The 576,716-nt window shown below is 42.1% G+C and overlaps 13 protein-coding genes and 2 long non-coding RNA genes across 15 annotated transcripts; 10 read left to right on the forward strand and 5 right to left on the reverse strand.

Moving 5' to 3' along the window:
- Positions 1-8,789: 8,789 nt before the first annotated feature.
- Positions 8,790-14,643, reverse strand: dnajc16 (DnaJ (Hsp40) homolog, subfamily C, member 16; the record flags this gene model as incomplete). The annotated part of the gene is made up of 15 exons (XM_079225858.1): positions 14,529-14,643; positions 14,061-14,242; positions 13,911-13,977; positions 13,447-13,771; positions 13,166-13,350; positions 12,911-13,015; positions 12,647-12,805; positions 11,657-11,787; positions 11,318-11,501; positions 10,236-10,415; positions 10,064-10,140; positions 9,887-9,967; positions 9,595-9,696; positions 9,327-9,497; positions 8,790-9,237 (listed from the first exon to the last, which is right to left on the reverse strand). Exons 2-15 carry the CDS (start codon positions 14,231-14,233, stop codon positions 8,790-8,792), a joined length of 2,388 nt encoding a protein of 795 aa, XP_079081984.1. The 5' UTR covers positions 14,234-14,242; positions 14,529-14,643.
- Positions 14,644-15,133: 490 nt separating this feature from the next.
- On the forward strand, positions 15,134-18,972 carry casp9 (caspase 9, apoptosis-related cysteine peptidase; the record flags this gene model as incomplete). Its single annotated transcript, XM_079225651.1, has 10 exons — positions 15,134-15,265; positions 15,660-15,882; positions 16,028-16,111; positions 16,196-16,257; positions 16,383-16,559; positions 16,664-16,753; positions 16,851-16,998; positions 17,098-17,286; positions 17,396-17,505; positions 17,593-18,972. 10 exons carry the CDS (start codon positions 15,134-15,136, stop codon positions 17,695-17,697), a joined length of 1,320 nt encoding a protein of 439 aa, XP_079081777.1. The 3' UTR covers positions 17,698-18,972.
- Positions 18,973-35,007: 16,035 nt separating this feature from the next.
- On the forward strand, positions 35,008-38,072 carry LOC306743780 (L-rhamnose-binding lectin SML-like). The gene is made up of 9 exons (XM_079226339.1): positions 35,008-35,075; positions 36,041-36,073; positions 36,178-36,240; positions 36,322-36,457; positions 36,911-37,020; positions 37,116-37,160; positions 37,290-37,422; positions 37,734-37,837; positions 37,983-38,072. Exons 1-9 carry the CDS (start codon positions 35,045-35,047, stop codon positions 38,000-38,002), a joined length of 675 nt encoding a protein of 224 aa, XP_079082465.1. The 5' UTR covers positions 35,008-35,044; the 3' UTR covers positions 38,003-38,072.
- Positions 38,073-41,325: 3,253 nt separating this feature from the next.
- Positions 41,326-50,153, forward strand: LOC306743355 (rhamnose-binding lectin-like). Its single transcript, XM_079225859.1, has 18 exons — positions 41,326-41,464; positions 41,637-41,696; positions 41,846-41,981; positions 44,649-44,758; positions 45,050-45,094; positions 45,271-45,403; positions 45,573-45,676; positions 45,961-45,988; positions 46,163-46,216; positions 46,732-46,784; positions 47,110-47,142; positions 47,246-47,299; positions 47,381-47,516; positions 47,964-48,073; positions 48,169-48,213; positions 48,337-48,469; positions 49,807-49,910; positions 50,063-50,153. Exons 1-18 carry the CDS (start codon positions 41,404-41,406, stop codon positions 50,080-50,082), a joined length of 1,419 nt encoding a protein of 472 aa, XP_079081985.1. The 5' UTR covers positions 41,326-41,403; the 3' UTR covers positions 50,083-50,153.
- An 18,732-nt stretch (positions 50,154-68,885) lies between these two features.
- On the forward strand, positions 68,886-85,160 carry LOC306743356 (L-rhamnose-binding lectin SML-like; the record flags this gene model as incomplete). Its single annotated transcript, XM_079225860.1, has 8 exons — positions 68,886-68,912; positions 69,017-69,079; positions 69,161-69,296; positions 69,685-69,794; positions 69,890-69,934; positions 70,049-70,181; positions 70,385-70,557; positions 85,138-85,160. The coding sequence occupies exons 1-8, from the start codon at positions 68,903-68,905 to the stop codon at positions 85,158-85,160; spliced, it is 693 nt and encodes a 230-aa protein (XP_079081986.1). The 5' UTR covers positions 68,886-68,902.
- Positions 85,161-95,242: 10,082 nt separating this feature from the next.
- On the forward strand, positions 95,243-97,573 carry LOC306743782. Its single transcript, XR_013771090.1, has 4 exons — positions 95,243-95,310; positions 95,466-95,557; positions 96,539-96,730; positions 96,861-97,573. It is a non-coding gene; the product is annotated as an uncharacterized lncRNA (long non-coding RNA).
- Positions 97,574-106,892: 9,319 nt separating this feature from the next.
- Positions 106,893-109,287, forward strand: LOC306743781. Its single transcript, XR_013771089.1, has 4 exons — positions 106,893-107,024; positions 107,180-107,271; positions 108,253-108,444; positions 108,575-109,287. It is a non-coding gene; the product is annotated as an uncharacterized lncRNA (long non-coding RNA).
- A 4,690-nt stretch (positions 109,288-113,977) lies between these two features.
- On the forward strand, positions 113,978-118,026 carry LOC306743779 (L-rhamnose-binding lectin SML-like). The gene is made up of 9 exons (XM_079226338.1): positions 113,978-114,082; positions 115,807-115,839; positions 115,944-116,006; positions 116,088-116,223; positions 116,675-116,784; positions 116,880-116,924; positions 117,040-117,172; positions 117,490-117,593; positions 117,733-118,026. Exons 1-9 carry the CDS (start codon positions 114,052-114,054, stop codon positions 117,759-117,761), a joined length of 684 nt encoding a protein of 227 aa, XP_079082464.1. The 5' UTR covers positions 113,978-114,051; the 3' UTR covers positions 117,762-118,026.
- Positions 118,027-118,365: 339 nt separating this feature from the next.
- Positions 118,366-127,623, reverse strand: lrrc47 (leucine rich repeat containing 47; the record flags this gene model as incomplete). The annotated part of the gene is made up of 7 exons (XM_079226337.1): positions 118,366-119,065; positions 121,090-121,179; positions 123,687-123,789; positions 125,681-125,796; positions 125,991-126,107; positions 126,221-126,676; positions 127,054-127,623. The coding sequence occupies 7 exons, from the start codon at positions 127,621-127,623 to the stop codon at positions 118,844-118,846; spliced, it is 1,674 nt and encodes a 557-aa protein (XP_079082463.1). The 3' UTR covers positions 118,366-118,843.
- A 1,890-nt stretch (positions 127,624-129,513) lies between these two features.
- Positions 129,514-158,543, forward strand: cep104 (centrosomal protein 104; the record flags this gene model as incomplete). Its single annotated transcript, XM_079225861.1, has 21 exons — positions 129,514-129,626; positions 130,181-130,354; positions 130,732-130,870; positions 131,561-131,617; positions 133,855-133,931; positions 134,378-134,546; positions 136,642-136,797; positions 136,959-137,171; positions 137,757-137,972; positions 140,003-140,170; positions 141,035-141,208; positions 144,621-144,797; positions 148,167-148,367; positions 149,233-149,328; positions 149,618-149,699; positions 150,262-150,334; positions 150,465-150,573; positions 150,664-150,802; positions 153,694-153,761; positions 156,743-156,830; positions 158,338-158,543. 21 exons carry the CDS (start codon positions 129,514-129,516, stop codon positions 158,463-158,465), a joined length of 2,817 nt encoding a protein of 938 aa, XP_079081987.1. The 3' UTR covers positions 158,466-158,543.
- A 2,316-nt stretch (positions 158,544-160,859) lies between these two features.
- On the reverse strand, positions 160,860-162,177 carry b3gnt7l (UDP-GlcNAc:betaGal beta-1,3-N-acetylglucosaminyltransferase 7, like; the record flags this gene model as incomplete). Its single annotated transcript, XM_079226385.1, has 1 exon — positions 160,860-162,177. One exon carries the CDS (start codon positions 162,175-162,177, stop codon positions 160,942-160,944), a length of 1,236 nt encoding a protein of 411 aa, XP_079082511.1. The 3' UTR covers positions 160,860-160,941.
- A 3,981-nt stretch (positions 162,178-166,158) lies between these two features.
- Positions 166,159-168,309, forward strand: cUnh1orf174 (chromosome Un C1orf174 homolog; the record flags this gene model as incomplete). Its single annotated transcript, XM_079225862.1, has 2 exons — positions 166,159-166,506; positions 167,356-168,309. The coding sequence occupies 2 exons, from the start codon at positions 166,159-166,161 to the stop codon at positions 167,494-167,496; spliced, it is 489 nt and encodes a 162-aa protein (XP_079081988.1). The 3' UTR covers positions 167,497-168,309.
- Positions 168,310-168,460: 151 nt separating this feature from the next.
- On the reverse strand, positions 168,461-172,086 carry dffb (DNA fragmentation factor, beta polypeptide (caspase-activated DNase); the record flags this gene model as incomplete). Its single annotated transcript, XM_079225863.1, has 8 exons — positions 168,461-169,095; positions 169,309-169,409; positions 169,502-169,675; positions 169,770-169,849; positions 170,039-170,224; positions 170,398-170,524; positions 171,424-171,529; positions 172,013-172,086. 8 exons carry the CDS (start codon positions 172,084-172,086, stop codon positions 168,858-168,860), a joined length of 1,086 nt encoding a protein of 361 aa, XP_079081989.1. The 3' UTR covers positions 168,461-168,857.
- Positions 172,087-172,830: 744 nt separating this feature from the next.
- nphp4 (nephronophthisis 4) lies at positions 172,831-320,644 on the forward strand (the record flags this gene model as incomplete). The annotated part of the gene is made up of 29 exons (XM_079226846.1): positions 172,831-173,007; positions 173,678-173,821; positions 194,566-194,735; positions 195,346-195,410; positions 203,930-204,079; positions 206,014-206,150; positions 219,839-220,023; positions 224,994-225,129; positions 243,062-243,280; positions 243,815-243,944; positions 247,960-248,012; positions 258,429-258,566; positions 271,269-271,417; positions 273,796-273,987; positions 277,203-277,390; positions 285,177-285,337; positions 286,221-286,404; positions 294,743-294,877; positions 297,181-297,317; positions 298,662-298,885; positions 308,005-308,194; positions 308,832-308,915; positions 312,123-312,279; positions 312,903-312,979; positions 313,240-313,325; positions 314,683-314,854; positions 316,528-316,707; positions 318,410-318,553; positions 320,358-320,644. The coding sequence occupies 29 exons, from the start codon at positions 172,831-172,833 to the stop codon at positions 320,496-320,498; spliced, it is 4,305 nt and encodes a 1,434-aa protein (XP_079082972.1). The 3' UTR covers positions 320,499-320,644.
- A 201,637-nt stretch (positions 320,645-522,281) lies between these two features.
- Positions 522,282-566,910, reverse strand: ajap1 (adherens junctions associated protein 1; the record flags this gene model as incomplete). Its single annotated transcript, XM_079225723.1, has 5 exons — positions 522,282-522,354; positions 524,052-524,294; positions 524,432-524,519; positions 538,277-539,028; positions 566,882-566,910. The coding sequence occupies 5 exons, from the start codon at positions 566,908-566,910 to the stop codon at positions 522,282-522,284; spliced, it is 1,185 nt and encodes a 394-aa protein (XP_079081849.1).
- Positions 566,911-576,716: the final 9,806 nt, after the last annotated feature.

Genomic DNA, 576,716 nt, shown 5'->3' on the forward strand with positions numbered 1-576,716 from the left:
TGTGCCTCTCCTCTGCAAGGAGGACTGGCTTGAATTTAAACACTACATTTTCTGCACATATTTGACTCCACCTAGTGCAAACTGCATGAGGGTTCAGTGCATCTTGAGTTAAGATCAGATGTCTTAATATGCAGAATGATCTGTGTTTACATCAATCTTTGACTGTCGCTCTACTTTACACACATTTTGACTGACTATATGCGTTGCATACCAATAAGGGTGTACCTCAGTACCTCAGTGTCAGGAGTACAGTAGGACTTAGAAATTAGTTTTGCTTTTGTGTGACCAGACCTCAGTTATATTTTGGTATCAGCCAACCTCCAGTGTTGCGTCGAACATAGGTTGTTTTTTTAGACATGATACAATAGACGATTGCAGCACATGGTGATGCTGTAGATAAAACTGCCACTGTTGTTTGGACGCTGGGTTCATTTCATATTAGAGAATGCAAAAAAATACAGAACAACGTTTAATGCTTTTAGCTGATTTGAACACATACAATAATTTGTTTGTATTGCTTTTAAACTCATGCTTTTTTCTATAATAAGATCTGATGGACAGCTGGAAATACACCTCCCAGCTCCTTCTGGTATCTCACATGGATGTACTTTCGCCAGCATAAGACTCAAAACTCTCTCCGACTCCGATGTCATTGGTCAGTTCTGCCTCTGCCTCTCCGGCCTTTCCACCTGCCTGCCAGGTGTTTATATTTGCTCCGCCCCCTCAGGTTATAAGTACCAGACATAGCAACCAATGACAGACAGTTTTATAGGTCGCACATCATCACCAGCCAACAGCTGATGAGCTCTTACAGGTTGCATGGCACAAACCACAAGTCTCATCGCTACCTGTGTGTCTCTCAGCCTGTTGCCTGAAAAACAGCCTTTTTAACGCGTTTCCATACCATTCATATGATTATTACATCCTGGGAATATGTAAATGAATTCTTAGCTGTTCATAATGTTAGCTAAACTATTACCTAGAGACTGCCTGTATATTTGCTTTATAAAACCTGCTCTTGTCTTTTTTAATAACACCTGTTTTCTTGAATAAAAGGAGAATGTAATGAATGACGAAGTAAATGAAGGAAATGTTTCCCCCCTTCTATTGCAAATTGGAAAAGAAAGAAAAGGTTTGTACTATCTGTCTCCTTTTATTTCTTTGAGAACAGCTGAATGTCAACAGCTGATCTGAACCAGGTCGCTGTGGAAGTATGTAGCTCTCTCTCTCTGTATAGACCACACGTACGCATTTCTTCTGAACATAGGTGCATTTTGAAGCTGACGAAAAAAGAAAAAAAAAGCAGCAAATGTTTAACGAGTGACATGAGGAAATTTGATCAAAGTGGATTTTGTAAATGGTTGAGGATTTGAAGGTTTTTTTTCTCTCTGACCGATGTAGCTTGTAAAACAAGATATTATAACTGCCTCCTATTTGTCATATAATTCTCAAATAAATGTTTGTTGGAATTTAGCATGGTTGGTTTTCTCGTCATTTTTGTACATATTGAGCTCGGGTCAAATGTCCCCTTTTTGTCCCCCTGTCCTCTACTGTCTTTGACAACAGATTAGTGACTATTAGGCAAGTGACTATAAGTATAGGCAACTAAAACGGTTTGGTTCATGTTGCGGCCATCGCTAAAAGAAGCCAACGGTGACGATGACTGCTGTTCATAGACGGGATAGCAACAGTCCTCAGTATCACAGACGGGAGTAAATGTTTGTAAGATGCCTCGGCTGTGAAAGTGCTTATTATCTCTATGAATACAGAAAACCTAACCCATTAAGTGGAGTGGACAGATGTTGTTTTGTTGCGACAGCATTTGGAAAACACAATATTAGAGATAGAATTATACCAAGTAATTAAGCAGCGCTCCTTTCCCCCCCATAAGCAGCCAGAACTGCAGACTAAACAAACTCTGTTGTCACATTTTTTTGAGAAGCTATATAATAATTGTTTCCCTTTGTTTGTCTTCCCCTTATGGCTCTTCAAGTTGAAATGAAGCTTGTATGTTTTTGCAAATCTGTGAAGGTAGGAGGGAGACAATGAGGAGAACATTGAATGGGATCGGAAGGAGGGAAAAGCCAGGGAAGATGAAAACGAGCTGAGAAACAAGAAACAGGAGATGAGTACAATTGCTCGAAGGAAGAAATAGAGACAAATCGAAAGTAGAACTAGCACGGTGTGTAAACACCTCGGGATGAATCTGTTGTTTGTGCAACAAATACCAAAGGAAAGGGAGGGAAGATGGTCGCTCAACCTGCTGCCGGCGGGACGGGAGACTGAACAGGAAAATTAGTGGAAAAGAAGAGAAGAAGGAGCGCTTCCCTGCAGGAAACCAACAAGAGCACGGCCCTGCAAGCAGCTGGCGACTAACGTCACATTAAAAAGTTCCTGATTAACTGTGATAGAATGGAACGTAATAGACGGGCGATGCCTCAGCAGCTGCAGCAACAGGAGAAGCTGCAGGTGTGTCTGTGGCCGCAGGTGGGCGGAGCTTATATGGTGTAGAGTTGTGCAACCCCGGAAATAATACTTCAAACGCAATCAAATTAGGGACTACATAAAGGGTGTGGTAATAAAATCAGCATTATTGTACCTCAGCATAGTGTTGTGTGTGTTTGTGACTGAAGCTTCTGTTTGTAATATTCTTTGCATGTCCTCGATGTCTGCTTTGGGGATGTGTTATTCTGCTGTTGATCCTACAAGGTGTTTGGCGCTGTGTTGTCCATCGCTCGATTTATTAATTTTTTTCCCCATCATTTTAGTTTCATGAGATTTGTCTCTTTTCTGTTTAATTCTTGTCAAGATCTAGTGGTAGTTGTAAATGTATAATTAATAAGCAGCTGTACGCACAGACTGCAGAGTGACCATCTGCTGGTTTGGACAGAGTTGGTTTTATTGCTGGTGTTGTTCCATTAAATATGTTTTTCCATATAAATTACAAATATAAAAAATCATAATGTTTTAACCTCTACTTTTTTACTTTTGCTTAAAGGGCCAGTGTTTGCATTGGCTGAAATTGAGTATAATAATACGTATGTTTTCTTTATCATCATCTGAAAATATAAATAGTTGTGTTGAGCCATTTATATCTAAATATGAAACGGGTCCTCTTAACTGAGTCCCGTGTTTCTACTGTAGCCCAGAACAGACCAACCAAATGCTGGCTTCAGACGGGGCCATTTGGGTGTTGGCGTCAGGCTCCATAGTTCTCCGACACACTCGGCCCCGGGAGATGTTTCGGTTGGTTTCAATCTGCAGCCTCACTGCTAGAAGCCACCAAATCCTTGTACATTGTTCAAACGAACACTTTTACTTGTGTAGAACGTCTTAAAAGTAACAGTGATGTTTACTTGAGTATGGTATATAGTACTCTTTCTACCTCTGCCTTACATTGCAGTCTCACCCTCTGTGGTACTGATGAGTACCTAGGGCCCTGCTCTACCAGGAGAGCTCCCACAATGCACCTGTGTAGCAAGGTTATTTTTTGGGGATTTATTTTCTAAAGCCCATTTCTAAACTACACTGAAAGTTGTTTTCAAGTAAAATCTAGCAAGACTCGGTGGTAAAGCAGGTACAGCACAACTACTGCTATGGAATAAATACACAAAGTAATTAATCAATCAATGCAGAGCATAGAAATTATAAAAAAAAAGATCTTAAGTAATCAATCAGTGGGCAAAATGTGTTTTGAAACATGAAAGTTTATTAGGTGTCTACCATACAGATAATGTTTCACGTATTGATATAGTTATTTAATATATCTAACACAGAATCAGGGTTTTAGGGAATGCATTTAAAAAAGAAAGCATCCTCATTAGAACACTGTTGAACAGTTATATGTAATCTAGCGTTAACGTTTTGATTTGACCTCCAAATCACTAAATGAAGGCTTGCTGATGTTGATTCTTTGTGAATGTGTGAATGTGAATCTGGGGGCTTCAGATGGGACACTTTAGAAGGACGCACACTTCTATCTTAGGAAGGTTCCTAATCAGAATCAGCTTTATTGGAAGTGACCCAGAAGTATGTGTCGTTTTCTGTAGATGCTAAATAAAGGCGCTTCAATGCTTCCTTTCTTATATCCTTTGCATTGAGTACACTGGACCGACTTTTATGAAAGGAAAGAAGATAATGCCGTCCCACAATTCCTTGTGGCAGCGCAGTTTAAAGTGATGTTTATCCGGCAATTAATAACAGCTCTAGTGTAAAAAACAACAACATATGTAACCTAAGTGCAGTCAGATTCTCTGAGAACTGCGGTGTCTTTTCCTATGTCCTTATGTCCTATGTATTTGTACCTTGTGACTCTTCCTATTTGACTGCAGCTCTTGGTTTCTCATCAAATCTTTTTTTAAAGCTGTTCCTGTGCTCCCTCACAGTGCACTTGTGGTCATCTTTTGTCTTGTGTTTCTCCTGCTCCAGTCGCATGCTTTCTTTGCCACGTTTTTCTTCTCTCTGTTCGATTTACTCCTGCTTCGTCCTCAAAATTCTGAGAGAGCAAACGGGCTAGAGAAGGACACCAGTGGCTCTGATGGACAGACAGGAAGTGACCTCACCATAGCAATCTTTGAAAACAAAGGAACCACTTCCTGTTTTGACTGAACTGACACATCAGAGCTGGGTGGGTGTGAGTTATTTGTTGACCAAAATATGCTTCTTTTGATTTGTTATTTTTGACTTTCTTAGACCTGGACCTACATACGTAAATGAGAATTATATTAATTAATATATTAATTACTACAAACTATCCAATCAATTGATTTCAAATCAATGGGATCGATTCAGCTGGAGGAATGTGTGTTTTTAGTACTTACACATGAAGGTTGTTAGCTGATGAAAAATGATAAACCACAATGCAAACGTCTACTGATTAGGCTGAAACTACTCAATCAGGGCGCATGAATATTTCAGAGGGTAGATTTACGTGGTCCTCGATTTACGCCTTCAGTTAATTCCATGGATTTTCTCCAGCAGACGATTTGACTGAGCTCAAATCGCACTGCAGCAGTCAAACTAAGGTGTGGATTTAACTCCAGGGAGGTTTGACTCCCTGTTAATTCAACCAGCTCAAGAATGTGGGATTACAGGAGGTGGAGATACGAGAGAACGTTGTGCAATCTACATCTAACTTCGTCTCAACTTTGACTTGTTTTTATCCTCCTAGACTTCTGCCTCGTGTGTGTATAACCTAAACCTGGCTAAAATAGGCGACTCTAGCTCAGGGGGATGAGTGGTCGTCCCGTAACTGCAAGGTACCCGGCTCAATCCCCAGTCCCCCCATAGCTCACATGTCGAAGCGTCCCTGAGCAAGACGCTGCTTCCTGGGCGCCTCAAAGGGCAGCCCACTGCCCCTCAACCAGGGATGGGACAAATGCAGAGAACAATTTCCCCAAGGGGGTTAATAAAGTGCGTGTTTCTTTTCTTTCATTAGATGAAGCTTGAGGAGGTATTACGTCAAAGTAGGATTCTTTTGTATCTGCCCATCTATCTCTGAGAATGGGCTGGCGGTGCATGAGATGAGGGGAGCCGGACAAAAGACTAAGTACAAAGAATCCTTCACAGGAGAAAGCATGGCCCCTTTTTTCCTCTTTAATTTAAAAAAGATTTGAGTTGCTGTAATGAATACTTCCCAAATATAATATCTGTTTTACTCTTATTGTCAACAAATCCCATGAAGAACAAAACCAAGATGAATTGATCCCAACAAGGGTTGTCTCTCTGTACCATAGACCTCCATAGTTGTCCTGACACTATAAAAACCCATCACTGAGGCATCATGATGAGGTCACGTCACATGATCTTTCATTACGGACTCAGAATATATTTCACGTACACCGTCCTGCTGCTGTAAATGCTCACTAAGGCACTAAATGTGTGTGACTCCACGGTGGAAAATAGTCCCAAACAAATGCACCATTTACTTACTACTTGCAACAAAAAAAAAGTGACCTGCTGTTTTTAGAGATGGGCAACAGGATGGAGGGATTTATTCTCATCACTGTCCAACTGGAAGTTCTGGGATATACGAATATGTCTGACAAGAAATACAAAAAATGTGTGTGTGTGTGTGTGTGTGTGTGTGTGTGTGTGTGTGTGTGTGTGTGTGTGTGTGTGCGCGCGTGCACGTGTGTGTGCGACTCATGGTTTGGCTCTATCAGTTTACATCACACAGCCAAAAATGCACCCACACGTACAAACACAGGATACAGTCAGTGAGGCTCCAGTGATTAAAAGTGAACACACGAAGAGGAACTCGAGCTCTTCACTCGAGGCTGAATGCACAAAACACACACGGATGCACGCGGCGTCTCTCTCACACAGGCGGTGAAATGTTTGCCAATAAATCTGATGAGGGCCAAAGCTGCTCCGAGAGGAAGGGAGGGCCTTCCCTTTCACAACATACTCACTGAGCATGGTCAAGTCACTATTACCTCAAAAACAAAGACATCAACGACAGACGGTTAAAAAGTGCATTTTGCATCCTTTCCTGACCTTTCCTCTCGGCCCCTGCTCCTTATTCCTCTATCAGATAAGAGAATACACTGGGGAGAGGCCTGAAGGGCTGTATCGACAGCACAGGTTCAATCCGGACGGGTGAGTGAGTGCAATGAAGCAGAAGGGAGGGGCCAGTTCGAAGTCTGCCCCTGAGATAAGTATATGTTTCCATCCACCTGGTATGGTCAAAGTTAGTGTATCAACAAAAGCAAAATGAAAATAAGTAAACTTGAAAAATCATGGCTGAAAATATGGCTGAAACATCAGGTGTGTGTTTGGCAATAAGCCAACCGTATTGGAACATCTTCAATACCAGGGTTCATAAACCATACAACGACTGAATAGACACAAACAAAGGGAGACTTCAACATATGTATTTCTGGTGGTGCGGGGCCCTCTGGTGGCGGAATTACTATATTGCATTATAGAAGATAATAAAACACAATACAACACGTTCACATTAAAACTCTAATAGAAAACTCCATCAATTAACATGCAAAGTATTGACGACATGCGTTAAAGTGATGCAAATTAAATACAATATATAATTGAATTAACACAAACTAGCTGATTCCACTAATAACATCCTATTTCTGTTTTTTCTTCTTTTACTTGTTTTCTTACCTTGCATTGTAGTTCATAGATTCAGTGCAGCTTGTTGGGGATACTAGACACTATAAATGTTTATATTTTAATTGGATAATGGACTTTTTTGAATAAGAGACCTATTCAGGTAAAAGTAGGATCTGGAATTTCAAGGGAGTCTTAATTATAATAAATTACATTATTCAAAATGTATTATTAGATATGAAAAAATGTAAATGTAGATCCAAGGTTAGATTATGAGCATGTTGTTTATTAATCTGCATCGTAAACTGTATATAGAGGATTAGATGATTTAGATGGTTCATCACACTCGTTCAGTGTGTGCTGATGTTCCATTGTGAGACTTCACACACACAAGAAACGTGAGCCAGCAGCTCAGAGCAGTCATGCCTCCTCCACTCCTCACGCTATCTGGAGCTACTTGTGACGTGGCTGCTGTTCACTGTTGGTGTAAACGGTATTATTTTATTCTAAATAACAGATCATTGGGCTTTGAAGCGTTGGGTAAAGCCTTACCGGGACAGTTCAATAGAGTCGTCCTCAATGTTATTAGAAACAAATGTCTGATACAGAGATGGTGACATTAAAATTTAGAAATATGCTATTTTTAAATATATGCAACTCTGTGATATAAACCTTGTTAAATGTAATTAGTGGAAGTGTCTCCATCCAGTGGCACCACAGGTACTTTGCACAAGTTATTTCAGGTCAAATGCCATCAACTGGTAAGAAAGGCCAATTCTGCAAACATAACTTAACAAACATAAAGCATTTTATTACAACCAACAGGAGGATAAATGCACCACTGAAGACCAACTGAAACATCTGACATAAACAGACACCTTTTTTTGTTTAAACACTATCCTGTAAAAGAAAATCTTAATGAAAACATAACTACAGCATTTTGATGAATCCATGTAAACATTCACCTTATCTTTTAAGTTACATACTCTTTTAAAATACAGGTCCTATAAATGACATGAATATGTACAATATTTACATCACATTGCACCAACGATTATATGAAGGGTGTTTTTTTTACACTTTGTGTTGCTTAAAAGGAATTAATAACCCAAGCAAGCACGCAGTAACTTTAACTTCACTTTCATGTCCACGTAATTCACGATCACATCATGGTGGTGCGTCAGTCGATCGTGGCCAATTGGGAAGCATTCAGAAAATGAAATGGACGAGCCCGATTGGAATGTTTGCTACATAAAGCTACCGGCTAACTGAGGTGGTTAAATAGGCCGAGGCCGAGGCATCACGGCCTCATCTGTAACTGAAAAGAAGAAGAAATTGGGCTGGGATGCATAAAAAGGCAAAACAGTAGAGACATGCATCTCTAGTCACAGTATTGATATATGGAGACGGAGGTATTAGCCCGCCTCCTTTAGTGTGTGTGTGTGTGTGTGTGTGTATGTATATGACTGATGGTCATGAAGGCAGGAGAGTTCAGGTGGCCACAGTGATTTTGTTTTTCTGTTCACAATGCCGTAGCAGCAGCTGCCTGAAGAGAGTATGACCACCAACAGTTGAAAATAGCATGCGATGAGTGTCAGAGGGAATAAAGGACCTGTCCCACAGTAGTTGCACTAATTTGTAATATTGTCCCAACTTTAAAAGACATCTGCAGCTATCCAACATCTCAAGTGGAAAACTTGGGCAGAACCCGCCTCCATCTATTTACTGGGGGTGATTTTGTCCAGTCCTGGCCACGTGGGGATATAGTAGCGAGGCAGGGTGCCCTCCATGAGCCTCTCCATCCACAACCCCAGGCGGTCCAGTTTGTGGTGGATCTGCAGGGTGGACAAGCTGCGGGATCGTTTGGATCTGCGCGGCGGGTGGTCGTCACGAGAGCCGGACCTGGACCTCCCCCCGGCGCTGCCCCCTTCGTCCTCGGAGGACTTGCCATCGGGGTCTTCCCCAGTGTAGACGGGCCGAAACAGACAGAGGTACTTCTTGTGGCCGTTGAGGGCCAGCACGTAGCCGGTGTAGTCCATCTTGTGGCTCCCCCCGTCGCCCTCGTCCGCGTCAATCTGCATGGCGTCCTGGGCGTATTCCAGCAGCGTGTTCATCCACTCGCCGTGCTTGTCAATATTCAGGAAGGAGAAATGCAGTGTCATGCTCCTAGGAGAAAAATAATGAAAGTGAGGAAGCGGCAATAAGCAGTTACATACGCAACAAAAACGTCTTTAAAAAGCAAATGTTGAGCGTACCCTGTGAAGGAGTAGACCTCTTTGGCGAATTTGCTGAGGAGGATGTTCTTGGAGGCGTCAGTGAGCACCAGCACTATGTTCATGTGTCCCGGCCGCAGCTTCACCAGGTTGCTTATGTAAGTGATATCCGTCAGCTCCGTCACCTCCACAAAGCTCTTTTTGGGAGGCCGACTACAGTCGACGGCAAAAAAAACAAAAGAGCTTAAAAACATGACGATAAATCCTGCACTCGATAAAAGCATTAATATACAGAATATGGAAATAATACTTGTCTTCTTGCCTCGAAGCACCACCGGTCCCTGGCGACCCATTTTCTGCTTTTGTTCCATCCTTTGCCTTCGGTTTAGTCTGCTTGTCTTCACTTGAGTCACTAAAAACACACAGCATAAAGGTTTTTCCCTAAAAAGGGTAATGCGTAGGCGTAGAAGAGTAAAAAAAAGAATAGCATTGGGACTTGTCTTTAGCTGTCTTTACATGGTGTCTCGCACTAATCCCAGGAAAAGGCTGAAGCTGCTATGTAACACTTTTGGTGGTTTGGATGTTTGGGCAAAGCAACTGACCTGAAGGCCTGGATGACCACAGTCCCAAACAAGATGAACAAGGCAGAGAAGATGAGGGACAGAAGAGGCATCATCTCACGCCTGCAAATCATCAACAGACGCACAATCTTTACCCTCAGATCATGACATATACACGTGGAATGCCTCAAATTAATCCAGAAGTGCATTTCTACCTACCAGTTGTTGTGCAGAATATCATCAATGACTTCAGAGAGGTAATCGTACGATGCATAGATCCATCGGATTACGAACATCTATTGAACGAGATTATTATATTGAGCAACGGGACTGAAGGTTGGTATTCAACACAGATGAGACTTATTATTTGTTTTACTCAAAGAGAACGTACAGAGGCAAACTCGTTGTTGAGCTCGGGCAGCACGGCGTCATGGACGAGGATGGACGGGTCCTTCTGCAGTCGCTCCAGCTCCTCCAGAAGACGCCGCTTGTCTTCCTCGCTGCCGTTCCAGGCGGTCACCGGCTTGAACAAGGCCTTCCCCGCAGCATTACGCCTCTCCAGGATCACCACCTGATTTAAAAAAAGAAGAAAAACCCTCGGTGCATTCAAATTAATCTTGACTAATACACTTTCTTAATGGGGGCATGAGCTATTTTAAGACCAGCGTGGTAGCTGCCGATCCCGGCTGACATCCACGTCTTTAAAAGGCCGTAGCAGGGAAAAATGTAAAAGCTAGAGCAGAAATACAAGTAAGGGACGGGGAAATAACGCTCCAAAGTTAGGCCACTGTTGGTAAGGGGGAAAACTGGCAAGGCCATTTTAAAAAGGGGTTCCTTGACCTCTCACCTTGAGATATCTGAATGAAAATGGGTTCCGAGGGGACCATGCAGTTTAAAGCAAAAACCTAGCTGTTGCTGATATTTTTGCCTGTTCTTAAAAACAGTATTCTACATTTTTGGGGTATGCCAGGAAAAGCTGAAACTCTTGTGGACACAATGAGCTCAATTGTAATTCATGTGTGATGATGCTAGTGCCCCAAAGTGGCCATTTCACACAGTTGAAACTGAAATCACTTAAGAAAATAACCTGTTGTAACCTCTAGAATATTGAAACGCATTGTGAAATGTTACAAGCACTAACAAGAGATAGAAGGCATTCAGATGATGTATGGCCTCCCTAGGATTACTGACAATAACGGGGTTTCTAGAACAGAAATACTTGCGAATCAAAGAAAAAAATGCAATTCTTAGAGAAATCTCCAAACGGCATAAATTTATCTACGGTGCCTCTCGATGCCTTAGTGCTTTCAGTCAAATGTCTATTCCAAAGACGTCTTTCGAAAATGTAATTAAAATTGGATTGTTTCATTAATGTTAATGTGTGTTAACAAGTAACGACTGAATATTAAAACAAATATGCTGTAGTTTCATACATCCCTCATATGCTGCAGCGTTGGACATGTGTGAGTGTACCTGTGCTGAAGACTCTTCAATGTCTTTGTTCTGCGTGAAGATGTCACAAAGAGGTTGCTGTAGCCGTTGGTACACATACGCAAATCTCACAACTTCCTTGTTATTGGTCGATGCAAACGAGAGAAACGCATGATTCCCAAAAGTGAAGGTCTCTTCGTCATCTGTGATCAGCAGGACACAGTATCTAAAAAGTGGGGGGGAGACAGCAGTAACTTAGAAAATGCAAACTACAAACCTTAAAATGAATTTTAAAACTGAAAAAATAGTTAGGTTTGTATTTAATGGTCTCTTGACTTATCAGGTGTGAACAGCTGTTAAAAAGGTGTCCGGTGCTCTTACTTTCTGCGTCTGTGGAACTGCTTGATGGGACAGAGCTCATCAAAGAGCTTCTGGTTGACCAGCCGTGGCACGAGGAGGAATCTGTTGTTCGACATGAACTCATCAATAATTTGCTTTTTCATTCCTTTAGCCTGCAGAGAAAAAAGAAAACGCAATCGCATCAAAGAAAGAGCAAGGCAACGTTTTTTCAGTGAACACAACTGCAGGTAGATCATTGTGTGCGATAGGTTGTCACGATACCAAAATTATGACTTTGATACGATACCTGCCATAAGTATCACGATACTCGATACCAGAATACGATACTGGTATATTTATCTATAATAGTAATAAATAAAACGTCTGTATGGTTCCCTTTTTTACCAGCTTGTTCCTGCCCAGCTTTTTGAACTCTTAACAAATGGCATTAATATTAGTATTACCCTACAGCAAGATATTAATGAAAACTACATGGTGCCATCATAGCATTGATTATACAGGGCTATGTAGGTCTATTGTCCGTATCTGACCAGATGACTATATAGTTATTTCCATAAGCATGAGACATTGTAGAGTTACATAATTTTACAGATGTGTGTTTGAGATGAAAAAAAACTAAAGCTATGTGGGATGGATACATTAAAGATAGACACATAATTAAAGGGTAATTTCTCCCCTTTATTGAAAAACAACAATGAAAAACATGCCACCACATAACTTTTACCAAAACAATGCAATTACACTACGGGAACAATGAGACAGCCAGTCTCTATGCTGTCTGGCAGAATTGTGAATATTCACACTTGTTGCAACTATTGCATTTGTTTATGCACTTATTACAACCATTTACTATTTAGTGAGTTTGATATTTTCACTTCATATTTTAAATTAATTCATGTAAGTGTATGCATTATTTTTCCTTAACTAAAAATAATTAGTTCAAGATCCACCCTCATGTCGCCAGTTTGCATCAGTTGTGTTTCATTTGCTGCTGCTGCTGCTGCGATTTACCTGAATGATGTCAGCGGGCTTGTCGATGCTCTCCTTGAAGACCAACATGGTCGGAGCATAAGTGTTAATGTTGAATTGTTTCTGCAGATCAGCCGTCTCTGAAAGGCCCTGGTCCACATAGCCGAACTGCAAGTGCTCCTTATAAGCGAACGCCGTCAGCTACGGAGATGAGAAGACAAATGGTTGACATGTGTTAGTTGTGTAACGGCTGTCAGCGGCACCTGAGGTACGTTTCCACATGGAAACTGCAAGGCAAGAGCCTACTTTGAAAAGCAGAGGAACCACGGGCACTTGGTCGAACAGAAGCACGTGTGGTTTGTTGAGCTCATGCCAGCTGCTCAGGAACCGCACGGCGTTCTTGTCGGTGATCTGAAAGCATAGCAAAATGCACAAAAGTGTTTTTTGGAACTGTATACGTCTCGAATATCCATTACAAATCTGCTCACCTCCACTTTACACAGAACTCATGTATTTTAGTCGCCCTCCCTTACTTAATGCTGTCCATCACAAGACACTCACCCATTCCACAAGTCTCTGAGGAAGGAGGTCCTCCACAAACTGCCTCAGGTGCTCCTTCGCAACAGCGTAGTGGAAGAACGTGACTTTGCCGTTGATGACTCCAAGTATTGACGGCGTGCGATGGGCCCCGAGGTGGTTGGCTAGCCGTCTCTCATGGCCAACGTCCACCACGCCTATCCCGACACCTGCAAATACAAAAGACATCACGCACATTAACCTTTTCAGGCTCGGTACGCGCAATTTTGTGGACGGCAAGGACCATTTATTGGTTAATTCCAAACCTAGAGTCTCCATCTCCTGCACCACCTCTTTCCAGACGGGCTCGATGTGGATGCAGCTGAAACACCAGTCGGAGGTGATCTTTATCAGGTACGGCCTCTTGTAGCTGTCGGGCACCACGTCGTTGACGTACTGGTTGAAGTTCAGCGTGTACTTGTTGTCGGCAAAGTCCCTGTGGTTTTTGCTGTTGAAGGGGAAGTTGTAGAAGGACTCGTCGAAGTAGAAGCTGTCGTGGGGGTGACCGTAGCGGGCGCCGCCGTACGGCTGGGTGTCGTCAGTCTGCCCGTAGCGGTCGTAATTGTGCCGCTTGTCCTCACTGGACAGGATCTAGATTTGGGACAGAACACATATCCGTATGGCAGACATATTTCTCTCATTAGCGGCTTACTTACCCGTACCACATAACACTAAAGCACAACATATTGACGAATTGCAGTGGTTAAAAATAAATTCAAAACACACAAACCTCATAAGATTTGGTAATCTTGATGAACATGTCCTCGGCACCTGGATTTTTGTTTTTGTCCGGATGCCTTTTGAGAAGAAGATTCCTCATTAGTTAAGGATGTAAAGAGGTTCACCATCACACAGGTCAGTGTCACGTGGACATGTTTACCATTCTTTGGCGAGGCGCTTGTAGACTTTCTTGATCTCCGCCTGGCTGGCGGTCCTGGTCACTCCCAAGATCTTGTACGGGTCCATCTCAGGCCCGGCGTGTGCTGCTCCCGTGAGCAGCACCGAGAGGACAACCACCACAGCCAGCGGCACAGACATCCTGGACGCTGCCATCACGGAAACCTTTGAACGCACCACGAGAAGCATCGCCATCACGTTAGAAGATGCTCGGACCTTTAATCTCGACACCGTGATTAAACTCGGCCGACACCGCCTGACGTCACCACGGTAACGTCAACGATGAGAAACGGTTACATTACAGCACGCTAAGCACAGAAGCTAGGTAACATATGTCGGCAAAGTACCACAGCGAACAGACATTGCATCCTGCTGACATGCACGTCGTTTTAAACCGTAGTTACGTTGCTGAGCTGAGGAGCTGTTAACCTCAACGCAGCAGCTTGTTCACCTCGAGCAGATGCAGTCCCCCCCGGCACTACGCCTCACATCGGGCGAAGGTGTACATGTTCTTCAGCCTGTTGGTCCGCGCTGACGTGAAGAGACACACGGGGTGTGTTCGGCAGCATCCCGCAGCTCCTCCGGCGAGAAGTCTCAACCCGCCGCTGCGGAGCAGGAGCAGAGGGGGAGGCGCCCAGTGGCGAAAGTCCTTTTGGGAGATTGAGTATTTAGTGGCTTCGTAATGCTTCGTTTGTGTGTGTGTTTGGTTTATTTCTCCTTGCGCCCGCGGTTTCGTAGTCTACGTGTATTGTGGTACGCTGGCCGCCTAGCAGCGGCGCGCCGTAAAGAAAACCAAACGCACCCTGTTTTTTTTCTCTGTCGTACTTTCTCAGTGGGCCAATCACAGACAACGGTGATGTAAACAAGGAAATGGCGACTGCAACCCGACCACAGATACGATAAATGAGACATAACTTCTTATATTTGTACAGGAACAAGGTACCATTTCCCTTTCGCAAACGAGTGGGGAGCGTTTTAAGATAACAACTGTCTACGCAGTGTAGTCACGTTACTCACTTGTCTCCCTCCACCGAGGTCGTTATTATTGAACTGAGAATGGAGGACATCCACAAGAAGATTCTTCAGCGCAACAGGACCAATCTGGTGAGAGACTTGGACCCATCGGACCTCTTTGATGGCCTCCTGGAAAAGGGAGTCTTTACCCAAGACATGATCGACGAGATAAAGGTGAGCCAGCTGTGTAGATCAGGGCATGGAGAGGCAGGTCGATTCTTTGTGCATGTTGAATGCAATGGTAAATGTGGAACAAACTACCTGACACCACTAGGATAGTGGCTAGGATTATTTAAACAAAATGTATGTGAGGCAATATAAATATGTACTTGATGAAGATATCATTTATTTCATGTAATACAGGGCATCAATTGTCGTACTCTGTTGTTTTTAATGTTTTAATGTGTGTGGGTTTAAGTGTTTTGCTTGTTCGAAAGTTTGTTTGTTTCTGTTTATCTATTTGCTTGTATGGCAGGTTTTTTTTATGCTTGAGAGCCCAGTTTCAGCTTCACGAGATCCGAATGCAAAAATCAAAATCAAAGTCCCACTTCTCTCTGTCTCTCGTCAGAGCGCTGGGACCAGACGTGACCAGGCCAGAAAACTCGTGCAGGACTTGGAGACCCGCGGGAGTCGGGCCTTTCCATTATTTCTGGTGTGCCTTGAGGGGACGGGCCAGCACAGTTTGTCAGAGCTTCTTCAGTTCGGGGCTCCAGCAGTTCGGCTGCAGCCTGCAACCCAGAGTCATGTCGTCCTCCCTGTCGCCCTGCCTGTCGTCCTGCCTCTTCCACTTTGTAAGTGTGTGATGATGCGGCGGTATATTTAAACAGTATTCACGTCATAGCTGTCTGCGTGGGCAAAGGATCACATTGATTTGTAACTTTCTGGTCTTGTAACGTTAACGCTCGGCTCATAATGTGCTCTCTGTTTCTTTTACAGCCCTTTCCACTGATGTAGATCAGCAGAGAAAAGACGACGTCCCCGTCCATCCAATACAGATACCCGGTCCTACTCCCAGTCCGTGTAAGCTTTTGTGATTCATTAACATGCTGGTAAGAGTCTGGTAAATTGTTTGATGCCTAACTCTTTGTGATGCTCACGTCACAGCCTCTGAAAGGGAGCACGTAAGAACAAGGCCTCCAGGCAGAATTCGACGGGATAGTATTCAGGTAAGCGCTATTTATTTGTCATGCACTGTTCAGACCGACCGAAAGACGAGCGTCGTTGTAGAAGCCATCTTTACTAAATCTCAGATTACATATTTACATCACGCTTCCTTTTTTGTGTGCGTCAGAGCTATAAAATGGATGCCAGCCCCTGTGGACATTGCCTCATCATAAACAACGTAGAGTTTGAACCCGAGAGCGAGCTGAGCAATCGCAAAGGGTCCAACATAGACTGTGACAAGCTGGAAAAAAGATTCAAGGCCCTAAACTTTATTGTGGAAGTTAAGAAAAACCTGAAACAAAGAGTAAGAGGGATTTTTCTTTCTTTCTCTCTGCTTTCCCCGTTTGAAACCACATGTAGAAGTTAGAGGTCACAGTTGTAAAACTAACAGTTTTCTCTGCATTTCAGCAAATCAAACATGTTCTGTCAGCTTTATGTAAGAAAGACCACTCGCAACACGACTGCTGTGTGGTCATCATGCTGTCCCACGGGACGGAGGTAAGCCACGTCACGCATGCATCCCCTTTCTGTCCTCCGACCTGCTCGGGTTCAGATCCTGATTACTTGTCACGTACGCTCATGTTGGTGTTTTTAGGTGAGTCACAACCGCTTCCCAGGTGCCGTGTACGGCGTGGACGGGCAGCATATCCCAGTTCAGCACATCACAAACTACCTCAATGGCCAGCATTGTCCGTCATTACAGGGCAAACCGAAGCTCTTCTTCATCCAGGCTTGCGGAGGAGGTAACTCACATTGTACTGACAAACGTTAGCAGACCCAAAATCCGTAATGCACACGTTCCAGCGGTCTCATAAGGGGATGCGTTTGCTTTTGTGCCTGAGGTGAGCGAGACATGGGGTTCGAGGTGTCCCCCGACGAGGCCGAACCGTCCATCGGCGGAGCGGATGACCAGACGGACGCCATTCCGACGTCGTCCAGCAGCGACTCTCTGAGCATGTCCGACGAAATGGACGCAAGAGCCACGCTGCCCACCCCGAGCGACATTCTGGTGTCCTACTCTACTTTTCCGGGTGTGTTTGCAGCTCAGTGTGTGTGCGTGTGTGTGTTGCATTCACAGTCAAAGACGATGCACTTGACTTGCTCTGCGTGTCGTCCTAATGCCCCGTGTGACAAACGCAGGTTACGTTTCCTGGAGAGACACCGAGTCAGGCTCGTGGTACGTGGAGACACTGGACCGTATTCTTGAAGAAAACGCTGCTACCGATGACTTGCTCACAATGTTGACGATGGTGAGCTTCTCTTCTCATACTCCATTGAATCCCCGTCATCATGTAGAGCTTTTGAATGACCTGATTAACGATTGTGCTTGTGTCCAGGTTAACAACGAAGTCTCCCAGAACTCTGCGAAAGGGCTCTACAAGCAAATGCCAGGTTCCTTTAACTTCCTCCGAAAACTTCTACAGTTTCAAGCCCCAGCATAGCGGCAGAGTTCTGCTTTGCACCTCTCAGTTTCACTTTCAGGGAACGCTCGTCTGTTTCAATACCATAAGGCATCCATCGCTGTGATTTCTCTGTATTTTTCCTCAGCAGTTGTATGAATTTGCTAAATTGTGGCTGTAATTTTTAAAGACACAATAATGTCTTAGTGTACATTTCTATTGTTTGTCATGTCTTGCTGTTTTTTTAATGGTTGAGCTATTTGTGTATAGGTGTCACTTCAGGGGGGTATTTACATACTGTGAGACTGTGGTTCAGGTTAGTTTTTTTAAATGGTGTCTTATCGTCACAGCAGCGGTCAAATTTCAATCAATGTTCAAATCCTTCTCTGCAAATGATATGAAATACTTTTCTGACTTTTTTTCATGTCTCGTTAATATACATATTACATTTTTTTGGTTTTAATGGTGGTGGGGGTGAGCAAAGACTGCTCATTGGCGAGATATGAGCTACATATGAGAGTTAAATGTCTCCTTCCATTTCTTCCAGCATAGTTAAATATGTATCAGATCCACCCCCGGCGACTCATTTCTACAGCTACTTAGTCCAGGTCCAGCTGTGCTGCAGTCCCTTTATTGTCCATTTGAGTGAGTTTACCTCCGCTGCCACCAGGGGTCTCTAATAAATTAGAAATGGTCCGCTCCCCTTTCAGCCTGAATTTTGTTGGCCAAAAATTGAACAAAGCTGTGACCATATTCTCTCAGAACACCAAATTAATTTCCCCCTGATTTATTTACACTGTGTAAACAATACAAATAACTTTCTTAAATGTTTACATAAATACAGCAAAATCTCATATTTAATATTGCACTGTTGGTTCGTTGATGATAGCTTGTACCATGATCACTACTTTAATCCTAAAGTAGCTGCTGCTGTTCAATGTGGACGAAGAAGGTAAATTGGAGCTTCTGACATGTACACTGAGTGACTTAAATAGTCTATAATGTAGAGACAAAATAGCTCGCACATCTTTTTTATTTTTGTTGAAAGCAAAAAAACATTCCAAGGAAAAACATTATAGCGAATCTGTAAAAATGGAACAGAAATTCTGATAGCAAAAATGCAGAGTTGGAATTAAACTCCAACTTGCAACCTGTCTGATTATTGTTATGATACTATTTCATAAAACTTGTATGTTAATGAAGTTGGAGATTAAATGTGTTTAGCCACCGCCGGCTGCACACATCTTTATTTTTCTTCCCTGGAGCCTGATTCAACAGATTTTCATTTTTCATTCATCCAGTTACATCTCCAATATTACTGCTGTTCTCATGTTTCAGATTATGATTAAAAGAATAAACAAGTTGCTCATGATCCATGCTATTTACTGCTAAAAATGATCCCCTATAGACGTATTATGGAATGTAAACCACACCGAATCACACAAGATCTGCCCTTCGCTTGAGGCAGCACTCTGTATTAAAAAATGAAAACCTAAAGATGTCATTGACAGCAGCAGTTCCACGCTCGGACCAACGAGACAGCCCTCATCTTTGATCAAGTACATGATAGGTATCCTTTGCATTTACCTTGCACACTTAGACACAAAGGACATCCAGGCGTGCATGAGTTTTAAAGAATGTCTTTACTTCTCTGAAAGCACAGAAATACAACACACCCGCATGCTGCAGCTGTTCAGGTCTACTGAATGAAGAACATTCTCTTCTCTTCTACATAACATACGACATGGCAATGCAGGTGTACATTTAATCCTGGACGCTTGGTTTCTGAGGAGATTCAGATCCTCTCAATCTCTAACCCCTCAATGAGGAAAACGCTATGATATTGTCCAACTAAAAGTATTGCGTCATTACACTTTTATAAAATTGACAAATGTTACAGTTCATGGTTGATGCCACGATAAGGGGTTGCTGATTATCTGCCAAACTGGAGTGATCAATTCAGTCACAGGTCACAGGTTATCAAAACCAAACGAAAGTCTTAAAAAGATGTATTGCATTACATTTCATTTAGCTGACGCTATTGTATGACTGCGCCCCACTGCAGTTTTAATGTTATATTTGACATGCCATCATTGATGCTGCAGTACAATTTGTGATTTATTGTCGGGCTAAATGTGGCGTATATTTTTTTATAACAAAAAAAACATGTTTGTGTTCCTGATATATTGTTTCTAAATATTTCCTTTAGCAATTAGTGTGAATTAGTGATGTGTTGGTCGCGAACGAAACGGCTCTCTTTGACTTGAACTCTTTGACTTGGCTCCTGATTGGGAGCCGCTTTTTTTTTCCTCTCTCTCTCTCTCTCTCTCTCTCTCTCTCTCTCTCTCTCTCTCTCTCTCTCTCTCTCTCTCTCTCTCTCTCTCTCTCTCTCTCTCTCAAGCCGCATTTAATTGGTCAACATGTGTGCGTCGTCTCTGTGCATGCACTGAGCAGAGGGGGGAGGGGCGGGAGTTACACACACAGCACAGCACACGAACAGGAGGGAGGGACCCACGCCTCACTCATGTGATGCACGGTGTGCATTGTAGCGACTTCAGTCCCCTCATGCCGTGTTCACACCAAAACAGTTGCGAAATATTCACGCGTCCAGATTACATGTTAAGTCAATGCACAGCTGCGTTAAAGCGAATTTTTCGCCGAGCGTCGCGATAGAAGCGAAACGGCGTCGCAACGCCGCTTTTTCGCTGTTTCGCTGGCGTTCAAATATTTCAACTCCAGCGAATAATTCGCATGACGCGGAGTTGCGAAAGCCAATCAGCGTTGAGAAGCTCCGCTCGTCACCGCCGTCCGGTCGTCTATGTTGCATCAGCAAAATGGAGGACCAACTTATAGTTGCCGTCTGCGGTCACCCGGTGCTTTACAACACAAACTCATACGAGTTTCGTAATAGAATTAAAAAGGACACCGCATGGAGAGCCGTCAGCAAAGCCGTGGGGCTACCTGGTAAGTTTTTATTGTATTTATATGCTTTTATTCTAGCTATTTGTTGTACTTTACGGAAATGAAGAAGGAGATTTTCGCGGCGAAAAGGGACTGAAGCCCCGCCCCCTTTCCCCAGCGATGGTTGCGAAAAACACCAGCGGCGCGATAGAAGCGAAAAAGCGTTGCGAATTTTCGCAACTGTTTTGGTGTGAACACGGCATCAGAGAGAAGCTTCTCCAAAACAGGGCAGATAATTGCGGAGAGAAGAAACAGGATCAGCCCCTCAAAGCTGAGGCACTTGGTCTTTCTCAATGTAAACCTTCAATGAAGGACAAAACTCTGGATGCTGATTTTTTTCTTTTTGTTTTACACATTTTTATTTATATTTTGTTGTGTGATTCTGTAAGTTTCTGTATGTTGTTTCACTTTAAATGTGTTAAGTAGAAAAAAAAGTGCATCCAGCTCGAATGTTTCATTCCTCGAGCCGCTCAGCTAATGCGGACTGCCTGTCACGGGCTGTGGCAGGGGCAGTCCAGCTTGGTCTGGATTACAGCCGCATGGCAGCGGACCAGACCGCAGACTCAGACGTGCACACCTTGAGGACCTCGACTACGGGTTTGAAAATATAGGATGTGGTTTTTGGTGAAGCCGGCACCACGCTCATGTGTGACGTCTCCACAGGCAGTCCTCGGCCGATCTTTCCCACGGGGTGGAGACGACGCGTCTTTGATGCCATCCATGGTCTCTCCCACCCTGGTTCAAAAGCGTCACAGAGGCTGGTGACGGCAAAGTTTGTTTGGCACGGCCTCAAAAAAGACGCAAGACACTGGGCTACCACTTGTCTTGAGTGCCAACGGGCCAAAGTACACCGCCACACTAAAGCCCCGTTTCGACACCCCTTCGGACATATCCTCTGATTGGGGCGCGCAGTTCACGTCTGAGCTGTGGAACGCGGTGGCCCAGAGCCTCGGAACAAAACTCCACCGCACGACTGCATACCACCCGCAGGCTAACGTGCCGGCCTCAATCTTCGTGCCGGCCTCAAGGACAGCAACTGGGTCGACAAGCTCCCGTGGGTGATGCTTAGCATCAGGACTGCACCGAAGGAGGACCTGCAGTCCTCATCCGCGGAGCTTGTTTATGGCCAGCCACTGCGGGTTCCAGGGGATTTTGTCCCTACCTCCACCGTTCCCTGGTCTGCGACTCTCCAGCGGGCCGCACTGCTGGACAATGCGAGATTTTTTGCTCCTGTCGCTACTTCCCGTCACGGCCTCCCTCAGTCGCACATCCCTGCTGGGCTTCACATGGCTGAATACGTCTTTATTCGCCACGACGCTCACAGGGGGGCGCTACGCCCGCCCTACGAGGGCCCATTCCGTGTTTTGGAGACGGGAGACAAACATTTTGTGGTGGACATGGGTGGTAAACCGGAGCGACTCTCCATTGATTGCCTCAAACTAGCTCATTTGGACATTGATAGGCCCATTGAATTGGCTCAGGCCCCACGACGCGGGCGTCCTCCAGCTCTGCAACCACCCCTTGTTTCTCTCCCTCCCGGGACTTCCACACTCCGGGCCCCACACCCGTGTCCTCGACCCCCTGTAAAACACAGTCGTTCCGGCCGGTTTATACGGCCGCCTCTCCGATGATTGTTTACTTATAGGGTGAATTCTGGGGGGACGCGTGTAGTGACTGTGACTTCATAATTCACCCTTGTTCTTAGTGTGGTTCTATACACTGTTGTTTCATGCAGTTATTCAAGTAATGTGTTATACATGTAGCTATTACTGTTCCGGGATCGTGGACCCTTTAAGAGTTCGACTGTGGTTGATGCCCCAATGCTTGTTAGGTTAGAGGGCAGCGCCATCTTTTGTTTTTCGACATGTAAAATAAACGAGACACGACTTGTGTTCTCAACTGAAGGAATTGCCTTTTACTTTTAAATGCAAGTTCCTCAGAACTGTGTTTTTAGAGTTGTTCAGGCTTGCCTGAGTGGCTTGGTTACATTGCCATTGGAAAAAAAATTAAAATTGTGTATTATTACTTTTACGGTAAAAAAAAATGTAAAAGGGACTATTGGCCTATTGTCCATGGATTTTCTCCAGCAGACGATTTGACTGAGCTCAAATCGCACTGCAGCAGTCAAACTAAGGTGTGTATTTAACTCCAGGGAGGTTTGACTCCCTGTTAATTCAACCAGCTCATGTGGGATTACAGGAGGTGGAGATACGAGAGAACGTTGTGCAATCTATATCTAACTTCATCTCAACTTTGACTTGTGTTGAGGATATCCATCTTATTAAAGCATTCATTTTGTACAACATTGTTAGAAGCATCTATTGTACCCAATCAAGCTAGGAGGTCGGGTTATTTGAGGTCCATTCATACAATAAGCCAGCGGTTCCCAAACCTTTTAGGCCACGCACCCCCTTCTACATCCCGACCGAGTTCACGTACCCCCAATCCCCCACACCTTAAAAAAAAAACGCAACAGAGCTTATTTATAGCCGCATAAAATCGGACCAATGCGAGAATTGTTTGCTCGCGCGTGGCGTTTGTTACGAGATTTAGTCCGCTGTATAAATGTCAGTTACACAAGGCGTCACTTTTAAAGAGCAATAAGGATGGCGAGGACACACGCACAGGCTCAGAGGCAGATTGCATTTCACATTTATTTACTTAAACACAGTAATGCCGTGTTCACACCGGACGCGACGCGAATTTGCGGCGCCGCGTCCACCGCGGAAGTTTACTCGCACGAGTAGAAAGAGGGTGTTCACACCAAACGCGAATTCGCGGCGTGACCAAAGGGGCGTGGCTTAGCTCTGTTGCTTGCCTCTGTGAGAGACAAGCGACGAAGCTTTCATTTCCGCTATCGACCATGGAAAAAATAACCACTAGTTCTGCTTTATACTTGTTGTGGAAGTCCCAAAAATGTCGGAACATGAAACGCCCCCGTGTTCGGGTTCATAACATCATCCGTAGCCGCACACAGCTGGAAATAACCACCAGTTCTGCTTTATACTTTTTGTGTAAACTCCACATATGTCGGAACATCAAACTCCATGGTGTCTGGGTTCATAATATTATCCGTAGTCCCACAACAGCGTCTCAATAAAGCCGCTGTCAGCGCTGGTTCAGGCGGAGCAGCAGCAGTTTCATTCAGAAACGGGGAGACGGCGGTGGTGACGGGCGGAGCTTCTCAACGCTGATTCTCAACGCTGATTGGCTGCTGCAACTTTGCGTCACGCGATTTCTCCGCCAGAGTTGGGAGAATTCAACTCACGTGAATTCGCGTCGCGTCCTTCGCTTTGTTCGCCCCAGGTCAAACGTTCTGTTCGCGCCGCCTCCAACGCGTCTATCTCGCCGCAAATTCGCGCCGCAGCGCGTCTGTGGGTTGACTTTACATGTAAACTGGTCGCGCCGCAAATTTGCGTTGCGTCCGGTGTGAACACGGCATAAGCCACGTAAAGAACAAAGAGTGGCACATGCAGAGTCTATATGAGGATTTTCACATGCAGCGCAGGTGGCTCAGCCTGCAGCAAGAGAGATAGAGAGGGAGGGGGAGAAAGTGAGAGACTCACGTGAATGAGACTGCAATTGTTTTTGGCTGTTTTGTAACTCTTCCAATTTTGATCTAAAAAATGTAAGGGGCTTCTGACTTGCACTGGCATGCTTGGTGTTCAGGTGACAGCGCAAATAAGAGGCTTCAGACAGCTGTTAGCCAGAACCTGTCATGCCCAGACCTCCTGGGTAGTTCTGTCTGTTTCTGTTGTGTGTCTGTCAGTCTCCTTGTCTCTCGTTCCAGACTCCTCCCTCCTCGTGTGCCGCCCTCCTGTGGGATTGCAAGCCCCGCCCTCATTGTTTCCACCTGTGTCTCATTCCCCTGTGTATTTAGTCTGTGTCAACTCCCTGTCCTGTGCCGGTTTGTCTTTTGATGTCCGAGTAAACCTTGTTATTTTGAAAGCAACGACCTCGTCCTGTGTCTGCTTGTGGGTTCTGCCCTCCGTGGTTCCTGGTTCCTAACAGAACCTCACTGCACAACACGCACTGTGGCTTTGGGCAATCTGCATTGCCAATCCAAGTGAAGCCCAAGACCCAGATAATTGTCATCATATTTCCTCTTTTTTTTCCCAGTCTGATGCTCACTCTCGTTTCCTCTTTTTTCACCTTGACTCGGCGATGGGCCTCTGTGCTCCCGGTTTGTCTGATATCCCTTCCTCCTTCTCGGTCTCCTCCGTCTCCTCTTTCTTCGACTCCCGGTCGATTTCTTCTCCCGGTCTCTCCCCAACGCACCTCTCCGTTTCTCTCGCCTCCGGTTCCTCACTCTCTCTCTCTGTCCCTCTCCTCTTTTATTACTCATAGCTTCAGATGTCCCACCTGATAGCTTCCCCGATTTCAGCCAGTTTAACATTTTCATGGATGTTGCTGAATGAATGAAATGACGTTAGGCGCACAAGGTAGGCTAGCTAGTGTGTAGTAAAAGACAGTCTGGCGGCCGGACCGGAAGTGCATTTATTTATTAAATTGTACGTTTTTAATTTTAAATCTTACAAAGGGAATTTTTAAAATTAAAAAAATCCTAATTTTTTTTAAATTGTTTAATATTAATTATTACACCATTAGACCACCATTACATTTTTCCTCTCGCGCACCCCCTAGAGGCAGCTCGGGTGCGCGCATCACACTTTGGGAATCCCTGCAATAAGCCATGAGGCCAGGTTATTTGAGGTGAGAACAACAAGTTAGCTCAAAGAGTGAGAAAACTACAATTGTAGAAGTAGGCGCCAAGAAGTCTACAACTCAAGGTTAGTTACCCAAATCAGTAGAACTAGAAATGAGGGAACGCCAGGTGCAGAAGCTTCGCTCGACAGTTTTAGATAAGATACAGTTTGTTAGATTAGGAACTTGGCCTCGCGAGGCAGTTCAGACAAGATACAGTTAGCGCACACACAATAATGCTTCACCGACATCGTTACATTTTACGCACACACATTCACGCTTGGCTGACAACATGCACACACACACTGATATTTGTGGCCTTGGAGGATTCGTGAGCCAAGAGGGGCATATCCAACCCTGTGCTCCACCAAGGAGATCTCAAAGTCTGAACCAGGAGACTCTCCCATCTTAGCCCTGTCCAATCACAAATGCTCTTAAAGACTATATAACGCTTTGAACTCTCCTAAAGAGTCAGTCTGTCGAGGAATGGAGCGAGCTGCCCTTCCTACAGACCCGTGATCACGTATTATCTGCTTGTGTGATACTCTGTTGAATAAACCTGATTGAAGTTCAACTTTAACCTCCTAAGGTCCAGTGGTCTTTTCCTGCACGTTTGGTCGTTGGACAACGACACTTGTTTTTATCCTTCTAGACTTCTGCCTCATGCGTTTAACCTAAACCTGGCTAAAATAGGTCGGTATTAGATGAAGCTTGAGGAGTTATTATTTTAAAGTAGGATTCTTTTGTGTCTGCCCATCAAGCTCTGAAAATGGGCTGGCAGTGCATGAGATGAGGGAAGCCAGACAAAAGACTAAAAGTAAGTAAAGTTGATTTATAATGCACTTATCCCAGACAACGGTCACACAGTGCTGTACAGGAATCGAGAAAAACATAAATTAAACCAAATTGACCATGTCACGAACCTGGCCGCACGGCCATGACAAAAGAAGGGGGACACAGACACAAAGAGCGGTTTAACAGAACGAAGGTTTATTTAACTTGCCAAACTTAGAGTGAACGGAGAGGGAGAGAGAGAACACTCAACCTGAGGGCCTTTTAGCTCATTGCCCCTAACGAGCGCAGGTGTCCCCACTCTCCTGATGACCCTGTCTGCCACGCCCACCTGCACACCTTCAGGACAACGGCCAATGGCAGACAGGGTCGTCAGATTCAGATTCTTTAGTTTGTTTCTAAATGACATCACCGAATCAGCAAACCGTAGAGGTGCAGGCAGAGCATTCCAAAGCTACTGCCTCAAAAACTCGGTCACCACGTGTTTTAGGTGAGTGTGTGGGACGAACAGAAGGTACACAGAAAAGTACACAGAATCCTCCACAGGAGAAAGCATGGCCCCTTTTTTTCCCCTTTAATTTAAAAAAGGCTTGAGTTGCTGTAATGAATACTTCCCAAATATAATATGTCTTACTCTTACTGTCAACTGACAGACCAAAACCAAGATGAATTGATCCCAACAAGGGTTGTCTCTCTGTACCATAGACCTCCATAGTTTTCGTGAAACAATTTAAAAACCCATCACTGAGGCATCATGATGAGGTCACGTCACATGATCTTTCATTATGGACATATTTCACATACACTCTGCTGTCCTGCTGCTGTAAATGCTCACTAAGGCACCAAATGTGTGTGACTCCACGGTGGAAAATAGTAGTCCCAAACAAATGCACAATTTACTTGCTACTTGCTAAAAATAAAAATAAAACTAGTGACCAGCTGTTGTTGGAGATGGGCAACAGGATGGAGGGATTAATTCCCATCTCCAACTGGAAGTTATGGGATCTACTAATATGTCTGACGAAGAATTAAACCAATGTGTGTGTGCGACTCATGGTCATCAGTTTACATCACAGCCAAAAATACACCCACACGTACAAACACAGGTGGTCACAAGTGGTATCACTGTGAAATGGCCACTTTGAGGCACCAACGTCATCACACATGAATTATAATTGAACTCATTGTGTCCACAAGAGTTTCAGCTTTTCCTGGCATACCCAAAAAATGTCAATACTGTTTTTAAGAAACAGCAACTGCTAGGTTTTTGTTATAAACTGCATAGGCCACTCGGAACCTATTTTCATTCAGATATCTCACGGTGAAAGGTCAAGGAACCCCTTTTAAAAATGGCTTTGCCAGTTTTCCCCCTTACCAACAGTGGCCTAACATTGGAGCGTTATTTCCCCGTCCCTTACTTGTATTTCTGCTCCAGCTTTCTGCCTGAGCTCAACAACGAGTTTGCCTCTGTACTTTTTCTCTTTGAGTAAAACAAATAAAATAGTCTCGTCTGTGTTGAATACCAACCTGCAGTCCCATTGCTCAATGTAATAATCTCACTCAATAGATGTTCGTAATCCGATTGTTATGGGGTGTTGTGTGGGGGACCCAAATGCACGCTCACGCAGCAGTTCAAAATCCAAGTGAGGACTTTATTTTTCCAAATATGCAAAAAAACTAAGAATAGAACAAACAAACTACGACCAGTAATGTCCAGCGGAACCAGGGACTATCCGCTCCTTCGTCGGCGGGCAACTCAACCGAGCTTGTGTTCCTACTCTGGAGAAGAAACCAGACTGGTGACCAGAACGACTTGACAACACGCCAGGGAATGCCTTGGTCCTTAAATCAGCTGCCAGTGATCACTGCAATCGACCACAGCTGGGCCAAAGGAGGGGGGCGTGGCAGTAGAAGGAAACCTGCAGAGGAGACTGTTGGCTGACAAAAACAAAACATCAGCACATGGCCCACAACAACAAAACAGACAGGAGGGAAACAAACAGGGGAGCACACACTGGGAGCAGACATGGATCCGAACACCCAACACCAAACTGAGCAAGCTGTTGCGCCGGAGAGGGGGCGGGGCTTATCTCCGTGCATGCAAACAGTTTTCATTTACGCCATTCACCATGGAAATAACCACTAGTTCTGTTTTATACTTGTTGTGGAAATCCCCAAAACGCCGGAACATCAAACGCCCTCGTGTCTGGGTTCATAATATTATCCGTAGGCGCACACAGCTCGGTGAATTTCACCGAATCCACCAGGAAGTAGGTCTGAAAAGCGGCCGCTTCTAGCGCTACTAGAGCACCAGCAGCCAGTTTTATTCATGCTTTTTGTATGTCTTTGACCGGCGCAGTCTCGCAAGTGTTGTCCTGTGTGTTGAGCAACAGCTGTGCGAGCAGCGGCGCTACGAGCGGTAGGAAGTCAAGACGTACGGCGCATTTCTAATTTTAATAAAAAAATCGATACTTGGCTTCCGTGTATCGATACAATATCGCCACGCAAAGTATCGCGATACTATGCTGAAACAAAATCACTGTGGCCACCTGAACTCTCCTGCCTTCATGACCATCAGTCATACACACACACACTAAAAGAGGTGGGCTAATACCTCCATCTTCATATATCAATACTGTGACTAGAGATGCATGTCTCTAATGTTTTGCCTTTTCATGCATCCCAGCCCAATTTCTTCTTCTTTCCAGTTACAGATGAGGCCGTGATCCCGAAAGTCTGGCCTACTTAACAATCTCAGTTTGGGAACCAGGAACCACGGAGGGCAGGACCCACAAGCAGACACAGGAGCGGTAGATGCTTTTACAAAACAAAGTTTACTAGGCAAACATCAAGAGACAAACCGGCACAGGACAGGGAGTTGACACAGACTAAATACACAGGGGAATGAGACACAGGTGGAAACAATGAGGGCGGGGCTTGCAATCACACAGGAGGGCGGCACACAAGGAGGGAGGAGTCTGGAACGAGAGACAAGGAGACTGACAGACACACAACAGAAACAGACAGAACTACCCAGGAGATCTGGGCATGACATTGTTTCTCACATGGACAAGTTATTCATAACTCTAACATGCTACATATGTGCACACCCCATATCAGCACAGATTAATTTAAATTAATTTCAAAGACATATTCTGCCATGTTCTACAAACCATAATCAATATTTAATTTAGCATTGCTTTGCAATAGATGTAATACAACTACAGCCACGCTGGTGGTGAAGGTATCATATTCAATACAACGTATTATTGAATACAGAGCACCTGATAAAAAAAACACTGCTATTCTTGGCCAACGCAAGGCAACAAAAATAAAATGAAGTAGTGATGAAGTTTGGCCTGAAGGTGGAGGTACATAAATGTTACAAAATCCAAAGGTTAACCTTTAAAAGGTGCCAAATTTTAAAATGTGATTCAATTGTGTGAAAAAAGAAAGGTATATTTCAGAATAAACTAGGATGCTCAATACTTCCTCCTGCAATACGGAGCATGGTTTTTACCAATTTCTCCAACAAATAAACAATAGTTACTTGTTAAACGGAAAATTTTCAATTTTCAGAACGATGCCATGTAACCAGTAAATGACACACAAAATCAAACTGAAAAAGCTACAAGCATAATACCGGTTCCACCTTATCTCCAGTCACTTGTTATACGGAATTATCAGCACAATGTGGTGCAACCCACAACATCAGACTTACAAGACTATCCTGTCCAGCACAACCTGTGCGAGGTCAAAGTTCAACTTCTCTCTGATTCACTTGAAATGGCCTGGTGCAATCAAGAAATGACACAAGATTGAGTTTACATCACTCCCAAGTTTACCAGGAGATGCTTGTCCAGCACCCTAAAGTTGCGGCCTTTCCAAGTGTCTGTTACACCACAACATGTTTTCTCACCGGGTGGAATTATTTTTCCCAACTCAGGATTGGAGCGGCAATCTCAAAAAACCCATCCAAGGACAGCCTCTCACCTTTTGGGAGGAATCAACTATCTAGTAGTGTCCTTCTGTCATTCAACGGAGTCCAGACTACACGTCCAATCCAAAAAACAAGAGCAACCATAGGTTTCTCTTTAGCACTGTGGCCAGGCTGGCTGAGAGTCATAGCTCGGTGGATCCGTGTATTCCTATAGACCTCAGTAGTAATGACTTCATGAACTTCTTCAAAGGTAAGATTCTGGCTATTAGAGACAGGATCGGTGATCTCCTGCCCTCGACTACTACCGGTCCATCCTCAGGTGGGATGGCCATGGAGGAGGCTGTGGGCCTTGTTGTGTGTATGGATGGCTTTTATACCATCAACCTCGACCAACTGTCTTCAATGGTTTCTACTTCTAAATCGTCTAGCTGTCTCCTGGACCCCGTTCCGACTAAGCTGTTTAAGGAAGTTTTACCTTTAGTTAGTGCCTCTCTACTAGATATTATCAATGGGTCTTTACTAACGGGTCATGTACCACAGTCTTTTAAAGTAGCTGTAATTAAACCTCTTCTTAAGAAGCCCACTCTGGATCCAGAGGTGTTGGCTAACTACAGACCTATCTCTAACCTTCCCCTCCTCTCTAAGATACTGGAGAAGATAGTCACAAACCAGTTGTGTGACTTTTTACATAACAATAGTTTATTTGAGAAGTTTCAGTCAGGATTTAGAAAGCATCATAGCACAGAGACATCACTAGTGACAATTACTAATGACCTTCTAGTTGCATCAGATAGGGGACTTGTCACTGTACTTGTCTTATTAGACCTAAGTGCAGCGTTTGACACCATTGACCATGACATCTTATTACAGAGACTAGACCAGTTGATTGGTATTAAAGGTACAGCACTAAGCTGGTTTAAGTCGTATTTATCAGATCGATCTCAGTTTGTATTTGTAAACGATGAGGCCTCGGTTACCACTGCTGTTCGCCATGGAGTTCCACAAGGTTCTGTGCTTGGACCAATTTTATTCACCTTATATATGCTTCCTTTAGGCAATATTATCAGAAAACACTCCATAAACTTTAACTGTTATGCCGATGATACTCAACTATATCTGTCGATCAAGCCAGATGAAACCCACCAGGTCGCCAAACTTCAAGCATGTCTTAAAGACATCAAAACCTGGATGACCTGCAACTTCCTGCTGCTGAACTCGGACGAGACTGAAGTTATTTTACTCGGACCAGAACACCTCAGAAATCAAGTATCTGATGATATGGTTTCTCTGGATGGCATCGCTCTGGCATCTACCACCACCGCAAGGAATCTCGGAGTTATTTTTGACCAGGACCTGTCCTTTGGCTCTCATGTGAAACAGATCTCAAGGACCGCCTTTTTTCACCTACGGAACATGGAACCGGCCTGGAGTCGGTCCTGCCAGCTGCCATGGCCCTGCTTTCTCCTCCCACTACCCCTGGGATGCCCCTCCTCTCTACCTCCTTCTGCTTAATGGATTGTGGCTATCTGGATCATGGACCATGCATACTACTCATTATATGAATAATTTCTGTCACATTCATTAAATGTGCTGTAACTCCGTTACGGATCCTCCTCTGTTGCTCTCCCTCAGGTTTCTTCCCCTTTTTTCCCTGTGAAAGGGTTTTTACTATCTTTAATGGGGGAGTTTTTCCTGATCCGATGTGAGGTCCCGGGATAGGGATGTCATGTGTACAGATTGTAAAACCCTCCGAGGCAAACTTGTATTTGTGATGTTGGGCTATATAAAATAAACTGAATTGAATTGAAAAATCCTCCTCGCCAATTGTAATGGAAATGTATTAACCTTATCAATCTCCTTTAGAGAACACAAATGCGATGTGAAACACTTAAATGTCTTTAAGCATTTATTAAACAGAAACTTGGAATAATTCAATTGAATGGACAGAGCTCGTCACCACAGACGGTTCGGAGGTCTGACCAGGAAAAATAGTTCAACATGGGTTTTATACATCAACAATTATTATTGAATTGAATATTGAATCGCAGCGTCCTCCTTCCCAACAGACAAGCCTTGCTGCCTGTCTGGAAGGTGTTGTTTGGCTGCGGCCCTGAGAGTCAAGAATGAGAGAGAAAAGGAGAAAACAAAAGGAAAGGAATCCAAAACAATAACCTGATCCACCGGTTATTGCTTCATACGGATGGCGCTGATTCGACTGGGTCAAGATGAACTGAACTCTGCTTTCAGAGTTCAGCTACACATTTAAGAATAAAGCACTACATTTCCACCAGTCTTCAGGGGATAAAATACAGCACATGGGTGGGACTATTGGTGCTCTACCACCAATTTAACCTGAGATTGTCTACGAAGTCAGACATGCATATAAATTATATTATATTTATGTGGATTTAAAGTGACCATTGCTGTAGAAATGTACTAGTCTTACAAAGTCAACAGAAATCACCAACTAAATTAATAAAAATGATATGAATACCAGTGAATCTGTGTTCAGTGCACATTATTTGGGTCATTTGCTGTTAAAAATTAAGGGTAGTCATTATTAAAGGGATATTTAAACTGAAATCAATGTTCAACAAAACAAAAGTGCTTCACTTCCCCTCTATTAATATATATGTATATATATATTACATTTGTTTGTAGTTTATTTGAATATTTAGACTTAACATACTTCATAAAATGGATTATGCCGGTTAGGGTCTGGAACTAAATATTCTACAAACAAGGTATTATTCACAATTACACCATGCATTACATATGTATTATTCTAGCAATCTTTGACAGGTTGGAGGGTTTCAGACACTTGCAAAACTCATTCTTGAGACTTGCACTGTTGAATTGGGTTTATATCGTACTCTACAGTAAATGTGATGCATTTAAACATCACAATCTACTGTCTCACTTATACCAAACAAAGCTAAAACTGAATATTTTAAACATCATCAAGGCTGAAACTCTTGCAGGGCTGTTGAAGATGGAGATGGACTTTGCATCAGAACTCTTCCTCCTTTGTAACCCCTCCCCCTCCCACCCCTACACACACACATTATCACCAAAACATAGTTTCAGAGTGATACTCTTTGTGCAGCCAACCATGTCAGGCCTTTGGCTCTACCTAGGTTCTTTTCTAAAAAAATAAAAAAAAACACTGCATACCAACTTGTCACATGATTTATAGCAGACATGAGGGCGCCAACAGAACAATGTTGACTGGAACTGGGCGGCCACATTTTCTTCCGTCGTCTCCAGTTATCAGGACAAAAACAATGTGATTTCTGCACTGCTGAGGTTGTATTTCCTACTCCCACCTCGGACTCACGTTTTCCAAAACAAGTCCTGCATGTGACTCCTTCTCTGCACTCGCACTTATTTATTCGTTTAAATAATACTTGCCAGCCTGCTTTGGATCTTTCAGTCCTCCTGAAGCCCATGTCTATCTCTATATAAATGATGATATTCACTTTAAGTCAATGGAAACAGGATACACGTACATGGAGAAAATACCAGGTCGCAGTCTTCTAGATTTAAACACTGCTTTCGATTCAACACAGTCTTGTAGATCATAATTTTTTATTAGGAATGGGTTTGGATATTGTATGGTCATTTTGATCTCATCACCCCTTCTTTATATCCATTGCTATTATGGAGCTCTTCTAACCTGTGGAGTTCCTCAAGGGTCAAACCTGGGACCTGTTTTATTCTCCCAGTACATCCTCCCAGTGTCAATTATTGTTAATGTATCGATGTCCAGCTATATGCATTTGGGATATTTTCAAGACAAAACAGCTGTATTATCAAAGTGAACAACTCAATGTTTGAAGACCCTTGTGTCGGCACGTACAAGTACCTGGAGGTGGCTTACATATGTGAATGTAAGTAGCTCGAAGGCCAGTTAGCACTGTTTTCACACTGTCGATGCTAGTCTGTGGTCTTAATGTGCATAGGAAAACATGAGAGGTTCATCACCATAACTGCTTAAATAATTATCTTTTTAGTGATAAAAATCAGGCTCTATTAATCCAAGAGTATTACTTTTTTAGTGTGACTACTTTGGTTCTTCCTTTAAGAAACAATAAGCTGTGCTGATGAAGTGTACAATGCAGTATTTTGCCATCCTGCAGAAATGCAACATTAACTTACATTTTTATCTGAATCTTCCATCTGTTTTGTTTTTGTTTTTACAGATCTATCTACCATTCCAATGGATTCTGCATAAACATGCTGTAATTACAATAAGATCACAGTAAACATGTATTAAATAAAATATGTTCAATCAGCAGCATGTGGCTTGTCGTGAGTTTGGGATTCGGTTTTATTGTTTTGCTATTGTGCGAATTATTATTGAACAAAAATCTACAGAAATGTGGACGAGCAAAGCTCCACTACAGTGACTCTTAGTGAGCGATGTTTTCTGGGTCTTCCAGGAAGTCCAAAAAGAAAATAACAATAGTGGCTGTGGAGTTGTGTTCCAGTCTGCAGAAATATGGGAGGAAAAATGAATACATCTTTGAAGAAGAGCTCTTCTTCAAGGAAGCACATGTCACAAATGTGAGAGCGATGACGGATTCTCAGAAATGTGAACGAGCGCACTTGTCAGGCTGGCGATGACATCATATTACAACATAACCTTGTAAATACCCTTCTTAAGAGTTTTGCAATGTTGTGCATCATTTAACTTTCGTTGTTGTTGTTGTTGTTGTTTGTTTGTGGTCCTGAGCTTCTCCTCGTGGTGTTTTCTGTAATGTGAGTCGGCACATTGAGAACGAGTTTGCTCATCATCTCGAGGCGCATTCAGTCAGTCATTGTCATCTTTCATCAGTCTTACACATTTTCTGTCATGCGGATGCCAGTTGGCAAGATCAAGCTATTGTTTTGAGGTGAAGACACCCTTTGACATGGCAGTATAAATACAGGTGTGTCTGTTCCAGCAACCATCAGTGTCACGCTTGACCTCAGCCTGGATCTTCTAAAATCATGTTCAGCTTCAGACTCAGCACCACACTGTGTGAGTACACAATTGACTGGCAACTAGAACAATTATGATGTGATTTTCCATGTATAAGTAGGAATTATGACTTCAGCTGTCTTGCTGAAGAAGCTAATAGCTTTTAATACTTCACTGGAGTTTCAGGGTGCTGGATGGTAGCAGCTGGAGGAAAGTCGACCCACCACATAATCAGTATTGCTACTCCATGAGATATGCACTTTTTTTTTAGCCTCTAAAACATGGACTGGATCAAGTACTTCAGATTGAACAATTCATGGTCATGCATCACATAAAACAAAATAAGGGGGTTGAGAGAACCCTGACTATTCTTTTGTGGTTTTGCCTTCAAAGTATAGCTATATTTAGCATTCAGAGCATAAATCTAGCAGCAAACAACTGATGTGAATATATAGTGGAGGACTGTCAGCCTGAGGAGAGAGGGGAGGCCCTGCCCTCATTAATTCAGATTTGGGGTCCCTTTGCTAATTATATTGTACAAAAATGACTCTGTTGCAACTTAGTATTGTAAGATGATTTATTTCCTATTTGTATGTACGATCAAATGGTCATAATCCTGCCCGAAAACACCAACATTAGCTCATAAGAAAACTGTATTCCACATTTATACATGTGATATTTTAACACAGTTTGTTCTGCTTTACAGCAGGTTTATACATTTGTTTTACCGGCAATCAACCTCCACATTAACAGCAGGATTAAAGATGGATTATAGATGGCCATTAGAGATGGCACTATTATGGCAAGGCCCAGATGGATGTTTACTCCGTTTCAGTCTAATGGCCTACTGAGGACAGAATGGAGTCATCGCTAATATTATTAACACCCTGCTTTGACATGTCAAAATGTCTACTGTGAATTTTATATACTTTGATTAAGATTTAGTTTGTATTATTTTAAGCGAGACTTTGTAACTTCACCTTATGTTTGGCGGACACAGTTTGACAGCGATGTTTCTTTTCCAGTGCTGGCAGCAACATGTTCGCTCATGACAGCAGGTAAATATCTGAGTGGCATTAATGATGATTATTGAAAGCATTTTCCATGTACAGGATGTGGCTTGAATGCACTTCAACTAATGCTTTTTCATCCTTTATTTGAGTTGTTTCCACAGAGAGGGTCATCACATGTGATGGCGGCCGCAATGTCCAGCGCCTGAGCTGCGGTAAGGCAAAACTCTCCCACATAAACAAATATAAAGGAGTGATTTGTCCTGCTTCTAGATTTCTCATGTGGTGTGTTACAGATAGCGGAGTGATCGATGTGCAGGCAGCACTGTATGGACGTGCAGACAAGGAGACCTGCTCTGAGGGAAGACCTCAGGGTCAACTTGCCAATACAGAGTGCTCTCTGAAGGGAACATTGGACATCCTCAAGACAAGGTACACATTACCTGCACAGGAAAAGAAAATCAATATAATGTTATTGCACGTATTCTATATGTGGATACTGCTGGAAATGAGTTTCACGTCAATGCAGCTTTAAAGACAAAATAAAATGTAATAACTTAATGGTTGAAATTTGAGGCAATCAAGTTAATTTATATATTTGATTATTGTTACTCTCATACTGAGGCTTTGTGATTGATTATTGTGTCAGATTTCTCTTTGACTTTAATATGTCAACAAAATGAAACAATAGACTGGGCATCAACATTTTTGAAACCTGGCTTTATACAATATTCTGGTTTCTGTTTTGGAACCATATCTGACGAGACAATGCTTCATTTGCACATTTAAACCGGAAGTTTCAGAAAACTCAATGTGAGTTATCAGCTGGGGATGTTTCATTGTGGTATCTGCTTGTTTCCTAACTCCTTAATGTGTTTCCTGAAGGTGTAATGGCAAGACGGAGTGTGAACTGAACCTGAAGGTTGTTCGTACCTCTGATCCCTGCCGTGGCATCTCCAAATACCTGGAAACCAACTACACCTGTTTCCCAGCAAGTCAGTCACATGTCTGCATGAAACTAACTGAGAAAAAAAAGCTGCACGTTTTATGCTGTGATGTCTAATGTGATTCACTCTTGTTACTTTGACAGTTCACCTTGTTGCATGTGAGGGCTCTTTGGCACACCTTCAGTGCGGTAATATATATATATATATATTTTCTATTTCTTTTTGCATTCATGGTGGATTAAGCATAATTATATTTTCAATGCATCCGACCTCTCCGTCTTCTCCACCTTGCCAATTGTTCCTCCTCTTTTTGACAGATGAAGGACAGGTCATTTTTGTGTACGGGGCCGACTATGGACGCCGTGACCAGACCACCTGCAATTTCCAACGAACCGCCTCTCAGATTAAAAATGACGCCTGCACAAGGCCCACTGGCAAAGTTGCTAACAGGTACGGCTGCAGACCCTTGATAAATATAAGTAACAAATACGGATCTCAAGAAACAATTTCCTACTTGGCACAGATAAATACATTTGAGTGAATTATAATTCTTGCAAGCCGAAATAAAGTAAAATTGAGCCACACAATGTAAAAAAAACATGGGCACTTGGTGTGTGTGTTTGAAAGTATGCGGCATGCAGACCGTTGAAGCATTGTAGTCGCTCAGTTCCCAGTACGTGTTTTAGCCTCATGCATGCACCAACGCAGATTAGATTTCATATGCTCCATGGTGAATTCAAGTCATTCATGTCACTTCACAGCTGCAATGGGAAAAACAGCTGTACTATCAGAGTGAGCAACTCAGTGTTTGGAGACCCCTGTGTCGGCACTTACAAGTACCTGGAGGTGGCTTACATATGTGAATGTAAGTATCTTAAAGGTCTATTAGGCGGATTACTCCGATAAACAGCCAAATATGTGATGTACAATATGGGGTAGGGAAAATGTCATCCTAGTTGCTGAAATAAATTGTCTGAATTAAATATTTTATGTTTGTTTGTTTTTCATAGATCCTGGGGTCATTCCATAGCAGCTTACAGAGCATTAACTTGTGTTCACATGCTGACATTTATATACCAATAAACATGCACTGAATTAAATACATTTTTCAGTTTCTCAATTTGTAACAACCGCAGAATCTGGTTCCACATACATATTTATACCATTATACCAACTAATAGATTTTGGATCTTTCCTTCGTACGTCTCTTCAAGATGCTGCCAACTCCAAAAATCACTCTCAACCTCAAAGCTTCTGGGACAAACCCTCTGCTGCACAGGAAGCGATGCAGTTTGTGTTCCCACTGTGTTTGCTGTCCTCCCTGTCCCGCCTCTCACCACCACGGTCACCCGAAGGGGCGCGTTGGAAAACACGTCTGCGCTCGCGAGCTAGCGCTGTGAAAGTGGTGGGAGAGGCAGGGGTTCCCTCGCCGTCAAACCTGTTTTCCATCGTGCTTCCAAAACCATCTTAAACCCCGGCTTCCGAGGCAAAAACATGGTCAAATCACAAAAATAGTACAATAAACAGAGAGAAAAGAAGCAGCCGAACGCGCTAATATGCTATTTATTTTTGTGAGTTAATAATGTGACCGTGAGCGTCAGTGGAGCTCTTGCTCCTCATCTGTGACATACACACACAGCCGACATACACACACAGGTGCGAACGCACGCGTGCACACACACGAACGTGCACGCGACCGTAATTACACGTGCGCACACGCTACCGGAATTCACACACACGCGCACATGCGCCAAAATTGCGCCAGATGTGCGACCAGATTACATGCAAAGTCAATGCACAGACGCGCCACCCAGCGAAAAAGCGTGGAGGAAGTGCTCTCGCTGCTTCTGTCCGTCTTTTCGCCGTCATTTTTCTCCTCCATGATGTTTAGAGAACTTGCCTCGCGTCGGGAAATTACCGACGTAATTATCTCTCACTGGAAATTATCACGATTTTGTGATCAAATCCTTTTCATTCCTCATCTTAGTTTCCGGTTTTATGCACTCGCTCCCTGCTAACTAGTCTGCTCTCAGAGCGTTATCTGCTCTGCTCTCCTGATAGTGAGCCATATCAACGTTTGACTGTACAGCAGGAACAGGGACTACAAATACATTATTCACCGCTGACATTCTCATCAAATGTCATTCCGCCCAAAATATCAAAGTTTACACAAAACATGTTTGGTAACTGTCAAGCTTGAAATGACAACTAACGGCCGCGCAATTTAAATCTACCTGTTATTTTAAGTGCGCACTGATATGGATCGCTCTAAATGTAAACAGGCTGTACAGTACTTTATGGCTGAATAAAGTACACCCCGTGACTCACTCTCAACCAATCAGAATGCTTGATTTACCCGTATTATAATAACAATTATACAATAGATGTATTATTCTAGCAATCTTTGGTTGGAGGGTTTCAGACACTTGCAAAACTCATTCTTGAGACATGCACTGTTGAATTGGCTTATATTGAGGAGTGTTTCTCGTACTCTACAGCAGTGATTCTCAAACTACAGGTGGAGCGCAGAGGGGAGTTTTTTTTCTTCTTTCTTTTTCTTTAAATAATCCTTTATTAATCCCAGAGTGGGGTGTGTGTGTGTGTATGTTTGATTGTGTGTGTGTGTGTGTGTGTGTGTGTGTGTGTGTGTGTGTGTGTGTGTGTGTGTGTGTGTGATTGTGTGCGGGCGTGCGTGGGTGATTGTGTGCGTGTGTGTGTGTGTGTGTGTGTGTGTGTGTGTGTGTGTGTGTGTGTGTGTGTGCATGTGTGATTATGTGTGTGTGCGTGCGTGCGTGCCTGTGTGCGTGCGTGTGTTAATGTTAATTTGTGTAGTTCATTAGTGTGTGCATGTTAATTTCAGCCACAATAGGTAATTTGCTTGCCAAATATTGCCAAAGCACGGATGGAGAAGTCACAAAAAATTCTTTCAATCACGGCCATGTTTTCTTCCCATCCTGGAAAATATTTTTCAATCGTCTCCAGTTATCAGGACAAAAACATTGTGATTTCTGCACTGCTGCAGTTGTATTTCCTACTCCCACCTCAGACTCACGTTTTCCAAAACAAGTCCTGCATGTGACTCCTTCTCGCACTTGTTTATCTACTACGTGCACTCTCTTCCATTTTAAAGAACATGTCATTCGATTAAATAATACTTGCCAGCCTGCTTTGGATCTTTCAGTCCCCCTGAAGCACATATCTATCTCTGTATCAATGATGATATTCACTTAAAGTCAATGGAAACAGGATACAAACACATGGAGAAAATACCAGGTCGCAGAAAGCAGTATAATTAAACACTGCTTTCGATTCAACACAGTCTTGTAGATCATTAGGAATGGGTTTGGATATTGTATGGTTATTTTTATCTCATCACCCCTTCTTTATATCCGTTGCTATTATGGAGGTCCTCAAATCCGACTTTTGAAATGTTTTATTAGCACACTGTTACCTCTTTGAGAAACATCTTAAGTTAGTGATTCAGTCTGGCTTACATTGACAAAGTACACCACTTCTTATATTTTCAACAGCTCCAACACAAACTATCCACTGTTCAGTCTTCTTCACCTCAACATTTGTAACGTGCTGCATTCTTGGTTCTCTTGCAGTTTCAGGCCTCCAGCACAATTAGTTTGAAGTGCTTTGTATCCCTGATTTTGAACTGTGCAATGTTTCCATCAACATACAGTACTTACTCTGCAAAAAAGGATGCCTATGAACACAAAAGCCACACATCAATTACATTTTCTTCCAAAACATAAACATTAAGTATATGTAGGCCATTTTGATCAGAATCTGAATCAGCTTTATTACACATTGGTCTCATTGTACATATATACATATTATATACAATGAACTGGATTCATATAAAAAAAAAACATTGAAGACAACAGAGTAGTCAGAGTAGTGCAAGTAGTGCATGAGGGAAGGACTTGAGATCTGGTACAAAAAGAGGCCAGATAGAAAACTTATAGGACACATTTAGCTTTGGCAGTATAACCAGCATATTCATAATAATATAAATAACACAAGTATTAAATGTACATTGTATTAATGTTACTACTACTATGCTATTTATTATTTGGAGAGAGTTTAAAACATTAGAAATAGGCAATTCTTTCAGACAGCTGCTCCTCTCATCTTCCTCAGCTTCGCCTGGGTCACTGAAGTGCTCTGAGACCGGATGGCTGTCGCCCCCCATGTTATTCTCATTTTTGCAGACTGCAGCCAGTTGAATAGGAGCCACTGGCTTGTTTTGCACGATAGACGTTGACCGCCCTCGATCCAACATGAATAAATACTGCGTTTCATGACTCACTGGTCATTTACCACTGACTTCTGCAGAACCATGCTCCGCCTCAGCACCACGCTCGGTGAGTATACTGGGGACAATAATGATTGAAATATAGCTTTCTATTTCTGAAATTTGAAATGCAGTTTTGTAAAATTTCCATTTCAGTGCTGGCAGCGATCTGTCTGCTTCTAAGCACAGGTAATATGTATGTCTGTGTGTGTGTGAGAGAGAGAGTCTGATTAAGGCCTTACCTGCTGTTTTTGATATGATGCGTGTGTGCCTGCATGTGTGTGTGTGTGTAAGGATGCTTGAATACAGTTGTATGTGTCTATTGTTTGTGTTAAACTACTACTTTCATATCTGTTTTTAGGTGTTGCTACAGAGACAGTTGTCACCTGTAATGTCGACACTGTCCATCGCCTGAGCTGTGGTATGCCTCTATTTCCTGACACTTTCTGTCCACAACGGTGCCTTTTTATTCCCAGCACAATTAAGGATTAGGTGATCCTTGCAAGCAGACAAAACCAGTGATGACTTTATTTCTAATTTCATAATTTCTCCCTCTTTGGTGTGTACCAGATACCGGTGTGATCAGCGTGCAGGCAGCACTGTATGGACGTGCAGACAGTGAGACCTGCGGTGAAGGGAGACCTCAGAGTCAGCTTGCCAATACAGAGTGCTCTCAGGAGGGCACAGCGGACGTCCTCAAGAGAAGGTACACATTACCTGCACAGCAATGGAAAATAAATATAATGTTGTTATTGCACATATTCTAAATGTAGCTACTAAGATATTCAGAAAAATAATCAAAAACAGTGCACCAGACAACAAAAACAATAGAACAAACATTTGTATTATAATCAATATTACAAGCAGCTGCAGTGCCATTGTTGCTTCCATAGTCAGTGTTTGACCTAAACAGGTTCCAGATCTCATTGTGTGATAATATTGAGTGTGTTGTTCCGCTTCCTTATGTCGACGGTGATTCAGTCGTCCCAGAATGAGGAAAGGAATTAGTCCCCTACATTGGCACAACAATAGGGTTGGGTACCGAGAACAATAGGGTTGGGTTCCAATTGGATAAGTGAGCGTTGCATCACAACCACGTATGAAGAAATACATTAAAGAAAATATATTTATAAAAAGATCGCAACGACCTGGATTCGATCCCTGTCGAGCAAAATGCAAATCTACTGAAAGATGGTGGCTCAACCTACAGAGCCACCTATTATTAAAAAAACTCAAGTCATTTCAGGTATGACTCATTCATGTCACATCTCCTCTGTATCCAGGGAACCTCTTGGTCTAGGTGAGCTGAAACAACTGGTTACCTCGGGCGGATATTAAACCACTGTCGTGGAACTCCACAAACATGTTGTTGCCTCTTCTGCAGTCAGCACTACTTGACTACAAGCAGGCTTACGACGGCAGAGAGTTAGCAGCTAATCAGCAAGCCGCACAACACTGTGATATCTTTTCCTAACCAAGTTTTTAAATGTAATTTTAAAAGCTGTCAATGTACTCCCTTGATGGGGAACTTTATTACGAGTGCCAAAAGAAGCAAGATGAGCAGCAGCATCATCTTGCAAAAGTATAGCTGACTCCAGAATCGGCAACAATATTTTTGTGGAGTTCCACGACAGTGTTTTAATATCCGCCTGAAACAAGTTGTTTCAGATCACCAGACTGACTTAAGTTTGCTTAATGATTGGTGGCGCATCGCGTATCGCCACCACATAACAACATGTAATCATTTTTGCTCTACAGAGATCGAATCCAGGTCGTTGCGATCTTTACATTTATCTTTCTTCAATGTGTTTCTTCATACGCAGTTGTGATGTAGTGCTCACTTAAACAACCGTAATCGCCGCAAAGGATATGCCATGTGGCGTGAAGATCTCCAGCAATATATGTTCTTCATTGTTTTGTGGGTAGAACATTACTAGTATTCCACTCTTCCTGTGTCTCAGTGTTCACTATGTTTTTAGTGTCTTTTCACAATACGATCGTCACAAAAGTAGAATTGTTTTTGTCAAAATGCGTCAGTGGTGTCTGGCCGTAGCCTCGCGAAAAAGCATCGCTAAATATGTTGAGATGTGGATTAATCCGCCCGAGGTAACCAGTTGTTTCAGCTCACCTAGACCAAGAGGTTCCCTGGACACAGAAGAGATGTGACATAAATGAGTAATACCTGAAATGACTTGAGTTTTTTTAATAATAGGTGGCCCTGTAGGTTGAGCCACCTTCTTTCAGTAGATTTGCATTTTGCTCGACAGGGATCGAATCCAGGTCGTTGCTTTTTTTTTCATAAATATATTTTCTTTAATGTATTTCTTCATACGTGGTCGTGATGCAGCGCTCACTTATACAATCACGATCGCTGCAATAGAGATGAAATGTGGCTTGAAGATCTTCTTCATACGTGGTCGTGATGCAGCGCTCACTTATACAATCACGATCGCTGCAATAGAGATGAAATGTGGCTTGAAGATCTCCAGCAATATGTTTGTGAATGTGTGACGAATCTGGTGACCAGACAGAAAACCGCTGCATCTGGGAAGTGAAGACAACGCACGCACGCGTAGGGAAACCAGTAGGTTTGAAAACCAGTTGGGGTGTAACACCTGTTCCTACCGGACCGAAAAGCAACGCAGATTTCGGTACTTTCTTCCGGTGCCTGAGCCGATTTAAATCCTTTTTTTTTTACACTACTCTGTAATGTTGCACGGTGTATAGATACTAAAAAGGTAACGCAGTACCCGTACGTTAAAAACGATAGGATTTTGATGTATCGATACTATTAAAATAGTGCGGATCAGAGCACACTCCTCCACTCTCTGTTGTCCGCCTGCATGCAGAGCGAGGCTCAAGGGGGCGGGGCTTCCAGTGCGCGCACACAGAGATCGCTGCAGACACGAGCACGAGCTTTTGAACGTCCATCCTCGGCTTGCTGGAACAAATCTCTCAAGTTGATATTAATGATGACGTGTAGTCCAGTAAAGCAGCAGTTTGTAGAATCCAACAGTGTCTGAGTTCTGTTGCACACGGTCCCAATCAGGCCACCTGATGCTTGTGTCTGTTCTTTTTTTTTTAAATATATATTGTTTATAGTTTGAAGTTAAAAGGTTTGAAGCTGTAGTTTGAAGACAAGTGTGTTGTATGTATTTATGTATTTATATGTAAAGTATACTTTAAAAGACAGTTAATATATTGTTCAATTTTAAGAAAAGGTTCAGGCACCGTTTAGGCACCGGAATCGTTTTAAAAGTATCGGTTTAGCACCGGTATCGGAAAAAACCCAAACAATACCCATCCCTACACAACAATAGTGTTTGCTTTTGATTCTGCTTGAATCACGCTCTTTCTGTCCTTGCTGTTGCAGGTGTGATGGGAAAATGGTTTGTGAAGTAAGCGTGAATGTCTTCGGAGCACCTGACCCCTGCGTCGGCACCTTCAAATATCTACAGACCAACTATACCTGCCTCCCCGCAAGTCAGTCACATGTCTGCATGACATTAATGCCATAACTGTGCATAAGTACTGTCCGAAAAATGTGAGAAATTGAGATTTACAATGATTTTTTTCCTTTACTTGCCTTGGGGATTCAGGAAGGAGGCATTATGTTTCCATGAAGTTCAGTCAGTCAGCAGCAGGCTACACTTAAGTTCTGTTTTTATGTGTACGATCTGATTCTAAGAAGATCACTAGAAGATAAAATGTGACTTTTGACACAACATGGGTGTTAATAACACACGTTTAATGTGATCCATGTTATTTTGACAGTTCACCATGTGACATGTGAGCACTCTTTGGCCTACCTGGACTGTGGTAAGATGACATCTTCTCTTCTTTGAAACTATGGTGCATTAAAATAAAGAAAAAAAAACACAAGCTTTATTGTATTTGCATGTCACTTCATAACTTAATGCCACTTTGTCCTGTGACCTTTCAAAGCTATATTTTCGTTCCCCTTTGCTTGCAACTCTTCCTCCTCTTCTTGCCAGATGAAGGGCAGGTCATATCAGTCTATGGTGCCACTTATGGACGCTACGACCAGACCACGTGCACCTATAGACGGCCTGCCTCTCAGATCCAAAACATCGACTGCTCACAGCCTGCCAGCGGCGTTTCTGACAGGTGCAGTTGCCCACTCTTTGTCAATTTGTGCTTCAGGTTGAAGGCTGCTGGAATTTAATGTTATGTCTGCAGTGATTGCTGCACGTTTGTGATGCCACCCACTGTCACGTAGTGTATGCTGCAGTGCACATTCTAGCCTGTATTCTCTCATGTCACTCTGCCTTCACAGCTGCAATGGGAAAAACAGATGTGTTGTCAAAGTGGACAACTCGATGTTTGAAGACCCTTGTGTCGGCACGTACAAGTACCTGGAGGTGGCTTACATATGTGAATGTAAGTAGCTCGAAGGCCAGTTAGCACTGTTTTCACACTGACGATGCTAGTCTGTGGTCTTAATGTGCATAGGAAAACATGAGAGGTTCATCACCAACTGCTTGAATAATTATCTTTTCAGTGATAAAAATCAGGTTCTATTAATCCAAAAGTATTACATTTTTAGTTCCTTTAAGAAACAATAAGCTGTGCTGATGAAGTGTAAAATGCAGTATTTTGCCATCCTGCAGAAATGCAACATTTTGCACAACCAGTCACTTCGATTTTTTCTTTTTTTTTCACAGATCCATCTACCATTCCAATGGAGTCTGCGTAAACATAAACATGCTGTAACAACAATAAGATCACAATAAACATGTATTAAATAAAATATGTTCAATCAGCAGCATGTGGCTTGTCGTTGGTTTGGGATTCGGTTTTATTGTTTTGCTATTGTGCGAATTATTATTGTGACTCTCAGTGAGCGATGTTTTCCGGGTCTTCCAGGAAGTCCAAAGACAAAAAGAAAACAACAATAGTGGCTGTGGAGTGCTCCAGGAAGTAATTACAAAACTAAGTTGTGTCCCAGTCTGCAGAGACATCCTACATCCTTGAAGACTAAGAGCTCTTCTTCAAGGAAGCACATGTCACAAATGTGAGAGAGATGACGGATTCTCAGAAATGTGAACGAGCGCATTTGTCAGGCTGGAAAGATCATCTCTGAACAGGGCGATGACATCATATTACAACATAACCTTGTAAAGACCCTTTTTATGAGTTTTGCAATGCTGTGCATCATTTAACTTTCTTTGTTGTTGTTTTGTTTGTTTGTTGTCCTGAGCTTCTCCTCGTGGTGTTTTCTGTCATGTGAGTCGGCACATTGAGAACTAGTTTACTCACCATCTCGAGGCGCATTCAGTAAGTCATTGTTATCTTTCATCAGTCTTACACATTTTCTGTCATGCGGATGCCAGTTGGCAAGATCAAGCTATTGTTTTGAGGTGAAGACACCCTTTGACATGGCAGTATAAATACAGGTGTGTCTGTTCCAGCAACCATCAGTGTCACGCTTGACCTCAGCCTGGATCTTCTAAAATCATGTTCAGCTTCAGACTCAGCACCACATTGCGTGAGTACACAATTGACTGGCAACTAGAACAATTATGATGTGATTTGTCATGGATAAGTAGGAATTATGATTTCAGCTTTTTTGCTGAAGAAGATAATAGCTGTTAATACTTGACCCAGATGGATGTTTACTCAGTCTCAGTGTCATGGCCTACTGGGGACAGAATGGAGTCATCGCTAATGTTAGTAACACCTGGTCAAAATGTCTGCTGTGAAATTTTGTTTAATACTTTGATTAAGATTTAGTTTTTATTATTTTAAGCGAGACTTTGTAACTTTATCTCATGTTTGGCGGACACAGTTTGACAGCGATGTTTCTTTTCTAGTGCTGGCAGCAACATGTTCGCTCATGACAGCAGGTAAATATCAGAGTGGCATTAATGATGATTCTTGCACACATTTTCCACTAACAGGATGTGGCTTGAACGCACTTCAACTAATGCTTTTTCATCCTTTATTGAGTTGTTTCCACAGAGAGGGTCATCACATGCCGCAATGTCCAGCGCCTGAGCTGCGGTAAGGCAAAACTCTCCCACATAAACAAATATAAAGGAGTGATTTGTCCTGCTTCTAGATTTCTCATGTGGTGTGTTACAGATAGCGGAGTGATCGGTGTGCAGGCAACACTGTATGGACGTGCAGACAAGGAGACCTGCTCTAGGGGGATACGTCGGAGTCAACTTGCCAATACAGAGTGCTCTCTGAAGGGAACATTGGACATCCTCAAGACAAGGTACACATTACCTGCACAGGAATAGAAAATACATATAAATGGAAATGAGTCTCAGAATCAGGATTCAATGTCAATACAACTGTAGTGCAATGTAATAATTTAGTGGTTGAAATTTGTGGAAATGAAGTTCATGTATATATTTGATTATTGTCACAATTTGTTGTGTGCACTCTCATACTGAGGCTTTGTAATTGATTAGTGTGTCAGATTTATCTTTGACTTTAATATGTCATGAAACAATAGACTGGGCATCAACAATTTTGAAACCTGGCTTTATATAATATTCTGGTTTCTGTTTTGGAACCATATCGGACGAGACAATGCTTCATTTGCATATTTAAACCGGAAGTTTCAGAAAACTCAATGTGAGTTATCAGCTGGGGATGCTTCATTATGGTATCTGCTTGTTTAAATGTTTACCCTATCCCCTTAATGTGTTTCCTGAAGGTGTAATGGCAAGACGGAGTGTGAACTGAACCTGAAGGTTGTTCGTACCTCTGATCCCTGCCGTGGCATCTCCAAATACCTGGAAACCAACTACACCTGTTTACCAGCAAGTCAGTCACATGTCTGCATGAAACTAACTGAGAAAAAAAAGCTCCACGTTTTATGCTGTGATGTCTAATATGATTCACTCATGTTACTTTGACAGTTCACCTTGTTGCATGTCAGGACTCGTTGGCACTCCTCCACTGCGGTAATACATATTTTTTCTATATTTTTTTTTGCTTTCATGGTGGATTAAGCATAATTATATTTTCAATGCATCCGACCTCTCCGTCTTCTCCACCTAGCCAATTGTTCCTCCTCTTTTTGACAGATGAAGGACAGGTCATTTTTGTGTACGGGGCCGACTTTGGACGCCGTGACCAGACCACCTGCAATTTTCAACGACCCGCCTCTCAGATTAAAAATGACGCCTGCACAAGGCCCACTGGCAAAGTTGCTGACAGGTACGGCTGCAGACTCGTTGCTAAATATAAGTAACACGGATCTCAAGAAACAATTTCCTACTTGGCACAGATAAATACATTCGAGTGAATTGTAATTATTGCAAGCAGAATGAAAGTAAAATTGAGCCACACAATGTAAAAAAAAACATGCGTGTTTGAAAGTATGCGGCATCAATGTTCCCTCTAATTTTTTTCAGCACTGAGCAAAACATTTTTTTTGCTGAGCGCACATTTCAGCACTGTGAGCAATTCGCAACCACGCGATCTGCCGAAAACGACCACAAGCCTGCGTTAGCCATAGGGGATTCAAAGAGATGACAGCAAATGCATCAATATGTATACAAGGTTGATATTTATTCAATATCCTTTATAATGGCTGGGCTTTGGGAACATTTTAATGATGGTGTTTTACCAGTCAGTTTAGTTGAACTTAAAGGATCTTTGTTGAACTTCAATAATGGGAGGTTATGAATGGTTCACTGGTTATGATTGATGATGATTTATATAAAAGTATCAAAGGTGTTTAGTCATTTCTCAGCAGGTACAACATTTAAGTGGAACTTCATTGAAAGAAAAATGCTAATGCAGTGCTTAACAATAATTATATACCTATTAAATTGACATGGTGTCATTTTTCCTAAAGGTAGCCTATATAAACAATTTAATAACTTCATATTTAAATATGTCTGAAAGTTTCATCCTACCTGTGTCAGTTTAGACTATTTCATCTAGCCACTCATGTTTGAACGTTAGGCGGACCTTTTTCTGGGGCGCCTGCTCTGCCTTTCTTTTTGCCATGGTAGCCTATAGCTGCTGGAGCAGGGCCCGCCAAGAGGAGCCTAAACAGCGCCGGCCCGAGCTCATGTGGCGATCTGGGCGAGCTTCACTCCTGGCGCGGGGGACAGCGGGGGTGGGGGGTGCTAACGGAGGCAGAGCGCTAGCAGAGGTACAGAGAGCGCATTTCGAGAAACGGGACGCTGATTGGCCAAGAAGACTCGACACGGCACATCAAAGATCTTATTATTGTGAAGATGGCTCACTCCTATCTCAGAAACACTGGCGCAAAAAAGATTTTTAACCCCTGAAAAAAAAATCGTTTGTGCGGTCTGAAAAATGTGCGCGGTATGAAAAATCTATTGCACAGCCACTTCGACTGGCCTGCGCGGCCGTGCACGCGTGCAGCTTAGAGGGAACACTGTGCGGCATGCAGACCGTTGAAGCATTGTAGTCGCTCAGTTCCCAGTACGTGTTATAGCCTCATGCATGCACCAACCCAGATTAGATTTCATATGCTCCATGGTGAATTCAAGCCTGTTTTCACTCATGTCACTTCACAGCTGCAATGGGAAAAACAGCTGTACTATCAGAGTGAGCAACTCAGTGTTTGGAAACCCCTGTGTTGGCACTTACAAGTACCTGGAGGTGGCTTACATATGTGAATGTAAGTATCTTAAAGGTCCATTAGGCTGATTACTCTGATAAACAGCCACATGTGTGCTGTACAATATGAGGTAGGGAAAATGTCATCCTACTTATGATCAGTTGCTGAAATGAATTGTCGGAATTAAATATTTTATGTTTGTTTGTTCGCAGATCCTGGGGTCATTCCATAGCAGCTTCCAGAGCATTAACCTGTGTTCACATGCTGACATTTATATACAAATAAACTTGCACTGAATTAAATATATTTCTCAGTTTGTCCAGTTAATTGCCTGTAGAGAAATTAAAAAACAAACAACCGCAGAATCTGTGACAGTGACACAATCATGGCTGTGGCTAAGTGGTGAGCATGCCCGTCTTTCAATCAGAGGGTTGGTGATTCGTGCCCCGGCTCTGCTAGTCCTTGTCGTTGTGTCCTTGAGTAAGACACTTAACCCCTAATTGCTCCCTGTTGCTGTGTCTGCGGTGTAAAAGCATCATGTAATGTAAAATCAGTGATACAGTTATGTTTAGCAAGCTGTTGTAGATCATACTTATTGCAGTATACGAGCAATAAACTATGCCAGGTTGTGCCGTTCAGAAACCACACTATGCAAAAGAAAACAGTTTGAAACCGTGTCTTCTGAACTACCACTAAGCCACGGAGGGAAGAGGCTGACTGAAAGTACAAAGCATATAACATTCACAATAATACAATGTGAACCTGACTAAATTAGGTATGTAATACAGTACCATTGCAATATAGTAATATTTCTACAATATATTCTAACACCGGCTGCCTTTTCTTCTTACATAATTTACCAAAATCACATATGTGATGAGCTACGTGCAATAACGTTGATGTGACAAAAGAAAACACAGTTAATGATGATTATTAGTGATATATTTTCTAATGTAAGTGCTAAATTAATAGTAGTCTATTTAACGTTTAGTTTCTTCTAAAGCTCAGCGCTAGTGCAGGAGACTCTAACAAGATCAGACGTCGGACATGATCAGCGGTTTGACTACTGATGGAAACCGTGTGTCCAGTGTTTTATGTCGACAGTCAACGATCGATATCTTCGTCATGAAGATGGATAACTTTTCCTGATAATGCTGTCAAAATCCTAAATGAATGCTGCAGCAAGCCGCTCCATCGTAGTGTTTCAAAAGACACACTAACTCCTGTGTAGTTATTCAATGTGGGTCCTTAGTAACACAATGAGAGTTAACCTGGATGAATGCTGCTGCACAGGGTAGAATATCGTTATGATGATAGAGATGAACTTCGTAGTCTTTAATATAAAACATTAGCGATGTGAAACAGCACACCATGTTGTTTCACAAATTAATCTGTGCGGATCAGTTTCCACAGCTGACCGTCATCTCTACGCGGTGTTTGAGTATATTTCTCTGACAGGTGTATGAATGCATAGACAGGCATCAACTTGACATCAGATTAATAAATAATAATAATAATAATAAAAAAGGCCACGCTCAACAGATACACAAAATTTTATATACATTGTGTTCATTTATGTTACACCCGTCCCATATAGCTATATGAATCTGCTAGGTGTAGTAGTACTATGGGCGGGGTCCTGGGTACAGTTTTAAAAGTGATGGCGCTATGATATAATATAATGGTTCCGACAACTGTTGTTCTTTTATTAAAAAAACGGAATTAACTGGCGGTGCCTCCAATAGAATAAAAGGTCTGTGCCGCTTCTTTAGTCCTTTTATCTTGTTCTGTAATTGTATTTGACCCTTTCTTAAACAGTTCTTTAACTTTGATACCCCCAAGATACATGAACTGCCTTGAAACACAGTTTGGTATTTATTAGGCGTATGCAACAAACTAAATGGCATGCAGATCCCTTATTAAAGACAATATCAATAGATACTATGCAATATCAACAAACTAAAATATTTATGAATCCCTATTTGGAACTTCAAGTCTTTTGCACATTTTCATTGGTTACCTCTACTTATAGAGGTAACTAATGAAAAGCTCTAATATGACTGAATAGCATCTTTAACATGTGAACAGCATTGCTCTCTGCAACTGGGTGCTGACCTTCCTCTCAGGCAGACCCCAATCAGTAAGAGCTGGCAACCGCACATCTGACACAAGAACTGTGAGCACAGGGACCCCCCAGGGCTGTGTCCTGAGTCCCCTGCTGTACACCCTCTTCACGTGTGTGGATGATACGACAGTCATTGGAATGATCACTGGTGACGGCGTACAGAAGAGAGGTGGAGGAATTTGTGGCCTGGTGTCGGGATAATAATCTCTCCTTGAACACAGACAAGAGATTATCGACCCAAGGAGGAAGAGAGGGCAGCACACACCACTTCACATAGGTGGGACAGAGGTGGAAAGGGTGAAAACCTGTAAATTCCAAGGAATTTAAACCTCACCTGGTCTCATAACACACTGCATCAAAAACATCAAAAAGGCCCAGCAGCGACTGTATTTCTTAAGAAGGCTGAGGAAATTTGGCATGCCACCCAAAATTCTCAGCAACTTCTACAGATGTACGGTGGAGAGCGTCCTTACCAGCTCAATCACAGTGTGGTATGGAAACTGCACTGTGCAGGACAGGAAGGCGCTCCAGCGTGTGACAAAAACTGTACAGTTCATCTCAGGAGCAGCCTTCCCTTCTCTTCAAGACATTTACTCCACCAGGGTAACTCTTCTCGCTCCTGCCATTAGGCCATTACAGGAGTCTGAAGTCCAGAACCACGAGACTGACAAACAGTTTCTACCCGCAGGCCATCAGGCTGGTCCACACACACACACACACACACACACACACACACACACACACACACACACACACACACACACACACACACACACACACACACACACACACACACACACACAGCTGCTGTGACTTCATGTCACGGACATACTTTGGATATTGTAGCAATACATAGTGCACTTTATACATATTTTATACATGTTTATTGTAATTCGGTGTGTTAGGAAGACCTAGCAAAATAAGCTTTTCATTTGTTATCTGTGCACACAAAATAACAGATACAGAAATACAGAATCACATATAATTGGATATATATTGTGTTTATAAATATGTATTTTATATATATATATATATTTATATACTTATATATTTATATAGATACACATAATTGCAAACAATTGGGTCAAAAGTACCGCTGTAGTTTAAAGTAAAAGTTAAATTCCTTAGATCCTCAAAGCTGAATTATATCTCATGTTTAACCGCTACGGAGAAATCGGAGCCAGCGGATCATTTCAAAAAGTCCTGCCGAGACCAGGCTGCTGTCGGCGAGCAGCAGAGCGCTGACGTACCGGTGCTGACGGGAGTCACCGGTCCCACCAGCAGGACCTCAACCCTGTCGTCGTATCTTTTTAAGTAGGTTTTTGACAAACCGACCATAGATTTGATGCTTAAACAACTAACTTCTCGCCTGAAAACATCCTAAAATTACATTTTGTGACTCAATAAAAGTAGTATTCAGAGAACGTCAACTTTCAGTTGTGTTTTCTCATCCGCCATTGTTCCCCGTGTGCTGGTGTGAAATGCATTCCAGCCAATCCGAAGACGAGGATTGCAACCAATTAGATGTAGAGAACGATGGTGACTGGATCCGCCCACTTACTGTCAAAAAGAAAATATACTCGAGTGCGAGGCGAGCAGGTTAAAGCTTCGAGGTCCGTGTACGTTTTGTTCGTTTGTTTTTTCGTTCATTCGAATATACGGAATTACGGAAATACCATGGTTTCTTCGTTTTCTGTTTCAAACCAAAAACGGGAAAACGGAACACCACTTCCGTTTTTTCGTTTCTGGCGTCTGAATCCAAAAACGAGAAAACGAGAAAACCAAACTCGGAATACGAGCCGATTCTTTTCATGTCAAAATAAAAGCCTGTATAAAATATTCTTATTTACTGTCTTCTATGATGCAAACACGTAGAAGGGTAATGTTAGAAGAACATTAATGTTAGAAGAACATTAATTAATCAATATAAATAAATAAACCTGGATATGTTAGCAACAGTAGTGACTACAGGCAGTTTAATATGCATGTATATATTATGTACACAGCATGAATCAACTTTTCAATTAATCGATGCATTGTTTAATGCAACACAGTTCGTTATATAGTTTAATCAAAGTCATTTGCGTGTGTAGAGTTGTTGATGTTAGAATCATATTTATATTTCCACCTCATTGTGCCGTTTCTTGAGGTTCACCTTTCTACCAACAAGTGGCAGTATACATGTATACATGAAGTTACATTTGCTTGTGTCTTTGTTAATTAACTAGGTTATTGATACGGATGTATTTAATGACGTTTATTTCCTCTGATATTTAATGTTCATGGTTACTTTGCAGCATAGTTGTATACAACATGTATTTACTTGTTATATTTGTGTCATTTTAGAACCAAACATTCCTACATGGAACAGCATGTTTTGCTCAAGGCAATGAATGACAATTAAAAAATAAAGAGACGGTTGGTTTATTCTTATTACACACCCATATAATTACATAATACCTCGCTGATTGATTTGTCACACTTAAATCCTGCATTGAATGGTACAGAAGGGGTCAAAGGGCCAAGATGAGAAGATATATTTTTACATTATCAGTTCAAGAAAACTTTCCTTAGCTAATCAAACAAACGCACATTTGAGCTTTTATGTAACACACAGTTACAAGTTAAAATAACTTTACCATGTAAACAACTTACCATTTCAAGTAAAGAGGACGTACATTCCAAATTTGTTTCAACTTGCATATAAACGTTTTTTTGACTGATAATTGAAAGTGTGCTTGCTTTATAAAAAAGAAAATGACCAATAATTCTTACTTCTGTTCAAAAGATATAAGATTTATTTGAAGAAAATATACAGACTGAAACATTCGCTACAAGTACATCTCAACACACCCAAATATAAAATATATATCGAAAAAACATGACCTTTTCACTGAAGGACAAGAGACTCAAATGATTTAAACTGAAATCTGTGCACAGTTTCCCTAAACATTGTTCACACATACAAGTGGAGGCAATCTGACAGACAGGATGTGTGGTTGTACTCTGACAAATTAGAGATGGATACAAAGGTTCATACATTTTCAATATGAACAAGAACATTGTAAACGCTCCAAAAAATAGAGACGCATGACTGAATTGGATACTTAAGGTGAATAATAGGAAAAGGTGAATAATAGAATTAGAGACAGACGAGATGAGGTTGTGTGGCTGTGCAGAGGCAAAATGTGGGATACTGAGAACTTCATAAAACCATATAATAAAGCTTTCATTTTATAACATTTCTTAAAAACAGCCTCACAAAAGGTTTTACATGTTAGAAGAGTTTGTCTACGGTTTTCCCTTTTACATTTCTCAACCAAGGTTGACTTTGAGATGTGTTTGAGATTTACTGGCTACATCTATTATTATATTATTATAATCTTGGGCGACTGTGGATCAGCGGTAACAGGGACGTCCTTCAATCAGAGGATCGGCGGTTTGATCCCCAGCTGAGTGGTCGGAAGACTAGAAGAGAGAAACACAAGTACAGTACATTTACCATTTATCTGAGCCCATGGATTCTTGCTGAGCACCGGTCCGGTTTAATGTTCATGAAGGAACTCAAAGGTGTCGTTTATATTACGGGTTACTCCAGGTCAAGGCAGTAGATTGTGCCATCAACATGAAGCCTGTGGGCACGTCTCTGAGCCTTCAGAACGCCTTTGTGTCCCATCAACAGTCCAACCTGCATTCATCCAGGGTTTTTCCATGAACCTGAAGACATAGAAAGACATTCACATCTTAACTGACATCTCCAAAATAGTACTAGTTTAATGTTTAGAGAGTCCTCGTTCAAAATCCCAAAAACAAAAAAAGGTTAAGGAGACTCTGTTGGAGCCAAAATGGGGTTTATTGTTTGAGAGAATCACTGGGTGGTAGTGGGGACATGTAGTTCCTTTATTTGGACACAGGGTGGCACATTCAGTAAAAAGAGCATATAGGTGAGTGCCAGGTGATGGGAACAGGTGTGTGTGGATGGGAAGCGAAATAGTTTTCGACCATGGTCGAGACAGCTTCTCGTGCCTTTTCAACCAAGATCAAGTGTTGTATCCTGTCTTGTGGAAGCTTGTGGTGTGACTAATGTATGATGATGATGACTTTATGCCATGGTGTCACGGATTAAATGTATGGAAAAGAGACAGTGCTGGAATGGACAATGGAATTGTTTGTGGCAGAACACGCGTCAGAACTTGTTCTCCCATTCACCCCCCTAGTGGCTCGAATATTTAAATGGGTTAAGGTTTGAGCCTCTACAGACTCCATTGAAAAGGTATTTTGCAATTATACAAAATCTCTATGAAAATGTGTGGGTTGGGTAATAAAGCTAATGAACACAAAACGTGTTACATTGTCGTGTGGGGTCCACATTAACATTGCTCTGATAAAAAGAACTGGACATTGTTCTCATTTGTTTATTATTTTGATTGATTGTGAATTGTTTTGTTTGTTCGCCTGGCATCTGTCTGTTTATCTGCAAGGGAGGTTTGAATGATTTGAGAGGTTAATGTTGGTTACGAGGATTAAAGTTCAGGCAGGCACTTGGGTCAGCTCAGGGGTCCTTTGTTAAGAAAGCGAGGGAAAAAGCTACGCTCACGCCATTCATAGAATAGTCTGCCGTATGTAGTGTGGAGCTGATCAAAGTGTTTTGTTGTTAGAGTGATAATCGAAGATGATATGTGTATGTATGAGAAAATGTTTGATTTATTAGTCGACTAAAATAGTCTGCAGTATTCAGTGTGTGACTGATCAGTGTGCTTCTGTACTTTCAGTGCTGTCAGTAAAGCAATTCTTAAAATCCATGCACGCCTGGATCTCCTGTGTCTAAGTGGGCAACAGTCGCATTACAATTGTATTGCACCTCTATTCAAGGTGTTACGGTACGGGGGCCAGCTCAATTCCACAATATTCAAACAGCTATAAAAACATTACTGTACAGTTCTTGAGAAAATTTTATTCAAAGTCTGCTCAAATTTCATAATGATATTCACAATTTCACAATATCACAATATTCAAACAGCTATAAAAATAGTTCCATAGACTTGTAAATAAAAAATTCCCTGCTGTACTGTTCAAGGGGACCTCTGCTATGTCCATGTGCATGGCCTCCAAATATTACTGTACAGTTTTGGAGAAAAGTGAATTCAAAGTCTGCTTGAATTTCATAATGATATTCACAATTTCACAATATCACAATATTCAAACAGCTATAAAAATAGTTCCATAGACTTGTATAAAACAATTCCACTACAGTCTTGTTCAGGGTGACATCTGTTATGCCCATGTCCATGGCCTCCAAATATTACTGTACAGTTTTGGAGAAAAGTGAATTCAAAGTCTGCTTGAATTTCATAATGATATTCATAATTTCACAATATTCAAACAGTTTTAAAAACAGTTCCATAGACTTGTATAAAACAATTCCACTGTCGTACTGTTCAAGGAGACTTCTGCTATGTCCATGTCTATGGCCTCCAAATATTACTGTACAGTTTTGGAGAAAAGTGAATTCAAAGTCTGCTTGAATTTCATAATGATATTCATAATTTCACAATATTCAAACAGCTATAAAAACAGATCCTTAGGTTTGTATATAGAAATGCCACTACAGTCTTGTTCAGGGTGACCTCTGTTATGCCCATGTGCATGGCCTCCAAATATTACTGTACAGTTCTGGAGAAAAGTGAATTCAAAGTCTGCCTAAATTTCATAATGATATTCACAATTTCATAATATCACAATATTCAAACAGCTATCAAAACAGTTCCATAGACTTGTATATAAAGATTCCACTGCAGTCTTGTTCAATGGGACCTCTGCTATGTCCATGTGCATGGCTTCCAAATATTACTGTACAGTTTTGGAGAAAAAAGTGAATTCAAAGTCTGCTTAAATTTCATAATGATATTCATAATTTCACAATATCACAATATTCAAACAGCTATAAAAAATAGTTCCATAGACTTGTAGATATATATTCCACTGCCGTACTGTTCAAGGGGACCTCTGCTATGTCCATGTGCATGGCCTCCAAATATTACTGTACAGTTTTGGAGAAAAGTGAATTCAAAGTCTGCTTGAATTTTATAATGATATTCACAATATTCAAACAGCTATAAAAACATATCCTTAGGTTTGCATATTGAAATTCCACTGCAGTACTGTTCAGGGTGACCTCTGCTATGCCGATTAAGACGTCATATAATATTACGTAGACATTATCGAATTGATTGTCGAAATTGAGAATCGACACATTAAGCTTAATGGAAGCGTTTGTCTTTTTAGTCATTTTGTACAAAGACACATTAATATTAATAGCTATATTTATCTGCAGGCAGTCAGCATGAAACCACCTGTTGCATGCATCACACTGAACCTGAAAAAAAAAAAAATGAAACAATTTAATTTGAGAAAGAGAGACTTTCATTAAAACATAAATTCACCCTAAACGCAAATCGCATCTATTTGCAATTTTTCATTTTCTAAACAAATGTTTAATTTTATTGTCATGTTCATCGCTTGTTAAATGTTTTTTTTATTTTTTTAATACACACATTCCTCGAATTTTTTAACAAAATAAACCATTTTGTTTGCATTTCCAAGATTAAAACAAGGGGTGTCCCAATGCCGAAGGGGTGAACTGCGATTATTTATATGACCCTGGATGGTGACTTTTGTTACATAACGTTCCAATTCTCTCTCTACCCCCTCATTTCCTGTCCACTGTCAATTAAATCTTCAAATTGCCAAAACTAAAACTTAGGTCCACAAATCAAATGAATTAAAACAACACATTACCCATGCAGTGAATGTAGGCCCCGGAGCGGGTGGCTTTTTTGCCGAACACATGGCACACTTTGTTTCGATGTCAAAAACTAATGAAAAGAATTATAGAAATGTTAGATCTTTTGTAGTACAATATAAATTAATATGAAGAAAAGCTGTCACACACCTGATGCGCGGAGTAATTTAAGTGCCATGTTTTGTTGTTCCTCAACAATGTTGTCCAATTGTGTCCCAAAGGCCATGCACATGGACAAAGCAGAGGTCCCTCTGAACAAGACTGCAGTGGAATTTCAATATACACATATAAGGATCTGTTTCTATAGCTGTTTGAATATTGTGAAATTTCGAATATCATTATGGAATTTAAGCAGACTTTGAATTCACTTTTATCCAAAACTGTACAGTAATATTTGGAGACCATGCACATGGGCATAACAGAGGTCACCCTGAACAAGATTGTAGTTGAATTTTTATATACAAATCTAAGGATCTGTTTTTATAGCTGTTTGAATATTGGGGAATTATGAATATCATTATGAAATTTAAGCAGACTTTGAATTCAATTTTCTCAAAAACTGTACAGTAATATTTGGAGGCCATACACATGGACATAGCAGAGGTCACCCTGAACAAGACTGCAGTGGAATTTTTATATACAAGTCTAAGGAACTGTTTTTATAGCTGTTTGAATATTGTGGAATTGAGCTGCCCCCCGTACCGTCACACCTTGAATAGAGGTGCATTTAGAATTGCAACTGAGGCTCACTCGGCGGATGTGGGCTCACTTGACCGCAGTAAATCCGTGTCATCATGTCTGTGCCCGTTCTGCTGTGTGGGTGCAAACACACACACACACACACACACACACACACACACACACACACACACACACACACACACACACACACACACACACACAATGAACCAATAGCTTATAGCTTATACAATAGGTCAACCATTTGTTTTAGAAGAAGTTCATGGGTAAAACTATTAAAGGACATTGTTAAGCTAGCTAAACATTAAAGCCACAAAGTTAGCCTTTCCAGACCATTGAAAAGCACGACCTTGTTACATAACTGTGTTACATTACTAACGTTACACATGCTAGTAATTAAGAAAAATACTTAGTCATAGTTTAAACTCACCTTCATGCGCCCAAGCAAGGCAAAAAGAGTCCTCAGCGTGCTCTGGTCAGTTGGCTCTTCTTGTTGCAGGTGGACAGTAACAGTGAATTGCTCCGCCTCGATTCACTGGAGGTTGTCAGGTTAATAGAATCCCTCCGCCGGTGGAAATAGTCCTTTCTTGTTTAACACAAAATGCTTACATTTTCATTGGAATTTAAGTTTATGACTTATCTGCAGTGTTTAACCAGTAGATTAGAAAAAAATTATGGTTTAAAAAAAGACAGTTTACCTTAAACACAAACATGACAGCATTTGCTTTTTTAAACCCTCACTCCCGCCATTTTCTGTCTCTTTTTTTTTTTTTTACTTATAACTTAAAGAGCCAAGTTCAATTAACACTAACAAATCTAAAAAAAAGTAATTACGTAAGGTTAACTTTTAACTTGAACAGTTAAGTTCAAATATAAAACTTGTCAGAGCTCTTTGTGTAAAAGAGAAGAAGGAAGTGGACATAACTAAACAGGGCTGTGATGTTTTACAGTTCAGCAACTGATCACTTTTTTTTATATTATTTGAAAAGAACAGCTTATTTCAAAAATAAAAATCCAGTTTTAACCTCAACATTTTCACCTGTACCTGTGGCTGAAAAGTGAGGGAGTCATCAATCAGAAAACCCAGATATTTATAAGAGTCAACAACCTCTATTTCACTTCCTTTTCACCACATTTTGGCCCACATTATTTGTATAAATAGTAAATAAAAGTGGACTTAATACAGATCCTTGTGGCACACCTTTACAGACGGTAGCAATATCAGAGGATAGACCCTCATATCTGATGCACTGAGACCTATTCTCAAGGTAGCTCGTGAACCAAGCAACTGCTTGCTCTGAGAGCCCCGAGTTGAGGCGCCTCAGCCTTAAAACATCATGCTCAACTGTGTAAAATGCTTTGGACAGATCAATGAACAGTGACGCACAGTGTTGCTTCTTGTCAAGAGCAACACAAATGTAATTTACTCATGTTACTTTGACAGTTCACCTTGTTACATGTCAGGACTCTTTGTCACACCTTCAGTGCGGTAATACATATTTTCTCTATTTATTTTTGTGTTCATGGTGGATTAAGCATAACTACATTTTCAATGAATCCACCTTGCAAATTGTTCCTCCTCTTTTTGACAGATGAAGAACAGGTTGTATGCAAATAAATAATTAATGGTTGCCAGAACAGACCCACCTGCATTTATAATTTGCAGGTGTGTTTATATATGGATCTTGTGCAACTAGCGTCCAGGTGATTGAAAAAGTAAACATGCAATTCAATTAAAGAAGATAATGACTTACTGACAAGCCCAACAAGTACCCTTGTTCAGATTTGTGAGTAATCTCCACACAACTTAATTTTGTAATTACTTCCTGAAAAAGTCCACAGCCCATGTTATTAGGGCCCGAGCAATGACGTCGTAAATACATTTGAGTGAATTATAATTCTTGCAAGCAGAAAGAAAGTAAAATTGGGCCACACAATGTAAAAAAAAACATAGGCTTGGTGTGTGTGTTTGAAAGTATGCAGGCCGTTGTAGTCGCTCAGTTCCCAGTCCGTGTTATAGCCTCATGCATGCACCAAGATTAGATTAGATTTCATATGCTCCATGGTGAATTCAAGCCTGTTTTCACTCATGTCACTCTGCCTCCACAGCTGCAATGTGAAAAACAGCTGTACTATCAGAGTGAGCAACTCAGTGTTTGGAAACCCCTGTGTTGGCACTTACAAGTACCTGGAGGTGGCTTACATATGTGAATGTAAGTATCTTAAAAGGTCCATTAGGCGGGTTACTCTGATAAACAGCCAAATATGTGATGTACAATATCAGGTAGGGGAAATGTCATCCTACTTATGATCAGTTGCTGAAATAAATTGTCAGAATTAAATATTTTATGTTTGTTTGTTCGCAGATCCTGAGGTCATTCCACAGCAGCTTCCAGAGCATTAACCTGTGTTCACATGCTGACATTTATATACAAATAAACTTGCACTCAATTGAATACATTTGTCAGTTTGTCAAGTTAATTGCCTGTAGAGAAATTAAAAAACAAACAACCGCAGAATCTGTGACAGTGACACAGTTATGTTTAGCAAGCTGTTGTAGATCATACTTATTGCAGTATAAGAGCAATAAACTATGCCAGGTTGTGCCGTTCAGAAACCACACTATGCAAAAGAAAACAGTTTGAAACCGTGTCTTCTGAACTACCACTAAGCCACGGAGGGAAGAGGCTGACTGAAAGTACAAAGCATATAACATTCACAATAATACAATGTGAACCTGACTAAATTAGGTATGTAATACAGTACCATTGCAATATAGTAATATTTCTACAATATATTCTAACAAGTGTGTCAAGTGTTTTATGTCGACAGTCAACAATCGATATCTTCGTCATGAAGATGGATAACTTTTCCTGATAATGCTGTCAAAATCCTAAATGAATGCTGCAGCAAGCCGCTCCATCGTAGTGTTTCAAAAGACACACTAACTCCTGTGTAGTTATTCAATGTGGGTCCTTAGTAACACAATGAGAGTTAACCTGGATGAAAAAAAAAGTCTGAACCTGAAAAAAAGATTTGAACCCGAATATATATATATATATATATATATATATATATATATATATATATATATATATATATATATATATATATATATATACATATACATACACACACACACACACCTAAAGGATTATTAGGAACACCATACTAATACTGTGTTTGACCCCCTTTTGCCTTCAGAACTGCCTTAATTCTACGTGGCATGATGCTCTATTGGGTTGAGATCTGGTGACTGTGGGGGCCATTTTAGTACAGTGAACTCATCATCAAGTTTAAGAAACCAATTAGAAATGATTTGATCTTTGTGACATGGTGCATTATCCTGCTGGAAGTAGCCATCAGAGGATGGGTACATGGTGGCCATAAAGGGATGGACATGGTCATGGCTCATTCTGTTTACGCCAAATTCTGACTCTACCATCTGAATGTCTCAACAGAAATCGAGACTCATCAGACCAGGCAACATTTTTCCGTCTTCAACTGTCCAATTTTGGTGAGCTCTTGCAAATTGTAGCCTCTTTTTCCTATTTGTAGTGGAGATGAGTGGTACCCGGTGGGGTCTTCTGCTGTTGTAGCCCATCCGCCTCAAGGTTGTGCGTGTTGTGGCTTCACAAATGCTTTGCTGCATACCTCGGTTGTAACGAGTGGTTATCAGAATCAGAATCAGAATCAGAAAAACTTTATTTATCCCCGAGGGGTAATTAAGAAGGCAAAGAGCGGCATATAAGAGATTAAGAAACAAATAAAGAAATTAAGAAACAAACAATAATGGATGAAGACAAGGATAGGAAAGAATTATACACACACGCAAAGATGAGGAGGTTCTATGATAAATAAAAGGTGCAGGTGAATGATAAGGTGCAAGTAAATATAAGTGAAAAAAATAAAAATAAAAATACAGTTATGTATTTAAATAATAAATAGTAAAGAATAAACAAATAAATATATACATATGTTATAGAATTGTGTTATTTATACTAATACGGTGGCAGACCAGCTGCTAGATGCTAAGTGAGGGAGTAAGTGTGATTATGTTAACCCTGTAGTATTTAGGAGAAGAACAGCTTTGGGGATGAATGTGGACTTCCTTCTCTGGGTTTTACACGCTGGACAGCGTAACCTACGTCCTGATGGGAGTCGCTCTAAGGATGAGTGCAGCACATGTGATGAATCACGGAGAATACGGCGGGCCAAGCCACATGTCTGCTGCTCATACACAAAACTAAGATGACGTGTAGGAAGTCCGATGACCTTGGAACACACTTTAACAATGTTATGCAGGCGGTTCCTGTCCTGTAGTGTGATGGAGTGATACCAGCAGCAGATGGAGAAAGAAAGAATACTTTCAATAAATGAATAGTAAAATGTCAGTAAGATGTTCTTACTGACAGAAAAAGAGTTGAGTTTTCTGAGAAGGTACATCCTTTGATGACACTTCCTCACGATCCCTTCAGTGTTGGAGCAGAACTTCAGCTGGTTGTCGAAGATGGAACCCAGATATTTGTAATCCACAACAGCTTCGACGGGGGAACCATGGATCATAGTGGTGACAGCAGTAGCCTGTTCTCTGCGGCTGTTGGAAAAGGTCACCACCATGTCCTTGGTTTTGCTGATGTTCAGCTCCAGGTGTGAAGCATCACACCACTCTACAAACTGCTGCAGAGCAGGACCATGCTGCAGGGAGGAACCAGAGAGAAGGGACAGGAGGACCATGTCATCAGCGAACTTTACCATATGACAATTGGGATGGATGGACCTGCACTCATCAGTATACAAAATGAAGAGGAGTGGGGAAAGCACACAACCCTGTGGGGAGCCGGTGGAGGTGATGAGGAGATCTGAGAGGGTGTTGTTGATCCGGACCTGCTGAGTTCTGTTGGTTAAAAAGTCCAGGATCCAGAGTATCAGCTGACTGCTGAAGTTGAAGTTGTGTTGGAGTCTGTGTGCTAGGATGTGGGGTTGCATGGTGTTAAAGGCGGATGAGAAGTCAGCAAACAAGAGTCTAGCAGATGTGTTGGGTCGCTCTAGGTGTTTATGGATGGTGTCGATGATGAAGGCTTTGGCGTCATCGACACCTCTGTGACTTTGATAAGCAAATTGGAGCGGGTCGAGCTGTGTGTCGGTTAGTGACAGAATGTGATTTTTGACCAGCCTCTCCATGGCTTTCATTGGCTGGGGGGAAAGGGCCACTGGACGGAGGTCGTTGAGGATAGTGGGGGGGCTCCTCTTGGGAATGGGGGAAATGATGGAGTGTTTCCATAGCTTGGGAACAATTCCAGTGGTGATGGACGTTTGGAATAGGCACTGAAACACACTCCCTAACTGCTCAGCACAGTGTTTAAGGACACGCCCACTGATGCTGTCAACACCAGGTGCGCTGCTGGCCTTTGATCTTTTCAGGGCCCTTACAACGTCTGTGGTGAGGAAGGAAATGGGAAAATCATCAGAATTGAGGTTGGACCTAATGTCTGCTAACTGAGTGGAGTTATCACATTCGAATTTCAGTCAAAGTTGCTCTTCTATCAGCTTGAATCAGTCGGCCCATTCTCCTCTGACCTCTAGCTTCAACAAGGCATTTTCACCCACAGGACTGCCGCATACTGGATGTTTTTCCCTTTTCACACCATTCTTTGTAAACCCTAGGTGAGTGTAAATATATATTATATAAATAGCACACCTGTCTGACTCCCAAATCAGATTGCAATTTTCACCAAGTCGGATGGGTGTGGACATTTTGAAATATGTAGGTTTCGCCCAAGCACCTCTTTTCCCCACGCAAAGCCCTTCCATAACAATAATAATAATAATAATAATAGTAATAAACATTTGAATAACAATAGGTCCTCCGCTCTGACAACATCATTGCTCGGGCCCTAATAACATGGGCTGTGGACTTTTCCAGGAAGTAATTACAAAATTAAGTTGTGTGGAGATTACTCACAAATCTGAACAAGGGCACTTGTTGGGCTTGTCAGTAAGTCATTATCCTCTTTTATTGAATTGCATGTTCACTTTTTCAATCACCTGGACGCTAGTTGCGCAAGATCTATATATAAACACACCTGCAAATTATAAATGGAGTTGGGTCCGGTTCTGGCAACCATTCATTATTTATTTGCATATTCAGCTTTTCTGTCAACTGGGTAGGCGCCGTTGCGCAAGGTCAATTATTCTTTTGGAGTGAAGACACCTCTTGGACATGAAAGTATAAATACAGGTGTGTCTGTTCCGGCAATCATCCGTCTGGAGTCCACTTGTACTCTGAAGCATGGTCGGCTTCAGACTCAGCGCCACACTGTGTAAGTACACTGTCAACTAGAACAATAATTATGTGATTTTTCATGTATAAGTTTACTGGAGCTAAACTCCTTGGTATAGTTTACTTGGAGTTAAACTCCTTGGTATAGTTTACTTTGAGCTAAACTCCTTGGCAATGTTCCCTCTAATTTTGCACTGTGAGCAATTCGCAACCACGCAACCTGCCGAAAATGACCACAGGGGATTCAAAGAGATGACAGCAAATGCATCAATGTGTATACACGGTTGATATTTATTCAATGTCCTTTATAATGGCTGGACTTTGGGAACATTTTAATGATGGTGTTTTTAGTTAGTTAGTCAGTTTAGTTGAACTTAAAGGATCTTTGTTGAACTTCAATAAGGGGAGGTTATGACTGGTTCACTGGTTATGATTGATAATGATATATATAAATAAAAGTATCAAAGGTGTTTAGTCATTTCTCAGCAGGTACAACATTTAAGTGGAACTTCATTGAAAGAAAAATGCTAATGCAGTGCTTAACAATAATTATAGGCCTATTAAATTGACATGGTGTCATTTTTCCTAAAGGTAGCCTATATAAACAATTCAATAACTGGAGTGGTTTGTAACAAACTAGGCTACAAAACATGTAATTGAGGGAGATAGGCCTATCTGGCTATGTGGCTCATCTTGTCTGCAGGCCTATGGAAGACACATGTCTCTGAAGAACAGCATCTGAAAAACAAAACCAAGAGAGAAACAAACTCTCCTTTCGCTTTTGCCTCCGAGCAGGATTTGCAGATCTCGCCACTCCTTTCTTCATATTTTAAATATGTCTGAAAGTTTCATCCTACTTGTGTCAGTTTGGACTATTTCATCTAGACACTCATGTTTGAACGTTAGGCAGAGGTGTCAAAAGTATTCACATACATTACTCAAGTAGAAGTATAGATACTAGGGTTTAAAAATACTTCTGTAAAAGTTGAAGTATCAACTCAAGCTTTTTACTTAAGTAAAAGTACTGGTTTAAAAACTACTTAAAAGTATAAAAGTAATGTAAGGGGAATGTTTTTTTCCATTAAGGACAAACTCTTAAGCCGTGTCTCAGGGGCCTATAGTGCACTACCCCACCTCCCCCCAAAACAATCATTTTTATAAAGGTCATAATGACTAGAATATTTTAAAATGTTATGTTGAAAAATGTGGGATGCACTAGGCTACCCGTTTCAGCTGCATATATGCCCATTTAAAATTATCACAATTTATTACAATGCAAATACATTAAAGTATCATATGTGTACTACTGAGCATTAACATGCGTTTCATGGAGCGGAAGACATGATAACTAGCTGCCTATAAGTATTGTAATAGTGCAAAATAGGCGGCGGCGGCGACTCCGACACAAACACTTAAAGCTGTGGTTCTCAAACTTTTTCTGTAAATAACATAATTGTGTGACTCATCTGTGCTTTTATAAATAACAGAATAAAGAAATTTCGCGCCGCGTCCACCGCGGAAGTTTACTCGCGTGAGTGAAACGAGGGTGTTCACACCAAACGCGAAAAATCGCGGCGCGAAGGGGGCGTGGCTTAGCTCTGTTGCTTGCCTCTGAGAGAGACAAGCGACGAAGCTTTCATTTCCGCTATCGACCATGGAATAAATAACCACTAGTTCTGCTTTATACTTGTTGTGGAAGTCCCAAACATGTCGGAACATGAAACGCCCCCGTGTTCGGGTTCATAACATCATCCGTAGCCGCACACAGCTCGGTGAATTTCACCGACTCCTCCAGGAACTGCGTCTCGCGTATCTCCGTAAAACGATGCCGATTATGCCATCCACCATGGAAATAACCACCAGTTCTGCTTTATACTTTTTGTGTAAACTCCACATATGTCGGAACATCAAACTCCATGGTGTCTGGGTTCATAATATTATCCGTAGTCCCACAACAGCGTCTCAAGGAAGCCGCTACCAGCGCTGGTTCAGGCGGAGCAGCAGCAGTTTCATTCAGAAACGGGGAGACGGCGGTGGTGACGGGCGGAGCTTCTCAACGCTGATTGGCTGCCGCAACTTTGCGTCACGCGATTTCTCCGCCAGAGTTGGGAGAATTCAACTCACGCGAATTCGCACCGCGTCCTTCGCTTTGTTCGCCTCAGGTCAAACGTTCTGTTCTGCGCCGCCTCAAACGCGTCTATCTCGCCGCGGCGCGAATAATTTGGCAATTCGTGTCGCAGCGCGTCTGTGGATTGACTTTACATGGAATCTGGTCGCGCCGCAAATTCGCGCCGCGTCCCGTGTGAACACAGCATAAAGCCTAGTTTATGGTTCTCCGTCCGACGCCGTCGTTGAGCATTCGAAGTTCTGCGTCGAGGGAACGCGTTGCCTGCAATTACCGCCATGCCGCCAGGGGGGGTGTGCCTGTGTGGCTGTGTGGTTTCAGGGGTTGTAGCCGAATTCCGGTCACAGTAAACAATGGCGACCAAGTTGGAGCGGCTGCATTAAAGTTGGAGCTCATCAATATTGAAGAGAAAATGCTGTGAACACACCTGTGAACACACCGTTACAGTAGTCAAGTCTACTAAAGATAAATGCATGGACAAGTTTCTCCAAATCCTGTTGAGACATAAGTCCTCTAACCCTTGATATATTCTTCAGGTGGTAGTAGGCTGATTTCGTAATTGTCTTGATATGGCTGTTCAGGTTGAGGTCTGAATCCATAACTACACCTAGATTTCTGGCTTGGTTTGAGGTTTTTAACATTAGTGATTGAAGCTGAGCGCTGACTTTAGCAGTTCTTTTTAATTTTTTTACCTGCATTCAACATCCACATTAACATGTTACAGCAGGAATAGCCCAGGTTTAGAGATGGCACTAATAATGGCAAGGCCTTCCTACAGATGTTTACTCAGTCTCAGTGTCATAGCCCATTAGGGACAGAATGGAGTCATTGCGAATGTTAGTAACACCTGTGCTTTTCCTACTTTGACATGTCAAAATGTCTGGTGTGAAAAAAAAAAGTATACTTTGAGAATGTTTTTTTTTTTAATGTTAAACAAGACACAACTTCAATTTATGTTTGGCGGACACAGTTTGACAGCGATGTTTCTTTTCCAGTGCTGGCAGCAACATGTTCGCTCATGACAGCAGGTAAATATCTGAGTGGCATTAATGATGATTCTTGCACACATTTTCCACTAACAGGATGTGGCTTGAATGCACTTCAACTAATGCTTTTTCATCCTTTATTTGAGTTGTTTCCACAGAGAGGGTCATCACATGTGATGGCGGCCGCAATGTCCAGCGCCTGAGCTGCGGTAAGGCAAAACTCTCCCACATAAACAAATATAATAGAGTGATTTGTCCTGCTTCTAGATTTCTCATGTGGTGTGTTACAGATAGCGGAGTGATCGGCGTGCAGGCAGCACTGTATGGACGTGCAGACAAGGAGACCTGCTCTGAGGGAAAACCTCAGGGTCAACTTGCCAATACAGAGTGCTCTCTGAAGGGAACATTGGACGTCCTCAAGACAAGGTACACATTACCTGCACAGAAATAGAAAATAAATATAATGTTGTTATTGCACGTATTCTAAATGTGGATACTGCTGGAAATGAGTCTCAGAATCAGGTTAAGGATTTAATGTCATGCAGCTTTAAAAAAAAAAAGTAGTAGTTTAGTTGTTGAAAATTGAGGCAATCAAGTTAATTTATATATTTGACTATTGATAAAATTTTGAAACCTTGCTTCATACAATATTCTGGTTTCTGTTTTGGAACCATATCTGATGAGACAATGCTTCATTTGCACATTTAAATCTGAAGTTTCAGAAAACGCAATGTGAGTTATCAGCTGGGGATGTTTCATTATGGTATCTGCTTGTTTAAATGTTTACACTATCCCCTTGATGTGTTTCCTGAAGGTGTAATGGCAAGACGGAGTGTGAACTGAACCTGAATGTTGTTAGTACCTCTGATCCCTGCCGTGGCATCTCCAAATACCTGGACACCACCTACACCTGTTTCCCAGCAAGTCAGTCACATGTCTGCATGAAACTAACTGAGAAAAAAAAGCCGCACATTTTATGGTGTGATGTCTAATGTGATTCACTCTTGTTACTTTGACAGTTCACCTTGTTGCATGTGAGGACTCTTTGGCACACCTCCAGTGCGGTAATAAATATTTTTTCTATTTCTTTCATGGTGGATTAAGCATAATTACATTTTCAATGCAGCCGACCTCTCCGTCTTTTCCACCTAGCCAATTGTTCCTCCTCTTTTTGACAGATGAAGGACAGGTCATTTTTGTGTACGGGGCCGACTATGGACGGCGTGACCAGACCACCTGCATTTTTCAACGACCCGCCTCTCAGATTAAACATGTCGCCTGCTCAAAGCTCACTGGCAAAGTTGCTGACAGGTACGGCTGCAGAACCGTTACTAAATACAAGGAATAAATCCAGATCTCAAGAAACTATTTCTTATTTGGCACAGATAAGTAAATCCAGTGAATTAAAATTCTTGCAGGCCGAAAGAAAGTAAAATTGAGGCACGCAGTTTAGATTTCATATGCTCCATGGTGAATTCAAGCCTGTTTTCACTCATGTCACTCTGCCTCCACAGTTGCAATGGGAAAAACAGCTGTACCATTAGCGTGAGCAACATGATGTTTGGAGACCCCTGTGTTGGCACTTACAAGTACCTGGAGGTGGCTTACAGATGTGAATGTAAGCATCGTAAAGGCAAACCTGGCGACGGCAAACCTGGCGACGGCAAACCTGGCAAACCTGGAGACGGCAAACCTGGAGACGGCAAACCTGGCAAACCTGGAGACGGCAAACCTGGAGACGGCAAACCCGGCGATGGCAAACCTGGAGACGGCAAACCTGGAGACGGCAAACCTGGCAAACCTGGAGACGGCAAACCTGGCAAACCTGGAGACGGCAAACCTGGCAAACCTGGCAAACCTGGAGACGGCAAACCTGGAGACGGCAAACCCGGCGATGGCAAACCTGGAGACGGCAAACCTGGAGACGGCAAACCCGGAGACGGCAAACCCGGAGACGGCAAACCTGGCAAACCTGGAGACGGCAAACCTGGAGACGGCAAACCTGGAGACGGCAAACCTGGAGACGGCAAACCTGGCAAACCCGGAGACGGTAAACCTGGAGACGGCAAACCTGGCAAACCTGGAGACGGCAAACCTGGCAAACCTGGAGACGGCAAACCTGGAGACGGCAAACCTGGTGACGGCAAACCCGGTGACGGCAAACCCGGAGACGGCAAACCCGGAGATGGCAAACCCGGAGACGGCAAACCCGGCAAACCTGGTGACGGCAAACCCGGAGACGGCAAACCTGGCAACGGCAAACCTGGAGACGGCAAACCTGGCAAACCTGGCAACGGCAAACCTGGAGACGGCAAACCTGGCAAACCTGGCGACGGCAAACCTGGAGACGGCAAACCTGGCAAACCTGGAGACGGCAAACCTGGAGACGGCAAACCTGGAGACGGCAAACCTGGAGACGGCAAACCCGGAGACGGCAAACCTGGAGACGGCAAACCTGGCAAACCTGGAGACGGCAAACCTGGCAAACCTGGAGACGGCAAACCTGGAGACGGCAAACCCGGCGATGGCAAACCTGGAGACGGCAAACCTGGCAAACCTGGAGACGGCAAACCCGGAGACGGCAAACCCGGAGACGGCAAACCTGGCAAACCTGGTGACGGCAAACCTGGAGACGGCAAACCCGGAGACGGCAAACCCGGAGACGGCAAACCTGGAGACGGCAAACCTGGCAAACCTGGAGACGGCAAACCTGGCAAACCTGGAGACGGCAAACCTGGCAAACCTGGAGACGGCAAACCTGGAGACGGCAAACCCGGCGATGGCAAACCTGGAGACGGCAAACCTGGCAAACCTGGAGACGGCAAACCTGGAGACGGCAAACCTGGAGACGGCAAACCTGGCAAACCTGGTGACGGCAAACCTGGAGACGGCAAACCCGGAGACGGCAAACCCGGAGACGGCAAACCTGGAGACGGCAAACCTGGCAAACCTGGAGACGGCAAACCTGGCAAACCTGGAGACGGCAAACCTGGAGACGGCAAACCCGGCGATGGCAAACCTGGAGACGGCAAACCTGGCAAACCTGGAGACGGCAAACCCGGAGACGGCAAACCCGGAGACGGCAAACCTGGCAAACCTGGAGACGGCAAACCTGGAGACGGCAAACCTGGAGACGGCAAACCTGGCAAACCGGGAGACGGCAAACCTGGCAAACCCGGGGACGGCAAACCCGGAGACGGCAAACCCGGAGACGGCAAACCTGGCAAACCTGGCGACGGCAAACCTGGAGACGGCAAACCTGGAGACGGCAAACCTGGAGACGGCAAACCTGGCAAACCTGGAGACGGCAAACCTGGCAAACCTGGAGACGGCAAACCTGGAGACGGCAAACCCGGCGATGGCAAACCTGGAGACGGCAAACCTGGCAAACCTGGAGACGGCAAACCTGGAGATGGCAAACCTGGTGACGGCAAACCCGGAGACGGCAAACCTGGAGACGGCAAACCCGGCAAACCCGGTGACGGCAAACCCGGAGACGGCAAACCCGGAGACGGCAAACCCGGCAAACCTGGCGACGGCAAACCCGGAGACGGCAAACCTGGCAAACCTGGCGACGGCAAACCCGGAGACGGCAAACCCGGAGACGGCAAACCTGGAGACGGCAAACCTGGCAAACCTGGAGACGGCAAACCTGGAGACGGCAAACCCGGCGATGGCAAACCTGGAGACGGCAAACCTGGCAAACCTGGAGACGGCAAACCCGGAGACGGCAAACCCGGAGACGGCAAACCTGGCAAACCTGGAGACGGCAAACCTGGAGACGGCAAACCTGGAGACGGCAAACCTGGCAAACCCGGAGACGGCAAACCTGGCAAACCCGGGGACGGCAAACCCGGAGACGGCAAACCCGGAGACGGCAAACCTGGCAAACCTGGCGACGGCAAACCTGGAGACGGCAAACCTGGAGACGGCAAACCTGGAGACGGCAAACCTGGCAAACCTGGAGACGGCAAACCTGGCAAACCTGGAGACGGCAAACCTGGAGACGGCAAACCCGGCGATGGCAAACCTGGAGACGGCAAACCTGGCAAACCTGGAGACGGCAAACCTGGAGATGGCAAACCTGGTGACGGCAAACCCGGAGACGGCAAACCCGGAGACGGCAAACCCGGAGACGGCAAACCCGGCAAACCCGGTGACGGCAAACCCGGAGACGGCAAACCCGGAGACGGCAAACCCGGCAAACCTGGCGACGGCAAACCCGGAGACGGCAAACCTGACAAACCTGGCGACGGCAAACCTGGCGACGGCAAACCTGGAGACGGCAAACCTGGAGACGGCAAACCTGGCAAACCTGGAGACGGCAAACCCGGAGACGGCAAACCCGGAGACGGCAAACCTGGCAAACCTGGAGACGGCAAACCTGGAGACGGCAAACCTGGCAAACCCGGAGACGGCAAACCTGGCAAACCCGGGGACGGCAAACCCGGAGACGGCAAACCCGGAGACGGCAAACCTGGCAAACCTGGCGACGGCAAACCTGGAGACGGCAAACCTGGAGACGGCAAACCTGGAGACGGCAAACCTGGAGACGGCAAACCTGGCAAACCTGGAGACGGCAAACCTGGCAAACCTGGAGACGGCAAACCTGGAGATGGCAAACCTGGAGACGGCAAACCCGGAGACGGCAAACCCGGAGACGGCAAACCCGGAGACGGCAAACCCGGTGACGGCAAACCCGGAGACGGCAAACCCGGAGACGGCAAACCCGGCAAACCCGGTGACGGCAAACCCGGAGACGGCAAACCCGGAGACGGCAAACCCGGCAAACCTGGCGACGGCAAACCCGGAGACGGCAAACCTGACAAACCTGGCGACGGCAAACCTGGCGACGGCAAACCTGGCGACGGCAAACCTGGCGACGGCAAACCTGGAGACGGCAAACCTGGAGACGGCAAACCTGGCAAACCTGGTGACGGCAAACCTGGAGACGGCAAACCTGGAGACGGCAAACCCGGAGACGGCAAACCCGGAGACGGCAAACCTGGCAAACCTGGAGACGGCAAACCTGGAGACGGCAAACCTGGCAAACCCGGAGACGGCAAACCCGGAGACGGCAAACCCGGAGACGGCAAACCTGGCAAACCTGGAGACGGCAAACCTGGAGACGGCAAACCTGGAGACGGCAAACCTGGCAAACCTGGTGACGGCAAACCTGGAGACGGCAAACCCGGAGACGGCAAACCCGGAGACGGCAAACCTGGCAAACCTGGTGACGGCAAACCCGGAGACGGCAAACCTGGCAAACCTGGCGACGGCAAACCTGGAGACGGCAAACCTGGCAAGCCTGGCGACGGCAAACCTGGAGACGGCAAACCTGGCAAACCTGGCGACGGCAAACCTGGAGACGGCAAACCTGGCAAACCTGGAGACGGCAAACCTGGAGACGGCAAACCTGGAGACGGCAAACCTGGCAAACCTGGTGACGGCAAACCTGGAGACGGCAAACCCGGAGACGGCAAACCCGGAGACGGCAAACCTGGAGACGGCAAACCTGGCAAACCTGGAGACGGCAAACCTGGCAAACCTGGAGACGGCAAACCTGGAGACGGCAAACCTGGAGACGGCAAACCTGGAGACGGCAAACCCGGCGATGGCAAACCTGGAGACGGCAAACCTGGCAAACCTGGAGACGGCAAACCCGGAGACGGCAAACCCGGAGACGGCAAACCTGGCAAACCTGGAGACGGCAAACCTGGAGACGGCAAACCTGGAGACGGCAAACCTGGAGACGGCAAACCTGGCAAACCCGGAGACGGCAAACCCGGAGACGGCAAACCTGGCAAACCTGGCGACGGCAAACCTGGAGACGGCAAACCTGGCAAGCCTGGCGACGGCAAACCTGGAGACGGCAAACCTGGCAAACCTGGCGACGGCAAACCTGGAGACGGCAAACCTGGCAAACCTGGAGACGGCAAACCTGGAGACGGCAAACCTGGAGACGGCAAACCTGGCAAACCTGGTGACGGCAAACCTGGAGACGGCAAACCCGGAGACGGCAAACCCGGAGACGGCAAACCTGGAGACGGCAAACCTGGCAAACCTGGAGACGGCAAACCTGGCAAACCTGGAGACGGCAAACCTGGAGACGGCAAACCCGGCGATGGCAAACCTGGAGACGGCAAACCTGGCAAACCTGGAGACGGCAAACCCGGAGACGGCAAACCCGGAGACGGCAAACCTGGCAAACCTGGAGACGGCAAACCTGGAGACGGCAAACCTGGAGACGGCAAACCTGACAAACCCGGAGACGGCAAACCTGGCAAACCTGGCGACGGCAAACCTGGCGACGGCAAACCTGGCGACGGCAAACCTGGAGACGGCAAACCTGGAGACGGCAAACCTGGTGACGGCAAACCTGGAGACGGCAAACCTGGAGACGGCAAACCGGGAGATGGCAAACCCGGAGACGGCAAACCTGGCAAACCTGGAGACGGCAAACCTGGCAAACCCGGAGACGGCAAACCTGGAGACGGCAAACCTGGCAAACCCGGAGACGGCAAACCCGGAGACGGCAAACCCGGAGACGGCAAACCCGGAGACGGCAAACCTGGCGACGGCAAACCCGGCGATGGCAAACCTGGAGACGGCAAACCTGGCAAACCCGGAGACGGCAAACCCGGAGACGGCAAACCCGGAGACGGCAAACCCGGAGACGGCAAACCTGGCAAACCCGGAGACGGCAAACCCGGAGACGGCAAACCCGGAGACGGCAAACCCGGAGACGGCAAACCTGGCAAACCTGGAGACGGCAAACCCGGAGACGGCAAACCCGGAGACGGCAAACCCGGAGACGGCAAACCTGGCAAACCTGGCGACGGCAAACCTGGCAAACCTGGAGACGGCAAACCTGGAGACGGCAAACCTGGAGACGGCAAACCCGGCGATGGCAAACCCGGCGATGGCAAACCTGGAGACGGCAAACCTGGCAAACCTGGAGACGGCAAACCTGGAGACGGCAAACCTGGAGACGGCAAACCCGGAGACGGCAAACCCGGCAAACCTGGTGACGGCAAACCCGGAGACGGCAAACCCGGAGACGGCAAACCCGGAGACGGCAAACCCGGCAAACCTGGTGACGGCAAACCCGGAGACGGCAAACCCGGAGACAGCAAACCTGGAGACGGCAAACCTGGAGACGGCAAACCTGGCAAACCCGGAGACGGCAAACCTGGAGACGGCAAACCTGGCAAACCCGGAGACGGCAAACCTGGAGACGGCAAACCTGGCAAACCCGGAGACGGCAAACCCGGAGACGGCAAACCCGGAGACGGCAAACCTGGCAAACCTGGAGACGGCAAACCTGGCAAACCTGGCAAACCTGGCGACGGCAAACCTGGAGACGGCAAACCTGGAGACGGTAAACCTGGAGACGGCAAACCTGGAGACGGCAAACCTGGAGACGGCAAACCTGGCAAACCTGGAGACGGCAAACCTGGCAAACCCGGAGACGGCAAACCCGGAGACGGCAAACCCGGAGACGGCAAACCCGGCGACGGCAAACCCGGCAAACCTGGCGACGGCAAACCCGGCAAACCTGGCGACGGCAAACCCGGAGACGGCAAACCTGGCAAACCTGGCGACGGCAAACCCGGAGACGGCAAACCTGGCAAACCTGGCGACGGCAAACCCGGAGACGGCAAACCTGGCAAACCCGGAGACGGCAAACCCGGAGACGGCAAACCCGGAGACGGCAAACCCGGAGACGGCAAACCTGGCAAACCCGGAGACGGCAAACCCGGAGACGGCAAACCTGGCAAACCTGGCGACGGCAAACCTGGCAAACCTGGAGACGGCAAACCCGGAGACGGCAAACCCGGAGACGGCAAACCCGGAGACGGCAAACCCGGAGACGGCAAACCCGGCAAACCTGGTGACGGCAAACCCGGAGACGGCAAACCCGGAGACGGCAAACCCGGAGACGGCAAACCCGGCAAACCTGGTGATGGCAAACCCGGAGACGGCAAACCCGGAGACGGCAAACCCGGAGACGGCAAACCTGGAGACGGCAAACCTGGCAAACCTGGCAAACCTGGAGACGGCAAACCTGGAGACGGCAAACCCGGCGATGGCAAACCTGGAGACGGCAAACCTGGCAAACCCGGAGACGGCAAACCCGGAGACGGCAAACCCGGAGACGGCAAACCTGGCAAACCTGGAGACGGCAAACCTGGAGACGGCAAACCTGGAGACGGCAAACCTGGCAAACCCGGCAAACCCGGAGACGGCAAACCTGGCAAACCCGGAGACGGCAAACCTGGAGACGGCAAACCTGGAGACGGCAAACCTGGAGACGGTAAACCTGGAGACGGCAAACCTGGAGACGGCAAACCTGGAGACGGCAAACCTGGCAAACCTGGAGACGGCAAACCTGGCAAACCCGGAGACGGCAAACCCGGAGACGGCAAACCCGGAGACGGCAAACCCGGAGACGGCAAACCCGGCGACGGCAAACCCGGCAAACCTGGCGACGGCAAACCCGGAGACGGCAAACCTGGCAAACCTGGCGACGGCAAACCTGGAGACGGCAAACCTGGCAAACCTGGCGACGGCAAACCTGGAGACGGCAAACCTGGCAAACCTGGAGACGGCAAACCTGGAGACGGCAAACCTGGAGACGGCAAACCTGGAGACGGCAAACCTGGAGACGGCAAACCTGGCAAACCTGGTGACGGCAAACCTGGAGACGGCAAACCTGGAGACGGCAAACCTGGCAAACCTGGCAAACCTGGCGACGGCAAACCTGGCGACGGCAAACCTGGCGACGGCAAACCTGGCGACGGCAAACCTGGCGACGGCAAACCTGCAGACGGCAAACATGGAGACGGAAAACCATGCAAACCTGGCGACGGCAAACCTGGCGACGGCAAACCTGGCGACGGCAAACCTGGCGACGGCAAACCTGGCAAACCTGGAGGCGGCAAACCTGGAGGCGGCAAACCTTAACATGCTGAAACATATACCAATAAACATGCACAGAATTAAATACATTTGTCAGTTTGTCAATTTGTTCTTTGCCTATTGAGAAATTAGAAAACAAACCCTAGAATCTGGGCTAAAACGCTTCTAAACTATAGTTTGGTTGTTTTAACACATACAACCTTTTGTGAGGCTGTCAGAATTATGTTTAAGAAATGTTATAAAAATGAAAGCTTTATTATATGGTTTTATGAAGTTCTCAGTATCCCACATTTTGCCTCTGCACAGCAACACTTACCTCATCGCATCTGTCTCTAATTCTATTCACCTTTTTTTTTAAGTATCCAATTCAGTCATTCCAATGTCACTAAACTGCAATCTCTACTACATTTCAGGGACACCCAGCTATTTCAAATATCTGGGCCAATATCTAATTAATCTGTACTTGCTAAACATTCTTGAAACTCTTGTGAGCAAACAACTTAAGGAGTTCTTGTACAGCATTCTGACACCGCAGCCTCTGGATGGGTTGTACCATGCGAGGAAGTTCACCCCTCCCAAATAGAGTTGGTTCGGTCCGTAGCCCGTCTTTTCCAAAAGGTTTTCTCAGATAGGCTACCGATAGCTGGGCCGGCCCGACCGCAATGATACGCGTCAGGAAGGATGGACGGGAGGAAAAGGGCAGGAGGGGCTGAAAAAGCCAGGTTGAAAAAAAGAAAGGCAACTGGTAAAGAGAGACAAAGGCCTAATCATTAGCAACGTAACTATTCAGGTAACGTTTTAGCTTTGATTAATATCGTTGTAGCGTTGTCAACCTATTCCTAAGCAAAATATTCGGGCATCTAGTCAGGATGCCTCCTGGACGCCTCCCATTAGAGGTTTTCCAGGCACGTCCAACTGGTAGGAGACCCCGGGGAAGACCGAGGACACGCTGGAGGGATTATATCTCCCGGCTGGCCTTGGAACGCCTCGGGATCCCCCAGAATGAGCTGGAAAGTGTTGCAGGTGAGAGGGAAGCCTGGGTCGGCCTGCTGAACCTGCTGCCACCGCGACCCCGGATAAGCGGCTGATAATGGATGGATGGATGGATGATATATAATATTGATATTGATATTGAAGTATGCAGTAACTTTTACTGTACATTCTATTGTTCACTATGCCTCTATTTATAGTTCGGTTCGAGTTCAAGATCAGACCACCACAGCAGCTACAAACGAGACTTTTGTCAGACAACAAACAAACAAACGATAGCAAAATCCAGGCAACTCACGGATGACGACTCATATTGATCCATAAATCCATAACATGCCAACAACTTACGCCGTTGTTACGTCGTAAAGGTCCAATAAAAAAAAAATCCAAAAGCAGGAGGCGTTGACAAAAAACTGCAATCAAGTCGGACAGTTGTCAGCTGCCTTCAAAGTATACACAGGAAGTCACAGAAAAAATGACGTACATTAAACACCACAGGTCCCCGGCCCGCGACGCCCCGCATTTTGGGTTATCTCAGAAGTAAACATCAGAACAAACAGATTCAGTCATCGACACAGATCGATTTCTACCGGCGGAATGCGTCTTATTTATTTATTTATTATTTACGTCGGTATGTTTTGAAATTCTGATTGTGACATCATTATGAAATAACCCACAATATAAATATAGTTTCTCTTCATTACGTGTTGTAAAAAGTGTTTCCTCTCTCCAGCTCTCTCTATACCTGCAAACTTGTCACCTTTTGGCGAAATTCGTAGTTTTGAAATGAAAATATGTCATCCACGTGAATCGTGTAGATCCGAAGAGTTTTTGTTTTTGGGAGGGGGGTCAACTGGCTGGCGTTTCTGAGATACGAGTGGGACACGGAAAAAAACTGAGGTCGTGATCATCTTAGCAAAAGAAGATCTTTAACGTGTCGAGTCTTGGCCAATCAGCGTTAAGGTGTCTACAGCGGCTTCATTTCCCTCCCACCAGTTTTTTAATGGTCTGGAAAGGCTAACTTTGTGGCTTTAATGTTTAGCTAGCTTAACAATGTCCCTTAATAGTTTTGCCCATGAACCTCTTCTAAGACAAATGGTTGACCTATTTTATCTGTCCTGCAGTTGATAACACGTAATTAATGTAGAAATATAAGCTGTGTGTGTGTGTGTGTGTGTGTGTGTGTGTGTGTGTGTGTGTGTGTGTGTGTGTGTGTGTGTGTGTGTGTGTGTGCATAGCTGCTAACTTTTCAAAAAACTTTGGAGTGAGATTTTGTCGGGGGTGACCAAAATTTAGCCGCGCACGCAGCCACACACGTTGGTGGCTCAAATATCAGGAAATTTGAATTAATTTGGCGTTGTACCCATGTTGTACCCTGCATTTTGGTGGTTTGTGGGGCCTAAAGTCGTTGATAGGGGCGGCCTACTGGAGATGGACAACATTGGTTACATTCTGTGAAGCAAAGACATAGCTGATGGTCCACCCCCAGGACATTTTGTTGGGTTCCCTGTCTGCTCGTGGGTCTCCACCCCCGGTTTCCGCCCAATGCCACGCCCCTCTCATTCATCCCAGCTGTGGTGCATTGCCTTGATCACCGGCAGGTGATTTAGGGACCACTGCGTACCTGGCTCATTTGTCGGGTTGTTCCAGTTCCAGTCTGGTTTGCTTCTTCAGGTGAGAGTGGATCACAAGAGCGGTTGAGTTGCCCTCCCGACTCTGGAGCGGAATCAGTCTGGCGTGCTTCAAGAGCATTGACCAAAAGAGCGGTTGAGTTGCCCTCCTGACTCTGGAGCGTAATCCGTCCGGCGTGCTTCAAGAGCAGCCTTCACAAGAGCGGTTGAGTTGCCCTCCCGACTCTGGAGCAGGGGAGGTGGATCTCCTGTGTTCGCTGGACATTACCGTTGGTATTAGTCTGTCTATTCGTTGTGTTTTGTTTTATCGCAATAAAGTCCGCCCTTGGAACTTGAACTGCTGCGTCTGTGCATTTGGGTCCTCAACACCACACCCCTTCTAACACATTTTGGTTTAAGTAGATGTTATTTCATGCATTCTAGCGGATTTTTGGGTGGTATGCTAAAGATGTAGCCTGGTACCAGCCGAACTTAGCCCCACCCACAACATTTGAGGTCTGGAAGTTCGGTCTGGCACTGCTCCCTTGGGGAGAAATGATCAAAAATTGTTCGGACTAATCAAATTGTCAGGGCGGTCTTTATACGATGATGGACAGATGACAGTAACGTAATCAACCACGTCACCAAAGAGCGCTTGGGAACCACACGTCATGAACATACCTTAGTCCAGGGGTGGGCAATTCATTTTCCCAAAGGGCCACATGAGAAATTTGGACCGTTGTGGAGGGCCGAACCAATAGTCTGAATTTAATTCAATTAACTCAATATGAATGTTGTTACTTTATTAAAAAATTGTAAATTATATTGTTTTGAGCTACTACTGGTAAGAATACATGTTACAATAAGGCTATGAAAATAAGTTAATAAAAATGTAAACCGTACATTAAATATGTATGTTAACATCAAAAGCACTTATTGCTTTTGTTTAAAGTTAATAAATTGCTGGTCTTTAACATACATATTTAAAGTACGGTTTACATATATTTCAAAACATGTCCCTGTTTTCCTCTCAGATTACAGTCACAGTTTTCAACAGTTTTAAACAGCCCCCCTCCCAAAGCAGGCTTCTGCATACCAGTGTTATTGGATGGGAACTTGATTATTATAAGACAGTGCCATGCTGGTTTGTCCAACATGCTAAAGAGCTGCAAAGAGAACGAAAAAACAAACGAACAAAACGTACACGGACCTTTCCGTAATTCCGTATATTCGAATAAACGAAAAAACAAACGAAAAAACGGTCCGTGTACGTTTGTTTTTTCGTTTCAAACCAAAAACGGGAAAACGGAAAACCACTTCCGTTTTTCATTTCTGCCGTCTGAATCCAAAAACGAGAAAACGAGAAAACCAAACTCGGAATACGAGCCGGTTTTTTTCATGTCAAAATAAAAGCATGTACAAAATGTTCTTATTTACAGTCTTCTATGATGCAAACACGTAGAAAGGTAACGTTAGAAGAACATTAATGTTAGAAGAACATTAATTAATCAATATAAATAAATCAACCTGGATATATATTACGTACACAGCACAAATAAACTTTTCAATTAATCGTTGCATTGTTTAATGCAACACAGTTTGTTATATAGTTTAATCAAAATAATGTGTGTGTGTAGAGTTGTTGCTGTAAGCATCATATCTATATTTCCACCTCATTGTGCCGTTTCTTGAGTGAACACAGAGCAGAGCCTCTGAGGAGACCAGAGTGCAGGTTCGCCTTTCTACCAGTAGATGGCAGTATAAGTGTATTTCATGTATTTACTTTTTATATTTGTGTCATTTTAGAACCAAACATTCCTACATGGAAGAGTGAGCATGTGTTGATCACGATGCAATAAATAATGACAGCTGAAAAATAAAGAGACAGTTGGTTTATTCTTATTAAACGGACCCAGTCGCCGGCCAAAAGAAATAACATGCAAACAGGATGCAAGACTAAGATGACTGTAACACCTCGAATATTACACCATCGAAAGAAAGAAAAACGGCGGGGAGCTTGTCTGTGGGTGGGGGTGGAAGTGAGCAGATCATTGAGAAACATGATGAAAATTCAAATACATCATGTTTTAAGCCTTTATAACATATAATAATGATAAATTCTTGCCAGATTTTGAAAGTTATTTCTCCTGAAAAAGGAGCAAAACAATTTTGCCAAAAGGACATTTTTTTTCCATATTTATTGATAAATAAGACAAAAAGGACCAGGCGGACTGTCATCATTACAGATCTAAAAGGGTTGCAGCCTTCAGTGGACCTCTCTTGCACCAGCTGTGCTTCACATTTGACCTTCATTACTACATCATCACTGTTACTGTCATCATCATCAACATGTAACCTGTCATATTCATTGTATGTGTACACACTTAAAGCTGATTCTGATTCTATAAATAACAATATATTAATTGAGGTAGTTTGCTGTTCCTGTAAAACTGAGCAACAGGGCCATTGGGTTCCCCAGGTTACATGTCGGTCACTAACACATTTACATCATCAGGTCATGACCTTGTGTAGCTCAGAGCAGTAGCTCTTGACCTTGTGTAGCTCAGAGCAGTAGCTCTTGACCTTGTGTAGATCAGAGCAGTAGCTCTTGACCTTGTGTAGCTCAGAGCAGCAGGTCATGACCTTGTTTAGCTCAAAGCAGCAGTTCACATGTACTTATATCTGATCCAATGACATCTGCACACTTCTAGATTAGCAAAGGACACTTTTTGGTAATTTCTAATTCTGTATATCAAGCACAAGTTAAATACTCCCCTAAAAGCGTGAGAAACCTTCAGAATTAGTGGTGGCATTGTGATTACATTCCTGTATTTTACTTGTATAGCTGTATCTCAATTCTTCTGATTCTTCTGTCTGCAGTTAATCTGCTCACATGATTTACATCATCAAAGTTTTGACTTACAAGAGCTGTTCCAAATCACAGCACTCATCTGTCCACAAATGATTGTCATCAGGAAAGTGTCCATGGTCGGAGCGAGGACTGACTCCATTCTCAGTTTGAGTAGATTTCCTTTTCTATAAACTGTCACACGTCATAAAAACTATTGTTGAGGTATTCGCCTTAGAAGGCAGATTTAAAGGTCTTTTGAGGTATATTAACTTTTTACATTTTGTCTTTTCTTTTACTTATTTTGACTTTATCGATTTCTATAAACCTTTGTTTTTCTTATTGCATAAAATAAATAAAACTGGTCTGTGTTTTGTACATTCTGACCAAGGTCCAGTCTTGCTCATCTCAGAGTACCTTTATAGTCTCGTAAAGGTGAGATAGAGAGATCTTCCCCTGGAGAGGCTGACAGTTCTATTGTGTACTCTGGCTTTATGTGACCTTTGACCTTTTGTGATGATAGGTCAAATTAATCAAATTTACAACAAAAGAGGAAACTAATATTGTATTTCAAGATGATGTCTCTCTGTCACTAGAGATACATTAATTTGTTTTTTTCTGTTTACAGATGTCATCAATAATGTCCAGTACGTGATGTGGAAATGTAAGTTTTGCGCATTCTCCTCTAATGGTCCTGAAGAATAATCCAGCGTTATAAACAGCATCATGGACATCATCGGTGGTGTTTAGGCCTTGTCTGTACTCAAGTTAGTATCATACCTTTGGTATTGCATTCATCTCTCTTGTCTTTTTTTGTAGGATACAAACCAGAACCAAAGAACAGCTGTCCTGCTTGGTCTTCATGCTACTATCTTTCAGAGGATACCTCTGACATAATCCGGATGTGTGATGTAAAACACTGTATTTACACATTTACTACACTCAATTGTTGTAATGCGATTGTTGTGCACTTAGACACATGAGATCCAGGTGTGTATGGATTTTAAGAATTGCTTTACTGACAGCACTGAAAGTACAGAAACACACTCTGATCAGCCACACACTGAATACTGCAGACTATTTTAGTCCACTACTGAATCAAACATTTTCTTATACATACACATATCAGCTTACATTATCACTCTAACAACTTAATTCACACTAGCGACATTCTACACATTCACACAACTGTCATTCTCACAGGCTACAGGTGGTACTACGGTGTTTCCCGGTCACTAGCTAGCTAAGCTAAGTGATTCATTATATCCCGACACGTTCAATTCACACATTCAACTTCCAAACTGACATACATTCATATTTGCCTTCCTAACAGTTATGCCCATGTGTCGCTACTTTTATACCATTTCATCACTTTCACCCACCTGAAAGTACAGAAACACACTCTGATCAGCCCCACACTGCATACTGCAGACTATTCTAGTCCACTACTGACTTTTTCCCTCGCTTTCTTACCAAAGGACCCCTGAGCTGATCCATGTGCCTGCCTGAACTTTAATCCTCGTAACCTCTCAAATCATTCAAACCTCCTTTGGAGATAAACAAACAGATGCTAGGCGAACAAACAAAACATTTAATAATCAATAAAAATAATAAACAAATGAGAACATGGGGGACGGGTCCATGTCCAGTTCTTATTATCAGAGTAATGTTAATGTGGGCCCCACACGACAATGTAACACGTTTTGTGATTATTAGCTTTATTACCCATAGCCACGCTCATTTTTATAGAGATTTTGTATAATTGCAAAATACCTTTTCAGTGGAGTCTCCTTAACCTTTTTTGTTTTAGGGATTTTGAACAAGGACTCTCTAAACATTAAACTAGTACTATTTTGGAGATGTCAGTTAAGATGTGAATGTCTTTCTGTGTCTTCAGGTTCATGGAGAAACCCTGGATGAATGCAGGTTGGACTGTTGATGGGACACGAAGGCGTTCTGCATGATTCACTTCCTTTGGAAGTCTTAGATGTGCCGAGGCAGCAGAGAAGATCTTCCAGCGTGAGCTCAGAGACGTGCTCACAGGCTTCATGTTGATGGCACAATCTACTGCGTTGACCTGGAGTAACCCGTAATCAACGACACCTTCAGTTCCTTCATGAACATTAAACTGGACCGGTGTTTAGCAAGAATCCACGTCCTTGTTCTACCGCTGATCCATAGTCACCAAAGACTATAATAATATAATAATAGATATAGCCAGTAAATCTCAAACACATCTCAAAGTCAACCTTGGTTGAGAAATGTAAAAGGGAAAACCGTAGACAAACTCTTCTAAACTGTAGATTGGCTGTTTTAACATGTACAACCTTTTGTGAGGCTATTGGAATTATGTTTAAGAAATGTTATAAAATGAAAGCTTTATTATATGGTTTTATGAAGTTCTCAGTATCCCACATTTTGCCTCTGCACAGCCACACAACCTCATCTCGTCTGTCTCTAATTCTATTATTCACCTTTTCCTATTATTCACCTTAAGTATCCAATTCAGTCATGCGTCTCTATTTTTTGGAGCGTTTACAATGTTCTTGTTCATATTGAAAGTGTATGAACCTTTGTATTCATCTCTAATTTGTCAGTACAACCACACCTCCTGTCTGTCAGATTGCCTCCACTTGTATGTGGCAACAATGTTTAGGGAAACCGTGCACAGATTTCAGTTTAAATCATTTGAGTCTCTTGTCCTTCAGTGAAAAGGTCATGTTTGTTCTATATATATTTTCCATTTGGGTGTGTTGAGATGTACTTCTAGCGAATGTTTCAGTCTGTGTATATTTTCTTCAAATAAATGTTATATCTTTTGAACAGAAGTAAGAATTATTGGTAATTTCTTTTTTATAAAGCAAGCACACTTTCAATTATCAGTCAAAAAAACGTTTATATGCAAGTTGAAACACATTTGTAATGTAAGTCCTCTTAACTTAGGCATGTATAGGCTATAGACATGGTAAAGTTATTTTAACTTGTAACTGTGTGTTACATAAAAGCTCAAATGTGCGTTTGTTTGACTAGCTAAGGAAAGTTTTCTTGAACTGATAATGTAAAAATATATCTTCTCATCTTGGCCCTTTGACCCCTTCTGTACCATTCAATGCAGGATTTAAGTGTGACAAATCAATCAACGAGGTAGGTCAATTATATGGGTGTTTATTAAAAATAAACCAACTGTCTCTTTATTTTTTAATTATCATAATTTATTGCCTCGTGATCAACACATGCTGTTCGATGTAGGAATGTTTGGTTCTAAAATGCCACAAATATAACAAGTAAATACATGATGTATACAACTATGCTACAAAGTAACATTAAATATCAGAGGAAATAAACGTCATTAAATACATCTGTATCAATAACCTAGTTAATTAACAAAGACACAAGTAAATGTAACTTAATGTACACATGTATACTGCCATCTGCTAGTAGAAAGGTGAACCTGCTCTGTGTTCACTCAAGAAACGGCACAATGAGGTGGAAATATAGATATGATGCTTACAGCAACAACTCTACACACACAAATGAGTTTGATTTAACTATATAACGAACTGTGTTGCATTAAACAATGCAACGATTAATTGAACAGTTGATTCATGCTGTGTACATAATATATACATGGATATTAAACTACCTGTAGTCACTACTGTTGCTAACATATCCAGGTGTATGTATTTATATTGATTAATTAATGTTCTTCTAACGCTACCTTTCTACGTGTTTGCATCATAGAAGACTGTAAATAAGAATATTTTGTACATGTTTTTATTTTGACATGAAAAGAACCGGCTCGTATTCCGAGTTTGGTTTTCTCGTATTTTTGTTTTTGGATTCAGACGGCAGAAACGAAAAACGGAAGTGGTTTTCCGTTTTTCGTCCTTCTACCTACCGACACCTCACTACATATAAGGAGAGGACAATGGAGATTTTATCCAACTTGTATTTTAATTAAAAAAACGAAATGAGTTTCCTCCGTAGGGTGGCCGGGCTACTGTTTATATTTAAGGGTTTAAGATCTACGTGTAGAAAAAAAGTGTATCCTCCAGTTAATTATGATCTATATAGTTATGCGGTTATAATCACTGTCAAACAGAGAGAGGTGTGTACATTATACATATTATTGCATATAGGTGTAATATTATGAAGTCAAATGTAGTAGTAGCAAAACAATATTCAGTATAGTACAGCAGTATTGCATATTGTAAGTATTACGTCTACAAAATACTATATATATATATATATATATATATATATATATACACACACACACACACACACACACACACACACACACACACACAATATTCTAACTTAAAACTCATCAAAACTCTGCTCTGGATAAATTAAAGGATCTTCACAGGAGCATCCTCCTTGGTGACATCTCTTGGAAGATTTGTATTACTTCACTGTTTACTTCACAAACGTTGGAAAGATGAGCTGGCCAGTATTCTTCTCCACAATGGCAAGGATTTCTTGCCGGTTTTTGGAGGAAAGCTGGAGTGGAACACCTTTACCTCTGTCTTCAGCTGGTCCTCATTTTCCTCATAGAAGTCACAGAACATGGACAGCTTTCTATGCCTCTGGGTTTGGGGTGCTTATCCAGTTGGCACACACTGTTAGAGAGTGGAAGGACTGTATGATTGTGCCAGTTGGAGTTCCAGTGATGCTCCCATGGAAACTCCTGTTGAGCTCTGTAATCAAGGTATTCATAAATGTTTATAATACGGGTAGATCAAATCAAGCATTCTGATTGGTTGAGAGTGAGTCACGAGGTGTAGTTTATTCAGCCATGAAGTACTGTACAGCCTGTTTACATTTAGAGCGTTCCATATCAGTGCGCACTTAAAAACAACAGGTAGATTTAAATTGCGCGACCGTTAGTTGTCATTTCAAGCTTGACAGTTACCAAACATGTTCGTGTAAACTTTGATATTATAACGTCCGCAGTAACGACCCGCAGACGTTGGTTTCCTTAACTTGCAGGTGTATTGCTTGAGTGTTCACAGTATTGCAACGGGGCTCTTCGCTAACAGTAACGTTAGCTCAAACGGAACAGCTAACAAGCTCACTTAGCATCCCCCACACTAGCATACTAGTTAGGCCCTCCGCTGACAACTCCCTAGAACAGTACATTATTGCACGACACAGTACTGCCTCTCGTACCTTATTGCTTAAGTAGTACACATCCTTCCTGTAGTATGACTCCACAGAGTCAATCTCATAACTCACTTGCGATGCAGTTGTGCTGTGCTGTGATAACACACTGGCACTTTCCGTGTCCTCTCCTGACCTGGCACAACAGTAGGTAAAGGAATGTTGAGAGCCTCTGCCTTCTCTGACGCACCTTGAGATATATCGGCAAACTTCTCCTCAGACTTCAATGTTGGACCATTCCACAGCCTACAAGCTAATTCATGGTGTAATTCACATAATAAGGCTTTCTTCTTGCAGAGCGTTTGGTGCAAGAGCAGTGACTTCAAATGCTGGGGTGGAGATTTCAATGCAGATGATGAATGCGAAGGTAATCACATTTTTGTAAATTGTTTCTAGCTGTGAATTCTCGTGACATTTTAAACATGAATTCAATATACTTTCCAAATTGTCTAAACGGCATTTATACAACAACACAAATAAGATGCCTGCCTTAATATTTCTAAAGAGGTGCAATACTACTCTGTGGCATGATGGGAAGGCACCGAAAATACAATTAAGAAAACTTGGGGAGCGATCGAGGAGTCATTTTTTTATCAGACTCTTTACTTTTGATCATATTTATGCAGAAAATAAATAATAAATATGATCATTATTATTATTATTTTTTAAAGGCAAGGAGTTGCAGATTCTTTAGAGATCAAGGACAATAGGGTCTGGTATTCATATCAAGGTCATATGAGCTGTAGAACACAGAGTCGGGTTGAATGAGCTGTGCTGTAAAAATGCAGTAAAATGCAGTATTTGTGCCATCCTGCAGAAACGCAACATTTCGCACAATCACTTAGATATTATATTTATCTGAATCTTTCATCTTTTTTTTTTTTACAGATCCATCTACCATTCCAAAAGAGTCTGCATAAACATGCTGTAACCACAATAAGATCACAATAAACATGTATTAAATAAAATATGTTCAATCAGCAGCATGTGGCTTGTCGTGGGTTTGGGATTGAGTTTTATTGTTTTGCTATTGTGCGAATGATTATTAACCAAAATCTACAGAAATGTGGACGAGCAAAGCTCCACTGCAGTGACTCTTAGTGAGCGATGTTTTCGGGGTCATCAACGAAGTCCAGAGACAAAAAGAAAATAACAATAGAGGGTGTGGACTGTTCCAAGAAGTCATTACAAAATTAAGTTGTGTGCCAGTCTGCAGAGAGAACTAAATGTCTTAAAGACAAAGAGCTCTCCTTCAAGAAAGAATTTTACAAATGTGGAAGAGACGACTAGAGATTTCTCAGAAATGTGAACGAGGCTTGTCAAACCCAACAATTGCCTTTAATGATTTAATTGCATGTTCACTTTTCAGATATACGCTGGTTGCGCAAGATCAAGCTATTGTTTTGAGGCAAAGACACTCATTGACCTGGCATTATAAATACAGGTGTATCTGTTCTTGCAATCATTAATTATGTATTATGTTACATCAAGTGTATAGACGCCAGTTGCGCAAGATCAAGCTATTGTTTTGAGGGGAAGACACCTCTTGGACATGGCAGTATAAATACTGGGCCCTGTTTCTCGTACCTGGCTAAACAAAGTCAAGCAAATGTCCTAATTTCCAGTATAAATTAGCGAGATGATTGACATCAGGCTATCTGGGTTTCTTCACGGCTGATCCGCGCTGAAACGTCTCGTTAATTCTAGCCAGACGTCAGTCATCTGGATAAATGCGCGCGCCCGCTCCTCTTCAGAAGGGATAATAATGGAGCACTGACACCACGATGTTTTAACAGTACAATGGCAAATAAACTCAGAGGAACCTCTTTTTATTTCTCTAATGAGAAGCAGGAGATGATCATGAAGGCATATGAGGAAGTCAGTACCGTAATCATTCACAGCAAACGCGTTGCAAATATTCCAACGTTTTTGCAACATTGTTGCCGTGAACGCAGCTTTAACACCTGCCCCGCTGCGAGACATAAGCGTCGCAAATATATCAGACAAGTTAAATGCGTCAGTGTTGAGAAAATGTATCGGCTAATTTGAAGTGCTTCATCACCCAAATCAATCAGATTATATTTACGAATAAATATATACTTATGAGGATATATGTACTGTATGCGCGTATGAATCATGTACTATATGTATATACATGTATGTGTAGATTACCATATAACTAGGAGTTTGAATATGTGTATGGGCGGATCAGTATGTATGTATTATTCATAATCAGAAATTCAATCAATTGAAGCAGTGAAAATAAATTATGTGTGATTCTCTGTATTCTCATCACGATCACCTTAATCATGTTCTACAATAATGATATGCATGGTGTACTAATAGCACTGTCATATAATTATGAGTGCTTTCAACACATCCATAAGTTTCTTAAGAGCTAAATAAACTTAAGAACAGCGGCATGCAGCGGCTGATAGTCTGTGTCTGAGACGGCGATCAGCTGCGCCTGTGGTGATCAATGTCTGCGGCTCCAGAAGCTGTCGTAAACAAAGTATTTCTTGCCGGCAAAATCTATATCGCCGCGTACAGGAAGTCATGATGATGTAAAGGATGGATCCTGGCGATCTGAAAGAACTCTCTCCCTATAAAACTAATATAACTAATATCGCTCCTTCATCAATGAGGAAGGGAGCTGCCTTTTTTTGTCCGTGGGAGTGTCCATCTTATCCAGTGAAGTTCAGTAAGCCTGCCCGGGAGCAGGTTTAAATTTTTGGATGTGTTGCTATGGTGATTTATCTAAGCTTGCTTCGAGAAACCGAGAAAGCCTGACCTACGTCATCTTATCCTGACAATTAGCCCGCTAACTCAGTAAGCCAGGTACGAGAAACAGGGCCCGGGTGTGTCTGTTCCGGCAATCATCACAGTTCACCTCAGCCTGGATCTTCTACAATCATGCTCAGCTTCAGACTCAGCACCACACTGCGTGAGTACACAATTGACTGGCAACTAGAACAATTATTATGTGATTATTCATGTATAGGTAGAAATTAAGACATCCGCTGTGTGGCCGAAGATGCTAATAGCTTTTAATGCTTGAGTGGAGTTTTAGGGTGCTGGATGGTAGCAGCTGGAGGAAGGTCGGCCCACCACATAATCAGTATTGCTACTCCATGAGAAATGCACTTTTTTTTGTCAGGCAACATTCTGCCGTCCCGCGGGCGTCTTTTACTGTACAGTATATTGTTCACTGTGCCTCTATTTATAGTTCGGTACGAGTTCAAGATCAGACCACCACAGCAGCTACAAACGAGACTTTTGTCAGACAACAACAAACAAACAAACGATAGCAAAATCCAGGCAACTCACGGATGACGACTCATATTGATCCATAAATCCATAACATGCCAACAACAACGGCGTTGTTACGTCGTAAAGGTCCAATAAAAAAAAATCCAAAAGCAGGAGGCGTTGACAAAAAACTGCAATCAAGTCGGACAGTTGTCAGCTGCCTTCAAAGCATACACAGGAAGTCACAGAAAAAATGACGTACATTAAACACCACAGGTCCCCGGCCCGCGACGCCCCGCATTTTGGGTTATCTCAGAAGTAAACATCAGAACAAACAGATTCAGTCATCGACACAGATTGATTTATACCGGCGGAATGCGTCTTATTTATTTATTTATTTATTATTTACGTCGGTATGTGTGTGTGTGTGTGTGTGTGTGTGTGTGTGTGTGTGTGTGTGTGTGTGTGTGTGTGTGTGTGTGTGTGTGTGTGTGTGTGTGTGTGCAGAGCTGCTAACTTTTCAAAAACCTTGGAGTGAGATTTTGTCGTGGGTGACCAAAATTTAGCCGCGCACGCAGCCACACACATTGGTGGCTCAAATATCAGGAAATTTGAATTAATTTGGCGTTGTACCCATGTTGTACCCTGCATTTTGGTGGTTTGTGGGGCCTAAAATCGTTGATAGGGGCGGCCTACTGGAGATGGACAACATTGGTTACATTCTGTGAAGCAAAGACATAGCTGATGGTCCACCCCCAGGACATTTTGGTTTAAGTAGATGTTATTTCATGCATTCTAGCGGATTTTTGGATGGTATGCTAAAGATGTAGCCTGGTACCAGCCGAACTTAGCCCCACCCACAACATTTGAGGTCTGGAAGTTCGGTCTGGCACTGCTCCGTTGGGGAGAAATGATCCAAAATCAAAAATTGTTCGGACTAATCAAATTGTCAGGGCGGTCTTTATACGATGATGGACAGATGACAGTAACGTAATCAACCACGTCACCAAAGAGCGCTTGGGAACCACACGTCATTAACATACCTTAGTCCAGGGGTGGGCAATTCATTTTCCCAAAGGGCCACATGAGAAATTTGGACCGTTGTGGAGGGCCGAACCAATAGTCTGAATTTAATTCAATTAACTCAATATGAATGTTGTTACTTTATTAAAAAAATGTAAATTATATTGTTTTGAGCTGCTACTGGTACAAAATATTCTTATTTACTGTCTTCTATGATGCAAACACGTAGAAAGGTAACGTTAGAAGAACATTAATTAATCAATATAAATAAATAAACCTGGATATGTTAGCAACAGTAGTGACTACAGGCAGTTTAATATGCATGTATATATTACGTACACAGCACGAATCAACTTTTCAATTAATCGTTGCATTGTTTAATGCAACACAGTTCGTTATATAGTTAAATCAAACTTATTTGTGTGTGTAGAGTTGTTGCTGTAAGCATCATATCTATATTTCCACCTCATTGTGCCGTTTCTTGAGTGAACACAGAGCAGAGCCTCTGAGGAGACCAGAGTGCAGGTTCGCCTTTCTACCAGTAGATGGCAGTATACGTTTATTTCATGTATTTACTTTTTATATTTGTGTCATTTTAGAACCAAACATTCCTACATGGAAGAGTGAGCATGTGTTGATCACGATGCAATAAATAATGACAGCTGAAAAATAAAGAGACAGTTGGTTTATTCTTATTAAACGGACCCAGTCGCCGGCCAAAAGAAATAACATGCAAACAGGATGCAAGACTAAGATGACCGTAACACCTCGAATATTACACCATCGAAAGAAAGAAAAACGGCGGGGAGCTTGTCTGTGGGTGGAGGTGGAAGTGAGCAGATCATTGAGAAACATGATGAAAATTCAATTACATTGTGTTTTAAGCCTTTATAACATATAATAATGATAAATTCTTGCCAGATTTTGAAAGTTATTTCTCCTGAAAAAGGAGCAAAACAATTTTGCCAAAAGGACATTTTTTTTCCATATTTATTGATAAATAAGACAAAAAGGACCAGGCGGACTGTCATCATTACAGATCTAAAAGGGTTGCAGCCTTCAGTGGACCTCTCTTGCACCAGCTGTGCTTCACATTTGACCTTCATTACTACATCATCACTGTTACTGTCATCATCATCAACATGTAACCTGTCATATTCATTGTATGTGTACACACTTAAAGCTGATTCTGATTCTATAAATAACAATATATTAATTGAGGTAGTTTGCTGTTCCTGTAAAACTGAGCAACAGGGCCATTGGGTTCCCCAGGTTACATGTCGGTCACTAACACATTTACATCATCAGGTCATGACCTTGTGTAGCTCAGAGCAGTAGCTCTTGACCTTGTGTAGCTCAGAGCAGTAGCTCATGACCTTGTGTAGCTCAGAGCAGTAGCTCATGACCTTGTGTAGCTCAGAGCAGTAGCTCATGACCTTGTGTAGCTCAGAGCAGTAGCTCATGACCTTGTGTAGCTCAGAGCAGTAGCTCATGACCTTGTGTAGCTCAGAGCAGTAGCTCATGACCTTGTGTAGCTCAGAGCAGTAGCTCATGGCCTTGTGTAGCTCAGAGCAGTAGCTCATGACCTTGTGTAGCTCAGAGCAGTAGCTCATGACCTTGTGTAGCTCAGAGCAGTAGCTCTTGACCTTGTGTAGATCAGAGCAGTAGCTCTTGACCTTGTGTAGCTCAGAGCAGTAGCTCTTGACCTTGTGTAGATCAGAGCAGTAGCTCTTGACCTTGTGTAGCTCAGAGCAGCAGGTCATGACCTTGTTTAGCTCAAAGCAGCAGTTCACATGTACTTATATCTGATCCAATGACATCTGCACACTTCTAGATTAGCAAAGGACACTTTTTGGTAATTTCTAATTCTGTATATCAAGCACAAGTTAAATACTCCCCTAAAAGCGTGAGGAACCTTCAGAATTAGTGGTGGCATTGTGATTACATTCCTGTATTTTACTTGTATAGCTGTATCTCAATTCTTCTGATTCTTCTGTCTGCAGTTAATCTGCTCACATGATTTACATCATCAAAGTTTTGACTTACAAGAGCTGTTCCAAATCACAGCACTCATCTGTCCACAAATGATTGTCATCAGGAAAGTGTCCATGGTCGGAGCGAGGACTGACTCCATTCTCAGTTTGAGTAGATTTCCTTTTCTATAAACTGTCACACGTCATAAAAACTATTGTTGAGGTATTTGCCTTAGAAGGCAGATTTAAAGGTCTTTTGAGGTATATTAACTTTTTACATTTTGTCTTTTCTTTTACTTATTTTGACTTTATCGATTTCTATAAACCTTTGTTTTTCTTATTGCATAAAATAAATAAAACTGGTCTGTGTTTTGTACATTCTGACCAAGGTCCAGTCTTGCTCATCTCAGAGTACCTTTATAGTCTCGTAAAGGTGAGATAGAGAGATCTTCCCCTGGAGAGGCTGACAGTTCTATTGTGTACTCTGGCTTTATGTGACCTTTGACCTTTTGTGATGATAGGTCAAATTAATCAAATTTACAACAAAAGAGGAAACTAATATTGTATTTCAAGATGATGTCTCTCTGTCACTAGAGATAAATTAATTTGTTTTTTTCTGTTTACAGATGTCATCAATAATGTCCAGTACGTGATGTGGAAATGTAAGTTTTGCGCATTCTCCTCTAATGGTCCTGAAGAATAATCCAGCGTTATAAACAGCATCATGGACATCATCGGTGGTGTTTAGGCCTTGTCTGTACTCAAGTTAGCATCATACCTTTGGTATTGCATTCATCTCTCTTGTCTTTTTTTGTAGGATACAAACCAGAACCAAAGAACAGCTGTCCTGCTTGGTCTTCATGCTACTATCTTTCAGAAGATACCTCTGACATAATCCGGATGTGTGATGTAAAACACTGTATTTACACATTTACTACACTCAATTGTTGTAATGCGATTGTTGTGCACTTAGACACAGGAGATCCAGGTGTGTATGGATTTTAAGAATTGCTTTACTGACAGCACTGAAAGTACAGAAACACACTCTGATCAGCCACACACTGAATACTGCAGACTATTTTAGTCCACTACTGAATCAAACATTTTCTTATACATACACATATCAGCTTACATTATCACTCTAACAACTTAATTCATACTAGCGACATTCTACACATTCACACAACTGTCATTCTCACAGGCTACAGGTGGTACTACGGTGTTTCCCGGTCACTAGCTAGCTAAGCTAAGAGATTCATTATATCCCGACACGTCATGACATTCAACTTCCAAACTGACATACATTCATATTTGCCTTCCTAACAGTTATGCCCATGTGTCGCTACTTTTATACCATTTCATCACTTTCACCCACCTGAAAGTACAGAAACACACTCTGATCAGCCCCACACTGCATACTGCAGACTATTCTAGTCCACTACTGACTTTTTCCCTCGCTTTCTTACCAAAGGACCCCTGAGCTGATCCATGTGCCTGCCTGAACTTTAATCCTCGTAACCTCTCAAATCATTCAAACCTCCTTTGGAGATAAACAAACAGATGCTAGGCGAACAAACAAAACATTTAATAATCAATAAAAATAATAAACAAATGAGAACATGGGGGACGGGTCCATGTCCAGTTCTTATTATCAGAGTAATGTTAATGTGGGCCCCACACGACAATGTAACACGTTTTGTGATTATTAGCTTTATTACCCATAGCCACGCTCATTTTTATAGAGATTTTGTATAATTGCAAAATACCTTTTCAGTGGAGTCTCCTTAACCTTTTTTGTTTTAGGGATTTTGAACGAGGACTCTCTAAACATTAAACTAGTACTATTTTGGAGATGTCAGTTAAGATGTGAATGTCTTTCTGTGTCTTCAGGTTCATGGAGAAACCCTGGATGAATGCAGGTTGGACTGTTGATGGGACACGAAGGCGTTCTGCATGATTCACTTCCTTTGGAAGTCTTAGATGTGCCGAGGCAGCAGAGAAGATCTTCCAGCGTGAGCTCAGAGACGTGCTCACAGGCTTCATGTTGATGGCACAATCTACTGCGTTGACCTGGAGTAACCCGTAATCAACGACACCTTCAGTTCCTTCATGAACATTAAACTGGACCGGTGTTTAGCAAGAATCCATGTGCTCAGAAGCAAACTGCTCAGATAAATGGTAAATGTGCTGTACTTGTGTTTCTCTCTTCTAGTCTTCCGACCACTCAGCTGGGGATTGAACCGCCGATCCTCTGATTGAAGGACGTCCCTGTTCTACCGCTGATCCACAGTCACCAAAGACTATAATAATATAATAATAGATATAGCCAGTAAATCTCAAACACATCTCAATGTCAACCTTGGTTGAGAAATGTAAAAGGGAAAACCGTAGACAAACTCTTCTAAACTGTAGATTGGTTGTTTTAACATGTACAACCTTTTGTGAGGCTATTGGAATTATGTTTAAGAAATGTTAAAAAAATGAAAGCTTTATTATATGGTTTTATGAAGTTCTCAGTATCCCACATTTTGCCTCTGCACAGCCACACAACCTCATCTCGTCTGTCTCTAATTCTATTATTCACCTTTTCCTATTATTCACCTTAAGTATCCAATTCAGTCATGCGTCTCTATTTTTTGGAGCGTTTACAATGTTCTTGTTCATATTGAAAATGTATGAATCTTTGTATTCATCTCTAATTTGTCAGAGTACAACCACACCTCCTGTCTGTCAGATTGCCTCCACTTGTATGTGGCAACAATGTTTAGGGAAACCGTGCACAGATTTCAGTTTAAATCATTTGAGTCTCTTGTCCTTCAGTGAAAAGGTCATGTTTGTTCTATATATATTTTCCATTTGGGTGTGTTGAGATGTACTTGTAGCGAATGTTTCAGTCTGTGTATATTTTCTTCAAATAAATGTTATATCTTTTGAACAGAAGTAAGAATTATTGGTAATTTCTTTTTTATAAAGCAAGCACACTTTCAATTATCAGTCAAAATAACATTTATATGCAAGTTGAAACACATTTGTAATGTAAGTCCTCTTAACTTGAAATGGTAAGTTGTTTACATGGTAAAGTTATTTTAACTTGTAACTGTGTGTTACATAAAAGCTCAAATGTGCGTTTGTTTGATTAGCTAAGGACAGTTTTCTTGAACTGATGATGTAAAAATATATCTTCTCATTTTGGCCCTTTGACCCCTTCTGTACCATTCAATGCAGGATTTAAGTGTGATAAATCAATCAACGAGGTAGGTCAGTTATATGGGTGTTTATTCAAAATAAACCAACTGTCTCTTTATTTTTTAATTATCATAATTTATTGCCTCGTGATCAACACATGCTGTTCGATGTAGGAATGTTTGGTTCTAAAATGCCACAAATATAACAAGTAAATACATGATGTATACAACTATGCTACAAAGTAACATTAAATATCAGAGGAAATAAACGTCATTAAATACATCTGTATCAATAACCTAGTTAATTAACAAAGACACAAGTAAATGTAACTTAATGTACACATGTATACTGCCATCTGCTAGTAGAAAGGTGAACCTGCTCTGTGTTCACTCAAGAAACGGCACAATGAGGTGGAAATATAGATATGATGCTTACAGCAACAACTCTACACACACAAATGAGTTTGATTTAACTATATAACGAACTGTGTTGCATTAAACAATGCAACGATTAATTGAACAGTTGATTCATGCTGTGTACATAATATATACATGGATATTAAACTGCCTGTAGTCACTACTGTTGCTAACATATTCAGGTTTATGTATTTATATTGATTAATTAATGTTCTTCTAACGTTACCTTTCTACGTGTTTGCATCAAAGAAGACTGTAAATAAGAATATTTTGTACATGTTTTTATTTTGACATGAAAAGAACCGGCTCGTATTCCGAGTTTGGTTTTCTCGTATTTTCGTTTTTGGATTCAGACGGCAGAAACGAAAAACGGAAGTGGTTTTCCGTTTTTCGTCCTTCTACCTACCGACACCTCACTACATATAAGGAGAGGACAATGGAGATTTTATCCAACTTGTATTTTAATTAAAAAAACGAAATGAGTTTCCTCCGTAGGGTGGCCGGGCTACTGTTTATATTTAAGGGTTTAAGATCTACGTGGAGAAAAAAAGTGTATCCTCCAGTTAATTATGATCTATATAGTTATGCGGTTATAATCACTGTCAAACAGAGAGAGGTGTGCATGTTCAGGTTTACCTGGTGGAAACATTATTCCAGTGATTATCTTAGACCAACAGTGACGTCTCCTCAAAGTAAAGTGGTATAACAGTATGACATAATATGGTCAAATAAAAATAAAATAAAAAGGCTGGTACATTATACATATTATTGCATATAGGTGTAATATTATGAAGTCAAATGTAGTAGTAGCAAAACAATATTCAGTATAGTACAGCAGTATTGCATATTGTAAGTATTACGTCTACAAAATACTATATATATATATATATATATATATACACACACACACACACACACACACACACACACACACACACACACACACACACACACACACACACACACACAATATTCTAACTTAAAACTCATCAAAACTCTGCTCTGGATAAATTAAAGGATCTTCACAGGAGCATCCTCCTTGGTGACATCTCTTGGAAGATTTGTATTACTTCACTGTTTACTTCACAAACGTTGGAAAGATGAGCTGGCCAGTATTCTTCTCCACAATGGCAAGGATTTCTTGCCGGTTTTTGGAGGAAAGCTGGAGTGGAACACCTTTACCTCTGTCTTCAGCTGGTCCTCATTTTCCTCATAGAAGTCACAGAACATGGACAGCTTTCTATGCCTCTGGGTTTGGGGTGCTTATCCAGTTGGCACACACTGTTAGAGAGTGGAAGGACTGTATGATTGTGCCAGTTGGAGTTCCAGTGATGCTCCCATGGAAACTCCTGTTGAGCTCTGTAATCAAGGTATTCATAAATGTTTATAATACGGGTAGATCAAATCAAGCATTCTGATTGGTTGAGAGTGAGTCACGAGGTGTAGTTTATTCAGCCATAAAGTACTGTACAGCCTGTTTACATTTAGAGCGTTCCATATCAGTGCGCACTTAAAAACAACAGGTAGATTTAAATTGCGCGACCGTTAGTTGTCATTTCAAGCTTGACAGTTACCAAACATGTTCGTGTAAACTTTGATATTATAACGTCCGTAGTAACGACCCGCAGACGTTGGTTTCCTTAACTTGCAGGTGTATTGCTTGAGTGTTCACAGTATTGCAACGGGGCTCTTCGCTAACAGTAACGTTAGCTCAAACGGAACAGCTAACAAGCTCACTTAGCATCCCCCACACTAGCATACTAGTTAGGCCCTCCGCTGACAACTCCCTAGAACAGTACATTATTGCACGACACAGTACTGCCTCTCGTACCTTATTGCTTAAGTAGTACACATCCTTCCTGTAGTATGACTCCACAGAGTCAATCTCATAACTCACTTGCGATGCAGTTGTGCTGTGCTGTGATAACACACTGGCACTTTCCGTGTCCTCTCCTGACCTGGCACAACAGTAGGTAAAGGAATGTTGAGAGCCTCTGCCTTCTCTGACGCACCTTGAGATATATCGGCAAACTTCTCCTCAGACTTCAATGTTGGACCATTCCACAGCCTACAAGCTAATTCATGGTGTAATTCACATAATAAGGCTTTCTTCTTGCAGAGCGTTTGGTGCAAGAGCAGTGACTTCAAATGCTGGGGTGGAGATTTCAATGCAGATGATGAATGCGAAGGTAATCACATTTTTGTAAATTGTTTCTAGCTGTGAATTCTCGTGACATTTTAAACATGAATTCAATATACTTTCCAAATTGTCTAAACGGCATTTATACAACAAAACAAATAAGATGCCTGCCTTAATATTTCTAAAGAGGTGCAATATTACTCTGTGGCATGATGGGAAGGCACCGAAAATACAATTAAGAAAACTTGGGGAGCGATCGAGGAGTCATTTTTTTATCAGACTCTTGACTTTTGATCATATTTATGCAGAAAATAAATAATAAATATGATCATTATTATTATTATTTTTTAAAGGCAAGGAGTTGCAGAATTCTTTAGAGATCAAGGACAATAGGGTCTGGTATTCATATCAAGGTCATATGAGCTGTAGAACACCGAGTCGGGTTGAATGAGCTGTGCTGTAAAAATGCAGTAAAATGAGTAAAATGCAGTATTTGTGCCATCCTGCAGAAACGCAACATTTCGCACAATCACTTAGATATTATATTTATCTGAATCTTTCATCTTTTTTTTTTTTTACAGATCCATCTACCATTCCAAAAGAGTCTGCATAAACATGCTGTAACCACAATAAGATCACAATAAACATGTATTAAATAAAATATGTTCAATCAGCAGCATGTGGCTTGTCGTGGGTTTGGGATTCAGTTTTATTGTTTTGCTATTGTGCGAATGATTATTAACCAAAATCTACAGAAATGTGGACGAGCAAAGCTCCACTGCAGTGACTCTCAGTGAGCGATGTTTTCGGGGTCATCAACGAAGTCCAGAGACAAAAAGAAAATAACAATAGAGGGTGTGGACTGTTCCAAGAAGTCATTACAAAATTAAGTTGTGTGCCAGTCTGCAGAGAGAACTAAATGTCTTAAAGACAAAGAGCTCTCCTTCAAGAAAGAATTTTACAAATGTGGAAGAGACGACTAGAGATTTCTCAGAAATGTGAACGAGGCTTGTCAAACCCAACAATTGCCTTTAATGATTTAATTGCATGTTCACTTTTCAGATATACGCTGGTTGCGCAAGATCAAGCTATTGTTTTGAGGCAAAGACACTCATTGACCTGGCATTATAAATACAGGTGTATCTGTTCTTGCAATCATTAATTATGTATTATGTTCCATCAAGTGTATAGACGCCAGTTGCGCAAGATCAAGCTATTGTTTTGAGGGGAAGACACCTCTTGGACATGGCAGTATAAATACTGGGCCCTGTTTCTCGTACCTGGCTAAACAAAGTCAAGCAAATGTCCTAATTTCCAGTATAAATTAGCGAGATGACTGACATCAGGCTATCTGGGTTTCTTCACGGCTGATCCGCGCTGAAACGTCTCGTTAATTCTAGCCAGACGTCAGTCATCTGGATAAATGCGCGCGCCCGCTCCTCTTCAGAAGGGATAATAATGGAGCACTGACACCACGATGTTTTAACAGTACGATGGCAAATAAACTCAGAGGAACCTCTTTTTATTTCTCTACTGAGAAGCAGGAGATGATCATGAAGGCATATGAGGAAGTCAGTACCGTAGTCATTCACAGCAAACGCGTTGCGAATATTCCAACGTTTTTGCAACGTTGTTGCCGTGAACGCAGCTTTAACACCTGCCCCGCTGCGAGACATAAGCGTCGCAAATATATCAGACAAGTTAAATGCGTCAGTGTTGGAAAAATGTATCGGCTAATTTGAAGTGCTTCATCACCCAAATCAATCAGATTATATTTACGAATAAATATATACTTATGAGGATATATGTACTGTATGCGCGTATGAATCATGTGCTCTATGTATATACATGTATGTGTAGATTACCATATAACTAGGAGTTTGAATATGTGTATGGGCGGATCAGTATGTATGTATTATTCATAATCAGAAATTCAATCAATTGAAGCAGTGAAAATAAATTATGTGTGATTCTCTGTATTCTCATCACGATCACCTTAATCATGTTCTACAATAATGATATGCATGGTGTACTAATAGCACTGTCATATAATTATGAGTGCTTTCAACACATCCATAAGTTTCTGAAGCGCTAAATAAACTTAAGAACAGCGGCATGCAGCGGCTGATAGTCTGTGTCTGAGACGGCGATCAGCTGCGCCTGGTGATCAATGTCCGCGGCTCGAGAAGCTCTCGTAAATAAATTATTTCTTGCCGGCAAAATCTATATCGCCGCGTACAGGAAGTCATGATTAGGTAAAGGATGGATCCTGGCGATCTGAAAGAACTCTCTCCCTATAAAACTAATATAACTAATATCGCTCCTTCATCAATGAGGAAGAAGCTGCCTTTTTTGTCCGTGGGAGTGTCCAGCTTATCCAGTGAAGTTCAGTAAGCCTACCCGGGAGCAGGTTTACATTTTTGGATGTGTTGCTATGGTGATTAATCTAAGCTTGCTTCGAGAAACCGAGAAAGCCTGACCTACGTCATCTTATCCTGACAATTAGCCCGCTAACTCAGTAAGCCAGGTACGAGAAACAGGGCCCGGGTGTGTCTGTTCCGGCAATCATCACAGTTCACCTCAGCCTGGATCTTCTACAATCATGCTCAGCTTCAGACTCAGCACCACACTGCGTGAGTACACAATTGACTGGCAACTAGAACAATTATTATGTGATTTTTCATGTATAGGTAGAAATTAAGACATCCGCTGTGTGGCCGAAGATGCTAATAGCTTTTAATACTTGAGTGGAGTTTTAGGGTGCTGGATGGTAGCAGCTGGAGGAAGGTCGGCCCACCACATAATCAGTATTGCTACTCCATGAGAAATGCACTTTTTTTTGTCAGGCAACATTCTGCCGTCCCGCGGGCGTCTTTTACTGTACAGTATATTGTTCACTGTGCCTCTATTTATAGTTCGGTACGAGTTCAAGATCAGACCACCACAGCAGCTACAAACGAGACTTTTGTCAGACAACAACAAACAAACAAACGATAGCAAAATCCAGGCAACTCACGGATGACGACTCATATTGATCCATAAATCCATAACATGCCAACAACAACGGCGTTGTTACGTCGTAAAGGTCCAATAAAAAAAAATCCAAAAGCAGGAGGCGTTGACAAAAAACTGCAATCAAGTCGGACAGTTGTCAGCTGCCTTCAAAGTATACACAGGAAGTCACAGAAAAAATGACGTACATTAAACACCACAGGTCCCCGGCCCGCGACGCCCCGCATTTTGGGTTATCTCAGAAGTAAACATCAGAACAAACAGATTCAGTCATCGACACAGATTGATTTATACCGGCGGAATGCGTCTTATTTATTTATTTATTTATTATTTACGTCGGTATGTGTGTGTGTGTGTGTGTGTGTGTGTGTGTGTGTGTGTGTGTGTGTGTGTGTGTGTGTGTGTGTGTGTGTGTGTGTGTGTGTGTGTGTGTGTGTGCAGAGCTGCTAACTTTTCAAAAACCTTGGAGTGAGATTTTGTTGTGGGTGACCAAAATTTAGCCGCGCACGCAGCCACACACATTGGTGGCTCAAATATCAGGAAATTTGAATTAATTTGGCGTTGTACCCATGTTGTACCCTGCATTTTGGTGGTTTGTGGGGCCTAAAATCGTTGATAGGGGCGGCCTACTGGAGATGGACAACATTGGTTACATTCTGTGAAGCAAAGACATAGCTGATGGTCCACCCCCAGGACATTTTGGTTTAAGTAGATGTTATTTCATGCATTCTAGCGGATTTTTGGATGGTATGCTAAAGATGTAGCCTGGTACCAGCCGAACTTAGCCCCACCCACAACATTTGAGGTCTGGAAGTTCGGTCTGGCACTGCTCCGTTGGGGAGAAATGATCCAAAATCAAAAATTGTTCGGACTAATCAAATTGTCAGGGCGGTCTTTATACGATGATGGACAGATGACAGTAACGTAATCAACCACGTCACCAAAGAGCGCTTGGGAACCACACGTCATTAACATATCTTAGTCCAGGGGTGGGCAATTCATTTTCCCAAAGGGCCACATGAGAAATTTGGACCGTTGTGGAGGGCCGAACCAATAGTCTGAATTTAATTCAATTAACTCAATATGAATGTTGTTACTTTATTAAAAAAATGTAAATTATATTGTTTTGAGCTGCTACTGGTACAAAATATTCTTATTTACTGTCTTCTATGATGCAAACACGTAGAAAGGTAACGTTAGAAGAACATTAATTAATCAATATAAATAAATAAACCTGGATATGTTAGCAACAGTAGTGACTACAGGCAGTTTAATATGCATGTATATATTACGTACACAGCACGAATCAACTTTTCAATTAATCGTTGCATTGTTTAATGCAACACAGTTCGTTATATAGTTAAATCAAACTTATTTGTGTGTGTAGAGTTGTTGCTGTAAGCATCATATCTATATTTCCACCTCATTGTGCCGTTTCTTGAGTGAACACAGAGCAGAGCCTCTGAGGAGACCAGAGTGCAGGTTCGCCTTTCTACCAGTAGATGGCAGTATACGTTTATTTCATGTATTTACTTTTTATATTTGTGTCATTTTAGAACCAAACATTCCTACATGGAAGAGTGAGCATGTGTTGATCACGATGCAATAAATAATGACAGCTGAAAAATAAAGAGACAGTTGGTTTATTCTTATTAAACGGACCCAGTCGCCGGCCAAAAGAAATAACATGCAAACAGGATGCAAGACTAAGATGACCGTAACACCTCGAATATTACACCATCGAAAGAAAGAAAAACGGCGGGGAGCTTGTCTGTGGGTGGGGGTGGAAGTGAGCAGATCATTGAGAAACATGATGAAAATTCAATTACATTGTGTTTTAAGCCTTTATAACATATAATAATGATAAATTCTTGCCAGATTTTGAAAGTTATTTCTCCTGAAAAAGGAGCAAAACAATTTTGCCAAAAGGACATTTTTTTTCCATATTTATTGATAAATAAGACAAAAAGGACCAGGCGGACTGTCATCATTACAGATCTAAAAGGGTTGCAGCCTTCAGTGGACCTCTCTTGCACCAGCTGTGCTTCACATTTGACCTTCATTACTACATCATCACTGTTACTGTCATCATCATCAACATGTAACCTGTCATATTCATTGTATGTGTACACACTTAAAGCTGATTCTGATTCTATAAATAACAATATATTAATTGAGGTAGTTTGCTGTTCCTGTAAAACTGAGCAACAGGGCCATTGGGTTCCCCAGGTTACATGTCGGTCACTAACACATTTACATCATCAGGTCATGACCTTGTGTAGCTCAGAGCAGTAGCTCATGGCCTTGTGTAGCTCAGAGCAGTAGCTCATGGCCTTGTGTAGCTCAGAGCAGTAGCTCATGGCCTTGTGTAGCTCAGAGCAGTAGCTCATGACCTTGTGTAGCTCAGAGCAGTAGCTCATGACCTTGTGTAGCTCAGAGCAGTAGCTCATGACCTTGTGTAGCTCAGAGCAGTAGCTCATGACCTTGTGTAGCTCAGAGCAGTAGCTCATGACCTTGTGTAGCTCAGAGCAGTAGCTCATGGCCTTGTGTAGCTCAGAGCAGTAGCTCATGACCTTGTGTAGCTCAGAGCAGTAGCTCATGACCTTGTGTAGCTCAGAGCAGTAGCTCATGACCTTGTGTAGCTCAGAGCAGTAGCTCTTGACCTTGTGTAGATCAGAGCAGTAGCTCTTGACCTTGTGTAGATCAGAGCAGTAGCTCTTGACCTTGTGTAGCTCAGAGCAGCAGGTCATGACCTTGTTTAGCTCAAAGCAGCAGTTCACATGTACTTATATCTGATCCAATGACATCTGCACACTTCTAGATTAGCAAAGGACACTTTTTGGTAATTTCTAATTCTGTATATCAAGCACAAGTTAAATACTCCCCTAAAAGCGTGAGGAACCTTCAGAATTAGTGGTGGCATTGTGATTACATTCCTGTATTTTACTTGTATAGCTGTATCTCAATTCTTCTGATTCTTCTGTCTGCAGTTAATCTGCTCACATGATTTACATCATCAAAGTTTTGACTTACAAGAGCTGTTCCAAATCACAGCACTCATCTGTCCACAAATGATTGTCATCAGGAAAGTGTCCATGGTCGGAGCGAGGACTGACTCCATTCTCAGTTTGAGTAGATTTCCTTTTCTATAAACTGTCACACGTCATAAAAACTATTGTTGAGGTATTTGCCTTAGAAGGCAGATTTAAAGGTCTTTTGAGGTATATTAACTTTTTACATTTTGTCTTTTCTTTTACTTATTTTGACTTTATCGATTTCTATAAACCTTTGTTTTTCTTATTGCATAAAATAAATAAAACTGGTCTGTGTTTTGTACATTCTGACCAAGGTCCAGTCTTGCTCATCTCAGAGTACCTTTATAGTCTCGTAAAGGTGAGATAGAGAGATCTTCCCCTGGAGAGGCTGACAGTTCTATTGTGTACTCTGGCTTTATGTGACCTTTGACCTTTTGTGATGATAGGTCAAATTAATCAAATTTACAACAAAAGAGGAAACTAATATTGTATTTCAAGATGATGTCTCTCTGTCACTAGAGATAAATTAATTTGTTTTTTTCTGTTTACAGATGTCATCAATAATGTCCAGTACGTGATGTGGAAATGTAAGTTTTGCGCATTCTCCTCTAATGGTCCTGAAGAATAATCCAGCGTTATAAACAGCATCATGGACATCATCGGTGGTGTTTAGGCCTTGTCTGTACTCAAGTTAGCATCATACCTTTGGTATTGCATTCATCTCTCTTGTCTTTTTTTGTAGGATACAAACCAGAACCAAAGAACAGCTGTCCTGCTTGGTCTTCATGCTACTATCTTTCAGAGGATACCTCTGACATAATCCGGATGTGTGATGTAAAACACTGTATTTACACATTTACTACACTCAATTGTTGTAATGCGATTGTTGTGCACTTAGACACAGGAGATCCAGGTGTGTATGGATTTTAAGAATTGCTTTACTGACAGCACTGAAAGTACAGAAACACACTCTGATCAGCCACACACTGAATACTGCAGACTATTTTAGTCCACTACTGAATCAAACATTTTCTTATACATACACATATCAGCTTACATTATCACTCTAACAACTTAATTCATACTAGCGACATTCTACACATTCACACAACTGTCATTCTCACAGGCTACAGGTGGTACTACGGTGTTTCCCGGTCACTAGCTAGCTAAGCTAAGTGATTCATTATATCCCGACACGTCATGACATTCAACTTCCAAACTGACATACATTCATATTTGCCTTCCTAACAGTTATGCCCATGTGTCGCTACTTTTATACCATTTCATCACTTTCACCCACCTGAAAGTACAGAAACACACTCTGATCAGCCCCACACTGCATACTGCAGACTATTCTAGTCCACTACTGACTTTTTCCCTCGCTTTCTTACCAAAGGACCCCTGAGCTGATCCATGTGCCTGCCTGAACTTTAATCCTCGTAACCTCTCAAATCATTCAAACCTCCTTTGGAGATAAACAAACAGATGCTAGGCGAACAAACAAAACATTTAATAATCAATAAAAATAATAAACAAATGAGAACATGGGGGACGGGTCCATGTCCAGTTCTTATTATCAGAGTAATGTTAATGTGGGCCCCACACGACAATGTAACACGTTTTGTGATTATTAGCTTTATTACCCATAGCCACGCTCATTTTTATAGAGATTTTGTATAATTGCAAAATACCTTTTCAGTGGAGTCTCCTTAACCTTTTTTGTTTTAGGGATTTTGAACGAGGACTCTCTAAACATTAAACTAGTACTATTTTGGAGATGTCAGTTAAGATGTGAATGTCTTTCTGTGTCTTCAGGTTCATGGAGAAACCCTGGATGATTGCAGGTTGGACTGTTGATGGGACACGAAGGCATTCTGCATGATTCACTTCCTTTGGAAGTCTTAGATGTGCCGAGGCAGCAGAGAAGATCTTCCAGCGTGAGCTCAGAGACGTGCTCACAGGCTTCATGTTGATGGCACAATCTACTGCGTTGACCTGGAGTAACCCGTAATCAACGACACCTTCAGTTCCTTCATGAACATTAAACTGGACCGGTGTTTAGCAAGAATCCATGTGCTCAGAAGCAAACTGCTCAGATAAATGGTAAATGTGCTGTACTTGTGTTTCTCTATTCTAGTCTTCCGACCACTCAGCTGGGGATTGAACCGCCGATCCTCTGATTGAAGGACGTCCCTGTTCTACCGCTGATCCACAGTCACCAAAGACTATAATAATATAATAATAGATATAGCCAGTAAATCTCAAACACATCTCAATGTCAACCTTGGTTGAGAAATGTAAAAGGGAAAACCGTAGACAAACTCTTCTAAACTGTAGATTGGTTGTTTTAACATGTACAACCTTTTGTGAGGCTATTGGAATTATGTTTAAGAAATGTTAAAAAAATGAAAGCTTTATTATATGGTTTTATGAAGTTCTCAGTATCCCACATTTTGCCTCTGCACAGCCACACAACCTCATCTCGTCTGTCTCTAATTCTATTATTCACCTTTTCCTATTATTCACCTTAAGTATCCAATTCAGTCATGCGTCTCTATTTTTTGGAGCGTTTACAATGTTCTTGTTCATATTGAAAATGTATGAATCTTTGTATTCATCTCTAATTTGTCAGAGTACAACCACACCTCCTGTCTGTCAGATTGCCTCCACTTGTATGTGGCAACAATGTTTAGGGAAACCGTGCACAGATTTCAGTTTAAATCATTTGAGTCTCTTGTCCTTCAGTGAAAAGGTCATGTTTGTTCTATATATATTTTCCATTTGGGTGTGTTGAGATGTACTTGTAGCGAATGTTTCAGTCTGTGTATATTTTCTTCAAATAAATGTTATATCTTTTGAACAGAAGTAAGAATTATTGGTAATTTCTTTTTTATAAAGCAAGCACACTTTCAATTATCAGTCAAAATAACATTTATATGCAAGTTGAAACACATTTGTAATGTAAGTCCTCTTAACTTGAAATGGTAAGTTGTTTACATGGTAAAGTTATTTTAACTTGTAACTGTGTGTTACATAAAAGCTCAAATGTGCGTTTGTTTGATTAGCTAAGGACAGTTTTCTTGAACTGATGATGTAAAAATATATCTTCTCATTTTGGCCCTTTGACCCCTTCTGTACCATTCAATGCAGGATTTAAGTGTGATAAATCAATCAACGAGGTAGGTCAGTTATATGGGTGTTTATTCAAAATAAACCAACTGTCTCTTTATTTTTTAATTATCATAATTTATTGCCTCGTGATCAACACATGCTGTTCGATGTAGGAATGTTTGGTTCTAAAATGCCACAAATATAACAAGTAAATACATGATGTATACAACTATGCTACAAAGTAACATTAAATATCAGAGGAAATAAACGTCATTAAATACATCTGTATCAATAACCTAGTTAATTAACAAAGACACAAGTAAATGTAACTTAATGTACACATGTATACTGCCATCTGCTAGTAGAAAGGTGAACCTGCACTCTGGTCTCCTCAGAGGCTCTGCTCTGTGTTCACTCAAGAAACGGCACAATGAGGTGGAAATATAGATATGATGCTTACAGCAACAACTCTACACACACAAATGAGTTTGATTTAACTATATAACGAACTGTGTTGCATTAAACAATGCAACGATTAATTGAACAGTTGATTCATGCTGTGTACATAATATATACATGGATATTAAACTGCCTGTAGTCACTACTGTTGCTAACATATTCAGGTTTATGTATTTATATTGATTAATTAATGTTCTTCTAACGTTACCTTTCTACGTGTTTGCATCAAAGAAGACTGTAAATAAGAATATTTTGTACATGTTTTTATTTTGACATGAAAAGAACCGGCTCGTATTCCGAGTTTGGTTTTCTCGTATTTTCGTTTTTGGATTCAGACGGCAGAAACGAAAAACGGAAGTGGTTTTCCGTTTTTCGTCCTTCTACCTACCGACACCTCACTACATATAAGGAGAGGACAATGGAGATTTTATCCAACTTGTATTTTAATTAAAAAAACGAAATGAGTTTCCTCCGTAGGGTGGCCGGGCTACTGTTTATATTTAAGGGTTTAAGATCTACGTGGAGAAAAAAAGTGTATCCTCCAGTTAATTATGATCTATATAGTTATGCGGTTATAATCACTGTCAAACAGAGAGAGGTGTGCATGTTCAGGTTTACCTGGTGGAAACATTATTCCAGTGATTATCTTAGACCAACAGTGACGTCTCCTCAAAGTAAAGTGGTATAACAGTATGACATAATATGGTCAAATAAAAATAAAATAAAAAGGCTGGTACATTATACATATTATTGCATATAGGTGTAATATTATGAAGTCAAATGTAGTAGTAGCAAAACAATATTCAGTATAGTACAGCAGTATTGCATATTGTAAGTATTACGTCTACAAAATACTATATATATATATATATATATATACACACACACACACACACACACACACACACACACACACACACACACACACACACACACACACACACACACACACACACACAATATTCTAACTTAAAACTCATCAAAACTCTGCTCTGGATAAATTAAAGGATCTTCACAGGAGCATCCTCCTTGGTGACATCTCTTGGAAGATTTGTATTACTTCACTGTTTACTTCACAAACGTTGGAAAGATGAGCTGGCCAGTATTCTTCTCCACAATGGCAAGGATTTCTTGCCGGTTTTTGGAGGAAAGCTGGAGTGGAACACCTTTACCTCTGTCTTCAGCTGGTCCTCATTTTCCTCATAGAAGTCACAGAACATGGACAGCTTTCTATGCCTCTGGGTTTGGGGTGCTTATCCAGTTGGCACACACTGTTAGAGAGTGGAAGGACTGTATGATTGTGCCAGTTGGAGTTCCAGTGATGCTCCCATGGAAACTCCTGTTGAGCTCTGTAATCAAGGTATTCATAAATGTTTATAATACGGGTAGATCAAATCAAGCATTCTGATTGGTTGAGAGTGAGTCACGAGGTGTAGTTTATTCAGCCATAAAGTACTGTACAGCCTGTTTACATTTAGAGCGTTCCATATCAGTGCGCACTTAAAAACAACAGGTAGATTTAAATTGCGCGACCGTTAGTTGTCATTTCAAGCTTGACAGTTACCAAACATGTTCGTGTAAACTTTGATATTATAACGTCCGTAGTAACGACCCGCAGACGTTGGTTTCCTTAACTTGCAGGTGTATTGCTTGAGTGTTCACAGTATTGCAACGGGGCTCTTCGCTAACAGTAACGTTAGCTCAAACGGAACAGCTAACAAGCTCACTTAGCATCCCCCACACTAGCATACTAGTTAGGCCCTCCGCTGACAACTCCCTAGAACAGTACATTATTGCACGACACAGTACTGCCTCTCGTACCTTATTGCTTAAGTAGTACACATCCTTCCTGTAGTATGACTCCACAGAGTCAATCTCATAACTCACTTGCGATGCAGTTGTGCTGTGCTGTGATAACACACTGGCACTTTCCGTGTCCTCTCCTGACCTGGCACAACAGTAGGTAAAGGAATGTTGAGAGCCTCTGCCTTCTCTGACGCACCTTGAGATATATCGGCAAACTTCTCCTCAGACTTCAATGTTGGACCATTCCACAGCCTACAAGCTAATTCATGGTGTAATTCACATAATAAGGCTTTCTTCTTGCAGAGCGTTTGGTGCAAGAGCAGTGACTTCAAATGCTGGGGTGGAGATTTCAATGCAGATGATGAATGCGAAGGTAATCACATTTTTGTAAATTGTTTCTAGCTGTGAATTCTCGTGACATTTTAAACATGAATTCAATATACTTTCCAAATTGTCTAAACGGCATTTATACAACAACACAAATAAGATGCCTGCCTTAATATTTCTAAAGAGGTGCAATATTACTCTGTGGCATGATGGGAAGGCACCGAAAATACAATTAAGAAAACTTGGGGAGCGATCGAGGAGTCATTTTTTTATCAGACTCTTGACTTTTGATCATACTTATGCAGAAAATAAATAATAAATATGATCATTATTATTATTTTTTTAAAGGCAAGGAGTTGCAGATTCTTTAGAGATCAAGGACAATAGGGTCTAGTATTCATATCAAGGTCATATGAGCTGTAGAACACAGAGTTGGGTTGAATGAGCTGTGCTGATGAAGAGTAAAATGCAGTATTTTTGCCATGCTGCAGAAACGCAACATTTCGCACAATCACTTAGATATTATATTTATCTGAATCTTTCATCTTTTTTTTTTTTTTACAGATCCATCTACCATTCCAAAGGAGTCTGCGTAAACATGCTGTAACCACAATAAGATCACAATAAACATGTATTAAATAAAATATGTTCAATCAGCAGCATGTGGCTTGTCGTGGGTTTGGGATTCAGTTTTATTGTTTTGCTATTGTGCGAATGATTATTAACCAAAATCTACAGAAATGTGGACGAGCAAAGCTCCACTGCAGTGACTCTTAGTGAGCGATGTTTTCGGGGTCATCAACGAAGTCCAGAGACAAAAAGAAAATAGCAATAGAGGGTGTGGACTGTTCCAAGAAGTCATTACAAAATTAAGTTGTGTGCCAGTCTGCAGAGAGAACTAAATGTCTTAAAGACAAAGAGCTCTCCTTCAAGAAAGAATTTTACAAATGTGGAAAGACAACTTGAGATTTCTCAGAAATGCGAACGAGGCTTATCAAACTCAGCAATTGCCTCTAACTGGCCATTGTTTGGGCAACAAGCAGACACACATTCCTCCGTGCTTTTAAGCTCGGCCGCTGGGCAACAATGATTTAATTGCATGTTCACTTTTCAGATATACGCTAGTTGCTGATAATATAAATCCTTATATTCTGCAGATATTCTCCATTACTCTTCATGCCTATTAAAGTTCAGGTCAGCGAGGTCAGTATAACACAGCTATGCAGCTGGAGTTGGTTGTGTCTATGAAAGGTCCAGTTCTCAAGGGAAGTCAGTCACACGCCTGCGCACTTCAACACTCACAACTGTTTATCAGTATGTTGACATTAGTAAAGCAGACGGGTCGTTGCACGGTCCAGTCTTGTGAGAAAAGATGAGAACACGGGATTCTCCTCCTCTTGATAGGATAGAGCCAATCAGATGTTAGGACGAGGCGAGACGAACCTGTGACGATAACCTGTGTATGAAAGGCCCCACTTCCGTTTGGGGGGCAGTTGTTCTTGACCCAACCTGCGTGTTGGCTGTACCACTCACTGCTTTTGCAATTGCAGCGCTGACTACTTTGCTTGTGATCATTTAGTAAATAAATATAGAGAACAAGAGAAGTTGTTGAACTGAGTTCTTCTGGAGGCTACACCAGGCATCCAATAATTAGCACGCATTAACATTGCGCAAGATCAAGCTATTGTTTTGAGGCGAAGACACCCCTTGACCTGGTATTATAAATACAGGTGTGTCTGTTCTTGCAACCATTAATTATGTATTATGTTCCATCAACTAGATAGACGCCAGTTGCGCAAGATCAAGCTATTGTTTTGAGGTGAAGACACCTCTTAGACACGGCAGTATAAATACAGGTGTGTCTGTTCCGGCAATCATCACAGTTCACCTCAGCCTGGATCTTCTACAATCATGCTCAGCTTCGGACTCAGCACCACACTGCGTGAGTACACAATTGACTGGCAACTCGAACAATTATTATGTGATTTTTTATGTATAGGTAGAAATTAAGACATCCGCTGTGTTGCCGAAGATGCTAATAGCTTTTAATACTTGAGTGGAGTTTTAGGGTGCTGGATGGTAGCAGCTGGAGGAAGGTCGGCCCACCACATAATCAGTATTGCTACTCCATGAGAAATGCACTTTTTTTTGTTAGGCAACGTTCTGCCGTCCCGCGGGCGTCTTTTACTGTACAATCTATTGTTCACTGTGCCTCTATTTATAGTTCGGTACGAGTTCCATATGTTTCTGGAAACCTACAATTCTTGTGATTCCAGCTATGCAACCCACCACAGCAGCTACAAACGAGACTTTTGTCAGACAACAACAAACAAACAAACGATAGCAAAAAAAGGTCCAATAAAAAGAAAATCCCATAAAACATTTAGTCCAAAACACGTGATTACTCCATAAATATCCACCAACTGGCGTTGCATCAATTCATATCAGCTGGAAGATATGAAAGAAAACATTTTTTGTTTTTAGAAGAAAAGCAAGTTTGCATGAGAGCACAGCTACAAACTCAGTATCAAAATAGGCTCGTTGGTTAATATTATTAATTTCCTGTGATATTGTTATCTGCTTTTTACTTAGACTAGATAAGGCTTCAGGCTATTGTTCCATTGTGGTTTCCAGTCCATAAGTCCCATTTATAGTCATCTACAGGCATCTATTTGCAAAGAAATGTTCAGGCAGGAATAAAAACCTTATACTTTAGTGTGTTCAAACTCAAAAACTCAGTGTCTGCAGAACTTAAAGTGATTCTGACTATTGAGGGAAAAAAAACAGATTGTTACCTTTCAAAAGAGACCAAGACCATGCATTTACTCCAAATAGTTCAAGTACAGCTTCCAATTTATTTTGGGTATACCTGGATAGGCGCTTTTTGTCAAATTTTACAGGAACGCTAAGAGGTTAAAAAGGGCCTGGGAAGAACACATGTCAGTTTATTTGCCATAATATTTTTAAACCAGGACAATGTGATGCTGTATTTAGTCTTTGTGTCATAGAAGGGCATATTTACAATCATCACAGTAATTTTTTTTGTCTCCTACTGGTAAATATATTTTGCATGTCCTTTTCAGTTTGGCAAGTTACCCTTCCATCATTTTTTGTGGTTGCATTTCTGAAGTCCATGCCTCTAAACCTTCTAATTTCACAGTTTGTAAGATCAGCCTTTCTCCTCCGTTCTTATTAGTAGAGGAGGGGATGTACTGGATCAAGTAATTCAGCTTCTACAGTTTATGGTCATGCATCACATGAAAAAAGAGAGAGAACCCTGCTCTTTTTGTGTGGTTTTGTCTTCAAAGTATAGCTATATTTAGCATTCAGAGCATACATCTAGCAGCAAACAACAGATGTGAGGAAATAGTGGAGTACTGTCAGCCTGAGGAGAGAGTGGAGGCACTGGGCTCTTTTATTCAGATTTGGGGTCCCTTTGCTAATTACATTGTAAAGGAAATTGACTCTGCTGCAAAATAGCACTCTAGATATAGATTTATCTCTTATTTGTATGTTAGTAACACCTGTGCTTTTCCTGCTTTGACATGTCAAAATGTCTGGTGTGGAGTATACTTTGAGAAAGATTTTCAATTTCTTATGTTAAACAAGACATAACTTCATCTCATGTTTGGCGGACACAGTTTGACAGCGATGTTTCTTTTCCAGTGCTGGCAGCAACATGTTCGCTCATGACAGCAGGTAAATATCTGAGTGGCATTAATGATGATTATTGAAAGCATTTTCCATGTACAGGATGTGGCTTGAATGCACTTCAACTAATGCTTTTTCATCCTTTATTTGAGTTGTTTCCACAGAGAGGGTCATCACATGTGAGGGGGGTAACAGAGTCCAGCGCCTGAGCTGCGGTAAGGCAAAACTCTCCAACATAAACAAATATAATGGAGTGATTTGTCCTGCTTCTAGATTTCTCATGTGGTGTGTTACAGATAGCGGAGTGATCGGCGTGCAGGCAGCACTGTATGGACGTGCAGACAAGGAGACCTGCTCTGAGGGAAAACCTCAGGGTCAACTTGCCAATACAGAGTGCTCTCTGAAGGGAACATTGGACGTCCTCAAGACAAGGTACACATTACCTGCACAGGAAAAGAAAATCAATATAATGTTATTGCACGTATTCTATATGTGGATACTGCTGGAAATGAGTCTCAGAATGCAGCTTGAAAAAGAAAGAAAACATTAAGTAATTTAGTAGTTGAAATTTGGGGAAATGAAGTTAATTTATATATTTGATTATTGTCACTCTCATACTGAGGCTTTGTGATTGATTATTGTGTCAGATTTCTCTTTGACTTTAATATGGCAACAAAATGAAACAATAGACTGGGCATCAACATTTTTTAAACCTGGCTTTATATAATATTCTGGTTTCTGTTTTGGAACCATATCTGACGAGACAATGCTTCATTTGCACATTTAAACCGGAAGTTTCAGAAAACTCAATGTGAGTTATCAGCTGGGGATGTTTCATTATGGTATCTGCTTGTTTCCTAACTCCTTAATGTGTTTCCTGAAGGTGTAATGGCAAGACGGAGTGTGAACTGAACCTGAAAGTTGTTCGTACCTCTGATCCCTGCCGTGGCATCTTCAAATACCTGGAAACCAACTACACCTGTTTCCAAGCAAGTCAGTGACATGTCTGCATGAAACTAACTGAGAAAAAAAAGCTGCACGTTTTATGCTGTGATGTCTAATGTGATTCACTCTTGTTACTTTGACAGTTCACCTTGTTGCATGTGAGGGCTCTTTGGCACACCTCCAGTGCGGTAATAAATATTTTTTTCTATTTCTTTCATGGTGGATTAAGCATAATTACATTTGCAATGCATCCGACCTCTCCGTCTTCTCCACCTTGCCAATTGTTCCTCCTCTTTTTGACAGATGAAGGACAGGTCATTTTTGTGTACGGGGCCGACTATGGACGCCGTGACCAGACCACCTGCATTTTCCAACGACCCGCCTCTCAGATTAAAAATGACACCTGCTCAAAGCCCACTAGCAAAGTTGCTGACAGGTACGGCTGCAGACCCTTGATAAATATAAGTAATAAATACGGATATCAATAAGCAATTTCCTATTTGGCACAAATAAATAGGTCCGAGTGAATTGTAATTCTTGCAAGCCGAAATAAAGTAAAATTGAGCCACACAATGTAAAGAAAACATGGGCACTTGGTGTGTGTGTTTCAAAGTATGCGGCATGCAGGCCGTTGAAGCATTGTAGTCGCTCAGTTCCCAGTACGTGTTTTAGCCTCATGCATGCACCAAAGCAGATTAGATTTCATATGCTCCATGGTGAATTCAAGCCGTTTTTACTCATGTCACTCCACAGCTGCAATGGGAAAAACAGCTGTACTATCAGCGCGAGCAACTCAGTGTTTGGAGACCCCTGTGTCGGCACTTACAAGTACCTGGAGGTGGCTTACAGATGTGAATGTAAGTATCGTAAAGGCCCATTAGGGTGATTACTCTGATAAACAGCCAAATATGTGATGTACAATATGGGGTAGGGAAAATGTCATCCTACTTATGTTGCTGAAATAAAATTAATATTTTTGGGATTTTTCTTTTGCAGGTCCTAAGAGTGCGAGCTGTGCACCTTAAGATCAGCTTTTATAAATTTAGCACTTCCTTTGGATCTGTCGCAACCTGGAGCAGACATCTTGGAAAGGTTGTTATGGGAACACAAAATCACATGACCCACCAAGCTGCTTGGTAGGCGTCACTTAGGGACTTAAAAATCAAGGATAATGCTGTATAAGGAACTTTCCAGAACATTTAAAGGGCGTGTGACACCTTTGTCACCGTGGGTCATTATGGGTTAACATGCTGAAATTTATATGCCAATAAACATGCACGGAATTAAATACATTTGTCAGTTTGTCAATTGCCTATAGAGAAATAAAAATACCACAGAATCTGGTTCCACATACATAATTATACCATTATGGCAGTCAGACCCACACAGGTATGTTAATGAGGCCACCTAATAGATCTTGGATCTTTCCTTCGTATGTCTCTTCAAGATGCTGCCAACTTCCTTCATACTTCTCTTTAAGATGCTGCCAACTCCAAAAATTACTCTCAACCTCAAAGCTTCTGGGACAAACCCTCTGCTGCACAGGAAGCGACGCAGTTTGTGTTCCCACTGTTTTTGGTCGTTAGCATGAGCAGTTGTGGCATATGAAATAAAATGAATAAAAACAGGAGTACATTTTATTAAGTCTAAGTCAGACATTACTTGCAGTTGCTTAAAGGGGAAGTTACAATGTCGTAAATTGATCGTAACACAAATCTTCCAGTTACTACAAACCAGTCCAAGTTAAGGTGATGTGCGATGAACAAAATCACTTTAAGTACAGAAAACTTGTCTTCAGTTTGTAAATAATACACAATAAGGATATTTGATAAGACATTTTTGACATATTGATCGTGTTTTCAGGAAGCAGCAAAAAGATTTACCAACAACAAAGCTTTCCAAACACATTCGCCAACAAGCAACGCTTCAATCGCAAAAACAAACAAAAAATCCTTTTGGGATCATATTTTCCTGTGATCCCTGTATTTAAAAGACTTTCATTTAGTTGCATGTTGTCAAACCTTAGCCCAAATGTCCCACGATGTTAATCTTTTAAAATGACTTCATCTGAATGAGTGTAAATATCAGAGGTCACCTACAACAATGTCTACCAAATGACGGTCAAGTTGCCGATGTCACTGCAGAGGTCGGTCTTTGACGGGTAGACAACTTTCAGGTTCCCGTCCTGGTCCACCGTGCGGATCTGCTGCACGATCAGCTCGCTGGAGGACTCGCTGTTGGCGGCCGGGTCCTGTGGGCCCTCCCCTTCCCCATCTGACCCCGCCTCCTCCAGGTGCTCTGCCGTGAACTTGTTCAACTCTGCCATTTTCTGTGGTGAAACGTGGAAATGCAGTTTAATGCCCAGATATGTGATTTGAAATTCAAATCATTAACATACCTCTTTGTAGGGCTGGGCGGTATGGCCAAAAATTCATATCACGGTATTTTGTAAGATTCTGGCGGTTTCACGGTATATCACAGTCTTTCTCCACCCCCGAGTAAACACATTCATTGATGCTGAAAAGGACCGTCTACCAACTGAAAAGCTGATGCGAGTGGTGAGCAGCTGTTTTTACGTTGGTACATAGAATGTGTTAGGAAGATAAACCTGGAGGGACTTAGGACCCAGGGGAATGTAGGTGAAAAAAAAACAGGAAGAGACAGACCGGAAGGGTCCGTCTCTTCCTGCGACGGAGTTTCTTCTTGGGGTGCATCCCAAGTCTCTAAATTGCATCCCCGTTTCCCTCATCCTTTCCTTGCGTCTTAGTCCCTCCCACCCGGGATAATGTATGGAGAGACGCAAGGACACCATGCAAGGGGAGAAGACGCGAGGAAATATGTTTTAACATGAGACGTTCTTTCCTCTGAAGCGTCACTTGAAGCAACGTCGGTTTCTGATGACTGCAGCCGCTTGACAGCTGATCAGCCGTCAGGCGCTGTAACAGCTGACGGATTTTGTGTCCGCAAACATGATCGGAACAGAATCGTTTTCTGCTCCGGACAGATTTAGCGAACATTCTATTAAAAATCCACTTAAAATATTGATTAAAAATGATCGGAAATGTTTGCAGTTGATTTAATAGTGTTAAACTACTACTACTAAAGACAGTTCGCATCACTGTCAGAGTGGAGATGTTTTCTGTCGTCTGTTAAACAAACTGCATTGAGTATTTATACAGTGTGCGGTATTTATACTTTGTTCTGTGTCCTGCTCAGTGTTGGGGTAGTTACTCAGAAAAAGTAACTAGTTACAAGTTACTAGTTACTTCTGAAAATTGTAACTAGATTACTTTACTAGTTACTGCATTTGAAAAGTAACTTCACTACTAGTTACTTTACTTTCCTTTTTTTAAGCAAATGTCCAAATTAACCGCAAAGATACCTGGACAAACATCATGGCCCTTTCATCACTTTATGATGAAAGGGCTGACTCCTAAGAACAAAACCAGCTTGTTATAGGAATCATTGTAGTGGTTTAAGAAAAAACAGAAAAATTAATGGCACTTTTCCCCATAAAATAGAAACAGAAAATGCAATTAAATAAACAGAAAATCCACTTCATCATTGCCTAAATAAACAGAAAGTGCACTATATCCTATGAAGTTCATCATTTTTCTCTATACTTCAAAATAGCGATTGTATCGCATGAGTAAAAGTCTCTGCAATCTTTCATCCGACAGCCTGTTCCTCCTTGGGGTCAGAACAATACTGCCCAGGCTGAAAAGCCTTTCCACAGTGTTGTAACTTGTTTTATTACATGATTTACTCTTATTGTCAAGAGCATGTAAACAGGAAGTGCTTTTACTTTGAAGGCAGACAGTACAATGATACGTGCTTGTTGACGCTAACTAATGTTGAATGTTACGTGTGGAAAATATATACATGTCTGGTGCAAGAGCGCGTTCTCAATGCTTTAACAGTTGTAATACTGCAGTGCACCAGTAGAGTGATTCCGTTCATACCAGACGTGTCTGGTATGACACTTTCATGGCGGTCCATGTGGAACCTCATGATCAACTTTAGAATGAATCCAGATGTTTGTAGAGACCTAAAAGTGAAGTTTCATCTACAGAGTCCATCAGGCCGAAATTCCCACATGTCCACAGGAAACATATACGACTGAAACTAACTTAGCACAGAACTTTCTTCTACATAAGGTTACCTTAAAACTATTGATTAATACATGAATAGTGAATGAATGAATTATGAATAATTGGACTGAGACTCTTAGAATTTAGAGAAAGATAATGATGTTGTAACCAATGGAAGCAATGACCAAAATCACGAAAATAATAAGTCGGAATGAACTTCTTATTTGTTAAGAGAATAAGAAAGAGAGAAAGTGAAACTTACTACAATCAGAGCGTCCATAACATCTTTACAGGTTTGCAGGCTGGCTGCACTCGTCACCTCCAAGAACAACTCTTTGGTCGTCTTCTTGATCTGTAAAGTACAATCAGCTGATCATGTAACTATTTTGGTTACGGCATAAGACAACAGAAACAAACTGTGGGCTTCACTCGTCATCATCTCCACCAGCGGATCGTGTGATCAGTCGCAACTGTGCGCGTTTGCGTCCGTGAGTGAAAAGTGAGTGTGTGCCTCCGTGTCTGTCCACGGCTAATCTCACATTCTGCTGCATCAAACTGCATAAGACTTTGGGTGGCCAGGTATGGCTGCATGCTCAAGGACCTGTTGGGGTTGTGGTGACTCACACTTTCTCAAAACACCTATTATTGCCCATTCTATACCGCTATTGACTGCGGGATAACAGCGGTGTGTTCGGCTGGCAACTAACAAAACCAATCAGTACACACACTGCTGTACCTCGCTGCACCTCTGTGCTAAGCAGGCAGACAGCTTGGAGAGTTTTGGTTTTGGTTTTTGGAGTTCAGTTTTCTCTTCCAACATAATCATATCCACAAGTATGAAATCTTCTCTTATGCGAGGACAGCATTAGGATAACTAGAAAGAAGAGATATAGAAGGGCATTTTTTTACTTGCATCATGAGATAATAATTGGTAACCAGATATAAGTAGTAACGAGCCTCACTGATCCTACCCCAAAGAAGACATGAAGCAGCTCATGCATCATCCACAAGGTGCTAGTAGCATTATGCATCAGTGGTTCCCTGCTGTGCGTAAAGTACATGAACCAGAAGATTCACAGGAATGATATTTTCTGTTTAGGGGGAAAATGTGGAAGGAAAATGTTTTGATATCTTATACTTAAGGTAAAACTGTGAAGTCATATACTGCACATATATCCATCGGCCCCGGACATGACCGGGTTATTAGACACAGTGTATAGTCAGTATGAGAAGATAAGTTTAATGTGGGGTTTCACCAGTTGAGAAGACGCAGGACGTAGAGTCGCGGGGACCTGGCGCTATTCCAGTGCGAGCCAGTAAAAAAGGGAGCTGTAGCCGCTAGCAACCGAAGACCAAAGGGCTAACTAGAAAGAGATGAGATATTATGACAAGTAGCGGGTAGATATGTGACCGGAGAAGGACCAGGTGGGAGATAGTCTGCTAAGCAGCTAAATACTTTAAGAAATCCGACGTGAACTGGTATATGTGATGAAGGTCTTCTTCTACTTCGGTGTTCAACGGCAGCTTGCATCCTTTTTGTTGGGAGCTTTCATTACTGCCATCTTCTGGTTCCCAACTACTAAACTTTCCCCATCAGTCCTGTTGCTCGCAGAACGCTTGTCAAGCACCTTCTTCCCAGCTTACTAGATTCCCACTAAGTTTGTTTCTTTACTGCGTTTACTACTTTTCTTTACTACCGCCATCTTGGATCCGTAAGCCTCCCTTCCTCTCTCGTGCAAACGGTTTCCCTGTCTGTAGCCTGTTCCCTACCGATCCACCATTATGTCCCACACATCACGCACAGCAACAACACAACGAGCGGAGACCTGCCCACCCTACTGCACTCACCTAGTCAGCTCATTCTGTACACCTGTTAGTCACACCCATCTCGTCAGCTCTATCACTCTCACCTGTCCAATCACCGGTCCGAGTATTTAAGTTCCAGCTTCACTCACTCAGTGCCAGATTGTTCTCCGCATTAATGCCAGACCCTTCCGCTATTATTCTCCGACTGCTCCCCCATTGCCGACCTTGCCCGTTTAGACCCGGAACACCACCATAGCCTTCAGTCCCCGATCACTAGGGATGGGCGGATGAAGCATTGAGGCTTTCTGCCTATTTGTACCGAAAATGATTCAACGCTTTGGGGCTTCACTTTGAAGAAAAACAGCGACATCTGGTGGCCGACTGGAGTCAAAGCAGCCCTTTAACAGTGTGACCAAAGTACTAGAACACCTCAATGTTTCAATCTCACATCTCTGCAGTATAAGTCAATGAAAGCTGCGTGTTCATTCACGGATTTGAAGTTATATACAACCATTATTGATGTTGCTTCTGTCGTTTTTTACATTGCAATAAAACTAAATGCAGGTCAATAATATGAAACGACATGTTCATGATGGGATTCAAACCTCTCCACACAGAACGGAAAAGACTATTCTGCATGTACGCAACCCACTATACTGTGGAGACATTTATAATTGAGTAGATTTTTTTTTATATTTTTAGGGAGGGGATATGAAGCCGCTGTAGACATCTTAATGCTGATTGGCCAAGACTCAACACATCAAAGATCTTCTATTTGCGAAGAGCAAACTTTTTCTTTTCTTTCCGTGTCTCACTCTGATCTCAGAAACGCTGGGCGAGTTGACCCCCTCCCAAAAACATACACTCTTCGGATCTACACGATTCACGTAGATAACATATTTTCATTTCAAAACGGCGAATTTCGCCGAAAGGTGACAAGTTTGCAGGTATGCATCTGGGTCCTTACACCAGGGTTCAGTTTTCTCTGCCGACATCATATGCACAAGTATTAAGATGAATTAGGATGACCAGACAGAAAAGAGATATACACACCTTGGTTTTCTCACTGTTGGTAATAGGTGGGAATGAGATCACGTGCCCCTCTGCATCCACTAGGCAGGGATACATGGCTTTTCCCTGCAGAAGCTGCAGGTATCTATAAAAAACATTATAAAAAGAGGCTAAGTAAATGTAATAGATGCATAGCTGACAATATTATTTCTATGATAAACTTAAGATTGAGATAGATTAAACTGTCACACACACACAGCAAAGATGTTTTGATTTACATTCCATTTGGTGCGTGTGACACTGAGCTTGTCAAGTAGTTGATCCGTCTTCCTGTGTGTCGATTCATTGCTCAGTCAACACGGAGGTTGGAACAAATCAGGGCCCTGTTTCTCGTACCTGGTTTACCGAGTTAGCGGGCTAATTTTCAGGATAAAATGACGTAGGTCTGGCTTTTCGGTTTCTCGAAGCAAGCTTAGATAAATCACCATAGCAACACAGACAAAAATGTAAACCTGCTCCCGGGCAGGCTTACTGAACTTCACTGGATAAACTGGCCACTCCCACCGGACAAAAAAGGCAGCTCCCTTCCTCATTGATGAAGGAGCGATATTAGTTTTATAGGGAGAGTTCTTCCAGATCGCCAAGATCCGTTCTCACATCCTCATGACTTCCTGTACGCGGCGATATAGATTCTGCTGACAAGAAATACTTTATTTACGAGAGCTTCTCGAGCCGCGGACATTGATCACCACAGGCGCAGCCGATCGCCCGTCTCACAGACACAGACTCTCACCTGCTGCATACCGCGCTGTTCTTAAGTTTATTTAGCTCTTAAGAAACTTATGGATGTGTTGAAAGCACTCATAATTATATGACAGTGTTGTTAGTACACCATACATATCATTATTGTAGAACATGATTAAGTTGATCGTGATGAAAATACAGAGAATCACAATTTATTTTCACTGCTTCAATTGATTGGATTTCTGATTATGAATAATACATACATACTGATCCGCCCATACACATATTCAAACTCCTAGTTGTATGGTAATCTACACATACACATACACATATATATATATATATATATATATATATATATATATATATATATATATATATATATATATATATATATATATATATATATATATATATATACATACATACATACATACATACATATAGTACATGATTCATACGTGCATACAGTACATATATCCTCATAAGTATATATTTATTCGTAAATATAATCTGATCGATTTGGGTGATGAAGCACTTCAAATTAGCCGATACATTTTCTCAACACTGACGCATTTAACTTCTCTGATATATTTGCGACGCTTGTGTCTCCCACCGGGGGCGCTGTTAAGCTGCGTTCACGGCAACAATGTTGCAAAAACGTTGGAATATTTGCAACGCGTTTGCTGTGAATGACTACGGTATTGACTTCCTCATATGCCTTGATGATCATCTCCTGCTTCTCAGTAGAGAAATAAAAAGAGGTTCCTCTGAGTTTATTTGCCATTGTACTGTTAGAACATCGTGGTGTCAGTGCTCCATTATTATCCCTTCTGAAGAGGAGCGGGTGCATTTATCTAGAGGACTGACGTCTGGCTAGAATTAACGAGACGTTTCAGCGCGGATCAGCCGTGAAGAAACCCAGATAGCCTGATGTCAATCATCTCGCTAATTTAAGATGGAGATTAGGACATTTGCTTGACTTTGTTTAGCCAGGTACGAGAAACAGGGCCCAGACTAAAGCTGTGGTCCAACATGCTTCTACTGCCCTCATGTGTTCGAACATAACTGCAAACCAAGTCAACACATAGGTATTGTAGACCACTTTAACGTTGAGTGTTTTATCATGTTCTTTTATTTAGAACATCTGTTTGCTTCTTCAACACAGAACGTTTTAACCAAAGCCTCTCTCCCTCGACCCCAGGCTGCAATGAACCAATGCGGGTCGATCGGCAAACACTTCCCCCTAAAGAGATCATGTTGGACAGAAGAGTTTACAGGTTTGTACTGACTTGTGGAGGCCAGTGACGTTCTGCCTCTTCTTCTGCTTCCTCAGCTCATCCGCCTCCAGCTGAAGTTGTTTAATCAGCTCGACGGCCGTCATCTCCTTGCGACCCAGCGACACAACCTGTCAAACATTGTGGTTTTCAAATGGGACTCTTTTTTTTTTGCTTTACAATGGAAAATGACAAGAACTCACAAGATTCTGAATCCCAATAGAAATTTGAATATTTCATCCTTTATTCCTGTGATGGAAATGTTTGCAGTCTGACTGGCACGAGATTGGGATTCAAATGAGGCAACCAATCGGCGTTCACGTACCTTCAGCTGGGTCGGCGGTTTGACATCGTAAGTCAGTGGTGCTTTGATAAGCTGCACATCGTGACTCGCAATGGTCGCGATGGTCCTTTTACCACACAAGTCATCATGAAGCTTTGTCTAGAAAAAAACAGGTGATTATTAGTTTTTTCGATGACTACATTGCACACTTATCAGTCACGTCCCACTAAAGTGGTGCGATGTATGCCCCCTTGCGAGGGGTCTGACCTTACCTGGGCCATCAGGAATCGTTTGAGCGCATTCCCAGGCTTCAGGTTCATGCCGCGGACCACGCAGCACACCAAGTACGGTCGAACATCTTTCACATCGGCGCCCACCGTAACGGAGAGTGCAGTGGGACTGTCCGAAATATGGAGGACCCTCGCCACCATCTTGTTCAGTTCCTCCTCCTCCTCGTCTTGGTCATCCGCCACCTTCTTCTTCCTCTGCTGCCTTTTCCCCTTGTCTGCTTTGCGACCCCCTTCCCCATCAGCTCCTTCCTCTCCCTGTTTTCCTTTCCCTTTTCCCCTGAGGTATTCCAGGATGGACTTGGTCTGGCAGCCGTTCACCATCTTCTCCAGCCGCTTGTCGTTCAGCTTGTTGCCTTTGAAGTTGATCTCCTTTAGTTTGGAGCAGTCGCTCAGATCGGAGGGGATCTCCTTCAGCTTGTTGTTGGAGAGGTCCAGCATCTGAGGGGGACAACACAATGTGCATATGTTGAGTTTGGCACTCTGGGAAAAAAAAGAGCATCAGACATCCTTAAGGTTTTAAGTGTTATGTAAAGAAGAAGAAAAAGAAAACACTGCATTTAAAGCTGGCACATATGCACACTTGCCAGCCTCTCTTGTGTGGAGCTCACTCGCCAAACTCGGTTAAAAAAATGTGACATTTTCATGCTGCATTGCACATTAGCAAACGTGGAAACTCGCTAGCTATAATGTCAGACACACACAAAACACACGGATGGCTTATTCAAATTTCGGTGTACATTTGATCCTCACAGCGCCCTCAGAGAAACCCGCCACTCAAAGACGGACTTTTGTTTGGCATCGAGTCCCAAACCCACCTTCAGGGCAGCTAGCTTGTGGACGTCTCCGCTCAGCTGCTCGATGCAGTTGTCGGAGGCTTCCAGCGTGCTGAGGCGATCCAGCCTCTCGGAGTAGAAGTCGGTGGGGAAACCGGTGAGCCGGTTCTTGGACACGTTGATGACGGACAGCTTGGTGCACTGGCTCAGCCCCTCCGGCAGAACTTCCAGGCTGTTGCAGCTCACGTTGAGGGTGTTTAGCTCCTTCAACTGAGTGACCCCCTCCGGCAGAGCACTCAGGTTGTTGGCCGAGAGGTCCAGGACCTTCAAGGACTTGAGCTTCCCGACGACATTCGGGACGGAGGCGAGCCTGTTCCTGCACAGGATGAGGCTCTGGAGGGTCGTCAGACGCTGGATGCCCTCGTGGATCTCTGTTAGACTCGGGCACTGGCTCACTTCCAAATAATTCAGCAGGGTGAGGGAATAGATGGCCGAGGCGAGCCCCCCGTTAGCGGAGATCCTTTCGTCGAAAGTCGGACCCTGAAACACCAGCTCACGCCTCTTCTCCGTGGCGGCTTTCTCTATTTCTGGCCAATTTTCCAAGTCATCCATGCTGACTGCCGCACACCACTTCTCAAGATAGCCGAGACGAGGAAATACGCGTACATCCGTTTTTATATTTCAAAATAAATCAGCACGTTTTTTTTTAATGTATGGGAATGGGGGTGGTTCTCTGAAAACTTAAATGAATACAGCATTTTGGGCGTGTGCATTTATTTTTAATCATTGACATCTTTGTGTGTGTGTAATATGTATGTCACGAGTTTTGTATTTGCGTGCCCCTACATATTTATTGCACAAGATTTTATTTTGAAGACAACATGTTTGACTTCCTGTAGTAGCCAGGCAGTAACGGAAACGATGCTCTCGCTTCCGCCCGGGGACCGAGAAGAAGTTATGAATACGCGTTTCAATAAGTATATTGATTGTTGATCGATGCAACAGCTGATTTAAAATGTAGGTCGACACATAATACAACCAAAGGGGAAGGTCCCGGTACAGTTGACTCAACAGCTGATGTCTAAAACAACTTGCACGCATATAAAACTACATTACCCACAATCCATTGCGAATGACGACGGTCCTGCTACTACGCATGTCCGCGCTGGTTGTTGTCAGCGGTGGTTATGGAGATGCGATGGGTCTACGAGCTGTCAATAGTACTGTGATGTTCGCGGTAAGATATATCTTAAATACTCGCAAGAAAACTTCTGTTTACTCTAAAACGTATACTGACAAAATGTAGGAGACAGCAAATGACAGTTGTCAGGACAATTAGCTGGCCAAAAATACATGTGAAATACAGCTAACGTCACTGAAGACTGCTACTCTAACTGATTGAGTCGTTAACTGTTAGCTAGCATAATGCCCCCTCCAACAGGTTCAAGTCGGTATAAGGGCTTCTCTGTCCTGCTCCTAACTAAACTCCTACCCAAAGGGTAGTGGCGCCACGTCCAGGGTAGTTTATTTAACTCGAACAGATGGGAGACAAACGCCAAACTGAATGCACTAAATTGGCCGTGTAATATTTCCCGGTCTTACAATAAACCCTTCAACACATATTTAAGCCTCTAGCATTCGCCATACTTACTGCGACGCGCACACATAATCAACACGTGCGTGATGAATTAAATACGATGTAACATTGTTACCCAACCAAAGTGTGTTAGTACTATGTTATTTATTTATTGTAAATGTATTAGGACTGAAATAAATACATGTATTCTTTATATTCTGTTAAATAAAAACCAGTGTATCATGTTCGTGTAATTGCTGACGTGATCACGTGGTCAAAGTCTAGCGACTAAACAGCTTTGGCTGTGCATTACATTTTGCCTCTTTCTATAAGCGATTTAGATGGACAGACTGCTGCGTCCTTTAGGATATTCTTTAAACCTTGTTGGGTAAATTTTGCCGGTAATGGTACTCGTACAATTCCTAAGTTTAATAACTAACTGATGCTTAAAATATACTATTTTCCTTAATTAACCTTGAGAAAATATACGCATATGTTTCTCCCCCCAAAACATTTCCATTCAGAAAAAGAAGCATAAAAACACTGCGTGTCTATAACTGGCAGAATTAGTTATCTGATCATATAATTAAGAAACTGGACTGACCATCTGACCAGATATTAAATGCCATTTTTATGTCTTTAACAGTACAGCACTTAGTAATATATGGACACATTTCAGACAGTAGAGAAAAAGAGGTGTGATACCCAAACATAAAGAAGATGTAGTTTACAATTAGTTTGTAACTCATCGTCAACAGAGCAGCTAAAACATTACAATTCCAGGCATGTCAAATTAATAAATAGGTTGTGCAATCACCCTCAATATCATCTTTACCTTCATCATTGTCGCTAATTAAATTAGTTTGCTCTTTTCAAATATGAAATATAAGATGAACTTCTAATTTTTTCTCTCAGTGTCCAGAGGGATGCCCCGGAAGATAGGATTCATGGTAGTCAACGCTACAAGTCATGAGGACAACTTCACTGCTAAGGAGCTCATGGTCCATGCACCCACAGTCAATGGCTGGAGATCTGGCAGGTACATACTCAAAAACCTGATGTTTTGGCATAAGGAGAAAAGCTGAAGGTGTGGTCCGATTTGAAATATTTGGGAATCATGCTAGATTTGAGTAAAAAAACATGTAAAAGAGGTGGCCGGTAGTATCAATTGGCTAACCTTGTGCATATGAGACCAAACCTAGGGTTTGAGAAAATCAAACATTTGGCTTTTGATAAATGATCATCAGTAATAGGGATATAATGACAAATTGAGTAAAGTCTGGTACGGTCAAGAAATTAAATTACTTTATTATAATGCAGCCTCTAAAACCAGGAAAAATTACTTGTACGATATTACGATTTCCAAAATCTAAACTGATATAGAGTTCCATTTACATTGAGGTGGACACTTAACTACTGATTAATGTGCACTGTAAATATATAAATACATAGATGTAAATATATAAATACATATATGTTACCACAGTACTTTACTTTCAATAACACGTCACATTTATTCAAGCAGCAGTTTTTCATTAATTTGGTCAACTTTTGTAAAGAAACTCAACATTGTATGAATAAAATATTCCACAGGCTGTGCTCCTACCCTCAGCACATCACCCTCCAGCTGGTGGAGAGAAGTAGGGTGAGGAAATTGCAGCTGTTAGCCCACCAGTACCTGATCCCAGCCAAGGTGGAGTTCCACATTGGAGACTCCCTCCCTGAAACCAGCACCTCAGGGTTCCCTGGGCAGCTTCGCAGACTCGGGTGAGACTGCAGACTCAACCACTTTTTGTGTATTTTTTTTACTAGAATTGCACATAAGGTCGATACAAGAGGATTTGGATGATACGGCATACACAAACAGGTTGTTTTTACATGCTTAGGGGATTAAATGATTCATGCTTTGTCTTGGTATTGGGTCCCAAAACACATGCATGTTAGCCATATGGAATATGCCAGCCAAGGCAGTGGCTCACAATTGGAATTGTTCCCCTACTAAATATCTAGTATGAATTACCCCGCAGGGATAAACAACATATCTGTACTTTAAATCATCACGGAATGAAAACGTAGAGTCCGAGTCTTGTATAAATCTCAGCAGAGGAGTTGAACTGAAAAGCAACATTCAATCTCCTCTGCAGGTACGTGTCTTTGTCGGATAATGAAAAGACAGGCTTCAAAGCTCGGGAGCTGAAGTCTGTCCATCTAGACTCCATCGGAACGTATCTGAGAATAACCTTCCATCGGAACCATGTCAACCATTACAATCACCACAATCAGGTAGTCTGTTGGATGGTAACGATGCACCGACACCATCATTTCACTGCCTAGAACCTTTGTCTGATACAGTAGACTGATCCAAACTGTGAGTGTTGTTCTTCTTTGTTTCTGAGTTGTAAAAAAGACTTTTGGTTGTTTTTTGCCTTCCAGAACTAATTAGGTTTCATTAAAGAGTAATACACTTAAAAGTGTTTAAAATAAACTCATCAATAATAGCAGCTCTAGGCTCAACCTTTTCTTTCAAATATGGCTTTCATTTAGATAATTTCTAGTCATTTATCGGCCATTTTCTGGACTTTCCTTCAAGTCATTTTGTCTGGAAAAATCAAATTGCGTGTCTTACTTTGACAAGTTATGTGTTGAATAACTGCTTTATGACACATGTTTGAAAAGTCATTTCCCAATATCATCTTGCCAATTATACCCTCAATTTCGTAAGCTTCATTTGCATTTTCAAGAGTGCATGCATGCAAACGATTAGTTGAATAATCATTTAGTTGTTTGACAGCATTTTAAAAAAAATATTTATCATGAGACATGGGCTTACTGGACATGATCAACTTATTATGTTAAATTAGTTCTTCTATTAACATCCGACTCACCCATTTATCGCATCCATTGACTTTTGATTTTCTCTCGCAGTTCGGTTTAACTATCTCACCGACATCTGTTTTCTGTTTATGATTTCAGGTTGCTTTGGTTGCCATTAATGTTCTGGGAGATTCTTTGGACGATGTTAACACAATTGTAAGTTCTCTTCAACCGCCACCCATCACTGTACTTACATCTGCACAGCACTAGGTGGTGCTGTCGTGCTGTTTTCTTTTTTAGACATTGCTGTGTTGTCATCAGTCACTTAGAATAGGGTTGATTGACGTTTCCTCATCCATCCACTGACATTGCAGGCACGATGACAGTTTGAACTTTTGGCATGTTAATAATTTTTCCTCGCATATAGTATAGGATTATTTTTTTCCTCGTTCTACCTCTGTGTTCTCTATTTTTTCCTGTTATGATGCTATTTTCTCTGTGCAACGTTGTACATGTTTAAATATGTTTGCTATAATACAAAGTAGCAAAACAAATGAAGATGGACCAATAACATAACTACACAATATGCAAATCCACTGAAATAACCCTGAATAATATGATAGTTTCTGATTGCACCTACCTGTGAGTTTTGAAGCAGTATTGATGGTGTGTTACATCATGTGTTACATCAGAAGGATACACTGGATTGTATGGGTGTCTCATGTAGTATGTATTTGTACTGACTGATCCAAAGACACTGTAGAGGTGTGTCTACGTGCACACTTGTTTACCTGAATGGCTTGTGTGTGTAGCTGCATGTATATGTGTCAGGAATGTAGTAATGAGACACAAAGGGAGGGCAGTATGTAATGACACAGGAGGCCTTTAGTTAGCCAGTGTAATCAGATAGTCCCGCAGACAGACAGGTCCTGGAGCAGAGAGAGCACCTTAAAACACACACACCCACAGGCACAGAGACATGGAAAGACAGGGACACACATTTGCAGAGATTCCAGTGAACAGGCTGTGCATTGTTGCTCCGCTAATCCGACTCTGAGCACCTCCACCATTTTGCCCCCGCAGGGTCGGCTAGATCTTGTTCTCATATATCTGTTCATGTGAGTGGAAGTTGTGTTTGTGCCGTCGAGGGACGTGGATGAAAAGAGGAATCTTGTTTAAGTTTGTACTGCTTTAAAAGTGTCGGTTCATCCAAATTATGAAGAACCACAACACCTTCTCACTTACCTCTAGGGGGTATTTAGCCATACAGATCTGTCTTTGCACTCCGATGTAATGAAGGTGAATGGGATTGTGTTCATAGTGCTCACATGTGATGGCTGATGGTAAATAGAAGCCTTTTCGCTGTCACAGAGATGCTGAAGCTGATCCTTTATAGCCTCCACTAACTCTCCATCATACTGTCCCTCCTTTAAATTATGCTGATGAAGTGTAATCTGATTTTCATTTTGATCTTTTTCCTCTTGGTTTGTTGGTTTTCTTTGTGTTTACATATTGCCGCCTTAAACAGCAGTGTGGACAGGCATTTGACACAGCAGACATTTTGACTTGCCGTAGCAGGAAAAGCACCGGTGTCACTATTAGCACTACCGATGGCTCTGTTGTATATGCGAGCGTTATGGTAAGCTGTGACAGCGTGATGGTGAGCCAGCATGCACAATACCAGGACCCGGAAGCAGCTAAAAGGATTTCTGCCGTGTGTTAATTATTTACACTCGTGCTTTTCATATTCCAACATGTCAAGATGTGCTTGAGCAAAAAAGGCCTAGACCTGACCGTCGTAATGGTGTAATTCTTTTTTTTTTTTAAATACTCTTTATTTTTTAGAGAATTATGATCCTCTACAGCAGTTACTTCTCATTAAAGAAAGACAAAGAGATATATCAAACAACTTTGTCATTGCTACTGTATATCCCTCCCACCCCACCGCATAATCCAACCATCCAACATCTAAAAGAATTATAATAACAGTAGTATTTTTTTTTTATGCTGTGCAAACTGCAGACTAAATTTCATACACTTCTATTATATCGGAGTGAAGGCAAAACATTTTTTTTAAAATAGGTAAACTAGATAAGAAAAAGACCATCTATCACAGTTTTCTTTTTATAAATGTCCTCCTAATAGTGTTCCATTGTATGAAATGGTGACACACTTTGCTGCTCTTTGTCCTCTATGAATATATGTTATGATTGGACGCATACGGTTCAGGTGATGCAGTGGAATACACGTCAAGGAGTTTTTGTTGAAGTCATTCTGGCTCGTCCAGTGTTTAGGTTAGTTATAGGTTAGAGTGCAGGGTTTAAGTTGAGGGTCACCTTAATTAAAGCTAATGGGATTAGAAGACAATTATCAGGTCTTCCTGAGCACAGTAATACAAGAGTATGAATGTATAAATGCACGTGTGTCATTTTTCCCCATCTGTTTACCCCCAGCCAAGCAGAGAGCAGCTGATCGAACACTACCTCAACAGTACCCAGCTGGAAGCCGCCTTGGACACGACCTTCATGGGGTGAGGCTAGGCCATTGAACTCTGTTTCTTTGTCTTGTGACAATAACATTGTTCAACAAAGCCATTTAGTCTGGAAGCTAACCAATAAGGCATTCAAGGTCACACGCATTTGAAGAAAATGCAGGTGGCGGCCCGCACAAAGAGGAAAACACATTTCGAAATATTTCTCCTCTTTTTTATTCTAATACATCAACCCCCAAGGGACGTTTCACCTCAGGGTCTCACTCCTTGGGGGTCGATCCATGTGTTTCCTCTTTGATCAGGATTTGCACAATACTGAGCCCATTTCACTGATCTACTCTGGCATCACCTCAAGTGAATTTAGACACTAAATCAGCTGTTCTGTTCTGGAGATTTAACATGTTTCACAAGTGTAACAAGCTCAGACCAGACGTGCGTAAAGAAATGTTTCAGTTTGTGGTTTTTGTGTCCTGTTTTGCACCCAGTAAATGTGAGTCCACCTCCCCCTTGGACGACCTGGCCTTCGACATGTACCAGGACCCTGAAGTTGCCCACATCATCCGACTCCTGGACCAAAAGAAGCGAGACATGGTCCAGCAGGAGAAATACGAGCAGGCTAAGAATCTGAAACAGGCCATCGCAGACCTGCAGAAGGTACCGTGGCTGCCGGGAGGGGCAGACTGGAGGGGGGGGGGCGGCTACAACACATTGACAACCCATAGTTGCTCACATTATGCACAACTATTAACCAGGATGTGCTCTCTCTATTAATGAATTACTCTCAGTCTGAAAAAGTCTTAAATGGCCTGCAATGATTTAAAAGGGTTTAGATACAGTTATAAGATTAATATTAAGCTAACCTTAACTAATCGCCTACTGGCTCATGCTCTATACTGACCGCTTAGATGGGAGAATGGTTATTTTTGCATTTTAAGGTTGGAACTCAGTATTTAGACGGACAGACAGTTGCACTGTGTTAATGGGGTTTGGAGAATCCGCCTTTGTTTCAGTACAAACAAGTAGTGCGTGAGCACACAGACACGCATGAGCACACGTGCTAAATATACCTGGTTACTGGAAGTATTTCTTTCCAGCAAAAGGCAGAAGATTTTAAAAAAGAACTCCCATTCCTACTCCCAGTATGTATTCTGGACCGGTGGGGGATGAATAATAATAAAATATGATCAAATACCTTTTGCATTTTTAAATGCAGAACTTTTACTTTTAGTGGAATATTTTTACATTTTGACTACTTTTCTTCACTAAAGAATCTGAATTCTTCTTCCACCACTGTTCTGGACTCCTTTAAGCCGTGATATCTTAATTGTTTTTTGACCGTTCTCTGCAAACTATGACCAAATCTATCGTGGTATGTAAATACATTCAGGTGCAGGAATTATCCTCTAGCCACTGCTACTGAAGTAATATAAGTAATTTCTCTCTTGTAAATCTCAACTTTGTGAGGCCTGTGATACTTTCACATTGTGTTATTTCACCACCGTTGGTAACAGTAGTTGTTAAACATTGTTCAGATTCTTGTTACTGACCTCCTTTGTATACAGTGTTACCATGCTGACCATGCATTCTTAATAAGCTCAACAGCTGCAGTGATGGTCCTCTGGTCTCTCCAATTCCCAACCACAAGCCTTTCTGTAACCAGATAACACAGACAGACACACACACACACACACACACACAGACACACACACACCTTGTTAGCGTGGCATATTAACATTGCCGACAACACAGTTGTCAAGATAGTCATGTGGAAAATCCCTTGTCATCGCACCTTCAGGTGTCAGAGGATGGGGGCGTTCCATGATGTCTACAAGCACATTACAGTTGTCATGTTTATTGCACCACTTGGTTTAGTCCAAAAGAGTAAAGAATCACAAAGTGTTGATGTTCAGGCTGTGTTAGCAACTTATACAGTTTCATGTCATTTCCTGACTTCCTGGAAGTTGTGGTCAAATTTTCCAGCCCATAAATATTAGTGATTCACCATGTGGCACACTTACTGTTACGTGCCACTGGCGCTGTACTATTATTATTATTATTATTATTATTATTATGAACCAGCTTCGGTTGGGTTTAAAGGATGATTCTGGATGATTGCAATCTGGGTCTTATTTGTGTAGTTTGGGCCAATGTTTCTATTGGTTATCATAACGCTGTGCTCGCCAAAGTAATTGCTTAAATTGCTCTGGGAACACAGAACATGAGAAAAATGTAGTCTAAGGCATAAAAAACACGAGCCTTTATACGATCAGACCGGTTGTGTACACGCTGACGATTAAGCAAAAGTATCTACAGTAAGTCCCTTTACTCAGAGATGAAACTGAGAGTGAGTGCACCTGCAATTGTTGTAAATAGTTGCATTAAAAAAACGCCAAGAACAACACCAGAGCAGACAGAATTGTATTTAAGGTCAGCACCAAAGCAATGTGCATCAACGGTGTCTTTCCAAGTGTGAAAATATTGATTTGTGTTTCTAAGTGTAGTCGATATATCAGCGGGAGCTCTAAGAAAAGTAAAGGGAATGGAAAACGATCCCTAAAACTGTCAGCAGTGCTACGTAAACATAGCAAAACATCCAATAGACTTTTGGTCAATCTCGGCACACACTGACATAAATCCAAGCCCCGGTGAGACCATGAATACCATACAATAGCCCTGCTGCCATGTTTACCTGTGTAAACGTACAGTTAAGGGTCCGTCGGTCATAGCAGGACTGTTTTTACCTCTGCAGGTGGGTGAGCGTTTGGCTCGATATGATGTGGAGAAGCGATGTGCGATCGAAAAGGAAGACTATGACCTAGCCAAGAAGAAGAAGGAGCTGATGGAAGAGTACAGGAGGAGCGTCTACCAGCAGCTCGAGGTCCACAACCTGCTGGACATGGCAATGGTCAGTCTCCAACCTCGGATGGCAGCGCTTCACCTGTTCACACTGTTTGCGTGATGGAAAAGATCACTTTTTTTAATGTGTTTATTGTTGTTTATTGTGTTGGTGTTCATGAGTTATTCTGCCTCAACTGAATCCTGTTCTATCCCTCCGCCACGTACCAGATCACACGGGCCGCAGATTCTGCCTCAGCCCAGGATCATCCCGCCCTTCTGCCTTCTCCGGGTCGCCGTTCAGTCCCCACTAAGGCCCTTGTGTCCACAGACGCATTCACGGACCCTCCTCAGAACCAACAGTCAGACACAGAAACTGTTGTGGCCAAACCGAGCAGCCAACCCGACACACCGTGCACCCCTGCTGCTGTACCCAAGATAGACGTAAGGGAAACTTTAACAAATTATGCAGCACATCACAACATCTTCACTCAGACACTTAAGGACCGTAACAACTTGTCTATATTATAATATTTGTTGAAGACAATATGGATTGTAGTCTGGACGGCTGTACCAGTAGCTTGTTCTGCCTGGGTTCCTTTATTGTTGTAAAAATAACCTAGCCTACTGGAGCGCCTTGGGAACATGTAAGCCGCTGTAGCACACAGGGAGATTATGACCAGCGGGGGCTTTTATGCTTTACTCACCACCTACCAAGACTGGCCCTACTTCAGGTTTGGGTTTCACTATTTAATTAAAAGCGTGCAACAGTTGGCTGACTTCGGCGGCTGCCAACCTGGCTCAAGGCAGGGCTTTGAGCCTTGTACGAGGCAGTAGGGTGCCAGTTGGCCTCGGGGGACAGGAGACAGTGCTGACTGGGTTTGTATAGGTGGGGGTTAAACGTTCATTGTCACCATGATGTTGAGTGATTGACCTATTCGGTATTCAAACGCAAGTCAGAGTGAGTTAAAGTGTGGAAGGTGTATAATGTAAATATATTTCGATACCAATGTTGTCTTGTGCCGGTAGGTTACCTGTGTGCCTTATGATGAGAGGCCGCTACCAGCCTTCCAGAGGAAAGAGCGGCCCGCGGAGGCCACTCTGAGCCCTGAAGAGCAGCACTCCCCCCAGCCTGATGCTCAAAGGACTCCACACAGCCCTGAGATAAGCGGAGAGCCAGAGCCCCTGACGGAGAAGGCCCAGAGAGACGCTGGCCTTCCACTAGAGGTCTATGGAGAAAGCCTGGTAAGAAAATAAGGTGGAACCACTTGGCTTGCTGAGCTGAACAAGTGTTTTTATTTCTACTTCTACATACATTAAATTCAATTAAATTCAGTTTATTTTGTATAGCCCAAAATCACAAATGACTAATTTGCCTCGGAGGACACATACGACATCCCACTCCCACGACCTCACATCGGATCAGGAAAACCCCCCCCAAAAACAGAAAAAAGGAAGAAACCTTCTGGAGAGCAACAGAGGAGGATCCCTCTCCCCGGATGGACAGAAGCAATATATGTCATGTGACCAGAATCAACAATGTAACAGAGTTAAATGAGGTGACCGTGTCTGTCCCACGGACTGAAAGTGGAAGCTGGTTCCACAGAAGAGGAGCGTGATAACTGAAGGCTCTGGCTCCCATCCTGCTTTTTAAGACTCTAGGAACCACAAGTAGCGCCGCATTCAGTGAGCGCAGCTCTCCTGTGGGGTAATATGGTACTACAAGCTCCTTAAGATATGATGGTGCATCACCAATTAAGGCTTCGTAGGTGAGGAGAAGGATTTTAAATGTGATTCTTGATTTTACAGGAAGCCAGTGCAGAGCAGCTCATACAAGATAATATGATCTCTTTTCTTAGTTTTTGTTAGTACAAGATCTGCAGCTTTCTGGATCAAATGGAGAGATTCAAGAGACTTTTAGAGCAGCCTGATAATAAGGAGTTACAGTAATGTAGTCCAGAAGTAACAAATGCGTGAATCAATTTTTCTGCATCACTTTGGGACAAGATGTGCCGGATTTTTTAAAATGTTACGTAGGTGAAAAAAGGCAGTCCTTGAGATTTGTTTTACGTGGGAGTTAAAGTCCTAGTCAAAGATAACTCTGAGATTCTTTACGGTGGTGCTAGATGCCAGAGCAATGCCATCAAGATAAACTATATCATTAGATAATGGATTTCTGAGGTGTTCTGGGCCAAGTAAAATAACTTCAGTCTTGTTCAGCCGAGTTCAACATCAGGACGTTCCAGGTCATCCAGGTTTTTTATGTCTTTAAGACATGCTTGAAATTTAGTGACCTGGTGGATTTCATCTGGCTTGAACGATAGATATAATTGAGTATCATCGGCATAACAACTGAAGTTTATGTAGTGTTTTCTGATAATATTGCCTAAAGGAAGCATATATAAGGTGAATAAAATTGGTCCAAGCTCAGAACCTTGTGGAACTCCGTGACTAACGTTGGTGGTCATCGAGGCTTCGTCGTTGACAAATACAAAATGAGATCGATTTGATAAATAGGACTTAAACCAGTTTAGTCCGGTACCTTTAATGCCAATCGACTGGTCTAGTCTCTGTAATAAGATGTCATGGTCAATGGTGTCAAACGCTGCACTAAGGTCTAACAAGACAAGTACAGTGACAAGTCCCCTATCTGATGCAACTAGAAGGTCATTAGTAATTGTCACTAGTGCTGTCTCTGTGCTATGATGCTTTCTAAATCCTGACTGAAACTCCTCAAATAAACTATTGTTGTGTGAAAGACACACAACTGATTTGCGACTACTTTCTCAAGGATCTTAGAGAGGAGGGGAAGGTTAGAGATAGTTAGCCAACAGATAATTAACAAGATGTTGCAGTGCAGAAATACCAAAGATATGTTTGAAGGTACTTAGAAAAAGTTTTTTTACCAGAGAGATGAAGAATTATAATTATATATTTATCCGTACCAAAGAAACTAGATTAAAAAAAAGATTAACTCTTTTTTTGTTCTCTTTTTGGGGTTTCCATCAACCCCTGAGAAAATCCAGCTCTGTAGCTCATTCCACATTCTTGATCCATTGATAATCTAAGAAATTTTGATTGGCACAGCTTTAAGGGATCCTGTTCAAAAATGTAAATTTACATATTTTGGCAGATATACAAGTTTGTAATACATGATATCTATACAGTTCACAGCGTAAATTGCATCTCTATCCACATGTGCTTTAATACCCATATTACGGATATTCATAATTTCCCACCTCTTGGCTAATCTATTGCCCCCTCTTCTTTTCCAGGTGGCCGGGGTGTATTCCAAAACCTGGTCCTACAGAGAGGATGCTCTCCTGGCTGCGCACAAGAAGCTTTTGGAGCTGTCACCCTCCACCCCAAAGGAGGAGCTGAGAATCATGACAAGAGCGGCAGTCTTCCTGGTCAAGAAGGCCCTCCTGGATAAAGTGTCATCTGTGAGTCACGTCCTCAAAAGACAGTTGTCCAGGTGTGGATGCTGTTAATTAAACAATAACCTTTGGCAGCAAAAGCGGCCCTATTAAGGCGTTATGGATATGTTTACTTTATCACTGTCAAAGTCGTCAATAAATCACGTTCTCTGGATTCATTTTACAAACAGAGCTAACGTTCATGTAGTCAAATCATATGCACACTCTTAACAAAGTTGACCCTGTCCCATATGCAACCCTCGTTCTCTCTCTGCCAGAGCTGGCTTCCTTAAACAAACAGTTTTGACAAGGATGGCCTTGTAACCCCTCTCTGGAAGTCGTCTACTGTGGTAGGGTAATGAACGAAGTAGTGCCGCAATAATTCTCGTAATTTATTTCCCTGGCCATGTTGAAACACAGAATGCTCCATTAGGAAGTCAACCGGTTGATTTGCTGTTCCACAAATGTGCTCCACTTATCAAAAACACCCTTCTCTGCCAACTCTGTGGTCTAATCTGCATGTCATGTCATTTCATCCTGGGTACTGAATGCAGCCCATGGTGCTTTTGTTCTTGTCATTATCTTGCCTATCTATCTGCATTTGGGGCCATCCCCTGTTGCATTTTTGCCCAACGGTGACAGTTCTATGTCTAAATCTGCCTTGTAAACACAACATTTTCCAAATATTGATAATTCAATTGGCCTGTTAAAACAGGCTAGTTGGAAACTTTGCTTCACTGATTGTCGCTCTCCATCTGCGCACTTTAACCAACTCAAAAGTAAACATTAACCAAGTCTAGCCTCTTTGCTAATTGACATCACCCTGGTGCTAGCTTTTCTTGGCAAGTCCACTAAGTTTGGAGCTAAAACGTCCACTGTCTTTCTCCTCAGGTTTTCCACGCCGCCTTGAAGTTGCTGCGGCTACTGCTGAGCCAGCTGATCCCCGGTCTGGGGCTGGGAAGGGCCGAGGTGACCCACTGCGTAGATCAGACGTGGCCCAACCTGCTGGCCAGGACTGGAGACTCAGTGAGCCGCCTCCGGGGCACGGCCACTGGCTTCATTCAGGTATTGTAACACACTGGACTGACTGGTTTATGTGGTGCCAGTGGAACCAGTTGACTACCATTAGCCCTTTGCCTTCTGTCAGCCTGCCCCACTGCCTCCGTAGCAGCTTTGCTTTGACCGAAGAGATGATGACTTTGAGATCTGCATTCACTCCCTGCAGGGAATAGCTGTGTGAAAACATTTGGCGGATAATGTTGGGAAATCAGCATCCTCTTACATAGTGTCAAATTCACTGATTAGGCTGCTGATGTCGTCGGTGCTAATCTTATCTGTCTACGGTTATTATTCGTCAAATTAGAAGCTGTGCTGATTTCTTGAGATTCTTTTTCCACATGTACCAACGTAGTCATGAAATTAAACCAAATAAGGACCATAAACACATGAATACAGACAATAAATACAGACAGTATATTTATAATATTAAAGGCAAGTCGGAGGAGTGAGAATATAGTGCATGTGTACTTCTCTAAGAGTTCCATGTAAGATTTCATCTAAATTATAACATGACAACTACATTTTGGTGAGAGACAGATGAACAATGAATCCGTATTGTTCTACTGATCCATATGACTGAAGCCAGTTGACGAACAAGCTATGAGAAAGGACAGGGAAGTTAAACTGTATTTTTTTAAACGTAAAAAGGAGAGACGATCGAATGAAGTCTGAAATTCTCCTTTTCCATAAAACCTCAAATGACTATACTATATTGAGGATTCCAGGAGCTGTGAGTACACATGAAAGAGATATTGCTCCTTTTATAAAGATCATCATGTAGACCTCGGTCCCACCATTACCACATACAGGCAGATGGTTGAGCAAGATACTGTACTCATCGAAGTGGAGGGACACAGAATAAAATTCACCTCTTGGTCAAACATAGGAAGAACCATAGTCTGAAAATCTAGATGTCGGTATGTCGATTTTTGTCTGCTTTCTAGTATTGTTATGGGTGAAAATAAGAAAAATATATAAAACTACTAATGTAAGCATGTATTTCAATGAACTTGGTGTTATACGTTTGCAAAAATCTCATTGACGCCATACTATAAAATTGATGCTATGACTAATATTGACAGAGGATCTATATATACACTGATTACACATGCAGGAGAAAACAATTAATTTGACATGCATTCATGCAAATATCTGAATCCAAGACTGAATCCAACTTTCCGGCAAAGGCACACTTTGTTAAAGGTTGACCGTGTGTACTTGGTACTCTTGTATTGTTATTATAATATTACTACTCAGTTTATTGAACAGGAGGCTTCCTGTACGGCCATGTTGGCCACCTGTTGTTTTATTACAGTCCTCATTGAATTTAACACACATTATAATTACACTATAAGATCAAGCGTAATTATTTATTTATGTATTTATTTTATGTGCACATAAACACAGATAATAGTTTAGGTTAGATAGTGTGTTTTGCTCCATTCAGATGAAATCAGTCTGATGGACTGTAGCATTGGATCTGCATTCAAAACAAAAAGGTGCCTTATTGACACGCTCCGGAGTCGGCTAACAGAGGGAACAGATCCAACATGTGTGAAATCCAATCTCACTTCCCTCCAAGGGAAAACTAGCAAACATTGCCTTCTTGGTCTATGTCTGTGTTTTTGGATTGAGGCAACACTTTTAATCGGCCTATACTACTTTATCTCTCAGAAACCAGGCGATTCCTCCAAGAAATATGCACTACCCATAAAAAAAAAGAAGGTTCAGAGAGCTCGTAAATTATAAACAGTCAAAGAGAGACTCTGTGTCTCCACAGGAACATTGAGCTCATTTGATAAGGCCGTGTTTAAGAAAAAGAAGCAAAAAGAAGCAAAAAGAAGCAAAAAAAAGCAAACGCTACGTATTTAATGAGGCCCCTGTTTGAGCAACCATTTACAAGATGTGTCAGGATCTGGGTGGCTTCAGTTTACACCTTTAATAAACTATTTCCCGGAGGAAACCCTGAAAAAGCTTCTTTTTTTTAAAGCTTTTTTTAAAAACTGTAAGCAAATCCCTCTCGTCTAGGTGATGGGATTGGCTGATTTAACTTCTGGTGAATTCGGTGTCACCTGTTGGCACTGGAGTTAAACAGCTGGTGTGTCTTAGTAAAGCTTTCAAAGTTCAGTTGGGCTTTGTTTGAACAGCAGGACTAAGGAAGACGATCGACAATGGTGCGGCACCGTGAAACTCAACCCGTCTGCTGTCAGGTATCGCGTCCAGTGCATCATTTCCTGTGAGGTGCACAGGCATGCAATTTCACCAGTAAACCCAATCATGGAATGCAAATAAACTGAATAGTTGTCCCCCAAAAATTGTATAAATAGCATCAAATGTGGGGTTTTTTATATATATATATGATGAATGAGGTTGTGTGTGTTTATGCAACCCGCTGATGCAGCAAGTAGCTGAACCGGGGTCGTTGCTGTTTAGGTGGTGGGCCCGTTTTCTTTTTTGGTGCTGAAGGACAGTTAAATGCAAATGAATTTACTAATCCTAATCAAATCGAGTGTGCCTATAGTTTTTTAATTTTTTTTTATGTATTTATTTTAAAGGAGCTTGTCACGTCTTAAGGTAGCTTTCCAAACACGCCCTGAGCTCAAACATTGACCTCAGGGTTGGATCCACTGCCTGCATGCTGCAGTGTGCTGCACTGTAGCTTGATAACAGGAGGAGTTAGGAGGTGTGTGAGGCGTTACCATGCTCTGTCCGAGCCCTTAAACAAGCCCCATGTTGTAGTTCATCTGACTGCCTCCTGGCTCCTTGTAGCGTTTCACTGAAACAGATCCACTGGTGGGGCGAGGAAGGGGGAGGGATGGCTAACTCACACCTCGTAAGTGAAGTTAATGTCTAACTCTGTGTGCACATTCGCCAGCTGGAATCGGTTGCTGTGTAATTCATGCGTTGGTGTGTCAGATGAGTAATAAAGGGATGGAGGTCTTTATGAGCTACAGTAGCTTTTCTTTTCAATGAGTTCAACTCAGGCCGCAACTGTGCAGATCATTACCATGACTCCCAGCCCTCTGAAATCGTCGGCCTCCCATTCTGGATCTGTTCAGAGCTCCGTCAGAGCAATTACTGAAAGCCCCTTTTGTACGATGAGGACAAATTAGATGTGTTTTGTGTGTGCGTGTGTCCAAAATGGCCGACACACATGATGAGGTTCAAATGGCAAACAACTGAGAGAAGTCTTTCCAAGAGCCATCCTCCATCTTACTTTAAATGTATACTTGTATTCTCTGTCACGCCTTGTCCCTCGAACAGATGCTCGTGTTGAATGTGTCACGAACCGGGCCGCACGGTCATGACAAAAGAAGGGGGATAAAGGGGCGGTGTCCTGTAAGTGCACATTGACATTGCTTGGCTTTTACACTGTACGTTCCAAAGTCATTGTCCCTTTCTAATGTCTTTCTTTTAGGAAATTGCTGTTTTGAAGGATGTACGCGCTCTGCAGATAATCCCTGGTGAGCTGGTGAAGCCCTTCAAATCCAACTTCCCCTGTCGTCTGGCTCAGAGTCGGACTGAGCTGCTCCAGAAGCTGCTCGCTGAACTGGGTACAGAAACCTCTGGCTTCACCTTGGACAATGTCATGACGGTAAGAGACCTAAATCGTGCTCAACGCAGCGATATTTTGCATCTGTTTTTTTTGTTTTAATCTCTCTCGGATACGGTGTATGTATGTTAAGTTGATGATCTTGTTGTCTTGGGGAAATCAACCTTTTGTTTAATAACCAAATTTAGACAGTCGGACCCCAAATGTCTCGGAATGGAAGTTGAGAACAACTTTGGTTGTCTTGAGATAATGTGAGTATTATTTCATCATGTAGAGGGAAAACACGTCAACCACAGCAGCCTCCAGCTTCCATACTCTTTAAACGTTTGGGACACTGCAACATTTTGAAGGTATTTTATACCCTTAAAATCTCAACAAAAAAATACAACTACCGGTACACCTTTTTTGTTTGGCAAAGTGTCAATTTTGTCTCTTCCCAATCTGAAAATAGCAATCACTACATATCCTATACAACACTATAGCACAAGTAGAGTCTCTAGATACATACAGTATAATGCCTGTATTATTCCACGTAAAAGTAGGCATCCGTCAGGCGGACTTTCCGTTACATTTGGCTTCGATATTACAGTGTGACTAACTGAAAGGGGATCGGTCCCTCCCTGCCTTTCTGTGTTCATTCAGACAGGATGTCAGTGAGCTCCAGTCAGCTGAGACAATGTTGTCACCATTGGCATCCACAGTACATCCCCTGCACTCCTCTGGTTTCCAGCGGTGACCTCATATCTACATGCAAACTGTCCAACTGTTGACCAGGCCGAGCAGGACAACAAGCCGGCCCCGTCCACCCCTCCCTAGTTTATGACCAGTCCTCCACCCATCCCCCCTTCACTCGGCCCTCCTCTTGACTCTGCACATCTTTTTTATCAGCGAGCGCAAATTGTTAGGTTTGTCCACTGAGTTTCTCCAAGCCTCCGAAGCCAAAGCCACACAGATGGCATTGGGTGGCTTGTGTTTGTATGTCCGTGCTTGCTTGCTCAGCGCCTGTCGTCTTTGTATTGGCTGCCTCCCGTGTTTGCCTGGGAAACATTTCCAGTCTGGATTGAGACGTGACAGGAGGGCTGTGCTTTATTCCAAAGTCTGCCTGTTCTCCCAATTTCCACATTAAACAGTTTGATGTTGACATGCAGGAGACACCAGGTTCATTGCAGCTGGTGATGGAGGAGGAGGGCTTATAATCAAATCTCGCTGTCAAAATAGGATCAAAAATAAATCTATACAGATTTCATGCTGTCGGTATGTGTGTATACACATGCAAATTCTTTTGATTTAGCGGTGGAAGCCACCAAACACAAACAAACAAGTTGCACTACAGGAACAGGTGTTGTTGTTTAATTCATTTAATACGGCGGTCCCCAACCATCCGGACGTGGACCAGCACCTGCCCACAAAGAATTTGCCACTGTGAAATGGCAAAATAAATAAATGAGTAAAAAACCTTAATAATACAAATTATACATGTGCGGTCTTCTCTCCCCTGCCACACCCACAACACCCACGCACGTGATGTGAGGTCATCAGTGTCATCATCGAGCCACTAGGGCTGTAGCGAAAGAACACCCAAAAGAATACGGATTGAAGGAGAATATTTCCTTTGATAAAAACATGTGAATAATGTAAATGATTACGTCTTTTGACTGACTAATACAATTATATAGACAAGGACCCGCAACAGCGCTCGCAGTGTGTTTGAGAGAGAAAGAGGGTGCGGCGAGAGAGAAACTGGAAGCTGCAATCTTATGCAATGTTTCCGTAAGGCCTTCTTCTGCGAGAAAATAAATAAATTCTGGTAGTGATTTTCAACTAACGGCACTCGGAGCATCTACACAAAAAAGGTGGGCCGCTCAAGAAAAACACACTATGGACAGTTTACGTTTTTGATAATAATAATTTGTATGTCATGAATGACGCTTTGTAGTGTAGAACTATTTGGTACAGACCTACGAACTACACCACCCTAATCGTGGAGTGGAAAGGCCATGAATGTATAAAGAGAATGGCAGTGGGAGTGAGGGACAGTAAACCTGTCAGCAAGAATTTAGTTAATATTAAACTGGTACGCGGTGCAAAAAAAAAGGTTTGGGACCCTGGATTAATTAAACTCAAGGATGACTGAATCATGAAATTCAAAGTAAATCCCCTGCTGTTATCTGCCTCTTTAAGTCTCCTCACCCTCTTGACAGCTCTACAGTGTTTGCCCAGCTATATTTTTAAAAAGAAATCCTTTTCCCCCTGCTGTTACCTGGGTGATCTGCTCCGAAGCGGCAGCCAGAGGGGAAAAAATTGGGGTGATTGAATTTCTTGTCATTAAAATGAGAAGTGGGAACAGAGAGCACGGCGAATAATGGCAAACTGTCGCAGAGCTGGCTGAACGAGGGGCGGCCCGGCCGTTATACAGTTTAGTTTTAACGGCCTCCTCTGGCGGGAGTGCCATTGTGTTGCCACTCTCTGCACACAGGCTATGTGGGATAATGGGCTCCTTTTACGTCATGACATGCACTTCCCTGAAAGGACTTCCTCAACTATGTGGATGTTTTTGCACATAAATGTAGACCGCAAATATTGCTTCGGAATACTTTTATTTGTTAAATAGCAAGCGCTGAATATTCTCCATGGCCTGCCCTGTTTCCCCAGAAGACTGGCTGTGAGATGAGGCAAGTCAAGTTCCATTGAAGGCACCTCTCAAACACATTTAACACGGCCTTACACAAGAGTAAGAAACTGCAGCAGAACAACATCTGAAAACACAATTAGGATGAAGAAAGTCCGATGAAGTAATAGACACAAATTAATCAGTTTCAGTGCAGTTATAGTCCCAACAAGTCGCTCGAAGTGTAACAAAAGAAGAAGAAAACTCAGACTCAGGTCACACAGGAAAACCGACAAAGGGTTTCTGTGAACTTTGGTTATCTGATGACTGCGAGGTCAGTCATTAGATTTCATGATCTCTCATTTTGTCACACTTCTTCGCAGTGTCTGAAACTCTCTGAAACTCTCTGAAACTGGGCACATGGGTGAAAAGTAGATTGGAAACCTGGTCACGTCATGGTTTCTCATGACCCCCGATGAGAGAGACCCAGTTCCCACCATGCCTGGCGTTCAGGTCACTGCAGAAAGCCGACTGCAACGCAGCAACTTCAGTGCATGTACTGATGAGCTCAAGTCTGTGATCACCAGTTTCACAAGCTAGCCCACAGTTCGTTTTCTAGGTGTAAAGAAGAGGGGTTTTTTCTTTTTTCTTTTATCATTCAAGATGATACATGTTTCTTATTTCCAATAAAGGTGTCTGTGTTCAATAAGGCAAACCAAAGCCTCATGAGATATATGTTAGAACAGTAAAAACCCAGGCAATCCGAATTCCCGCCCCAATGTTCACATGTTTTCCTCTGTCAGTTCTGCACAGCAGCTTTGAAACACAATGCACCGGCGGTTCGAGAGTTGGCAGTGCGCGTCATCCTATCCATGTACCAGCAGCACCGGGCGGCTGTCCTCCGCTACCTGCCACCCGACGATGCTGCTGCACGAAAGAACTTCCTCTTCAAAACCCTCTTCGATGGCTTTGCCAAGATTGATGGAAAGCTGGTAGACACTCAGGCAAGAAGTGTTTTTTCTTTTTTTTCTTCACTGCAAATTAATCTCTCATTAGCACGTCATTCTTTAAGTAAAGAAGGTATACAATACAACATACAACCAAATAACTGAAATATCCTATCTCTATTGTGAAAATGTAACATTTCAGATATTTTATATTACATTACATTTCATTTAGCTGACGCTTTTATCCAAAGCGAGTTACATTTATTCTTGCATACACCGTAAACACAGCAACAGGGAGTCTATATTGCAGCAATGGGTGTCTATATTGACAGTGTTCAAATTTTTTCGCATCTAATTGCCGGGCCGACGACGCATTCACTTGTTCAAACAGATTGTAGTCAGCGAGCAGCAGCTGGTACGTGGACAGTGAAACTGTCAGACATGGCAGATGGGAGCACTCCCTTGAGCGTTTTAGAGGGGACTGCGTGACGTCATGTCTTTTTCTTTTTTTCTAAGCTGACGGTAACAAAGTTTCATGTTGCACTAGCAATATGAAACTTTGCACTAGCAACAAACCGGACTTTTCCATCCTCAAAGAATGTGATCCAGGATCGCTGTGAGCTGAAACCACGAACGCAGCCGGTAAACAAGTCAGCTTGTGTTACCGTAAAAGTCTGTGACTCACACAGTGACCACGTTTAAATTTTCACTGGCGTTATTAACGACCTAGCCTTCCCACTACGTCATGGCTCCAAGAGTCTGGACAGCTTTAAGCCGTTTAAAAGATGAAAATAGTGACATGAGCATCATGGTGTGGTGAGAAAAAAAGATCTGTGATACTGAAATGATATTAAGAGGAGAAAGAGAGCAACACAGAGGAAAATGCAACTGAAAAACTGACAGTGAGTCACTTTTCTCCCAGATCTTGGATAAGGGAGGTGGTCAGCAGGATGGGCAAAAAGAGAAGGAGGAGATCCACTCTCTTCAGAAGCAGCTGGCCGCCTTGAAAGAGATCACAGTAGGTGGAGTTGTCATTACACTGCGATTACATCACTTCTTGTAATGGCTACTAATTTAGTATTTTTGACTCCCTTGTAGAATTTTGGTTCTCTGGGTGGTCAGAAACTGAGTTATTCACATGAACAGATACCAACACTGGTACAATTATATCTATCAAGAGTCTTATGAAGAGGAGGTCCGCTATGTGTATGTCTAGTCACTGGAGAGCTTTCCTTCTCGTACAGCAGCTCTCTTTAGAACTGTTCTCTCTGACACCTATTCGTATTTCTCCATGTCTGCTTGTGAAGGAAAGAGGGAACGAAAGCACCAAAGAACAAATGCCCAAGAGCGAAGCTCCCAAACCTGAGTCCCAAAAAGCTGGCAAAACAAGTATGTACACATGTTTGATGAGGAAGTCTGAACACCATTATATATACTGTACTCCAACAGCTCTGATTTGGATTGCTTTAAAGCACAATGGGATATCGCTTGGGATATCGCTTCAGGCACAAACAAAACCTCACAAACAAAACAAAAAGAATCAATGACCATTTCCAAAGGGGAAAAGGAGCCTTAGATCGTCTACTTTTGTTGTTAGTTGCCCAGCAACAGTGCTCTCGGGAGTTTAACCACTTGAACCCCAAGTACGGTGCTCGTCTTAGCGTGTCAATAACAGAAACAAAAGTTCCATTTGAAGACAATGTAACAATAAGGCATTACACCGACGCTGCCAGTCAATTCTACCACGTAACTACAGATATGGAGTGCAAGGACAACCCAATGGGTAACTAAGTAACATCAAACATAGTGACAAAATATAAGAAGGTTTTGCTGCTCACAGTAAAATTATTTTTATTTCATTTGACTGAACTATTTCTGATATGAGGCGAGTTTGGTGTTGGTTGATATTGCAGTCATGACAAGTAACAGATGCTCTTTTCTGTATTTCCAGCTGTCGCAAAATTGCAGCAGAACAGAGTAACGGACGGTAGTGACGTCCAACAATCTGTCAACTATATGGACAAGTAAGAACCTCAATGGAGACCGTTTTGCTGGAATAATAGGAAGATGCAAAAAAACAATGTATACAGCACATTAGCCTAGTCCTGATATCACAGATTCCATGTTTTCTTATTCTTGTTCCCACCATTCCAGCCTGTGTATATTCTGCGGTAAAAAGGATGAGTCATTCACAGAGGACGGATTGGACCTCCACTACTGGAAACACTGTCCTATGCTGAGACGCTGCGACGAATGTAGACAGGTAGACTGATTTTCAAAGCAGGCATGTGTGTGGTCCTCCTACAGCTCGGTAAAAAAAGCCGAAGCATACAGCTCTGCGTTGTGTTCACAGGTAGTCGAGATAGCCAGCCTCACGGAGCACCTGCTCGGCGAATGTGAAAGCAGGTCCAAGTTCAGCCAGTGCCCACGCTGCTCAGAGGCCGTGGCCACCGAAGAGCTGACCCGCCATGTCCAGGGCCCCGCCTGCATCCGTGAGTTCTCGGTCTCACTCGTTCATGCCATTGGAGCATTTCAGGAAAAATCCTTATGTAGTAAAATCATGCAGTTTGTTTATTTATATTTTTTTTATTATTATTTTAGTTTTTTTGTTGTCTTTATTGGATGGTGACAGTTTAGCCACAGACGGATCAAATCAATAAGCGATAAGAGTGTGACATGCAACAGAGCTCCGAAGCCAGAATGATGGACATTGCACATTGTAAAAGACTATCAGGACACATAGAATGGGTTGTTTCCTATGTGGAAAAAAAATGGACTGGAAAAACTGTCATTTTGTTTTTGTCAATGACCAATTACAGAACCAAAACTTATTTAATGGAACTCAAAATAACCAAATTACTAAATTCCACAAATAATATTACAAATAATATACTGTTGCACCTTGTGGCGCAAAGGGAGGGAGTCTCTTGCATAATTAGTTGCAACTTTGTAAAGTTGTTTATTAACAGCAATATTTGAAGTTAGCTTTCATCAATCCACAGGACATTGTTTGTGTCCGATTATACAGCGCGCCATCAAATTTAAACCTGGCAACTGGTTTAAAAGAAAGGAGATCAGCTCCTTTCAGAAATGCTCTTCCTCTATGAGGATGTGCTGCCAATTTAATCTGTGTTTTCCCTAATAGTTGCTCGTAAATGACTGGGTTCATCAGAAACTTGGTGTCTTCCCTGGAGATGCTCTGTGAAGCCTGTACTGCAGCCAGCTGCACATCTTGCTTGTTTTTGGGAGGAGGGGGGGACCACATGCTCGGTTCGACTGAGGTCGGGTCATTGGCTAGGCCATTTCAAAAAAGATTCCACTGTTTGGCCGAAAATCTATTTGATAGCTTTGTGTGCATGTTAAACCGTTAGGAGCTGGGTCTTGCTGTTTTGTCCTTAAATTGAGGGGATTACATGCCACACATCCCACACGTAAGATGAGGAAACCTAGTGAAGTAATTACTCGTCCTGTCCCGACCACAACAGCCTGTCAAGCTAGCTTGCTCGCTAACTGAAAGTGAGCTAACCGGGCAAAAAGTTAACGCAGTTTATTCAAGAGTCCCAGGACTGACTGCAAATCACCCGCCCACCCATATCTCTAGTATCCATCCAGTGCCGTCTGGCTGCACCTTCTCTTTGGTCTACCAGCACAACAGATGCTGCATATCTGACATGAAACATTTGACTCAGGCAGAGTCATCGCCAACTTCACCGTTACACGCTTAAGCTCCTTTGTTTTGCGAGACACATGCATAATTCCACAAGTATACACACAAACAACCTTTTTTTTTTTGCGGATGATACGACGGCCATTGGAATGATCACTGGTGGGGCTGAGACGGCGCACAGAAGAGAGGTGAAGGAACTTGTGGCCTGGTGTCGGGATAATAATCTCTCCTTGAACGCAGACAAGACCAAGGAGATGATTATCGACCCAAGGAGGAAGAGGGTGCAGCACACACCACTTTGCATAGGTGGGACAGAGGTGGAAAGGGTGAAAACCTGTAAATTCAGCGAGGACCTCACCTGGTCTCACAACGCACTGCAGAACATCAAAAAGGCCCAGCAGCGACTGTATTTCTTAAGAAGGCTGAGGAAATTTGGCATGCCATCCAAAATTCTCAGGAACTTCTACAGATGTACGGTGGAGAGCGTCCTTACCAGCTCAATCACAGTGTGGTATGGAAGCTGCACTGCCCGGAACGGGAACGCACTCCAGCGTGTGATAAAAACTGCACAGTACATCTCAGGAGCAGCCTTCCCCTCTCTTCAAGACATTTACTCCACCAGAGTAACCAGAAGAGCAGCCCACATCATCAGGGACACAACACACCCCCAGCACAGACTCTTCTCGCTCCTGGTGTCTTCAGACGCTACAGGAGTCTGAAGTCCAGAACCACGAGACTGACGAACAGTTTCTACCCACAAGCCATCAGGCTGGTGAACATTGGACATTGTAGCAATGCATAGTGCACTTTATACACTGAGCAATACTATTATCATATTTTTGTGCTATACTGTTATAGCTTTTATATTTTGTGCCTTATTTTTATTTATGTTTTACCTTAAGTTTATTCTAATTCTGTGTGTTAGGAGGACCCAGCAAAATAAGCCTTTCATTGTATAGAATAACTGTCTGTTATCTGTGCATGACAGTAAAAACATCTTGAATCTTGAAAAAAGAAAAAAATTCAATTAGATCAACCATAACATTTGATCCAAAATGACACAGAAACATTGATTCACCAATCTCAGGTGGGTAAAGATGTTTTTTTTCTTTCTGTTTTTTACCTTGGTTCTGAACAGCCTGGATTTCCTCAGCTGACCTTTGTCCTGCAGCTGAGATGTCCGTCTCTTTTAATATATTTGGCTCTGTTTATCAGATAGTCCCCCCACCCCCCTACACACACTATGCTACACGGAGCCTTTAAGAAATCCAAAGTCAGTACTTTTCCACAGTGTTGGTCTCAAACAGCCCTGTTGCCAGTATTTACTATCTGAAAGCTGAGGTCAGCTTTTCTGAGAGGTACTTCTGGTTGTTGTTTTGTTCCAGTTTGAAGTTTACTGTAACTGTGGCATTCAAACTGGAGACTGGCACAACGTCTCCATTACCAGCCATATGTCTCCATAGATAATTGATGCCAGTGAGCCTTTTGTATTACCATAACCTAAAGCCTTTCTTACCCCTGGGGTAGGTCATTTGAGAAAGCAGAAATTTGAATTGTGAATTAGGATAGATTTGTTTTCAGCCTAATGTTCCCATTCCTTGAAGGTGTAATGTGAGTAAAACTGTTCGCCTTAAGTGATGTCATTTTCTCTGGCATGTTCTTGGGACCTTTTTCTGTAATTGTATTTAGCTTAAAGGTGTTGTGTTTCTATTTCAGCCCCCATCTCGGGTAAAGGCTCCAACCACTGTCCTTTGTGTCACAACAACTTCATGCCTGGAGAGAAGGTGAGATTCTGCTTTTTTGTTTTTCCTTTTTTTCTTAATTGAACCAGATTCATCCTCTTGAGATCAAAGATCTCTCTCACGTGGGAGACCTGGCCAAGAATGCGAACACCACGCACAATACAGGTTACTGTGAGGAACTTTGAACTGCTTATGAAACAGTCTCAGAAACTCCTTCAGCTCAGACTCAGTGGGGCCTCGGGCAGCGACCAGACCGACGTGAACACAACCGAGAGCCGGCTTCAGGAGGAAGAGAGCTCATTGCCCGGCAGAAGCGTCTCCTCCAGCCAGGAGCTTCGCTTCGTTTCTCTTTTGCTTGACCCGCCTCAGGCAGGCAAGCCAGATTGAGAAAGGCAGACTGTCAGACGTAAAATGAGAGGTTTTCTAAAGGGACTCTGGCTCTTACACACTACCACCTTCGTCCACAGGCGCCAAAATCAACAAAATTGAAAGTTCCTTGGACTAACTTTAACATAAAAGCACGTAGATTTGAGTAATAATACAATTATGAAAACATTTGCATTCAGACATCTTAATCCTCAATAGATTTCATCATAGTTTTAAACTCAAGGTTACTGCTTTGAAGTTTACGATCAGTCTGTAGATTAGTCCATGCAGGTGGAGGGCAAACGGTAGACTTCCCCATCGGTTCACACCAAAATAAAAAACACTACTTGTTTCAAAAGTAAATTAGGAATTCATGAGGTGTGTGTATATATAGCATGTGGCATAAGCAAAAACAAGATCTGAAGGGTGTCCCTTCAGTGAACTTTAGCAAAAGTAACAAGCTTATTGTTTCCTTGCAAAATTGTAACAAAAACAACAACAGCCTTGGCCTTTTGTACACGGCTGCCTCCTAGGTTCTAATACGTGTAACTCTTGGGTTGATTAAGATTTTCACAGAATTTGGGCCTGAATGTTATTCTGTGGCTTTTCCATTTTCCATCTTTTACATCAACATAGGAACTCCAAAAGCATCTAATATGAGGCTTGAGGAGCAAACAGGTGTTGAGGTCAAACACTGCTATTGTTGGCCTTTTAAAGGCTTCAAAGCGGGTGGAGCCTTTGCTCATAATGGCCCGTTTCATTTGTGATGAAATAGATACCATCTCATTCTTCACATTCCTATTAGTTTGAGGAGGAAGTAAAGACAAAAATGTCCTGGTTTAGCTGTGAAAATATATTTTTTATATATATTTTTAATAGATGTGCTTTCCCTCAATATTTTCTTTGTGGTCAGGAGGGTTTAAGATAATGACATTATTTTGATACTAATTATAAACACTGGACAAAAGATGACTATTGTGCTGTTGTAAAATTGGACAAGTTCAGGTTTCCTTTGATTCCCACAGTGCTGACAGGCGGCTCCCTGCTGTGTATTATGTCGGCAGAGTTTGATCAATAACAGGAAAGGAATGCAGTTAAAGGTTTCCTAGAAATCTTATTTTAATATAAATCAACAAAAAGAATGTATTAGCGGGGGAAACGTAATCAAAACGGTTAACGATAGTAGCATACACTGAACACCTTGAGGAACCTCGATGGAGAATAGTTTGCTCTTATCTCTCACAAGGAAACCGTGCTCATATTTCTGCGCTCCTGGAGCTTCCCGCCCATCACTTTGTCCTTTGTGTCCGTCCACAGGCTTTTGGCGAGAGGAGTTTAAAATGGATACACGGTGTACAAGATTCTGCGCCCCACTAAAAGATGAAACAACAGTGTAGCCTTTCATTTGTCTTCCGTTACATTTCTGTCAGCGTGACGTCTAATGAATCATGCAACTCGTCTCTCAAAGACCCACGAGAGCTCCAGGAAACAGTCCGACCGTCACCTGTCCTGACCCGGCCTGTCCCAGCAGCAGCAAACTCTAAAACAAAGAATCCAAACTGAGACTCAGACTTAAGTTGGGGGGTGGGGGGGTCCTGTTGGAGGAGATAGTTCCCATCAGTGGGATTATAATCACAGCCAATCACTGATTGGAAGATAGACATCTCACTTAAATTATGCTGCTTGTGTGGTGACCACGGATAGGAAGAAGGTTCTCTTCGAGACGCTGTAGTTGGATTAGTTTTCATTGTTTCATAGTTTTCATTGTTGTTTGGATTGTTGCTTCAGAGGTTGATGGAAGTTGTTTATTACTTCATCATGATGTATGTTGTTGCACCGGCAGAGATGAAAAGTATCGCTCCTGGCTTCTGATCTGGCCAATCAAGCAAAGCCGTCTATAATGCCGCTGACTGACGTGGCCAAATGTATTTCATGTCGAAGGGTCATGTTGGCTCGTAGCAGCAGAAGCACAGGTGTGACTGGGAACATTCTGATCGCTCTGTTCTGGTTCACGTGTGTTCGCTAAGCCGTGCCGGAGAGGCGGCCTGCACAGAACCGGGAACGTGGAGCTGGAATGCAGCCTTCATGAGTGATATTAATTAGTTAATTAATTAATTACACCTGTGCCGTTGCTGCTGTGACTAATGTTTGCTGTGGAACGTGCCTGTCAACCTTTGTTTCTGTGCTCAGCAGGAATGTGAGTCTCTTTGTCAACATCTTGGCTTGTTCTGGGATAAAGAAACAAAAAAACAACATCAGTTACACTACATATTTACAGTTTCCAGGAGTTGTACTGTTTAGACTGTTTGTATTCCCTGCAAACAACTTGCTGTCCAAGTAGGATAAGAGATATTGAGATCAAGCCCAAATGTACAGTGGCACTTTATTATGCAACCGTAGCTGTACCTCATTTGTTTCATTCAAAATCGCCCACCTTTCACACACCCCTTAAAAATGAAAGAAGAAAAATATAACATGCAGAAAGTCACATTCCCGCTGCACAGAGCTGTGAGCGTTGACTCCATGAAAGACTGCAGTGTTAGTGGGGGGGCAGCCGTTCGGGCCCTGACTGGGCCTACAGTCACCCGTGGCTGTCCCGATCGAGAACGTATCTGGGAGAGGAACGTACTCACTGAGCTACTTTGTCCCCGTTCCAGGCCTGGAAGGCTCACCTCATGGGCAGGGAGGGCTGTAAACAAAACTCACGCAGGACTGCGGTGTCCCAGAGAACCCAGCCAGCACAAGGTAAAGCATTCATGCACTCTCCGCTTGCACCCGCCTCCCTAACGCTCAGAGTGAAGGCCATACAAAGTGCCCATGCTTGTTGGTAAAACATTCATGTTGTAACCTTTCCCACTATGGTTTCCTGCCTCATAAGGCACATAAAAAAAGGTGCTAAATTAGATCTGGAGCATAGTGTAGTGGGTGTTAATGTATCCATTTTGAGGTATATTTCACAATCACAGGAGTATAAAGTATATTGTTAATAACTAAAACATTTGTTTCTAGAATAAGAAGGTTTTTCCGCCCAATGTCCGTTATTTTGTCGACCTTTAACGACCATCTTAATGTCAGAGTGAGAGACCACTGCTGATGTATGTATGTATGTATGTATGTATGTGTATATATATATATATATATATATATATATATATATATATATATATATATATATATATATATATATATAGATATATATATATATATATATCTATATATATATATATATATATCTATATATATATATATATATATATATATATATATGTAGTTACTACGTTTTTCATTATACCACACCCCCACATTTGATGCTATTTATAAATTTTTTGGGGGACAACTATTCAGTTTATTTGCATTCCATGATTGGGTTTACTGGTGAAATTGCATGCCTGTGCACCTCACAGGAAATGATGCACTGGACGTGATACCTGACAGCAGACGGGTTGAGTTTCACGGTGCCGCACCATTGTCGATCGTCTTCCTTAGTCCTGCTGTTCAAACAAAGCCCAACTGAACTTTGAAAGCTTTACTAAGACACATCAGCCGTTTAACTCCAGTGCCAACAGGTGACACCGAATTCACCAGAAGTTAAATCAGCCAATCCCATCACCTAGACGAGAGGGATTTGCTTACAGTTTTTAAAAAAAGCTTTAAAAAAAATAAGCTTTTTCAGGGTTTCCTCCGGGAAATAGTTTATTAAAGGTGTAAACTGAAGCCACCCAGATCCTGACACATCTTGTAAATGGTTGCTCAAACAGGGGCCTCATTAAATACGTAGCGTTTGCTTTTTTTTGCTTCTTTTTTTTAAACACGGCCTCTGCCCTTTTTTCCCCTCCTAAATGAATCATGTTTTATTCCACAAAAGCGTATTCATTTTGTATGCTGTTAGTGATTGTGTTCACTCTGTTAATTCCTCTGCACAGGGCTTTCCCCATCAGTCATTTTGACACTTTTCTTATTCCCCTAGTTGGCTGACGGAACATAATTACTAGCTAACTGTATATTGAAAGTAAGCGTTGTGACGTGACCGCCGTGTAGACCAGTGTGTGATCAAAGAGAGATGCCACCATGAGCTGCTGATGGCCCGTTTGTACTCACATCACAGGTGATGCAGGCTGCTTTGTTTAGTGGTAAATAGTACACAAGAACAGAGGGGAGGGTTAACGGTAAAGTTCATACAAAGGTTTACTGTGTGTGTGTGTGTGTGTGTGTGTGTGTGTGTGTGTGTGTGTGTGTGTGTGCGTGTGCGCAGGCAGGGCTGTTGGTGGAGCCAAGCTGAAGCAGGCCAGGTCGGTCGGGGCCAGAGCCATGGGGGGCAGAGGCAGCCGGATCCCGGCACTGGCGCCCCGGGCCAGAGGACATACTCCGGGGAAGCACTGAAACTGGGTCGCTGCGCCAAGAGGGAGACGCATAACCGCAACAAGCCGTCCCTGCAGTCACAAACGTGCACCTGTCGTAACGCCCGACTCCCACATTTCCTGGTCCCATGTTTCTGCGTATCAGCACTTTTAGAAAAGACATCTAAAAGGTTTCACGTCATTTTTAAGAGTGAATTTTAAGTGAATAGCCCTCATCTCACGAGCACAAACATTACAGCGTGATACTGTACATTTATTATATATATATATATAACGTTTCTCACAGAACATCTACACAGAGAAGCCACAGCTGGATGTTAGATCTCTTTCCTCTTTTGTCTCTACTTGAGCCTCTGGCGTCACACACCTGCCGGGCACGTAGACATGTGCACACCGTGAGCCGTTTGCTGATATCCCCTTACAGGAAGTCTCTGTTTTTGAGGCTCTTATATTTCCAATTGCTCATTGCCATTTGGAGCCACCCTTGTAGGGAATGGTAGCTTAAAAGAGTCGATCATTGATTTGGTCTAATACTTCCATTAAAGTGTGTCGGATTCATTGAAATCTATTAGCACAAACTCATTTCCACAAGCGACCTGATGCACTATCTGTACATTTTATTGCAACATTTAAAAAAATGTACTTCAGCGTTGTAATTTAATAAAAGATTTAGATCCCAGACTCTTCAGTTAAAGCCAGGATAGAACCAGAGTAATAGCATTAAATATGTAATCAGTCACACAGGTGGAGCAGCTGATACTCAGAAACACTCCTCTCTTTGTAGAAGCAGCAGCGAGAGGAGAGGAGGATGAGGTTTTGGTTACAAGAAGGAAACTTTCCTCTTCAGCATCCTAAAGCTTTTTGACAACATTGAGTGCACCTTTTACTCTCGGCGTCACACATTGCCCTCCGTTTACATTTCTCTTTTCTTCTTTTCTGCTTGTGAATAACTTTTATCGAAGGAGGGAAGTTGCACTTTGCCAAATGGATGATGCTGAATTTCCAGAACAGTATGATCATTATTTATTTTCCTGCTTATTGCCTACTGACAATCTTGATAGCACAGTTTTATATATATATATAGTAATTCTGTTAAGTTACCCCCTCTAGTCCATTCCTGGACTAGAGGGGGTAACTTAACAGAATTACTCCAATGAACAAAAACACACACAGGAGATGAGTGTGTTGTAGACAGTAGACTTTCTGTAGCACCTGTTTTACTTCAATTTGATTTCTGCTGAATTTGACGTCTCTTTAAACTGATTTGAACAATTCTAACAACAATTTGCTATATTTATATGTAATGCTATGTTTGTACTACTTCTATTGTACTGCACAGTGGTATGACGATGTTGATTGTGATGTATCTGTGATTCATCCACAGCCAAAAAGAAGGTTTTTTAAAACATTATTTCGCAAGTTGTATTATTAGTAGGATACAACTTCAATGCAGTTGATTCATAAGAGAATATATTTGGTTTCAACGATCAATCCATCACACAGGCTTTAATATGCTTCTGTATTGAGTGGATGTTTTCCCCTGTTTTTGAAGTGCATACTTGTCAGTATTTTCTGAATAATTATGACATCAAATGGCTATTTTTGTCTGTATTTGTTTAAATAAAGCTACATAAAGCTGGATTTTGCAGACGTGGTTTCACTTGACAGAAGGTTTTATGATACTTTGACATCTTTTTCAAATCTCTCTCCAGCAGCTCACACGTCCATATGAATCCCAACACTTTGCAACATTAATTCCACATTCACAAAGTTGACAGAGAGCTCCACTTTTATTTACATGATGATACAAACATCTGCAGTACTACAGCCCTTTAGCATCTTTGGTTGTTTTTTTTGGCCTGCCCCCTGCAAAATCATACATTAATTGACACTTGTAATATATTAACTTAAAACAATCAAATCTTTTTTTTACAATTTAAGCACCCTACAAAAAAAGAATAATATCACTCAGCTATTAATGCAGTTGTTCATTCCATGATGTGTGCTGTGAGTCCAAACAGTTCTCTTTTGACAGTCCCACTGAAGTCCACCGCTTCAGAGGAACACCTGGATGTAACGAGTCCAGTCTCATTCATGCCTGCACAAACACGCACAACACCTTTTACAGGCACGTCTCGACATCAACATGGGACCTCAGACTGAGAGGACAGAGTGATGAAAAGTACAAACCTGAAATGGCACCGAGAATCAGAAATGGGATGCGTGCGCACACTGTGGAGGAGTTGCGCGGTAGTGGTTTCACATCATGGAAAAACAATATTTGAAGTAGTGAAGATGAAAACCCAACCTGTTCAGAGGAGTGTGCAGCCTTATGAATTGGACACAGAAACACATCTATATTTTGTATCATTGTTGTTGCTTCCCTTAGATACAGAACTCGGTATATTGTCTCCTGTGCGTTGTGCATCAGCTGTGGTGATAAACTTCAGTTTAGAGGTCAGTTCACACCGCCAGTGTATCCTCCACGTTACCAGTCCTCACATGGACGTCCTCTGGGCGCAGACCAGCGCGTCGCTGTGCACCACGCGCCACATCCCGAGCAGCTCCTGCGCGCTCAGTTTGTGCACCACAATGAGGTTCTTGTAAAAGCAGGGCTCGCTGTTCATGGGGCTCACCTTGCGACGGGTGATGCCGAAGGTCCTGAAGCCCGGGTGTATCTCCGGGGCCAGGCGGAGCTTCTGCAGACACATCCCCAAAAACACATCGTCGATGGGGTACAACTCCAGGTCCTCCGAGACCACGAAGAGCCTCCGGGCCAGCTGGGAGGACATCAGGAACCCGCCGCCTCCGGCGTACGGGGGATATGGCTTATCATACAGCTCTTTGGGGATGTAGTACTTGCTCTGCCGGTTCCGGATCGGGATCGCCTTGGAGATGGTGTCCCCCACGAACAAGTCGGCGTCCTTGCGCTCCTCCACCTTGAAGCCGATGAGCTGCAGCAGGTTGTGCGTGTTCACGAACACGTCGTCGTCTCCCTTGAATATGAACTGCACGCCGGAGCAGTAGATGTCGAACCACTTGAGGAAGTTGACCTCCTTCAGTGTCAGGTTGAAGAAGGTGTCCATGAAGTCCCACTGCAGGATGTCCCCGTAGACCATGTCCTCGTACTCGATCAGCTTCTGGAGGTTCTTGGTGTCCTTGCCGGTCGTCGGGCTCCCCAACAGAAACAGCGTCTTGATCCTCTTCCCATCCACCGTGTGCTCTCGGCCCCAGGTTTGGCGCACCGCCTCCCGCCGGTCGTGCTGCTCGATAACGGACTTGACCACCATGAGGAGGTGCACCCCTCCGTCCGCGCATTTCTCCGGGTGGTTGAGGAGCATGGGGAAGTAACGGCAGTGTCTGTGCAGGACGAACTGGTGGAACCTCGGGTCCAAGCGCCGGAACCAGTCCTTGGTCCTCACTGACGCGTCCTCGCTGCAGTTGAGCACCTGCGCGTCCCAGGAAACCGGAGTCCCGTTGGAGGCCCGCTGCGCACCCGGTCCGAAACCAACCACTGGCGGGTCCGAACTCCCCAAACTGTTTTTCGCGGATCCCTTCTTGAGGGGGAAACACTTGGAGCCGCACCAGCTGGCCTCCCTCGCATGCTTGGCTCCCACCCCGTCCCTCTCTGCCAGTTTCAGCTTGTGGATCATGAGAAACGAGGCGAAGACGAGAGACAGACTCAGCAGGGGCTTCAGCAGACCGACCCGCTTTCTCCGAGGGAAGTGATCCATGGCTCTCAGCGCGGCGCCCACAGACCCTCAGATGCGGGACCTTCTGCCTTCATGTCAACGCGTTTCGTCCGAGTGGAGTCCATCAGCGCACGGCCCTGCTCATTTGGACACCAGAGGTCGCGTCCTCGGGCACGCGAGCGCGCTGACGCAGAAGTGGCCCCGGGGCCCCTGTTGCCCATGACGGTGCGCGGTGGAGTCAACAAGCATCGCCTTTCAGTGCGGGGAAGGGACGCGGGAAACACAACATGTCCTCGGGCTTCTGCTCTGCCTTCTGTCTCGGAATGATTGGAGACCTGCTGCAAGTCAGCCTCCCCCAAGTACCTCCTCCCCCAAGTGACCGGCACCGATCTGGGACCAGCAGGTTTCCCGTTTCTCACACACAACAGGTGTCCACCGCGTCACAACGGTGCCGCGACCATCACAAGATCATTGTTCTATCGATCTGGCCACTGTTTTCGAATAATAGGACGAGCTGATGAGACATTGTGATGGTCAAAAGTAAAATACACCATGGGTTGCTTACTTAGTAAATGGAAACAATTATGCGATTTCAGCATTTCAACCATATGTCCATTTTCTGTCCCTAAATGAAGTCTGATTTCTCCAGCATTGATCACAGCATCCATAAAGTAGCCATGCGATGATGTTTGGATCATTGTTTGTTAAGCTTTAAGCCATATCATCTTTCTGGACTGTCTATCTCATAATTATGACTTTCTATCTTATAATTATGACTTTCTATCTCATAATTTCTATCTCATAATTCTAACTTGTTATCTCATAATTAGGACGATCTCATAATTTCGATTTTATATCTCATAATCTTGCCTTTTTATCTCATAATCTTGACTTTCTATCTTATAATTATGACTTTCTATCTCATAATTAGAACTAAGTCTCATAATTTTTACTTTCTATCTTTACCATGGGAATTTTGTATTATTACAGCTACATTTTCATCTTATTTTTGTCTTTTACTGGCTGAAATGGGCTTCCATAGTTTGAACACCCTCTCTGAATATATGGATGCTCTGTATTTTTTATATAGTTATCATTGGATACTTTTGATACATTTGGTTTGTTTAACTGGCAAACAGTGGCACAACCGTGTTTGAAGCCACTTCTCAGATACATAAAGAATATTCTGTTCCTCGACAGCACAAGCTGTTGCATCTAAATACGTCTCACTGTGAGGAGGTGGAATTATAAAGAGCCTAGCGCCCTCTTGTGGACTATTCATGGAATAACGTTTTGTTAACGCCCTCTGCTCCCATTTTGTCACCTCACACGACCCAGTTAAAGCAGACCCTCGGATCAGGTTTGAACTAAAACTGCACACTTTTACACAAACGACGCTTGAAAACAAAACTGTAAACCCTTCGTCATTGCATGCAGGTAATTGTGTAAAGTGGAAAAAGTAACCCAGATCACCTGCACCGAGCTGAGAAGTAAGAACATTATACACTGTTCTATGTAAAACAAAAATAGTTTAAATATAGCATGCGATAATTAAAGAAACCCTAATGTTCCTGTTACTTAATAAAGTGTTGTATGAAAGAAGAATCCCATAGAGCTCTAGAAGGTGCTCATTATTCTGATAAGGAAACATGGGAAAGATGGCAGTCAGCCAACAAACTAGGCCTTTTTTTCTTCTTCTTGACGTAAATTCTTCTTATTGTCTGTAAATTGATGGAAGGGCCACTAAGGGTCCAATGCTGTGTCTGGAGGATGACATAAGGAACGCTCGAGTAAACAATGAGACAGTGACAGCAGTGTATTTTAATTTGTTTTAATGATGGGCTGATGATCAATCATACACATAATGAGCGAGGGAAAGTTTTCATAACTGGATTATGGACTTCCTGAGCAGATGATCCATCCAGGTCGAAATAGGGTCAGAACTTTCAAGCAAATGTAAAAGGCTCTGTGGGGAAAAAGGAGTATAAAAATATGGATCATATAGTTGAGAATAATAATTGTGATCATTGTTGAGTAGAAACTGCAGAGCATGTGCTTGTTGATCGCAGGAAACATGTGGACTACAAAAGACACGATGGAAGAAATGAACAGAATTGGGTCAACAGGAGTTAAGAAGAGCACACTGGACGTGCGGTGGACAAATCGGACGCTGTAAGACTCATGTACCGCCAGTAGGTGGCAGTGGTGCAACATTAAGGACGCGAGCTGCAGTTAAAGCCCAAAGAAGAAGTACACTGTTTTTTTTTCTTCTTCTGAAGACGCCATATATCATCACATGCCGTAGTTTGTAGCTGAGCCAATCCTTTTGGTTTGAAGCGTAATACCAAAGTACAGAGTCGAAATTGTATTATCGGAGTCGCCGAAAGGCAAAGTGTGCGCGAGGAAGGCGTTGAGGTAAGTTAGTTACGTAACGGCAGGTTGATTTAAGGCTTCAGTGGTGTTTGTGGTTACATTGACAGACGAGGAGGAGAAACTGAGCCAATCACGAGAGATAACTGACGTGTCTGATCATTTATCTCGACTTGTTGGCTCACTTAGAAGCTAATGAGGCCAGCGAGACGGCCGTGGGGCGCGTTCACGTAGCCGCTGCCTGTCGGCTAACTAACGCCGTGACGGCTTATTGACAAACAGTGCGCGTGCACCCAAAATCTCAATTGTGTGACTGGTCCAATTGTATTTGTTTCACGGTTAAGGTAGGTTACTCGTAACTGCTTTTCATTAACTTCACATCCGCCAGTGCTTCGTCTCGCCTGATGGTCGGCTAGCTGATTTAAAAGCGATTAAACCCCGGAGTTTACCGGAGGTCTTGACTCACGGGGTCACGGATGACGACAACATTTAGGGGGAGGGGCTTGTACAGCGGCGGACACAGGGGCGTGGTCAAGGGTGCGAAGTGCTCAGGTGACTGTACAGAGCCGGGCTGGGGTCCAGAAGTGTGTGCACACTTTAAATGGTCCTGTGTCTTTTAGCATTAGGTGAGCTGAATGACTCTTTCATTTAGCACTTAACACGTGTAAAGTTAGCTTTTCGAGATGGACATGAAGAGTGGAGGCCACGATACGTCGCAAATGCAGTCTTGTCTGCTAAAAAGACCACACAGGTTAAAATCAGAACAGGATCAAATCCAAGCGCTTTAAAGTTCCTACCCAGCCATGAATGTTTCGCATTTGAAACACATTCTCAGAAATTCATGAATCAGTGATTAATCTTAAACCAGCATGTCTATCCCACAAACCTTTAAATTAAAGCAGATTAATGTGTCTGACGTTGTGTTTCCAAGGCCCCTTCCTTTAGCATAAGGGTGACTAAAGGGTGACTAAAGCTGTGACAGTGATGATCCGGGGCGGCCATTTTAAATGCACACACAGAGACATAACTCAGCATTATTTGTTGCTTGTATGCACCTTTTTTTTGCAGTAAAATACTTAAAGCTGGCTCGCCTTTATTAAAAAAGAGCCCAATGAATGGATGCTAACTCACTCTTTTACAGGGCAGTGTTTTGGAAAGTTGTTGGCTTGTGATTATCGCTGAAGCTAGGGAAGCTTGTTGCATTCAGTCGAATAGTCTCCCATAAAAGCATCCCTTTTTCCCCCCCATGAACTGGTCGCTATGATTGAGTATTACCACACGGGATGAAACAAACCACATTATGCTGCTTTGCAGATGCCTGGTCAACTTGACGGCTTGAAGCCCAGAAAGAGGAAGAGCAGCTCCACAAAGGTTTGTGTTGACCTGTAAAACGAGAGAGAACGGCCTGTATGAAGAGCAAAGATCTTAAGTCAAATAATGTCTTCAAACAACTTCACCATGTTTGATTTCCCAACTGCATCTGAGAACTGTACTTGACACACACACTGGGCTCGCTATACAGTGCGTCTTTGCGTCCTTAGCCGATGGACGTTGTATAAGAGCGAAGGAAATTGATCACGGTATTACCTTTTAACGCCGTCCTAACCCTGACCTTTCACCCTCTCGCAGGCTTCTACGACAAGAAGGGGATGTATGAAAAGTCCCAAGAAAGAGATGCAGCCAGCAGCGGAGAGCAGCTCAGTCGTCGGTGGCTGCGGTAAAGCGGACGTTCCTCCGGAGAGACTCTCTCGCATCAGCTGCGAATGCCACCAGCTTGCGGGCCGGAGGAGGTGCTCTGCGTCGCCGCAGCTCGAAGGGCGGGAGGGCAAAGAGAACGAGCTGAGGGAACGGCTGGACGGCTGCGGAGGGAACGGCGGCCGCGACAAACGGGAGTCTGAGGACATGGATTGCGGAGAAACCAGCAAAGACATCTTCCTGGACGACGACAGCAATCAGATTCTTCCCGTGGAGCAGTTCTTTGGAAACTTGGACACTATACAGGTGAGGCTTCTTTCTCGGACGATCTCTGACTCGGGTCGGATGATGTTAAGGAGTTGGTAAGATGCTAAAGATGGATAAGGGGTGACTGGGGCTAAGTGGTTAGCGTCTTTCAATCAGAGGGTTGGTGGTTCGTGCCCCGGCTCTGCCAGTCCCCGTCATTGTGTCCTTGAGTAAGACACAGTCTGCGGTGTATAGAGCGAAAATGTAAGTCGCTTTGGATATAAGCGTCAGCTAAATGAAATGCAATGGATAAAGCAGCACTGCCTTGGGGGGTAACTTATGTTCCGTCACGTGACTGTTAAGAACTATGTTCTACCTGCGATATTTTTCAGGCTAACTCTTAACTGTTGCACATTTCAGGATTATTGTGTAAATAAACTGCAAAACATTGGCCAAAACATTGTGAGTGCATATTGTGACTCACCCATGTAATAACCAGTTATGTCCCGTGGGAAGGGCAAGACAATTGTATCATACAATGAATCACTATTCAAAATGTCTTGCGTCTTTACTAGCTTTAGAGGATGTAGATTGGTGTAAGTAAGATTGAGTTGTAGAAGTAAAGTCAAAGTATACATGTATATTTGTTGCATATGTGATATTTAAATATATGAATATACATCACAAACAAATATGCAAATAGTTTTCAACTGAGAGAGCCAGATGAAGAAGTGAAGTCCCTCGGCATCTTTGAGCTGGATGGGAAAATACATGAATATGACATGTATACATTTTCATCATTAAGCTGACGTATGTTGCAGCACAGGAGTTATAGTTGATTGTTGTTTGGGTGAAGATTTGTCCCCCTGTTGGAATGAATTACAAAAAATCCACCTGTCTATCCCACAGGACTTCCCTCAGAGGTCGTCGGGGACGTCTGCCCGTGTTCAGAGGGAGCACAGGAGACGACATTACTACGCACCAGAGGACAGTGACGAAGAGGAGGCGGGCCTCAGCAGAATGAAGAGCGGCGACAGAGGCGACGCTTAGCGAAGAGCAGCTGCACCGATGACTGCTGTGGGCTCAAAAGTCTCGTCCTGTGGAGGCACATGAAACGCTCAGCACTTACGACAGAGCAGCCAAATTAAACCACCGCCTTTTTTAAATCATAACGCTTTCGCGCCCAAAGCGTGTGTGTGAGAGAGACGATGCTTGTGATTCGTCGGGGGATGAAGTCGCCCGCTACGCTGAGAGTAATGGAGGCATGAACTGTTTGCTGGGGCCGAGTCCGCGGCCGGCCTGCCATCTTTTACAAGTTGCTGACGTCGTCGTATGAGTGTGTTTGCTTTGAACCTGCGTCCAGCACCCGCCACGTGCTGAGGAGACTCGTCACGGAGCTCGTTCACGAGTTCCACCGTTTTTTTTTACTTTGTTCATGGCCTAAAAGCAAGTTCTCTGTGGTGGACTCGGAAATGTATAGTTGTTGACTTGACGAGGAGCCTCCAAACGCACAAAAATGCCAAATTGTTTTCAATCCGTACCACTTTGCTCGATACCCAAGTATATCTTCTTATTTCATTTGCTACTCTTTTAAACACGGCTGCAGCACTGGGATTAATATAGCCACCACCTGTAGGGACACGGACAATAGTGCCTGTTTATTTATTGCTGAATATATTCTTAACGGGGGTTTTGGCAGCACTTTATTTAGATAAATCAGGCTACATAACGTATGGCTTCATACTTTGAGTTCAAGTTTGCCATTTGAGATGTGCCAAACAGTACTGGATATAAATGACAAAATGTATATAAAGCTACAAATTCTAAGCTGTATGTGGTGAGGAAGCAGTGTCAGAGAGCAAGTCCATATGGAGAGCTTTTTAATCTCAAATTCAGTGTTTGAGATGAATGTTCATTGGTCACAAAGAGTCTAATATTCATCCTCAACACAGCTTTGCCCAATTCATTTTTTGGCACACACACACAGATAAATTCCTGATTGATTCACATTTGCAAACATGATTCTATACAACAAACAAGAAAGAGGAAAAAAAAACATGGACTAAAAAGGTCTTCAGCATGTAAGTAAAGTGATGATTACTTAAACCCGACTTCAACTAAATGTTATCTGACGTTGAGGTAATTGCACTAGTGCGGTTCACTCCTATGCAACTTTTCTGACTGAGTGAACTCCGCGTTTTACATCACCGTGCCAACAAAGACGAAAATAAATGTTTTTCATGATTTCCTGGTTTGTTTACGTGTACTTGCGTTTATCCAACAAAGCACCGCCTGTCTGTATTGAAGCTCTGCAGGCTTCACTGGTTCACAAAGCAGAGTTGAAAAATAAATAAAATCAAGCGAGGTAAAAAAGGCGAGGTCACCTTGCTGATCTGCTCTAATGAAAGTATTCACACCAAGCGCCTCTTCTTGCCTTTGACCTTGGGTTGTGCTTTGCCCGTGTTAAAGATCTCGGCGGTGTCGCACAGCAGGTGGTGCGCTCCTTTCTTGTGGCACACGATGTGGACCAGCTTCAGGTTCTCCCTGGTGAACAGCAGGCGGTAGAAGTAGACCAGGTTCACGTCGGCGCTCTTGTGACTCTGCAGAGCCTCCAGCAGGGCGGGGATGATCGTCCTCTTCTTCTCAATCCTGGACACGCGAAGAAGAAATAGACATCAGCAGGTGTCTTGTTTTTTTTTTCATGTCACTGTTAGCTGTTGTGTCAGACAACTCAATGCCAAATTAAATATATTAACTAATATTTTCTTTTGTATGCCAACAATACTAAGCCTATAGCTTGCCTTGTTCTTTTGACAATGAAATGTTATTTTTTTTAATGTTTAAATCTACTTAGAGCCTGACCTGTGGTCCAGATTCCACGTGCTGAAAACGATCCTGCTCTCTCGGCTGCCGTAGGGGTTGATGGAGTGGAGGGACGGGCACACTTCCTGCTCAAAGGATCCCTGAGGAGGAAACGGAAGAATGGGTGGTGTAAACAACGCACTCAAAATCAGGTCCAGTTCGTTTAAAACTGGGTGGTTGACTCCTGTAATACCTGGCAGGTGAACCACCCGGCTCGAGTACAGAGGCGATCTGCTTCTTTCTCCGTCCTGTCGAAGTAGCGGCCGTTGTGCCTCGCCGTCTTCAGCATTTCCCCCAGGCGTTTGGAGGTTTTCAGAACCTCCGCCCTGACTTTTGCCTTCTCTACGGTCTTGGCGGCAGCATCCACCTGACAACGGAGATGCGGACCCAGACGTTTAGATGTGTAGGCCAGCCGTCTTCAGCTTCATGAACGGAATGAAGGAGCTTTTTTTTTTTTTTACCTCCTTTATGTAGCCTCGTATCCTGCTCTCGCAGTTGTACTTCATGTAGGCAGACTTTGTCTTGAATCGTGCATCGACGCCTGAAATCAAACCCTCACTTAACGGCAAACGCAGACGAAATTGGAGATCTGATGTCCGAAACCGAATGTCTCAATGGAAAAGAAATGCCTGGTTAAACAAACTTTGTGTTTCTAAGCGCCTCTCTGCAGTACGGCAAATACAAAACAAAGAAAGTAAAGTGTGTCCTGGGTCTCCATTGGACTCTGTACCTTCGAACCAGCCTTCGTCCTCCTCTCTGCTCTCCAGCTCGGACGTGTCCTCCAGGTTGAGCAGCAGGTCTGTCAGGATTTTCCGCCTTTTTTGAGACCGCTCGTCGGCGAGGAGCCCTTTTGCCGCTTCAACAAGGCCGCTGGCGTGCCGGTCTGTGCTCAGCAGCTGGCCGATGTCGCACACAACTGGAGTTGGAACCACACAGGAAGTTGATAGGGGGTCAGACATCCTGCTACTTCTAAACGTACAGTTTCTCTGGTCAAGAGGACACATGCCTGTACACTTGAAGCATTTGTCTTGATTTAATATTCTTTTTTTCCTTTTCTTCTACAATGGTGTCCGTGGATGATTCTCCTACCTCCACTCCATGTCTGACCTCTGCAGAGAAGAACAAGTTCAGTGTTGTCCGGGAGAGTTTGGAAGAACTCCTCTGTAACTTCTGTCCCATCCGCATACAAACAGAGGTGCGCACCAGAAGATGGCAACTGGAAATGACAAATGTACACGAACGTTCAATGGTAATATTTCAAGATGTGTTCTCTGCGTTTCTCCCAAAAAGTATTATTTTATTGGGGGACTTTATTCTAACTGATGTGAGTGGGACAAAGCCTCGCAAAATTCTGAGCCAAAAAACCTCTCGCACTATGACCACTGCAAATACTGTGATAGGGACAAAAACAAATTGGAGATGGCTTTGGCTGGTCGACTCCATTCTTGAGACAGATTGTTTTTTTACAGAATGTGCAGACAATCTGAAGAAAGGAGTTATGATAAAAAAATTTAAAAAAATACGATGATCTGGAATTTCTTTTTTTTAATGAAATGTTCACTTGCTTCACAGCTATCTGTGACCTGAATATATGTATCTCTTGTGCAGGAGGGCAGGCGGTGTCTCCTTTGAATGAACATCAGCTATTTCGGATACTATCTGTGTAACATGTCATTTGAAGGGAAAATGTTTTAAATGTTCTTTGCTGTAAATAAAAAAAAATACATAAATGTTATATTTTTCACTTGTTTTTTGCACGCTGGTCTAATGTCTACCCGCCTCTCCGCGCTTCTGTGATGCAAAATGTCCCCCGTGCGTATAAATAAAGCTGCATCTTCTCCGACATGCAGATAACTTTTATTTCCGTTTTTCTTTTCAAAACAAAAACCCCCCCATCGCTGTAGAGAAAGCGGAACTGGCGCGCTAGGGGCAAGCTGTTAAAAACAAACCAGAAGAAAAACAAACGCGCCCACCTGTAGGAGCTTGCAGCCTTTTTTAAGCAACTCGTTCAAGTCTTTCGCCGCGACTCCATACTTCCTGTTTTCCCTGCAACTCCTAATTTTCACGGGTTTATTTTTCCCGAAGAGTCCAAACATGTCTTCAGTTTGTACCCACCGCGTACTTCTTCGTCTTGTTGAGGCTGACTGAGCGCAGAGGCGGCGCGTTGCTGCCCTCTAGTGGCCATGTCCCCCCACTGTCATAGGACGCGATACTTCTAGTGCTGGAGGAAGTGTTGATTTCAGAAGTGTTTCTTGCAGGTACGTTAAACATACAAGGAATTTGACTCAGTGAAAAGTGCATAACAATAAACATAGAATAAAACAATACACATATAATAAAATTAATAAACAGTGCAATAATAGATTCATATGGTATATCACTTTAAACAAAGTATATATTTTAAAAATAAGTGGCAAGTGTATTTTAATAAGAGAAGAAAATGTGTGTAAGGCGGGTTTGAGATTTGTGAGAGTCTGAGTCAGTCAGTGGAGGTCCCGGGTTTTGTTGATGAACCCGATTGCAGCTATGAAGAAACTATTCTTGTGAAGTGAGGTCTTGGTCCTGATGGACCGCAGCTTCCTGCCAGAGGGAAGGGACTCGAACAGTTTGTATCCAGGGTGAGAGGGGTCAGCAACAGTCTTCCTTGATCGCTTCACCTGGAGGCAAACAAGTCATGGAGGGACAGCAGAATGCAGCCAATCACCCTCTCAGCAGAGCGGATGATGCGCTGACGCTGATGAGGAAGGGCTCAATGATGGCAGTGTAGAAGTCCCCCATCAGCTGATAAACAACATGACTGAAAACAATTAGTTTAGTTTTTACAAGGCAGGTTGAACTTCTTCAGCTGCTTTAGGAAGAACATCCTCTGCTGAGCCTTCTTGGTGATGGAGCTGATGTTTGGCTCTAGGAGAGCTTGTCCTGACGTAGGGTCATGAGTCCAGATGCATAGTGGATGAAGTGCATATATATATATATATATATATATATATATATATATATATATATATATATATATATATATATATATAATTTCAAGTTTACTCTAAAAGTCCTACATTAAAAAGTAAAAATTACATAATTATCAAAAAAGGTATACAATCTTATTAAAACATTATTAAAACTGTAGACCGGTATGGCAAAATTAACATTGCCATAGCAACTGATGCAGCGCGATGGGACATACCAAATGAAAGGTTGAGAGGGTTAAATGCGAACCGTGTGAAATACTGTTTCGATGTTCAGCTTCGGGGTGAAAATTATTCGATGCATAAGTAACTTCGTCATATGTTACACATATAATATTTGAGTTTTTTTTAATTATGAAAACACTGATGAAATCACAGATTTACTCATCTAAACCCTGCGCGCTCTGAGTAGTATAATCCGATTTCAATATGGCGGCCGCGGGTTTGAAAATCTCAACGGGTGGAAGAAATTCGCATTAACGCCTCTGTTTTACACCGTATTTCTAAATGTTTCGCTATGACGTCATACTTTTTTTAACACTAAATTAACAGGGATATGGTGAAAACGGAAGACGTGCTGAACATGGCGGACGGCTGGAAAGAAGTGTTTGAAAGAAGCCGTGTGGTTCCTCCGCCCAGCCAGACAGTGCGCCTGGCTCTGGACAACCACATCACCCAGTCCCACGGCTTCCAGCTCACCCTCAGCCGACTCACCGCAGCTCACCTCCCGCAGGTGACTGCTCACAGCTGCCGCCAAAATGCATGATACAGACGTAGACACAGTTCCGCTCGCGGCAGAAGAAAGATGGTGGTTGAATGTACCGAAATTTGTTGTAGTTTTTAAGTTAGTCATATTTATCTACGCTATGATACAGACCCCTGTACTTCATGTACGTCACACTGCGTCTGAAGCAAAGAGCAAAACTCCGGCGAAAAAGTGTTAAAATGAAAGGTGACCCTTCGTTTTAACACCCGGCCAAGTACATTGCCCTCTGACAAATAACCATGGCAGAATGTTATGGATACGCTGTTTAATTCGGTTGAGAGATATTCCACCAAACTCCACTTAAGTAAGTCTTGATGTTAAGTGTCTCATGGAAATAAGAAACACTTTATCAGATGACTCAGATTTTTTGTGGAGTACACGTTTTACACACACACACACACACACACACACACACACACACACACACACACACACACACACACACAGTATATAGCCGTGTACTATGGGGTGTGCCACTCCAGTGTGTAAAGCTGTTAAGCAGCATGGATGTCTTTTTTTCTGAAGAGTTGAGCAAAGTCAAATTGGATTAGAATTTAAGGTTTAATTTTTCGTACATGCAACATATTTTAGGGCGACGGTGACCTGCGACTCTAATTTGGGTGTTTCCCCTTTTTAGTCCCAGGAGATGTCAGGGGGGGAACAAGATGTGACCCACCAGATGCGAGTGACCCTGTTTGATAGAAACCACCAGCACTTCTTCGGGAAAACATGGAGGAGTCCACCCCAGAGGATGAAGAACAACAAGATCCCCCTCAACGAGGTATCTTTATTACCACATAGAAATAAGGCCAGATGACACCCAGCTGAGATGCACTGTGCGTTAGTTAGGTGTGTGGGCTCTATTTCAAACGCCCCTCATTGTGTTGTTTTTTTAGATTAGCAGAGGATTGATGGTTATATAGTAAAATCAATGCCCAGTCAAGCGTATTTATTTAGCGCAGACATTACTTAATTAAAGCCATCTCATAGGCTCCACCACTCAAGGCTTTCAATTAGCACTGATGATTGGACTGCGTTCTTGAGAATGTTGTCTGTCTAAAATCGGCGAGTTACAAAGTGTGCCCCCCCACACAAAAAAAGAGATTCCAGTTGCATTCAACAAGTTCCATCTTATAATTGTCTTTTGTCTCACCATGCAAGTTGACGAAGAGCATTTTTTATGTGAAGCATTGACTTACGAGAGTTATTACAGAGGGTTTAATGACAGAAGAAAATGATGGATACAATACAGACGCAATGAAAAGCAGATCAATTTGTGATCAGGCAGTCCTCTGTTATGATATATCATTTGTTTCTGCAGTATCATTATGTAACATGACATACTACATTTTCTGCAAGATTTGTATTGAAAACCGTGTATAGATCAAATAAACGTTTTTTTTCAGCGAAGCCAGATAATTATATACCTAAAAGAAAATAATAATAAAATAAAAAAATGTAATTCATCACATTGATGCAAAAAATCATACATTAATTCAATATGGCAACGAAGCACTGCTCATTAATTAGAAATTATGGGGAAGTCGCCAGACTTCACCTTAACAACTGTACTCAAACGAGAGTACAGTCTCTGCACGGTCATGTGCGCCGGAGTAATAGATAAGAATTGATCAGAGATCATTCACTTTAAACGGTGTACAAGTGTGTGGCGCTACAGTTTGTAGTCTTTTTAAGTGGGATAATGTTCGACAAATAGGATGGATGAATGAATATGTACTTTATTAATCCCCAAGGGGAAATTTGTTGTCGGAGTAGCAGCAACTTACTTACAAACACAAAATGCAGAGTATTAATTTAGGAAATGAAATGAAACTTAAACAATAGAGCAGTGAAAAAATGCAAAGTATGTATGTGTAGTGTATATGAAGTGTGTGTGTGTGAAGTGTAAATAAACATAAACAATAGGAAAGTGCAAAAATGCAAAGTATGTATGTGTAAGTAAGTGTGTGAAGTGTAGATAAGCATACATGTGTACAGTGTTTAATCAATCAATCTACAGAGGATCTGGCAAGAGGTGACTTGTTGTAAAGTCTTATTGCCGTGGGCAGGAATGTTTTCCTTTTTCTGTCCTTGTGACAGCAGAGCTGGGTGACTCTTTTGGAGAAAGTGCTCCGCTGTGCCTGCAGTAAGTGATGAAACACAAGCAAAAAAATGTAAACTTCTTTTTCAAACATAGTGCAAGAGTGTTTTTATTGGTCGACCGACTTTAGTGTTCAATAAGGGTGGACTCTGAGCTGCCAATCTGGTTGGAGATCTCCCCGAAACAGGGAAACAGGAAACGCACAACTGTATCAACCTCTAATCTGCTACAATTGGCTAAAACAGATGAAAACACTTGTGTGACTGGACCTCGTTTACCTGCACAAGCTTTGTGGTACTGAGGAAGTCTGTGTGCTCGGAGCGGCCGTGCTCGGCTTTGGATATCCGTGCATTTTCGGAGTGACCCGGTAAAACCACGAAAGCGTCTTGTTCACTCCTTTTCCATTGTGAAATCCTGGCAGACTCGCATTTGCGAAGGCTTTTGGTGTGTTTTTCTCTGTTTCAACTCAGCCCTCTCAGTTCTCACACTGCCTCTGACCAGATGTGAAAAAAGAAGAAGATTTGATTGATTTGTAATCGGCACGTATACTGGGTGCAATAATTCAACACAGAGCCGTTTGCCACCGCCGTGTTTCTGCCTCCTCCGAGGTGTTCAAGATGCAACTAATTAGTTTTCTGCTCAATAAACACAAGTGAACAATAACAGACACTCTCGTCCTCTCGCTGTCGCTGCCATTACAGGTTTTAACTCTCCCGATCGACATGTTTCGGCAGCGCCGCTAAGAACCGCCGCCAGATTGTGAGCAGCAGATGCATAAAAACCCTGTGAGAAGCCCAGTGAATCCAAAATGGACCATTTGGCTCGGCTGCAGCAATCAATCACCGAAAACGTCGCAACTGAGTCGTGTGGAGGCTCTCCACCGTGTACCGGTCACTCTGCAGCCCACCGAGGCATCCGAGCAGCAGCGATGATGCAGTTTGTTTGTTTTGCACATGATGCCTTTTGGCCTGTAAAACTGTGTCGACAGGACATCAGGTACATTTGGTGCAATTCCATGTACTTACTGTCGTATTTTTTTCCGCTGCGGTTGAGACACTTGAGACTCACCGCTGTATTGTTTTGTAATTTTAAATGGGATGTACTTTCCTCTGCGAGCCGGTGTGAACAAAGTTGGTCCGCAGATTCCGTCAGACGTGGGGGGTTCGGAGTCTCACTTTGTTGCACTTCATCTCCGTCCTTTTTTCCCCCCCAATCATTGTTCTCCGAGTCGTTTCCCCCCTCTGTAATCATCATTAGACAAAGGGGAACAAAAGAAGACCTTTTTGATGTCAAAGTGTGTGATGTACTCTTTGAAAGATGTGCTTTGATGATGAAATTTCCAATTGCTTCTTGAAAACGCTAAAGAGAACGTCGCCAAAATGTATGAAAGATAAAAAATATGCCACGGATCAGATTATCTTCTTGGTCTCCAGTATCGAGTTGAAAGGATCTCTTTTGTTTAACCAGGCGCCCTCTGGTCTGTCAGGTCCACGCTGCGTTTGGAGGCCTGTTTCCTGCACAGGGGGGTCCGAGTTAAAGTTTCCAGATTTCTTAGTAACCCTTTAGGAGACCCCACCAAATAATGTGTCCATACCAAGATTTAAGGCAAAGATGCACGACGCAACACCGTTGGTAAAGAACGCAGTGGTGTTTTAAGAACTCTGATGCATTGTAGTTGTAGTAAGAAGATTGTTTTAGCTAATGTAAGATGTGTTTGATTGATTCTATGCCATTCATTTAAATCCAGTAATGGAATAGTTTTTAATTTTTTTTTCCCTGTGCATTCAATGGCAGCTTTTAAAAAAAAAGTGTCATAAACAACTTTTTGCCATTTTACTCCTTTCAAAAGAATACTCCTCTTTTGCATATTTCTTTGTATCTAAAATGAATTATACACGGTATCTGCTGTCCCCAGCTGCTGCGAAATGCATGCAAAGCTTCTGCTTCAGTTCATGAGATCCCCCGCAGCAACTGAAGGCAGCAGGACACATATGTTGATGAAATCACACACAGCCCCTGAGAAGTGCCGCGCTCGAGAGCAGCGAGGAGCCGTTACGCACGGCCGCTCAACCGCTGCTCGCCTTCGCCGGAATCGCCCGAAAGCGACACCCGGCTGCCGCCGCGGTGTAACCACGTAGTTGTAGTGAGGCTTTATGGTCTGTAGGTAAAAGGGAATCAAAGCCAGGAAGATTGCAACCAAAGTTGCAGTCAATGGGCCCTTGTTCACAGCAGCCGTTTCTGACATGTAATTGCGGGGAGAGCACAGGTGTGATTGATAAAACTCATAAAGGTCTCCATTCTGTTCGGTGTCGCAGCCATTACAGGGAGCCAGCATGCACAATACCAGGTGCCCCCAGCCCGCCTAACCTAACTGGAACAGGACCGTCATCTATTTTTTCCAATCACACCTGTGTTTACCCTGCAATTATGTGTAAAAAATGGCTGCTGTGAACAGGGCCTGTTAAAGGATGTGTTGCTGCAAATGAAAGCAGGGAGTCTACACAAGACATCCAATGTCGGTTAACCACGAGAAATGGAGAGAAACGTTACTTTGTCATAATTAATTTGCAACTGTCAACCGCAATCACTGATTGTGATGACTTATTATATTAAATATGCACATCGTGCAGAGAGCAATCATTTCGTTAGTGGAAGGGGAGAAAGAATAAGGAAACAAGAAGACATTTTTGGGGATCTTTGGTTTGATCTTTCGGGGGAAAAAACTTCCAGCAGCAAAGATTCGTCTCCTCAGTATATCTTACCCCATTCTGTATGGTAACCAAAATCCAGAAAACCAGCCTCAAAAGCATCACAGCTGACAGGTATATTTTACATCTAGCTTGAGACACCCGATGAGGCACCCCGGCAATCTCGCTCGAACCCCCGATCCTCCAGTCAAAAGAGGCAGTCGGCGCCAGCCAGAAGAGTTTATTGTGAAAGGGATCAACAGAAATGACTCCTCTGTGGTTTCTTCCCGTGAAAGTGCGTCTCCCAGCGTCGTGTTTACCACCCCTTTTAAGTCGTGATGTTATTTTGGAGCAGATATCTGTGGAACAGCTGGGTGCCTTGTGTTCTCTCTCTCAATCAAACATCTTAAAGCCTGTGAACATCCTGGTTGGAGGCCAGTCACCCACTGCTTTATGATCGCGGCAGAGCGCCACTGAGCTCCTCCGGAGCCTCCGATGTTGGCGGTGCCTGATCTGCTCACGGTGCGAGCTGTTGTGCGGGTTGTTTTTGAGAAACTCTTTTTCAATTGAAATAATACCGCGGTATTATTTCCATCGAAATAAATGCAAAGTGTTGCAGAAGTCTTTTTCTTCTTTTCTTCTTCTTTACAGAGACACCAATGAGTCACAGCTATGGCACATTCTGACTTCCAGTTCTATCACCATCTGTTTTCTCTCCTTCCGTCTGCTTGATGTCATTTTGATCGAACAATCTCTCACAGTGTATGGCCTCACTTTGATCCGCCATTATAGTCATAGCCTGGATAACCCCCCCCCCTCTACTTGGAATCCCAATAAGTGTCCAAATCCCATTATCCATCCTGGGTAATAATATAAACCACATCATATCCCATCAGGATGATAAAGTGGGGTTGGCTTTCTCCGTGTCATGCCGCAAGAGCTGCACCAGCTTTTTTTTTATTGGATTTGGCCCGATGCACTCGCATTTATGCTGGTGTTTATGAGTGGCAAATTGCTGTTTGATATCTAAATAATGTCAGAGAGGGGATCCTCTCTTCAGTTATGGGAGCACGGTGAATACCGCATGACCCCCCCCCTTACCCCCCAAGTCAGCCATGATGGATTGCTTTTAATATCGGGTGAAAAGCAAATATGCGCTGTGATTGAAGAGAAAAAGAGGCAGCTCCTGCTAGATCTGTTTTCTTGCTTCGTCCCCGCATATTCTTTATTCCCCCAGCAGAGGCGAGACGAGTCTCGACGATGACGACATCTGTTGCTTTTTGTGCCGCTCCACGTGTTGTTTTTCAAGTTGTCAAGTCTGACTTATGAAGCTTTTATTTCAAAAGTGGAGAGGGAGCACATTTTGGGACGGTTTGATTTTTAATACAATTTTATAAAGGCTTTCATGGCTTTTTCAATCCTTTGAGAGCTGCTTTTATTAGTGGCTTTCAACTTGTACAGCCCTAATAGATGTTGACCGTCTAGGTGTATTTGCTTGGATATACAAAGGGAAATTTAGGTTATTGCACATTTCCTTTGATTGGATTCTAATAATGTGGACGAACAATGCCATGTCATGGGCTTTTGTGTATATGGTTTAAAAAAATAAATATATATTTTAAGCAAAGTCAATTTACAATCTGTAGACTAATGTATTAAAAAAAAATCCTGGTACCAAAGTCCAGTATGTCTTAAATCCCCTCAGATGCTGGTTTTCTCACATCATGACTCAGATCGTTTGATAACTGTGTTTTTCCACAAGCTTGCTCTTCCTCGCTGTAGTGAAAGCTGTGGCCAGCAGAGGGCAATGTTGTGCTACAGACGGGTAGCACAGACGGAGGAGTTAATAGGCTGGAGGGAGGCAGAGAGAAATGTGCATCTTTCTGCATTGTCTCTCACTGTGATCACTCCATTTGAACTCCCTGCCTTCACGGGGAGCCAGTGGTTTCTTCTCATATGTGCAACATTATCAGGCCGACAGCAGAGCTTTGGAGAAAAGGCCACGTTTTGTTCCTGTCCGTGCAACCTCTGTTTTTCTAGGTCTCCAAATGCTGTTTGGCGTGACATAGGCAGCACTGCACAGAATAAACTGGGAGTAACACACACACACGCACACAAATACATCTTTTTTTATTTCTCTACCCTTTATCCTCTTGTCCCTTCTCCTAACCATAACCTCATGTCTACCTGACCTTTTATGCTTACCTTTTAACCCCAACCCTAACCGAAAGAGCCCTAAAGCGGAGCAGACTATTGTGTCTCGGTCCCCGTTGTGCGATTAAAAAAAAACAACAACAAAAAAGCCCACCCCTCACCACCATGTGCACCTGCATGCGCACGCGCGGCCTTATTACATGACTTCAAAGCACTGACGAGCAGAAGAAGACAGCGCTCCACCGATGGGAAAACATTTGAACATCAGTCACGCAATTCCTCCGCTTTTGTTTCTTGAATAGTTGTTCTCCAATGAGCATGCTGGTTTTCAAAGTGAGCAATCCCACGCGGTTCAAACTTCAGCTCGGAGTAATGAATGCACCCGGCAGTAGTCGCACTCATCCTGTAGAGCACAAGTTTCTCCTGAAAGCGTACAACAATGTTCCCAAGTTTAAGCTGTCATGGCTGTGACAAAGCTACAGCTAAAGCCTCCATCCCTCCCGTTTTTTCTTCTTGCTTCTCTAAAAGGAGACACACGGCACACGCAAAGCTCCAGAAAGGCTGGCTCAGCTGAAGAACTACTTCTCCTCTGACTCTGGTATATTTGTTGCTGTTTGCTATATTCACGTCGTTTGATTCATATCTATATCGTCGCTCATGTTAACTCTTGTAACACAAGAACAGGATAAACTATTGGGAAATGAATTATGTTCCTCCCTGTTGAGAACTTTTTCGATGCTTTCAGGCTGATTACAAGCAAACGTCAGCCCATCGATCCAACCTTTAAGGCTTGAAAATGATGATGCTCCTCTGTTTGCCCCCCTGGATCAGTCATTCCAAAGACTTGGTCGCAGGAGGCTTCATAGGCCTCCAAATACATTTGCTGAATTTCTCCAATAGTCATTATTTAACATGTGTATCTGCAGTACACCTTTAAGCCACACAAGGGGGCCTGAATGTTCTGATTATTGTAGTCTACTTGTAACATTGAATCTAATACGAAAGCCTCGTGTCCACTCTTTTTGTTTAACTGAAAATAATGTGAGACGGTTGACTCTGCTTCAATGTATTTGGTCTCGTTTATAAAGTATTAAACATGGTTCATGTTTTTAATAACCCATGCTAAACGATAACTCTTCAAATGGTTGGCTGGTTTACCTATTTAAGATAACGTAAGGTGATGCGGAAATGGCAGTAAAAATGTGTTTTGTTCTCGCGATTTATAGATGAGGCCTATTATGAATTTTGGTCACAATGGTTTGTCATTCTTTTAGCTATTATGATGTTCCTGCAGGCAATAATGTCAGGGTTTCTACAATTTTTACATTTAGGCATAGGTATTGTTAGAATTTGTTTGATCCTGGTATCTATACCTTTTCCATTGACGCATGCTACACACATGCGTCAGAATTCTGTAAATAAAAGAGAGACGCTATCTGAAAGCAATTAACAGTTGGCCTTTGTGAAGTAACCATTCTATGCATGCCAAGCATTTTCTGTGTTTTCATTCACTTTGTTAAAGTTAGCCGGCTCCTCAGTCCCCGTCCCCGCTGCCAGCAGAAGTAATTAACTCTTTAACAATGGGAACGTAACCGTAATCCCATTAAACAATGAATAGCGGCCGTGTGAAATCATGTTAGGCAAATGGACAATATTTCCATTCCCACTTCTCGGGCCTGATTTGGACCTATTTTCAGCACCATGATTGACAGCTCTCTCCGGCTGCACCTGTCGTTTCACTTTTATCATCCCGGTCGCTGTATTGAGATCGGTGACATCCCGCCGTTTCCACCGTCAGCCCAACGTCAACCGGAGCAGAGGAGCCATTAGTCAGGTCAACCGGAAAGAAACGTGTGGATGTGCAGAGCCTTTTAGCGGTAGTGTTCGGTCGCGACCTTCTTGTTTCCAAACTCACGGTGCACTTAATATTAGTTTCAACAGAAAGAATGATGTCTTATGGGAGTTGATGCAAAAGAGACAGTGAATGGAGATGTAACCATGCGCAGTATACGGCGTGTTTGCATGTTCTGCCGTGTTCTGTGTGGGTGGTGTTTTCTCTAATGGTGCAATTATTACCTTATATTTCAAATGCATGGCTTATGGGTTTCTCCAACCTGATTGCCTGAACTGGGGAGGTTTGAAGAGAAGACTGGTTAAGTCTGTTCTGTGCAGAGGCTCAAGAGACTATCAAGTTGGCGACACGGTATCAACGCCACCACGCCACGCAGATGCATTATTGACAACAATCTGCTCCGCCTCTCTGTATGTGTTTGATTTTTTGACATTTATGCATCACAGCTGGTTTCGTAATGTTGGCTGTTTTGAAAGCGCAGCGCTGTAATTATGACGCCTGTTTGCGAACCGTCGAATTTGCTTTTGTAAACTTTCATGTGCGTTAAAACAGTAGGTGATATTTATGTTAATCAGGACGTACATTTATACCCAGCCTGCTCTGTCGCACAATTGTGTGTGATCTTCATACACCACTGCATGTGCTGTGGTATTGTGTTGTTTTTCATACTCAACTGTGTCGTCATATGATCAGCTGTCTGTTCTGTTTGTGTGTTCGTGAGTACACGTTGACAGGAAAATTGTAAACATACCCACAAATGTGGCAAATATATATGAAGAAATATGAAGAACAAATAGGCAGGCTGAGAAAACTCAATTTTGTTATTTTGCAATGAGCAACTCTGGTTTGGTCAAATTAAATCCGTAATTAATTCTCAATGAATCCCTTATTGGCGGCTCTCACTCCTTCTCTAGAGACAGACCATTAAATTAGAAAAAACAAAACACAATGACAAAAATGTCCCCAAAACCTGCTGGTCCTGGTGGTCTTTTCCCAGTTTATCTTCGGGATGCTGAGGAAGGTCTCAAGCACGCTTCTGTTCACGCGTAGTAACGCACACACACCGCCCGCTCTGTCCGGGGTTGTCGTCGGCGACAGCAACCAACCAAAACATGCTGACGGTGATTACAGCCGAATGATTCTTCTGTTGGGAAGGCTCCACCAGTCGGTGATGTGGCTAATTACTCTGTGCCATAGAGCTCCATTGTTGTATTTTTAAAAAAAGAAACATCATCAATGACAGATGCTGTTGCGTCGGGTAATGCGTTCCTTCATTCCCACGCACGCGGCGGGCGCTGTATTTTATTCTCAGAAATGAAAGTCAGAGACGGACCAACACAATGTTGATTTTCACCAGATTTGCTGACCATGAGGAAAATATTACCAATACTCTTTTAACATCTTGATCCTGTGTGCTCACTAGTACAAAATGGCCCAAAGGAGTCCACCTTTGAACTGCTTTGAGCCCAGATAAACATCCAGCAGTAAAACATGAACCTACATTGAGTCTTGTTGTTTTCTGCCTTCCATTCTCGTTTTTTCTTTTCTTTTACAAGACATGGCACTTCCCACATGTAGTGAGCCCATGAAACCCGCCACATGATTGATGGACAAAGGAGCTGCTACAGCAGCACAGACGGGCCTTCAGCCTTCCTCGGGGCTTAATTCCGTTTCCCAACTGGCGCGCCACACTAAGAGATATACGCTTCAATTATACATGGGGACGGTGGGATCGCAGACTCTGCTGCCTTGCCCGAGAACTGATCAATATTTCAGCAACTAGGGAGACCAAACATCTAGCGGAGCAGCTGCTGCTTAACAGCTTTACACACTGGAGTGGCACACCCCATAGTACACGGCTATATACTGTGTGTGTGTGTGTGTGTGTGTGTGTGTGTGTGTGTGTGTGTGTGTGTGTGTGTGTGTGTGTGTGTGTGTGTGTGTGTGTGTACGAGGGAATTCAAGGGCCACAAGAGCTACTGCGGATGTGACAGGAGGGAGAGATGAGAGCCTGGAGGTGTGTGTGTGTGTGTGTGTGTGTGTGTGTGGTGCATATTGACTTGATTCTTGACTCCCTAGCTCTTTTCTCATTCCGCCACTCTCTCCCTTTTCTCTCCAAACATGCAAACACACACACCTACACTCAAATATGCACGCATATGCACGCACACACAGCAAGTAAGTAAGCAAGCAAGCTTGTCCCTGTAATTCTGCATTCTGTGTGTGGGGTAGAGAGAGAAAGAAAGTGAGTCTGTCCTCCGTGTGCTTTGTTGTTCCCGGCTTTGACATTGCCAAATATTAACTTTTGTTGAAATGTACCTTTTCAGAATACCTTTTGAGTCTGGCAGCGTTCCTCCAATCCTTTCATTATTGTATATTTCCCACGTTCCTCCCTTTTTTATTGTGATGCCTCTCCAGCATCAACAGTGAGTGCCCGCGGTTTGTCTGTGAGGCATTTCAGACAGGATTTACCAAATGTCAGGAGACCAAAACCTGGGTGACAAACTAAGACTTTACCCTGCGAGCGCAGAGATCTGTCGTCGGTAAAGCTGGGGATGTTGTAGAGTGCAGATTCTTTGGATGCTGTTGGAGTCGGGGAGGAGGCAGCGAACACCAAAGGCGCGCAAGCTAAAAGTGAGGAACCGGGGGGAAAAGGTTATGGGAGTTGTGTCGATTAGGAGGTTCTCATCGTTTGCCGGCATGTATTAATGGGAACTGGAGTCAGAGTTGATGCTGACGATAGGTGTGGGCTGCCATTGAAGCAAGCTAACCATAGGGAAAATGACTGCACGCCGATACTGTTATATCATCTTGCTGATTTCTCCTCTGTCTCAGGACCAGCCTTGTCTATGATTCAGGGCGTGTAACCTGCCAGGACACATGTAACTCACAGTCAACCTTCCCCCTGCCTTCAGGACCGTCGTCAGTACTTAACGTCATCTGTTATCCCCGAGTCAGTTTGGAGCCATTATCCATCACGGTCTTCCCTCGTATTGTATCTCGAGAGAAAGAGTCGTCTCCTTCTTTCAGGCGTTAACGGTGTGTTTTTAGACTAATGGCATTTGGATTAAAAAACACAATCAGATTTGTGAACATTCACCTCTCTTTCTGTGGGGTCTGAGGAGGATGGGGTCCCTTCAGACGACTACATCCCAGATTTTCATGCCATTTATTTGGGATAGTCTTCAGTGGATGTCAACTGAAGACCCCAACGTTTCTTTTAGCACTATCGAGCAGTCAAGATTCCTCCATGACCAACACTTTGATCCATATTGCAAAAAAAAAAAAAACTAGGCAAGATTATCTATTTCATCTTCTTGACTATATATCTAAAAAACAGATTGCCGTGAAATTAACATTTTTGCACCTAAGGCTACGAACCTTTTAGAAAATGTCAACTTTGCCCACACAAGTTCTTTCCCCTCTCATCTCTGGTCCCCACTCACACAACTCAACTGGTAGAAATGCTCTGAGAGTTTAAGTTTAAGAAATTTTACTGCCACACAATTAAAGCTGCCTATTGTCCAACAACCCAAACAACATTTCCCTCCTTGACCTTGACTTGTTGCTGCTTGGCTTGACATTGAGAGGACCCCCATCATAAGCTCCACAACCTCAGGAGGGCTTGTGATTTAGAGGGATTTTTCTGAGAGCAAATGGAAGCAAGGCGAGGCTGAGAAGGTAAATGAAACACCCGGGAGTGTGTGGTACGGACGTGTAATTGCTGCCGCTGCTGTCAGTGTAGCGAGATGGTCAGCCATGATACTTGTCATAGATTGAGTGCTGCCAGACAGCGGACACGGAGCCAGTGCAGCGACCATGGTATGCACATCTGGAGTCGGGATGCACTTTGATGCCTGTTCATGATGAAAACTAACTGAATACCCGCTGTGGAAACACATTTTTAATGAACTCGGACGATACACGTATCATCTATTTTATACAAAAGGCCCAAAATTGTGTATTTCATCTTTTTGGCTATATATATATATATATATATATATATATATATATATATATATATATATATATATATGTATATGTATATATATATATATATATATATATGTATATATATATCTAAAAGACAGATTACTGTTAAATTAACATTTTTGCACCTCAGACAATGAACCTTTTCCATTTCGAACACGCAATGACCCAAACACTACTCTTATGCCATCCTCAAACCAAAATGTCAACTTTGTACACACAAGTTCTTTCCACACTCATCTCTGGTCACCACCGGTAGAAACAGTATTGCCAAACATGTAAATGTTTTTTTTGTGTTGGATTCTTCTGCCTTATATATACGTTCATCATAATGTTTTTAATTATCTGCCTTTTTATTATACAAGACTACAAATCTGACATTGGATGCGAGCTCTCGCTACTTGACAGTTGTCACATCTTGGCGCTATAGACACATTTCGATTGGCACCAGAAAAGTATTGAGGTTAAGTTGTGTACATGCCGGCCAGGCATCCTCCTCTACTATGAACAGTTGGGCAGATGTTTTAAATGTTCCGTCGCCTCAGTTGGAGATTTTAAAAAAATGAGAATGACTGGTCGATGAAAGTCTTTGCCGGATAGAAATCGCATCACTGTCGCCCTCGTTCCCTGAAGGGCTTCTACGTAATTGGGCTGTTTCTCCAGTAATTGCTGCCGTCCTCTCATCTTTGGCCGATAAATCAGCTTTTCCCAGTCCTCCACCTGTTCTGTTTCTTTTTTTCTTCTTCCTCTTTCTGTTTTGTCCCTATGACATTAACTTTTCTATCAAACCACCTCATGGGAGACATTCAATGCAGCCCAAGCCTATCTTTTTCCTCGCACCAGTCACTCAGGTGATAGAATGGAACACCTTTTTGTGCCTTCAACTTCTCAATCGGCTCCATTACTCTGCTTGTTCTTTTTCACCTGTCATGCTTCAGGTTTTCAGTCGCTGCCTCATCCACTTCTACATCTCTGACACTGCAGAATGGCACTCCTTATACAGTATATAAAGGTCCAGGAGTGTATTATGGTAATGGTAAGATGTAGGTATAATTTTTTACAAGGATTCAAATTCACCCACTCAGCAAGGGATACAACTGCTGCTTAGTCTGCACTGTTCTTTAATATGGTATTTTTCTCTGCACAGTAAGATAATTCCATTGGACATATTGGTGAATGAGACCATCTATGCCTTAGATACAGTGGTTCCTAGTAACTGAGACCCAACCGGGTTACATGATCACTAGGGCTGCAACAACGAATCGATAAAATCGCTAAAAATCGATTATCAAAAGTGTTGGCAACGAATTTCATTATCGATTCGTTGTGTCACGCGATTATTACGCCATTGAATAAATCGCGTAGAAAGAAAAAAAGAGAGAGGAGCAGAGCTTTTGGCCTGCCAGCGTTTGTGAGATTAGAGTGAGACACGAGAAAAGCTGAGGTCATGATCTTCAATAAAACATCTTTGATGTGACGTGTCGAGTCTTGGCCAATCAGCATTAAGATGTCTACAGCGTCTTCATTTCCCTTCAATTTGTTTTTAATGGAAGCTAATCAGCTTGCTATCACGTTAGCTAACGTGTTTGGGTTGTGTATTGTCGTTAAAGTTACTTTATGTTCCGTTACAGTTCAGTCTTGCTTGTAAAAAAACGTAACGTGATGAAACATGCCGTCACCCCCCGGTCTGGTTCAGTTCACGCTGTCACTCGTTAACGTTAAACCGGCACACCGGCGGGCACGTTGTTGGGCTTAGCCAACAACGTGATGTCGTGGTCATAAGAGACCCAGATGTTGATCAGATGATGTGAATTAAATAGTTTAAGGAAGAGGACGCTCTATTGCAGCGCAGCTTGATGCAAGGCTGAGATGAGGTGGAGCTGGGCCTGAAGGTCAGAACAGATGTGAGAGGAGCAGTACAGCTTCCCTCTGACCCAGTATTTCATACATATTGATAAAGCAGGGTATGTAAAAAGCTCCAAGAAGATCAATTACAGTAAAAAGGGCTCATATGCCTATACATTTGGCAGATGTAAAGCATACATGTGCATGTTTTTTGTGTTAGTCCATTTTTATTTAATTTTTTTAATTAACAGCTCAGGGATGTTCAAGGAGCAACCTGTATGTGCACTTTCTGAAGATGTTTTGCACTGTCAGTTCTGTTTTTGAATAAAGGGTTGGAAATGAATGCTTTTTAGTTTTTTATCAGATTCATTGATTAATCGAAAAAATAATCAATCGATTATTAAAATAATCGTTAGTTGCAGCCCTAATGATCAGACTAATTGCCATTCATGAATTCGTTAGACTTTGTGTTTCAGTGAAATGTTGCTTTAAGAGTCGTTATTCTGACTAAACTTTTAGCTAAATCAATCCCGTCCACCATTCCATCACCACATTTGCGTCAGTTTTACTGGGTCTGGCACAGGGATGTGACGTCTCCATTCTTTATCCCACCTACAAAGCAATGATGACCGCAGCAGAATGATCTCAATCTCTGGAGAAAAAAAGATTCATAATTAGGCGAGAAAAGGTGGCAGTGATTCAGAGGTCTGAATTTGGCAGGGTCCAAATTATATTCTAATTGGGACTTGTTTTTGGAATTCTACTTTACATTGATTAATGGGATGCGTGTTGCTTTTCTGTTTTTCTTCATTTGCGGCGCATCACGCCACTGCCAAGGTTCCTTTTTTCTCTCTGTTTGGCACTAATTATCCTCCATTCTGACCGTTCTGTTTTCTTTTTTGTCATCTTTTTGTGTGTCTATTTTAGACTACAGACCATTTTAAACAGCGAGTGAAGCTATTTAGAAGTGGCTTTTGGTTATCTTTCCTACAGGTCAGTTTCACATCATGTCCTAAAATATTCGACCTGGAACGAAACCTCTTCCTGAAAATCTATTTGAGTCTACATGTGCATACTCAGTCCGATCTGTCCCAGCTGCAGTCCGCTGACATTATTGGTCATGAGGACGCCTGGAGCGTCCATCCCTGTCATTTTCTCTGCCTCTCGATCATCCACACCGCCATCTCTCATCTCTCCTATGGCTGGTGACAGTCACAGGATTTCACACGGGAGGATTTGTGATGCTGATACCCGCTGGTTCTGTGCCTGTCAAATGACTTACTGTAACTCTCTCTCTCTCTCTCTCTCTCTCTCTCTCTCTCTCTCTCTCTCTCTCTCTCTCTTTCCCCTCTCCACCTCAGGCGTTGGTTATGCTGCCAAAACTAGCATCAAAGTCAGCCAAGAATCTTCCTGAGTGCATTTGCTTCATAGTTTAGCTTCATAGGACTTCATGAGCTGAGCTTTTGCTTTTAGATACAGGAAGAGCTCACAGTTACATGTACACTTGTGGAATGCAGTAAACGCTGCGTAGTGTGCTTTTTCACTGCTGTATGACGTCAGCCTTTATTCACCTTCGACACGTGTGCATCCCAAGAGTCACATGCATTCACACAGGTACACGCATAACATGTGAATAGTTAATACAGGCATGCAGACATGTGGAGCTGGCCTGTTATCTAAGTCCCAGGTAGCCGACACTATAGTGCTCCCAACTTCCCAGCTAGCGTGTTGGCGAAATAGAAATGCCCCGTTTGCTTTTCTTTTGGGAGGTCACCAGGGGTCAAACAACAGAGCCCTGTCAATTACACCCCAGTTGCTCTGGAGCCTCTATGCAAAACCAATTCTCATTTGCAGCCTCTTCGTCTTGTGCGATGCCATGTGATTCCCCCCCACTCCCCCTCCTTCAGTGCTTGCCCAGTTCCCACAAGTCAGGCATTTGAATGACCACCTTGAGGGGGCAAGAAGAATTAGCCTCTGATTTTACAGTCGATAGCACTATGAGAGGTTTATAATTGCCACTAAATGGACTCTGTGCCGCTATTACACAGGTTTTGTTCATATTTTCCAAAAGCAAATCACTGATTACTGGCTAATGATTTAATATGGTTTTTATAATCACTTTAAGAAGACAATAAGTCAGCTTCAGTACTACTAATATACTAATATACTAATATATATATATATATATATATATATATATATATATATATATATATATATATATATATATATATATATTTATTTATGTTATGCAAATAATTAGACAGTGCAAACTATCTTGTCTATTAAATGTCCCCCTTCACACAACTCAAGGTGATGACTCTGCAGTGGTCGGGTGTATTAGGGATGGACGGGAGGCAGTGGTGAGTGACTTTGTGGAGTGGGCTGGTGAGAATCACCTGCTTCTGAACGTGGCCAAGACCAGAGAGATGGTGGTGGACTTCAGGAGGAAGACGACGGCTCCGAGTCCTCTGAGTGTTCTGGGAGAGGACGTGGACACAGTGGAGGAGTACAGGTACCTGGGTGTTTCCATCGACAGCCGACTGAACTGGAAGGCCAACATCAACGCTGTGTACAAGAAGGGGATGAGTCGACTCTTTTTCCTGAGGAAGCTTCGATCCTTCAATGTGTGCAGCAAGATGCTGGAGATGTTCTCCAGTCGGTTGTGGCCAGCGCCCTGTACTTCTCCATTGTCTGCTGGGGGAGCAGCATTGGAGCCGGTGACACCAACAGACTAAACAAGCAAGTTAAGAAGGCCGGCTCCATCATCGGCTGTAAACTGGAGTATCTGGAGCAGGTGGTGGAGAGGAGGACGCTGAAGAAACTATTGTCCATATTGGACAACCTGGACCACCCTCTCTACCACCTGCTGCAGGGCCAGAGGAGCACTTTCTCCAAGAGATTTATCACGCTCCGCTGTAACAAGGACCGCTACAGGAGAACATTCCTGCCGACGGCATTAAGGCTTTATAATGAGTCACCTCATGCTAGATCCTCTGTGGATTAATTCATCACTGTACACGTGTATGCTTATTATACTTCACATACATACTTTGCACTATCTATTGTTTATCTAATTTGATTAATTAATGAATACACTCTGCGGCTGTAAATATAAATATATTTCATTCCAGTTAGTTTATTTTTTTATCGTGTATATTTAAATAAATATATATATTACTTTATTTTTATTTTATTTTGGATATATCTGTCATCCCTGTTGCTTCTTCATATACTTTATCTTTTATCTTGTGTGTTTGTATCTTCAAGTTGTAAGGCGCTACTGATGACAACAAATTTCCCCTTGGGGATTAATAAAGTAAACATTTATCTATCTATCTAGGTGTATCTATGACTGAGGTTAATCCTCAAATTTTACCAGGACAGAGGTCTTCCTTGCTACTATAGCAAGTAAAACTAGTTCACCAGGAGACGGATCTGAAATCACCATCCCAATCGTCTCCCTTTCTCCCTTCCGCTCTCTGGTTTTTATACCATAGGTTTGCATTTCACAACAGCTCTCACACATTTCATTTGCCTCTTCCCTGTCACAGTTTGGTTCTGTCACCTAGAAAGAGGCCTCAGCAAACCTGCCCCCAGGAGCTGCAGACATGCTGGTTGACAGGGAGTTCAAGCGACATGCCTCTGTGCTGATGATGTTTTAATGTCACCACATTGCTGTTAGCCCCTCTTCACTCAAGTTGTGGGGAGGGGGTTGATATTTACCCCTGCGAGAATCGATTACTGCATTGTTGACAGTCGCTGCGCACTATAACCTCTCATTAGGTCCGACATATGCTCCGCCTGGCAATGCTGCCGATGCAAGCTGTTTTCTCAATGACATCTCGCAGTGCTCCCGTGGCGTCGGCAAGGAGCAAGATCTCATGAGATTGCCTTAAACGTAAAGTTCTGGGGAAAAGTATAGTCATTTCTGTTGGCCTTGAAAGAGAGATTTTTTTTTAAAACTTTGCTCTGGCAAACTGAAGTAAGTGTCATCGTTGAATATTTGAATGTGAGAATGAATCTGTTTGTACTAACGGGAAATAAAAAAGGCATATGTCAACAAGTTGTGTCAACAACTCAAACCCTCTGTTGGCACACACCTTTTTTCTCCTTCCAGTAACGGTGGTTACAAGTAGTACAAGTTACGGTCAAGATGTAGCACCATCATGCTCTGAAGCAGGATCTAAACAACACGGGGCATCGGAAAAATCTGTGAGTTTGCATTAGAAAAAGGCCTAAAGCATGCCGTACTAAAGACTACAAATCAGCTCGCGTATCTGGCATTTAGGTAAAAGTGTTTAATCAAAACACTTGAAACAATTGTATCCTTCGTTCAGCTCGTCTGTCGACAAAATATTCATAAACCAGTCATCATGGTTTTCTTAAGGAATTTACTACATCTTTTGAAATTCAAAATGATTGCAAATCGAGTACGATATTTATTCCGTGGGGAGAGGGTGTTTATTTATTTATTTATTTTCCTGAGTTTGGAACAGAATCAATTTGGAGGTATATCAAAGCAGTGAGGCAGATGAAAAAGAAATTCTACCTTTGAATTGGAAATCCGTCATGAACAATGTCCACGTTCGGATTGCTCCGAGACTGGGGACTACGTCTTTGACCACAATGCAAATTCCACATTATTGCAAGGAGGAGGAAACTTGGGGGAACATGATAGAAAATGTCTAGTTGATACAGCTTGGGGAAAGGTTCAAGAGAAGTTCAGTCACAGATGAGGCTTTGATTTGGGAGTTAAGGTTGGAGGGAAATAAATAAATAAACTGAGTGAAAGTAAAGTTTTTCAGTCTATGAATACTGAAAACTATCTTGGGATAGGGGATATTTTTACTTTCTCCTCTCAGCCAGCGTTTGCTGGAATATCTATCTGCATCCAAAGATGAGTAAACCACAGAATGAATGCTCCAGGACCAGAAATTGTGCATCGCCATTAACGAGAAATTAGTCCGTTGTGAGCTCTGAAGAGATATTGTGTTCGGATTTCATAAAACTGACTTTTCTCTCAACGTTCTGATTGCAAAGTTTTTCCTCACAGATTCAGAGCCTCTGTGTTGAGTTACCAGACATTGTTACTTATCCCATTCTGTCTCATGGCATGTGTTGATAAATCCTTCACCAACATTTGTTTATGTTGAATCGCATCCAGTAGAAGTCTTTCATCTCAGCAGACAAACCAGTTTTACAAGCTATTTTGTGAATCTCAAAATCCTTGGCAAAGTCCAGTGAATGCATGAAAACAAGAAAACAGACATTTAACTCAATCAAACCATGGCTAGACGAGTATCTTTGCCTCCCACGTTCTTCATTGTAGTCTGCAGTGTTTGTATTTGGCCTCGTAATTTAAACCTACCATGCACAGAGATGCCAGACTGATGTGGCTGAAATAGGAATGCCTCAGAGGTTTTGAATTTGAATCGACTGCTCTGTGGCGGCTGATAGCTGAGGTTGAAGATGAACAGGCTCTGCCACAGTGGGCCGGGAGAAATTGGCTCTGTATTTCAAGGTAGCTCATGTCTACTTATGCCATTCTATTTTCTTTCTGTTGACACCGTCGTGTTATTCTTTATGGCTTTGAAAAATAACGGGCTTTTATTGTGCTCGGGGACCAATGGATCACATATAATTTGTGGGTCCCTTTATCATATTCAGGCCTTTGTGCATGTACATCAGTGGGGCTCGGCTGTATGTAGGCTATTATTTCCAATTTGAATGGCAGATCAGAGCCTGTAAACAATTGCTCCTACCTGGCACGGACTACAAACAGGCTCCCAAAAGACCCGACTGTCTTCATCTGAAATTGTGTAAAAATAGCAAGGTCAAACCCCAGTCACACACTCAATTCTATAGAGCTCACGAGGTACTTGCCCGCCTCTTGAATGTGATTTGCTCCTCTTTCTAAGTAAGAGATGTAACCCGACAAGGTGACGATGATGGAGACAGACAGTCGTTTTGGGAATTATTCCGAATGAACTGCCATTTTCTTTCACTTATTTTTTCACTATAGTGAAAACACGTATCCATTTTACTTTCAGCTGTGGTAGCGGTTGCTATGAGCAGTTCACTTTTTTCACAGTGATTGAAGAAACATGCCTATAATAGTTGTTACTTCATATGACATAGACATAAGGAGCCATCATTAGTTAATACAGGATACCAGTCTTCTGGAATACATGTAATGAAATAGGTTTGTGCCACTGTGGAATCATTTTCTTATTCTTCTTTTGTTCCTTCAAGTTATTCCAATGGCGCATTCATTTTTGTTGTTGAAAAATCAGACAAACCGAGTGAAAATGATTGCAGTCAAGGTGTCAAGGTCCCAATGCTACATGTAAGTGATCTTCATGTATGATGACTATCCATAAACTGCAGTAACTTCAATGTCAGCAAGAGTTGATGCTTAACGCCAAGCTGGGTGCCATGGGACTGTGCCACTTCCCTGTGATTTTCAACATGCTCTTCATATAGTAGTGTATAATATATTTTACAAAAAGCTTTGGAATAAGGCAAAACAAAAATGTCCACTTTCTTTTAGGATTGCTTCACACCTGTTAAGTGCGTTTCGTTTGGGCTGGTGTGACAACTTTTAATTAAACTTTTAACACAACAAGTATACTTCAACAGTGTGTTAACAGAGTTAAATATCAATGCTTTATGGTATACTGATATCGTTTGAAGATGCACTGTGTAACTTGCCAACTCTGCTTAAAAGCTGCTTTGACACGAAGGTGCCATGTTTTTTTTCTACATAATTCAATGTACTGTGGTTTAGATCACAGGCATTGGAATGATATACGATCCAAGCTGCATTCTGAACAAATCAAATATGTGGGCTTGATAACATGAATCCTCTCCTGTGTGTTTAATGATTCTTTTAGGTCCTGTATTTCCATACGTCTCTGCGGTTGCCCAGCGCAGTGGTGGTCCTGGAGCTGGTGTCGTTATCACCCAGGCCAGATGGCTCCCAGCAGGCCCTGGGGCGAGGCTTCACTGTCCTGGAACTTTTTACCAACAGGCCAGAGGCTCAGGCTGCTTACGGGGTCCGAAGGTGATTATCCCATTCTTAATTACACCAGCCAGGTATTAATTGGGTTTATCAATTTCTACCAGCCTGCGCAGGTAGAAAATCCACGGCCCGCCACTGATATATATATATATATATATATATATATATATATATATATATATATATATATATATATATATATACATACATACATACATACATACATACATACATACATACATACATACATACATACATATAAATCAAGACCTTTTATTTGTTCCGTTTTGCCGCAGTAGCAGAAACGATAACAACACAGTGCAAGATACAAAAAGAAAAACACACATTCCTAACCACACACTAAAATCATATAAATACCAGAGTACAAAGGTGAACACATTGAGTAGAAAAAGATACAATATTAGAAAAGGCATGGTTGAAGATGTGCCGTTCCTACCTGTACTTTCTAGAGTTGAGCAGGGAAATGTCAGAGGGTATGAAAGATCATTTAAATCCGTTAGTTTTTTGATGGATGGCTGACATTATAATTAAATGTAGCTCGCACAGCCTTCGTCAGATGCTTTTGTTTCATTGGCAACTATAGCAGCTGCATTCATGCATTCATTCAGGTTGCTTTCAATGTATCTCCTAGGCTGAATCTACACCATGGATCACCAAGAAGTCTCCTCCATCCTCTCCTGAAGGACACAGTTGACTGTAAGAAGTTTTTTTTTATTATATACTATATATTGTAAGTATGTATTAGGCTGATTCACTTAAAGTATTTCTCGTCTGAGTAATGCAACACGAAAAGATGAGAGGGCCGCAATTAACTGGATGATTTTTCAGGCCAAGCCATATTTCCTCTGTTCTTTGCCATGTTATAGCAAACTGAGCTGTTCATACCAATGATTCACTAACCCTTCATATAGTGTGGAGGTGTTATGTCGGTTTAACCTTTGGAGGAGACTAATCCATAATGGGGGAGTGGCCGTGCTGTGTCACTTCATTTTGGCAGATAATTAATCTGTACATGTATCATCCACTCATGATGTAAAATTACAAAGTAACAGAGTGGTGGCTCATGCTTTGATAAGATAGAGTAAATAAAGTAGACTGACGAGCACCAACATTTAATTTGCTGGCACCACTCTCCTAAAACCTCACTGACTTGGAATAACTCCCAGTACAAAACCTTCGTACAAACCGTATGAGGAAAAATAAATACTCAAAAAGAGATAGCAGCGCCAGTAGGTGCTGAGAGAAAACAATGAAATGAAAATGGGGCTGAACACACCAGTGTGAAATGACACAAAGTGTCAAGTATCTGAGGTCTCTGCCAGGTGCCATCCCAGAGCGATGGGGTCGACGGCGTGTAAGGACAGTCTAACGGAGATGTCAAACAGAGAGAAAAGACAGACAGCAACACATTTGAAGCAGCTTGCCCCTCGCGTTTGGCTTAAAATGAAAGTAGTCCCAGGCAGCCGGGTTCAATGTGTTATTGACCATCATATTTTCTCCTCAGGCCAGTTTAGCTTATTGTTGCAGTGTACCTTTTCAGCTATATATTTCTTTAAGCTCCTTTTTATGCAAGCTGTGCCTCAAGCTCCCAGAGTGATTTCACACTCTGCACGATGTTGCACAGTTACATGCACAGGTAATGAAGAAAGCTATTACTTCTCATTGAATTCATTAATTAAACTGTGGATCTCCCTGCTGGAGGTTGACAAGTTTGGTTATTCATCCGACTGCGGGTGTGATTTACAACAACTGATTGGATTATCTTTGAATATTAGACTCTTATCAGTTCAACATTCGGGAATAAATCGTAAATTATTGAGTTTTTCTACTGAAGCTCGGGGTTGGTCTAGATACGTCCTTTCTTGGCCTTAAAACCAAGGCTATGAATTACAAAACACCGTAGTGCCTCACAGTATGAATAACACTGTGCCCAGTGAGAGCCAGAGTTCCTCTCTTGGCTATCACGTCGCATGAATATTAGAAAACCTTCTCTCAAACCGACTCTTATACTCACTTAATTATTAACCACATGCCTGTTGTTTAGTGGAACGTTGCTTTTCTTTTTGTTCCAAGGGCCATATTGCTGCCACTCTTGCTGCTCTTTTTTAGGCCGAACCCTTTTTTGTTTCTTTATATCACTTTCCCTCACATCCACTGTGGCAGCAACACGCAGCCCTTGCATCTACTTCTTGACGTGAAGCATCTTGAGTCTGAGTTTGTGGAGAAAAACACTGTTCTGTGCTGGTGTGAAATAAGCACATTTTCCTCATGGTGGTCCTTCATGTCTCCTTGTGTGAACGGATTATAATGAGAAAACATGCCCCGGGGGCTGACGTTGTTTTTATCCTTCAATGATTACAAATTCCACATTATTCAGTTTACCCGACTTTGTTTGTGGTAAATAGCGTGGCTCCGGAGAAGAAGAATATTTCCATTACTTCTTGATGTGCAGCAAATAAAGTTGGGGTTTAAAGTTGAAATGAATAAAAGTGAATGAATTTAGACTATAAATGGCTGTATCTCCACATGTCTACCATATTAAAGCCATAGCGAGCGTCACCCATCATCATCATTGCAGAGTGTGCTTCCTTACAGTCCTAAAACAAGCGGATGGCTGAAGGCAAAGTACAAAAGGGCTGCGTGGCCGGGCCTCCTCTCATGTCAGCAACGCTGCACTGAGCTCAGTTGGCTTTCAGTTCATTTCGATTATCAAATAGACAGAAACTAAATCACAATATGTCAGGGATGAGGGTTATCATTAATTGTCCATCACAGATGCAACAAAACGTTTCCCTGTGCATTCATTCGGCATGCCGCTCTCACACAGGTTATCTCTACTCTCCCTCTTATCTTCTTTGGCGCCTGTCCTGCCAATCGACTCATATTACGTAAGACAAATGATGGCAACCGATCACAAACGATAAATTGCACCTTGTGAATGCACAGAAAGTAGCCCGGTGTGGGAATCTGGTTTCAGGTACTCGAGAGAACACAAAATGCGAATCCAGGAAGTTTTCTTTTTTTTTGTCAGGCTGCCCTGTGTGTTGGGACTCTCTTGTTGAATGTCACACCGTGGGCCATTGAAGCATTTTGTTGATTTTTGGTATCATTGAGGAAAACTTTTTTGAAAGAAGCTGACATTGACCAGCAGGCTATTGATTAGCATGAGCCAGTGTTTGTCCCTTGTGGTCTTTGGGGCTTTAAAAGCGCTTCCAATTACGTCTTTATACTGTGTTCAAACTGTCCGAACTTTCCTGGTTTGGTAGTCTACGAGGATCAAACGAACCTCAGCCCTATCATTTACACGATGGAGCTTTTTGTCCGCTCCAAGGCCAGTAATTGTACTCCGTCCTCTGGAGTGCACAGGGAGGTCGACTTTCTGTCCGCTGTTCACAGTGGAAATGTCGTCTTTGTCTTCACACTCCACGGAGAATTGTTGAATGGAAAATGTCTTCTCTGGGTTCTTCTCACGATGGGAATAAAGACAGATGAATGAAAAGAGTGTACCTGGTGGAAAATCTGTTTCTAAGAAATCTATCAGGAATGGTACGGGCTAGTCCCGGTTCGATTCCCAGATGGCCAAACCATTCCCTGCATTCCATTCCCCTACTCTCATTCCACACATAACATAGCATATTTACACATAGCTACACTGCATATTGGGGTTGCAAAGATTTTGAAAACATTGACCTGCGTGAATCGTTTCATATGAGCACAGCAACACGGATATTGGGTGGATAGAAACGTATTTCACTTTTCAGGGCTCTCTGTAGTGCAAGGTGAACTTTAAATAAGGCTTTTACTAGTCTTCAGCTGGACAAGGACAGCGATAATAGTTTATCTCTGAAATCTAATGTCAACCCAGGACACTTTACACATTCACACCAGACTACCGGCTTTTATAGTCAGTGAAAAACAAGGGCAACGTTTTTCCATCCAGAGAAAAACCAATTAGTACACACGGTTGTTTGCTCAAACATTTTGGCACACACACACACACACACACACACACACACACACACACACACACACACACACAACTGAAAGGGAACTAGTTAATTGGAAAGCGAATAGAAAAGAGGCAATTCGATTTCCAAGCAAGCTTCGTTACCTAAAACAGTTGGACAGAATTCTGAACAGCACTAACGAATGGCTGCAACACAACAAATAGAATGGTACCATAATTCATTTGTATCAATGACACCTGTGTTTACCCAGCTATGACATGTGGAAATGGCTGCTGGGAAAAAAAAAACCCATCGGTTTTGAATTGTAATACTAAGAATGTGAATTGTAGCGCAAGATGAGATTCTCACCTCTCGAGGTGAAGAGGGAAAGTATTGAGAGACAGACAAACACATTTGTTGACAGTAAGAAATATAAATAATAATGGAGGCCCACAGGTATGTAACACAAATGTTAGTCATAGAAATGTATAGCGGCAGCAAAAAAGACTAATTGTATAGAAATGTTATTTTAATGGATGCAGTTATTGAGATCTTCTATATTTCTGTCATAACAGTCCACAGTTCAGCAATGACAATAACAGCCGGCCATCATTGTTGAGAAGTGCCACTCACTGCCAGGGCATGTCGTTGTGTATGTTTGTGGTGTGTTTAGAGGGATGCAATTGGCAGAGTGTGAGCATAATCAGGGAGGGTATATACTGTATACTGCAGGCTGCCAAACACTACATGTTTCTATGTTCTACTGCCTAGCAGGGCTCTATGCCACTGGCTGAGCAACACACACACGCACACACATGCAAACACACTCTCCCCCCTCTGGGGTTTACCAATGAATGAGAGATGAATACAGAAGAAGGGGAGGAAGGAGAGTAGAAAGGGTTTGCCTAGTAGAAGACTAACTTGGTGGAAACATGGGAATGAAAGGTGATGGGATGGGTAGATTCTCATAACTCTTAATTATAGCGATGTCACCAGATTACACAATGAAATAGACGGATTCAATTTGAGAAACTACAGCCACTGGGCGGGTTTATGAGATACAAAGCAGTGCAGCTAAAAGCAAGAAACGGCTCACGGCTCTGAAAAGGAGGTATTTTTTGATAAACATGCTTCTCCCTTTTCAACAGAAAATGAAATCAAGTTATAGGTTAAACGCAGGTCTGACCTGTACATTTTAAATTGGACCGCAGAGTATAAGATCAATAGAGGGAACCCAAATGCTGGAGTATAAATGGGAGACAAGTTGGTCTGAATTGGAACAGAAAAAGGAGCACAAGGGAAGAGAGAAATACAGTGGTAGAAGTCAAATCGCCCCTATTTTTCAGAGCTGGAGTCAGGTCAAGAGGCAGGAAATGGGAAAAGAAGAGAAGATAGAGGAAAGGAAGTTGCCTCGGGGCTTTTGAAAGTCTTAGTCCTCTAAGAGGCAGGGAGGCAAAAAAACGAGGAGGAAACAAGCACGAAGGAAGGCTGCGAGCTCGTTGGACTGATCTAAGCTTCTCCTCTCGACCGACTGGGAGGAAAGGGGAAGGAGCAGAGAGAAGGGAAAAAATATAATACGAACGATGGAGGGCTGCTCTGGGGTCCTCTCGGTGTGATGAGAGGACAAACAGATGGTACATTGTGTTCACATTAGCATATCTTAATTTGAATTAACACCAGGATGAATCAATTTATTGTGTGTGTGGGGGGGGTGGGGGGCTCAGCCCTTCCTCGAAGGTCTTTATTGATCTCTGAAGCCATACCAGTCCATATATGGGCCTCTGGTGTGATACAGGAGAAAAAAACAGCACAAGTCAATATAAGTCAATTGTTCATGTTCATGACACTATTCCACTATAAATATTACCATAAACCTTATATAAATATGACTCTAAGGGACTCGAGAGGGACTTGGGAGAGCACCCAGATTTTTGAAAATATCAATTTTCATATCGATAGCATGAAGCTGCACAGGATTAGCACACAGTTTTGGAAAGCTTAGAACCTACTGAATCTACTAATAGCCAAATACACTGTCAAGCAAAGCCTCCCAACTTGCTGACCAATGTGCAATTTATTTCCAGTAAAACAAATGAAAATTGACAATATTCAACACGACCTTTCTTGAGCTCTATAGATGAGTCTTCCCCTCTTGCACATGGCTGCAGCGGAGCGGAGCGTATTCAATGACCAGATCAAAAGCTACGGGATTTACAATAGCTTGAAAGATCTGCACTAAATTAATTATTAAAAATACTTAACTTCACTTAATCAAAGCCAAACTTTGCAGAGATACTCTTAACACATAGTGCTATAGTATTCCTTAAAAATCGATCATATCTATAATTAAAATGAGAAAATACGTCCTGGAATATTTTCGTTTTTGGGAAATATCTTAATTTTTTCCCTTTCCTGTTTACTACCATCAACCAATGTACCAGTAACACATATATGAACGTATTATCTAGTCTCAGAAGGGTTTTCTGTATATTATACCTGTTTACATTATTCAAATATACCTTGTGGTTGAGGAGATAATCAGTATTTAGTATGGGATGCAAACCTTTTGCAATTTTCGCCACAAAATGGCTGGGCTAGAAAAGGTTTTAAGCAACAAAACCCCATGTAGTGATGCTGTGGTGACGCTGTGGTGATGCTGCCAAACACAGGAACAGATGCAAGTCACCACTTCAAATCTCTTCACTCGTACCCGACTCTCCAAAATCACCCCATTTGTTTTCATCTTTATTACTTTCCTCTTTCCCACTCAACCACCTCCCAAAACCACTGCTTCTTTTTTTGTCTGATGCCACGCCATTTTCCCCCCTCCACTTCCTTGGTTTCACATCTCTTGCCAAGATGCTGCTCAACTGACTCTGAGGTACCACACCACTGCTGTAAAGAAATTGGGATGATGCACAGCATCTGACTGAAACCCAAGCTTGATGCATAATGAATTGCAAGAAATAAATGATGAAAAAGTTGGCGACACCTGGGCAGCATCTGTGCTTGACTTCCTCCCTTTTCTCCCTTCACACTTTACTTTTATTCTGTGTTTCATGGTGAGAAACACCTTTTCAAAGAAAGCTGCTGTCGCCGCTGAGAACGTTTGTAGAACAGAGTTGATGTGGTGCTGCAACCTCAGAGATTTCCCCAAACCACTTTCCTTTTTTGGCACTTTTTCTTTTGTAAGTGTACTGTTCACTGAGTTAAAGGGTTTGGCTGGGATAAGTCATGGAAAGGGAGGCGAGGAATACACTGCAATATACTCTATCATCTTCTTTCCTTCTCACTCCTTTTTCATTGACTTTAAAGGCTCTTCCATGGAAATTGATGAAAAGCAGTGCACAGCAGAAATGGGCATTAAAAAATAACTTCTTTAACAACATGTATTTCTCCCTCAAGTCTCTAAGATACCATTTATTTCAAATAAATTGAACATAGAATAAACTTTTTCCCCCTTGTGATCTGTTTGTTACGTTAATTCATTTTCTTCGTAAAAAGATTACTTCAGCGGTTCTGAAGAGTTATCTAGTAGCATAAACATAAGTGATGGATTTACCAGTTTGTTTTGAAGTGTAACTGCATGTCTTAAATTGTTTAAAACAAATTATTGATTGTGAAGCTCCAGGTAATACATTAGCTTTTCAAGTTCGCGAGGCAGTCAGAAAAATGCACTTATGTTTTAAAGCTGACTGACGCATATTTTTGTATTGCGTGTTCGGATTACATTTAGCAATTTCCCCAAAGTGTTGGATGTTGGGCAGTTTTCATTCGAACTGTGATCCTTTAGCTGCTTATTTTGACGGCTAAGGCGCTTTGGTTTTCTGCTGAACAGATACACTCCGAAACAGACGTGAACCAAGATGCTAGCAGACATGAATGTGTTTGCACGTTTGTCAGCACGTGCCGTCTGCAGAGTCGATATTTTGGGGTTGATGTCGAAATTTGGGTCACAATACACAAGTATTACATGCTCAAGGACACATCGACATGGACTAGCGGAGCCGGGGTTCGAACCACCAATCCTCTGATTGATTAGTTTTTTCTGTTGTCAAGGCAATGTCCTTTCATAGAGAAGTAATGTCATCTAAAGACAAGGTTGTATAATTTGATACCAATAATAAAACAAAGTGAAAGAATTGTGTAATGTCAGAACTTATTACAATTAAGCTTGAGCCCTGGTATCTTTTCTCCAAGCCTTTACGGAATATGAAAGTTCACATTATTCCTGCACTCTGTTGGAGGATCCAATCGTGTCTTGTGATGTTTAAGTGTGTCATCTTTACTCCTTTCATATTTTCCTTAAAATGTTTGGGGGTTGTGGGTGTGGTGACTGTGGTGGGGGGGGGGGGGGGGGGCCTTGCAAGTCGATTTCAAACAGACCTGCCGTCGCTTTGATGCACGTTCAGGCTGATGTCATGTGATGTCATGCTGGAAATGAATAGTCATCCAAACAACTTGAAGCCAGAAGGATGGCAGGCGTCTGTGGAGGCTCTCTTGGGTTTCCACTACCATGTTTCTAGTGGGAGGCAGAAAGCTTAGACGGAGTGCCTTCTTCATACCTTTTGCCCTGCATACACTTGCAAATTCACAGAAGTCAGCAACACTTGCAATGTTTTTCGACATCACCACCGTGTCACTATCTGTCACCTTGTCAAAACAGCCTATGGGGTGTATTGATTGTCACTGATGCTTTTGAAGGCGCAATCATTAACCTTGTCACAGTGAAGGATTGTGACGCTGCTCGGGCTTGAAGGAAACCAACATATGCAGCGCATCAAACTCCACTTTGCTCACCTTCCAAATAGTCCGTGCTTCCCGGGAACGGCAGGGATTGAGGGGCGTCACTTGTCATTGGATGACCCGCTCGAACGTTGACAACCACATTGCTCATACCTCACGCGTCATACACCCCCCCACCACCCCTCCCCGAGTAGGATGGTTGTCATTTGAGTTTAGCCGTGGATAACGATGCTCGCAGTGCAATGGAACATTGCGCCTAGGTCACCAACACCCAAAATGGAATATTGAAAAATGGTCTGTGTGTTCGGTGTCATGATGTCTGTGACTCATTGCTTTTGGGGAAATATTAGATTCTGACGCACCAAGGAGATTGATTCTTTGGGCGTGTTGGGGATGACGGTGGGATGGAATATCATATCGAAGTTGTCTGTATTCAGAGTGGCGGTTCGCTTGTTTGCCATGAAATGCATGTGAAACAGTAAAAGAGTTTGACATAAACGTGATGCATATCTTCTTCCGCAGACGGCAGTCTCCTGAAGGCTATTGATGGAGCACATTTTGACTGCGTGATAAAAAAACACCCCCCACTGGATCCCGCGATGCACCTCCTGCCGGAGAATGTCCTTGTATCTGGCAATGAGAACATTCCCGGGCTTGCAGCTTCTCCAACAGGTAAACTCCACATCACTGGGAAGGTGAAAGGTCAAACCATAAGTGATACGCTCCCCTACAATAACGGATGCTGTTTTAGGAAGTTACTGCTGTGGACGGCCTTCAGTTGGCAAGATTAGTGTTGAATTATGTAAAAATGGATGTATGATCAGGATAAGACGAAAACACAGAAAACAGGAACATGCGTGAAAAGCTTGAGTCAGTTTACTGCGTTTACAAATACAAGATTATTTCGAACACATTTGATTTTAAGAATTATCTTAGAAGTCTCTTTAAAATTGTTTCTTCATTTCTTTGCTTTTTTTGGAACCAACTGCAGCTCAACAATATAGCCACTTTTTACTTTTTATAACACACCTCAGACTTTGTTTTCTGTGTGTCGTCCTTTAGATTGACTCATTCGTTCAATATGTACTCCTTTCAGGCAAGAACAAAAAACAAATCTATATTGGTGGAAACAGTCATACAGTATGTTGTGTGTGTTTACTGAGCAGCTGTTTAAATAATTGTATTCAGTGATCAATAGTGGAGCTCCTTTTAATTCTTACACTACAGGTACTTTGCAGATGTTACAAAGTTGAATCAAAGCTCAAGCTCCATTAATCACAATATGAAACGGCTCATCCCAACACCTTTCATATCAGGTCATCTTTACAGAACACAGATCTGCAACCTCTCACTTGTGCTGTCAAGATAACAAACAGGACCTTCATCATGGTACTTAAAAGTGGCTTTTTTTTGGAAAACTTGGTTCCATCAGAAGTTGAAATGTCTGCAGTACTTAGAAAGTAAGTTTCTATGGGGGAATGTAATGAAGTCTGACAGTGCGCAGCTATAATCATTGGGAGTCAGTGGGAGGTATGGTAGCTGGCTAATCCTCTTCATGTTCTGGGGCTGTGAGCAGCACAGACCTAAGCTGCCTTTTAAGACCACAGCCACCGGTTTGATATTCATGCCGCATTCAGAACAGTCCAACTCTGCGCTCCAGAGACAAGGGCTGCAATGAAGCGCTTGATGGCTACATTACTCTTGAAGCGATTAGAATCACACCGGCTATTTCCTTCTTTGTTGTGTCTAAAAAGGGGTAATTGTGGACCTCACAGGCTTTGGAGCTTCTCCAATCGATTCTGACTCAGTTTACGTCAAACGTCCAGACGTGAACAGTTTTTTGCTGGATTGTTTGACTCCGGTATCTCCGTCTGTGGTGTAAATATTCGAGTGGTTGGCATTAGGCAGCTTACAACAAATCGATGGAGCAGTCATTTAGAGGGGAGCTGCTGTCTCTCAGAAAAGTCAGTTAAATATATTCAAAATCAGGTAAGAGTTGATCGTGCTGCCAAAAAACGGGGGGTGGGGGAGGCGTCATATGAATTATCACAATAAGTTAAGCCTGGTTAAAAAATACAAACGACAAAATGTTCACTACACATTCAAGGAGTGTATAACATTTGATGGGAGTCCAGGGTGAGCAGACTTATTAACGACTGAAAAAGTAAAGTTCAGCTCCCTGTATATAATCTCACACACACACACACACACACACACACACACACGTTGAATCAACACGGCTATAACACTGTATCAAAGCATGCATTTTCTACTTGACCTCTCTTCTCTTAGGTTTCTAGAACGTCTGGCGTGCCCTGATAAATGTTCTGGGGATGATGGAGAATGTCAGGGAACTTTGCAAATAGGTCACAAATAAGAATATACTGAAATATAGTTCACCACTTGTTTCATACATTTATTGCACTATATGGTGGTTTTCCTCCACAGCAACCCCAAGAGAAACCAACGTTTTCCAAGCTTGAACAAACCGCAACAAAGGGGAATCCTGTTTTAGACCGAGGAGAGCTCGAAATATGATACAATCATGCAAATGTCATAATGGCATGTTGATGTGTTGCATGCTGTATGTTCCTACTGTCAACCAGGAGATGCTTTGCTGAGGCCTCAGCTGCTCAAGATGCTGCCCTTCACCCTGAACAGACTGACCATCTCCCTCCAGCCGTCCCTGGAGAAGTTTGAGAGCCAGCTGCTGCAGCTGATCAATGCTGACTGCTACAACACAGTAAGGCCGGGCTTCCGGAACACGCACCGCTTTGATGGCCCATGCACACAGGCACACGAGGGACAGTGACCGTGTCATGAGATGTGTGCAACCACGTCCAATCAGCTTTTGATTCTCATATGCACCTAAGAATAGAGGTTCTCTAAAGAGAAGTCAGCTACAGGGGAAATATATTTACTTGTGTTTTGCCTCTCACTATCTTACGGCCCTTTAAATGTATATGGCGTGCTTACGAGGGCAAAACAAATCCCCTCATAGTTTTGGGACATAAACACAAATACATAGTAAAACGATTCATCTTTCAGAGCCAACTAATTAAAGATGGCCACAAAGGCTTTGACACACCTCTGCCAAGATCGTTCTCTCCAGCCCGATGCTTTCCTTTATCTCACTTTCCGTTTCTTCTGTGTGCAAGCACAAGCCCTTTTACAGCTGCCACTGCAATTTAAGGCATATCACCTCCCAAACTAAATGGAGCTTATCTATTCTCTTACCCTTTTTCTTGTCCACGGAAATCCAGATGGTTAACCGCATTTGACAGGTGCAACTATGAACTGGCAATTATTTGTACAGTGGCTTTGCACAGGCCCTATCTGTCCACTTCAGCCTAAGTGAGACGTGTCTTTGCAAGGGAGGAGAATTGATATGACAGTGCTGTCACTCCGCATCACTTTCCCGCCGCTCTTTGATACTGCCGGGCTAGATGCTCAAACTCAAACACAGGGGATCGCGGGGAGTGTTTAGAGTTTATTAAGTGGAGCAAATGTTAGGTACCGGTGCCTCTACCGTGTAAATTTATACTGTAAGTATAAGTCTCTGCCATAAAAGTGGGTTGAAGTTTTCTTGGTGCGGTAAAGTTAACAATGTAATTATGATGCAGAAATGTATTTGGTGGGGACCGATTTTTGTGAACGATTTTGTATTTCACATAATTTTTCCATTCTTTCAAAATATGATTGTGTAGTGTCACGGGTTGTCCCTAGGGCCGACTAGAGTGGGGCAGTGCAACAGAGAGTGGAAAACAGGCACAATCAGACGGTATAAATCAAATGTAAGGTTTATTTTCCCTCCCACCAGCAAGGTAATTTCCTGAAAATAAAATAAAAAGTCTATTCACAAACATAAAGCATCCCGTAAGAGAAAGGGGTTATTTAACCCCAAACTCAAAACTCCGCCTAACAACTCCCTTGAACAGTACATTATTACACGACACAGTACTGCCTCTCGTACCTTATTGCTTAAATATAACACGGGTAGAAAAGAGTGAGCTCAAAGCTAAAGGCAACCAATACCACATGCCCTGTGAAGACTCTTCAGCATTTGAAAGGAAAATCAATGAATAAACAAGCCATAATTTGATATATTTCAGACCACCTTTCAACATTTGACAAGGTGTTCCAAATACAAAATAATTGATAGAGTAAGGGCCCTGCATGCTACTTATCCCGGCCTCCATGCTCTTTGTCAGCGGCAGACCTCTCTAACATGTTATAATTGGTTGCTGGTCTGTCTGATCAAGATTTCTAATCAGCCAGAGGTTATGAATTTATCTGCCCTTGTGTGCACTGCTTCAAATAAAAATAAGTCACAATAAATCATAATCAGGTCTGTTGAGGTTTCTTGTATAAAAAACAAAAGTTATGGCTCATTCAGTGTCACACACCAAAAAGCGTTGTGTTTGTACTTCGAGGTCAAACGTACATATCCTGCCTCATAAAGTGTTTTTAATCCAATATTGTTAACATCCATGTGTACTACTCGCTAACGCTCTTCTTCTTCACTGCCTTCTTTGGCGCATTGAGCATATTACCGCCACCTGTTGATCAGTGGACTAGAGTGAGACCATTAGCAGGACTGTAAGCGAGCGCGTCGTCGTGATAAAACAAAGCGGGACTGTTCATAGAACAACAGCTCCACAGCCCAACTATGTGGACTTTGAACATTAAAAGGGAGGACAAAATGAAGGTTCTAGTGGCTGCTTCATGTACTTTTCACTTTTCTTCTATTCCCTTTAGTATATGAGTGAGCGTGTAAATGTGACCCTGCCTCAGGCCACCCTCAGACCCTTATGGGAGGGCTTTTAGAACTGCCCACACCCCAATGGGATGGAGCCGGTTCTTTACAAACTAGCAAGCCTATTTAACTCAAGTTATATTCAAAGGGAGGCTTCATGGACAATCTGCCCTCCATTGCTTTCCACGGCGTCCTGCACCAGTGCATAAGTCCCAAACTGCCGCCATGTTAAAGAAGCAGCACTATTCTCTGGAAGGTCCCAGAGAGAGAGGGGAAAAAACACATTAATTAATAAATTGGCACACAGGGAAAAAAAAAATCCTAATTTAATAGGCACATTCCCATTAAATTTGTTGAGGCACATTTTGTACTCCCAAAGGTACAAACCCCACTTCCAGCGCCACCCTCAGGATAGTAACTATTAACGCCTCTAGGTGCTGATGTGCTGAGGACCTTTTCATTCTTTGACCAGGTTTTTGCATTTTGGCAGATATTAGTAATAGTACTACTCTGCATAGTAAAGTATGATATATTGTGAAAGTACTGAGTACAAATAGGCATCAATAAAAATCCCCCAATAGCAATGGCTAGCCCCGTATTCATTGGGGGACATGAAGGAAGCCTTGTGTCCTGTATGCCTGTGTATGTGTATGTCTGATTTTTTTCATAAAGGAAACAGTAAACAGACATGTATATTTAGCTATCTATACCCATTGCTTTTAGGGGCCTGGATCACAGTTGTATGCCAAGTAAAGTAGACCAGACATCAGTTGGCCCGGTGACATCCTCCAACTCTTCCTGGTGGGATCCCACGGCTTCCTAAGTGTAGTCGGGACGTGGAATCTTTCCAGTGGGTTTTACGTTTGCCCCGACTTTTCCTTCCAATTGGATATTCCCAGAATACTTCCACTGGGAGGCATCCAGGAGACATCCTTATATGAGTAGTGTATATATAAACACCTGAACTGGCTCCCATCACAATGGTGCTACTCTGAGCTCCATTTGGGTATCTGAGCTCCTCAGCTTGTCTCTAAAGACGTTGCACCGAGATCATGATGAGAGTGAGGGTGTGAATGTAGACTGACTGGGAAATTGAAAGCTTTAAGTGGAGGTAATATGTTCAGCATAATAGTCCAGACATCTTTATTGACGTCCACACATTGTGTCGGCGGGATCCGTCCTCCCTGCTGGAACCTGGTGTGAATGTCCCCCGCCCCCGTAAAGAGCTTCTGTAAACAGTCTGTTTGTCCAGACATTTGGATTATCTGGACAATTGCTTGGGTAAACAAGTAGTGGCAGCAGCTGTGCTGATTAGGTGCAGTACATGACATGACCCCTTATCTAATTTAATGCAACCAACTTTGTCTTCTTTTCCTCTGTGAGGTAAATGACACGTTAGCGTGGATACTCATCTCATTTTAGCGTTCAGTTTTCTTTTTTTCTTTTTTTTTTCTTGTTTGTGCAATGTTCTTTGACGGTCTTCACAAGTTGTGTAGATTAGTAAAATGTTCTTTTATAACTTCAGTGGTATGACGGCATTCTCATGTCTGCGAGAGGTGTTAATACATGCAGAAGTCAGCTTGATTGCAGCTTTTAATTAAAGGGTGTGTGTGTGTGTGTGTGTGTGTGTGTGTGTGTGTGTGAGAGAGAGATAGTGAGGCAGACAGAGTGTGTGTGTGTGATCTCTGTGTGACCTTTAAAAGTGTGACTCCAGCTGGATTGTCATCAAGCTGTCTCTGAAGTGATGCTGACACCTCACCTGCCAACTCACTCACACCGTGTGTGTGTGTGTGTGTGTGTGTGTGTGTGTGTGTGTGTGTGTGTGTGTGTGTGTGTGCGTGTGCGTGCGTGTGCGTGCAACTCCATGCCAGCTTGTCTGTGCTTAAATTGGTATCGAGGCAGAAACGGAGTGACAAAAAAAAAAAACGAAGAGGATTGGGGCGGGGGGCGGATGAATGTACAGTGCAGCATGAGACGAATCCTTTATGCTGGCTGCTGGTCTGACATACAGTCTTCACATAATCTCCCCATAAGTATTGCTATTTTTAGCCTAACAAACTATCAGAGAGTGTGGCTTCTTTTTGCAGTCCACTTTCCCATATATTATACAGCTTGTGCCCTAGTTGATGTGCTTTTCATGTGAAATACATCAGCTGCTTTCCATAGCTTCACAGTGTACGTTAATGAGCACACGGCCTTACTTTAACCGAAGTCTAGAACCTCAACAAACACACTCTGACCTAGAGTTTGAAAAAACTATCACTATTCATCTTCAGGGTTGCTTGAACATGTCTGCTTTGCCCAAGTTTGAGTGAAGCCAGAGGCTACAGCACCTCAACTGACCTGTGGCAACCATTCACCTGTGTCTCCAATAAAATAAATGACTCCTGATGAAATGGCCTGAGATCTTGTCAGGAAAGATGTAACATCTTGGCTTGCAATCAAAAGACCTGGGTGCCCAGAAGACGATGGAGAGGAGGAGAGAAGCCAGCGAGGACCGACGCCACGCCGCAGGCAGAACAAAACGCCCTCGGCTGATTTAATGAATGGAGAAAGGCTCTGGCAACAAAGCTCCAGGAAGTTTTAATTTGTCCCAAAAAAGGAAAACTCACTCAAAGTGAGACTGCGCCTGTGGGCGTGGTACTATTTTAAAAAAAAAAAAAAAAAAAAAAAAAAAAAAGACAAAGGAGGTTGTACATTTCTGAAATAGCAGGAGTCTCGCACTTTGTTCTCTAAGGACGCTGAGTTTGGCTGCACCTCCTGACTGTGCCAGCTGAGTGCTTTCTCCTTATCATTGTTCAGCCTGCAACCGCTGTAACCGATGCACTGCAAAGGAATGTGCTTTAATGCACTTGGCTCACATCAATTATTCATGAAATGCAGGTCTTCGTAATGATTGACGATCCAATGATTAGACGAAATAGACTGCGACTGGATACAGACCCCATAAGTCAGACAAGGCAGTGGTTGAAGGAAGAGAGGGAGATTCATAAACTTTGAAAGCCTTCAGAGTCACTGCTTCTTTCCCCGATTCGCCCTCTGTTGAAGTGATGTATTTGGAGAATCTGACCGAACTGAACAAAGTGACCTCCAGGAGAGAGAGTACGTCTACTGTGAGATACACAGAGATGATACTGTATCAGTAGGATCCATCAATCATCCGTGGGATCTCAACTATTGCAAGCTTTGCATTATTGGGAGTCTTTTGGAAGTCGCTGCACTTTTTTGTATCGACCAAAGAGGCTGCATGAAGTGTTTCTGATTCAGATTTCAACTTCAATTTGACTGATCTGACAAAAGAAGGCTGCTATTTCTTATTGACCGTCATGTGACAGAGTTCTCTACAGGTGTAGTGTCTCGGATTTGGTGGCATTTAGCGGTCAGGCAGCTTAAACTTCCCCCGTGTGCCAAGCGTGTCGGGGAACTACGAAGGCTGGCGCAAAAAACGTGAAAATGCTGATGGCCCTATCCAGTGTTTTGGTTTGTTCGTTCTGGTCTACATAATATAAACGGCTCATTCTAAAGTAATGAAAATGCACACTATTCCTTTAAAAGTCTGACGACAGGAAATCCCACATCTCGTTGACATGGTTTTGTTTAACAAAAGGCAGGGTATTCTCATCTCATCCCGACTCCTAACTATTACCTGTTTGGGATTTGAAGAGGTCCCGAAGGCTTTTAGATTATCAACAGGATGAGATAAGCAAAAACGTACTGATTCCACACGGGGACATTTAAGTGCCAGCATCCAGCGTCATTTATCGATTGCCTTCCATCAGGCCTGTGTCATGGGCTGCTAATGCGGGTGCTGTGATTCCAGATACAGATGTCACTGACGATAATCAACAGTGATTATTTAGCACAATAACATCTGGAAATGATGCGCTTTCTCACCTAACAATGGCTATTTTGTTAGTTCAATGTTGGAGAAAACGAGTGATATGAATGCCTTTTCTGCTTTAAAGCATGACTTGCTTGGGAGTAATATTGCTGAGATCATCACCGTCATGATAACAATTTGCCACGCTAGTATATGGTGTGAATTCAAGTAATTACCTTCTGTTTCAGTGAGTAGAAGTGGTGAGTGAGTCGCTGTTACCTTACCTAGGTAAGTGACGTTAAGAGCACCGACTGACGGCTAAACAACGCACAAATGCAACTAAAGCATTTCTTACAAATTGGATGAACCATCATAGGCAGCTAAGTAATATACATGCATTTTCTGACATCTCTAATAATCTTTAGTATCCTGTTACCTCCTTTTGCAAATCTCGGTCACTCTATTTTTTTATGTCTTGCAACTATGTTTCTAAGAAAGGATATGTGAAGCTCAATCTAACGTTCTCCTCAGTGCTGTGGAGCTCCTTCGTTTTTCCAAAGACTATACAAAAATACATCAATGGGCCACAGTGTTACACTGGGTAACATGTCCCCGCATTATCATGAACACACACATACTGTAGATTATTTAGTGTCAGTCCCATATACACCATCATGCTGCTGTAGATACTCAATAGGGCAAAGAGTAACCTTTGTTTAAAAACTACACTGTCCAGTTGCTTAAGGAAATTACGGAGTGAAAAATAAACTATATAGTTGTGACCTGTCCCTCAGTAGGAATACATAGGATTGGAGCCGAGTGCCACAGGGTGGGGAATGTTCAGAAAATATTTAGCGACACATTATTGGTGGAAGTTGTTGGCAGTAAGAAAATTGTATGACAATACCAGCCTTATCCTTTAAGGTTATATGATATTGCGTGTGTGCGTCGTGTCGGTGTTCACAGTTGGACTGTGCCAGCGCGAGGGGTCTCGTTCCAAGTGGAACCAATCGTGTGCTCACGGTGGTGTGATGTGTGCAGTGGATGAAAGTGGTTTGAGTTATATTATGCTTGGGGACGAGAAGTGGTATGAGGAGGGGAAAGAGGAAGGCGGCAGTACGAGTGTATGTGTATGTGTGTGTGTGTGTGTGTGTGTGTGTGTGTTTGACTTAATATTTTTGGTTGTGAATTATGGGAGTGTTTCAGCAGTAGGGCAACAGTGATTTATCAGTGGAAGCGCTGTGCCAGTTAAAATCTGTTAAGGAGCAGGGGAGTGGGAGGATGAGAGCGGCATGCTAATGATGCTGCCACTGTTTCTTGCCATGGATGACTCACCCTCAATATGGGGGAGCTAACATCCACTGTGTGGGTAGCAACACACACACACACACACACACACACACACACACACACACACACGCACACACGCACACACGCACACACACACATGCACGCGCGCGCACGCGTCTTGACATGGATGCAGATGTGCCGGTGTCCTAACTGCTGTGTTATCAGTTGGTGAAACATGGAAAATTACAAGTTAACAGCCAGCAAGCGTCGCCTCTGTGGCTGTGAGGCGATGTGTGATCGTCACGAGTCAGAGAAACGTCTTTCTTTTGCTCGCTGGTTTTCAAAAGGTAAGAGACGCACAGTTGTGTAACTCACTTGGTAATTGGCTTATATGAAACTCATGTGGGACATAATTTCATCTGCTTTCTCACTCACTCACCCTCTTTCTCTCTCTCTCTCTCTCTCTCTTTCACACACACACAACCCTTGAGATGACAGTTGCCATCTGTGGCGTTATTGTTATCTTTTTAAACAGCCTACACATTGATTTTACAAAGTACTGACACAAAAACTTACTGACGAATAGCTGACGGCTTTTATGGTGCCATACAGAGATAAATAAAAAATACACTTTCCACCTAGGTGTTTTTCAGCTTTTACTGGCCTTTTATAGCTTTTAGTGCAATGTTTTCCACCACACGTAACACATTGTAAGGAAGAAATGAAATGGCAACGACTGGAAAGAGGTTCGATTTGATCAGAATAGATAGACGAGTGGAATTATTGTGCAGCCGTGACAAAGATCATCCCTGTTCTTACGCTGACCTGTGACAAAATGAATGAAAGTCTGACTCTTTCAGATTAAGCCTTGAATAAGCTGTGTACTACCCGATATTGGACAAAGCGAGCCCATCTCAGCCGAAGCGTTTCTCCACGTTATTTTACACTTTGGTTGTTGTGCATCTCAGTTTCCGGAGCACACATCCGTGTGCAGCTTCATAGACTGGCATCAGACACACTGCATGCATACCCTCTATATCTATATATATGTATATGTATTTGAGCAGCAATAATGACAAACAAATAATTTAAATGTAATGACATATAATGTGGGTAATCAGAATTAAGAGGGGACATTATTAATTATATTGTCAAGACAAGTGTGAAAAGATGCAATTATCCTATGAGTCATACAATCATTTCTGCTATTTTGCTTATTATATACTTCAGTGAACTCTTTGGCAGCTTGGTCACCGCGGCTCTTTCACATGAACATAAAGACACCATCCTCTCAGTGATGATGATAATGACATGGAGTAGCTGTGTAATTAATTTGATCATACTCTGTACTTCTATGAGTTCATCTTTTTTACTTTGAAGGTACGACATTCTAAATTCAGAGCGTATCGAGGACTGAGGGATCACACATATTGGGACTTCTGATCCTGTTATTGATCAGTGCCTCTCATCCCCGTCGCGACCATTTATGAATCCCCCGCTCGGTGATTACGGGGTCAAGACACATTTTCTGCCTCGAGCTTCTTCTGTCCCAGTTGGAGCTATTAAAGAGAGCTTGCGTTCTCACTTCGTCTCCTGCCCTTTGAGCACAAGAGAAATAACCTTCAAAAACTAATTCCTCCTCCTCCCGAAAATCGACACCCATTTCCCTTCAAACTCGCACAATGAGGCAGCTGCCGCCTGCTCTCCATTTCTCTTCCAACTGTGATTATTCCCAAATTCCCTCTAAATGACTTTCTTTCTTTCTTTAGCAGGTCCATTTAATTCAAATGACAGTGTCCTCAATTTTGCTTACTAATATGTCATTCTCACCCCTCTGTCTCCCACCGCCTCCCCCGGCAGTTGGACCGGTAAATTGAATCCAAGAGAATCGTTGTTGTTACTATTCAACGATGATAATGCAATTTTCAGGTGCGAATACCCAAGTGAGGAAACAATCTTCCACTGCTGTACTTGGTTTTCGTCATTTTATTTTGGATTGAAATTTAGATGAGGGAAGGACAAAAACAAAACAAAAACAAAAACAAAAAAGGGCAAATATGTGTGTAAAGACCATTCATGTGGACTAGAATCAAAAAACAAACAGTATGCGCTACAATCTGCCACAGATGTGGCAACTGTATTTCCTGCGGAGTTTTTCTTTCCGAGATAAGATATCTTTTTCTACCGGAGTTATCTCTGACTTGCTGGCAGGCACTTTATCCCCAACACAGATTTCAAAGGAATATAGTTTTGTTTCCCTCGAGATTTCAGACATATTTGTACTGTGGGTTTTGCAGTTTCCGAAACGTTTCTGTTGTGGCCTCAAGGCCGTAATGGTATAAAGCTTTGGCTTGCTCTCTATGCGTCGCGGACTAACGGCCATGAGAAACAAAACCATCACAGATGATTGTGATGCACTATCTTCGATGCATTTTCTCTCAGTTAATTGTTTCCCGACAGGAAATGGATGGTTAAGCAGAACGGTTAGTTTTCCGTTCACAACGCCCACACTAGGTGACTCGTGTCATTGTGAGACAGAAAACCTGCCACTGACTCTTCCCTTACAATACAATGCTTTTGTTTACTCTTCTAAAAAGCTCTAAAAGAAACTGCCTCCAAAATCATACACACTAGTCTCATTCTGCCTCCCCCTTCCTTTTCCCTTTTAATGACACAAACAGCATTTTTTTTTTTAAGCAAGATCTGGGCGAATATCAAAAATATGGCATAAAAGCAGGAGACAACCAGCTTATGCAAGTGTGAGAAAAGAGAGAGACACACCCACGTGGCACCGGTGTGCTCGTCACTCAGAAAAGTCCCCCTTCTGTGACTCTGGAAATGGAGTATAATTTAACTTGGGGGGCCATTTCATTGTTCCCTTTAAGCTTCTTAGCTCTAAAATATTCATATTTCAGGCGAGGGAGGAAGAAATCTGTGACGGCAGCAGACAGAGGCGAGCAGAGGGAGGGAGGGAGAGAGAGATAGAGAGAGAGGAAGGGAGGGAGAGAGAGAGAGGAAGGGAGGGAGAGAGAGAGAGAGAGAGAGGGAGAGAGAGAAAGAGAGAGAGAGATGAAAGAGAAAACTTGGAGGAGTGGTGTGAGGGAGAGGGATGCAGAGAACAGAAAGCAGCACTTTAACTGATGTTCTCTTATAAACAACTTTCTCCCTGTCTTTCTATATTTTCACTGTGAAACACTTCATGGCAGACCTGTCCAACAAGAGACAAAGCTATTTCTCTGTCATCTCTACCGGCTCTGGCTGCAATGGAGGAAGGAGGCGAGAGTAGACGGCGTAGGAACCGACACAATCGTAATTATAATCTGGATGTCACTGAAGGCAATTATTTACAGATATCTTGTCATACTTATGCCGCCTGCTGCCTCTCGTCCAAAATAATTTAATTGGATAGGTTAATTCAAATACAATGAAATGCTTTGCTTTAAACAAACAACTTCATAGCGAATGCACATCCACTGTGTGAAAGACAATAAGGTAAGAAAGGGCTTGAGAAAAATTCAGGCCAAGCTGCTAGGTATGCATAGTAAAATAACGACATAGATTGCGTGTGCATCTCTGAATACAATAGAATAGATTAAGGGTTAAATTAGGAAACACTAGATGCCATCGTGCAAGACCCACATCTCAGATTTGTTTTTCATTAACTCAAATAGGTCTGCTGCTTTTGCTCATTGACGTCCATTTCTTTGGTTGATGAAACAATCGAGCCAATCAGCGCATTGAGTGTGCGAGAGCCAGAATCCACGCTAACCTTAACCGACGACAAGCTTTGAGGTCCACGCAGCTGCGAAGGCTGTGGTGAATCCACCGCAAACCGATTTTTAGAGCTTTCTCAATCAAATACGACATGCGCCAAAATTCTGTCAGGAAATTTCAAACCAAATTCCCGCAACGGGGGCAGCTTGAGAGCGTTTCTTTGAATACTTTATGGGGGCCTCAACGTGAATTCAACATAGCAAAGCAGCTGCAAATTGTCACATCAATTGCCTATTTAACACTTTTCAACAAGGTAGATATAGTTATATTATTTTTCCTCATGCAACACTTCCCCTCAACCGTACAGCGCACACAAAGGGATTCAATGTTTAATTTTCTCTGGTAAGTAATCATCCCACTTGTGTTTCGGTGCATACACGGTGCGTGCGGTTGAGTCTGGGATTGAAAGGCGTGAGGGGTACATCTTCGTCTTGGCACCCAGACGGCAATCCATAATTGAACAAAGCCTTAGCCCATGTTATCCAGCTGGAAAACGGTTATGTAACACTCCCGGAGCCAAATGAGAGCTGACACAAACTATAAGCAGGGCACAAGCAGGTAGTCACCTCATCCTGTTTTTAGGCAAATAAGAAGCGAATGCACCTGGGTGGACAATAAGGTCCACCCTTCTCAAACTTCATCAACTCTGATTTTATTGTACCTGCGTGCCAAACAATTGTAGCACTTGAAACGAGAGCTTTTAGATATATTTTTTTCAAAAGGAAACAGAGAAGGGAAGGAATCAAGTGAGCTTATGACGAGAACCCTAATCTTCCATCACTGAAAGAAAAATATGGTACACGGCTGAACACATATTGCCTGTCGGTGAAAGAATGAGCGATGATAACAAGAGGAGGGTAGATGGTAAAGAGGCAGACAGAGAGAGAGGGAAAGAGAGAGGGATGAGTCGGTGCAGAGCTGTGATACTAGCAGAGCAGCGAGCTGTGCTGCATGTGGGCTGTGCAGTAGCCTGGCAGGCTCGGCTGCTGCTCCTGCTGTTACTGCTTTAAAAGACAAACCCAAAGCTGAATTGATATGCTAATTTGATTGAGAAGCCGTGGGTGGATATGGAGAAGGTTTTAGGCAGCGCGAGGGACCGGCAGAGAGTGACAAGAAGAGAGCGAGCGAGCAATCGAAAGAAAGGGAGAGTGGGAGTGAAAGATGTGATAGAGGGAGGGAAGAGGTTGAAATTAAACAAATGGGAAGGAGTGGGGCGAGAGGCGAGCTCAGTGCGGCTCTGCACTTCGGGGTGAGAGTTTACAGTCAATCACTGAGCTGTTGACAGTCAGCTGTGCATTACAAGTGGCAGCTGCACAGTCTCCGACAGCACCTCCGACACATTAACTTTTTATTTATTTAAATTGTTTACATATTTGTTAATTAAAAGTTAAACGCAAATGAAATAAACATTATGCTGATAAAATAAGAGAATTATCTCATTAAGTACATTCCAGTTTATGACAACTTGGCTTTTATTTTCATAGTTGTATCCATCATTTCTGTCACCTGTAATAACATTGTACTTACCAAAGGAATTGCCGCGATCGTGGGAACTCTAAACCTCTTTATTTGTAAGTAAAACTGACAATGTAGCTGCGAACATTTTTAATAATCCAACAACTAAGGTTCGATATACAGCCCTTTATATTGTTATTTTTACTAATGGGAACAACAAACACAAATTTAGCTAAAAAACCCAAGTTAGAATAATCCAGTGTGAACATTATAAGACTATTTAAGATGCACTTTAGAGTCCCAAGGCATTTGATTTGACGTAATTAATATCATTGGGATGTTAGAACAAGATTCAAAGTAAACAGGAAGTGTTTGGACCCGTCTGTGGACCTTTGTAGTCCACAAGTGTTTTGTTTTCTGTCAGAGGGACTGAGTTAAGTACCACTTAACGAAGCCTAAAATAATATTCTGTTAATAGCATGCTAAACATCTTCGCAATCAAACTCATCAACAACGTAGAATCAGAAGAAGTGCAAAGTGGATTACTGCAGCCACTATGAAGAGACTGTGAAGCGATAATTGGGAGAAGGTGTGATTGAGTCCTTGTAATTACCTTAAAATAGATCCAAAGATATGCCATCATCCTTATTGTTCCTAACACAATATGTATTTTGTATATAAAATAGTATATGTTTTTCTTCATGCAAACAGAGACTTGAGATATCATATAATAGAAATAGATTAGCAAACAAATGTATGGGATCCTTTGTCAGTCTTGCATAATTTCTTGGGCTGTCCTCAACCAAATGTCTTTTGATTTTGTCGACTAATCGATTACTTGATTTACTGAGTTTCTCCACAAAGAATCATGCAAAAGCAGAACTTTATATGTGTTTATTTGTTTCTTGGAAATAAATCATTCAGCATCAACAGGCATACAAAAACTAATTGTCTGAAGAGTTCTTAGTTGACTAAGACCAAAACAGCCGATTAGACAACCATTTGAAGAGGGTTACCATTTGAACCCTAATAAGTTATGATACTTAAAAATACGAGTCTTGAGGATCTCAAGATGTCTGCCCTGTGCTTTAGATAATGCTCTTCATGGCTGTGCAGGTCAGTCAAGTTCTTCCACAGTCACCACAAAGTTGTGGAAAGCACACTATTGTGTAAATTAACGTATATGCCATAGCTTTAAGATCTTCCACCATTGTAACTGTAAGGGTCCGGGCCCAAAACCAAGAAATACCCGATCAAAAGCACACAAATGAATGAGGATATATATGTATATGTGTGGTGTGTTTGCGTTGTAACTCTTCCTCTCACTGACTCTCAGAAAGAACCAGGACCAGAGGGTACTCCGAGAACAGTCGTCATCCAGGAAAGAAGGCTTCATGTCGGGGTCCACAACGGCTGGTGTTTCCTCGACAAGCCTCAAGTGGTGGTGCTGGAGCCGCTGGCCTCAGGGTCGAGAGGTCGTTCCGACAGCACCTCCAAAAAGAGCACCCTGGGCAAGGACAGGTGAGCGGAGGAAGCGCTTTCAGTAAAGCTGTTACTGTCGGCTACAGGGGAACGGCGGAGCAATATTCTGTTCTCCAAATCCACAGATATACAGAAATGATTTCAAGAGTGCATATTTTTATAGTATTTCATCAGCCTCACCCGGCGTGCGTCCTTTTGCTGGTAGGCAAGTGATTGAAAGTTTATCCTGGAAAGTCAGCAAAAGTTGTATTTTTGAAAGAGCTATAGGCTGGTATGAATTTCATTTGTGTATAATAGTGTTTGGGGGATGTCTGGAAAAAAGTGAAACATTGCAGACTTGTGTCTTATTCTTCCCTGGTGTCCATTTGCTTCATACTCTCCTGTCTTCTACGATGCACAGCATATATTTGGTGCGTTTCACTTTTATGCTTTCCTTATCACACATAGTGGGTTGAGATCAGTTATTTCCTATACGGGTGTGCATTTTTCATGCTTTAAGGAGACAGAAAGAAATATATGAATAATAAAAAAAAGAAAATATAGTTAATTGGTTCTGCCGCATCCTCCAGTTTGTTGGAGGGTTTCAATGCATCTCCACCATAAATCTGAAACACAATCTTTCCTTATTGAGCTGCTTCCATTATGTCACAATTACAGGAAGACTTAACCGCACATGCAAATCTACAGGACGTCTCTCCATTCACTTTTACCGCTAACGAAAACAACAACAATATGTGAAACCAAAGTATACAAGCTCGAGTTCCACCTGGAAACCTTGAGCCATACACAACTTGCAACAGGTGCTGAGGTTAGCACCACAAGCGAATTGGCGTGCGAGTCAGCACAAATATGACAGCGTAGCTGAAAGATCTGCCTAACGTAGTAATGGAGAGAGAGTTGTGTATAGGAGGAGGACGATGTGTTGCCGTTGTGCCGCTATTGTGCCATGTCCAATCACCGAGGACAAAACGAACTTGAGCCCAACTCATTTTCCCTTAAGTGGTGTTTTTTGTTCAGTAAGGAGAGAAAAGGCATATTTTTTATGTGTTATGTTTTATTTGATACTTTTCATGCATAAATTGGTGTCTTTGCAAGAAAAATAAATCATGGCCAGAATGCACCCAATTTGAGCGCCAAGACCCCCATAAGTGAATTCATGCCTCAGGTGCTCCTCACCGCACAACCTAGACTCAATTAAACATTTAAAAAAATATTTGTTTTCACCAGCACCCATGGAAACATAAAGACTGACGGTGCTTCCATACGCGGGACGAAGGGTCACTAGAAGGTTTGATGAGAATGAAAATGAAGCGTCACATACTGTGTCCTTTACATTCGCATGTAAACCCAGTCAGACCTGTGTAAAGATTTCATCAAAGGAGACGATATCTTGTAGAAAACTGGTGTTCACCCCTCCAGTAAAGTTCAGAGCAAAAAAACACTGAAGCAGTTCTTGAGGTGGCCCAACACCTTATTTTATCCTTGTTACCCATTTGGATCTACGTAGCTTTTATTAACCAACTTAGAAGTAGAGAATAAAGGAAAAGGTTTCAGGTATGGGTGATCACCAATTTACAGAATGACTAAAAGAAAATAACAGACTTCCCTCTCTCTCGCGTCATGTTTGCTGTCGTTCTCTGTCACATATGGATGCACCGATCAGATCATTTTCTCTGCAACACAGCGTACAGGATGAGTGCCGATCTGATACGTCTTTTCTTTTATCCCCAAGTATAAAATCCGTAAACCTCTCTGTGTGGACCTAAATTAGGACCGTTTTACTATTTGTAAGTTATGAGGCTGGGCATGCTCATCAACTTCGGTCATGTCACGCAATATTAGATCACAGTCATCCTTAAAAAGAAGATCAAAAAGCTAATACAATGTGTCGGTTGCTGCATGGATCAACGTTTATATATGCGGTAAGTAGCAGACAGGATATATCAATATAATCTTGTAGAAACACATATATTAAGTTTATGCTTTGTATGTGACTTTGTGAGTAATCCATTGACCTTGCGCAAACACCAACGCTTGATAAGGCCTTGCATGTTCCAACCCAACCCCGGCCTCATAATTTACACGCTATTCCGTGCTACACGGGCTTCCACCCTCGTAAAGCTGCCTTGCAATACGTTCCAATACGTGCCAGTACTTCATAACCAATCGAGGCTGCCGCTGCCGCTGCCGCTGCCTCTGCCCCTGGGTTTTATTGAAACACCATCACACTCAATGCTAACCTTGTCAAAGTAGACGTGCTGATGTAAGGTCACCACGCCTGCCTTAGATCAGCAATAAAACATGTGGATTGAATGGGTTTAAGTATATCCAAGCTGGAGAGGTACAGGACCACAGCTAGAAAACCCCCTGCACCACACAGCACATAGAGATCTTAAATCCATCCATCCATTATCAGCCGCTTATCCGGGGTCGGGTTGCGGTGGCAGCAGGTTCAGCAGGCCGACCCAGGCTTCCATCTCACCCGCAACACTTTCCAGCTCATTCTGGGGGATCCCGAGGCGTTCCAAGGCCAGACGGGAGATATAATCCCTCCAGCGTGTCCTCGGTTTTCCCCGGGGTCTCCTACCAGTTGGACGTGCCTGGAAAACCTCTAATGGGAGGCGTCCAGGAGGCGTCCTGACTAGATGCCCGAACCACCTCAGCTGACTCCTTTCGATACGAAGGAGCAGCGGCTCGACTCCAAGCTCCCTCCTGATGTCCGAGCTCCTTACCCTATCTCTAAGGGTGAGCCCGGCCACCCTACGGAGGAAGCTCATTTCGGCCGCTTGTATCCGAGATCTCGTTCTTTCGGTCACGACCCAGAGGTCGTGACCATAGGTGAGGGTTGGAACATAGACCGACCAGTAAATGGAGAGCTTCGCCTTCCGGCTCAGCTCCCTCTTCACCAGGACGGACCGGTGCAGCTCCTGTTTGACTGCTGCAGCCGCACTGATCCGCCTGTCGATCTCCCGCTCCACCTTACCCTCACTCGTGAACAAGACCCCGAGATACTTGAACTCCTTCGCTTGGGGTAGGCAGTTTGTCCTCACCTGGAGGGAGCAATCCACCGGTTTCCGGCAGAGCACCATGGCCTCAGATTTGGAGGCGCTAACTCTCATCCCTGCTTCTTCACACTCGGCTGCAAAACGCCCCAGTGAAGGCCACGAACAGGGCCGGTGATAAAGGGCAGCCCTGGCGGAGGCCAACACCCACCGGGAACGTATCTGACTTATTACCGAGGATACGAACACAGCTCCTACTGCAGGCGTACAGAGACTGGATGGCCCGTGCCAACGGGTCCGGCACCCCATACTCCTGCAGCACCCCCCACAAAAACCTCAGAGGGACCTGGTCGAAGGTCTTCTCCAAGTCCTTTCCAGCGCCCTGGCATAAGCTTTTCCCGGGAGGCTGAGCAGTGAAATCTTAAATCTAATTTGAATTCCAGGGATGAGAAATAATGAACTAAATGAGTACAATTTCAGAAAGATTCAAGTATAGAGCGACACGTGTTAAGGCGCACACTGCTATTTTGTCAAACTTGAAGTGCCCACAGATTCAGGTCCTCAGTTTCAGGGCTGGTCACTGCACATTGCTATTGGATCGGTAGCGCCTGTAAAAAAAAAAAAAAAGCTGTCACAAACGTCCCGCTGGTAAATCACTGGAAGTATTTCCTCACGTAAATGTTGAGAGCGAGTGAACCTTTGACCTCCACAAGTAAACAACAGCCAGCAGTTTCAATTAATGAGCTGTCAGGGCGCATCAGTGAGTCATCAGGCAGAACTGCTTTTCGGGTTAAAAGAAGAGCATTTTTCTCCAGACAGTATGCTAAAATACTGCAAAACCGCAATAAAATATTTAACAAGAGACCATTTCAAAATAGCTATGATACATAACTATTAATTGTGTTATCTTCATATTGTAAAGTCCTAATTATAATATGTTTAATTGCACTAAGTTTGTTATGCCTCAATTATGTTTATTTATTCCACACCCTTCTGTCATTGTTAGGACATTTATTAATAATGAACTTTTGGGTAAAAGGAATAATCCCACTATTATAAACAAAAGTCAAACATGCCAAAGAAGATGCTGTGAAACTGTGCAGATGACACACATACAGGGAGAGATGATTGCCTCGTTTCAGTGCGTGTCTGAATCAAAATGTATTGTGTTCGCCTCTTCAAATGAGACACCAGCTGATTATGTGGATGATTATATACAGTAGGTGTCTTACAAGCTCGGGAGCGTGTGCACAAACACAGGAAAGCATAATCGGCATAATCACATGCCAACCAACAATCTGCGCTCAATTACTGTATTATACGAATAACCATAATCGCCATCGTCGAATTACGGCAAACAAATAATTGTTCTGCCCATTTTGTGTTTTCTGAAGAAGGAGAAGACGAAGAGGAAGAAAATATTTGTGTCAACGCTGTTCAGTGTGATAACAACAGGGTAGACAATGATTAGGATCTTTATCTTTCTCTGGGTGCTGCTGTCTTTTGAAAGCTGACAGTCTTGCGTTGTGCCTGGTCGCTTCCAGACAGCAGAGAAAACGAGAAAGAGGGAAAAACAAAAATTTGACGCGCTCGCTTGTTCCGTTCTCCAGAGAGTCCATGGAGCGGGAAAACAGAAAAGGCGCTCGGCCCCACCTCGTGACACGCCGGCGCTCCACAGTATGCTCCCGCCTATGGTGTATGCAAACTGTGGATGACGAATACCGAGCGTGCTGTTCCACTGCTTACACAGGAGGCCGGTGCTTGCCAGGCAGCATTCAGCAAGCAAGCGTAAATCCTCCCAACACATTGAGTTACTTTCTTTTTTTAAATAAGAAATAAATCTGTTTTCAAATTGTCAGTAATGGCCTTGAAGCACATCGGTCACAAATAATCGTTACATTGGTCCCAGTATTGCTTCTTTCCTTCTCGTCTCTCTCTCTTAACATGTACCCTTCACTCCTTCATTACGTGTGTGTGTGTGTGTGTGTGTGTGTTCTCTCTCCTCAGCTCCTCGTTATCAACCCTCCCTCAGGCTCTCGGCCTTCGCAGCAGCTTGGAGCTCAGGCTGACCAATCATCACGCTTTGGCAATTGTCTTCCAGCTGGAGTACGTCTTCTCCGCTCCGATTGGCCGAGAGACGATGGTAAGAGGAACGCACACTACACTAAGCCCTAAGCCACACTTAATGTTAATCCTAAACCCAGTTCCTCGCCTAAAATCCATCTTTCGATGAAATAAAGACAAGCCAGAATGACCTCTTCACGTCATTCGACTCAAACAGGTCTTCACAAACATTAATAGATGTACTCGTAGCCCTACTGGCCTCTCTTCGCCCTGCCTCTGTTCTCTCACCACCTGGCATCGTGTGAAACCATAGGAATGATCGCGTATTGCATCATGTAATACATCACCCGCATGCTTGCACTTCCTCGAGCAAGTGAGGTCTGAAACTCCACAGGAAACCTTTGACTGACTGGAGTCTGACAGCCCATCACTCTCAGCTGTGGTGGTGGTGCCGCTTGTCTCACCCCAACATTTTGGGCAAGTTAGGATGCTCTGGCTTCAGGAAGCAACCCAGTGGAGATGACCAGTGAACTCAAACTCCTGGTTTCCTGGGTGATGCTTGAGATCACTGACTCTACAGACTATGAGCATGACTCACTTTATTCTCAAAAAAAGAAAAACTTACTCCCTAGGTCTACTGTGCTATCACTTCTGCCACAGCTGAAATGGAGTTTGCACAGGGCTGCTTTTATTTGTTAAGGGTTTGTTGAGAGGCTTTCTGGGAATATAAATAAGCTCTGAGTGTGATGCTGCAATTAGTTTTTTTCACTTACTGTTCGGGTGAGTCAAATAGGATTTTAATTAGTCTTATGATGTAGTCCCCGTTGTCCCTATAAACTATGTCCACATGAGATTTACGAACAAGAGCCGAACTGATGAAGTGGTAACGGCATAGGTGGTGGCTGATACGTAGCATGAATGTGCAGTACAGAGACGATATAGCCAGGAAATCTAACTCTTTTTTTGTTTGCGTTTTGTGCAAAAACAATTTTCAAGTTTGCACTAATTGAGAGTGAACAGCGTGCAATTAGTGTCTTGGGTCACCTGCCAATTAACAGTGACCGGCCCATTATGTTGGTTTGTTAATCGTTGCAGATATTAAGCTTTAATAAAAAATATCATAATGGTCAGTTATGGTTCAGTGCTAATTTGGTCGTTATTGGTAAAATGAAGATTGAGATTAAGTTATATTGTTTTGTAAAGCAAATATATCAAGATTCCATTTTCTCTCGCTCACTGGTTTTAGTTAAGTTAGTTTAGTATGAGCCTTGTGCAATGATGTAAATGGTCTATTAGAAGCACGTCAAATATTTGTCAATAATACTGCTGTGGTTGTTTGAAATCCATTCATCCATTATCTTTTACCGCTTATCCTGTTCAGGGCCGCGGGGGGGCAATCCCAGCTGACATTGGGCGAAGGTAGTGTACACACTGGCCCGGTCGCCAGATTATTACAGCGCAAACGCATAGATACGCTGACATTCACACCTACTGGCAATTTAGACTAATCAATTAGCCTGAGCTGCTTGTCTTTGGACTGTGGGAGGAACCCGGGATCTCCAGCTTTGGAGAACATGCAAACTCCACACAAAATTGCTACCCAGCACGGGAATCGAAAACCAGGGCCTCCGCCTTGCTGTGTGGAGATGGTGCTAGCCACCACACCACCTTGTTTAAAATAATAATGGTAAATATAAAAAGATATATTTTTTTTCTCCATAAAGTATTGTCATTTAGCTGAATCCTATCCTGTCTTCCCTCTTTCTATATGAACTACAACCAAAAACAGTAACTGGCACTTGGTACGGACCGACACAGTCAACACACCCCCAGGGAAGTAATTTCCAAATTCAAGCCGCACCACTTAACAAACGCTCATGGCATGGAAATCCTCAGAAAACTGTGGTAATTATGTGCGTGGGTGAGCCTTCAACACTTAACGCATGCCAAGGCTGGGCTCTCATTGTGTTACCGATTGTTATACTTTATACAATCGGGGGTCAACGGATCACCAATTAAAAGCGGCAGAAAAACAACCAGCCACTCAGTCACAGGGGCGCCTTGTATTTATGTACTAATACACCCGTTCTTACCTCAGCAACCACTTGAAAGCTAATCAGTCTGTTGTAAATGGACAGTGTTCCCCCTTTTAGTTTTGTTGCATGGATTAATTGTTCCATGGATTTCTTTTGACATTTAATGGATATTTCCACTGAAGAGTTTTTTTTCTCCAAAGCATGAAACATATTACAGTAAAAATGAGGAGCAGCTCACCATCTTTACCATCTTCATTACTTACAGTTCACCCACGTAACTGTGCTTTACTGTTATATATTACAACTCAAGCCCCACGTGTGTCTCACCAGTGACATCGTCTAGACTAGAGGCTGATGTTCTAAGTGTCTGCTTTTGACACGTTGCGTTTACAGTCAGGACACATATGTGCGTGTTATGATTCTATCTGCTGCAAGAAGCTGAGCAAATGTGTCTCAGCAGAGATCATAACTTGATCCAGGTTTCAGTTGCATTCTGCCAGCCTCTTTTCTGACAGCAAACTGCCACTCCATTGCTGCCAAGATGGAATCCATTGGTGCAGTTCAGCAGTAAACACAGAGAGAAGGAGGGAAGTGAGGGAATGTGGAAAGAATCGTTAGCATGCTCAGAGCTCGGCCCGTCGTCACATCTGTGCACACATGGCCGGTCTCTGGTCTGTGTGCTTGTTGCGTTTGCAAAGTTATAGAGACTCTTATTCCACCCAATGAGCAACCACCATTTTCCAACAGCACTTTTTTAATTTCTTTCGGGAAAACTGGACATTGGTCTTGTCTGTTGGTCTATCCTGTCCGGACCCCGTCAGATGGTTTGTTGCACGTAACCATATAAGAAGCCGTCATTGGAGACGGACGAGAAAGTGACTCGTCCGTCTCCAATGACGGCTTCTCAGACTTTCAAGAAATACTTGGCAAGTGATCAGCCACACCATCTGCTAATCAAATTCTTATCGAAGCGAGTCGGGAGAAGTTTGAAAAACATCTTTTTTTCCATCGAGAAAAACCTTCGATGTCATTCTTTGCTCTTCTTTGAATTAAGAGATACTCTCCAGTTCTGATATAAATTATGTAATTGCATTTACTCTTTGGGAGCATCTCAGTGTCTCGTCACACTCACCTAAACCCTAGCTGCTCGTTTCAGACCATAACTCATCAACTTCTGTGGAGATGGTTCATGTTCCCCAGAGGGTGAAGCCTAGTGTTTTTGCTGACCTTCTGATCCTTTTTCTTGTACCACCACAAAACTTGTACACATAAAATACCAACTTACAATGTTGCAGATTGTCATTCAATGTTGTGCTCAACACATTTTTACACTTAATGAGCTCTCCTGGTCCGCCTACCAGCTCTAGTCCCAAAAAATAAACTTTTTCACACAAGATAGCTCTAAATATAATTGACAGATTGCCATGAAACTGAATTTAGAACACCCGTGCTACAGATGGGATACATTTTCTTGGCTTTAAGTGGAAAAGGTTCACTCGAGTTGAGGAATTCTAACAAACCTGATAGAAACCATCAAACTGATATCTGTCTACATCATCCCAGAATAGCTAGGCAAAAAAGTGTTGTGTGGGTGACCAGAAAAATAGATCTCCTACGTCACTCTACTTCACCACCTTCGCCGGCATGAATGTTTGACGAGGGGAGAGATATTTAGCAGGCGGAGGGTAATTTCTGTCCGAGCTTGGGAGCGGAGAGTGTGTTTTTGTGTCCTGATGTGTGTGTATATGTTGTTTTGTGGTTGTGTTTAATCCAGAGTCTGATGTATCTTGGGTGTTGACTGATAAAGGGTTTGGTGCGCGATGCTTCCCGGAGACGGCACGCGGCCTCGACATCCTTCAGTGCACGTTTCAGTGGGTTGTACTGTCAGCGGATCGCTTAAAACTTTGGGTTCCAAGGCGGGTGGGATGGGACGGTGTGCAACGTCCCTGTGTCTGAGTCACAGCTGTCAGACATGTGACACTTCTGAGGTGTTATTCCTGGGTTGAGCTGGGTGTGCCTTCAGGGCAGGCAGCTGCACCCTGTCAGCAGCACTTCACGGCACTCAACAGCACTTGTGAACCGCAAATGTGAGGGTTCATGTCTGATCGCACCCTCAGCCTCCGCCGAGGCTTTTTCTGGCCCTTGTGGAATTGGGCTGGTATTTAAACCAGTAAAAATCAATTGAGTTGCTCTGGCCTTTGGTCTTCGAGGCCATCCGGTCAAAATCAAAACATGTCAATACAATGCAGAGTAGAGAGACACTCTCGTCTTGTTTTGCACAACGTAGACTTGTGGTGTTTAAGATGAGAGAGGAGAGTACTTTATCAACTATGGAGGGAGAGATTAGGCGTTATAGCAGCATAAAACGAGAGCAGATACAGATACAGAATAGGTTGAGCAGAGAAAAGGACAAATTAGAAAGATGTACAGAGAGTTAGAGTAAACTATGCGTTGGAAATCCATTTTAGAGAGTGCAATAGCCTACGAATGTACATAAACATGGGTTATGCACATTGATGAAATATATGTTTATAAAAGAAATATATACATTTGTGGCTTTTTACTAAATGTAATAGTATACAATGCAATACAATGTATATATGTGGAGTAGAATACACTTCATAATAATTCAGATTCTGAAGAAAGTGTCCATTCATGTACAGTCTTTTGAGTTTTTTTAATGGCTGTGTAATGCCATTAAGGTTGAAGTTGCAGATATTAAAGAATGAGGTTGAAGCGCTGAAAGAAGTTGAAGTGGTCGCTGAAATTACTAAGAGCTAGAAAGAAAAGGCACTTAACATTTTCTGTGCTGAAAAGGCACTGAACGAGTGTAGTTTAAGGGCTGAAAAGAGCAATGAACCGTAACTAAATAAAATAGACATACACATATGTAAAATTAAATATATAATATTATTCGAGGATAATATAATACTATACAGGTGGTATAGAAATGATATTTTTACATTATGCAATGAAATAGTATGTTTTGTGTCCTTCTTCTGAATAACCTTGTAGGATTCAACACTAATACAAATGGCTTTGTCGTGCGGCCTTTTGGCACGGAGCACAAACAGATGTCTTATTGTGTGTATGGATTCACCCAGGAGTGACACCTTGATGGAGTACTAACAATGGAGTCCTCAACCTGTTTTCTCTCATTTCCCATGTTGCACTGCCGATGACTGCACACGTTGCCACTAGATGGTGCTGCGTAGTGCAACTTGAAGGAGCATTCTCTGCCACAGGACTGTGCTGATGGGTGGAGGGAAGGAGCGCGAGGACTGCCTTGCTGCTGTTCGCTTATTAACTAGAATTACGTTGTTTGATGTATTCGGAGGGGGCTAAGGTGGTTGAAAAGAGTAAAACAATTTTGTTGAAATCCCTTCTCTTCTAAAACACAACCACCGCAATCCAGAGGCAATCGCTTGGCGCTCTGAGCCTGCCTGCATGTCTCATCCTCGCTGTGTTGAAAAGCCAGTCTGCTTCTCACTGTAAGACAAAGAAAGTGGACGGCCTCATTTTCTTTTTTGACAAATATGCCGCCGTTGCCTTTGGTTATGAAGAAAGAAAACCGTGCTGTGTCGTCATTTGTTCTCTTTGGTATTTTTGATTTGAGTTATTATCGGGTGGCTCTTTCTGTCTTGTCTCTCTGTGCCGCCTACTGTCTCCCTCTCTCGGAGCCTTCGAGCAGACTTCTTTCATGCTCCTTAGGAGCAGTCAGAAGAATGGAGATAACAATTTAAATTAAGGAGGCTAGGGAGAGGAGAGGAAGTAGGAATTTGACTGATAGGCTGTTCTCAGAGGTTGTCTGAGGTCAACGAACTTCAAATAATCAACTTTTCTCTCAGTCTGACGTCCACTTCCTGTCATCTTGCTTTCATTTGCAGTTTTGCCATTTCCTGCTCTGTATCTATTCCCTCCCTTATCAAGGGGCTCTGTTGTATCACCCAGCATCCCTCTCAGTGCCTTGATGGGCTGCACTTCTCCCCATGTCCACTCCAGCGGCCCTTTTCCACGTCACTCTGCCGCCGATTGAAGAAGAAACCCGTAAAAAGAAAAGGCAAAGTGAAAGTATACGCCCCACATTATTAAGATGATGGTCGCCTTAATTCGCTACATCTCCTGCCATATTTTTACTGTAATTGTTTGTTTATGTATACTATATTGAGTGGTTGTTTGAAACATGGTATTAATTGGATATGATGATATCACAGTTTGATGTATACTGATAGTTCGGCCTATCCATATCAGGGACACAACTAAGATTGAATGTAAAAAAAAAAGATTAGTGAATTTGGTTTCTGTAACAATTAAGATACATAGAGCAGAAAAATATGCACAGCTTTATACATCTAACGAAAAGAAGGTGTATGCATATTTCCGCCTTTTTGTTGTTGTTGCCTTGAACCTTCATAGAGTTTTATGTGTCAGGCCCCACTGGCCAGTGGACAGCTGGAGAAACGACCATCCCCCAAAACAGACTGTCCTAGAATAGAGACGGGGGGTTACAATACGTCACATACACAACCATCCCGTTGCCATGTCAAGGGCAAGAACAGTCGTCCATGTTTAGAACCAATCGTGACATAACACCACCACAGATTGTTGTTTTGTTAGTTTTATTTTGTGATAAGCTGACCCTTTTTATAATAAGTTGATTTTCAGAGTTAATTTCTAAATCTGGTCAGAGAACGTCCTCCATACGAGGTCCAAGAGCATTGATAAGACCAAGTACTTGTCAAATATTGTGAACCTTTCAATCACTTTTCCCCTCCGCTCCTTGACACGCTCATCTGTTTGAGAAATGAAAAAGTGGAGTCTATCACAGCACATCATGCATTCAGTCATCCACTCAAATGTGTAAGTGGACGCCTTCAATCGTACATGATTTACTCTCACCCTGAAAAGACCCTATTCACTGACAAATGACGCAAGGCGACGACAGCTCTCCTAATTGTTGTCTGTCAGCACCAATTTTGCCCGGCCGTAACTTCACCGGAGACATCTCAGGCCGGCTCCCGCCCGCCTCCCCCTCCCCAAACCACCGTTGGCCCTGCTCATCTGTTCCACAATGTAACACAGTTGCGTACATCTTAATGCAAGACGATGGGGGCTTATTGTCATCTGCCTTCCTCCGCTGACAAGCACTAGCGCATTGCTAATGGAGGGGCCGGTCCGGGGGAAGTGGAGGCACAGGTCGCCGCTGGCCCGCGCAGCTTTGTCCTTTCGCCAGGAAACAATTTGTTGGGAGGTGTGACAGCTGCAGTCATCCAAAACACTGACGCAGGGAATGAGTGACTGCTCGTAGGTCACAGCCCCAGAAGGATGCCAGCGGAGCAGATAGAAGGAGGAACAGAGGGGAAGGGAGGGACGTGTAGAGAGGAAATACTTGGGTTTCATCCTCCTACTAAGCACCGTTGCGCTTCTTACAGGCGCGACTCACATCCTCGGAACAGTAATTGGCGACTCACACGAGCTGTTACGCCACAGCAAACTTGTGTTGCTGAGAAAAAAAAAGGACGTTGACAGTTGTGATGCGTCTTATGCCCTGAAATGGGTTCTCCGTTGGAGTAACCGGGCCAACGCCACAACGACTGTGTCACCAGCGTCATGTTTTTTCCGTGTAGCGTCACCTTTTGACCCCGGCTGGGCCTGGTGAGTAGCACTGTTGATTACCAGGCGTCTGAAGGAAGTGTAACCATTAACGCATAACCTTTAGACACACTCACTGTTTTGCCCTTTACGGAGCTTTCAGCTTGGATACATGCAGACGCAGGACAGGATTTGGCAGCATGCCTGCTTATCATATGCTATACAAAGCAACATATCCAAGCTCAAAGAAAACACGGCCATCAGTAGGAGGCTTGTTGTGGTCGGTCGCCTACGGAGCTCATTGGGCCGCATTCATGAACGTTGTCTTATTTTCTGTCTGTGGTTTGATTTAGAACTACAAACCAGAAACATCTGTCAGCTGTCAGAGGGGTGACAGAGAATCATTTCCAAATAACTGAGACCGATGAGTGCAGTGGATGCAGAACTCATGCAGACATTTTCATGCTTTTTCACATATTCTGAAGTGGGACTGGACAGAGATTTGCCAGCACTGAAAACATCCTGCTGCAGCTATCGGGCGTCAAACGTCAGTCGTGTGGCAATATACTGTGTCAGTGATGGAAAGTTTTTCAGTCGACGGGACTCGATTCATGCAGTGCAGCATTTGAAATCAAGCAAATCCCTGGACTCTTAGAAGGCACTGCTTTATGCCTCAGAAAATGATAAAAAATGCAATCTCAAATATAATATTTTTGTAACTGTAGTTGTGTTTTGTTTAATTGATAGACTAGATTTCTCCACAAACCTTCACCACATTTAAAGACTCTGTTCTTAGCTATTTGGGGAATAGAGGTAGCTGGGTCCCACCAATGTCACCATTAATGAGCACATACCATTTCATGGATGAAGCTTATTTTTAGATATTTCGTACATTTTCAGCTAATGGCTTGGGCTTTTATTTATCTGAACCCCAGAGTGGTATAGGCCTTGTTTCAGCAGACAGATTGGAAATGGAATTCTCTAGTCGGTGACAACAGCATAATAACAGCTCAAAGAAGCAGAGCGGTGAGTAGTATGCAACTTGGTTTTCTGTTCATGAATTTGTCCTGTGGAAATGTATATTATGTAGAATTTAGTTTTGACTGGCTGTTATTTGTTCATGCTCGGAAGGTGTGCTTCCATCTTTCCTCATTCCTTAGCATGTGCCCTCAACTGACCGTTCATTAAGCCCCTTAGCAGTTCTGTTTTGTGTCTGTACCTTAAGACAGGTAAAGTCACTCTGTTGCCCGATACGATGTACGAAACATCCCATACATTCTAATTATTACATCACTTGCAAAGAAGCAGTAAACAGATACAACTAGATTAGAACTAGAAAAGTGCTTTCAGTAGAGATCAGTTGTGTCTCCCAACAAAAATGAGTGGACTTTCACCCAGTTTTCCCTCCTGGACCGCCTACAGTCAAGATGGCAGTAAAGATAACACGAATGGGGATTCATTCATCTGATCCGGTTCAAAATGTGACAAAACCTTTCCTTGAATTTCGTTTTTTGAGCCACGACAAAGGCCAAAATGTGGTCTGTAACAGGCTAGGCGGGATTTGTTTTCAGCCGAGCCAACTGCTGGAAATTCCTCTTGTTCACATTCGGGCCGGTTTAAGAGGAGTCAAGATACAGCAATCAATAAAATATGTTGTTCTAAAAAAAGAAAAATGGTGAATCCCCGCAACCAAATGCATGATCTCCCTCCAGACGTACGCTTCGCAGAGATAATTAGAAAATGAATACTGAATTATTCACTCGGTTGTATATTGAACATTCTCCTGTTAATATTGAATCTGCTGCGTACGTATCCTTGACTCTTGACCAAAGGCTTAGGGATTGTGTTTAAGAGTCTCACGTGAGCGTGTGTGTTACGTTTGGCGCGAGACAGTCTGTCCATTAGCTGAGATGAACGACAAATATCGCTCAATTATCTATTTATTCCTTCCTGTGTCTCAGATGTCTGCCAGGGGAGGGAAGAGAAAGTGTGTGGAGCATAAAACTGTCTGGGTTTATTAAAGGTGTCGGTGTACAGCTTCTCCTCTGTGCCGTGGACACTTGTTTGGATTTTAATTGGCTCACCGACAGGTGCAGGCTGTATAGATCGCTCTGTGTTTTTTTTTCCCGTGACTTCTCTTAAGTGGCTGTTTGTGTGTTGCTGTGTGCGGGTCTCTGTGTGTGCGCATTTGCGCCGTTATTGTGAACCCCTGCAGGGTTTAATGATGTTTTCTGAATGAAACGCATCTGGTGGAGCGTTCCCCCAATCACATGCTCATTAAAATGCCCTTTTTTTACCATGACACCCCTGACCTTATGAAACCTTCCCTTGGTCTGAGTTTGCTTGACTACATATATCACATGACATGTGCCGACAGAGCCCTCCCATTGGAGTAGACCTCACCCTTTTAAAGAACGCAATCATATGTTTTGGTTTGCTTCTGATCTGAAATGTCATACAAATGTTAATTAAATGTTAATCAAGCATCTTAAGCACAGTAATGTCATCAGGATTTGAAGTGATATATTTAGCTGATTTGTTGCCTATTCCGGAGGTCTTTCCTCCCTGGAGGCCTCCCCGTTTCCTTTTCTCGCAGAGAAGAGAAGTTGAGGTTAAGGCAAGGGGAGGCAACATGCCGCAGAGACAATATTTTGCCTGTCTAATTAAAATGAATGTCAGCTCTTCCCCCCACTGCGAAGTGCATCAATCTCCGCCTGCGATAGGCCCAGAGTGAGTCTTACCCTGTCAGTGCACGCCAGCAGTGCTATCCTTCTCCAGACGGAGGCACCGCCCTGGCAGACAGAGAGGCAATGGTGATGATGTTTGCACATCTAATGGTCGCCATGTCGATGTGAACCTCAGACTGAGGCCCAGACTTAAATGGCTTTTATTTAAAACAGCAGTTGTATAAAGTGGTCAGAGGCATTTTGGGACCATTTGAGGCCTGAGAAGCTGTAAAGAAAAATGGTGTTTCAGCTGTCCACTGTTCCGCACAGCAAGTTACAACTAATAGAGATATAAAATCCAGTTTTTGGATGCTAAACAGTGACAAAAATGTTGAATGTCAGCCCGAATCTTGGAGGCCTGGTGGTAAGGCTTTGTTATTGTTAGAGACTCAACAAGGACACTTGGCTGAAACATTTGTGTATTTGTTCTCCTGTGCCCTAAACCGTTAGAGGGCAGCGGTCCTTTCAGCCCTCCAGCACCCGCTCTAACGCAGGAAAATGGTGGGATTTAACAGCGTTCTTTTCCAATCTGAAGGCAATATACCTGAACATTAAGTTTAGCCCTTTGATATCACATTTATGTATTCCTATATTTATGTAGAGAGGAATGTGTAATACTTGCCTCAGTAAAAAGTCACGTCAGATTGCATGTGCACACCAGATAAATGTACCACGAGCTTTCAAGTCTGACAGAGCGGTTATATTTCATGAAATGTGCTCACGCAGTGCAGATGGAAATATCACCACAAGATTAATTTGGGACTGTATGGATGAGGTATTATGTTCACAGACTCGCCGTACAATGTGTTCCTAATCCCGCACGTACACCTCACGTCATTTACCTTTCAGCAAGTGATCTGTCATCTTTTTCGCATTATCATTATCTTCAGGTGATTTGAATGTTCATCTGAGGGGGGAAATGCATGATGGGCCGCTCTGATGAGGGATGGATAATCATCTCGGGTACTTTATATTACCGCTCTCAGTTAAATGCGTTCCCTATTATTTTAAATGAGGAAGCGTCTGGCGTTGAAGCCCGAACTCGGCGTTAATAATGTACGGTTTGAAGGTGAATGCGTCTTTTAGTTTGAGGTACTTTTCTCTACCTGCACTGTACACGGTCTGGCCAAGCTAGTGACTGCATGAGGCCGTGAAGCTCTTTTGAGAGGTTAATTTGTATAGCAACAACAAGGCAATTCAAAGTGCTTCACATAAAACCATTAAAAGCATAAAAAAAGAATGCAAAAGAAAACAAGATTTAAAAACAATTAAGAGCATTCATTAAAACATTAAAAAAAATGTAAAAGTTGCACTGCAGTTTAAGAAATAAAATGCAGTACTGAGATGCAGAAATGTATTGATATCCCTGACCTGAATCTGGTTCAATTAAAGGCAACAGCAAACAGAAAAGTCTTCAATCTGGATTTATAGGAGCTCAGGGTCTCAGCAGACCTGCAGCTTTCAGGGACTTTGTTCCAGATATTTAGAGCAGAAGTTAAGCAAATTGTAATGTGGATAAATGTTGAGATCCAACTGAGATCCTGAGTGACCAAGTAAATGTAAAAATGGTCATGGTTGTCATGTTAACATGTAGCAGGTTGTGCTTACCAACATCCAATGTCTTAGTTTCCTGTGCTAGTAAGCACAGCTCATTTGGATGGTGAATGACATGTGTGGCTGGTATTTGGTTGCAAACTAAAGAATTGGACAGATTTGAATTTGGACCTGATGATGGACGAGAGGGATTACTAAAGTTATTCCAATTCACTCTCTGTAGAGCAGACGTCTGTCGGCATTTCATGACCTTTTACACTGCACCTAAAATGTCAACCTCCTGGTGGCGCTAGATGAAAGAAGTCAGAGGACCACCAAAGTCACGAGGATCATCGGGAGCCCAGGACCCATTGTACAAGATTTTACAGCAATCAGTCTCGTATTTGTCGAAAATTCTAATATCGACTGAAGTGAGCAATTATTTTGTCCTCGTCTAAACTGGCACTTTCTTCAAAGCGAATAAAAATACATTCAACTACAGTATACCCAAAAAGAATACAATCAAATCAAATTAGAAATGTAATGATTTGTTAATTACATGCCCAGTTCAACTGTCTTAGCTGTGCACGACCACTTGAACAGACGAGTGTCCATCCGCGGGTACGAAGTGTTCACATTCCCAGTAAATTGGCCCGAGCCGTCTGTCACGAACAACCCCTTGAAGCGGTGCCAACAATGAGGGCAGGATCTGAGACCGAGCGCTATTCTTCCCAATCCCTATTTGGCCTCGGCGAGCTGAATGGAGCACAGTCAGGGTTCATTTGAACGACTCGTGCCGATGGATGAAAGACGTGAGTGGTTTCGTGCTCTTAAGTTAATGATCTCGCTGCATGTTCGCTCACTTCCTTCCAGGGCATCTCATTGTGGAGAGTAAGTAGCGGGAGCTGTGGGCTGGTGCCTGTCACAGGGTCTTGGCTGAAATAATGACTAGAACACCCCAACAGACTGAGGTAATAGTAATAACTGTCAGACTCCGTCTCCCATCAATGCCCACATCCCCCTAATTTAGGATTAATTCCCGCTGTACTCGAGAAAGCCCAGACTCGCTGTGTGTCTTGCCATTTTCTTTGAGCTTCTCCAAAAACTATGTTGCTGCAAAACCGCCTTAGTTTAGCTTATCACAAACTTTGCGTGTGTGTGTGTGTGTGTGTGTGTGTGTGTGTGTGTGTGTGTGTGATACAAGCTTGGAATCGGAAGCAATTTTAAAAAATGAGTGGTGTTTTTACTTTTTGTATGAGAGCAGGCCGTTCATAGCCTTTTTCAGTTAGTAAGTGGTGCTGAATAGGAATGGTTGTGTCTCTTCTTCAAGTTCTTCTCGTCTGCGGGGAAATGGGCTTTCTGCTGTTTTTGTGCAAAATTTGCTTTCTGTCATTTTTTCATAATTTCACTTTTTTTCCATTTCCACCGCACCCAAAAAAGAAGTTTGATGATTACTTTTCTTGCTCCAGGTTAGACACGAGATATTTGCTTCCACCCCGTCGTGTGTCTGACACTTTTTTTTATTTTTATATTTGTCTTGAGATGCTGCAGCATTATACATTTTACACTTCTAAACAAGGTTGATGGATTCTTCCCTTAGAAAACGCTTTGCCAGTTGGAGCAATTATGTGTGCAGTGACATCGCCTGTTATTGTTTTCAGTGCGACTTCATGAAAAAGTTTGCCGCTTCCTTGTGTTTGCCTGAGGCTACGGTTTCTTTTTTTCTTTTTTCTCCCAAGTGCACTATTGCTGCTCTTCGCTTGAAAGTTAATGACGCTTACTATAAAATATAGCTTGTGACGCTCAAATCGACAGTGTAATCACACTCTGTGGCGATTGGCTATTGATCATCTGGTCCCGTCTGACTTATTGACCAGTGCCGAAGCAAGCAGTTCCAAAAGCAACTGTTAATTCAAATGGCCAATTCCTGGATTCATTAAAAATGTTTCCTGTCCAAAAACAGTGCAAGAGCAAAAAAAAATAGAAAAGAAGAAATCATTTATTTCCACTGAAAATCCTCATTGATTTGATGTCTCTTTGCTGTCACAAGCAGGCCTCCCGATTGATTAAGACTCACTGAGGTACCGTGGTGCTCAGAATGAGTCAATGTGTCGGCCCCTCGAGGCAACTTTCCTCTCACTGAAGGCCTTCATCGTGCACATATCAGCTAACTACCTCCTACAGCACCGTGTCCTTGCCACAATTCCATTAGACCACCTACACTGATCTCTGCTGACTAGTGTGTGCCAGAGCGGCGTGGACGTTTTTTTCGTTTTGTTCCGAGGATTACATGCATTGTGTGAATCTTCTGCCGGGCTGTGAATGAATCTATTATCCCCGTTTGTTTACTCGAACCACGACCGAAGATTCTCTTTGAGATTCCTTCAATCCTATTGTGTGTCAGCCCGAGCTGTCAGCGCTTTCACTCGGTTCATGTGTGGATCACACTGCTCCGAAGCACTTTAAAACCCCTGCACTGAAATCATGATAGTGACTCATGTTGCTGCCAGCTTCACCGGTCTGAAAGGGCATTTTTTAGTTTGTGCTGTGCATGTTTTAGTGCTATTGTTGCGATTACAGAATTTTCAGTAAAAAAAGAAAAGAAAAATCCTCCATTTTAAGCATTAATAAGTTATTACTTGTCTGTTTGATCCCAGTCATGGATGTTCACTTCACACGGGGAAGATGTGGGCTGAAGCGTATGTCGATGGGCGTTTGGCTCTCAGTCCTTTTTCATCTTCGCTCGCAGTCACTTTACTGCAATTTTGAACGTGAAGTCGGTCTCAGTTCCTTCTGATTGGAAGACTGAAAGAGAGTGATAAGCATTGAGTGTCGGGCAGATAAAAGCCCTTTCCGTTGAAGAGGCCCTTGATTGCTCCTTTGTCTCCCTCATTGTCACAGAGCTCAGCTGCCGTTTGTGCTCCCGAATCATCCCAGCAACCGAATACATTCATTTAATAACACCAGGAGTGTGTGTTCAGCCGTGTGCTCGACATTCGCTTTGCACTCTCCCTGGCGTTCTGTGAGAGCACAGACGCGTTGGAGACGGAGAGTGAGCGGAATTTAAAAAAAGGAAAGAGGCCCATTAGATAAATCGCCTCACCATTTTTGTACAGGCTACACCCTGCGCCATAAAATGATCTTTCTCTAGTTGGATCATTCTCTCACAAAATCATCACTTTGGAAATAGACTTGTTTGATTGAGTTTTTTTTTCTCCCATATAAAAAAAAACATCTTATTAATTCAACCCCATGAGATGGAGAAACAGGCAATGCCTCAAGAGGGAATATGCCGCTATCTGTTTTATGGCTGCATATATTTCTGGAGTTACAGCTCAAATAAATAGCTGTTAATGTCTGTGCTCCTTGAGGGGATTATAGTCTGAAACCAACTCTCTCTAGAGAGGAATGGAATATTGATCTGCAGCCGGAGCCACTTGAAAGATATGTAACGATGGGACGAGGTTGCACAGGCAACACAATACGACTGACCAATTGTATGGATATTGTTTTATTTTTATAGCTCTGGCACCAATCACACAGACGAGGCCAATGACATGCTGAAAAAATAGTTCCTTTCTTCAAAACAAGGGGCCGACACGTCTTTAACCTTTACACCTTTAGCTCCGTCGCCTCCTGCTGAAATTCACTATTAGTTGTAGTGCAGTGCCGTGGGTAAAATGTCAGCCCCATTATCTGAGCGCTTGACTTTAAGCTTTGGTAGCAAGCTAACGGGACAGCGTGGCTACTTCGCATACTAATCTGACATTTTAAAAGTGCCCTCAAAGTCATAGTCGGCGTTGGTTGTGATTTATTTTTTTATTTTTTATTGAATATTTATTAAATAACTATTTTTAAAGGATTTTTTTAATGGATGCACATTTAAAAATATATATCATTGTTAATCTCACGTACCCCCATTTGAGAAGCACTGTCACACACCACTCAAGTTTCCCCTCCTCTCTGGCGGTCTACCGCTGCAGCTGGTGAACGACTGTACATCCCGGTGAACCGTCCGCTATTGGCACGTGTGGCGGCAGCGAGAACTTGAATACTTAACTTTATGGAATTCCCTCGTGTTCGATTCCAGCTCTGGGGCCTCTGCTGCACGTTGTAACCCACGCTGTCTCCCCTCATCTGTCAAATGAAGGCGAAAAGAATGTTTAGATCTGATGGCGGCGTTTCATTCCGATGAATTACTGACATTGTGCTTCAAGCACTCTTAAAGAACATCTCTCTCGGCACTTTCTGCTTCAAAACGACTGCGGGCGGTTCCTGTTTTCCATAAAATCACCCAACGGACACTGCGTGGCATTTGCAATAAAGGCAGTACTTACTGTATCTGAGTGATGACCTTATAGTTTGGGATTATGGTGTTGCATGGAAAGAATGTGCTCCGGGGAGTTGAGCATTGACTGAACCATTATATGCTCTTCTTTATCTTGAAATGGTGTGGTTGTTTTCTATATGCTGTCCCACCGATGATTGATTACAATCGTCTGAGGCTGACCAGCTCATTAATCGATTTCAAAAACCTTTGAGTCCCCTGTGGATCATTTGAAACAAAATGCTTTTTTTCTCTTGTGACTTTCCCTGGGAGGGCTGCAGTCGAGGTGCAGTGGGACTGTGTGTGTGTGTGTGTGTGTGTGTGTGTGTGTGTGTGTGTGTGTGTGTGTGTGTGTGTGTGTGTGTGATGCAATCCCATAATGCATTGGCCATATAGAAGTGTCAGCTGTGGTAATGCTCTAAACTACTGCAATGCATTTGTTTCAAAGCTTTGTAGTAAATATGACCTATTTTCATATTGCCCTCTAAATTATTCACATGATCAGTTGAGTACTGATTTAGTTACAGTAATATGGCAAATGCTGTATTGGTTATTCAAATGTTCACACCGGTAATATACAGTATATTTCTTTGCCTTTCTCCTAAAAAAATGCCTGACTAAACCCTGGAGATGCAGTAACTCCTAATCTTCTGTATAATGGAGGTTTTTACATCGGGCTGCAAGCTGCTGCTGTGACGTGCTGTCATCAGAATCCCTGATGACTTTTACTATATTACACATAGAAACCTTTCAAATCCACCCTGCAGCATTATCCAATCTTCCAAACAAAATTCACAAATTGGCATTTTTAGGGTTTCTGGTGTGAAACCTGGAGTGTGCCACTGACCCAACACATGACTCCTGCCAACACATGTCAGCTGTGCAATCAGAGCTCTTGCTGCTGCCCTGTGGGTTGGACTTGTATTTGCATGGGGAATACAGCATGCAAGCATGGCAGCAAATGTTTTAAATAGAGCCGTCCTGAAATGGAACCTTACCAATAGATAGATGTGTGTACCAATGTGTGTAGTACATAGTGGTGTATATGTGCAGGCAGCCAGTATAGTGTAAATTATCTAACGTAACCCAACATGATAAGAACGTTACAGCGGCTAACTATGTGCTGTGGAAGTAAAACAAGGCATCATTGATGACGCCAGTGGCTTATGTCACCCTGTTTAATCCATTTCTTGACCTTGTATTTTTTGGTTTTGGAAAGGCAATTTATAATGATATCACCCTCCAAACTCTTATGTGCTTATGTTTATGAGTATTGCAGTAGAACAATAGTAAAACAATAGTCAAATTGCAAAGTCAAATTCTTTTTACAATTAATTTTGTGATTAAATAAATAGAGTAATTAATTGCTTTATTAACTTTGAACACAATATAAGATGCCTGTATTTAAAAACTGCAATTACTCCAGTGGCACCCTGCAGGATCTGTATTATAACCATGATGACGTTGCACGTAGACAAACTTGTTGTTTTATTGCTTTAAAATAATTGTTTTTATTTGCGTATGTTTATACGCAATTGTCTTGTCTTATTACTGGTTGTTCATTTGTTTTCGATAAAAAATGAAAAAATGCAGATTAAAGCAAATGGTCTTCTAAATATTGAAAAGTGTAAATTTTTGAACAATGTTATGGGACTATTGGAACAGAAATGCAGGCCCGATCGGAAAGCAGAAAAGAAGTGCTGCTTTTTCAAGGTTGTTTCCATATATGGAATAATACAAATAATGATGTCAGTGTCTGAATGTCCTCTAATCTTTGTGTCTTTTTTCGTCACGCAGCTGTCTGCCACCTCTGCGCCCCGAGTGGCCTTCTTGCAGTGTCTCCGTTGGGGGATTTGGTGCCCCTTCCAGGAGCCGGCTGACTGGAAGGGGGAAGAAATACAGCTTGTTCTGCGAGGTGGTGCAGAGCCAAACCCTCACGGAGTCATGGTCTACAGCACAGAGATGTCTGCCAAAACTCAGAGCCCTGCGCCACTCTCAGCTCCAGGCTCAGCTCAGGTAACAACAAGAGCACAGAGGCATGTCTTTGTCAAATGTAAAGAATGCGTTGGCGTGAAGACACACAGATGTTTCCCAGAAGGCAGAAAACACACAGTATTTCAATAGGTTTTTTTTTATTATAGAATGAAGTGCATTAAGATACGTTGTTTTCATTAGTCGGCTCTCATACGGTACAAAGCCAGATTACATCATCCTTTAAAGCTCTGCACTGTAAATCCTCACCACAGTCGACAATGCACGTGCAGACAAATAATTGCCTGCAAGCCCCGTCTTTTTAGTGACTGAATCCGACATTTTCAAAGGGTGCAAAAGTCGTCATCTTGCGATGACTTGACTTAACTTTTCGCACCTTCGCTGTGAATTTTCACACAGCTCAGATAATTAAAAAATAACGACATGTTACCGCCACGTACCTGTCTGCTATCTCATTCGTTCCAGATGTGTCCTTCCCCCTACATGATCACAACTGTTAATTCTCCAAGACTTTTCTTTTGTTTCCTGAAACGTGTGAATCTTTCTCCTCACCCGGAGAAGAAGGATACCATAACGTTTCGGCTGTCGTCCAGTCTGGAAAGGAAGGCATCCAGCCCAAAGGCATCTCTGAGGACAAAGCAGGAGGATGTGCTCCGTCACAGAAGATCGCCTTCATCACCTTCACGGGGTAAATAAATCATCATGTAATCCACAATGGCACACACATTACTGAGAAAGGAATAGGAACAAGCTGATACAAAGAGTTCCTCTCGAGGAAGCAGGTGAGAGGCTCTTTACTGCTCACTGCTTCAAAGGAACCACATTTTGTCTGTTTCTTTCTCGCTTATTGGACCAGAAAGCGTGTGGCCTGTTTCGGGTGAATTGTCTTGTAGGCAAGCCTCAAGTGGAACACCCAGGTGGAATCAGCCCAGGTCCCAAGCACCGAGCACTAGCCTGTCCTCTGCATGTGATGCAGCCCCCACCTCTGCGGTGGTATCTCAATGTAACCTCCTGCTCTCCGCATGATTAGCACAGTTAATGGTCAGGGTCTGAGGGGAGTAAACACGAAGTGCGAGGAGAAGACTTGGCAGTGCATGAGGACCTTTTTGATCTTGAACAAGTATTGCTTTGCATCTTCATGCTGACGTCCGCTCTAAAAGAACAACAGTGGCTTGAATGTAGACAACAACACGCACATTCTTTCAAGACTAAATTACACTTTTAAAGGTGAATACAATATCGATAGCTAGTATTTTTGTCATGACATGGTGGCCAGAGGATTAATCCCAATTACTCTCTTTTTCTCCAGTGCGATCTGTAGGTCAAAGCTGCTAGCATGGCTGCTTCCCGATGGTAATTATTTAGTAATATAGTGCTACCATCAGGCCCAAACGGAATCTGCAGATTTGATAGGACTAACACACACTATTGGAGCTAATTAGTTTATTTTATGCTAATTGTAAGTCCTTTGTCATGACTCGTATTGGACTCATGCACATACTCTCAGATAATATAATGTGATATATTTAATATCAGGCAGATACTTGGAACATGGAGATTCTTTCTTAACCTTATACAACCTGTACGTTGAACCGCTTTTTAATCCAGTGGTGTTCTGCAGTGGGTTTCTGGCCATTTAACATGTTGCATTACTACTTAAACCATCTTTTGAAATAAAAACCACTGGTTCCTGTTGTTGTAATCTCACATAGAAAGAGCACAATTGCCTCAAATTTACAGGGGTGTGGACAAATTCTTGTTTTGTATTTGGGATAAAAAGAAACCTTCGAAAACCAGATTCAAGATTTTTTTTTTTATTCATCTGGCGTCATAATCCTATTTTTGTGAGATTAACTCCAGTTCTCCCAAGTGTAAGTAATTGTATTGGCTTGGAGTGTGGATTTTATATTAAAGTATGACTTGTCACAGTTTCTTCGACCTTTTATAACCAACTTAGTCTCAAAATTCTCAAAACCTGCATAGACTTTGTTTATTGTGCTGAAAAATGAGCAAATTTCTAAAAATACCTTCTCGAACTCAATTACATGACTCCCAGTGACACACACTGTTTATCCATACGAGAGAGATGATTGCGGCAAAACACCTTCAGTGTGAAAAAAAAAAAAAATATTATAGACAGCCACGTGTGTATCCACGCATATCGGCTGTTCTTTAAGTGCACTAACTAAAAATGTGAAAATGAACCTGAACCAAGTCTCTGTTTGTTTTTCCTTCAGATTTTAAGGGGTTACCAGGGTATGCTGCTGAATTCTTCAAACCGAAGCATTTTTATTCCGTCGCTCCCAATTAAGCGTGACCGTTCCACGATATCCTTCTAAAAATAACCTGAACCCACGAGCTTTAAAGAGGCCTCCCACTGAAACAAAGTTTTGCATAAATATCCCACATCCCACTTACAGCAAAAGATAAATGATGTGCCACGGTTTGCATCTCGGACTGAAGCCCATACTGCTGACTTGCTCTGTGTCTTGTCAGCGAATTGATTAAACGTGTAGTAAACACTACACACAGCCACTCAATCCCAGTGACGGCAGAAAGAACTTGAGTGGACTTCGGTCGTATACTCGATGATTTCCCCACTAATGATGCTGTTAACTTATCTTGGAAGAGAAGAATAGCGTTGATCAGGCCCTACTTCATGGGTGTGTGGAGAAGGCTTTTGGCAAAGTCTATTAATGACATTTTAATCAGTGTTCAAGTGTCTTCAGAGGATTGCTCAAGGAGCCCGGATGATTTGGGCTAGTGTTCAGAGGAGAATGATATCATGAATCTCTGTCATTCTTTGATTTCGGCTCCTTAATCATCCTTGACTGTGTGTGTGTGTGTGTGTGTGTGTGTGTGTGTGTGTGTGTGTGTGTGTGTGTGTGTGTGTGTGCGCGTTTGCAAGTGAGTGTGCTGCTTTCCATTGCAGATTGCTTTTTTAAACGAATATGGAATTCATAGCCAGTCTCAAATATGCAATTCACATCTTTGACGCATGTATATTTATTAATGTGGAAAGCTCACCGCGCTTCACAACCTTTGAATCAGTCATTGGAGGGAAAGGAACAAGCTACTCGTAACCTGTTGTAAGGGCTCAGTAAATACTGGTTGGAACCATAGATTCCTCCAACTGTACGAAAGTGAAGCCAAAGACGATAAAGACGTTTTGGCTTCACTTTGAGGGGCTGTCATGTTGTCCATCTCTATTGGAGGTCAATGGTTTGAATCCCCAAATCACATCTATGAAACCAGGTTGGTAAATAAAAAGTTTACTTTAGGTTGAAAACAGCCAGAAGTCCAAACCAAGCAGGCAGGGGAGATGAGGCAAAGTTACCCAACAGCAGATCAGACCCGAGAACAGGAGTTCAAAAGGCAGGCTGGGGGTCATAACAGGTAAAACTCAGGCAGGCAGAGAAAATAGCTGGATTGCAAAGGCAGAAAGTCAATTGATGAATAGAAGTGGGCCGCCATAGATGCTACTGGGCTGCAGGTGGGCAGGGGATGGCAGGTGACGGTGAACACAGGATCTGAAACGACAGGAGAGTTAATCCATGGCAGGGCAAAAAGCAGACAAGCCAAATGTGAAAACTCTAAATTATTCATGGTAGACATCTACATGCGGGTGGAAGTCCATACATTTTTACTATTCTTCAATTTATGTTCAGAATCCCTGGTTGTTTACATGAACATCACACATCCCTCACTGACTCTAATGATGAGCTGAGAGGCATAACATATGAGGTTTCGACAGAAATGCTCATTAATTACGTTTACTGATGCATAATTTTTACATATTTCAATGTATTCTTCCTCAATCCCTGGTGTCTTGTGCACGTATAGCTGCTTGTATCCGCCTCTCGTGCTGCTGCTGGTTTGCTCGGCTGTCACGCGGCCTCTCATAGATCACAAATAAACGGCCAGTTGCTTACATTCCAGCAGCTAATGAGGGGAAACACATTGCTCTCACCGGCTCGAGAGGTGAAACAGTGAGGGGAAACAAAAAGCCCTAAAAAAACAAAATGGCTGCCGGGGGTGGAATGCCAGAGCACATTTGTGACGGCGAGCCAGCCAGTTCTGCTCCGTGTCCACTCTGTTTGCATGTAGTCCGAACAGATGGGAGCTACAGTAAGTCACCCCAGGCAACTGAAGCGATTTCCAAAAGGCCAGTTGAGCCCGGCACGGAGAGCGAGAAAGAGTGGGAGAGAAGGACAGAGAGATGCTGGAAAGCTTTTGATTTCATTATTACCATGGCTACCGACCAAAAAACCTCAGGAAGCATCGTCAGACTTTCTACTCAGTGTGACGGCTCGATCCGACTCTGCCACCCAATCTGCGTGAAGATCTGTTACTGCATGTTCAGTGTAGTTATTCACTTTCGCTGCGGTGCTAGTTATGCAGGGCACATTGTCACAGTGCACGCTTTATTCCTTGGGATGCCACCTGACCGCAGATATCCAATCAATGAGAAATCTGAAAAGATGACATTTTACTGTCATCTTCTATTCCCTCTCACAAGTTGCCGTTCCAGTAAATGTCTCACCACACTCGGTGTCCGTTGAGCTCGCTCAACACCGAACTGGAGTGAGATAAAGGCATCAGCAAGAACACAAAAAGGGATACACGTTATGCTTAGTTCATACTTACTTATTAGTTAGTTTTTATTGTTTTTTGATCTTTTTTTTTTTGCTTCTGTTTTTCAGGTCAAAAATCTATTCCACCAGCTTCTCCTCCAGAATCGCCACAAGGCCCCGGGGTAAGACACCTTGTCACCTACTCAACTTAGTGACTTAACTTAAGTGCAATAACAGCTCGTGCTATGACAAAAAGGCTTTATCTGAAGTCCTTCTCTTCCCCCCACACTAGAAGCAAGACTACAGCACAAGCCCTTAAGCGGCTTTTGTACTATTTTCTCTCTCTCTTAAAAATAAATCCGGCTATCGGTGGGTCAACAAAGGATCCTGCTTTTTGGCCACTCAGAGCATTGGAACAAGCTCAAAATACAACATCTGACATTTTAGCATCTTATGAAGTCTTTAAGGCTGACAAACGGTCATCTATTGACATGTCCAGCTGAGGCAAGATTAATATTCAGTTGGAGTTGTGTTTCCATCCACTTAACACATCTAGTGTCCCCTCTCCTTTGCTCTGTTGGGTCCATCTGACTAGCTGCGGACCTTCTGACTCACTCACTTCTAACTCACCTTTTCTGTTCATGCTCTTTGTGGTTTACTGTTGGTTTGTCAATGCTTTTTTGTGTGTGTGCTAAGAACAGTAACACAGGGTTTATGTCAACAGGGTTTGTGTCCCAGGAAACCAAAACAATGAGCTAAAAGAGGCTAAACCGCACTGTGGCGAGATCAAGGGATCTACATTTTTATAATTTCAGTATGGTTATCTTAAACCTCTTTTTTCTTAGATTCGTAGATTCAAATGCCATTTGGCTCTTGTACCTGACGATATGAATGGATTCCAGTTAACTGCTGACCTGGAGAGATCCCTGGCTGAGTGACAGGATCAGGAAGCCCCTCTAGCAGTTCCCTCTACATGGATGCAGCTCCCCTTCTGTGCTCTCTAGACGGACAATCATAACTCCTGACCAACCCACCCACAGTCATGCTGTGTCTGGTTTGCCGACGGTGATAGCAGGTCACGCTTATATAATTTTTTTTTTTTTAAGCTCAGGAATAAAAAGAATCTCCCCAACAGTATGATCATGAAAGCACGATTGACATTACATTACACTTCATTTAGCTGATGCTTTCATCCAGAGCGATTACAATAAGTGCATTCAACCATGAGTACAAACTCAGAACAACAAAAATCAAGAAAGTACAATTTCTTCAAGAAAGCCAAACTACAAAGTGCTAGAAGTGCCATTTAAGTGCTTCTAAGGTGCTACTTTCTTTATTCAAGGTGTAGTCGGAAAAGATTACATATATATCTTTTGATTACAGACTTATCAGGTCTATGAAAATATCCTGCAGCCAGCAGTTTTGCTCGCAGCAGATTTACTGAAAGAAAGGAAACGTGTGGGTGTGTGTCTGGTGAAAATGTTATTTGTGGAGAAAGACAACAAGACATCTGTGCGTGTGTCAATCAAGAAACAGTTGAATCACCGCAGAAACCTGCAAAAATAGGAGTAATACTGTTGATGATAATCACGCGTACCGATAGTTAGATCAAATCAGATTGAATGTCACATTAGCGTCCGTGTGTGCTCGAGGCTTCCCACAGGCAACTGATATAGCACTGCTCAATTCTACCATAACTATGTCGTAAATGGAAGTGCTCCCATTCTTAGGTCCAACATATCAACACATGCAACACACACACACACACACACACACACACACACACACACACACACACACACACAGTGTTTCACAGAGCGGAGGAGGAGGGATCTGGTCTGTTTCAGCGTTAGCTCTCTGGGCCAATATGACCCTCAGTCTGTATTGTCAACTCATTTTAAATTGAACCAACTGGCTGGGAGCTGTGGGAGCGCTACATCCATGAACTCGAAAAATCGACCCTCATTTTCATTATGCAGCGAGGTTGGCGGAAGCCTGCAAGTGGGCTGCTCCCGACTGTGGTCATGCTGGCCGGCTCGTCGGGGATGACATAAGAAGATGGTTGTGCTCTGCTGTATCCAAGTTTTTTTTTCATCTTGTAATTCCCAAAACATCTGGGCCACAGCAAACAGGCAGAATTACTAATAAGAGACGTTATTTCCACAGTGTATTTTGGTTTTGTTTGAATGACCCTCCAAGTATTTCCGCTGCATATTAGTGGATGCCTCTGTCATATTTCCAAGGTTTAAGGGTTAAAGTTCAACTAAATTTTCCCAAAAGGAGCAATTAACTTTGCACCAAAGGGGAAAATAATTGAAAGTAAGTGTGGCCATTGTGGCAGTTACAGCATAGCCCATTGGATTCAAAGACCTCATCATTATGGGGATGGTGGGATGAGGCAACACATCTGCTTGGTTAGGTTTGAGGCCCAAATGCACATAAAGCGATAAAGGATGCGCTTCATTTTATGCACGTCCATTGATGCTCCCATGGTGCACTGCAGTTATCAGATTTGAAACGCTAACACCACAGAAGTATTTTAGGACAAGATCGCTATTTAGGCTTAATTTTTGTACACTACAGATACCCCTTAGCCTATTGATACGGATGGAAGTTGAACTACATTATGTGAAAATTGGCATCACACGATCCGCTAGAAGGAAGACATATCGCTTTGTTTGAGTTCTTTGGTCAAAAAACAAACAATGGTGGTCACTGGGTCTTCATTTGATGCTCCCAGGTTGGAGTAGAGGCGTGTTTGGACATAAAAGAAAATATGTGTACTTCAATAGGCACGTATCAGATGCTTTTATTGTGCGTGGGCCTTTTGGAAAACATTGTGGTTTGTGTTAAAATAATTATTACAGAAGTTACACAACAAAAGAATGATAAAATGAGTCGAAGTTAGATTATGGTCTCACACGGGACACACACAGCCGTCTCCTGGGTGAAAGCCCTTCGCCCTCGACCACCACTCAGGGGCACTACACCTGACTTCCACCTAAACCGTACGTCAGCATTACTACAGCCACTAGAGGTCAGCATGGTCTTTTTGTCTTCGCATTGTTGTCCAACGATTTGAAGATATGCTAACGGTCTACTGAACCTAGCAGGCACCTTCTAACCGTTGCCTATGAGCCTGCTAAACACTGAAAACGATTGTTTTTGTTAGCCTAATTGTTTTGGTTCTGCGCCCATCCACCTTGTCTCCAGATGTAGCACGCTGGTGTTATCAGCAAAAACAAAAAGGGCTTTGATAAACCCACTGAATGCTACTTGGCCAGCACCAAACAACAGACACAGTTAGTGACTAACTGGTGAAGTTTGTCAAATATCTAGGTGAATAAGTGACTTATATTCATTGGTTATCAAACTGTTAGAAGGGGTGTGGTGTTGAGGACCCAAATGCACAGACACAGCAGTTCAAGTTCCAAGGGCGGACTTTATTGCGACAAAACAAAACACAACGAATAGACAAACTAAGGGTAATGTCCAGCGAACACAGGAGATCCACCTCCCCTGCTCCAGAGTCGGGAGGGCAACTCAACCGCTCTTGTGAAGGCTGCTCTTGAAGCACGCCGGACGGATTCCGCTCCAGAGTCGGGAGGGCAACTCAACCGCTCTTGTGATCCACTCTCACCTGAAGAAGCAAACCGAACTGGAACAACCCGACAAATGAGCCAGGTACGCAGTGGTCCCTAAATCACCTGCCGGTGATCAAGGCAATGCACAACAGCTGGGATGAAGGAGAGGGGCGTGGCAGTGGGCGGAAACCGGGGGTGGAGACTTACGAGCAGACAGGGAATCCAACACAAACACATCAAAAATGTCTGCTGAATGTGTAAAAAGACTTACTAACATGTAGTCAGGCTTCACTAGATGTGAGATGTTCCACCACTTCCAAGTGCCCAAAAGTCAGTGACAGCAGTTTTAAGTTTACAGTAAATTAGTCTCATAAAGTCTTAATCCATAATACAATAATGAATAATTAAGCAGCAGCCGTCATTAGTGCAGCGGCTGCTCAGTGTGCACAACGTAGACTCTCTATCTGATGGCTGTCCAGAATTCTGCATGGAGAACTGAAACCGAAAAACACTGAAGCCATGCCACTGTTGCTGGCAGCCGCCCGACGATTCATCACGACTCCAGTGTTGCTCCCAAATTGACAAATACAGCCTCCGTGTCGTTCCCCATCTCTCTGTCTCCTACGCTTTCAAAGATACCGTTGTAAAAATACACTTGTTTCAATCCCAAAATGATTTTGCACGTTCAACAAAAAAACATTCCTTCGTCTTCAACGGGACTGTCGAGCGCTGATTAATCAACGGCATCTTTCTCTGAAAAGGGCTCGGTAAACAAGCCGCGCTCTCTGGCTCCGTCTGTAGACATTGTTGGATCTGACAACTTTCTCATGCTCGCATAAATTATTGATCCCTGACACCCTCGGTGTGCTGCCGTGCAGAATGCTAAGGATCTCGTGGTATTTATAGCCGGCATTTTGGGGGAGCAGCGAGAGTCGTGTTTGCCCCTGTTGATGATGATTGCTCGCATCGGGCCGCGGTCATGTTTCAGGGTCGCGCTCGTGTTCTGTCGACCCAGGTGGTCCTGTCGTCCGCGGGCCGGAGGTGAGGCCATGTTTCAGTTTGTTGCTTGGCAGAGAGCGATTTGGCATCTGGCTCTGGCTGAGTCAGAACTCATTTCTGCAGCTCTCTTCCACGCAGACGTACTTAGGTCCTTGTATCAGATGTCTCTCTCAGAAGAGTGGGGCTCAAGATTTGTCAAGATTGTTTAATGTGTTGACTCCAGCCTCTGTTGCCGTGAGAAAATCATTCTGTTACAAACACGTTGTGTAAAGTAAATGGTTACGCGATATAGTAGTATCGATTTGAGTGATATGTAAAGATTGATTTTTGTGTTAAACAAAGCGCCAATGGATTTCTGTAAATGCTGGTATTTGTCTTATGATAGTTACAGCTTGTAGGGTATAGCTCAACCTCTCACTGCTACCTCAGTGATTACTCAGGGGGTGCCTCACGTCAATTATTATTATTATTTTATGCAATTATCTCATTTGGTAGTTTGTAGTTGATTACCTTGAACTTTCTTTTCTCAGATATCTTTGCCAAGTTGAGGCACTTTAGCTGTAAATGAGGCCAAACGACATGTGAAGCATAGTTATACCAGTGGGGGGGCTTTGTAGTCTAGTTTGGAAGATCTGAGTGGAAACTACTATTTGCTTTTGAAGTCTGCAGTTTCACAAGATGAAGAGGTGTAATTGCACCGTTGTGTCTTGTAACATGACGGAGCGAAAATAATCCATTCGTTTTGGTAACTGGCCTCGAATATTGAATTAGCAATTTGACAAAAATGACATTTTCACAACTCTTATAATTAACAGTGTCTTAACAGGCTGGAGCAAGTGACAGTTGATTTCATCTGAAATGGCGACTGTCAGCGGAAAATTTTGCTGGCTGCAGTTAATTAATGTTGAATTTGTGAGTTGACAAGTTCTAACAACATAGTTTTTATCTGGTTGCCAGTGTCACTGAGCGGGGGGGGGACACTTTTGTGTGTAAAGATAAATTAAGTGTTGGCTGTGTCTTCATTTTCAATAAAGACCAACAGATGATGTATTATTTGTTTGGTATAAAACACATATTTTACATACTGTTTTAATACTATCAGGGAGAAAATAATCTTAATTGAAATCGGCAACACAATATTGGTCAGGAATTTCAGATATAGTCCTCAAATTGGCTGCTCAAAAACACGCCTCGCACACAGAAGGAAAACAGTGGGTATCATATAGTGTACAAACACATAATGCCTTGGACGTATTCACATACGCACATGCAGGTCCCATGAAGCCAGGATGTGAACAGATGATCTGCTTGGCTGTCAGGGCAAACAGGCTGAGTTCAGAACATTGGCAGCCACAGCATTGCCACTACTAATTGCCTCTGTGTGTGTGTGTGTGTGTGTGTGTGTGTGTGTGTGTGTGTGTGTGTGTGTGTGTGTGAGATCCTCACATGCAGAGTGTCTTTCACACCCTCTCTGTGCAGGACGTGATGACTCAATGTGAGATCACATGCATACGTGTGTCTGTGTGTAAAATGTGATACAGCTTCGCAGTACTTGTGAGGACTGACTTGTAACAGCCCACTGGTCTTGACATTCTGCGACATTTTTGGACATTGTGAGCACATTTTGAGCAACCTTTAAACAATCCTAACAGCCAGAACAGCTCATTTTATGGTTACACCTACACCAATCACTGCATTTGTGAGTGAGCAAACTGTGGAGTGGCCGGCAGTTTGGAATGAGGGTATCTATCCACTCTGAAGCCATGCGTGAGTTAAACCACTTCAAACCTCTATTTCAGTGACATTCTGCGATACCAGATACGTCCTGTCTATAAGTCTTCAAATCCCATGGGGGATGGAACAGATGTTTGGCATGACACAGAAATAAACACTGAACTAAACGCTTTAAGGCATATATTGATATTTGAGTTTGAGTATTCAACATTCAATTCTTTTCCACAATAATATGTAGCATAACAAAACAACTGTAATAAGGTGATGATGACCTTTCTCCTTTTTTCTTCTAGTAAAGAACCCCATCTTTCCAAGCAAACCAACATTTTTAAGGGGATTTTTGGGGGGAAATAAACGACTCACAAGATATCTAGAATATTTCTATTTGATTGAATGGTGCAGTCATCAAAAACATGCAGTCGGCTGTTTAAATATTTCACTCGGCGTAAACATCATATACTATCTTCAGAGGATATTTGGAACAAGCTGATACAGAATATATATGATGCTGTCAGATAGGGTGGAAAACAATTTCTCAAATCTTGAAGCTATGGGGAAAACCCAGGGGGAAGAAAGAAGAAAGAAAGTATCCTTTATTAATCCCCTTGGGGAGATTCTTCTCTGCATTTGACCCATCCCTGGATGGGCGGCCCTGGGGGGCGCCCGGGGAGCGGTTAGGGGTTGGGTGTCTTGCTCAGGGACACTTCGGTATGTGAGCTTTGGGGGGACTGGGGATCGAGCCGGCTACCTCGTGGTTGCGGGACGACCACTCATCCCCCTAAGCGACAGCCGCCCCAAGAAATTGGGCTTTGTATGTAGACACAAAATAGGTAAGTATAGATGAGTAACACGTTGTGTCCATTTTCACAGCTACCTCTGTAAAGTTGCTCGGAACGGGTTTACTCTAGTTTCTATGGATACCACTGTAACCAATGCATCCATATTCAGGTTACATCAGCTTGAATCGGGTCATTAATCTCTCTGGTGTTTCTTCGGCTCACAGCTACAGTGTCTTCGCACACTAAATGTTTCCTTATGCTACGTGCATTGAGTGTTTCATCATGACACTTGTCGCAGTGGCACATGGAGTCTGCTCGGTGGGATTGATTCTGTTTGATCTACTTCAAAGCCCAGGGGAATTCATGTAAATCAAAGCAATGTCCTCACAAGCATAGGAGATCCAGTAAGTACACGCGTGTCCAACAGATCACTGGGTGAGTGAACATCTCCTCTTTTACTGCTCAATCGGGTTCAATGCAGTATCTTTATTGTACCCCGGAGAGCCATTTGTTTTGACTATAACGGATTCAATAGCACTCGCAAACTGTTAGATGAGGCCAACTGAAAGACCCATTCAGATTATTGAGGAATATTAGCCACATGAAGTCCATTAAGCTGTTGCCCACCAGAAGGAATTGAAAAATCAAATCAATGTCCGACTGCTGATTGATCAAACAGTTGTTTTGTTTTGTGACTTTGTTGGTGACAATCAAAAGGTGGTTAGCATTCTCTGAATTATTGGCAGATCAGGCTAATTTGGCAAAATATATTTCTGGTCTTGCTGGTGGGTTATTTCCCATTGGGAAGTGTACAAATATATTGGGAATTTTATAACATAGTACAAAGTATTGCAGCCCTTAAAATGTAAAGTATCAACCCATCAAGATCATTCAGGGTAGTTCAGTTATAAAAATGAAGGAACATCTCTCGGGAACATTAGGTTGGCCGTGTTCATCAGTTCAGATTAGACATTCCAACGATCAAAAGGCCGAAGTAAGTTTCTTTCAAAGGATGTCTGCACTCACACTTCGGGGAACAAAGTGGAGAGCTCAGACTTCCTGAAGCCGATAGATGTGGTTGGGGCATCTGATAAGAATTCCTCCCAGACGCCTCCCCGCGGACATCCATTTGGGAGGAAACCTCAGGGCGGACTGATGCCAGAGGTGCGATACATCCTATCGAGCCTGGGAAAAGCCACAGGATCCCCAGGAGGATCTGGAGGTGGCCGGGGAGTGGACGTCGAAGCTCCTCGACTTACTTTGCTGCCTTGGCTATCCAAAACCAGATAGATAACAGAAAACTGTCGAGATGAGAGGAATTCAAGTGTTATATTTCTTGTTATACAGAGGAATTCACACATTATTGTTAACATTTCTTCTTATATAGAGGAATTCACGTGTTATAGTTCTTGTTATAGAGAGGAATTCACGGGTTATAGAGAGGATTCACGGGTTATAGTTCTTGTTATAGAGAGGAATTCTCGTGTTATAGTTCTTGTTAAAATGCCTTGTTATATAGAGGGATTCACGTGTTATAGTTCTTGTTAGAGAGTAATTCACATGTTATAGTTCTTGTTATATAGAGGATTTCACGTGTTGTAGTTCTTGTTAAAATTGACTTTCATTACGCAGACACATTTCAAATATGCAGCTCCAGTAGCACTGTATCACAAGCTCACATCTTGCTTTCTGAAGCCTTAACATTTAAGTTATAATACTTGACGAGGTGTCTGAATATACATCGTGGAAGTGAAGAATGCAATGATGCAAAGCATTCCTGACAGACACCAAATCATTCTGGATTGAAATGACATTAACAGCCTTTTTTTACAGGGACATTCAATCACTGAGAGGAGTCGAAATTACATGAACTATAATGACTCACATGGTAAATTCAGCATTCAGTACATTTCTATTGTATTGTATTACTCACCGCTGCTCTGAGTTTACCTTTTTTTAACAGATTTCTTTCACTCATTCATTCTAATTCATTACTTCCTGTGAAAAGCCTTCCAGCAGCTCACAGGATATAATGCCTCCCTTTTAAAGGAATATTTTTCAAGCTAGGTTTGGTAATGTTCCGCAGAAATCATTTACAGTCAGATTTATTTAAATGTATTTGTAACATTCCTAGTGATGTACTAGGAACTAGTGAATGAGAGCAGCATGTTTCAGTTAAAAAGTGAGACTCAAAGCATGATGAAGGTAGTGGTGCCAAAATGCCCATTACATTCCAAAATTAAAAGCAAAAGGGTGAACAATTAGTTTTACTGTTAATGAAAACTTCATGTGCGCCCAGTGTTAAAAGTAACTGAAGAGAGACAGACAGACCGACGGAGAGACAAAAGGGAGAGAGCGAGAGCAGATGATTCAGAAGTACACAGTTGAAACTCATCTGGAATACATTGACAGGTAAACATGGAGGAACTGATGAGGTCCCATTTACAACAAATACCATTAAAAGCTCATTAAAATGGTAGCAAATAAAAAAAACAGAGCGCCGTTGTCATTAAAAAACAAATATGCTTGTCAAAGAGTGAAGAAATTCTGTATAAAATGAAACGACAACATACATTGTTTGTCCATCATTTGTAGAACGTCAGAAACAATCTGAGGGCCCTGACGACGGGACATAATTTGTCTGTGCCTTATACACCATTATAATATGGGTAGATGAAATCAAGCATTCTGATTGGTTGAGAGTGAGTCACGGGGTGTACTTTATTGAGCCATAATGTACTGTACGCCTGTTTACATTTACCAGAGCGTTCCATATCAGTGCACAATCAAAATAACAGGTCGATTTTGCGCGACCTGTTCAAGGGTTTGCCGGCCCTCCGCATCGGGCCTAACAACACCCTTGAACTGTACATTATTGACAATACAGTACTGCCTCTCGTACCTTATTGCTTGATTACAAATCAATGTGAAAATGAATTTGTTTAATTATGGGACAACTTTATGATTATGACTTTGTTTATGCTGAGGGACCTCGATTTTCATGGTTGTAATTATAAATACGTGGTTAATGATCAATTGGTTTGTTGGTTTTGAAGAGAAAAGGAAAAGTGGTTCACCATGTTTGAGTCTAATGCGTTGTTGATCCAACCATCCACTTTCTCTCTCTCTCTATATAATAACTATAATAACATCGTACTTTCCCCCTTTGCTCTTGACATTTCTACTACTTGTAAAACAGACGTTGGGTCACTCTCGCATTAGTAGCTGCATTGTCTCTTGTCCCCAGTCAAAAGTATTCAGAAGAAAAGAGGGAGCAGACAGACAATTTGGAGTTCGACCTGCTTGGGGATGACAGTGTTGAAGGATTTTGGGTGGAGGAGTGAGTAGTGTGACGAGGATTTATGAGAGCCAGAGCCGTGTAATGGTCTGTTGTTGTCATCTGAGACGGCACATGTGTCTCTCTGGTGTAAAGTATAGTCCTGATCCCTGTTGTTCATAATCATAATAATAACAGTGAGTCATTTGCATTGTTTCTCTGCAGCTCTCACTGTCTCAGCTGGCAGCTACTTCACGCTACCCGACCATCAGCCACTCAAGCTCGGCGTTGCCGTGGCAACAGTCGTTTCCTTCTCCGCTCCATCCTTCCCTGTTGGCGTCGGCCCACCAGCTGTCACATGTCGTAAGATTCCCACCCCCGTACGCTCACACGCACACGTGGCCTTGTGCTCACAGACACACACACACACACACACACACACACACACACAGACACACACACACACACACACACACACACACACGCTCACACTGAGGGGAAATACACAAGTGAAAGGGAGTCGGAGGTGCATTTACACACACAAGGTGCACATTCCTTTCTGGCACGCAAGCACACACATAATGTAAACAGATATTTTGTCGAACTCATTTTGTCTTTAGTATTCTCAGTCATTCAGTTACAGTAGTTCTTCGTGTCTATACAGTAAATCAATGTCTCATTTGTTCATCCGCCTTTCTGCGTTAAGTTGTCTTCGTTCCCATTTGTTATCACAGTCGATTGGGAGGCTTTTTTCACCCGACCATTCCACCTTCTTTTACGCTTCAGCACAGCTAAGAAGGACTTTGCTCATATTCTAACTAGACAGCAGTGGCTTTAATGGGTTTTCTCCCATATTTCATGCCTGAAATCCATATAGCTTAAGCAATGAATCATATTGCAGGAATAATCCAGGAACTGTGGATCCGGCTTACAATATAATCAGACATACAAATGGCTAAAAAAAGACACAATTCAATTTGGTTTTGAAAGACTGGCTAGGTCGAGCTGTGGAAATACTGTCAGAACGTACCTATTTCGTTACATCTACATAACCGCACTGGTAGTCAACAGAATACTCTGTATTTTATCATTTGCGTTTGAATACCTATTTTTGAAATCATATAATATGACATACGGACAAGTGAAATAATCATCTATATCTGGCGGCAACACCCACATCAGTTCTTTCTCATGAAGAGATACATTTGGCACATACATCAAAGGTTGACTTTCATCTATCCGATTCTGAGAACTCTGACTCAACATTAACTAATGCCCTTAATAATAGATAATATTGCAGCCTTATATTTGTAATTTTATGTTATATTCAGCCTGGAATTGCTTCCAGAATTAAGTGTAATAATGTAAAGCAATGAAATTCTTTGTAGTAATTTTAGAATTAACATTTGGACTCCTGCACTGGGGGCTTTTGTTCTGATTCACAAATTAGTGAGCAAAGTAGTTTAATTAGAACCAAGTCTCAGGAAATGAAATGAATTAGTTCAGTTGGTTTGGAGGGAATATATCTCGGATGACGGATACGCCTCTGAAGCTATGAGGATATATTTGTTGGGTTTCCGGTCTAGCAGCGGATATCTGAGCCAAGACTTCCTTTTCCGTGCGCTGCCTATTGTCTACAGTCCGATTAGCAACTTGAGAGACAATGTGTGAGAGAGGGCAAGCTCAAATCGGTGCCGCGGCACGGGAGGCACCTGCCGTGGCAGCTCGGGACCTCCTGCTGCGGCAGCTCGGGACCTGCCGCAACGGCTCGGGACCTCCATTTTTTTAATCCAAAACGCTTTACAGGCCCCACCTGTAATACCTTCGCACCCCACTAGAGGGTCGCACCCCACAGTTAGAGAACCACTGTATTAAATATTGTCATTTTAAAATTTTCAATGGAAGTGTTTTTGATTAAAAAAAATGTAGGTCCCGAGCTGGGGGGGGGGGAATGCAGATTCTTTAAAAATAAATAATAATAATTAGTAATTAAGGAGCAGTGTGCTGCTGTGAAGCACTGAGGCTTCAGTGTCTTGCTCAAGGACACTTCAACATGAAACTATGGGGAGAACAGGGATGAACTGGCTACCTTGTGGTTTCAGGACGACCACTCTCCCCATGAACATGATAACTTTACATTGTACAAAAGTACAAAGTACACGGACATACAACCTCATTAATAAATACATGTTATTAGGCGTAACAGGTTATGCTTGCGCATTCGCCTCAAAACAGAATATATATCTAAACTCTTTGAGCATGAATTGAGAGCGGCCGTATCAAATACAACCCCGTTTTAAAAATGTGTGTAGAGGAAAGCAGCTCACTGCAGCCACTGATACTGATGGCTCACACATCTGCACTCATTTTGTTTTACACAGGTTTAACATTATTGTTATTATCTTGAAAATATATTTAGTGCAAAACAGGTTATTTGCAGCCACTCTAGGTCATTTTTTAGCCAAATATTAGGGTTTTTTTGCACAGATTTTATTTGCATTATTCTAACAAAGTGATTGCACAGTTTATTAGTTTTTGTCTGATGGAGCGATCTGGTTTACTTGAAAGGGATTTAAATGTTCTTTATTCTATTATTTGAAAAAGCACAGATGGAGGAGTCACAAAAAGTTGGACCATTTTGTTACAATTTTGTTTGGGCGGGGCCCGAACATTTTTCTTCCTCCAAAGTGGGGCGTGACAGAAAAATATGTTGCGTGCTTTTCACAATGGGATTTGCTGCTTTAAGCTATCAGTATTTTAAGCTATCAGCGATCACTTGCAAAGCCTAACAGTTCATGTATTTGCAGGTCAAGACAAACCATAAATGACGTTTCTGACTTTGCATATCGAGGCTCTGGAAATATTCTTTCAAAAGCCTGAAAAACACTGCAGTGACAAAGCCTGCACACTTTGTGGTTGTCATTACAACTAAATATTAGTTATTTTTTGAACGTATGTAACTTTATTTTCATTTTTCTAACAGTGATAACACTTTTTTTTTTCCTACCATCATTGTCGTGGAAATTATTGTTAATAATTATTGTGAGGAATAATTAACATTGATATGTGATCAGACAGTCACTTCACATATATTATTATTATTAAAAGGTGATCTGTGCAACTTTGTTGTTCAGGAAGTTTGTATCAAACAAGTAGCCCTTCGTATTATTTCATACCCTTGTAGTAGCTCTCGGTTTCAAAAAGGTTGGTGACCCCTGCATTCAGGTCTCGGAAGGTATGACTGTTGGTAGTTGTAAAAATAATAATGAAGAATAATCAAGGAAACCTTGCAAATTAATGCAAAAACCACATGATGGAAATGCTACTTCTAGGGAGTACAACATTGACGACTGACATCCGTAAACTATGCATCTGGGCATCTCACCAGATGCCACAAATAGTTTTTTTCTTTGTATTTGATTATTGTTTATTCAAGTGTAAAAATATTGTAAATGGATTTATATAGATGTAAAAATATATGTAAGCAAATTGTTCTGTTACTATGACATAAATCCATTTAATTTAGGGTTAAGAAACCCACATTACTCTAACAGAAGAAAATAACAAAGACAAAGATTACACGCACGTTATTATGGGGCAGTGGTTCTGAACTGCTTAAGCTAATATTAAATAAATAAAAAAGTCAGGAATGAAGCGGACCATCACAAATCCCAAGTCCCGACCTGCCGTGGCAGGAGGTCCCGAACTGCCGTGGCGGGAGGTCCCGAACTGCCGTGTCGGGAGGTCCCGAGCTGCCGTGGCGGCAGGTCCCGAGCTGCCGTGGCGGCAGGTCCCGAGCTGCCGTGGCGGCAGGTCCCGAGCTGCCGTGGCGGCAGGTGCCGAGCTGCCTTGGCAGGTGCTGGTGCCGCGATTTGAGCTTGCTCCTACTGCAATGTGTACGACTGGATCGCTTCACAAGTAGACGGTTTGCAAGCTTATTTTAAATCAATCAAAGCTATCGTCGGATGATAGATTGTAGGTTCTGAAATCCCATTTCAGCCAATGTGTTCCGCCTCTTCTGCTCTCCACACAGACTGTTTACTTGCATTCAACAAAAGACAGCTCGAACGTGATTAGTAAATACCACTCTACTACAAACCGAAACCAGTATGCTTCCAATACCAACATTGTACCGTTGCCTATGAATGCAGGATCTTTTTTTAATGGAGATTAGGGAGAGAGGGCAAGCTCAAATTGCGGCACCGGCATCTTGTACAGGCACTTCCTGTGGCACCGCTCAGTTGCCACAGTGCTGGAGGCACCTGCCGCAGAGCTGGAGGCACCTGCCGCAGTTGTCACAGTGCTGGAGGCACCTACCGCGGTGCTGGAGGCACCTGCCGCAGTTGCCACAGTGCTGGAGGCACCTGCCGCAGTTGCCACAGTGCTGGAGGCACCTGCCGCAGTTGCCACAGTGCTGGAGGCACCTGCCGCAGTTGCCACAGTGCTGGAGGCACCTGCCGCGGTGCTGGAGGCACCTGCCGCGGTGCTGGAGGCACCTGCCGCAGTTGCCACAGTGCTGGAGGCACCTGCCGCGGTGCTGGAGGCACCTGCCGCGGTGCCAGAGGGAGATGCCACTGTTCCGGAAGCTGCCACTACTTTAGAGGCAGCATTTCTGATGGCACGTCTCAGGTGGCGGGGCACTTACGAGTTGCCACTAGTTTTTGAGGCATCTGCCTGTGTTAGAGAGAGCGGTGCTCACGCCACACAACCAATTTCTCACGGCAAAAAAAATGTCTGATTTTGGACCGAGGCTCGTTCCTTCCAGCGCGCGTTCCTTCCAGCACGAGTTCGTTCCAGACGCGCGTTCGTTCCAGGCGCGTTCGTTCCAGACGCACGTTCGTTCCAGACGCGTTCGTTCCAGACGCGTTCGTTCCAGACGCGTTCGTTCCAGATGCGCGTTCTACCCAGCTTTTGATCTCCTTCTAATACCTCATTTTTTGTTATTTTATATATGTGTTAATCTATTGTTTTGCTTTAAAAGGCTACTGTTTAAGCACTTTATTTGTTGTGCTTTTTTGTTTGATAATGAAAAATATTTTTGTCATTTTGTGTCATTTTTTGCTGAACATAAATCATGAAGTGCTCTTAAGAATACAAGTATTGACAATATAGGTTAGGTTTCAGTTAAGAATTAGTTGAATACCATTGTAATCAAAATGTCAATCAACCTACCTTGGTCAAATCTTAAACACAGGTCTATTAATTAGGCTATATTGTGGTACATAGACAGTCATTGAGGCACAACAATAGTTTTCAGGTTGAATGTTTAGCTCAAGTCTAGAAGGCCGCTGTGGCAGGTATTTGTGGCCACAGCTGTCATCGCTGCAGAATAGATTCAGAAGATGTTTTGGCAACTGCCTGCCACTATGTGTGGCTTCTGGTGAGATGCACAGTGCACAGTTTAAGGATGTCAGTCGTTTTGCATTCATTTGCAAGGTTCTTTATCATTATTTTTAACAAGGCATCCAATACACGTACATTGTACATGGTCCCTCTTGAGCAAATAAAAAGAAAATAAATACAGTTTGTAACAGAAAGGGAAAATTAAGAGCATCTACGCTTTAGAAGATATACACGTCAATGTTCGACGACAAATCTGGCAAACACTTTTAAATTTCTCTTGTCAACCATTTCAGAGTTGAAACTGTCATAATCCTTTTTTTCACTGAAAACAAAAGTGAAAAGCTCTGCTGGAGACTCCTCATTCTGATCTCCTTCCCATTCGTGCAGCTCCTTCAGGGTTTGTTTGTGTTCCTCTTCAACCATGGAGAGGACCGCAGGAAGTTGCAGCTCGCCAAGAAATGTTGTCTTGCGACACCAGTCAGCCGCAATCAGGCTGTCTCTAATGAGACCAGTTCCCTGCAGTAAAGAATAAAGTGCGCTCAATGTATTTATTGTATATTGGTGTGGCAACCAACTTATCCTTCAAACTATTACAGCATTTACAGTACCTCATCAACAAATAGTTATTTTGTAACCATGAGTCATTTAACACCTAAAAGTAAAATCTCTATTTCGAGAAATAAGCAACAGACAGTAACGCTGGATGGTTCCATCGAGAGCCTTCCACATTGAATGGCAGTATGTGAATGTATTGCATGGTTTCCGCCATCAGGTGTCGCCCTTGAGCACATAAATACATAAAAAGTTCTTTCAGCACTAATTTACTTTATCTTTTTGATTATCAAATATAATATATATGATATCATCAAATATACTCTGCTATGTTGTTTAATGCAGAAATAAAGTCACCGTAAATCAAACTACCTACCAGCATTTATGTCTGCAAAGATTTTAACATTTCTTACCTCTTCTGTGCTGTCTCTGTCAATTGTTGACATCTCTGGAGCACTGAAATACAAAATATAATCTGTAAATAAACCACTGCCACATTCAGTCATTACAGTGATGTCAACTTGACATGCAAAACCACTCTTAGCCAGTAATGGATTTAATGACGTTGCACATGCTCACCCACAATTCAAACACACGTAATGTAGTTTTTACTATCAGGCTCATCAATTGTAAATATTTCAAAAAGTATTTTCCCTTGAATCATAAGTTACTTGATTAAAACAGAACTTTTCAACTGTGATGTGTGTGTGAAGTGTTATATAATTAATGTAGAGTTGGGTTGCCACTCATGTTGTACATACCTGGTTGTCTCAGTTGCTTGAACAAACATTGGTTGGTCTTTTTAGCTTTGGATTCCTGCAGTCTAATTGCTTCTGCAGTAGGTGGTAGGTCCTGTGTAACAAAGACCTCTGGTGTAATCATATCATTTCACTTATTACCATTATATATTTTAAGATATTAAGGGATTGATTAGTCTAACCTCAGTATTCACATGTTTTAGCATGTTGGTTGCATGGTGCAGACGAAGAGTCCTGCATTGGTTCAGAGTGAGAGCCTCCCTAGTGACCTCAATGTTTTCCACTTCATTTTCAGCAGCCTAGTTGGAAACAATTTACTTTAATCAACCCCACAGACCATACATGCACTGAACAAGAAGACAAGTAGCTCACAGAACAGGCAACTCACAGAACACACAAAAACTCCACAATTAACAGTCCTGCTGTCCTGCTGCTTCCACTGTGGAGGACATGTCACAGTCCAACCTTGAAGGCCACCAGAATGTCTCAAGGCATTTCTACAAAAGAAAAAAGTGACAATATTTTTTTTATGATCATATTGTCACATGCTGCATGTTATATGACTCTTTTTTTAACTGAGGAGGTCCATGTCAGGATCACTAATCGTGGTGTAAAGCATCAGGGAATCATAGATTCTGATTTGTTTGGCTTTGAAGTTAAACACCTACAAGGAAAGTAAATCTGTCATAACTACATTCCAAAACATATGACAAAGTTTTAGCTCGCCTGACAAATAACTTAAAAGAAGTTAACTGTCTAAGTTGGATTTTGCCGTTTCTGCATAAATGAATGTAATAATATTAACTTGATTTATACAGCACCTATTGAAAACAGAGTTTACAAAGCTCACCCAAAGAATAAAATGATTCCCCGTCTCTGGAGTGGCATGACCCACAACCCTCGGGAGAAACATTTTGTCTGAGACCTATAGCACAACAATATCAGGTATTACAACACAGTCCATGTTAGGAGCAGATTTTCTAAACCGTCTTCTATTATGCAAAAAAATTGATTAAAAGGACCTACAGGGATGCGTTGGACAGCCTGGTCACTGACTGCTCCATGGTGTTCCCATTCTCGGTGCCACACAATAAAATCAAAGGTTCTGGTGGTCGCAGTGTTGAACTTTTCAACGACCCTGTTGACGCACTGTGAGGTTGCCAGGTTTGTAGGTAATAATGCCTCAAATCAATACATTTACGACTATAGAGCCAAACATATTGCCTGCTTTTGTGATCTTTTAAATGCTGTAATTTAAGTAATAGTATATCATAAGTGTTGCGCCTCCCCATAATAAACATGTTTGAAAAGGCTTAAATCGATAAAACAATGGACGACATTTGTAATTGGGGCATTCAATTATCAAAACTTGGAAAACACAAATCTGGTAGCCATTTAAATATTGATGATGTAAATGATGTTTGTCATAAAACGTAGCTCATGGACATATCATATAATTCAAGCTCTCTATACACTTAGACTGTATCAGATGATTCATAACAAGGCGATGTTATATTATGTACGGGCAATTTCTTTCACCAGGGCAACTCAAGGTTGTGATTCCATCCACACCTACTGTACGCTGTACTGTTGAGAGTGTTGGAGGAAGACACTGAGCCCCATTAGAAGCCCATTGGTAGTAATGCTTAAGAAGATTAAAAAGAAAGACCAATTCAAAAAATAACTTATAGAAATATAATAAATAAAAGTAAATATTTAAAAAATGTTGTTGTAAACAAATGTCATTATCTCTACATACAGTCATAAAAGACAATGACAAATAAGCATATTCAAATGTGGAACATGAACTAATAATGTTTGATTTCATATAATTTACAGGGTGGCAGTGCACATATCATTAATGTTACTACTACTAATTATTATTAGTTCTGTTACAGTAGGATATTATGGATTGTATTAATCATAATAATAAAAACAAGCTTGAAAGTCTTTGTCTGTTGAGTTTAAACCAATCAAACCTACCTAAAACGTTTATTTCTTCTGATCCAGAGAGATTAAATTAAAAAGAGAGATTAAATTAATAAATGCATTATTTAAAGACCGATAAAGACTTTGTACATAACTTGTAAATGCATACCAGTCTTATTTCTCAATTACAGCGCAGTCAATTATTTTTTTTGGTCTGATTTAGTAAGGAGTTAAAACATGAATGACTTGATTAAAATTGACAAAAGAATATCAATTATTATGAAGGCTGTATGACATTATTCACATTACAATACTTAAGTTTTACCAAAAAATGAATAGTCCTACATAATAAATATTAGATTTGGTTGGAGAAATATGAGTTAAATTAGTTTTTGTGGCAGTTGTTGTGGCAGCTTGCCACAAAAACTGCCACAACAACTAGTGGCACCTCTAGTTGCCACTAGTTGTTGTGGCAGCTGCCACAAAAACTGCCACAACAACTAGTGGCACCTCTAGTTGCCACTAGTTGTTGTGGCAGCTGCCACAAAAACTGCCACAACAACTAGTGGCACCTCTAGTTGTTGTGGCAGCTGCCACAAAAACGTGGCAGCTGCCACAACAACTAGTGGCAACTAGAGGTGCCACAGGAAGTGCCTATACGAGGTGCCGGTGCCACGATTTGAGCTTGCTCCTACTGGGATTAGGAGTAAATAAAATCAGCTGCAAGTCCAAGTCCGGCAAGACAGGTGAAATACACTTAGTCGATACCAACACACTGACGATATGACTTGCTTTCTAGTTCGATTGGATTGGGTACATTTTAATAGTTCTATCATGCCAGCTAATATTGGCCAGATTTCATGCTGTCCGTAGACAAAGACAATATAAATACATGTCCAGGAAGAACAGTTGATCAATGATATGAGTTTTTTTGTTCGTCAGAACTTACTCGGCAAAGTGCATCAACTTTTTTGTACAGTTGAGAACATTTTATCCAATTTAGATGTTTCCATACAGCTCTCCGAATGTTTGAATGGAAACACGGCTTATTGGTGGTAAAGTGAGCCGATATAATATTTGTTGAACAGTTTCCACAAGTGAAAATTGTTGCGTGATGGTAAATACTAAAACAATGTGTAGCAGGAGCTCAAGCAGGGAACTGACCCAGTAACATCAGTTACAAAGTAACAGTTATCTAAAGTCTGCCAACGTTGGCTGCCTTAAGCTACCGGTCATACCAGAATATGGCTGAAGCTCCAAAATCCTTTAGTGTATTGAATGTGGTGTTTCTTCTTTCAATAGTTACATAAACTCACTTCTTTATAAACATGTTCTCTTTAATTTAGATGACAGTTGGGTGATTGTGGTTGCTTATCTCGAACTCTGTGGCTGATACTGCACGATGCTTTGTTGGAAATTGAAGAACACTGTCAGCGTCAAAGCAGTGGATAAGTATGATGCATTATACCCCTGGTCCCCTGGCTGCCATTAATTATCAGTTATGATTCTCTGAAAGAGTTTTTGTGGCGTGCTTTGTGCACACACTGAGTCATTCAATCAGCTCGCAGAATGTACTGTTCGAGGCTCCATTTGTCCTTGTCCATAACCGCGACAGCCTAAAAAGCAGTTACTCATATGTCATCGCACAGCGTAGGCTTGATAGCAGCAGGTTAAGGTGCGGTATAAAGCCATTACTTTGAGCCTTTTAAACATGATAAGGGTGCTGCACCGTGCCTTTGCGTCCTCTAAGGTTATTATACCGCAGGCTGATGGGTCAAAGGGAGAACATGATGATGATGATGTGTTTGTTGCTGCATGACTTTGGCCAAGGTTATTGCCAGCATGTTTGATGGAAAGCCCAACAATGCACGGCCGTGCATGTCCTCTGATAGGACTGAACCGTGCACATGTATCCAGAAGACCAGACCAGAAAAACAACTACTCTTGACTGGAAAATGACACCATTAGCACTCCTTAGCTAATTATCAGTGCTAATACCCCTCCAGCTGCGTGTGTGTCACTGACAAGAAGAAGGGATTAATGTTTGCCACAAGACATTTATAAATCATCATTGAATTGATCCACAGGCATTAACAGTTCTTTTTCTTTTCCTAAAAAGCTGATAATGTGAAGGAGAAAGAAGGAAGAATGACAATCTACACAAAAGAACATCAGTAACTGAATTGCAGATAAAAAATGCAAGTCCGCCTCAAAGTTAAAACATAAAGAATATGCTGTTGGCATTTAACTCATCACAAGTGTCTTATTAATTCAGTCCTGTTTGCTTTTACATGAATTCAAATGACAGACAGACTGTCATTGGTATTGGTTAAATTAAAAGTTACCACAGTTGAGCTCATTCTCATAGTAATAGGGGACACAAATCTTCATCTTCACACACACACACAAATATAAAGTTAACACTTTACTTTATGGCTCCTTGAATGTTTCCTGGAAAGCATTATTTAATGTGGTACTAATTTTGGGTAAACAGCAATGTCCTTGAAAGAAAAGCTTTCAAACCCAAGTAAATATTCATTATTGCTACAAAGATGTTAATGTTATTTCCAAAGAATAAGGCCAATTTATTTCTTCCTGTCAACAAACACCAACATCAAAACAAACAATTGATTGATCCCACTAATAAGTTTGTCTTTGCATCCAAAACTATATTTTGTTATTCTCGCTATTGGCATTATGGACAAAGCAACTGACAGTCGTCCACACAAGGCGGGTGGGATTGGAGACAAATGGGTCAAACAAACATAGGACCTTTGCCCAGCAGACCGCTGTTAGTGTCCTGTGCGAAGCTGACATTTTGTCATGTTAGTTGTTAGTGTCGTGACTCATGTGAGTCATTAGTCACGGTAACTTCGATCTAGACTTAATCCAAACAAAGTGGTTTTGTTGAACCAAACCGAAGATGGCAGTTTATTTTAAAGACGCTTTGAATTTAATGAGTGTATATTGGCACGCCAGTCACTGACACGTGCAAAACTGACGCTTGAGAGGGTACAAAGAGTGTCATAGTTTGAAGCTCAGTGTCACTGACCAGGCTGCATTATTTGACGCATTGGTTTGACAATGTGTTGATGAAACCTAGCGTTGCACTCTGACATTTTCCTTCATCACCATAAGACATGAACACTGTAGTTTATTTTGAGTCAACTCCACGGACACCGTCCTGCTGCCATGAATACTCACTGCAAATAATAGTCCCCAAAAAATACACTATTAATCCTGTTTGAGGAATGATTTGTAAAAACTACAGTGCTCATCTCTTTTACAAATATTATTTTCTTATACATTAAACTATGCATTTCTGAATCACTTTTTAAGATTTGCATCTTCACTAGGAACTAATGGGCCTGTGCCCACAGGCAGAGAAGGGAATGGAAAAAAAAGTACAGAGAGATGGACTAACACATTGTTGGTTTTGATGTTTTTGTGTGCATTGCTAACAACAATATATAGAATACAAACGGCACATCACTGTGCCATTTGTATTCTTTCATAAAAGCCTGAGTTGGAGTTGCACACCTTATATGTTTTGTTCTTTAGGTTGTAATATCTGAGCTGACTCATCGCTTTCCAATCTATCCCACATATTCCCTCCTTCCATGGCTTGAGAAATTGCATTGGCACACCATACCACTTTCTCTCAGCGAGGCATTGTCTTCACGTCAAGTTTATTTATAGAGCCTTTTTAACAAATAGGTGTGTCATGGAGGTCTTTGCAGAAAACACGGGACACAAATGCAGACAATTAAGTGTTCTAAAACAGTAGCAATGAAATACAAAAGCACCTTGCAGAGAGTTGCATCTCGACAATCAAACCAACATACTGTAATTAATTATTTCATAATTGGAAAGGCAGCTTGTGGGAAATGATTGATGAGACAAAGTCACACCTTCTGCCGCCGACGTCTCATGGTTTTCCACGTGTCAATTTATAGTTTGTTTCAAGTAAATTATAATCCAGAAACGTTGCCTCCTGCAGCTCTAAACACTGACTCACATCGTGATAATTGTGATGATGATGCTGCAATGATAAGTGGACCACTAAGAGGAAGCAGGTTTTTACATTAATGGACATTGGCTATGTTATGCAGGCATGCATTGCCAGCGTTTACAAGGACGTACGATCAGATATATGACCTCTGTGTATTGAAGAGGTGTAACGCTACTGTAAGCGTGGGGATGGAGCAGCCAGAGTCATATCCAGGATCAATTCTGATAAATCCCCCATTCGCTCGACTGCTTGTCATTTCCGTGCATCCAATTAGTCAAGTCTTTTTTTGGATTTCTTTCTGCCCATAAGTGTACTACAGTGCAGTCGTTTCATGTTGTCGTGCTTGGCTGCAGACTCTTTCTCATGAGCTTTACTGGCCTTTTTTATTAGATTTGAACGAATATTTTTTTTTATATCTTTAGATGTTTTCTAATCACCTGCTGTATCTGTATCGAACCCACTTTGGCACAGGCCTGCTCGGGTGTCAGCAACATTGCCCACCTGGAGATGGACCTTCAGCGGGAAGGGGATGTGTCGCAGGACGAAGGAGACCAACTTCAGGAGCTGCCCTTCACCCCTGTCCACGCCCCTGTCATCACTCTGGGGACGAATGTGCCCAGGTGAGCCTCCTCTGTCATCTTCTTCAGGCATGAAAAATGATCTGTCATTGCAAGTCAAAGGGTTTATTACTCAATAAAAAGCCTCTATGACAGTTTTTGTTTGAAGCTGTCATGAACAAATACAATTAGATTTAAAAGCCAATGGAAAATCCCAAAGTATCTTAAGATGTGTGCAAAACCTCAAAACATGTGATGTCATTTTAACAGTGATAGTTGCATGGTAAGAGTTGAAAAGTACAACAAATAGAAAGCCAAATTGCCAAACGAGCGGTGGCTTTTGTTGGATCTTATTACACACAACAGCCTTCATAACACATGCTGGACATGAATTCCTTTTTCATGCTCTCCCCTTTGCTTCCAAATCATGTTAAGTTTAGTTATTCATCTGCTGAACTAAACCCGGTATGGGGACCATTCTGCTCTCTGAAACCCAAATCTATCCCTGATCCTCTATGAAAAGTGGGCAGAATACCTCTTCATGTGTGTTGGGGGTCATCAGCCATTTGATTTGACTGGCAATAAAGAGGCCAGCTGTGAAACGGTAAGCACCGGCCAGTTAAACGATAGACGCTTACGATGTGTCGCCTTAAAAAAAACACTGGATTGGAATTGAATTGGTGTTTAACACGCTAGTGTAAAAAGGACGTTCTTGTTTATTCCAGATATATGAAACTACAATTTGGCCTCTGGACCTTTTTAGATGAATATACACGGAACATTTTTCTCCCTGTTGTATTTTTTATGATCAAGACCTCATTGCAGTTTCTTGTGTGGCTAACTTCTAAACTGGCAGCACGAGAGGGCTACGTGAGTATTAGTTATGTTCGACAGCAGACGTTATTGAAGGAAGCCAGTTTTAACATGCTACTGTTTCATGTGGTCCAACTGTCTCTGTGTGAACACCAGCACAGTCCTTCATTATACGATAGTTCACCACCTTGCTATCTACAGAGGAGTATCGATCGGCTCTCTAATTGGCAGCATGTGTTCACTGGCTAGTATAGCGTTGTTGACAGCAAGCCGGAGAACGCAGCTCACAGCCAATTTAAAAAAATCGTTTTGTCAGCCTTTACCTCCCACTTTGGGTAATGGTCTCAGCGATGTTTGTTTGTTTGTGTGGAAATGCATTGTTAAATCCAGCTGTAAGGAAGAGGTTTTGACTTTGATTTGGTGTTCCAGAATGCAATGCAGCTAATTTGGAGAGGATATTTTCAAGCAGCCAGGTCTGTGGAGGTGGGACACCGAATGAGAAAAGTGCACCCTGCGAATAATGGGCACAGTAACTCCGAAACAAGGCCTGGCATTAGCAGAGTGTCTGTAAATAAGCAGCTGGCATCGAAACAGTTTCCCAATCCCAGAGTTTGGATCCAGACACGATGCTGTTCAGTTCAGTGGGCTGAAGCATCTCTGCCACTCTGAGCCAAAACATGTTTTTGACTGTGTTCGGGGTGGAATGACCCACTTCTTTGAGTAGAACAATGAAGTCTAAAGAAGTTTAATTGAAGCTGCCACGCATATCTGATTGAGCCCTCTTTTGAAATAATAAAAAAAATATGATGGCTTGAATATTAATCCACTTGGGTTAATTTAAGATATAACTTTGAAAGCATGAAATTGAAACAGCCGCAGAGGAAAACCCAATCGCCGGTCTTCTTCACTGTTGTTGCCTTTATTAGTTTGATCAAGGCGTCGTTCTGCCACAGAATGTGAAGCCGTGGGCTTGTCTGTTTACCGACTGGACCCGGGCCGCGCTACTGCTGTGATGAGCCCAAACATTATCGCTCATTTCCCTGCACTTGCACTTTAGCCGGCCATCTGTGCACTGTGTTTATCATACCCAGAGTGTTGGGTGTCAGCGCTGGATGTATAAGTTATGAATGTTACCACAGTTACGGAAAAACAGGTGGCCACTATGATTAGAGATAACTGCCAATTATGTTCGAAAACCCTGAGGGAGCGCTTTGACGCCCGCTCTCGCTCCCCTGTAAGCGTTCTCGTGGTGCCGCTGTTTGACGGATATTGCCGACACCCTCATGCTGTCTGATCATTGTTTCAATGTATTTTTTTGTGAAGTCAGGCAGGATATTCAGGTTAAAGTTTTCTCCCAAAAAAGCTAAACATCTGGAGTCAAAATGGAACGGATCCAAGCTGATCTGAGTCTGAAATGATAAAACAGCCGAGCATTATTCAGATCCCAAAAAGAAATTTTCGCCTCATTTACAACCACAAATCACCCATGTGAGACCGGTGCGTCGCGGGATAAACGCATTACCTCCTGCTGCACTCCGACATTCACTGAACTTTTCTTAGCTCGGCGAATAAACGATGTGCGCTCGTGATTCCGGGGCCTTCCACTGATTTAACCCATCTCCTGTCAGTTCCTGCTCGGTCAGCTCCAGAAGCTCGCTGGCCCACCTCCACTCCGCCGGCTTCCCCGACATCGTGGACAGTGCTGGGCTGGCGGTGGAAGTCCTGGACACCACGGAGCCCGTGCCCTTTGACCCTGAGCGCGAAGACAGCGACCCTCTTCAGGGCGACCTGCTGGTGTTCCAGTTTCTGGCGTTTACCAGGTGAGGCCCGCAGTGTTGCTACTGACAGAAAGCAGCTGTTGTTGTAGAGATCAGCATAGATTTAGTCCACAATAGATTAGGTGTGATTTTTTTACTTTAATATATTACTGTTATAAAAAAAATGTTTTTTAGAAATGACAGGATTGTTATTGCAGTCATTGATTTGCATTGTACTGCTCTCTGAGCCCATTTCACTGTCTAAAAGAATAGATACTTACTTTATGCGTGGCGACACCCCGCCTGCCTTGAGATGTCTTTTTTTTTTCTGCAGCCAAAACATCAATGCACTTAAACCATGCAGGCATGAAGTCCTGCCAGCCACCCTCCACACACATGTCAAGTACATACCCATACACAGCAGCACGCAGACGTACGCTTTCAGAGGAAAAAAAATAAACACATTTCCCGTCAGCGCGGGCTGAATTGCGTCTCTGTCATCGACCCATCACAGAAACCCTGGAGCCAGTGTCCCCTCTGTCAGGGGCTGACAGTGGAGGGGGGGCTGCTGACGGATGGGGACAAAACACACCGCTCTGTGTCCTTCTATCCTGTCATCAGTACCGTCGGCGGCTTGATAAACCCGACTCGCATCTGTCCTGTCCATCGTGCACTCGCCATCGTGCTCCCGCGACCTCCTGTGTGCCAACCTCAACGCAGTGACATGTGATGTGGAATGCCGTTCTCGATATCGTGCGTGAATAGAACGGCTTTGTTTTTCAGGATTAATATAAGTAGAGTGTTTTGGCTCGTCCTGTGTGGTAATAGATGGCTTTAACTTCACCTCGGGGTGCTCTAAACCCAGAATAATGAGCGATGCCCTAGTTTGGTCCACTTTTCACAGCTAGCACATGGATATTGTTCAATGACCCCATGGCCTGCCCATGACCTCCCAGTCAGAAACTCCTGGCTCACAACTTGACTCACAAACACTCTATACTATACTATAACACTATAAAATCAAATCGGAGGCAAATTGTATCACTGATACCGGTGATGTAATGTAAAAAGAAGTAGTTTAAAATATGTCATTTCATTTTTAATGTGTTCTTTTATTTTGTTCTCCTCAACCATTTGGCAACCCTTGGAATTAATCTTCATGTCTAAGCAGTGACAAGCATCGTTTATCTTTTTTAGAGTTTGATGTTAAAAGGCGACATTACTGTGTTTTTATGACTTGTTCTGTCAATCAGTTTAGTCAGTTAGTCTTATTCAGCTGCTGTTATGGTAACATTTAAGTGTTTTATTATTTCCTTTTTGAGTTAATGGTGATGCATTTTGCCATTTGCAAATCAGATGCACAAAAATGTGTGAAGTTTTGCTGCCTAAATTGATGCCACTTAAGAACATAGCCAATACAGAAATTAATCAATAAATACATGTAAAGAAGGACTTAAACGGATGGCCAGTAAAAGTATAATTGTGATTTGGAGACACGGTGACATCTCTAAAAAGTACAGACAGACAGTATACGTGAAACACAGCATCATCCTATTTACTCCATACATGCTGGCAATCTAAGTACTTCCTTTCTTGCAAGGAAATTTGGTCGTGAAAATCTAGTTATATTGTAAGATTACAACAGCAAATATGTAAAGCCCCTGGGTAAGTTGATACACCATCATATTATCATATTATCAGATAAATCTGATATTTTAATATCCGAAAGTATGGCTTTTTTACTTTAATTTGTTTGTCATCATCATCAATTTGAATGTGTCAAAGCTTAATGGATTCTTCAGTTTTTCTTCTTCTCCAAGACCAACTGAAGGCAATCTGAAGTGCAACCTGAAACCACAGACTTGAACATACGATGCCTTTCTCTGTAGCTCCCTGTGGAGCAGGTCGAGGGTTGCCTCATAATTATGACAAACAGGTATGGCAGCAGCGGTGCTTAGCAAGCGGGGAGGCTCTGCATAGGCGGTGTAATTTTCTAGCTCTCACCGGGCGCCATAATTATCAATATTGTCTGTTCACAGAATTAATATTAATGCCGGCTCCTCTGTGAAGATGGAGCACGGCGGCTTCTTTAACAGCGGAATTCCACAGCAAGTGATTGACTGGGAGTTCACACACCGCATCCCTCCGCCTTGAAATCTCCGGTTCTGACGGCCCTTCCGTGAACGTGGGGGGGCTCGCAGCACTCCCCGCTTGTTTACAAGCGCCTTTTTCTTTTCTCCTCATTATTGAATACCAGATGACTGATTGCTAATCTGTTCATCAGACGGAAACGGAGAGAGGCTCATCCTGAAACCCGTTCGCTAAATTGAGTGCTTGCAGGCTCACCGGGACGTGTTGTGGGCCATCAGCAGTTTCGTGTGTGTGTGTGTGTGTGTGTGTGTGTGTGTGTGTGTGTGTGTGTGTGTGTGTGTGTGTGTGTGTGTGTGTGTGTGTGTGTGTGTGTGTGTGTGTGTGTGTGTGTGTGTGTGTGTGTGTGTGTGTGTGTGTGAGAAATATCACACTCAGAGGGTGGTGTCTGTGTGAAAAAGGAATACACAACACCAGGAGGTTCCGTTAGTCAGAAATACTTTTTTTTTTTTCTCTCCATAGGAGTCCAAGCATACACACACTACATACAATGATTCCCTTTGTGTTCACAGAATACAACCTCATTTATGCACCTTTTTTTGTTGTTGACACAATCAGACAGACTTCCTGTCCTGCACACATCTAATAACTAGTTTTCATGCTGCCTTAAGTTTTAAGAAGGAGCCAAGCTATCCACTTATAATGAATCAAAGGTATAAGGCTGAGTTTGTACCCACTCAATCAGCAGTCTAATTTAGAGCCAATTTTGAAGGTGTGATTTACCACCTGAAGTTCTAATACTCATTTTTATTATTGGCTTTTTACTTTTAAGTAGCTGTAAAGCTGAGTTACCGGTTCCGGGAGGACGTGCAGGACATGCATATTAGGTATTTTTTTACTATAATTGTCCAAGGTAAATCAAAAGCTGAAAAGTGATTTACCCTTCCAGGTTTTTAATGACATTTCTAACCATCAATTTTCAAATATGCATACCACTCTACTCCCCACATACCGTAGATTTTGTAATAAAAACATCACAGTTAGTGTCAAATTGATCATATTCAGGGTCGTAAATCAATCATCTGTTCATTTATTTGCATGCAGCATTGCTGTATTTCCCTCAAGTATTGCAGCGTGAGCGATTACTTTTTTCCTGAATAATCATTAACCTCTTGTCTGTCTTCTGCCAGAACACCAGCGGCAGGTGTTGGCCCCGATTGGCCTGAAAACATCTACTTCACCTTCCAGTTCTATCGCTTTCCACCAGTCACATCGCAGCAGCTCAAACTCCTGACCGGTGACAAGGTTCAACAGAAAGCTAGTGTTCCACTTCCCTGTGTCCTGGCCTCCATCAACAGAGACGGCACTGTCAACTCTGGTAAGGATCCACCGCTGCAAAAACATAACACACAAAAAATAATAATAATACTGCTCACTTCCTCACTCAAATGGAATTGGGCATCTCCACAGTAAACATTTATGAAGAATGAAACCATCCTGATACTCCCCTCGGTGTGGATGCATTTTGAGCATCTTTAAGAAAAGTATTAGAGTGGACATACGTTTTTTGATTTTAACTTTATTTCTTTTCTTACCTTGCAGCCATTGGCTTCCATTTGTATGAGCATGGCATTAAAGTCCAGGGACTTGAATCACTATCACTATTGATAACTGATCTATCACATGGAACGACAAGTTATCAATGCATGGTGATATGTTTGAGACTGAACCGACAAAATTCATGCCGTTTGGTGTGTTGGAAGGTGGGAAAATGCACTCATCTTTGTAAAAATGTATTTCATGCTACTGAAGACACTTGTAAATCCCTGCCATTGATAACAAAACATAATGTAGTCGTATATATCTGTTACAGTTAAATATTATTATTTGTGTTACCATTTTCCAGATTAACATTCTACAAATTTGTGGCTACAAAAGTACGATCTCATTCCATGATGCTTCGTGATGTTTCCTCTGGCGCTGAGGCACTTCTCTTTCAATCAGCCGGACGGACTCTTGATTGCTGTCAAGTCTATTCATGTAGCAACTAATGAAATGGAAGAGATATTGCAGCTTTTGACGGAGCGTGATATCGACGCACAAACAATCCCCCTTCCTACGCCTACCCATATTCTCCGTTCCCTAGACACACACTCCAGTCTAGCTCAGTCAATACTTCTCCGTCTGTCTCTGCATCTTTCTCAGTCTATATCATCCAGCGTGCACTTCCACAGAGCCCTCCTACACTCAGACAGATCCTTCTATATATTCCAAAGAGACCTTCCACCTATTTACTCACAACTGCTGAACTGGATTAAGCACTCCAGTTATCATTCAACAGTTTCATTCACAGCTTCTCTTAGTGTTTAATCAAATCACTGTTTCCTGAGGTATTTATAGCTGACTCATCGGTCTTAAGCAACTTTACTTGCTGAACCATAACAAAAAGTAAAATGCTGTCCATGTACACAAGCACTTTTTGGAAAGAAATTGTAACAAAAAATGAAAATTATGCTGTTATATTAAATCATCTTTTTTCATTATTATCAGATTGTGGAAAAGATTTGTGAACATTTGTAAATCTCAATTTAAAACACAAATTTCACAAAGCAGAGAAGACGACAAACAAAACACCCAGGACTATACTTGCGCAAAAAAAAAATATATATAAAAAGCTTTTACAGTCTTCCTATCACAAGTGAGAATGTGGCATGTCATGGATAAACATTTCAGAGGTTTTGTCACAAGAACCAAACAAGGGACAAACACACTCACCTCGCCAGGAGACATTGTTGTTTCCTTTTTACGGTCTCATTCCACTCGATTTCAGTCAGGTCACAAACGGATGCTAATTTATTTTTTCTGACCTTTTTAATCGACAATCAACCACTAACTGACGAGATCAGTTCCTTGCATGCAGGGGGGTGTTGTGGTTGAACGACATAGAACATCTTTTTTTTATGATACATTAATGCTCTGAATGCCGTATATTGGTTCGATCCCCGATCCTGTGTGCAGTTTGCACGTTCTCCCTGTGGCAGCATGGGTTCCCTCCGGGTTCTCCCGCTTCCTCCCACAGTCCAAAGACATGCAGCTCAGGTTGATTGGTGTGATTGAATGAATACAACCCACAGTTGGCTATCGCCCCCATCTCAACACCAATGGGATGTAAAGGCATTGTAAAACACACTTCATTCAAACTAAAAAAACAAGCAAGAAGTTGTTGTTTCATACACTTCGTACCATTTTGCCCAGCTGTCTGCCCGGTTAGCAGCGGCTGACACACCGGGGTTGAAGATGCACTTAGCAGTGTTTCCACATTAGCGGCACTCACCGTTCGGGGGAGGGGGGGGGAAGCTTCTCCAGCACTTTGGTTTATGACCAAATACCTGCAAAACTAATGACATCTCCATCAGCCTTAGCTCTGCATTGTGTTTGTTATCGTGCTTTTTTGCAAAAGTTAGCACGCTGAGATGTTAAACGATATTGTCAACGTTATACCTGCTGAACATCAGGTGAGCGTTGTCAAACAAAGGAGCACTAGGTGCCACCACTCCACGATCGCTGTATGTTTCTGCAATTCAATATAACCAAACAAGAGGTGAATTCATAACTACTTTCACCTTGTTTAGAGCCCCGTTGTAAAGACATTACAGGCAGGAGCGAGAAGAGACTGACTTCTCCCTCTTCATTCTGTGTGTGTGTGTGTGTGTGTGTGTGTGTGTGTGTGTGTGTGTGTGTGTGTGTGTGTGTGTGTGTGTGTGTGTGTGTGTGTGAGAGAAAGAGAGATAGTGGTTGAGAGAGAATATGGAATATGTCTGAGCTTCAAAGCTGCTGCAGTTATTCAGCGTTGGGATTCTGTGTCCTGCAGGGTGGAAGTTCCTCAGAAAGCCATTCAATTACTTAACCCTGTTTGGAACAATCCTTTCATGTCATGCTCCATTCACCAATTAGCTCTCCGAAAATGTCTGGTGTTGGTTTAACAGCAACACTTGATGATTTTGTATGTAAAAATACAGCCTTTTTCTTTTTGCCTGAATTAAAATGTGGCTGCAAAAGAGGAATATCCCAGGCAGGAAGTTGTATCTCTACACAGGAAGTGATGTGTGTGTGTGTGTGTGTGTGTGTGTGTGTGTGTGTGTATATATATATATATATATATATATATATATATATATATATATATATATATATATATATATAAATAAATAAATAACTGAGTGAAAATGACCCGGAAGTACCTAAGTGGCCGCCATGATAAGTGTCTCTAAACGCAAAGGAAAGGAGCTTCAATGCTTCCTAACTTAGCTCCTTTAGCATAGGAAACACTGGACCTGCCTTTACGAAAGGAAAGTGCCAACTGCTGCTTTGTGGGGGAAAAACAAGAATCCCTCTCCCTCTTTCCCTCTGTGCCACTATACAGACTGAGTGAGGAAGTGAGACACAGTTTGGCATCCTGCTGTTTACCCCACTCAAGTTAGCTCACACAGCGATTTAAGTGCTCTGCCTCCACGAATGATTTTGCGAAGGCAATAGGTGCACATCATTTGTACAATTATGTGCGAGCAATGACAATGGTTAGACTGTAGGTAGTAACAATTAAAATAATTCACCAGGGAGAAAAGGAATATGCAATTATCTCCTTTAGAAATAATATTTGTGTTTTTTTCGCAGCCACAAAGAAATATATGTATGTATTTTTTTAAAGGGTAGCAGTGGAACACACTGGAGGTTCTCAGTAGCCAATTGTAGCAGCAGCTCCTCTCAACCTCATCCCCCGTGTGAGTCCACAGGGTTCAGGGTCCTCTGAATCATTTCAAATTGGAGAAACGTTACATAGTGAAGTGTGTCCCCGTTTGATTTATGTTGAAAATGGTGTCACATTGACAGATTTTAAATTTTTTTGTCTTGCATGCAGAGTTAATGTTTGAAGAATGTGAGTAAATGCAGGCCATGTTTAACAATGCCAAAACAATACACCATACGCAAACATCCGTGTACAAGTTCTCACACAACTCGTGCAGTGTAATCTAAATCTCATTTATCCAGTCATGCTCAGTACATTCTGGAGAAATGAGAGACTTAGATTATCCTTCACGAGTTGTGTTAGAGTTTGTGAAGGGATGTTTGATATAACTCTGCTGACGTTAAACGTAGGTCGCATTTACTGATTCTTCGTTCACCGCGGAGGCATGCGTGATAAACAAAGTTTAATACATGAATTCAAAGTAACACAGGGTTAGAACTTGATACACAAATGGTCATTTTTAAGTGTGAAGTATTCCTTTCTTTGTAATATTTCCGTCACTACAACCATTCCCTTATGGCTCTTGTAAATCTTATCTGCCTCCTTTTCAGAGGTAAATAAAGTGATTTAAGTAAATCCAGCAGAAAACGTAATCTTCCTCTGTAAAAAAATGCTTCCTTACATGCATATGCAATTGACCAATCGTAGCTTGGCTATCGTAATTTCACAGGGTTCTGGTTTTATGAAACGTTAGTTAGCTGATGTATTCCACCAGCAGTGAATGAGGTAAAACGTCAAACTATAAGACTGGATTTTACTTCGCGGTTTAGAAGTAACAAGACAAAATGCGTCATATCTCTGATATTGCAGTGGGAAACTTGTACCATTATTTTTTTTTAACTATTAGACATATTGGTAGATGTGACCTTAGTCTACCGTGATGGTCTGGTTTGCGTCAGCCTCTCCATCTAGCTCCACACTCTGTTCATCCTCACCCTTTTCTTTGCCTGCAGGCTTTTACAGAGTTTGTGAAAGTTGTTGATCCCCGGCAGGATTTTCAGACCGCCTTCCCTGCTGTGTGCACACTGGGCAGACCGTCCAGGTTTGAGGGGGTCGGTTGGGTGCCGCTCCTCGTCTGCAGACCATGCTGCACACACACACACACACACACACACACACACACACACACACACACACACACAGACACAGACACAACCCTTGGGCCAGATCAGTCAGCTCTTCCCCATTTGTGAGCACAGACACATATTGCACATTCTCTCTCTCTCTCTCTCTCTCTCTCTCTCTCTCTCTCTCTCTCTCTCTCTCTCTCTCTCCCTCTCTCTCTCTATCCCTCTGTGCTCCCATTGCCACCCATCCACCGCGTACAAGCCAGGAGCATGCTGGGTGAATTAATGGTGCAAGTGGAGAGACTTGGGGAGAGAGGGAGGCAAAAGGAGAAGCAGCACAGAAATAGTGTATATAAATAGACTTATTTGGTCTTTGTTTGTCTTCCCTTTATCTGTTTCTTGAATACTGTCAAACAAGTCTGTAATGGCCTGTCACTGCTAAAATGGAGGTTCCCCTAGTCAGTATGTTTTATTCTGTGTGGGTGGATTTTACTCTGCAGTCTGTGAAACCTTATGCTACATTTGTAAATTCAAGTCACTGTAATTAGCTGCAATCCATCCAAATGAATTGTAGCTTGCCTTTCCCTACAAAGTCTTAGTGTCTCGTGATGGGCTAAATGCTGTTTTGGCAGCTTTTATACCTTGAAAAGGAGAAAACAGAACTTCACTGCAGTGACGTGATCAATTAAAACTAGAGATTGCATTTCCTGCTGAAAATGTGTTGGAATGCTAAAAGCTGAAGCTTAAATCTTAAATATTTGAAAATATAGCTGAAAATAGCGGAATATAGCTGAATCAAGCTGAAACCAGCTGAATATAGAAAATATGAAATTTTAAAAGTTTAAATGGTGTCTTTAGCTGAACGTATGCAGAACCTGTAAGCTTTTGAAGTTGAAGAGGATTTGAAGATTTTCCCCATCCGCTCCCAGTCATTTTAATTTTCATAAAAAGCTTAATAATTCAGAAATTTGAAAAGTCAGAAATATGAAAGGTCATAGCCATCGTGTCCTTAAGTAGCTGAATATTTTAATATTTGAACGGTTTAATTAGCTTAATATATGAAGGAGGAGAAGAGATTCAAAATACGTACGGAAGAAATACAATAATAAGTTGATTAAAGAAGAGGATAACAATAGTTGGACTGCTGAAGCATTCCAACTAATGAAGACCGGACCAAAGCCAGTCTCACGCACACACACTCTCACTCAGGACCACCTGCCGTCACGTGACTGAAGTTATACACAAGCATGGGACCTAGCTTTGTTAAATTGATTACATTAGATAATGTATTTTAAGTCCTTATATTGCTCAGGAAAAAAAAAGAAAATCTGTGGGCGAACGCCATCTGCTGATGAAGTTCATTTAATATGATCGAAAGCTTCTTAACAAAGCTTCTTAACAACTACTCAACCCTGACTGTGCACTATTGGCATTTGCCTTCAACAAAACTTTTCGTTTGAACCCCAGGAAACAGCCGCTGGTAGCAGTGCTGACCTCAGAACAGGCTGCATGCATGCTTGATTGGGGGGGAAGAGAGGAGAGGAGAGGGAGGAGAGGGAGGAGAGGGAGAGAAGAGGGAGATAGAGAGAGGGAGAGAGAGGAGAGGAGAGGGAGGGGAGGGAGAGAAGAGGAAGAGAGAGAGGGAGAGAAGAGGGAGAGAGAGAGAGAGAGAGAGAGAGAGAGGGGAGAGAGAGGAAGAGGAAGAGAGAGAGAGAAATAATTTCATCCCTTCATGTGTGGGAAGAGTTATTTCTCTTTAACACTGCAGGGCCGTCACCAATCATCCTCATTACTCCACTTCTATCCAGTCAGCTGCTTCTCCTCACGTTCATCGTATGGGTATAAAGACAGCATGGGGGCTTTGATACCGAGTTGGAGGCATGCTGTGCGGGAGAATTTTCGGGGAGTGTTGTCACAAAGACCCACACTCGCACCTTTTTAAAGACTCACGCGCTGGTACATGGATCCGCCGCTGCAGATTGGGTTTGGGGAGTTCGAGAATGAGTCAGATTCGGTGCATTGCAGAGCGCTCATGAGAGAATCACAGGGTGCTCGTTGCACATTCTCAAAATCAGTCCGGGCTTTTACTCTGATCTGAGGTGGTCGTTTACAAAATAGCTGTTGCGTATGTCTCTCTGCATGTGAGTTTGCAGGAGTGGACAAAATAGCAAATGGCTTATTAATCATACGGCTAGCATGAATACTAAAGCGATTTAAGGCCGCCATTATCCTCAGAACAGCTCCAGTCCTGAAACTGTGTATCGTATTTCAAGAAGAAAAGCAGCTTAAGTGATGAAGTGGGGAATCTACGGCGGTCGTGCTGATCAATGCCATGACTTTAGCCCGCCGTTCATAAAACCACTTTAAATGTTTTCTGGCCATGTTAGCCACCATTATCATCTTGGAATACGGGAACCCTAAGGTGCTTCTAAGTCTGTGAAATGGCCTCATACTCCTCGGTTATTGTACTCCCATCAAGCTCAATCATCAGACTTAATGACTCCCAGTCGATGGCTGCTGCACCAGTTCAGTTCCATCCACGAGGTTGACAGCTGGTTACAGATATTATGGCTCTCCCTCTATATTCAAAGCCATCTGGACGGAAGCAAAAGGCTCACATAATCATCAGATCGATTTCTGCCGGCGGTGTTGAACATGCTATCAATGTAGTGTATGATCCAAGTGGGTGATATTTTAAAGCGTTGCATTTCCATAAAGATAGGAAAGGATCCTACCCTTGCCATGTTGTCTAAATTCCACACCTTCAGTTTGTAACGCTGGCTTTCATCCTAAGCACAGATAACCTTACTGAGATATATTGTCTCGACCGATTGTTTAGTCAGTAAATGGAAAAAATGCGTGTAAAAAATATCTTCTGTTTTGCTCGACGAGCACACCAACGCATACATTTGATTTATTTCAACATAGGATTACACAAAGAAAAGCAGCAAATCCCACATTTGTAATTGTTCAGTTGTTCATTTGAAAAAATGACTTAAACGAGGAATCGTTTCTCTAAATAGTCGCCAGTTAGTTTTCTGTCCATCAACTAATCAGAGAACCGTTTTACCTCAACGTACCAAGTTGAGACTTTGAGACTGTTGCTCTGACCAATCTCAATCAGTAGCCAGTGACTTATCCAATACAGCTGCACTTTTTCTGCCAGTGTGTTGAGTGGATGTAGGAAGATGACGTCCTCATTCCTTATCCTGCTCATCCCATCATCATTCATTTTGAACAGTGTATGTGTTTTCTCCTCCGTGCTGACGTCCTGTCTCTCCTTGTCGAAGGTCCCCTGGGCCTGCAGGTGCAGTTCAGAGTAGACGGAGGTTTCTTGAAGCCCGGAGAGAAGCGCTGGTTCCTGCGCTACCTGGCCCTTCACACCATGCACATTGACATCTGGGACAGCGACTCATTGCTCCTCATCGGTTCTACTGCCGTCGAGCTCAAGGTAAAAGACGGAGGTCGACACATGATTACTTTGTTTTGTCAAATTCAACACAAACTCTAATTCCCTCTGACGTGGTGTTCGCTACGTGAACTTCACAGAGCTAAGCATCAAACCCGTCCTGTTTACACATGCGTTGTCAAACTTGTGACGCCCCTTCATCGTAAAGCAGTGCATCTGTCATGGATTCATGCAGTGTTTGCAGATTGTTTTAACACATTTATTAGCGGGAACCAGGCGTTGCAGAAGAAAAAAACCTGCTTTTGATGATAGAACGTCAAATGCAAAAACACTTCATTATACTGTAAATTACCCAGGTTTCCTGAAAATACAAAAAACAGACATTTTATAATAGTTGTTCTAAATCTTTTAACTCTGTCTTTGTGGGACCAGAACAAATACAAATGATCGTGTTTCATGAGATGTGGCGGTTCATCACCAAACACAGTTTTCAGTGTTTGTCCCTGTGTTCAAGGATTTGACCGAAGCAAGTTCCCCTCCTCTACCGACCTCTGAAGGGAAAACAAACGACACATTAAAGGCGTTTCAATTTCTAACTTTTCAACCCTGCTATTCATTGATTGGACAGAAACTCTCTTGCCAACCTTGATGCAGAATTGATTTGTTTTGCAACTTGGTGAAGTTTGTAAAGCATTTCATTGATGAGAAAAAAAAACCAAGGGAGTCATTTACAACCAGGGTCGGGTTGTTTTGACATAATTCAGTTTGCGATAACTCAAACTCCCGCTCCTGGCGTCTATGTGATTCGTCTGTTTTCATTTAATCATGTTCCCCCTGTGTCTTTATCAGCACATTTGTGTTTAATGTGTAGGTGTGAATGAATCCCACTCGGTTCCCTTTTCCACACCCTATTTTGCATCCCCAGTACATGTTGCGTCAGGGTAAGTCGGCCGTGCAGGCCCTTCACGAGGTGGAGGTGCTGACCACTGATTACGTGGGAGAGGACGCCCTGCTGACGAGCGCAGATGTTGGCCAGCGGCCAGCTCTCAGCCTCATGACGGTCCACACTATTGTCAGGGGCCGGCTGCACATCCGCACAGGCAACATAGGCAAGTATTGCAAGACTTTTCTTCTCTTTTTTTTTACACTGAATTGCTGAAGTCCAAATATTGACCCATGACGAACGTCGACATAGAATATCAGCAAATGGACCGGACGCCCAAACAGCTTCCTTTGGTGTGACAAAATGATCTCTACTCAAGGTCCACCTGCTGGTATTCATCAGTGAATGGATCTTGCTATCCATGTATGGAACCTTGGTTGATATTGTTTTGTCACGCACAGTGATCTCAAAGCAAATAATGACCTCCCGTGCTCTATGTCCTTTGTACATTATTACAGTAAGCTGTATTCCCTGATTGCTGATTGTGCTGATTGTAAAGTCATATTTGTTCAAGGATGTACAGTCAGTGAAAGCCTTTTGATAATGTGATGCATAATCTTGATGCAGAACTAGGGACTAATGAATGAGCATCATCATGCTGTATGGTGAGTGCACTTCCATGGAGAATTGAGTGACGTATTAGGCAAGAATTCGTCAGACCAACCAGATAGTTGTCTCACTTTGTGTTGCCAATAGCGTATGCTACAGTGGAGAAACTTGTGAATCTAATACTAAGTCGAGTGCTGGCCTCAGTTGGACACAGGAGAGGGAGGGAGAGTGAATGCACGGGATGAAGGCTGTTGGTATTTGCGTTCTGAAAACCTGACAGTGAACTTAATGAAAGCCAGGAAATTGTATTTGTTCTAGTTTTCAAAAGAAAATCCAGTCTCAATATAACCCAAAGCTTCTTCCTGCCTCTGAAAAGTGTCTTTTATATTCAGGTCATATATCCATTCGGATCCTCGGATTATAAAGTAATGTTGCCTGTTTACTTTTATTGATGTGTAGTGTTGGGACATGACAGTGAATCCCCAGGGCTGCTGCTGCTGCTGCCGTTGAAAGTTCCCATTTTCTGGATGTGCGCAGGCTTGCAAAGCAAACACTGTGCCGAAGCGAAATATCTTGATGTGATAGTTCCACTCCGTCTAGCAACTGAGCACTTGTCCTCTTCCCTCGCACTCATCCAATTTGGGCCCGACGTGCCCCCGCGGTGCAGTGGCAGCTGACGATAGCTTCCGTGCCATTAATCAACTGTTGAAACGATACTCCCTCTCATAAACAATGCATCATTCTGGGGGCCTGAGAAGCTCTTCGGAGTGCCATTGTTTGGGGCTAAATATGCCAGCACTTATCACTCGAGGCAGGTTGAGAGCGCAGGGGTTATTGGGTGTGCTGGGCATGGGAGGCGCACGGTCGTGTCTGGCATGTAAATTCCAATCAAGGCTCAGATATCCATCAGGCGCCGCGGCCGACAGTCAGAATCAATTTGGGGAGGGAGGCCTCACAAGCACTTTTCTTTGTTTCTGCCTCCATCTGTCGCTGCCTTTTCTCACATTCTCACTTGTCTCTTCGCTCTTTATCACTGTCTTCCTGTTTTCTCCCGTTCATCTATTTACTTCTTACCCTTCTATCACACGCCTCTCTGTGACTGTTTGTTTTCTTCTCTCGCCTCCCCTATATCCTCTGTAGTCTTTCTCCGTGCCTGTTATCAAGCTGTAATAAATAAGCAATCTCATTTGGTGGGTGGTAAAGGATGTAAAGCTTGGTCATTAATGGGGGGGCTTGACAATCACAAGTTACTCACGATATGACGGATGGATTTGTTTCGACAGAGATTTAATACGAACGACAGACATGAGGGTGTATGCAAATCGAATCACTCAATCACGGTCAAGAAGGCATGCATACACACAGACATGTAGACGGACATGTGTAGCAGAGCGCGGACAGGTTGCGTTTGATGAGGCGGCATGGCAGAAATGAGAGGCGGACAGGTAGAGTATATCGCTGACGTCGAATGAGAACCCTGCAACTCCAATATTTGTGATTTCCAAAAGAAGGATTACATGGCTCCTTTATGGTTTGGAAAAACTCTCCTGGCCCTAAATCCCTACTGGGTGGACCTTTTAAAAAATGCATGCCGGCCAAGCTGAATGGCAGGCTATATTTCTGTGTTGACAGTGTACAGATACTGCTTTTGGATTTCAGCTTGAGAGGTGAGGGAAGGTTGCTTGAAAATGGTTGATGGCACAGAGTGTGAGAGAAAAGCAGAGATGTGTGGCAGTGTGACGGGAAGGGCAGCTGAAGCAGCAACAGTGTCTTCCTTTTTCAGCGAGGCTGAAATGTCCTGTGAAATTGTGTGAGGAAGTTGTTGATTTAGAATAAAGTTGATTGAAATCTAGTCATGCATATGATCATGTTGACTGGTGATTATGTGTACTGTAAATGTAAACCCAACTGATATTACATCTTTTAGTAACAATCCTCTGTTTGTGTCTGATCTGCTGTTCTTGATGCTGCTTGCTTTTAATGCAAATTCAAAACTCCCTAAATTCAGCATACTCTACATTACATTTCATTTAGCTGACTCTTCTATCCAAAGCGACTTACATGTTTGCGCTATACACCGTAGACACAGCAACGGGGAGCAATTCATCTCCACGGCACTACTTCCTACAGCACAACATTGACAGACTTCACTACTTCCAGTTGCTTTAAATTTCCCTTTTCTACTGTTTTTGCTGTTCAGCTACTGCCAGGGAAACTTAACGCTTTGTGCTCAGACCACTCATATTAAATCCCTTCCAGTGACTCACAGGGCATAATCCCTCCTATTCCTGATAGGATTTTAGTTTTGCAATTTTCCAGGAAGTGTTGAGTTTCAGTGACAGTAACTTAATAGCACCTAGAATGGAGGTGATTGAAATTGATTGGGAAAGGAAAACGTCAGAGCAGCAGAGTGGTGAGTAAGTATGGCATGTATTTGCACTGATGGGACATTTCTATTCCCCATGCGTTCACCATGTGAGCCATGACTTGAGAAAATGTATTATATGCTCATATGTATTCATTTTATACAACCATGTGGGTCTCTCTCCCTCCTCCCTCCATAGCATTGCAATTCACAAGCAATGCCATCCTGACTACATACTGCCCTCTGCCCTTTCTAATTCCATGTGTTTCACTCATGCATGCTATTAATCATGTCTTAACTTCGCCCCGTTGGGAGTTCACCAGAATTAGGCTTCAGTGGAAAAAGTGAGTGGCAGACTGGCATTTCCAAATGAAAAAGAGTGAAACAGCGAATGATATCCTTTTTAATCATCACAAGGTGGGATTGACAAGTAATTAATAAAATTTTAATGATTTAGGCTGTCAGGCCTATTCAATCATTCTGCAAAGCAGCTTTTATTAATAGCGTTGTAAAGGAGTGAAGGAAGTGGCTTAATCAGAATAATAGATAGTTGTGAAATCCTGGCTGGAGCATGGGAGGGTTGGGGTTTGGTTTTGAGGAACGTCTCGAGGAAGAAAGCGGCGCTCCCACACAGAGCACTGTGGGAGCAGATGAGGAGTCTATAAAGCGTGACGACCGCCTGCGCGTCCCATGAAACTGACTGACTGGTGAATCCAGAGGAAAGCTACGACGCTTTATTGATTTCATCTGCCGAATCCACATGAACTCTTGGGTGGAAAATGAAGATGGAGGCAGGGGAAGAGATGCATTTAAAGAGAGATTTCTTCAACCTCAACAACATTTGAAAGCTGGCGCCAAGTCTGCCGAGTCCATGCAGAAGCATCAGCATGTGTGAGCAACTCTGTCCCAAAGAGAGTGAATACATTAAATGGTGTATAATCTTTGTAATCCACGATGTCATTATGATATAGAGCCCTGAGCTTTTCCGCAGACAGATACTGTGGACTAATTGATGGCCTGTTGTATCATATTCCCTCTCTCAAATAAACAAGCAAACAGACAGCAGAGATGGATGGCAGAAGGGTAGAAAGTAAAGGAGAGATGGAATGCCATTTTCATTTTCATCGACTGAACTCGAAAGCAATGCAGCCTCCATTGGGTTTTCATACGCCCACAATTGCTTGTTTTGTGGGTTATGTTTATGTACATTAATTGTATTAAAAAGTAAGTGTAGATTGACATTTGCTGGTCAAATTAACCATCAAATTTGATACAGACATTCATGGTTGCTGGAGGACAACTCCAAATGATTTTGGCAAGAACCCTTCACTTTTCGTTGACCCTTTCACCATATATATCGGATCAGGCAAGCTGGCGGCTGTTTTCAGACCGGTCGCAAAGCAAATGTTCAATGTGGGTGATTGTATATAAAGTTATTGAAAAGATGCAAGTAATTGTGAACAAGTACATGAATGGAATACCGGATGGTGCAAATGAAGGCAAAGTCGAATGCCACCGTCTGGACAATACATCTGCTTTGCATGCAGGATATCTCGTTGATTAATGCTCCCGAAGGAACAAGTCTCAAGCAAACATTCTTGTACATTTAACATATTTTAGTAGGGATGACAAAATGTAGCCATTTTCCATGTGACACTGATTCAGAAATCCTGGTTAAAGTTTCTGACTCTTTAGATGTTAGATGCTCCATCATGTTCCCCAGCTTGTCATTGTTCTCCTTTCTGGCTGCTGTTTGGTGCAAGGCAGGTGGCGCACCCTGGTTTCATCAGACCTTTGTCAGAGAAAGTGAGTGAAGGTTGTCGGCTGAAAAACTAAAACATTGAGCTAAAAGATGCAAAAATGTCGCATAGAGCTGAGGGGAACTGCCAAGATAGTTCTCTGTGGCTTCATCACTATGAGCGGCCCCTTTCACATCACATTTTTATCCATTGTTTAAAAAAATATTGATTAGGGCCACTTTCATTCAACAAATTGGTGCTTGCTTTGGCTGATGAAAACTTTAAATTGCATGCAGTTTTGTGACTGGACCCAAATTAGTCTGTCTGAGCCAAGGTCCCAGCAGATTATATAATAGCCTTTAATGGTCCAACTCAATCTTACACGCATAATGTTTGAGTGTAGTGTCGTAAAAAGCTAATACTGGCTAAAAAATGAAGACAGCGAGTGCTTTTAATATCCTATTTGGAAACATGTTGGTAATATTTGCCAGCAGTAAAGAGGCCCATATGTGACAGAAGGGAAAGCCTATTGATATGAAATCGTTTTGCTGACTGAGCTGTGCCTGTATCGTTTCTTTCTCACTGTCTCTTGCTGTCCTTTTTGCTGTTCTCTTACACACACACACACACACACACACACACACACACACACACACACACACACACACACACTCACAAACAGAAAGCGTGTGTCTGCTACAGCACAGTAGAGAAGACAGATTAGCACCTTCTCCAGACTTCACTGTGCTTCTCATCTGCAGTGTCCTGATAAGCCCTGGAGAGATTGTCTGTTGCAGCAGCAGAGAGCTGAGAGAAGCCTGCCTTAAGCTGCCACCAGTGGAACAAGATATCAGTGAAATTTACCTGACAATTAGTTTGGCTAGGTGGCTTCCCTGAGGGGCGCACATACTGTATGTCTCACTCATTAAAAGCTCTCGCTGTTGGCGCGTTTAGGGCCCCGACTTTATCAACCTTGCTTTTAGCCCTGAGGTGGGAGGGAATCTGCTTATTCTGAAAGGTCAGTGGCCTGGAACGGGGAGGCAGAATAAATCGAATATTGCAGAGTGCTTTGAAACCCCCTTGGTGCTTGCTCCCGTTTGTTCTGGAGGCCAGTAAATCAGTGGTTTGTTGTGGCCTTAACCTCAAGAACCGCCAGCGGAGCAAAGAGGACAGGCAGGTGGGGTGGTGCCGGGGAGGGTTATTGTCATGCAATGGAGAGTGGTAGTCAATAAATTTGATAGAGTTCCGCCCCTTGGCACTTTTACAATTACTCACCTCCACACAGAGCAGCAACCGCTGCACCGGGCTCGCTCTCTGCATCACGAACCAGGAGTATCGGCTTCCGTTTCCCTGATGAGGATCATCAGCTATGTCTCAACAATCTCCCAACGTGATCCAGCAGTTAGGGACGGATAACGTGACCGAGAGCCAGACACGCACGTCAACCTGGATTAGCACTAAAGGAGGTATTATCTGACGAGCCTCACGATGGTTCCAGTGATAGCCGATTAATTAAAATGATTGACTGATAAAAATCAGCGGGTCATAATTGGGTTCATCATCAGGCCATTTGTTTTATTGTGGGCAAGTAGCACCGGGTGGTGCATCTTATCGCGTCCTCACAGGCTTATTGCACGATTCTATCCGCCATTGAGACACAAAAGAAAAGCATGCTTAAAAGGCCCATAATGCGGCGTTGGGAGTGAGCGCTCTGCGGCTTTGTTATTGATTGAAGATGTTTATGCGACAGCAGAAGTAATATCTTCACAGTAATATTTGGGAAATATAACTCAAACAAATACATTGGGCTGAGTTGTGTGGCCAGGGAAGGGTGATGGATGACGAGGGGAATGGACTGGGACGGCAGACACCTCGCCCATTAATCTGCAGAACGTTGCTGTCTCTGTCTGTTTGCATGGCAACACCAGCTCCCCATTACTCATTTAGCTGCCGCACATTATCAGTCTGTTGATGAAGGGAGTTTGCCTCTAAAAGATCTGGATGGTACTTGTGCCCCTCCACCCCCCTTCGAAAACTCCCCTGTGCTCAGAGGTGTGAGTTCTGGGCGGTAAAGCCACTTATTTGCAGCACTAACCTTATATGTCATATCCGAGAGGGATTCCAGAGCCTTTCAGAGACTTCTTACCCCAAAATTAAGCACCTCAATGGGTATATGTTGCTTCAAAGCTGATGGGAATAATGGTAGCTACATGTCAAGTTGCAGTGTGACTTTACAAAGTTTGTTTTAAATACTACTTCAGTCAGTCAAGCGTTGGGAATTGTATCAAGCAGCGTTGGCCACTGTTTACCTGTAAATTGCACGAAATAAGTTTTTTGACCCGTGGTATGTGAAAAAGGCTCTCCTTGTGAAGATGGTACATCGCTGCGGGTTGGTGTTGCTTTGACTGCAAAGCAATTATCTGTCACACTTCCATTACCGGGCGTTTTGTGCATAAAGCGCTGTTAAGAGCGTGAGCAAGCCTTTCCCACAGCCACTGTGCTAGAGGGGCTCTGCACGGGCAGAATTAATGTCAGAAGAAAGCCTAATATTGTCCATCATTTACAGTATTTGTACAAGAGCACCCTGGAATGCGCACTTATCCACTTGCCTTTTTAAAAAGAGGGGGGGAAATGGTGATTTTTCCATTTCGGAGCATAAAAGGAGATGCAGAAGAGTCCAGTTTTGCAGGATAAAACCCCAAACTATCAGCTTGGCCATTCAAACAATGGCACATTAAGGGTCTGTAATGACAGCACAATTTAAAAAATCTAAGATCTAGATCTGTAACGATGTGGTCGGCCCCCACCTGCAGAAATATGGAAGGCTTGGTTGCAGGATATATTTAACATCTTCATGTTATTGTTGTTCTACTGCAGCCAGCACCGGACAGAGGCCAGCACTCGCCATCAATCAGCATGACACTCATAGCGTTGCAAGTGTTCGGTGTCCAGACCTCTGGCAATTTCGGGCCACTAATGAATCACTGTAGGCTTGTCTTCATGTATTGATCCTGCCTCGAGTGTTCTAAGCCAGGGTTTAAACTGGACTGTGTTCACTTTGGCGTTGTCTACAATGCAAATGTGTTGTTTTACATGCGATTTGAAAGAGAACTTTGGCCCGAAACTGATTTTTGTTTTGGCAAAAGGGCCGGATCTCAGTTTGGCTCGTTACTTCAAGAAGTGGCAAACGCCCGAGTCTCCAGCCACTGTTGGAGTTACACGGGTCTGGCCCCAAAATTGAGTGAATCAAATCTAGCGTTACAGAGATCAAATTTGCTCCCATCAGTTATGATCCTGATCCTGGTTGTGTATCAGTATAACCTCAGGCAAAATGTGTGATCAAACAATAAGGCGAGGCTCCTGTTCAGCATTGAAACCTCTGTAGTGGATTTTCCCGACTGGTTTAGTTCTTTTGCTTATTAGCAACCGCTGCTCTTCACAAGGTTTCAGTCAGGGGATTTTAACAAGTTCGAACTCGGCTGTTAGCTCTGGTACCTTTTATGTGGACATTTCTCAGTGTCTGCTACGTTGACAGAGAATCAACCAAAAAACATCTGTACGCTGCAACTATACTAGAAAATAACACATTGCCTGCAGGTGGAACAAATGTAAACTCGGAGTAGCTATTTATTTTCTTGCCTATTTATTGTGGTGCTGGTCGGGATATATACAGCGGGTCTGACATGGACCAGTCGGCTCTATCTTGTGGCTAATCTGTCGCCTGTTAAAGTTCAAATGAGTTGGTCTCTATGAGTTTGGCTTATGACTTCAAAGCAAGTTTCATGAGGTGCTTCACATGTCATCAGAAGCTGGATGTCAAACTGATAACTATATATATTCTTCTTCTACAGGTTGCCCAGGAGATCCTCGCAGGAGGAGGGCAGCAGACCTGATGGCGTCTCATTCTAACATCATAACTCCCCGCAAAGTGATCGGCGGCTTCAGAGGAGGAAGCCTGTCCTCCAGAAACATCCTCCAACTCAATGGCAAGCCCTTTAATCCACAGCCCGCTGACTCGTGTCAGTGCTAATGTGCAAACATTTCAGTTGACTTCACGTTCATTAACTGTGAAGTTTATGTTTTTCTACATTCAGTGTATGACTAAGCACACTGTGTGTGTGCATTGTGTACGCCATGGAGCAATTAACGCCTTTCATTTGGGCGGTAACCATGCTCCCTCCTTTATCAACTCGACCGGATCCATTTCACATTCTGTCTCTTGGCTGCACCACTGAACCACTCAATTTTCAGCCTAATTGAGCTTGCAGAAGCATCTCTGGTGGCTATCCACCGTCCTGTTTGTATTTTGTGTGTGTGTGTGTGTGTGTGTGTGTGTGTGTGTGTGTGTGTGTGTGTGTGTGTGTGTGTGTGTGTGTGTGTGTGTGTACACGCGCAGACGAAGAGTAAGTCAATTTTTTCCTCAATTAGACAAGCCTTCACCAGTCAACTGGTGTGTATTTCTAAATTTGTCTTTAAAGTGTGCACTGTTACACACACACACACACACACACACACACACACACACACACACACACACAGTAAGAGGCATCAGAAAGAGTTGCAAACAAGTAGATAATTGCTTATAATAATTTAAAATAAGTCCGGCCACTCTAGAATAACAGACCTTTGAAATGCTGCGCATTGTATTACATTTCACACATATTTGCTCCGAGCACACCACATATTCTAGTACACTGATTAAAAAAAAAAAAAAAACAATTAAAGAATCCCAAACAAACATGTACTGTATAACACACGTTTACAGATTAATGCATGTTCACTCCAAACATATTCCCAACACTGTTGCAATCATTTATTCACAGCTCATGTTACTGTGCAAACATGGTCTGTTCACTCTTTGCTTTGTTTCTTACCCTCCTCCTCCTCCTCCTCCTCCGCCTCCGCTCTGGTCTCTCTTGTACACTGCACTCCTTCCTTTCTCCACTCCACCTTCCTGTGACATTTAAACATACAATGCGCCTAATTGCCTTCACTAGAGTCCAGTCGCAACATTTAGCCACGCTGAAGCTGTGTTGTGTGTTCGTGAGTGTGTGTGCGCTCGCTCCCACTCCTGCCTGCCGGTGGCTCTGAAGGAAGCAGTGTTGCCAGACACTATCTGGTGAGGTGACAGGCAGTCGACCCAATGCCTCGACGATAAGGAGACTTAGGGGAAAATGTGCAGGGAGGAAAAGAAGTGATTCTAGGAGAGAAAAACAGAGTTAGAATATACACCTGAATTTATGTGGAAGCAAAAAGTAAATGTATTTCCATTCCATGTATATCTAATGTGTTTTCTTGCCTAATTACAGCAGGACTATAAAAAGATACGGGGTTGTTTGCTGGTTAAACGTCTTGTTCGATGACATCGGGTCACTGTGGTGGTCGAGATAACTCAACTCACCGCAGCGAAGGAAAACCTGTGTGAAGTGACAAAACATGAAGAGATCTGCAAAACACTGTCAACACAAGTCAATTAGAAACAAAACAAACAGCATAAATAATTGCAAATGCAAATACAGGAGTAGGGCCAGGACAGTTTACTAGTAGCAATGCACCTGAGTTAATATGCAGATACCAAAAACAGCAATTACAATGCCTTATTGAAGAATATATACATTTTGACAACACAGTTTTTTATGTATCATTCATTTATCTAGAGAAGCTAAAATTCTCAAAGGTTCAATGTCTAAACACAAGCAGCCATTAAGGACATCCGGATGATCGTTGGATAGCAGCATTTGGTACTTGACACATTTTAGTGAGTCAGTTTATCTTCCTACATGCTACAAAAAACCTACTACATCAAATAAATCTGTTTTTAGATGACAAAAAATATGGGCAGCTCTGACTGTTGTTCAAAGTACCGGATTAGGCAAATTCTCTAGTCATAGCGTTTAAAGAACATGGGTAATTTGCATGATCCAGTTCAAATGAGGATGGATTATTTGGTGACTGGTACCGCAGATGAATCAAGTATTTTAATTAAACATTTTGGTGCTTGTAAAGGGTAAATAGCCATGGAGGTGAAAGATAATTTGGGAGAAGAGAGTCTGTTTACCCAGCAGTGAGGGCTCTGGCCCAGTTGTAGCGCTGCCAGTTGTTTGACTGGACTCTTGTCTGTGTACAAGCTGTTGTTTCTTGTGCTCCAACAATACTTTAATCTGTCAGCGCCTCTCTCTCTTGGACATTTGGAGGGATTTTCAGAACATATGGTCAAAATGGCGAAAAGATTAGATTCCACTCTGTTCAGTAAATATATTCATGATTGCGGTCTGTTTCTCCTTCGCAGCGAGAAACGCTGCACAGGCGCACAGGCTGGGGATGGACGGCGCGCGCTACCTAAACGAGCCCGACAGCGGGCGCCGCAAGCTCAACTGCATGGCTGCCGTGCATCAGCGGGAGGGCAAGGAGGAGGCCAAGGTCACGGTGAGGTCAAACATTGGCACTTGAGCCAATGGCGAGACAAGAATAGCCGCTCCCTGCTTCTGGATAGCGGAGCCGCAATGGTCGGTCCCCGTGTGCTGCCTCCACTTGAATCTCAAACTGACAACAAAGGCAGAGAAGCATTTTTCCTACTGGCGCTAACACGCCACGAGGGAGCTTTCGTAGAGGCGTGGAGCGTCTCCCAGACAGCTCGCCTGTGTTCCAATTCTCGTGGCGATGTGCCCTTCTACCCTCTATGTTTTAGTGACTGTATAAAAAGGTGTTAATTGTTCTTCTACCCGAAGGCACATATTGTACTTTCACCCATGGGTGCACATGCTAAATGTGATTTTGGCTGTGGTGCATGTCTGTCTCAGACATTTTACACATTACATTTCCTGTGGTAAGCACCCGCAGCACAGCCAATACTATGTGGAATATTACTCGCACAGGAACACGATTGTAAGAGTTGCTTTGCAATTCAATTTGGATTTGACTTTTCTGGGCTGATAGCCACAGCCTAATTTGGTCCAGGTTCATTCCCGTCATATTTTCAGTGCACTAAACCTGCGGAAAACCTCAGTATTAATTTTTTGTCACACCCTTTAGCTTTGACAACCTGATCTTGAAACTACATTTGAGGTTTTAAATGTATATTTAAGACAAGTGTACCTACTGGCCAGAATCCCTGGCATCGTGCGGTTTATTGCAACCTTCATATTATCTAATGAGTTTGAATGAAGCAAACGTTACGATAAAAGAAAATACTGTATATAATATTGATTTCCTTTAAAACACCTGCACTCAGTCGGTGATGGATTTTTTTTTGACCAGCCATTGAGAAATGGATTTGTCTTTAAGGTTTTGAAAAGGTCATTTCATTTTAAATCCTTGGCCATAAAGAAATAAAAGTTTGCAACATTAAGCTGACATTTCAACACCACCATGTTTCAACTATAACATGTAATCACACTGTATCCATGGATGTAATGATAATATGTTATTGTGTGCCTTTAAATACCACCAAAGTAATGGGTGAGATGTGAGAACATCGCAACCAAGATGTCAGAAGGTTTCAAACTATCCAGCAGTTTAGTTATTATGAGGTGAAACCGAGAGTGAGCACACCGCAAATGTTGCTAAAAATCTCTCTCAAGAAACCTGTGTGCAAATTACGTCAAGTATGGTCGGTCAATATTAAACCAGGAAGTTGCTCTGTAAACTGTGATCAATGCTTGTGGACATATTGAGAAATCATGATCCATATTTTACAGAACGTCATGGTACTGTGTTGCCAGGTGTTACTCTGCGTCTTTTTCAGTATTTGCAATTGTTCTTGGATGTTAGGATCGGACAAAGGAAGCCCGGTTGGCCAGACAACTTTATCCGATCAAACCCAGCGACAGGCAAAGCAAGGCAGAGGGCATCGCCAACATGCTGAGCCAGGCCATCACCACCCAGCACCTGCTCTACGCCAACCTGGGCTCCGCTGAGTACATGGAGTTTGTCCTTAAAAACCCCTTCAACGTACCTCAGACGGTCTCCATCCACAGTGACGACCCTGAGCTCAGGTGAGAGTCTGGTGAGGGTGTGAGGCATCCCACCCTTAACTATGTGTTTATTATATTTGACACTAACAAGGAGGATCGTTATTCGTTGATAGGTGTGTCTCGAGTCTCACACCGCAACTGTGAGTATGTGTTTCTGTGCTGTACGTGTTTTACATTGCCACCGTGAAACCGTGTTCACGCACTCTGATCGCGTCTCCAAAGGTGACTCAGCAGCTTTAGGAAAGGATGCCTCATCCTCACGCTCCCCAATGTGAGATATATTTAAACCAGAACTTTGTTCTTTGAAGAGATGCTTTAGCTCCCTCCCTGTCCCCTGTGCACCACCACCAGTCTCAGCATCATGGTTGCTGATACTGTGAATACAAAAGACTTAACAGTAGAGGGTAGTAAAGCAACATTAAACCGGATATCCATCATTGACACAAGAAGAAGAAGGAAAACAGAAGGCTCTCCACACTTACTATTGGTTCCGTTATGACAAGTCAAGAGTGGTGTCCTATTCTGGAGTTGATTTAGCTCATATTAACTCATAGCTCTCATTATGGGAGGCCTCACCAAACCAATGCTGCCTCTGAAACAAAAGGGAAACCAGTGGGTCATAAAACTTCACCTGGTGCTCATGAATTCTTATTCATAATGCTTATTCATCCCTCAATATTGCCATCATTAGGTCATCAATGAACAATAAACAATATGTATATTATATTACATTACAATGTTTACATTTTGTTCACAGATTATTTTTATTTAGAAATAAACTAATTAGATTGTTTGTCACTAGCGACCATTTTCCAAATACATTTTGCAAGTTTTGCTACAATCAAGCTCCTCCAGCAACACACACTCAGTTGTCCTTGACATAGATGCAGACATAAAGCTGGTAAGATGCGAAATAACCCCCTTTAATCCACAAATAGAAGCCATTATGGCTGATATTTCCTGGATCACCCGTTCGTGGTATCCGTGCCATGTTTTTTCCTTCAGTTTGCGTCGCTGTTAATCCCCCCGCGCTGAACCTTTTGTTATGGATTCTGCTCATGCCTGAGTTTTGGATTAACATACATCACGTTGATCAACAAAGGCTGGAGTGCGCCATGGATGAATCATTATGGCATTAGCCCGGCCACAGGGCCTACCAGGTCTAATTGAGAATCATCAATCCCTGCATCTGTCCTCTCTCCGGCTTAGCGCCCTGTTAGTTTATTTATATATTTCCTGATGAGGCGGCGTGACACTTTACACCAAACCGTCTGCTACCTCTACCGAGAGCCAGAAATGTGTAAATTGGCGAGGAATCTTCTGCATTTGATGATTTTTCTAACTGAGCACTGTGGCTATCAAGAGTAAAATTCAGGTCACGCCATCAGGTTGAGACGGGTCACTGAACACAGCACTGCCCTAAACGCTTCTTGCATTTTACGACACTGTGGTTTGTGTTTTATTAAAAGAGAGCGCTGTTATGTGCGATGTTGTTATGTATGCGACTGTGATCTCCATTGAAGAGATGAGGAGTTATGATAGAAGGGAAATGTAATAATATCATTATTAACTAGGTCTGTATCAGAGATGAATCTAACCATAAAGGAAGGAATCTCTGTCTGTCCTTCACTTATCTCGAGAACCGTCTACCCGATCTACTGCACACCTGGCGCTGTATTGCAAGGGACCCCCGGCCATGCTGTGCATCCAGTGTAATGCTGGACATACTAGCGGTACAACCAAACTCTGCTTCATTTCCCTGGAGTCGACAAGCGATGAGCGGGTAATGCCCCCCCCCCCCCAGACAACGCTGCAAGAACCAATACCGGCAGCCAAGCAATCGGCTCGTTCAAACGGGCACCGCAATAGTGATCCGAAAATGACTTGTTAAGTGCTGCCCTGCACACTTTTTTGTGGATGGAAGACTTCATGTCTGATTAATCCACTAGTTGAACCGCCTGCATTGTTTTCTTATACATATTTTTTTGCCACAAAGCTGAATAATGCGTTTCAACATTGGACCTTAGTGTTTTTTTGTTTTGTTTTAATCTAAACAATAGTCTGCTAGTCCCCAACACACACACACACACTGAAGATCATTTGTTGCCACAGGAATGTTTCTTGGGAAAAATATGTTTTTGCTAAGAATCTAAATTCCCATCTATTCAATTCATTTTTTTTTTCTGTAGCCCCAAATCAGGGCGGGCTTTACAATCTGTACACATACGACATACTCTGTCCCGGGACTCTCACATCGTTTCAGAAAAAACTCCCCACAAAAAACTCTTTAACGGGGAGCAAAAAGGAAAGAAACCTTAGCAAGAGCAACAGAGGAGGATCCCTCTCCCGGGATGGACAGAAGTACAATAGATGGCATGTGTACAGAATGAACAACAAAGCAGAGTTACAACATATTCTATGTCTCTACCACATGAGACATTTTTTGAGACAATATTTCTGAGCTGCACTTGAGGCAACATGAAATATTTTTCCACACGAACCTGCCAAGTCTTTGAAGGGGCTAAAGAATATGTACACAAACAACAAAACTGGCAGTGTACCTCTGATATCCCGGACCGCATGAACCATAGCTCGGTCAGTGCACCGAGGCTGCTCCGCTTTTACTTCCCTGTCAATATTTCAACCAATATTTGACGAGCAGCTTCCTTCAGAGGAGCAGCGAGGCCTTGGGTTGGCGCTTTGTTCTAGAGAAACAAACGGAGGAAAAAGGCTGACCCTCAACTCTCGACCCAGCAGCTGGCTTTGAAGGGGGAGGACTTGGAGCGCGGCTCGGGCCCCTGTAGCTTTGATGTCTGTTTAGAGCCCAAAGGCCTCTCTTGAAGTGGAGGACACGTTTGCTACCTGTTGGCATCCATTTTGCATGGCAACCTTTCACTCTTGGCCTCGCAGAGCCAAGTGAGAGCCATGACTGCTGGCTAGCAGAGTGACGGCAGACTACAGCTCCTCTGCTGCTCTCCGTGCTGCTGCTGCTGCTGCTGCTTCTCTCTCATTATTTCTCCCTCTCATTATCTGGCTTTCTCTGTGCTTTCTCAACTCCACATTCATCCAAGTCTCCCGCTTGATATTCTTTTAATCATCTTCATTTTGTTCCTTTTCTGTTTTTCCTCTGTTTGTTCTTTTCACCTCCTATACTTCATTTTATTTTGTTGAAAATGAATCAACCCTCCAATGAATCGCCACCTTAACGTGGTTTAGGAGGGTCTCCCAAGGCAGACAGGTCTCGGGGGAGAGCCCAGACTAAGAGCGGTTCAAAAAAACCCTGACGAATTGCAGCCCACGGTCTAAAGCTACCTCGCCCGGACAAGGGAAACCGGGGCACCCTCCCGGAGCCAGACCCAGGAGGGGAGCTCGTCGGCGAGCGTCTGGTGGCCGGGCTTTCGCCCACGCCGCCTGCCGACTCCATAGTTCTCCTGGGAGACTTCAACGCTCACGTGGGCAATGACAGAGAAACCTGGCGGGGCGTGATTGGGAGGAACGGCTTGCCCGATCTGAACCCGAATGGTGTTTTGTTGTTGGACTTCTGTGCTAGCCACAGTTTGTCCATAACGAACACCATGTTCGAGCATAAGGTGGCTCATAAGTGTACCTGGTACCAGAACACCTTAGGCCGGAGATCAATGATCAACTTTGTAGTCGTATCATCTGATCTGCGGCCGTATGTCTTGGACACTCGGGTGAAGAGAGGAGCAGAGCTGTCAACTGATCACCACCTGGTGGTGAGTTGGATCAGATGGCGGGGGAGTCGGCTAGAAAGACCTGGCAAGCCCAAACGTGTAGTGAGGGTGAACTGGGAACGTCTGGCGGAGGATCCTGTCCGGGAGGTCTTCAACTCCCACCTCCGGAAGAACTTCTCACAAATCCCGAGGGAGGCTGGGGACATGGAACCCGAGTGGACCATGTTCAAAGCCTCTATTGTGGACGCGGCTGCTCGGAGCTGTGGCCGGAAGGTCATCGGTGCCTGTCGTGGCGGCAACCCGAGAACCCGGTGGTGAGGGAAGCCGTCAAACTGAAGAAGGAGGCCTTTTGGGCCTGGCTGGCCCAGGGGTCTCCTGAAGCAGCTGACGGGTACCGCCAGGCCAGAAGGGCTGCAGCTGCGATGGTCGCGGATGCTAAAACTCGGGCATGGGAGGAGTTCGGGGAGGACATGGAGAAGGACTTTCGGTTGGCCTCAAGGAAGTTCTGGCAAACCATCCGACGGCTCAGGAAGGGAAAGCAGGGGCTACCCCAGGCTGTTCTCAGCAGGGGGGGGGGGGGGACTGCTGACCCGGACTGGGGACATCGTCGGGCGGTGGAAAGAGCACTTTGAGGAACTCCTAAACCCGGCCAATATGTCCCCCGGAGAGGGGGCAGCGCCATAAGACTTTGGGGTGGTTTCTCCCATATCCCTGGCAGAGGTCGCTAAGGTAGTCAAAAAGCTCCTTGGTGGCAAGGCGCCAGGGGTGGATGAGATCCGCCCTGAGATGCTGAAAGCGCTGGACATTGTTGGGCTGTCTTGGTTGACACGCCTTTTCAGTGTCGCATGGGGGTCGGGAACAGTGCCAATGGACTGGCAGACCGGGGTGGTGGTTCCCATCTTCAAGAAGGGGGACCGGAGAGTTTGCTCAAACTATCGTGGCATCACACTGCTCAGCCTCCCGGGAAAAGCTTATGCCAGGGTGCTGGAAAGGAGGCTCCGACCACTTGTCGAACCTCAGATTCAAGACGAGTAGTGCGGATTCCGTCCCGGTCGTGGAACAGTGGACCAGCTCTTTACCCTTGCAAGACTACTGGAGGGGTCCTGGGAGTTTGCCCAACCAGTCTACATGTGCTTTGTGGACTTGGAGAAGGCTTTCGACCGGGTTCCTCGGGGGTTTTTGTGGGGGGTGCTGCGGGAGTATGGGGTGCCGGACCCGTTGGCACGGGCCATCCGGTCTCTGTACGTCTGCAGTAGGAGCTGTGTTCGTATCCTCGGTAATAAGTCAGACACGTTCCCGGTGGGTGTTGGCCTCCGCCAGGGCTGCCCTTTATCACCGGTCCTGTTCGTGACCTTCATGGACAGGATATCTAGGCGCAGCCAGGGGGCAGAGAGGATCCGGTTCGGGAGTCTCGGGATCGCCTCTCTGCTGTTCGCGGATGATGTGGTCCTGTTTGCCTCCTCGGACTGTAACCTCCAGCATTCACTGGGGCGTTTTGCAGCCGAGTGTGAAGCGGCAGGGATGAGAGTTAGCGCCTCCAAATCTGAGGCCATGGTGCTCTGCCGGAAACCGGTGGATTGCTCCCTCTAGGTGGGGACAAACTGCCTACCCCAAGCAAAGGAGTTCAAGTATCTCGGGGTCTTGTTCACGAGTGAAGGTAAGGTGGAGCGGGAGATCGACAGACGGATCGGTGCGGCTGCACCAATAAAACAGGCGCTGTACCGGTCCGTCTTGGTGAAGAGGGAGCTGAGCCGGAAGGCGAAGCTCTCCATTTACTGGTCGGTCTATGTTCCAACCCTCACCTATGGTCACGAACTCTGGGTTGTGACCGAAAGAATGAGATCTCGGATACAAGCGGCCGAAATGAGCTTCCTCCGCAGGGTGGCCGGGCTCACCCTTAGAGATAGGGTAAGGAGCCCGGACATCAGGGGGGAGCTTGGAGTCGAGTCGCTGCTCCTTCGTGTCGAAAGGAGTCAGCTGAGGTGGAAGACCGAGGACACGCTGGAGGGATTATATCTCCCGGCTGGCCTTGGAACGCCTCGGGATCCCCCAGAATGAGCTGGAAAGTGTTGCGGGTGAGAGGGAAGCCTGGGTCGGCCTGCTGAACCTGCTGCCACCGCGACCCGACCCCGAATAAGCGGCTGATAGTGGATGGATGGATGGATGAATCAACCCATATATTTATTTAGATTAATGCTCAGGTGAAACACACGCGCGCACACACACACACACACACACACACACACACACACACACACACACACACACACACACACACACACACACACTCTTTGTTGTCGTGATGAGCCACAGGCAAAACGCTTTTATTTCAAGCGCACAGGGGGGGTGAATTTGCAAATAAGTTGCATGGAATTGACTGTTGCATCTCGCCCTAATGTTAGCGAGGTGGGGCCCTGAGAAATTCATAAACTCTCGTGCTCCTATTGAGAGAAATCCCCCCTCTCCCTGCCCATGGGTTGGAACCTTTGATGTTTAAAGCAGTACTTCCCTTTATGCATTTGTGCGTGAAATGTTTGCATTCAAAGGAAGAGGAAAGAACGAAGACAAGACTTCCCTCTGCCAGAGCGTCTTATCTGTTCCTGTTGCTCTCTCCCTGGAAATCCATTTGTTGGGGATTGGAGGGGGGGCTTTTGCTGACCTCCATGCACTTTTATGAAAGCTGCCGGCGGTAATTAAAGGGAAGCATTGTGTTCTGCGTGTTGGTCGCTCGACCGTGGAATTGGCTCCCTTCGATTGTTGGCTCTACAGTGAACTTTACATTGCCAGTTTTAGTTTGTCAGACTGGGAAATCTGAAGTGTATATCTGCACTAAAGATACTTGTATTGTTTTAGATGCATTATGTGATCTCTCGGAGAGAATAGATCTGGAATGTAAGGAATATTTCCCATGTTTTCCCATGGTCTTGCATCAAATGTAAAGGATATACATCCACTCAAACATCCTGTTTCTAAGATACTGCTACATTGGAAGAACCCAAACATACTCCTGGTATGAAGAGGTAATGTCATTTTTACACCTTGAAAAAATCAAACATACTGTCAGAGGATCTCTGAAGAAATTTCATAAAACCTGAGACCCTTTCCTTTCTTATGTAAATAACCAGCCCTCTGCCAACAGCTAACCACCCTCCCCCCTCCCCTTTTCATTTGTTTGCTTGTTGTTTTTGTTTTGTTCATTCTATTATTTTGTGTAATTTGTTTTTATTTTACTATGTAGTTTTATTTTCCTCTGTCTGCCATTTCCTTTGAAATTTGTGGGTTAAAAAAAAAAGAGAAAAGCCTGTCAAACCCTATTAACTACAATCACAGCTTGTATCACTTTTTTCTGAGGTTTGAAAAAAAACATCCTGTTTCTAAAAAAAAAGAAATCTATTATTTTATAGTCAAATAACCATCCAAATTCGGCTCATTGTTTAGCTGTCAGGCCCACAACTTCACTGTTTGGGTTCACTCTCACCACCCTCATAGCATCATTATCAGCCATAGCAGGCAGCAGTTTTCAGCGAAAAAAATCTATAATAACCCACTGTACACCTGCTCAACACCAAACAGTAGATATATGGATTCACAGGCTATCTGGTGAACATGGTGGGGGCATTTAGTGGCTAAAGAGCCAGACATTTCTCTCAGGATTCAGTGGAGACCAAGAACAGAGCAAACAGAATAAATATTGGAATTCTGAAGTTGGCCAGAACCATGACACCAAGAAAATTATACGGTTGCGCTCTAACTGCTGAATGTTTGCAATATTTAAAAAGGGAATTGTGTGAGCTCACAATTTTTTTTCTGCTGTGAGTTATCAGATTCTCAGATTGAGACTCTTCTAGCCAACTCCAGCTCAGCACATCTTTGTAAATGTAAAAGATAAATTACACCACATTATTGTTGCTCTGGTGTTTGTGTCTTCTGTATCTCTGACATTTCACATTGCCCCCAGATTAATAATAACAAATATAATCAATAAGTAATTCACAATAGTATTATTATGTCAGTGTGGCCTTATTTGTTACCAGGGGGGATATGCATAAACCCTGCAGCAGTATGTAAAGTAAAATATAATATATGGATAAATGCATTTAACTTAGTTCCCCATTTACCCGCCGCAACATTAAAAGGATTAATACATTAATGCAATTAGAATGCAATAATATATATTTTTTGGAAGAGACCATTCTGCGTAATGAGTACTTTTTACTGTTAGTCCTTGAAGTATATTTTAATGCTTGTGCATTAATACTTTAATTTACTCCTATTGTTCATGCTACACATTTTTCCAGCTCCTTGACAAAAGCACACGCTGATACATCGAAGCCGCTTCCCAGATTTCTAGCCGGCTAGTGTTGTAGTGAGAAAAATAAAACGACTTCAAGCCTCTCCAACACAAGATTGCAACGTGTGTCGTGTGAACAGTGCAGCGATCTGACGACTTTGAAAGTTGTGTCGTGTGAACTTGGCTTCAAGTGGCAGCTTATCCTGTGGCCCATCTTTTGCCCGTTGTTGGACGTTGTGATTGAAAGATTCAAAATGCAGATAAAAGCATTTGTTTATTAAAACGAGATGTTGTTTTCTCATTGTATTCTAGCACTCTAAAAACACTCCGAAAGGGTTCATTTGCATATTGAAATCGCTAAAAGGTTTTTGGTTTCATATCTTGTCACCTGTTTGCAGCTCTGACGTGTAGGCATGTTTTACAGTCGCTCATTAATGCACAGCATATGGTAACGTTTGTGACTTACTAACATGATTTATAGGACATAACCTTAAAAAACATGACACTGGGAATTTTCATTTTAAAAAGGGTATTTCACTGATTGTGCCCATGAAGATCAGTTCGTAGTCATAGGGAGTTTTCAGCCTTTGAAAACGTCTTTACTGAATGCGCTTTATCAAGTCTGGTAAAAACACATCAGATGATATTCTCAGGGTCACGGGCTTTGAGATAACACATTTAATGACCCTCTGACACCACCATCAGGCCAAAATTCCCTTTGCGCACAAAAAAAAGAAATCAAATTGAATTCCCTGAGCTTATTCAGACTCTCCTGATGATTTCCCGTGGTGGATACTCAGACATGACTGTTTCCCGTGGAATCGTACACAAATATTGTCATGAAAATTAGTACATTCATTTTCCTGACATGATACAAACGGACTTTAATCCCGTGGCATTTTCTTTACCATCGCGATCGGTATGTTTCGCCAAAATCCCGTGAGGACTCTAATAGTACAGGCAGCGACAGCGCCAATATGTTGTTGTTCCGTTTGGTTCCATCGTAGCGTATGCAGGATGTAATGAACAATGTTCAGTTGAGACTTTTGTTCCTGAGAGTGAGACTATTCCATCTCTGATCCCGGATAGATCTCTTAAAATATACAGGAGCCCGCTTTCATCTCACTCGCATGTCCTTTAATCTTTCCATCCAGTGCCATCACTAATACAGAGGAGTGGCGTTACTTCAAAGCACTAACCAAAACCCCAACCCCGCTGGAGGAGAACATGTTCCACTCGGAGGAAGGTGCTCCAGGTCCTCGGGTTTACCTTCGCCCCAAGGAGAGCATCCACATTCCACTGAAGTACCAGAGTTTCCTCTGCGACCACACCATGGCCCTTCAGGTACAGTGGGGACCGGAGGTCGATGCCGATGGAACGGTTCGGAATGGTCAGCTTATAAAACCATGTTGGAGGAACGGTACATTTTGCACGCTGCGACAAACAGGATTATATTCCAGCGGTCGGATGTTATGCTTGGATTTGTCCAGTGACTGCATATTTCCATCACCGCAAAATGTCAGATCTCCCTCTCGCTTCTGATGTCGCAGCGCTTCACAACTCGACTTATTGATTCCAGTTGTGAGGAAATCTTTTTTAAATTGATTGGCCTTGGGTGGTCCAAACATGGAGAGCAGCGAGGGAATACGGGGTGGAGCAGGGAAAGTTTAAATTTCATCGATGTAAATGTCACCACTTGAGGGTTGTTAAACATAACTGATCTATCCCAGAGGCAAGTTATACACGTGTAATGGCAATTTAGGCTCCGTAGTTAATTTGGTGCCAGAGGGAGCGTTTACATATTATCTCCTGAAGAGGTTTTTTTTTCCACCCTTTGGCTCTTTTCTGCTTTTTGTGATCTTTCACAGTTTTTCTTGCCTGATGTGCACATGTGATATTTTCTTTGCGGCCATTTGCTCTTTTTTTTTGGATAGATGATCAATGTTGATAACTATTCTGTTTCCTTATCAAATCCTCACAGGGACCGAGCTTTCAACCGACAGGCAAAGGTTCCCAGGTGGCCAAGAAGAATCTGTCCAACATTGTTGCTGCCAAGACCATTAAGGTACAGAGAGTGCCCCTGATGCGTTGAGCAATATTTTCTGTGTATTATTTGGACCTTTCTTATCTCTTTCCGTAGTCGCCTGCTCCTCAATCCCTCGCTTGCCTGCCTCCCAGCTGGAATTATACTAAGCTATGGATTTGAGATGCAATGTGGATGTACATCATGTTTCTGCCATGATAAGAGCTTTAACATAGTCCATTTGAAACATTGTTAATTCTTAGCGAATTGATTGTTGTATTCACTGAAGTAGAGGAAGACAAAGCCACTTAAACTAGTATGAAGCTTTTGATCTGGAATTTATTTGGGTTAACTTCCTGGTACATCCCCAAGTCTAACAACATGCAGTGTACACACACACACACACACACACACACACACACACACACACACACACACACACACACACACACACACACACCCAGGCAAGTCTCTGCGGAGTGGCAGTGCACCGCCTCCTCCCTCCTCTCTTCTCCCACACAGTCGCAGCGCAGACACAAAGAACACTTTGAAGTGTCAACTACTTAAAAAAGTTACACTATCCAGACAAGATTGTCAGGCGAAATTATATGCTGGAAATCACTTTTATCTTCCTGAACATTGTTTATCTTCTCCAACTGGTAAATGTCTGGCTGGAGGGTTAAACTATCTCCGATTGGAGGACAGCTTGACAAGTCTGGCTAATCTACTTTAAATGAACCATGCATGAATAGTAATACTCTGAAGTTATTCTCCCATTTTATGCACTTATTCAACCATTTATAATATCAAGAAGTTTAGAGGAGGGAGAAACAATGTCAATGTGCTTGTTCGGATGTACTACAGATAAGACGATGTGCTCTACATCTCCGTGTGATGTAACGCGCTCGTCTGCAGCCTCTGCATGCTACAGCTGTCACCGAAATTAACTTCTGCTCCTTGTGAAACCGTTGAAATTGCAATGCCGGCCCTGTCTCTTCTGACGTGAGCTTTAATGGGCACATTTATGCTGCAAAAAGAAAAAAGGGTATCATAACCATTCGCTGACCTGTACCTCGTAATAATCCTGTTGTTCGTGTAGAGTACAGCACCCTAAAGCTCCTCCATTGCACGGGGTGATGAAATATTTGCCAGTCTGCCAAGTTTGTCCGCGTGTCCGCCTAGGGTGTGTGTGTGTGTGTGTGTGTGTGTGTGTGTGTGTGTGTGTGTGTGTGTGTGTGTGTGTGCGCCAGTGTCAGCACTGCTGCTCTGAGCAAAAATCCTGTCAAGAGGTCAAAGAGGTTGGGTCTGGATCAAATCTGTGTCCCGCTAAAACTGACAAGCCCCAACAGCAGCGCTGTCAGGATGCCAGCGTTGGCACCGCTGTCAGTCAGCACACATCAGCAGAGCCAGATATCGGCCACTATTGCGGGTCAGCATGGGCATCAACGGTTTGGACAGCTGCTGTTTGGCAGGGATCAACTTCTGAGTTGTTGTATGGGGTTGAGGTCAAAGGTCTTCCACATCGAAGAATCATTTTCACATAACATGTTTATTAATTGCTATGAATCGTTTTAAGTAATCTCCCGCTTAAAAGCCTTCAGAAAGCCGTCATTGTTGTAATTTATGTTATTGAGAGAAACACCTTGTTGGTTTGAACATGGACATAATCTGTCATCTAAGCACTGCAGCATCTTTATTGGACCTCACAATAGCAAAGTGTTGGTCAGAACAAACACATTGTGACCACATTCCATTTCTTGGCAATCGGCCAATTAGATCATGAAATATTTGGAACAGACTTGGACCAAACATTGATTTTATATTCCGAGACTATGAATGGTGTATCATGGGGAAATTCTGACTCGATGTTGGCACAAGTGGGAAATTCAGCACCACCACAAAAACTGCTCCAGATGGCCAGTCCGTCATTGACTGGAGATATGCATATTCACTGCAAATTGCATGCGAGTCAGTCCATGAAATCTCCAGATAAGTTTGTCTTTGACTTAAGTTTTGGATAAGAGTAAATGATGACCTGACAGGTCAGGACAGAAGGTTTGCAAAATTATAAAATATCCTCTCGGGATTGTGAATATTGACAGTAAATATCGCAGTAGGAGCAAGCTTAAATCGTGGCACCGGCACCTCGTAGAGGCACTTCCGGTGGCACGTCAGGTGCCGGGGCAGTTGCCACTACCTGCTCATTTCTCAGGTTCAAACTGCACCATCTTTTCCTTAAACAATTTGAGAAGTTGATCCTCGATTTGGATCGCGGCTTGTCATTCAGGGGTGATGGTGGGTCCTGCAGCCAGACCAGTTGAGAACCACTGCCCCAGACCACATGCATGTTCTTTTGCAGTCCAGGCTCCCAAAGCACATTCAGCAGCTCTGTAGGGGATTCAGTAGTCGGATTGAAGCCAAATTTTATAGTGGTGAATTTTTTAATACAATTTCACAAAGGCTGCTTTTTAAAAAGCTGTATATGTTGTTTAGAGCTGTGCCGCCTTTGGGAGGAAAACACCAGTTCTGTAGAGAGTCAAGGAATGTGAATGCAGGTATTCTGTCAATGTCGAATGACACATGACCAATATTGTTTGAACGCATAGGTGAACTAATGAACTCGCAATCATTCAGCGGTTTAAAAAAAAAATAGAACAATTTATTTGGAAGAGAAAATGACGATGGAAAACTAATCCACAGTGAACATTCACCATGTCGCTTGACTTTCTGTAGCTGAGGTAGTTGTGACCAACATTTCAGGTGCTCACCCTCCACACAAAGTGGTTTGGATCAATGGTAGATAATATACATTTGTTATAAGAATATATATACACACGTAGTTCTGTTGCACAAAATGTCTATCTTTAAACATTTCTCTTAACTTAGCTTATCTTTCTTTCTATACTACATACTTTCCCCAAGCTTTTTAAACAGCTGAGAAAGAAAAATCCTTCTTTATGAACAGAGTAAGTGCACGGCATCTTTGACAGGGGGTCACAAGCACATAGAGGGGCTTTAAGGGGTCACAAGATGGTTTCAATAATCTAGTAAAACATTGTCTGCATGCTCAATATTTGTTAACTTTATAGTTACAGTGTTGACAAAACAGCGAGAAAAGACAAGATAAGAACCAAGTTATAATAAGCTGTACATCTCTGCCTCTTAACACCCGTGAAGATGTAACTGCCGTTTCATTGCAGGGAGGCGGCATGCTGTTGACCCGGCTGACTTTTCGCCTTCCCTCCACAGGTTACATTCAAAGCAGAAGACGGTAAGCCGATGGCCATCTGCCAGGTGAATGTGGAGCCGACGCCTCACGTTGTTGACCAGACGTTCCGGCTCTACCATCCCGAGCTCTGCTTCCTCAAGAAAGCCATCCGCCTGCCGCCCTGGAATGACCCCACAGGTGCTGCAGGCTACCACACGTATCTCCCATCAGCCATTGTTCCCAGTCCCGCAGCTTCCACACTTAATCCCTGAGTGTAGCTTGGATAGTTGTGTGTAACATGTGTGGGATCTTATTTATTTGCATACGATTGCATTTTTAGTATTAGTTTCATGCATACATCATCAGTGGGTTCACTGACTTACCCTCCAGGAAGAGCAGGAACATTTAAATGTGCACATACTCCTGTATAAATACACACATATATTTACAGTTTACAAGGTGGATGGGAATGAATAATGTATGCTGCCTTCACCTTATTGTGTTTTTTTACGAAAACAACAAAAACAATCTTACAATAAAATGCAATTTATATTGCAAAAAGGGGTAATATCAACAGGGAGGCATCTGGAAATAGAAAAGGAAATGAAAAAATTAAATGGATAATCTTAGAAAAAATAGCACAGCTTGTACAGCACATCTGCACATATTATGTGTTATGTAAGCATAACGTATATCACATGCAACTTGTCCTTACAATCGACTGTGTTTAAAACCGATAGCATAACTGCTTCACACTGCTTTGATACGTCTTGTTCACATATTTACCATCTGTATACTAACCATTTTTTTGGGTTAACCAGTTGGAGACCCAGATGTCAAGACTCACATTTCCGTACGCTGCAGTGACCCTAACATCATCTGCCAGACAAGGATGCTTGTGAGAGAATTACATAATCTTCTTACATTTTCCTGTCCCCGCAAAAACATCCCACACTTATATATGAGCAGAAGTGTTTCACTGCATTCCTGTTCAGGGGGAAAGCACTTCATTCTAACTCACAAGAATGACACGTTGTTTTGATACACAATAGGCTTGTCCTTACATCATGCCATACACTTTGAAGTTCTAAAGTGGGGTTTATTTTTGTTTTTTCAGCCCTCCGATTTCAAATCTTTCTTTCCTCTGATTCTGTCTAGGCGCCAGGGGAGCCTCGGGACGTGTACTTGAAAGTGCCAGGGAGTCCCAGTCCAAACATAAAAATGTTCTTTGTGATGGTTTTCACGTATGTATTATTTGATGCAGAGGCGTACACAGTGAACACAAACACACATACACACTTTAGCCTGAAGAAGCATTCTATTTTGGACTAATTACATTGTTCACGCAGTCTTGAATTAACGAACTAATCAGATGGAGGTTTGGTGGTCTTACTGCCTGCCTGTCCTCTTGTCTTTCAAATCTCAAATAGAGATCGGATCAATGTTATATGTGGGTTTGTTAATAGGAAGGGCCAATGTTTGCCTCCAATTCAAAGTTAGGAGTTATCATTCAAATCTTCATGCCACCCCAACTGGCCACCCTAAATATGATGCAGTTTGCTGCTGTAGACCGTGAGATTAGCCATGGACAGACACAAAGGTGCACACTCGCACGCGAGTGATTGCGTGATCGTCCTAGTGGTCAGAAACTCTATAGGGCACCTTTAATTTGTTTATAATGAGATATATTAATTGCCCAATCAAAGTCACAAGTATGTACAGGAAATTGAGTCAATAACAAGAACACAGGTAACATTTTATTGTAAATATAGTGCACATCGCAGACTGCATATGGCAGCTTCATTAAATGCCTAAACAGTGTGCTCATCCAGTCCTCCTATGCTGGAATAATACGACCTGTCCCGAGGCTTTTCTGTGTGTCAAATAGTGTGCAGTAAGTAGATTTAACACAAAGTCATTCAAGAATATGAAGCATGTGAGCTCAATACCAATTAAAATATTATAGGACGAGTTAAAAGTTTGACACATGGCCACCTCTGCAAGACATGGCCAATAGATTAGCTAATAAAGGAGGACCTTTTGTGGTGATATTTTATATCATATACCAACCTACATGCAGGGAGTCTTTTTGTGTTAGTAAACCAGCCTTGTTTTGAGGGAAATGTTTTTGAAATTATTAAGAATGAATATATATATTTTTATTTTTGCCATAAGGCAAAATCCAATGCAATCCAGTGTGAATATTTGCAGCAAAAATGTGTAAAAATCACCTGAAAATATCACTCATTAGCAGCTCAAATCCAACACAGGTGATATCGTGTCTTCCAGAAACCCCTGAATTTCATTCCAAATGTCTCCACATGCTCCTTTAGTGCGGTTGTCACAGAGCAGAGGCTGAGTAGGTGACTGCATCGCCTCCCACTCACAGCTCTCTTAGTTAGCTACAGGGCCACTGAGACTGAATTCCCCTCTTCTCAGCAGTGAGAGGGTGATTATGATAATGATAGTGTTGTTGCTGCTTTTTTTAAAATGCTCAAACAGCCGTAGATCAGCCCTTCTCATCTCCGACCTCGTGCTGATCCTGCTGCGTCTCTAGGGGGGCTTCATCTTAATTGTTTCTGATGATGATTTCCTCCGTAGTGATAAGTGGATGGCAGCGCCCTCCCAGATCTGGCAGATTTATGTGCATTTCCTGGAGCGGGTGGACGTTAGCTGTGTGACTGGCCAGCGGAACTGTCAATCGCTGGTGCTCAGGGGGAAGCAGGCTGTTCGCAAGGTCAAATGTTTCTCATCACACCCCCAGGAGATCGAGGTACGCACATCTCCAAGAGTAACTCAACACTTATGTCCTGCCAGGTACAAATTCAGAGTCTGAGAAGGTCTTGTTGTACGCCTGTGTTTTGATGTATGTCTAATAACCAAGAAGATCCAAGCAGACCCTCAACCAGCTCTAATCTTGTGAGCCTCACAACCATTGCAGTAGAAAATGTCTTTTAAAGGTGTGTATGTGGTATGTGTCGCTGCTCTTTTGGACTCTAGCTGCTTGCTAACTGGTGGAGCATCACGCTGCTGCAAGTGTTGTTTCTATATTTGGGTCAATTTGGATTAAGTCTAATTATTTTGGGGTCTTTTCAGATCATGTGCGATTGTCCCCGTAATTTGATAAGCGATCACGAGCTTGCAGCCAACAGTGTTTAGAGCAAAAGTACATCCTCCCAGTTAATCCATATTGCTGTGTTTAATCTAAAATGAGGCATTGGCGCAATTCACTTTTGCCTTTCCTTTTCTATATTATTTCAGATTTTCCAAACTGAGACAAAAACACGTCTGACACGAATGGGAAGGAACATACAGAGAAAGAGGAACAAGTGGAAATAAAAAAGCTCAAATCATACCTTGAATCTAACTTCTCTAATGAGAAGTTGAGAGCTTTGTTCTTGACATATTTCTTTCAGTCTTTGCAATATTCAACCCGCAGATCCAAAAATGATTTCAGGCAAATTGCTCTCACTTAGCAGCAGGAAACAATGTCACATCAACAGTCTCTTTTGTAATAACTCCAGGTCATTATCAAGAATGTACAAATGGGGATTGACAGCGTAATGGGTCTTTACATTTCATTTCAGTCGGTTCTCTATTGGCTCCTGCAATCATATCATATGTCGCGGCACAATTTAACACGATCCGAAAAATGTGTAATGAGTGTATGCTCCCTGAACATATGGAAATATGTTCAGGGAGTGTCGGGTTCTATTTTAAGATCGTTTCCTAACTGGGTAAAAGAACGGAGAGAGTTTGACGACGCTTTTCATACAGAGTTGCGGTAAAAGGGCATTGCATATTACTCACTCATTTAAAACTAAACAAAAGTGACGGACTGTCACAGTGGGTGCATACAGTACGACCCGAACGTGCTCTCCCTGAAGAAGCGGGATACAGACTAAAAGAGCGACAGATGTTTTCTTTCTTTTTTCTTTTTTTTTATTTCACCGTATGCATCAGCGCCCGCTTTGATCTGACTCTCGGCAGGTTAGCTCACTGTGGAATGCAACGGAGGAGTCTTATAAAAGCGGATAAAGCTCACCGCCAGAGAATAGCTTTGCTTTTCTCAACAGATTGAAAAGGAGCCACACAGTGAATCTCATTCTCACATCCTTCTGTCACTTTTCTGCCTCTACTTTCTCTCATTTCATTGCCTGCCTCCTCTCTTTTCCCAATACCTCATTCGCCCTTTCTCTCACCCACTCTTCTATAATCCGAACACCTCCTTTATTTTACTCTTAGACTGTTAACCACATTTTCCCATTAATTATGTGTCCCCCTCTTCTTATTAAATGTCTATCTTCTCTTCCATACTGTATCCTGCTCTTTCTATCACTTGGTCAATGTCTCTATTTCTCTGAATCATCTCTTTCCCACTTTCACGACACTACCAATCCAAATCACCGCACCGGTCGGCCAAACTCACGCTTTCCTCTTCTGTAGGTGGACCCAGAGGGTGTGTTCGTTTTGCCTCCCGGAGCGGTGCAGGAGCTCCAGCTGAAGCTGCAACCGTGGCGAGCGGGAAGCCGCTTCTTGTACGTGAGCGCGGTGGATGTGGAGAACCGGCGGCTGGTCACTTCCTGGCTGCTCTGTCTCAACGTCCACCGGCCTGTGCTGTCCAAGGTAGCAGTCGTTTTGTCCTTGGCCGTCTACTTAAAATGGCAATACGTGTGTGTTCATTATGACTCCATCACTCTCCAGTTGGTGAGGCTGTTGGTGTCACTCCTTTCTTTACTGTTCCCGCGACAGGTGCCAGGCATCTGCCGAAAGTACAAATGGTTTGACCACTGCAGAGTCCAAATCACAGACCTTCTTATCGCAGCCTCTGCTACAAATGATGATCGATCAAATGATGATCGACACTGTAAAATAGTTTCCTTTAAATTCAGGTCCTTCTTGATCAATCTTTTGATCTTTTACAGCTCTTGCACTGCCTCCAAGTCGCAAATAATTCCTCACTTCGCGATTACATATACATCTGAGTGTACTTTACTGTACAAAGTGCTCGGATGCTTGGTGAAGTAGGAAGTATTTGAGCGCCTAGCTGGCGAGCTACTGTTGCTTTCCAGGTAACCAGTAGCATGCTAGTTGTATGCTAACGTGCTCACACTGGCCAGCTGCCAACGCCTGCCAAACTAGCTGGTTAGTAAACTGTCAGCGTACACAGTCAAAAAATGTAAATTTGATCCTTTCACCTTGTTGTCAGACGTTTTTCTGATTGGCTATTCGTGTAGCCCATGTCTTTTTTTTGATTGGCTGATGAGTGGCACCTCACGGCAGACCTCCAGGGGATTCGGGGGAGACGCGCTTGATTCCTCCATGGTGAGGGCAGCGCGACCAGGTCATGTTTGCGCGCTGCGGCACATTAAATAGCCTAGAGTTTTTTTTCAGCGTGAGAAATACGATCTGTGGCGGGAGGGCGTGACTTAAGACCGAAATGCGTGACAGTCACGCTCAATGTGTGACACTTGAGAGCCCTGTGTTGTATTTAGCACAAACCAATGGGTGATGTCACGGGGAATACGTCCACTTCTGATATCCAGTCAACATGTGGAGTTATAAAGAAGTGTGCGATCAAGTTGCATTGTGGGCAATCCCTAGTTATATTTTTGATATTTTTTGAGTCCAAACAGTGTTATGGTAGTGCGAAGCTTCATCGGTGGAGTGCTCTTATGTGGAAACTGCCAGCATGATTTGAGATGCAGTTCTTACTGCGGCTTTCCTTCTGCACTTCCAAAGAACATTGATATGATGAACAGCTCCCTTCAAGGTCTGTGTAACTCAAAGCCACTGGTGACTGAGTCACATTCACTGCTCATTGAACCATCCTGGTGGGTTCCTGGGTCAGCTGGATATTCCCAATGCATTTATGACTAGTGTCAAGAAAAGGCGAAGGACAGCTGATCCCAGGCCTGCACTCAAAGACAATCCCCTCTACAACTGCTGTCTGCCTTCTCAAGCAGCCAACTGACTATTGAAGGTTATGTTGACATTACAGCCAAGTGTCTAAATGTGTTCCTCTCCTAAGTGATGCATGCCGGTGATGCTGCTCTCCGTCTAATCCATAGAATTTTTTTTTCTAATCTTGAATCATTTGCACTTGCCTTTCTTGTATCTTGTAGCAAGCACTGTGTGTGTGTGTGTGTGTGTGTGTGTGTGTGTGTGTGTGTGTGTGTGTGTGTGTGTGTGTGTGTGTGTGTGTGTGTGTGTGTGTGTGAGTGATTCAATTAGTGTAAACAGTCATCGATTCTAATCTACATTTAGTGGCAAATTAGTTATGGCACTAATTGTGTGCGTGTGTGTGTGTGTGCGTGCGCGTGTGCAGGCATTTGAAGTGTGTGTCCCAGTCGGTGGAGGCCGTGGAAGCTCCAGGAAAATCACCTACACCAACCCATACACCAGCCGCCGCTCCTTTCTGCTCCGCTCTGACCATCCGGACCTGCTCCAGTTCAAAGAGGAGAAATTCCAGGTGAGATAAGAGATGCAGTCCTCCTACTCTCATAGAGAGAAAAATCAATACTGTCTTTAATTACCACCTAGACCTTGTCTTTGTTGGTGAGGGCTGTAATGGAGAGTCCTACCGACCAATGATGCTTTTGATCAGTATGGAAATAACAATGCAAACGTTTTCCAAACCTAATTTAATTAAATTGTAAAGTAATTTAAATACTGCAGAGCAAATAGCTGCTATTGATGTAAGCAAGGTTGTTGTTTTTCTACTCAAAATAGGAAATTTGAACTGCAACAGAGTGATAGTGGAGCTGTAGTGCAGCCAGAACACAACACAGTGGACATGTTATATTGAATTGTTTCACCAAGAAAGACTTTTCCTCCACGTATCAGGCTCAAAAGTCACTCTCAGCTAAAATCATGAACTGGCTGCGCTGCAACATAACACATTTAAAAAAGTGAAACTTTTGTGTGGAAAAGAAACGTTTCAACCGTAACAGATATGAAGGAATGTTTCTGTCTTTCCTGGCATCTTGACAGGTGAGTAAAAGCCATGCGATGAGTTCTGGCCTCTCGTGTTGGCTGCCCATTCCTCAGCTGTGAGATAAGTGATGGTTTCCTTGTTTGCCTCCAGACTCGAAACAGGAGGAATACAACAAAGACATTACTGCTGGTGTTTTATTGTTATGTTGTCTACCTCAGCGAGTGTCTGTAATAGCTCATTCACTCACACACAGACAGGAAGTACCGGAGTCTCCACCATCATTGCCTTCCATTGACTGGAGGTGTGATGAAACGGCAAAACAAATGGAAAACCAGCATTTTAGATTAACAAATAAACGAATGAGACCCAAAGGGAGTCTGTTTCCACATAAACTATTTAAGAGTCTCACTGCTGCTGTCCAGAGGACACTGCATCAATTAGACAGAAGAAGGTGGGGAAAGGGAAAAACAGCCCATTGTTTTTTTCCGTCTTGTCAGCGAGGAGCCAGGTGTCTTATAAAGAATTCACAATGCCCGCAGCATTAAGCAAACGTGGAGACGCGTCTCTCTTTTGTGATCCACATCACCATGATAAAAACCAGCTGTCGGCAGGGAAAGCAGAGCACAGATCAATACTGCTGTGCTTTTGGGGAAAATTACGGCATAAATCCCCCCAAATTGACCGATACTTCCATTGCTGGCTATTACCGAAAAATACGAGAAGAGAGTTCTGGTCCGATTTGAAATACTGAGAAAAGAAAACAGAGAGCAGGTAAGGGCCTTTTTGCACACTTTGAGCCTTGACTACAAACACATTCCAAACATAAGCCTTGGTGTGCCTTTATTTAGGGAAAAGAATAATCACAGTTTCCCTCTGGATGAAGAGACAAACTGAGATGAACGCATTGGAGTAATCATTCTCTGGTTTCACACAATTCTCGTTTACAGGCAGTTGAAACCCACAGTGAGGATACACAGCAGCACTGTGGAGCAGCTTTCGCACCATATACAGGATATGTATTACATTGCAATAAAATAACACTTAGCACTTTGGTGTTTTATTATTTTTGTAAAGCCATACCGTATGGAGGTCTTTACTTGTGAGTAATGGCATCACATCTGTTAGACTGTTGCTTTAGAAAGTTAGCTATTTGATATTTGATTTGATATATTCAAACAAAATAATAACTGCAAAGTAATGCAAAATCAAATCAAGTCAGAAGACTCCCAACATTCGTGCAACAGATCAGTTAAGAGTTACCAGCTGAAGAGGAAAAGGCAGCATCACTTGCCCGAAGCATTCATGAAGCATGCTCGTTGTGTTGCGTTCACTGTTTCAGATCAGCGGGGGAGAAAGCTACACCATCGGACTACGATTCGCCCCCAGCCAGAGTCCCGGCTCAGTGGAGATACTGGTCTACGTGAACAACCTGCAGGAGAAGACGGAGGAGACCTTCTGTGTGAAAGTCAACTACTCGTGAACCGGTGATGTCGGTTTCGAACAGCGAGTACAAACTGCTCCCCGGGAATGATGCCTGATCTGTGTTTTGAATCTATTTTCTGGTAAAAAAAACTCACATGAGCTGTAAAGTTTCTACAATTTTGTATTATCAGATTTACGACGAGAATAAAGTTGTTTTTTTTAATCACGTGGTGTTTTCAGCCCTGTGTACAGTGTGTGTTCTGTACTGTATGAATGAATGAGCTCCACGATCAAATCAAAAGTAAAAAAAAATCAAAGGCATCATATGCAAAACAGGCAGGCATAGCTACTTTCTCTAAAAAGCTTTGGACACACACCTTCAGGTTACTAAACTATACACCACGGGAAAGAAGAAACTACATTAAGATATTAATTTATGTATAAAAGTGAAAATTAGGGAGCAAGAAAGAAACAAAAATCTGCTAAAGTAACTGAAGAAAAACAGTTTTTTTGTGTGTTTCGTAATCAGCACAGCAGCACAAAAGCAACACTATAAACGTCGAGGCTGAATCCTAATTGTGATCTGTCCTCTTTGGAAATGTCCAGCAAATGTCTGCCGGTTTATCCCCGACCGACCACGTGGGCAGAGGGTGAAAGCAATAACATTTTATCGACTTTAATTACCCAGCAAACCCACTTGAATGCCACTTGATGGTTGAGTTTTAATCTAAGACAAGCCAGGGGTCCGCTCTCCGAGTCCCCTTGCCTCCCAAACAACTTATCCTCATCAGTGGCGTTATTAGAAACGGGGCCTTAATGAGATATGAGGCACACACACCTCTTCAGATCACCCTCATTAACACCAGCACCCCGAAAAAAACTCCATCTTCTCCTTCCTGCTCGCTCCCGGTCGCTCTGCCTGAGATACAGAGAGAGAGAGAAGGCCATGCACATTGTGTTATGTAACACAGTTACACAATCCCCCCCCTCCACCCTCTCCCTCCTCGCTCTCTCCCTCATTAGAATGCAGGCTGCAAAATAAGCCTCGGCACAGCAGCAAAGGCTAATAAAAAGAAGATGGCAACCAAGCCGGATGCACTTCATCTTTACCTTGTCTGAAGCAGAAGCCTCATTGTCTCCTCTGTTATATGTAAATATGTTAACATCTTACAGAAACACACATTAAAGCTTTATTTACTTAGTAATTTGTCGCCCGTGGAACCTGTTCTGCTTCTTATGCTCAAAGATGCTCCGTGCAACTTTGTACAGTCGGCTTAAAGGTAGGCTTCAGATCTTTAAAATTGTATCTTGTGTGCCATGTGTGATTATATCTCCTAGTCATACTGACCCTGAAGTAATCTTTTTCTACTCTGAATACTGAATAATATGAAATAGGGGACGAAATCCTGTGTGGCCATTGGTCATCATTTTTGCTAGTTTTCTTTTAAGCTGTACAAAAACATCGCATAAGCAACCATCACCTACTGCACCATTACTAATGTACAATATGACATATCAAAACACAATTGTAACGGTAAGTAGGATATACGATGTATAAGCACACAAAGAACAGAAATGATATAAGAAAAGGTAAATGCATTTAAATAAAGGTGTGTGGGAGGGGGTGTGATAAAGAAAGAAATGACACATACATACCAAATGTCTGAGGCAATCCATCTTTCTATCGGGCCCAGAACCTTAAGCAATACAGATCATTTTCGAAGGTTCCGTTTTTATGAAGCTATTTTTCACAGCTGCAGCTCGGTAGCTACCTAACTGTGTGGGACAATGTCCACGCTCTTAACTCCGCCATACCAAACTCTGACTGTTTCTCCAAACTCCAAGCCAGCACGAACATGAGAGAATAGATCACTGACAGCAGCAGTATGGAGGCCGATGAGGCGTATGTCTGTGTGTGTAGTTCAAACGTGCCTGCCTCCTGGCCTGAGCAGCAGCCTTCAGCGTGAGCTCCATGGTTGTTCTCCCAGCGTGGGGCCGGGCAGCACTGACGCCTTATTAGCGGTGCCGGTCCGGTTGTTGTCGGTTCCTCCTGAGGGAGCACAGACATCCGCCACAACTGCTCCCGCTGTCTGTTCACCTCATTAGTGTGGTTAGACAGCTCCTGTCTAGCTGCCCAGCGGAAAGTCTGCCTCGGTATTATGCTGGAGAGTGGTTGTTATTACCCCGTTCTGGAGGGGGGGAAAAAACAGGCCTACACCGCGTGGTGCGTTTGTGTGGTCTTTGTGTGTGTCTAAGTGCCTTGTCTGAGCCATGTGAGTGGGTGCATGTCTATGAGAGGAGAGAGCGACACAGGTATCAAAGAGCTTTGTAACTGGAGGAATATGCATCCTAGCAACCAGCCCTCCTCCTCATGTACACCGCTGGCCTGAATCGCACTCGTACAAGCTGAGACGAGAGAGACTGTGTGTCTTGTTGCAAGTCACCTTGAGCTGCAGACCATTACACTGAGGAACACACACGAACTACAGCAGAGGGGTTGTTTGAGATGTTAGTTCCAGAAAAATCTAAAAGAAATGAAAAAAAGAAGAACAATCAAAGCATGTCTACACCTTGCCACGTCCTAAATCAGTGATGTCACAACTGGTTTGAAAACTCTGGAATGAAGCAAGAGAAAAGGAAAGGAGAACTCGGGTTAAAGCAGCTGTCTCCTTTTATCTCGAAGAGCGGAGACCTGGGTCAGATTAGCGGTGCGAGGACGAGCGCTTAACAGATTGGAATTCAATTAGCTCGTTACCCGTCTCTGCAGGTCCTTCCCCTGACTGTCAAGCACAAAGGACATGTCTTGGTTTCCCTGGTCTTTCTCTTATAGCGCTACCTTTTAGGACAAATAAAAAAGGGGAAAAATAAGCAGCAAATTTGCTAAATACTACCTGGTGTGCACACTCACAGGCATTTGACGAGCAGTTTGTGCCAGATGATGCAGCATTTCTTTTGCTGTTGTTGAACTTTTTTTTGCCCGTGGCACCACGCTTTTTTCCCACCAGAGTCCTCTTCTGCAGCACCGCCTTGCCAATGCAGCGGAGAGGAATTGCTTCTCTCTTCTTTCTTTCTTTTTGCCACAGTGCTTTTGTTGGTGGAAAAGCTCCATGGCTGCTGTGTGGGTTCATAGTTCTGTGTCTGCAAACGTCATGGGTTTACACTAGAGGGGAAAAGAACCCCTGCAGAGGCTGCAGGCAAAAATCATGCACACCTTGTGTATATATGGGTCTTAAATGCACAGTAAGTGTCCTCCTTATGTGAGCCACTAATGCCATCAGTGCTCATTGCTGCTAATTTATTGTATAGCTGGGGATGAATGCCAAAGATAATGTTATGGTGGTCTTCAGGCGTGAGACTGTTCTATAACTGGGTCAATGGTTCATTAACGGCAGCAGCTACAAATTATGCCCGTTGTCAGTGATGTGGTCCAAGTGTCCTTGAACAATTTGTGAACTTCGCATGCTCCCTCACTGTTAATTACTTTAGATCGGGGTGTCAGCTAAATGCATAAATTGAAACTGTAAATTAACTCGAGTCAAGAGAGGAAAGGGGAGAGCAACTGCTGGTACAGGAGGTACGCTAGATGAAGGCTGTGCCAAATAAATAGATTCCCCCTCCGGCTTAAAAGTCTTGCTTCTGTGAGAAAGAAGAAACGTTTTGCTGTGGACTCTGGGCAACAATAATTCCTTCATTAGGCCACATTAGTGGAATAATAAACTAAAGATGTATTGTGGGCCAGTGCCCTCTTAAAGATTTTATGACGGGCAGATACATGGTGTGAATGACAATTGCGAAATTGAGGACTGTATGTTTGTATTTTTTGTAGTTTGTCTGCGTATTCTGTCTGCAGAGATTTAAATCGCTATGTTTTTAATGCATCTAGAGACGAGACCACCGCAGTGAAGTTCACTGCATAACATGGGTAAGTCTTACAAGATTGAAAAAAAGGTAGAAAGGGAATATTTCTGAGATTAAAAAAATATGCTCTTTGGGATATTGCTTTCTGAGGCTTGGATCAAAGGCAACACTGACATTCTAACATAACATACTTTTTTGATAACTGTACAATTTTCAACATTTTTGCTGCATTGAAGGGATGCATGTTTTGTCATGATTGTGGGTTTTTGATGGTGCATGAGATCGCTGCTTTAAAAAAAAAATTGTTTACATGTACTACCAAAAGGCACTTTCGCAAAGTAAAAAACAATCAAGCGGTAAGTGAAACATTGTACAAGAAGAGGAAGAAGATCTGTTCATGCCACATGCTGCTTTGACAAATTCCAGGCCTGAGGTCAGTGAGTATGATCTGAAAATACTCAAAACATTACTGATGCCATGTGGAGTCAAGGATAAGGGAGGTGGTGCGCCTTTGACGATTTGTTGTTAAGAGAATTCTTAATAAAAAGGATGCAGAGGCCAAACACAGTAATGAGTAACACAAATCAAAAATAATGTTGAGCACGGCTTGATTTGTTGCTTAAGTTGCTTTTTACAAACTATTTGATGAGTCGAGTAGTTAACTAAAAAGGTTACTGCACTGGTGCTTGCATATTTACTTAGTTTCTGCAACATTTATTCAGGTGCACACGTCACCTCATTTATTTCTATCTGGCAGCTCAGCATCACTACAGGAACCCAACTGTGTTCGGCGGTAGACTGAAAGCCTGATTTATACTCCTGCTTGGAAGCTTGCACTGAGATGCTTCGCGGAGCGTCGCGGGCCCTCGTGAATAATGTGACAAGGCTACGCGCCAGGAGCTGCAGAAGTTTGATTGGACGCCAGAGCCGGGAGGTGGGAAGTCAGACAAGTACCTCATATCTGTTACAACAACAACGGCAAATGCTGATGCCAAGCAGGTTTAATGTTTTTTTTTTTTTTTTAACGGTTGATAGGCCGGTACTCAGCAATATCCACTTAAGTCTTCTAACACAAGCTAACATTAGCGACCGTGAACTACGGCACAATATCCCCTCTTCATCAGGAAAAGGTTTTCACCCCTAATGGAGAATTAATATGCACAAAATCATCTCCATTACTCATTTACAGCCCTTTTTCAATTGGAGAAAAACTGCAAGGTCAAACTAATTCAATTACAAGCGGCGGTTCTGGAGGCCAGTATTTCGATTGGCATACATTGGAGAGAGAACTCGCTCAGTCGCAACGGCGCGACCACCGAGTTTGCTTGCTTTCAAATTGAAAATGAAATAGATTGATGCTTTTAAGGTGAAATTATTCAATCTGTTGCAGATCCCAACTGCTTTAACGGCAGAGGGGATTTAAATTACTTAAGTGTTGGCCTGTTATACATTTTAAATGGAGAATCATGTCCCATTTCTTGGGTTTAATCAAGTCTCTTTGAAAATCAGCCACCGGATTTCTGGTTTAATATACTAACGGTTAAAAAGGAGAGGGAAGGGAAATGCAGTCCTGATTGGGCGTCACGGTGCACTTTCCGTCTGTCAGCAGAACGGCCTGGCATAATTAGGTAAAGCAGCACAATGGAAAGCACTGTGTTCAAAGCCAAGAGCACTGCTCTTTTATTTTTTTATTTTGCGTTGACTGCACAGATTCCAACCTATTGGAGACCCATCTGCCTCGCTTTTTAACCACTGCACATCAGAGGGAGCAGCCACTTAGTGAGGCTGCGATGTACAGAGACAATATCGGTCACATTAGAGGGTCCCCTTCACGTGTACACATTGCTTTTAACAGCATCCGTGTCAGAAACACTATCTGTGAGCACACTTGGATTCAGATTCGTTGTCGTCAACTAAAGCCAGAAAATTCATCATAATCTAATCAGATTAGGTTGTGGGACAAAAGGAAATACAAAATTTCAGGTTTTAACCTATAGCTTCAATGTTGATTACAAAGTGCGGTCCTATTGACCTAAGTGCACCGCATCGTAAATATTCATGAGGTCCCGGGGAGATAAATTGGGCCCTCGGCTGTGTGCCCACCTTATCAAGCGAGGGGTCAGAGTTCAGGTAATGTCTCACAGCTGAGTGGAGGCAGTAATCTTTTCCATAAAATCCAACCCAGAATGGAAAGCTCACACTTTACATAATTCCCAATTTTCTGCGGTCAGCAAGGACTCGTTAAAGCAAGGAATTTGCCGCCCTGGGGATTTCCCATCTTTGTTCCAGACCCAAACAATCCGGAAGGGAGCTTCATCTGTCAATAACAGTCAGCTTTCAAAATGCATGTTCCCTGGACTGATCGCCGTTTCTGCTTATGTCAGTCAACACGATCTTACACACAAAGATGAATCTGCATAGTGTGTTGTGCACATTACATTTTTGCAAATAATACAAAGCTGCACTAATCACTTAATTTGTGTAAACAATGGCGAAAATGATTGTGTGTCACAGTGAACCCACAGATGATCATTACCTGACTCAGCAGTTCTCCCTTGCTTTATGGCAACCCTGTCTCCTAAAAATTACGTTCCCCCAGAACTAATACGCATTCCCAAATACGTTTGGTCAGAAACGTATCTCCTCCCTGATTATGTTTGTGTTTGATGTATTACACATGTTGATTATACACGTATAGGTTGATTAAACACGTATGTTGATTATACACGTATTTTTGTTTTTATGTTTGTGTTTGACGTATTACAAATACGTTTATTATCGTGTGTTTGTGTTATTGTGTTTGGATGTGGTCAGAAATGTTCTGAACACATTCATATCAGTTAGTATTTTGAAAACCGGATGTTGGGTCCCGTGACTCCTTCCGCCCGTTTGAATATTTTTCACGTCAGATTCTGCACTTGATGTGACCACAGAGATCCGAGTGTCTGCTGATGATCGCAGTGGTTTACTGCACTAGATGGAGTCGATCACACACTTTGGGCTGCATTCACAAACAACCCGACTCAGAGAAGGAGCCGGCGCGAAGGAGGCTGTTACCGACGGCCTGACGGCGACGCCAAGCGTCTGAACACCGAGCCCCGAGCCTCCCGGTGCGGCCGGTGCTCCGGTGCGGCTGGTCCCCCCGGTGCTCGCCTCCCGGTGCGACCGACTCTCGGGCTCCCGGTGCGGCCGGTGCCCGGCCCGGGCTGGTCGGCTGTCACTGGCCTCACCCCGCCCCTCTTTTCTTTTTTCTCCGCAGAGTTTAAAAATTAAAATATGCTTAAATAAAGCAAGAACACAATAACACAAACACACGATTATAAACGTATTTGTAATACGTCAAACACAAACATAAAAACTAAAATACGTGTATAATCAACATACGTGTTTAATCAACATATACGTGTATAATCAACATGTGTAATACGTCAAACACAAACATAATCAGGGAGGAGATACGTTTCTGATCAAACGTAATTAGGAATGCGTATTAGTTCTGGGGGAACGTAATTTTTAGGAGACAGGGTTGTTTATGGAGTGTTTTCAGCATGTCCAGGCTCATTGATCTGCTTTTACGGCTCTCATCTCTACTGTTTTGGTTCAATCGCCTTGCGTTCACCAATTTGACAGCAGGAACATAACAGCCTCGACCTGGAGCGTCCCACAGCCTGCACGTCTAAGAGCCCTGATACCAGATGCATTTTTACAAAATTGATTATTTTGGATGCCATTTAAAAAAAAAAAAAAAAAAAAGAACCTATATGTAATGTATGCACTGTTAAGTGGACAAATGAAATAAGCAGTTGTGGATAAACAACAATGTAAGAAGTGGCACTTTTTTAAAAGTATTGGTTATCCTCACGAAAAATGCATTGTAGCTAAAATGATTGTGACTGATCGTTGTCGGTTAGTTGATCTTGATGTGATGGTACATCTGCCTGCAAGTCACAATCAGCAGCACTGCAAGCAGCCTCTGAAACATTACCGAAAACTTTAGCATTTAGTATCACCTTCCGAGCAGTGCCCAAAATGTATTCACATGAAACTTGTGCCAAAAGTGGACGGAGAACAGTGGGAACAAAAGCAGAACTTGCGACAATGACTGCACATAAGTTTGTGTCAAGTACCTACCGTGGAAAAAGCAGCTCAATTAAAAACATCTTAAATTGGGGGCTTTTCCAAACAAGTATTGATGTGATCGTTTGCGATTATATCAGCGTATATATTTTTGCCATAAAAGTCTCCTTGCCATCCTCTTGCCACCCCTTGAATAGATCCGCCAGATTCGGTTTACGTAGGTTTGTTGGTAACAGTGGGAACGGGCTAACAGCACTTTTTTTCAGATGCAATGGAACAGAGTGAAACTAAAACATGTGATTGGTTGACCCTCCACTGAGTTATTGGAGCAGCAGTTTAGACCAGCTAAACTTGGTTTAAGTGCCTCTTATATACACTCTATTGTTACAAAACAAAAGTGAATAAGTAATTTGTCACATTATCTTTCTTGCTGCTATTCAGACATGGACTTCTCTGGCTGCAGGACACAGAGGTCATCCATCGGTCACTACAGACATGACACATCGCTCCTTCTGTGCTGTTACCCAGCTTCATCTTTTATCAGCACTTATGCATTAGTATTGTATAATTCTGTGTTGGATAAGTAGGGGGGTATGTCGTGCAAGTTGCCTTTATAATTGCTTCTTTAAGCATTCTGGGATCAGAGCCACGTACTTTATCACAATGAGAGTGCACTGACTGGAAGGATTAAAATTGGCATCGAACCCATGAAGTACTTTGTTTTTATCATGACCTCCAGTAAACCTGCTTTACATTTCTAATCAATAAAGACCTACACAACTGAATGAGTTTGGATATTTAGGATAATAGAACATTCTATGCATTTTATTGGAGTACATATTTCCTTTTTTTTGTGAAGTATTTGGCATCTACGAATACATCAGTTTGGGTTCTGTATCACTAACCTTAATTTAATTGTTGTGCAATTGAGAACACAATGACACAAGATAGAGGATCCATTTCACGCTGATAAACGGTGTACTCATGCATGAAAATGCTCAAAATAAAAGTGATCATTTGACTGTGTTGCTTTGAGAACTGTGATGGCAGGTGTAAATTAATGAGCTAATTACATGGCGGCTGCTTTAGCTAACAAAAGATAAATATTTATATGAAGTTGAACTTCACACAGCTAGTTGATAGGGATTCCTCCTATGTCTAAATCAAAGAGTTGGTGTTTAGATTAACACCATCCACTCTCTGAAGCAGGTGTCTTACCATATGCTGCATTAATTACACAACAATATTTAATGACTTAACACTGCTCGCTACTGAGCTGTATGGTGGTATGCCCTCTATCCTTTTGCTCTGGCCCTGATGTTATTTATAGCACACATTACAGCCTAAATAGCCGAAGAGAGACAAGTGTTTGGTATACAGTAAAGCAGGGAAGTGAATGTTCATGTCCAGAGAGGCCCAGGGAGGGTATGAGATAGAGCAAATCCAATTGTTTTCAAATTATTCCCATGTAGAACAGATTCAGAGGCAGGCCAAGAAAAACGAAAGAGTCAGATGGGATTATTTTCTCCATCGCTTTGTAGTGCACGAGCAGCCAGGGCATTAAAATCACTACAACTCAAGGGCCGGAGATTAGGCATGAGGCCTGATTACTGACCATGCAATCATCGTCAAGCTCCCTCAGAGAGCAAACATGTCATCTGTTCCCTCTGTGGGCGGTCAGAGTCTGTGTAAGAGCAGGTACATGCTGTGTAAAGAGCTTCTGCTGCTCCGTGTGAGGAGGACTTTCAGCACCACGGACAGCACCGCTGCAGGGAGGCAGCCGAGCCAGAATGGAAACGCGAGTCTTGCACACAACATACCAGACATCATGTCTTACTTCTTCTAAAAGCCCGGACGGACACTTTTACATTAGAACAGTAGGGTGGCAGGAAATGAAATGTGCGGACGTGGCCACAAGCACATTGCTTGAAGGCATGCAGAGCCTCCATAAACTCTCTTTTTGTGGGCTACTTTTTGGTAGCCTTGCTAGCTTGATGAGCTACTTCTCGTGTTAAACTTTTTAGAACTGTTTAGAAAAGAGAAACGGAAAAAAAGAAAGAAATATTGGTTGCATACTTACTTCATCTCAACATATGTTAAATTGCATCCTTCATGAATATCCATGTAAACATAACTTCTATTTAACAAAAAAAAAATGCCTCATTAAAAGTCTCCATCACATGAACCTGCTAACATATTTCCTGTGGAATTTGATTACATCTTTTGATGTGGGGGTCGCCTGCTGATTTAGGAACTGTGAGCTTGTCCAGACACATCGGATCATTTTCAGTCCAGAGGCTAGATGAACCACAGCTGACTCCAAGCTCTAGAGGCCGACTTGGGGGCTGTGGGCGGTGAAGCTTGGCCCTCTGCCCAGAGCCAGGACATGGAGTCTCTGTAGGCTCAAAGCACAGAGACCTGGCTGACCTCAAGGAACACAGGGTACTATTAAAGTGTACAGTGCCAAAGAATCAAATACTGACTTTCATCTTTAATTTAGGAAGGCAAAGTGCAAAATCGATGTACGAGGCACTGGATGGCGAGAGATGTGGACATAAGACGCTGCTGAGGTCACAGAGGGGTCTGGCGTTTGAAGGAAATGGCAGCTTGTCCACAGGCGGAAGGAAAAGCTGAACACAAATGGAAAAGGACAGCTGATGACAACACAGTCAGCAATGCTGAAATAATTCACATTAGACTGTAGCCTGTGAAATCCACAAGGCATGCTTTATCACTGGTTCAATGACGTGAACTTTGTTCGGCTAGTCCTGAAAACTATCACGCAATGCTCAAAACATTTAATAAAATGAAATAACTTAAAACCTGAGAGTGAGCCAACATACTTCAACACAACCCTACAAAAAATGATTGGCTGGGTGGAGACCATGTGACTCTTGAATTTACTGAGGCGCAGGAAGGACGGCATATGTACAGCGTGCGGAAGTTACCATATATGGTTACTTGCCCGATAAAGACACCTGATAAAATGAACGGTTAGTCTCCAATGCTGCATTGAATTTGGGAATGTTGCACACACAGCCATCATTGAAGTCTGTATGACAAAAATGCCTTTTCCAATTTAAAAAAAATTGCAGTTCTACCAGCTGCAACCACCAATCTATTCCATTCCATTTTCCAAACCACGTATCCTACTTAGGATCGCGGGGGCGATCCCAGCTGACATTGGGCGAAGGCAGGGTTCCCCCTGGACAGGTCGCCAGTTTATCACACGGCACAACCTCCAATCATGTGGACAAATTACGTGAGTCATAAGAACAGGCACCGTTTTTATGAAAATGTATTGACAATTTACAGCACTGTAATTGTTGTACATATAAATCACCAGAAGCAACAGCAGCAGATGCAGCAATCACACACCTCTTCCTCAGGAAATGCATATATTCTAGTTCTTACAGTGAGTTTCATCAGCTCAGCTCAGTGAGAAAGTTGTTGAAGTAGTTGAACAGGATGTTACTGATCATCTTGTTATCAGTTAACTCATACATTGAAATACCAGCACTCCTGGTTTCTGCTCGAAAATTGCATACCCAAACTAAAAAGGGGGTATCTCCTCAACCACTAGGGGTATTGGAATAATTTTGGTGTTATAATAAAAGGCTACACATGTGAAATTTTGTTCAGATGTGTAATTATCAGTCTATGCATTACTAGTTAAGAGTAAATGGCGATGGCACACAGCAAAAATGAAAAGGTTTCAGGTCCGCCTAGAAAAAAAGCACTTTAAGGATGATTATTTAATTTGACATGATGCAGCTATAAGGTTGAAATCCCCAACTCATACACAATATGTGAACATTCTCTCTGCAAAGTTTGACTTTGATAAAGTGAAGATTCAGGCGAGGTCTCATTGGGGCCCATTTGGGCTATTTGAACGCTATTTGAATTTTCTCAAGTACGAAAGTAAGAACATATTTCACTTACTTATGGTGTTCAATACATCCAAACACATTAGTTTTTTAAGAAGTCATCAAAATGTCATAAAATTGTTCTTATACTGTTATTAATTCAAAGAGGCAAACTTAATTTAATTAATGTAAGTTTTTTATAATGCATTTAATATATATATAGCAGAGCTGGATAGAAGGAGGTGGTGAGATAGTTGGAGGAGGGAAGTGGCGATGGAGGTTGGAGAGGTGAAGGGTGGAGGAAGAGGAAGCTATACAGTACTATTGTCAAAGATGAGCTGAACAACCAGTAGCCTCCTCCACCTCAGTGTCACACTTCTTCTTCTTGTGCATCCAGCAACAAAAAAAACTTCTCCACCGTCTACTGCTTTTCTTTCTCTGCCTTCTCCTGCTTTGCTTTCTTTTTCATCTTAGCCTTCTCCTCTTCTTCTTTCTTTGTCATCTCCTTCCAATACATTTTGTTTTTCATTTTCTGCAACTCTGTCTCTCTGTCCTCTGTCGTCTTGTAAAGCAAAGAAGCCCCCCCCCCTTCTTTGTTTGCAGACTCCTCCAGGTCCTTCTTCTCGTTCTCCACCCGTTTTATTTCTTGCCTCCAAGCCTTGTTCTTTCTCAGCCAGGGCCCTGTTTCTCGTACCTGGCTAAACAAAGTCAAGCAAATGTCCTAATCTCCAGCTTAAATTAGCGAGATGATTGACATCAGGCTATCTGGGTTTCTTCACGGCTGATTCGCGCTGAAACGTCTCGTTAATTCTAGCCAGACGTCAGTCATCTGGATAAATGCGCCCGCTCCTCTTCAGAAGGGATAATAATGGAGCACTGACACCACGATGTTCTAACAGTACAATGGCAAATAAACTCAGAGGAACCTCTTTTTATTTCTCTACTGAGAAGCAGGAGATGAACATATGAGGAAGTCAGTACCGTAGTCATTCACAGCAAACGCGTTGCGAATATTCCAACGTTTTTGCAACATTGTTGCCGTGAACGCAGCTTTAACACCTGCCCCGCTGCGAGACATAAGCGTCGCAAATATATCAGACAAGTTAAATGCGTCAGTGTTGGGAAAATGTACCGGCAAATTTGAAGTGCTTCATCACCCAAATCAATCAGATTATATTTACGAATAAATATGTACTTATGAGGATATATGTAATGTATGCACGTATGAATCATGCACTATATGTATATACATGTATGTGTAGATTACTATATAACTAGGAGTTTGAATATATGTATGGGCGGATCAGTATGTATGTATTATTCATAATCAGAAATCCAATCAATTGAAGCAGTGAAAATAAATTGTGTGTGATTCTCTGTATTCTCATCACGATCACCTTATTCATGTTCTACAATAATGATGTGCATGGTGTACTAATAGCACTGTCATATAATTATGAGTGCTTCCAACACATCCATAAGTTTCTTAAGAGCTAAATAAACTTAAGAACATACGGTATGCAGCGGCTGATAGTCTGTGTCTGAGACGGGCGATCATGAGTGGTGAAACAAAAAGCAAAACAGAAAACAAGCAATACTCTCTATCAAGTTTAAAAGTTAAAAAGAAGCAGCCGTCCATGCTCAACACAACCAGTCCCTTACAACTGCATCAAAACGTACTGATGAAAACAGCCCCCACTTCATATTAACCAGCACAAAGTAGCAGGACCACAAAAGCGATCAGCACCGTGTGTTACCTCCAGGTCCTTTGTACTAGTTCCAAAGAGGTCTCACAACTGGAGGCACAGTGGCAGCGCCCTTTGACAGCAGTTGAGTGTTCCAGTAAAATAAAACAATTAGAGATGTACAGCTGTTATTATTCTATTATGTTGATATACTCTCAGTGAAGATGTGTAAAAAAGGCCCCACAAGACAGACATTGCCTCGAAAACCACTCCTGATCCTGAAGCTCAGGATGCAATTCTCCAGGTTGCATTTCCTTCTCTGCTGAGGTTGGACTTCCTCCTATTCAATGGTGGTATGCAAATCAAGAGTTTAGACTAGAAACACACAGGGTCAGAGGCAAATGAAAGAATAAGAAATTGGCCACCACCACACTGAGGAACGCATGAGGAAATAGTTAATGACACCACTCGTCAACACCAATGTGTGCACCACAAAAGTGGGTTGCACTGGCCAACATCAGATCCTTCTCACCAACCAGTACCAATATGACAGAAACCATGCCTGGTCTCTCCTCCTGAGCTGAAGGTGATGAAGGACCTCATAGATGACACGCTGAAAGAGGATAAATCCTGCTGTTCTACTTTTATCTATACACTGGTAATGATTCTCAGGGAGGTGAGCGAACGCAAAAGATGCTTATACCCGCCCCAGAATCCAAGAGATGCTCTGGCACAGTTTTCTCCTCCGTGGGTCTAAATAGCAGATTGCAGCTGTCATGTTCTACATACACCCTGACAGGCACTGTTTGTTCCAGGTCAACATTAGGCCTATTGGACTGAAGAAAGCTCCTACAACTCTCAAATGGCATGGAGGACTAACAAGGGTCATATTTATTTGTGCACCTGGATGTGTTTGGTTGTGGTTTGTCTTTTTGAGGAATGGAGAACTGGTGTGAAAGGCTGCCACTGTACTGCAGTGACTTAACCCTTGTGTTTAAAACTGCTCAACACAAAACTAAGCTGATCAGGTGGACACTAAGGCTCTAGGAATTTACATTCAGGGAAAGTACACCCCAGTGCCAGGTACTCTCACTAGCCCAGACCTGCCCTTCATACCTCCCCTAATTTCTGCCTCCTCAGAGTTGTCAAGAGAGCTTCCAATTTTCAATCCTAAAAGGAACAGCAGGGGAACATGAATGTGCCGCTGCATCAAAAGATTGTGGGAAATGGGGAAGTAACTGTCAATTCAACCACTTCATTCAGCATAATAGAGTACCGTACTCATTGTGTTGTCACACCCTTCCACACAATCCAGTACCAACTTTACATACTTTCCAGTTTTGGTACGGAACTTTTAGAGTGGATTTCCATTCAGCCCTTTATGCCCACTCTTTAGTCGATGAAGACTGCGAACCTGATCTACTGGCCACAGTTGAGTTTGGATATTCAACACCATGTACAGAACTACCCAAGTGTGTCAACTATACAAATTTGAAGCTACAAATTGGGGCGAAAACGTGTACAAGCCCTAGTCCATCAGAAGCCTGCCTCAAAGGAGGAGGCTACAGAAAGATTGCTTCTTTGATTTTATTCCGTGAGGTCCTGAGCTTGATGAAAATCGCCAATCCTTCAAACCTGCTTGACTAACTGACTCATGGTCTACAGTCAGCACCCCCTGTAAATACTTAAAATAGTCGATGCTGTGTGTTTGATACCGCAGATTTTGATAGGGGGGCCGTATTGTTTTGAGTTTTTTTGTGGGATTAGTGGGAAAGGCTGGAGAGGAAATGTTGAGTTTGGTACCATATTGTTTGTGCTGAACTGAGTTTTTTTAACACACAGAGAATTTAGGAAAGTATTTTTGGCTGGGTGGGTTGACTCACTCATTGAAACAACCAATGCATTGTTGGGTTTTGTTTTGTTTGTGTCAGTACTTTATTTAAAATCTGTTTGCCTCATTGCTGTGTTAACTTGTTGCTGTGTGTTCTATTGCTAAGGCGTGACATTAGCATGCTCGAACACCCACACACACACACACACACACACACACACACACACACACACACACACACACACACACACTACCTTCTTGGTTTTTGCTTTGCTTGTGTCAATAAAAACCCACTACTGTCGGTTTTGCCTCCTTTCTGCATTGCTGTGGTGATATTGTGTGTTCCATTGCTGACATTGGTCTCATATCGTGTGGGCTTTGTCTTGACTTGGCAATCGTCCACCCAAAATTGTGATTTTGTCACATGTGATTAGCAGCCCTAGTGACTGTCAAATCGCTTCCACAATATTCTGCCTTGTGTGGTTATTTTCATTTGTCAGAATATTGCATTGTGCCTTATTGCTCATCCAAGAATGCTGGTCAGGGACAACATTGGATGATGATTGCTCACCCTTCCTGTGTATCCCTATCAGCCAAACCCCGATCAGCCTTATTGACACAGACAAGCAGCTTGTCATATGTGCTCCAATCCCTTCAGCCTGGTTTGGGTCCACAGACAGTCTATAATCTATCAACCAAATGTCTCTATCATAAGGGGACATGTATTACATTATATTATATACAGCCTTTTTGATGAACTGTGACAAAAGCTTTGTCTTTTTGCACATTCACGTAATAAGCTGTGAGTTGTAGAAAGAGGATTGTTGAAGCAGTTACCCTTTCAGTTCTGGATTATAGGAATGCAATGTATAGTCATGCTGATGTCTCCACTCTGAGAGCTTTACATCCTGTTTACTATTCTGCTCGTGTTCATTAAAGGAGATCATTAAAACACTCAGCACTACATTTTGTACAATAAGGTCAGTTGGCCTTACCACTTAGATGTAATAGCTGCAGTACTTATTCATCTTCGACACCCTTGCTGTAAAATTCCATCTCATATTTCATCTTTGCCACTGTTTTACAAACTGAACTCTTTCCGGTGATCTTGCTGGTGCTACACCTGCTCTTAATAACATTACACAATACAAGTATAATGTGCAGTGAAATATTACCATCTAATTTAAGATGGTAATATTTCTGAAAACCGTACTCATGAGAAAAAAATATTCTATTTGTGTATAGACTGCAAACCTCAGAACTTTACTAAAATAAAGTGCTCTGTTACAGTTTTTCACATTATTTTTCATTATTGAACTGTGTCTATGTGAATGCGGCGTCATTACGAGAACTCTTTTTGAAAATGTATTTCCACAGTGTCAAGTTCATCAGTAAACTTTTCCTCCCTTTCTTGAGGGGGTAAATGAAGGCTGCTGTAAGGGCAAAGAAACGTAATATACTAGGAGGATCATTTTCTTCCCGATTTATTCAGACAGGGCGACATCGTGAAAATGTGATTTAATCATTCCATCCTGCAACTTCATGTCCGTGTGAAATATACAATTGACTCTCCATTATAAAATAAGGACTCATACAGGGTAAAGCTTTGAAAATAGCTGTCACTTTAGCAAGACTAGTCAAACATGTTCTTTGTGTATCGCTAGATGTGTGGTTCATTTTGAAATAAAAAGCTGCAGAAAAAACTACAACCCAACCAAACTCCAACAGCCAGTTACAATAGACACATTGCCTGTGTTCATCTATTTCTTCCTTTTCGGTATTTGTCTGCATCTATTATTAATTACTTTAAACATTTTTTTTTATCAAAATGAGTATTGGACAGCTTCTTGAATAATTGTTTTTGCTTTGCTTATGATGCAATGTTGATGTCGCACTAAGTCTAAATTTGTAGCACTTTATAATAAGTACACACTATTTAGCATTAGTAAAGCATTATATTGTTATTATAAAGTGCTACCCCTAAATCTTTATCTCAGTAATGGGGTTGGACACATTACATTCTGGTGCACCAGATGTAAACCGTAGGTATAAGTCTGCCATGGGACGTGTATCTCATACCGGTTTCTGTGCTATCTAATGTGGAAGGGAACTGCCACTGCATCTTGTGCCAAGACGATTGCAATTGGTTAAGAAGTAGAAACAAGCCAGAGCTTTTTTTACCTGGAGACCAGATTGATAATGTGTGCAGCCAGACATTTATTTAGTGCTGACGCAGTGAGAAACCGATACCGATATTGACTCAAATAGCTGAATCGGGTATCTGTGACAATGGGCCCAATCTTTTCAATTCAAATCTATATGTACATTACATACTGGAATTTTAATTCCTGTTTTGACCAAGTTGCAGATGCATTACAAAGGTTTACATTTAGATTGTAATTCTTTTTAAAGGATTTCTTTTTTCCCAAGTTGATGGTGTAAAATTGTATTATCCATTATCAGCCGCCTATGCGGGGTCGGGACATCATAGAGCAGCAGAATGTGTTATTTAAATGGTAATGATAATTAGTGCATACATCTATAACATTCATTATTTTACACATACTGTAAGTTATTTACATCATGCTTGTATGTAAATTACATGTGCTCTACCACGGTCTTTCTGCCAAGTTTAATCTATGTTACTGTGTCCTGTTCCACTGAAAAGAGAAGTATTCATTAAACCATGAAGATGAATAATATGATTTATGCATTGGTAAAATTTGCCAAAAGCTGCCTCGTATGTATCAGAGTGGTGGACAGTTTTGGTTTGACATACATTTGCATTTGTCACATCTCTTTTAATTCATATATTTTCCTCTGTCGTACCAGAGCATTACATTCACCAAAAGAGAGAAAACAGGGAGAAACAAAGCAGCACATCTGAGTGTGACTGAGGGATTTTACTCAAAGCATCCTTTAGTAAAGTTTGGGTGTAAAAACTAGAAATAAGCATTTCACATCGGGATGCCATTTCATTGATCTTATAGTTTTAATGTTTGCTGTCTTTGGAAGATAGAGTTAATCTTCAAAGGTATTGATTATCCTGTTGAATTGCTGACACTGTCCATGAAAAGCACGACATTCCATCTATTGAGTGAAATTGTGAAGCAGCTCAAAGTCTGTTTCTGATCCTTAAGCCCGCAGCTCTTTTTGGAAATGAGAATCGTATTTTTTCAAAACTGTGCTATCTCCTCATCCACAGTTCCAATTTAATTAATTTAAATTGTTAAAGTGCCGCAACCCTTGTGAGAAGAGAGGTGAGGTTTTACATTAAAAAAAAGAAGTTTATTATGTTAATGTTAAGTTTTAATAATTCTGTAAACTCCTTAAAATGACTAAGCGCTAATAATGTTTCACTAAAACATTCATAAGTACCCCCTTACAATTGTGAAGCGAGACCAGACGTTCTCTTTTTTCGGGGAGGGGGGGCCGTGATCTTGCGATCGATCTCATTGGTCCTCAGAATCTTCTGAAAGCGCATCAGACGGGACATGCCGAAGTAGGGGATCATTTACATATGCTGCTTCTCATGGTGGGATCAAAGAAAAGCTCAAAGTAGGTCATTTTTCAATTTCTGAACCGAAAAACACGTTTTTTGGACTGCATATGCTTCCTAACAGGTCAATGCTTGTGTTTATTGTGATTATTGCCGATTTAGATGCTTTAGGTCGGAATCTTTCAAAAGAGGAACAAATCTTTCACGACGGTTTTAGGCTGGTGCCTCTCATGATGACTCCATTACCATTAGTATTTGACTGTGTTTGTGTGTGTGAATTACATCTTTGTGTAGCTATCTGTTCGGCTAAGGTAAGAAGGTGGTGTCCATTTACCATGATCCAAAAATGTCGTAACCTTTTTCAAACAATAAACTTGATAAGAGAGAAGTACGGCATCTAATACAGGCTGTTAACACTTAAAGGTAAGCAAGCATGAAGCCTGTAAGTCTAATTTATTTATGCATTATTGTTGCTTCATGGGTAAATACATATTAACATAACTATAGAACAACATATATACTAAAGGTATATGTAAAATCATTTTGTTGGGATTTTGAATTTGTATGTCTCTGAAATAAACATCCCTTGCAGGGTTGAAGAACAAACAAAACCAAACTCTTAAACTGGTTACATCTAAAATAACTGGGAGCCAGGAAGGTTAATCTTTTCCTTAAGTTCCACAAAAGTCAACAGTGTTATCTTTTATTAAGTCCCCACTTAATGTAATCTGTTTATCTGCCCATGGGGAAAGGATTTAAGTGCAAAGCCAGGTGGGGAAATCATAATTCAGGGACAAAGATTTAAGAAACTGTGTTAGAATAACCCTCAAATGTCTTTGTCACACCTTTCATCATATTCTGTGACAAAAGGTTTCCATTAACAAAAACTATTACCTTATTTTGAGATTTGTAATCAAGCTTGTTGTACAGGCAGCTGAAGCCATGCCAACCTTATTCTCGTTATTTAAGTTTATTTAGATTTTAGAAATGAGTAAATCTGGGTAAATAAAGCAAGGCAATGCAGTAAGTTTGGTAAACTCAACTCGACGTTAAGGGGGAGGAATTTATTCATTTATAATTTAGCCAGACATTTGTTTTATTTAAATGGTGCAAATAATTGAAGTATTGGGGTTACACACATAGCAATGTCATCTGCATATAATCACATTTTTGTTGAACTGACAACGCTTTCGATCACATTCAGTCCTGCTACTGGTCTGTAGGGTGAGCATTTATCAGCCTTTTTTCAGTATCACTGATAACATTCATTGTCTGTGATGGCAAATATTAATTAGCAGTAGATGTTTATATTTACTTGTTAATCAACATGTAGTTAACCTACACTCATGGTGTTTAATATTCAGTGTTAAATATTTCATTGGAAGTCTATGACGCATGGACATCGCTCAGTGGATAATTATTAGAGTAATTATTATCCGTTCATGAGAATGAGCCAGACTGAGGACCGGGAGGCAAGGTTAAAGGAAATACTAATGCACTTGCTCCATGGGCCCATGGATGTGTAAGATTGCTGGAAGAGGTACATTTTTCACTTGGCAGTCTAACGCGTGACCGAGCAACTTTCATAGGAATTAACTTAAGCCTGCCTCACTCGCTGTATCCAGTTCTCTTCATACATCCATGCTATCGCTAAACGGAAAACCTCTTTTTAAGCACCCGTGGTATACACACAGATTCTGCAGTTTCCTGCCGTGCTGCCTGAAAAACAGAAAAGTAGTTTGCTGTGTATTTTCTGGATTTTGTTTAGAACTCTATCTGTCGTGGTTATGTAATTTGAAACCTTTGACCAAAGATAGGGGGGGGTCACAACTACTAATCCACTGAAGCTCCCCAGGTAGTCACACATATGATTTTCAGCGAGATTCTCAAATTTTATTTGACCTTATGTAGTGTGCAGAATGATGGGATCATGATGTGGACACCTGCTGTGCTCACATTTCCTCGTTGAAACTCTGGGGCTCTGCGAGTAGTCCCGGCAAAGACAGCATAGAATGATGATGTCACGGCGTACAGTAATGAATAGCTATCCAATTTCATGATGGAAAGTCACAACAGCCACCCCAACAAGCGGTTTGGTATGTGAGTGAATATCTGCATGTCATTGAGGTAACTTATAATCGAACTGTGACTATTGACGAAGATCCCAGTGACTCCTCAGTGTCTTCAGGCTGCACATTGCCCACGAGGGCCTCCTCTGTTTCAGTTGTAACAACTGCACTGATTCACCATATATTTTTTTCCCTCAGCCTGTGATTAAGCCTCCCAATCCCACCCAGCAGGTGTGTCCATGGATGTGTTTTTGGCCCAGGCCAGGGGCTATAAAAGCAGCATTGCTCCCCAGGTAGTCACACATCTGAAGCAGACGTAGCAAATATTTCAACCCTATTCACCCTGAAGTTCTATTGTGAAAGACGAATGCCTTCAATAACAAGCCAGCTCTCTGCAACAACATAGGGTTTGTTTCTCTGCCTGCTGGAGCACAGTCCCTCAGCTGCCATTAGGACCGAGTCCAACCTTGTACCAGCAAATGTGAAGGAAGCACAGAGATGAGCTGGACATGCAGCCTCTATTGACTTTATCAATTCCTTTTGCATGGGTGGACATTTCCCCACTCTCTGCCAATAGCGGCTTCTTGTACATACAGCCAACATTTTAGTAATTGCATGCAATTTTGCTTCATTATCAAGGTGGAAAAATGTGCAATGGAAAACTGTGTCTGAGCTTTTTGTAATGGTGTCTGATGAATTGATGATATTGCAGTGATTGCAGTCAACGGGGAGGTTGGATAGAGCTTTATATTATGATTGCACATGTGACTTTGTAAAACTTTTGTGGTTAAAGTCTATAACTCCAAAATAAGGGTTTGGTAATCACTGAAGGTGACAAAGATGTTTCTTTATGTCCTAGAATTGCATATGTGACATATTACAATTATATTGGGGGGGGGGGGGGGGGGGGGGTGCTTATAACAAGGAAATTATTGTGACCATATAAAGAGTCACCTAGTTACCTCCACCCTATGAAAGCTCATTTGACAGATAAGTCCTCTTCTAATCACCACACTCAAAGCAATGGTTCTCAACTGGTCTGGCTCCGGGTCCCACCATCACCCTGAATGACAAGCAGCGACCCAAATCGAGGAATATTCTCAGATGTATTTAATGAAAAGATGGTGCAGTTTGAACCTGAGATAGTTCAGAATTTCTATGCCAACACAAAAACAAGTTTAACGATGAACCAAAACGACCAGCTGGTGGCGATGCTAGAGAGGGAACTATTCCCTTTTACACTCAATTAGCTGCATTTTAATTAAAAAACAAAAAGTGCATCTTCAGGTATTACAAGATACATAGCAATTCAGAATCTTCAGCCATTTTGAAATAGACTCAACAGCTTTCATGCACAAACAAAAAAGTCCAATAACTAAGAAAAGAAGTAGTTTAAAAAAGACTCAAATGACCTAACTTTAACTGAGAATACACACTCACTGAATCTATGACAAACACTTTACTATGGAAAAAGTCACTGTCTTGAGGAGCAGCTTTTCCATTAAATTCAAAATAAATTAAACAAAAATGCAGATCAAAAGGATTCATATACACAAAATGAACTGTTCTTGTGATTACCTCATCAGTAGATAAATACTGAAAAACACTGTGCTTTACCAAAAATTAAGCAGCACTCAATTCTCCTCACGACCCCCGAGTCATACAGGCAGCGCCATCAGTTGTGAATGTTATATTCAGTAGGCTGTTTAATTTAATTATCCTTAAAACCCAGAGTCTCCCTCATATCAGGATGTTTTGACCCAACCTGGCACACGCTGCTGACAACATGGAGGGACAAGTGCAAAACAAGTTGAAATCAGAGCCGGCAAAAAAACGACACCCCGCTGGGTAAAAAAGTCCCTTCAAAATAAAAACACAGGATGAAAAAAAAAAGCAAAAGCCCGCGACCCACTGAAAACGGGTCCGTGACCCACCAGTTGAGAATCACTGCTCAAGAGGATCTTTGTGTCAGATTTGTGAAATGATTTAAGTAGATTTAACTGCAAAGTATACCATACAAAGAATAATTACATTTTAATTTAATTATGCACATACTGAAAATTACTTCACCACAACAAAAAACTAACTACAATACTAAAAACTAATTGTATTTAACTAAGGTTAGCAGTGTAAACGTGCGTGAGCAAGTGCATGTCGTAGATGATATGGCGAGCCAACGTAAAAAAGAATTTACATTTGTCTCTAAATGTCATCCTTTTACTAAAACACTTAATTCAAATGATATGGGTTGTGTTTTTTATGAAAAATTAAAAAACAAAATGGCATTCGCATGTTTTATTATGTATTATAAGCTGCTTAGAGCATCTCATTTCCCTCTCTGATAGCTACTTCATACATACATGCAAGAGGTATGCTTTTCCCACGGCCACGTTCATGCCAGTGTATATATCCAATACACAATTGGAGGTTGGTTAGAACAGCTTATCAGACATCACCCAATCAGTGGTTTCCCAGAGCAGATTGGATTTCTGCTATGCATAACATGTATCACAGGGGCTCAATTTTGACTGTGCCACAAAAGTAAGCTCTTGGTGAGAATAAACAAAAACAGAAGGGAGGTATTGATCTTGGTCATGCTCTTTCTGTCATCCTATTTCTGAAATAATAGGGATTTCCAAATGGAATTGTTTGTCACTGGCTCCGAGCTGTGACAGTGTTTTAATATTCATGTACGTTCTTGTAATGAGCAAGTCAAGTCAGATGTCAGTGTTTCACGGCAGAGGCACACTCCTACCTGTGGTAAGCATCCAAATGGTAGAGCACAAACAAACATGAAAAGGCTTGTTGGTTATTTATGAATTCCACGGACACCTTACTCTGGCACCCATGGGAGAAAAAAGACTGGAGAGAAACAACAACTGGAGGCAGCAGGTGATCGGGTGAAACCTAAATGGATTATATAATTGACATCAAGCATTTACCTCCATTTCCAGATGTGGAGATTTGGTGTCTGCTCTGTCAAAACACAGGAGCGTCTATAATCTGCCGATAAGCCTCATTCTCAGGCTCCCCAGACAATCCTCAATTTATGATCTGCACCTTTCCGTCACTTATTGAGTTACAGGAACAACTGGAGCTAGACTCAAGTTCCTTTCCCTTTCCTTGTGGATGGCAGAATACTAAAGAGGGATTTTGGAGCTGCTCCATCACAGCTGGGAGAGCAGGTGGTGGGAAGAAGCCCTTGGGAAGCTGTGTTGGAGCAGACCCGGTCTGTAGGCAGCCTCAGGTACTGCCGCTGTCTTGCCAAAATGACAGTCACAAATCTATCTCACATTCCCGCTCATAACTCCATATTTGGGCTATTTCTGTCTGTTTCTCTACGGAGAAAGAAGCTTTCGATCATCATTTAGTTGTCTGATATTAATTGTAAGATGTTCTTCTACTGCACTGCATATGCAGTAGAAGGACCATCCCAGTATTTTGCACATTTATTCCATTTTGTACAAGTAATGTTTTTATTTCTACTGGCCAGTTTTGAAAGTGAACCGTATGTGTGTTTTTATTTTTCATGAAAAATCTTTAATTTATGATAAGGTTTAGCTCTAAATGCATGTCTTTTGGGTTTACAATATTGTAAGTCGGCCCAGTTTTGGCCAAGAGTGAAATATATAGACACCTATTGAATTTCCTTACAATGAAGCTTGGTACACACATGCACGTTCCCCAATTAATGGATTGTAATATAATGACTTTGATCCTCTGACAATCAAATCAAAAGTTGGTCTAAAAATTCAGTTTTTCCAATGCTCTCCTTCTTAACTATCTTCAAGATGAAATTAATTCCTGTCAGCCTCCGCCTGTTTGCATATCATGGGGAGCGATGTAACCCTTACCTGATATTATTAGCATTAACTGTGTTATTGTGAGCAGGTTGGCATAACAACCACTGTCATTTTCACATTTACTTCAGTACAAGAGCTCAACTCACTCTCAACTGAATGATGAAATTACATTGTTATAATACACTATTAAAATAATAATGGAGATCTTGTTGTTGTTGTTGTGACAATTATGTTCAAATGCCAAGAAGCTGACAAATGATACAATGTATTAACATAATGTTTTATAAAATCTCTAAAATAAGTTGTCGTGCTGTATAGCAAGTCTTCTCCACATATTCTCAAGGAATCACATACTTATGCACTTGTGCTGTGTCCACCTTTTGCAGGTAAGCCTACATTTGAGTGGACGGATATGAACACTACATCCACGGCGTATGTTTGCTTTGTGAGGGCTCATGCTTTGCTGACAGGTCCTTCTCAGTTGTTACTTTCCACCCAGCAGAGGAAGCCGGGAAAAGCTTGTATCTCAGTGCTTTTAACAGTTCTGACTGCAGCCTTGACAGTAATTGTATAGCCCGTGGTAAGAACGCAAGACTGGGCTGCTACCTTGAGATGGAAGTCATTTTAATGTCTTCCCTGCAAAGGTAAAATGTCAGCAATTCAACAGCATTTTTTAAAATCATAAATCTAGTGAATTTTTAAAGTGACTGAAGAATATGATGCATACTACCTTAGTGTGTTTTCCAGTTGCTTATTTCTCTATAGAGCCACCAGCAGGCCAACATTTTAATTTAATCAGTGAACAATTACAGATATTGATGGTTTTCAGAGAATAAATCCTTTTGACTTTGGTGGTTCCCTGACTTTTGAACTGACATGACCGGGAGGTACTTACCATCAGACACTTTTAGTTCAGAGCGAGATGTCTCTCCAGCTATGGGATGGATTGTAACACAATTTGATACAGACAGGTTTCTTTCAGGATGAATCCCACTGAAATATTATTCCTCCAGCGTCGACATGAGGTTGACATTTTTGGGTTTGTGCGTAATACCTTGATCATCATTGGATGGATTGCTGTGAAATTCCAGGTCCCTAGAATAAATTTGAATAACATTATTAATACATTAACCGTGGGTGTCTCCATGGGCATCTGCTATTTTGTTTCATGTAGGTGCAGCAATGCATTGTGTTAATGGCAGTGGCGGGCCGTGGATTTTATAACTGGGCCTGCAGTGGATCAGCTGTTCGCGCCCCACGCGAAGCAAACAGCGCATGCTAGTTAGCTCGCGAGCTAACAGCGAGCTAGCGCAGACCTGCTTTCCATCGCGCCTCGGGTGGCCAGGCAGGGTGAGATGCGCCACGGGGCGGGGAGGACAGCAGGTCCAAGTGTTATACAGTACTGTCCACAGGAAAAGTCTACAGCTGCTGCTGCTGCTTCTTCTTCTGCAGTTTAATTGCGGATCGCAACCAACTTGACTAGGTACATAGCGCCACCTGCTGTACCGGAGTGTTAGAGCCCAGCTCGCTGGCTGTCACCATGTAGATTAACCGGCTTCTCTACCATAGAGAGAAACAGACCGACAGGCAGGACAAGACAGGAGCTGTGCAATGAGAAAATAAGGTCATAGGGAAAAATAATTATAATACATGTAGTGTATTTGTGAAAAACAATTACATTATAAAATAGATAGGGCCTGACAGCCGGCCACTTGTTAATAGTCAATAGTCATTGAACTGTGTTAACAAAGAGAAGGATGGACTTTGTCTTTATTAAGTGAACAGCATCGGGTGAGTGAACAGCTTTTTGTGTTTTTTTTCACCCTGCTTGGCTCTCTGCTGGGTCCCACCTCCACGGAGCTAAGCTAGCTAGCTCGCGAGATAAGCTAAGCTAGCTTGTGTCGTGGAGGTGTTGGGAGAGCGCTCGCTGCCAGACCTGTAAGTCACTTTGGATAAAAGCGGCAGCTAAATGAAATGTAATGTAATGTTTTCCAAGCCACCTCGAGTGTGGTGCATCATGCTGAGAGACGATGAGAGACGGCGCAGGGAGAACAGCTGGGAGTTTGGGTGCTTCTGTGGCTGCAGAGAGGTGCAGTGCTTCAGAGCCGCAGTTTAGTTGAATTGTTTTGTCATGTTTTGTTATAACACTAAGCTATTATATTTAGTACTTGGACAGTTCTCTATGAAGCAGTGTTCTGATGTAAGTTTCTGGGGCTTTTATTGTGAAGGGAAAAATGGAAGGAGAGGAAATGTTCTAGTCAATTGTGGAACGAGAATAAAAGTGGTTGCTGTCTTGTGCAAACTACGTAGCATCGTGTTGTTGTTTTATTAATAAAGTGAAGTATAGGCGCAAGATAAACTCTCGGATACATAACTAAATGTGACTGGTTCTTGTTGATGTGAACTGCAAGCATTGTCCATTAATGAATGCAGCATCCTGTCATGCGCGTGTTTATGTAAACAAATATCAGACGGCATTGAAGGCTTAGGTCCAAAATGCACGGCCGGCCACTGGTTAATCCGCTCTGAGCCAATCACATCACTGGCTCCATAGCTCTGAAACAGATGGGTCAATTCCAGGGACGCATGGCAACAATGGCTTAACAAATGGAAAGATGCTTCAGGAACTCAAGTCATTAGTTTGTTTATATGATCACATCAATCTGATGTTTTTTTCAGTCTTAATTATACCACATTTCATACTGTCAATTGTTGAATGTCATGGTAAAATGTGACAAAGCAGCATTTGCACCGTAATGCATTTCAATAATAAAACATGATTTATCAACATATCTGTCCTGCTGCCTTCAGATGGCTGCAGGGATTTAATGTGCTGAGGGAGGAGCTTTTCATGCAGCATAAAACAGCTGTGGACAATGGATAGTGTAAGAATCAATCATTGTAATTTACCAATTGGCAACCACAAGTGCTGAGAAATTAAGCCACCATGGAAGTGCCAAAGTTCCTCAATTGGACACTGTAGTGCTTAGTTTGTCACATTTGGACTTGCAGATCTATGTAAAATAAATTGTTTATGTGTACATTACAATGCATGAAATATGATAATTAATACGGGATATTATTATTAATTAAGTATATTTTATTAAATATACTTTTACTATAACTCTTTAGGATTCCCAGGATCTTGAACTTATATTCTTCAACACATAAGGCCCATAGATACATAAAAAGCTGTTTTGGTCTTTTTAACTATTTTTCTCATTCATGACAATATCCGTATGAATTATACTATGAATATGACCTAAAGTTAAGTATAATTAAGGTCGTGGCCACTTTGAGTGACAGGTGGGTGCCGTACCAAGTCGCTGGCTATCTGCTCTGCCATCCCGGCTGCCTCAGTTTCACCGACGTTCTACGTCTTCGCCCATTTTTAGAGCTATGTTCCAACGTCACCCTTGTTGAGCTATGTCCATATTTTATATAGTCTGTGTAATTTAAAATGGTAAATGGACTTGTACCTTTACAGCACTTTTCTAGTCTTTCTACTCAAAGCGCTTTAACACTGCATGTCATCATTCACTCATTCACACCCATTCATACATTGATGGCAGAGGCTACCATGCAAGGTGCACCTGCCCATCAGTACTATCTAAACAATCATGCCCATCCACCTGGTTATTCATTTCAGTTTTTAGTTCTATTTCAAATTCAGTTTTTTTTATTTGTGTCATTCCCGCCCCCTTGCTCTGTGAGCTCCTACATGACTCTCACAGGAGCTCACAGTCTGTGGACTTTGTGTCGAGCTCCGCCTTTCACCGGGATTTGTCAATTCAGGCGTCCGTCGACATTTTGTGTGAAACAAACCAATGAACACTCAGGAAATCTCAGGAAACCTATGCTGCAAAATACACTGGTTTTCAGTTATATAGACAACACACTACCCACCTGAAAAACAGTGTTTTCTTGCAGTGTACTAAAAAACAACCCTTGCCACAGAGAGATGGCAGCTCAGCTCAGATGTTCAGTTTTACTCTGCGCGACACGACACACAACCATGCGCTGGTAAAGAGTACATAGTACATACACACAGAGTACATACCGTATGTTGTTCTTGTTCTGAAAACTGTTCTTGAAAAAATTAAACAAACATACACATTGTATACCCATTGCAAACAGTTTGTTTTTCTATAGTACATATTTTGACTCAATTAAATATTTTGAAAACAAAAACTGTTGTAATGTTAATTTTTCATTTGCACACACACCATGAAGCTTGGAATTTGAAGTCATTCATCAGTCCCATTTTATCTCAGTCCCTCTCTCATTTTGATGAAAGTAGTGACAGACAACACTTCTACTCAAAAATCGATAGACATTTATTTACATTGATCTACTATTTTATTCATATTCCACTGCTTTCATGAATCTAAGAACTTTGGTAAGCACTAAAACAGTTCGTCCACAATGTAAATGTTTTCACAAGAGATATGAAGAATTTCAAAAATCAAGCTTCAATTTTTCAGCTTTAGGGCCATATTATCTCTTTACACTTGTGCCTTGGGACAATGGTGCCTCATTATATAGAGAGCTGAGATTGTTCTGCAAATTTTGATATACAACACATGAGTATGTATCATATGCAAGTGCCTTTAAAAAGGTGAATTTAAGAAATTATGTTAAATCAAGAAAATGACCTCAGACCCCAGAGGGTTAAGTAAGAAAAGTAACCAAAACGCAGATAGATGTGATATTAAAGCAGAAACCGGTGTGTCCTAAGATGTTGCCTCGCCACAAGCCTCCAGATCATCTTCAATTCTCCTTCTAATAGATTCTCAAAGTCTCTGAACCCTACACTGGAGGGATGCACATTATTCTCTGAAACATGTTCCCTCATTCAGTGCTTTGATGAGGATGGTGGAGAGGGTTGTCTAACACACCGCTCAAAAATCTCCCATAGGTCTTCAACTAGGTTGAGATCTATTCACTGTGAAGGCCATAGCATATGATTGATCATTTCCGTACTCAGCAAAGCATTTACAGAGCATGTGGCCTTTGGGTGCCTTTTGGATCCTTCCTCAAAGTCACTTAGATCTTTTTCTTTTGCCGTCAAAAGCCCCCTCTGCCTAAATTTCAGGAATTACCCCAGTTACAGATACACTGACATTTTTTAATTTCTGAAGGAAAAATATCACATCCCGTTGAATATGAGTTGAATCCCTAACACAGCTGAACCAGCTTTGAGACTGTGGGCCATGCATCTAGATGACACAGCATCTTATATAAATACCCAGCTGCTGGGGTTTCCGAAAAACATTTCCCCCCAAAACACACAGATCATCACTGAGCAGAGACTGTTTCCTAAAAGTGAATCTCCTTTCACGGACCTCATTTCAAATTGATTTCATCTTTATTATAACGATTCCATTGGAGAAGAAACATCATAGGCCGATTATGAGCAGTGCTGCATGTAGAGTCCCCTCCCTGGCACAGGGCTTATCATGTGAACACATGTTTGGAGAGGAGTTCAAAGCCGGTCTGATTTGACAACTTCATGTCGAGCATTTCCCTGTAATTGTCCTGAATTATGATGACCCTTTTTTCTCATTTTTAAAGGTTGTTTCTATTATTTAGCCCATGACACAATATGTTCCGCTCCCCTTTAAATCGAGGCAAAATTCTTAGTTGAATATTCACCACCTTTTTTTCCCTCCTGTCTTACAGTAAGTGTTTTTCTCGGGGGGAAATTTGCTACAAGGAGTGGACATAGTGGGAAGCACCATCTGACACAGTAAAAGCCTCATTCTCCCAACAGTTATCCTCGATTACAAAGAGAATAGATTGGTGTTACATGAATTACAGCCTTTTAGTGCAGTAAAACACAATTTCCTTCAACACCCACCATGTCATAATCAACTGCAAAACATCAAGTTTTGACGTTGGAAATGATGATAGCCTTGAAATAATTAGATCTTGTTGTCACCGGGACAACACAGTGCGTCTCCAACAGTGTACGGCTAATGTTATTTGAGGTGAGGATTAGAGACACACGATTAAACTTGCCATGCTGCACACTGCTGGGTTCTTGTATATGAACATTTTTGCTCCTGCTGATGCTTTCATTTTGCAGTGGCACTACCATTACCGGCATAATTGCATCTTCAAACCGCCAAGAGATGTGCCCTTGTTGCAAAATCCATTAGCACACCACAACACTCTGCCCCTGGGACGAGGACAGGGGTTTCCAACAAGGCTTAATATCACTCTGCGAGAGTGAATAAAACATGGACACTTTCCTCCTCTTAGCTCCTCTGCTCATCATCGATTGTCTCGATGAGACAGGGAGAAGAATGACTCAACCTGAATTCATATCTTCTGTGAAATGAAATGTTACAGCGTTTCCGTTCTCAATGCTTAAAAAAGTTTTGAGGGCACATTTAGCGACTCATGGCAAGTTTTTTGACATGTTTGTCACAGCAGCTACTGCAAGGACTGGAGACCCACAACCTCACACGATGTATTTTAAAAATAATATTTTATTTTCCCACTCCATGTTTTGCTTTCAATTATGTGATATTCAAACAAGCTCTATCCACGCATCATGAAGAGCATTTCTCTGTTTTCCCATGCACATCTCAGGAGAAAACCACGTCTTGCATTCTTGTCTCGACTCGTTTTCCAGCTCCATCCCACACTGACCTATATTGGCTGTTATGTAATGGTTACACACCACCTGAGGGCAACAGTTCTTCGAGCGACATGGGAAATCTCATAAACAACCACTCTCATTTTTACTTAGCATTAAGCTTGATATGAACTTCCCTTAACAGTAAACTTGAGACCTAAGCATCCAAACTTTATAAAAGGAGAAATGAGCTCTGGAATATTACAAGAGCTCCAGTACAATATATGAAACTCCAATAAGACTAAATATATTTCACAGAGCACATTATACACAGTGTGCAGGAAATGAAAGTAGTACCTTCCACAATTACAGCACACTGAGGCGGTGAATGTCGTCTGTGCAGACTCAAAATCATTATAAAGTTTACGGTGTACCTGACACCTGAAGGGAAAAGACAATAAAAAGCAGAAGCCTTTATTATAGAAGCTAGGCTGTGGCGAGACAAAGAGTTTAAAAGAAAAGTTTGCCACTGATGCCAGTATCTGGCCAATAGATGGGATATAATATAAAGCATCAAAATGTTAGTAATAAAGAAAAATATTATTCCAATGCATTGGTTGTGTTATTACTGAAAAAAACAACAAAAACAAGAAATTCTTAGTCATGTTGCAGGCAGGGCTCAGGGGATGGCACTGTCGGGCCCCATCAGCCTCAGCAATACTTTTTGTTTGGTGCTAGCAATTGTTAGCGTACTAACATACTTAACTGAGGTTGTAACCATTATAAATAATAACAGGATATTTAAATACATTTGACAATCCTAATCGGAGTCAGATAGGCTCATATTTATCAGGAAGTTCCCTCAGTGTGTGGTGCATAAAATTAACTTAAGAGGACATAAAAAAGAAAAGTCAAGAAACATACATAACAAATGACTACAAAAGTATGTTTACTATAACTGTTTAAACGAGAGATATGTACAGTTATGTGCAAGATCGGCATTATGTGATATTTGTCCACAAGATGTATTATTTATTGCTTTATTGTAATTGTTACGTCCCCTTTTCCGTCTAGGGGATAAGGGGGGAACGAACACAGGTCAGCCCCCAAAGAATAAGGGAAACAAAGTCAGAAGATAAGAGTAACGTTTGGAAACTATTTATTCGCCGCTGGCGGTTCACAACACAAAAGAAAGGTTCTTTATCACGTGGGAGAGATTGGGGACAGCTTGTGGTCGTGCCAAACAAATAGAAATCAAGAAAACTAAACTAGGCCTAGCTCTCTACCTCTGGAAATAAACAAACAAAATGGCTTCTCTAGCTTCTCTACAAAAGATTGACCAAAACATATACAGAGGGAGCACTGACCAATAACCTAGTGTTTCTAGACACAAAGTACCTACGTGTCTGCACCAGGGTACAGGCTACCCCACACTTACCTACTGCCCTCAACCTCTCACCACAAACCGTCCACCTAACCGTGTCAGTGTGCATCAAGAAAGAACAAACAAAAAGCGCCCCGAACTCTTCCGACCTCCTCCTTTTAAAATGTCCGACCATCACATGATTGGCCTTCACAGGTGGCAACCAATTAGCCAATAGGAACCTATGGGGGAAAAACAAGAGGGGAGGGGACAGTAATATATAACAGTAATGTAACGCATTGAATCATGTAATTGAATATGTAGGGCTATGGAGGGTCAGTCGGTTTCAAAAAGTTTGTGTCCAGACCAGAAGGGGTCGGCCAATCATGTGTTTTTGAATTAGAGTGCATACATTGGTGCATTAAACCTCCCATCTGTAGTTTGGTCATGACATGCCGATGCGCAGGAAAGGTGGGAAGGTAGTTTGTGTCTTGTCACATTGTTTATTGAATCAACAAAATATTGGGGAATTTTTAAACTCCAATGAAGTGCCTGAAACATGGCGGAAACCTTTCACTGCTTGTGCAATGCTTTTGCATTGACATATATGAAATGAGCAACCAGGTGAGCAACCAACAATTGCCAATATGCTGGTTTGTGTTTCAACAGACCGCACCATCTGCTGCAGACGGTTGATCGGAGATCATTCATTTTGAGAATTGCATGTGATCATACATTTGCCAGTATATCAAATATAATACTGAATAGAATGACAACAGACAACACAAACCTTGCTACATTTTGTTAATTTAGTCAATGTTTTTTTATGTCTGTTTCTCTCAACTTGGATGTTATTCTCTTCAATTTCCCCATTGCTGCTATTGGTACTGTAATAATAACACATTACCTCACCAAGCTAAATACTGAGACATTGCCAAAAATTAAGTCAGACAGGCAAAACCTATTTAGAAGAGAATTTAAAGGTCACACATGGTGAGCAGTAAAACACACAAAGAATAATTGTAACTCAAAATGTGAACACATAAACTGTTCTGTGTCTCCTTGTGATTCTGTGGGAAAGTGTGAATGTGAATCAGGCCACTGGTGGACCCTCCGGTCTATTAATTGACCTCTGTTACGAGTCAAGTGTCTACAGCACTTTGACTACTGTGCGCAGCCATTCTCCACCACTGGACTGGAGAATTCAATTAGCCGAGTCTCGTCTTGGCCACCAACACTGGCTGCATCAGAGAAGAGTTTCCTCTCCCTATATGTTCTCTATTTGCAACCCTGCACATTATTTCCAATCACAAATGTGCACAATGAATTCAGAAAGTCAAGGAGGGACATGCATCCGTATACTAAAATGCAGTTTATAATTCCTGGCTCCCTGCAGTCCACTGCAATCTACCATTCATAGCGATTAAAATATACAAGCAATTTACCCTTGGCACTGTCATTTCTCTCCGCTTCCAATTTTGGTTAGGTTGGAAACAGAAAGTGGCACTGCAGCAGTAAGAGCTCAAGGGAAAAGTGTTTAATTTTTCCTGTCATTGATGACTCAGATGGTTGTTCAGTTTGAAAAAAAGAAGCCCTAATTATTAAAAAAAACCCTGGATACACCAACATTTAAGTAAGTTATTACAATGACATAATGACACTTACATGGAGTGTCATGGGACATTGCAGTTAGCTGAATTTGTTACATAAATATGCTCATGATGAGTCCACCTATTCCTAAGAAAAATAAATACATTCAAGAGGGTCCATATGGCCTCGCGCACAGGCACACACACACACACACACACACCCCAGTAGGTCTGCCTTGCAGCTACAGGAACAGCTGTTCACTGGTGTCCCTCGTGGCCTTCTGCCAAGCAAAATATGTGTGTGTCGGCCCACGACCGCACAAACCCACCTTGCACGGCGAGGCGTGCTCTGCACAAATGAGTGAGTAAATGAAATGGAGAAGTATTCAACACCTAATCTGCCTCCCAAGAGCACAGCAGCCACCGACTGTTAAAACATCTGATGAAGGAATGCTGGACGAGAAAAAGAAAAGAGGAGCCTTGAAAGGGAGCAACTGGTCGAGGAGAATGAAGCTCAACTGTAAACATGGTTAAAAAACTAAGGATTATGAGGAAATGAGCTGCTAGCATGACAGCATAAATCAGTGGGAGGCATTCTCCTCTAATGGAAAGCTGGGGCCCCATACCGAGGACCTTATCAATCACAGAGATAGAGCTGCCACCATATTAACTATGCACCAAACAAACAATATCTGGATGAGGTCTAAGTGCTATTCCCAATACAGGCCACATTGTAGATCATTCCTCTGCCAAAGTCTCTGGAGAGCACATTGAATTATTGAGACTGTGTGTGAGTGCAAGTACATGGTGGCTTGGAAAAGCTCGAGGAGCGCTCTGCTGCTGGATTACAGCAGCAAACATCACGAATGGTAAAATATCAGACTGGAACCATCTCTTAATAGGTGCTAATTTTACAAAGCTTCTCCAAGTGTGGGAGACTATTTTGGAATATATGCCAATTACATTTTTCTCATCCAAAAGTACTTCTATTATGATCAGCACAAAATGGCTCAGATCCAAACCTCAGCAAAATGTGAGAAATAAATTAAAAGTGCAGCCGTGTGTTTTTTCATACATTTGGCTTTCTTATACTTCTCTGATATAAGTACCCCACTGCTTTACAAAACTGAATTAAAAATACAAAATAAGGTGATGTAATAAATCCAATTTGCTACATACATTTCAAAGATTTTGCATAATTTGAATGGAATGTCTCATTTAGAATTGTTTTACTTTTGTAGGATTTCTACAAGCTTATAAGACCTATTTTTCCTTCATAAACAATTGTCATGAATTTGTCTTCAGGTGTAAAGCCCTATGTCTACTGTATAAAGGGATTTTCTAGAACACACACACACACACACACACACACACACACACACACACACACACACACACACACAGTAACTTAACTGTGGAACTTTGGGGAGGCAGTCAGAAGCATGATGTGGCTCTCTGTTCTGTTTCTGGCTGACCTGTTTCGGTCGGGAGTCATGTGCACCACAAAGCGTGGTATTCACTGCTTAATTTAGCAATCACAGTGCAGTGGAAGACTCTCTGAAGAATTGTGAACAGCATCTGTCTGGTTTTAAGACTAGATCTGAGGGTAATAATATGTCTTCCCACTGTGCACCAGGATGTATCCACTGCGGATAAGTGGATCCAAGTGTGGATGAGGTGACTGTTTGATATATGATGCAGGAACATCATGGCCTGTTAAGCCAGTTAGCGGGCGCAGCGGCAGTTCATGTTAGCTACAGTCAGGGGCCATGGGGGATCCCCAGTAGGCCGGCGGCCTCCATGACCAACCGGCCCTCACTCTGACATCGCCGGCCACGACTACATTTTATGCTTCACAGAACACGTTAAATTTACTCTAATACATAAAGACAAAATCACCAGCAGATATTTATACTACTTCTTGTGATCTGTACTCACACTCATGGTTTCAACACCCAGCATGCAACACTACTGATCGCGATCTGTATTCACACTCATGGTTTGGATGTTGCTTGCAGGTTTTCAGAGCTTTTTGGGGATTTTTAATCCAGACCACTGGCACTCGGGCAGAGTTGAAACGTACATTTAAGTTTCATTTTTGGGGTAACGTTATCACGTAGCCTCTTGACATGTGTCAAGACTAAGAGGCTCAGACTCATAGACGGATGTATCTGGTCATTCTTCAAAAAAAGAAGAGTTTTTTTCCCCTTTTTTTTCTCATTCTTACTGTGCGGCCCGGTACCAAGGGGACCTTGCGTCACTCGCTCACAGACGAAGCCGTTTTTTAGCGTGATTCGACAGCATGGCACCAAAACGTAAATCCTTTAAAGGAGTATACTGATATTGTTTTTATTACCATGTGACTATAATACTCCTGGGCCGGCAGAGTCAGTTTAGGTTCTGTTACTTAATTTATTGTTTTGTTATGCACCTTCAACACCCCCACCCCCACAACACACACACACACATACACACACCCAGCATGCAACACTACTGATGTTCACACTCCATCGTATGTTCTTTTCTACAACATAGTTCGTACTCATTCTACCCTCTGATTCCAGTTTCTTTATTGTGAGGTCTTTCTCTGCTGATGTTTATTCCTTAAGGCTCTGTAGTGATACGTATCATCTGATACTAGCCCAGAGTTAAGCATGTTCATCTAGCAAACTATACCTACCTTGGAGTGTTATAATAGTCAGTATCATTTTATTTCATGTGTCCATCCAGGCAAATTGGTGGAGCCAAATGTTATTAAAAAAACATATATGAATGTTATGTGTATATTTTCAAGTAAGCCACTGACTGGTGGATACGTGCGATGCCTTGAGTGGGCAGCGCGCCATATTGAGTGGGCCGGTCTGACAGTAACTCCCGGGTCACTTTTTTACCCCAGTCTGCCCCTGACTACAGTGCAAACAGAAGACTATGCTTTGCAGCTTCATCACATAACATATTTGCCCATGTATATTCTTTGTGGACACACGGACTTCCTCTACATCACAGGACCTCAACATAAGATAATAATGCAGCACATTACGGTAGATCATATTGTGTTTCAAACTAATTTCAACATTATCCAATTACTAAGACCAAGACATACATTGCAAACGGGACTTGGGGGCCGTAAAGTGGACGTGGTCCTTGTGACCTCCCCCATTGATTTGTGGACTGCTGCTTTGAAGCCATGAGTCTGGCATTTTGGCCATCGCCACCTTGTTTTCTTGCAACTAGAAGTTAGACAGAAGTTAATTAACTTTCATGAACTAATAAACACACTGTGAAAGGGTACAAGTTGAAGATGAAAACAGACAACTTCAGGACCAGACACTGCTGAGATAGAGACCTTTTAATCACAAAGTAACCGCGCCCTAAAGCGTACCCTGCTTCATCATCTACATTACTCTCAATGGGATCATTATTTCGTCAATGAGCATCCTGCTGTTTTGAGGAAGACTTGAAACTAGTGATTGAGACCATAAACTCATGTTTACAATGTTCATGAGAAAAACACAGAGAGAGAGACTGAGAGACAACAATGCCGTGGAGGTGTATCACTGGTCAACACTGGCAGAAAATGGTGAGTTCATCACAGCCACCAAATTGTTACACACACACACACACACACACACACACACACACACACACACACACACACACACACACACACACACACACACACACACACACAGGTACTGAAGCTTTGAAGAAGGTGAACCTCCACAAGGCTGGGACCCGATGGAGTTCCTCCCAAAATTCTGAAGGCCTGTGGGCAACAGCTAGCTGGTGTGTATACTGACATTTTCAACCTGTCCCAGGCTGTAGTCCTCTTAACCCTGTACACCCATGACTGTGTCTCCACCCAACACAACACCATCCTCATCAAATACACACCATCCTAGGGCTCATCAAGGGGGACGACGAGTCAAGGTACAGGACCCAGATAAACAACACTCTGGCCTACGGAGAGGAGAACAACCTCATTCTCAACACTGACAAGGCCAAAGAAATAATCCTGAATCCAGAATTGTTCCCCCCTACAGCCTCTCACCATCAAAGGGACTGAGGTGGAGAGGGCCGACAGCTACAGATTCCTGGGACTGCAAGTTACATCTGACCTGAGCTGGACTTGTAATACCACAGCCACAGTGAAAAAAGTTTTACTTCATCAGGCTGCTCAGGAAAGCTGGTCTGAACCAGCGCCCTCTCACCCTGGCCTACAGAGGACTGATAGAGAGCATCCTCACTGCAGGCATCACTGTCTGGTATGGCAATACCACACAGGCAGAGAGGAAGGCTCTGCAAAGAGTCATAAAGACTGCAAAGAGGATCACAGGGACACAACTTCCTTCCATGGACTCTATGTATGTGCAGCGCTGTCGGAAAAGAGCAGAGGGAATCATCAGAGACTCACTCCACACAGCTCACTCTCTGCTCAGACACAAACACTGCACTTACAACCTGAGACACAGCAGAGCGGACAGCATCATCACCCATAGAACACGTTTCTACAACAGCTTCTTCCCTGCCACAGTCAGACTGATGGCAAAATAACACTGTGAATAGGAACAGCACTCAGGACAAACCTATTTATTTATTTATGTATCACTGTAATAAAAATAAAAAAACTGTATCTAATCTAATAACCTCCTGGTACAAACGATCACCTTTGCACATATATATACCGCAGTATGTACAGTGTTCATATTTCGTACAGTGTTTTTCATATTTTATATCTTATATCTTGTATAGTGTTCTCATATTTTATATTTTTTTTCTCTTTCCTGTATAGTGTGTTTTTTTCTTATTTTTATTTCTTCCAAAACTGTTGACTCGGAGAGCCCTGCGAAAAAAATTCCAATGAGTCTGGACTGTTGGTCTAGGCACAAATGGCCAAATAAAAACCTTTGATTGCTTTAAAATAAAATCGACAAAAAACACAGTACATGGTACAAAAAAGTGTATGGACACCTAAACACCATACCCATATGGGACCATTTATAAAAATAAAAAAAAAACATTGGCATGAATCTACTGCTCTGAAAGCCTACACTTTAATAGAAAGGCTTTGCACACAATTTTGGAAGCTGGCTGCAGAGATTCTGTCTCATTTAACCAGAAGCGCTTTAGTGAGATTATCCACTGATATTGGGTGAGAAGGCCTAGTTTGCAGTCAGCATATTAGTAAATCCCAAAGTTGAGTTGGATGGGGTTGATGTGCGTGCCTTCAAGTTTTCTACACCAATTTGGGAAAACCTCTCTTGGTGCATGAGGGTATTGCCATGTACACATTGTCAAACAGGAAAGGACCTTCCCCAAACTATTGTCTTGAATATCATTGTTTGCTGTAGCTTTAGGATTTCCCATAATTGGAAGTCAGGGACTTACTCCAAACCATGGCTACGGTCGAAAAGTCTTTTTTTGCTTCGGAAGGTTCCTAACAAGTGAAATGACCGAGAAGTATTTTAGTGTCAGCCATGATAAGAACTAGTCAAATTCACTAAATGCAAAGGAAAGGTTGTAATGCCTCCTTTCTTATCTCCTTTAGCAAAGGATACACTGGACCATCCTTCACAAAAGGAAACAAGATAATGCTATCCTACAATTCCTTATGGCAGCAACATTTCAAGCAACGCATCATTCCTCCATATTCCTGAAAATGACCTGCTGAAGTTATAATTTCACTGGGTTTTTACACGTTTATGTGGAATGCATGCAACACCATGGTAAGATCGCACGGGACAAAGTATCTACGATGTGCTTTTAGTAGCCCGTCTTCGAAACTTCAGTTTCAGCACGACAGACCCATGTCAACAACTTCCACCGTCGCATATTTGTTCTTGTCCTCTGAAGGCGCAGTCAGATTCTCTTAGCACAGGGGGTTGTCAATTCTCCGTCACATCATGCCTTGACCTGGTTACGTTTTCCATCAGGATCAAGGAAAAGTAGTGAGGAAAAGCCCCAGGACTATACGATGATGACGGACCACCTGTGTATCCAGTTCAACAGGATCAAGGAAAGGTGCTGAAATGCACTGACCTGTACAGTTGGGTACTATGAAAGCTTTCCTGACAGTCCCTGAAAATATGTCAAACATCACAGCCGCACAAAATCTGGATAATAAAGTAATAGCTTTATAGCAGAAGGCAACTGGAGCCCTGTACCCAGCTGCAACCAATCGCAGCATCTCTCACACTGCCGGATACTGTCATTGGGTCATGAGGTTAATGATTTGCTGCTTTGTCAAATCAGATTTATTATCTGAGCATGGATTAATTTGTCAGTATTGTGCGGTCCATTAAAGCACTACCAAGCAAAGCATTAATTAGAAGAATGTTAATTGCAGTGATTACCAGCCTCCTCTTGAGGCGTCGCGAATGGGCGGAGGAGCAGGAATCGGCACCAAGTTTTACGAGTGACGCAAATTAAGCATTTGGAGAAGTCACACACGGCGACAGTGTGGAGCCTCGCACTAGTCTTGTTTCCTCCAAGATGTGATTTCCTTAATCTCTTAGGATAGCCTGGACAACATTACTGAGTGATTGCTCAAGTGTTGTTCACATAGATAATGTTCTGTGTGGAAAATCGCAACAAATTATTATATTACTCCAACTGAGGGAGTATTGTATTGGAGGGCTGGAAGCGAGTGCCACCACAATCTCATGGAAGAGACACGAAGACGCACCAAACACACAGTCAGCTCTGTAGGCAGCGCGAGTTGCTGTTTGTCTTTGACACTGATATGCAGACGCAATCAGATGAAAGACTGGAAGACTGCGTTTGGACTTGAGGGTAGAGCTGAGTTACAGACGCCAGAAGCACCTTGCCTTATCTCAACCTCTGTTCAATGTCGTCTTCCTGTGGGCTGATCCCATATGGTAATGATTCTGTGCTCCAACATTTCACAGTTAAAGCTGAAGACGCAGTGGTGCTGTTGTAGTCTGTGTTTCCAGCCCCAGTCAGACCTTGATTCAGAAACTCAGCAGCGGCTTGTAATTTAGCAGTTGCGTCCATGAAGGAATAATATCAGATCGCTGCTGTTGGAAGGATGCAGGACGGGGTTACTTCATGGCCAGAATGATAACAATGGCCAAAGTCTTGTCAAATACAAATAACAAGTGAGATGCACTAATTACACTTCATTTTTGTTTCGGCCACAAACAGAAAACATCAATACACCAGTGGCAGGCCATCAGGACCTCCTAAGCCTTCTCTGCTGGCCTAAACAGAATCACAAAGTTTACATTTGTATTTTTTATTATTTTTTTATTATCACAAATACACTACATGTATTATAATTATTTTCCCTATTAGCTTATTTTGTCATTGCACAGCTCCTGTGTTGCTCAGGCAGCAGACTCTGCAGAGCCTTCAGCCTCCTTGTAGCAGGCATTAGGCGCTCGCCGCCTAGCTGTTAGCAGGCGTTGGAACACATACCCTGGCCCGCCACTGCAATACAATAACATATTCACTCTCCAGAAATAATTACTTGGAATTTGAAACGGGGACGGGTGAGAACAGGAAAAAGTAAATACAATTTCCCTCCCAGGTCATCCTCTTAATACCCGACAGCATCTCGTAAAACTTCCTGAAATTTCCAAGAACTCTGAAATACTCTTTGCTAGATGTGGACACAGCGTTTCGAAGCGCATTCCTCCACCATAAGTGTCATAATAGCAAATATTTAGCAAAGTCAACTAATGATTAATTTAAGGCAAATAAAGGTATTTGTTAAACTAAAGTTCTGTTCAGGTTTTAGTCATGTTTAAATTAGCAAAAACTTATTTTCACAAGTTTGTAATTGAACCAGAGTTCGACCTCAACAGGATTATAGTTAGCTGTCATTTTACGGACATCCACAAGTAGGGCAGGTCAGTGCCTCTCACAAGCTGACCAACCAGGATCTTTTTCTTCATTTTGAAGTGAGAGCATCTTTTCTGGGAAACATATTGATTCAGACCTTGTGAAGCCATTCGTCTTACACCAACAGGTTTGGCTTCTGCTGCTTGTATTCAAGCAGTTGATAGACTCACATGAGATATAACAAATCGATTGTGGACAGCGTTATGGAATATAATTCATGGCTTTGAGCGCAGCAAACAATTAGCTACAGGCTTATTTGCAGATTGAAGGCTGGTGTGCTCACTCACAATCCCCTGAGATAAGTGGAGGTGGACGTGTGTGTGTGGGGGGGATAGACGGTGCAAAGGGAGGTCAGGTGGTTCCTCAGTGGAAAACCTGTTACATTTAATTGACAGGTTGCATGTTTGAGTGCACACTCAACGTTGCTTTCTTTACAGATGTGTTATCTGTGTGTCCACTTGTTTTGCTGCCGATTGTAAAAACTAATTCTAAATTTTGACCTTTTTGAAGTGATAACTTGATGAGATTCTCAACATTTTTAGGGGTCTAGCTATGGCTGATGCTTATGATTAAAAGGTACCCTGTGAACGTTTCTCCACTGTGTGGTGCTGCCGTGAAATGTCAGTGGGTCGCAGTATTACTTGTATTATTGTAATAAGGGGTACATATTTTTTAATAGATTTTATTTTGTTGCTCAGGGACAGCGCAATAAGCTGTGTGTACAACATTGACTCATTATCTAATCTAATATGGTGACCATGTTGGCAAGATATTGCCGATTTTACATTCAGCAGGAAAAACGCAAAAACAATATTCATTTGTAGTCATGTTTCGAGGAACCTGACACATTCCACTTCCATTGAGCTTTGCTTTAGTTCCCGACAACTCCTGAAATTGTTTTTGCTGTTAAATGCTCCATATGGTCACCAGATTGCTAACTTTGTCTTTCTGCCGCTTGTGGCTGTGCAGGTAGCAAACTGTGAGTTTATCAGAGATAAAACAAGATTGATACGAATTGTGAAAATGAACCAAGACAGTGAAGTTGTGGTCCATAAAAGCAAAACATAAATAAAAGCAAAACGCTGCATAGAACTATAGGAGGGCAATGATTTTTGATTCATCAAACTTGATCTACATGAGCGTTCAATTTCGACCTTCAAAAAAAAAAAAAAGCAAAATGATTCTTCCTGTATTTTTTTCACTCCACCCCCCGAGTACTTGTGCACGTCCATTGGGAAAGAGGCAGCACTTCAAAGATGCCACAGCTTTGCTGAGCACTAGCCTGCAGCTTCACTTTTCAATACACTGTGGCCACTGCCAGAGATGACGGGAAACAATCCTCCTGCTTCCCTGAAGTCATCGGTGTGGCAACATTTTGCCTTCCCCGTGAGTTATGTGAACATCAAACATGCTGTTGACTGAAAACCTTCAGATTTTAGGCTGCATATGATAATTACATATTCAATTGATGACAAATCCAACACAAAACTTTTCTAGCTTAGAAATCTCTTCTCATGTTTCTCTGATTAGTCAAGGACAGTGTCCCTCTTGAGCCTATTCTAGGAGCTGGTGAGGCTCATCCACTGGGAGCACTCGCTGTGTTTTAGGTCTGAATGGCAGACCTCTCTGGAACACATGATTACAATGTTGCCCGCCTGCTGCAGGTCGGTGATTAGCTGCTACACAGCGTAGTTGTAGCATAGCCATTAGTCATAGTGAAGGAATCTGATCAGGCCACTGTCTCTACTTTACCTCATGTCAAGTGTTGGAAGATTGATTCCTCCTTGCTGAATTTCCTTCAGCAACCATTACTGTATGTAATCAGACTCCAGCAATGCAACAAAAGCTCATGACAGTACGTCCTCCTTTTGACCAGGCTGTCCTCATTCACTGTTTGTACATATTGCTACCCAAGGTGATGCACTCACAGTTGTATAAACCACGTAGTCGTGAGCCAGGATGTGTAGGGCTGCCTCGAAGGAAGTCAGGTTGGGTTATTTAAAGAGTGACACCGTCTGTGTAGGTCAGAGGTCAAGGTGGTTGGAATGGGTCAAACAAACAAAAGGACTTTCACCCAGGACACCGCTGTCTGTGTCTCGAGTGAAACCAAATGTCAACATTGACTTGTTTTGCTTTTCCTACATAACTTACACATAATTAGCTAACCCCAACGAAGTAAGTTACGTAGCAAGCATACCTACGTACTTATTTTAATCACAATATTTTCCTCGATCTAAACATGTTGTGTTATTGTCTCAACGGGCTCTGCGCTGAAGGGGCTCACGCCGGCGTATTGATAGCTTGCGTTTATGGACATTCATAGTAGGACGCACAAGAAATTAGTAATACATTTTCGTAGGACACCATACGAACCATTATAGGGATACGTTGTTTAGACACACTCCCTCACAAGACCTGCTCACCCCTGAACCTGGAGCAGCTGGATATGCTTGTGTAGCGGGCCGAACTCATTATGTTGATTAGCATAATCATGTAATTTAAATACCCACACATAAACCTGCACACCTGTAATTGTAGATAAACAACACATTATTGCTGAAATGCTCTCTAGAATGAATGTATTCAACTAAATACACTTTATACTTTTTTTAGTTAACTTAAATTAACCTATATAGCAAAAATATTCAGGCCACTGAGGCTCATGGGTACTGGAGTATTTAGTGGTTTTAAACATTGCAAACTGATGAACAAGTAAACATGATTTTTCAATTTAAATGTATAACTGGTTGCAGTAACTTAATCCAAAATCATCAAGGAGACGCACCCATGTGTCTGTCTTAACAAACTTAATGAGGTTAAAGGTAAACGATTCATATTGTATAATTGGCAGAAGATATTTCATGAACCAGCTGCATGACATCATCATAAAGTGTAGTGTAATGAGCCTTCAAAATATCCACCAGCTCAGGCAGCAACGATAAAACACAAGCTGATGAATGTTTTAAATAGCAGACAGCGTTCACAGTTAAAATAATGTTCACATCCACTCACAGGACAAAAAAATAAATCAGATATGCAATATTTTACCTAAGGTCTGTATTTTACTACCCGATCAGCACAATCGAAATGAAGGATTTGTGTGTTATGAAGTAACTATAGCTAGTTACTCCTATAGCTATAGGTTTTAGTCTATTATAACTATAACGTAAATATGGGAGCCACATACACAGCCAAGGCTGTGGATGTGATTTTCACCGCTGTGAGCTATTGTTTCATGCTGTGTGGCTTTATTTTACATGCGACTTTGATGACGTTTTTTTGCATAGAGAACCCACCGAGAAGCTGGTTGCATCATCAAAGTCTAACAGTGCAAGTGTCTCTTTCTGCTGAGCGTTGACCCTGAGTTACAGACCTTGCAAACATCTGAAACAACTTTTGTTTTGGCTTCTGCTGTTTCTTTCAGCTAACGCGGAGAGATGCCCTGATGTGTGTTCTGTCAGCTCGTCTGCTGCTTACCTTCTGTGCGGCGTTCGCCTGGGAAAGACCAAACCGTAATCTACAAAAGCACACTGTGGCGAACTGTCAGAGTTGAAGCATGTCCTGCTATCCTCCCCTCTGGATCAAAAAAGCTTCACGTCTCTCTTTGATGTGCCGGCACCTCGGTGCTGCTGTGTATGATGCTCCCAGCTTTTCTTTGCATTCATCCCCCGTCAGTCCAGCTGACATCAGTCAAGAGTCTGCATAAATGAATGCTCTCCAGTCGGCATGAAATGGTTTTGTCACTCAAGAAGAAACACTCAGCACTCCAAACATTCGACTGCAAAACAGAGGTCGGGTGTTGATGTGGTTGTTTTGGAGACGGGCATACATGGCCACAAGAGAAAGTCCAAATGTTTTTATTTTTTCTTACGGCTTGTACAGTGCTAGGTTGACCAACTTGACCTTTTATTGTAGCAACATTTATTTACAGTTCATTTTCTGATAATCCATAAAATGCCTCTCCTCTACTCTCATTCTAAATATCTGCCTTCTGACAGCCATATTATATAAGACATGCTTACTTGTGACTACCACTGTGTGAAATTTAATTTGCAGAGGTCAAGGTATCTTGACTTTTAGTCTCTTATATAGATGAAGCACCAAATACACTAGGATCCATATTTTCCCAGTGCAGCTCAATGGACCCTTCGCAAGACATATCCTGTCTGGTAAACAGAGACGTTTTTCAGACTCCACATCCCTGTTTGTGTACCCCTGGCTGTTAAGTTATCTATATTTGTATTCTCCCAAGCCAAGCCAAAATTAAGAAATAGCTAACCGAGTTATAGTTCAATCATATAATAGGATTTTCCTATTCCGTTATAAATATGTACTCTGTTACAAAAAGCTTTAATTGTTTACTTGTGCTGGAATACAATCATATTGAAGAGGACGTCAAACAGACACACACACACATGCATCTACAAATAATATGGAACTCTGTTGAGATATGTGAATAACTGAAAAGATTAAGGATCCGTGTTGTTTGAAGTTCCTGTGGTTTTCTTCTCTCTGCCCCATTTCTTCATCCCACTCTGCTTTGCTGAGTCATACGTCTGTGTACACACTGTATGGCAGGCAAGGAAGTACACACATTATCTTTTCTTCTTTCTTTATAAAAAAAGTTGTGCGTTCATTGTAATACCTGGCCCTTGGTGTTTTTTTACTCATTGTTCTTTGTTTTGAGTACATTTTAAGATTCGGCCACAAATGTGTCGTTTTAATATAGGAAACGGGCCAAAACAGAACGAAAAAACGTCTAAAGCCACGTCACATCCTACCAGATGCTCCCGCTGAACTTCAATCAGCTGTGTGTATTTATCTAGCTCACCTTGTGTTATCATCCCGGAGGCTGTCATTGGTCTGATAAGGGCACCGGATTGCTTCTGGTAAATGGCCTCCTCTGTCTTCTTTAAATCGCCTTGCTTGGTTATTGCCATCAAGAGGGTTTCCTGTAAAGGTCTCATCACAAATCAGAAGAAAAATTACAGTGCATAGAGGAGAGATTTAAAAAAAAAATAAAAAATTACAAAAGGAATCCACGCATGGAAGATGAATTAGCATCTTATCTGCATATTAGTGGAATTAGGGGAAGATGTGTTCGTTCACAAGGCAGAGACAGATAAGTGATGTCACATTGGCGAACGTGGCTGCAAAGGTCAATGGTATGTTTACATGGAAGCTGAAGGAAATGGCTCCTATGTATCTACATCGGTTATTAGCGGAGCTGCCCACCTAATTAAGTAGCAAGCACGGTAATCAATCACAGGGCAAATTGGATTTGGATTGGATTTCTCTGGTCTCTGCAGAGAGCAGCGGATTGTCCAAAGCTGGTGGTTTGACTTTGACTATGACATTCCCAGTCAGCTCAGGCAGAAATTAGTCACTCGCATTAGGACGACGGTGAGATAAGTAGCAGTGTAATGACATACAGGGGCCAGGTTTTCCAGCTCAAATGATGCCAAATACCCTCTGAAATATCACCTCTAAGGTTGAATGGGAATGAGGGCACAGCTTTTTGGTAATTACGCAACATGGTGGCAACAGAACCGAAAAGGGAAGTACAAATATGTGTTTAAAGTAAAGCAATGGAGCGTAATGAGGCAACATTACATTTAAAAGCTCCAGCACGTATTCAACATAAAGAATGGAGTAATTACTGCATATATTGCTGGATGTATGTAATAACTCTCTGTTAATGAGACTTTCCCAACCACACACTGCCAAGCAGAGAAAAACAGCAGGACTGTTCCAAAACCTTTCACAACACTAACTGCGGCCCGTATTGATTTTGGGTCTCTTTCCTAATAAGAGTCGGAAACGTTGTAATGATGGGGAAGGCATCTGGGATGCTTCATGAAATGAAGCCTACCAATGTGAAATCCCCACCTCATGAGTTTGAATTAACTGTGTTTCTCTGTTCAACCATTTCTCTAGCATATCTAGCTTCACGGGTCGCTAACACCAAATGTACAAGTCTACAAATGATTTGTTTTAGTGTAAAGCCAGATCCCCTGAAGTACCACCCATGCCAAACCGAACAAGTCAATCAAAATCTAATTTGTCTCTTTTGTAAGCTTTCTGATGAGCCTGTCATCAATAGTGAGCGCCTTTCAAAAATGTTAAAAGTGACCCTAACAAAATCATTAATTTAAGCATTTCTGGTGTCTCCAGTAAGATGCAGTAGTATCTGATACCTGTAAACAGGTTACGGTCAACAAATGACTGATGCTGTCATTTTTTCTGGGAATGACAAATAATGCCAAATCAATTACAGCTCCTTTGTCTTTGATAAAATCTGTTCTTTACTTAATGATGTAAATCCTAACTTGTTTTTGTGGTAAAGCAGTACTGATCGAGTCCCTTGAGGGGTGTCTGTGTTGCAAAATACCTCAAACAGTGCAAATACAAAAACAATCTCTGCAGTCTGTTTGAGAATCAAATTGAAATATGAGGCGTATTATTGAAGCAACAGTATGTGGTTGTGCGAAGCTGAGATTGATGAGGACTTTTTCCGTATGCTTTGTCCATTTGCTTGAAAACCAAACAAAGATAGAAAACGGATGAATTGAGAACCAGGAACACAGGCTGCGCATTTGAATCTTTTATTCATATCCACATGGAAACAATAACCTCACACACACACACACACACACACACACACACACACACACACACACACACACACACACACACACACACACACACACACACACACAGCTACTTTGCATATTGTTTAGTACACACTGAGAAACCGGCTGGTTACCTCAAACGAAGCTGCTGAGTGAATATCAACTCACCTGTGTAGTGTGTCTTCATGCGGCGCCTGGTTTGTGCTCAGGTTTCAGATGTCACTCAGTTGGAATCCCCCCCCCTTTGGTTTTGATCCCTATCTGTGGCAGGTGTCACTCAATATTCCTCTCTCCCAGGGCTTCCCTTTACGTTTTTGTGATGATTATTTCAAAGAATTTCAGCTCCCACTGATGATAACTGAGAAAACAGGAGCTCTGTTGAGATAAACGAGGGCAGTATTACACTGTCAGATCATACTCAAAACCTATCGGTACCCGCATATCTCCAGTACACATATGCTATATGTTGTTTGCAGCCTCGAAAAGTGATTGCTTTATTGATCTATTCTCAATTTATTCACAGCAATTTGCATATTCATTTTGTGTGATATTTTCATTGCATAAACTATTGGTGAGTCTACTTTCAAGTTTTATTTATTTTGTGAGATAACTTCTTATCAGTTAATATTTTTCAAAGTGCGACTTTGGAAGGTACAATGTTTTGACAGCCTGTTTTAACTGGTAATCGGGCTTACCAATCAGGCTTACCAATCAGGCTTAAATGTCATATTGCATGGAAAATGGGCGTATTTGGAAACCTTTTTTATCCATTCCAGCATTTCACCATTGGTTGGACTTTCAAATTTGCAAAAATAAATATGAAGCTATACAGCCGACAGATCACTAGCTTATCTTAGCATAAAGTGTGGAAACAGGGAAATGGCTAGTGTGACTGTCCAAAAGTAAAAAACAAAAACAAAAAAGCCCTCCAGCATCTGACAAAGTTAGAGAAGGATATGTGCATGAACTATGTTTTGGCCTTTCATTGGCTCAATGTTTTATTCTATGTTTATTGTTATGCATCTTTCACTGAGTCAAATTCCTTGTATGTGCTTGACCAATAAATTATTCTGATTCTGATCAAAATCATAAAATTAGGTGACAATAAGAAAGAACTGAGAAAATTACAACTACAAGAATGCTTCGAGAACACTGACCTATAATAACTTGATGAATTCACTTCACATAAATTAACTAAATAGAAACGACCAGTTTACACAGAGCAGATCATTTAGTTTGTCCAATAGTTAACTCCCAATTTCAAATTGATTAGCAGCAGGCAGCAACCTGATCTGAAATGTGAAGCCACAGTGGAAGTGCCTTACATTTATTATTTTTAATGGCCCTCAGGTGCTTCTCACTTTTATTTATACTGTCAATCAAGATTGTAAACATGAGTTCATGGTCTCAATTGCTAGTAAAGCAGGGTACGCTTTTGGGCGTGATTACCTTGATTGACATGCATTTTCTTTAACCTTTCTCAGCTTGTTTTCCGTTCAGTTTCAGACAGTTAATTGGAACCCCTTTGGTCACCTGAAAATGTCTCATTTAGGGTTAGTTTGAATTTAGCTCCACTCTCTAAAAAAAACAAAATGGCGACAGCATATATGCCAAACTCAAGGCTTCAAAGTCACGGTCCACCTTGGCACAGTGGTGTTTAAAGTACCCAGAAGCCATACTTGAGTAAAAGTAAAGATACCTTACTGGAAAAATGACTCCTATTAGAATACTGCTAGAGTAAAAGTCTTAAGTATCTGATATTTACTGTACTAATCACAAGTAATTTTCTGATATTAAATGTACTTAAGTATTGAAAGTAAAAGAAGATTATAGATGTTGTACCTACGGGTGCTGTTTAACAGCTGATCGCGGCGCGAGTAACAAAGGTTTCAGGGGAAATGTATCGGATTAACAGTATCAGTTTTCTTTGCAAAAGGTAGTAAAGTAAAAGTCAACAGAAATATGAATATTAAAGTAAAGTACAGATATCGGGAAAAAAAGACTAAGTATAAACTATACACCACTGCCTTGGCAATCATATACTGAAAAGAATAGAATAACATTCAGCTCAATACGTGCACGCTTCTCTTTGATCATAAAAAATGATCTTTTAAACAGTATTGACTCGAGCCAAGATGCTGATTAACCTATGTCGTTTCCAGCCTTGCAATGTATTGATTACAACCACCTACCTGGAAAACCTTCTCCTCCTCCAGCAACTCGGTAAAAAAAAAAAACTCAACATGATTCAAAAAAAGAAATATTCTTTTCACCGGCAGCATATTGATACCAAGGATTAAATGTCACCTTTCAACACGTTGTCTTCGGCACTATTGGGAAGGATTGTGCTGTTTGCATCATGCTCACTGGAACACAACATTAATAGAATCTGGCAGCATGATTACTGTATAACTCCTCTCAGACGATTCAATTCCCAAATAGCCGATAACAAGATAATGGATAGCAGTGTCTTCCACCCAATGTGAATGGGCTGAGGTGGGCCATTCACACTGCAGATATGCGGCCATCCTCAGGCCTATTATTTCTGCTGTCAGACGTGAAGGAGGATAACAATGGCTAATTCACAGCAGAGGGACCAAAGGAGGGAATACAGAAAGTATAATTGTTCACTGAAGTAAACCTCCCTTGTTATATGGGTGTTTTTTTCTGTTTTTGACCATTGGAACAAACAACGTTTGGATTTATTTTTGCTGGGGGATGTTTACGTTGCCGCCGGCGGGTGGCGATGGCGAGGATTTAGGTGATGGAACTAGGACTTAGTAAAACAGACAACACTTTGGAGCCTTGTGTTGTTTTAGGCCGTCTCTTTCCTCAATCTGCATAGGCAATGGGGTTAATTAGGAAACCCACTTTACTGATGTGTTTCAAAGGATGAAATTAAAAATTAACCGACAGCCCTTTCACGCCAGCGGGAAACTGTGGTAGATGAACAAGGAGAACACCCCGTCCTGGTTAGAAGCTCTCACAGAAAGTATTCAGCTGCTGCCATGACATAACAAGAAACAGAAGTACTACAGCACAGATGTTGTGATCAAAGTGGATTGTGTTCTCCCTGTGACGAACCCTCCTTAAAAACTGCCTTCTAAAAACTTTGGTAAAGTTTTCTTTTTAATGGCAGCGAAGGGTCCGTTGTATATACAAGAGCAGTAAAAGTAGTAAAGCATGAGTAAATATGTGTCCTAGCAAGGTTTTAAGGTGATAAATGTGGTAACACTTCCACATTTATGTTAGGCCAGTCTGCAGTATATTTGATGTCACAACAAAGTTTGCTCTTCTGAATTACCTGGAATATTTCCAAATACTGGCCCTTCTCCGATATAAAATGATGTTTGGTCATGACGCGTTAGCTCACAGATTCATCACTGTGGCTGATGAAGGGGAGAAACGGAAAGATATAAGAGACGTCACAGGAAGGCATGCTCGTGCACTGAGATGTCGTTAAAGATTTCAAAAGGACGGTAAAGAGCACATTGAAGTGTAGATCGCAGGAGGCAGGGACATCCCTTGACTTTCAAAAAGGATTGCTTGATTTTATTGAGGGATATTATTGCAGTGTTAACCTAATAAACTCAGCATGATTGCGGCTAATTGAAAGGTAATGGCATTATTGATTATGTGGACACCATCAGAGGGCCTTATAATGGAAAGTGTGTTTCTGAATTTTAATCACTTTGGCAGATGGGTGCTTGGAATTCTCTTGCTAGAAATGTGAGAAAAAATACGAACAACTTGACAAGGTGATTGAAAGTCAAACTTTTATACCGTTTCATACCTTTTTTATGTGTAAATAAGCAACTGTTTGCTGACACGTTCCCAGAATCAACTGGAAATATGTCAGAATTGTCTCCTCTCACCTGCTGGACCTATTCTTTCTTTGGGCGCAGTCCAATAAGTCCAACTGACAAACTCCAATATTCACTCTTTCAGCTCTGCTTTTGGTCTCCACCAGCTTTTAAAAAGGGAGAGATATCGCTCTTTAGCTGTTACTGTAAATACTCCTCTCTGTCCACCAGCTGCTTGCTAACTGTATCTGTCTGCTGTTTGCTCCTGAGCAGCTGGTTTACAGTGGCTTTTCAGAGCTTTTTCGCTGAAAACGCTATGAGAGCAGTGAGAGTGAACTAAAACAATAAAGTTATGAGCCGAACAGCTAAACAATTAGCTAAAATTACTTGAAAGCTCCATAAAGCTGCAGGAAGCCACACATTATGTAGATTCATCTCTGTCACATAGTTTTTTTACATTTTAATTTGTTGTTACAATTGTTAGCAAACCGTTTACTACACGTGCAAATGGTATAGCATTAGCAGACATTTTTAGCCATGTTACTTACTTACTTAATCCTACAAATGTCTGATATTCACTTTCCTTTTTGGCTCTTCTGTGGCCGTCACCAATTTCTGAGAAAATATCTAAATCAATGTTGCTGCTAAACGCTCTACTTATTTCACCAGCTAATCAGTGTTGGCCTTTCGTTTGATGCTGGGCTCGTAGCTTATAATGGGTTCATCGTGGAAGAGCTTTTTCACTGACAGCTGCCTGCTACTGCTCGAATGGAAGTTAACAAGATTGGGGAGCCTGAACCACAACAGAGAGTTACAAGGCCGTAAAAACCAAAAGGAGAAGCTAAAAGAGGCTATAAAACTCCGTAGAGCTGAGCAGGACTGCAGAGTTGAACAATGACGCTCTGTGGGTTTGTCACTATGAGAGACACATTTCACTTCCACAATCGTTCCACCCATTAAACAGATTGGGGACTGAGCAACTCTACTGTAGTAAAGGTGCATGTTTTCCTCCTGGCTCACAACACAGTACTGTAGGAAAAGGTTTCTCATGACATTTATCAGTAGTGGACATTAGCAAGAAGGGGGTACAGCATACTTTTTATCTAAAGGCAATTAAAACTATCATCCACACACTTTAAAAGATCAAAATGTTGCAAATGTCTAGGAGAGAAGTCGGAATTGAGCACTCCTATTAGAGGTTATAGGAAAATTAACAACTTGCAACATGTTTGAAGCACTATGGCCACAGGAGCAAAATAAATCCAAACTAGAAGGGCCACAATATCACTAGGCAGAAGGGTCACATCTGGTTTGCTTCCATCTAGAACAGGAGCAGATAACAATGCGCCACAGAGAGCCAAGTGTACACAAACTCATTACCTAACAAACTGCATCTCTGCACACTCTTATATCTGTGGGAAGTTGATCAATACCAGTGAGGCAATGACTCAATTACACGGATAGCTGCAGCCTTAAAAGATTTACTGTTAAGGCTTTAATTTAAAGGTTTCTTCCCTATTTACACACTTTCATTATCCCCTTCATAGGCTATGATTGTTGTGGAAATTGATATGGCAACTCTAGACTGTCACAGAACCCCCCAAACATCACTCATGGATCAATCTGTCACAGCTTTATCCTGAATCAATACCTGACAGCGAACAGAAATATTTCTCTCCCCCGATGAAGGTTTCTGGGAAGGAGTCAAGAGGTCGTCCAACTTGTTGGCTTGATGAGGATTTTTTAGGAGTTAAATGCGGACGGCTGAATAATTAAACATACACCCGTTTAGCTCTGGGTGCAGTTCACTCAAGACTTGTCCCCTCAATAATTAAACTTGTTAAGCCTTTTATTAAAATCTCCATCAAATATTTATCTCTCGCTGGGACCTTTCACAACCTTCCTCCTTTTATGATCACCCCTATGGGCAGTTACGATGACGGACAGTAATCATCCTCTAGCTGACAATTCTATTCCGTGAACTAATTGTGTATAAAACCTCACAACCAGAACGACTGCCTGGACCTGATCAAATATGTACTGAACCGGTCTGCGTCCAAGAAAGCATTTTAATTATACAGTGGTACATGAACCGAAATGAAATGCACTATTGTAAAGAGTAATTGAACTTGTCAGAAATGCGAGTAAATGAGTAAGAGCAGTGGGTTTCGGAGGCATTTAGCAGAAACGCACCCAGTATTAGGTGCTGCTGTGGACTTGCGGCTCCGCACAGGGTTGTCTTTCATCGGGTAAACATTTCACTTACAGCAGATGCTCAGCAGAGCGTTAGAGTTTGAGTGGCCTCCCCGGGGAAATGTCCTAAATGGGATCACTTGTATTCACAATGATGTAGAGGAGAGACTGGTAGTGTAACGAACTGTAGTTAATACGTTGATCTGTGATCTGTATGGATGCCCCGCCGCACAGTTTGGCACGCATGTGCACCGTAGATTAACTAAACAGTTTAACAATCATGCGAAAGTTACTCTGCTTATCGTTATTGGACAATATTCAGTAAAAATATGCAATCGGGAGATTTGCATTACGGTATGCTTTCTAGTTTCTGTCCCTGATGATGCTACACTGTGAGCAACAAATCCATGTTGAAATCGGCAAGAGGAGAGCTTGTAACTTTGGCACCAACAGCTGGCTGACGGAATTCCCATTGAGTTACATTATGATATGTTCATGCTCGATTTAGTCAAAATGACTAAATTATGATCTTGTAAAATGTTGTTACTGTTGTTTGAAGGAGATGCTTTCACAGCAATATGAAATAGATAGAGGGAATTATGACCTGTTTAACTTCCTAACACTAGCTCAAAGCACCTTATAATTCATAATGTAAGGTAGTAATGCCTAGATTTAAAAGATCAACGAAAATACAATCTTTTATTTACTAATCATTTGAATTGTGTGTTTTGTTTTGTAATGCAAAAGAAAAAAAGATGACTATAAAAGTAAAAGCATAACATTTAGAATTTTTTATCGACTTCGGGGTGGTTGAAATATTTTTGGGGGATGATGGTGTAAAACAGGTTCTATAACAAAATAGATCAAAAACTGAAAATTGGCAGATCTGGCTCTTTGATGCTCCGCAATCCATATCAGTGGCAAACAAAAGTGATTGGGGCATCTCTAAAAGTTATATTTGCTCCCTTTGTTCCCTCTGCTGATCTGATCAATACCGTGGTGCAATCCTAACCGGGATCTGTTGGACCCCTGGGAGCGACCCAATTTATTGGCTTTTATAGACACCGAGCACACAGTAAATGCTCTGGTGTGATCAGCGCATGTTGCATGGATGTGAAGGCATGAGCCTTCAAGATAAGATAAGATAATCCTTTATTAGTCCCGCAGCGGGGACATTTACAGGATTACAGCAGCATACGGAAAAGAGAAATCAAAACAAGTATTATAAATAAGTAATAAATAAAGTAAAATAGATTCTAATAAATCCACAATAACTAAAATATAACTACAAATTCAACTTCAAGGAAACAAAAACTATAATGTTAAATGTTTTCCACAACAGAATTGAGAAATTACCTCAATCTAAATTCACCTTTGTTCACCATTCTAGAATTAAATGAACGACAAATGTAATCAATAAATAAGAAATCTAGGCAAATGATCAGCTTTTAGTCCAGGGCCCCATTCTCCTTACCTGGTTCAACAAAGTCGATCAAATGTCCTATTATCCATCTTAAATTACCGAGATGATTGACGTCAAGCTATGTTGGTTCCTCAAAGGCAGATCTGTCCTCAAACGGTCTCGTCAGTCAGTCAACTGGATAATTGTGCAAGCATGCTCCTCTTCAAAAGGGGGAGGAGTCGAACACAGATTACATGATCTTCAAATGCTACAATGCTCAGAGGAACAGACTATTTTTTCTCCGCTGAGAAACAGGAGATGATCATGAACGCATATGAGGAAGTCAAGTCCATAATCATGGCAAAGTCCGATGCTGCGTTCATAGCCAACGCATTGCGAATATTCGCAACACTTTTACTGTGAACGCAGCATAACGCCGCCCCCTGGTGCGAGATTCTCTGTATTCTTATCATGAGTTCACCTTAATCATGTTCTACAATAATGATATGTATGGTGTACTATTAACACTGTCATATAATTATGAGCACTTTGAACACATCCATAAGTTTCTTAAGAGCTAAATAAATGTTACGAACAGCACGGCACGCAGGGGCTTTCCCGATGTTCTCCGCATCGCGGACACTGTACAAAAATGTACCACTTGCAAAAAAGCTCAAGGCTGTGATCTAGTCTGTGAGACACTCTGTGATCCAGTCTGCATACAGTATGTGATCCAAGCGATGCTCAGCTCCGCCTGTGGTGTTCAATGTACGGCTCGAGGAGGTCTCGTAAATAAAATGCCTTGTCGGCAGAATCAATAGCGCTCGTACAGGAAGTCATGATGATGTGAGAACGGATCTTGGCGATCTGGAAGAACTCTCTCCCTATAAAAATAATATCGCTCCTTCATCAATGAGGAAGGGAGCTGCCATTTTTTTGTCTGGTGGGAGTGGCCAACTTATCCAGTGAATTTCAGTAAGCCTGCGCTGGAGCAGGTTAAGAGATTTCGATGTGTTGCTATGGTGATGTCAGGTGGAGGGTAAGGGGAGGATCCAAACGCACAAGCAACAATTGAAAGTACATTTATTCCAATAAACAAAACTTAGGACAGGCTTCAAAATCGAGACGTGGAACAAACAAAAACAAAACCAGGACTCCAAAAAACAGGGACAAAACTACTCACGACGAGACAGCTTACAGGGGTAACAGACGGGGGGGGGGGGGGGAAACCAGTACAATCCGACAAGGGGACAGGAGACAGACAGGGTTTAAATACAAGAGGAAGGTAACAAGGAACAGGTGGAAACAAATGGGAGCAGCACAGGTGAAAGGATACAAAATCAGGGAGCACAGCAGATAGACGATCATGGACAATCACAAGGGAGGAAGTGCAGGAACACAGAGGACACACAAGACAAGGACTTCACAATAAGACAGGACACCAGACAAACCAACATCCTGACAGGTGATTTATCCAAGCTTGCTTCTTGGAACCGAAAAGCCTGATCTGTGGCATCTTATCCTGAAAATTAACTCATTAACTCAGTAAGCCAGGTATGAGGAATAGGGCCCAGATCACACAAGTGGAGAACAATATGGAAAGAAAGTCAAACTGGAACTGATTCGTTCCCAGAGGTCAGAACACCTTATTCAAAACCACAAAGACATTCATTATGCCGTGTTCACACCGGACGCGACGCGAATTTGCGGCGCCGCGTCCACCGTGGAAGTTTACTCGCGCGAGTAGAAAGAGGGTGTTCACACCAAACATCCCAAACATGTCGGAACATGAAACGCCCTCGTATTTGGGTTCATAACATCATCCGTAGCCGCACACAGCTCGGTGAATTTCACCGACTCCTCCAGGAACTGCGTATCTCCGTAAAACGATACCGATTATGCCATCCACCATGGAAATAACCACCAGTTCTGCTTTATACTTTTTGTGTAAACTCCACATATGTCGGAACATCAAACTCCATGGTGTCTGGGTTCATAATATTATCCGTAGTCCCACAACAGCGTCTCAATGAAGCCGCTGTCAGCGCTGGTTCAGGCGGAGCAGCAGCAGTTTCATTCAGAAATGGGGAGACGGCGGTGGTGACGGGCGGAGCTTCTCAACGCTGATTGGCTGCCGCAACTTTGCGTCACGCGATTTCTCCGCCAGAGTTGGGAGAATTCAACTCACGCGAATTCGCGCCGCGTCCTTAGCTTTGTTCGCCCCAGGTCAAACGTTCTGTTCGCGCCGCCGCCAACGCGTCTATCTCGCCGCAAATTCGCGCCGCAGCGCGTCTGTGGATTGACTTTACATGTACACTGGTCGTGCCGCAAATTCGCGTCGCGTCCGGTGTGAACACGGCATTATAATGAAATTTGATTTAAAAACCCAGCCCTAAAATGTAACACTAAATAGGGTTCACTCCATTTGTCCAGACAGATGAATTATGAACACCAAAAAGTAATTTTATTGTTTACTTATCAATATTTCGAGCAGCCTTTACCAAACACCATTTCCCACAACGTGTGATCCAACAGCAAAGACATGTATTTAGACAGCACAGAACGCAGATGAATATAAAAAGAGAAATAGCTACAATGATGTATTAAACAATACTATATACAAGTTGGTAGAAGCTGTAGTTAAAAGCAAACTGCACACAGAAACTGCACCCTTGAATGGGCCGAATCTCACCGCTGTAAGGCCACAGAGCTGACCTCTAAACCACTTATGCCGAGTCGATGACAGTGATGCACACGTATTCCCTCGTCAGGTGCTGCTTCTTCTATAGAGCTGGAAAAGGGCCAACGAGTTTATTGTATCTGAACCACCATTTTTTTTTTACCCAAGCCATCTGGGCAATATGTGGAGGAGACCACTGAATGCATTAGAGCATTAGACTACCCCCCCCAGAGCACGCTGCCTCCTGAGTGACCCTGACCTCTGACAATTAGTCTCTTCTGACGCTCATGAATGCATACAAGCACAGCGCATGACATGCAGCATCACGTTGAGAAACATAAGCCAGGACAATTATCTCTGTGTGGTTTCTATTGCAAACATAGCAATTAGCAGCGCTGCCACCTGCACACAAATGAAGTCCCGCTGGACCAGAGTACGCCCACTCGGAAAAGCACTTGCCTGTGGATTCAGGTACAGTGATACATCTGCTCCTGTGTTATTACCATGAATTAACTGGCCCTTTGTATACTTAAAAAAAAAGGAGCACTTCTTTGAAATCAGATTTCTGCATCCATTACTTACTTGTTGTCTGTTTTGCTGGAAAAGCCTGTGCAACAACATTGTACATCACCGTGTGACACTGAACCTCTTTCTGATTAAATAGATGTACTCAAGGTAGGTTAACAGCTCCTGAGGGCGAGACTTGACAGAGCGAATCCCCTGACGCTGTCAAGTGAAATCAAAACCTCCCTTCGGTCATATCAGTGCAGACAGCTCTGACTGGCCAATACTCCGCTAATCACTATTCAACACCAGCCCATCACACTTCAGGAAACCGACACATTGGCCTAACCCTGGTTGCAACACTGGCAATTTTTTGACCTCTGTAATGTTACATCAGCAATTTGTTTTCTGCCATGCAAATTTGACCCTCGGGGGCTTAACTCGTAAAGTTACTGAACCCCCCTCGGTGCCACGTGGCGTCTTTGAAGCGCACCGGCATCACACCTGGGAGCAACTGGGGAGGGTGGGAGGCAGCAAGGAAATATCGTAATAATCCTGGCAAATGACCTCTGGGGTATTTTTAGACTGGAGCCATATGACTGGGGAGGAAGCGGGTCATTTCCATGAATGAGGAATGAGACGACTGCAATGCTGGAGAGTATGCAAAGCCCTCCCCTGAGGCTTGGTTAATTACTCAACCCCCACAACTCCATGTACACCCCTCCCTCCCCTGCTCCTTATCCCCTGTGCCCTCTACAAGAAAAATGCCACTGAGTGATTGAATTGTTTGCTGAACAATCCCTGCCATCTTTAACTTTGAAGGCACTCACTGTAAATCAAAGCAAACATTTTATGCTACCTGAATGATTAATGTAATTGAATATCTTTATGTAAATGCACATGTGGTATGGGGTACCAAGGGTACAGCATGTGATAACTTTGGATTAAGAACCAAGTCGTGTGATTTATCAAGACGGCATCGCAGGCTCCCTCCATGTCCTTGTTTTCAGTCTGGTCACATATTGTTCCATTACAACTGTGTGATTTCCCCTCTGATGCGTTGACTAAATGATTTGGACTCCTGTATTTAAATGACATTTGTAGTATTATGCACCTTTTGTGAATGTAAAATTACTTTTTAGTGAGAGCATTACTTTGCAAACACACTGGGTAATCTGTCATTCTATGCACAGGAGAAGAAGGTTCGGAAGCCCTTGATTTTTCTGATTCCACCTCCCTGGCTCGGCTAATGACCATAAACAGAGCATTTTCCCAGAAGGCAATACGAATGAAGCCTATACTGTAATCATAATTAGAGCCCTTTCAAATCATAAACATATAGTAGGCATTTTCCTCTCCTTTTGTCTGTCGTGAGGAGTACATTTAATTTTCCCTGACATGACGTGGGCGTTCACACATTTACAAGCTCTGAATCTTTGCAGTGTATTCCTTCTGACTAAAATTGGTTTGCCCACCTCCTCTAGGGTTCATCCACCCCTCCAGCCCCGCCACACTTTGCTCTGATTACTGACATTAGACATCCAATCCATGTCACATTAGCCCCAGATAAGTATTTCATTTCAGCACCCTAGGTGCTGCAAGTTGGGTAGCAATCTTAAAACCATTAGCGACCAGGTCTCAGAACAAGCTTTATGAATCCATCAGAGTCACGAGGACGTTCTGAGATTTGAGATGCAATGTTTGTGATACTGGATGGAATGGTGGATATGTGAACCATGAGCGAATCGAGACTGTTAGTTATATATATATATATATATATATATATATATGTCAACAATCTTTTTCAGTTGCAATTACATTTGTAGTAATCGATACTGCTGCATTACATTATTTTCCTCTATTGAGCGCATCTTAAAACGGTTCACTGTCGATGCATTTAATTTGTTTTCCCTGCCTACTCTGTGCGCAGCAGTTAAAGCTGCCTTGAACACATTAGCAAACCAACACACATACAGCAGACATGGAGCAGGCTGTTCCTAGCAATACCTACGAATCGTTGAAGTTTATATATTTCCCCACAGCATACATGTATATGTAATCCGCGTAATTGTGAAGCAGAAAGCATAAAGAGCGACATCATAGCAGGTGCTTATGAGAGGTCGATGAGAGCGGTTAGAGTAAAGCATAACGGTAAAGTTGTGGGCCGTTAAAACAACAAAACAATTAGCTAAAAAGCCCCCGACACACTCTGCCATGTGATACTTCTGTGTGTTTATCTCCATGAGCAACACCTTTCACATTACATATAGTTATTTTATCTATTGTTATCTATTGCATGATTGGTCATGTTTAGGGGTTTGCTTATGCTAATAAAAAGTGCTCCACCAGCCACCCCGACGTCATACACTTGGATTGGGAAGTAAAGAAAATGTTGCAAATGAACACAAGCCTGTCAGCAGTTGTGTGTTCTCCAAAATGTATTTGGCAAAACAAATTAGTATTACATAAGCCCATTTTGTAAGAGATAGGGTTGCCAGAGCACGCTTGGATAATTATTATGAGGATTTATTTCCCTCTGGAAAACTGTGTTTATTGGACCAGACATTTTAATGCATATGCAGAAGATTTCCAGTGTCTTCTGCAGAGTTTGTCAGTCTTCTTCGTTCTTCACTGTGGAGATAAGGAGCCTATATTGTCGTGGAGACGTGCCAGTCTCCCACTGAGTGTCTCAAATCAAAAGTCAAGCTACAGCGCCTCTGATTATTCCAGCTTCATCCCCTGTATGTTGGTGGCTTAATAGGAGTATTTACATCTTAAATGTGTTGTGTTTGTTGCACATTCGTCAGTTCCCCACCACTTGCAAATTGTGTGCACGCAATCACTGCCAGAAGTGATTAGTCATGAATAATGCATTTCAATTTTTGAAAATTCAGCACTCTAGGTTTGATTTGCACAGTTATATTTTTTACTCATCTCCCTTCACTTATCCCTGGCACTCCGCCCGCACCCACTACCACCCGCAATTCTGCATGTGTGTTAAATAATTCAAATGGCGCAATAATCAAATGGAATAGATCCCACAGTCTGTGTATCACTCCGCTCTTTAACTGCTGTCCCGTTTTCCCTGCGAGCGATATTTGCGAGAGGCCACCTCCTCGCAGTTTTTCTGTAGCAGCCAGTAGGATGTGAGCACTGGCAGGTCAACGAGAGAAACCGTTTCCTCCTGGCAATCACTAGCACGGCAATACAATTTTTTTAAATCAATCCACATATGCTGAGGAGGGTAACGGTGGGTTAAGGGCCCCCCCCGTGACACTGCTACGTTCAGAGCTTGCGTCAATAAAGCCAGCTTAAACTGCTTAATTATATTATGTAAGCTGCGAGATCAAGGAGCATACCGAAAGCCTCCTTCTCAGTGCAGAGTGTTCAAAAGCTTCTCCTCTCCTCCACATGCTCTCATTTGAAATGAATCTTGATACATTCAGATGATTTCTAGGATTAAAAGAGTCCCTTTTTGTCTGGATACTACTTTTCTGAGCGTTAGATTTAAATTGTGCCCCACTAAAACAATCCACTCTTCATAACAACGGAGTGTGCCTTACATCTCCTTGTTGCATAAATTGACACTAAACGAGTGTCTTTTTTTTTTTTTGCTCGGCACATTTTCCTCAGCTTTGGACGGTTGTATTTTTCACACTTTATAAATAAAACATGCGATGGTACTTTTAAGTGGCACAACTCACATTCTTATCAGCGTAACGCAACACCCTGAATAATTTCTAAAGTATTCTGTGGCATCCAAAGGGAGAGAAAACATTTGCGATGTGATATAGTAAATGTTTGTTTGCGTGATGTCGGAGTGTGCGCAGGAGGTTAGCACTGACACGACTTCAACGATGGCTTGGAGAATTGGCATTTCTTTTGCAAATCTCCCATAATGAAATGCTCAGTTCTAGTATGTATTAGCAGTGTGTTTATCATGTCGTAACAAACAGTATGTCGGCATGGCATAGCTGCACATGACTGTCTGGAATTTGCTCTTATTTATAAACATGTGAAACACAATAACTGACAACCTAGAAATGCATAATGAATACTACACATCTTGTCTTCTTTCAGGACGTAGTGGCCCCTAGAGGTGAGATTGCAATCAACTGAACACGCCTCCGCTCACCCTTCCCTTTCCAAGTGTGCCAGAGAACTATGGCTAAATGGTATTTGGAAAATGGGAAAAGGTGTCTTTTGTTTGTCCTTTCTGGGCTACTGTAGGAACATGGCGGACTCTGTGATAAGGAGCCAAATGTGGATTTGAACGGCTCATTCTAAGATAATGAAAAACTCAAGAATTCTTTGTTTCAGGTGATTGTACACTTAAAAAAAAATAGTTTTGAATATTATATTTGTTTCTGCCAAGAAATCCCTCTAAATCATACACACCGTTCCTTTCAGGATTAATAGATTCTAATCGCTGTCACAATACAGCGGATGAATGAACAGTATTTAAAAAGGAACATGAGCAGCACGGTTTCTCTTGCAGAGTACTTGGCAGAGGCCAGAACAATCAGTTTCCAATATAGCCATATGGCTGACAGAATTATAAAACTCAATATAAAAGCAATGAGCCATGGAGAGGCACAAATTATTAGGGATGTCAGTTCTGTATTGACTGCGGCACCATTACAGAGATTGTGTCAACTCTGTGCTCATTGGTGGGAAAGTGAAGGCTGAAATATTGTGCAGGAGCGACGTGCGGCACAAGATTGCTTACTGATCAATATTTCCATCCGTGTGTGATACTGCACATTTTACTCTTAGCCTTTAGTTAACCCGTTAATAATAACCTTTTCTCTTGATTATGATGCTATACATTTTAGTAAAGGAAAGCTGCATAACAGCCATTTTCTGATGCGAGCTGGTAAAAATAACAACCAGGAATGGTCGATAGGGGAGATGCATTCCCCGGGACTATGGGTCTTACAAGTTGACTGCACAGTAATTACATCTCCCGAGGATCCAGGAGAGGAAAGTTTTCAAAAAGAGGGGGGGAGCTGGCGAGGCAGGAGGACTTCATGCTCTGCAGGCATCGTCATGCTCTCCTCCCTCTTGAAACAAAATATGAATGCTAATATCTCATCGGCATACAGGCGGGGAACGCTGGAGACCCACTTTGTGCTGGTTCATTCATCCCTTCTTCCTTCCCTTCTTCCAAGCTACATCAAGGCTTTAGAAGCACATTTTGCTGTAGTTGTTTTTTTATTTTTTTGAAGTACTTGCCACGATAAAGTTCTGATATGAGTACTAAATAATACCATTACAGTTCAACCAAATAACTTTGAAAACATGTTTTTTTCATCAGATGTTCCTCACTTTCTGACTGGAACAAATAAAAAATACAACATGATGCTCTTGCTGACATTTTAACATTCAACATTGTGTTTTCCTGATCAAACAGAGCATAGTTTGCAGTGTTAATAATCAACCGTTTAACCGCGCTATCAGTTAAACTGTCAAACTATTAAATAAATATATTTAGAGGAGCTACTTGTCACTTCACTGAGAATAGCTGGCCCTCTTTAATAATAATAGTCATCCCACCCAAAGTGCACCTGAGCCAGAGCTAACCTCGGGTCTAACTTTAGTCAGCAGGTGGTTGACGAGCAAGACAGGGGAACTTAATTTGGTTCTCATCGCGGGTTGCAGCATTAAATGCCTCCGACAAATAACAAACACACACACACACACACACACACACGTGCGCTCTCTCTTTCCTCTTGGCTAACGTTACGCTATGGCTAAGGTATGGCTACGCAGCTAAACTAATTGATGCGGTGGAGACTTACTGGGAAAGTGGCTGCATGTGTCCACGACAATGCAAGCCAATGACTCTCTCGGAGGGGTGAACTGGGGACTTCCTGTTTTACACATACACGGCAGCTAGCAATTATTATTATTATTAATTTAAACTGTTTATTGTTGCAGCTGGGCGGCTTATTAGGCTCAGCTGACGAAAGGTTAACGTGACTTTAGCGTAGTGATATTAGGTGCGGTTGTATCAAAGTTTTATAAATGTGAGTACACGTACATGCGCACAGTATGTAATACAATACACTGTTACCATATACAGTATATATCAGTGCATCCCTATCTGTGGAGGAGATTAGCAAGCAAAAAGGGGGTAGCAGACGCTGCCAGGGAACTGAGCCAGCCACACAGGAAGCTGGGCCTTTATATCCTGTGGAGCACTGGGCCCAGGTGCTCCAGATCTGGCTTAGGGACCGCAATCAGGCTCCTCTGAGGCCTTGAACACATCACAGGCAAAAACCACAGCTGACTAATGCAGCACACACAAAAGCAGAGGAAGCATGGGCCGTCACAGCCTATAATCCAAAACTAGTATTTCTGTATTATAGTTGGGGAGGCATCAATTCGTCTTCATCAGCCCCGACAACGATACTGTGCTGTGAAGTACCGACCCTTTTACAGTTTTGCTAACAAGGATGACCCACTTAAGTGTGTGCATGCAGTTTTGGCTACAGAAGTATATTGGGGTGCAAAAGCTATGCAGCTATTAATAACCAAAGATCAAGAATGCGAACCAAACAAATTGTCTTTCCAGATCCGGGTGCTATTAGTGAGTGGGTAGAATACAGTGGCCTAATATCAGCTGGTCAGATATGTCATGTGTTTGGTGCAGACACCTAGCATGTAACAATACACTATCGAGACAGTACAAGTCACTAGATGCTTACAACGTTACCTGTGGTCATATACAGAACGTCAAAGACAATGACAGATCCATTGATACATACTCATCTGTGTTTATTCTTTAACGGCAACCATTTACGTAAGTTATGACGCGCAACCATGGACACATTGGACTCAAAGTCACCAGTTAACACGGTCACTAGTTAAACTGGAACAGCTATACAGCTGATCCTGTCATAATTCTGTGGAATTTGAGTCAGCTGTTGGAATTTGCAATCTGACAACCGAACATGCAACAAACAGACGTGTTGATGCTGCCTGCAGGTTTAAAACTTGTTAACTCCTCTGAATTGCCGTTGCCGACATAAGAAACGCACATTTTTTATGATGTCGGCTGTAAAAGGGTCATTTAAAAAAACAAAAAAACACACAATTAAACTAATCGCCTTGCCCAGAAGCTCTGTGCCTGAGAGAAACCTGTCACTGGATTTGCATTTAAATAGAAAAACACAGACCAAAATATTTCGCCGTTGGGTGGGGTGACTTTCTGTCATATGTAGTGATTAGCTGTGATTTACGGCTTTTGCAAAGTTTGATTTGTGAGCGTAATGATCACTGCCCCTCTTGTGTCTTGTTATGATTGATTGGTTGATTGTGATGAGACCCGCTTCCTTCTTCCCCCCCATTTGCCAGGTAGGAGAGGTTGCATTTGCACTGTAGAGACAGACACATTTTTTCTCCAAGAGGACAAGAAGACTCATTTTTTATACTCCCAGGTTGCTGAAGCGGAACGTTCATTTCATCAGCTGAATTGGCAGTCATTGCGGGAAATCAACCCCTTAAATTGTTTTGATTTAGACTGCAGGCCTCTGTTGTCCCCATATCACTATGGCCATTATCAGTGTCTTTGAAATGGTAATTGCATCTTATTAATGAACTGTGGGATTTATGTGACATGAACACTCATTACATTCAGGGCAGCCAAATATTGACTGTGGTTATTCAACATGGCAATTGCATGGCAATCCCTCAATCCCAACAAATTTAAACATGAAACATCAAATAAATGTTCTATATTTCTGCATCTCTGGTTATATATATATTTCAGTTGGACGACAATTTGATTGATTGGGCCAAAGACGTGGTGGAAGCCCTGTTGGCAGAACTAGAGGAGCCAGATCCTCTGCCCTGGTCTTTCTCGGACATCTGTTGAGTCAAGTGAACGTATCGACAAGGACCTGTTGTCAATACGTTGTGTATTGCTCTATCCATCTTTCCGTCCTCTATCCCCCTCTATGTCCCTCTCTCCCTCCTTCCGGGCAACACAGTGGCTCAGTGGTTAGCACTGCAGCCATATGGAGCCAAATCCGAGCCAATAGTTTTGATCACCTGAAAGTTCAAGTTTTGGTCTTGAAACAGAGAAGGCTGAGGACCAGCATCAACCACGTTGCCTTCAGGAAATGTAGGTACCGCAATATACATGCTATAATAGTAATGCTTATACACCATATTCACGGGATTGGCAGTAAACAGAATTGACGCCAGTGTCAAAGTTATGTTTAGCAAGCTATTTTAGACCATACTTGTAGCAGTATGAGAGCAATAAACTATGCCAGGTTGTGCCGTTCAAAGACCACAATATGCTTAAAAAAACAGTTTTAAACCGTGTCTTCTGAACTACCACTAAGCCACGGAGGTAAGAGGCCGACTGAAAGTACAAAGCATATAACATTCACATTACATTATTCACCAGATATTTATATTTTCCACATTGTGTGAGTTGACTGATAACGAGTTAACCACTCACGTCCTTTTCTATTACTTCAGTTGTCTTACTGACAGCTAAATTGATGAAACTCAGTAAACAGAATGTATGTATAAACACTTTTAAAATGTAAAGTGTCTCTGAATAACTGCAGGTAGTCGGGGCTTTATTAATGTGGAAAGATCACAGACGTATGAGATGAAAAAAAACATCCTACCTCCTACGTGAATTTAAGTTTCGGACCATTTCTTATCTATTTTTGTACTTATTTAACAAGATAATAAAAGTCAATTAAATTGATTGTGTAGAGCAGCTCATATCCAACATAAATAACCTGAAAGTCAACACTGTTAAGAAGCATTCAGATAAATACTTTCATCAAAGTCATCTCTACGGCTCGCTAATTATAAAGCTGCAAACATGAAGCCATGTTGAGAGATATTAGTGAGACTTTAAAGGTCAAAGGTCAAACTTGCAGGGTTGGATTCTCATGTATTTTTGAACAACAAAGTGACAGAAGTCTGGTTACTAAATGTAACGAGCAGGAAACGTACAGCAGTGCATATTATCATTCTTAAAATAAATGCTTAAAATAATTGCAAAACTAATGCCACTCAGATTATGCATGAATTATATTTTAATGGTTATGTTTAGCCAAACAAAAACACATGGCTATGGTGAGGGAATGAAGTCAGTTATAATATTTAAGTAAATCTATGATCTTTGCCTTGCGTTGCTTACATTCACCACACACAGCCTCTGGTATCAAAGTCCTGCCAACATTCACCGTTTATATTTCCACCTCCAGGCTGTGGCAAAACCATTTGGTATACTTGTACATATATATAGGAGATAAGATATGGTGGTGGGCTAATGTTATACCTCTGAACTATACAATCTGTATATATACAGCAGGTCAGACCCCTAAATCATGGGCGTGCCTTGCTGTGTTGCTGACACCCTAAACAGAGTCAATCTAAGTGCACAGCCTCACGGCTACAGCCGGTGACACGGGAGTTTATTTACAGCCCGTTCCGATGGATCGCTCTGCCTGTTTTCTGCTGATCTCAACACCAGCACCGGTTCGCCTGCTATACGCTTATGAAACATTCACACTTTCATCAGAGTAGTCATATTTTGTCTTTAAAAACACAGTGTAATCTTCTCGATAGCTTCCTGCAGATTACCTGCAAGCCTACAGCTACTGTGCGTGTGAGCTCTCCCTCCATTCCGGGCGCTATTGTTTAAGATTCATTTGCTAGTGGTGGAAATGCATTGTACTCATAACGACTATGGGTTGGAATTAAGTGTGAAGCCGACAGAATGAACGGTATACTCGTTTCATTTCATTTGCGTCGTATGAAAAGAGATCTATCAGCACGGCGAACATATTCATACAGAATACTTCCTCGAGCCATTCTGTAAACACATCACTCACCTGCTGCACACAGGATTTGTGTACATTTCTTTAATATATGTCAGTCTATACGGATCTCATCGTGGGGGGTTTAGTCCAATACATTGTGTGTCTAAAGCACAGTTTAGCCTATAATCTGCAGCACGTGTTACAAAAAAGATATGAATGAGACTTTGATCAAAGTAAATGTTAAGTCAGATTCACTTCCATAATCCTTAAGCATATGGATTTTCACTAATGCACGTTGTTATTTTATATGTATTGTTTATGAAGATTAAGGTTTCAGGAAACCAAAGAGTTTGGATCTGTATTTGAATCTGAATGTGTGGACTCTGTATGCCCTCAAATGAATGCTTTTTTGCACAGGTATTCAGTAGAAATAATATATTTTTTCCATTTTTTTTTTTTTACAAAACAGAACACAGCCCCAAAGGCACAAAAGCCTGCTTCACCAGACCCTGCATGCTTGCTATTGGACAATAATCAAATATATACCAGTACCTTTAACTTATCAATGGACAGCAATACAGTAGGGGAGCTCTGAAAGGGGAAACAGGTCAATGAATACACAACACAAAACTCTTTTAGTTTGGATGTTTGTTTATTAATATCTTTATTAATTCAACTTTTAAAATCCATACATTCTTGTATAGATATTGTTGGGATGGCTTCTCAACGAATAAAAGTTTCCAGTTCATCAGGGAGCGGTGTGAGCTTCTCGGAGCAGTATAGCATCAGCAGAGCGTTGGCCCATCATCATGCTCTGCTTTCAAGGTGCGTCACTAAACTAAAACCCTATAATGCTCACAGTCTAACCATATCTGCCTCTGATACTGCTTGGAGTAACCACAGATGGACAGTGGGAACACACTAATAAACACTCAGATTAAGAGACTGGTGTCCATAATCCTGTTGCATTGGTGCAAGCTTGGAGGCCTACCCTCACGGGACTTGGAAACAGTAACATATGAAACAGTAGTCGCTTTCCAGATGTTGGAAAGCGACTACTGTTTCATATGTTACTGTTACTGAGAAGAATCAGCATACAATACTTTGGTTAACTTTTACTTGTGCAGCTCCAACCCTAACTTTTCTGAGTATGGGAATAACAGAGGACTTCAATATAGCTTTGGGAAACTTGTAAAAATTCTGATATAATTTGGGGTTAAGAGTTCATGAGCTTTCAGCCACAAAAAAAAGGGCTCCGGAGATCCATAATAGGAACCCTTTCTTCCTCCTAGATTCACTTTTGCATTGATAACAACTATAAAATATATTCATGATTGCCCCATTTTTTTAAAATGATCCGTTTTAAACTGGATTCTAAAAACCTAAGAAAAAGACTCGCTGCACTCGCTGTTTAAAACGAGCCAACGTGTGTAGTAAACTCATTTTACTGCACTTTTCCATTATTTGCATAATAGAGCTCTTCACTGTGGGCTGAAATCTTTACGGCAAGAAATTCAGAATATTTGTCATTGTAAGTTCTAAGAGATGACGTCTGAAGAATAGAACAAAAGAATACAACTTTACTGAAAATACACCTAATTGTGGGCCTTGTGATGTTCACTGACGGGGCCGTATCTGACCCTTCTTTTCATTCATCTTGACGTGAGTGGGCTTTAAAGTGTGTGTGTTCTGAAAGATTCAAGTATTGCCTCAAGGAGGATGAAGTATTTGAGAAAACCCGATCTTTTATGTGCAGCAATCCTCACACATGTTTTGCTTCGAGCACATACAGCACATCAGCTGCAAATGAGCAGCGTGCCGGCTTCTCTGTCAGAATAGCAGCCTGAGCTCAACCCTGGCAGCGGCTGAGAACGCAAAAGAAGCAGGACTGGTTGTGTGAGTAATCACAAAGTCAGAAAAGGAGATACATGGGAGAGCAAGTAACAGCTAAACTACTTTGTCAGCTGAGTTGTCTTGGCATGGGTAAGGTGGTATGAAGCTCTGAGCGCCATGTGTACTACACCAGCCTGTAATGGAAGGCAGTCATTATTATCTAATTAGGCAGACTAATGACATGCCACAGAAAGCCATAAGGCCAAGACAGTCTCCTTCATGCCCGTCTGTTTTTCTCTAAAGGCTGATCTCACAGGAGCAGATGTAGCTTTAAAGTAAAATCCATTTGGGCTGAAAAAATAAAAACACTCCCAAATATTTTTCAAGTGAGAGTGTTATTTGGTTTATATAATTTTCGGTATTTACCAGATGCTGTTATGTAAAATCTGAATAAATCACGGGAAGAGAGCAGCTATGTATTCAACTCTGGTTTAATAACACTTGAGGTTGAGGAGGACAGAGAAAGATTGGAACAAGGTTTCGGTGAGAAAGTCAGAGTGGGGTTCAGGGCCTAAAGCCAAGGAGATTTGTTTGTGTTAGTTTGTGATCGCTTTCAGGAGAGAATGTAAAGCTCTGACTGACAAGGGTAAATCCCTTAACTACTACTGGGTCGCCATGGATAGAAAGAGTCAGGACCGGGCAGAGTTGGGAAGGACGACTGAGCAGTGACCACAGGAGTTAAACAAGGATGAGACTTATGGAGGTGATTTAATGAATTCTGCATGAGCTTTAAATGTTTCAGATGCAGGCAAAGCAGATATCACATTAGTCGAGCATAACTAGAAAGAGCACAGACTGCTGCATGAACCCACGGGGTCTGATGTGAAACATTTACAAAATACTGTACATTGCAGAATAAGGCAGTGGTTATAATGTGGCCCTTGTAGAACAGTTGCTTATCAAAGATCAATAATTGAAAAGGTTTTTGCCAGATTGGTTACTACACACAGCAGAGAAGTGGCTTCAGCACAACTGAAGATAAGCTACTCCTTAAAACTCTACCATTGTTGTTGTGGTTTGTTTAGTTTCCTGTTGACCTTACTTCACACCCTGATACACTGACCCAACCAGTCATGGGCATAATTACAACTGAAGCAGTAGCATCAGAGGACATGCACAACCACAACTAGAAAGCAACACTTGGCAGCCAACAAGCAAATGTGATTATGTAATTAAAAGCAAGTATACAAGGACCCTCATAGTTTTAGAAGAGAACACAGCAGAGTGAATTAACAGTGACTGGAGGAGCTGACAGTTGATAAATGAAAAGACAAAAGGTCAATGGCAAAGGTCTGGGAGAAGGATGAGAAAATTGGCTGCTGGTTGCTCACTCTGCTGGAACACCACAGTTTCATCTGTCGATCAGGGTAAAGAGGAGAAGACATTAAATAGTTTATATGATCTTTCATTTTACTTGCGAACGTTCTTGATGTTCACAGGCCATCTCTAATGATCAGTCCCCACTCCCAGTTCCCTCATTGAATGCACAAGTGTCCTTGAGCAAGACACTGAATCCCAACAAGCTCCAGGGTGTCGTTCTGCGTTGGAGTCCGACCTCTGACCTCCAGGAAAATGAGAATTTCCTTTTCACGAACATGTGAATTATTAACATCTTTCTCCTATTACTGACAGAGGGCGTAATAATTGACAGAGTGCCATTCATCAGGGTGCTGGTGACGAGGGAAATAAATGAAGGCTCTGTTCGGTTCATTGTAGTACTTACTGACAATATGAGAACTGCTGAAAGTGGGGTAGCCAGTTGAAAAGGAATAGAGACCCGGGAATACAATTAATTAAGAATTTGATACGCTATGCTGCAGTTGTGAAATGATGGCTGGAATCAAATATTGTATGGACACTAAGAGGGAACCTCCAGGTCTGATTAGTGAAGAAGTACCTTCTTTCTCACAAAGTCTGATTGTATATAAGTCTGAGAAAATAACTCACTTGATTTATTACCTCAGCAAATCGCTAAAATGCCAAATCCAAAGGCTCCAAATAGGCAGTCCACAGACCAGGGGGTGACGTCACGGTGACCACGTCCATTTTTTACAGACAGTCTACGATGGACGACATTGTTCCCCGGCCCAGAATCCAACATATTTATATTGGTTTCTGATTTCCATTAGGTTGAGCTCAGGCCCTTTTGTAACGAGAATGCTAAACATCGGCATCCATGTGTTGTAAGTAAATACCAATAAAGAAACGGTTCAGCCAGTTTGCATTACATTATCCTGGTGGGTCATTAGGTGTAAAACTCTTATCTGCACGTCTCATCATAGGATTTACTTTTTATGCTTTTGTTTAGAATTGCATGATCTAACTAACTTTGTAAAATAATATTAAGAGTTTCTCTTTAACTTGCTTTAAATTCATTATGCTCCTTGGAATCACTTATACTTTGTGTGAAATACCTGTGTACTGTATTTGGTCAGACACTGCTGACAACTTATATAACCAAATCTTACTGAAGAAATGATCTCTCCTGAAGCATCAGTAAGCAAAAAAAAGTAAGCACACAGAGATCAAGATATCAAAGATTGGAGTTATCACACTTCTTACAAGCCTAATGTTGAGATTATTCAACTGGAAAATGATGTTTAAAACTGTGGTATAAAGCTGACTGCAGGGAGTATCTCAATAGGAACACTGCTTCATTATCTACTTCAGGCCTGGCCAACCCGCGGCTCCCGAGCCGCATGGGGCTCTTTGCCTGGTTTCATGTGGCTCGTACGTTCATATCGAAGTTTGTGTTTGTGTTATTTATTTTTTTAAATCTTTTTATTGTTTTTGCAAATACTTTAGACCACTGGTGTCAAACTCAAGGCGCAACGGCTTGAAAGCCATGAAATCGCCGACCCGTTTTCAGTCATTCTCGGAGCCGTTTGCAGTCCGTCACGGGCCTTTGCAAGGGCAAAAAAAAAAATCCTGTGCTTTTATTTTGAAGGGAGAGTGCAATTTATTAAATTTCAGTCATATTGATGTAATGTGTTGTAACTCTGTTACGTTGTTCATTCTGGTCACATGACATCTATTCTTCTGTCCATCCGGGGAGAGGGATCCTCCTCTGTTGCTCTCCTGAAGGCTTCTTCCTGTTTTCCCTGTGAAAGGGTTTTTACTAACTTTATTTGGGGAGTTTTTCCTGATCTGATGTGAGGCCCCGGGACAGGATGTTATGTGTACAGATTGCAAATTTTAATTTGTGATTTTGGGCTGTATAAAATAAACTGAATTGAATATTCACACACTCCTCAATGCTGCGTTCACAACACACTTTACTTGCTTGAGTTTACACATCGGACTATTTGTGATAGCTCGCTTCATTCCCAACCTTTTTTTTTATGTTATGTTCAAAAAGGCTGAAGTTATAACATTATTATGTGTGTTGTATTACCTTGTATCCTTAAGAAGCACTTTTGGGTTTTTAATTGTGTGAAAAGGAATATTTCTGTGTTTGGCACACTGTGATACTATCTCAAGTTCAAACGGCACCAGATTTTCATTAAATCAAATTGAGAAGTTGAAAATGTTCCTCGCTTTGGTCGCGGCTTGTCATTCCGGGGTGATGGTGAGTCCTGCAGCTGGACCAGTTGAACCACTGCCCCAGACCACATGCATGTTCTTATTAGAGTTATGTCCTTCTCAACTGTGACAAAAAAAGCTTTGAACAAAGTTAACATAATAACGTGCGTTTAATCTTTGTTATTTTCATCTGTTTTAAGTTTGATCTTTGATAGAGTAATGTGGGTTTCTTAACCCTAAATTTAATGGATTTATGTCATACTAACAGATATTTACATTTTTGGCTCAAGGGAGTGTGGTGAAGAAGGGATGGTGTGATGTTCATGTGTACCCATGTGTATGATGTGACTCTTTGCGGTAACACAGTAAAAAATGTGGCTCTAAAGTCTCTGACTTGTTGGCCACCCCTGATCTACTTGGTGACAGTGTTATGTAAAATATGAGTTCTTTTCTAAGTCCTTTTAATTTTTTCTTTATTGAATATAATTATAAATGTTTTGAGCAAAATTGTCTTCTATCACGCTGCATTAATACGCTGTAGTACAGTCCTGTTTTTTATGACATTTATATATCACAAGACACAGGTCTAAATATGGTCATAGCAGATGGTATCCTGCTGCTCATCAGCTGACCTTGAGTAGCTTTTGCAGCTGTAACCATAAACATGCCATTGAGCGTGTGACCAATGTCAGAGCATATTGTAACCACAGGCACCTGTTACTCAGTTACTCAGTTACTCCCACTATGTCTCAATAGAGATCTTCCCATGCGCCTATATACACTGTGATAAGTGCGCACTGAACCACTCTGTTTGAGCAATCAGAGACTTTCTTACACTGTGATACTTTTAACTGTTTCTTAGTACTGCAGGGGTGTCCCACAAGGAAGGAAAGACTTGGTCATAGTACTGTGTGTATAATTACTCTTGTTGAAAAAAATCCAATATACTATGGAATAAGAGTGTAGAAATCTATACTCAATGGGGACTCGAGTAGGGGAAGAAGACGACTTCCAGGTTGTCGAGACACCAAGGTAAACAGCGGGTCGAGGCCGTTGACCAGGGAACACAATCCAGTACGTTCCTGCCTCGTTTCCAGATCCAAACAAATGTAAGTAATCGTTTGCGTTGCACTGTGTAAAACGGTTCATCTTCCTTTCCTATTAGAGGAAACAGTTCGGTGGATCACATGGCTGAATGAAATAGGTAGGCCACGGGGAGATACCGAACGAATGGGGTTTTTAACATCCGTCATTGTCTCTATAACTGTAATTAAAAGCAAACTGAGAGGAAAACTTCAGGGTTCTAAAACGGGCCCTCCTTACACAGCTGGCGTGAGGAGTAGGCGCTCCCCCTAAGCGGGCCAGTCCCGTTACAACAGAACAGGCAAGTCAGCCAATCTTGGATCCCTAAAAACAGACAGTGAACTATTGGGTCCTTAAAACCCGTTGAAAACTGTAGACCCTCTAGACCTCTTTTACCCTGTGTTTGAGTCTTCATAGGAACCCCAAATTAATTCCAATACTTGTGTTTATTGTATGTATTTGTTCAGCAAAGTCTTGGGAAAATCTGCAAAAAAAGAGCCCTGTTTGTAAATGTATTAATACTAATAGGGGGTTTGTAGGGATATGGGTTGCTTTGTTAGATTCCCACAGGCCCGTGCGGATACAGGGTTGTGTCTTTGACTGAAATCCGACGTTGTAAGGGCTACTTATAAACATTTTAGTGAAACGTTAAAACCACCACAGCAAGTTAGGGAGTTTACGTAAATAATTAAAACCAGCAATCGTTTCTTCTTTTTTTTTTAAACCACAGCCGTCATTTAACAAGAGTTACGGTATTTTAGGTTCGACCATGTGGTTGCGGAGATATGCAAGGTGCCGTTTTTAAAAACACTCTTTTCTTTGCGGAAAAAGAGGCAAAACGTGTTGAACCAGTTAAACTAAAGGGGAGAAGAAAAGGTGACAAATTAAAGGCTTGTTATCATGTAAGTAAATGCATGTACAATACAACATTCAAATATAAATACATGTTTAATGCATCTGTAACTAGCATGTAGCAATTAGACGTACAAATGTACAAGATGTAGATATGCTTCACAATTAAAACCTACAGAACAGTATCATAAAACGATATCATAGAAAAAAGTGCCAAATACAGTGCTGATTTTACATACCTGAACATGTAAATATAATTAAAATACACGCATCTAATGTGGGAACTGCTGTCACATGAAGGTTAAATAAGTTTTTACTGCGGCACATTTCCCAACAACCTTGCTGCTGCCTGCCAGACTCACATTGTGCCATAATTCTCCTTCCCAGCCTCCATGACTGATATGCTTGTATTGAAGGCCACTACAAAGCAAAGGTTTGCCACTAGCCAACTTGCATTCAGCACTTCCACCATCTGTTGTTGGTATTCACGGAAAGCAAGCCGCCTTTGTGCTGTAAGCAATGCAGCACAGTGTAAAACACAAAGCATCTTCTGGAACAGACTTATCTGTTTACTGCAATTACCTCAGTGCCTTAAATGAATGGGAAAACAATAATTGTGTTTTGTTTGCTAATACACACAATGTCTTTATGAAGTCAATTATAATTGTGTTTTGTGATAGTTTTCAGCACAAACAACTTTTTTTCTAAATACATTTGGCAGTCGGTAAGACAACCCACTTGACTTAGTCACTCTGAAATCTTCTTATCTAAAGAGTCTTTGAAATTAGCAGCATTTTCTTCGCTCTGGATGGCGCTTTAGAGGTGTGTGTTGTTTATTTTTAGACGACGAAGATGACCAACACTGTAAAGCAAAATGTCAAAAAGAATTAGTGTGAATTAAAATGGGGTCAGCGCAAAGCTAATGGTGTGTGCGTGTGTTGGAAAAAAAAAGAGCAGTTTGGTGAGTAAATGTGAAATGTCAAACTTACTGAAACATTCACTCACACACACACACACACACACACACACACACACACACACACACACACACACACACACACACACACACACACACACACGATTTTGCATCAGAGGGCAATCTATACACACACGACATCCATTATTCATATACTGAGTAGTAGGCATGATGAAAACGTTACAACTACCAATAATAACAGCAGCAGTGGATGTAGTAGAATAAGAATGATACTAAAAGCAGTAATGGCATCGGCAATAGTAAAAGCAATGCAACTTATAATAATACTAATACTAGTAGCAGTTACAGACCTGATCCTCATGTTTGCAGTTTGTGTGGATTCAGAACATCAGGACATAGTGAAATAAACCTCACTCTGATACTGCAGAATTTACACTTAAAAATAAAAAAGAGGCCGGAAGTAAAAACAAAATGCACACCTCCTCTCTTTGTTCCTCACCATGACAAAAATGGAGCAACATATAAAAGAAGAGGAGCAACATAAATGAACATTTAAATATAAATCGGCATAAGCCCGAGTGACAGTTACAAAGTCATCGTGCCACTTCCTGAGGTATAATTATTTTAACCGTGACATCTTGGATTCTGTCCCTTGACAGTTTGAGGCAGGAAATGAGACCATTTTAAAAGGCGCCGCATGCATACGAGCTGGGGAAATTGACTTGTACAAAATTCAGGACAGTTGCTGTGAATGCAAACAGACAAGCGAATCACCATCAAAGTGATTTGTCAAGGGGGAGATCAGAAAAGTGTGTGCCTGAAATTCCTGCTTCACAGCAGGCACCGTTAGCTAACATTGTGCACAGAAAGCTCCGCATGCGCTGCACACGTTTGAATGAGCCGGGTAGAGCTTATGTAATGTGGCGACTGTCCCAGTGCTCCTCCTTCAAAGGCAATGCCTGACTTAGTTAAGTATACTCATAAAAAGCACACACTGATTCATTCATAAATCATCAAGGTTGTCCTGCATTGTGAAAATATGGGGGGCAGTCCCTTTGTAAACAAGAAGCTGTAATTTTTTGGAAATGAGGTCATATACTGTAAACAAAATAAATATTGCAGCTGGCCACCAAATGTGCAGACTTTAACTCCACCTGCAACTCCTGTTTCTCGGTGCATGCTTTTGCTGGATTCTGTCGTCTCAGTCCTGCAGTTTCTAGCTGCACAGCGCAACTCAGATCTTCTGGCCCTTTTCACTCAGCGGCATAAAGAGTGTTCAGAGGAAGTTGTCAAACAGCAATGTGAAAGACCGTGCCCAATCCAGTGGGTTTAAGTTAAATTGCACATATTCTGAAATTAAACCAGACTAAGAATCTACAACCACGCAAACAGCTCTGTTATGCTTTTCGGCAGCTCAGTGGTGTTTTGAACTCTTCATCTGGGTTTAGCCTGCAATCAATTGATAATGAGCACCGAAAATGAAGTCCGGCTGAGGCTAATGAATTTTTGACCTGATTATGATGCTAGATGAAAAGTCATAGTGTCACCAACCAATTTAATGATTCATCATTGTTTTCTACTGCCAGTGAAGGATTGATTTGGATCTACTTTTTCTTCTCACGAAGAGAAGTCTCTTAATATCTCATGTCTGCGTATTGGAAACATCTAATATCAAAATAAAATATTCAAAGATGATCTCTTTGACCTCCTCCATATTGGTTGCGCTGGTTGCATCAACATACGTTTTATATTATTGCAGTCTGTTGTTGACAGTGTTCCTTGCTACCAGCCTACCCTTTGCATTTTTTTGTACATCTGCGCTGCACCTTAACAGTAGAAATAGAAGTGTCTCATACTCTCTTCCAACATTTCGATTTACACGTCTCTTTTGTAGCCACTCTGCAGTATTTTGCAGGATCGGGGGTATTTATTTTTTATTTTTTACAAGATAAGGCCGACAAACACATCGCTAAATAAATTCAAGAGTGATTTCATTAACTACAATGCAATGATGAATTCCCTTCATCGCCCCAGTCAGCAGATCGAAGAAATTTCCTTACTCAACTGAAGTACAAAAATCCTTCCTCACAAAAAGAAAACTTACATCAAGTGCATGAAAGTCATGTACTGTAGGTATTTCCATTTTTTTTGACAAGTCCCTCAATGGGACTTCAAACATATTCAAAGCTGTCCACCGTAACTGCATCGGCATCTCTTTGGGTATCCTGAAGTCAGCTGAAGTCCCCATGTGAGACGAATTACAATAACCTGTATCAGAAGTTTTCCCCAACATGCACTGTTGAACTGCAACCACTGCACTGTTCCCTCGGTTTACCTTTCCTTGGGAATCTGCAAAGGGAGGATTAGTGGCCGAGATGAAGGGGCAGAGCAGGCAGGACCACAGGGAGAACAAATATGCCGTTTTAAAGCCTCCTTGGGCCTCATTACGACAGAGTTCTTGAACAGATAGAATATAGGTCGACACTTTGAAAGTGCTACTGCCTGCAGTCCAATCCAGGGTTCATCTGGGTCTAAATATTACTGTTTATAGACCGTTGAGCATACATCTTTGTATTCAGTTTATTCTAACAAATATGGCTTTTCTACTGATACTTATTCAAGTTCAGTTTGTACCGAGTCCAACGATGACAAAACGCTCCCTGAGATTCCTCTGCTCTTTAACACCCACATGAACTGGCTTGATCGCTAGCAGTTCGCTAGCGATCAAGCCAGTTCACCAAACATGTGCAGTTTCTCATGTCAGATCTTTATGCACCAGGAAATTGCGTCTTGACAGTTTAATATCTGGAATCTTAAAGACCTTTCAACACAAATACCACAAATGTTGTTGTGGCATCAAGACACCGTTGACTGCTGCTACTATGCCACTGGTATTTGTGGTCGTTGTAGAAATACACTGTTATGATACTGCAACTGTCAGTGGCAGCTAGGATAATATTCCAGGATATTATTCCTGACTGCCTGGAGTTTGATGACACACACTGTTGCAGTTTGGATTGATTGACTACCTTTTGTATTGTGTAAGTGTGCACTCTCAAATGTTGACTTGCAGAGTTTTTTGCTCTCTCAAATGTTTTTTCGTCAATATACTTCAATAACCTTCCAGAAAAAATCCTTTCACATTGTTTTCTACTGTGCAGCAGTGGCGGGCCGTGGATTTGGTACCTATGCATGCTGTTTAACAGCTGATTGCGACTGATTGTGGCGCTGCACACAGCCTTTATACAGTAGTCAAACTGAAAAAACAAACCTTGGCTCTAGATATGGTCTTTCCAGTTTTTAAGTGATATGAATACCACCGTAGTTCTCTGACATTCTTGTGACACTGATAGATGCCACCAAATCCTACACACCAATACTTTAGTGGTGTTCAAATTTCTGTTCACAAAAGAGCAACATTGTAAGACTGGGCAAGGCTGCCAAAATATTTTTTCTGAATGACTCAATGAAATGACGGTATTTAGAGGTTGAGTAATGTTGCGTTCAGCCAGTGGCGGGCCGTGGATTTGGTACCTACGCTTGCCGTTTAGTTTAACTGCTGATCTCATTGCACATTACTCAGGAGCTGTGCAATGAGAAAATAAGCTAATAGGGAAAAATAATTATAATACATGCAGTATATTTGTGAAAAACAATTAAATTGTAAAATAGATATAACTTTTAACTATATGAAGAAAAAAAAATATATATATACACACACAATTTTAATTTAAACTTTGTGATTCTGTTTAGGCCAGCAGAGAAGGCTTAGCAGGCCCTGACGGCCCACCACTGCTGTGCAGTATGTTGGCATCTCATAAACCTCCAAATGCATTAAACTGTTATTCAAACAGGCTCTCGGCCTTCCTGGATCTTATTTCATCTTCTCACCGGTACCTGAAACAGTGTAGACCCTTTTGTGTTTTCTTTTATGTCCGGATGTCACCTGAGTAAAGTAAAACACTTCATGATTTCATACAATATCAATTTGCTTGACATGACATGATATTTTGGAGGGCTATTAAAAGCATGGATTGCTTACTTTCCACTCAATAGCAGCACATCCTGTTGTCATGCCCTGCACTCAAGTGGCCTGAAAAGTGCACAATATCCAATACTCAAAAACCCAACAGTTTACAAAATAAGATCCAAACTTCCTAGCATTCATTGAAAAGTCAATATTAATCCTAATAGCAATAAGAATATTAACATAACCCATGTATGCACGGGAATCCAAAAAAGTAAACTGCATTAGAAGACTTATTTTATGGTGTCCCAATAAACAAACCATCATACCCATAAGAGACACACATCTGGCTTTTTAATAAAAGTTTAATTCTGATATAACTCAGTAAACTAATATTGCACTCTAACATCCAGAGAGCGTATGCAGCGGGAGGGCGCATGAAAATGACAATAAACAGGCATACTGCAGTCTGCAGTGCCAAAATCAGTGTTTTAGATGATTATTTAGCATAACAAGGGATGTCAGATATCTATTGAACTGGCTCACATGCCCGCTGCTGTCTAATTGCCTGGTAATAAGCGTGTAATGAGTTTCTGATGTACAGACTGCATGTCTTGGGAATTTGAAGTATCGTTCCAGAGGAATTTAAGCGTGACAAATTAAGTGATTGTTTTTGTGTTTCAGGGCATCATAAACCACTGTGAGTTTGCCTGCCAATTTAACCACCATTTTGAGGGCCTTCAGCACAGCGAAGAGTCACCGTATTCAGCTGATTTCCAATTGGTTTTAAGAGTTGATTCAAATAAACAATAGATAGCATAAATTCATCACTGTTTTTGTTTACTTCTTTGTGGATCTGAGCAACTATTTGTTCTCAAATAATACAAATTAATTAATTTAGGATTAAATTTAAAGTCTTCAAATAATTATTCTTTGTAGATCCACAATAAAGCAAGGATAATTAAATATATCCAATTTTTCAGCAATTAAACGTAATGTTATTGTACCATATTAATTTACTTTAGGGTCCAGATTATGTTGAATAAATGCCCGAGCTCAGTGGAATTGCTTAAAAGACTTTGTAGTTATAAATCTCTATAACATTGTCGATTGATTTAATTAGATAAAAAAAAAAATTACAGCTGGCAATCAGATGATGGCAGAGTCCTATCAGGATCCTATCAGGATCCAATCAGCGGCTTGATGAGACTCAATTAGGATTGAAGCGAAGGAGAAAATCGGCTTACACCATCAAAGTCTTTGGACGATCTCTCCTTATAACCTGCTGAGCACGTAATTGAAAAGGTTGAAACATATTAACTCACCAAGGCTGGACATCTGCCAAAGTCTGAAACATATTTATCAAATTGAAAGGGATGGGTTGGATGAAAAGGTTATGGAACGCTTGTGTTTCTGATGTAGAAAATGAAAGAGGGGGGGAAGAATATCTAACAGCAGCTTTCCCCTGCACAGGTTCCACATGTGAAGCACACACTTTACTTACTTGCTCAACAGCTTTCAGTCCAATACTATAGTTTTACGATTACTGTGCACTGTGGGATAGTATGAATCAGAAGCAAAGTCATACTGCCCTGCGTAATCCCTGGATTAATGCAGTTCTAAAGCTGCTCTAGGAACCTCCTCCGAAAAAACTAAATCTGTCCAATGCTTTGGTCAAATACCTGAAAAGCGAATGATCCTCCCATCAATTTCACTGCATATTTTCACGTTATCGAATGTTAGCATGCCAATATGCTAAACTGAGAGGGTAATTAAGTAAACTAAAATAAATTAAACTTCAACTATATCCAAATGAAACCACATGATGTTAATAACGTGCACACAGCATGCTCATGTGTGACAACCTTGATGCTGTTCAGACAGTTTTGAGTCTCTCAGGCAGGGAGATTCTAACCACTCGGTCAGCACGAGAATAAGTATTTAAGAATGAGGTCATTACGTCACCGTATTCTTGCCTGATGCCACTTTGAAATTCCTTCACATGATTTTGGGGCAGTTGCATAGCTGTGGGGCTGCTATTTGTAAAATAATATCCGGGATATAACGTGATTGAATATCTGCCTTTGTTAACAGTCACTTTTTTCTCCTTGTGACCCCTGCAGTGCTAAAGAGATGCTAATGAATCATTTACTCACATTATCGTTGCTATTCATGTGAGGAATCCTCTCTATATGTGCCAATCGTTTCTTTTAAACTTCAAATCCAAAGGCTTGATTGATCTAAATCTCATCATTTGAGTTCACCTCACAGAGATCTCAATGAATCAATGTCAGTGAGGGATTCGAGTCTGACACTTGGCTTTCCCCCTCTCTTCCTCTCCACTGTCATCTGACAGCAGGGATCCCTTTGTGACAGTTGATTAAAAAGACTCTTGAAAAGGAAAAGAAAAAAGGAAAGTCACTGCTGGCATCCTCTTTGACATCAACTCGTCCTCGTGTGCTGGACTTTGAGACAGCAGGGGGAAGTTTGGAGGGGATTGTGTTAATTCAGATAGCATCTGTCATCGTTTTGATTCAACAGCTCATTCATCAGCGAAGCTGGAGGACGTTGCAAAAAAATCCACTGTGAGGTGATTATCATTCTAAAAGTGCACCGCTCTTTGAATTTCTGCCAAGTGGTCGCCTGCGAGGTAGACAGACTCTCTTCTGAAAAGAAAAGTACATCTGACATCTGGGGATGTATTAAGGAGTCTCGTTTTTTCATCTTGAATACAAGAAAAACAAGTGGCCAGAGAGTAGATGTATCTTAGCGACGAGTGCCGCGGAATACTCAAACTTCGTCTTCAGATCTCCCTTTTGGGGGAATGAAAAAAGATGTACCATCATTTCATCTGACAGAGATGACTGAAAAACATATGGCCGTATTGCTAAAACTCTAGGCCTTGGAGATATTGATGACCGACCAATAATACACTGAGCTTCAAAACACACACGCTCAAGCTTTATAAAGGATTCTATAGAACAAACTGTATGCAACACACAGTGCGTTACTTATTAACGATCTAGTGAAACGTTACGGTCGCGTGCGAAAGTTCAGATAGAACTCTTCCCACAAGGCTTTTCTTTATTTCAACAATTTAAATGAAGTTAATCAACGCTGTGGTTCTGGAGATCCTTTAGAAATCCTTTATATTCCTCTTTCCTTGTCCGATAATGGGCGCCGCGGTGCTGAAAAGGTTAAGTTAGACACTGCCCCTGGCTCCTAAATGCGATCAGATTTTGTGTGTGTACCTGATAAAAATGAAGTTCAAGTTTTAAAAGGTCAATCGTTTTTGTTGCTTGAAGGTCCTGTTTTGTTTTTACTTTTTCACCTTGAAGCTTTCTCTTTGACCATTGGTAAATGTTAAGTCATGATCTACAGTTATTATTATGATTGTTCTGTATCCATCCCTATGATGGCTTCATGGCAGCGTTTGTCACACAGCATGCCTCAGCCTGCTTTAAGATGTTTTGAAACTAGTGCAAGGCCAGAGAGTGAGCAATCCATCAGTGAATTTGAACTTTTCAAAAACTTTTTCAAACACTTATCTCTCCTAGGTCTGATATATCATTTGTCTGATGTTCTGTTCCCCCTCAGGCACCACACTGCATCTGCCAAAATCTATTACAGTAAACTGGTTCAATATACCAGAACTTCACATGCTTTTTTAGTCCTTCATATTAACCTAAAAAACAGTTATATGAAGAAAAACTTTATACATTTATTACTTGATTCACAAGATCTGAAGATCTTGTTTTGCTTTTAGGTAGGAACACAGTTTAAATATAATATTATGTATCAAAGCAGGTTATGTTTCAGGTAGTGGCGGGCCGTGCATTTCAAACCCTCCGCCTTCAAATCACTCCATCAGCTGATAAACAGCTGGCGCGGCGCTCACATGGGGGACCTGCAGAGCTATTTTAACCACTTTGATAAGAAAAAAAAGGCGCGGCCACTCTGTGCGCTCGCCTCGCGATGTTGTGCATCATGACTGACCGACTTCACCAGCCCAACCCCGTCGGGTCAACAACAATGCATGTCGTCCAAATAACCACCAAACAACCAGTCACATTTAGTAATAACAAAACAATCCAACAAAATTAAAACACTGCACAGTTCTCTCACACACACACACACACACACACTCACACACACACACACACACACACACATCCAGCAGCTGCTGCACTGTGGAGGGGAGAGGCGCGGGCCCGGCTGACCAGCAGCAACAACAGCGCTGTGTATGATTAAATACGACTGCAAAAAACAAAGTAACACAACCAGCATGAACGCAACTGCTTAAACTGCTTTGCTGACAGAGACCCAGGAGAGAAAAAATCTGATTGGATGAAAGCCAGCTGCACTGCCTGCAGCCTGAAGACTGCAGGCAGTACAACAGAGGAAGACAAGGACCTGTGCAATGAGAAAATAAGCTAATAGGGAAAACATATTATAATACATGTAATGTATTTGTGAAAAACTATTGAATTATAAAATAGCTATAACTTTGTGATTCTGTTTAGGCCAGCAGTAAGGCCTTAGCAGGCCCTGACGGCCCACCACTGGTTTCAGGTGAAGCTGGGCGCAAATGGCTGCAGTCCAATTCAGCCGCAGTAGACTTCAGATTCACATTTCAAGAGTGAATACACTATTACAAAGGCTTTGATGAATTGAGTCCAAATTTAAAGGACAGTGTATCCTTTCTGGCCTTTAGTGTGCTAGGATTCATTGTCGGCTGTACATTTTATTTAACAGTAAATATCAAAGTCAAAATATCAAGTGAGCACCTTGTCTTTAACAGGTACTTGCCTTCGGATAGACACCAGTGTCACTTATCACGTTGTATCAGATCCAAAAAGAGCAATTAATGGATACCATCATCTTCGGATCGACACAACTCGACGCAAGCCGAGTGCCTGACTCCACTGCTCCCTGCCCGCTGACATGGCTGCTGGGACTGCCTCGCCGCCAGAGTCCGATGTCGTTGCTCGCTGTCCGGCTGCTGCTGACGCTCCTCCGGCCCACGTCCACGGGGATTCTTGGATACATCTCGGGGCCCAGCCTGAAGCATTGGTCAGCTCAACTCCACACCAACAGGAGCCATGGTCCTGGGTTAGCAGGAGAGGGAGGCGTTCACTGTCTGTGTATGTTGTGTTGTCTATCACTCACCTTGTCTCTCGTTCCAGACTCCTCCCTCCTCGTGTGCCGCCCTCCTGTGTGATTGCAAGCCCCGCCCTCATTGTTTCCACTTGTGTCTCGTTCCCCTGTGTATTTAGTCTGTGTCAACTCCCTGTCCTGTGCGAGTTTGTCTTTTGATGTTCTGTATGTGTACTTGTAGTAAAACGTTCTCTTTTGAATCAAACTGCCTTGTTGTCTGCTTGCGAGTCCAGCCACCGTGGTCCGGTTCCTAACAGACTGCTCCCTCTCCCACCACGCTCATCATTGGGGACTTGATCGTTAGGAACGTGAGGAGAAAAGCGGCAGCTACTTTTAGCTTTTAGCTAACTTTTAACTGACATTCTGGAAAAGTTTCCCAGCATCCTGGCCAAACACCCACTTGCCCAGGATGTGGTCGTGCATGTGGGACTTTTCCAACCAGTCCTCTGAAATACTGAAACAGGATTTCAGCATTCTCCTGGACCCCCTTGAGGTCCTTGATAGACGGGTCTTTATCAGTGGACCTATCCCCCGCACAACTGCGGCATGGGCCGTTTCACCCGCGCGCTGAGTCTCCATTCGTAGCTCAAGTCCACCTGATCTGTTTTGGAAACGTTCTGCCTTTTTTCGCCCCGACGACGTCCACCTAAATAGCTATCAGACAATATGTTTTACTCCATCCTGACCTCACCATCACATTGACTAGTTCGCCCTGCATTTCCTCACCTGGTCGCCTGCAAACACAAGCTCTCCCCTCCCCTCCCCCCAGTACAATCAACAATAGCTCCCCCTGGTGGCCTGGTGGGTCTCCTACTACTCTCCCTCTAGTCTCCACATTAACTTCCGCTCCCCGACCCATGAACATTCCGGTCAGAATCTCCAGCTCCAACTCCAGCCCTACTCTTGGTCAGGTTCACCGTGTTGCTCGAGTGTTACGTCCAATCACACGCACAACTAAAGCCTCCAGTGCTGATGACGACACAGTGCCTCTGCCCATTAAAATGTGTCTGACAAATCATATTTTGGATTTCCTATTTTTGACTGAAACCTTGCAACGGGAAATGGAATGCATCCATCTCAATGAACTTTGCCCTGAGAACTGTTCTTTTATTGGGACCCTGCGCTTGACAGGCCGCGGTGGAGGTCTCGCCGTGGTATGGAAGAATCTGTTTTCCTGTCAAATGGGGAGCACAGAACCCTTTGCTACTTTTGAACTCCAGCTGACTAAAGTCGGTCGGCTAAAGCCGTTTTATTGTGTTTTAATTTATTGACCTCCCGGTCCAGCAGGTCAGTTTTTATCAGAGTTCACAGACTTCCTCCTGACCTCTATTATCAAGCTACATAAAGTGGTACTGGTTGGTGATTTTAATCTGCATGTCAATGATGCCACAAACTGTGTAGCCACTGACTTCCTGAACATTACTGAATCTTTTAATTTCACACAGTTTCTGGCTCCACTCACAGAGGTGGTCACACTTTGGACCTTGTGTTCTCTCTATGTCTAGATATTGATCATGTCCGTTGTGAGGACCTACTGATCAGTGATCACAAATTTATTTTTCTTTGAGTGTACAGCACTTTGTGACCTCTTATTACATTAGTATCATGTGATCCAATTAACCCTAAAACTAACGTTATAAATAGTAACACCATCACTAACGTTGGGTATATTTCACCCAATATAATGTACCTGATGAAATACACTTCATCAAAATATATTAAAATACAATACAAGGCAAATTGAAGTACTTTAATTTTCCCCTATAGAACTTCTCAAAACGAAAAACGGGTAACATGGGGGGACCCTAAAAAAAAGGCTAAAAATAATAAATATAGGAGCTATGAACTTGTTCTTTGGTCCACCCGTTCCTGGGACATGTGAGTCTCCTTTTAATGTTAAAACCCATCCGGAATTGTTTCACCCTCTATCGCTAACGCCAGGTGAAAATCACCACGTGCATGTTGAAAAAAACAGGGATCGGAGCAGAGTGACACGCCTACCTTCAATAACGTCTGTGAGCAGTATGAAGCTACACAAGGACCCACACAACTCAGACAAAAGAAACACAACGAACATAATGTAACCACAATCGCTCGGTGAAAATCACCCAACGTTAGTGTTCTAGGATTCAAATAATATATAGTATTTTCCCACTATTTTAGAGATGTAGCATTCAGGTGTACAGCTTCAAATACTGGCGTCTTGCTCTGTATAGACACACAGGAAAACACTGTCAGGCATTTGGATTCGTTGTAAAATCATGAACATTTGTAGAAAGAAAGAAAGAAAAACTACTTGGTTTACGTTTATCGTCGTCAACAGGAAAGAAACATCCAACGTCGACGAAAGGTTTTCAGCACTACCATGGAGTGGTAAAACAAGACATCCGTCAACATGCCAGCCCTGAATACGTCCCAGGATCACTGTGCCTGAGTTTTTTTGCATGTAAAGAATGGGAGATGGACACAAAGCTGGCATTTGAGCCGGTTAGCCAAATACTTGTGAATGTATTTAGCACAATGGCCAGTAGGCATCTCAGTGGGAGTGGTTGTAAAAAAGAAAAGAAGGGAGAAGGGAAGAACCAGGCGAAGAGAAGAACATTCATTATGTAGGGCAGTGGCCATGTCATTGCCATCGGCTCTGGGATAGCGAATCAGGACAGGATGGAAGAGGACAGAGGGCAGCAACAGAGAGGTGTGATCTGAAAACACAAGGCACCAGTGGGTGGGTGGCGGCTGGTTTGGTGTAATTAGTGGGACACGCTATCCAGAGGGGTTACCGTCCATCCAAAGAACACAAACAGACACAGGAGAGCCTCTCATCTACTCCTCCCAGCTCTGGGCACCTCTTCCTGAATTGTGAAAGTGAAGGATGGGCCCTGTGGAACACCATATGGCTTCAGCTAGCCTGAAGTAGATCACTCACTCTAGATGTATGATACTTATCCTTCGGCATCAAGTAGCAATTTCAGTTTATTTTGTGAGCAAAAGGATTAGCAGTTATATCTTCGCCACTGGGAAACATCTTCAGATCCCTATTGGAATGTATTGGCTGAGTGCTTCTGATACTGGGGGTGAGCTCGGCTGGATGCACGCTGGAAATGGATTCTCAGATCATCCAGAAAGTTGAATGACGCTTTCACTGAGCAGAGGAGTTTTTGGATCACAAATGGGGGGGTGTTGCGTGGTGAACCAAAACGTTTTGCCACAGACCTGGAAGCCATTTTACAGAGCAAGGGAGATTAGAAATTTGCCGGAACAAAAGTGAGGCCCACAACTACATCCTGGTAATCTGAGCCGGTTGCGAACTGCTGTAGCTGCTTTCTTTGATGTCAAAACGTCACCAGCATTTCCTCTTTGGCATGCGTTACAACCATTATTACCCACCCTTATCATCATCAATGCACACAATTTGATGGCCAGCCAACTGTCGCAACCACTGAGGCTTTTGAAGCTGGAAAATTATTCCAGACACAACAGGAGTGAAACAAAACCTGCCTGGGAATAATTGTATTGTAGTTTAGCTTAAGTGTATTCCATGTCTCATCACAGGATACCTTTCCTTTACACTTCCAGCATTCATACCGTAGGATATCAGACTTGCACAACATAACAGGCAATTAGATTTTTTTTGGTGCTATTTACATGGGGGATTTTCTACGATTACTTCCTGCTTACACTGCCTTTGGGGTATTTATTGTTTGATGGATTATGGAACGATCCTATTATAATTGATAACAGTGACACGCAGTCCAAAGAAACGTAGATCCCGACGCGCCCGCGTGCTGCCACGCCTCTAGTGGCGCTCCTGCCGTTGTGCAAGAACACTGTGACACCACTGCTCTCCGTTCACCTTCTTTTCCCCATTTTTATACATTCTCATGAAAAATATATTTAAGCACTTCTGCAATGCTGGGTGCTCTGTTGCCCTGGCAACCAAATTCATCCACCAGTATTAAGTGCCTGAGGCCTGGCGCTGGTACAATATTGCTTCACTTCTTTTCTCCCCTGCTGTTCTTTCATTTAGTGATATTGTGCTCTGTGCCTATACCACAAAGCACATCCAGTGCTGTTTTATTTTGTTAATATTTGTTTATTGGGATGGTGCATTATAACTAGGCCAAGGCAATATCAGGAGGCTTTGCAATATGCGGCTGATGTGCACATACATCCGGCACCCCTGGGTGAAATAATGGTCATGGAAGTTACAGCTGCAACTGTAAGGTCGCAGGTTCCAATTGTCGGGATGGCTGTTACAAGGTAGGTGGGTGAAGTGAATAACGCTCATGCACTTCACCCCCCAGAACAGAGCTGAAGTGTTCATGATACGCTTACCCCACCAGCTGCCAATTCATAATCGGACCGTATTTAACCAGCAATCTCAGTGATGTGAATATGTGGAGCTGCATTAATGGGAAGGAGAAAAAAACAAAAACTCTGGAGAGAAGCACATGTTGTATTGCGTCTCCTGTTCTAAACATTTACCCAGCGTGCTTTTATGCCTTAATTAGGTTCACTGTGGCAAGCCTCAGAGACAGGGAGAGGGAAAAACAAGATGCAGCACCGCTCCAGCCATCAGGACAACATGCACTCTCAAAGACATTTTCCACGACTCTCCAATCAAGCAGCAGCATCTGAAATGGCCCCCAACAAGCTGAAGATGTTTGCAGCTTTTAGAGGTTAGATGGGCCATAGGCGTGCCCCTGGAAAGCCATCAAGTCAGACAGGGGACATTTTTAAGGAAAAAGAACGACCATGTGTTGCCGTTGTCACACGGCATCAGATGCAGTCACTGTGCCTTGCACACTATCTATTCATTAATTCATGAAATGCTTATTTTCTGAAAAAAAGTATGGCAATTTTAATTGTAAAAAAATGAAGCATTATTTTGATTGTACTGTACTTGGTATAATTGTCTTGCTCCTATTAGTTTTTTGTCTTCAATGGTTTGTGTCAGAACATAACACCACATTAATTCATGATACAACATTTTTTATTTTTATTTTGTCTGTTACTGGGGGCTCAAAAGGTACCAAATGCAGGATAAGCTTGCTAGCTCCAATTTCTGCTTGCCGCCAGCTCAGTTATCATCGTGTTGAGAGCCGTGTGGAGGCAATCCCTCAATCATAGATGTGCTCTGAATTCCAAATAGAGAACTTTTAAAGCACCTTCAGAGTAGCACAGCAAGACGTACAGTCAGTTTCAGGCGGCACACCTCCGGTTCTGCTGAAGCAATGTGGAAGTGTCTTAAAACTTACATTATCTCTACGGACCACCAGGGGGTGACTCCTCCAGTTGTAAAAAAAATAATAATATTTGATTGAAGTCTATGAAAAAAATGACCTGACTTCTCACTTGATTTATTCCCTCAGTAAACATTGTAAACATGAGTTCATGGTCTCAATTGTCAGTTTAAAGTCTTCTTCAATACAGCACGATGCCTGTTCTTCCCTGAATATGTTAAAGAAGTGTTTTAAATTAACTGTTGAGATGCGTTTTCATTGTTTCATGCATAAATGGGTGTAGTGCTTTTATTTTGACATCTGTCATGAAGCAGGAAGTGAGAAACGAAAAGCAGGAAGTTAAGAGCTGTAAACTGCAGGGTGCATGGTCACAGCTATGTGGCACCCCGTGTTTAATCCACAGTAATCCGTCGTCTGTATTCCTCAGAAAGCAATGACTGTAAGTGTTTTATATATAATCTGGTCTGGATCCAAATTAAAGCCCTTCGCCCTGTCTGTCATTAGGAGTTTCCCCAGTTTGAGAAGCAGCAAAAGTCCTCTACACATCCCGTCAAGTCTGTTGTCTCAACACTGCCAGCAGGGCCGGAGTGGGGCCAATTTTCAGCCCGGGAATTTCAGGCTCAAGACCGGCCCACTTTTTCCATGGTAGTGGAAATTGGATAAATGAAGCAACAGTTCAGCTCTTACTATCCTGTAGTTGTTTTTTTTTAATACCATGGTCCAACAAATAATGTAGGAGCCAAATGAGATCAACATTGTTCCTAAATATGTACAGCGGGTGGCACTGTGTTGTGTTCTGGGCGTGGCTATATAATCAATCAGAGTCATGATTGACGGCAGGTGTTGGACCCCGGAAAGGGCAAAAGGTTTTGACTGCTTCGACGATACAGGTTGGGAAAGGGTAATTGTTAGGCATCTAGGAAGCCTATCCATGTCATAATTGAAAGACAATAAATCATCTTACTCATACAACTTGTCGTGGATCACTAAAAGAGGACAAAGGAACACGTTTGATCGAGGCACATCATATAGCGCGTCAGCCAGACCTACCAAAAGGGAAAAACACCTCAGTAGCCCAGGTATAGGACCGGGCTCCTTTAACAAATAATAATCCACTTAAAATGAGAAGTTAACAACAAATATTCCACTATTCCACAAGGATAGGTTGATAAATTAACAAAAGCAGAAATAAATAAATAAAACATTTGAAACGTATCCCACTCTTCAACAAAGAGGCATATTGAACTAATGTTTACAGTTCAACTCTGTGAGGAGGTTGTACTGTGAGAGTATTAAATGGACACAAATGGACATCTTATCTGCTGCTCCGAAGCTACAAAGAAAAATTAAGTCATATTACTGCATACTTCAATATCAATATATATATATATATATATATATATATATATATATATATATATATATATATATATATATATATATTTGCAAAGTCTATAGATCGCCATATTTTGGGTGATATAAAAAGGCTAATATTTTAATTCAATTTAATATTTTGCTTGGGAATAGGTTGACAACGCTACAAGGATATTAATCAAGGCTACAACGTTAGCCGAATAGTTACGTTGCTAATCATTAGGCCTTTGTCTCTCTTTACCAGTTGCCACTTGTGTTTGTCCTCTTGAAAATAAATCGGTAAGCTTGGCACATTTGGCAGCATCCTCCGCCAATGCCTTTCTTTTTTTCAACCTGGCTTTTTCAGCCCCTCCTGCCCTCTTCCTCCCGTCCATCCTCCCTGACGCGTATCGTTGCGGTCGGGCCGGCCCAGCTATCGGTAGCCTATCTGAGAAAACTTTTTGGAAAAGACGGGCTACAGACCGAACCAATTCTATTTGGAAGGGGAGAACTTCCTCGCATGGTACAACCCATGCAAAAGCTGCGGTGTCAGAATGCGGAACGTGTGTAGCCCACTTTAAGAGAAGATGGACTAACGTGACAAATGTCAACAAATAAAATTCTCGACCGGCCCAGAAGTGAAGCGGCCCACCGGGAACTCTCCCGATTACCCACCCGGCCTGACTGCCAGCGTATCACTTTGGAGGAAGAATTGTTTTTTGTTGGGAGGGATCCTTTCCCGCCATTACCTATACATGACATGGAATCATTAATCCCCTCCCGCACACTGTATGCAGCTCCTGGGTCTGAGGGATTATTTTCATGTGCTTTTTCTTCTGTTTGAACACAGACTGGTTCAGACTCGAGGAGAGAAAAAAAATCTAAGACGAGACTTTGTTTGTCGTTCATCCAGTGGTAGACAAAGCAGAATACACAGTATTTTATTTACACTGATAGTGTGATATTTAATACACTTAAAAAAATGCAGCGAAGCATATAATGCAAATAGCAGAGGGAGTTGGATTGTGGACTCCTAACAGGACGAGTCAAACCCAAACACTGCTTTCAGTATTACTGAAACTCAGTGGCGGGCCGTGCATTTCCTGCCTGGGCCTGCTGTCTGGTATCGTATTCATAAATACGCGCATGACGGGATGCTGTTCGGCGCTCCCCCACGAAAATAAGCTAATAGGGAAAAATAATTATAATACATGTAGTGTATTTGTGAAAAACAATTACATTATAAAATAGATATAACTTCATTATTTTAAAATAAAACTTATACTTACAATAAATATAATTTACTAAATTAAAAAATAGCTATAACTTTGTGATTCTGTTTAGGCCAGCAGAGAAGGCTTAGCAGGCCCTGACGGCCCACCACTGCTGAAACTGACATTAATGTTGTGTGGATCACAGAAAGCAGCAACTTCTCAGTTGCACTAGTTCCAGCTCTTGGTTTTTTAGTTTCACTTTGATTGACTTTAAGCAGACAATCAGTGGGCCTAGAACATATGCAGCTGAATCAGTAAGTCGGTTATCTGCGGTTCTCATCGGCCAGACAGAAAGTGTATGTGTCGAATTAATTCATTCTACTATCAGATGCTGGTATGGAATTTGTGTTTGTTGTTATACTCTCCAGCAGATTTCTGTTTGTTTAATTAATGAGTCAATTCAAAAGGAATAACACTTTGACATAACACTCTACTGCACTTTAGAAAGGCTTTTCTGGAAACCACGGCTTCAGGAATATGTTTATTAGCACATTGCATTCTGAACGGTACAATTTACTTTTCTTTCCAAAGAGAAATTCAGTTTCTGACTTTCATTTTAAAAGTTGTCTATAGAAGAATCTTTAAGGAGAATTCTTTGCAAACTAAACAGACTACATTCTAAATATCAGAGAAACATAACCTTCATGTGTGCGTTAAAGTTATAATCCTTAGAATTTCCCCCAAAAATAAATCATACCCCATTTTTAATATTTATAATAGAAAGTGGACCATATGCAAATTCAAAGCTTACTCCATGTTTACATACTGTATGAATTTCCATTTCCACAGGGCTTATTCATCAGTAAAACAAGTCACGCCAGGCGCACTATAGGCTTTCACCCTGAACAATATTTATCCACCATGATCTTTCCACAATATTTACATTAAAAAAAGGGAGTATTTAATGACTCTTTTGGAGTAGTGATGGAATTAGTGCTGTGAAAATGTGCATCTTACTAAATGTACCATATGAGCCGTTGTAGCATGCTACAGGTTATCCCATCCCTCTCAATGTATTCTTTTATATCTGGCAATTTAACGAGACAAAGGGGTTCTTCATTCAGTATTCATAATGCAGGTAATGCAATGGCCAATGATTGAAAGGTCCAAACCACATTATACATGTACTGCTATTTCTCTAAAATCTTCCCAAATCCCAGTGACAAGGTGAGAATTCTCCATGTTCTGTGCTTTGAGAAATAATACCCTCAGACAGCCTCTGTCTATATGCAAAGTGTCGTCTCAGAACACAACACCTGGCTGCATATCCAAATATGAAGATATTAAGAGAGTTTCATTTAACAAGTTTGGGCAGTATGGGGCCAGAATGAGAGAAGACAGCCCAGCAGCTTACTGTCGCTGTTTACTTAATAGAACTTCCTGAGAGAGAAAAGCTGAGACGCTCTTAGGTGAGAGAGTCAGAGTGTGTGTGGGCTAGAATTTCCTGTCACATACTGAATGCTGTTAGTTCATTCAGTGACTTGGGGATTCATGGTCAGGGGTAACCGAAGGCCACACTAAGTCTGGCTCTGCCCGGGAAGAAGGAATATGAATCAAGGTTCAAAGTATGAAAAATGTATCCAGGGACTCAAGGAGGAGTTATAGGAGTATGGCAGCGGGGGTCCACAGTCCAAAAGGCAGTCACTTACCAATGTGAGCCATGATTTGAATCTCAGACACATTTACAAGGTCATTAAAAACCTGGTTATCTTTCAAGATGTTTGGAGTGCTAAGTCATCACTACATGTCTAATGTGAGATTGTTGGAAACGTATTATTCAGCATTTTTTCCAGGGTCACTCTGGAACTAACTTTTTAGTGGTACCACTGAGGATTTTGGCGACCATTCATTTCAGTTATTTTCAGTATGTTGTTAAAAACTCATATTGCAAACACTTTAGTGACTTATTTCAGTTTACAGTCACTTATTTGTTAAACTTCCTCAGCATTTGCGCTACCTCATTATTGGAGATAGTTTGGAGTGCCAATCTTAGAAGTAAAAAGCATGGTTTGGATTAGCGTCAACCACTGGACAGGTGTATCGTCCCTGTACTCCATGCATTGAGTATTTAGCCCTAAATAACACAAGTTATACTTGTTCCTGTGTGGTGACCATAGACCGGATGTAAAAAGTGGATGTAGTCATTGTGATGTCACCCATTGCTTTGTGGGCTGCGGTTTTGAAGTCTCAAGTTCAGCATTTTGGCCAACAACTTGTTTTTTGGGACTGCGTGGGAGTGTAGTATGCCTTGGACTGCTCTGGTAGCGCTAGCAACCAGAGCAGAATACCCTGCTTTATAATCTACTTTCCTTTAACGGGATGATACTATAAATGAACATGCTGTATAGAAAATACTTTGGTATTACTACAAACTTTTGAAACAGTATGAAACCCAACCTTATTAATCAAGAATGGAACATTTATAACTGTTTATGAATGAGTTACTAACGAGTATTCATGTTGGAATAATGCTTTACTAATGCTAAAAAGTGTGTAGTTATTATAAAGTGCTACCAATACTTTATATTTGCAATTGAGGCCATAAATGCATGTTCACAATGTTTACTGAGGTAATAAATTAAGTCAGAATTTGGGTCATTTCCTCAGACCTCTATGCAATCTGACTTTTTGCAACCAGGAGTCACCGCCTGACGGCTAGTGGAGAGAATGAGAGTTGAGGGCACTTTTAATAACCGGAGGTTGCCGCCTGATGTTGACAAATGGGTGAGTAATTTGCTTTATTAGAGATGCATAGTGAAACGTATTCCTCGAACCTAGTGTGCTTATGGCAGAGAAGAAATACAGAAAATTAAAGTTATAATAAACGGTTTAATTAAAGTTCAAATGTTGATCCAGTGTACTTATACTCAGCTGAGGGTCTCCAAGCTTCCGCTCCACAGACCGTTCCTGTCTCGCTTCAGCTCAAAGACCTCGAACTGGAATCTACGATCTGGTTTTAACATCTCAGCTCATTCGCCTCATTGGTTCAAATCTACGGCATGCGATTGGTTAAAAGTCCCACAGGGGCGGAGTCTCTTTGGCGCAGGTTTTGAAGATGGCTCCATAACATTCATGTTTTCCGGTACCTGAAGTCCTCACTCCGCCCTCCTGTGTTTACTAACCCAATATTTGACCTAAAAGGAATTGTTATCAGTTCTATATGTTACAGCTGATGAGAATCTTATTACAGCTCAGTCATAAACTCTTCACCTCTGCTGGCTAAAATGCAAATCAAATCCCCCACCAGTTCCTTATCTCGTGTCATAAACCACAGGACGAACCACAGGTGGTCCATTCTCTTTGTTCCTTAAGACCAAATGCTCCTTTGTAAACCCTCAACCACTGTCTGTGTGTAAACGGCCTCTGGACTCTCCAGTACAGAGACCATGTGACCCTCAGCTAACTAGTGACTCTGTGACCTGATAAACAATAATTCATCTTAAGCATTGCAATGTACACATGGACATCATTATACAGTAATAAAAATGACCTTAATATGCATACAATTACAAAGGCTTCATCATAATATCCCTTATTAATTATCATATCTCATGCATTGTAATTTACACAAACAATTTATTTTACATAGATGTAAATGTGACAAACTAAGCTTAAAAAACACTACAATAGTAAGGATGAAGTACCATGTGTCACGACCGGGTGTGAGAGGCAGGTACTCAGGAGCAGAGGAAATAGAGGAGGCCAGGTGGAAGGCAAAATCAAAAAGGCACTTTAGTGGACAAAGTACAAAACGAAGATAAAGACTGGTACGGGAAACAAACACTAGAAAACTACAGCTCAAAGGCGACGTATAGCCATGGCAGACCAAGAAGACAATCCTGCAACTGACAAGAGGAAGACACAGACCAAATACACAGGGGAAGACAGGCAACGAGGCACAGGTGGAAACAATGTGGGCGAGGCTTTGCAATCACACAGGGGGAAGACACACAAGGAGGGAGGAGTCTGGAACGAGAACAGGTGAAGGCAATAAACAATCAGGAAACAATGGGAAGACACATAGGGTACATCCCAAGTCTCTAAATTGTCATTTCCTCGCTCCTCGATTGAACCGGAAGTGGTTCTGCGCCGCCATCTTGACGGCCGTCCCAAAGCTCTTATTCTGCTCGGAGAAGCGAGGAGCGAGAGGTGAGGAGGGAAATCGGAGGAGCCATGATTGAGGAGCCCTGAGAGCAAGCTTCCAGGAAGTGTTTTAACGCTGGACACGCCCCCTTGCTGTTCATCTGTTATTTGATTGGACGCTGCAGCTGAGCGAACTGATCGCTGGAGTTTCATACCAGAGTGAAGACGATCACAGATTAAACTCAAGTTATATATTATATCTGTTTTCTTATTCACCATCTGGTTAAAATATGTTCATTGTAGGTCTTAATAATAAAAGGATCACAAACAACTGTCTTCAAAGATTTGAACTGTTGTTTCCCTCAATAACTTTTATTATGTATGTCATTAAAATCAGAGAGAGCTGGAGAGAGGAAACACTTGTTTACAACACGTAATGAAGAGAAACTATATTTATATTGTGGGTTATTTTCTAATGATGTCACGATCAGAATTTCAAAACATACCGACGTAAATAATAAATAAATAAGACGCATTCCGCCGGTAGAATCCTGCGCGTATAAGCAGGACACATCACAGTATAAAAATACTCAATGCAGTTTATTAAACGGTAACACGACAGAGAAAACATCTCCACTCTGACACTCATGATAACTGTGTGTCTTTATTAATATAAATTGTAGTTTAACACCATTAAATCAACTGAAAACATACGATAATTGTTATCAATATTTTAAGTGCATTTTTATTGGAATGTTCGCTAAAAACTCTCCAGACAAAACTCTGTCAGCTGTTAAAGCGACTGACAGCTGATCAGCTGTGATCAGCTGTCAGTCGAACCGACTTCGCTTCACGTGGCTTCAGAGGAAAGGACGTCTCATGTCTATTAAAACATATTTCCTCGCGTCTTCTCTCCCTGCTTGGTTTCCTTGCGTCTTAGTCTCTCCCACCAGGGATGCATGGAGAGACGCAAGTGAGGGAAACGGGGACGCAATTTAGAGACTTGGGATGCACCCATAGAACACACAAGGTGTTACGCCATGTGTTTATGATGTGACAAAATTACCGTTCCAAACACCTCCAGGCTAAAACGGTCACAGACCTTTTTTTGTTAATCTTTTGGAACCGAACTGGCCATGCATTATTTCTTTGCTACTTCATAAAACAATCTCTCTGTACAGTTGTATTCCTCACCCTACTTCAAACAAAATGATGTTTAATGCCTTTTGAAAAAACAAAGACACAAAGAAACAACTGTGCTTTTATTTTTCAGATGACAAGCTTAACGGCTTTGTCTTTTTGCCATGTGGCATAAATACATGTCAGCCACAACAGGAGACGGCGCCTTGTTATCTTCGAACAACTTCAAGTCGTCTGCTATCTTCTGTAATTATGAGTGCTATTATGCACAACAGCACTCTGCCTTTCCACATCTCATATGCTATAAAATAACAGACTTATTGGGCTTCTTGCCTAATACTGCCTCACTGAGCTATTAAAGTAATTAGTCCTAGATGGAATATCTGCACCATTTTGTCTGCAGTTATTTTGCTACACCAACTCACTTTTCTATCACAAACTGACCAACACTGTCATCAATGTTGCACCTGACAAACTGAACTGTATTACAGTCTACATAGCCCAAGATGGGGCAGGGATTATCTTGTGGAAATCCCCAAAACATCAGTACATCAAGTGCCCTCGTGTCTGGGTTTATAATATTATCCGTAGCCGCACACAGCTCGGTGGATTTCACGCGAGGAAGTACGGTGCTTCTGGCGCTAGAGTACCTACCAGTAGCCAGTTTGATTCATGCTTTTTTTAACGTCTTTGACCAGCGTATGTCGCGCATGTTGTTTCGTGCAACAGCTGTGCGAGTAGCGGCGCTACAAGTGACAGGAAGCCAAGGCGGTTGATTTAAACGCGGACGGCACATTTCTAATTTCTTTCTCGGATGTCTCCATGTTTGTTTTTACCAACTTCCTACACAGCATCATCTAGTGGGCTGAAAAAGCAATTGATTTTATTATTCGAGGACCAAAACGTTTATAATTGATATAATAAAAGATCGATACTTGGCTTCGGTGTATCGATACAATATCATCACACAAAATATCGATACTATGCTGCACCGATTTCCCCCCCACCCTTACAACATATATAAAGAAAGAAGTAACCACTGTAACATTTTCACTCTTTACTCGCCATGCTTCCGGTTCCGGCCAGTACCGACGTTGAACGGCACGACTAAAAAAAAGGAGCGCTGTATTCAATGTCTCATTCTCCCTCTCAGGCACTACATGCCAGAAGCATTCCAGCAACTATTGCAACTCTATCCATAGTGGTCCTATAATGTTTGAATAGCGTCATTACAGAACACTTGCGTTCCTGAGCCCATGGTTTGAATACGAAAAAGCCATTATGATGAAGCCATAAAGGTTACATATTTCGATTGTCTGAAAGAAGATGAAGGCATCGAACTCGCCGAGGCCTCTCCCAGACACCAAATGCAGTTTACTTTACTGCTTGCATTTTATGATTGTAGTTTGGGTTCACAAGGATGCACTGCAATTTACAGGTAAGTGCTTGAACCACACAAGTTGTTTGTGTTACTGAGTACCATACTGCAACCTCTTGCAGGTCCTTCTTCACCCTACGTGCCACCTACTTGTTCACGGCCCAGGCTTTGCCGCTTGTCATTGAAAATAAATCTTAACTAAAGCTCTGCCACTTCAACCTGGGAGAACTTGGGTACATGTGTTTAGTTCTTGCACACCCCTGCATTTAATAAAACTATATGTTGTTTCTTATTTTAGCTCCAACTACAAACTGTGTTTACTTTACATTTTGCTGACTGTTGTAAATGCAGGCTGGAGAGTTAAAGCTGCATCACTAGATTGTTTTAGCCACATAGGGGCAGCAGAATGAGCTCAAAACACAACAGCTGACATGTTACTTATCACCCTATAAAGTTAGTACGTGGAATGTTGCCTAAATACACGTCAAGCAGACATTGAGCAGATATCCAATTGGTCAAAAGGCAGAAAAGACTCCAATGTGTCACTTATGGAAAGTGCATGTGTTTTCATGCAGATGACATGATCCCTTTGAAATACTGATTATTCCTTTGTGCATACAGCAGCGTACAATAGATCCATAAATACTTAAACATTTTAAAGAAGCAACCATTGCTCACAGCTCACACAATAGCTGTTTCATGCCATGTGGTGTCTCTCTCTTGACTGTAAACAAAACCTTTGAGTTGGAACCATTTCCAGACTCAAGGATGTTGTCTGTCTTAGCGGCCAGACAGTTCTGCATTCAGCCAAGTGCATTGGCAAGTGCCCCCCTCCAGCATCGAAAGAACGATACAGCTCAAAGTGTCCGTCTAGTTGCTTGAACAATACAACACGCCGAACGCTCGCTGCATCTCAGAAGTGTAATGTTGCTCTGCTGGAGTTGTTATAAATGTTTTGCTCTCCTGGCAGCCCTCACGCAGGGCCAACCCAATTATTCAGCGATGCTCGGTGCAGGGTTATTTAGTTTGGATGGGTACAGAGTGAGAAATGTTTGGACACGGCTGGTCTGTGGGGTTTGTGTACTCTCTGTGTCCTCAGGGCAGATGCATGCTCCTGTTAAAACAGGGATTTGGAGGGCGCTTTTTCACCTAACCGCATGTCACCAGTTGATACACAGTGTGCTTTGTAGGCCATTCTGCTCCCCTTCACGGTCCTGCACACAGAGACAAACAGGCAAACACAAGTTTGCATATGCACAGCCACACACAAAAAATGCACGCATATCAAGTGCATCCCTGTTAAGGATTTTACAGTTTTTGGAAACGGGTATTTACTAGCCGCGATAGAAAGGCTGTTATTGTTTTCAACCAGGAGTCTGTGTTTGAGTCATCACGGCAAAATGAGATCTGTAGTGGGGGCCACAGAGGAGGTTTTCAGTACATTTCCAGGTGTTTATGTCTGCCTTTCTCTGGACAGATTTTGTCTACGGGAAAGAATCGCAACAGTGCAAGATGCCGTCATGAAGCTTCACAAGGTGTCTTGTTGAGATCAAAATGAAGGCCAAGAACAATGCTGGTCCAAACAAGGGTCCTGGAAGTAGGGGGTTAGAAAGTGAGTAAGACGCCACCCCCACACACACACACACACACACACACACACACGGTGTGTTTGTAAACATGAGAGCTGAGTCCTCCTCACTTCAGTAAAAAAAGAAACAAGCTGTGAACAAAGGTCAGTAATGTGTTTCACATTGTACCCCTCAATTAATGTGACCACATGCACAACAATAACAATATTCAAATGATCAGAATACACAAAGCCTCTGTTGCAGCAGGGGTCTTGAGATCATTAACCTTTTGATTCTGGCAGCTGCTGTGGCCTCCAACAGGTGGCTGGTCGGGCTTGACTCATAAACTCCAGTATTTAGGCTGCTGATAATCAACATAGAGCAAATAGAAGGGATATAGTATTTTGTGGTGGAGATGTATACTCTATGCACACGCACTATGCATCATTTACCACCACACAAGGCTTTTTTAAATGCAAAGTTCTATGCATCAATCAAACATGAATGAGGGATATAGGAGATAGACATAAGTAAAAGCAAGTCAAAGCTGTACAATGCAGCACGGTCCCATTCACCTGCGCTCTTTGCATTGAAGCCTCTGTTGCTGTTATTGCATCCGTCCCCTGTACACTCTCTAGTGTGCAAATGAAATGCAATTTCACATCAACCAGTTTGATCTACTTATATCCTGCTGTCAGTTTGTAGCTGGTTAGCTCATGTCCTCCACACTGTGTCATCTACTTACTGCGTACAGGTGCTCATCTTAGCACGAAGTCCATTCGTGCTAAGTCCAGTTCATCAGTGGCTTCCAGGTAAGGCTTGTTGGCAGTTTGGATGGATGCCCAGCAGCACAGTTAAGTTCTACCAATGAAGCTGTAATGATAGAGGTCAGCTGTATTGCTTAGTTTAATTTTGTATTTCTAATGGACAAGCCTTTAGTCTGAGAGCAAGGTTTGTGGACCGCCTTGTTTTGACTGTCAAGACTTATTTTGATGAATCTCACCTGAAGTGAATCTATAAATGTCAACAAAGCACGGTTAACTATAGGAAGTGGTCATACAGAAAAATAGCGTCACTTTTGCTTCAGGCATTGAATCCGCTTACGGTGCAGCACGTGTTGGCAATGTTTCTCCGTCTACTCCGATCAGTTCTTTAAAGCAGACAGTAATGTTCGCCCCATGTGTTGACGAAGATATTAATATTTCAGAACATGTCTCAGGCCAAGACATCATTTAGAATAAGAATATCAAAAGCAAACCATCAAAAGGTTAATCATGCTGTTTTTAATCAATATGAAACATGGTACGGGAGCAGCTGTTTTGAAGCTGCTGGCAGAAGTAGATAAAGAAAATCAGTTTCTCCTATTACTTCTTGGCAGGATGATGGAAAAAGATCAGAAGAAACGTCATGTCATGTTATTGTGCTTCAATTGAACACCATTCTTACTACTCAATGGTTTAACATCACCCTCAGTAACCCAGCACAGTGAAGATTTGAGGAGCATTGGCAGAATCTTAATGCCCCCGTTTGAGCACTCGCTGCATCACCTTCGTAGCGCTACCAACTTTACCCAACTGACAAGGAAGTTAGTAATTCCAAAGTTGTTTTCTGTGCCCTACAGAGAATATTTAAGGCTGTCAAGTTATTCTTCAATAAAGTACAAATAATCCCCCTTCTAACAACTCTATTCACAAAATAACCGCATCAAAATCATTCTGAAGCAACAATTCGGGTTTCTATGGGACTCGGGTTCCAAACTGCGGTCGATTTGTCTCGAAGCGCTTTCAAAACCGGGGGCTTTAAGTATTATACCAGGGGTTTTGTGGTGGGAAGGCGAGGTGGTGGCTGCTATTGATCGGCTTGCGTTTGGAGACAATAATCGGGGAGGCTGATGTCAGGCACACAGTGGATCTACCTCAAAGGAATTGATTGCTTTGAGCTGCTGGCCATTGGTATTCTTGTGCTGTTAGACAATGGCAGACGGACAGAACAGGGCACTCTGTCTTTGAGGGTCAGCGTCGAGGGGGAGAGAATCGGTGGAGGACATGGAGAGGATGGGGGCGAGTGAGGGAAGAAAGAAAAGACAGAAGAACAATGGGCATAAGCCCAGCCATGCTGTCATCTCCACATGTGACTTCTGACAGCAATGCTCAAAAGACAAAATGCTTCATTGCAAGAGTGGGTACATTTGGCAATGCACTCTAAATATTCAAGTCTTTGGGGTTGTCTTAAACTTGTAAGAAGAGGAAGAGGTGAAGGAGGCAGTGGCATGTTTATCCTTGACAGATCCATGTGGGATTCCAAAATCCAGATCCCAAAACCTGTGGAACTTTTTAAGTTCCCAGTTAAAGCTCTTGTTTTCTGACCAGCAAAGAGTTTTGCTTTTGTTCGTAACAACTTTTTCAGCAACGCTTATGCAAGCTAATATTGCATGATGTCATATGTTCTGCAGCAGTCACCGTAAAACAGCGAAACACTCCTGGTTCCCACACGTTGCAGTTTTAATGAATGCAGCCTCAAAGCAGGGCTCTGGTGACGATGACTCATTTGTTTGTAAAAAAATGGTGGCTGTCTCCCACAGATCTGTCAGAGCCCATGATCAAAGAGGAAGCATGCTAATGTTTAGGAAGGAGGACTACGCTGCCACAGCCGTCAGCTGCAAAGCTGTTTATTTCCACTGAGCACATGATGACGGAGCTGTGACAAAAATCTAGTTTACAGATGACTAAATAAGCATTAGTGTACCACTTGAAGATGTTTCAATGGGCGCTGTATCCTCGTTTACCCTCAAGCTTAATTTCCTGCCGGTTTATATACTGTCAAGTATCTTATTTTTGCTAAGAGGAGCTCATTTAGTCGTTTTTGTGTTCAATACTAAGCAGGTTGCTGGCTCCTCTGTTCCAGTTGTCTCGTTAGACTGAACGATTTTTACAACTAAGCAGTGATAGCTCCATATAATGCATTGAGCTGTCTGCACTGACGATGATTTTCCTACAAAATGGGGATTCTTTTTCATATAAATGATCACAGTTTGCCTCCATTATGCCTAGAGCCATCCCATCTCTCTGCAATCTTTATCTGACTTCCGTCTTTCAACTTTCTTATTCAACTCTCTTCTTCAACTCTCTCCGTTTTTTTTTTATTTTAAATCTATCCGTCCGGATATTGTCTGTCCTTCATGATTCAAATTCATTTCTTGGTTTTTAACCTTCCACCTGGGGGTTCTGCTTATCTTTCTGTATTTGGATGAAATTACCTATCAAAGGCTGACCCACTGCAGATTCCCCCAACAGTGCCAGACTTCATATGGCTTTTACTCAAGTCTGCAGAGTTAAAGGAAGACGTGTAACTTTTTCTCCACAGCGACTACTGGGGGTAAGTTGCAATTACAGGATAATGAAACTTGGAATTTTCCAAGATTCTTGAGACAATTGCTTTGAGCGGAGAGGAAATAAACTCAGCAAACTCAGTAATGTCAATTAAAATGTAATATATCTAAAATGTCTCAGCATTAGTTGACCTGACCTTCTTCCCAAACCAATTAAGGCTGGAGAGATGATTTGTCTACTGAATGAACCAAGAGTTGTACTTTAGTGCAAATTAATTAAACTTATCAATCACCAACATCAAGCTTTAAAACTATATTTAAATCAGGATGACAGTTTACCTTGACACATAAATGCTGATATTGAATTAAAATGTCTTACCAAATGTATAACAGTTGGCATTTCATGGTTTAAAAAAAACATCTTTTAAAAAAAATTTGTCCCCATTTTTAGACAACGCCCTGGTCATCATCACTCAGATGCTATGCTGTAAATGGACTCTTGATCAGCAACAGGAGCTGGAGGTAGCGGACCACAGGTGCAGCTAATTAGATTGATTAAAGGGAAAGTGTTGTGATTGGCTTCTGTGTGTTTAAGTGACAGGAGCGATCATTTGATTTTATTGATGGGATGAAAGAGGAAAGCTGGCAAATATAATGATGGATGGAAGTGAAGGAGAGGTCGGTCTGAGTAAAAGAAGGGAAAAGAAAAGTGGCAGTAACTGTTCAGGTACTGTTGATACTCCAGTAAATTCTGCCACATTTTTGAGCGATGATGACCCACTTCATTAGAATGGACCAATAATAACAATGACCAACAACCCTGACGTGTCCGGACCAGGAACAGAGCTACCGAGGACACTGAGTTCATGTCGGTCTGTCTGATGGTCAAGAAAAATCTCTCCACATAGTTTTTCACGCTCGGAGGCTGAACTTTGGCATGGAGGTCAAGTGTGTGTCTATCAAGGCTTTTATGTTTTGCCAACAAGCAAATAGTAGTGGCAGCAAGAGTGGCCGATAACAAAACGGCACATAACGTCACGATACCATGGCCACACTCATGAATGGTTTGTTGGAGACTCCTGTGGGAAACGCCATTGCATTAAGCAGAGAGTTCCCCTTTCATTGGAGTGGGTATACCTTCCCTCTATACTTAAGCCTTTCCCTCTTTCAAAACACATGAACCGTTTCTCGTAGACACTTGTTGGAGGTGTGAATGCATACATGCATGGAGTCGCTGTACGTACGTGGTCGTGACTATTGAGGATTACTGAATTGTAGGATGTTCTGGCCTGATCTGACCTTGTAAAATGAGAATAAACTGTCAGCACATCTCTTGCTTTTATATTAGGGAAAGACTAATGCCATTGTACTAATTTGAAGGATGCCATAATCACCACCAAGGCTTAAACCATCAACAGTTTTACCCGTTATGTGCATACAAGGTACACATTGTCTTTATGGGGATGTGCTGCTTGTGCAGCTGTAAGTCTTACAGAAAAATAATTGTTTGCTGCGGAAAACCTCAAGAATAACCGATTTTTTTTGTTTAAAAAATATGTTTTTTGATGTTCAAGTTAGTGTTCTGAGGCACTGTTGCAAGAGGTTTGAGGAACGCTTCCATACATTTCAAAAACACTCATATCTGATCAGATGTTGTCGCCACAACATTTTACCAGATGTGTCACATTTTATTTATCTGCTTTCTTACCCCCGCCACCTGAATTGTGCTTATCTGAGCTGTCATGTTGGCTGCAGCATGGTGAGAAGAAGAAGGTTAATGTGTGTCGGAGGAATAAAGACTTTTACAAGGCTGGGCTCTTTTTCTCTGTTTAAATAAAGTAATTGCTTCAGAATGTGCTCCATTGCGCCTCCTACAATGTGGGGACACAGAGGATTAGGGGAAATTGGAGTGGGCCCCAGGGCAACTGCTCTTTAGTTTCCCAACCCTTGGCTTTGGCGTGTATTGCAGGATATATTCTAACGGCAATAATTCTGAACTATTCCAAAAGTGCACTCTGTGAATCTGATTATAACACAGGCTCTTCGCCCAGTTGTATTGAGCAAAGCGGCAAGAAGTTGAAGCTTATTATGACTTGGTATTTGCAAAAATAAATTGCCTTGCTGTTAGATCGTGACCGTTACCTTCAGCTAATGGTGAAGAAGTGCAGCCTCACAATCTGCTGCCTTGCCTTAAGCCAGTGTCACTCTGAATTCAAATTCCATTGTTGATTTTCACTTTACCTTAACTCCACTGTGATCCTTGTTCAGCCACCTGCTCTGTAGGGTAAATACCTACAAGTTCATTATGTGTTTGCTCACATACTGTTTGACAGATCCCATCTCTTCCACAGAGGTTTCAGCTAAGACAGTGTGATCGCATTTTAAAGTTCTGGCTGTTCTTTATTTAAAGTTTTGGTCATCATTGCTGGTATCACTTGTCCATTTAAGCAATATTGGTGTCAGCAATGTAACTGTGAAGAACGAAAAAAACTAATCTTAACAAATAGGATCGATGGTCAAAACTGTACATTAAAGTAACGCCTTATTCCTCTTCCAGGCCAACAAGTTGTTACCAGGCTAATGTTTTATTGTCAAATACCAACACTTCATCAGTGGTCCTATGCTTTAACTGACACTATTTCCCCCGTCTAGGGTAAATTTTGGACGTGTCAGGGAAGGCAAGTCAGTTTCCACTCGGTACATGCATGTGTCTTCCAATAAAAATGTAGGTTTACTTAGCTTTGAGGTTACTTAAGTTAATGGTTTGGGTTATATGAGTATGTTTGTCATGTTAAATAGGTATACCTGTTACTTAAATGAAGTATGTACTCTTAGTTTGGAACCTACAGTACCACAGGTAGTGAACTCTTTCTTGTGAAAAATACATTGTGGTACTAACAGGATGTAGATTGTAATGGTCCCTCAATAAACTTACATGATTTCATCAAAAATGATAATTTACTTCTTTATCATTCACTATTTTTCATAAACTGTACATTTGTAGGTTAAGATTAGCGTTCACTCTGCTTTTTCTTTAAACATGAGAATCCAACTATCAGTCAAAAGTGGATGCTGCAGCTTGAATTGGCCTCATTTATTGTAGAGAAATGACCTTCGCTGACACTAACAACTGCAACATCAACGGGTGAAGATGGATAACACTGGGGCATGGGAAAAGGTCACGGTAAACAAGGCTCGACTTCGCAGGACACAAGCAGCCTGGATGACACAGCAGAACCTCTGCAATATTATTACAGATATCAGAAGCGCACAAGGGAATTTTGCCAGAAGTGACACAAATGACAGACGCTTTTTTGAAGAGCTTGGACTCGCAAAGTATCTGAAGAGGGTTGGACATCAAAAGAGTGCCAGACGGATCTTTCATCTGTGCTGTAAAAATAAATCAGCGCTTCATGCACTTCTCAAGCTGCACAACTCAAGCACAACTTACTCTACCCTCTGTTGCCTGTATACGAGTTGCGAAGGTCACCTTGTGGGTGCAGAGAGAACATCCTCTTCATGCATTCGGCCATCAGACCGATGAATCCAGATTCTCGCCAGTTGGCCTGTCTTTCTCGATCAGCAAAACGCAAATGAAAATGGGGACTGAGAGGAGAATTTACTCAGTGAGTCAACATATAAACAAAGAACCTAAGATGCAAAATTAGGCTGCAGTCCAGGCTGTGAGCAGAAACATGCCAGTTGGCAAACTAGGCACTTAGGCTCCTGCTGGTATGTCTAGCAGGGACGCTGGTTCTGCAAAGACCATACACAACAGGCACTATGCTGACATTTTCTGAAAACGCTGCACTATAATCTGACCTATAGCCCCGTCCCCCTCCAGTACAAACTAAACAGCAAATATGTTGATGTTAAATAGATGTTGATGCAGCAGTGTCTGTGCTGGAAACCTCTGTCAATAAAATATAACTTGGGACATCTGTCACCCAAAGCTGCTCCTTTGTTTTAATCGACACTTTCCAATTCTGCTACTGTGTCAAGTTTGGCCATGTCGTTTTCAGCTTGGCATTCGTCACATCAGAAGCCTGACATTCATTTATCGTTGGTCAAAAAAAATAAAAAACATCACTTTTAGATCTTCTGATCAGAGGAGGGAGGCAAATGAGGTAAAATTGTCAAATGAAATAAGATATAATTATAGGTAATATCTCTTGTACAGGTTTGACAAATTGTTCTCTCTTCATAACAGTTAACTGAGGAAGATTCATTTGGTCTTGGGGGAGATTTATCCGAACTTTTGACTCTCAGGCGACATGCATGCATGTTTTACCATCTGGAGTCTCGATCCTGATCACAAAACGCAGCGGTTCTGGAGAGAGTTATCAATTTCATTACGCGTTATTTGATACAAATGTATATATTGAATAACCCCAGACTTCATTGTGTAGGCGTAAACCAAATCCGTTCCAAACTGATACATTTTTCAGAAGTCATTAAATCTGTTCTAGCCAAGTAAAAAGCACAATAAACGGCTCATACTAAAAAACTGTTGGCTGACTTTCCACATTACTAATGATGCTTCCAAAAGTGTTATTGTGCTTGTATATTGGCTGAACGCAACATTACTCAACCTCTAAATACCGTCATTTCATTGAGTCATTCAGAAAAAATATTTTGGCAGCCTTTCCCAATCTTACATGTTGCTGTATTGTGAACAGAAATTTGAACACCACTAAAGTGATGGTGCGTAGGATTTGGTGGCATCTAGCAGTGTCACAAGATTGTCAGAGAACCACAGTGGTATTCATATCACTTACAAACTGGAAAGACCATATCTAGAGCCATTTTTTTTTTGTTTCAGTTTGACTACTGTATAAAGGCTGTTGGCAAATCCATGAAGAGGACCTTCTCCCTATGTAGATATGAATGGCTCATTCTTAGCTCACGAAAACACAAAGTCTTAGTTTCAGGTGATAATACTGAAAACTGAGTTTTGCTTATTTTATCCCATTTCTGTCCTATATGGCCCTGCATGGTCCTTTACGGCTGTCTGAGCTGCTCTGTGTGGTCAAAAGGTGATGATTTATCCAGGTTATCCAATGGACCTTGGTACTTAAGAGTAAATGGCCCAGTTCAGTGCAATATGTGCAAAGCTAATGGAGCTGTCCAAAGTGCTGAACACATTGGGAGGCAGCAGCACTGTCTATGGTATTTGAGCTGCAAAGCCATGAGGGCTGTTCACATTTGCAGCCTTATGCAGGAAGTCATAGACGTTTCCGTCTGCTACAGTTCCACACTTCCACACCCAGAGGCAAGGAATTCAAAAGTACCCAAAAGTGGTGTTTTAATGGCCAATAACATTAAGATGGTCGCAGTACAGTTTAAATGTAGCCCCTATTTAAAAAAATTAAAAAACACTCAAAAGCAGAGCATAAGAGACTCGTATAACTTGCCAAATAACTTATCTTATATAACTTGGAAGCTTCTCCTTCCCAGATTGGAGTCATTACCACAACCTGTTTTGAATAATATCTTGCTGATGCACAATCGCTATGGTTTGTGCTGATGACAGGGTGCTTTGGGTAAGTATAAAAGGAGTGCAAGTACCGCTCTAGGTGTAAGCGGAAACTGGGAAATGAATGCATCAATCAAAAGGTTGGGATTGGTTATGAGTCCCAAAGGACAAATGAAATCCACAACGGGGGGATAAAAAAAAGAGAAGATATACAAGCACACAATAACACACCAATGCCCAGCAAACGATCAGATACATTTGATAAAGATGGCAGTCTCCAAAAGCTCCTCGGGCCATGACTAAAAGGCCTTGTTCAATAGGATGAAACGGGCGTCTGGCAAGTGTGGTAATGGAACAATAAACCTTGTCCGTGAAGAACAACAATAAAGCAATAAAGCAACTTTGGTGAAGCTGTAAATGCTAATGACATAATTTAACATTCGCAAGGTTGCTGTGCATTTCTGACTCGTTCAATTCCTTCCAAATCCCCAAGGGTAAGGATATGGATATAGCAATTTGCATCTAGGCCTCATTTACATTTGAAAACACTGGATCTTGATTGCTGCTGTTGATCTGCGCCGTGTATATTAGTGTTTGTTTGTCATTTGCAGCATGGTGCTACAGTATGTCATAGCAGTCACAGCGCTCGCTAAATAACCTGTGGCTAAGGGTTGGCACTGACCGTTTATTTCAACATTGTTTATACTTGACACAGGTGACACTTTCTTTTGTAAAGTGTCGGGAATACGAGTGTCATCTGCATTCCTTTCCACAAATGGGACTTTTATAAATACCAGCGATGATATTAACTTTAAGTTGCATGCTTTTTTGTTTCTGTCCATCTGAGGAATCTGATTCCAACATTACACCTCTTTTGTAACTCTAAGGGAAATAGCTGCTCTTGGAGCTTGATGAGGGCAGAGTGCCCAAAAAAACACAACAACAATGAGGTCGATTTGGGTGATAATTCTCTGTGGGTTTTCTTCAACAAGCAACACCTTTCACATCATAGCTCTTGACTATTCACGCTCAGGCTGTTGAAGAAGACTGAAACAAGTGCAGTAAAAAGTCCACCATTGGTCGTGCCACACATGAACACAAATGTCTAACTTAAACTGATGCTATAGCCTTATCTTTCTATATTGTACAAACTCTGAACCTAAACTGCTTAACTATGACCTGTTGTAGCAGAATTATTTTGTACTTCTTTAGATTCGTATATATCTTCATTTTAGCAGTTCAGCATTGGAGCCCCTTTAACAGCTGTTGCATCATGATTTCAGCAGCATGATTTCAGGCCTGAACCATGAAGGATTGTGAATTAAATTGCTCTAAGATGTATGAATGTTAAAATGTAGACGGAAAGCAAGAGCCTGTTGTCAGTAAGACAAAGAGGATTGCTGACTGAAAAGGAAAACCTTCCTAAAGCATTTACTGCAAGGGTGGTGAGAATAATATTGAATTAGATTTACAGTAATATTATTCTTTTTCATCTTCACATATCTATCTCTCAGTTTAGTAGGTCAGAACTGGAGAAATTCGACCAAATTTTCAGTTAGAAAAATGTCAGAAATTATCTAAAATTTACATACCCTGGTAAGCGACCCTTTATTTTAGCCTGGAGACAGACACCGTGTAATAATACAAAGGTAGTTAAACATAATTTGTTTCAGAATGATTTTGTCCCAGGCTTTTTGATCCATATGATCACTGTAATTGTTTTCCTTTGTATAATAAGACATGCTCAGTATATTCACTGATGTAAGGTTAAACTGTTACAATATTCATATACAGTATATGTCCTGAATTGTAAAATCAAGGAAAACATATCAGAAAATGGAAACACAAAGTACATGCGTACACCCTCATGGCTCCACATGGCAGTGCTTCCTCTGTTATATATTTTTTTAATCTCTCTATCACCACTTGTTTTTAATTCAGAATAAACTAGTGGCTCAAGGTTTGTCCAGCAGCTTTTTCTGATGTCTGGTGCAGCCTTTTCTCTAGTTGTGTTCACGACTCTCTTTCTCTCTCCACCAGAGGACAACAGACATTGCTTTGACTTTGCTGTTTCTACTTCGGCATGTGTGGTTGGGAGGGTGGGAGGCAGGCAGGAAGGTTGCAGGGGAGGGCTGACAGGTTCTCTGACCAGCCAAGCTTTGCCGGCCGTAATTGGAGTTCAGGAGGTTGTGGAGGCTGGTGGGTATAATTGGACAGCAGCCGGGAACTTGTGTGGATGGTTGTCTAAGCCTCGCTCCTCTTTTCACTGGCCATCTCAATTACTCCCCTGGTACAAGGCTCCATCACCGCCTGCCCACTGACACAGCAACCTCAATTTCACTCCAAAATGTGTGTGAGTGTGCGTTTGTCCCAATGCCGGGGCGGTAGTTATGGGGAGGGGGTTTAATGAGACACGGTCATCGTCGGGACCAGAGAGCGGCTACAGTTTGCCTGAATCATGGGCGGGTGGATGGACACGTTCAGTCATCTGTGCAGAATAATGCCAGATCCGTGAGAGCAGGGAGAGTAACAGCACACACTCGTGCAAGAAACACAGAGACGCACACGTTGCATCGCAGAGGGAATAGCGGTGACACAGGCAGATGGATGCTGTGCAAACACACACACGGACACACTTGGAAGGAGAGTGACAGTGATTTGCTTTGCTTTGTTTGGCACACTTTTCTTCAGACCGGAGACCCTCGTGTTATGGTGTTCCTTCGACTCACACCCCCCCCTCAGCCCCCCCCTCCCTCTTGCACTTGACGTAATTAAAGCTATTTTCATTTACAATGGCCAGTGCTGACAGGGGATGAATGAGGAGCATTGTGCAGCCCGAGCCATCAGCTATGACAAACGACTAAGCAGTTGGCTCAGTGTTATGGTTTTTTTTTAAAAACGCCCTAGTTTTTTACCTAGACGCTCACGTTTTCCAAAAAGCTGTAGATACTGGAGCGTATTTGTTTCTTTTGCTCAGATTATGTGGACTGGCGTTGTGCACGCTAGGGCCAGTGTTACATTTTGACCGCCTGGAATCATCCAGCCACAGTAAATTGTGATTGCAGACGTCTTCGTACACATAGACCTGCTTTGCACCCACGGAAGTAAATAAACGCAACGGCACCAACTGTGATGCTACAGTGAACTGGGCAATGGAAGGTTTGAATGTTCAAGTTGAGAGATAATTAGTTTTATTTCAGATGTTTACCCATCTTGTTTGGAGCTGGATGACCGACCCAGTCTCCAACAAATTGTGTCAGCATGCAGCTGCAGGACAGTGAGAGCAGCTGATGGTGTGGAAAGCTTTTTGCACGCCACGCCAACAACTATAAATCCTCTCGTTGGTCAGTGCTGTCTGTAACCATGTTTCCCATGCAATGTGCAACTATTAAAAAACAAAACAACTGCACATACGTAGTCTTCCTCTCCAGGCTGCAGTTACAACCTCCACCAATCAAAGGGTAGGAGAATGACCTGTACATTGCTTGAGAGGCAAACCACGGTGCAATTACATTCTGAAAAGCAAGGCTACTGCAAGTAAAGCTCAATTGCCTTGAGTGTGAGGAATAAGTAAAAGCAACCAGATGAGGATGCAATGTTTTGTATCTGCTCTTCCCTTCTCTCATCTAATTGGTGCTGGCTGTACAGTGGGAAAGAGATTTAAGTGTGGAAATGTGAGGATGACAAAAATAGGATTTTGAGGAGAGAGGAGGACATGCCCCCTCCGTCCCCTGTGTTAAATTACATCCGTGGGTTGCCCGACCTAACCATAACCCACACATCACATCACTATATTTCATTTTCTCTCAGCTCAGAACTTAAATTACACCTGATTCAGCAGAGAATAAAAACAGAGACAGCTTTGTTTGAGTGGGAGGGGAGAGCACCTATAAGAGAGAGAGAAGCGGGAGCGAGACCACCCCCCGTCCCGAAGATGCATCTGGCGATGACGATCTGGTTAGCGGGGGTGGGACCTGGTCTTGTACCAGTCCGGCCCTGACTCTGCTCCATAATGTCAACCTACAACTGCATGTGGGGCCATCCATTCAGACACCAAGAGCCTCAGGGGACAGGTATTTTAAAGAGCTTCATCACACCACACATGTACACTTGCAATTACTTTAAAGGGAAAATGTGGCACCTTTTATGTGGATGTCCAATCAGTGTTAATGGGGAATGTAGTCAACTGAAGCAATGAATTCTTGTGTTGGCCATATTGACCCCGAAAGCTGTTTCTTCCTGCATCCGGCGCCATTATTTGACGTGACAGTGATGTAGTTGGATGCAAGAACTACGAGTTATTGCGGCTTGGATTTCTCTGGGTAGCCAGAGAAAAGGGGAGTGCACTTTGCCCGTTGGGAAAAAAAGTTAGTAGTTAACACGTAGTTGTCCATTCTGGAAGTTGTTTGTGTTTTCGTCTCACAACTTTAACACTTTTACAGTTTGTTTGTTTTCAGTTCATGAAAGGTAATCGCTAAAACAAATTCAGTGTGCGGTTAAAATCAGCTCCATCTGCTTGTGCCACCTCTGGTTTAAAAATAATAAAAAAACGATAACGAAAGAACAAAAGATGGTGATGGACAAAAACCAAGGCGGTTGACGATCCACATGCCGAACACAAGGCCTCAAAACCTTGAGTCCACAAACCAATGGGTGACTACTTCCACTTCTTATATACAGTCTATCGCTGTCACGTTGTTTGGACCTACACTGCAGACTGGACTCTCTGACCACCATATGTTTCTACAATGAGGGCATTTATCATTTATGCTATAGTTAACAGGAAAAAATGGCATGTGAAATAGTTGCAATGGGTTGTTTTCTGATAATTTATCTGGTGTTAGTGGGACCTTTTACTTTCTGAAGTGTATTGTTGCTGTAGCTTTATCTCCATTATGTTTAGTTTTCTCTTAGGCTTCCCATGAATGCCCCACCCAGTCATGATTACCTCATCATGTCGAGAAAACCCACGAAGAGGCTTCAAAGAGAGAGAGAGATTTACCTCTTCGTGGCACGAATCTAACTCTCTCTATCTCCAACTTTTTTTTCTGAAAGAGAGCGTGAGTAAAATATTTAATTTAGAATTGAATTCAAATCCTGCCAATTGAAAAAAAGGTCCTCAATTTATGGACCCAAGTGACAGAGAACTAAAAGGCTTATTTAGGAGCTCATTTGACGCACCAAGAATCTCTTAATTTAAACTCTTAACTTGGTGCTCAATCGGCACTTCTTAAAGAGCAGAAGGGTTTATTCACTTTCTCCACTAAAGCCTTTATCCCCTTCACACAAACGTCAGAGCTGAATGCTCTGCTCTTTCTGCAGCTAACTTTGCTTCTATTAGGGGATCAGAGAGTGTGCAAACACTGGTCTGATGGGAGCCATAATCAATCCCAGAGGCTGCTGTTGGATAAAAAAAAAAAAGGCCCGCCTCTCACTATACATCTATCTACAGGGACTCAATATGCCTTCGAACCCTCCGGTGGGGAAAGAGATTTCTTGTGGGGGAAGAAAAGTAGATGGCTATAGTAGATTCCTTAATTGGGAGGTGTTTGGAGTTGTCTGAGGTCAGAACAGTTAACCCCAGTGGAAATACTCCATGGTTAACCTGGTTAACCTGGCCTTGTATGTCTCTGTCATTCCCTCCTGAGGGATAAGTATGGGGGCTATACCGGCAGCCTTGAGGGGTTGAAAGGACTTCGGGAATGTGGGGTTGGTGTTGCTGTTCTGCTCCAATCACCCTCTTTCTCCTTCTCTGCCCTCTTCTTGCTCAGGTCAAATAAGCAAACAGCTCAAAGGTCCGCTCTTGATTTCACACAGAAACGGATTGTTGAGGGTTTCATGGTGCTGTAAACAGAGGTTTAAAAATGTATGAAATGTCTCCAAGTCAGCAGGAAAATTATCCTCCTAAATCCCTTTGCTTCCTTGTGCAAAGAGGATAAATGCCGTCTGTAAATGGAGCTTGTGAGGTCGTATTTTTAACATGGTGAGTCAAGGACACAATATTCCTGGAATTCAAGTGGTTTAAGTCAAGACTGCACTACTGTGAGGGAAATCAAAAGTGGACATTACCGAGGTCCATTTGAAAACACGCACTTCAAACTTGTTAAAAAAAATTGCACTAACCTTATGTCCTCAAATTATGTGACATATTTTTTATCCTTGAGTTCAATATAGTATTACCCAATACTATTTATAGTTGAGTATGGATAAAATATAACCCCTCTATAAAATAACACAAGGCCTTTTTACACCTTTTTTCAACACATTTTTGCAAACTATTGTTTTTTCACACAGGACAGGACTATTACACGGCAACAAAAAAAGCGCCATTTTCCGAGCGGCGGCGTGCATAGCTGTGGCGTTCACTGTTGCTGGTTGACATGTAAACCAACATGAGGCAGGATGTGTTCAGTGAACCTTCAGTGTATTTTGGAGTTGATTCAACACTGCATACTCGGAGGAGAAAATTAGGGGCATGTGACCCACTGCTGCGCTTGCAGGCTTGCAGCTGTCTCAGAGTTCACAGAGTGCACTGTAAATCATTTCACGCTGGTTCAACTTTGCTGAATGTGAGGGTTCTTTGAGTCCTTATGAACATTTACAGATCAACGACCCCAACAAAGTAGTGCACTGACTCAGCTTTGCCACAGGTTTGGTGAGCATGTGCTTTGATTTCGGCCCGTCAGCTTTTCCTCCCTCCGTTCCTTCATTGTCTTCATCTGCCCTCCTGCTATCTTGGGTAGATTATCTGTTGCCAGCTCCACCAATCCTGTTTCAGAGCAAACGGAGAGAGGTTCAAATTAGAGCTTCTGGCAGAGTACCCTTAGAGAAACCTTCCCTCCTCCAGCAAAACACTCCCTGCTTATTTATTTCTTCCTTCCATCTGTCTTTTTAATCTTCTTCCTTTGATGTAAATTACTTTGGTCCTTTTTATCTCTGCAGTTGCAGATGGGAGGAAACTGTTCCTTGTTTTATTGGGAGTGAATTAACCACCAGTGTACTTGATTAATATGGTCAATTTATTATCACACCATTGTCACTGTTAAAGCTTTAATTCGTGTAAATGAGTATCTGATTAATATTATTGAGGGGAAAGGCCTCACCAGTTTTGCATAAAACAAAACAAAAAGACACATCTAATTACTGCAACGTCACACAGATTTAAAAGACTAATAGACGAAATGCAGAGCTCTAGTCAACTTTTTAGAAATATTAGTCACGTCAGCCCAACCCCGACCATTGAATCGATTATTAATTGAAATAAATCAATATATATATTCTTATTATTTACATTTTTCACCTAATCCGCTACATTAATAGTTAAATGAACTGTTCACTTATATTCTCTGAAAGTGTATTTGCCCACACATGCCCAATATCTAAACACTGTTGCAAACTGGGGAAATGCTGTCTCATTTCTTGATTTTCTTAATACCTATTGTGGTCAAATGTATTTCTATTGTGAATAGAAATAATGTAATATGCCAAATGTAAAACGCTACAATGTGTTCCTTAAAAAAAAATCATACGATGTAAGTCTTTCTCTCAGTTGCTAAAATGCCAGAATTTGCCTAAATGCTCACATTTCAAGACAAATGACAAAATCTCACCTTTAGTTACTTTTGATATAGCTATATGGAACAAATTAAATAGTGCAATTCTAAACACCATCATTTTAATTATCTTGACCATATTCTCATAATCAAACCCTTGTTCATGGATGGACACGTTACGCTCTGTATGTTATTGATCACTACTGCACTAAATATGCAATCACACACACTGCATCATATCCAGACAGTAATGTATTACTTAATAAAAAGCCACGTACTGTAGCCTGTGTGAATCCTAATATATCTTCCCTAGTTAAATGGAACAACACTGCCTTGTGTACAAGCAGCTACAAGCCTATTTGGCTACACAGCCGGATCTGATGTGGTCTGCTTGCAAGTAACGCAGGCAGACGGCTTCTGCTGGCATGTAACCAGACCTATTTATCACTCTGACATCCTGGTGGCACATCCCTGATGAGACGGGTCGAGACAATGCTCCTCAGGAAGACGGAGCGAGGGGAGACGGATCCAAAGCATGGACGAGCACCATTGTTGTCGCCAGCCTGTGACCCTGTTTGGCACTCAACTCCCCTGTCAGGAATCTGGAAGTTTGGCTTCTTTCATCTACATTACAGATGTCTTTGTGCAGCCTCTCTCCGTTATCTCTGCCAAGTAAATTTAGAACTTGACTTCAAGCTTGTTACGGGAGCCAAGGCTCCTGGCTCGGGGAGTTCAAATCGAGGGTTTATCTGGTGCTGCCATCCGGGCCGGTCTTCCAGAAGGCCGGCCCGGTGGCGGCGGGCCAGCAGAGGAATGTCGGGGCCTTGCTTAGGCTGGACGTGCACTAAAAGAAGTTCTTAAAACTTATCTTGAATGCTTTAATTGTATTTGTTCAGGATTGTTGAGCAAGACAAAGTGTTGCATGCATTATAGCTATGATAAATTATTCAATTGAAAATTCACTTACCCCCACTCCAAGCTGGCTCTGCTCTACTTTCTAAGAGCTGCCGTCCTCTCTTTACATAGTAATGCTACATGTACTCTGGCATACGACCACATTTTGGTCGCATCCAATTTTCAGAAACTATTAGGATAAGCAAACTTTTAACACTGAAAAAATACCAAAAAGACTATTTGTTTCCCTCTTTTGAAGATAAAATGGTCCGCCTGTTTATGATCAGCATCCCGCCATAAGCGATATCCTGCAACCTTCTTGAGTCAGTTCATAATAACTGTATTTCATGGAGAGTTGTCTCTGATAACACGGATGCTGCAGCCAGCATAACCACCGTGATTCAATTGGTAGAAACTGAGAAACTGTTAGACATGAATACCTGCATTTGTACTCCTACCAACAACATTTTGTACTATTGTTCAGGATTTGAATTGGACCCAGTTATTGCTACTGTAGGAGTAAAGGCAGTGGTGTTAAAGCAAAGTGTGGATGTTGCCTGCAGACTTATATCAGTGAATTCTGTGGTCCTGCCATGAATCTTAAACAGCAACGTAAAAAAAGAAAGAAAAGCTAAATCCTTTTTTTCTGCAAAGGAAGGGGTCCAGGACCACAATCTGTTAGCTTATCAGTGGAAACCACAGTTCAATATATGAAAAATACACTATGCGAAAATTCCTTATATTTGAGTGCATACACTTCCAGTCTCACAAACAAGTTGACTTATAGGTACATATTTCCAAGCTCGGTATCACACAGAAATCCAATTCCAGAGAGCACTGCATTTCAGGCGAGTCAAAATGCTAAATTATGGACCAAGGCCGCAGGAGTCAAACTTACCCAGCCACCCAATTTGAAGTCGTGCCACCCCATATGTTACTTTGTTTTTGTGATGGTTTCCACCCATTTCTCTGGCTCTTATTTGACTTTCTTCATCTCTTGTTCTACCCTTTCATCTTTTAAACATGCATCAGCACCTTTTGTACAGCAACCTTTTGTACTTCAAAACTTCCCTCTGCAATAGAAAAATGATATACTGGGGTTGTTTAGTGGATTTAGATTCAGGTTTAAGAAACACTGCTGTGGAGGTAAATAGAAAAGAAATAAATTGAAATGTCAAGGATTAGGTTTTATGTGTACTTGTTTTATGTGCAAAAACTAAATACATAGTATACATTTCAAAACTACCGCATCATCCAAGATCACCAATGAAAAATATTGTGGTACATACAAATTCACAATCCCTTGTGTGTCAAGTTTGAGAAGACAAAGGTGATGATGATGATGATGATGATGATGATGCCTGATCTGATCTCCTGGAAAGATTTTCTTCCAGCCATTTTTGCATTTTACTCTTCCTCTACCTGCAACAGTTTACTCACCAGTTCATTGGCATACATCTATGCCAATACAAATACTAGTATCCTTAAAGTGATAAAGATACCAATACTTCATGCGTTACCCATCATGCAAATGGTAGCTGCGTCCGGCTGTCTGTGGCTAGTTATTCGCTGCCAAGCACAGCGCTGATTCAGCAGTATTGACTGATAATTCCTTCCCCGTTTGTATCACAGGTTGCACTAAATTGAAGAATTCTTCGCATTAAATTGAAGAATGAATGAAGAATCCAGTGATTGGTTGCAAGCAAAGCCAATCAAATTGTCATCTTTCTCTACATCAGGGCACCAACAGGATCGAATGCATCGTTTGACTTGAGAAGTTTAGATACAACTGTATCCACGATACCTCCTGCATTAATGCATGCAATAAATCAGTATTAATCATGCATTAGTTAAGCATTACTTAAGTTGATTTGAACCCTTATTAGAAAGTGTTACCAATGATTTGTGAGCACGGATAACTTAATTTGGTATCCTATGAAGTATTGTGTTGGGCCAAAGCCACAAAGTCACTCCTTAATGAAAAATATACAATAGCTGTATTGTTTCCTCCGCTGCCTCCACACATCATTATTCCCCACATGGCAGCTCTGAGACAAAAGGACACACACACACACACACACACACACACACACACCAACACACACACACACACACACACACACACACACACACACACACACACACACACACACACACACACACACACACACACACCTCTCCTGAACTCCTTGCATGTCTTTTCCTTTGTTCTGAAATGTTTTTGGAATGATGAATCTCTTGATTAAATAATCTGTTATGTCTGTATATTGACACGAGCATCTCCAAATTAAGAAAGAGCATTTTTATGCAGGTGGCAAGGCAGCAGCAACTTCATCTATTATTTATGATAATTACCCGTCACGGCCACAGAATCAGTCAGGATTGAATGGTAATGACGTTGATCTTTGCTGCACATCAGGCAGATGATTGTTAGCAGAGATTGCAAGCTTAGCCGTCCTCAGTCTGAGCCCTGAGCTCAATAAAATAATTTTTTCCATAAGGACAGTTTTACTTTACTGTCAGTGAAAGTCCAAACTCTGCACCTTGTTAACTTGTTCCAATAATGTGTGAAATTAAGCACGTTGACTGTGGCTTTTACAAAAAGTATATGATCAGATCTGCACACGCGCTTTCTTCAGGGCTCAACTTTACTTTGCTTTACCCCATGAACTGCATAATGACATAGAAATAATGGATATAATAAATAACGTTGGAGCATCTTGCATGCCACCTGTTTGATGGTCCCTAATTTGTAATTACTTTCAAATTGGTAGTTCTCACGTTTTGTTGTTGTAATTCATATTATTAGAGATGATTGGCATGAAAAGTCAAAGCCCAACATGAGAAAACGTCTGTTTCTGAAATCCCTTGCTATTTGTACACTACTGTATATTTACTTTTGCTTTCCCTCAAAAATTACCACAAGAGAACGAAAATTGTCCTTTAATGCTTTGCCTTTGATAGATGGGAAAATTACAGTTAAGCAAAACTGCATTTGTCAGTTTGGGCACAAAACAATGCCGTTAAAGTGCACAATTTTTTTTTTTATTTTGTAGAGAATACGTGAAGGAGGGAGGGTTTCTGAACATGGCATATTGCTCATGTTGACCCCTGCTTTCTCCCTGGAGCCCACTTTGGAAACACCTGCTATAAGTCACTTTGCAAAGCTCGTAAAAGCCCCGTACTGCTTGACCTGAACCCACCACGCCCCACCACTAACCACTCTGTCTGTTAATGTTTAATACAGGGAGGCCAGTTCATTATTTACTCTGTATAAATTAAGGTCAGATGAAATTGATTGACCCCCTCCAGCTCACAGTGCTGCCCTTTTTAGATGTGTATCTGCTTGGGACGAAGAGATATTGACACAGCAAGTCTCTGCTCGCTGACAAGCATGTGGCAGAAGGCAAAGTAGCTGCCACTCGGCCGGGGCAGAAAATAAACTGTTGACACGGAGCAGAGGGGACAAAGTCAAATACCTAGCCGGCCGCCGGTCAATCTGGATGATTAAATCAGCCCCTTGTTCCTCAATCAGCGCAGGAGGGATGCAACAGTCTGGGAAGGTGTTTTTTTCGAATGATATCTCTTAAGGCCTTTTATTTTACTTAAAATCAGCCGGCATATGTCTGAGATTACTTCTCAAGCTGGAGGCCTGCAGACATGACTGCTTTTGTGCTTGAAAAGTTCAGTTGATATTGATACAGCTTAAGGAGGGATTTTATGAAGGATTCAAAAATAATTCCTCTCCCTTGCAAAGAAAAGGTTCTTTAACATTCATACTGGAGGGACACTCAGTCGGTAACTGAGCAGCAGCAATGTGGGATCATGAGTCAGACGTGGCTGCTGTTCTGTTAAGGCCGACATACCTGGGAAATAATACTTAATATGAAGGAATTTCCAAACAATGCTCAATGCAGCCAGTCAGAAAGACTCTGACTTAGATGATGGACGTGAGAAGTAATGAGAATTCTGTTCAGAAATGATTCTCTATTGTCAAATCAATGGAATATAATCCCCAAATGGCCTTTTTAATAATTTATTTTTGCCAAGAAAGGAGAAAGTAAAGCAAGTTTGTTGAGCGAGTAAGGTAGATTGCAGTGAGAAGAGTATGATGCATGTGGTGGCGGATCTCAAGAAATATTCATGGGCAGGTTTAGAGGGTGGCATGGAGACTTTATGGGATAGCAGAGATATACATTATGATTTAAAACAAACCTTTTTTTTCCATAAAGACATACATACATGTCATCTGCCATCAAACACATCGCATAGCCTAAACTTTGGCCATAACACACACACATATATATATATATATTATTAATTGCCAATCTATTGCGAGTGATTTCCATACCTTATCTAAAATGTTGGCATATTTGTCTGCAGAATGAGTCGTTTCAGAAGTGTTGGTAGCTGCAAGCAATCATAATACACTCCTAAGTGCCTGTGAATATTTTGGGTTAGACCTTAGTCATGCGTAATCCATCTCTCGCACAATCAAACATTAGTCGGCGTCACTGTTAGGTGCACTAATCAAAAAAATCAGAGGCAGTTATACAACTCTAAATAACTGTTTGTGACATTTTCTTGGAAAATACCAAGAACTGAGTACCTTTTAGTTTGGAAGCTAAATGGTATGATACTCATTCCTCGCTCTGTCCTTGCTTTGTATACACTTACCAGTGCAACTATGGTTATGCTGTGGCTCCATGGCAACAGGCACATCAGCCAGCCCACACAGACAGATTCATGATGAATGTCCAAATACCTGTTTCCACACTCAATACTTAAAAGACTATGATTTTTGAATGCAAAAATGACATGCTTGTAGTTGTCTGCCTCTGATAAAACAATAGTCTAGCTTCTCATCATAAATCTGTGATGGAATACATTATAAAAACTCATTTCAGTGCCACTTATGAGTGGAGAAGAATTCAGATGAGACGCAATGTTCTGTCTATAAATGCCTGCGCTCTTTATTCTTCAAATCCTCATAGCCAATTGTATTGTTACTGGCCTTCACAGCTGGCATCTCACTTAAAAGAAAATATGCCGCGTGTGTCTGCTACAGTACGACCGGTCTTAGAACGGCTGTAACGCGGCCTGACAGAACTGTGAAATCAGAGGCCTCTGCCCTGGTCACAGTTAAAAATCCCCATTAAGGCACAGTCGGGGCACCGAGTCCAGAGATTAACGCGGAGGAGAGAGAGATGCATCTCCACAATTACCAGAGAACAGAGATGTTCAGGCCAGAAACGAGAAATAATGCTTGGATTATTGCAACACACACAGAGACACTGCTGCACCTGGAAGGAAGGTGCTTAAAGAAGGGAATAGATGTTCAGGTGAAATTTCCGTTTAGGGAGGTTCACATGCAAATAGAGGAATGACACCGTGGCAGATTTCTCTACTGTAAATGCAATTTGTTCCGAGGGAAAATGGTGGCCAGGGATTTGCCAGCTGGAAATGCTATTTTCTTGTGCTCTCGGAATAATTTCACACTTTCTCTGAATTTACCCCATTCTACAGGGCTCTGTCTATTATCAGGAGGTTTATTTGTAAGGGTAAGAAACTGCCATAATACAAATGTCTTTTTTAGTGCCTAACTTGTCTTATTTTACTGTCTCTTTTTATGTCTGTTTATGTTTGTTGTCTGACAATTTTCAAGAATGTTATTTGGTTGTTAAATCGGAGGATTGTTTGAGCCAAAAGCTATCTGCAGGGCAACTATAAACAAGTATTTATGCCGCAGTGCCAGGGTCACTTGCTGATCCTTCTATAAACCACGCTACAACTGTGTAATGTTTTACCATTAATGCATTGTTGTCATCTCACTTCCTGTCTTTGTGTAAGCCAATATGGGATTGACTAAATCAATTAGTTTATTGTTTCAGCACTGGTACCAGTGAAGGGGAGGAGAATGGTTTACAATAGGGTTTGTGGAAGATATTATTATAACAATGGTAGTGGTGGGGTGTAGAGGTATATTCCCATTTGTCTACAGTAATTATACCAATGTGACACAGCGCCAGGTCTGAAAAGTGACCGCAAGTTAAACTTGCATTATTTCTACTGGCCATCAAGGGGCAACTACTGTGGTTGATTTATCATCTCAGTAAACTTGGTAAACATGAGTTTTTGGTCGCTAGTTTCAAGTCTTCTTCAATGCAGCATGATGTTCGCTTCGTAAATGATGGTCCCCTTTAAAGTCATCTCGACCATAAAGCAGAGTGTGCTTTGGGGCACGGCCACCTTGTGATTGACAGGTCGCTACCGGTACCTACCGGTACCGGCTTTTCAGCCTGGAAGTTGTCTGTGATTTCCTTTTTCAACTTGCAGGTCATGAAAGTTAATTGTAACATTTTGGTTGCCTAAAAATGTCTTATTCCATATTTGTGTTGCACTCCACCCTTGTGTGTCACTTCTTGTTTCAAAAAGACAGAATGGCGACGCCCAAGTTACCAAACTCAATTAGAAAAGAAAATCTAGTAATTGTGGCTGTTGCTGGACTGCAATAAGCCCTCCCAATCATTTCATTGGAGTAGGATGTCCATCTACCTGTGCCCACTCTGCAGGGGACTTCCACAAGCTGCTATAGCTGTGAGCGCGAACAATAGCTGTGTTCGTTGTTTGGATTTATAATGGTATTAAAACAATTATAGTAGCTTAAGAGGGAGGCCTGAAGTGACGGGCTTTGATTGTTACTGACTTAGCGCCATTCTCTTTTTTTTTTTAAACTTTTGTAGGTAATGCTGCTCGAACAGAGTTGGTAACACTGGGCTGGGTCTCTCGGTTGGGTAATATTACAAATATTGTCTACTCAAATATTGTGTACAATGTTTGCGAACCAAGTGTTAAAGCATCTCCAATGGGACCGATATTACATAGTGTCCTAACTTTATCATGGCGGTTTCAATGACGGTTTGAGTCTTTGTGTTTGGTCGCTACTGGCCGCGTTTCTCCTTCTCTCTAATAGAGGTTTGTATTACGCTTTGAAGTCACATTCGATGCTCTTCAATCCTCGTATTGTCACAGCCTGTTATCCCGTGCTCCCAACAAGCTTGAGGGCACTCGTGTGACATCATACCCCTGGGTGGCAGCTGTTGGCTTTCTCTATTAATGTTATCTGCTGTACATGACAAACAATATGAGATGGAATATCATGATTACAAATGTCTGCTCACTGGTGTCGGGTGTTCTCACGTTGACCGCCTGTGGAATTATATTTCAAAGGCGAGACATGTTGTTTTTCCCCTTTCCCTTTGAAGTCAAGTGATAATAATGTCCCCTACCTGTCAGCCTCATGATGGTTGAATTGCACAGCAATGCACTGTCACATTTATAATAGATAGAACAGAGACAACCTGGTGCCTGCAGAAACATTCCGATGTACTGAAAGAAAGCAGGTACGTGAGTTGCACACATGACTCATCCAGTTAATAATGAAACGGACTCCATCGGGCCACCCCTGTCCAACCCCTGTAAATACACAAATGAGCTCATTATATTAAATTTTTATGTGAAAAGTCGTGCTGTGAATCCCAACTAGACCTGAATAAGACTTGGGAATCCCTCTGCGCAACTGTTAAGTTCCATAACTCAGCCTATTAATCTGACACATTACTGGGTATTTCACAATGGCCAGCTCCGTGCTCATTCTTCCCAGTACGAATGTCTCTGTGTGTGTTTGTGACTCACAGAGCAGAAAGCATGGCAGCTTCCTGCTTGATTCCGTCCCACTTTAATTTTGAGGATAAGAAATTCAAGTCTCACCTTCACGGTGCCTGATTGATGTAGTGATCTTCCTTTAAATATATGTAAAAAAAAAAAAAAGAGAAATACATAGCAAACGTGGTGAAATAAAAAAAATTCTCCAATGGTAATAAAAAGTGATGAAATTGGTCAAACAAATGTAATCAATGTACTGCAAATTAGACTGCAAAAGAAATAACAGAATCAGTGAACCCTCAACAAACCAGGTTTTATTATCAGATTCAGTCCATCAATATTTTTCCATCTTCATTTTGTGAAAACTCTGTATAACCCTGATCTAAAGTAAATGTTAAGTGCACACTTTCTGTTCGTGTGTGTGTGTGGCTTTTGTGCGTACACACATTAGGTCTTTAAAGCTGATTGACTGAAGAACACAGGAGGAGTGGAGTTGGAAATAACAGCTGAAAGCATTCCAGAAAGCAATCATTTCAAAGTCTGACAGAAACAAGATTCTTTCAAAAAAATGTTTTTTCCAGTTAACAGCAAATATTGTAACGTGTTACTTTGATTCTACTTATGGTGACTTGGGTTGCATTTAAAAAGTTGCGTTTGGCTGCTTGAAAAGTTGTGGGGAGTAATTTGATGACATCACACAAACAATTCCATGTGACTATTAAAAGACCTATTTATTTTAAACGAGCAACTAATGCCAATGTTAGTATACAATGGCCTTAGTGAATCACTTCACTGATGAGGTCAAGACATCAACAGTGTTCCCTTTTATAGTGCTATAACCTGCACATTTGTCACCAGCTATACTGTCAGGGCAGGTTTACATTTAGTCTCAATGTTTGCAGCAGCACACTTGTTTTTGTTATGCCATCACGTTGGATTCTACTGGAAATCCGGGGATACATAACATAATTGTTTTTGCTGCAGGATGCCACGGGATTCGGGTGAAATGTGGTCTTAATCTTGAGGAACATAATGCTACGTATAACACTTTTTAATCCTTGTGTGGGCGGACTGGATGGGTGTTGTGGTGAGCCGTTTCTCAAGAGCGAGCTTTTGTGAAAGCAGAAGCCACCAAGCTGGAGCTCCGCTCTTCCAACTTCCTGTACCTCCACCATCAATTTGGATACGAGAAACTTCATGTGATGAAAGCTTGGTCTTTTGGTGCAAAGCCTCAGGTGTCGGGAGATTTAAGTTTTAAAATATAAAACACAGTGTGAATTCCATTTTGAATTGGATCCGATTGCCTTTTCTAGCTCTCTTTTTTTTCTTCTGATTCTCATGTTTAGATTTGGAGTGAAATATGCCTTTAGTTCAAGAGGATAGAACCTCTTATGTTCCACAAAGCACACTCGCCTTGTCAGTGGCTGTTGACTGATTAGAGGAGCTACTGTCCCTGCTATTGTAATGAGCACATTAAGCTGTCACTTTACATGAGCTGCGGCCCACAGTTCATGGCAAACAACTTCATTATGACTGTGGGACACGCTCAATGACAGACGTTGTGACATTTAGCCTTCGACTCTCGTGCCGTGTTGCTGTAATAGCTCATTTTGTAATGTTTGTCAGAAACAGATGCATACTTTTTCACAGAGGGACGTCCCAGATGTTAAAGCTAAAAGTATTCAGCACTAGTTTCCTTCATTGCTTCTTATTTGGATTATGGGTGTATTTAGCGAGCATTTACTGCATTTACAAAACAGTTAAAGATGTATTTGATGAAGTCGTGAAAAGAATAAATTAGGAGAACAAAATACATTTTGATACAACATAAGATGTTTGCCCTCAGATAGATAATAACATTTCAGTCAAAGGAAGGATTTGTTTTCTCAGTGTCTATATAATCCTAAATGATTAGGTTTGTTGACTCCAATGCTAACGTGGCTAGTGTAACATTTGAAGTTGGATTTTTAAATTTCTGGATTAATATGATATCCATGTACAAACCTCTAACTGATGAATATGTAATGCTTTATGAAGAAATCTCACTGCAGAGGGTGCTGTTTTCTACAGTCTGCACTCTTTTCATGCTGGCCATGAGGCAGGGCACTGGGGACTTCTCAACATGTTATTTAAATAAAAATAAAAAAACATCTGTGGATACGGACAAATCATGTGAAGAAGTGCTTGATGTCGCCGCACCAAACGCACAGTCTGTGCATTTCTATGCTTTTTCCTCTGTCAAAACCAGCAGCAATCCCCCATTAAACATGACCCAGTGTATGGCCGTGGTTATGGAAAATGTACCGTGGATCACCAGTAGGGCGCTGGAATGGGGAAGATGGATGAGTTGGGTTTCCAACACAATATACAGTAAGAGGACTTAAGGACCTAGTGATAGACACGGTATTACTGCAATCCATCATTGCAGCCATTAGTTACGCTGGTGATAAATGGAGATACACTGTAAAGGCAATGATAAAAGACATCTTATGTGCAGTGTAAACACGCCTACATGCATAATGTTGGACTTAGAATGCAATGGTATTCTGTGAATGTCAGTGTGTGAGAAAGTAAATGGAAATTCTAACCAGCTGCAGATCCTAATTAGGTATCCAACAGGGATCCAAACAAACTAACCTCTTTTGCAATTTGAGATGTACCTCACACCATCACATATCTTTCTCTGGCACACGGGATATGTCTCTCTCTCTCACTCTCTCCCTCTCACACACATAAACACTGTCTTCTCATTACGCTACAGTAAGGAAAATCTATCATCCCTCAAAGACGGCAAAAGACTAGAGCTGGAGCAAAGACGTCACAACACTTACAAGCAGTCTCCTCCTTTGTGCGAGGATCCTCAGACGCCAAGTTAAGCTTGACTGACCCTGGTTACTGTACTTAGCAAGGAGAGAACACAAAAAAGACACACAGCTTTTTAAAGGCTGGCCCTGAGGGCCAGGGAGGCAGATGGGGCTCAGAGTAGTGAAAATGAATGGAAGCCGATAGAGTGGAAAAAGTCTAAAAAGACAGTTAAAAGAGGCCGAGATGCAAAACCGGCATTACGGGGGCGAGATGTGAGACGAAAACCCCATGAAAACGCTACATTAGCTCCCTCTCGACTGCTGGTAGAGGCAGTAGCCATAATCATTTGCCAGTCTAATGGCATGGAGGTGGTGATGAGAGCTAATGCATACTGTCGCAGGAAATTAAAGGAAGAGAGGCCATTTTGGGGCATAATTCCTTCAGATCCCACCTCCTTTTTTGATGGTTCCACTTGATTGATAGTCCTCTAAATGTTGCTCTACATTTAGATGTAATCAGGACAGTCTTATCAGAGAAGATGAAAGAGCCCTCTATTCTGGGGTTCATTCCATTTATACTCCGCAAATGACACAGCCACTTAATTTATCAGTGAAATATCTCAGCTCCGCCACAATGGGAAAGTGGCATAATCCACGTTGCCAAAGCCGGCAGTAAGAATGGCATCCATATGGGGGAGAATTATAACGTGTAAATAATGCAGTGGAGGGGGGGTCAGAATATGTCAGTGATCCATACGCAATACGGCAGCTCTAATTATATTTCCACTGATTTTGACATATTCCCCGGAATGACTGTGTTGCTTTCGCAACCTCTCTTGATCAAATGTTTCATTTTGCAGGCTTTACATCAAATCCAGTTTCAACCCAAAGACTAAGTGGTGTGAGAAGTGTTATTTGTAAAAACAAATGGACAGAATGAAAGAATGAAGCAAAAGGGTCCAGAAAAAAAAGTGTCCTGCTCAACAGAACAATTTTTGACAGGAATAGTCATTTATTTTGTGGCAGAGCTACAATAAAGTCTATTGGATTATCTAACTTGGAACCATGAGGTAATATAATTAAGAGCTCATTCACATTTTGGAATTTTAATTTAATTTATTAGTTAGTGAATTAATTGTCATTTCATTAACAATGTGAACGATGATGGTATGCATAATGACATTGCCAGAATGTACTTTTGATGGCAGGGTCACATACATGTCGACACATTCTCACTCCCAACAGGTCAAATACTGAGGCTTGGTTAGTTGCCTTACGCTTCAATCTATGACACCCTAGCTACCCCTTTATCGTTGGTTTTGGACATGGTAGGGACGGCGTATTATAATACACTCGTAACATGCACTTTAAGAAAAATTCTGTCTTCACAAGAAGTTAGGTTTAGTCAGGATTAGGAAAAGTCATAGTGTGAGTACTAACGATTTTTGTTTCACACGGAAAGCGTAACTTTGTCACTCTTTAACAACGTCTGTTGCGCCGAATCTCGAGTAATGATGAGTTAGTTAAAAGCCCGGTGCATCTCATACAGGCGCTAAAGGGTGCCTTGGTGTGACGGACAGCAGGCATCAGAATTTGGCGAGTTGAGAGTGAGAACAGACTAACTGTGCAAATATGATGTAGCCACGGCCTGGGCTACACTGCTTAGCTTAACGACTACATCAATCCATCTATCGTGCCCATCCTGATGGAATTCATTGTAAAACTTCAGAAATGTGCAACTTGTCCTGATATGACACTTCCCCCTCAGCCAATGAAGTGGTTCAGATAGCTGAAATGGCAGCAAAGCTTCCCAAATTGAAACAGTGGTATCTGATGGGGAGAAATAGATCCTTCCTTTTCTGCTATTCCCCACACACTGCGCCCTAGAGGGCTAGAAGAGGTAAACAGCGACACAGACACAACTCAATTCGAAGAGCAGCATTATAATCATCTGACTGATAAATGACTTCACAGATCTCTGTAGGTAAATCGTTCCTCAGTAAAGTAATGTCCTCAAGCATGAAAACCACATTGTGTCTTGAGTTGTGAGAGTTGAGTTGTATTAGTTGAGATTTAATAGTTAAATCTATTGGAGTTGTTATAATTATTATAATATTTTGACCTGTATTATTTAATTGATGCTTATGTGGTACAAATAGGTAGATCAGTTATCTAACTATCGTTAATGTCAAAGCCTGGTGAGTGTTGGTCGAGACTTTTTCAGGTTAGATGAGGATAAAACACATCTGGTTCTCCAAACACAGTTAAATGACATGTTTTATGTACTTTTTCTGTGTATAATTGTGGGCATTCTGGGTTATGCTTACTTTCATGAGTATGATTCACTTGTAAAATGTCACTGCAATTGTGGATATGTTCAGGACATACATTTTTTTTATTGTAGTGCATGTAACACACACTTCCACTGAGTGAGTTGTGGATTTGTTACTTTACATTGCCTAATATGGGTTTGAAATGGGCCAAATTATAGTTGGAAGGTTAAATGGTGCTTGTCTTAACTATTCCTTAGGACCATCAGAGCTATTTTTACAGGTTACCAACACTTTGTGTGAGTGATATACTGTTTTATGCAACATAATTTAACATTTAGTTGTGAGGATTTCTGTGGCTATAACTTTGCTATTCCAAACAGTACAGTATGTATGTGCATGAGGACTGAGGAGGCAGCTGCATCTTCCATAGTGACTGGTTGGTTGATGACCCCTCCTCTAGCCAAAACTGTCCCTGCAGGCCCCTGCATGTCCTCCTTGGCTCCTCACCTTGAATCAGTGAATTGTTGTTCAGGAAGCCCGGTGGGACTGAATTGTAAAGGAATCAAATTTGTTATGTGCAATAATGTGATTTGAGGTGCCATATCTTTATCGTGTGATTGTTTAAATGTGGCATATTTTAGCTTACCTTACCACCTTAACCAAGGGTTTACCATCCCGATGTAAAACTAAAGGCGCTGTGAATAGATCAATGCACTGACGAGATTGGAACGGGAGCATAGGAAATCATTTTGCATAGATTTACAGTGTTTATAAACCTTTATCGACTCAGAAGGGAATCACTGACCGACACTGTGAACACCCTGCTCCACACCGTGCCACACAGAGCTTAGTTTCTCAATTATTTTACAGACCGTACGTTGTATGATATTACTTTTTACCTCAGGGTGTGGCTCCAAAACGAACAAAAATAGTAAAAACTCTGCAGACAGACTCTAGTCAATACATGTTTAATGATAGCAATTTAATTTCCACTCAATATTAATAATATCACTAACAACTACCAATGTTTTTAACATCAAATGTCATAGTGAATATGATGAATGGCGTACACTATTTAAATGTGTTCATGATAAAAACATACATTTTTAATGTAAATAGGTGCCAGATTGCAAAAAAACATGTTTATGGAAGAAGAGGAAGAAAAAAGGATCCTTAAAGAGGCCCATGCTAAGCCTGGAATGTCCTCAAATCGTAGAAACAGCCCTGCATCAGACTATGCTAAATCATTATGTCAGTAGAAAATATGCCAGCACAGCAGATCTGAATCAATGCCATTGTGACATGCAGTGTTTATAGCTATGCAGCCGCCAACAACTTGAAGCTGTCCATACAACCAGTTGCCTTCACTGTCGACTGTTGTTGTCGTCAGGTAAAAACAAATTGAGCTCAATCTTTTCATCCCCAAAATGAAAACTATTAGTAGTTTAGGTGATCATTGTCTGTGATGCAGAGAAAGAAACTGAGATAATTTCCCCCTTGTTAATTCACTTTTATTTCCCCTCATACTGAGGGCTGTCTTCGCACCATCATTGGCTAACATCAAGTCCTTCTCCCAAAGACCACCCAAACTGTTTGGCTGATTCCAGATGTTAACCCTCTGAACTGGGGACTCGCTGAATTTGGACCAAAGGGTGAAACCTTGGTCACATGATAACAGCTTGTAACCTCTCACTGTATCTGTGCTTCATCTCTGTGTCCGAGGGTCCCAGAGGCCCTCTCCTGTGCTGCCTTGTTGAGACATGCATCATGTTTAAAAACCTCTGTTCTAAGTGAAGTCTTATGAGCCCCAGCAGCCCCCAAACATAGGGGCTGCTGGGGCTCAAAGCCTGGCCTCACAAGAGCATATAAGTCCATGTTATATGTTTATAACACAATTCAACCATAAATATTAACATAAACCATAAATATGACTCAAAGGACTCAAAAGTGACTCGAGAGAGCTCCCCAAGTTACGAAAATATACATTTTCATATCCCTAGCTTGATGCCACACATGATTGGTGTACCTTGAAGCTTAAGACCTATGGAATCCGCCAATTGCGTCAAAACCACTGTTTCTACCCAAGGCTGCTTGAGGCCAATTGCAGACTTAAATTCACAAGGACAACTCTAGGCACTCACGGACTTCCCTGAAACAATCCGCACATTTAGATGGAGCCCCTCTCTCTTAACATGTTTTCCATTATGGTCCACTGTTTCAAACAAACGAAACTTAGCCATACACTGTCAAATACATGAAATGGCTCCACACCAAGAAACACTATTTACTTAATGATTCAATCTCGGTGAAAATATACTGTACTTCTCAGTGGTTCAATAACAGTTTGTCTATGCTGCATTCGGCAACCAGGGCTGTGATATTGACCGGGTCACTGACCAATCTTTCACACAAGATCGTGCTTTACGTTTTCATGATGTGAAGGAAGGCAGATTCCCTAGTGACTTAAACATGCTGTGTAAAATCTATGAAATGGACCTGTGTTCTGCTGCACTGTGATTTAGTACTTCCTACTTTACCCATTGAGTTGTTGTACAAAAATTAATTATCTCTTTAAATTAGACCTTTCAACGTCAAGCTTGGGTCCAACCAATTTCGATTTGATTGCAATTGGGCAATCAAGAAGTCTCATTCCAGGTTTAAGCACTGCTTTTCACTGGTGATAGAAAAACTTCCTTCAATGGCAAAAGGAAGAAATAAAAACAAGGTTGCATTAATTGTAAAGTTGGGTTCAGCCAACATGATAAAGAGGACCAGACAGACACATTATTTCAAGTCACAGACCATCAGTGGAGCAAACCATTTGTCAGCAGCATCATTCACGAATGTATTCATATTATTGCGACCTAAGTAATAAACATAGCGATATATTGCTCGTAAAATTGTGATTAATTGGTTGCCGACCAGATTCGGCAACATTAAAAGCTGTCATTACATTCTAATTAGTTCTACATGAAGAAACAAAAGACCTGGTTGCTTTCATCATACATATTTATTAGGCTCCACTTGGAGAAACAGTGAAATAAATAAACACACTGGAGAGATAATTGCCTGTGAAAAAAAAAAACACTGACTCGCACAAACAATACTACATAATAATTAGGGGGAACATGACGCTTTTGTGGTGATAAACAACTCTGAGATTATACCACTGATTAAAAAAAATATCTAATTAACTTAAAGTGATCCAGTTGGTGGCTGTGTGTGTCATGGAAAAGGCTAAGGTTTTTTTCGGCCAAAGGCTGCTAACCGCATCAGTGAGGTCAGCAGCTTTTTTGTTTGTGATGAGGATTTCTTACTGATTGGGTTGACAGTTAGAGATTTAGATGCTTCAGACAAAGTCTTTAGGGACAGAAAATGGCTTTAAAGCAACTCTGAGATGATCTATTGACGGTGTATTAACCGCAGAGTGCTGACAGTAAAAGACTGTCTGTACAGGCCTAAAACAACAGGGCCTGACATGGGTAACCTCTTGGGACTTGCATGTTTCCTGAGAAGATGGATTGGGTTACGTAAATTAAGGCTTATTCTGGTAAGGTGAGTCAAAGGTTTTTAAAGTCAGCGTTACTCAGGAGAGGAGCCTCCTTCTACAACCATCTGTCTGTTCATGTGGCATCTCTGCAGAACCATAATGTCAACATTAATGTTATTTTTACCCACCTTTAACTGAACTGTACTCATACTGTACTTGTAATTGGATTCCATGCGCTCATTTCTTTTAACTGTATAATTTGCTTTTTACCACAATGTAGTGTGTACCTAACTATTGTTCATATTGCATAATTTGTATTATTCTACAATGTCTCACAACATCAGGCAGTTATAATGTTGCTGAAGTAAACTATCCTTTCACCTTACTTCACGTTTGAATGTTGATTAATACACTGTCTTTTTTCAAATTAAATCAAATAAGTAATTAAAAATGAATGTACGTAAGTTATATATCAAAACATATGTGTTTCTTTACCCGACAAACATACTAATTTGAACCCACACTATTTTCCTTTCTTAGTCATTTAGATAAATTGTTTTATTAAATATATAATCTTGCACAATACAGTACAAAACAACCTTTTCCTGGGTTTAATCATAGATTAAATGTGACTGCAACTGCTCAGTGAATTAATGATTTCAAGTGAGTAATGCAACTAAAAGGCTTCGTCATTCCAAGTTATGAAAAAACAAATGCTCACACACAAGAGGCTTGCGATTCCTATCGGCTGCTAAAAGAGTTCAATAAATGTAAAGGGTCAATGAACTTCATAGACTTCATAGATTGCATTAAGTCCCTTTTACAGGCACTGTGGCATTCAGCAGTGTGAAACCAAGGAAACAAAGAAACTTTTATCATTATGGCCTCCTTTTAGATTTGTTATTGAGCGTTTCACAAGCCATGCAATCATCTGTTAATGGCAAGCCTATGTGGAAAGCACAATGTAGAGGCCTTAGATTGTGCTGATTGTCCCGGCCATGGCCCCGTTACATCTACAGGTTATTGACTACAGCCACAGACAACTTTCGTTCAATACGTGAGAGCACTACAGCCATTGCAATTTTATTGATCCTTCATCACATTACACAAAAGGTTACAGAAATGGAGCCTGAGGCAACTGAAGAGGCTGCGCCGTATACAGGCAATCCCAACGACTGCAAGGGAGTCTTTAGTGAGTGGTCGGCGCTGTTTGTTATTTTCACAATTCTCAAAGTGTCTTTTGCGGAACAATTCAAACATTTGCAACCGCAGATTGTCACTCTATTCTTCCAGAGTGTATAATTTTTTTTAAAGCGTTCTTATCCCGTGCAGTGCAGATGATGCAATGTATGCTGAACTATTTTCTTCTTCTCTATATTCTCTTCATTGTTCAGAGGTCTCCCAATGAATTCCATGCTAGTTTATATTTTTAAACCACCGACAGAGGTAACAAATGACAGACCAAACACCAACAATGTCCAATTCCCGAGGTCAAGGATGACACATTGCCTCGGTGTTCCTTTTCCATGTCCCAGCCAGCATTGTGTTCCTCAACAGCATAACGAGTGCGTTTCCCATTGTACGCCGTGCGGCTGGAAACCTGCCTGTGATGTGAACCGTGGTGCTTGTCACTGGGCATCAGGAAATGGTCCACTCATCGGAAACAAAGAAGACACAGATGCTGCATGTACACGTGCATGTACTCCTCTGCCTGATGCATATTCAGTACATGCAGATTGTGAAAGAGCTATGATGTAGTCTGGCACATTAGCCCCGCGATAAGAGGAGCATGTACATACAGTTCTGTCACAGCATAAAAGCCTTTTGCTGTAGCTGAGAGGCAGAGTGTGTATTCATATCAGGCTGCTGCATTTTGGTGACCATTATTGCTGACAGCCTTTTGATGGCCACATCTATAGGTCATACACGAATTATGAACTAAAAGACGAGCGCGAGAGTGCTTCTGGAGGATGTGGGGTACTCTGGCATTTCAGTTCTGGCATGTTTCTGACAGACTACATTGTTGCTTCTGCAATTCTTTTGGATGAACCTAGTCTTGATCCTTTTTTTTTTTGGGACGCACAAGCCCATTGGGCGGTAAACAGGAAACCTTTATTAATGAATTACGTCACAATATCTGTTTTATAACTTGTGGCCCTTGCATGAACACCCAATCCAAATAATAATGTTATTTCTCTATTTCATCTGTGCATGGTTCACTGCTTTATATGAGTAAATATAAGGAGTAAATAAAGGGACATTATTTCCATGCACCAATCGGAATAAAGGATAAAGTTAATATCAGCTTTGTCTTTCCTCAGTTCAAACAAAACAACTCTTTATTTCCTGCTATGTCAGCCTCTTCTAAACACAAAAGAATATGAAGAGTTGCTGTTTATCAGCTAGATGTCTTTACACTAAATATAATGCATGGTGTGTTTTCTGTTTTCCTTCATTAGTTATTTCCCTTGGCCATCGTCTAAATCTGCCTCACTCTATGAATTTTTCGATCTGCTAATCAGATCTGTTTGATCTCTTCAGCCGGTAAACTAACAGTTCTTTAAAGCACAAGATGATTTGGTATAGACCCTTTTTGCTGGAGGCAAAACAAATAAGGAAAAGTCTGCAGGCAAACAAGAATCACTCCAGTGTAGTAGGCTAAAGTAACACGTTGAAAATGTCTTCTCTTGCTGTGTTGTTGGATTCCAGAATTAAAGAATGATGGCTCCAACTCAAATTTTGTTCACATATGTTTGAGATGACAAACGATTTTAGTCCCTTGTGAACTCCAATATCTGTTTTAGCGATGGAGTGAAAGGTTGTTAATAGTTAAGCTTTGCCTTCTATTAAACCGTAACTATCACTTATATTGCTTCACAGCAGTCATAACTCACACAGAAGGCTAAAGAAATGGAAAGAAAATATTGCTAATAGCTTAGCCTTCTGCTAAGCATAGCCACAGCCGTGAGCCTTTGGCTACAGTTAGCAGACAAAACATAATTAGGAACATTTCATCTCCTGCTCTGAAGCGCTTTAGATTGCTTTGCGGTGTAGACAGACATTGGCAATGCTGGAATAGCAACTTTTTCTGCAGGACAGTCCATCTTCAGTTTCTCTTTTGTTGGGCACGCATAGTTTCTCTATCAGATGTGTAAATGTCTGGGCAATGAGTCAAGGTGTAAGAGAAAGCCAATTTGCATCTCGTTGGGTGTTCATTTTCTCAAGTAATGCTCTGGTGGCAGAAGATCGTTTTTATTTATGATGAAAGAAAAGCCACACTTTGTTCATTCCCAATTGTTGTATGTTTTGTTCTTGAAGCAGAATTCTAAAGCCTTTATTTCCAAGAAGGTGCTTCTCTAACTCAAAAGTAATCCCTCAATGCAGGTATTTTTTTCATTTGTTGTAGCACTGACTGAAAGTCAGCTGACACTCAGAATCCTAAAAGGGCGACGTGTAGCGAAACGTCAAATTGTCGTCCTTTGTGGATCTTCAGAATCTCACAGATTAGTGGTGCCGTTGAATCGGGCAGAGCAAAGGAGAAGGCAAATCCAGTGCTAATCCACAGCTGATGGAGGGCAGGATAAACTGCCTCTGCTTGGCCCGTTATGGACTCAGGTGCTTGAGGCCTGAGCAGCTGTTCCAGGGCCAGCTCCACATTCAGCAGTGCTGCACGGCTAGCGCTCTCCAGCTGAGCCGAGGCCTGTTGTCTGTGCTATATTTGATACCTCAGTGAGTAATTAATAAGGCTCTATTAATAACAATGGGAGCTGTAAAACATCCCTTTTCTTCAACGCTCCCTATTGCAGCTTTTGGCGCAGCCCTGTTCACTGCTGTTATTAAGCCAGTTGTCACGAAGCCTCTGGGATGAAGACTCAGTTTCTATTGCGTGGATTGTATTAATTCAACCTCATTATGAGAAGTGATGTAGAAGTAACATACAAAGTGGTTAACGTTTAAACTATATCTAGTATCATCGGAGGATAACAAGGTACCATTCCAAATAATGCCCATAAAGTGTACATCTGCTTGGTTGCATTAAAGTCCTATTAAATTAAGCTAATTAATTAATTAATTAATTAATATAAATATTCTGAGACAGCACACGTACCAAGCACCAAGTCATTTATTTATAGAAAGAAACAAAGACGTGTTGCAATGTAACTTTGGATTTCAAAATGTCCAAAGGGGTTTCCCGAACTGAAAAATGCTTCATGATTGGGAAAATATTTATCCAACAGATCCACTCCAAAGACATCGTTGTGCACATGTAACCGTCGTGGGAAATAGAGGCCTTTTTGTGTCTTGACTTTTTTTTAATCTTTAATCCAGTGTAAATGAATGTTGTGAGGGGTGCGTACTTTTTCCTGCATGCTTCAAGCGGATGCTTGTAGGATATTCCCACCCAGGGTTCATCTATGCATGTGTGTATCCCTTCAATAATCGCCTGAGGGGTGAATAAAGTTTGACTTTTGGAAATATTTTCTGTCTGATTTGGTCAGTTAATAAATGTGGCATGAAAATGTGGAGATTCTAGACACAGTAGATTCCTTATTACTAGCACTGGGCTGTAAATAAAGTGGTAGGTCTCCTCAGACCAGGTAAACACGAAGACATTACATGTGAAAGGAAAGGTTTTGGATTCCCCGTGGGAGGCTCTATTCTTTGACGTTGCTGTATCATCTCTTGCATGCTTCCCTCAGATCTCCCAATGTTTCCTGTAAAAGTGATAAATGTCAACTCATAGGCCAGGTGACTTACTGCACTTGACCTGTAGTGACCCATTGGGGATCCCTTGAGATGGAGGGAGTCATCCGGGTTGTGGTTTTTAACGGAGTCTGCTTGAATAGAGCCCTGAGTTTTTCCGTCTTTATTTTGACAAGACTGGGCGTGTTATGATTCACAACCCAACATTCCCCAAGGGCTAAATAATGCTGACCGAAAGCCACAAAGGCAGGGATCATACAATATAAAACTGGCAGTAGGGTTGCGAAGAAAATGGATTAAAAATTGAAATAAAAAAGTACACCCATTCAAAATTCAAATAAAAAAAAAAAATGGATTGCAGCGCGTCATGATAGTGACTTATTCTGATATGTCTTCATTCATTTGGAGTAGGCAGCTATCATGGAATTAAAATGCCATTGACAGTTGCCAAATGCCGGTACAACATTTTATAAATGTGAATAGCAGGAAATGAGTGTGGGCTGAGAAAGCTATTGAGTGGTGATGCTGCAGTGACAGATATTTCTGCCCAAGCAATGAGTGGCTGCCGACTACACTGGCACCGTGAAGCCAAATCAGTAAGCCGGCCTCGAGCTACACAGCACTGTTGTTGCCATGGTGAGCAGATTATCTCTGTATAAAAAAAATAAAAAACCTCCACTCTCCTGACATTGTGCCCACCCCGGTTGCTGGCCATGGACAGTTGTTTTAGCTGCTAACCTTTAAGTGCATCACTTCTCCTTTCCTGCGGGTGTCCTGAAAAGCCAGAAGCACCAAACAATAAGGATACACACTTAAGTATGTGAATTATGTGTTGACCGCGTCAAGTTTGTTTTCTTGTAACGTACATTTCCTACGTTATGAAAATCCCCATGAAACCGGGCATGAATAATGGGTGTACCTGCTCGTTGTTGTCATTCACTGAACCTCTGAGTCTTAGTATCTTTACTCGAGGAAATGCCCTTCAGCCTTCCCTATCCTGCTATGTTACAGCCATGGATAGACATGGCCACTTTTGCCTCTTCCGTCAAGCGAGTTATGTGTAAATTGCTAATATATTTACCATCCCATGTCTAATACCACTGACTAAGACATTTGTTCTGATTGAATGTGCTGGTATTACAGTACAGCTAAAGAGCCTTAATGTAGCTGGCTATTTCTATACCCAGATAAACACAAGACACATCTTGAACATAGACACCAAACATAGAATGGACCACTGCTAATGTGCGATGAATGGAAGATCAAATAATGGAAATATCAAAGGATGACAAGCATAACAATCTAAATGGGAGATAAACATTAGACAAAAAACAAAAAGGCTAAAAACTTATCGAGCTGTTAATTAATTTGCTTTCACATACAGTTGAAACACTGACCTGCCATTATACAAGGCTTTGAAACTAAATTGTACATCTCAACCTAGACAGAGAATAGTTTTAACTGGTTGAGGGTCGTGATTATCCAACGTCTATCTGCCATCATTTTGAAAGCACAAGGTTCAGTTCATCGGACATCACTGAAAAGTTCTTAAATAAATATATTTATTTCAGATTAAGAATAAAAAATGAACATTGTGCTGTCATCCAATACAGCTGAGGAACATAGTAGTGAAATATGTTCATGTAATTTTTACATAATAGGCCAATTACAGAAAAATACCCCATCGGTGTTGTGCTGTGGAGTGACGTGACCTTTTGATAGTCATATTGACAACATACCATCAACACATTTCACTACAGTTTCAGTTGTCTATATTTGTAGAATATATAGCAGACATTGATTACAAGGTGCTTAACAGGAACAACATAAAACAAATGTCAAACATGTTTTTATTTAGAATAAGTGCACTGCAGACAGACCTATTTAACCTTTTTAGTACCGCGGCGCCCATTATCGGACAACAAAAAGAGGAAAAAGGTCAAGTGATGTTTCCTAAAGGATCTCCAGAACCACAACGTTGATTAACTTCATTTAAATTGCTGAAATACAGTAAAGCCTTGTGGGAAGAATTCTATCTGAACAGAACAAATTAAACTTACCATTAAGTTTATGTAATTACATAAACCCCGCAACCTCGCCGTCATTTCTGGTCGGCGGCCATAACGTTTCACTAGATTGTTAATAAGTAAACTTTACAAAGTCGGATTTCAAATAACACTTCTTCACAACCCTGCAAGCTTGTAGGAGTCTAATAAAGTATGATAGATCCTTGTGTGTAGTATATTAGTATCTGAAAAATCCAAATGCGGCCAGACAGTTTTTTTGTCCCACTCGCTTCGACTTTTTCGACTCTGAAGGCTTCCGTGGTCGTGGGAGGTTTCTAGGAACGCGTCACATGTCTTAAGCAGAAATGTATGCAAATTTGAATACCCAGCAAACCGATAGTGTTTAGGTATAACGGTTATAACTTTTACATTTTTTAACCGAACGACACAGTTTTTTGACTAAAACTCCTTGGTAACTAGCTTCAAGCTTATTACACCTCCTAATTCACACTCAAGCAATACAAACTAAAAGAAGTTGAACGTTTTTACGTACTCTCTCATTAAATTTGCAAACATTAAACAGATTTATAATGTCTTACTTGCCCAGGCTGCCAGTGCTCTCAGAAACATGATTAAACCTTTTAGGGTTCTTTTCTCAATTACTATGGATGCTACTGTGGGGAATCTATGCCTGATCCCAAAAGCTCCCAGACAGCCCCTTCTCACTAAAACACAAAACTGATTAGGCTTGAGAATATTTTCAATACAGTTTGGAAAAGTGTTTGAGATGAAATCAGGTATGCAGCCATGAGTTACCTTGACCTTCCCCAGTTTTCAATGCACTTGTATTATATTTTGGCACTAAGGGGCCTAAAGTGCGCCAAGAAGACATCCCCCACACCATTACACCACCACCACCAGCCTGCACAGTGGTAACAAGGCATGATGGATCCATGTTCTCATTCTGTTTACGCCAAATTCTGACTACCATCTGAATGTCTCAACAGAAATCGAGACTCATCAGACCAGGCAACATTTTTCCAGTCTTCAACTGTCCAATTTTGGTGAGCTCTTGCAAATTGTAGCCTCTGTTTCCTATTTGTAGTGGAGATGAGTGGTACCCGGTGGGGTCTTCTGCTGTTGTAGCCCATCCGCCTCAAGGTTGTGCGTGTTGTGGCTTCACAAATACTTTGCTGCATACCTCGGTTGTAACGACTGGTTATTTCAGTCAAAGTTGCTCTTCTATCAGCTTGAATCAGTCGGCCCATTCTCCTCTGACCTCTAGCATCAACAAGGCATTTACGCCCACAGGACTGCCGCATACTGGATGTTTTTCCCTTTTCACACCATTCTTTGTAAACCCTAGAAATGGTTGTGCGTGAAAATCCCAGTAACTGAGCAGATTGTGAAATACTCAGACCGGCCCGTCTGGCACCAACAACCATGCCACGCTCAAAATTGCTTAAATCATCTTTCTTCCCAATTCTGACATTCAGTTTGGAGTTCAGGAGATTGTCTTGACCAGGACCACACCCCTAAATGCATTAAAGCAACTGCCATGTGATTGGTTGATTAGATAATTGCATTAACGAGAAATTGAACAGGTGTTCCTAATAATCCTTTGAGTGTATATAGCAAGGTTAAATAACACCGTTCATCACCAGGAGGCCATGTCAGTGATGGTCCCCTCAGTGTTGTACTATAACAGGCCGGAGTGTTTAGCGTCAACACACTATGCATACAGTGCAAGTGTTTTGGTTGGGGAAGGTGTAGTAAATAGAAATGTTGGCTGACAGTCAGGTGGGGATCGGACAGCACTTAATTTGTTTGCTGCAGCCATAAATGATTCAGGGCCACTAGGGGACACATATTCCTAGGGAATAAAAGGCCTTTCTTAGGTATGGGATTACAACACACAAGGGGATGAGGACACACTCACAACATTGTTTCTCAAAAAATGTGAAATCTCTCCAGTGGAATCCCCCAGAGCTTTGGGATTTGTCGTTTATGTGTTTGTTTTGTTATATTTTTTATTTTTTTGTTTGTTGGCTTTCAGATGAAATGAGGTAGCGCTGGTGCTGTTTTTAGCCATTATAGCGGCATGTCTCTAGGGATGGCAATGTAGGTCGGTCCAGTCCACCACTTTGAACTAGACGGAAATATCTCAACAAATACATCATCGATTATCATGAACCTTTGCAAAGTCAATCGTGGTCCCTAGAGGATGGATCCCACTGAGTTTAGTGAGCCTCTGACCTTGACGCACCTCAAGGTTGACATTTTTGGTTCAGAGCAACATGTCTCCTAAAACTATTGGATTACTGTCCATGATGTAGATTGGGTACAACCATGAATTTCCCTAATGGGTGAATTGTTATGACTTTTTTTCTACCGCCATAATCAGGTCAAAATTTGAATTTGTACAACATTTTGATTGATGACCAAATACCTGCAAAAGGAATTCCTATGAGCCTCAACTGTACTTTAAACGTAGTGCTAACTAGCTAATGTTAGCATTAGCAAACTGAGATGTGACTTTGATAAGATACTTCCCGAACAGCATCTAAACATTGTCACCTGGAGTATGTTAGCATGTTAGCATGTTGGCTCTGAGCACCACTGTGCCTACTCTGTCTCTGTACACCCCTAGTCGCTTTACTTTTATTGGGATATTTGCTGATGACAGTTTAGCCGTCATAATATTGTCAAAGAAAATGCATCTAAAAAAGAATTCCCCTTGATGCGTTCGAAAAAATCTAATTTATCACATGATTGATTCAGCAACAAATATGAATACAAAGCACAAAAAAAACGCACTGATGTACTTTAGTTAGAGCATTTAAATATGACATGAGGTTGTTATCTTTTAAATCAGCTTCAAAAGAGCCACCTTGTAAACCTCTGCGGAGAGCAGTCCCTCTTGTAGGTCTGAAGGAGCAACATTGTAATTGATTATGTTTATATGTCTGTGGATCTTGAATTGGAAAGCCACGTATGAATCTGAACGGCGACTTCATCATAATCACCAATCTCATCTTCAAAGTCTTTTTTTGTGTGCGCTCATTAGAGATGCCTGATGAAGTTCCAAATCAATATGCAGATTAGGAGCACATCAATTTGTTTTGACTCTGCTGTCATCATTTTTCCTGCACAGAGCCATCCCGCTGAAATGCTGGAGTGAAGATGTCAACACTAGAGATTTCTAAGCGCCGCAGTACCCTGAGTGGTGCATGTGGTGCGCCTGTTTTATGAAATAGTCTAGACGGTATTTCACTAAAATGTGTGTTTTCCTTAGTTTATGATGACTATGATCAACTTCCTGTTCAGTGCTGTTGACTAAGATCAGTCAACATATGCGCTGGGCCCACTAAAACCAGTTTATACGTAGTTTATAGTCTATACATACGTTCATGCTCCTTCAAGGATTAATAAAGTTTTCTAATCTATTTCTAAAGAATTTGATGACCACCTGGTCCTTTATTTCTCACCAACATTTGGTCAAAACAAATACAGACCATTAATATATTGTTTTATTAATTCCTTTATTGACACATTTAATGCATAAAGGCTTAACCTTGACGGGGTCAAGCATTTGCTTCAAAATATATTCATGATATTTTCTTGTAAATATCACGTTTCTCAGAAGGTAAATTGATTCATGGACCCCCTGACCTCTCTTTTATGACATTTTAAGGCCAAGATTTTATTTTGTTCACACACCATAGGTGAATTACTGTGGAATTTACCAAGGATGTTCACGTCTCCCAGAGATAGATCCATTTCAGACATTTTCTTCTTATTTCACCCTCAAGGCAAATAGTCAGTTTTGTATTATAATATACTGTATCTCATAATACAATAGGAATATTAGCATGATTAACTGTGTACATAGTGTACATGCTCCCAGGGGTGTAAATCTTTTTTTTTTAATAGCCTTTCTTGTAGCAACACAGGCAAAGAAAAACTTCACATGAATAAATAAACATGTCATTCTTTAGATGCAGCCATCAGGGCTTTGTGCTTTTATTGATGATTTGCTGATGATGCTTTCATGTGGCGTTTCATATTGTCTTCCGCTGTTTTAATGGCTACAGGTCAACAACACAACCTCCAACAACTAACTGTAATTTGGACAGTACTTTCTCTGTGAATGTGTTTATTTGCTGCTGCCTGATAATCCAGTAGCCCCTTTACTTTAGTTATTCTTGTTTTTTACCACTCCATAATTTCTTTATTCCCTTTCTCCCACATCTCCGCTCCCTCCCTGGCTGTGTGGCATGGATGGAGCCGATCCCTGTCAGGGAGGTCCGATGTTCTCTGTACATCGGGGTTAAATTATTGAGGTTGAAACCACAAGCTCAGCAAACACGACCAAAGAGACGGATGAAGGCTCCTCCACACTCAGGGCTTCTCATCACCCTCAAACGACCGGGATTTACTTCCTGTCAAGCGGCTGTCCTTTGGCATAGCTATACTGAAGCAACAGCGTTTATAAAACCTAAGCCAAAAATAAATTAACATTCACCAGCTCACATCGTTTATGCATCGAATGAAGAGCAAAGGATTCTACAATAATCACTGTTTAACAAGTTCCAAAGCCTGAACTCAGTCGGTGTGAAAACAAATCCATGACGATTTCACTGCGCGCAGCTTTTTTCATTTTCTTTGAGCAGCTTCATCTTCTGTTTGAAGGATGGTACAGTGAACATGCCCACTGATGCACAGTATCTCTTTTAGTAAGCGAAAAGTTTGAATAAAGGCTGAGTCATGTCAAACACGTTTGAGGGCAAAGTATCCCATTCTGAGGCTAATTTGTTACCAGGAGAGAGAACAAATGCATCACAAGTGCTGTGGGAACAGTTTAGGACGGTTAAACTAAACAGTACCTGGTGACCAAGGAATCTGCCAGAGGGGGTTGGGCACATCTAAATCACTGAGATGTAAACAAACAAGTTTTCCTTTTATCTGGTTTTAATCCTTAAAGCAGGGCGGCTGTAGCTCATGGGGAGAGTGATTGTCCTGTAACCACAAGGTAGCCGGCTCGATCCCCATTCTCCCCATAGTTGGCATGTTGAAGTGTCCTTGAGCAAGACACTGAACACCCAGTTGCTCCCCGGGTGCTTCACAGCAGCACACTGCTGCTTAATTACTAAGGATGGGTTAAATGCAGAGAATAATTACCCCAAGGGGATTAATGAAGGATAATGTTTTCTTCTTCTTTTCTCATACAAGGTGAACACATTATTAGACCCTGTCCTTGGTCTTTCCCTTAGCAATCAGAAAGAGAAGGTCAGGCTTTCTTCTTCGGCCCTTCTGCAGATATTTCCATCACTCAGCTACAAGAATCATTTTCAATGATGCCATGTCATCCACCACTATCAGCAGAGCTGTCAAACCACCTCAGAGATTTGCACTTTATAAAACCCCCTTCGGAAGCTCCTGCATCTCCATTAAAGGGATTCAGAATGTCAGTCAGTCTGAGAGCAAGACTCTGCCCTGAACAGATGTAAGCTATAGGAAAAGTCATGGCTGAGATGGATCTTTAGCTAATATCATTTCTCTTTATTGTATAGAAGCCACATTAAAATGAGTATACTTTTATAATTGTTTCCCCCTGATGTTAACACTCCACAGCATATAGCCAATCTTGCTTTCTGTCTAATTTAAATCAAATTACTTCTCCTAACTCTAAACTACAAAGATTGTCATACGGTAGTATGGGCACAAATTCACACCCATAATATTATCACATGCAGATTGTTAACTTGCGACATGTGAAATGCACAAAAATGATGCATAAACTATTTTCACAAAAACTGAAGTATGGCTTTGCGCTGCAATGGTGCATCTTGTCGATTCACCACTGACTTCCAAAGCTCATCATAGCAGAAGCATGAGCTGTCATGGAGTTCACACATGTCTGTCATCTACTCTTCACTGACAAGCATGCAAAAGTAAGTGAATTAATTAAATTGAATTCACAGGCACATGGAACGCCTTGTGAATTAATTTGGTGTTTGTGGGCATTGATCGCTCGAGTCTCAGGCTATCAAGATTCAAACCAGTCGCCAGAACAAATGTTGGCATGGTACGTTTTTGCCCAGGATTCGTTGAATTTGTATGATTCTGAACCAAAACTATACCTTTCATATTCACTTTGCATGTCACATCATGCTAACAGAGACGTACAATGCCATGTGGTTGACAATATGAAACAATTAATTAGATTTAGTCAACAAACCTTCTTGGCTAAGGTTAGAAAAAAAGCTTTAACCAACCAATGCCTCTTTCTATACTGTACTGTAACAACTGTAAAACAACAACAACAAAAAAAAGTCCTTGGAGGACTTTCTTATGTAGATAGATGGATAGATAGACACATACTTTATTCATCCCATTCATTCATTAAGTATGGGAAATACTCAATATATACAATAAATTAGATGCACGTGTATTTGTGAAAGCGGTGCGAGGGTTATTGATTCAATTAAGGGAGGATCTAGCCAGAGGGGATTTATTATAAAGTTGTATTGCATGTAATGTCACTTTACAAGTGTAAAGTCAACGTTAACTTTTGGTTTCATACGAGACACTTACAGCAGTGAAAGCATTGTTTGATTGACCCATCCACTACCACCCCCTTCAGCGCACTCTCTCGCTCTAGGTCTTTGTACTCATTATTAAACCATGTAACTAACACTAACTCTACAGGCAATCGGCCCGATGAAGGATAAGCCTCTGGGGGCAAGGGGCTATATTTCTGGAGTCTCTGTGTCAATTTTTAACTGAAACCATTAATCAATCATCAGACGATAGCTTGTGGTTTCTGAGATTGCAATTCGGCCAAAGCGTCTTTTGCTGGCCACACAGGCTGATTTCCTGCATTGAACCAAAGCCTGCTTGAACGTTAACAAACTAAACGAAAACCAGAACGCTTTTCAAACCAAAATCTTGTCTCCAGACTCTTCATGTGAATGCAGCATGTTTTCTTTTTATAGAGAGAACAGTTCAGACAGTGTGAAATGGTGCAAAAGATGATTTGACACACTGATTAGAGGCTTTCTGCCAAATTAGTGTCTCTCATCCTATCAAAGTCAGACATGCTGTAAACATACTCCTGATTGGAGGAAGCCTGCTCTCAACAATATTAACAGTAATTGCATATAGCTCAGTACCTACTTCAAGGCCATTAAGTGCTCTACCTCAGTGTCAATCAGGCTAATTTAGTATCTTGCTCGACTGAATCATGACACAGAGTGGATAATAGAGATAAAAACCTACAAGAGGAGCAGCAGAGTGCAGTTGTGATGGAACTTGTGAGACAAACTTGAGAAAGATGCCTTAATCATACCAATCCTGGACGTGCTGTTAAGTACCTCTTCATACAAAACTATTGAGCCAAGATGTCAAGGCAGTTTGCATGGCAAATTCATGCAATGTGGACAGCGAAATTCCAACTTACATTAATTATTACTGAAAAGGTAATCACATTACTCCCCAGCTCTGTTAATCCACATGCCAGACTCCTTCACTGACAAGGAACCACTCCCCCCCCCCGCCCCAAAAAAAGGGTTCCCTTAATTGTATATTATTATGTAGATTTCCTCCTCCAATGAATCGCCACCTTAACGTGGTGGAGGAGTTTGAGTGGCTCAGTGATCCTGGGAGCGATGTTGTCCGGGGCGTCAGCCCCTGGTAGGGTCTCCCAAGGCAAACAGGTCTCGGGGGAGAGCCCAGACTAAGAGCGATTCAAAAAACCCTGATGAATAGCAGCCCACGGTCTAAAGCTACCTCGCCCGGACAAGGGAAACCGGGGCACCCTCCCGGAGCCAGACCCAGGAGGGGAGCTCGTCGGCGAGCGTCTGGTGGCCGGGCTTTCGCCCATGGGGCCCGGGCTCAGCCCGAAGAAACAACATGGAGCGGCAGTCACCCCGTGGACCCACCACCCGCGGGGAGAATTATCGGGGTCGGGTGCTATGCAGACCGGGCGGCGGGCCAGGCAGGAGACCTGGGCGGGCCGATCGCCGGCAGCATAGACTAGCTCTAGGGACGTGGACCTGGACGCCTCCCATTAGAGGTTTTCCAGGCACGTCCAACTGGTAGGAGACCCCGGGGAAGACCGAGGACACGCTGGAGGGATTATATCTCCCGGCTGGCCTTGGAACGCCTTGGGATCCCCCAGAATGAGCTGGAAAGTGTTGCGGGTGAGAGGGAGGCCTGGGTCGGCCTGCTGAACCTGCTGCCACCGCGACCCGACCCCGGATAAGCGGCTGATAATGGATGGATGGATGGATATGTAGATTTCATTCTAAATTCACAATATAGATTATATGCACAATTTAGTCTGGAAGGACAGGTTTTTCTATCAGTTCTGACACACTGATGTAGTGTCTCGCATCTCACTGACTTCCCATTTATTTGTGATGCTTAAGGGTGCTTGTGTGGTCCGCTCTCCAGCCCACTCACCAAATACATGAATCACAATCCTCATGACAAAGACTCTCTGTACATTCATCCAATCAACAAACTTGTCAGCTCTCATTGTGCATCGCCCGCATTGAGCATTTACTACATGATACTCACCGTCAGGGAGTATCATAAGCGGGGATGTTTACATTTACAACCAACCTCCCCACTACTCCTATTCGTGAAACACAGATGGAGCAAAGCTCACTAGGAGACCAAAATTAACCAACATTGTTTTCATTACGTGCGAGTGTGTGAATAATTTGTATTGCCAGCTGAAAGATGACACGCAACTAAATCTATAGTGCCGAGACAATTTATTTCACATATAAGTTTCTTTACAGGATCGTGTAATTAAAGAGTGCAGTAGGAAGCAAGGTCAGGGTTGGCTGACACCTATCCGCTTGGTCGGTTTCATCCTTAAGCATGTGGATCCTCTTTGTGACCCAATTCTTTACGGCGAGAGCCCAGGTAAAGAGTTCACTTTGTAATTGCAGCATAGTTACATTTCTCACCTTGCTGTGCTTGGGGCTCTCGGCAAAATAGCACCTCTGTTCAGAATGTCATATGTGATGTTCTATGTAACACGGACCAATTAAGCATTTATTGCATTGCAGCTGCCCAGCAATTACTGCGTTTTACTCTGCTTGCACTTCATGCGCAAATAATTAAAGCACAAGGAGAACAACCAGTCGTTTTCATCACTCTGGGATCAATTAAGCATTTTAAAGTAGGTAATGAGTCCCTTGGTTATTTCTATTTTGCTGTGTTTTCAAAATGTCAACATTTGTTTGCTTTATAATGAGAGGTTTGGGCTAGAGCAGGAGCATCTTAAACCATTGCAGATTGTTTAATCCATTGCAGATTGAATATGGCAACATACTGTACCTTCTACAAATGACTCAACATGGTGCATTGTTACTGAGTTCAGAGACATTGTAAGTAGCCCATGGAGTTGCCATATGAGAATAGGGCTCTGTTTATTCAATACATTGTTTCTCTGCTTCTGTATCAAGAAAAAATACATATTTTTGGTAATAAATTCCTCTCAGTTTACCATTTGTGTAACAGAATCTTCAGTATGCAGGCTTCTTTTTGTACAATCTTCAGAAAATTTAATGCAATCGTCCAATACTGCAGGATACCGCAGTTGTAAATAACACCACAATGCTAAGATGCTACACTATGGCCAGCTGGAATGCAAAATGTTTTACCAATAATTTCAGCCCAGTCACCAGAAAAAAAAGTTTGCATTGTAAGTTTCTGGAAACCACGAATACATTGAATGTTGAGTAATGAGTGTAAGTGGTGGTGGTTGGTGGATAGGTCAAACAAACCCAGGAATTTCACACAGCCGGCCTCTTTTGTTGTTCTGCGTGAAAGCAAAAAGCAAACGTTGACTTTACGCTCGTTATTTAGCGTTATGTAAGAAAGTCCGCTGAGGACAGTTGTTATTTATTCACGCTAGTTACATTGCAACGGTTATTACGTTACATTGGTGCGTTATTATTTTAACACAAACCATGATATTATTTCTAACTTTACCCGTTTTGTTACAAAAAACAAACAAACAATCTTTTAACAATGTTGACCATGCGGGCAGAATAGGGCAGAATAGCTACAGTTAAAATGACAATACTTCCTCAAATAAATTACCTATTCACAATGATACCATCTCAACCCACCCATTCCTGGTTTAAAACTCTTGACTCAATCATCACACAATTATACTGGAAAAATAAGACGCCAAGAATTAAACTGACAACTTTACAAAAAACTAAAACACAAGGAGGACTTGAAGCCCATCATTTTTTCCACTACTCACTAGCAAATCAACTTCAATATATTCTTAAATGGATTCACCCCCACCAATCAGAGAACACATGGTTAGATATAGAACAGACATTTTGTAAGGACATTCAGATTTCAGACCTCCCATTTTTCAGCCAATCAATCAAACGCCATCCTTGCTTCAAAACATTTACAAGAGCAAAAACTCTGACAGCCTGATGGAAATTCACAAAGATCACCTTTGCACCTTCAACATGTCCTCCTATATGGAACAATCCTGACTTTCTAAGCAACAATAAACCTCTATATCTCCACACATGGTCCGCTAAAGGCATCACTCACACATCTTCAATGACAATACCCTGGTTTAATTCCCCCATTTGGTTCAGAAGTATGGCATCGAGAAGAATCACTTTCTGGAATATCTGCAACTCAAATCATCCATTCAATCCACATTTAACTTGAAGGCTACTAATCTAGAATGACCTCCCTTAACCTCACAATTAATTAATATCACCTCCTTAAAAAAGTTAATCTAAAAAATATGTAGGATAATATCACAGTCTGACCAAACATTATCCATTCCGTCAAGAAAATGGGAATTATATTTATCCATCACTCCTGATGCTGACTTCTGGACCCAAATCTGCAATAACATCTACTTCATGACCAAAAATTCAAATGTACAACTAATACAATATAAAATACTTCACATAATTCACTATACTGGGCAAACAAACAAACAAAAAAAAAATATATATATATATATATATATATAGAAAAGAAAATGGGATTCACGTCAGACATTACACTTAAAATAGTTTGGATAGCTATGTTCACGCCACCTGGCACTGCACACCAGTTCAACACTTTTGGAAAAAAATAATTGAATCACTGTCTGTCTTCCTGGGCTGCCTCATCCCATTATCCCATTCACTGTGCTTACTAGGAGACATTTCAACAATAAACCTCAGCAAAACAAACCGCCGATTACTCCTCGTGGCCCTAACTATCGCCAAGAAAACTATCCTCATGAACTGTAAATGAAGGAATAACATACATATCACGCCTTGGAGAAACCTAATGATTGAATACATTTCAATGGAAAATCAAACATCCTCCATTATTTACAATTCAACAGAACACCACTCCATTTGGTCATCCTTCACTACGTTTCTACAAACATGATCCATTCTATTAATATTCACATTTTTGTCTTTTTTTAGCCTGAAACCCAATTGAAACCCACGTACATGCATACACGGATACACACATACATATAAATCTGCCCTCATCTATACTTTGTGCCTTTTTTATTTCATTTTTTTATTTTATGAAATAATAAACGCGCACGCACGCACACACACACACACACACACACACACACACACACACACACACACACACACACACACACACACACACACACACACACACACACACCGTACTTCTTTGCCCCGAGTGTATGATGTTTTGCTGGCTTGTATCTCACTGTTTTGTCGTCCTCTTGATGTTATGTCTATGTATTGCCTTTTTTATTTTTACAATAAAAAATAATTAAAAAAAAACTAAAAAACAATGTTGACCACGTGGCATGACATGTTGCTGAAAGAATGATATGAGCCTGATATCAAATGCATTCATGAAACTTATTTTTGGTCCAGAAGTATTTACATTCAATATATCCTGTGGTTTGCAGAAATGTATAATACATATTTTTGGTTACTGAGTTGACAATATACTCAACGTAAAACAATACATTGCAACCCAGGCATGCCATGATAATCAACTCTTTTGTACCAATTATGTTTGAGCTGTGTATGTACTAGGTCTTCATATATAGTACTTTCAGTAATTACATTAAGTTATTGTGGTAGACTGTACTTTACTTTTAGCAGTGCAAATGGTAACACATGTTTACCTTTGGGACTTACCACAGCCACGCAAACACACACCACTGCCCTAAGACCCTGAAGTGCTATGCATCATAATTGTGAGCCAGGAAGGGTGATGGAGAGCGATAACAACTGCTTCTAAAGAGCTTAGCGTAGATGCTGCAATAGTATCAATTATATTAGAACTGGAAAGTATTTCTTCATTGATCGTTCTATGCAAAGAATGGCATTTTTTTCCCGATGGGAAAACAAAAGTCTGCTCTCCTGCCGACTCGCTTTGGCAACAGTTTGATTGATCGATGGTTCATCCAATTACTGCCAAATATCTTTTGAAAGTGCCTGCCACAATATTTTCTAAAGCTAACCAAGTAGCCTTGTTACCTAACACCTTAGGGGCTTGTGCATCACTCATTGCTGGACATTTGTTGGAAAAAACAACGACAAATAACAAAATACCTGTTCATAACATATCATACAAACCCAGTCATTGGCTAGAAAATACAGTTATTGTTAATATTGTGGTTGTAAATTCATTGTTTTACTAAATCAGATTAATCAAACATTGTTAATTAATCAAACATTGTATGTACCCAATCAACAAAAGATGCTTATTTCAAGGCTGACATAGATTTGTCACATCACTACCATCTTGTGAAAAATATTGAATCTTGCAATTCAAGACACAACACATGACTATCAAGGTGCTTGTCACATAACCTGGGCCCCCTAGTTCAAACACAACAGGATTCTCTGTGAAAAATCAATAAGACTGCCGGATGCAAGTAAAGGGTCACGACATCGGCAGTAGCTTACTCAGTCATTCAGGTCCTTCCCTAACAACAAAAACGTGCGGGCAGATGACCTTTGTGCTGCGTCTCACACTCTATTTTACAACACCATCCACAAAAGTGGTGTAATGAATTCGCTTGTCACTAGCTCCTCATTCCCCTCCCTTAGGCTGCTTCATCCTTCTACGCAACAGCACGGCCTCTCTGACTGCACTTTAATAAGGCAATGGAGTCTTTGGCAGGATCAGTACATTTGGCAAATCCAGAGAGGCACAGTTGATTGAGTGCCAATGCTAAAAAACCCTGTATTGGAGTGATGGCTGATGGGTAAGCGGTTTGATAGAGGGCAATGGCGCTGCGTTGTTTGATAAAAGATCATTGTGAATCACTGTGGGAGGGTGGGGGGCATTTGTTCCCAGGAAGTTCAACTCAATATATTTTCTTACCCCCTGTTGGTGCAAAGGGCAACTCTGCAATTTGGCTTTTACTTGCATTGTATCTCCATCAAGGTCTTGAATCTAAAGCATGATGTTGGGGCACTACACTGCATAAGTGCATGTGTCAATTAATAATTAACAAATTGCCCTTCTAAGAGCTTTTTCCTTTAAAACAGCATTGGCAGTGAGGATAGAATGGGAAGTGGTCCATGCATATGCTTAAAGGACATTTCATGAATATACAATGAAGGATAAGGGGGACTGCTCATTTCTAAATGAATGAGGAAGGGACTTGGAAGCACCTTACATTCTTAACCCTCTCCATCTGTGCACTCTCAAGACAGCAACATATGGTGAGTGTTTTTTCCTGCTCTTACCATGAAGGCAAGTGAAAGCGCTATCACAGAAATGGACATTGCAGCAGAAAGGTGGCAGATACAACATAATCTAGTGAAATAAATCAATATATACCAGTATAACTGGTACCTCCGAGTATGAAAAGTGAAGCTAATGCAGAAGTGCCTTAAACTTGCATTATTTCTATTGGCCAGCAGGGGAGCTCTTCTGGTTGCAAAAATAAGTCTGATTGTATAGACGTCTATGAGAAACTGACCCTACTTTTCACATAATTTATCACTTCAGTAAACATTGTGAACATGAGTTTATGGTCTCAATCACCTGTTTTAAGTCTTTTAATAAAGCAGATTAATCATTTAGTAAATTATAGTCCCATTTAGCGTAAAATAGCTACGATAAAGCGTATGAGTTTGAGTATGGTTTGGGGCGTGGCTAACTTGTGATTGACAGGTTACAACTACGTGCGGTCTGACTTCAATAACCCTTTCACAGTATGTTTTCAGTACGTGACATTTAATTGAAGCGATCGATTGAACTCAGCTCCACCATCTCGTGTCACTTCTGGTGGCAAAAAAATCAAGATGGAGACAACACAAAAACAAGATGGCAGCAGTCGAAATTGCAAATTTAAGGCATCAAAAGGGCAGTCCATTTTTGTTTCAAATACTGTATATGTTAATTAACGTTTCTGATTAAACGTAATTGAGAATAAGTATTAGTTCTGGGGGAACGTAATTTTTAGGAGACAGGGTTGGTCCAACAGTCTGTAAAAGCCCAAATGGGCCTCGTCATCAAAGTGAATGATTATGATAGAAAACATCACAATGATATTTTAAAAAGGAAAAATATCAAATTTCTATAAAAATGCAGGTAGTTATTAAACACAATTTGTAATAGCATGCTTATTCGGGTGTCCACCAAGTAAATTTCTAGAAGAGGCCTAGTTGTTTTTGAAGATGGCAAGTTAGAACTTAAACTTTATTTTTTGGATCTGACCAGCAGCAGCAGCAGCCCAGAAAGCGGAGGATGCTGGGACCAGCAGAACAACAGAGGCTGGCTACAGAGGTAAGTTGAGATGTAGTTGTCAATCTAAATACTTTATGCACTCACACACATACATACACTATGTGGGTGTGTATGCACAGCACATGCTAATTACAGAAGTAGTCAAATATTCAATAACATAGTCGACTGTTTTCTGAAAAGGGGAGGACAAGCTGGTAACTGACCGTCTGATACATTTTGATGGTGTAGTTATAATTTCCCATCATCTAAAGTTACTTGTAAGATTTGACATACATTGTATTTTTAAAATACTTGACTTGGACATAAGCATGTGTTCAATCAGAATCACTTTCATCCAAATAGCTTTATTGCAAATTGAAGTTGATTTATCTTTTACAGGTATGTGATACCATCCTGATGCAAGCCAAGGAGCGGTTCTCCTTCACCCAGCACCTCGTCAGTGCAACATTGTTGCATGGAAAGTTGTTCCCACAACACAGTGTGAAGTTCCCTGAGTCGGTGCTTGAAAGAACAGTGCGGGCTTACCCCATGTTGAACCAGGCCAAGCTCAAAACAGAACTGTCCCATATCTATGAGACCAGTGAGATCAAGGCTTGCAGTGGTGCAGTGCCCATGTACCAGTTTTTCATGGAGAACAACCATCAGAGCACCTTCACAGAGACTGTCACTCTTCTCAGGATCCTCATCACCACACCCATTACAACAGCTGAATCCGAGAGGTGTTTCTCTACTTTGAAGAGGATCAAGACCTTCCTGAGAAACACCATGACACAGGATCGCCTTATTGCTCTGGCTATGCTCTCCATGGAGAAGAAACTTGTCAGGGACATGCCCGACTTAAATAAGGTCATTGAGAGGTTTGCCACTCAGAAGGACAGAAGAGCAAAAAATATGATATTTCTCATACATCTGCCTCTGTCACTTCTCACGCGTGCTCACTCATTATTTACTTGCTGTTATTGTGTGTGGCTGTCAATCATGACATCAGCTGTTACATTTAGTGGGTCTCTCTATCCAATACGCACAACAAAACAATGACATCGTTAGCCTGTCATCTTGCTGCCGTGGCTTTTAAATATGACCGTCTACCTTCAGTTCATTCATGTTGCTGTTACGCATTGTAAGCACCCTTCTAGCTCCGCCCAGTCTATGCAGATCCATTAGCTTCATCAACCACCACAGGTTTGGACTCCACGGGGAGATTTATCTTGTTGCTGATCGGGGCAGAGGGCCCTCAATTACAAATCTCCCTATAGAGTCAAAGCACCAAAGACTCTGTCTAGATTTTATTATCACATATCATCTGTTAATAATGAACAATGATCCGTTCTTTATCTGACTGGTCTCTCCTGTTTCAACAAATACCGAACAAGAAACCTTCATGAAGATTAGAGTCATCTTGGGGATGCTACTTACTTTTATAGTAAATATAGTATAAGTATAGTAAAATATCATGTATGTGTACCACTTGAATTGAAAGCTGATTGCCTTTTATGATGCCATTGAGTGTTTTGTAGAATGCTAAAACTCAGAAATTCGAGGCAGATAGGTAGCCTACATGCCAGTGATGTATTAACAAAATAAATACACAAAGGATACAAAAGTTCAAAGGCAGAGCTGGGATTAGATTCTGATTGGGATCACCAAAGTCATTAAGAATCATCATCTGAGAACCTTGGAAGACCACGAATGTTGAAATATTTCACTGGATATGTGATTATTTTGACCCGCTGATGGCACTCCAGGAAAAGTCAGAAGATAACCAAAGTGAGTAGGCTTCATCCTCTGGGATGCATGAATGTCTGTGCCGCATTTTTATGGTTATCTTTCCAATAGTCGCTATATGTCAGAAAAACACCAAAATGGTGGACTGACCGACTGACTGACTGACATTGCCATTCCTTGAACTGTGCTGCCTGCTATCATGTTTTTAAAAAAGCAGAATCATTCAATATTCTGTCAGTCATTCAATGTTCTGTGTGGTGAGTAAGTTATATTTGTCTGCACCCAGTGGGCAAAGCAAACATTGAATCAAAAGGCACAGTGTTGGCTCCAATACATAATGTCGACGTCAGGCCAAACGCATCCCGTGAATACTGGCCAGTAACCTGGCATGGTCTGGCATGGGGAGAAACCATGTTAGCTGTTCATGCTAACATGGTAACATGGGGTCTATACCTGTTCATGCTAACTATACAGGTCTTGCAGTAGGTTCACACAAACAATAAAACCCCTGTTGAATGCATTAAATCCTGCGCATCTGATGATTTGTTGCCAGTAAAGACATTGAATGTTTGGAACAGCAAATGTAAAATCCAATCTGAAAATAGGTTGGCTCACTGTTGCATACTAATCAGTGACAGTTGCATAACGTCTTTGTTTGGATCAAATGTTGCAGATTTTTAAAGAGCTAACTGGCATCTCTGGGTTTACAGTGGCCCTGGTGTTAGGCTAGACTAGTGACAATGACAGTCTGTGCTGACTCATTTTTTCTCCCCTCTCACTTCACCAGCTTAATTCTGCAGTAATTCCAGTGAAAGCTGGGGTGTCAGACTTCTGTGTCTATCGTGCTCTCTGTCACTGTAGCCTGGCTGTCTTGAAGGTACATGCATTTTCTGTCTCTGCAGTTCGAGTGAGGCAGTAGGTGTGTGTGTGTGTGTGTGTGTGTGTGTGTGTGTGTGTGTGTGTGTGTGTGTGTGTGTGTGTGTGTGTGTGCGTGTGTGCGTGTGTTTGGAGGGGTGCTCGGATTCCAGAGCCTGATTGAAATGGAGCATCACAACGCCCCAGGAGGTTTTTATAAGCCCCTTGTCGGGCGGAGAGAAGCCTCGATCGGAGGGCTGTAGATCATAACAGTGATGATAGTGGTTTTACTATGATAGCACAGGGGGAAACAGGGGGGGCATTGAAAGCCAGTCTATAAAGGCTTCATTCAGGCTCCTGGCAAAGACCCTTCATAGCCCCCCAAGTGCACCTGCCACTGCGTAGGGGACCGATGGAGAACCAGAGAGGGAGGCATGGAGAGGAAAAGAAGACAGAATAAAAAAAAAGGCCAAGGGAGAGGGCGGTGGCAGCAGAAGGGATCGTCCTTTGGGCTTTTCAGTTGGTCAGTAAAGGCAGAGAGGGATGCTGACAGTCATTTGAGCAGAGTGAGTTATAATGCTACTGAATGCCAGTTCTCATATGCATGAGGGAAATATGGAGAAGGGAACCATGACCTGAAACACTCATTCTGCAGAAGCCACAGACCGTATGCATAGTCCACAGTTATTCATGTGTGGCCCACAACTTAAAGGAATTACTATTTCACCCCTTCACTGCTCAGCAAGTTTTTTTCTCAAAGCTTTAAAACCGATAAGATATTTCTTCAACCAAAAAAAAAGGAAAGAATGAAAAAGAATTTGTGTGAAGATTAAAAATACTTGGAAACTTGCAGCTCTGGGTCCTCTGCACTCAACCTTACAAAGAGATACTCAAACATCTTGTACACGCTCAGCTGACTGTAAAATGATAAAAGGAAGAATCAAAAACAAACAATTTTAGCAATGCTAAAAAAACACACAAAGACAATAATGGTGCATCATCACAATATTTCCATGAACGACAAGAGAATACAGATAAAAGTCTAAGGCTTGTTCCGTTATGCCTTCAAGGAGAACGTGACCATTCTTACACATAAGTCAGTTAACTCTTCACTGTGAATGTTAAAATGGTTGTCCAATCTGTAATGCTTTGTCAAGTATGGAACGTTTGACCGTGGGATGGCACTGCAAAGGAGGTCATGGATGTTAAGGGTTTATCCTGTGGGAACATAAATGGGTCCTTACAATCAGCCCATCAGATTATGTCATTTTTTAATAAGTGCAAAGTTTACTCTATAGTAAGAAGGGCCACAAGATTGGCAGTGTTATTTTTTACATTCATATTAAACACAACTGTTATGTCAGTTTAGTTATATTTTATTGTAGGTTGATCATTTGGAATTAGAGTAATGGCCAAAATGAATACAAATCCTTTGGTTTCATGGTAAGCCTTCCATTTTGATGTGATTGCTTAGGCTCAAGTGGAGCATCAGAGTAAAGTTCAGAAGGTCACCAAAAACATCAGCATTTGTCTTCTGGCAACCATAAACATCCACACAAGATTTCCTGTAAATCCAGCCATGTGCTTATAAAATATCATGCACAGGACAAATTTAAATGTTGACTTGATGGTAGCGCTAGAGGAAAAGTTAAGGGGTCACTATAGTTGTGCCAAATTTCATGGTAATCTAATCAATAGTTGTTGATGCACTTCATTCAAAATTACAAATGTCAACCTGCTGGTAGTGCTTACATCATGTGGGAACCATGGATGTCTGTACAATGTCTGTATGATGTTTTTAGATGTTGCGAATTTTGCAAAGAAAAGTAAAAACAGTGTCCTGGATCAGTCTCGAGATCAAAGCCGTGGACTGCCCTGCTATTGCAAATAGCCATGGTGCAAGTGTGGCTAAAAACAAAAGGTCCAACTGATGTCTGATGCTCACACATAATGTAAGATGCAAAGATGCTATACCTTTTTGCCCACCGACCGCAGCCAAAGTCGCATATTGATTGGAAAGCGTAACTCTTGCTTTTTCGACTGGAAAGATTCACAACAGCAGCACTGTTGCATCCTCTACCTACAATACAAATTATTCATTCAAGCACACTCTCTGGGGTTCGCCAAAGGGTATTCTGGGGGATGTAGGTCAGTTAAAGTTGAGTAAAAGTACACACAAAGTAGCAGTATAATCTCATAAATGAGACATCACACATAAACAGTGCACGTGCTCAAAAAATTCTAATCTTGACTTGGCTTTGACATATTCTCTTAACCTGTTATCCAGCCATTATATTTGTATTTTAAAACACTTTAGGGGTGACAGTGCAGCTGTCAGCAAAGTGGCATAGCTCGCTGAGTTTTAGCTCTTTTTTTTGTTGCTGGTTCAAATTTCAACACCCACACCACATTGAGCCAGTGAACAATAACACAATCTGAGATGCTCCCACCTCCCAGCAGCTGGAGGAGTAAGGCCATTGGTATTCAGAGTACTCATGAATAACTGAAAGTACACCCTGATCTTTAGTCAGAGGTGCCAGGGTCAAATTAGGATGCAAATTAAAACTAAACTAAATTCAATAAATTGAGCATCCTAACAACAGTGCATTAGGGTTGATTTTGAATGATGTACGTTTTCCATTTTGTGTAGGCCTATTTGTGGAATGAATGAAAATGCCTCGTCCTTCGCCACTTGATATTTTATAGACATTCTTCAGAAGGCAATATAATGAACACAAGGCTTTTACCTTTTTAATGACCAAACAACATCTTTGGCAAAAGGAGTTAAATGTTGAATGAGTGCTATATGAGACAAAGACAGTTTTTTAAAATAATGTTCGCTTTTGTGTGGCTCTCTAATATACACTTTATAGCCAAAGATGGACTACTAAACTTTACACCCATAGTTGATTGATTAATATGGCGCTCTTACAGCCTCCACACCTCTCGGAAGGCTTTCCACGACACTTAGGAAGCTGGCTGCAGGGATTTGCTCCCATTCGGAGCATTAGCGAGATCGAGCGATGAATCCAAACCATTCCCTGTCTGCTCAGTTAGATACACATTTATATAGCAAGCATATGAGCAGACATAAGGAATTTACAATCTTAACAAATTGTTTTTCAACCAACATTACTTCTTCTTTTCAATCTGATTGGTTGCGTTTATTCCCCGTAAGAGATCTCACAAAACAATTATAAAGTCTACTGTTTTACTAAATATTAGAAGAGATTCTCGTACATAGATTGTTCTAGTGCTTTTTAGGCTGAGATAAGACAATGCGTTTGGCCGTGATTACTGATGTGCCTATTAGTTTCCTCCGTAATAGCTGCCCCGAGGATTAGCCGACAGAGTGTCAGCCTGTATTTAACTGTAATAACCCTTCATTTTGGTTCTGTGGCTAAGACTCCTGCTCCTAGTCATCCATATAGACTCTTAATCTATTCCATTGTCATGAAAAAGAAAGAGCTGGAGGGCACACCTCTGTTCTAAGTAGATAAGGACAGTGTGTCAGCATCAAGCAACGGACAATGTAGGAGTTTACACCTTGATACTTTCAGTGGTCTGTTTTTAATATTTAGCTATCTATATATTTGTGCATCTATCCATCCATTGATAAGTAAGTAAATTAGTAGCCATTGTTACCCCACAAATGAATAATGTGTTCCTTGGCTGAGGAAGTAATGCTCTGTAATAGTGAGTAGTAAGCTTGTTTGCTTTGTTGCTAATGACTGTAGCTTACATTCAGGGTTACCAGTTTTGTGTGACAAAACCAGCCCAATGGCCTTGTGTAATTAGCATAGACGGTATAGAATATGGATGTATTCTCAGTGACTTGAAAGGGAACATTTATTACAAAGGCCGGAACTATTTTCTATTTTTGTACCAGGCTGTAAGCAAGTTTATTTCTTCTGTAAAGTTGGACATTTTAACATGGGAGTCTATGTGGATTGACTAGCTTTTGGAGCCAGCGTCATGTGGCCATTTGAGGAACTGCAGTGTTTGTCTTAATTGCTCTGCACCAGAGTAATGCTTTTTCCTGCCCCCCTTAACGTGCGGCCCTCCGCGAGATAACTGTGTCTGCTGGCACCAGAAGAGCTTTCGAGGCCTGAAGAGTAGATTTGTGCTCAATAATGAACATGGGAAATTAAGCTTATACTGTATATGAGGTGTCTCAAGATTTAGGAAAATACGCTTTTATTTAACATGATAAAATTCATAAAGGTCTTTACAGCAATCATTGATGTACATTGAACAAAAAATACATCAAGAAGTCATATACAGTAAAATCACATACAACAAACAACAATCTAAAAGGTTGTGCCTCCATGCATCTTCAGTCCTTCTGCACGACCCTTCCAACCAAGAAACTGGATGGTCAGTGCAAATGGCAGCCAGCTTGCTCAGTGATGAGTATGACTGCCCCCCATGTACCCACCTCAGGGCCTGAGAGCTGAGCACGTGTACTGGAAACTCCTTTCAAGGCTCTCCAGCAGCCATCAATGTATTTTGAATGGCAATGTGTTTGTCCATGCACAAAACACTTCAAGGCATTGAAAAACAAACATACCTGCCTCCTGAACCCGGAGCTCTTAACATATACACTTGAGTCATATTTCAAATAAGAAATAGATGTTTTATTCCTTTTATAAAATCTTAACGTTCAGGTTATGCAGGCCCAAGCGCTCTGCTGGAGGCTTGATTACAGCTGTGTGAAAAAGGCCATTCCTGAAGTCCAGGTGTGGCCGCTGTAAAAGGTCCCTGAAGGAGTCCATATAAGCCGAACCATATAAGCTCCCGACGAAGCGTCCTGACAGCACATGGCAAGTTGGTGTGCAGCACACGCAACTGACACTAACCATGGGAAGGTGTCCTGTACCTGCTTGGCCACCTCATTAACTCTCCGTGTTTCAACTCATTTCTTTCTTTCTTTTTTTCTGTGAGGAGGCCGAGGCTCTTAAAGCTACCAGTCACTGCCTCATGTTCATGGATGGCAACAGGATCAAAGGCAGCAAGCACTGAGGACCTAGTTCAAAGGTACAATGTGGGACAAATTATATTTAGGCCTGAGAGAATTTGTACTGAACAAGTCCAGAATAAGATATTAACCCCCTTGTTGAGTGGCCACTTGCTTCTAGTTACCCAACATCAAATACATGGCCGTGTCGGCACCCCCTGCTTTGGTGCTAGTTCACTGACGACACAAGTTGGACGTACATTCCTTCTGGGAGCATTTTCGTTTCCTTCTTCTTTTTTTCCTGGTGGCTTTGATTCAAGAGATCAAGCTCTAAAGAACTGCTCTATATGTTAGATGCGGTACTCACCATGGTCAGCTATATCGTACAGCCAAAGGCTTGAATCTTGGGTTCTCCCTCCACCTCATCAAAACCAGATTGCCGATGCGTACTCGGGCGTGCTGTACCGGCAGCTGGTCTTGCTGTTATTGGCCCGGCTCGCTCTGGTCCTTCTGTCTCGGCTCCTCCTCGGACAGCAACAGGAGCAGCAGCTGCACTTCGCTCCCCTCCTCTACGCTTCTGTGCTTCTTCTCCTTTTCACTTCCTCTGCCCTAGCTTACACTCTTATCTGATCTTCCTTGCCTCACCGCCTGTCCTGTCTGCTACGAGATACAGCCATTCAAATTGTATTTGGCTTAATTTTAAACCTCTTGAAGACCTCCTATCTCCAAAAAAGATTGTGTATAAATTTGCTCCTCCTGCCAGACAGCAGAGATATCCACCTTTCCTTTCCTTTCCCCCTTAATTTGCCCATATAACCTCCTCCTCATCGCCACGGGCAACACAAACAATCTCTTGATCAGTGAGTCTAATCTGAAAAATCAAACAAGGCTATACATTTATGTGACCCATATCACCCACCGGGTCACTGTTTGTGTGACGTGTCCCATGGCCACGTGTGGACGTGCTGATCAGTCAGTTTGCTAGGATTTGGGTAAAACTTTATTTATTTAAAATATGTATATTTCTATTTATAGATATTGTGTAATTTGCAGACAAAACAGGGCGGCTGTAGCTCAGGGGGATGAGTGGTCGTCCCGCAACCACAAGGTAGCCGGCTAATAAAGTGCATGTTTCTTTTCGTTTTTCAAAATTGGTCTACCAAACCAGCAGACCCCAAAAATTCAACCCGCAGCAACATTTCAGAAGTTGCTCACCTGGCGACACTGCTGACATTAGAGCAGATAAACACAACGTTTCAACTGTTACAACCTTTGCTCTTGTGATTCCTTTACGTGGCATCGTCAGACCAGCTCAGACTCATGCCACTGCAAACTGTGGGGTCATATGACGGGGCGTCATATGGGGTGTTTACAACAAGGTTGACCTAAATAATCCAAATGATTAATGGGTCAACACAGATGTTCAGTATAATCACACCACATGCAATACCTTTCTGGGTGCCAGGGTTCAAATCCTCCCACCCCCATCCACCCTGTGTGTGTGCGTGTGTGTCCACCTTCACCTCAAACCCTTTACACACACACACACAGAGACAGAGACAGAGAGAGAGAGAGAGAGAGAGAGAGAGACCCCACACATCCCTTCTCATCCTCCCTGCTTCATCCTAAAAGTAAAGTGCTATTCTTGGAGCAAGGTAACAATCAACATGGCCAAGATCGTTAGCCTCAGTTTTCCCCGCGGGCCAGACACAGAAAATAACTTTCCCTTTTCCCTGGCATCTGCAGATACTGGGGTAAATGAAGACATACAGCCCCCAGGTCCAGCGGCTTGCTCAAGGTAACCTCTGCTGTCAGCACACATTTACTAATGCCGCCTGTCGAGGGGGGGGCACTGGGAGAAGAGAAAATAATATGCCACTGAGGTAATACCCCTCTCTTGCTATATTAATAAATAAATACCTCTGCCCGATCCCATTTCATTTCCATGAGTACATTTGCAAAGGAGAAATCCACCTTGGATTCATCCATACAATAACAGATTTCTCCTGCAGACCTACGAGACACTAGTTAATGCTTTCATACGTTTCATGAAGTCCGAGGCTGCGTGTTTGTTCATACAACTCTTTAATGGCAATTTCACAGTGTGTTTCGTTTCATAACTACAAAGTAAGGCTTTGAAACAGTGGTCACATTTATATATAATTTTAGAAGTATACTGCCTACAAACTAATGCGAGCCTTTCTTTAAAAGCCACCTATGCTATCTCTACGCTGATGTAAGCCAGGATAACTGGATCAATGGACAGTTGACTTTGATGGCTATTTATTGCTTTTTAAACAGTATTTTTTCCTGAGTGAAATTGGCCACTCAATTAGTATGTTAATAGCCTATTTTAAGGATAATGTATTAATTTGAGTAACTAACCAGTATTGACGTTGTTATTCTAATCAATTGGCCGATATTTGGGATGAATAGTGACTGAGTGATGGGATAGGGATCTGAAGCACAGATGTGTTCACCTCATTTGGTCCCCAAACTAATACTTGCATTTTTGCTGAAATCCTCACCTCATTGTAATCAAGTGTCAGAAGAAGAAATCACTCTTATATTTTCAGAGTGATGCATTTCTAGATGTGTTTTTTCCTCCATTTTCTGTGAAACTGAACTATGTCTACTGCTATTCTGTAGACCTACAGAGGTGTCCAAGGAGTCGCCAGGAGATAGGACAAGTCCTCAGGGAACTTTGCTGCAATCGTTTATAATTGTTTGGACTGACCATGCACAGGATGTAAGAAAGCTCATGTTCTCTCCGCAGAAACTGCAGAGCTCAGAAACCTTACAGTGGAAGAGAAAATGTAGCATTGCAACAGCTACAATGTGGGCCTTTTTTTCAATTAACAACTCTGGCATGAATAAATCCAACTTTGATTTCTTGTACGGCTCCTCAGATAACGTGCCGATTCATAATTGTTTTGTATACAATATGCATTCATACAATCCATAGAGTATTACATATAAGCTATGTATGCATATGTTATACTGTATATTTCTCAACACGTGGTTATATTTCTTAGATAAATGACTCCCCACCTTTAATGGCATGAACGTCAGCAGAGGGTGAAGTGTCAAATCAGTTTTCAAGATTGCTTTTACATTCATTGATTATTATTGCCAGTGTTAACATACAGCCTACCATGAAAATGACTTCCTGGTGAATATCATTATGAGATTCAAACTATTGTATTAATCCTGGCATCGTGATTTTGATACGTCAAAACAGCAATCCATTGTCATGATTGATTTATGCTGCAGGCCACTTTGCTGCAGGGAGGCTCATTAAACCTGCGCCATCACACTCTCCTTTATAGGAGTCAACTTTCTCCTTGCTGAAAGTAAGTTTTATTAATCACTCTCAAGTCCTGCTCTCAGGTACGAGTGTTTTAGTCCAAGGTTCTCTTTCAGAGCCGTTACAAAAAGTGATTAAGATGCTTGATGATTACAGGCCTTGGGTGTCTTCGTGCAAACTTTGCAAAGTGGCTGGTGCAGGATGAATGTCAGCAAATCACAAGAAAATATAGTGGCGTGAGACTTTTTAGAGAATTAAAACTTTTCTCATGCTTATTAAAGATATTATAAAAAAAACAATTATATCCGTGCAGTAGAAGCACAAATTATACTTTCCACATTATTATAGCCTCAGGGGTTAATTTGGTCTTCAGCTCATGTCTGCAAGCAGTGTGTACTAGGACTAGTAGTTTAAGTGGGGAACTGTAACTTTAAAAAAAGCCAAACATCACACAATTCACAGTTTCACACCTGGACCCGGTAAAGGCCTTCAGTGACAGTTGATCTCTGCTTGTGTGTTTCAGGTGACGTGTTCAACCTGCGGATACAATACGATATAGCTATTCTTCGCACAAGACCTTTGACATGTCAAAGTAAAAATAAAAAAAATACACAGGTGTGAACAATACAATGAAGGATGGCTGGATTTCATTGAGAAAATGTCCTTTGCGAAAAGGCCTATTGAGGTCAGTACAGCTTGACTTCTTACTGGTAAGAAAACTAACACAGGCAGCAAAGAGATTTTACTTCTGTAGATTAATCGTCAATAAAGGAAACTTAAATTGCATCCTTTATTTTTTGTTTCCCTGCCTTTTCCATCGTTGCTCTGCTGTGTGGATGCCCTTTGTTTTCTTCTGGCTCCCAATAGAAGCTGTGTATGAGAATGTTAAGTTGATGACAAAGGGACAGCACCTGCATTCACTGACAATAGGTCTCCAGGATGCTTATGAAAGCTTTCACTGCTAGATTTAATAGGATTGTGTATTATACACAAAGCGGCAAGCCAGAGGCTCTGACTACAGGCTGTATTTTCAGCATGTACTCAGTGTGATAATTAACGGATCTTCTATTGTTAAGTTTATATTCTTTACGATTGCTGCCAAACACTTACTTTTCAGCACCATGGACAGCTACATAGAGACAGCTCATAACAGCAGTGCATTTAGGGAAATGAACTGTAACTTTCAAGAGCCTTAATTTAAATTTGCAATATATTGTCAATGTATTTCTCTGTGAGACAGATTACAATGCTGAGCTATAACCATGGCTCCCCGCAAGCGATGATAAGAATTTGTTTCCTGGTCAGCAAAAACGGTCTCTGACTTTTGAGCAAAGAAATCTCTCTTCAACCGCAAACATTATTTACACATTATAGTGATAGCACTTCCCTTTCACGGCCGCCATGTTAAGTCTATCACAATGTATCCCTCTGAGGCCCTATTTACTCAGGACTGGTGTTACCTGGGTTATCCCCTGATTTGTGATAACTGTAAGCTTTGTGATTTGAATTCTGCGTGAGTCTGCGGTGTGTGCCGGGACCAAATCCTGTATTGTTTTCAGGAAGAAATAGAAGGAATAGAAAAAAGATGTGAACTCTTGTTTTTAGCTGATAAAACTTGTGAAAAAAGGGAGTTAAATATCATGGTGATAATAATGTATCTACATTACCATAAAAGAAACCCAAATACAGCTTTTTCTTCAGCGTGGAGTCTCTTTTTGAGTGGCCTCAATTTCCTTCACGGAGAACTACATTCATGACCTGATTACTCCAGTAACCTGGTTTAGGCTGAACGCATGAAAGATGAAAGAATAAGTGGGTTGAAATAACCCAGAATCATGGTTACTTCCACGTTAAATGCTTCTATGGCACAGAAATAACCTTTGTCTTTGTATTTCATTGTCTAACACAGAATACGTGCCATGTCGAGCTAAACCTCACCAGCTTTGTCATTAGCAATGACAACAAGCCAGACGATCTTTAGTCTTGATGACAAAAGAGTCTTAAAAGTCAACATCAAGAGAGTAGGATACCACGGAGCCAACATTTTAGAGAACAAAATGGCTAAACGCAGCAGTAAGATGTAAGGAGCAAAATGAACAAGACCCAAGATTGAATTTTATTATAGGCAAGGCAAGTTTATTTGTATAGTACATTTCAACAACTAGGCAATTCAAAGTGCTTCACATAAAACCATTAAAATCATCAAAACATAATGCAGAAGAAAACAAGATTTTTAAACAATTAAGAACTTTCATTAAAACATTAAAAACAGTCAAAAAGCAAAAAATAGAATACAATTTGCAGTGCTATTTAAGAAATGCCGTAGTGAAATGCATAAATGGATTAATATCCTTGAATCTGGTTCAATTAATGGCAACAGCCAACAGAACAGTCTTCAATCATCTGCATGTATTATAGGCTATACTCTTCACATGGGCTTCCAACTTGTTACATAAGGAAAAACAAAGAAAGCAGTAATCTACTTTATAATCTATTATACATGGCGACTTGACTTACCTTTATAGGTAATGAAATGTAAGGAGCAACATGTTTTCTTAAAGGCTACTCCATTTATGGCTACCGACCTGTTACTAAACACAGCACTCTGCATTATAAATCATACATGGAGACATTGTTTGAGTGCATGGATGAATGAAGACATCAGCGTCAAAGGGTGCGACCTTCATTCCTATTATGGTTGCTCAGTGGACCATGAAGCAAAAAAGTTCAATGTCCGAGTATGAAATTATAATAAAATTACCCAGATCTTCAATACATTTTTTCACGTAATGGGGTCCAGAAAGAATGTGCACCAGTGTTTCCTTAAACTCTGCCTCCCGGTCCAACTTAGTCTCTGGGTCATTCACACGTACTGAGGAAGGAAAATAACTCTGGCTATAACTATTAGGGCATTACATAACGTGTAGGACCTAATTATTTAGATAAGGGCTACTTGACTATTCACGATGGGAAGTTGATTTACCTTAAAAAATATATCTTTCCCAATTTAAGTCTATCTTTAGGTCTATCTTTGGGCCCCATGACATCACCATATGGACCCAGAAGTTGCAATTCCATGGTTTGGCCACTATGTGGAATTTACTTCAAAGAGAGGTATTTTTCCAGGGGCGCTTGGTTTAATGTGGTCATCCAAGCCACCTCCAGCCCATAGTAACAGAAGCACTTGATATAGAGTCAGTGTGTCCATTGACAGCTAGCTTACAGCTGACTTCTGTACAGTTGGTACATTGCCAGAATCTATGGCACAGCAGTCAGCTTGTGGCCACCACACCTGCACTTCCTTTAAGTGTGTCTACACTTAATAGAATGTGAAAGCAGCACTTTTCATTCTACAGCGTTTTAGTGTTTGGCCCGCAGATATGTCTGTGGCACCATGCATTTTTAAAAATCCAGTACTGGAGATGGAGGCGTTATACCTGTTTTCCAGAACTGAAGTGACAGTCAACATGGTAGACGTAGGCTAAATGGAGGATCGCATGCAAGGTTCTTTTTTTAATTATTTTTTGCCTCCTCCTCATTTCCCTTCACTCGCTCTGTTTTCACTGTGTATTGCTGTCTTCCTGTTCTCGTTGACACTCGCTCTTTCTTCCCATCCTTTCCCCTACATTGTCTCCCCTCTTCTATCTCGCTCCCTCTCACCCTCCTCTCTTTCTATCTGACAGCAGTTGGGCTCCTTTGGGAGGTAATTAGGAAAAACTCAGAGACACACACAGCAGCTGCTAAAAAACAAAGCTTTCAATACTTTCTACTCTCCCTCCCTGCATTACAATAGCAAAAGGCTGGGAGTCAGGGGAAGAGAAGGATTAGGGAGGGTATGCAGGTACTACCAGGACATCTTTAGGGAATGACGTCGTGGGGAAAATGCAGCTTTGGTAAGCCCAAACTTTTATGCGCCACGGTACCTGAAGTTTCAAATGACTGGTACCTGCTTGTGTCACTTTGAGGCAAAAGGGTTGGCCTGGTCTTGTCCGGCGGATCGGCATCCCTGGCTGCAAAAGTAGGGCTTCACATTCAAAGGGAAGATGACATAAAAACTGATAATGAAGCTATTCAAATGAGACACATTTCAGTAATCTAGGACAAAGACAAAGATAAAGGTTTTTGCCTTACCTCTGATCCTGTCTTTTTGTTCTCAGTCATCCGTCCTCCCGGTTCACCAGTCTGTCTGCCGTCCCCTGCCTGGATTCCCCCGCCTGGATTCCCCCGCCTGGATTCCCCCCACCTGAATTTTCCCGTCACTCCCTTGACTGCTCCTCCATACCTGTTTCCCTGAGAACAAACAAGTTCATCCTTCCACTCTCTGGTCCGTGTTTGGTTCCTCCATCACACATCGTAACCGTACGAGCGCTATCGATTCTGCCGACAAGGAATCATTTATTTACGAGGCCTTCTCGAGCCGTACATTGAACACGGCGCAGCCGAGCATTGACCGCCTCACATACTCGTACCTGCAAACTTGTCACCTTTCGGCGAAATTCACCGTTTTGAAATCAAAATATGTCACCCACGTGAATCGTTGTTTTTTGGGGGGGAGTGGGGGGTGTAAACTGTCCGCCGTTTCTGAGATTGGAGTAGGACACAGGAAAAAACTGAGGTCGTGATGATCTTAGCAATAGAAGATCTTTGACGTGTCGAGTCTTGGCCAATCAGCGTTAAGATGTCTACAGCGGCTTCATTTCCCTCCCACCAGTTTTTTAATGGCAAGCTAGTCAGCTTGCTAACACGTTAGCTAACGTTGTTGGAGAGACAGCGAGTGAGATTACTGGCAGCGGAGAGTCCGTGGCAGCGTGTGGCGTCAGACAGGAGAGCGGCGAGTCAGCGGCACTGCAGTTCTACCTACCGACACCTCACTACATAGGACCAGGACTACAAGGAGAGGACCAGTGGAGATTTTATCCAACTTTTATTTTAATAAAAAAACCCAAAATAAGTTTCCTCCGTAGGGTGGCCGGGCTCCTGTTTATATTTAAGGGTTTAAGATCTACATGTAGAAAAAAGTGTATCCTCCAGTTAATTATGATCGATATAGTTATGCGGTTATAATCACTGTCACACTGGAGAGAGGTGTGCATGTTCAGGTTTACCTGGTGGAAACATTATTCAGTGTTCTAGACTAACAGTGACGTCTCCTCAAAGTAAAGTGGTATAACAGTATGACATAATATGGTAAAAAATAAAAAGGCTAGTACATTATACATATTATGGCATATAGGTGTAATATTATGAAGTGAAATGTAGTAGTAGCAAAACAATATTCAGTATAGTACAGCAGTATTGCATATTGTAAGTATTAAGTCTACAAAATACTATATATATATATATATATATATATATATATATATATATATATATATATATATATATATATATATATATATACACACACACACACACACACACACACACACACACACTACCGTTCAAAAGTTTGGGGTCACTTAGAAATGTCCTTATTTTTCAAAGAAAAACAGTTTTTTTCAATGAAGATAACATTAAATTAATTAGAAATACACTATACATTGTTAATGTGGTAAATGACTATTCTAGGTGGAAACGTCTGGTTTTTAATGAAATATCTATATATGTGTGTATAGAGGCCCATTTCCAGCAACTATTACTCAGTGTTCTAATGGTACATTGTGTTTGCTCATCGCATAGAAGACTAATGGATGATTAGAAAACCCTTGTGCTATTATGTTAGCACAGCTTAAAACAGTTATGCTGGTGAGAGAAGCTTTACAACTGGCCTTCCTATGCATAGCATCACATGTGTGGGTTCATTATACTCTCAAAATGGCCAGAAAGAGAACTTTCATGTGAAACTCACCAGTCTGTTCTTGTTCTTAGAAATGAAGGCTATTCCATGAGAGAAATTGCGAAGAAACTGAACATTTGTCTGGGTGACGCAAACTTTTGAACAGTAGTGTGTGTATATATGTATATATATGTGTGTGTGTGTGTGTGTGTGTGTGTATACACACACACACATATGTGCATGTATGTATATATATGTATGTATATATATATATATATATATATATATATATATACTGTATGTGTGTATATATATATATACTGTATGTGTGTATATATATATGTGTATAAAATGTATCTGCTAATTTTAAGTGCGTCATCACCCCAATCAATCAGATTTATATTTATTTAAATGTGCCTGCTGGCAGTAGGCTTTCAGAATAAGTAGATAAAAACAAGCCCAAAGAGTATCTAATTGATACAAATGAATATATACTTATGAGGATATATGTACTGTATGCGCCTATGTATCATGTACTATATATGTGTACATACACAACACTTACGCATTGGACTGCGTTCACACCAAAAGCGTTGCGAATATTGTGTGTGTGAACGCAGCTTTAGATTTTGCCATGATTATGCCCTTGACTTTCTCATATGTGTTCATGATCATCTCCTGCTCGTCAGCGGAGAAAAAAGAGACTCTTCTTTTCAGTTTATTTGCCATTGTAGCGATCATGGATTCAGTGCTCGATATTTTCCCCCTTTAAAGCAGACGGGCACGCGCAGTTATCCATATGACTGACGTCTGGTTCGAATTAACGAGACTGTTTGAGCGCGGATCAGCCTTTTTAAAACCGAGTTAGCTTAACGTCAATCATCGGGGTAATTTAAGCTGGATAATAGGACATTTGATCGACTTAGTTGAACTAGGTACGAGGAACGAGGTCCTGGCAACAGCAATCATAACGTTGACGTTTTTACCCAAGGTGGACGTGTTGTGACGGCGGCGGTTCTTCTCAAATCGGCTGCATATGGTGGTCTCCAAACTACAGGGACTAAGTGATCTCACCAGTCTGGGGGGCTGTTTGGAGCCTGCAACCTCGATAGATCAGTCTTGGCTAAATATCTTGTAAACAAGCTGAGTAAATAGTGTTTGATGTCAATTCCAACCAGATTTAGTTTTAGTTTAGAGGGTATGATTGCAATTTTGTTTCATATTTATTCTAATTGAAACACCAAAGTAAGTGCTGTACTACCTTGTTGTTTGCAAGTGCCTTCAGCATTTCAGGTGTTGATTGTGAAAATAAATGACATGCTTTCAGCATTACATGCAATTAACATATCCAGCAACCAGCAGCAAAAGTGAACTGCAACCTATGAATAGCGACCTATAAAGGTTGCGGACGACATGCATTTGCAACATTTGCTAATTATTTAGAGTCCTGGACAAATGAATTATGTTAAGGGAAAAGTTAAGGGACTATCATTACAATCCTGAGAGGAGGATGTATGTAAAACAAATTGCATTGCAATTTCAATAGTTGAAACATTTCACTTAAAACCACACACGTGAACCTGATGATGAGAGGGGAAAAGTCCGGGGATCACCAAGTGATTGGGAAACATCTTGGCACCATGTTACACACACGCATGCTACACAAACTCCCAAAAATGTCAATCTGTTGATAGTGCTTGAGGTCCAGATATTATTTGAAAATCATCCCGCGGGGGCCATGAATTTTCACGCAAAAATGGCATGGAAATCCAACCATTAGTTGTCATGATTAGCAGTAGAATGTATATGATATTTCAGTCTGGACCAACATTGCTGTTGGGGAGCCATGCAGCTTTAATAAGAACAGTTTATTCTGACTGAGAAAGGTCTCTCATTGAGATGAATACAAACCATGTCAAATCAAAGGCACAGGATAACTTCCTCGCTCACCAACTGAAGAGCTGCTCAGCTGCAGTACTGGTAGCCTGGTCTCATTCATGTATATTTTTTAATATTTTCTTATCTTATCTCCATGAGAGCTTTTCAACAAGTTTGAATTTTAATTAGTTTTATTATCAAAGACCGAGTTACTTATTGCCAATAAAACAACCAATTATCTAATTGTCTGTAATTGTCTTTTGCTTATTATTTTAGTAGTAGCTCGCTGACACAAAACTTCTAATATTACGGGAGTGTTTAATAACTACATCTGCTCTACTCTTTGTTCCCCTGCAGATGCAAAGCATGTTATTACAGAGCTGAGGCTGTGAAAACACAGCTGCAGCTCGGCCTCTGAACATACAGGCATATTAGCTTCCTCTTAATTAGAGACTGATTTGCAGTATTCAGTCACAAATGTTCTCCAAACACTGGAGGTGACAAGTCAGCCCTTTTAAATCCTGACATTTGAAATCTGCCAGGGTGGAGCACCGGGAAACGCTGCCTGCGGCATGAGTTCCTTTCACATTTTCCCAAACCTCAGACGGTTATCTATTCCTGCCACTAAAGATCTCTAAAAGTTTGGAGGAACACTTTACTTTCAACAATTTGTTTTGGGTTTGCAGGAGTTCAAAGAGCAACTTCATTGTCATTCTCGTTCGTATTTGCGTCTTGAAATTGATTGAGTCCTTGTGGACTACACATGCTGCTCTGTATTCTGACCTCATCAAAGACGTATTGGTGCTCATGTTTTGTTACAACCTGCTAAAAATGGATGGTCGTGCTGAAGCATAGTGAGGATGAAAGGATAGCTTGTCTGCGGTGCAGAGGGAAAGGATGGATGGCCAGACTGTGCCACAGCATCAAAGAAAGGGGCTGAGGATGGATGACTCACCTTCTCTGTCTGTGTGGACGTTGTATTTTATATGTAATGTATTAATATACTGTCCAAAAGACTGGCACCTATGAGATGACTATTTTACATTTTTTTTGCCAGTCAGCTTTCTTTATCTCCTGCTTATAAGTTCTGCATAATGCAAAGAAAGAGGGGAAGACTATGACGGGAACAACAGACATGGGTCATGTTTACATGTTTTAACTTTGTTCATAAGCAGGCTTACAAAGTGTTTATAACGCAGATATCTGCATTAACTTGAAGACAGATTGTTTTATTCCTCTGGCCGCTGGACACCTGGACTTAAGGTTGAACTTGTTCGATTTTGGAGGTCAAAAGGTCACTGAGACGTCAAAAAATATTTTCAAGAGTTGCTATGACAATTTCACACAAACCTCTAATAGGAAAGGGGAGTCGCCGCTGCAGAGGCATAAACAAGGTAATCAACATAAAGTTGTGGCATAGCAATGCGTTACATATTGCCAGCGCCTCTTCTTTTCAGTCGGTGCTCTCTCTCAGCTCCACTCGCTCATCGTCTTTCTGTCACATCAACATAAGCAGATTCCCACCACGCTCACAGATACATGGGACATCAGGTTGGGATACTACGAGCAAGAGATAAACACAACTGGTATCAGACTATGTGTTAATCAGACCAACAGACCATTGCAATTTTAATAAACTCTTAACACTAAAAGTGACAAGCCTTATTCATATAAGTATTTATATAATCAGATGGAAGCACTGAATTGTTTTAGCTCAATTTGAGTCAGTTTCGTCAATGATAGGTCATTGATGGTGCAATCACATTTTTATGAATTTGTCATGATTTTTGTTTTATTTCAATCACTGTTTCTAATGCCTTTAATCCAATTTATAAGGAAAGAAAATGTATTAGCATATGTGTACAGTAAGATATTTACTTAGATATTTGTCTTTGTGCCATACAGAGGGCACAATCACATGATCAGCACACAGAAGGGACTGTTTTGAAAAATGCCCTTTTTTGTGCACTCACATCCAATTTCTGACTCAGCAAAGTATTGCTTTTAATGACCGCGCAATAGGCCTACTGTTGGAAAATCCAACTCAGCAAGCGATTAACAGCAAATATATCCAAGGATACAAACAAAACACTTCTAATTTCTGTAAAATGCCAGTACAGTGTGCTTTGAGAGTGGTGTTGTTCTGCAAAATTTGAATTTATTAGGAACTATGGGAATATTGGAAACCAAGAGCATGATCCTTTTTATAAGTGTGTAACTTCTGAATTTCCCTTTCAGGGTAACATGCTCTCTCAGTTTCAGGCTGATCAGCACGTTCGACCACTGACGCTCCTCCAGTGGGACAGACTTACTTCAGCTGCCTTTTAGCTGCCTTAAATAATCCACAACTTTCACTTTTCTGCCTAAACTGTCAGTAAAATCAGGTAGCAGCGGCATGAAACAGTAGCTGTGAGACCCACTGTGAGTGTTGACACAGCAGGTCGCGGCGGGCGAGACGGCAGTCATCTCCTCACCAATCCATAAAGCCTGCAACGTTGCTGGGGTGGGGGAGGGGCTCAGTGTTGTAAGCGCCGGGGACGGAGTCAACGCAGCAGAAATAAATGACTTATGTGTTTTTAAAGCCTGTTTAAAGAGCAAATCTAGGATAACAATTTTGTATGCAGTGGTTATGATCTCAGAGGTGTTTACATAGCCTCTGTGGTTCACAGCAACTAAATTACAATGTGTGTTGCTGTGAGTACGGGAGCTGTCACGCCTCCGCCGGCAGTCATTTGTATTATATGCACAGCGAGCCGCTTCACTGGATCACAACTATTGTGGGGAGAGAGCCAAATCATTAAGTTATTTAATAGTTCATTGAGTCTCTACAGTTGGCTAGTAATTAAACAACATTCGATCAATGTGAGGAGGGAGAGGCAGTGGATGACATTAAGTAGATGAGATGGTCTTAACCCCAGCAAACTGCTAGGATCAACTGATTGGCAATTCATGTTCTCACCAGCTGCCACTGATGCAACCTGCTGAAGTGACTTTGAAAGCTCAAACTTTCCAGTAATACTGACTCTGGAGCTTTCAGCGTTTTTAGTACTCGGACGGTATGGATGTTCATCAATGACATCAATGTAAGAAACAAATCACTGATAATCTCCTTACTCCTCCAGTTTTTTCCCCCCAGAATGTCTCTCCATAATAAGAGTGACTTTGTGTTACTCAGGTTCTTTTCTAAACTGGACTCACTGAGCCAATTCAAAGTTGTTTTTTACGACTCATTGAATCAATAATGGGCTGTTTTATTGAGAACAATGAGGCTTATATTCTTATAGCTTCCAATATTTGATCACAGATGACATCAATTCAGGCGAGGTTTTTGGGCTCATTTGCGCATATTTTCGCGCATCTGTGACATTTGAATTTGTTCATGTAGCAAACCTTATATTTCACTTGTATATGACTTATGGTGTTCAATAAACTTGTATTATTGTGGATTTACTGAGGGAAATGCATTTCTTCTTTTATTTGCTATTTTCTAAAAAAAAATAGATGGTGAATAGATTTGGAATCTGTGTGGAATTGTCTTGCTTTTCGCCATTTGATTTATTCTGATAGCACCAAGCTACGGGATGCTAGTTCCGGAAACATGCAGAATGGGCTGACTCATCACAAAAGTATGACTAATGTTCTCTTGTTTAATTTGATGGGTAGCTTTAAATTGGTTTACCAAAGTTCTTAGGTTCACAAAAGCAGTGAAATATATAAATAAAATGTTAGATACATGTAAATAAATGTCTAAAACAAAATCTTTTATTAGCGTTTTTGAGTAGAAATGTGGTCTGTCACACCTTTCACCAAAATGATAAAAATGGGACTGAGAAATGACTTCATACTGCAGATAAAGCTTTGTGGGGTGTCTTTCACTCTTTCCTGTTCGTTTTCATTGTGGTTTTACACATTTCAGACAGCAACACTAAACTGTTATTTTACATTGAAATGAATTTAAAAGAAATGTCACAATCAGCATGTCAAATCGATTAAATAGCGCTTGAATCATTCGTGGTTTGATTTGAAGTGTTCTTCTTGAGAAGTTAGGGGGTAAATGTAGATTTGGTGGAACAAATTAGCTCCCGAGTAATTTAGTCTTTTATTTCAGTTTAGAGAATGAGTTGTTATTACAATCTGATATACAAATTGGCTTAAAACAGCCCGAAATATCAGCTGGCTACACTATTTCAACTTGAAGTGTATGTAAACTTAATTGTCTGATGCGTATTATGGAAATACTGATGTTTCATCTGCCAGTGTTTGCATCCCCCTGCTATTTAAGATTAATGTTTCATACATGAAATTCACAATGTTCTTGAAAACAACCTGGAATGTCAGCCGGTTATATGGCTTGGTACCAAAGTTATTGTAGAGGAACTTAATAAGTGGATGCATTAAGTAGCAATAGTGATATTTTACCTGCCAGGATTTGCATCTCTCTGTTATTTGAGCAAAGATTCATGTTAAATATATGAAATTTACCATATACGCTCAAAAACGTCTCCGAATATCAGCTGATAACAGAGTTTGGTCCTAAAGTGTATGTAAATCAACTTAATAGGTGGGTGAATTATGTGGCAATATTGATATTCTAGCTGCCAGGATTTGCATTCCGCCCTGTTACAGTTTTTTTTGTAAATAAATAAAAATGATTTTCATTCATCATTGAGGTGAATAGCACACGCACATTGAAAGAGGTTAAAGACACAAGAGGAGGGAAGCGTAAACCATGCCTCATGGTTCATTTTTTTTATGATGGAAATGAGGAACATGTGGAACGCTTCTGTACAAACACTAAACAACACTTTCCCAAAGCCAACAGGTAACAATTGGCCATCGCACTGAAAAGCATCTCTTATCCTGTGAAATGGAAAATACTAAATCCCTAGAATAATGGAACAATAACACATCAGGAGTGTTTTATTTAGTTCCAACTTGGTTACATGCCAATGTGAACGTCATTCACTCATGTAATTGCTTTATCCCGTTCACCTTGAAAGCAGCTGGGATAAGAAGTTGAGCTGCGGCGTCGTTGTTGGTTCTCGTTTTCACATATGGGTGGTAGCATGTTAAATGTTTCTCCAATCACGCCCCCTCCAATGATGCGTTATTATGAATCCTACTGCTTCTATTGGCTAGACCCGCCCTGCCGATTTGTTGGTCTCTCTCTCTCTCTCTCTCTCTCTCTCTCTCTCTCTCTCTCTCTCTCTCTCTCAGCACATATAAGAAAGATAAGTGTAAATGCTCCGTAACTAATCTATACTTTAATTTGGAGACGATTCCTTTGTCGATCCTCCACTGCTACCTGGTCACAAACATGTTCTTAGCCATTAGCAGCAACTCATGGTGACGCGGGGAAGTCACCTCTTGAGGGAATTGATTTTCCTCCCCTTGAAAGTTTAATGTTTATTAAAAGAGTTCAGGAGAGGAGAGAGCAGGAGAGGGCGGGGTGCCTTGAGGCGATCTCTTCTCTCCCTGAATGTGCTCCCTCACGCTCTCACCACCATGCCGCTTCATTCTCTTGCGCGGGCCAATCACAGATGGACTTCAGGGCAGACCAAATCCGCCTTTTCCCATTCATCTCCGGGACGTGGACGCTTTCCTCATCGCCCTGATGCCCCTCTTCTCTGGTCCGCACAGAGAACTTTGATTACCTCCCTTCTAGGTCCAGTGGGTCCAAATGTCCAGACCGGGCAGGTCAGGAGTCCAGCTAACAAGGCAGGGAGTGGGGAAGAATGGGCCATGCTGGGAGCCTTTTGCGGCTTGTTTGCTTTCAGCTGATGGAGGATGACTTATTTCTTCCTGGCTGAGTTCTATTTCAACCAGGCGGGAGAAGATCAAAGAGGTAGAAGTGACAGCGAGAGTGAAACTCTTTTTGGGATTTGACTTTTACGAGTTTATACAGCACCCACTTTCAACACGTTTCTTTGTATTAATCTTCTCTGTCATTATTTAAGCAGACAGGTTTTGCCATCCATCTAATTGTGTTACTTCTTTTCCATACAATAATCCACAAACGGAAAATGGGCCTTTAAGCATGCATCATGCATGAATATACTATGTATCCATTTTAATTTATTTACAGAACCCTGAGTGCTCTCTGAAAAGGATTGACTTTTAAATTAAACGAAACCTACTCCTTATTTAAGAAAGTGTACAGGTTGCGTATTAAAAAAAAGTACACAGCTGACCCCAGTTTCAACTTAAGGGGTTAAACGAGATCAAACATGGTTCTGATGTTAATAGTTCAGAGAGCGTGGAAGAGAAATTGCACTTTGCAATAAGCCAAAAGCCTTTCTGTCAGGTTTGTTCATTATAACGTTTGGCTCTTGATCCTGGGGGATGATAGAATTAAACAAACTGACGTTATGCACATTGATTCAATAAATCCTGAACATTGCATGTGTGTGTAAGCAGTGTAAGATATGGGAGGTATTAAGTTGATGAGTGAAGTTGCTTCGATCAAATTGAACATTGCAGCACAATTATGCTGCAATGTTATCGATCAATATGTTGATGTCTCTAGACAGCATTTACACGGATAAGTATCACTTTTTCTCTGACTGTCTGCTGCACGTGGAAATAGTATCATGTTCCAATGTGAAATTAATTTGCTCTGTCTGACATATTCCCAACCAGATGCTAATTGCCTGCAGGCAACAGATGAGGTGCCACACTGTGATCATAATCAGATACGTTGGAGATTTTCATATTTTGCAGACAGCGTCCCGCCGGCTTGACCTTTCAGCTTTTTTTCCACGGGACTGCCCTGTTTATGATCAATACAGCAGCTGCCCATCTGAGGATCGGGCCCTGTGCTCTGAATCCTTTTCTCACGCCCTCCTGCCGTCATTACAGTAACATCTTCATCTTCATCATCATCATGACTTAGCCTTACAGTCAGGTTTGATTTGTGTTAGTAGGCTTTGTGTTTTTTAATCAATCTGTTAAAGCATAGCTTCTGGTGCATTTCCTTTTATCTTATGAGAGTTATTATTTTGCCTACAATCACACACTGTGCTGTGATGATTTATTTGGCTGGGAAACCAAATGTGGTCATCTGATCATGAGAGAAGACTTGATCGAAGCACATTTGTGAAAAGATGTCACTCACATTGTGTTTATAGTGATGCTTTATTTATATTTCACAATCCCATTATTGTGGTAGAAAAAGCTCAAGGACAAATCTTCAATTTTTCTAGTTGTTCATGTCAGTTGGATTTAGGTGTGTTGAGACAGGGGACGCTGGCGAATTCAGACGCGGTTATTGTTTTTGATTTACTGCAGTTTTTGTTTTGACTTTCTGCCATCTCTATAGTCTACATGCTTCAGTTCTTGTTGTTCAGCTGGCGGTGTGGTTTTGGGTTTTTATGACGTCTAGCTGTGTGGTTTGGGTTTGCGACGTCTAGCTTGCTAGCTAGCTAGTTACTGACGAGCTAGCTGTCCCCCCGGATGACACCGTTACTAAACTGGCTCACAACTGAAGATCGGAGAGGACGCTGGCGTTGTCTGTTCGCCGTTTCTCCATCTGAGACTTTAAAACTTTAGTTCCTACCGAGAGACACTCGGGCTAGCAGTTAGCGTGGCTAGGCAACATCCTTCGTTGGCCAGCATGGCTTTCTGCTATACTATCTCACAACTCCGCCGACTGGACTTAATGTGCCTAACTGAAACCTGGCATCAGCCAGAGGTTTACTCTGCCCTCAATGAAGCCTGTCCCCCCGGTTACAGTTACCTGGAGGCAGCACGCAGCACTGGCCGTGGTGGTGGCCTAGCAGTCATCCACCGACAGGACCTGGAGCTGTCCCCCATCCCGCTGCCCACAATAACATCTTGTGAGTGCCTTGCATTGAAATGTAAGCCCCCCTTTCCCATGACTGTTCTTCTCATCTACCGGCCCCCTAAACCAAACTCCACTTTTATCCCGGAATTGTCTGATCTCCTCACAACGCTTTGCACTACATCTGCAAATACCATAATCCTGAGAGATTTAAACATTCATGTCGACACCCCTTCATGCCACTCTGCTGCCGATCTCCTTCAGCTACTGGACTCCCTAAACCTACAACAACATGTTGATGTCCCCACACACTCAAGGGGACACACACTGACCTGGTCATCACAAACTCCGCCCCCATCACAACCTACAGGTTTATGATCTTGGTGTGTCTGACCACAAAATAATATCAATGAAGTTGCCTTTCCCTTCTCCCCACATCAAACCCACATGGCAGATCCACTTCAGAAATCTGAAAAACAGTAGCATGGATGCCCTGGCTCTGGACCTCAAACTTCTCTCCATTGGATCTACCAACTTCCTTTCTGGCACTGACTTAGTAGATTCCTACAACCAGTCCCTGAGCAGTCTTCTGGACCTTCATGCCCCCATAAAATCCAGGTCAGTCTCCTTCTCGCGCTCAGCACCCTGGTACACCTGCAAACTGCATAAGATGAAGACTGCTGGGCGTGTCATCGAGTGGCGGCTCAAGGCTTCTGGACTGACTGTTCACAAACAGGCATATAGAGAACACAGGAAGGCCTATGCAGAAGCTCTTCTCAAACCGCTTTCACTTGTTCATCCTGAGGCCACTGAGGATAGGTACAATATGCACATCACTTTTTTCCGACAAAAAGTTGAAAACATCCGCTCACACCTCTCCGCCACTGCTGTCCTGCCTCTTACAACCACCGACCCACTATCTGAGTTTGTCCAGCCTCTTTGCTCCTTCTCAAATGTCACACAGGAGGAAGTGGAGGATATGATCAAAAACACAAAGCCAACACCTCTGCCATCTCTCCACTAATCACCAAGATCATAAACCACCCCCTCCTGGCCGGCCATATTCCATCTGCGTTAAAAACTGCTGTCATCAGACCACTACTGAAAAAACCCACCCTGGATCCAGAAGTTTTCTCCAACTACAGGCCCATTTCAAATCTTCCATTTCTGTCCAAAGTTCTGGAAAAGGCAGTTGCAGCACAACTTCACGATCACCTCAAAGACAATAACCTTTTTGAGAAGTTTCAGTCTGGTTTCCGCACTGGCCATAGCACTGAAACAGCCTTGGTCAGGGTCACAAATGACCTCATGATGGCAGCAGATACCGGTTCCCCATCTCTACTCATCCTCCTTGACCTAACAGCTGCTTTTGATACAATTGACCACAACATCCACCTTCACCATCTGAAATACACTATTGGACACTCTGATAAAATACATAACTGGTTCACCTCACATCTATCCGACAGAACGGAATACGTTACCCTGGGCAAAGTAGTTGGCACACCACATCAGCTCCGCTCCTCCACCATCACCTGTATCACCACCTTGGGTCAAAACGTCCCTCTTTCCACATCTGTCACCAACCTTGGTGTTAAAATGGACGCCAATCTCACTTTTGACATCCACATCAAACACCTCTGCAAGACAGCTTTCTATCACCTCCAACACTCACCCTGAAAGATGCAGAGACACTTGTCCACGCCTTTGTATCGTCCAGGCTGGATTACTGTAATGCTCTCCCCACCGGAATCTCTAACAGGAACATCCAGAAACTACAATATATCCAAAACAGCGCTGCCAGGATCCTGCTAAGAGTCCGCAAATACGACCACATCACCCCCGTTCTGAAATCACTACACTGGCTCCCCATCCCCCACAGAATTGAGTATAAGCTCTCCCTCCTCACTCATCAGTGCATTCACAGACATGCCCCCCAATACCTAAAAGAACTGCTCACCCCCCAGACCTCCTCATTCAACCTCCGTTCTGCAAATAAAAATACCCTCCAAGTCCCCAGAACCAAGCTCCGCACTATGGGCGATACATTCGGTCCAGATGACGGACGACCATCACATCTGACTGGTTTTGTGTTCTGTACACCATACAGGGTTCTATGCTTTGAGCCTGTGAAGTGGGATTACGTGTGGCATTCTCGTCAAGCGCCCCCCGACAAAATCACACTTCTTTTTTTTCTTTTTCTTGCATGTGCTCTTTTGGTATTTTGATGACTCACTATGAACGTGACTAAACCTGACTGAGGTGGGCCAACAGGCTCAGTGGGGGACGCGTCGGTGACGATCAAGAAGTCAGAGCGGTTTTGAGTCTAGCTGCAGCTCTTCTTAAGTACACAAAATAAAGATTCAGCTTTCTGTATGATATGATGTGGAAACAGTGAAGAGAGCTTTTTCATTTGAGTGTCAATGGACAATATAGCATGTCTGCTATTGGCAGCAACAGACACAAGCTATTTTCAGCCTTTGTGTTTAGACATGAAGACAGGTTTGATATGTGGACGCCTTGCAAGTGCATGTCTTATTGTTTATGGTCATGCAGAACGAGCTTCAATAGTCATCTTCATCAGACCGTTTTTTCAGTGGCTAAAAGTAGCTCCTTCCTAACTGGCTGAGTCAGCAGGCTACCCAATGGCATTTGTGTGTTGATTAAGAGAAGGATCTTTCTTTCTGAATGTTTCCATGATAAGTGGCATTAAATATAGCTCATCCTTAGAGACATGTGATGGTAGGAAGGATAAATAGAATGCTAAATATCATCCGTTTCATCTGTCTGAACTCTGCATCAGACACCTTCTCAACCTATAAGCTGAGGCCCTGCCGGCTGTCATCTTTATATCTCTCATCTGAATAGAAAAACAACACTAGGTTATGTTAAGCATATGCAACAACAATATGATTCATTCTGATATTAATCTTAGATTATTTTTCAATTCAAACCAGCTTGTCGGCTCATAGTATCATCATATATTATGTTATTCAAAGATGACCTAAAATAAAAATACAAATATAATCAAGTAACCTTCTTTTAACATAACCGTCATTTTAATATAGCAGTCTTTGGAACATATGAATCACCTTTTTGGTGATCAGTCTCTTTGCTTTAATAAGGACAGACATAGAGTACATACCTTTTGGATTTTTGATTTCCTTTTCGAGTTCTGCCTATAGTTAATGTGTGTTTAAGTGTATACATTTCAAAGAGAACTTGTATGCTATAATGACTATCTTTGAAGATCCAGTTCAAATTTGGTGACATTCTGGTCGTTATTTCCAGAGATATGATAAGGCGTATAGTTCTGAAAAAACATGGTCATGCTTTTTACCCTTCCTTTGATCAGAAAATGGTCATTCTGATCATATGCACATCGGTTTTCATCATGCAAAAATAACGCCTTCCAACACCACCACTCGCAAAGACCTCAAACCTAGTTCACCAAACATCTTTTTGATAAGATGGCTTTTCGTATCCCTGGACATCAGTGAGCAGTTGCGCCTTTATTCCTCAACCTCTGAGCCGTTGGTTCTGCAGCAACTAACAGATGAGGATGAACCCTGTTTGGTTTGAGTCTGTCTGAACTCTGCGTCACATTGTCTGCCAAAGGTGAGGCACCGTCCAATAGGAAGCTCTGCCAAACAGGAGGACCGGGCAGCTGCTGCGGTGTGTTCGGTGTCAGCTACTATTACCGGCGAAGTAACACACACACCTTAATACCTGCTTAATCACAATGCAAATCAATGTATTTCACACCAAACAACGTTTGCATAGTCATGTATATCAACCGTGTCTTATTGAGCGCTTTTGTGTTGTGTTTGTACATTTTTTTTTGTGTGAAAAATACCAGCGAGATATAATGTGGCAGCTCAACAGTGCAAGTAGTGTGTGATAAAGCTATTCTATCAGCCAGCGAGTCGGTGGTTATTGCATCCGTTCCGCATCTGTGAGCTCTATCCTTCGACTCAGCAAAGAAGCTCTTGGAGAAGCCCATTTGCAAGGAATTGAATCACTCTTCGGAACAGAGAGTGGTCTGGTCCCAACAAGGATGAAAAAAGAATATATAATAATAATAAATCTGAAGTTGGTTCACTTCAGTTGGGAACTTGTGTGTCTCGCTCTATCACACACAGGTAGTCTTTAGGAAGCTGCCAGGAAAGACGGAGGAGGAGGGAGCTCATGCATGTTTTATCAACATATTCAACGTGCAGTCAAAACAAGAGTTTTTATTCCTCGAGTCGATATCCTGTGTGTGTGTGTGTGCGTGGAGGCTGATCTATGTTTAGCCATGCAAATGTGGGGATTAAAACTTCAGGCAAGGCTGGAGAGCCGAGCAACGTTGGCTGCTAAATTAGTCATTCCCACAGAAATGCTTTCGCAGGCACGCGCTCCCAAACGTGCGCCGGCTGAGACACACTTTTTTTTTTTTTTTTGCCGGTCTCTGACAGAATATCATGTAAAATCACTTTGATGTCAAGAATAAACGTTAAATTCACTGACACGTTTTTCTGACGACAAGCCACCCGGCGCGGTTGAGTGATGGCCGCTGGAACTGACAAACATCACAGAGACGCTCCGCCCATCCGCTGCAGCATCAATCAGCCCCGAGGCACAAAAAAATCCCCCCCAAAAAAGCCCATTTGGGTCTTTTCATTGATGTGTTCCCCTCAAAGGTGAGCCATTTGTTCCTCACCCAGACACTCTCTAATTGGATTGTAAATCTTTGGTGACGATTAATCATGCAACCTGCTTCAGAGGGGCTAATGAGGAGCTATTTTAGCTGCGTGACATCATCACAAATCACCTCTGGCGAATCGAGGCTCTGGGTTTTAACCTGTTTCGGAGAGTTTCCTCCAGTTGCAAGAGGAATTAAATTGTCATGTGTATGCTTCCCTGGGGCAGCCTCATCTGGTTTCAAGTTTCTTAAAGGAATCGTGAACGTCCTATCTCTCTCTCTCTCTCTCTCTCTCTCTCTCTCTCTCTCTCTCTCTCTCTCTCTCTCTCTCTCTCTCTCTCTCTCTCTCTCTCTCTCTCTCTCTCAGCCCTCTTTAAGGGACATATTAAGTCGGTCTGTCACCCGAAAATGTTTTGCCATTTGCAGACTTAACAATGCATTACTGGAGGCACTAAGGATGAGTGTGTTTTTATTGCATGGCATTTGACCATAAGCGCTGCGTAATACTCCAGCGCTCTGTGTCCATTTTTAGCTCATTATCAGAGCTATAAAATAGCTTTTTGGTCTCACTCGGAGGATTAGGTTCTAATCACAGACTGTGGGAAAAGATGAAAGTGGCGGCTGTGATGTCACCTCTAGGTTTTTCAAGGATTTACAGGTTTGCCACCATCTCTGCTTTTCATGAAGCCGGAAGCTGGATAACACATATCAAATTGTTATTTGCTGCTGTATGAATGCTCTGAAAATCAAATTCAACACCTTTAATTTAACAACACAGGATGTGACCCCAGATGTATTTTTGTTTATGCCCAACAATGCAACTCGACCACTACCTTATCCTCCCATTTCACTAACTGGCTTTTTAAAGCTTTTTAATCTTTGAAATTAGTGGTCTGACGTGTTAAAGTTCAACTTTTTATTGTCTGGTCCTTCCTCTGATGACATACTGGCTCTCTGAGCCATAATTACTACGGCTACTAGAGGACTTTGTTACTTGAGCATGAGCAAACGTATTTCTGGGGCATTTGACGAATCAGCTGATTCGTCAAATGATATGATTTTCTTTAGCGGACAGTCTGTTTTAAGCATATTTGATTTTTCTCTCTTTTCTGCATTTGACTGTTCCCATTATTTTTTATTTATGTGTATTTTGGAAATTATATTAGCAGTTACCATTATCACTATGGTTTAAACTGTGTCTCCTTGTTCTAAGAAAACATGAGAAAACATGAGAAAACTCTTATACCGTATATATTTTTGAAGCTTTACAGCTTTAAGGCAGATTTGTTGATAGTTGTACCAGTTAAGGTTTAAATCAATGTGCAACTCATAACATACCCAATGATCTTCAGCCCCACCATTTCTGCATCTGTTGTGGTGTGACATCTGTAAACGTGAGGTAGGGCAGAGTAGCTATAGTTATTGATGCTCTTGTCAATTTTTTATTAACTTTGGTAGCAAAGTAGAAATTAAGATTTCAGCTTCCGCACACACTGCCTCTAAGGCCTGTCCCAGCTCACACTGAGCAAGAGTCATGGTAAAACCGCGTGGCACAAGTCTAGAACTACAAACCAGACTAGGGAAGAATTCTCCCCTCCTGCAACAACACACAGATGCAAGACACAAGCTGTCTGTGTTTTGACTTCTTACTGGAGACTGTACGCTACCTGCTTTCTCCTGCAGCTAACCCCATGTTTGGACCTGTATTGTACAAATTAAGATCAAACAGACACACTTTAAGATCTTGCATGACACTCAGAGAAGTGCAATGATGGCAGGATATGGTCCATTCCATTCTCTGGCTATTCAGCACTCCAGCTATTACTTTAGGTGAAGACATGACCAAGCTATATGACTTATTAAGCTTCTGGAGGTATAAGATTTTGAATAACAAGTTGTTGAACTGAACTTGCTAGGTTGATCAATCATGACCCTGGGGAGTCGAGGTGTTGCAGCATAGTGCAGTCCCATGTTGACTGCATCGTCCACTGACCTGTTTGCCCGGTAGGCAAACTGCAGGGGGGTTGTTTGATGACAGAGCAGTTGGAGTTTGTGAAAGTGGGCTTATCAAACCTGCAGTAGAACATATTCAGGTCGTCAGCCATTTGATGATTCTTGACAGGTGGTCTCCTGTAGTTGGTGAGGTCCTGCAGGATTCTCCACACTGACGCAAGGTCGACGGCTGAAAACCTGTTTTCCAACTTTTCTGTTGCTACCCTGATCTCCTTTGTTAGTGTGTTTCTAGCCTTGGTTGAACATCTCCTCACTTGACCCCAGGTGTTGCAGATTTTAGCAGTCCCTGCCTTTAGGTTGGGAGAAAATTAACCAGACTACGATCAGAGAGTCCCAAAGCTGCACGGGGGGACATAGCAATGGGAGTCCTAAAGAGAGCAGCGAGAGTTGCTGACGCTCTCTAACAATGAAGACTATTTCATGGCATTAATACAAAAAGTACCAATGTTATTCCAGCACAAATGGAAGTAGCTGAATGTTTGGAAAATGCGCTCTTCATTTGGTGAAGCTCTAACAATTCCTCGACCTGGATTCCACCAATCGCCTCCTGCGTAGCTGTACAATTTCATGGAAGAAACAGAACTTTGAGTACCTGTTTGGTAGTCTTCTCAGCTCTGCCCACACCTGTTTCAGCTGTCAGTCAGAAGTGGTCCCTCCCATCCAAACCGGACAACCAAAGAGCTAATAAACTTGGACTGTGCTGTCTGAACCTGGTGGTGGCCGAGTCCTTGATGGGTGCAGGTATGCAGCTGGGATTAATCTCATCACACTAAAATATCTCCCTGGCAGCTGTTGGCATGTGTCGTCCACCCCATTGATCGTCCCCGTCTGTGCAGGCAGGACTGCATAATTCTATTTAATGTATGAGGAGCAAGGGGGGCTCCAGGCCTGTCACAGACAGTGCGGGCCGATCCAACTGGCCTCATGCTAATGCGGCCTGCCAGGTCTCCCCGAGGACAGAGCCCGGCTTCAGGGAGCACGGAGGAGGACTCATTCTGCCCGTGCCGATTCGTCAAGCAGGAGAGGAGAACTGTATCTCCAGGTGATCCCAAAATCACCCAGACAGCATGAGAGAGAAAGCAAGGGCGAGGCAGAAAGAATACGACAACCCAGAGACGGAGAAAGAGGGCACGAGAGAATGAGAGAGATGCCTCTGATCAGAAGATAGGTTGTTAAATGGAAAAACACTAACTGGCTGCTTGGGGAAATTAACATGTATTTATTTTTTATCGATAGAATCAGCTGAGTGTAAGGAGTTAGAAAATGCCTCCATCCCTGTGTTAGTTGTTTGTCATTTTGCCAAGACCTGGGCAAAAGGTGTGCCAAGACTCTATGTTCCAGCATTTTGAAATGACTGTAAAAAAAAAGTGTGACGTTATATTTCCATTACCAAAACAAGTGAAACTGCATCATTCATGCAGAACAAGAATTATTGTTGAGTTGAAATTAAATATTAATCCTTCAAAGCACTAAGGTAGTCTACTGGGAAACCACTCCACCTCTTTTACATGATACTGTCCCACACTCACTGAAAGTGCATGAATTAATCAGATTTTGTTCGTTTTGACCCCTAATTACATCACTTTGTATCGGTAAAAAAATTCTTGTATACCCTGAAACACCCCATTGTGGAGTAAGCGATTCGCTAGCAAAGCTAACATACATATACAGTGGTGTGTAAGTTCTAGTGCACAGTTAAATAGAACAAAAGTGCTGTACACTGGTCAAAGCACAATGTGATGTGGGCTCTTCAGTAGTAGTGGATCCATAAGGATATTAATGCATGGATGACCATATCCAGGACTGAGCGTCAGAGCAGAGGTTTTAATATGGCTATCAATTGGAGCTGAAAGAAATTTTATTTGACAACTGCTTTTGACCATTTATCAAATTTGAGTTCGGGGTCACCGTTGAAATCAAGGTTGGTAGCATTGGTGATGAGAGAAAAGTTGGGTTTAATGGAGTCCATGGGGCAAAGACTCAGATTTGTTGTGATAAGAGTCATACAACACTATAACTCTTATTATAGCGTATGGAATCTTCAGATCGTCTGACTCCTAAAGTTTCTTGCCCCGTTTTACTTATTTTTAGCAATATTGCCACATTCCCAAATCTCAGCAATTTCTTTGATGAATGTAATCTTGTGATCATCGATAGGAATAATGCCCCCAAAAAAGAGATGACTAAAGTTTGAATAAACTGCAATTGCATGAATCAGCATTTGCAAATTAGCACTAAACATAAAACCAAATTATTGGACAAATGAACAACTTGGCCAGATGATTGAGCTCTATTCATTATCTGGGGACGGTGCACGTCTGCAGAAAGAATTATGTTTCAGTCTGGATCAAAATCCCGAGCCAACCGACCAACGTTTCCCCTGAGCCATACCCGAGAACCATTCCGCCAGATTGACTCATAATATAACACCAGTAGAAACAACAGCAATATAATAAAACTCAACCGGAAAAAGATAAAAAAAAAAAATCGGTGCTCGAGATGCCAGTGGCTTTTTTTCCTGTGATCTGGTGAGATCAGGTTCTAACTTTACCTTGGTCAAACGTTCAACAGGATTTTCAACCCAGCCTGCAAAAAAAACATTGTGAAGTGAATACTAAACAAACAGGCGCTGTGCTCATTAAGCTTTAATCAATACTATTATTAAAGGTTGACTGCTCCAAATAGGAAGAAGAGCTGGCTTAGGAGGCATTTCACACCTTAATCAAGTGGAAAAGGAGCCGGTGGAACACTTAGAGTTCTACCCACAAACATGTCTCTGCTCATTTTGGAGCTTCTTACTCAGACGGACCGCGGTGCCAGAGTTACTTTTGTCAGTTAAGAAGTAAGTCGTGCATTTGAGCCAATGATAATGACCATACTAATATTGTCAGTAACATAACAGATGTTCCAGTGTCAATGACCCCAGAGAGGCTAGTTCCATTTAGACCAATAATGAGATAATCCCACATTTACAATAGCCAATCACACACTAGCAAATTAAACACTGTCAAAGTGGGAGAGTTGTGTGATAATACACTCATAACATTTGAGCAACGTAGACCGTAGGCAGCGAAGCACAGCAGCTTATACCTTTGATGATAATTTATTGAATAATAATGGGATGATTAATATCCTCGGGTACGTTTTAGAAGATAGAAAGTTGTAAATATGCAGACCATTATTACAGTTTTTTAAAGCTGTTGCATGAATGGAACCATGCCCATTGTAACCATTACTTCGAGAACACAGCCAGGACCAAACAAAGAACAGGAGGAGTCTCATGTGTAAACCCAGATCTGATAAAAGCGAACTATGGGATTGGGAATCAGGCAGACGAGGGGTAGCGCCGGTTGATCCCAGCTGTGGTCTTCGTCTTGAGTTTTTGTTCACCATCTCTTTTGCTTATGATGATATTGTGCTGAATGAGATATACAATCAGGGCGGCAGCACAGTGACCAGCTTCCTGGTTTGACTTGTACCCGCTGTAGCTGTGATTTATTGCATTTTACTGACATTTTCAGTTTCACGTCAAAATAAAGTGGATTCGATACGTGTAATGATATTTCTGATATGAATGATGGCCGAAACACTTAAAATAAGAACATGGTGGTAATAAACCAGAGTTATCATATATCTGTTGATCACACCTTTATCTTGAGACAGTGTTTTCTTGTGAACTTGACTTGCTTTGATTGTTTTCTTTAAGGTAATAATAAGAGAGAGGCTCATATCCCTTTTTTATTGCTGTATTTTCTTGCAATACCAACTCCACAACTGTGATATTAGTTATACTTATTATTTATCTGGCGCTCATGCTTTGTTCTCGCCTTGTGACCTCCGTGCTCAGAACAACACAATTCCATCAAATGAGATGTACATGTATTGCTTGATATTTCGAAATAACATCCAAGTTGAATTGGTAATACTTTAGAATTAAGTTTTAATTTTATTTGTATCAAAAACACCAGATATTCCTTGTTTGTTGATGGCCAACTCTCTCGGTGTTGGAAGAACCCTGATCCCGGTACAGCATGGTGCTCTCTTTGGTTTGCAGTCATTATATTAGAGTATTCAGTTCAAATAGATCATCATTTATCAATTACAATCAGCACGTCATTTGATTCGACAAATGCATACAGAACGGCATGAATTCCGATTTACATCTTATATATGTTGTGCCGTTTTGACGTTTATATGCTTTCCCTCGGACTCCCTCCAAAGAAACTCACCGTATATCACAGGCCCATGTTGTTTTACATTTTATTAATAGCAACATCAGAGTACTAAATGTACAGAGGACGAATCCAATGAGAATCGCATTTACAGTGCTTGCAAATACAGAGCTTAGTAGTACAAGAGTAACCAAATCATAGTCACCTGGAAATCGAAACGTTTACCAATAACTACAAAAGGAAGAGATGTGGTTCATAAGACACGGAAATAAAAGTCACACAACATTTAGCCGTCACAGAGACAGACTTGAGTCACTTTTGTGGAGGTGTGTTGTGTGTGTATGTGTGTTTGTATATACTATAGTCATAGGTCTTATACAAAAGTTAACAGAGGTACTCATTGATATATTAAACACAAATATAAAAAGTTTAAGAGTCACAAAGTACAAACTCTTCATTTTTATGGCGACAACACAACTCGAGTCAGGTTTCCTTCATGGTAGGTATGGATTGTGATTGTAAGTCAGCTTTGATGAACAGACCACTGTGTGCCCACATGTGAAAACACCCCCAAGAAAACAAATCCTATACAACTTCCTCAACCCTAGAAATTGAAACTGTGTGACTTTTTATATTGTATTTAATCAACTCTCAGGGAACAACCAAATGATCTGCATTTTTCCAAATTTCCTTGCAGCGTCTGGGGCAAATCAAATGGCCGATTGGGGATTCTGGGATTTCTTTAATTTTCTTTAAAAGTCTTTGACTGTATTGACACGCACAGACGGCGACAGTGCCTTAGCTCTTGTGAGTAGAAAAGTAAAAACGTGACTCAAGAGTCAGAGCCCTCCGCTTTAAATGCAGTAAGCGCACAGTACGTGATTTTTTTTCTGAAACGATGAGGAGAAGCGGCGTGAGGGGGAAGCGGAGTGAGGAGCTACAGTTTTCTGACGGCAAAAAAATATAAAGGATTCAGTAAGATTCACATCAGTCTATAAAGATACTTTGTCCTGTCCGCTGCGTTTTACTTTTCGGCATCAGATTATTCCCGTCTCCCTGCCGAGTCTCACCTTGCTGACATTCATATGAAAACCACCACCACTGCCGGCTGTGAACACGTTTCTACGCCGACACCCGCAGGCCGTGATTAAACCGAGTCGACGCATCGAACAGTCTCCTCCTGTGAAGTAGGGAAAAAAAAACACAACAAACCTCGGCCTTGCAGATGTTCAGGCTTCATCTAATTCAAAGCCCACATGTCAATAGATTCCATTGTGTGTCTGACATGCAAACAGGAATCACGGCCTCGGCAATCGAGCGCATCCTTCATCCTGACGGGAAGGCCCTCGCTGATTTGACAGCTCGTTTGTGCTGAAGGGTTTGAGCGTGGGTTTCAGAAACGTCAAATCAAGTCTTTGGTGTCTGTTTAAGACTTTTTATTCCCCACCTTCACCCTCTGCCTTTGCCTGCGCCGCCCTCAAATAATATAATGTCTCCCGAATCAAATCTGACCAGCGGAGCGGAATCATTTCCCCCCTCTTAGCTATGATGCACCACACTCATCAGCCATCCTGAAACATAAACTGAAAAGGCAAGGAAGCAGCAAGGCATTTCCTTGCATATCAGTTTGAATTCAGACAGAGGTAAAAGGAAGGAGGGTGATTTATGCCAATGTCTCTAGATAGCCCGTTTCAAAGGTGTATATATATATATATATATATATATATATATATAAATACATTTGTCTCCCTTCATCTAGAATGCTTTTGGCCAGCAGCTCCCTGTGGGTTTAACAGGGATGCTCCTGATGCTAACTAGCTCACAACCGAAGCCCTTTTTCGTACATTATGAAACACAAAAAGGGATACCGAATGTCAAAGTTTCCCTTTGTTCGATAATTAGATTTTGTAGGTTTTCAAAGAACGAGGAATCACTCTTGCACGAGCGTTATTAGCCTTGTATCAAATTTCAACCATTTTCATTAAGGTCACGTTGACGTTTTCAAATGATCAGGGACAGAGTGACTAATGCAGAGACTCGGCTAACACATGCACCTTTCTTTTGATGAGACAGTTTGCAGGAATCCAAAGAACTGGCATGCTCACAAATGGTGAGCAGCCCACACTTCCAAAGGTTTAGAGTTTATACTTCAGCACAGATCTCTCACAATCTTCAGTATTTAACAGGACCAGTGTGTGGGCCTTAGTGGAGTCTGCAGCAGTCTTCTGAATACCCCTCAGCTCAGCCCTCCCAGGTGGCAAACTCATGTTTTTTTTCAAAAGAAGTGTGATTGTATACAATAAAATGACTGTACTTCTCACTAGATTAATTACCTCAGGGGCGACCATGTGATGACAGGTGTTGTTGGGTCTGGATATTCAATTGGTGAAAGTTACTTGTGAGCGTTGAGGTTGCCTACAAAAAGTCTTGTTAAGCGTCCGCTTGTTTCTTAGCCCCACCCACATAAAGGGCGGCCTTTCAGGAGCCAGTGTTTGTCTGTCCTGGGCTGCCGTAGAAACATGGCGGTGCAACATGGCAGGCCAATAAAGAGGGCCCGCTCCCCATCTAGTTATGGATGGCTCATTCTAAGCTAACAAAAACACAATGGCTCTTAGTTTCAGGCATTGAAACGTTAGTGTAAATATAGTTGTGAATATTATATTCCATTTTTGCTGAGGAACCCTCCTCAATCCTAAACACCGGTCTGTTAGGCTTAAAGGATAATTCAGGTTCTGTAAAACTTGGGTCTTATTTTCTGACCTCTTTGTGCCCATCATTGCCATCACTAATAATAAAAATATTGCATTTAAACAAGTTCAATGTAAAGATCTTGGAACACAGTAACATTGGTAAAACAAATAAAAAATCCAACAAGGCACAAGCAGTCAGGTTGTAAACAAAACACCATTTTATCCCCAAGAAGGGGATAAAACAAACTATACGATGATTACACAGTGTAGAGACATCAAGGATGAACTTTGACTAACTGTGCTTGCCGTAGTTGTGTGCCAACACAGTTTTGCGTGTGTTTTACCCTGTTGGACTTAATTTGTCAGGTTGTTGCTTTGGCCAACAGTTTTTAGGAGGCTGACTGAAAATAAAATAGCAATCAAGGTAACACATTTGCTCCAAGTTGAAATAAACCAGAATTATCCTTTAAAAACTTTGATGAATGAAAAAAGGTGAATGGCTTCTCACATCATTGTGCGTAACTCTTGGCTGAACAAATCATCCTCCTTTCACAATTCTTTCTTGAGACGTCTTTCCCTGATCATTTTCATAAGCTCATGAATGCTAATATTGGTTAGTTTACGCGGTGATTACAATGTGGCAAATCATACATTTTCTGGGGCAGTTGCAGCAATATGTATGAACAAAAATAAGATATGACAAATAAATGCAACCCAGTCTAGGTCAAGTTTAGTTGGTTTCTTGGCAGCTACTGTTGGATTTACACTTTTTATTTTTTATTAAAATGATTATTCCTGTGATGAAAGACTCGATATTAGAGTTCATGTAGAAATGATATTTAAGAACAGAAAGTCATTGGTTTTCTCAGCGTACCATGAACACAGCAAGGTATGATCACAACACCTCTTCGAACCACTCCTACTTTCAAACATTCTACCTGGAAATCACTCCGCCGGTCTCTGAACTATTGCAGCGTCTACTGAAGTATTATACTGGTTAGCTAAAGATATAATACACGTACTGCTTGAAAGTGCAGGTAGGAAGCTTGGCACAAGGTTAGTTTTTTGTGTTTTGAAAAGAAATACTGTAGTTACACATGTAAACAAAGACACTATCCCCGATCTAGCTGAAACCTTCCCAAAAAGCGGGGCAAGGTCCTGAAAAATAGAACACACCTGTACACAAATAGAAGCAAATATATAGAAAATACATTTACACGTGTATAATATACAGTAAGTTTTCGGAACCCTCTCGACTATTAAGATAACACTCTTCATTCAAAAAAATATGTGTTATGTCAAAGAAGCAACTCCGCAGCCTGACAACACACGTGAGGCTGAATTGGTAAGGGGTCATTCATGAGAGTGGGGTTTTCATGTTGGGAATGGGCAGAAGCAGGAGTTGTGTTTTGCTCCACAGTGTTTATCTCAGGCCGTCTTGGCGCCTCCTGAATGGCTCACATTTACAGATACTGAACTCACTGGGACGACCCGCTTTCTCGAATCCTTCAAAGAAGTATAAGCCTGAAAACAACCTTAAGCGAATTACTGAAGATCCCCCTCATCATCTTGTCGACGCCCAACAAAAAAAAAAAAACTTTTGAATCTGTACATATTGCTGTCTGCAGCCAAAAAACGTTTACAATTACAGAATTGTATTTGTGCTTTGAACAAACCCACAGCACAATAAAAAGGTAGATTCGTAGGCGGCTTCCTTTCAAAAAGGTAATCTGTCTTTCAGAGCTGGAGGTTGATAATAAGATTATTAGGGCTCAGGGAAAGGGGGAAGCTCTCAGAAGAGCTTTTCCTCCCCTGACCATGGAGTTCCCTCGTCTTGACACAAGAGAACGTTTAAAGCAATTTGGCAGCAGCTGATTGGCTCGTCATAATCCCCTTCCTTCTACAATATACCGAAAGAGTCGGTTGGCTCTTTGAAAGAACACAAACAAACTCCCCTCTCTCCCATATATCTGTCGGGCCCACATTACAACAATCCATTTGTGCACGACCCTCAACTTCCCTGGCTGTGATAGCTGAAATTCTGATATGCAGGAAATATTGTCCTCAAGTATTGAGTGGCTCCGGCTCCGGAGAGAGCGAGACTAACCTCGACCACGGCGTCCGTCGAGAGAACCCCTCCCTCCTCGCGTTTGAAAACACGTGACGGAGATCATTTTGATCCTGACGGACGCCTCTTTCACAGCTTCTCCTTCGTTCTCGGTCGAATAATTTGATGATCCATCTTCAACAAATTGGTTAATGTTCTTCTTGACTTCCTGGCTGTAAATCAGACTTTTTAGCTTTCCAAATGCAGTATTCATTTATCAAGTGAATCAGGGAGTCGCGCGGGTATATTCATTTACTTTCTGCGGAGGGATTAATTTTTCAATCTCTTTCCTATTCATGCAAATTGCCACATGAATGGTTTGAATTTGAAGCTCAAATTGAATCTATTCCAATTTTTTTTTTTTTTTGCATCAGCAGCTCAAATCAAAAATCATAACCAATCAATAGAATTCATCCCAGACAGCTACTGAAACTTAGACCAACGTGAAGTGTGCAAAAGAGCCAGACAGACCTGAGGCAGTATGAATGTCCTGTCCAGCTCCGTGCAGTCTGTTGTGGCTGTCCTTACTCCATCTATTCATGCATTTGCTGCTGTGGGATTCGTTGTGATCCAGCACCACAGAAACCTTTTGTTTCTTTTTCCATTAAACCAAATCGGGTACAAATCTGACACAATGAGCGATCGGAGCGGGCGTTGAATCGGCTGGCACCAGGTGCATTCAGATGGGTTTCTTTGTTGTAATCTCAGCTCGGTGGGAGTATTTAATTAACAGCGCTGAATCCCAAGTGCTCCGGACCTCCACTTTCGGGGCTGTGTGTAAAAAAATAGACATAACTATTCTTTTTAAAATGGGACCTATAGAAACATGTTTTGTTTACTAAAGCATATACCGTTCCCTCCCCCTCACCAGATCTTTTCTCGCCCCAAAACTAATAGAATAGTGCGTCTTATAAATATCTTTTAGACTCTTTTTGCAACACATTTCTTAAAACTATTTCAAAACATTTTCAAATACATTTGTAACATTTTTTTTCACATTTGTTAAAACAAAATGTAGTTGGAGTTGATACAGGGTTGATATAGCGCTCTTTTTTTAGTCCATCCGTTGTTGTTGAAACTTCCTATCCAGGTTGTGGCACATAGTGGCATTATTGGCACATTGTTCAGAAATACAGTTCATCTTCCCACCCACAGCAGCTCCTTGGGTTCCTTTTTCAAACGTAAAATGTTTTCCTTGAGACATCTGTGACGTCCACAGTCTCGTCCCACACATCCTGTAAATATACCTATATATAATCTATAACTAAATGACTGTACGTTCCTGGAAATTATGGAGTGGCAGCGTTGTGGCTGCTCTGCTTGTCATCTCTAGAAAAATAAATATCTTCACCAGTGTCCAAAGAGTGATCACACTATTTTACAAAAAGAAGCTGTTTTTGTGTGTTTGTTGTTTCCAACTGGAACCTGCGGAGAACAAAAAAACAATCACAATTATCACTCACAGCCCAGCACACAAAACAAACAAATATGAAACAGTCACTGTAACACTGACAGGATTTTCAGAACAGGCCTATATTTTCTAATTTGATGTTGTATCCAGCTCTAGCCTGATAAAAAGCACATGAACTGGCAATGCTACATTTTAAACATATCCTGTAGCATACATTCAAGGAGAACATATGGTTTGCAGTGTATTAATAAGGGATCTGATGTCTTTTAAGGCTGCATCACTGTGGACACGCTGTGCAGAGCGGAGCTGACTGAGACTAATGTGTGTCCAGACATCGGCGAGGCGCTGTCCTCTCACTGCACTACCTGCAGGCCATCTATTCCTTCTCAAAATCTGGGTCAATAGCAGACGTTACACCTCCCCCCGGGCTTCCAGCAACACTGTGGGGCCAGAGCATGTGTTTAACTTTCAAGCTTTGAATTTCAAATGCGAGCCATTCTGGCATATATTAGCCATGCATAAAAAATATGGCACAAGTCGAGTAAAAGTGCTCCTTCACTCCGGTTCAGAGTGTTCAAAACAATATGCGTTGGTGTCAGGATGAGAGTGGCGGCACACGTATGAACGAGAGTGTTTCAGAGACGAGGAGGGAAATTATTAATTGTGAATTGAGCTTATGAATACTGATATATAAATAATTAACTTCATATCTCAACGAGACATCTGATACCGCACTGAACTGGATTCCTCAGCCTCTTTTTTTGCATCACCGCGCAGACGATGGAGAGGAGCATAATCATGTCACAAATAACAAACATATGCCAAGTTCTCAACTATTCCCAAAGTGGGGCAGCATCGCCGCGGTGATCGAGGTGGCCGGGGCCCAGGCGACGGTCAGCAAGGGGACAAAGTGGCACGCTACCCACCAGAGCGTCAATTCAGGAAGTGTCTTCCGCCCACAGGAAGTGAGCAAGGCCTGAAGCTCGTCAACAAGAGATCTCGAACCATTTCTCTGACACGAAGGCCACAGGAATCAGTTGTCTTTCAGTGGGGGAGGGCCTGCGGGACAAAGAGGTGGGAGCGTTAATACTGATATATGGCAGTTTGATTGCTTTCATATTTATATTCTGAAGTCACATTATTGCTGAGTAGGCGCGCTGATAGCTGTTTTCCAAGGACTCCATACATCCTCGCAAAGACCTGCTGTAGTAATCAAACCTTTAGTGCCAGAGTCAACACTGTGCTTCATCGGGCACAGACCAACACAACAGAGATAATCGCATACTGAAGCCTCCGGAAATCCTAGATTATCAGCAACAATGTTGCTGAAAAATGTGGCCATCCCTCCATGGCTTTAAATAAATAAATACAGACACTTTGGACTATTTACACCAGATGAATGATCCTATCCTCGCTGCCAGCATAATGAATCTGTTACAGGGTTTTGGATACACAGAGTAAGTGTGACCATCTCTGCCGGCACTGCAGCTTCGATGACTGTTACTGTTATCCACTCAGACAGAAAACACCGTCGAAACTCCACAAAGCGTATTGTTACACTACATACAAATGAAAGTTTATGCCTGATTTCTATGGAAAACACACCTGCCATGTCAGATCATATCACAAAGAGAGACACATCTTCCCCTGCAGAGGGAAGCGATTTCAGCTCCGTGATATGCAAACACGCCAATGACTCACCAGTGTTACATCTCGTGGTATAAAGCAGCGCGTATTAGCTGGGTTGGTAAACATGGATGTGTTGTCTGCAGATTGCTGATATCACATATATGATACATATACATACTGTCTGACATTTGAAATGCTGTCAGAGGGATCAGTGAGACAGAAATGGCACCGTAAAGGCTTCATTGACTCAGTACGCAACCACGGAACTCGCTGGTAGGTCTAGATTGCTGTGTGCAGCTCGAGGCGCCGCTCAGCCAGGTGTGCGGCAGAAGGATGAAGAATGAGGTGATGGACGACAGAGTTAAAGGCAACCAATTTGTGTGTGACTTCGCTGAGAAACAAACCTCTGACTGAAGCTGACTGCGGTTCAGAGTAGCAGCAAACACCAAGGGGAAGAGTGTGAGGAATCCAAGCTGGAAATGCACCGATAACGATGCTGATATCGGCCTGATGCCGACTCAAAAAGCTTGAGCAGGTATCGGTGACATTGTGCCGTTACGTGGTAAAGGATTGTTACTCTGCCGATACCCAAAGCCAGGGATTTCTTAACCAGGCCTGATTCAATGCTTTAATCACGGCTTTCTACAACGATATAGACCAAACTTCGTAAAAAGCCAGAAGTTTGGAGCCCTCTGGAACATTCTAATGCCACTATTATATCTGTACACATTAGTATTGCATATTTTATTGAGTTATGTGTTGGATCCTTGTCGAGGAGAATTAAGTATATTGTGCATTTTAGCCCACACAATTAAAAAGCATGCCTTTTCCTGAACGTAAGGAATTAAGAATGAATTACTCCACATTAATTAACGTTTTATTTAATTTTTTAAACATGATTTAGGTCCTCTGACCTCATATAATAATTGGTCAATGGGAAATATACAAGAACTTTTTAAAGTGGGAAATTACAGTGTGAGGCATTGCCTACATTTGACTTGACCGCAGTGGACAAAGAATCTTGTTGTAAAAGCATAAAGTGTCTGTGGGTTTCCAGTGCTGGCTGACTGAACTAATGTTCCAATGTGCATCCACATTGTGCAATAAACAGCCCTGGACCGGCGTACCTGTTCCCGTTGTACGCGGTCTTGTAGACGGGCGTCTGCTGGATCATCTCATCAGTGTAGATGGGCACGGCTGTCCGGACGCACTCATGTGAGCACTGCAGGCTGTCATTGTAGGCAGTGAATATGTCCACCTTGCTGGGCACCCGGGCCGGGGTGAAGTCTGTCAGGTTTTGGCAGCTTTCTTCCTGCTGGTGGATCTTGCGCTGATGGCTATTGTGGCGGCCATTTCCCGACTGCGCACAGCTACAGAAACACGCACCAAAGACAAGAAACGAACATAAAATCATACCGTGTACCCTGCTGAATCATCTGCTGGGGTTTTCTGGCAAAGCGTGAGCTTCCGCAGGTAATGAGTTAAAAAGTAAAGGAATCTTTCCTACCAGTTTTTAAGGACGAGTGTTGTGATCAAGGCTGCGATAACCATTATGAGAGACACAGTGATTGTGATTATCTGGTGAACTGCCAAACCTGCAGAAAGAAAATAAACACGAGAGCAGAGGATTAGATTTGTTGAGGAAATTGTATCGCTCCGGTTGCCCACAAGCACTTCACTTCTCTCTTCTGTGCTGTACAAACTCTCCAAGGGTGGCTCTCTTGAAAAGTAGAGGGTGACATTTTGCTCTTCCGTAAGTATTGATGACACTGTCTTCTGCGGCTATTCATAATTTAAGAGTAATGTGAATTATTCCATTACATTACAGCCAACTGTAATGGATAACCAAGTCAAAGTTTTCTCTAAGTGCTTGTAAAACTTCTTATTCTTCTTATTCACAGTTTTATTTTGTATTTGTCAAACCAAATGAATCCTTCAAGAGCTCGTTGTCACCTTTTCTCACCTGAACGTACTCCTGCAGATTTAGGCCCCAGGCTTTTTATTTGAACATGAAGTGAGAGTAAATTGTTTGATATGCTGTATCAAATAAAATGTTTGATCATAAAGGTGGCCCTGATAGGTAGTCTGAGCGCTTTGGAAAGGAAGGCGTGTTAAATGCAGGGTGGAGGAGTGACACATACACGAGCAGTAAAGCTGGTTTGTTTCATATATTTGCATAAAGCAAGTGTTCATGCTAATCTTAAGAGTGTCATTGAAGACTCTGGATGTGTTTATTACACATTGAACTAAAAACAATTTTAATAGCAAAATAAAGAGACACATAACTAAATGAGTATATGACTGTCACAGTCATAAATACATTTTATGTAAATCAAACTTTACGGAAATCACACCATTCAGAGAATTTGCTTTGATATCATCAATTTTACAATGTCAACTTGACTTTCTGTGCCAGAAAAACTAAACAATGAGCTAAACTGCACCTTAGAGCTGAGGGGAACTTACAGGGTGAGGATAATTCTGTCACCTTTTTCACATTGCAGTCATTTGATCCCTTGTAAATATTGCAATATTGCAAAGTAGCATTATTGAATAATGCTGCTTTGAGGGACTATCATCGCTACTACGTCCCCGGAAAGCTAATTGATTGCAGTACTTATAGCGGTGAAGTCGTGTGAACCACAGATAATACACGACAGTGGAGAAAAAGTAACTCCAGCCAGGATGTATCCACCGGTCACCCACTTCATATTCATAATGCACGGCCTGCTTCAGATCTACTTTCACTTGTCTGCTCCATTATAAAACATCATTATTCGACAAATTAAAACCCAATTACAGTGCTATCAAAAGGACAACGGAGACAATGGTTGAAAAAAATGACAACTTGTTCAGACTGGATCCTCAAACGCTGAACGGTCAATGGAGAATAAACTCAGTGACTTTCACTGAGTGATTTAAGAAGGATTATAAACCCATCAGCCTCTGTATAATCAAACCGAGTCAAACCAGAGCAATGGAAACGACGGCGCTGTACTTTAGTGACAGGTATCTGGTTCATTGCATTGTCTTGCTAAGCTGTTTGGACAGTGCAAAGCCATGCAACTACGTCTAATAAAGTGCTTAAAACACACAACTATTAACTAACTACCATTACGCCGAATTAGTGGGAGCCCTGAGCTTGTTTCTCTGCAAGGAGCCGGGTCAGGGTGATGGGAGACACCCGACGTGTGTTCTTTATATCCGGTCTACTCCGTAACTTAGACCTTTATGTCCAGTCTACTGTCTAAACCCTGCTTCACAAAGACATGATGTTGGAAATGTAAGCAGGTTTTCAGCGCTTTTTTGGCGACCTCAGGAAATTCTGCCTTGATTTTAGACCGGAACACCGGCAGAGTTGTTTTTGGGGTAACGTGTCACGTAACCTCTTGACATGTGTCAATATGCTCAGATGCACAGGCTGATGCATCCGGTCATTTTTTTCATTCATTCTTTCCAAGGGACCCACAAACCGGTACCGGTTGGGGACCGCTGCTTTAAACGATGCATTCCTTTTCCTTTTTCCGATGCAACTAGGGCTGCAACAACGAATTGATAAAAATCAATTATCAAAAGTGTTGGCAACGAATTTCATTGTCGATTCGTCGATTATTACGGCATTCAATAAGTCGCGAAAAAAAAGAAGAAGAGCCGAGCAACTGGCCGCCAGCGTGTCTGAGATTGGAGTGAGACACCGAGAAACGCTGAGGTTGTGATCTTCGCAAAAATAAAACATCTTTGACGTGACGTGTCGAGTCTTGGCCAACCAGCGTTAAGATGTCTACAGCGACTTCATTTCCCTCTAACTTGTTTTTAATGGAAGCTAGTCAGCTTGCTATCACGTTAGCTAACGTGTTTGGGTTGTGTATTGTCGTTAAAGTTCCGTTATGTTCCGCTACAGTTCAGTCTTGCTTGTAAAAAAGCGTAACGTAGTGAAACATGCCGTCACCCCCCGGTCTGGGTCAGTTCACGCTGTCACTCGTTAACGTTAAACCGGCACACCGGCGGATCTGGCTGCAGGTTTTTTTTTTACTCAAAGTAGAATGAAGCAAATCACGTCGTTGGGTTTAGCCAACAACGTGATGTCGTGGTCATAAGAGACCCAGATGTTGATCAGATGATGTGAATTAAATAGTTTAAGGAAGAGGACGCTCTATTGCAGCGCAGCTTGATGCAAGGCTGAGATGAAGTGGAGCTGGGCCTGAAGGTCAGAACAGATGTGAGAGGAGCAGTACAGCTTCCCTCTGTCCCAGTATTTCATACATATTGATAAAGCAGGGTATGTAAAAGCAGCCTCTGCTCCAAGGAGATCAATTACAGTAAAATGGGCTCACATTTGGCAGATGTAAAGCATACATGTGCATGTTTTTAGTGTTAGTCCATTTTTATTTTATTTTTTTAATTAACAGCTCAGGGATGTTCAAGGAGCAACCTGTATGTGCTTTCTGAAGATGTTTTGCACGGTCAGTTCTGTTTTTGAATAAATAAAACATGTCTTTTTGATTTTTTGTTTTTTTTATCTAATTCATTGATTAATCGGAAAAATTATCAACCTATTAATCGATTATTAAAATAATCGTTAGTGTCCCTAATCTTAACCAGTTTGCGGTTATGCATGTGGACCAAAGGTTCTCGGCTTGCTCCCTTTGTTCCGTATGACTACGGTACAAAAGCATTGTTCTTATTTAAACACTTAAGACTCCTGTGTGTGCTGATCGCTCACTTTTGCCAGAGGAGAGTAATCCACAAACAAAACTGTGCGGTACATGTCTAAAGTGAGGATTAGTGTGAGCCTATTCAACTGCACTGTACGGTAAGTGTGTTGTGTGTGTGGGTGAGTGATACAGCGTGAGGGCCACGAGGACACAATGACACACTGCAGCAGGTGACATGCTGCAGGAGGGGGAGAAAAACAAAAAAAGCCGTCATGATGAAAATGCCCACGTGTGCCTTATACATCTCTCCATCAGCCAGCTGCCTAGCTGCTGATCCAAGCCAATTTGTCTTCGGAAAGACTCAAAAGGAAGTGCTGCTCGCTCATTTTGGGAAAGCATGCGGCCTCTCCTCTGCCTGCCTGTCGCCCCGCCAAGCCTCCTCTTGGATAATAAACTTCTGCGGGCCGAGGCGGTGCAAGAGGCAGGCCAGGTCAACCTTGGATTAATGATATCTCCGGCTGGCTCAGGGAAGCCTTACCTTCCCAGCACAATCAGAGTCCCTCGCCACGGGAAAGGCACATTAACTTATCTGGCGAGTCATTTGCATTTCCCTCATATCCGCTCTCTGCCCCCCCCACACCCTCTATTCCCTCTCTGCCCGTCTCCGGCTGACGTCGAGGCTGTTAGGTTGAAAGTGTTCGGTTATAAATTAACATCTGTCCGAGTTCAGGCATAATAGAGCTTGACCCTGACCTTGATCAATAGCAAAGGTCTCTGCTGGGAATTGTTTTGTTTTTTTCATTGACGTCAGCGTGAAAGGGAGCACTTCCCAGTCAGGAAATGTCTAATTAAATGCTGCACTTGGCGAATTTGCTCTGGAATATCACCACTGATTAAATCACATTATGGCACTACATTAGGTCGGGCACTGTCCATACCTCTCATGGACACTCCTGAGCAGGGGAACTTCTGAGCATAATACAGACTGGACATGGAGTGCCAGCAACCATTGATTGGCGAATGTTTAAGTGCCAGTGAACGCAACACATGCATGTTTAGCAGCTCCGCCAGACTGAATCCGATTGCCCCAGTTGATAAAACGCAAACATGCTGTGTGTAGTTCACTGATGCTATGCGACATGTTCTCGTTACACTTAAGTCCAAATAGCTCATTAAGCGTTCCTCCAGGCTGCCGTTCAAAGCCAAAAATATGTACACTTTCCTCGAACCGCTTTTTAACGAAACAAATTATCCCGACAATGTAAGGTCGAGCAAAACAAACATCAACATTAAGTCCATTATAACCTCATTTTCGGGGCATTATGTTTCAGGGTAAAGAGATAATCGAGCAGATAATGATACGGGTGACAAATCTGAGTTCAGAGACCAGTTCTATTTTCATCCAGCACTGCCAGTTGGAGGGAAGGACATTTGGCCCGGACATCTGAAACTCATTGAGCCCTGGCAGTCGGGTTGAAATTTCACCTTTGGCAATCACCTTGCTTTGAAGGAAGCCGGTTAGGTTTTGTTTGGTCAAATCACTGCCAAACAAAGAGAGGCAGAGAGGGAGATAGATCAAGAGAGAAGGGACCAGAACAGGATCCAGAGAGGAGAGGACAGCTAGCTTGTGACCTCGGCGGCAGCAGGATTTGAGCCCCCGTCGCTGCTCCCAGCAAGAAATAAATTAGATTTCATTCTTTTATTTGCCTTCATGGCCATGACAGTTTGATGAACACGTCAAGGAAAAGCAAGGCGGTTAGATGAAATCTATCCTCGCTACCTACTTTTAATAAAAGAATCCCAGCTCAGACACAAATACTCAGTGTGGGGTCAATAAATGTGCCTAGCAGGGAACGTCTGGTTGGGAGCAGATTCTCTATGATTTTTTTCATTGTCACATCTCATTAGCTCAGTATCTTCAGGCTAAGTCCATCAAAGATATGTATATCAATCTTCAGTGAGATAATGTTTGCCTCGGTACAGATTAAAATATCAAGTGAGTATTTGTAAGCGGTCATGACGAACCCTGAGAAAAGTACCCAAGACCCTCAGCTTTAATTCACCTGGAGCACCGAAGCTTCAGGAGTCAGAGGATTTCACTTAGAATTTAACATATTTATTGAGTTGTGTCCAGGTCCGAAACAAAGGGTGTGATTTGCTAGTGTTGGTGGCACCAAAAAATAAATAAATGAATTTATTAGTAGCTGCTTTACTGACACAAGATGATCCCAAGATGTCATTTCAGTCAAGACTGGAACTCTTGTTCGTTCAGCAACTCTTATTTCCACACAGAATACGCAAACTATTTGCAGCCAAGCTTTTCTTGGGAGCATTTTTCGTATCGCTTATTCGTCACAACCCAGGTGTGTAAAGGTCTCGAGTCATGACAGTGTGTCAGTGAGTGGGCATGCCAAATACCAGGACCCCGAAGCCATGTAGCTTTGCTGCTGTGTAATGCCAAGTTGTCATGACAGACTGCATCAACGTATCGAATATCAAATTAATGTACTTGTGGACATATGTTTTATGTCAAAATCGCAAAGTGAGAATATATTGTTACAGCCAGCTGTAACTTTTAGCAACCAAAGACAATTTCAGCCTCTGCATGCAACCACTTGTATGACCTTGCTGAATTCCTGACTATCGGCAATTTACATGGTGAATTATGGGACAGCAGGCAGTTAGTGCTCTCAGTAGCAATGCCATGGGGCAATACTGGACAGATGATGAGGAAAAGAGAATTAACTAGTATGCGTGCGTGTGTGCGTGTGTGTGTGTGTGTGTAGTGGTGAGCCCAATCAGGCATCCATAGCAAAGAGCCATTTAGGGCTAATGGAGCCTCCGCCCACGCACTGCTGGCTTAAAAGCTCCTAAGAAATGTGGGGAAGGCCCCTCATTTGTAAAACAGTTAGTTGTGGCTTACAAAAGTTGAGGCGCCTCCCTCCCACACGCCACGGAGCACATTTGTATGGGCATATGCAATGCAGGCTAATGCGCTACATGACCCGCGGCCGAGATCGCCTCTGCTACAACCTGGCATCTGAGCGGGACAGGTTGGGGGGGAAGACTTCCTTCAAAGGCGGCGTGCTGATGGCGAGGAATTGCCAATTAGCGCCGGTGTCAAGGTGTCAGTCTAGGCTGATTTCCAGTGAGCCGCCAAGCAATCTAAAACACTTATTGAAGAAGAGGGTGCGGAGAGAGGGCCAGAGAAACAATTACTCTTTCATGCCTTTTCTCGCGTTGTGTCGAAGCCTGACTGAGTTATGCCCTGCATAACTCAGTCAGGCTGGAGGGCAAATGTTAGAACGGCCCAAAAAAAAGGGGGGGTGTATTGCTTCCATGGTGGCATCCCTTACAGGAAGGATTTTGCACCCGTCTTGTGCGCCGGCCTTTGTTAGTAACAGTGGCGAACACGCAGTAGCTCATCCTGTTAGCAACAGACAAATGGAAATGACTGTAATTTTCGGGTGGGTGTGAAATGTCATTGCTACTGAAGCAGCTCCAATCAGTCATCCTGAAATCTGTGCGCTGTCACGTTGGAGACGGTAGTCTTTTTTTTACCAAACAAAGCTTCTCTGAATTGTTCAGCAGGTGAATGGAGTGGGAGACACACCATGCACCTGCACTGTTTGGCTCTGAGACAAGTTATCCTGCATGCTCCATCATCCTCTCTGTGTTTCCTGTCCAGCAGCACCATGTGCCCCTTCTCAACAAAGCGGAAGTCACAATAAATACACACAAATTAGTAAAAAAATAAAAATAAAAGTCACATTCAAATTCTGTCCCTTCTGGTTGACAGAAACTCTCCTGCATCCAAATACTGTCTCAGTCAACATCTGGCCTTCTCTTCCGTGTGTTGAGCCATGAGAGTGAAACCCCTTCATCTCACTGTAAATCAGGGAACGGGGGTTTGACTCCGCACGCCTGTCACAGGGCATCAGCGTTTAAGTCCAGATTTAACGCTCGTGAAAAGCCACTTTATTTTACCCACTTTATTGAGAGTCAATACAGAGAATAATGGCACATTTATTGGATTGCCATGGTAACCGTTGGGAGAAGTGCTTTCTCTCCGTCTCCCTGTGCGTCTCTCCCGGTGGAGGAGGCTGAATTGTACGCCTCTACAGGTCCACCACAGGTCATAATGCTGCATTACAATGTTCACCGAGCTCTTTAAAAATAGATCCCCGGGACACTTAACATACATTTTACATGCGCTCACTGTGCGCTACAGTGGATGTAGACTTACTTATTTACCGGATATTATCTTTTACTTGAGAGAATTATACACGTCTGTTTCAGGATGCCACAGGACAGAACTGTGGACCACATCGAGTACACATGGATCTGTGGAAATCTGATTGGAATTTCAAACCAGATTCCAAATGTGCTTTGTATCCAATTTGCAAAAATCATATTTCATGTTTTTTGTTTTAAAAATCAATCTGGATACAATCTGGAAATGCCCAAAACAGGGCTTGCAGTCTGAACGAGGCTTTAGGAAGTATTTTATTTTTATTATGGCTGATGACAGTCACAAGTAGGGAAGTGCTTGACTGAAAATATGTCTGTCAACCCTGAATTGTAAAATTAACAATGAAGTGTGTGTGTGTGTGTGTGTGTGTGTGTGTGTGTGTGTGTGTGTGTGTGTGTGTGTGTGTGTGTGTGTGTGTGTGATATATTGGTGAGAGAGAGCATTACTTATTGCCACTTGTTATGATTCTGTGGATTGATAGCTCTTTGTTTGTTTCTGCACTTGACGATGCGTATGGTTCACATACGTGACTAACACAATTTTTTTTTTTTTAAAGTAAATAATCATTAATTTATTTGTATTTGTTGTACTACTTTTGTTTGCATTTAATTACACACCCTTTAGTACCTTTTGCTTTCTCCACACAAGCCGGCGAGCCTAGGACCTTGCGACTCTCAGGCCGCATAGCCAGACCTACGTTATCAGTAGTGGCTTTACTGACTGCAGTTTTAATCATCTCGTAGCCATAATGGAGCTGACAGCTCCATCTGCGTAGAGTAGAGGGGGGTCGCAGTTACTAGCAGCACAGTCACCGGGAACAATCAGCGAGCATCTGGAGGCACTACAGCTAAACCTCTCTCCCTCCTCCCTCTCACCACCTCCTCCTCCTCCTCCTCCCACCTCCTGTATGTCCAGAGCGCTGCGAGAGCAGGATCAACAAGAGGCATCCACTAAGCGCTGCATCGTCTAGACTAAGTCCTGACGGACCAAGATATATATATGCACAAGGTTACATGTACATGCAAGTTATTAACCACCAAAGCTGAACTGTCTACGGCTGCTCGGTGCTACAGCCAGCGGCCTGCTGTGCTATTCCAACTGATTGCAGAATTACAGCAACATTCAGTGGGGCTGCATTTCATAATGACAACTCAGGTATATGGGCTGACACTGAAAACTGTGCATGAAAAAAGAAATGTTAAAAAGAAAATCAAACTATAAATTGGACAGACAGGCCTTTTCACTGATTACAAGCCACATTAAAAGGGTGTGAGCTTGATGGATTTCTTCAATAACAGACAAAGTTGTCCCTTTGGTTGTCCTACACTATCAACGCCAACAGTGAGTGGGAGTAACGACACATCGCCTGCAGTCAATAAGTGCAACACAGACAAGCTGTGACGAGCTGTCGTGTACTCTGTGTCATTACACAGTTGGGGTCCGACCAAACCAAACTGGTCGGCAAAATGACACAGAGGTAAAACGAATGAAACGTGGCTTGTGAGGGTGTAAAGTCCATGGATCATTTCTGCTCACTGACTGACCGCTCCAAATGTAGTAAATGGACAATGTTTCGCGCTGGCCCTTCTTCAGGCATTATAGGTCAATCAAGTTTTCGAGATCACAACTGTTGCTATTGTGATAAAATATTAGACTGCAATGATGGTAGGTTTAGCAGATTTGTTCTTGTTTTATACCTTCAAAACGTATTATGCTGGCTGACCTTATTCCCACGTACTGAAACCAACAAAACAAGTCACATTGCACATCTTCCTTCTAAAGGGGATAAAAAAAGCGTCAAATCACGGCAACATTGACAACAAAATAATGGCCGACTGTGCCAGCAACACACAAAGTGGCTCTACTGGGCCGAGCTGGCATCACACACATGGGGGTAATAAAAAGAGTGAATGAAACTCTGACTATGATGAAATTCCTTTGCACAGAAACATAAAGAGGTAATTTAACGAGGAGACTCTGAATGATCAGACTCTGCCTATAGTTAGTCCAAAGTCTGCAACATCTGACTTAATGTAAGGAGACGTTTCCTTATAGGAGGCAAGAAACTTTGGCAACTTTTCCGCTGTGCTCCGACGCTTTCCTGGCTCCATGATGAGACAGAAGCAACAGGCTGTCACAGATGCATCGTCACTCGATGTATTAATGATTACATTAGACCACAGTCGAGCGGGAAAATGGAAGATTCAGGCTACTGAGCAGCGCTACTGTGTGAGAGAGGCCTTTTTGGAATCTTTTCCTCCTCTGCTCTCAAGCTCTTTACACAAACAACCACTTGCATCCATGTTTGACAGTGATGTGCACTCGCCCCCACCAAACACACACGCACACGCACGCACAAAGCGTGAGATGATTACGGTCATGATACTCGCCTCACGAGCCTTTTGTGGCTGAGACAAAGTACACTAATGGTTTGAATGTGTGCTGGTTGCCTACAGTATTCATGAGTCAGAGTGAATTAGTTCATGCAGACCGTTTATTGCAGGGGTGAATGTTCCTGCTGTAATCCACAGTTTCTGAGCGCCTGACCTGCAATGATATATATATATATATATGTGCATTTTCTGGCCGAAACATTTATCTGAAATAAAAAATGCGCATTATTCTTTCCAAAAACATAAATTCTAATTTTGTTGGATGAGGAAACGAAAATAGGTTATATCCAGTTAATGTATTTGCTACGAATAAAAAGCGACCTCAACATACAGGATGGGCTCCATATGCATTGTCATTATTAATTATTTACATTTTATAGAATAAATATTTGACCAATCAAATAAAAAACGAAATTCCATAGTATATAAACACAGTAATTGTTGGTCAAGGTTCTGCACATAATACAGACATGTTTTGGAGCCACCTGTCATTTCTACATCAGAGCTTTCAGATTGCAATTAGCTGTGATGTCGGGGTGACTGGGTGAGTTTTTCCCAGAGGTGTTCTCTGAGCGGAGGACTTTCTGTCTGAGACACTGGATGATCGAGACAAAGGGAGCTACAACACAGAGCTGCCTCTGTGCACACTTGATTCTCTGATTACTGGGATTAATCCATAGTGAGGAGTTACGAACATAATTTTGATGCCTGCCTCGTTCACACGGGGCACATGGGGTTTCGCGCCCTGCCGCTCTTGTATTTGAACACACAATGTAATACATCTCCATTATCACGACATGGTGTGCACGTGCACCAGCATAACTCTCAAAAGTCAGCCTGGACGTTTTCTTCATACGATATTCAGAGCATTGATGCAGCATCATACGACTATCATCATCGTAAAGATTCATTGGAGTAATGATAGCTCTGATAACTGAGCAGAGGATGAATGCGGTCTCCCTCTGTGTGTGTTGTTATCCAAGGTTGCCCCCACTGGCGGTTACAGCGTGAAGGCCACCTCCGACTGACCCTCTTGCACCCTAGTGCCGCGAGCTGCCGGCTCAGCCGTTGCCATGTTGAGAAGCTGTGTGGAGGAGATAGACTTGCTCGGAATTTGGAAGTTCACACGCCACAGTTTGAATCTGTCTGAGCAAGAACCAGAAAAGCTCTTTCAGCCTTGCCGAGATAGTCCTTTTGTCTTAAGCACTGCCATACGATTTGTAATGCAGGAGTTTCACTGAGGCAGCTATTTTGTGTCATGAATTTGCTGTTTCATTTGGGATGAATGTCAACTTAATTACCCACTAAAATGATGACTTAAAACGATGTTGACATACATATTTTAATATGCAGCGAACATGCCACCATGATCTCCTGAGGTCAAAAATAACATTCCCCTTGCTCTTTGATATCACAAACGCTGTTACTAAATGCAAACAAAAGGCATTCGAGACCGCGTGTTATTGCACTGGTGAGTACTATCATTACTTAACCAATGTAAGCCAGAACATGTAATGTGATCCTTCCTTGTAAAAAAAACAACCTTTCAGATCCGCACGAGTTTCTCTATATTATATAATAGGCATGAGTTATGTGTGTGTGTGTGTGTGTCCTCTTTCCATAGTTAGCTTAAATTATTTTATAAGGGATAAAGTATTTCTTGATTGAACTTAATACAATAATAAATCCCAAGACACGAGCAGAAATCTAGTTGAGTTGTTATGTGAATTCTGATTATCACCCGATTAAGATCGTTAGTTTAAGGTGTTCACTTGAGTTTTTCCTATCCAAGTTTGCGTAATCAGACTTGTAAATTGAATGCAATGTGTCAATAAACATCTTTAAAGACAAAGCAGGAAGAGATAAAAGAAGGAGACGAAGTGAAGCCCCTCTCCTTCGGTAATGGTTTCGTTTTTATCAGCAATCCAATGCTGTGTGGTAATTATGTCTTGCCTTGGGGCCAGTATGAGGCCAACATGGGTTAATGTGTTGTGAAGGCAAAAGGAAGGTTTTCTGGAGCATTTAAGCACCCGGGCATTGCTTTGAAAAGAGATTCCATTCATCTGCTCGGATGAGACACGGTCTGCTTATTGATACAATAATGTGCATCCAGTCTGAGAAATTAGGCCCTTTTTTTTTCCACATCAGACTTCCTCCAGGATGAAATTTCAAGCCTTCATCTTGAATCACTTGGTGGTCTCGCACTCACCTCCCAATCCACAGAAGATAAAGGTTCACAACGTCACTGACGAGACACCTAGATGCTGCCATTTTATTTCCCATTCACTGCATACACCTCGGTCACATAGTACACAATATAGATGTATACCTCTGACATTAAAACTTACTTTTATGATCATTTTTGTTCCCATATAGGAGCTGAGTGTTTCTCTTTTTTAACATGAACTGTGAGGCTACTGTCGTATCAGCTTCACGGTTTGCTTGGCGGTTGGGTGATTGGACAAATATATCGCTGATTGGCCAATAGAGGACATCGCTGTTTGTTGTTTCTTTTACAATGCACTGGGTGTTTTAAAAACTTTATTTAGCTAATTTAATTTCACCACATTTCTCCAGACAGCATAACTCAAGTGGTTGGACAGTACAGTCCTAAAAACAGCAAAGGTGAACTGTCTTGTGAATATATATAGACTTCAAGATTGAGCTAAAATAGATATGTTGTCATTTTTCAGAGTGAGGACAATTTTTTTCTACAGCAGGACTACTGTACTGTACATGTTCACATTCTGCTGTGCTTTAAGACATTTTTCATTGTAATTGAGTAGGAGGTGGCCAAGGACTTTTGATCACCCTTATCGTTAGCTGCCTAATTTTATGACATTCATATTAATGCACCAAATGGGAAAGGTGCAATTAGCATAGTGCTTGCTTCACAAGTTGTTAAACATGACTTATGTTTTATGGCTACCTGTATGGTCCATTTAAAAAGCCCCGTTCCTCATGGACTTAATGAAATGGTAAATCTAATATGTCTGGCTGGGAGGTTTGTGTGTTCACTGCACAGAGGGATGGCCCATAAAAACCACACGTGGTCATGTACAATGTAATTTAGGCACGAGGAGAACCGAGGAAATAATACTCTGTGATTCAGGTGCTATTTTCATAAGCTATTATATCAGTGAAAAGTAGATCATTAGTCATTTCCAATACAAAAACGGGTAGGAGAAAACTCCACATTATTGCTTTTCTATTTGATTTATTCTGAGCAATTTACCCCCATTTTCTCGCAAATAGAAATCCCCAATTCTGTATGCATCGTGACCTTTGTCCCTGTTTGCCTGGGGAGGACGTTAACAGCCAGACAAATGTTGCCTGCATGACACATTATGGTGTATCAGATGCTTCCTTTCACCTGCCAGCAAGAGATTTTCAAACTACCATCCAACTACCATGCAATCAAACCCTGAGTCTCTGTGGGGATAATAATTTCAACATTGTGTGACCATTGTGCTCTTTAAACTGATATTAGTTTCCTCTTACATATCACCTTTACATAATTGTAGGACTACTTTATTTCTTTGTCCAACCTTGACAATGGCGAACGTTCAGTTGATGCTCTCAACAGTTTGTTTTGTTTGTGTGCACATTGGCATACAAAGACAAAAGGCCCATTTCTAAATGTTAAATATTTCAGGTACAGCTTTCACATAAAAAAAAGTCATATGAACTTTGGAGAGCAGAAGCCTATTTATCTTAATCAAATACACTTGAGACACTGCTCTAAATCCCTGGTGTTTATTTCTATGCCATGCAGGTTTCTCCTCTGTTTTCAGGACTGATTTCATGAATTTGTAGTTAAAGATGAAGTAAGCTATTGTTTTGTTAAAATGACAAGCTGCAGAACAGAACTAAATGGACATTTTAACAGCACTGTATCCGTTCAGTATTAAAGACATGGGGTGAGTCTGTTAAGTGTGACTGAAGCAAAAAGATGCAACAAAGGCAGCTCAAACTATGTTTTCTGAAGGTTATGCATAGTAACCATGACATTCATGATATATGATTAGCTGTAAAGCTGTTAGATGTCTTACCTGGTGTGTCCCCATATGGCTTTGGTGGTTTGACAGTCTCCCCGAAGCTGACAGTGGCCTTGGTGGTGCTTAGCCTCTTGGGCTCTGGTGTGGTCACCACAGTCAAAGTCCTTTGGGAAAGACTGGTTGTAGTGCCAGGAGTTGTGGCCCCTGTGGTAGTTGAGACCTTGGTGGACAGCGTTGTGTTGGACTCCTGTTTGCCGTTGTCATCTATGCTATCGGTCCCTGTGGGTCCCCAGTCGATAAATCCGGCCACCGTGGTAGTCCGGCCCTCCTGAGACTTGTCGACGCTGTCCCATTTGAGCTGCCTCCTGGCTCTAAGTAACAACCGCACTGCGTCTCCTCTGCTCCCGCTGGATAAAGCTGCTGGAGCCCCCGCTATTACAGCCAAAGGATCACTTGTCTCCATTTGAGAGTATCTCAACCGGCACTCCTTACACGCTGCTTGTCCTTTATGTGCTGGCTTCCGATGCTTTTGACCCTTGACCCCTGCCCTGTTTTCTTGGGGTGGAGGGATAGGGTTGAGGAGCCGGCGGGCCAATGGGCTCACTGTCCTCCAGTGAAGCTTGTTGGGCGCGTCCCATAGCGGCTGCCAGCGAGGTCGAGAACGAGGCACCGACTTAGGCGTGAGTTTGACCCCCATGCCCTGACTGAGGGGGCTGCACACAGAAAAGTCCAGGGTGAGGTGGGTCATGGCCAGCAGGATCCACACCCAGTGCCCCACGCTGCTGCCTGGCCTCGAAGCAGACGGACTGCAGAGAAGAGAGAAAGTAAACGAGAGGATGCATTTTACAGTCAGTATATGTTCACTTTATGTTCAAACCATACTAATCAGGTTCCCTCCGTCTCCCGCCTTTAAGTTAATGGTCAGTTGTGAAGATTCACATCAGTATTCACCCTCCATTTGCACTCCTGGCAAAGTTATATTCCACAACTTCAACTCCTACTAAATTAAGCTTCGATAATAATTAGCTTCGCAGAGCGCCTCTTGAATTGCAGTCTAAAGGTCGCGTACAAAGTAAATGTTGTACAACATGTGAAAGATTATGGATTTGCACTCTTTGCTCTCAGCAGTCAGACTCAGTGATGACTTCTCCATGATGTTACAGATTTATATCAATCCAGGGATGATTACGCCGACACACAAGGTCAGGCCTGGTTTAGCTGATCATCATATTCTGCATTATCTCCCTCAGCAACAAAGTCATCGGATTCCCGAAGGGCAAGTTGATTATGCAGTGCAATGATCAGGGAGTAACGCACAATGCCCGGCAGAAGACACAGCATGACCAGAATATCGCAGAAACTTTCACCTCCACAGCCACACCATTATTATTAATAATAATAATAAAAATAATGTAATCAAAAAAACAAAGTATGTCCAAAGAAATTCCCTTTGTTATTGTATAAACCTCCCTTCTGTTCATCAACAAGATGGCAAGGTGATAGATAGGCTGGCTGTTCAGGCCAGCACCCTGCAGTAGACTGAATTTACAGACAACCTTCAGCGGCCCCTGGAACAAAGCTACACATTGATTCCCAAGGGAGAAACCTCATTATGGGCTATCTTTCATCTCTGCTGTCCTTGGTCAATTTAAGCCCACGCGGCGGACTCATTTTGGAAGCATCACAGAGGTGATGATGGATGGGAAAGTGTGAATGAGTTCATCGACTGTCAGAGGCGACACAAAGATGTCCGTAGTTCGTATAATCACCAAGTCATGTTCTTGCAAGTCTCCAACTATCGTCTGGCTTTGCTGTGGTGACGTTTGGCGAGACAAACCCGACTGCTGTTGGGGATGCGGGTGTTACGATTGCAGTACAAGTCATCTGCGATTCCTCTCGCACGCAAATCGACATCGTTGCGTTCAAATGTGAATGTTCGCCGAATGAGAGACACTCAGTAGAGATTGCAGTAATTTCACACCAAGTGATTTGATGTACTATAACTGCTCTGCTATATATTTAAAATATGACTGGATGTCAGTTTTAATGAGAAATTCAACACGTCCGCCCACTTGCATGCCCTGTTATACTGTCAGTAAACTAAGCTTGTTCTTGTTCTCTTTGTTTGCACAAAATGGGGAAAGATTGTTTGGATTTGTGAACAAGAATAAAGCTTACCTTTATGTAGAGTAAATGCAACAACCTGAGAGTAACGTTGGCTTGTCACTTAAGTAGCATCAACATAGTTTAGTTCATGTGTCACATTTAAATTAATTCAAACAAATTACATGAAAGTTCTAATGAATTCTGACTTGGTTATTAAAAGAAAAAAGAGAGCCCTACTATTTGGCTTTTTTTCTAAAGCACTGAGTTTTATGGTTTAGTGAGGAGTTTCTAAATACTGTTGGACATTAATGACAAGAAAACATGTTGATTCATGCTCTCATCCATCATTGCCACGTTGCTAAATTTTTATTCAGCATACTAATGAAAGAACAATAGGACTTAATTTAATTCAAGTGACGGCGGGTCAACATTTTGATACACACTTACACTGACGAGGAGTGATTCTGACCATATCTTTATCATCCACCCCACTTTTCTGTTTGACTTGTGCAGGACCAGCAAACCACTAACTGATAAATAATTCAGAACGGCATTTTGATTGAACCATAAATGGTGACTGATGTGGTCATTAAAGAGTAGTGACAAGGTCAGTGTATTAAGGACAGTTAAAAATATGGGTAATAACTTGTCGTGCGAGTGTTTTGGCTATGACCTCCGACTGAGATCCTGGCACCTCACCAATCAACACACTGGAGAAGACTCAAGTTTAACTCTCCATGCCACATTAATGCAATATCTGATTAGGGAAGTGGTGTCACTCACCATGCTCATAATGTGATCTGGAGCAGGATGAGAAGAAGAGCAGTAAAATGTTTCAAGGCCGTGTTTGTTAAAGGGTATCTTCGGTATTTTTACGGCAACTGCTCGCGGCCTGCAATGTAATCCGATCGGGGCCGGCTGGCTTCGTCATTTTCGTCCACTTCAAGCGTTCGCTTTTGCCGTGACAGGCTCCCACTGTTATTGTTATACGTGTCTGACATCATGCTCAACGTGTTAGCACTATCTAAAATATCTTCAACGTCATGGTGAATGTTAAGACGATGTCGACAATGTGGATGAGTTACATTGGGCGCCTGTAGCCTAGTTATTTAAGTTGCTTTTAGCATTATTCCTCAATACTGGACACATTTCAAAAACTGCTGTCCCCATTAGTCACTTAGACACGAACACATGGGGAAGATATAGGGTGCAGGTGAAAATACCAAAAGTTACCCTTTAAGCGCCTTGCTTTAATACCCTGCCGGGCTCAAACATGGATACAGCAATGAGGAAGACTTCAGAGCAGCCGTGGCAACAAGAGTTATCTGACCAAAAATAAAATCCATAATAATAATACTGGAGGTGAAATGTGTGGTGTAAGGGTTGTTGAGTTGGTTATATGGTTTCTACAAGACGGACGACTGTTCTGTGGAGGTGCCAACAGGAGTGGAGCTGCTCAAATCGTGGACTGTTTATGCAACACAACTTGTTGTCTTGTAATCTGGAGTCTTGAAGCCGTTGTGATGTTTACTCTACATGACTCCAAGGGGATTGAGACTGGCAAGTCATAAGATCTTTTCAGGGAACAAATTAACCGTTTGGATTCCAAAAACATGGTCAGTTCATCCAAATAATGCCTATTGTTTTCTGCAACGTTTTTGGAGATGTGTGGAGCCGCTGGCTGAGCGCCTTGAGACCGGCTTCAGTGTGAATAGTCTGCTGGTAGAATCATACTAATTGTTCATTTAGGAGGCAGTATGCAGTAGATACTGATTGAGTGTGAAGTATGTATTACATTAGTATGCGATTTCGAACACAGCCTCAGTGTTATGTTTATTCATGCGAAACAACAACAATAACTCCAATGCAGATTTGTTGATTATTACTATGTAGTGTGAAATAGGCATTATTCATGAATAAAACGCCAACAGCTGAACAAAAGCCGCAGATCACCAACATTGAAATCAAGCTGGGGACAGATTTCTTTAAAAATGGGCACTTTTTCAAAGAGTTGACGTTACTATTGAATACATTCAGTGTGACATTGCAATGATCTAACTCAACATCTAACAGACCTGTCTTTCCCAGGTCTGTTAACCAAATCTGAACAATTTCTGTTCTTTAATATCCTAATTATTTGTATGGTGGCTGTGTAATCCTGAATTGTTAATGACTTGCTTTTGTGTTTAATTATTTGTTAATTAATGAGCATAAACACAGATTGAGGTGATTAATTAACACCACGCTTAAATTACATAGTTAATACATCTCTCAATAAACCAGATGGTGTAGTCGTCATTCAAGTGTTTCAGGTACTGATTCCATGTCAACATTGTTTCTTTGAGTAATGTATATATTTATGAATGTATCAACAGATCAGTTCAAATAATTTAAAAAGTCTTGTTGAAATACATTATTTGTCATTTCATGTATTTAATGTATCTTCCCTGTCATTGTCCATCTCACACAATATGCTATACTGTTGAAGCATTGACACCTTTCTTCAAGGTTAGCCCCTCAAAATACTAACGTCCAGCGGATTTACTCCATAACTCTTAATAGACCATTTTCACAGCATCCGTTTTGACATGTCATCACAGGCTAAACACAGATATAATTAATGGCATCAAGCATGACCCTGTTCCATGGGGCTGGCCCTGGTATTGTGCATGCCGGCTCACCGGAATGGCTGTGAATGAATTATACCAGTGTGTGCCGTGCTACAGTGAGACATGTCCTAATGGCTGCTGTAAAAAGGGCTGTCACACACTAAGGTCCCACTGAGGAATCATGCTTCAGGTTGCTATGCTCTAACAAAACAGCGCTTTCAATTATCTATGTAAACAATAGATAATGTATGATGTATTGACTTTACTAATTGTGCAATTTCAGTATTAAGTAGTTGATTAACAGATTTTATGAGACTGAAGCATAAAGTAGAGTCAACAGGTTTTACTCTGTTTAATCTGCAATAGCAGGTGGCAACCTCCGGTTCTGAATAGTGCTTTAAATTTGCATTCTTTCTAATAGCCAGCACAGGGCGACTCCTCTGGAGGCAAAAAAAGATCTGACTGTATAGAAATCACGAGAAGATATTATGAGTGAATTTTTCAACAGCATGATAAGTTACTATATTTATGGTCCGCTTTAGAGTAAAAAATCAGGGTGTGCTTTAGGGCGGGGCTACCTTGTGGTTGACAGGTCGCTAGCACGTCGTCCGGTCTGGGAGTTGTACGTGTTTTCGTCTTACAACTTTCACAAATGTTTCATTCAGCGAGCGTTAGGTTGTACTTAGCTCCGCCCTCTCCGGTCACTTCTGGTTCTAAATAAACCAAGATGGCAACAGCCAAAACCCCAAATGCATGGCTTCCAAATCTTACTACACAAACTTGTGAGTGATGCCACATTGACGTCTATGATCAATATCACAAAATAAGAGGCTGAACCCTTGCTATATTCTTTTTAACAACGACTATGATGCATTTTCTTTTATTTCAGAATTGTCAAACATAACTTTAAACAACTAATCCGTGATTACCAATTATAAAATTATTCCTATTCTGTGTTAAATTCATATAAGATAAGCCAATATCAGGCAGCATTCATTATGCTACATTCAGTAACATAGCAACAGACATGTTCACTTGTATTGACAAGTCTACATATACTAGTAAAGTACTGTCTCGGCACTTACATCTTCAATGTTGACATGGAGTACAATTATAAACACAGAAAGCACAGTTCATGCCACAGATAAAGTGGAATAGAAATAATAATTTATAAGGCGTGAACATATCATATAAAAGCGACTCTCTAATATTCTTTGACATCCCACATAATGAAAGTATAATTTGGAAGTATACTGCACAGATGGCTGATAAAGTGCAGCATTCACAGCGTGAACATACCAGATTGCTTTCTGGTGGGAATGTGTGTCTGGTGTCCTATTTTATGGGCACATGCTCCATCATACCGTCAATACTAACTTCAGTCTATACAGTTAAGCCTCAACAAGATGGCAGGAAATCCCTTTCGTGGAAATTGTGACATCTCCTGATTGTGAGCTCGTACTGTCCCCGCCTCACACTCATCACCACAAAGCATGGTGATTGTACGGGCGTTTCGCTGCGGGGCACACAGGCAGATGGATTGTTCAGTGAGGAACTGCATTGAGCTGAAAAATTGAAAAACGGTATGTTGGGGAAGGAGGAGGACACATTCCTATGCACACGTTTATTGGAAGACAATAATATTCTCAGATACAGGAGAACAACAAGGGATTCTATCTATCAATCTATCTATCTATCTATCTATCTATCTATCTATCTATCTATCTAAGACAGGGAGAGGTTCAAGTTGATTACAAGCTACTTTGTATGCATTATTCGGGCCGTATTCATTGACCCATTCGGCTACTTTCAAGTCCTGGGTCTCAATATGCCAAGTCCATGCTACAGCCAGACATACAGGGAATGAAATTACTCTGTGAAGTTATGGAGAGAAGCGTTAATTAGCCTGTCTGTTGGCCGGGAGGAGTCGGGTTTGAAGGTCAGCAAAAGACTTGCTGGAATGATGATTTTAACCAGGACATGACAGACAGCAGATGAAAGAGGCAGCATGGGCTTTTTTCCCACAGACGCACCAGGCATAACAAATAAATATCTCTCTCACACACACACACACACACACCTGGAGCCTATACACAAACATAATATATATGTTTTGTATTGTGTTCGTATATTCTATATTTGCTGTAGAATATAGAATACATTTGTATCATCTCTCATTGTCTCTTGTACCCATTGATCCGCAGACCAAGATGCCCGTCAATACGTTCAACTACACAGACAGCAATTATAGAGAGGAGAGGAACACTGTGTGATCCCAACCTCGGCTGTCCTTCATCAACCTGAAGCAATGCAGAGTTTCAACAGAAAGCAAGTGATGTAACGGTGTATGTGAGATGTGATATTTTGGAGCAATATATTTGGATTATGCTTCTCGGGCCAAATATGAAAAATCCCTGGAGGTTGGGTTCGCCAAGCTCCCCTCCCCTCTCTCCGCTGTGCCAATTTAAGCTGTACTATATTCAGTAAATCTACTTGCAACATATTCTGCAGCTTCCTACAAATGCCACTGTCAAGGGGGTTAGGGATTAGACCCTGACAGGCACTCCAAATTAAACACATGATCTTCATGTTTGCAAACCCGTGGTCCGCAGCCCATAATTAGGGTTTCCCGTTATTTTATCAAAATATCAGAAGACTCTAGCTGATTTCTACAGCTTAATTGCATTCTCGAGTTAGTCATGAATAAATAAAATTCTGCGACTAAGTTTACAACATGCCTATGGCCAAAATGCGTTGCACTGAAACTGAAAACGAGGTTTACAAAGCAGGACTGAAGACATTGCCAGCAGAGTTTTTTCTTCTCTCATTTCTGCTCAGTATCCTCATCAAAACCTACGCCGCACGGCTGTGCAAACAGCGAAAACATTGGACTGAGCAATCTGTTGCACACCAGCACTTAATACAAGTTCAAGTTATCTTCCCTCGTAAATGGTCACTTCATGCAACTGACATAATGGCATCAAAAGACCTAAATGAATGAAGAATAGCCTTTTTGAAGTCTGTGAAAAAAAAAGATTCACGGCATAATCCTGAATCAAATGCTTGAGCAAAAGGGTGCGAGCGGTTAGTGAAAAGGGCCCATTCACGCAGACAGCGATGCCTTGAAGACACAGGTTGCGTTGCATCAGAGGACGTGTCACATTGTTACGACTGTGGATTGCGCCATTTTATGACCCGGCCTGTTTTTTACACTCGCCCATGATCCGTGAATTCAGCTGTAGCGCTTTTGAGAGTTCTCGTTTTTCCGGCAGCACAATGACTAATGCACTCCAGATGAAGTAATTACATTTCCCTCCCTCTGCTTCATATGTAGCATCAGGGCAACGGTTTCAGATGTGCGAAGCTGATTTGAATGCATCTCAGTGTAAATAGGGTGCAATAGGGTCTGTCATGTGATTGCTACATTTGTCAGATGCAACACAGATGCTCTACATCAGCAACACTGAAGATGTCAAGGAGAGCGTGAATAGGTTCATTAGCTGCAATGAAAATCCCATGACGGCCCAAGACTTAATCATCATGTCACTCATAGTTCCGTGAATCTCTTTGTACACGTATGACTGCATCATCCCTGTATTCACTCCAATGCATGACTCATATCTTGCGTTTGTATAATGTCAGCAGTGATATGATGCAAAGTTGGCTGACCTTTGCGTGTGCATGTACCGAGTCATACATGTGGACGTAGGGCTGGGCGATGAGGCCAAAAATTCATATCACGGTATTTAGTCGGATTCAGGCGGTTTCACGGTATATCACAGTATTTATTTTCGAGTAAACACATTGATTTATTGATGCCAAAAAGAACGACCGCCATAGTTGTTCACCACTCGCAGGCCGACAAGCTCACAACTGGACATTGGTAGTGTCAAGTCCTGGGTAAGCTAACTTGGAGAGATGCAGGTATGCAGGTATGAGTCTGTCATACACCTCATGCCCGCGGTGCATTGTTGCTCTCGACAGGGAGCATCATTTCATTTTCACAGAATACAGTTGAGAGCGCAACGGGCCCTACTTACGTGACAGGGTACAAAATTCAGTCATGGTTTCACATTTATAAAATTACACCGGCAAACTGCATGCTGGGCAAAGCCCGCCCACTTATGATACTCCGTCGCAGAACGGAGTTTCACAGAACGACCCAGCATGCAGTTCGGCCGTGTACTTTTATAAATGTGAAACCATGACTGAACTTTGTACCCCTGACACATAAGTAGCTCCATCCGCTGCACCCTAAGCTAAAGCTGTGAATATTAAATAGTATACAACAGTCGCCACGGCAATGCGCCACCGGTATGACGGTATGTGAAAAATTCATACCGTATGGACCGGTATACCGCACAGCCCTATGTGGAGGCATTTACTGTATAGATGTACATCCAGGACAGTTGTTGAATCTTAGGCAAAGTGGTCGTATAGATTGTAACTAATTTGGGGTGCTGTTCGCGGAGTGTTGCTCCATAGAAGTCAAGCTACCATTGTTGTTAGTATGCTTCATGTATTTTGTTTGAAACATTAAGGTCAAGAGTCGATAGTAGTTCTTGCCAGCACTACTAGCCCAACCTTAATCGCTTCATATTGTTCTCGGCCCACCCCCAGCGGAAGCGTATGCATTTTTTATATATGAAAATGAACAGATAGAAGAGATCAAATTATTATAATCTTCTTTTTTCTTCAGATGACATTAATTATGTTGCTAATGGTAGTTCTCGAGCTATTCCTTGTATGTTCATTAGGTTGGTAGGATGAGGGTTAAATGGTAGAAGTGCCACAGAATAATTAGTACATTTTGTGATGATAAATTACAGTTTACAAGCAGCCGTGTGTGTTAGGGAAGTAAAAATGCGCACGCACGGCATTTTGCAAGCAGATCCGTTTGAACTGCGATCCGTGTTGAAAATGTAAAACGGAACAACAGGAAACATCATAACTTATTCAGTAATTTTACTGGGGGGATTTTTGCAAAAAACGACTGCCTGTCAAAAAAAACACAGCACTCGATATCAGACGTCAGCTGCAGCAGAAGTTGACGTTTGGCACCAGTGGGCCAACTGCACAGTTTTGGAAAGGCTGCAAGCACGGATTAAAAACCGGCAGATTCTGTGCTGGACACAAACTGAAATAATTTATACGAAATCTATAAGGAAACAAGAGTGACACCCGCCACGCGGAGAGCGCAGAAGATGGAGCATTCAGGTGTTCCTCAAATAGTCCCTTTTCCAGAGGTCGGGAGTCATTTTTGAACTTTAATCAGTAATGTGAAAACCACATGGACGCTACATAAAAAAAGTGTTGTTACTGCTTAATTAAACAACATGGTTCTGACTTGAAGGGGCGTTCTATGAATTTTTCTGCGATTATTCCGAAACTACATGAATGCAGCACAGATGCCCCATCTCTCAATGTTAATGAAGGTGAAACGCGCTGTAATGCGTGTACAACCAAACAAAACAAACCGAAAAAACGAAAACACAACCTCCTTTGCGGAGATAACTAACTGTATGTTGACCGAACGTTAGCAGATGTGTTTTCTTGTTGGAAATGCGATCGTGACGGGTTGTTGTTTTGGCAGACATCTGCTGTCCTCTCTTCCCAGCACTCTTTTAGTGGTACCGCGTGTCAGACCGTACCAGCCTACTTTCACCACGTTGTTGGTTAACAGAGGAACCTGAGCATGATACTCATTTTGAGAAATAAATACAGCTCAAATCAGCAGTATCTACACCTAATCAGACACTATGTGACATATGTTCTATCCAGTGACAGCCACCAAGAGGAGTAAACTCATCACATACTTAAGGCTTGCAACATGTCAAGCGCACTGGAAAAGGCGAAGCGATGCCCAGCGCTTGATGATTCCACTCTGCCCCCAGAAAAGATCAAAGTCGTTGAGTGCTGTGCAGGCTATTATGTGCGGCGTTTCTGCAAACCGTGTGCCAGTGGGGCTGAGATAAGCAAACGAAACAAAGGCCAGGATACTGTCTCTGTAAGGAGGGCAACTTTAAAAGCTCTTCTGAAGCCTTTAAAAAAGAAAAATCCATCACAGAGCCTCGATGTTTTAGTAATCATAAGCAGTCAAGGCTAACAAAGAGTGGCAAAAACAGTATGGAATACATTAGAGAAGCACCACACATGGGGGTTTTAAAAATGTCTAAATTTAGAGTCAGCTTCTGAACTTACAGTGCGCATAAATTATTGTCACGAGAGTACAAGGGGCTAACGAAGGATCATCTGACTCTTTGAACTCGTCCTTTGCGTCACGTTAGACCCAGTGAAACAGAAGCATTATCTCTGCAGCTAATCACATATTGCACCTAATTACTGTGTTCTGCACTGTATCTCTGGCCCACTTCCTGTGTCACCATCACGCTGTGATCACTTGTGCAAAGTACTAAGTTAATTAGAACTTGTTGGGAGTTTGCAGGAGTGAGGCCTCAGCAGATGGGCTTTTCCACCTGAGGGAGGTGAGAAAAAAAAGCCCGCCCTCTTTAATCCCCCTCACCCTGCCATCAACGGAGGTTTTATCAGCGTGGTTCTCCACAGCCCTGCCACTGAGTACACATCATTTTCTGGCCAACACAGCCCTGGTGGAAGGTGCCACGTTGAAGGTGACTCCACCTCGGGGTGAAAAGCCAGGTGTGATGGCAGACCGATTCCAGGCCGCTTTCTGAAACGGTGGTTTGCAATTTCTTCTTTTTTTTCATTTTCTTTTTTCAAAGCCTCTTAGTGGGGTTTTTCCTGCCCCCTGGGGAAGGTGCTGCTATTCAGCCGTGAGGCAATGATTTTAGAGTACACAAAATAACCAGCGGTTTTATTCAGGCTAGCACTGGCAATTGATGGAACATTTACACGCTGAACTATGGTATCCATGTCTCTCCCACACACTTCTAAAAATGGCACTTGGAAGAAAGAAAGAAAGAAATAGAAAAAAAAAGAGAGAGATCCACTGGGGACAGGGTTCATCAGCTACAGTTCATGAAGTTTCAAACTACAGTGGGTGGTTTTCTCTGGTGGGTCCAAACAGACCCAGCGAGAGGTTAAAATGAGACTGTGAGCTGCACAGGAGGATTGCATCTCAACAACAAACTTGTTTTTCACTCACTTGATTTGTTCTTTTTGACATTTAAATGTGTTCGGTGTTGTGTGGACTCCGACACGACTTCTCAAGAAAGGATGCCATAAATATATAGAAAGGGGAAATTGGCCACCTTCCATGTGATTCGGAGCGGATCGAGAGGGTAGTCGATGTATGTAAATGCTGCGGTGCTGTATTGTCAGAGAAATAGGAGATTTTTTTTTTTAAATAATTTCGGCACTGCTGTTGTTATGGAAACATAGCGTTACACCATGAGTCATCTAAAGTTGTTAATCGCTGGTTATTCGCTAGTTATTCTGTTTACTTTAACGGCTGGTATTTTCCTTGCAAAAAAATACATTTGATCATATTACTCCAGTGATGTAATAAATCCATGTCGTAGCTATTTTAAGTTATAAGTCAAATACTCAATACTTGTTTTCCAACAGCCAGATGAGGATGGATTTTGTGTTTCCGTTGACTCGTATATTCAGCCGTTCATATTTGAGCCAGAGTATTGAAATGAAGAAGTGCAGCAGAGAGAGGTTGAAACTGCATCAGACGTGCAGGAGGATTCGTCCGGGGAACAATGCATTGTGGTACATGCCGTCCCCGGCAACAGACACAGCTCCGCCAGCAGGAGAACTCGGCTTTCTCAGTCAAAGGAACGCTGAGGAATTTATTGTTTGAATTGACTCGATCTTACAATAACACTGATTGGACATCCACATAAAACAGTGGTGAATTTCCCCTGGTAAATTATAATAATCTCTAAGATTAGTCATTCAAATATTGTATCAACACAGCTGATATGTTTTGTTTTCCATCACAAAGTATTGTTTGGCTTTTATAGACGCCGAATACTGACCTGGTTGAGCTACTCGAGCTGTGTGAATATATTTTTCATTTGATACGAGGTTGTTAAACACACATTAAATACTAATCTATTACTTTATTAGATCTCAACAGGGATGTTTGTAAATCAAGTGATATAAAAAACAAATTGTCAGTATGTTTTGATGAATCCTCTGATTCCCCCAAAATCGTGCTTTACCTTATTCAGGGAAGAATTCATGCCGATTAAAATAAGTCAATATTCCTGTCACAGCATGCATATTTTAAATAAACACTTAGATTATGATTATGAAAAGAAGAAAAAAGATTGTATTTGTATGGATTAAAACAAATCTTGTCATTAGTTTTAATGATGTATTTTCAGCTGCTTAGAAGTATTTTAAACAAGTCATAATTCCATTTCTAATATAAATGTATGTTGTTGTGAAAACATTTCCTTGAAACAAGCCCCATCCAACTCTATGATCCAGTTGTGCTTTCAACGAAGATGTTTCTCTATTTTTCTTCAGACTCAATCAGCTTTACTTTTCCAGACTCTTTAATGGCGTCTACAATAAAGCCCTCATCCAATAGACATCGCCCGGCCCTGATCTGGTAGACATCGTCCGTCGTCATCACTTTTGCTGTAGTATTTCGTTGCAGCTGTCAGTTTACATCATAAAAACGCTAGGACACGCACGTTGTTAAGTTGCCCCTGGTCATGTTAAATATTTTCTTTGAGAAAAGGGGAGGATTTCCTGTCGACAACATTTCAAGAAAAAACCTTTCAAGATCAAACTATAAAGGAACTTGGTTCATGTGTTTATGTTCATGTTTGTATCATAACCACGTTGAGATGCTGAGGCCTCTGGGCTGAACCAAACCGAATGAAGACAAGCCAGACGGCATCTCCCGAGTGTATACAATGTCTATGTTTCCATTGGTAATAGTCTTAGGGGCCGTTCACACCGGACGCGACTCTCAAAAACGCGTCGCTAGCAAAACCATTGTTTCCCTATGGTACGGCCTTTCATCCGCGCTTTTTAAATGCCGCGCGACGCGTTTTTCTAGCGTTTTTTCGGCGCGCTTAAAAGTTGAAATATTCTCAACTTTAAGCGTCTTGCGCGGAGTCGCACAGCTCATCAATGTCACACTCGACCAGGGCAGCCAATCGGATGAAGCAAGAGGCGGGCTTTAATAATTTACCACTTCCTTCCTGTTTTCGTGTGGTATCGTCTTTCCTTTTTCTTTAAAATTTCGTGAACCCAAAACCTCCGCTTTGTGGATGCTTTTTCCTCCTCCTCATCCCACAACACAGCAAGGGCAAGAGCGCGATGTCTGCTTGAATCCATTTAGTAAATTAAGTATCAAATTAAAATTCAATCAAATTCAATTTCAATATACCAATCCAAATATGAAACTCAATGAAAAAACAGTAACATGTCCTCAGCTAAAACAGACTTCCTAGTCACAATCTTGCACGTGTCATCCTAACCCTATCATAATTATTATCATAACATCACATGTTAACATCTGGTTGGTATCAGTGAGTGAATTAATATTTAATATATACCAATCAGCTTTGCAAATTAATACCATATACTGTATGCACTGTGGGGGGAAATCTGAAGGAATATGATGTTGATCTTGACTTTGAGAGTGTCTGCATAATCAGATATGTTTCCACTTGGAAAAATTCATTCTGGCATTCAGTGCCTGTGTGGATCATTGTATTAGACGTTATTTATAGCCAAGTTGTCTCAAACACATGACAATGTCACGGCTTTCCTCAAAAGCCTCCAGGGGATGTGTGGCTTGGTTATGTCTTCATTTAAAGTCGCACATTTTGAGGGATACTATTTAGTAGATCCAGTAGCTGAGTTGCCACATTGAACAAGGTTAAAGGATTGTGGATTGAGAACACACTAAAGACAGAAGGATGCTGGTAGGAGCTCATACAATGTGTTTCCATTCATTCCAGCGTCTCTGATTCTGCCAGCCCCGAGCACAGCCCGACTGGGGAGAAAACTCTTAAAATAGAGATGGGAGGGGGTGTGGGGGGGGGGGGGAGGGTATGGAGTAAGCATTTGCATTACCCTAAGAGATTGACAGAGATGGAGAAATAAAAGAATGAATGTGGAAGGAGCTGTTTGGCATTCTTGCTCCTCTGGGGGTAAAAACTGATAACATCCAGGCCATAGAACAAGGACACTTCTCCTTTCAGATGACTCACTGTGAGGGCAACATACACAGGATTGCAGATTGGAGCCCGCAAGCTGCATTTGACTGCTTCATCAAATTACAACAATGGCCCTGTGTGTGTGTGTGTGTGTGTGTGTGTGTGTGTGTGTGTGTGTGTGTGTGTGTGTATATATATATAATATTTTAATAAAAAAATTCTGATGTCAAATGTATATTATTGTACAATGTATGAACATGACGTCAATCATTTTTGCTTCCCTCGATATCGTACGTTGTGTGGACATGTCTTTACAACCATTGTAAGGCCTGGACATTGCACATTTTTATTTCAAAATATTTTTTCTTTTTCAATTTCTACTGTCTCATTATTCTTTAGTATCAAAAGTTCATTACACACATATTGAGAAAAACTAATACATTTACTTGTAACAAATTAGAGTAATTTTTTTAGGTTAGTCCAAAGTATCATTTTTTTTCAGTGTAGTAATTCGATCCAGGGCAGGATCTATGTAATAGTTATTATAAATGTCAATGTGATTTTAAATGTCTACTCCAGCTCTCTATGTAATCAACTGGATGTTTATTGCAGTCACCTGTGTATCCCTGTGAAGCATTGCAACAGAAACAAACTCTTCACACACAAAAACTGTGTTTTGTTCAAATTAAATTGGAACCAGTAAAGTTGTACAACATGTATTATGAAGTTATCTCATCATCATAATATATTTCCACCAAAAGTGATGAACATTGAATTACTTCAAAGCCCTATAGTTATACTTGTGTGTGTCACTATGACATCGTATGTTGTGGCTCAATTGGCCCAAACACTCTGCATATTGCGATGACAATGGGAGAGTGTTAACGGGGCATCAGCAGCTCTGAGAGGTTTCTCCACCTGACGTGATATTGTTGCTGAGCCCAGAAAATCACACGTGAGCTCTCCATGTCTACAGTAAGTGCACCTCTCTGCTGTCCAGGGAAAACATCCATCTTCTGCTCCACAGATCACTGCTTGGTGAGCTGAGACTGATGAATGTACAGTAGATAAATGACATCATGCACTGTCACACTACGATAACAGCTTTTAACAATAGGGGAGGGTTCATGCCAGATCAGCGTCACCGTAAAATCACAAGTGCATGAAGCCTTGGGGAGCTGAAAAATGCCACTTAATCTCCTCAAAGACTAAACTGACCTCTAAAAAAACAACTAAAAAAAACATGAATAGTGCTGACACACAGTAAATAATTGCATCACTCTCTAATATGCTGGTAATTGTCTAGCTGTCTATAGAAAACATAAATTAACATATTTTAGAAATGACTCTGACCCCTCTGGGATGATTGTTGCTTTTTTGCTGCAGCATTTTGAGAAAAGAGTCAGTCCTTCTCTGCCCTTCCAGGTTCCATTAATTCCAGCATGTAACTTTAAGAGAGTCTGACTCAGAATAATCACTATTTTCAAGAGGAGGTCAGCAGTGATGCACCGTAAAGCTGAGATGGCCTCAAGTAGGGAAGCTCTTAGCAATTGAACTTAACTACTGCTTTCTTTGTAGAAGAGAAGCAGCACGAGCGAAGACACAAAGATACACTACCAGTGATGTGAACCGTTAACTGTTTCGCCGTCAGGGCCTGCTAAGCCTTCTTTGCTGGCCTAAACAGAATCACAAAGTTAAAGCTATTTTATCATTTAATTTTTTAATTTATAATTAAAACTTATATCTATTTTATAATGTAATTGTTTTTCACAAATACACTACATGTATTATAATTATTTTTCTCTACTAGCTTATTTTCTCATAGACCAGCTGCTGTCTTGTCTGTTCCTCCTGCCTCTCTGCTTCTGGCCAACGCGCTGGTGCAGCTTGACGCTGCTTATGTGCTCTGCATAACGCTCTTATCCCATTTTACCTATTTCTCTTTATGGTAGAGAAACCGGTTAAATACATGGTGACAGCCAGCTAGATGGGTTCTCCCACTCCGGTACACTATGTGGCGGTATGCACCTAGTCAAGGTTGCGATCCGCCATTAAAGTGAAGAAGCCGTTTCTCAATACCAATTTCTCAAGTACGCTAAGTCCAGACGTTTGGACTTGGGAGTTTGGACTTGGGAGTCCAGACTCTCAAGGACGGGAGGACGCAGGACGGTCTTTCTGCAATTGGAACAGCAGCTGACATGATATATTTATATAGATACACATAATTGCAAACAATTCGGTCAAAAGTAATAAGACACCTCTGTAGTTCAAAGTAAAAGTTAAATTAAAATCTTAAGTTATAAATCTTAACCTTCCCCTCAGTCAAACTGATTTAACGTGACTGTGAATAAATAATAATGATTGCTTGTTAGATCCTCGAAACAGAATTATAACTCATGTTTAATCGATACGGAGACATCGGAGCCAGCGGGTCATTTCAAAAAGTCCAGCCGAGATCAGGCTGCTGTCGGCCCGGTGCTGCGGGGCTCACCGGTCCCGCGAGCAGGACCTCAAACCGTCGGCGTATCTTTTTAATTAAGCGGATTTTTGACAAACCAAGCACATATTTGATGCTTAAACAAATAACTTCTCACCTGAAAACATCCTAAAATTACATTTTGTGACTCAACAACGGTAGTATTCATAGAAAGTCAACTTTCAGTTATGAGTTCTCTCATCTAATCGTTGTTCCCCGTTTGCTGGTCCGAAATGCATTCTGGGATATTGGCTGTCTCAAGTACGCTCAAGTCTGCTCTGATGCATCCCCGGTAAAATGGGCGGATCAAGTCACATCCGGGCATTTTCACCGTGGCGAGAAGCGGACTTTTGAATTGGAACAGTACTTGGGCCGCGACTGATGACGTTTCACGAGTCCACGAGAACACAAGTACAGAGAAGAACGCTGATTGAGGAACGGCCAATAACACTTGGACCTGCTGTCCTCCCAGCCCTACGGCGCATCTCACCCTGCTTTGCGCAGGTAGAAAATCCACGGCCCGCCACTGCTGCACACACACTGCACTGCTATACGTTTACAGCTATACCGGTACTGATAACGTCATACTCAACATCACCACTCTCTCTCTCTCTTGACAGGACACTACTGGGATTACTGGGAAAGTGTCTCGCCATAACAATGCAAGCAACATCGCGGCTGCCAACTCTTCAACCACAGCACCCACTGCATGCAAGGCACTGGTCACGACGGTTTGTGAACGGTTAAAGAGGGTTGACCTGGAAAATAATGTATAATAATAATTGGCATGCCTAATCAAAATACTTAGGTCAGTGGTGATACATTACCTAGGTTTTAAGGAGGTTCACAGGCGGACAGAAATACAGAGATGTAAGCCCTCGCTGAGGAGAAAAAAAGTGAACAAGTTGCAAACATATTCTGCCTGAAACAGGTAGGTTTGTGAGATTGACGGACAGATTCTTAGCAAGAATCTCATGGTCCGAGTTGCAGAATGGTATCATGTTACACTTCTGGTTGTCTCACATAGACTGACCTGTGTCCATCAGGCTGTGTCCGCGCGAAATAAAGGTCTGGCTCCGCATATTGTCATTCTGGTAGAGAGGGGAAAATGCTATGGGTCCTTTGTATTTCTGTAAACTCATGCCAGTTGCCTTGGGCGGCACCAAGCACAAGATGCAGCAATGGCGCTGTCTCAGAATAGATCTCACAGATCGTAAAAAGGGGGAGGAGAATGCTGCATGAACTCATACCCAGTGTCTACTTCTGGATGCACTGCTGGTACATCCACCTCGACGTGACAGGAGAATGTGGTTGTGAAACAAAGAATGATTCATCATTCATGAAAATACCAACAGTATAAAGCTACTGTTTCAAAATAAAATACATACATTTACCAGAGCAGCCATATAGGAAAGTAGCCCCAATAGAGTGTTAAATGATTTCTGGACTAGGCACTCAGAAACAGACGTGGCGCTATAATAACTGTTTGCGTCTTGAAGCCCTGTTGCAGCAAACGGCACAATATTTTGGGAGGACAGTAATGGCAGCTTGCTCAAGGACTGCTGTTGATTGCGTGACTCACACTGTCTCAAAACACCTTTTATTGGCAGGTTTATACTGCCATTGACCTCATCGCTCTGTACCAGCCCCCGGCCAGACGAGCTAGCTAGTAATAGCACTGCTGAGTCCACAGTGGACACAGTGGGGCGGAAGTAGTTTGTACACTGTGATTGTTTTGGACGGTGTGTTCGGCTAAGCGTTAACAGCTAACGGAGCACTAGTACAAACACTGCTGAGTACCCAAGTACCCTCTAGTTTTTATACATAAAGTTGAAAAAACAGTCGACTTGACCAACCAGATTCAACAACGTCAAATCTTTGTCAAGCTACAACCTATACAGTTCAGGAGGCAGGAGGGTGCCGACCCCAATTGTTTAACCTGTAAACAACGTAGAACAATTCTGTAGCCATGCATGTGCCATGTTCACAAGGCAAACATGACGCTTGCCTCCTTGAAGTCAGACAGGACTGACTGACTTGAGTTTTTAGTGCCATTGACTGAGATAGATGGGGTACGAGGTCAAATCATTTCAGCCTTTATAATTTGGGATTGAGATTGTCAACCAATTGACCTTTACGGTAAACTGTAGCTGCTGAAGCCCAAAAAACTGCAGTAAAACAAAATAATGTTGATCATCGTGTCGTTCTTTTTTCAGAATGTCAAGGGCGGCTACAAACTTTAGCGCATCCTAAAGACAGCGAATGAGATCACCTGGAATTAAACACAACTTTACAAAAATCTAATCATAAAGATGTCTCAAACTATACATACACTTTGAAAGTGTCCGTCGGGGCAAACTACTGCAACATAAAATCTAAACAACACATATAATTGTTTGCATGTGTACTTGTTTACACTGGACAACATGTTGACTGAATCCCCAGGGCTTCAGCTTTTCATCATTTGTAAATCCACTGTGATGCACACGACTATAAATCTCTTCCTTCCTCGTCACAAACTGATTTTATTCATGTATGGAATTGTTTTAATTGTGCTGCTGCTTCATCTTCCATGTGTATGTGTGGGATGAAGCAGACGACGGGCCTGGGGACTTTTGGGACATTTAGAGTATGGAGCAAAAGCGAGGCTCTTAAATTGCACGGCGCTTGCAAAGAGCAAAACTCTCGAGGGGAGTGAGGGAGCGTGTGGACGCTTCAATCCTACACACTCAGAAACAAACAAACACACACACCATTCTGCTCCTCTTAATACACTTGTCTCAGGTGTCCCTCTTCCTTTTGCATTGTTCCACACACACACACACACACACGAAACCATGGGTGGTGGCATGAAAAGCGCTACATTATTTAGAGAATCAAACTGGATGGAATATTTATAGCATAACAACAATATTTTTTTATTTGTATGACTTTTCTTTTAACCAGCGTTTTGCAAGTCTCACAACCTGTCATCCTCTTTCCATGGGGAACCGACTCTGCTAAAACATACAGTACTTGTAACAAACATGATCACTGCACCTGAATTTTGCATCTCCAATATTTCACCAAGCAAAGCTTTTTGGGCTCACTAGCCTCTGTTGGTTATTTGGAAGCAACACAGGAAGTTAACAGGTTCCCAGAGGATAAATCATGAATACATTCAATGGAGAAATAATATGCTCCTATATTATAATTCATGAACTCTAGGGTTAAGAGGACATTGTGGATAAGTGCATGCTCAACAGGCAACGGTATTCATAGTGGACCAAGGTATTTACTGATGCCACGGTGTCAGAGAAAGTTATCCGGATCTCACCTCATTACCCTTCCACTCTAACGGATTGATCATTAAAACCGGACAGGAAGATTGTAGCTAGAGCAGGATCGACTGTGGCTCAGTGGTCCCTTCAGTAAGAGAGTTGGCGGTTCGATCCCCGGCTCCACTAGCCCATGTCGATGGGCAAGACACTCAACCCCAAATTGCTCCCGTCGGCTGTGCCTGCAGTGCATGAATGGGTATGATGGGCAGGTGCACCTTGCATAGTAGCCCCTGTCATCAGGGTGTGAATATCTGAATGATGACATGTAGTATTGCGGCGCTGTGAGTGGTCGGAAGATGAGAAAAGCGCTGTACAAGTCCATTTACCGTAGCTGTAGTACAATGCAATCCAAGTGTCTCTTGAGAGGTAACGCCTAAATTGACTGGAATCATCTCCACTTGGGCGAGGAAATAAAATCCAGACAAGGGTGTAATCATGCAAACAGTTTGAAAGAAACACCCAACTGTCATTTAGGAAAACATATAGGCATTAAAAAGGCTGAACATCCCAGAGGAATGTGTTAGTAATGGGGAAAACGATGGGAGGGCTGCCATTCCAGTCCAATAAACTCAATAGACTGTTAATGATAAGGCAAATTGAAAATGGTTTACAAAATGCTGAGAGGAACTCTCTGCAGCCTTGATGAATGGCGCTGCATATTGGATAGTTATGAATTATGAGGCTACATGGCTTCCTCCATTGTTCCTTTTAAAACTGATTTTAACTGGCACCTGGCCCACAGTCCTGAACACAATGGAATCTGTTATGACACTAAAGGCAACCTTTAGCACATTGTTGAACCGGTCCTTCACAAATTGCCGGACTTGGAGGTAAATTCTTCACTAAAGGAAAGCACTCAGCCTAATTCATCATAATTGTCTCCGGGCTTTAATGTGTGTTAATAAGGTGGCGTGTTCGAGGGGACGAATGACAGTCAGAATACTTCTGCGCTCGAAAAACATCCTTGCACGGTACAACATGCGGCGCATCAGGACGTCTCGAGGCATCAGCACCTTTCTTATCCACCATAATTCTCACAGACAGTATCATACTGTGGCAGCAGCTCAAAATGGACCATTAGCAAAATGCTCTATTGTTATTTTAATCCAGTTTTTTTTTTTCGCCTTTGCTTGCCGCTTTTTTCCCACTCTCACGACTCCCATTGTGCAAAGCACTTTTCAGGGATGAGGCTCCAACAGCCTTTTTTAATTTCTGAGAGAAGATCATGGGGGTGGGCATATCCTGGAGGTTTAGGCCCCGATGTCTGAAAGCTCACGGCTGATAAACCGTCTGCTTTTATATGCACCTACAATATGTCACTTTGGCATCACAAGATACAAATGTGTCATGAGGTTAGCGAAGTAATCCCATCACACTCATAATTACAATAGTCACTATAATCAAAAAAATAATAAAATGTATGAAATGAAGATACTGTGTTACTGTGTTTTCCTTTTTCTGCTGATAATTATAATAAAAATATATGAAAATCACCAGCCGTATCTTTTTAATATTACATTTACATGCATTATGATTATGGTATGGAATAAGTACGTAATTTAGTTGTTTATTATGAGGATATTTGATTATTGTTGTGGTAATAAGTGAGAATACAACACAGTTAAGACTGTCATTTTGTGGCATGTGTCTTTACTTCTATTGACTCATACATCATCTCGTGAGGACCCCAGAGCTCATGAGGCGTTTAAATGCCATATGAGCCGGGTCTGCAAGAATAAATACCAAAACGGTGTCACCACTAGGAAAAAATTAAGCTTGTGACATTTTCTGATATAATTATGATCATCATCATTATCCTGTAATTATAATGTCTTATGGTGATATTTCACCTAATGACCAACATTAAAGCGCTACACATTTTTCCGATCACGTCACACTGGCATACGTGCACCAGATATTCAAGCCGACGAGCATTTGGCCCCAGCTGTGGGTTGTATTTGCACCGCGGTTCACGCAGTACAGCCGAGGGGGGTTCATCCTTCCTTGCTTCCTGCTCATACCTCTGATCCTCTATCTGCAGCCTGTTGAATATGCAGTGCCTTTGCTGGAGCTGAGGAAGGCTGTGTGCTCAATCTTTGAGACTGCGCGACCGGGCAAATACAGCAAAGTGTGTGTACACATGCACACTTACGTAAATGGCTCTGTGTAGGCTAACTATATAGCCAAGATACACAGGAATCAAATTACTTATTCCCTGTCTGTTTCCCGCTTCATAAGTGATACATTCCGCTGGGTGACATAAGAGTCTGGGCCGGTGTTCACAAGCGCTGATCTCTGGTATTCTGCCTTAAATTGGCTCCCCTTTACGACGACCCGTTCAAACTTGTACTTTGACTCAGATATAAAAGAAGCAAATATTTAGATTTTTAAATGGCGTAATCCATAAATCCTTAATTCAGACATGAGTTATTATCCAGGAAACAAGTGGATTCTCGAGAGGTCAAAAACATTGGTGGGGGAGCCGGGAATCATCTTTGTAGATAGTCAATCCTCTGTTTTGACCTTTTATTTCGGAGAGTGCCAGAGTGCTGCAGTCAGTACTACCTGTCTTCCCACTGCACTTGTAAAATCCCGTTTCACCTCGTCACATCTGTTAAGTAACAATACCCGGTTTGGAATTATCTCCACGCGTTGGTTGTGTTTTTTTTTTTTTCTCGAATATCAGCCGCATGGTGGTTGTGTAGCTTTGAAAAATACAGGCTCTGAGGTGTAGGAGTTAAGCTCTCCACAGTAGATATCCTGTATTAGGGAGATAAATACCACAGTTGGCTCTCCAAAGAGTTCCAGAGAGTTATGGATTTCTTCTGTGCAGCGGGCCTCTGGAAGGCGAATATTCTATGAAATCCTCCATATGTTTTGGTACTATGCGACACACACACACACACACACACACACACACACACACACACACACACAGAGCGAGAGAGACTCCACCCATGCCTGTAAGGCTCAACTGTGGCACCTACTACTGGGGTTGAAGTGTAAGAAACATTGTTGCATTGCTGAGTTCGGAACAAAGTGGAAAACGTAAAAAATAGAAAGGGGGAGAGTGTGTGGCTGTGTTCGAAATTGCATACTGACGTACTGCCTCCTACATACTGCATGCTGCCTACTAAATGAATAATTAAGTCTGCCATTACCAGCAGACTATTCACAGTAGGTGTACACCGTCACGTCATTTTCAAACAGACGTTATTTGAAAAACTGATCACATATTTGGGGATCTAAACGGTTACTTTTTCACCTGAATATATATTAAAAACATAATAAAGTGACAGACATTACAATGCATTGTGGGACAGTTGAGTATGTCTAGTCAGTAGGCATTTCCCACTTACACAAAATTCACAAACCATGCAGTTGTAATGCACAACATGCTCAATTTGACGTCATACTTTGCATGAATAATCATTTAGCATGCGATTCCAGATATGTGTGTGTGGTTAGAGGGGGTCTAAGATGCAACAGCCAGGGTGTTGCATCATCCCATTAATTACTCTCACTGCAGTGTGCATGACCCACATGCTCAGAGAGATAAGCAGGGCTGTAAAGAGCATGGGAATATGGTGAAATAGAAGAAGAAGAAAAAAAAAAAAAAAGAAGAAAAAAAAAAATAAAAAAAAAATCAGAAGAAGAAGATCAGACAAGCAGGACGATGCCCCAATCAGCTCAGCCTCTCGCTGTCAACTTTTCTTTTTTTTTTTGGCCCAATCCTCAGGAGGGGGAGATTTCTTTTGTTCATTTATGAAGTATTTTTATTTGTGGAAAGCGGCCCTCTGAGAGGCGCCCACCACACCTGGAGAAGGCCAGTTAGTGGGAAGGGCCATGACGGATAAATCTGATCCTTTGTAGAGGCAGTATTGATCCAGCAGGAGGCTCACTGCATGAATCAAGTATGAGCTCTGTACCGTTAGTTCCTTCACTCGGACGGATGGATGTGCTTCAGTGCAATAGAAGCACACACTTTGTCGCGTGGCCCAAACTGGACAAGCTGGTCATTAAACCCAATCAGGCTGAGGGATGCTGGCACTTCGGGGGGCACTGAATGAGGGGCTTTTAGCTCGGGAAGACAGCAGTGTCTTTGTTGGTCCAAGTAGCTCATAGATCCATCCTAAATAACCCATATTCATATTTTCATCCTCAAACGATCATCGTTAAGGTTCCTAGAGTTGTCACCCAGTTAAACCTGCACAGAAACCAGCCTTAAGAAGCTGTTAGCCCACCTTTAGCTGGATTCATTTAGTGGAAAGGTGTACTGTTCCAAAATGGTCTGAATCCGGTTTCACAGTATTTTCAGGTCCAAAAAGAAAAGAGATATACTTACAATCATTGCTATTTCCTATGAAATAAAAACAACATTTGCCAACAGAGCATGAATTCAAAAGTATTGTGAGTTTTCCAAAAGCTATGAGCTGATCTCCCGTTCTCCCATTATAAAGCATCCTTTAAGCAGCTATGAGGCCGTTATAGTCCACGTCTGCTTAATGGCGAGACATGTATGGTTCAGCAACTGTACTTAATAACAGCAAGTTTCTCCTTCATCTCTCTCTCTCTCTTGGTTGTATCTCCAAACAGCATCCATGTCTCTTTTGTCTCTGTCTGTTTTGTCTCTTACACCATTTCACAGGGCCAACCTGTTCTGGTCCTTCTGGATTTAACAGACTGCTGAGCACAGGGTGTTTACGACATGCACACTCTCTCTTTCTCTCTCTCACACACACACACACACACACACACACACACACACACACACACACACATCTCCAGAGGATAGGATCTCAGAGAGGCAACACAGCCTATTTCACTGCAAATTAGGTTAATCACGCTCCAGAGAGGCCCAGTTAATAACCCTCATAGAGGCTATTAAGATGGCACCTAAATCACAGGAATATCTGAATATCTGATGGACTCTTCCACAGTAATACCACGCTTAGACCTTTCGGTTCTTGTGAAGAGCGAGTGGGGGCGGCGAGTGAGGACGGCGACTGGTCCGACGCTGCTGCTTGAAGACTGCTGATGTTGCACAAGGTCAATCCTTTCCCGCTGGAGAAAACCCCTCTGTGTGGAGTTTAATAATACAATATAATAGGACCCTGGCTTAATTGTTGTCAGTCAGTGATTTTAAATCCAAATGAGACTATTGCTCAGTATGACATAGCATATCAAACATATGATCACCAGGAACATCAACGCACACACATTTGTGAGCTAGGATTCATTAATAAACCCACTGAGTCTTTCGTCCAATCACTTGACATGTCAGTTACCCCATCCCCATTAATTACAGGTATCTATCCAGGACCGAAAGAGGCCAGACACATGTAGGGTCACCTGGATTTAACAAGCGCGGTCGTAGGCAACTGGAAACTGACAAGTGGAGCCCTCCTGAAAAGGCAACCGGTGTCTCCGCCAACTATATTTTGCAGCTGCAGTGTGCCGAGGCCTGATTGCATCTCTAGTGCCGAGGCATTATGAGAGCTCACCGCGGGGAACCAAAAACTGTGTGACAGTCATGAAAGATTGAGCCCGGAGACGCCGAGCCTGGGAGAGATGAATCCCAGCTGGTTAGCCCTCAAGTGAGACACTCACTGGTTCGGGCTAGTTATAATCCTGGACCGTTACAGGATCCAAATTCATCTTCTTTGAAATGTATATGAATGAAACCCATTACGTTGACAGGAAAGTGTCACGTTTAAGAGGCAAGCTCACAGGACGTGTTGGTATACTGTGTCTTCTCCTGAGTAATAATGATATACTTTGGTAGTTTATGCTATAGGGGGAATTAAACCAACCTCTTGCCATTGCCAAAGGTGCAGTGAGAATAAAGCGCCTCTCCAATCTTAATAGTGGAATCGATCTTTACTTAGTTTGTGATGCTTCAAAAAGATTTTCAGCAAGCAACTGTGTTCCGCCAACTTATTTCAAGAGCTCTAACCGTACTTAGAAAATACATACATTCATATAAAATGAATAAACCACAATTCTGATCATTGATTTAAGTAATTTATCAACAAGAGGTGAAATGCACTCGTTGATCCCAGCTTCAACTTCCAATTGTGGGAGGTTATGATTTTTTATCTAAGCATTCCACTGTTTATCATCACTCTAGAGAAAATCACAGTCAATACAACAACAAAAAATCATTCTGTTTTTTTTGGGGGGGGTTATTAATTTGAAAAACACAATTTTGTAAGATGATACCATGATGACGTGATAATAACATGATACCATCATCCTACCATTACACTGAATGTCTATAGGCGATTATAATATAGTATCACAAAGCCTAAATCCACAAGGTGTCTTAATGAGATGCTTTGCCCAGATTACTTAAAGAGTAACTACAGTGGATTAAATCCATGTTTTAAAACTACTGAGGAATCCATCCATCCATCTCCATCTCCTCCTCTTCCTCCTCCTCCTCCTCCTCCTCCCTTGGCTGCTAAACTCAGTGCTGTTGCATTTACACCCACGTATCAAGTTTCTGTAGGTGGTCTGTTCTTTGTTCCAACAGGTACAGAAGCTGTCTCCACACTGTGCTCACTGCTTCTTCTTCTTCTTGATATGTGTTAAACTAATGCTGTTAAACACAACCTGTACAGGAAAGCAAAGCTTTATCCCACACACTAAATGTCAAACCAAACACCGTCATCACAGTAAAAAGACAATCAGAGACAAACAGCAATCTGGAACGTGGTGAATTTATTGCAAAACGAGAAGTCCATAACAGCAGTTCCCGCTTACTCTGTGTCTCATTTCTGACATTCTACATCATGTCAGCAAGCAACAGGGAGATTTCCGAGGATGGAAATTGGTTTCTCTGTGCGTCTCACCGATCAATCTCCAGATATGGAAACATAAATGCATTTCATCGTCTTAATACAACCGCTCTGTCTGCCGGGCGTGGATTGCCATTAACCCTGCGAGGTCAGCCCTAACATGTAGCTGCAGCGTGTGTCGTGCATTTATAACAAGAGCCACCGGTGGGAATGAGATCCAGCAGGTGGCAAGAGGGATCCCACCTGGCTGGCAGGTTTGGTCTTATTTCACAGCGTGTCATCACCTCTGAAACTATTTAACTATGAAATTCATGAGCTCAATTTGAGCAGTTATTTTGTAGACTCTCAGAAGTCTGTAAACTGGTCTTCCTACTGCAACAGTTTTGGGGATATAACTCATCCTCATAAAACAAGGAAAGCATCCCTTTATTCTTTTTTCTTCTTCTTTTGTGCCTAGATATGTTTTATGTGTTTGCAATATAAGGAAGCAAAGCGTGAGAGGATGCTGTGATGAAGGAGGTAGAGCTCCGTCTGCATGGCTCTCCTATACCTGGGATTAGCCCCCGACCCTCCCCAAACTACTTCCATATGTATCAGACTTCCAGCACTAGTATGCATAATGTATCTTTAAAAAAAAAAAAGTATTATTACCTAGTGAATTTGTGTTGGTTTCTCCCAAACGAAAAGAGTGAGCTGGCAGACCTAACCTTGAGGCCGTGTGTGCACGCGTGCGTGGTCCATACACGTGTGTTTTGAGCGCGCGCGCGCCTGCGTGCGTGCGTGCCTCTGCGAGTGTATGCGTGCTGCTTGCGCCGTACTGTTGGCGACCCCCAGCGTACAGGATGTGAAATGTTCGATCACATCTCTGCCTTTAACATCCCCAAAACATGATCCGCATTAGCAGCCTGCGCCGTATAAACGTCCCCTCCGTCTCAACACCACGACGACGACGACAAAAAATTAATATGTCGCTATATTAGAAAACTTTGGTGCCAGAAAAAAGCACGTTTGCACTTTTTTTTCTTGAGCGTCTATCGATGCAGACACTCGTCGATTCCAGCAGACTCATAACTTGCAGTGGCGTAGATAGAAGAAGAAAAAAAACTAAGACAACATGTCGAACAGCGGCGTCAAATGTGAAATATCACATAACACCTCGTTTTTCGGTCGTCCCGAGCAAATTGCAAAATTCCACAGCAACTATAATGTCACATGAAACACAACATGTTCGTGTCTTACCTGCGCGCAACACTCCGTTTTATCCACATTGTTCTCGGCTGCCGAATCCGACTCAGTCGTCCAGGTAGCCTCCCATTTGGATGGGTTTCCTCCGAAGTCGACAGTCGCTGATGAAAACACTCAAGTGACGGACCTTACTCCGGCAGTCGGGAACGCAACCATTATTTAAGCCATTATCCTTCAGCGTTGCGCACATCAAATTCCTCCAACACCGCCGGCGAAAGCCCACTCGCAACAGCAGAACAACAGTCAGGTCTCTTTTCAATTGCGCGTCAATTGTTTTAACGGCGATATTCAGTTAAACAATGGAGAAGGGGGGGTGCTCGCGCGTGCGGGCGGACAGGTGAGGAGCGGGAAACCGACAGAGGTACCCTCAAACTTTGCCTTCATGGAAATCTTTCATAGCTTCCCCCCACCACTGGTTGTAAAGACACATATGTTAGAGGCGGTGAGCAAAAAAAAAAAAAAAGAAGACAAGAAAAGACATGTAGTTGGCATCCCAGTCGCAGAAATGAAAGCGCACCTTTCTCCTACATTGTTGAAAGGCAAGACTAACGTCCAAAAGATGTGTTGAGGGAGGTGGAAGATGAGGATGATCGGATCTCTGAAGCGCGGAGGAGACGAGTCACCGCTGGCAGGGGGTCGTCATTAGCCACATCACAAACCTGAGCGGCGCGGAGGGGTTAGACAAAGTGGAAGGAAAAAAAGAAAAAAGAAAAGAAAAATAGGTGCAACTGAAAAAGGGGGGGGGATACGACGGTAGGAGAATCCTGGAGGGTGAGAGTTGTTTTCAGGGGAGTTGGAGGGAGCGGGGATGAGAGTTTGTCATCAGAGAGAGGAGAGAGGAGGCTGGTCCGTCTCCTGCTGCTTCTCTCCTTCTCTCAGACTGACGAACGACCTGCTTGTCGAGCACCTCGCGGCCGTGACGTCATTTTAAAGACATAAAAAATGCCACGTGCCGGAGTGCTTGCTTCATATGGGGTGGAGTGTCTCACGTCACATGCATGAGTGTCGGATTAGGCATGACATGTTTAAAGTCTTTTGATGAGGGGGGGTACTTCATCCCAGGACTGAGCGAAAGTCCACCCACTGCATAATTTGGAAAAATGCAAAAAAAAAAAAAAAAAAGAAGTCAAGGGAAACCACGCCCACTTGCAGACAAGTCTCCACAGCTATGTTAATGGTTACATTACAGACAGAGCTAATGACAGATAGCTACAGTAGCTTGGAAAATAGCTACATGGCAGGGGGAATGATTTTTGATGACCACTTTTTGGGGGGCTGACCATTTTTCCGTCGGCTGACCATCGCTTGCTAAATCCCGCCATGCTATCATAGCATCGATAGCATGGCAAGCAAGTGAACGTTAACGAGCTACCTGGCCAAAACACGATATAACGATAGACGCTGTGGGGTGGGGAGAAGGGTTCAATTCTAGGCTGTTAACATTCTTTAATTTGATCAGGTGGATTGGTCACAAACAGTCCACTTGCACCTCAGAATCGGTCTTGCAATATTAGCGGAGGATGGCGTTTTGAACAATTTTGTATACATTTGGAAAAAGATAATCATATTAACTCCAGCACTGAGTTTGTTTCATCAAAGCACATTTATGCCGTTCAGTTCACTACTTGAAAAACATGTTCAAGTCTGCATGTACTTTCCAAGGACATATAGGTGGACTTGACTGCTGAGAAATTTCACTCAAACAAAAGTAAATGTCAACCTCACGGTGACATTAGAGCTGAAGTCAAGGGACCGCTTATCTTCTGTGGGCCACCGTGAACTTTTGCAATGAAAAAAAGCATGCCAATCCATCAAATAGTTGTTCTGTCATTCCAAAGTGGTGGACGGGCCATCCCTAAAGCCATGCTGAAAAACAAAAAAAGTGCTTCATATTAAGAGCTTTACTTTGTTGGCTGCTCTTTATACAAAAAAAGTCATGCCCTGCCAAATCTGCTATGTATATATTAATTACACTCTGCGGTCCCTCTACCGAGTGTAGAGGGGGATATATATATATATATATATATATATATATATATATATATATATATATATATATATATATATTATAATATATATATTAAATTATAATATATGTACATCCTAAATATATAACATATTATATAATAAAAACAAATATTATATAATAAATATTTGTGTATATATGATATACTTCACTTGGTAGAGGGACCACGGAGTGTAATTCATATATATATATATATATACAGCAAATTTTATGTTCACAAATCTTGGCAGGGCATGACTTTTTTGTATATATATATTTATGCATATTTATGCATATATACATACACACACAGTCAGAATGCAGGAAGTCTCAGACGTCAGGATCCATCCCATCACATCAGGATCCATCCCATTACCCTGAGCCTCAGAGTAGTGATACTGTAACTTCTCCTAAGCTGAGGTTAACTGTGTTGTTCGCAACTTGTAGCAGAATGCTGAAGTGACAGGTACTGTTCGACCATCTTTCCCAATATGAGATGACTACAGCATTAAACTGTCATCCCGGAGGCTTTTTTGCAACACATGTATACTTGTCAGCGGTAGGCAAAATCCCATTACATTAGAGTCAATGTGCTGATGTGACTGCACAGCGAGATAGGTGGAAATATCACCTACGACAAGATCAAGTCTTGCGTGAGAAAAATAGAGAATGTGGCGGCCTTTCATGTACAGCTCGGGGGTCAAGGTGTCAAACCGATGAACACATCACACCTGTTTTAGCCTTTGAGACTGCTCTAGCCTTTCATGGGATGGAAAAAAAAGTACAGGGCTGAATTGTTTACACTCACCGTACTTGAACTTGTTTTGTGCACAAATGCTCAACTAGAGAGATTCATAATTATACCTGGTGGAAAAAAAATAAGCTCCCCTTGCCTCAGGTGTGGTTAACTCTCTCGGGCTTCAGCTCACGCTCTTCGGGATAGCCTTGATCAACGTATTCTGTCGAAAATGAACGCAGACACTCTCGTACCCCCAAATCAGATGAATAGCAGCTGTTTATGAAATTGACTGCTCCACACGCGATGAGGCAACTTTCCTCCCCCTTTCTAAGTGTCGCCATAAAGCACACTTCTGTCAAATACCCTCATTACTGCATTAGTGTGTGTACATACATCCTGATCCAAGTGGATACCTCTCTCTCAGGAAACCCATCAGCACTTCCCCAGCAGATGGGAGCTGTCGTCGCTCCCTCTTCCCCTCTTCCCTTCTGTCACCTCCTCCATCCCATTGCCCTCGTATTGAACACGTATTTTCACGTGTTTCCTGCTTGTTTCCGTCGGTTCATGCGAGCGGCATACATGCAGCGTCAGCGGCCTTATTTCTGTGCCTCGGAGACAAGGGAGTCACAGGTTGTCATGCATGTCAAAGACTGTGGGTGGCTTCAGCTCACATGGACCCAAACGCAGCATACTAAACATCTGTTGTGTAAGCCATTAACACCCCGCCTCGAGAGTGTGAATTAAAAGGAAGAGGGATTTTGAGTATTGCTGTGTGTCTGCTAAACTGGATTGAGTCGTTCTGTATGGCCGATGTGGGCATACAGTTGAAGTGTGCAGGGTGCTTCGGGCAGGGGGTTACGGCCGTGGTCTTGCTGGGGTTGCAGATAGCAAATGTAATGACATTTACATGGTTTCTCACCAGGCAACAGTTCCATCCAGTCTCCTTCTGGCCTTCCTTTTTAAAGTTTTTTTTATTTTGCTTTGGAAAGAGTTGCCGATGCACTCTGGTGCTGTCTGAGGCTTTAATCCGAACTGAAATGCCCACTGGCTTTGACGCTGCAGGAAAAATTTACATATGATCATAATAATAGATTATTACATTCCTATATGAACCTTTAATTATACGAGGCAGTATACACAAATCAAAATCCGTTTGATGTACATTAAGCGAAAAGGGTAATTGTAATGTCCATCCGAATGACAATAATTTTTGATTGTTAATTGTTAATAAAGCTGAAAACAAGTTTGGCCCATACGGCGGCAGGTAGCTGCAAAATCAGGCTCGCGCCTCAATAATTACATTTTCCCGCAGCCAGCCGTGTTCATGGGTTTCAGTTAGGATAGCACTGATTAGCACAGTCAGGGGAAAGAAGGAAATACATCCTATTATTTATTTTTGTTCAGTATTTATTTTTTACCAGTAACTTTAATGAATACAATTTAATAATTAAAAAGCTTGATTTGACTTCAAATCTAATATTTCCAAGTCTATGGCAATAGACAGCAGGTACTCTCTTTCTGAATGCCATTCAAATAATAAATACAACATCCTAAATAGACAGAGTTTAATCTATAGACATACTTGAAGACACAGGACAGAGTGTCTTCACCAAATGACTCCATAATTAACAGATACATTAGGAGATGTTTAAATGTTTAAAATGCAATTACACCCTCAGAGCAGGGCTTGTTTTTTCTTATCTCCTTGCAGCAGCACTATCGTACCAAGTAATGTTATTTTAACATGAACATAAATTGTGTTGGTGGATGCGCCTTCATTGTATTGATGTGACTTAAACATGTTGTACAGTACATTCAACACAATCAATTGAAATGTGTCGATAATAGGTATACATATTGTCTATATTATATATTTGGGGTAAGATTGTTTTTTACCAAGAATGAATGGGAATAAGCAGTGGGCTTTTCAAATTCCATGTTAGGCTATAGTCTGCTGTTACATCACAGAGTTAATTGAGCATACTCAGAATATTTAATGTTATTGTAATTGAGTTCATTCTTGTCAAGTGGTAGCACTAGAACAGGTCTGTCCATATGCTTCCATTATATAAATCACTTAATCTGGTGTTTTGGCAGCTTTTCAGAATTTGCTTTTGCTTGATTACTCAGGAGCTATCTGCTGTTTATCTCCTGTTTGTGGATGCAAAGACCCATTTAACCAGCTATTGTCATAGTCACACATTTATAATATCACTCTAAAAAAAGTGCTTATGCTTAAAAAGGGGAAATCTTCTCATGGACAGCCTGCATTTTTAAACAGCAAGACCGGCCATATGATTCAAACGGTATTAAAAAAACAAAACAAGAGACACATACATTTATATATTAAATAACTACATCCAGCATAGCCTATAAATCCTCCCGCAGCACAACAAAACGATTTGACGCCCTGTGATGGGTCCCTTGCCAAAAGTTATGAGGCACTGAGTCAGAATTTATTCTCAGGTTTCCAGATTTCAAAGTCATCGCTAGTGGGAATTTCAAACTGAAATCGCAAGCACAGACAAAATATATATTGCAAAGGCTGCAATATGGGAATTTGTCAGTTTCAGCTTCATGCTACTTAGTGGGTAAAGTGGTGCCAATCAGAATTGGCTGCCAGACAGATCTCCCTGAAGCCCCAAAAATACAATGCGAGGAAAATACTTACTGTCATGGGAATGTGGGAGATTTTCCTGCGAGCAACCTTTTACATCACACAAGGTTCTACGTGTTCTTTTTGAATCTCAAAATCGTCGTGAAAGACAAATCATCTCATTCAGATACATTTACTTTCCTTGAAAGTTTTTTAAAACAGTCAAAGTTGCAATATGGAGCAGAGTTTCATGTCGTCTTAGAGCACAGCTGTCAGTGGGACACGTGGCAACAGGGAACAGTCATAGACCCATTCAGCAAAATGACAGTAATGTCAGTTACATTGTGATACCTGAATTTAGCTAAACATTCGCCACCATAAACTGCTGAGTCGGTGACTGCGTTTTGTTGCTCGTGAGATCAACTTTTTAATATTTCTTTTTATAAAGGAAGAAAAGGTGCAATTTCCTCTGTGAGAAGTTATATTGCGCCTTTATTTCATTGTCTGGGTTGAACGTACAGATCTCTGTTGTGACCTGGAGTTCAAATTCAGAATGACAATATTATATTCAAGGTAAGGATGTGCTGTATTGTTGCTGTTCATATTACAGAGCCATGGCCAGGGCCATGGATTCTAATTTGCACAATGATGAAGGGTCAGTGAGTCAGGCCGACTGGACTATTCATCTGAAGGACCCCTCTGCTCGTGCACTATGGGAGGGGCGGATCGGATAACGGATCGGCTAGCGGTGACTATAGGGCCAATCTATTTAATTCAATTCTACGTCTTTACTTTATATACTAGAATTCCTGTTTAGGTTTTGACCAGTTTGTTTCTGCATTAAAAAGTTTTCCTCTTTAGTTGTAATTTTCTGTTCATTTGTTATTATTATAATGATAAACAATAAGACAAATTAAGTTAATTTATATCCATTTGTTGATTTGTTACATTTAGTTTGACAGAGTCAGGAAAGCGATGAATGATCCCAGCCACTTACACACAGTGAGGCGTACAGCTTAAACACTGGTCTCAGATCAGCATATCGGCCGATACACAAAGCCCACGGATCAGTATCGGGATCTGACTGAAAAGGTTTTATCGGGGAATCTAGCCGTGGAACTATATGTCGTCCCCCTCAAATTGCCTTCTGGCTGTATTTGTAAAAAAACAACGTACACGTTTGTTGTGGGTCTGTTGTGGGTTATTATTATGTTTTCTTGTGCAGGATGGCTTTTATATTTCCTTAGAAACGTATGCTTATCACTCGATTTCTCCAAAGTACTGACGAAAACAAATACATCAGGAGAGAAAGGTGGCGCAACTGTAACAGATGACCTTTCATTTATTTTCCAATATTATTCTGTGGGAGGTGTCACACTGAATAATGACCTTATTGATTTGTGTTGCACACCTTAATGTTTAACCCTTTGAGCCCACACCCTAAGGGTGAGGGCTGTTAACATGATACCTGTTGGATAAAGTCCTTAACTTAGACCGTTAATACCCACTGCTACGCTCTCGATAATTAGCATGGCAATCATGCAGCATGTAATCTGACTATATCACTATATGCCATGTACCCAAACAATGTGGATCATGTGACTGAGAAAGCTGATGTGTTACTATGGCAACATCATCTAGTGGCAGCTGCGAGGAACAGTCTTACTTCCTCCAGATCAGTTGGTTTTTCTTTTCTTTTCAACACATGACATTTGTAGAGAAAATCTTCCTTTTACAAAGAATAAAGAATAAAATAAAGAATAAAATCATTAACATTGGACTGTTGAAAACTGATTGTTTGAATCAGGTAGATGGTTGAAGTATCCAGAGTCAGACCTGTAGGTCATCATCTCTTGGTTGGTAATGGGGTGGGGTACAAATTAATAAAATGTGACGTAAAAGCAGCTTTCAAGTGCTGAAACATGAAGGCAGGGCTTCCACCTTTACATCAACTGACAGCAGTCATTACCTGCGTTGTCTACTGCCCACTCACTCTTCTGTAAGAGAGGCTAAATGGAGTCTAGTCAGGGAGACTGCTTCATGTGGAATATTCTAATCCTCCCTCAAAGCAATGCCTCTTGGCTCCGATTCACTCATATGCGTCCATTTACTTCTGCAATCCTGTCCACACAGGAGCCACAGTTGTACCGACTAGTTGACTCTTTGTGTATGGAGGATGTAATATACGGAAACTGAACCAATCAAAGAGATGAAGAGAATAAAGTAAAAAACAATGCACTTTGTTATATGTGTTTCCCTTTGGCGTGGGCATTCATTGTGTCATAATAATATTATTTAGCCTTTTGTCTTGAATAGCTGAATTAGCTTTTTTTAAATCTTCCACACACTGCAAATATATAACTAAATGGAATCGATAGGAAGTCGATGGGGTTCATTCATAGGGTGTATGCAAATATGGACGCAGTCTCCACGTTGCACCCAGAGGTTTCTGAAGATCCGTAGTCAACGAAGCCCAAAGTGCAGCTTCACTCTCCGGCCGACGACGAAGCCTTACTCTGCATGGCAGAGCAGACAGCTAGCAGCTAGCGACCTGATACGGCATCCACTGCATGTCACTCAAAGCAGCCACGCCCTCAATTGTGCCGAACAGTTGAAAAGAACAGGAATATTCGCTATAGAGATCAAATTGTCTTCTGGACCGTGCTGTGTTTGGAGGCGGCTGTAGCTCATGGGGAGCGTGGTCGTCCTGAGAGCACAAAGTAGCCGGTTCGATCCCTGGTCTACCCCTAGTTCGCGTGTCCTTGAGCAAGACACTGAACCCCCAGTTGCTCCCTGGGTTGCTCCCCACCTCATGGTAGCCCACTGCTCCCTAGTTATTAAGGATGGGTTAAATGCACAGACCAATTCCCCCACGGGGATTATTAAAGGACACTTTCTTCTTCTTAAACATGCTCGCTTCTGCTGCAAAGCTGGTCCTTTTAACACACAGGTCTTTGGGGATCACGTGGCCATTCAAACAACTGCATTTCTTGGCACTTCCTCCTTGGCTTCATTTCTCAGCACCGAGGTTTGCCCTTGGGCTCATCCCCTAAGCGTATAATATCATACACTGTATAAAATAGAAGTGGAAGGGGCCAAATATGATAACGCTACCTTATAATGCAGTATAATCAATAATAGCACCAGCAGGTTACAGCCTCTTGACTTCAGCCGAATCAATAGCTCTCCAACACAGACATGCCTGGGCGTTGTACTGCTTATTGCATTTCAGCGTAAAGGGAGTTAAAATGACAGATCGGCAGGCAAGGGAGTCGGATGTGATGAGCAGGAACAGCTCAAGCGCTGCACTAGTTACAAAACACACACAATCAGGCCAGTGCATGTGGGACGCCGTCTCCGGATCTACTCGGGAGCTAATGAGCAAAATGCCAAACAGCTGTGCAGGGAGCTGGATGATGACAGTGGTGTATCTGTAGTGGACAGGTGCGGTAGTGCAGGCTCTGGTGATGAGGAGGAGCGAGGCGAAGCACCAGAACGACAGAGGCAGAAGATCCAGATTAATCATGAAACGTCAATGATTACAAGTGACAGCCCATTCGCTAGTCATGAAGAGCACTACTCAGCCTTTGAAAAGGACGTGTCTACAGTGGCTCTAGAGGAGTTTTGTCAGTTTTGACACAATTGGAGAGTTTTTAAGAGAGAGAGAGAGAGAGAGAGAGAGAGAGAGAGATTGTGTTAGAAACTGGGCCGCGGAGTTGAAAGGATGTGGGCTTTTAACCAGCACAACGGAGCTTATGAATGGATGCATTAAGAGAACTGCACACGCTGAAAATATTTTTTACATTTTTTTTTATACATGTTTGTGCCCATCGAGCATATGAGATTCTTTCTCTGGCTGAAGGAGTTTAAGAACTGCCGCTCCCGGCATACATAAAAGAGATAATAATTTACTGATACGGCTCTTCGAGACTTTTCATAATTCTATTATGGATCAAATTCGGATTATGCAAAAGCTCATTTCAAGGTGCTTGTGTGCCAAAGTCCGTGTTCCTGGGAGGTTGACTTAAAGTTGTGTGTGAACCAGTGTAACCCAAAAGTCAGGATATCTATGCGTACATAACCCACGTAATTGCGAGACAGGACGTTCAAAGCTGCCTCGATGGAAGAGGAAGTTGGGGTGGACGGACAGGTCAAACGAACGACTTTCACCAAGGAGAAAGCTGTTTGTGTGCCGCGTGAGACGAAAACACAACGTTGACTTACTTTACCTTACTTTTGTTATGTAACTTACAAACTTAACTAACGCCATGTGTGTAAGCAACCCTGTCTCCTAAAAATTACGTTCCCCCAGAACTAATACGCATTCCCAATTACGTTTGATCAGAAACGTATTTCCTCCCTGATTATGTTTGTGTTTGACGTATTACACATGTTGATTATACACGTATACGTTGATTGAACACATATGTTGATTATACACATATTTTTGTTTTATTGTTTTTATGTTTGACATATTACAAATACGTTT

The sequence above is a fragment of the Taurulus bubalis genome (assembly GCF_910589615.1).
Source record: "Taurulus bubalis genome assembly, chromosome: 11".
In the NCBI taxonomy this organism is placed as follows: Eukaryota; Metazoa; Chordata; class Actinopteri; order Perciformes; family Cottidae; genus Taurulus; species Taurulus bubalis.

Coding starts and splice junctions, on each gene's coding strand:
- LOC306743355 (XM_079225859.1), top strand. CDS start 41,404: ATGCAGTTTTGTAAAATTTCCATTTCAGTGCTGGCAGCGATCTGTCTG. Junction 45,989..46,162: donor ACCATTCCAATGGAGTCTGC/GTAAACATAAAC, acceptor CGGGTCTTCCAG/GAAGTCCAAAGACAAAAAGA. Junction 47,300..47,380: donor TGTCCAGCGCCTGAGCTGCG/GTAAGGCAAAAC, acceptor GGTGTGTTACAG/ATAGCGGAGTGATCGGTGTG.
- LOC306743779 (XM_079226338.1), top strand. CDS start 114,052: ATGCTCAGCTTCGGACTCAGCACCACACTGC. Junction 115,840..115,943: donor ATGTTCGCTCATGACAGCAG/GTAAATATCTGA, acceptor CCTTTATTTGAG/TTGTTTCCACAGAGAGGGTC. Junction 117,594..117,732: donor GGTGGCTTACAGATGTGAAT/GTAAGTATCGTA, acceptor TTTCTTTTGCAG/GTCCTAAGAGTGCGAGCTGT.
- LOC306743780 (XM_079226339.1), top strand. CDS start 35,045: ATGTTCAGCTTCAGACTCAGCACCACACTGT. Junction 35,076..36,040: donor CAGACTCAGCACCACACTGT/GTGAGTACACAA, acceptor TTTCTTTTCCAG/TGCTGGCAGCAACATGTTCG. Junction 37,838..37,982: donor GGTGGCTTACATATGTGAAT/GTAAGTATCTTA, acceptor TGTTTTTCATAG/ATCCTGGGGTCATTCCATAG.